Below are 439,155 nucleotides of genomic sequence, written 5' to 3' on the forward strand. Positions count from 1 at the left end.
TATGGATTTCACTGATTTAAGGAAGCTAAATATATATTTGCAATGTCAATTTTGGATAGAGAGCTGTAAATCTTGTTTGGAAATGGCAAAAGCAGCAGTGTAATTTTGCCTCAACCCTGGCAATTAGATTCAGACCAATTTAGAATTTCCTTCTTTTTTACCTGTATAAAAATTTTTAAATTAGTCAGGCCCACCACTAGCTTTATGCAGAGTGTATGTAGATTGAAGTATTTATTAGACTAAAAAAGGGTAAGAGACAGCATGGTCCAGTGGATACAGCATGACAGTGGAAGCCTGGAGAATGTGTTTAACAGCATGAGTGCAAGAAAGAGAATTATCCTTCATTCTTCCATGCATTTTGGCCTGCTCCTGTTTTGTTATAGCAAGCAAATAAATGGACTAATCAGAACACTTCGTTATCCTAATATCGCTGACTATCTAATTCTTCTCTCCTAATTGTGTGGCCCACCTACAGCAATTCCAGGCCCCAGGACAGAAAAGTCAATGGCTCCCCTAGAAAGGGATGGCTCATGGCTGAGGTCTGCGTGGGCTTCTGGCGGAAGTTTTTGCTGATTTATTATGTGCCATGCAGGTTCCCAGCAGCTGAGGAGGCGGCATCAGGGAAAGGAGGTGGGTGAAGGAGAGGTGGATACCTATCTATTTTCCCGGGCTCTTTTAAATCGCCAGCCCCACAATTAGTGCTCCCCTCCCCTGTCGGCAGGCCTGTGTGTGTATGTATATGTTATATATCTACGTTTGAAAGCTGTGCCGAAAACTGCAGCTTAGTAGTGTCCATTCTCAGGTTAGATGTAATGACTTCCCTGGGCTTGTGAGGGTGGTTACTGAATCAACATAGCTTGTAAATGAAGATCTAGAGCGCTATGTTCTCCCCCATGCAGATGTACACCAGCTACCCCAACCCCAAAAGAGTTGCTGGAGGAGATGTGGCGCTGTATTTGAGATTGGTGAGGCCACACTGGAACAGTATGTCAGCATATAAAAAAAGGATGTTGAAAAACTGAAAAGGGTTCAGAGAAGAGCCCTGAGAATGATTTGAGGAAGCAAAACTTACTGTTCTGGGTGGCTAAAGTTGGACTTCCGTGGGAGCTGTCAGTGCTCAGGCCTCTGGAAATCCAGGTAGTGATTTTTTAAAAGGTGTTGAATACCTGTAGCTCCCATTTAACTTTGGATGGATTTTTCAGTTGCTCAGGCACGTAATGGCCGGACTGTCAGAGATGCTAACTTTAGACAGACATCTTGTGAAATTTGACCTGAACCTCAGAGTCTCACAAGTCTGTGGCAGAGCTGTGACAAGGACCGAGCTCTCCTGACTCACTGTTCCCTTGTTCTAACCAACAGACAAGCACCCCATCCCAGGTGCTAGAAAAGGAATCCCTTTCTGATCTAGTCTGCAGAGGTGCAGGGGGGAAGAACAGTAAGTCACAGAAAGGTCACCAGAGTTTTTGCTACATCAACATGCACCAGGGTATATAGTGGGGATGTTGAAAGGTGAGGCTGGGGTGGAGAGGGGAGGGTAGGAGAGCAAATAGCACAACAGCAGTTTCTGTCCCCCAGGGCTGAGCCTGAGTCCCCACTCTCAGCGTTGCAATCTGGTGCACCAGCTTGCAGTGCTATTCAGGTTTGGCCTCTCTGTCCCTCCATCTACAAAGAGGCTGATGGGCCAAATCTGAATAGCACTGCAACCCCCTGCACTAGGCTCCAATGTCAGTCAGTTTGGGGGCTTCATCAAATGTTTTTACAGCCCTTTCCAAGATTTCATGGACTTTATTCAATTACCATGACCTCTGTGACAAAACCATAGCCCTGTGCAGGAGGGGGTATCGAGGTTTGATCACAGAGTTTTGGATGGCTGCATTATTCATGAATGGTGAAGCCATGACTGTGTTATACAGATCACCATAAATAAACACCAATACAACTTTCATACCACACCATCTTCAATGCTTATCTTACAGATTTCACTGCATAATACTCTAGAGAGATTTTTAAATGTACTGGGACTGTTTCATCCTTCTGACTGTAAGACGGGGTTTCTGTACAGGTCTTGGAGCAAAAGTTTTTCTATAAATCCATAAAGCGGTAGTTTTAAGAGCTGGTATCTCTTGACCTGCCTGTGGCAGATCTAGGCAAGTTTTCTGTTGGAGATAATTTAAACTTTAGTCAAACTTCTCTTATTCTTCTGCTTCTGTGCAGTGTCACAGGTGTTTCAGATAGATCTGAAGTGCAGATCGCCACCCCCAAACAGCCTACAATCAAAATCTGCTTCTCTAGAGAAACATTCAAGAATTTTGAGACGTAAAGGCGCTGTGGGTCTGAGACGAATGGGAGTTAAGCAATACCTTCCACTGTCCAATTAAAAAAAAAAACCAGGAGACAGTGTGTCTAGGGGTCAGAGCAGGGGCCAGCATTATATCTGGGTTACAGGAAGTTGGGGACAGGTGTTTTGGCATATTGCTTAATTTCTCTTTGCCTCAGCTTCCCCATCTGAAAAATGGGGATAAGAATCTTTCCCCACGTTTGTTCAACCATCTGCCAGTCTCAGCTAACTAAGTTTAATATTAAAGTATTAGCATTACAGTAAGAAAGAATGCAGGGACAGATTTCCTTTCAGCCCCTATGTCCAAGCAAAAGCAAAATAGGCACAAATGTATTTTTAGAGGACCACCCCCCCCCCCCCCCAGCAATGTCCGTCTATTTCTAAAACAGTTTCCCATCTGCTCAGCAGAGAGACAGTCTTAAATTCCATCCATTAGCTGGAAGGTGAAAAGTTAATACATGCTGTTGGCACAGACGCAGAGACTTCCCTAGCCCAGGAGGGAAATGTGACTGGTCTCAGCTGGAGAGGAATTAGTACAATCCAAAGGACTCGAAGGAGGGTGAACCCCTTCTCACACTAGGTTGGACTGAGCCACAGCTACCCTGACAGGAAAGGAAAATGTGATCAGGAGCCTCCCCGCTGCTTCAGATTTCATTTGAGAAATGCGGATAGCAAAGACTCCCTGTTCTTATCATTTATCTAAGCTCCAACTCCTGGCATGCTTGTTCTTCACTCAGCCTCACTTTATCTGACCTCCCAGACAGTGCACACAAACACGTATGGCTCTTCCCAGAGTGGAATATGTATGTACAATGTGTCTGTATACATGGAGGCAATGATAGAAGGAGGTGAGCTTAGTGGAGAACCCAATGGCCCTATAAATGGGGGTGAAATATTGACAACTAAGCATGAAAATATAGACTGACTGGCATATTTTTCAGATACGGGGGGTAAGTGATTATCTTAAAAAAGGGTTTTAAAACATTAACTAAAGGATGTAGAATAGTGCAGGGGTTAGCGCCCAGGCGATGGAGGTAGGTTCCCAAGGCCAAGATTTTCTAAAGTGACTAATGATTTGGGGATGCCTCAATTTTTGATCATACAACTTGACGCTTTAAAGGGGCCTGAGTATTGTAAATGCTCAGTACTATCTGAAAATCAGGCCCCTTTAAGGTGTTGCAAGTTGGGCTGTGATCAGTTTGAGATGCATGGTGGTGTTTCTTCCATAGCGTCCAGTCATCTGCTGTGTCTGCTGGGAAAGTCACTTCCTCCATTTATGCCTCAATTTGGCACTCTGTAAAATGGAATAATGAGGCCCTCCTGTGACCATCAGTGAGGGCAGTTTGAAACAGCTGCTGCAGAAATGGATTATTTTATTCTGAGGTGGACATGGTGACATATTTAACTAGCCAGGAATAATACATATTGATTTGCTGTCTTCAAAGCTCTAATTAAAACCCAGAGAGAGAACCTTTTTCTCTATACTTCATGCAGCCAACTTTGGGGGGGGGGGGAAGGAGGAGAAGGCAGGGTTACCAGAATGGTTTCATTTGCTCCCTTAAGATGGGGTGGTTTGCATGAATATGGTCCCTGTTCATGAAAGGGCCAAGACCCAGTTGCAGCATTGCAAGCTCTACAGTGCACTCTGCTGCTATAAATGGTGTCCCCTTCCTGACTGGGGTTTGAGAGAGAGGAGTTATTGCAAAGCTCATGCCGTTATTACAACTAGCCTCAGGATAAAAAGGGATCATTCAGCACTTGTCTGTCTATAAATATAACTAGCTGGAAAACAACCGACAAAGCCTAAATGGGCCTAATTCTCTTATAAGCATCAGTATAAAACCCATCAATGCTACTGGCATTACACATCACTGGAAGTGGAAAACTTACTAAGGGAGGAATTCTGGACTTCAGTTATAAGAATCCTGTCATAGCAAGTGAAATGAGGGGCATCATTTTCAGGGTTTAAAATCAACTGGCCTGAAATTAATAGGGATTTATTGTGCCTATCCTGTGAGTGTACCCACCAGAACCTTTCCTGTCCCAACTCAAAGATTTATCTTCATTTAATGCATTTTGTATATTGCACCTGCTGGAAGAAACTACTTTGTTGAAGTCCAGGGTTGTCTTTACTCCAGACCTGGCTGGCCAGTTTCATGGGGAATAGGAGATTCACCAAACAGCTAACGTGGCTGGAGGAAAGAGTCCATGTCAATGAAACTGGTCAGGGGCTGAAGAGCTCTGCTCCTAGATTAGTGGAGTGGTGTGTGTGTGTGAGAAAGCCCTGGCTACTGCTCTGAGGATCCTTTTTAGAACAGCTTAGAATAGAAATTATTCAGCCAGGTGCAGGTTGAAAAGTTTCACAAAGAACAGCATCCACAACAAATCAGCTGCTACTTTGATGAATACAAAGCTGCCCAGCTGGCTCAGGAACAAATGCCATTCTGTGTGACAGGTGCTAAAAAGAATTAAGAATGGATCGCTGATATAGCAATAGCATTATTCATTGTCACTGCATCATTAGCTAATGGAGAACATGAACATTTTGTTTTCAAAAAAATGGCGACTGGCTCTTCTTTTGTGCACTTTAGAAGTACAGTAGAATACCACCCATTACCATATACTTCTAGTAATGAGCCCTCCATCTAACAGAGTGGCTTAATACAGGCAAGGGGTGTGTATTTCTAATTTGCTCAAAGCTGTGATATCAAATCCAGCAGTTAGGATCACACCAGAGTTTTGTCCACAAAAGAGGTGATGCAAACAGATCGTATCCTCCATCACCACATTACAAACACATTTGGATAATGTCAAAACCTGCAATTTAGGGTTGCTTCTAGTTTGCTAAGTTAGGTTTTGTGGTAATAAACCAAGAAGTTGACATCAGGTTTTTGTTTTAAATAAAGTGGGTAGGTAAGTGATATGGATGGTGGAGAGACACAGGTTAAAGTTTGACATACTTTAAATGTGTTATTAGCTGGTGCGATTGATTAAAGGTGTAAATTTTTTAAAAATGCAGTTTTCACCATTTTATGTTGGTAAGATTTTGCATTTCATTCTTCCTAGATGAGGAAATGAGTAGTTACAGCCGCTGGCTGGGATTGGATTCTGTATTTTAGAAACTTGAACAAATAAGAGACAACAGGGGACCATTTAGGTCAAAGTCAAACTTAATTAAAAATACAAAATTAGACATATTTCTATGGACCCTTAAAAAAAACCCATTTTATGTGCAGATTGGTTGTCAATTCTGTTTGCTTGTAGCATTTACTGTCTCATTGTAAAAAAAAATATTTTTAACATGGAAAATTGACAAAATGAATATAAAATTATCTTTTCTTTGTTGTACAGGCTGCCACAAAGTTGTACCCACTCACTTTCTCTCAGTGGCTGGCTGGCTTTATCATCGTCTCAAATTACTCAGTGCCCACAAATGCTGAAACATCATCAGGGCATGTTTAAAAGAAAAAAAAAGCTGTCCAGCTCTCTTGTTAAAGACGGGGCTGCTGTAACATAAGAACTTGGAACAGAATCCTCATTTATTTTCCTCTCCCTCCTTTTGTTCAGAGCCAGCCCCTAAATGTAGAGCTACAGCCGAAAGGAGATGAAAATGCTTCTGAGCTTTTCATTTACTCACATTTGAAAACTGATCTAGCAGGCATCATATAGCAAACTTCACTCCCACTTATTTTGTCTGTGCTGTGACTGATCAGTCCCTGGGGAAATATTCATTTATATTAGTATACAGAAATGCTTCCTGATGCTGCAGCAGATGTCTGCATATGCAATAAAGACTTGACAAGGTGACCTATTGCCCTGAAATGTTAGACCACACTGGGGGGAGGGGGAAGGGGGGACGGGTAGGAAGACAAATAAGTGTCCAGAGGCCAAGGACAACCAAAAAAAGGAACATACCAGGGCATGCAAACAGCTGGTAGTATCATGAGCGAAGGAACCAATTCCCTCTGGAAAAGTACTTTCCCCACAGTTTACCTGGAATAAACTGAAGAAAGGCCCCTCCCTGCAGCAAATACTTTTTTAGGAACACGAGGAGAATTCTTCACTTACATCCTATGCCTGGCAAGCAACAGAAACTAAAGTTTAGGCTAAAGTAGAAACTATTTTGTGAATGAGAACACAACAGAGGTAAAGCAAGTGAGGATTTTGGTGTTCTTATCTCTACTGAGCTGTGGGACAGTCAGCACTTGGAAAAGCTTGAGCTGAACCTGTTAAAATTTCCCTTCCCTCCCAGACTCCCAAATCCTCCTGTTACTTGTTAAGTCACCCATCCTGCCTAGCAGCAATCTCATTGCAATCAGATGCTACAGCATGAAGCATGCTGGGATATCAACAAAGGAGGGAGGAAGTAAGCAAAAATCCTTCAGATCATTTTTTTCCTTTTTGCTCAGAACAGAACTTAAAAATTCACCAAAGAAGTTTAATATGCTTTTCTTTATTGAACTGCTGCAGCAGTTCAGTTAGTTATGCATTAAAATGCTACAGTTCCAGCCTTTCAGTACAGAAATCTAATGCATCCTATAAGCACAGAAGTCAAGCCACAACCCTTGAACATAGATGATCATCAGCTAAAAGTCTCAAGCTGTCACATGGTTGTAGTCAAAGGAAATTTACTCCCCCAAAGACAAATCTAAATCAAATAAGATCCACATCCCACTGCATCTCCAAAGCAAAGAGAATTAACAGAGGCCGGCGCTGACATTTAGAGTTCTGCATGTGAAAAGATACATTTTCATCTTACATTTATATTGTTTCAGTTCAACATGCTGGTGAAGAGTAACTATTAGACCCTAACAATACTACAGGATCAAATCTGAATATGCCACTGCTCAATTTTATTTTCTATTATATCTGGTTCAAGGCAAGCTGTAAATTACCCAAATCATAGCATAGGTCATACTGAGTTACAAGTGCCTAAAGTTAAAGGCACCTCACAAGGGAGAGTTATTTTCCCTTCTCCCTCCAGAGTTCCTTCTTTTCCACTTTTCCCACAAATTGCTGAATATCTGCGGCAAGAAGTTCTGGTTCTTCAAAGGCTGCGAAGTGGCCACCTCGCGGCATGAAATTGAAGGAGATGATATTGACGTACTTTTGTTGCGCCCAGGACCGAGGAGTGTGCACTATTTCATTGGGGAAGGAAGCAACACCTGTAGGCACTCGGACGGACATCCTGCAAGGGGATAGAGAGAAAAGAATAACTTTGTCCTTCTAGAACACCTTTCACTAGAGAATCAAAGTGCTTTACAAACAGATTAGCAAGACTGAGTACCCTGCTGAAATAGAAATGATATTCCCCTTTTACAGCTGGGGAAACTAAGGCAGAAGTTAAGTGACATCCAGGTAGTGGTAGAGCTGAGAATAGAATCCAGCTGACTAGCCACCAGCACCTCCAATTCCTGAAAAGACTTTAAAAGGATGTGGCTATAAAGTTTATATAAATGCAGGACCTGACTTCATACAGTTCGTGAAGTAGCCTCAGAAGGGGCACAGATACTCAACACAATGTTAAGAATAAGGGGGAAAGAAATGCAAAATAGGGAAAGAGCAGGTTAAAGAATATCTAGAAAAGTCAGCAGAGCCTGATTAAATACCTCCCAGGGACTTCAGGAACTAGCTAAAGCAATCTCTGAACTGTTAGCAATTCTCGTCAAGAACTCCTGGAGGACATGTGAGGTCCCAGGGGACTGGAGAAGGGCAAACATAGTAGCTGTCTTTAAAAACAGAACAAAGAGCACCCAAGGAATTACAGACCAGCCAGCCCAACCTCAATACTTGGAAAGATATTGGTACAAATTATTAAACAATCACTTGGTAAGCACCAGAGGATAATAGTGTTATAAGCCAGTATGGATTTGTCAAGAACAAATCATGCCAAACCAACCTAATTTCTGGCTTTGGCAGTGTTGCTAGTCAAGTGGAAGTGGGGGGAGCTATAGATGTGATGTATCTTTTTTTAATAAGGCTTTCAATACAGTCCCACGTGATAGTCTCATAAGCAAACTAGGAAAACAATCTAGATGATATTACTGTAAGATGGGTGCATAACTGGGTGAAAGACCATACTTAAAGAGTAGTTATCAATGGTGTAATGTCAAACTGGGGAGGGCATATCAGGTGGAGACCTGCAGGGGTCTGGCATAGGTCCAGTACTATTCAATATTTTCATTAATAACTTAGATAATCAAGTGGAGAGTATGCTTAGAAAATCTGTGGATGACACCAAGCTAGGAGGGGTTGCAAGCACTCAAAGACAGGATTTGAATTAAAAACAAACTGACAAACTGGAGAATTGGTTGACATCAACAAGATGAAATTCATTGAAGACTAGTGCAAAGTACTACATTTAGGAAAGAAAAATCAAATGCACAGCTACACAACGGAAAATAACGGGCTAGGTGGTATTACAGCTGGAAAGGATCTGGGGATTATAGTGGGTTACGAAGTGAATATGAATCAATGTGATGTGGGTGCAAAAGAGGCTAATATTCTGGGGTGTATTAACAGGAGTGTCGTATGTAAGACACATAAGGTAATTGTCCAGTTCCGGGTGCTACACTTTAGGAAAGATGTGGATAAATGGGAGAGAGTCCTGAGGACAGCAAACAAAAGGATAAAAGGTTTAGAAAACTTGAACTATAAGGAAAGGTTTAAACAACTTAGCATGTTTAGTCTTAAGAAAAGACAAGACTGAGGGAGGACCAAATAACAGTATTCAGATATGTTAAGGGCTGTTATTAAGAGGAAAGTAATCAATTGTTCTCTATGTCCACTTGAAGGTATGACAAGTAGTAAGGGGCAATTTAGGTTAAATATTAGGAAATGCTTTCTAACTATAAGGGTAGTTAAGCTAAGGAATAGGCTTCTATGGGAGGTGGTGGAATCCCCATCATTGGAGGTTTTTAAGAACAGGTTGGACAAACAGTTGTCAGGGATGGTCTAGGTTTACTTGGTCCCACCATAGCACAGGGGGCTGGATTAGATGACCTCTGAGGTTCCTTCCAACCCTACATTTGTATGATTCTGCAAGAGCAAGCATGAAAGTGAAGAATAAAACTCGAGGGGGGGGGAGTGAGGAAAGGCTTAAAATAACCGCTGAATGGGCATCTGATCAAACTACATCAAGGGTCATGTGGTTGACAGGAGTTCAAAGGACTGCAACAGAAATGATGAAGGAGCTGGAGGGGTTATATATGAGGGAAGGAAGATTAAAACTAAACATGGGAACTTGTCAAGACATCTGAAAGGTGGAAATCTATTAAGAATCTGTATTTGAAAGGTGTAAACAACAGCAGGGAAAAGAATCGTTTAGAATACTCCAAGATGCTTTCACTTGGGATGAAGTTGAACAAAGGTAAATGTAGGCTGGATTTCAGGAGATATTTCATAGCATTGAGGTCGCTCAGCCTGTGGAATAGTCTCCCATGGGTAAAAGCTCTTGCATCAATACCATTTAAAACTGGATTGCACAACGTACTCAAGAATAGACTGTAGGCAACAATTCTGCAGTTGTAGAGTGAAAGCAAATGGTTATGACCTCAAGCGTCCAGTTTCTAGGATTTTATTGCATTTCTTAGAAACCAAGGCTAAAATTCTCACAAGGGTGTAGGGGCCAGACTTTCAAAGTATTTAAGGTTCTAAAGATGAAGACAGGTACCTCGTGGGAATTTCAGAAGTTCCTAAGCACTCTAGGTATCTAATTCGCATTGATTTTAATAGGGCTCAGGCATTTTTGTAAACCCCACTATGCACCTATTTGCATCTTTAGGTGCCTAAATATCTTTGCAAATCTGCCCCTAAGTGATTTAGGAGCCTAAGTCCCATTTTCAAAAGTGACAAAGAGGCTTCTTTTCTAAGGCCAGGTCAGGGGTGACAGGGACAACTTCACTCAGGGGTGTGAACACTCCACACTTCTGACCGATATAGTTAAACCGAGCTGACACCCAGTGTCGACAGCGCTAAACTGACAGAACAATTCTTCCGTTGACCTAGCTACTGCCTGTCAGAGAGGTGGATTAATTATAGCACTGGGAGAACCCCTCCTATTGCTGTAGTGAGGAGCTACGCTGAAGTGCTACCATGGTGCAGCTGCAGCGTTTCTAGTGAAGACTTAGCCAAAGGCACAAAGGTCAGATAGGCACTTTACTGCCATTGAATGTCAGTGGGAATTAGATGCCTAATTCTAATTGGGGTGTTTGAAAATCTTCCTCTTTACCACCTGGGAGCCTAAGTACCATTGACATTCAGTGAGACAGAGGCTTCTATATGCTTAAGTCACTTTTGAAAGTGGGACATATGCCCTTTTGTACCCCAAGTCAAGATAAGCAGGATAATAAAACCAGATGATCAAGGGATGTAAGTGAATGTTGACTACCGGATTCAGTCAAGATGGAAAATAGTCTAATTTATTAGCTAAACTAGGGTCTCAAAGTATTTGCACTCTCTCTCTCTCTGTTGCTTGATTAAGGTGCAAACATGTTAATTCTCAGCAGAAGTTTAACAGTAGATTTGCTGCAATGAAGTCTCTTATTTCTGAGACTTCAGTATTTTTACACAATATACTGCAGCACATTTGGAAAATACAGTAAAAGTAAATAAATAGACTTGTCCAATCAATGAACAAAATACATATTGTGATGCAGCTTCTCCCCACAGAACTCACTAACCCACACTGTGTCACTGGCCTGCATGTGAGAGCAAATTCAAGGAGCAGCACATAAAGAAAGTCTCTTACTTCTCATGTTTCTGTGTACCAATCCCCTTCCCGATATTCTCCTTGTAGAAACGCATTGCAGGAACTATGCAGCCTGACACCCAATAGAGCATGATGTTAGTGAGAAGGTCATCCAGAGAGAACTTCCTGAAAAGATCAGTCCAGAAATGGCCTCATTAGAGTTGAATGAAGTTTAGTTTATGGTAGAATAATCATTTCAAATCTTTCTGGGAAGCTATTTACTTGGGTTAAATTATAAAAATTAAAGCAAAAATGGCTAACGAAAAATAGCACTAGCACACTAATTCAGAAAGGACTTGACTGGACACAATACCTCACCCCAAAACTCCATTCCTGCTAGCACAAGTATGTGTCAGAGTTACCCCAATCGTTTTAGCATTGCCCATTTCTGCTAGCCCAAACATTTTAGCGTTCCCCCTTCCTGCGAGCCTGAATATTTAGGGCTGATATAAACATGTAAACCCTAACACTTTAACATCCTTGCAAGAGACACGGACTCCAAAAAAGAAAAAAGAAAAAAAAATCCCAGCTCCAATAAGCACTGTCAAAACAGGCCATGAACTAGCACTACCTAGATTGTCCCTTCAGTGAAGGGAGGAGCAGAAGAGCATATTGGGCTGCTTGTGCCATTTATTATTCATAAACCCTAAACACTAACATATGTTTTCAATATAAGACTAATTTAAAAAAAACTACGGAAACATAGCCAACCGTTGCTATAAATATTCTGTGTCAGACCCCACAGTAAACCCGTCACTGGGGAGACATTATATTCAAATAATTTTCATTGGCCTTTTCCTAATGTGCACTCTGGCTCAGCTTCAGCCAGATAGCTCAGCAAACTTCAGGGCATCTTTAGAATCTCCACTAGATTTCTACCCCACACCGAGTAGCCGTTAATAGCAAACTGTAAGCTATATTTTTAGCACAAAGGTTAACAAAGTAAATAAAGCTGTGAAGAGAGAAAAATTTGCAGCTATTTTGTGAAAATTTGAGATATTTTGTGACCAAAATCTTTGGTGTTTTGTATAAAACAGATCCCTCCTCCCTTTACCTTTCCTGACTTTTTCTCTACTGTTTTTTAAATGTGATATTAGTACTAGTGAGAGGTGCCAGAATGACAACCCTGGAAACTAAAGTCCACAAAACAGGCACCACATGGGCGCACACTTCTTCTATACACTGCCAGTGTTCCTCTACCATGACCTGGAGGGATCACAGATAGGTGGGAGAATGTAGTTCAGTCTTCAAGGCCATTCATTTTTGGCCTCTTTTCTATGATTGCCAACACAAGTGTAGTTTTGGGCTGTTGTGGCCATACAGTTTCCCTGCAGGAATAACCCAAACAGAGGTTCATTTGTGAAACTAATGTGATCTAAATGTCAATTTGGGCTGAGTGAGCTCATCTAGAATAGGACAAGAGGCTGGTGGTGAGTCAGAGGAAGAGGTTGTACCCACCTTTCTAGCCCTCCATCCTCTAGTTTCCGGAATTCAGGCTCAGTCCATGTGGAGAACTTCTCCAAGATATATGCAGCCAGCCCCACAGGAGAGTCATTCAGGCCACAGCCTGAAAAGGAGGAGAAAAATTAAAAATATGTCTGGCATATCCTGCTATTCATCTGAAACTGCATTAGAAGCTCCCCCTTATAGTACAGAACAGTTACAGCTGTTGGAACAGCTTTGTGAGGGTGTGGGGTTTTTTTAAGCTATCATAAAGAGAACAAGTCGGAACCTATTATTGTCTAATCATAAACATGCTAATAGACTCAGCATTACTCAGATACCGTAGGTATTTAAAACTGAATGTAAGAGTCGTGTTTTTAATGGCTTGTTCTACAAGCTAATACGATTAAGCTTTATGTGCCAAGAAAGATTTGCCTCCATTATTAAGCAGAAGCTTCTGTCAAATACTAATAATGTTACTGGGACAAATTCTGCTTGCCTTAGGAACTATTTGTGTGAAGAGAAGACAAGAAGAATTTAGTGCATTGTATCAAACAGAACAAATTCTTTTTAGGGAATACTGACTTGTCCTGTATTATAAATACCCATGCTTTTCACCATTTCTGCTCTTTATTTTTTGCTCTCAGCTTGGAGAGTGAATTTACACCTGCTTCTAAGTTTTTGCTCCCAAGCCAGATCGTGTTAATACCAGGTGCTACAAGGGTTTCTCCTAGTTTTCTGTGATATAGGGATCCTGACACTTCACAGCGTCACACATGTCCAGTTCTGGCTTCCAGAGGATGATACTAAAATGAGGAATGAGCACCTTTAATGTTCCATACATAGTCACAGGGTGCATTTAAGGTTCATAGATGAAATTATGATAGTGACAACTCTTGTTTAAACATGGATAATGCTAGCAAAGTTACAATCATCAGGTAGCTGAGGCTTAAAAACCAAACTACCAATGTTGTCATAATAATATTTAGCCTGAACACCAGACTTCCCAGTTTCAAAGCACTTTATAGGCATGCAGTGATCCTTGTAACACCACTGTGAGGTGGACAAAGTTGATAAGTATCTCCATTTTCCAAATGGGGAAAACTGAGGCATTGTCTCCAATAGAAACACCTGCAGGAGTAAAGTTCTCTCATGCTCACTTGAAATGCAACTTCCATGTACATCCCAAAGTACTTCAGTCAACTGCAGTGAGCCAACGATCAGTGCATGTTTCCCAAAGAATTTGTAGGCGTAAACTCTAATCTGTGCAGGCTCATTTAATTAAGTGCCAAAGAGGATAAAACACAATGGCACAAAATTTAAATTTGAATTAAAAAATTAATTGGAAAAATAATTAGTGACTAGTAACTTTCTAAAGAACGCTTTCTGTAAGTAAGCCAAAGTATTTTCCAGGCACTGTGGATTTTTAGTCTGAGGTAACCATTTTGATGATATACTACAGCATTCTTTAAAAACAGCTGTTGTTATTTATTATAATTTCTGTGGCTACATTTTTAAACAAAGCATTACAGCAGAGTTTTTTTTTTTTTAAGCACAGTGACACTTCACTGAAGTCCCGTGCAATTTAACTGAATACAGCTAAGGAAACAAAATGTCTTATTCAGCCTTCTAGAGTCAAGTTGTCCCATTCAGTTACAGGAGGTGCTTTCAAATGGAAGCAATTAGAGTGGAATTCACAGGGGAGACTTAAGCACCTAACTGCCACTTCGGGCACGGCTCAGCTCCTGCCCAACCCTGTATGCTCCTAAGTTTCCACCATTAGTCACCAGGGTGCCTACATTTCAGCATGTGCACAGCTGCCTAAGTCCTGAACGTGCCCAGCAGCTCAGCACCTAACTCATGCCTAAACCCAAGCGGGATTCACAAACGAGGCATTCCCCACTTACCATACCTTCGGGGTCTGATCTTGTAGATGTGATTTGAGCACATTTTTAACCCACACAAAAGACAGAAGAGGAGGAGGTGCTGCTGCCAACAAACCCTTCCCCACCCCCAATCATTTAGCTCAGTGATTAGAGCATTCATCCAGGATGTGGGAGACATGGATCCAAATGCCCCTCTGTCTGATGTGGAACAGGGACTTAGACTTGGGCTCCTCATCTCCAAAGAGAATGCCCTAAGCATTGGGCTAGGGGTTATTCTGGGCAGGTCTCTCAATCTCTCCTTTTGGAGCTGTTCCACTGGGTGAGCATTGTAGCACTTAATTCTCCCTCTCTTAATACCAAGACATTTATCAAAGTGGCCTAGCAATTTGAATGAATTAGGAGGAATAACTCATTGGTGTAATAATAAATTTGGCTGTTTTCAGTATCAAGCGTAGCTTCGGTTTAGTATCTGATGCATTCTCTGTTGAGAGACAACACATGCTCTGCCCTTATCGGGAATGTCGTGGTAGGAATGGATGTTACAACTTCCTAACATCATAGCAAAAGTGGATAACTCTTAATGGATATGTAAAAATACATTAGTGAATTTGAAAAACATGCCAACAGCATTTACAAGCACACAAGGGCATGCCCAATTTTTACTTGCAAGTTACTTATTTGTGCACACAAGGGGCCAGTTAGCTGCATAGCTGGCCACATGTGCAACTAAATATTTGATATGCATGCACATCCCTGCTATCTGCATGCACAGAATAGGTTCATACCTTTTGAAAACTCAAACCTCCAGTATTTATTTTCCCCCCCTGCAAACAGTGATTTTCTGCATGTTTTCTGAAATGTACTCTGTATTTAGGAAAATAAAAACCTAATAGCTCAAAGTATACAGTTTCCCTCGCAATCCCCGGATGAGTGCACAGGGCTGTGGAGTAGAGCCCTGCGCAGGACTATTTTTTTAATCACGTTACCGTTCCGCTCCACAATACCCATTCCCAGCTGCTCCTGCATTGTTTCTTGCATTTTTATCTCACTCCCCCCGACAAAAACCTTGGATCCTGCAAGAGAGAAAGATTCCCCCCATGCTACTAAAAAAAGATAAACAACCCCAAACAAATAAAAAGAAAACCCCACATTTGGTTAATGTATATATAAATGGAATTCAGACACAATTTTTACCACTAAAAGAATAAAACAAATCTTGTTTAAACCATGTAAAAATACTTTAACTCATGTAATAATAGATATCAAATCTCTTTGAACAGGGAGCAATGGACTCAAGTTGCAGTGGGGGAGGTCTAGGTTGGATATTAAGAAAAACTTTTTCACTAGGAGGGTGGTGAAGCCCTGGAATGGGTTTCCTAGGGAGGCGGTGGAGTCTCCATCCATAGAGGTTTTTAAGGCCTGGCTTCACAAAGCCCTGGCTGGGATGATTTAGCTGAGGTTAGTCCTGCTTTGAGCAGGGGGTTGGACTAGATGACTTCCTGAGGTCCCTTCCAACTCTAATCTATGATTCTTTCTATCCCTTGCTTAAATTTAAGTATTAAAAGTTTTAAAATGTTATCCCGCAAATTACAGCAGTCTGGCTTTTTGCGCACCCAGTCTCGTCTGCAACAAAGGTACCCAACTCTTGCTATTATGGCAGCGGGTCTTGCAGGACCCACAGGATCACAGTCCCACTGCAGGGCTCTGCTGTGGAGTTTTACAGTAATAAGTCTTTTTACCAACAGTGTCAGGCTTTGTAGCCTGTATGTGAGCGTAGCCTGACTCCATCAAGATCCTGTAGAATCCCTTTTGCAAGAAAGGAAACATCCGCCTGACATCTTCATCCTGGAAACCAAAAAGTCCTGGGAAATAACTTCCCAACAGAATGGACAGCAGCTGGGTAAATCTGATGTTCGTCACTGAAACCACATTTAAGTGAAGGCCTTTCACGTGGCTAAACATAATAAAAAATACAAATTAAAAAAACAGTATTTGGAAATTAAATTACAAGTCTTTTTAATCCATAAATTTCACACACTACATGCGTTTTCTCTAGTTCTAATCGTACGGTTCTGCTGTAGTTCATGGCACTGGCACTTCCACCCCAGCCTTTCGGGTTCACGCTACAAGCTGAGCACACAGCTTGGTCAGTGTCACAGTCCAGAGAGACAATGTTCGTAGAGTCCACTAGACTCAATTCCATAGACAAGGGCTCAGATTCCTCTTTCGTTACAAGTGCTGGGTTCCTTTCTAGACATGACTTGTGGCCATGCCAAAAACCCCACACAACTGTGGTTCTCTCTATTTGAGAGAAGCCCAGAACCTGAGCAGAAATGGTGATCCAGGTCAGGACTCTGTGCAGAGCAATGAAGGAGGAAATTGCATACTGTCCAGCTAAAGGCAAGTCGGGCCCCTCGCTTGCATTGAGCACTAAAATGACCATTTAAAGGATACTCACTTGGGAGCTATCTGGGCCAGGTTGGTACAGATCAGCCAGCCCCAGTCACCGCCCTGAGCATAGAATTCATGGAATCCCAGCCTGCGCATCAGTTTATAAAATATACAGGCAGCACTCACAGAATTAAAGCCTGTGAAGAACAAAAGGCACCAAGTGTTACTGACTGACAGTTCCCAGCTACCACACTGAACAGACAGTATTCTTTTAGTGAGGGTGATTGTCAAAGCGGTAGGAGACGAACAGCAATTTCCCCTTGCCTAGCTTTCCCCCAGGACAGAGTCCTCCACAGAAGCTCCCTTCACCTCATTAAGGCAAGGACTACAGAGGCTTTTGGCCACAGAGCAGAAGCCAGGGGCAGAGAAACCCAACCCATTTCCTAATTGTCACCATGCCCCATGCACATGCTCAACTTCAGGGTTGGCAGTCTCCCTGGAGACTATAACGCTGCTCTAACCTAGCCCCTAGTGGGTGTTCTTGAGCACTGACACTGCAATGTATTCCCACTCTTGTCCCCCACAAGGAGGAGATAACTTCAGGTTAGACAGAGCTGGAAACTTCAAGCGCTTAGTAATGATACAAGGCTCCACTGCCATGCCGTGCGCCATTTCCAGAATACACACACAGTGTGTCAGCCCATAAACCACACATACATTATCTGAGAAGCTGCCCAGCTATCGAAGACCAAACAAACTTCCCTTTCCTCCTGCGTCTTCCCCAAGTCCACTTGATGAATGAACACTGTGTGCTCTACTTGATAAGATAAATGACAGAGCACAGCAGATAAGCGGCTTCATCAGATAGAACTGATCAGGACTGGCCTTTCTGCCCTTATTCCCCAGTGTGACAAACCCGGAATGTCTCTTAGGCTCAATTGCTTCATTTCTAACAATGCATTTGTGGGTTCAAATAAAACAAACCCCACAGGCTTCATGGCACTGAACTAGCAGGCAGGAATTTAACTCTGCTTTCCTCATCCAAGTTTTATTCTGATCTTTAGAGTATGAAAGCAAGTTAAAAATAGTATCTTGTTTCCACATTTCTTTGAAGCGACATTAACAAACTATCTTATTTAAAAATAATTTCTTAGCTGCATTATCTTTTAACTGCTTTAGGTTTACTTTTCACCATTTATGCTGTTTGCATACTTTTTCTTCTTAACTCAGCTTGACTAAAGACATGAGATGGAACAGTTACAATTAAAAAACCCATCATTTGAGTGTTTTTTCATTTACTTCATGAGGTTTCTCTTCATATTAGCTTCTATAAACCCTTTTTCATTTTAAATAAAAATCTATACCCTAAAACTAAGTCACTTTAAAATCACACCTATTTCTCCACATTACATATAAGTGCCTTGTATTTGTACAATAAATTATTTAACTTCATTATTAACATTTTATCTCCAACTCTGCATAAAACATGAAATTACTAAGGAAAAAACATTAGCCAATAAGGATTACTTCGTCACAAGGAGGCCATATGCTGTACTGAGATAGTTTCTACTCCACTCACAATATACCTTTTTTGTGTGATGCTTCCGAAAAGCCATAGCCAGGAATTGATGGGCATATGACCTCAAAAATATGTTCATCATTCAGGCCGTGGCTAGCAGGGTCCGTCAAAAGAGGGATAATCTTGTAAAACTCATAGACTGAGCCAGGCCAACCATGAACCATTAATAATGGCTTTGCAGAGCGGCCCTCAGGCAAGCAGGGAGGCTTTACATGAACAAAATGGACATCAAGGCCTGTAAAAATAAAGGAATAAATACATGAAATATGCAAATATACACACACACACAAAGGCTACAGAGACCAATCAGAGAGAACTGAGGGTAATGAATAAATCCATTCATAAAGTATTTCTGGTGACTGCAAAAACCATAATTATTACAAACAACACTCGGCCCAGCTATGGATCCTTTTATCCAAGGATCTCAAAGTGCTTTACAAACATCATTCAAACCTCACAACAACCAACTGAGGAAGGCAAATATTATTTCCAGCAGATTGGCAAAATGAAGCACTGAAGTTAAGTGATTCATCAAAGGTCAGACAATGAGTCAGTGACAGGAATGGAACCCAAGAGTCTGAATTTCTACTCATTCGAAATTGTTTTTTATCATGCTTTCCTGCCAATCTTAATAACAATTATTAATATGAAAAGAGAGCTAAATTATTCCTTCCAGTGCATTGCCCAGAGTATCCTGTTGTGGTCTTCTTCAAGTCTACCTTTTAGACAGTAAGTCCTTTTTAAGGCAGGGTGTCTTTGCTTGATGCTACACAAGATAAAAGTACACTGTCAGCATTTAAATAAAGGCTCCAAGTTCTAACCACTAAACTACACTGCCTCAGTGCAACAAACAAAATGCCTCAGAGTCAGTTGCTCCATTTCTAACAATGTGCATTTATGGGTTCAAATAAAATAAGGCATCATCTTAAACTTGAATTTTGCTTTCATATATTTCTTAATATGGGACAATTGTCTGCTTTGCCCTGAATTTGCACCTTGTACCCAAAAAGTGCACAAACATATAAAGCATTACTCCACTCCAAGCATTTCAAAGCTTCCATTAGGCTTACTACTGGTAAATTTCAAAATCTCCTAATCACTTTCAAGAGATCCCTTTGATGTATTTAAAAAAAAATACAATGGGCTAGTCCAGTCACCAAGTTCAGAAGCACATTACATTGCTACAAAGGAAAACACAGTTCTGTGTACCTAGGCTGACAGATTGTGCAGTGGAGGCAGACCATACAGTTGCTACGGGGCAGGGATCAACTGAACTTGTGCTGCAGAAAATCTGATGGGTTCCACCATAGGGAGCCACTCTAGGCCTCAGTCCTAGGGAGGGTTGCTGCAATATAGGAGATAGTGGCTGGGCAAGTACACAGGACAAAATGGGTCTGGGGAAGAAGGGAAGGAATCTGTGGATGATTTAATGGATGATTTTGATATTTTGCAGCTTTGAGAACAAATTGGTATTTTAAAGTCTTACGGTCAAATTCTGCCTTGGCTCCCAGTGACCCCAACAGAAAATCTGTGCATGCATCATAGGACTCCATTTGGCATTCTTTAGCCTTGTTTAAACAGACATGTAGGGAAATTTCTCATCACTGCTGTAGCAGTGGTGCAGTTTCCCTGATACTAGGTATGGTGGGAAAGTTAGTGTAGCCTGGCCACTAGCATTTTTACCACTGTGGCACCTAGACCTACTCAGAGGTAAGGTTAAATGACACAGTGGTAAAACTTTGAGCAGTTGGGTCAACACTATTGCTCCCACGGCAGCTAGTCCCAGTGCTACAACCACAATGGGAGACACCCCTACATGTCTCACTGCAGATGCAGCCACTGTTGGGGTTAAACCTTAGCACCAAGATTTGGGTTTCTTGGTGTCACACCTTCTAATGTTAATGGATGCACCAAAACTACTGGTACAAAGTAGTTTATGGCAATCCTTTACTGAAGTGCAAAGCCTGATCCCACAAACCTTACTCATGTGCAGCACTCTGATCCTAACAGACTACTCAAGAGAGTGAAGTACCTTTATTTCACGGCATCAGAACCTCCCCTCAGCAAAGATCTGTTAACAACAGCACCACCCAGCACCACCATGCAGCAGTATCTGTTGGAATTTTCATTACAAATCCCACAAAAATAGGCTTCGTAATGGGCCTGTTTTAAAAGGCACTGGAATGCCTCCAACAGCGTAGATGTGATCTTTCAATTTTATCACGTGCTCTTTGCAGGGCACAGCCACGCACCCTCAATCTTGGTTTTGAATTGTGGGAATTTGTTGAGAACTTCCACTTGCTTCTTCCAGTTGAACTGACTTCTCCAGTAGGCGACGACTTTCCTGAGATAAACGGAGTTAAACCCATAGTGGAAGCAAGAGTCCTCCAGGGGCTCAGTGAATCGAGCCTGATCAAGTCTTCTAAATAAATCCTAGAGTAAACAAAAAGAGAAAGTTGAAGGGAAAAGAAAAGAGGGAGGATGACGAGATACAGAGATTATATATACTCTTCTGTATTTTAGTTTGCACCCTTCCTAGTTTACTGCCATGCAAAACAGGAATTAAAGTGAAAATAAAACCTCCTGTGATACTTGTGTCATTTATTGTTTTGCTGATGTACTTACATCAATGCCCCCTCCCCCGTTAAAGCCCTCCCCTTTCTCTCTGTAGCATACCTGTCACACTGTCTTGGATGTCCTTGTCCAGTCAAACCGCAGGGCAGAGAGAATAGTCTTTTTCTAACAGGGCAGGGGATCCAAAGTCTTCTTTACAGTGCTCATTAACATTCAGCGTCACGCTGATACCTTCCCTTTGCAATGCACTTGGGTACTGAATATGGTGCTTTAGGATGTGATTTTAAAAACAACCTAAGTGACTTAGGAATACAAGTCCCACTGCCTTCCAATGGTACTTGTGTTCCATAGGGTATGTCTACACTAGCAACGTAAGTCGACCTATATTAGGTCTACTTACAATCACCACAGTAATTACTGCAGTGGTGCATGTCCACACTCCCCTCCTTGGGTCGATGGTGTGCGTCCTCACCAGCAGCGCTTCTACCGACCTAAGAAGGGCAGTGTGGGGAGCTGAGAGACCGGTCTCTTACCTCCGCTGGCAGCTCCCTGCTGGGAGCCTGGCTGTCCCACAGGCTCCTGGTGGGCTGCCTCCCTCTCCACTCCCTGTTCCCCATGGGGAGCAGAGGAAGCCGCCCAGGGCTTCTTGCCAGGGAGCAGGGTCCAGTTGCCCTGGCTTCTCGAACCCCCCACCACCCTCCCACTTGCCGCCAGGAGTCGGGCAGCCTTGTCAATTTCACGGCTCACTGTGCAGTGTAGACCAGCTCTTAGGTACTTTTGAAAATCCCATCCTGAGAGCCCAGTCCTGCAATCCCTCCTCACATGGAACTCCAGTAAATCCTTTTCTCTTGCTCCCCTGGGTCACTGAGCTAGACATTTTTCCTGAAAATTTATTTTGGTGGATTTGTCAAATTCACAGTGACCCTCCTAATGTGGATTTGGGGCTCATGTAGAGCGCTGCAGATATGGTATAGTCAGCTAATAATCACTCAGCAGAGACAAACAGCCTGTATGAAGCAAGAGGCTCCTCACAATTGCAATCATGGGGGTTTTGAACTGGGCAGTATTTTAGGATGTCAATGCACATGGATAACTCCTATTACAGCTAATAGGCATTATGTGCACACATTCACAGAAAGGTTAGGTTTTGCCTAGACATGGATTTGAAGTTGTGATGTTAGCATATGTTAGCTAAAATGTTTTTTTTAAAAGACTAGGGTAGACAAAGCTGTGTATACTTTAGCATCTACTGAACTGGCCAAGTACAAGTCTAAGCTTTCTCTGTGCTTTAACTCAAGCTCAGTTTAACATGTGTTGAAGATAAAGTGACTTGACTAGCCTAGATTTATATAAAACGTGTTAGCTAACAGGATAACATCACAACTTTAAATCCTACTCTAGATAAGGCCTTATTTATGCCCAACCAATATAGTTTACTACTGTTGGGTTGTTATTTTACAACAGCTTTTATATAAACAAAATTGTGTATCTTAATTTAGAGGCAACCCTCAAGTAAGCAACTACCCACAATTTGACCATGCCAGGGAAGAGAACATTTAAGAAAGGTCCCCTTCTATTTAAATCCAGAAGTGGAAGAAGGTAAGAGTTATAGAAGCCATGACAAATAAAAGAAATGGAAACCTGTTATAAGGAACAATAGGGACAATCCCATTTTGTGCATAATATTTGAATAATCACTCCATGCAGCTTTGTAAAGCTGCAAGCTTCCCAAACATGTACATGTACAAACAAAATCTCTATCACTTGCAAGATTCTACCACCTATATATTTTCACTGTACTCATTACCATGGTATCTGTGTTTTATGCCCAGACAGGTCAGTCATCCTATAAAAGGTTTTAACTAACATTTTCAAGAGCAGTGCTGTTCTTTACTTGCAGCCAAGTGGCACTCAAGATAGTGAGAAATTCTTATTGGCTTTTCAAAAGAGTAAATTAAAGATATTTCCCCCAAGCTGTCTTTTATAATCTAGAGCCCCTATAATCAGTCCGAGTGAGGGGCAAGCACAGCAGCACAGAGTTGAATGATCACTAAAACCAAATTCCACTTTTATGTGCTACATTTTCTGGAATTATCAGACCCCACAAAGTAGATTCATACGCTAACATGATAGCAGTCAGCTGGGGACAAAACAGAACATTGGGATACAGAAGTCTGCTTACCCGGTTCTACTTTTCGAGAGTAAGAGAAAGTCCCTTGCTATTAAAAACTGTGCATCAGGCCTCAATTTCAATAGTTCTATTTCACTTCGATAAATTTAGTTATTGGTTTAATTTAAAATCACTCAAACAAATCATGCATTTATTCTGCATTTCATACTCTCCTCTCCTCAGGAAAGATGTTTCCTTACATTCAGCTCTTCTTCTGTGGTTTCCACTTTAAATGGACGAACAGTTGCATCTTCTTCAGAGACAGGCTTCTGCCCTTTGCCCCACCAACCCTCTTCGATGGGTAGCGTCTCCTCCTTCTTCCTTGAGAAGAAGAGATAGACGATGGTCCCCAAAGCCAGTGTCAGGAATATTTCAAGCAACATAATGACTGCAAGAGAAAAGCACAACCCTGTTGTTAACCAATTGGAGGCATGTCACATACAATTTTCTAAAGAGCTTAAGTACTTTAGGTGCTTAAGTCCCACTAAGTAACTAGAAGTCCATCTATGCTGTGGCCCAACCATATTACAACATGGTAGATACTGTGGCTAAATTATAAGACTGCTGTAACTTTTGGTCACTAGTGACCTGTACAAAAATACTATTAGCTCTCTCTGAAACTTCATGGAATACATATATCAAGGCTTCAAATCTTGCAGACCCATACCTCATTTTATCTTAATAAACTAGTGATGAACACTGAAGCAGACAATCTTGTGTCCTTGAATGCTGCTGGGAGAAAAGATATTCTACATTTACTACACCTCCCTCCAGACACAAACAGTATAAAAGGTAGACTGAGGTTGAAGTGTTGAGAAGGCCTCCACTTTGCTTTCTTGTGGACCCTCCAAAGAGGGAAAAAAAAAAGTACAGAGACTCCAGGATCCAAAACGCCTCCCCAAGTGATGAAATTTTGCCAAACCAAAACCACTCTGGCTTTACCTGTTCTTAATCCCATAATCCTGGCTTCAGGCTGGTTGTACTTTTTTAAAAGCGCCAGATACAGAACACTTAAAATATTAAACAATTCCATTTGGAACACCTTTGAACTGCTTTATGCCTCAAGTAAAAAAAACACCCCCAAACCAGTTTCTGTTTAATATTAATGTTTCTGAGCAGCCCTTTAAATACAAGAAATGTGTGTGCAGAGGTTTAGCTTTTGTTGTTGTTTTTTTTTAAAAGTATGTCACATTTGAAAGACCCATCATACTTGAGGAATTATTGTTAAAATATTAATTGTTTCAAAACTGTTCTGTAGGACAGACATTGTTTATGAGCCATACTATTCCATACTCTCTCCAGGGTTGGAAGGGTTTTTGTTATAGCTGTTGCTGTTATTGCACAGAGTAATTTGATGCTTTTGAAATTGCTCTAGGGGATAAATAAACATTCACTAAAGATGCTGAGCCAAATTAATCCTTGAAGCTAAACATGAACTGTAGCATCTAAGTTAAAGGAGTTCACCCAGTTAGCCGAGGGCTAAAATTGACCCATGTCCTGTAAGGCAGGAGACGTCGTTAAACTTCTGGGATCAATTTTCCAAAAGCTGCCATATAAATTATGCTGGCACAATTAGCACCCATAAAAACTGCATTTGGAGAAAAATCAGGTACTTGTGTGCATACATTCACAAATTTTAAGGATGCACTGGGTGCACATGCAAATCTTTCAAATTGTCCTCAAATTTCTTAGAAACACTCTCAGCCTCATAAACGGGAATTAAAAGCAAGTTAAGGATTGAACCAGTTGACCTGTTGCAGTCCAAATTCCATACATACCTCTGTACCCTTTAAGGAAGTGCTAATTTCTCTTAGCCATGCTCTTCAAAGTCCTAACCCAGGTTCTCCACAGCCTTGCACACAAACCCTGGATTTCATTACAAGTAAAAAAGGTAGTTTGCCAGTTTCAGTTTCTCAAACTGGAAGTTTGTCCCCATAAAAATCATCCAATTCAACACAATTGAGTAGCCTTTCTTCAAGAGCAGCCAGCTTAGGGGTAACATAGCCGTGGTACTGCATGTCAGAATTGAAGGGCCATTTAAAAATTGCAAAGCACTTAGCAGAGGCTTGTAAATATTATCACTATTTAATAAATGGTGAAACTGAGACACAGAAAAACAAAGTGACTTACCCCAAGTCAGACCACAACTCAGATATGGGTTCTATTCTGGACTGTCTAGGAATTTGTATGCCTCATCACAATAGTAACTGAGCACCTCCCAGAAGTTTAAAACAAAATATCTCTGTCCTCTCATCCCATTTCCACCTGTGTGGCTAAAAACCTTGAATAATTAGACTTTTTAAAAAATTGTGTGGGTGTATTCTGTGTAAAAGAAGAACTTGCTATGGAAAAGCCAATTCAAAGACATTTGTTTTGCAATTCGTTCCAAATGCACTGAGGTAAGAAGAGGGTATTCTGATCTTATCTGGTAGTGAGTTCCACAAAACACGTTCAGCACCTGTGAAAGTTCTTTCCACTGCACAGGTCCTCCCCTATAGGTCAAAAGGGTCATGGTGTCAGTTAAATGTAGCTATCAAGGGAGGCACTGGTTATAAACGGAGAGGTAATCTCTCAGGTAGCAAAGGCCCAACCAATGGAGGGCTTTGCATATAGGGACATAGACCTTGAATTGCTCTGTGTATTCAATGTTAACCTCTCAGTTCCTTTGGAAATGCGTATAAAACTCCCCATCACTGTGGTATATAAGAACACAGAGGCCCAGGTCCCCAGTTGGGCCTGCACTTTGCTTGACTGTTGCACCTGAGGAGAGGGAGATAGGGCAAAATGACAGAGAGCTGTTCTAACCTGCACTGGCTTGTAATGGCCTCCAAAAGACCATTATGCTAGTGACAGATTGGTAGAGCACAGCATACTCTCCCTCCTACCTCATGCTCCCTGCACTGGGTGGTGGGAGACAGGAGGAGATAGCTGAGCCAGCTAACCCAGCTTTACACCACTTGAGGATTCCCCAGCTTGCTACTCAGGCCAGTTCTTTAAAGCTGCTTTGGGCTAACGGAGCAGTGCAAAGCATCCTTGGCAAGTCTGAGAATCTGGCCCAGAATCTTCCTCTCTAACCACTACACAGTGCTGTCCCCCCAAGATGAACGTTAAAAGCACTTTATACTTGGATTCGTTGCACCTATTTCTTCTTTAGTTATATTACTGTACTTACATTTTTCAGAGATGTAAACAATAAACTGTTAGTGTTTTTACCCTCCAGGGTCTCTTGATGTGGCATTGTTGGCATGCTGCCTTTGAGATTACAACTTCAAAGCAACTTAATGTTATTTATTTTTTGTAGTGGCTCAGTGCCAGATCTTAGAAAGAGATCTTTCCATTCATCCTGCAGTAAATTAACTGTTCTTCAGAATGAACGACCCTTCATGGTCTTATTTATATACCCTAGATGGTACCACTTTCTTAACAGTCTAGCAAAGAATCATGTTTTTGTTTTGCTCCTTTGAAAAACACATTTTAAGACATATTCTAAGTAAAGCTCCAAAGACTTAGTAAATCTATTTTTTCTTCTTTTTAATTTTATAAAAACTAAACTCAATCATTTGAAAATGGACAATGTCTGCTTAAAAATCCCATTTAAGAAAAAGCAACATTTTCTTACAATATCTTAAATGATTAAAAGTGAATATTAAAATCTAGTTTATTTTTACCATATTCTCAGTTTAGTTTCCATTTCACTCCATTTGTACAAAAAATAGACTGAACAGTTGGATAGGAACATAGAAATTGACTCCTCTCCCCCCCCCCCCCCCAGAGTTCACAAAATGTCAATATTCAGAGACTTGATACATATTTAGAGTTCAGATAACTCCAGCCCTTATAGCTATACATATTGTTTTAAAGCAGCTTAATACAATTTTATTTTGTTATATACACTTTCCAAGATCCAACAGCAGCCTGCACCATATGTTCCCGAGGAAGATGCTGAATTCTTCACAAAGGTCCTCCTTTACCCATACGAGGACTTTCCTGTTATCTCCCATCAGTTAGTGCCTTAAGCCTGGAAGGGTTTGTCTCTTACAATATATATAAATGTAACTGTGGATGTTATTATTATCCAGAAAAGCATCTATTCCTTTTTTTAATCCTGTTAAGATGGTGGCCTCAATGATGCCTTGTGGCAATTAGTTCCAAAGTTTAACTGTGTTTTTTTGTGGGTTTTGTTGTTTGTTTGTTTTTGGGGGGAAGGGGTAGTATTTCCTTTTAATAGTTTTAAGTCTGTTACCTCTAATTTCATTGACTGAACTCTTGTTCACATTCATTTCCGTTTATGGTCAGTTTCACTTTTTGGACCTATTGCACTAATCCAGTACTGAAATATTTGCAGATGCCACACACACAAATATTTAAGTCACAATAAAAAAACCTGTTTTTTAATATTCATACAAACAGGGTTTTTTTTAACACGAGGCTTTGTAAAGCTTTCAATCAAATAAATTCAGCACATACACAAATCAAAGAAAGTTAAAGCATTGCATTGCTGGGATCCATTTTCAATTGAGAGAATTACTCAACAGCACCCAACTTCTGTTACTTACATTTATTGCAGTCATGCCTAGGGGTCAGTCAAGAACAGGGCCCCACTGAACTAGGTACTGTACATACATAAAATAAGTGACAGTCCTTGCCCCAAAGAAATTACCATCTAAAAAGACAAAGAACAGGGGAAAGGTATAAAACACACAACAATGTGATGGCGACAAACATCACATTAGTTCCACAACTATTTTTTGTGTGCGCGTATGTGGGTTTTGGTAGTGTTCCTACAAGTCATATTCGAGCAATGAATTAGACACATTCTGCTCTACCCATCCATATCCAATTCGCTCTTCTTCATTCAGTGGGCATGTTGGGAAGCATTAATATTAAGCATTCATGATTAAGACAACCAAATGGTCTGGTGGCCCTTGCAGAGATCAGGAAGCAAAGAAAGTCTTGGTTTCTAATCTTAACTGAACTATTGTCTCACTGCATTAGCTAAGAACAAGTCATTTCAATTCTTCGTGCCTCAATCAAGAGGACTAGAAACTAAGCTGACAGCCAGATGTTACATCTTAGCTGAACTTTCCTTGGTATATGACAAAATGATCTTCTCCATATGCACCCTTGAAATAAGTAATTTTTCATCATCTGATGACTCTAAGATTGTTAAAAAAATAAATAAAGATTGTTAAAACAATTCTTAGCGTTAGATTAAGTTGGATAAAGAGAGGCAGAATGATGCACTGTACTTCTAATGCTTACTGCTGGGATCCTTTTCCATCAAGGTGCAGAGTTCTGAGGACATAGTGAAAAGTACTCTGATGCACCTCAAACTGCCACAGATTTAGTCAAGCCTGGATTGAAATGGAGACGCCTGAAGGTAACACTGCTACTCTTAGCAACAACAAAAAGCCAACAAGTTATTTTTAAAAATCAGTTCAAATAACATTAACAGTCAAAAGTAAGACAAATAGACCGCCTTTGGAGAAAATTTACAGCAGGTGGGTAAGTGACAGACAAGACTTTCAAACTAATGTTTGAGAGTCTAAGAGCTAAACTCCCCCTCCTACCACAGAATGCCACTCTAAAAATGTAAAGGATTACGTCACCCTACTTCGTCCAGATACTGCAGCACACACAATATGCAACACATGTGGTTTTGAGAGGTGCTGTAAAACACTCGTGCACAAGAATGTAAACTACTATATGAATGGAACATTAGCCTTAAGACAGAGCTCACTGCTTCCAGTCAGATACTGGAGATTACCATGACTTTGATTTAAGATTTAATATGTTTTATTGTCACTAGGTTTTATTTACCAGCAGACCATGAGACTACTGCAAGCAGACTGAGATTCATGACTGTCAAATGCAAGTTGCTTTGATTGGTCTGCAACTGCTGTGCTGGAAAAATTAATCAATTTGGAAGTTATTTAAGTTTCAATATATTTTCATGCTGTTATTCAAACACCCCTTATGTTTTACTGATAACAAGCTTGCATTCAGCAACCCCTTTATTTACAGATTTAGAGCGAGCCCTTACAATAGTACCTCTCCAAACAGATCACTCTTTGCCAACACATCTAATGGGACAAAAATCTCAGTGCAGGATTCAAAACCTTAAAGGTTATACATCAACTTGAACTTGCTCAACTAAATCATTATAGAAGAGAACCCGCAGGGAGCGCTTGACAATGCTCTGCAGCTATAACAAGTCAGGAGTAGGGATGTAAATTTCGTTTTAAAAAGGTAACCGTTTAAAATATTAAAATTATATGGGTTAATTGTTTAACCGATATAATTTTGGTTCCCCCCGCCCTTCTCCTCAGCCCCCAGATAGCGCCCCCAGTCCAGCTCCCCAGGGGACCCCCATCTTGGACCCATGGTCCCCCGTATTCCACAGCAAGGCACTCTGCAACGCCTGCACCAGGGCCTCGGCCTCCCTGAGCAGCAGCACAACCACCTCCGCCATGGCCGGACGCCGTCACCCTGGAGATGGAGCCCACACCACCGGTTAACCAATAAGTATTAGTCTGAATGGTAAGACTAATATTTAGCAGTTAACCGTTTAACATTTTACAGCCCTAGTCACGAGCAGGGCAGGGACTTTATTTTCCAGTGTGCTATTCTGATGCTAAATAATAATCTGCTGCCTGATTCAGACGTGCTATTGTTTTGCTCCAGAAGAGGCCCCTATTTGACTTAGCTCCAGCTATTAGCTTAGACACCATGTGGATCCCTGACGGAACAAGCAGCAGGAAAGTGGGGGAATACCTGGGTCTCAGAAGTTCAAAGGACCACGCAGGAGAAAAAAGTGAATCCTCCCCTCTGCCCCCCACCGGTGAGCAGGGTTGAGTTGAATATATTACTATTACCTGGCAATCTTCTAATTATAAAAGCAACAAAATTGCAGGTGTATTTTTAAGAAACTAAACCAAATAACTCTATAGCGCATGTGTAGGGCCCTACCAAATTCACAGTCCATTTTGGTCTATTCCCCAGTCAGAGGATTTTTAAAAGTCAATTTCACGGGTTCAGATGTTTACATTTGAAGTTTCATGGTGCTGTAACAGTGGGGGGCCCGACCCAAAAGGAGGGTCATGGGGGCCCACAAAGCTGGGCTCTGAAGGCAGCAGCCGTGGAGCTTTCTGCAGCCAGGGGATGTTCCCCGAGGTGGATCTAATCTCCCCCATGCTACTGGGAGGTGCTCCAGGGTGGAGCTCCTCGCTGCTAGTCAAGTCCGGACTGGTACTGGCCAGGATTTCCTCTTTCCGTGCATGGCTGCTCTTGGGAGGAGATCAGACCCATGTCCGGGTACCTCCCCCAGTTGTAGGAAGCTCTGCAGCTGCGCTGCCTTCAGAGGCCACATGCCACCCTCACTTCTGCGCTGCCTTCAGAGCTGGCCATGCAAGGAAGAGTAAGTCCTGTCCCTCTCCAGCTGGAGTCTGGTACAAGGAAGGAGCGGGGTGCCCCCAGCTCTGCCCCTCTTCTCCCCTGCAATAACTAGATTTTATGGGGGAGATCTGATTTCACGGTCCATGATGCGTTTTTCATGGCCATGAATTTGCTGGGGCTCTACACATGTGATTTTATAAGTTTTTATGTATTCCAACTGCAGGATTACAAATTTAAACATCTATAAGCAAACAGTTGGTATTGTGAATCAGTGCCTAAAACGCTGCATTTGTGATTCTGCTCTCGGTTATACCTCTGTAACCTCACTGACTTCAATGAGTCCAATAAAAATTTGTGGGGTCACATAAATGTAAGATAGCAAAATCTGACCTATCATCTCTGCACATGTATAACAGTGATCTAAGGATCAAGATCAAGCCTTGCCTTTGAAATATGTATACGTTTCTCTATATTCAAACACTTCTATTTGGGACAACATAAACACAGCAGCAGTCAAAGTGCAAACACAGTGCAGTCAAACAGTTTTGGCACAATCCACAAGAGAAGAAAATTTGTCTGGAATTTGTCACGACTCTGCAATAATCAGTTTTATACCCAACACCACTGGGGTTGGATCAAGAAGAATTTTAATTTTTATTACCCCACTTAATAAACTTCAGACTGCAGCTCCCAAAAGAGCAAAAGAACCCACATATAGAAGTGGCTCTATGGAATTGCTATAGTATAGTCTTTCACATGCTACTGTCATGCTGGGTAGATGGGGGGGAGAGCATTGGTTATATTGTTTGACATCAATATGTCAAAATCATATTAATTCATGTGAGATATGCCATGTCAGGTACTGTTAGGAAGGTTACAATATGCTAAGATGATAATACTTATGTTCATTTGTGATGTGTGAAATGGAAGTTATAGATATATTAGATATATCTGTATTTCAAATAGTGCTGTCTGAGTAATGACTCAGACAGGATGGCTGCAGAACAATTGACTGCTTAATGGCCCATTAAGACATTGCCAGGTGCAAGGGGCCCAGGGGGAGAAGCGGGAGATATACCTGGTGAGGCACCAGGACTGGCCCATGTGGCTCTGGACTCCATTTTAGTTCCTGTAAAACTCTACATACCACATGGCCAGGACCAGAGGGTATATAAGGCAGAGGCCTTGGGAATCCATTTTGTCATCAGACACCAGTCTCCAGCTAGGACTCAGCTTCAGGTACCAACTTACCTCTGGATCAGCTCATCTACAACTGAACTGAAGCTGTGAAACAAAGGACTGAGACAGAGATTGGGTGCATACCAGAAGAACTGTACAAGCCTGCAACTCCACAATTCTCCCAGAAACTTGATGTATATGGACTTTCAATCATTTGTATGTATCTGATTTGCTTTGACCCTTTAACATTTCTCTCATGGTTTATTTCTTTCTTTTTACAATAAACCTTTAGTTTTAGTTACTAAAGGATTGGCTGGCAGCATGGTATTTTAGGTAAGATCCAAACTTATATTGAACGGGTACTGTGGCTGACACCTTGGGGTCAGAGGGAACCTATTTAGTAAAGAGCACAGAGTTTAAATAACTGGACTCTTTACTGGACCTAGTGCTGATTTGGGAGCCAGAAGCTGAAATGCAGTAAAGGGGGCTGTGTGTATTTGTATACTGGCTTCTGTGGGGATTCAGAAGCGCAGTTTGTGGCTGGTTGGGAAGTCTGGCTTCAGTGCCACCCACCAGTGCTGGGAGAATCTGCTCCCTTTTTACAGCCTGCCCTGACCTTGGCATTTTCAGGTGGCTACCCTGGGCATGGGACGGGTCACAGCTACTTTTATACAACTTTATAAAAAATTGCTGTTACAAACTCTTTAGTGTAATCTGGTTGCAGATGTTTTTAATTAACTCAGCAACCTTTAACTCCAGTTTCAACATTCCAAACAAGCCACACAAGAAAACAAGATGTATTAAATGTCCTCAACTCAGGCATATAACTTTACACAATTATCTCAACTTGGGTTCAATCCTGCAAATCCCCCATTCGTGACCTCCCACTGATGTCCCTGGGAGTTCCACATGCCGAAGACTTGCAGGATTGGGTTCTTTAATTGCCAAGTACGCATTCTCTGATCTTTACAAAATACCACAGCTCAGTCAATGCAATTCAATACATAAAAATCAATGTGAAATTATTTTGCTAAGATGTAGCTGGTGGGTGTCCAGGGGTGACACTTTTGGATACCTAAACAGTAATAACAAAAACAAAAATTACAAGTGAACAAAAAAAGAGTGCAATATGCATGAAAAAATCAATAACAAAAACCAACCACCAAGATTTGTCTAGAAAACCCCATAATCCAAAAATACATTTCCCAAAGAACTGTCTTAGAGTCAGAGTTTAATGCCACAAAGGACCACAACATCTTGAGCTTTACTTTAACTGTTAGATTTTTATATATGAAAAGAAATATTAATAATCCACACTTCCATAGCTCCTTCCATCAGACTTTCAAAGCATTTTACAAAGACTAATGTGGTTAGCCTCAACATCACTTTGAGGTACATTAATATTCTCCTGCTACAGTTAGGAAAACTGAGGCACAAGGCCCAACGCTGCTGCAAGATATTAGTCAAGCTCAGACTCAAGTCAATTAAGTGATCCCAAAATGTTAACAGAAAATCTGAGGAAAAAGCTCAAAATAAAACCTAGGTCTCCCAAACCCCCAAAACCTTGTGTTTTAACAAGGGTCTTATTCTTCCTCCCCTGTGCTGGTAGTATCAATTCCAATACTTCCCCTCGTCTGGTCTTTATCTAAATCAGTGGTTCTCCACCTGAGGGCCACATGCTGCTCAATTAGCACCACACAGCTGCAGTCCAGCTGTGTGCTAAAAAAATTCAGTTTGCTGCTCTGTCCAGCAGGGGGCAGGGCCGGCTAAGGGGGAGGGGGCACCAGGCAGCCCTTCAGGAGCACTGCCTGTGTGCAGGGAAAGCGAAGCAGTCCCCTGTGGATCGGGAGGAGCTCAGCGCGCAGCCTGCTGCTTCCTTCTTTCCCAAGCTGCAAGGAGCAGGGCTTGCTCTGCCCAGCCTGTCAGGGAGGAGACTGGCTGGGCCCCTCTTCCCAGCCAAGGCTGGCCGCTCCGAGGTGCTGGATCCTGTTCCTGTACAACAGGGGTGGGGGGTAGGGCAAGGGGGTGGGGTGGAGGGAAGAGGCATTGGGGAAGGAAGAGGGATGGGATAGAGAGAAGAGAAGGGGATGGAGTAGGGGGCAAGAGGGATGGGGGAGGAGACAATGTGGAAAGGAAAGGGGATGGGGTGGGGTGGGGTGGGGGAGAGGAAGAGAAGGGGATGACTGAGAATACCGCCACCAGGGGGAGCACTGCCTCCTTGCTTCTAGGCCTCCGCATCAGAGGTGTCTGGAGAAATGGTGGGGGCATGTGCCCCCCACTAGCCACAGCTATGTGTCACCTCTGGGGGATGAGCATGCTCCAGGGTGCAGCGCGCCCTGGGCTGGCTGCAGCAGACACTGCCCGCCTGCCTGTCTCCTGCTGGCCTTGTCCAGACCTGGAGCTCACAGCCAGAGCAGGAGGCTGCCCTGTAAGTCCCATCTCTGGGGGCAAAGCTGGTGCGGGGTGGAAATTTGTCCCATGGGCGGCTTCCCAGCTAGGGTCCCCCATGGTTCTCCCCTATCCCAGACTGTCTGGGAGCAGGTGTTGAGTGACGTGCCCGACCAAATACATGGAAGCTGCCAGATCTCCCACTAATGTGAAACCAAATTAATTTGAACAGTTAATGTTTTGACTTTATTTTGCTAATTTAAAATGCTCTTGGTAGACATTTGCCAGTGTTCAAATGAAAGGTACAATATCAATTTGAATCAAATTGCTGTCAGATAACAAATAATGAACCTTATTATTTTGGTAAAATTATTTGGTAATATATATATATATTGTGTGGATGCAGCCCACATAACACACAGAGAGCTGCATAGGTGGCCCACGGTGGTAAATAGATGGAGAGCCACTAATCTAAATGCACCACACACAGTCTATTCAACTTCTTATTAGATGTGATTATGTGCATGCGTAATGTCCTCTGTATACAGTGTAAAACAATGAGTCCTGTGGCACCTGAAAGACTAACACATTTTTTTGGGCATAAGCTTTCATGGGGAGAAACCCACTTCGTCGGATGCTGTTTCTGCCCACAAAAGTTTATGCCCCAAAAAAATGTGTTAGTCTTTCAGGTGCCACAGGACTCTCGCTGTTTTGCTAAAGACAGACTAACATGGCTACTCCTCTGGAACTGTGTACAGTGTGTGATATTCATTTGGTCTAATTCTTTCTGATGATTCCAACCAGAGCAAAAAGTGAGAACATCTTTTTCACTAAGTGAATCTGTAAATCTCTTCCTATCCCATTACTGTTAACAAACCATGTATTAGTAATCATTTATATAGCAGAGTACATAGCAATGTGCATGGTGTTTTGTAGGAAAAAAAAAACATTTCATGCCCTGCAGTTATGATCTAAAATCAGCAGGGAGAAGACAAGACACAGGACAACAGTTCAGCAAAGGAAAAGTGTGGAAAAGTTATTGGTGAGAATAAGGCAAGGATTGCTGGAATAAATATGGTTTTAAGGAAACATTTGCAGGAGGGTGAAGTTGAGGATGTGCCTGGTGGATTTAAAGCAATGGGATGGTTCCAAGCAGAAAGGGACAGCAAGAATGACAGGGCAAAGCTGGGAGTAAAAAAACAGGAATGTTTGTTAAAAAAAGAATTGTATCCATGGAGAAAGGGATAGAATCTCCAAGAGCTGATTCTCAGTGAAGAAGGGAAACTTTGCTGATAAGACAGGAGGGAACAGATGGTAATCGTCACTTTCTGTGTGACACTGCAGCACCAGAAGGATGTGCCACAATAAATATGTAACAGGCACATTTCTCTTCGTTATTTTAGCTTTTTTGTTAGGAGCAACTGAAGTGCTTACGTTGTTAAGGATTTAAAAGCTGCATTTCTAAATGTCGTATGTGTACCCACAACAACATCAGAGTAATTGCCACTGAGAGATGAGAAAAAGTAGAGGAAACAGTGTTCTCAATTAGAGTTTACTTTGGCATGTACTTATAGTACTGAACTGTTTAAATTGAGAGCAAGCTCTGTCTCACATCAGTTTCGTGGGATGTGTTCAGAACACAGATGCCGTGATACATGATACATAAATGATACATAAAAAAAAAGAAATCTCATTTAAGTTTCTTCACACCAAGTTCAAATGAAAAAAAAAAATCAAGTCTGCTGTAGACTAGAACAAAATGAAGGGAAAAGTTACATGTGGTTATATGAGAGGGAACAAATAAATCACATTATTATTTAAGTAAACATCCCATTCACATGTATCATGGTGCTTTTAATTAAAGTAACTTATTTAGAGAAAAAATTCAGGAATTTCTCAGTACAAGCATTCAGAAGGGAGAAAGTATCTTCAGTATTAATTATGAGCAGACAAAAGCTCTTTAGAAAGTGGCATGGGACTCTGTTTTCCAAGTGAATTTTCTCTGGAGACGTTTACAGTAATTGGAACTCTATTTGCCATATTCTGAGTATGCAGGTTAAAGGAGATTGTCCTTGTTCTGGATTTCTGTGTGCTGTTAGAGAAAAGCCTTTCACAAGCTGTCTGGGACACATGCTACTTAGCCTCAGCTGTAAGAACAAGGTTTACCTCTGTCTTATGAAATGCCAATGTTCCATCTGTAATGTAAGAAATCCCTAGTGAAGTATGTGTATGAGATAATCCATTAATTTTGTCTTCAACTAAATTTTAAGTTTCCTTTACCTCACACACCTAATTTTGTTACCTCTTAAGCCAAAAATTACATCTTACTGAACAATACCGTTACCCCTGAAGCAAAAATTTCCTGAGAACTCTGGTTTTCAGAAGTTAATTAGACCAACCTTTTTTAAAGTGTGTACACTTACCAACTGCTATTAACTATGGTGTAAGGACTGTGGAGTTATAACTTGCTTCACAGTCCTTTTTACACTAAATGTTTGTGGTTAAAAAGCTATTAAAAAGGATAATTACATGTTTATGGGCTTTGCTAAACGTAATTTCTTTATATATGTATAATAAGGATGAAAAGATTACACCACACTACATACTTTTAAGGAAGGATTATAATTAGAAGAAATTCTTGGATAATTATGCATGCATTCTAAAACCTAATTATGGCAACAAAAAAAAACAAACACATTTTGTGCATCTAACATAAGTAAAGGATTTTGGCTATGTAGGTGGACTTAACTTTTCTACCTACAGTCCCCTGAATATGGGATATTTACAGTGGATTTTGACTGCAGCACCATGTTCTCCCCAAGCTAGAAGAAACTAATGAATTCAGAACAAATGCATTTTAAAAACCTACAGTTTAAAGAAGCTGGGGTACACAAATTTACACTTATGAAATTTACTTGGATAAAAAGTTTAGTCAAGCGGTACGAGCCCAGCGCTATGGCCAGGAACTGAAACTCCTGTACAGTAAACCTTGCTTGGACTAAGATTTCATCTGTCTCCTTGGGCTATTCCCTCCTGATCTGATTTTCAAAATGGCACTTAGTCACCTAATTTCCATTGTCTTTTGATAGAAGTTAGGTGCCTAGTTGCTGTTTGTGCCTTTGAAAATCTCCCCATTTAGCTTCTACCTCAATTTCCCCATCTGTAAAAGATACCCAAAGCTTGCCTACTTTTACAGGTTTTGTGAGGGTTAGTCAATGTTTATACAATGTTTTGAAAATGAAGAGCACTGTTATTTTAGCCACGTAAAGAGAAAATAAGGGCCTGATTCTGATACCACAGCTCTGTGAGATTGGAATCAATCCTCGAATATTTACATCTAACGAATCAAGTTAACCATCAGACAAAAGTATTCTAATAGTAATAAATCAGGCCAGGCATTTTGAGACATTTAAGATTTCCAAATTATTTTACACAAAGAATGAGGGTAAAATGAAGAATGAGATTAAAACAGAAAGCTTTGGTTTCCTCGTACATTCACTCTACAAAATGTAAATGTAACAGAAGTGCTAACTAAATGTACTGTACTAAAGCAAATGGTTTTAATTACAGACCAAGTACAATTTAATAAATTAAACAAAAATGCCCTTACAGAGCTTTCAGAAAGTGTAAAAACATGTTTTGTTTTGTTTTTGGTTTGTGTTCCCCGTATACTGTTTGCTTTCTACTATTACCTTCCAGGCTCTTTGTGATTTTGTGATAGCGATAGTGATTTTTATGTAAGTTGCAACTGCAGCATTATCTTGGCCCCTCGGGACGCTGGGGAAAAAAAAGTGTTCCATCACACTGGTCTGAAGCAGAGAATTTTTTTCCTCTCTTATGCCTCAATGGTTTGCTCTGAAATTGGGAGGCCACAGCTAGTGGGATCCCGCAGGGGTCAGTCCAGGGTCTGGTACTATCCAATAGTTTCATTAGTGATTTGGATAATGGAATGGAGAGTATGCTTATAAAATCTGCAGACGACACCAAGCTGGTAGGGATTGCAAGCACTTGGAGGACAGATTTAAAATTCAAATTACCTTGACAAATGGGAGAACTGGTCTGAATTCAACAAAATAAAATTCAATAAAAGACAAATGCAAAGTACTTCTCTTAGTAAGGAAAAATCAAATGCACTAATACAAAATGGGGAATAATTGTCTAGGTGATAGTACTGCTGAAAAGAATCTGGGGGTTATAATGGAACACAAACTGAAAACAACTCATCAGTGTGATGCAGCTGTAAAAAAATGAATATGATTATGTTGTATGTAAGACAAAGGAGGTAACCGTCCTGCTGTACTCAGCACTGGGGAGGCCCCAGCTAGAGTACTATGTCCAATTCTGGGCACCACAGTTTAGGAAAGATGTGGACAAATTGGAAAGTGGCCAGAGGAGAGCAACAAAAATGATGTGGACAATTTGGAGAGAGTCCACAGGAGAGCAACAAAAGTGATAAAAGGTTTAAAAAACCTGACCTAGGAGGACAGATTAAAAAAACTGGGCATGTTTTCAAGTGACAGAGTTCTGGACTAAGCATGTCTGCACTCGAAAGCTGTTGCGGGTTTTGTGGATCTGCATCCAGTGATCCAGAACAATGGCTGCAAGCCTAGTCTGTCCATACCACATTGTAATGCCCAGTTAAGCTCCTTTTGGGATCACTGCATGCACACAGCACTGCACAGTTTCAAAACAAGCGGTCAGCATTCTGGGCAGACATCCCCTAGTACACTGCTTCCTCACTGGACTCTATGCATTCTGGGATTCTTTTCCCGCACATAGTTAAATACAGTACTGGAATAAAGTTACCAAAGAAGTTGTGGAATCCTCATCCTTGGAGGTTTCTAAGAACAGGTTAGACAAACACCTGTCAGGTCTGACTTATGATCTAGGAATACTTGGTCCTATCTCAGTATGGAGGGATGGGCTAGATGATCTCAGCGATCCTTCCAGAACTACATTTCTATGATTGTGGAATACTTACCAAAAGGCACTGGAATTCTGGGACTTGGGATCAAAATAAATAATTTGCATGATTCTTGTTTCATCCCATCATCCATCTTGTTACGAGCCAGAGCTATTTTTAAAGCACTGTCAGGCAGCATGGAGGAAACATTGCTGAGCACTGCAGTCATCACAGTGATTAATTCAAATAGAATTCTGCAAATATACGTCACATTGTGCAGTGATTTCAGAGCCAGGTAGATATAGTCGTCCCCCCCCGAGGAGGATGGAATCAAGAAGATACTGGTGCTTAATCTTTTCCTGAAGTGGCTTCATCGAGTGAGCTGCCACTTTTGGGCTCAGCCAACTAAATGAATAGATTCCAAGGCCAGAAGGGACCACTGTGATAATCTAATCTGACCTCCTGCATAGCACTTCCCTAAAACAATTCCTATAACTTTTAGAAAAACATCCAATCTTGATTTAAAAATTGTCAGTGAGGAAGAATCCACCATGATGGTAGGTAATTTGTTCCAATAGTTAATTACTCTCACTTAAAAATTTATACCTTATTTCCAGTACTAACACTGACTGATGGGACAGGATAGGAATGCAGACCTGGAATGTCCAGCAGTGGAAGCAGAACTTCAGGAAATAAAGGCCACTTTCCTAGAAATATGTGCAGAGCACGCCCTGGAGCTGCAGTAGTGGAACACCTACATGAGAGCTCCTCTCAGCATGAAGAAGCATGTGGCCACTGCTATCTGGAAACTCATCAGTCACCATGATTGCTACCAGTCAGTAGCTACCCAATTTGGTGGTGTTAGATCATCTGTGAGGGCTTTTGCAATGGGGGTGTGCGCTGCTATCAAGAAAGTGCTGTTCCCTTAAGTCATAAAGCTTGGCAATGCACAAGATGTTATTCATGGATTTACTATTGAAGTTTCTGAATCATATTGGGGCTACTGATGGGATCCATATATCTATCCCTTTGCTCCCAACATCAAGCCACAAGGTTCATCAACAGAAAGGGATGTTTCTTTATAGTGCTGCAAAATTGGCTGAACACTATAGAAAGTGCACCAATATTAATGTGGGGGTGGTCTGCAAAGGTCCACAATGTGGGGATCTTTAGAAACTCTGGCCTGCAATGAGAAACAACTTTTGTTTCCATGAACCACTCTGGACACTGATGGTGCTGCCATTCCTCCTGTCACTACCCTCTGCTTCCCTGACTTATGAAGCCTCTGACTGGGTGCTTGGATAGGAGAAAGGACCTGTTTAACTATATCCCAAGTAGCTGCAGAATGTTAGTGCAACATGTATTTGGAACGCTTGATGGGTAGATGGAGGTGCCTGTTGTCGAGGCTGAAGGCTGATGAATAATATCTGCCTTGTGTAATAGATGTTTGCTGTGTTTTGCACAACCTATGTGACAGCAAAGGAGATAGCTTTGCTGATAAGTGGAAGAAAATGGTGTACAGAATTCCTAAAGTTTCTGAAGAAAGGCAGCATCTACCAAAAGCACTGGTCAGGGACACAGAGCCAGGGATGTATTCTACTCTGAGGCTAGGGCAAACTTGTGAACAATATATATATATATATATATATATATATATATATATATATATCTTTCTGTAAGGCTTTTATCATGATCAGTGCACGTCTTAACATTTATTTATCCTCGTGGACTGATTTTAGTACACCACAGGTAGGGATTTCATTGAATCATGTAAAGCTCTTATGAAATTTTCAAACAAACAATGTCTTGACATTTTCAATTAATGATTAAGAAATAACAAATAGTACACCACGTTAAACATTGTGAATAGTAAAAAAACAAATAATCTTTATTGAACATAATGCAAAGTTAAAAGTCCAGTCCAAAACATACAAAACAAACAAAACAAAAACAGAAAGTGCTGAATGCACTCAGATATGTGCTTTCAACATTCCAGCTTTGTGTACATGAGAGGGGTCAAAAATGGTCTTTGCATCTTGGGGTGTTGGATGATAGTAGAGCCTGTCCCTTACAGGTGAAGGCATTTTTTCCTAGTATCCAATGACCTCCTGATTGTCTTGTGGCATAGAACGCTGAGGGGAGGGCCTGTTCCTTGAAATTGATGCTGAACCCTAGTATGCAGTTATCAGAGGGAGAGGGCTGCAGGACAGATTGGGGTGGTGTCCTTGAACATGGTGCAGTTATGTTTTCCGGCAGGGTTGCTTGCCTCTTCAACATCCCCAGCAGCTGTGCCTACAAGATCCTGGCCATTTCCCTTGTCCTCCTCCTCTCTCTCCTCTTTATCATACATAAGGAAATCTTCCCTCCACTCCTCCATCTTTTTACCCTTCTGCTAGGATGCAGACATGAGGTCAGTAAACATGTCATCTCTTGACCGACATTTCTTCTTATACAGATTGGCCAGCTTTCATTCAATGTTAACACCCCAGTGGTCTCTGTAATATGTCAGGAGAAAGAAAAAAACTCAACTGATCATTGTCCAAATCACAGCCTCCAAGCCAACAATGATCAAATGTTGTTTTTCCTCAGGTTTGCAATTCTATTCCTGTAGGCTCTTCCCAGTTGTGGGTGAACTTGAAGACAGTAAGATATTTTTTAAAATTCTTCCTTGTTTGCATAGAACCTTTGCTAGTGCAGTGAGAGTGAGTTGGTTGGCAGGTAATGTCATTGGCACATAGGGGAGATGGTTAATAATTGCTTATGCAGGCATCAGGTGAGTGGTGGGTGAGAGAGAACAGGATGGCCAGCAGGGACAGACATTCATTTGCATGTGTATCTCTGTAGGTTGACAGTGGGATGGGTCCTGGTGGGGGCAGCAGAGGAAGGCTGATAATTGCACGTGCTCCTCCGTAGGCGATCCTTACTTTTGAAGGATGTTACCTTGAGATGTGCCCCCAAAAGGCAAAGAAAGATTCTGTTCAAAAAGGCAATGGGCAAACATGCTGGGCTGTTGTTTGCCAAGACAGTGCCCCCAGAGCTGGTACAGAAGTGGAAGGGAACCACAAGCTAGATGGGCACTGCCAAGAGAGCAGGACTGTCATGCAATCTCTGTATCAAATTAGACTGCTGTCTTTTTAACATCTGCAGGTCAGTTTAAAGTGCACTGCAAAATAAGGAGAATTTTGCAGTAATCCAAAGGGGCAGGGGGACACCTTAAAATCTCTTTACTTTCTGAAATTGTCTGTTTAGCTGGAGTTGGGTGATCTACCTCATAATGACACAAGTTTGCTCAAAGCTGTGGGCAATAATAAAAATGTGAGCCAGAAAAAGGTTTCTAGTGTTTCTCTTTCCTGTATCTGCCATTACAAATAAACATATCTTCCATTCAGTGTGCCTCATTTTTAACCCACATATCTTAAATGTGGGTAAAAACGGCATCTTAAATGGGGGCAGCCAAGAGGGAGAGAGAGCAATAATACTACAGTGATTGTGGGGCAGAACCTGGCAAGTTTCTGCTGGAGATGGTGTATTTTGGAAATAAATGGGACAGAGTTTTACATTCTGGTGCAGCCCCTATTTTGAGCAAAGAGAGGTGGGATTTAAAGCAGAGGAGGTCGAGAGAGGGTAGACCAACATGATGGTGTCCTTAAAATCCCAGAGCTAAGTTGTTTAAATCTCCTGGTACAGTTGTATTGTATTGTAATACAGCACATAATACTTACTGGAAGAGGTCCCCTCCTCAGGCTGGATCTCCAGCTGTGATTCAGGTTGGTCCTCTGCCTATGTTTCAGGGGCCTCCTGGATCTCCAGCACTGTGTCTACCTCATGGTTCAGGAGGTTGAGTAGGTTGACAAGATCCTGGATTTTGGAATCAATCTTGTCTGTCTTGGTAACCTGGCCAGCATCTACGGGAGCGTTCTCAGTAGAGTCCACTATGTTATGTGGTTCCATGGTGGTATCTCTGCCAAACAACATGATCCAGCTCATCATAGTAGCTGCCAAACCATGAGAGCTCAACCAGAGGCCTTATGATTGATCCTAACATTCTTAAAACACAGACAGAGCTCCTTTCCTCTGTGGCAGCATCGGATCAGGTTCCAGGAGTGCCCCCTGTCCTTCATTTATTCTGATAGCCACTTACAGGCATGTGCATTATGGTTATTGATCTTCAGATGGGCTGGCATTCACGCCTCTCCCCAGAGGACAATGAAGTCCAGGACCTCAGCCCAGGACCACATAGGAGCATGAGGTATGGCTGCTGAATAATCATTTCCATGAGCTGGAATCACGAACAGCCACACTTGGCTGCATGCCACCATTTAAATAGGGAAGTGACAGTCACGTTAAGATGACTCCAGAGCACTAGAGGGCACACAGGTAAACAGACAGGCTGACCCAGATAGCCAGCAAAGCAGCATGGGATGCAGCAGAAGGACTGCCAGATACAGAACAGTTGTTTCAGGATGGGGATAGATCCACACTGGCTTTGTTGGGGGTAAACTCATCCTACATCTCAGCATAGCCACTTCCAAAGTGAATTTATTAATGTGGGGTAAAACATCAGATGAGTCACAACAAAAAATTGTGTGTGGACGCAAGGCACTTTATCACGAAATAATTCAAGTTAACCCACAACTTTTAAATGAACAAAAAAAATACAGTGCTTTGCTTTTTGAACGTTCAGGAGCAGCACGGGACAGAAGCTGTCTTTGCCAGTTCTACCCTACACCCCAAACCCAAAAATACACTCCAAGGAAGTGAGCAGTTTTATTGGAGAGAGGCCTATAGTTTAATGGGCTTGGTTTACATGTCTGTAGATGTATATTTCCTGACCCAGCAAAAGTACCTACACAACCGCCTCCCACGCAGATTATTCCTACTTTGGGCCTGAATAATCTTTGTCAGGAAAGGGACGTATGCCAACCAAAATATGGCTGCATACATTAACACTGCCTTTGTAGACAAAGTATAATTCCAGAATGTATCCCATTAAGAGTGATCTCATTTCACAGGCTCAATTGCATTAAAGTATGGGAGGAAAGAATGGTTTATTTTACAACCACTACACAATTGATCAGCAGCATCCCTGACTAGGCTTATGTTTTAATTGCAGGCCAACAGCAGCAGGATTGAAATTAAAGCTGAGTTCCAATAAACTAAACCAGACTTGAGGATTCTATGCATCATTTGCTCTTATCCTTTTCAGTTTATTCAGTTATGTGATTAAAATATGGTCATTAGACTTTAAAAGATTTTCTTCCCTCACCCCTGATATGCTTGCTTAGCAAGGGACACAATGTTTTAATGGGTACCCATCACAAATGGTCCATGAGACTAAAAGTTCAACTTCATATCCCCGTTTGGAGTCTATTTAAAAAACAACCACTCTCCTATCCCCCACTTCAGAGACTGTGTGCTGTGAACCATCCTGCAAAGGAGTCTAGCTTTTTTATTCTTTCTGAACTAAAAAATACGGAGAAATGTTTAGTGGATGCCAAATAACTATTACAAATAAAGCAAACAAGCAATAATAAATGATATCAGGAATATGCACAGCTTGGGTGTAACCTGCAATTAGGCAAAGTGAGACCACACTTAGAAAGAATGCCTGGGAACTGTAGCTCCCATTCCATCTGCTTATAAAGTCTGCTAGGGAGGAACTTCCTGTTCATGCTTCCTGAGACCAAACTAAAACAGTCCCTACCTCAACCAATTACATCATTAGTAACATCTTCACTGCCAATTGAAAAAAAAAAAAAAAAGGCCACCCCTACCCGCAAATGGCACTCAGATCTTATGGGTGCCTAGCTTGATTTAAACTGCATGCCCTTTCTTTTGGCATGGGGGTGGGGAGCAGGGATGGAGATAGTGGGACTAGTGTAGGAGAAAAGTTTAGCACCGTAGATGTAGGAGGTGGAACAACAAACCACCACATCTAGTCCCTCCCTATAGTTCAAATCAAGACTGAAAACAATGCTTTTCCTCCATACCTAGGCTGCACCTTTCTGGAAGGTTCTGTATCCTAGGCTAAAGAGGATAAAATCACCCATAGCAAAAATCTTTTGAAATATTTTAGATTCCTATTCCTAATTTTGGATGACTGGGGGCTGTGGACCACTAATAAAACTAGCTCAGGGTAATCATTCTGCTAAAAGTCATTACCAAGCTCTGATTTCTCTGTTCTCCTGTTTCCATTTAGATCCAGAGCCCTTTTCTGCACAGAGACAGCAGCCTAATCTTAGGAATCCATTCTCACTCACTAAAGAGCTAGTAAGTAGTGAAGAAAAAAAGTTAGCCAAACTTACAGGGAGGCTCATATTCAGGTGGCAAACTTCCAGTAGTAGTGAGCAAGGCACTTTTGTAATTTAATCAGCACACAATACACAAAAGAAATAGGATTAATCTCAATGAAAATACTGTACTCTGCTACTTACTGCTCTCTCAGTGTGCTCAAGTAATTCTCATCAAGGGCTAGAAGAACCTGGACTCAGCTTGGATCTCTCAACCTCAAAACAAAAAGCAGAACAGAAGAGAAAGTAAAAGAAAGTCCAGAAAACCATTTGTTTTGCAGTTGTGAGGAGAGGCTAGTGAAGTACCAAATCTTAAACTTTGGAAGTTTCCAGTGAAGCTGTTCACACATGCATGCATCTGAGAGCTTAAATTGGTCTTTAATGCCCATGTATGAGAATCTGATTACAAGATGTCACTCATGGTAAAAAAAAAAAAAAAAAAAAGTAAACATTTACAAAACTTGACACCAACAGAAACATCATCGCCATATCTTTCTCTAGATATTAGTCTCCAGTGGAAACTGCTTAATGAAAAAACATACATTCCTCTGAGTATGCACAACCCAGACATTGCATGTGGTGCTAAATGCATAAAAACATGAAAGTGCTGTTGGACTAGAAAACAGAATAAACAAAAGTGAGAGCGACCCATCTTTTTTTCAGTGTCCAAACTGAGGAAATAGGGAAGTAGTAAATCAAATGTTTAAAATTCTTTGTTTTAATAACTGAAAGTGACGAGCAGAGTCCAGCTTGATAACCATCATGCTCAGAGCTGGTTGGAAAACTCATTTTTCATCCCATAAAAAAATTTCAGAATTAAAAGAAATATTCATCCCAAATCAGAAGAAAAAGCAAAGTTTCAAAAATGTTCATAAAACAAAAAATTTTAAAATCCGTTAATGTCAGCCTAAACCTTTTGTTTCAACAAATTCGAAATGTTTTGTATCAGCTTCAACCCTTTGAAGTACATTTCTAAACAAAATGGCATTTCCAAACCCCCAAAAAATCAACTTTTGCTTGTTCCAAAAAAATCGAAATGTGACATGTCTACGTTTCTGAAAGTCTTATTCCAGATTTTTTTTGTTAAATGTAGAAATCAATGCACTTTGGGGGGAAATTCCCGTTTCGTTTTTTGACCGGCTCTAATGCTCGTTCGAAAATGAAATTGACATCACGCACGCCAAGGCTGCAGCAGCTCCCAGCAACGCGGGAGGGAAGGTGGAGCTGGGACTGTCTGGGAACTCCCCATGCACTGAAGCGCCGCCGCGCTGAGCTTTAACGCTCCGCCTGCCTTTGATTAGCCCAGCTCCCTGCCTTTCCTCGGCCCACTATCCGACTCCCTCTCCCCCGCCAAGTGCAGGGGTTGTGCCTGAAAACTCCCGCCCGCAAACTTTCCAGCGCGCGCTCGCTTTTTCATTGGATTTTACCCCAAAAGACAAAGCCCCACCCGCCAGAGCTGAGCTGCTCATTTACCCGCCCTCGGTGCCCCGCTCTTCCAGACATTCACTGGCGCCTTCGCCCGCTAGCCGCCCCCAGACTGCCTGCAGCGTGGGCCAGGGTTAGGAAATACCGGTTCAGAGCCCTGGCACAACAGGGGCGACGAGGAAAGCAACTCCACGCAGCGCGTGTTCCCAGTAAAGTATCCGGGGGAGGGGGCCTAAGCCAACCATTGCTTTGCTATGGAACTCGCCGGCTCGCTGACAGCCCTGCCTCCTAAATGAGCAGGGAAGTTTGTGAACCTCCCCTCCCCCCAAATCTGCATTCAGTTCTAAATCAGCCCACGGTCATCTCAAAAGGAAATGTCAGCAAACAGCCTCCTCGTCCCTGATCTTTGCCTACTTGGCTCTGCGGTGCACGAAGCTGCTCACTCTGTCCACAGAACATGTTTGCAAGGCAGGGTGAGCCGGTGGATAGGGCCAGCCTGACTGAGGCGTGCATGCCCCTAACACGGGATGATTGGTAACAGCTGGGAAAAGTCCCCTTTTTTTTTTTTTTTTAATTATTTTAATTGCGTTATTTGCAATAGCCGCCCACTCGGAGACGGGCCGGAGAAGCCGAGGGCCTCCTGCAAGGCTGATCTATGCAAGAAAGGCGTGCTCGGCTTCCCCATCCCGCTCTGCTGCAGCCGCGGGTCTCAGCCCCCAGCCCGCCCCTCCCGCAGCAGGGCTGCGCCGCTGGCGGGTCGGACCCCAGGGCGGTGGGGCGCCGGCAGCCCGCTCCCGGGGGGGCGAAGCAGGACATCCCGGCTGGGCTCGGCGCGCCGGAGCTAAGGGGTCGGTGTCCTACTGCGAGCAGCGGCCGAAGCATCGCAGCACGACGGGAGCCAACCAACCAACCAAGCTCCTGCCAAAGCTTCCCCAGGCCAGGGGCTGCGTGTACCTGCGCGCCGGAGCCTGGCGGGGGCGGGTCCGTCCCTGGGTCAGTCGCACGGGCCTCGCCCTCCCAGCTGAGAGCAGCCCTGCGAGCTGCGCTGCGCTCCGTCCTACGGGGAGTGCAGCGGGGCCGGCCCGCCCGGGGGAGGAGAGAGCGGCTCACACAGGCCCGCCCCGCCGCCTGGGCAGGCCCTGGCAGCGGGGACCCGGAGCAGGCGCACTAGCGGGGTCGGAGCGAAGAGATCAACCCCGCTTCCCCCGCTTAGCGGGCCGCCAGATGCGCAGGGACCGGTCCCGCGCGCCCGCCGATAGCCCGGGCGCGGGAGTCTCCGCCGCGGCACCTGCCCAACCTGGCCCTGGGCGTAGATCCTGACCCTGACCCTCTCCTCCCCCCGCTTGCAGGGCTTCGCGAGACGGAGGACAAGAATGAGCCGGGCCCCCACCTGCTGCAGGGCAGACACTTTAGAAGTGCAAAGAACAACCCCAAGCCTGCAAGGCTCCAGGGCGGAGCGGCTTGTTTTCTCCAGGGGGGTCGCTGCTGGCCAGGCCTGGGCCCAGAAACACTGTCTCCAGTCAACAGCAAGAGCACCTGGCTCTTACCTAGCGCTTTTCAGCAGTAGAGCTCAGAGCACTTCCCAGTAGTATATTTATTCTCACCGTACTGCGGGAAGGAAGTATTACTAGCTCCTTTCACAGCCAGGGACGGCACAGAGAGTTGCTGAATGACTTGATAAGGACCCAGGCAGCTTGTGGCAGAGCAGGGACCTGAAGCCACCTCTCAGAGTTGTGCCCTAAGCACCAGACCGTACCCTACAGCACTGAATAGACTGCTGAACCGGAAGCATGAACTGAAGTTCAGCTGTCTTGGAATCAGGACCACAGCAGTAAACACTAAGTCAATGTGTGACCTTGGAGCAGTCACTTAACTTCTCCATGGTTCAGTTGCTCCAGCGGTAAAATGGGGTGGATTGAGGTTTAGCATAGTGTTTGCAAAGTGATGTAAGAACTTAAAAAGCGGTGTTTCCCAACCTGGGGATGGTAGGGTCGCCTGCAGGCCTGGTATTAGGGGGTAGGAAGAAGGCAAATGCCCACGGCCCTGCAAAGCTAATTTACACATTTCAGCCCCCCCTACCTAAGGCCCCTTCAGCCTGCTGGGCTTTTTTGTTTGTTTGGGTTTTTTTTAAAAGTCCAAAGGGAGTTACTAGCATAAAAAGGTTGAGAAACACTATTCTAAAGAAAAGTACTTAGAAAAGTAGTTTTTATCCCCTACAGTGCCTTACTGTTGTGATATTATTGGTTGTGTTATTCATACATTTATTAGTGTATATATAACATGTCTATTTAAATTATTTTTTAATGGGAGACATTTAAGAGCAATGAATACACAGTAAATTCTCATTCATCATGAGAGGTGAGGCCGATAACACTAGACCTAATTTCAGGTCAGAAGAAACATGCATGAGAGTGAAGGAACATACAGTTCACTGGGAAATGTGAACATGCAAATGTCAGTGGAAAAAGAAAGAAAGCAGAAAACACAAGCAACTCCAACAGAAGACTTTGGGACCACGAAACAAAGAAGGGGAAACTGCGTGGATGATGTAGTAAATCACCCCAGTCTTCCTGGAAAATGTGCTAATCCCAAGATTCTACATGTCAGAAAAAGGAACATTATGCAGCATTATACAGATCTTTAAAGCTGGGAATGGTGATAACACAATGAGAGAGAACCACAGAAAGAGGATATGGCCGCAGCAGAGACTGTTACAGGGCTGCCATTGTCTGTGAAAACACACACAATTCCTGATGAACCAGAGAAGAAAAAAAATTGATTAAATGGAATTATAAACATGGTTAGAAAGCTGCTTATGTCTTGAGTCCTGAGAATGGTTTAAAAAAACAAAACTAAGACTAGATATCTATGATAAAAATGACCATAGAAGTGTCAATATCTTATGGTGAGAAGCAGTTTATAGATTAATCAGCAAATGTAACATGTAAAAGCAAACAGCATGGAACTCAGGGCAGATGAAAACGGAGTGCTGGATTCTAATAAATCCCAGGCAAAACATTTCAAAAAATATATTTTCAATGTCCAGTTCCTTGGAGAGCTTGCAGACTACTTTTTTGTTGAAGTTAGGAAGTTTCTTTTCCACAAACCCAGGCTACACATGGTTCAAGGCTGTAATGGCAGTTACAGAGATGCCATTGGCAAACCTTTTTATATGCAGCCATGTCAGTACCAAGATATTGGAGAAATAAGGTGGGTGAGGTAACACGTTTTATTGAACCAACTTCTAGTAGTGAAAGAGACAAGCTTTCAAGCTTACTGGGGATCCTCTTCAGATCTGGGAAATGTACTCAGTGTGTCACAGCTAAATAGAAGGTGGAACAGATTGTTTAGCACATTTCATGGGACCATTCAAGGTGAAGTTAAAAAAAAAAAAAAAAAAAAAAGTTAAATTGTGTTAAAGTTTTGGGGATTGACTGTCCAAAGCCATTTTATAAGACTAACAAAACAGCTTATTTGATGAGATGAGAGGAATTACAGGTATTTTCTAGACTGATTAAAATGTATCTTATCTTTATTTTAGTGCTGTCTTGTTTGTCATTATGTTGTATCTGATCTGGGGATTTTAGTAGGAGATCAAGTCCTGTCTGCATGTATGTTGGAGTTGTTACTTGCAGTGTTCCAATACATTTATCTGATTCTATAAATGAGTATTATAACTGGTGCCAGTGGCTTCAAGAGGGCAAAAGCATTTTCACCAGAGAAGAAATTTACTATTCATACACGTGAGACTGGAATCTGAGAGATTTGACAGACTTTGCGCTGTTGCTCTTTATGAATGAATGGACTGATGAGAGAGCACCACAGTACCTAGCAGTGTTTTTGGATGTGATGCCAAAGCATTTTACCAGCAGCTTCCCCGTGAGGATTGTTGTTTGGGATAGACAGTTACACAAAGGCCTATATGAATGCTATGAGGGGGATTGCAATGCAGCAAGGGGCCTATGCTCAGTGGCAAGCCAGGAGAGAATCCCCTGTGAAAAGTCAATTTATAAACAGTTTATCAGGGGAACTTCATAACCTGTTAGTGAAAGAAAATAACATACTGAATAATTCTTTGGACTAGATTATGTGCAGAGTTCAAAATGTGGAAGAAGAAATTGCGGTTTCATTAAAGGTATCAGCAGTTAATTACCAGCCTCTGTGTGACTCCTTTATACCAGATTCAGCGCTTAAAAATGATTTCTAGGGAAGTAGCTAAAAATGGAGGCGGCTTAGTTACAAGTTATTTGCAGGCGTCCCATGGGTTAGATGAGAGAGTGTTTCCTGAGGCGGTCACACACCAGATAACATTTGCAGGTGATGCAGAAGTAAAGACCATTGGAGATGGAATTGCCTAAACAGAGGGAAGCCACACCACAGGAAACTAGGAGTTGCTGATGCAGTAAGGCCACTACTAGTAACTGTTAGACCAGCCCACTGAAGAGCTTTTCAGATACCTATTACAATGTGTCCAGAGATACCAATGGCTGGAAAACCACAATGCTGTTGGACTCAGGATCCTGTAAGTGAAGACAAGACCTTAGTCATCAGCAACTGCAGATATTAAGAAAAAAATCCAGCTCCCACTTAATTTGGGGTCTCTGCATACTAAATGAACTTTTGTTGTGGTGACCAGTATTACTAGTGCTGTTATATTGGGAATCGATTTCACAGAGGGTATTGTAAGAACTCCTGCAGTGTTAATAGAACACTTGTCCCAGGACAATATTCAGATAGCCTGACTGGTGGAGCAAAGTAGGAGAAAGTATGGACCCTGGGGAGCAATGCTTGGGGCTTTAGAGGTGCTTTTACCATGCCTACAAGGTGACAGAAAGGAAGTGCTCCCTGTGGTGGCTTGGAATAAAGTGGTGGTGAAGCCATGTCATAATGCAGTAATACCCCTAAGGATAAAACACTGCTGCGGTGAACCCATCGGAGTGTTTGAAGCAATCTATATCTAATCAGGATTGCTAGCAGAACTCTGATTCAAGCTGGACCAGAGGGTGAGTTCTAAGAGAGCTATTAACATGACTGCCCAGGAAGTGCAGTTAGTGAAAAATCAGATGGGGACAATGTCCAATGTAGCTGATTTCTCAAGTCCTCTCACAAGGGCAGAGATCAAGAGCTGTGACGCTGCCCAGTCAGTAAAAGAGCCAGGGGTTTACAGAAACAGCCATAGAAGGCAACAAAAGGAAGCAATTAGATCAACTACTCTATAATAAGCTATGGCATACTTCAAGAATAAGAAGGAGCATAGGGGATATGACTAGGTACAACACTGGATTGTACTTAATCCAGCTATCACTATTTCAGACTCCCCTGGTGCAGCAGGTCACAGAGAAAGAAAAGCTAAATTTCATGATAGAAGATGGCCTGTCTAAGCAATCCACATCATTCTGGGCATCCCCAATTGTAACTGAAAAAGCCCAGTGGAGACTTGAGGCTATTACAGGACACAGTCCAGAGACAGTTCAAGAGAGCTACCCACTTCCCCATAGAGTAGACACCCTGGAGCAAAATATTTTAGTTTTCATTTGCTATCTGGATACCATTAGATTAAAGTGGTACCTGACGATTGAGAAAAATACCTTTGTGACACCCTGGGGACTGTTTCAATTCCACAGAATGTCTTTCAGACTCATGAATGCACCTGGGATGTTTCAGGGGTAGTAAATGATCTACCCCAAGCTTTGAGATCTGAAGACATCCTCATGTACTTAGATGACTTCATTTGTTTCCATAAAATGCATGAGAAACACCTGCTAGGAGTAGAAAGGATTCTAAAGCTTTTTAAAGAGTTACGGTTTAAATTTGCAGGAAACAAATGAGTTTGTGAGGAGTTGCATCATCTTCTCACGATCTGTGAGGATGGGTTAGATTCCCCACCCAAGGAACTGAGTGTTATAAAAGACTGGAGGAGGTACAGCAGTTTGTAAGCCTTTGCAGATTCTACAGGAAACTTGTACAATTTTTTGCAGTGCAGACAGTGCCATTATACCAGCTAACTCAGAGCAACTTTATCTGGACAGAGTAACACTAAAAAGTGTTCAAGTCATTAAAGAAATGACTTCTAAGCCATTCTGTGCTTAAATTCCAGGTCTCCCATCCATTCATGGCAACCTGTGATGCCTCAAAGATTGCTGTCAGATTTGCACTGGAATAAATTTATGCACTTGGTAGATACAGGCCTGTGGCTTTCAGAGATTGCAAATTAAATGAAAGAGAACCAAGTATTTGGCTACAGAATTGGAGTGCCTGGTTATTGTAAAGGCTCTCCAGACCTCCATATTTACAGTACTAGGTACAGAATTCGTAGTGGACACAGAGTCCAGTGCCTTCTTCCAAGAGCACAACCCACAAGGACAACTGTGGAGATGGATTCACAAACTGTCTGACTATAAATTCATAGTTCACCATACACCTGGAAAGCAAAATGTTCTCACCTAATGAGGGAATAAGAATATTCAGCTTGGTCTTATAAGGACAAGAATGATATGAGGACCCTACGTTATGTTCGGTGCACCAATAGATTTACCCAAGACTCAGGAGGTTCAAAACATCTCAGGAACAATTATCCATTGATCCAGCTACCAACTTGCTGGTGTATAAAGGGAACAGTACTGAACTGTCTTCATGATAACAAAGCAGCCAGCCACCTATTGTGGCTGAGCTAGGTGCCCAGCAGAATTTTTTGGCTGGTCATTGCTGCAGATGTTAAGGACTGAGTACTTTCTTGTCAAGAAAAGACATTGCTGGCATGGAGAGACAAGACCTCCTTTAAGGGACATGCCCCATCCTAGAAAGCCCTGGGAGTTCATACAGATTGACTTGAAAGGCCTACTACCAGGAACACAAGCTGAAAATCAGTATTTGCTGGTAATGGATGACACTCTCTCAAACTATGTGATGGCATAACCAGTATAAATGGACTGAGGCAGTTACGGATACATTGATGAAATACATAGTGTTGCAGTTCAGCCCCCACCAATTTGCCTCTGAAATGATCAGGGGAAGGAATTTGAATCGTAGTTATCACATGAGGTTTGTTCACTGTGAGAAAAATCCCAGAATGCACAGAGCCCAGTAGTAGGACAAAGCAATATAGGATGCCCACCCACAATGCTAAGTGCTTATTTTTAAAAAAAAGTCAGTGCCCTGTGTACACTCTGATTCAGAGGGAAGTAGGTAAAAGCTGGCTGCATGATTACAATTTCAGAATAATTATCCACCACTGCTGTGTGCTCCCCCGTCCCCCTAAAACAAGATATAAGGAAAATTAAATACATCTTCTAATGAGAATAACCAGCCGTTTCCTACAGAATAAATGTCGTGATAATGCAAGTCTGATTTGCATGGGTCACCCACTGGTGAACACCTCATTTTAAAGTACTTTGAATTACCGTAATTCAATGTTTACGCACCACACTGTCCGTAGTGGCTTTTCCACTATGCTTACACCACAGTTTTAACTTGGCTGCCACTAAGTTTAAACACCAACTGTAAAGCCAATGTGAACAGGTCCTGTGACTGTGCCTATGCTAGAGAACTGAATGGTCCCTTATCAAATTGGTGTGATTTAAGCACACACAATTTTGAGCCTCCTCACTAGTCCTGATTATTAGTGTTTTGAACTGTTGCAGTTTTACTACCATCCACTTTAGTGGTGTTGTAAACCTTTTTAGTTGCAATGCCTATTTCCAGCACAGCTCCCAGAAACAATGGATTTTGGGAGATTTTGAAAAGCCACCAGTGCACTATCAGCCAGCTGTGAGAAAACTACCTGAAAGCTTTCATCCACATTGGTACTAAAATGATGTAGACTGAAATGATTCAGACTAAATCAGTATTTAGCCTGGATGAAAGCAAGTCTAAGCCAAACATTATTTGGCATGTATGTAAATCATTAGGAAGCACTTATTTATTGACAGGAATGTGTTTTTACAAGTCTGACAGGGAAGCTACATGGTTCCAAGGCTTAAGTTACTTCAGCAAGCCTTTTAAGGCCTTTGCCACATAGGCATCCATCTAACAGAACCATGTTAGATATGTGGCCATGTTGCAGAACCACGTTAGATGTATGGCCATATTTAAACATGGTAGGTTGCTAACATGATTTTTACGTGTTTTCCCTACGCAGTGTGGGGATGGAATTCTCCCCCCCCCCCAAAAAAAAAAAAAAAAAAACCACAAAAAAACCTATGTTAGCCAAATTACTATCAGGGCAGTCTTTTTATCTAACCAGTAATATTAAGGAAAAAATTCCATCCCACTGATGTGGGAAACCTTGCTACTTGCATAGACAGCACTTTACAAATAAGTCCCTTTCTGAATATAGGCTCCTCTTATAGACACGAGAGGCACTCACAGTGCCATAGATCTTCAAAAGATAATACCTTGGGGAGACACTTGTCAATAATACTCTTGTTTAAATTCTAGTGAACAAAACACCATAGCATCAGCTCAAAAGTAAACGAGCACAAGATGAAAGCTGCCAGGCTGATGTAGTACACATACAATGCTCAGCATCTTCAAGACTGCCTTGAATTTCAATAGAAAATTCTAGTTAATATCTTTTATAACTACAACATTACAAAATAAGAATGGACATAGTTGTATTAGGTTTGTAATAAGAGGAAATGCAGTAAGGGAGGAATACGTGCTCAAATATCATGGCTCTATCCCAAAATTCACAACTTCTGGGCACAAATCCAATATCTGTTAGAGGGGAAAGAAAAAAAAAAACAAACTAATCCACATAAGAAACCAGTTCTCTCTACTAGATGAATGTCTCAATGCCCTTTCAGCTGACCTTTCTTTAATGGTTGCAGACATTTTTACAGTGGCAGAAAACAAATGTATTGCCATCATGCTGCTCAAGGAACAACTGAACTTTGGCAAACAAAAGTAAAATAACCACAAGTCTATGCCAGAAAAAAGGATTATATCTGCAACAATGGGGGTCTGTACTTGTAGCAGAGTAACACAACCTAGAAACCTTTAATGACTAAATTATTTTTTGCTTCACTCCCACCTGACTAATTTCAAATAATCTAATTTAAGTCCACATTCTCCTAACAGCAACAAGATCATTACAATGCAAGGCATTACATACCACAATGATGAGATCTATGAATTGTGTATAATAAACATGGGATGGTGAACTGAATGTTTTTTAAAATTTGCCAAATAATTATTCCTCTTTTTAAAAAATCATGGTATTATCTTTTTTGGGAAAATAACGCAGCCTTATAAGGAGAGTAAGTTTCCCCCCTTGGATCACAGTAATGCAGAGAGAACAGCTATTCACTAAAGGCAGAACAATATTAGGGTGGAGAGAGAGTTTTTACTGTTTATTGTACAAGCAAGAGAGATGGAAGAGGCAGATATTTTCTATAGTGCCCCTAGCAATAACAAAGAATGGAGGTTACTTACCTGTAACTGGAAGGTCCCTCTCTGTATTCCACACATGGGTATGCATGCACACCATGCACTTGAGTCTGGATTTTTTTTTCCAAGCAGTGTCCATTGACCTGCTCTTGCACCATAGCTTTGCTTATGTTCCAAAGCAAGGGCATAAAGGTTGGTGTGGGCTGATACCTCTCCACTTCTTATTCTTACAACAGTCTAAACAATCTGCAGCAGAGGGGATGTAGGGCAGGTAGTGGAATATAGATAGGGATCACACATCTCAAAAGAACCTCCGGTTACAGGTAAGTAACTTCCATTTCTTTTTTGAGTGATGGTCCCTATGTGTATTTTACATATGGGAGATTATTAAACAGCAGTCAAACAGGAGGTAGGTGCTAGGAAACAGAAGTGAGAGCTGGCTGTAATATTGCTGTCTCAACAGGCATAGCTGCAATGGAAAACTGCATAATGTCTCATGAAGGTATGAAAAGATCTTCAAGTAGCTCCCCTACATCTCTCTAGTAGGGGTTGGTCTCTCAGAGACACAGCAGAGGCTACTTGCCCTCTGGTGGAATGAGCCCTCACCCCTTCCAGTGGAGGCAGGCGGGAGGGAATGCAAGTTAGTTGATAACAAAGGATAATACAACCAGAGATCCATTTTGAAAGTCTCTGCCCCCATATAGTGTGCTCCTTGATTCTTCTGGTATGGAAACAAATAGTTTAGATATCTTTATATTGTTCTTTGTAGATAAAAGGCCAAAGCCCTTTGGACGTCCAGATAATGCAGCCTTCTCTCCTCCTGAGGCATGCAGTTTAGGAAAAAATACTGGTAAGTGGATTGTCTGCTTCATATGAAACAAACTACTTTAGGGATGAATCTGGGGTGGGGGCATAAGACCTTTTTTTAATAGAAAGTAGTATATGGTGGGTTCAGTTCACTGACTTTTCTAGCTGATGTTATAGTCATTAGAAAGGCCACCTGCAAACAAAGGGACCATTGAGCATGTGACTAGAGTTTCAAAAGGAAGGTTTAGTGTGAGATGATAGAACAAAACTGAGGTCCCACTGAGGTACAATCGTCACCAACGGTAGAAAGGATCTAAGAAGTCCTTTCAGAAATCTAATTATGACAGGATGAGTGAAGAGCATATGGTTACCTCTGGACGAAAAGCACTGATCATTGCTAAATGCACTCAAAGAGAACTGGGTGCAAGACCCAAAGACTTAAGGGTAAGTAGATATTCCAGGATAGCAGGGATCCTGACTTACTCCAGAGACAAGTGGTATTGCTGAGTCCAAGAAAAGCGTTTCCATTTTGCTGAGTAACAGTTCCTTGTGGAGTCTTTTCTGCATTGGTTAAAGATGGAATGCACCCTTCTGAAACACAAGCACTCTATTTCCGATGTCCATTTAAATACCAGGCTCTGAGTTGCAATGGTCCTGGATTGAGGTGCCTGAACCTGCCATTTTGTGGTGTTGGAAGGACCGACAATGGGGGGGAAGGGGAGAATGTCCATAGGCAGTCAAATAGAGCTTCAGTAGATCCATAAACCAGAACTGTCTTGGCCAGTTAGGTGCAATAAGGATGACTCAAGCTCTGTCTTGATGGATGTTCCATAGAACTTGTAATATTAACGGAATGGGAGGGAAGGCATACACCCGGTGATACTTCCATGACACCAGGAGAGCATCTCCCATTGAGCCCTTGCCCAGGTCTGCTTTGGAGTAGTAACAAGGAAATTCCTTCTTTGCTCACAAGGTGAAAAGTTTCCGGGCTTGCATTCCTCATTGTGCAAAGATATCATCAAGAACTGAACTGTGAATTTCCCCATTCATGGTTTGCAGAAAAATGCCTGCTTAGGCTGTCTGCTAGGGAGTTTTGTACCCTGGTAAGTATGCTGCTGATAGGGTTATGTGATAGCCGATGCACCAATAACAGAGGGTGAGTGTCTCTATGCAAAGAGGGAGGGATCTTGTTTCCCCTGCATGTGTATAGAAGAAACAGTTGTCATGTTGTCTGACATTATTTGGACATGTCTGAATCAGATGAGTAGGAGGAAGTCATTGCAGAACCCTGAGTTCTAGTAAACAGATGTGCATTCTGGACTCCCATAAGGTCCTAACATCTTGTCCATGTGATTGTCCATGTGAGCACCTCAACCTAAGAGTGAGGTATTGGAAAAGGATCCCCACCTGAATCTTCTCTGGTTTTGTCTACTGGACAAGAGAGTCCAAAACCTTGGCAGGAATTGTCATTCTGTCGTTGATATTGCTCTTCTCTGGTGAGTACGTGGAGAGGAGGCAGGCTTGTAGGCACTGAAGATGAACCCTGGTGAATGGCATCGTATGTATGCATGAAGCCACATGGCTAAGGAGGGAAAAGCAAGTTCTGATTGACATCTGGGGTCTGATAATTACTTGTTGTATGAGCGCTTTCATGGCCTGAAACTGCTTGAGAGGTAGCTATACTCTTGCTGTGGTCAAGTCCAGCATTACCCCTATGAAATGTATACACCTTGTGAGGATGGATTTTTCGTGGTTGACGCAGACACCCAGGGAAGATAAAAGACTGAGCAAAACACATGTTGCCACTGGAGTTCTTTGTAGGAGTTGCCTGTCTGAAAAAACTTTTGTAAAGAGCCTGGTTGCTATGGCTAGTTCAAAGGGCAGGACTCTGAATTGGTAATTGTCTTGACCAGAGGAACTTGAGGAGCTGTGGCCTGGGTGAATGTCTGAAAGTATGTATCTTTTCTGTCAAGAGCCTCAAACCATGTGCTTTCCTCTAAGGAGGGAATTATTAATGCTGAGGAATTCATGGGGAATTTTACTTTTTGGATTAACATGTTCAGTCATCGCAGGTCAAGAACCAGCCTTTATCTCCATTCTTCTTGGGGAATCAAGTAAGGGAAATAGAATCTCTTCCCTTGGTGTTGAGGTGGAACCCTTTCTATAGCTCCCATGAGGAGAAGGGAGTCCCTTTCTTGTTGTAGAATCCTCTCGTGAGAATGGTCCCTGAAAAACAACTAGGAAGGAGGTTTGTGGGTAAAAGTTGACAGAAATTCAATCAGATAGTTATCATGAATAACTTATAGTACCCATTTGTTAGTAGTTAGGGCCCCCCAGTTTTCAGCAAATTGGGTAAGGCAGCCTCCAAATATCTGAGGAGAGTAATGAAGAGGCATCAATAAAGGGATGCAGGTCTCGACAGTCCTGTCAAAAGAAACTCTTTCTCTAGGGGTTAGAGTACAATGTGGTGATGGATGTTGCAGACTCTGGGTTTCTGGATCTGTAAACCTTCTGTCTCTGATATGGTGGCTCTTGAGGACAACAATAATAAAAAGGCTGAGGAGGCAATCACGCCCCATCTGTGATGTTTTCTATTGGGGGCCAGAGAATAGATGCCCAGCAAGCAAAGTGTTGTCCTCAACTCCTTGAGGGAGTAGAGTGTGTGTCATCTGGCTTCTCATGGAACAGGTTAATTGTATCAAAGGGCAGATGTTGGCTGGCACTCTGCACCTCCCTAGGGAAGCCTGAGGATTGCAACCACAGTTTCTCCTCCTATCAATGGCTGTAACCACCCCCCTAGATGCAGGAGATCCCGCATCCACCTTGGCGTGGAGGGAAGTTTTGACCACCAATCTGCCCTTTTCAACTAAGGTCTGGAAGCCGGACTCTATCCATCTCAGGGAGCTTATCCTTAAAATCCATAAATTTAGAATAATTGGAAAAAATCAAATTTGGTCAGGAGGGCATGACAGTTCAAGATTCTGAACTGGACAGAGGCGAAAGAGGAGACCTTTCTCCCTAAAAGGTCAAGCCTCTTATGTCCCTTATCAGAGGGAGTAGCCTTTGGATGTTGCCGGTTGGACTGGTCTGAAGCCATTTGTATCATGCAAGACTTAGGCAGTGGATGAGAGGATAAAAACCTCTCCCGCCATGAATGGAACAAAATAATACTTCTTGGCCCTTGTGACCGTCCGTGCCCAGGGAAGTCAACTGATAATGCCAAGGTCAGAGCAGGCTGCAAACGGAGAGCACATTCTCCCAGCACTGGTGGGTGGCACTGAAGCCAGACTCTCCCCCCCAACCAGCCACAAACTGCACTTCTGAATCCCCACAGAAGCCAGTATGCAAATGCACACAGCCCCCTTTACTGCATTCCAGTTCCTCTAACTCTCAGTCAGCCACTAGGTTCAGTAAAGAGACCAGTTATTTAAACTCTATGCTCTTTACTAAAAAGGTTCACTCTGACCCCAAGGAGTCAGCCACAGTACCAGATCAATATGGGTTTGGATCTTACCTAAAACACCACGCTGCCAGCCAATCCTTTAGTAACTAAAACTAAAGGTTTATTGTAAAAAGAAAGAAATAAACCATAAGAGAAATGTTAAAGGGTCAAAGCAAATCAGATACATACAAATGATTGAAAGTCCATATACATCAGGTTTCTAGAAGAAATGTGGAGATCCGGGCTTGTATAGTCTCTTCTGGTATACATCCAGTACCTGGATGGGCCTCAGTTGCAGATGACTTGATCCAGAGGTAGGTAGGTGGCTGAAGCTCAGGATAGAAGGCAAAATGGTTTCTGTGGTTTGGTCTTATATACCCTCTGTCCCTGGCCATGTGGTCTTGTGGAATGTTACAAGAACTAAAATGGAGTCCAGAGTCACATGGGAAAGTCCTGGTGCCTTATCAGGCATATCTTCGGCTTCTCCCCCTGGGCCCCTTGCTTCTGGGGATGTCTCAGTGGGCCATTAAGCAGGCTATTGTCCTGCAGCCATCCTGTCTGAGTCGTTATTCAGACAGCAGCATTTGAAATACAGATATATCAAATATATCTATAACTTCCATTTCACACATCATACATGAACATAAGTATCATCATCTTACTTAGCATATTACAACCTTTCTAACAGTATATGACATGGCATTTCTCACATGAATTATGATGATTTTGACATATTGATGTTAACCAATATGACAAATGCTCTCCCCCCATCTACCCAGCATGACACCCCCAACGAGAGACTGGTGTAGAAAGGAGTAATCAGAGCTCCTGAATACACCCCAAGGCCCCCCCTCATTCAGGCAGCGTGACACATCCCATGCAAAATTGATGCAGAAAGGGGTGTCCCCAGACACCGCTGAATGCATCACAGAAACTTTCCCTCTTCAGTTCTTAACATGTTTCAAGAGTTTTACAAAGTATTAGGCACATGTTACATTTTCACAGTTTCTGGCATTAACAACAAATTACAAGATTTAACATTGGCATAAATGTTAACAGCAAAATCATGTTTAGTTAAAACAGGCTTTTTCCTTTAAGGTTCGCTATGGAGGTAACAATGTTGTTCAATTTTTTACAAACAATTGTAAGGGTTCAGTTAGCTCAATAGTGGGTTCTTGGTGCATAATCTATGCTCCCCTTATGTGATTTTGTAAATCCTTTCTAACCTGTGACACATACTCCCCCACTGGTTGTTCTGTCACCTTTACATTACCCTCTCAGGAATCACAAATCTGATTCAAGGGTCCCCTGACCTGCTTCCCATAAAACAGCTCAAAAGAAGCAAACCCTTTAGACTCTCTGTACGCATACAGCAGATAAGGCAACAAGACACCCCAGTTATTCTGGCGTCTGTCCACATACATTTTTAGCATAGTCTTCAATGTCCCATTGAATCTTTCTACCAAGCTGTTGGTCTTTGTATGATAAGGGGCAGCTTTCAGATGACTTATTTCACACCTCTTTCATAGCTGCTCAGACACAACCGACATACAATTGGCATCCCGGTCTGACAAGATTCCCTTGGGAAACTCCACCCTGCTAAAAATATTGAACAGAGCTGAGGCTACTATCTCAGCCTTAACATCAGATAAAGCCACAGCCTCAGTGTACCTGGTGGCAAAATCCACCCACATCAGAATATACTCCTTCCCATTTCTGGAAGGTTTAGGGAGTGGCCCCACAATATCCACAGATACTCTGGCAAATGCCTCCCCAATAATGGGCAAAGGCTGCCGGGATACCTTCTTAGGACTCTTCACACTCCTGTGCTTCCAACACAAATCACAGCTTCTGCAATAACTCCTCACTGTGTCAGACAGGTATGGCCAATAAAAGTTTTGCTTCGGCTTGTCACAAAATCCTCCTATGCCCAGATGTCCTGCAAAGGGATCATCATGAGCCCACTTTAACACCTCAGTTGCATATCCCTCAGGTATTACAAATTGATGGCAGTCTCCATCATGAGGCTGCTTTTTCCCTGTAGGGAATTCTCTGTATAGCAAGTCCTCTTGCATGAAAAATTTGCCTGCTCCCCTTGCTGGGGCTAGGCTTTGAACCCCCATTCTGGCCCCCTCCAAAGCAAGATCCTCCTGTTGAGCACTAACAAATTCATTCTGACTTTCACTCAAATTCAGAGCTGTCCCAGGCACATGCAACCCACTTTCAACTGGCCACGCCCAAGATGAGTTCTCAGTGCTAACAGCTATGGGTGGATCTTCCTCCCCACTGTCAGGCAGGTAATTTGCATTACCCCCACACACACTAGCTAGTTCAGGCGTTTCCAAAGTCTTAACTGTTATCTGATTCAAGTCTGGGGCTTGGTTTTAAAGAGACATCAACCATTTTCACTAGCCTTTCACAAACAGGGTTCTGATGTTTTTTCACTGCCAATCTCTGATTCCACATAGCACCAGATGTACCTGAGTCTACTAAGAGACTACACCATACACCCAAAGCATTCAGAGGTGAGTCTGCCTGCCCCCCTCTTCTTCCAAGAGATCAATTTCACATCTGTCCTGCTGTGTAACTATAGCTGCCCAATCCTTCCTTTGAAATTGCGACACCAGCTAACAGCCTGGAGCCATTTAGGTTTTAACATCATTGTCCTTCCACTATAACCACCAAGTACAGCCACTGGGTTATAGGGCTGTTTAAGCTTCCTGATAATTTTTATTTCATCTGGAACCTTTTTCAAGGTATTCAAACTGGACCTTTCTAAGACAAAGTCAGTGAATCCATCCACCTGTGAAAAGTTCTGGCCGTTAGAAACTGAACCACTTTTCCCAACATTTAAGCTGTTGCTTGCTACAGGCACTGATTCATCCTGAGCTAACTTAATCAATTTGCTTTCACACCCTTCAGTTGCAGAAAACTGCTTCCAAAAGCTATTGGGAAGTTTTATTCCCTCAGGCGCAGTTCTAGGCAACAAACCACTTTCTACAGAAATTTCCTCTCTCCCTTCAGCTGGAGGTTGCTTTAAAGACACATTTCCCTGAGCCCTAACAGACTCTTTCTGGGTTTCAGTTAAGTCCAAGACCAAATCTGAGATCACTGGCACCCCCTCAATTAGCATAAGCTGAGAGTCACCCCCCGTCTGCTTTTTAGACAGAACCTGGGAGATGAACTCTTTCTCAGCAGATAACCTGCCTTTCTTAACATCCAAACAATCTGAAAATTTCCCCCTTTTGTCCCAGCTCACATGGCTGTTCCCATACAAGCTTTTGGGGACCGGGGTAACTTCCCCCAGGGGCAAGCCATTACCCCCAACAGAGACAGGCTTAGGAACACCTCCTTCCTGGGTCTCAGTTGAATCCAGAACCACTTCTGGTATACCAACTGATAAATCCTCCACCAGCATAAGCTGAACAATACTTTCTGCCTGCTTCACAGACAGTACATTGAGGATCACCTCCCCCCCAGCAGATAAACTGCTACTTGTAACACTCAAATAATCTGAGATTTCTTCCCCTTTGTCCCAGCTCATATGGCTGTTCTCAGACAAACTTTTGGTGACCCGGGTAACTTCCCCCATGGGCAAATCATTTCCCCCAACAGACACAGGCTTAGGAACACTTCCTTCCTGGGTCTCAGTTGAATCCAGAATTCCCTCTGGTCCAACTGACAAATCCTCTATGAACATAATCTGAGAGGCATTCTTTGCCTGCTCCACAGACAACATACAAGAGACCAATTTTCCCACATCAGATAAACTGCTACTCTTGCCAGCCAAATACTTTGACCTTTCCTCTCTCCTGCCCCTGCCCCAGCCCCCTGGGCTGCTTACAGACAAGCTCCAGGAGACAGTTTTTCTTTCAGCAGAGGAACTATTTTTCTGAACATACAAGCTGCAATTCTCCACCAGCCCAAGGCTAGAGACATTCTCTTCCTTGTCACAGCATACCTGGCTAAATACAGACGATTGCTTGCATTCATGCACCCCCCCCCCCCTTCACAAATTTCCCTATTGATTATTGGTAACACAGGAGACTTACATTTATACTCCCTCTGGGACTGGGTGACATTAACCTGGTTATATATATTTACCACATCAGCATTAAACATATCAAAATCGCTATAAACTGGAAAGATTTTTTCCCAATCACTGTTAAGAGAAGCTGGGCTTCCAGAAGGACACAGCTTTTGTTTTTCCAGGATCTGGAGTTGGAGTCTAGCTTTTTTCATCCATTCTTGATGAGGTTTTTCTGCTGCAGCCCTCTGTTTTTGATGAGCCCTCTCATTTTCCTCATCTTTTCTTTGGAGTTCACATTTATATTTGGAAAGTCTTTCCTCAGCTTCTAGTCTCAGCCTTCTGAGTTCCTCCTCATCTTTTCTTTTTATTTCAGCCATTTCTCTCTCATGCTGCAGATGCTGTCTCTCTCTCAAGGCTTGCAGCTTGATTGCTTTCTCCGATTGTGAATCACTCATTCTGACTAACTTTAATCTTTAACACTCTCAATATCAAAGTTTTAAAATTTGGAATAGCATTCTGATCCAAAACCCAAATGCTCTGGTTCTGTGGATCCTGCTACGACTACGCCATTGTGACCCGTCCATGCCCAGGGCAGCCAACTGATAATGCCAGGGTCAGGGCAGGCTGCAAACGGAGAGCACATTTTCCCAGCACTGGTGGGTGGCACTGAAGCCAGACTTCCCAACCAGCTACAAACTGCACTTCTGAATCCCCACAGAAGCCAGTACGCAAATGCACACAGCCCCCTTTACTGCATTCCAGTTCCTCTGGCTCTGTCAGCCACTGGGTCCAGTAAAGAGACCAGTTATTTAAATTCTATGCTCTTTACTAAAAAGGTTCCCTGTGACCCAAGGGGTCAGCCACAGTACCAGATCAATATGAGTTTGGATCTTACCTAAAATACCACACTGCCAGCCAATCCTTTAGTAACTAAAACTAAAGGTTTATTGTAAAAAGAAAGAAATAAACCATAAGAGAAATGTTAAAGGGTCAAAGCAAATCAGATACATACAAATGATTGAAAGTCCATATACATCAGGTTTCTAGAAGAAATGTGGAGTTGTGGGCTTGTATAGTCTCCTCTGGTATACATCCAGTACCTGGATGGGCCTCCATCCTTTGTTACACAGCTTCAGTTGCAGATGACTTGATCCAGAGGTAGGTAGGTGGCTGAAGCTCAGGATAGAAGGCAAAATGGTTTCTGTGGTTTGGTCTTATATACACTCTGTCCCTGGCTATGCGACCTTGTGGAATGTTACAAGAACTAAAATGGAGTCCAGAGTCACATGGGCCAGTAGTCCAGAGTCACATGGGAAAGTCCTGGTGCCTTATCAGGCATATCTTCGGCTTCTCTCCCTGGGCCCCTTGCTCTTAGGGATGTCTCAATGGGCCATTAAGCAGGCTATTATCCTGCAGCCATCCTGTCTGAGTCGTTATTCAGACAGCAGCATTTGAAATACAGATATATCTAATATATCTATAACTTCCATTTCACACATCATACATGAACATAAGCATCATTATCTTACTTAGCATATTATAACCTTTCTAACAGTACCTGACATGGCATATCTCACATGAATTATGATGATTTTGACATATTGATGTTAACCAATATGACAAATGCTCTCCTCCCCATCTACGCAGCATGACAGCCCTCTTAGGGGTAGGAGCACAAGAAACAGGAATGAGCCAATCTATCTTTTCTGGGTCCATAATGGCCTCACTGGGGGGAGGGAGGCACTTGACTGGGACCAGAAAGCTGCAGAATGTCCAGCCCCTGTGCTGATGCTCCTGGACTTCCCCAAGCTGAATCTGTAGCTGTATCACCATCCTATGCATGAGCTCTTGACATTGTTTAGTCATCTGGCAGAGATAGAAAAGATGGAGTAACTGCCTCATCTGGTGAAGATAACGAAATTGCTCCCAGAACCATTGGAACTGGCTCACTTTCCTCCTCCAAATACTCTTACAGGGTTGGTTGTGGATGGCCGGGTGACAGCAAATAGGGATCATGCATCGATCCTAGTTGTCTAGGGTGGGGCTCCCAAGCTCTGCAGTATTGCCAGCAGAGATGGACCTCATGGCATAGGGTACCATCTATCTCTTGACAGTTGAGTCTGGGCAGAGGTTGGAACTCTGATCTTCTAGGGCTTCTGTCCAGGCCAGCTCCAACTGCAGAGCCTCCAACTCATCAGAAGAAAAGGCTGGATCTGGACTACAGCAGAACTGACAGTACCAATTGCTGCGCATTGAGACTGAGAGGCGGGATGGGAGAACAACTCTGGATCATCAGGATAGTTTCTTCCTGTGGTGTAACAGTGCTCTGGAATGCAGACGATCCCGATAGGAGGAGTGAATGCGGCTAGTTCAGATCAAAGGTCTCAGACCAGTCTGGAGTATGAGGAGGTTCCAGTGGTCGAAGCTGGCAGAACGGGAGCTTCCCTGGTCACACTGGAAGTCAGAGCCACATAGGGCTGTGTTGATACAGATACAACATACATTCTAGAAGTGGATGGGAGCACCAGATGCTGTTTATCCTTAGTCTTCGCCATCAGATCCCTACACGTGCACATCACCTTTTCCTGCAGAGATTTACTTGGGCCTTAGTTCTTAGCAACTATGCATGGAGGCTCTTCTGCCTTTGCTGAGGTCAGGGAAGGATCCTCTCTCTTCAGAGCACTTTTTGAGCAAGTTGACCTGTCCCTGTCCCTGTGAAAGTGCCCCTTACTTTCACATGAAGCCTTTTCCTTAGATTAGAATCCTAGCTTGTTCCTGAGCTCATGCTTGGCGGGGTGCAGCCTGCTTCCTGAGACTGATGTATATGGTCTCAGGGTGTGTTCTGAAGCCAGACTTAATTGGGGTTTCGTTGCCTTCTCCATCGGGTATTTTCTAAGTTTCAGTTCCCAACCCTTGCAAGTTCTGGGGAGAAAAGAGTGGCAGATGCTGCATTTGGCAGAGATGTGAGCCTCACCCAGGCATTAGAGGCAGCATTGATGGTTATTGCTCAAAGAAAAGGAACAAGGGCAGAGAACACAGTTTTGGAAGTCCAGGACCCTGGGCATAATCCCAGACTTCTCATGGGGAAAAATTCCCTAGGGAGGGGAGACACACTAAGTATAATATGCTAGAATATACTATAAAAATTACTAAAAACTAAGCAATGATGCGTAGAAAGGAACTGAGGACATGAAATATTCCGACTCCAGCCATGCCACAGGTAAGAAGGAACTGGAGAGGCATTGTTTCAGAATGTGAGGAAAACTACAGCACAGAGGTGGGCCAACAGACACTACCTGTAAAATCCTAGACTCAAGTGCATGCATACCCGTGTGTGAAGTATACATAAGAACCATCACTCAAAGAATCTAGTCCTAGCATTACTTATATATTAGAGCTGCTGACTCTTGAATATTTTAAGGCTTTCTTTTATAATAAAGATATAAAATGTTTTAAAATGGTGTAAGTTGATATAAATGAACAATTTTGTGCTGTTTGAATGAGTCATGTAACATCTCATTTCTTTGAACTGGCAGCACAAACCTGTTGAGGATGAAGACACTTTTCCATACTGTTTACAGGTGTTTGTGTCTTTTCCAGCTAGAACATCCTCAGCAATAGCTTGAGCAAAAACTGGTATATAAGCAATTGCACTTTTAACGTTTTGGGTTTTTTTTAAGATTGTTGTTAAGAAGTGTTCCCACTGCCCCCACCAGCCTCAGAGAAGCATAAATGACAAACACCTTAACCATTCCTGCATAACACACAACTTTGATTAATCAGGAGGAAAAAGTGACCTAGTTTCACCATGAAGGTATACAGAATTTAAAAAAAGGTTCTTTTTCATACAGCAAGCATGGACAAATCACAGCTCTTTTACAGTTAAAGTGTGGATTGCGGAGGTCCCCCCCTCCCTTTCTCTGCCGAGCAGAATGGGGGAGGTGGGAAGCTCAGGGCTTCTGCTTTGTAGCAGGATGGTGGGTCAGGGGCTTCAGCCCCAGAGGGGGACACCTGCTCCCCCACCCCTGAGCAGGTTGTGTCTTGCGGCTCTTTAAGTTCTGAAGACCATAAGCGGTTTGGAGGGTCGGTGAGTTTGGCCATCCCTGATATACAGCATTATCAAAAGTACAACACCCAAACAGGAGTTCAGAGGTCATAGCTAAATTCTCATCAAGTTCACATCTCATTCTCATCAAGGGCACATACTGCTTCTTAAAGACTTAAAAGGGTTGGGTATGAAATGCAGTTTTGTAAGGAAACAAAACTCCAGATGAGAATCAATGGACTCATTTAAAATTAAGCAAAAATCTTTAGTCAAATAGAAGATGAACTGACCAGAGAAGAGAAAAACTGGGGAATACTGCAAGACAGCAGAGTTATGCTGCAGACCATACTCTCCTCAGTTATTTTGCTTGATAAAGATGGCATGCTTGGGTCTTTCCCCTCCCCCCTGTACTATAGGAGTAACTGAATCTTATGACAACTTAGTCTTCCTATAAAGATCAGACTGTGGTATTGAGATAAATTGTTTTATAGTCTCTGGATCTTGAGAATCCTCTGCTTAAAATTGAGCACTCCCAGGGGGGTCTTATCAAAAAAAAAAAAAAAAAGTTACTGACCTGTAATTGATATTCTTCGAGATGTGTTGCTCATGTCTGTTCCAAGCAGGTGTGCGCACGCCACATGCACAGTTCACCGGAAAGTTTTCCCTCAGAAATACCCATAGGGTTGGCTCTTGTGCCCCTTGGAGTCACAATGCTATAGCGCTCTATGCAGGGGCCTGCTGACTCTATGCCTCCTCAGTTCCTTCTTACCAGTTGGCTCCGACAGAGGGGTAGGTGGGTGGGTCTTGGAATGGACATGAGCAACACATCTCAAAGAACACTAATTACAAGTCAGTAACCGTCTTTTTTTCTTTGAGTGCTTGCTCATATCAATTCCAAGCAGGTGATTCCCATGCCAGACCAAGGAGGTGGGGTCAGAGCTCAGAGAACTACAGACTGGAGCACTGCTCTGCCAAACACAGCGTCATCTCTGGCTTGTTGAGTGATTGCATAATGAGCAGGGAACGTATGAATGGTGGACCATGTGGCTGCTCTGCAAATATCCTGAATTGGAACTTGGGCCAGATAAGCCTCCGAAGAGGTCTGAGCTCTAGTTGAATGGGCCGTAAGCTTAGGAGCTGGCACTTTTGCTAAGTCATAGCAGGTCCTGATACATGAGGCAATCCATGAAGAGATCCTCTGGGAAGAAACTGGAAGACCCTTCATCCTTTCTGCCAGCACCACAAAGAGCTGGGTCGTCTTTCTGAATGGTTTCATTCTCTCTATATAGAAGGCCAATGCCCTTCTGACATCCAGGGAATGTAGTCTACATTCCCGACTGTTAGTATGCAGCTTCAGGTAAAAGACTGGAAAGAAGATATCCTGGTTTACATGAAACTGGGACACCACCTTCGGTAGAAATGCTGGGTGGGGTCAGAGTTGAACCTTATCCTTAAAGAACATGGCATATGGTGGCTCCGCTGTGTGTGCCCTGAGTTTGGAGACCCTCCTGGCTGAAGTGATGGCTACTAGAAATGCCACTTTCCAGGATAAATGTAACAGGGAGCATATTGCAAGAGGCTCGAATGGGGGTCCTGTCAACTGTGAGAGAACACGATTGAAATCCCATGGAGGGACTGGTTGATGAGTAGGAGAATACAGTCTGTCTAGGCCCTTCAGGAACTGTGACAACAGTGCATTAGTAAAAACCAAAGTGACCTGCCTCCCCTGGATAGAAGGCTGAGATCGCCACTAGGTGCACCTTAATAGAGGAGTGCACTAGGCCCAGCTGTTTTAGGTGCAACGTGTAATCCAGGATCGTGGGGATTGGAGCCGATTGAGCTTGGATGCCCCTTTGTGTGGTCCATGCCAAGAACTTTTTCCATTTAGCCAGATAGATGGCCCTTATGGAGGGCTTCCTACTGCCTAAGAGCATCTCCCTTACTGGCTCCAAGCAAGCGAGCTCCAGGGGATTTAACCATGGAGCGTCCAGGCCATGAAGTTGGGATGGAGAAGTGTCTCGTGATCCTACATAATAAGGTCTGGCAGCAGTGGAAGGGTGACTGGAGTGTCTACAGAGAGGTTGAGCAGCAAGATGTACCAGTGCTGCCAAGGCCAGGCTGGGGCTATCAGGATCACTGATGCCCTGTCCTGTTTGATCCTTCGCAGAACCCTGAGAATGAGCGGGGTAGGTGGGAAAGTGTAGAACAACTGACCAGTCCACGGGATGAGAAAGGCATCCGCTACTGACTCCGGGCTGTGCTTCTTAAAAGAGCAAAACTGAAGGCACTTCCTGTTGGACCTTGTGGTAAACAGGTCTACCTAGGGAATTCCTGACCTCTGGAAAATGGTGTTTAACATGTCCAGAGGGATGGACCATTTGTCCTGCTGAGGTGGTCTGCCAATGAGTTCTGGGCCCCTAGCAGGTATGAAGCCTCCAGGTGTATTGAATGAGAGATGCAGAAGTCCCAAAGTTTGATGGCTTCCCAACACAGGGGACAGGAGCAAGCTCCACCCTGTCTGTTTATATAAAACATTGCTGTCGTGTTGTCTGTAAGGATCAATACCACCTTGCCTTCTAGATGATCTCAGAAGGCCTGACAGGCTAGACGTACTGCCCTCAGCTCTCTCACATTGATATGAAGTAGGAGCTCTGACTGGGACCAAAGACCTTGCATTCTTAACTGCCGCAAGTGAGCTCCCCAACCCAATCGCTGAGGCGTCCGTCATAAGGGAGGCCATTGGTTGAGGTGCTGAAAAAGGAACCCCTGTGCATACATTGTTCAAGTCGCACCACCAAGTCAGGGATTCCAGCACTGATGGAGGGGGGGGAACTACACTGTCTAAGCTGTGCCAGGCTGGACGGTACACTGTTGCTAACCAGGTCTGTAGGGGGCTGAGATGCAGTCTTGCATGCAGTACCACATAAGTACATGCTGCCATGTGCCCTAAGAATTTCAAGTGGTTCTGGGCCATCATGTGGGGATACAATCTCAGGTTCTCTATGATGGTCCACAGCCCATGAAAATGAGATTCTGGGAGGGAGGCTCTGGCTAGATCTGCATCCATCGCCACTCCAATAAACTCTATTCTCTTGGTGGGGATCAAAGTCGACTTTTGGACATTGAGTATAAGTCCCAATCTGTCAAACGTGGACCTGATGAACCTTATGTCCACCTCTACCTAAGTCCTGGTCCGTCCCTTGATTAATCAATCGTCGACGTAGGGATGGGATAATTGAGGCCAGGGTAACCATATGAAATCTCAACTTCTTCATGAACTTGAAGTTTCGGAGGTCAAGGATAGGGCAGAACCCTCCCTTGGCTTCTGGGATTAAGAAATACTGGGAGTGAAACCCCTTCCCTCTGAGATCCCAAGGGACTTCTTCCACCGCTCTGACTTCGAGGAGCGCCTGCACCTCCTTCTGAAGGAGTTGCTCGTGAGAGGAGTCCCTGAAGAGGGACAGGGAAGGAGAGGGAGAGTGGAAGGGGGGCATGAGAGAAACTGGAGAAAATACCGCAGTTTCAGTGTGAACCCACTGGTCCGATGTGATTTGGGACCACGCATTGTGAAAATGGGATAAACAGTGTGAAAACAATAACGGTGGATCCAGGGAACTGAGTGTTATGCTGTCCTCAAGCACGTCCTCAAAAGTTCTGTTTGCCCCTCCCAAGGACTGTCTCAGTTGACCAGACTCCTGCTGGAAGGGGGATTTTGGAGCCTTCGTCTATTACTGCGTCTACCCCTTCGGTGACTTGAGTCCTGTCTGGACGAGTCCTGATAGAAGTGGGGCATGGGTTGTGGTCTGAATGATCTCCTTTGCAGAGCTGGCGTATGAAGCCCCAAGGATTTTAGAATGGCTCGGGAGTCCTTTAGACTGTGCAGCTTTTCATCAGTCTGAGAGGAAAAAAGGGCTGGCCCCTTGAATGGGAGGTCCTGGATGGTGACCTGCATTTGTCCTTGATGGTCTTAGTGACCCGAAGCTTGGAGCCAAGAGTTCCGTCTCATTGCCATCCCCAATGACATCGCTCTCGCAACCACATCTGCACTATCCCAGAGCTGCCTGCAGTAATGCTTTCAACACTACTTTAACCTCTTTAACCTGTCCCGCAAACTTTGTCTTGGAGTCAGGAGACAGAGAGTTTGCAAATTTTTCCAGAGACAGCCATGATCTGGAGGCGTATCTGCTTAGGATTGGCTGCTGACCAGCTATCTGAAGTTGGAGTCCTCCAGTGGAATATATTTTCCTCTCAAAAAAATCCAACTTCTTAGCCTCCTTTACCTTCGGGGTGGGACCCTGCTGCCCTTGACATTCCCTCTCGAGTGACCCCAGGGACAGGTGCATATAAAAGTGCTCATGCCCCTTAAAAGGAAGAAAGTATTTCCTCTCCACTTTTTTTGCCACTGGGGCCAGAAAGGCAGGTGTTTGCCACAAGGCCATGGTGTTGTGCTTGATGGTCTTAATTAGAGGGAGTGCTACCCTATTTGTCCACCATAGGGTCCACTCCCTCGACAATCTCTTCAGCCTGCAGGCCCATGTTCCACGTGACCCTGCGGAGCAGTTCCTGGTGCGCTCTGCTGTCATCTGGAACTGGGGCAGGTAGGGCCCCAGCCACCGCCTCATCCAATTATGAGGATGATGATGTCCTGACCCCTGGGTCCTGGATTCCCAACAGGTCCTGTGCTGGCTCTTCATCCTTGATGCCAGGATTGTGTGCTATATCAGCACCAGTGCCGGGGTCCGGTCTTTCTACAGTACCATGTTAGGCACTTGCCACTGAGTGGGAGGGCCAGTCTCTAGCACCCAAAATCATTGAGTGGGACCTCGCCAAGAGGGACCCTTGAACCTGGAGGTACACCCTGTTGTGCAAAATTAAGGACTCGGGACTTTTTCAAGGGGAAAAGGCAGTATGCCGCATTTATTGACAAAAACTAAAGTAATAACTAACTTAAACCTATACACACACACACACGCGCGCGCCCAAATGCACCAGAAAGCGTTCTATAGTTATATATAGCTACCAGTCCTGATCATGGCTTGAGATCATAGCTTGGGTCCATTGCTGGAGTTTGTGGCTTGTGGCAGCTACCTGGCCAGGGAAGCTGGGCACGAGGAGAGCAGGGTCTTTGTCGGGCGCGCACCGATGCTCTTCTTTAGATGATGTGTAGAATGCTATTTTTCCCCAAAGCCTTGAAATCTCACCCAGTCTTTTATAGGTTTTTCAGTTTTGCTGTGTCACGTCGCTTCTCTGTAACTGTTGATTGCTGATACAATAGCAGACGTGACTTTCAGCTTGTTCTTTGATGTCTTTGATTAAATTTGTTCTTTGTTTTCTGGGGTGGATTCTTCTTTGCTTTTTAGGGATGTGTTCACACTCTTCAGCCTAGGGTGTCCTGATGAAGTGTGCAGTCCAAGCTGGCAGTTTGGGTCTGACTCACATGCACATACACCCTCCATTCACACCTTTTTCAGATAACTATCTTATTCATATAAAGGTTTAGAAAGGGTTTGACACCAGATGGAGTACATAGGGTCAAAATGGGGTTTTACATTCACAATATGGAGTATGACTGAGAGACGTTCAAATGTTACAGACAAAATTGTGAGGTGGTGATTATACATAACCATATAGAGGTTGACACAAATAAGGGTATGAATGAGCTGACACAAATAAGGTATGAATTAAAAGCTATGAATTAATCTACAGGGTTACAATTATAATTTTATTCCTACACACCCAAGGTGTTGAAAAGTGCCACTGAGACAGCATCTGCCACTGCAGGATCCACATTACTGAAATGGGCTGCATCTCCCGGCCACGATGCCTGCTACGGTGCCGGCTCCTCTGTGAGGCGTATGACTGCCTCAGAGTCAGATGAGAGCTGCTCACTCCTCAGCGACCATGGAGGAGTGGCGCCAGGCAGTGCCGGTGAGCGGCGCCGGGGGATCTCAACCTGGCCATCATGGCCGGTTTGCCTCTGGATGGCCTGCAGGTCTTTTCGGCACTGGATCACACTCCAGCGGGCCACTAGATGGTGGTGGAGCCATCTCAATGAGCTCTCTGGCCACCTCAAATGTCCCTGGAGTGGAGGGAAGCTGGATCTCCTCCTCCCTCTCCCCACATGGGGAGTCCACTGGTACTGGACTCGATGAGGCTCTTTGGCCCGGAGTCAATGGTACTGAGATTGAGGGCTCAGGTGTCCCGGCACAGGTCATACCTTGGTAGTTTCCGCAGGCTTGGGCTTAGGTGACGGAGAGCGCTCTCTATCACTGCTCCTCTCTGCGGTGCCGGGGAATGGGAGCAGGGCCGCTTGTCAGATCGAGCTGGGCCCCTCAGTACCGGGATCGTTGGTGCCATGGTTTCCTTTCTTGCAGCTGGTTCTTTCATAGCCACCAGGACACTCCTCATTGATGTCGATGAGCCTGCTCTCTGCTCTGCAGGTCGAAGGATGGCCTCCATTAGTAGGAACTTCAAACATTGGCTGTGTTCCTTTTGGGTCCTAGGCTTGAAGCCTCTGCAGATCTTGCACTTTTCTTTTAGATGAGACTCCCTGAGGCACCTCAGACAGCCCGAGTGCAGGTCGTCCCTGGGCATTGACTTCAAGCAGGACCCCCAGCACGTCAATCCATGCATGCCCCATCTCCCAGAGGGAAGGGGAGCTAACAACCCACTAAGCAGGGTACTTAACTGAACTATGCTACACTAATTACTACAACTATCTAAATGGACTATTCAAACTATTTACAGATACTTAAAAAGAAACAAAACATGAGGGAAGCACTTGCTAGGCAAGAGCAGCAGAGTTCCAGCGGCTGTAGTGGGCGGTAAGAAGGAACTGAGGAGGTGGATAGTCAACAGGCATAGGGCGCCATAGCGGTGTGATTCCCAGGGGCACCAGGGCTGACCCTGGGGGTACTTCTAAGGCAAAAGTTTGCCAGAAACTGCACACACACCTGCTTGGAATTGACACAAGCAAGCACTTGAAGAACCAAGAGTTTGCCTCCTTCCTGACCAATTAAAACTAAAATATGTTGAATATTGTGCATGCTTTTATATGGTATGGAATAAATTACTCAGCTAAGGGCACAAATTTTATTTTTTTTAATCCAGGAGTAAAATTTTCAAAATGGTCCTAAATCCCCTTCAGTGCTAAGTCCCATTTGCAAAAGTGAGTTAGGCACTTGGGGCATGAGTTTCATTAACTTTCAAAAATGGAACTTTGACATTTTTGAGAATTTGACTCTACGACTTCTGTAGAAACAGTTATGGCTTCTTTCACTGGCAGCTTAAAAAGAATAAAGTTAAATTTATGACCAAACTCTTACTTCTCCAGCTCCATTAAGAACCCTCCTGCATTTAAGAGTCTAACCTTTTACAAAAATTGTTGATGGACAATCCCTACTTGTTCTATGCATTAAACTCCCACAGGAAAAATAGGAAGAACATAGCTTCATATAAGCACAGACATCCCAAACCAACAGGAGAAAGGTTTTCACCTCTTCCTTTGAGAATCAAGAGATGTTCAAAGGAAAAATCATGAGAATGACAACATTAAAAGCAAAGGATAGACTGGACTCCCTGTGGGAGTCCAATTAAAATCTCTCCATGAAGATCTATGCTGTATGGCCAACAGAGCTTAGTGAAAAATATGGACCACAAAAGTTGGATGACAGGTGATGGGCAGTAGGACTCATACCAACTCACTGATTGAAATCCATGAACAGTAAAAAGCCTTGTGACCAACATCTCTGTAGTATGTACCCTTGCTGAAGTCTCCACAGGTCAGAAATGAACGAGGGGGTAGTAGATTGCAGTGTTATTGCCATTTCATGGCTACAGTTTGCAAATTGACAATTATGTTCTGGACTTTTCTCCCAAGGACTAATGCTCTAAATGCTCTAATTGAGAGTTTAATTTTAAGATAATATTTAGAAGGGAGTAGAATCTTAAGTTTAAGTTTACATCAAAACTGCATCCTGATGATCATGTCCACATTAGAAAACTATTGTTAAATTTAGTACAGAAAGGCAGATTGAGAATACACTTTCTGACATGTTGGCTCTGTTTACATAACTACTTCCAGGAACAATTTCTGGAGAAAACTATTACAACACTTAATTGTCCCCGGTATCTATTTTGCTTGCAGAGAGCATATTTTAATCTGTCCTTAGTTCTGTACTGTAGGCTTTTCTTGTATGCAAATAAACCTTCTAAGAGAGGAGACCCTCTATAAGTATCTGTCAAACTTTTCAGCAGCTTCCAGTCCAGTGTACATTGAATCTTTGTCTGCAGGTCTCTCTCATCTTTGAGTCTTACATGATCCATTCAGGTATAGCATAGTAATCCACTCCATCTTTTTTCCTAGGGCGAACACTACTTTTACATACATAAGCAATTAATGGGAAAAAAACCCACATTGCAGAGCTATACTGAAACACCAGTTACCTTTGCTGTTGGTCCCATGACAGATGGAAGTTTCACTCAGCCCACCAGAGTCAATATAAACAACTCCTGTTAGTCTTGTGCTTTAGTGCAGAACACTTAGGAATGTGTTAAACCTACTGCACCTAACTATTTAAAAATATATATCTGTTGTTCTAATACTTGTAGTCAACTGTAAGATAATTTGAAGTACCAATTAAGAAAATCCTCAGCATTATGGTGAAAGTTGGAGGTCAGTTTTTGTCCAGGTTTAGGAGTTTTACATCATTATACACTACTATCCTTAATTTAGATTCGGAAGTGTATTATGCTTGCTTTATTTAAGAAAAATGTACACAACCTAAGACCATCATGCACACCCTCCTCAACACCACACCCCCTAAACAGAATGAGCAAGTAAAGTTGAAATAGAAACCAGTGCTTTTGTGGGGGGGGGGGGACAGGAGGGATGGGGAGGGAAAAAAAACCCGTCTTGTCTGAACATGACAAAATATCCAAGCAATAAGACTTCATTAGAACCATTGTCTTGGTATGAGTTTTTTTATTTAGCTGACCTCAAACCTTACAGGTCAGAACTCAAGATGGCAAATGGCAATTCACCATGCTAAAATGTCTTCCAATAATATGTAACATTCTCTACTGAAAGAATAATTTAATGGAATACCCACAAAGTTTATTTATTAAACCTTCAGCAAAAATCTGGGAATTCCATTCCTTCTGAGTAGCAACATTACCAGTTAAGTTTGAGAACCCAATTGTTTCTATATAAAATATAGCAGATAACTGGTATTTAAGTACAGCATTTACAGCCAGCATGACATTAAGTGTTGCTTAGCTCTTTGCTTTTAAAGGTTTGGAGGTTTTAAAGGTTAGGCCAAAGTATTAGTCTAGGAGAGAACAATTACAGCAGTAGCATGGTTACACACAGAAGTCAGTTTGGTATTTAACAAAATGGAGTTCAGTTCTCAACAATATATAGTATCTATTCAAAGCAAGTATCCAACTTCAACATTTTGGTCTTCAAGCAGGAAGCCTTCAAGAGAGGGGTTAATATTCATCTACCATTAAACAGAGGTAGCAATAAGCAGCAAATCTAAGCCACACAAATGTCTAAATTGACTACACTCTTTTGCTTTGATGTTTAAGGTATGTTTACCAAACTTGTTAGCATCTGCGAATTCCAGTTGTTATAGTCCTTTTTATTTTTATTTTTTTAAATAAAGTGAATGTAACATTGGCAAGTTACTAAGACCTGCAGGCTGAAGTAATTTATCCACAGAACAAGTAACATGCGGGCATTACCTATGCAAGCTTCCACAGTGCCCTTTCTAGCATGCTTCAACTCTGCCCTGGAAGGCAAACCTCCAAGGGAAAGAGGGAAGTTCAGCCTCTCTGCCAACTACTTCTAAATTACAATGATTCTTTTTATATGAACACTTGCCTGATAACTGGATTGGGAACGTCCAACTTCATGTAGGCTACTGAACAGTTTTCAGATGACTACTTGATGAATCCCAACCTCATATTTGAACCAACAATCTAGAATGTGTTCTGTAGAACTATTATGCATAGGCTTAATTAGAAGTGTTATACAACTTATGGCCATAATATTAAAAGCTAGAAGCCTTTTACAGAGTAACTTGCTAGTTACACAATATTAATACACAATTTTTGGCAATTTTAATTTAGAAAATGTCTGTTCTATTTCTAAATTCTATTATAATATCACTAGGTGTAAAGAGTTATTAGATCAAGTTTTACAGTATTAGTTGGTCAGATTAATATCTATTTTCTCATGTGAGAATACACCAGCACAAGAATATGAACGCAAATAAGATCAGTTTAATCTACATGCAGACATGCTCTCGCTTTCCAGAGATACACACCTGTTTTCTCTCACTTTCAAACCAGAGTATTTTAGTTTTACAAAAGAAAATATGTACAGGATAAGGTATGTTAAGCAAGACATGTAAGAATGTTTTCCATAGAGGATATATTTTTCTTGCTTAATTTTCAAAACTAAATAGAGGCTTTCAACTGAAAGCATTTATTTTCCTAATTATCTGAAGTGGAATCTGGGGAAGGGGAAAAAATTCTTCAGACTTTTCATAGTCCACTTCATTACATAAAACATCTCCTGTCCCAATGTTTGCTCAAATCGAAGTGATATTTTCTTCCTGTGAAATATGACTTGTGCTTTCATTTTATTTTCAGCAATTCAGTCTGTTTCCATGGCAGCACTGCGGGATTCCTTAGCTACCATGAGTCGCATTAGCTGACTGTGGAATTTCTCAATCTTCTTTACATCTTGAGCCTGGTCTGTTCTATATAGCAGACACTGTCAAAAAAAAGTTACTGAATGTCAGGTTTTATTTCAAGTGATTTAATTCTGTGATTTATTGTTTCAATATTAATTTCACATATTTCTGACACCAAAAAGCTTATGCTACAAAGTAAAAAACTTCAAGGACTCTGATCAGTGCCATCTGTACTCCGTCCCATATTTTAAGGGGCAACATAAAGCTACTGAACCCTTAATTTCCAACGCTATTACAACAATTTACTATTATTCATCCATAAGTTTTTTTTTGTTTGTTTGGCTGGTTTTTTTTGTTTTAAAAGAGTCCTTCTAAAACAATCTTCCTTTGGGTCCCCCATATCATGTGTCTGCATTAAAACTGCAAGCTCCTCATGTCAGGAACTGCTTTCTGACCTGAAAATTACCAAGCATTTAATTTGCACTCTGAACTCCACTGTTATAAAGCCTCACTGTAACTTTCAAAATCTTGGGTACCATAACGTTAGCATTCAATACAGTATACTGTATTCAATGTTGTATACAGATAAAATTCTAAAGTTATAACCTGTATAACACTAAAAGAAAACAATCTGGAATAAATTAATATAATGCCTACATAACACCTTTTTAATACTGACATTCCTTAGAACACCATGCATAACATTCTGGATAATGTTAAACAGTTTTATTTTACATCCATTCAATACTCAGATTAATAGTTTGGCCTTTACATTATACTCGAAGTGTGAATATTCTAGTGGTCAGATCAAATTTAACTAGCTTTCTTCCCTCAGTCTATTTTAAGATTATGCAAGCACTACTGTGCTTTCAGTGTCTTCTACCAAAAAAAAACAAACAAACAAACAAACAAACAAAAAAACACAGAGCCCAGGTGGTTAGCACAAAATCTCTTGAATTACAGTTTAATTGTTCAATGCAAAACTTAAGCAAGATACAAAAGACAGATTTGATAGAGAAATGGTGTATTTTAAAACTAACGGGGGTCTATATTGATTCTCTTTTGCCTAAATTTCCTGAAAAGGCCAAGGTCACTTTTCATAATGAGATGAATTCTCAAAAATCACAGCAGCAGGCTAAAAGCTGCCCTGTGATGGATAGAATTATTGTGTTAACACATGAAACAGATTCTTTCCTTTTATGTTCAGTGGTCATCAAAGCAGATTTTTGGAACCTGAAATTACTTTCCTTGGGTTTCCTCCGCTTAGGTAAGTCATACTTTTAGGGATGAATGTATTTTGTCACCAGCAGTGCTAGATTAAATATTGCTTAGAAGCAAAGAAAATTCAGGATTTTTTCTCTTCATAGTAAGTGCATTGTCTCTATGAATGAGAGGTATTTCTCTACGGGGAAGTGTTAAAGAATCAGAAAACCCTTTTGTTGATTAAGATATGGGGAAGTTATCTTCATGTGAGGATTTTCCCTTCCCCTTGCCACATTATGGACAGAAGTAGGATGCCACTCACTGTCTGATCATCATGATTACATACAAGACACCAGTATTGATGCCTGGCAAACTAGAAATTTAATTTTACTGCAGCTGGAGGCCACAAATGCTTTTATTTGCCTAAGAGGAAGCTCAGGGATTTGTGGACCCCAGCTGAAACAACAGGTGACTTGGAATATAGCCAGTGTTTCTGTCAAGAATGATTAGTTCCCTCTGCCTGTATAGCATGAATACAGCAACAACCTAGCTGCCCAGATTGACTTAGCAAAGGAATAAAAATAGAAACCTTCAGTCTCCAGAGCTGTCAATACAGCAGCTTTACCCACATTAATTTCACATTAAAACTTCTTTAAACTCTGAGGCATGCAAAACAGAATCTAGTTCTGTCTTTCCACAGCTATACTGTCTCTGCAGCGCTAACAGCAGTAAAACGTGCCTTTGTCAGTAAACTTCACTACTGTGACTTGGTGATAAGCAGATGAGAGTAAGAAAGGGCAGTTTTAAAACTACATGTAAATTCAGGATTCCCTTAACCCAAATTTCCTACTTTGTGGGATTTTTCCTAACAAGTGTCTTTTCTATTAATGTCCCTAATTCAACCTCTTTCCACTCTAAAAACCACACTATCCCTATGCACATCTGCAGCTATCTGCTTTATATCCACACACCGTGTTTGCAGATCAGATACAAATCTTGTATCTGCGCAGGGCTCTAACTATCCCTGGAAGAGGTGCCCATCCTTCTGGGCTTCAGAGTTCATTCCTTGTACTGTAATTAGCCATCCACAGATGCCTGACTATTTCTCCTGGACTCTGACACTGACTGACCCTTCTGGGAAGAACCTGTACAGACTAGATGGATTTAGTTTTTCTTCAGAGATGAGGCACATATCTTAAAGGGAAACTACTAGCAATATGAACCAATGGACTGTGTGCACATTTCCGGTTCTCCCTTGTTTATTGTGTGTTGCTCTTCCTCTTGCTCCGACATTCCCTCGCCCACCCAAAAAATCCCTCCGGTGTGTTTGGACAGAGGTAAGCTAGAGGAGACACTTAAGCTGCATTCTGCTTGACATTCTTGCTTTTTAAAAAAAGCTACTGTATTCTAATTCAGGGGAGGAAAGGTTTCAAAAATGCATGAGATAAATACATGTTCTGTGGCATTTCTTGGGAGTAACTGCTCACATAGTATTGTCATAAAGGATGGAGGTTCTAATATCAACTTTTGAATTCAGTCTAATACTCTTGGGTTGTACATGACCTTTGCATAAGTGAGAACTAGGCTTAAAGCTGGAAAAACTACTGGCCCCTCCTTACAGAAAAGGAAGACAGGGACTACAAAAGCTCTCTGGGAAGGATTTAGTAACCTCATCTGCAGTATTGCCGATTTCAAGAGATCAGAAATCATTACTCGAAGCACCTCAAGAGATCAAGTCATCAAATCATGTTTTTAGTCTGTCTTTTTACTTTTTTTAATGCCTTTGCCAATGTCAGCATGGTAAAAAAAAATTGAAAAAAAAAATTTAATCCACATAAAAAAAACCAAACAAACCTCTCCCTAGCTGCTCAGATGGAGACTCCACTTACCTGCTCCTCAACCATAAGACAGGAAACTGACATCCATTTACCATTACTATCTTGACTCTCTCCCCTCCTATTTTAATTCCTTTGATAAAAGGACCTCACCTAGTAAATAGTTTGAGATCCACTGACCTAATTATCATGAATCACTCACACAGAGCTTTATGCTACTTTTTAGGGTTGATCAGTTACAAATATACATTAAAGAACTTTAAACCTATCATTCATATAAGTGATATCACAGTAAAAACAATATAAGTTTAGCCTTTAGCAAGCAGCAACACCGCCGGGACTCCTTCTCCTCCCCCATCCCAGCCTATGCTTCTCTGCCTGAGACCAGGCAGCGCTCCCTACTCCCAACAACTTCCCTGCCTCCCATTGCTCCAGACCCCCTCCCCTCCCGTCCCAATATCCCCTGCAACTCTTATTTCCACCTCCTGCTGCCCCATATGCTTCCCATCCACCTGTCACAGTGCATCTGCTGCTCCTTAGTCCCTGTGTCCTGTCTAGTCTCTACTCCAGAGTGGCAGCCATTTTGCCTGTAGCATAACTGAAAACAGTGGGAGGAGGCAGTCAACTATTAACTGCAGCTTTTCCACATGCAGATGGTTGCTGTTTCCCTACAGTCTATCTTGCTAGCTTCAGCCCAACTGACAGTAATAGAGCCACTTTGAATAAGGGAAAATTTGTGAGTTGCCTGCCTTTCATCATCTTTTCAGACAAATTAAAAACACCCCCAAAAAATCACAAGAGTCATGATAAAATCATGGGAGTTGGCAATACTGCATTTGTTTGTGGAGACACCTATGAAAAGTGAAGTAGCCAGATACCTGGGTAATTTCTCCAAGCTTCTGAGGGGGCAAGTGGTTGGGCAAGAAGCTCCATGTCTAGGATTTTGAGTTTGCAGTGTGTCTTTTCCTCACTTCAGTGAGGTTTCTTGATTATGTTATAAAACATAGTGCACTGAAAGTCTACCTTATTTACATTTTATGTCTATAAACAATGTATTAAATATTTTAAAAAGTTTTAGACTTCAGGACAGTTCAATACCAGAAACTTTTGCCAATACAACATCAGGAAGAGGTGTGGGGTCCTTTTTTGGGTGGACAACATTTCTATATCAGCAAAAGCCCTACTGCAGATGGAGTTAACACCATAAAAGTGCTTTTGCCAACAAAGCTTATTTTACTCAAACCAGGATAAGTTATACTGCCAAATGCCCTTTTATGGTGGTATAAGCTGTTTCCATAGTAGGAGAACTTGCCAGAAGAGCTAACTAGCAAATCTTTTCTAGTGTAGACTTAGAGGGAAAACGAATAAGGCTCTCTGATGGTGGTTCTTTAGTTTGTGTGGTAAAGTTAACTCCTTGCTTTGTTTTTCCCCATTACCTGCATGATTCTTATACAAGCAATATAAGAATAGGATGGCAGCATTTTCAGTTATATCCCTCAAAAGAAACCCAGTAAGTTCCCTTAACTTTAAATAAGGGCTCAATCCTACACCCCTTGAAATCATCAGGAATTTTGTCTTAGACTCAATGGGTGCAGAATGGGGTACCAGGCTGGCATCAGAGGCGCACGCACGCACACACGCACGCAGTACAAGAAGCTTGGTGGTTTGAGAAAGTTAGACAAGCATACAGAACCATCTGTATATGAAGTTCTCCATAGCAATTTTTACTCTCAATCAAATTAAGTGACAGCCTGTCTTAAAATAAAAGCTTGCTGTATTAACCTCTACCGTCATAATATTCTTTACTTACAACTACATCATCTGTTACTTTGATACACAGATTCCCATCACAGTGTCGGTATTTAAGAACCACACGCACCTGAAATGAGAAAACATTTTAAGTAGTAATAATAGACAAGAGTGAGGGTTTTCACATCACACTTAGAGATTTCCTAGCACGGAACAACTTATTTAAAAGTGTTATTTTACATTTTATTCAGTTTGGTCACAAAAACTATTTGTCAATTCATAATCCATTTCACTTAGCTCCCATGCATTACCAAATGTTTACTGTTTGGATTCCTCGTAATATTCAAGAAAATTTTAATTTCAACAAAAAGTGGGGTTTGCTCACACTTTAAAAGTGCTAGGTGGTGTCCTTTTAAAAAAAACCTACCTGAAAATATCCTGTAAATTTTAAGGCTTCAGATTTACCATGTGCTCATCCTGTGCCCCCCGTCCCCTAGGGACATTACTAGAATATCAGCATTTTGTTATATCCAAACCAGATGGGGGAGGGGGAAGAGAATAGAATTTTTCATATATATCTCATTGCTCCCCAGGTTTCCAATGCTCAGTCAGGGTTTGCTTTGGATCTGGCATAAGAAAGGCCCTGGGAAAAAGTCAGACCTGTAACATTCCAAGAAATGTATGTCTACACAGCAAAGAAAAACCCATGGCTAGCCCATGCCAGCCAACTCAGGCTCACGGGGCTGGGGCTGCAGGGCTGTTTCATTGCTCTGTAGACATTTGGGCTCAGAGACCCTCCCACCACACAGGGTCCTAGAGCCCAGACTCCAGCCCAAGCCCAGAAGGCTACACAAGAAGGAAACGGCCTCGCTGACCGAGCTGGTTGGCACAGGCTAGCCACTGTTTTTTTCTTTGCTTTGTAGATATATGCCAAGAGTTACAAGTAGGATGGGGAAGCAATGATTAGTGACTGGGAATTACCCTACATTTGGCTTGTGGAATGGAGATCATTGTGGGACTGGCTCAAGAAAGGAACCAGAAATGCTAAGATCATCACATGCTTAAGAAGAATTTTTACCCTAAGTCAGGATTTTTCTTATGCATCTTACTGTGGCATCATGAAAGGAATGCTGTCAGGCTCCCCAACATTGAGGTCTCCAAGTGGCCTGAGGTCAAGAAGACTAGAAAAAGGTAGTGCAAGAACAGAGCACAGTAGGGTCAACTACTTTCTACACCAATTTTATCATCAAATGGTCCTATTGCAACCCACATAGTCCATGGTATAATCTACAATACATTTTATGGTATCTTCAAGGAACAAGGAGGACTTCATAAAAGGAAAATAATTTTACAGGAGACCAACTAAAAGTGTGTTGAGACATCCCTCCCTCCTCCATAGCCCTGTTAGTAGGGATATTTACTAAAGAAAACTATGCTTAACTTAAAATTGTCCACTTCAGAGTGGATTTCACACTGGAATGACTTGAAAAATTTACTTTTGCTACTGGCTGTGGTGAATGTGGGAGGGGTCAGCTCGGCATTATGCTATTAAGTTCCTGCAGTATCTAAACCTCAATCTAAGGAAGTTTTTAGCCACTGTAATTAAAAAAATCCTTCCAAATACCAACCAATTAAGTTACTTAAGTTTATGCATCCAGGGGTAGACTATTCCAATGCCTCTGCTGCTAATAGTCTTACCAATTTCTACTTGAGGAAAACGGTTAGTTTCAAATCTGCTAAAATCAGAACCCTAGAGACAGCAATGAAACCAGAAACAATTCTCAGTTTCACCCTGCTGCTTCTTGGGAAAGAGGGAAGCGCTTTGAGAAGTTGCCTTTTCTATGATATCCTACACTACTGCAGCTTTGGATTCATCAATGTATTCAATACCCCAAAACCATGATGACAAAAGAAATTCACTTCTGTCTACATCTGGCCAAAAGACTGCACCCCATCCTACTGAATGCACAACTGGCCATGGTGATCCATGCATATGTGACCTCCAACGTCAATTTCAACTAATTTCTAGAAATGAAGTCTCACACACCTCGAAAAAATTCCAAATGATACAGGACACAGCAGTCTGGTTACAATGAGTTATTGTTAACACACAGTCCTGGTGCTTCAGTCTCTGCAACAGCACCTCATTAAATACAAAAAAAGTTCCTGTTCTGTTAATTCCTCATGGGACTGGCCTTAGTTACTTAAGAGATTGCCTCTCCCTCAACCATGACAGCTACATTCCACTGAAACAGTAAGACTATCAACCAGAAGGAGGCTGATGAGTGCAGCAGACAATTTTCCCCAGAGCTAGGCCTAAACCATGGCATTTACTCCCATAAAACACAAGAGTGACCATAAAGCTAACCACTTTCAGGGAAACACAAAACTCATTTCTCCTCATCTTAGCTTTCCCTTAATTTCATTATATAAAGAACCCATCAACACAAAAACTTAACTTCTCATACAGGCTGGAAAGGAGGGAAGGGAAAGATCTGTATTTTAAATTTCTAAATACTTATGAGGCATTCTGATACTACAGTGATGTGCCTCCTGTAATTACTTAGATGAGATGACTGATGGGTAGAGTAGCATGGATTAGAACAGCCAAAGGAGGAAAACCCCTCATCCTTCCAGAAGTCAGCTGGCTCTGGGATATATGCAAGAAGACAGCTGCTTCTTTCCAGAAGCCAAAGGACACCAGGGTGGGTAGGAGGGCAGTTGCAAATATACTCATCAGTCACTTACTAGTCAGTGACAGCAAGACTCAGGAACAGCATCCTCAGAAGACCCCCAGCACCCTCACCTTCACAAGCATTGGTATAAAAAGATTTTCACCAGGGTCTTACCAGGACCTCACTGGTTCACCTCCATCATGAGTTTCCACAGCAGCCTCTGACTGATAGTTTGGATTTACAAAATTTACTGGACACCTATCAACATTCAAATAATCTTAAAAACCAAATAGTCATTTGTTCTGGCACAAGATCATTCTTGAAGAATTCTGGAAAATAAAGGTAGACGCCAAGTACCCAAAGCAGTTAGTTTCTTGTTTATGAAGATATCCTTTAAACAGATTTAACCCCAGTAGGCACTATTAGCACAAGAAGACAGCTGCATATAATAGAACCTAGCAATTACCATCCTCCCCACCAAGAGAAGGAATCTAACAAACTGGAACTATACTGGCCTTTGCATATCCACAAGGGAAAAAACCGACAAAAATATTTAATCCCAGCCAACCCTTGAACATTTTCTCTATCAGACTGAATTCCTATTTTACAAAACAGCCATATTGCCAAGTAAACAAATGCACAACACATTTAAACAACATTCTTTCTCTTTGCATATATAGGTCACCATAATGACATTTGAAATTTTTCCCCACAAACCACCTCCAGTAGTTGCCAAATCAAAACTTAAATGCCTGCTTAGCAGAAAAGCATAATCTCTTTTCAGTAAGTGGTAATTGATAAGAATTATAATAATTGAAAGAATTTTTTTAAACTCCTTTCTTTCCTCCCTGCCATTGAACCCCCTCTCCAAAAATCATTAGCATAGACCTTGAAAAATTTCACTCATCCATAGCAAAGTAGGAAGCTTTCCTGGCAAGTGCCATCAACTAACTTCCAAAGAATCTAACCTTTTATTTAGAAGAGTTATATTTCTAATTCTTCATAGTTCTCGGCTCACAGACTCTTCCAAATTATAACTAAATGCAAGACAATTCTTTGCTATTTTCCTACAGCTGCAGAAAATAGTTCCAATGCCCCTCATGGTTTCACTCTGCTGCCTTGGGAAGGCTAAAACTGATCACCTTTGCAGCTGGATTCAGAACTCTGTGGGTAACAGTGAAACTGACAAGTATCAGGTCAATTCCATGCTTCTGTAGCTCAGCAAAGCTGAGCAGAGGCAGACATGGTGGGAGAGGGGGGGATGATTCAAGCAGGAACTGGAAAGGAGCAAAATATGGGACTGATGTACCTTGGAGCTACCTGATGAAGCAGGTAAGAGAAAGATCATTTCTACATAACATAAGCAAAGAGCCTGAGGAAGGAATAGAGTAGAACAGACCCCACACACTTTTATAGTAGAAGGACGCTCCAGAGGGGATGGAGCTGCAGAGGAAAAGGTCTCAGAATACTCCTTTCTAGCAGCACAGACAAGTTTGGCACGGGAGAGTGTGTAGTAGATGTACTGGACTCTTGCTGGCCAGGAAAGAAAAAAAAAAAAAAAAAAGGAGATACACAAACAATAGAAACACTGAATAGGGTCCAGAGACAGCCCCATGGTAGAAATTCCAGTAGATATGATGGAATTTAGTTTCTCACTTGAGCACTGTTCCTGGACAGTAGCCATTTTCCTTCCCATCCCCATCTTCACCAGGGTGTAGCTAGTCTTTAGTTCTCTGACCTAGTGCCCAATAGAAAAAATTTACAATCCAGGTGTTTAGGGATGGGAACAAATAGATGTGTCTGGATGGGTGGAAAAGTACTGTGGTGCACATACATGCAAGGAAAGAGAGAAAGATTTGACAGGAGAAAGGAGAAAAACGGGAAGGGAGACCACAACCTAGGGAAACATCAGGGAGAGCAAATACAAAAGACAATAAAAGGAACAAGGAAAAAAGCTTGGAGTGATGTCAGAAAGTATGACAAAAGCAAGAAAGGCCAGTTAATTTAAAAAAAATGCAACATATATTTAACAAGTTAGAAGATACACATTTTATTCTTTTACATCAGAGTGTGGGGCTTTGGAGGTCACAGCCACAGGAGCAGGGCGGCATACATATTGTTCACTCTGGTTAATAGGTTTCAGGTAAATTTTTCCAAGCTCTAAATTAGCAAGTACAGGGGCAATGGCAGAAACAGCATTGCATGCTTTGCTTCCATCCTTCCAGGGGTACACTTGATAAAACAACAGTCACCAGCAAAACTCTGGTCAGATTGACATTCACTCAATGTTAAAACTGATAATGCTGCATTTTGTCATTATAGTGTCACAGTAGGTGGATATTCCCACTAAGATTCCATGTAACCAAAATGGAGAAACTTTCCTTATAAACAAACAGTAGTAACAGCACAGATTCCAGTCTGCGCCACAATGACCTATTCAAAACTCCATTGGAGGCTGATGCAGCATCACCATCATGTGATAGACAACTATAGATTGCCTATTCCTAGAAGGCAATAGCAAGTTTAATGTAACCATTTCCTTTTTGAAGTATAATGCCAGATTTCAAATGTAAGAAGCAGATATACAGAGATACCAGACCCCAACATTAATTCCTCTTTTCCAGAATTAGAGCAAAATTCTCAACCTTGCTCAAGGTGGGGCAAGCAATACATCACTAGAAGTAATTATTCCAACAACAAGGAAGACCCACACTATTCTAACATAGCAGGTGCTGACTAGGAAATTGCTGAGTTTAGTAATCCTTCCTGAAGTCACTTCAAGTGATGAAACTTCATCAGGAAAATGAGGTGTACTGCATACAATAATGGCATCCTCTGCATTACTGTGAAGGAACAAAAGGGCCAAAAGATGAAGCTGCCATACTGAAATTCACACAAGCTCCTTACAAAACAAACAACAATTCACAAATTCTGTATTTAAAGTTTTTCAAACACATGATTCTGAGCATGCTATGTTCAAATATAGCTGTCAAACCAGTTACTGAAACATCAAATATGACTACAACTACCACATTTAAGAGGGACAAGCATGCTATATGCCCCATTTTGGTGCCAGATAGATTAACTGATGTGTTGCTAGACTAAAAATGTTTATTAGACAAAGTTTTATTTAAGAAATAATACTTTACCATTTCATTTTACAGTTTATGTTACAAAATTAGATTTTGTTTTAAGATAAAGTTCTCTGAATATTAGGATATATTCATAGTATGGAAAGACTAAGAGCTAAATACATATAGTTTGATCATTAATGCCCCATCCTCCAATGAGCTTCACACAGGTAGACCAATGGGGCTCTATATGGGCACAATGAAGTCGATGAGGTCTGCCTATGCATAGCTCCATTAACGGATCAGGGTATAAGGGGACTCATGATCAGATACTTTAGGATGGTTAAGAGTATAAATAACTTCTCCCTTCTTAGTGTTCAAGTCTAAGGTAGCATAACTAGAAGTAAAACTAAAATGAACATTAAGACGGATTATGATGAGAGAAAGATTCCCGATGGTGAAATACTGCTTCATAGCCATGACTCGCCCCTGTGCGCTGACCAGAAGTAGAACTGGCCACCCCAATGTCAGAAGAACCACTCCCGCCTCACCTCAGAGTGGGGGCGAGGCAGCCAGCCCGGATCAAGAGCCCTTCCCTTCGCTGAGGTCTGGGTCTTTGACGCGTGTGTGTGTTTGGAGAAACAAGTGCGAGGAGACGAGCCAGTGCGAAACGCGAAGCGCCGATTGTGCCGCCGGCTTCGTGACACGCCCGCGTCTCGGGCAGGTTCACCATCGCCTCGCACGGACACCGCGCGGCGGGGACCACCACCACCACCACCACCACCGGGACACCCCCGTTACCCCGGCCCCGCTATTCCTGCCACCTCCGCCCGCCCGCCCGCCACAGGTGTTTTCGGGCCTGCGCCGGCTCCCTGCTCGGCTCGGGAAGGCAGCAGGCGGCTGGCTGCGGGAGGCGTCGCCAGGATCCCCTTCGCCCTCGCCTCCGGCCATCCGCTCGCCGGCCGGTATCTCAGGGGCGGCCCCACGGCGCGCGCTCCCCTCTCCCCCCCCCGCCCACCTTCATGGGGTCGGCGAGGTAGAGCTTCTCGGCGGCACGCGAGAACTCCTCCCAAGTCTGGTAGTGCGGCATGACGGGACCGGCTCTGCCCGGCAGCGGCGGCGGGCTCCGTCTCACACGCAGCTTACAGCTCAGCACTAGACCACGCCCCGCCCCCCACGCAGCCCAGCGCACGTCACACGCAGCAAGATGGCGCGGGGAGGAAGAGCGAAGTTCTGTAACGCGCCTCTCTATTGGTCGAGAGGAAAAGGCTGACCAATCGCACAGCACGTTATTTAGAGACATTTCCCTCCCTCGCCCCCGCCTGATGGCGGAAATGTGGGAACGGAGAGGCTCTATCCGGCTTGCGGAGACTAGCTGCTCTAGGCTGGAGGTCACAGCGCCACCTCCAGGCCTGGCGGGATAGAACTACTAGAGCAGCCTCCTTCACCTATAGCGCCCCTCCTGCCTTGCCGACTGCTGGGGGGCATTGGGCGAGCGCAGTCATTGGCCACTGCGTTGTCCAATCAGCGCGGCTGCTGCTGTTATCCCAGTATGTTAGCTATAAGCACGCGGTGTGAAGGTGGTTCTATGGACTGTAGCTTCTAGACCTAGTGGCAGCTGGATGGTGCTGGTGGGCTCTGGCCTGTACCCCGCAGCCAGGCCTTGAGGCTGCAGTGGGTGCTGAATCCTTGCAGGCCTCAGTGTGGGATGGTGGCAGTACTTGGGTCTGCTCTGGGATGGAGGTTCAGGCTGGGGGCTTTGTGTGCCTGCCCTTGGGGCTCCCTCCCAGCTGCCGACTCGACTCTCACACCTTCACGGGGGAGCTTTGCAGTCTGGGTGCCTCTGTGGAAGCTCCAGTTCAGGAGACTGCATGAGACGCTGTTGTAGTTGGAACTGGAATGTGTTTTCAGTCCTCAGGGCTGTAGAAAAAATCCTTGATACTAGGAAGCAATTAGAACTCGAAGGTTCCGAAATCAGAAAACAAAAAGAGCCCAACTTGTGGTTTGTTTTGGTTTGTTGGAGGGTGATGGTGTTTGAATCATGATTTTGAAGCATTTGGTGTTGGTGATACTGGGCTCCTATGCAAGTTCACATGCCTTTAGACTCATGTCATCTTAAAATCCCATTGCCCCAGGTGTCTGTCTTAGGTTTGAACGTTGGCCTTGAAGCTAGGCTCTCCAAGAGAGCCTCTGGATGAATGAAAACATGGGACAAAGAGGGAGGAAATCCCTGAGGGGAAGATATTAAAAATAGGGCCTCAAAAGAGTGAGTCCTTGCAGAAAGATGGGGAGTTCTGTGAAGGAACAAGGCTGTGTGGGAAATGGGAAGATGTGGAGGGGGGAGGAAGCATGCGCTTGTGGGGAGTGAGAAGATGGAGGCTGTGAGAGAGCAAGATCTGTTGAGAAATGAGAAGATGGGGCCACAAAAGAGCCAAAACTGGATTTAAACATTTTAACTAGCAAATGTGATCAAAAAACTTCTGTAAACTCTCTGAAAGGTAAATGGATTTCTTTTAAAGTTGAATGTATTTCATGTTTTCCCAAGTTGGAAGGCCCCTCATTAAGCTGGAACTTGGCTGTGTGCAGAATAGAAACATTTTTTTTTTTTAAATCACTGGTTTCTCTGTTTAGTTCAGGGACACGTCAGCCACAGCTATTTCAAAGGCTTGACTCGTAGCAGATGCTGTGTCTCAGGCTCAAACTGAAATTAAAACTGCTGATTTCAGCAAGAGAAAAGAGGTTATAGAATTATAGTGCTCTGAAGGACTCCTGTTTTTTTCTAAATTCTTTTTAAATTGATTTAAATTATTTTGAAAAGAAAAAGCAGAATTTTTTTTTTTTTTAAATTTAATTTTTCTTGGTCTTATTGAACTGTGATTGTTACCTCCATAATTGCAGAGGTAGAGACCATGGCCAATCAGATTGCTTCCTTATTCCTGCCCATGTTAAAAAGTTTATGTAATTGCCCTCTTATAACAAAGGAGCAAAAATAACAGCCTTCTATTATCTGCCTCAGGGGGATATACTTAAAACCCAAAACTCCCAGATCTGAATCACAATGGAAACTATTGTTTCAGACTCATTATACTGAAATGAACAAAGCTCAATGGTGTAGCCATGTAAACAACCAGGAAAACAGCTAGCACACATGTGGGTCTACGTGTGAGAGGACAAATTAAGCAGAGCAGATTCCACAACTAAAATGAAGAAATGCTAGCTGTGGTTTGCCGATCATAAAAGAAAGGATGGGGGGAATTCTAGAAAAAAGGTGAAAGAGAATTGGCAGGGGAGGAAGAAGGGAATACTAAGGAGGAAGATGTTTCTCTGAGCCAGTAAATCAGATTAGTTGATTGTTACTTTGGGGCTAATTCGTGAAAGAACCTTTAGTAGTTTTGTTGCCACAAGTTAATAAATTGTTACTATGGATATTATATGAAGTATCAACAATCATGTTGGAAAGGGGAGGGGGAGAGAGAGAGGGAGTATGCAGCAGTGAGTGAAGGCAATGTGTAGGAGAAAACCTTCAGCCTAACTTTTTCAAAGGTAGCCACACACTTTTTCCATATTTTTCAGACTCAACTTTACTCAACTTCAGACTTCTTGGGTCTGACTTTCAGAGGTTCTGACCACCTCAACTCTAATTGAATACAGTGGATGCATTGCTGGGGCCTCAGAGTGGCTTTAGCAGACTTGACAATCCAGCCCAGAGGGTCTGATTCTCTGATGTCTTGCATCTGGTGTAGTCCTTGACAGCTCTGCAAAGTGGGTGTAAAAATACTACCATTGAATACATGCCACTGAAGAGATGGTAGTGGTTACACAATGTGCAAGGCAGTAGAAAATAAGGCCAAAAATATATAACATTTTGCAGTTCAACTGCCCACCATATTTAGGCCAAATGTTTCAAAAGTGGCCCTTGATTCTGTGAGCCTCAATTTTTGAGTGCCTAGGGTGAATCACTTTAGGCCTAATTTTCAGAGGTAAAGTCAATAGAGTCTCTAAGTGCTCAGTTTCTTTGAAAAGCAGGCCTAATTGTTTGAAGTTGGGCACCTAAAAGGAGAGGCTATTTTTGAAAATTTGAGCCTTAGTGTTCCAAGTATGTAATCTGTCATTTCACTGTGTTGTTTTAAACTTGTGTGGAGGCCAGAGTATTTTCTTGCTATGTTTGAAACACAGTCATAACTTTGAACATTGCAGTTATTTATTTATAAATTATATTTTTGAATGTGTCCAAACTGCCCAAGTAATCTCCAATGAATACAGTGATAGATATGAATCCTAGAATTTTTTCAGTAGGCTGTCTGTCTAGTGAAATGTAATGTACACTGAACATTCATATGTCAGTGTGAGAAATGTCTGGTGTTAAGCCAATAATAATTGAGTAGTTGGAAATAAAAAAGCAGCTCTTTCTAAAATATAAGATAAAAATAATGATCTTGCTGTTCTTCTTTGCGTCCTTTGTTGTATTGTGTACTTTCCATTTAAGAACTTATTCTATTGACTGTGAGCCTTCCATCATGTTAGGAAGTTTTACATGATATGCAACCTCAATTTTCCTTTCTCAGTCTCATTGAATGTATCTTAGCTATATTTTCTTATACCACCTCAGTTAATTCCTTTCCTTCCTGGGATTTTGTGCCATGAGAACCTGTGAAGAAATAACATAAGCACTAGTGTAGCAGAGTGGATCTTGCATGTGCTTTTCCCTCAGGCCTTCTCCCTGCATGTACGTGATTAATGATGTCTCTTTGAGCAAGCTTCTACATGTATAGCTGCTGCAAGTTCTGCTCTGTATAGCTATATTTCTGTATCTTAATTCCACATGGTGCTTTCTTTGTTTTATGTCTGCCATCTTCCTTGTCATAAGTAAAATGTCGAAAAAGGGTAGAAAAATACCTTATATCATCACATCTTAGGGTCTGATTCTCAGAGATGCTGAGCTCCAACAACTCCTACTGACATTAATGGGAGTTGCAGATGGTCCAGCATCTCAGGATAAGACATTTGTTTTCCTGTTTTTTATATTTTATGCTTTTGCCTAGGCTAAGAAGCAGGTGCCATAATCCCATGGGCAAATATATTTTTCATTCCTGGATAGAATCCACATGATTAATTTCTGGAGCTTTGGGGTAGAACTTAATGCTCTTTTCTGTCATTGCAAAACATTGCTTCTGGGCCAAGCAGGCTGGTCCTTTCAGCTAGAGGAAACTCTTCATTGTATGTTATGTTGTTAAATTATGGATGTGACTGGAAACAATAGGCCAAACTTTGCTGTCAGTTACACTGTTGTAAATACAGAGTCACTCCATTGATTTCAATGGAACAATTTTGTGCATAAAATGTTGTAATAGTAGAATTTGGTTTAGTACAGTTGATCCTGATCTCACACCAGGAGTAATGTGAAGTCCATGAAGTTACATAGTATAAAAGAGGAGAGAGACTAGAATCAGGTCCAGTGTGTGTCTTTTGGCACTTATTGTAGAATGAGATGCTACTAAGGAAGTTAGAATAAGATAATTATTATAGCCTAGAAACTGGTTCATGTTTAAAGTTGACTTTCACTTTTGTTCATGATAACTTCAATAGGAGCAGGATTGGATCTAATGGCAAAACTTCTGTTAATTTCAATGAGGGCAAAATTGGGCTTGGTGAGATCTCTGTCATGCCAGTCAGTGACGATCCTTCTGTTCATTTGTGTATACTATAATACACCATGAGCTTGAAATGACCTAAACGCCAGTTTGGCGGGACCAGATTTCAAGGTATTTAGGTGCCTAAAGATGCAGATCAGCACTTAGTGGGATTTTCAAAATGTCTATGCAGGTTAGGTGGCTAACCTACTTAGACACTTTTGAAAATCCCAGAAGACATCTATCTGAATTTTTAGGCACCTAAATACCTTTGAAAATCTGGCCCACAATCACAAGAAACCCAGGCTCTGTGGTGGGTTATAATATGGACAACCAAGCCATAATTCCTTCATTGCACTGCTCCTGAAGGAGCACATGTATGTACTGCACCTTTCTATGGGCTGTGTCCTTGAATCACAGTCTTGCCTGAGCAGTTATTAAATAATTTGAGACATTATTAATGATACTATTATATAAATAATTACTGATTTTTCACTTGCATAGCACCTTTCATCTGAGGATCTCTAAGGACTTTACACCAATTAATTAAATAATCATAGTGGTCTTACAAGGTCATTAAGTATGGCTCTAGCCATTTTACAGATGCTGAAAATAAGACATAGAGCAGTAAAATGATTTTCCCACGGTCAAACAATAAGTTAACTGTAGAGCTAGGAATAGAATTCAGGAGATTTGATTGCCAGCCTTTTACTCTAACCGCTCCATTGTCATTTAATGAGGTGATTTTGCATAATATAATTGCAAGGATTTGTAGGCACATATTTGAATAGCCGTTGAAATGTCAAGGGATGTATCCCCCATAAATGCATTTCAGTCTGGCATTAACAGAAGTTGCTCTTCCGCTTTCTGGGCACTGCTCTGAAAATTTTCATTCTATTCTGAATGTTTTTATCTGTTAGAGAGACTTGTCTTTTTCAGTTAAGTCATGATGGTGCTCAGTTTAATCCCATCAGTATAATAATTTATTCAAAGCAATGTGCTGTCATACAGGATACATATGGTCGAGAGCAGAATGTATATTGTCACTACTCTGGCCATGGAGACAGAAAGTGCTATAGCAATCCTAGGATTGGTCTGCAGGGAAAAGAACAGCATCTGGCTGCCAGCTCATGAAGCAGCAATTGTGCCGCTTTGGAAGCAGTCAGATATTGTTGGTATTAACTACTTGTAGATGTCATATCACCATTAAATGCAATTTCTGAGTTTACAGAGGTTAGGGCCAGATCATCAGCTTGAGTAAATGTAAGATGCATTCATCACTGACATTACTATGTAAATAGAAGAGAGGCTTTTACTTGACAGTAGTGACAAAGGGCTGGTCTTCACATTTGTACCATTAGAGCTATATTGAATTAGAAACTGATGTAGTTAAAGCGGCACAACCCCCAGGCGTGGACATAGTTTATACCTGTATAAAGATGCTTAAAAGGGTGTAACTTAAGTTCCTTTATACAGGTCTAACTGGGTCCACTCTAGAGGTTGTACCACTTTAACTACATTGGTTTCTAAATTGACATAAGGTATGTGTACACTAAAGCAGCAAAAAGTAAATTCCAGCATGACGAGACATATCTGCACTAGCTCTGATCATGCTAACATGATACATTTTTAGGATGCATCTGCCACGGCATGGTTGACAGAAGAGACTAGCTGCCCCAAGTACATAGCTATGGTCTCAGCTGGGATAGTACTCAGGGCTGCTAGCCCATTTTGTTGCTCTCACCACTATGGCTACACTTCTGTTCTTAGCATGACAGCTTGATCAAAGCTTGTGTAGGTATTTCCCCTTGAGCTGAAATTCACATCTTCCAGCTCCAGTTTAGACATATTCATAGTGCATAGACCATCTCTTATATAAAGTATATAGTGTAGTAGAATTGTTACAGCCTCCTTGCATGCTGCTATAGAAAAGTAGGGCTGGAAGGGACCTCAAGAGGGCATGTGGTTCTTCCCCCTGTGCTGAAGCAGGACCAAGTATTCCTAGACACTTCTGACTGGTGTTTGTCTAATCTGTTCTTAAAAACTTCCATAACAGGGATTCCACAACCTGTTCCAGTGTTTAACTATTTGTCACAGAGTGACATCAGGTGTTTAAAAGAGAAGCCAGTGTACCTGTGACTTGCCAGCTGATGCCAGCTGGGCTTGAAAGAGGGCATCTAGCCCCTACATTGGAGAAGATTGGGCAAGTCAGAGACTTGATGGATAGAGCCTGAGAGAGAGTCAGAAAGGGGTAAGTGAGAGCTCCTTTAGAGCTGATGTGGAAGGGAAATGGGGGACAATTGTATGCGGGGCCCCTAACATGTTTGTAATGTCTGTATAAATAAAATGAAAAGTGAAGGTGTGGGCCCCAGTGAATGTGATGTACTGGGTCCCCAAACCTCTCTCAATGGGCCTGGCTGCCTGAAATCCAAGAGAGAAAATCATCAAGGAAGAGCTGCAGGGATTGTTTGGAAGGAGGCTAGTAACTGAGCTCGTGAAGAGCTTGGTGAGAACTGACCATAGCTGGGGCATCCCTGCTGAGCAGAAGGTTTGGGCACTAGCTGCTAGGAAAATGGGGAAGATCCAGCTTGATGAGGGGAAGCTGAGCCTAGAGACAAGACAAGGGCTGTGGGAGGATGGATCACCTAAGCAGCAGCAGGACTCCTGGGCAGGGAGGCCTGGAAGAGTGGAACACTGCCAGAGGAGGAATGTGATGGGATCCCTCGGCATACAATATGGAACTGTACGACTGTGGTGCCTCCTTAACTCTCTCACTGGACTGTCTTTCACAATGCTTTGCCAGTGACAAGCAGCAAACCCTTCCATGCACTGTTATCACTCAGCCACCAGCATGCAGAGGTATACCCTGCTAAGTTGCATGAATACTCTCCAAGCCACTTCTGAACTATACACAGGGAAACACCAGCAAATCTCCCAAGCCCCCAGCCTTGCACCTCAGAAATATACTCTTACACAGCTCAAGACTTTCTCTTGAACAGTGCAAGCTCATTAATGAGTTTGTCACTTTGACAAAGAAAGTGGACATGCACCAGCCTTTGTAACCTGAGCAGATTCCCCAAGCACTTTAGACAAACTCTCTGGTAACGATAAAACATTAAAATAAGTTTATTAACCACAGAAAGATAGATTTTAAGTGAAGGCATAAAGGTCAGAGGTAGTTACCTTAAGAAAATAAGAAGTAAACATGCCTTCTAAATCCTAATTTTTTTTCCTTTTCAGCCTGGGACTAGACTCCTCTCTTCAAACTCTTAGTCATCCCAGCATTCTTGTTACCTTCAGAGGAGGTGGGGGAGGAAAAAGTGGTCTCAAAATGCCACTGTCCCTTATTTTAAACTCTTAATCCATGTCTCTGGAGAGATACTGGCTCAGGTATATCATGGTGTGCCTTGCTGAGTCACAGAGTTGAGCAATCCCCATTGTATGGTGCTTGCACAACTGAGTCATAGATTCTCATTGTGTTGTGCTTGCGCAAGTGTCTCTTATTAAATTGTACATCTTTTATTTACAATTCCCCTGCTGTTCAGTGGTCATTTAATGCCTATGGGTTGTGGGTCGCCTCTAGTGACAACAAAGGAGAACTAGCAATGGGTGACTCCCAAACTCACAACATATTTAAATAACAACCATATAGCAAAATCTCATAACTTCATACCCACTAACAATATACATATTTTGACAGAACAATAACTTTCAGCAGATCATGACCTTTCATGAGGTAACTTACACGACTTGCTTTTATGAGATATCATAACCATTTACGAATGATGAATATGAGGGCTACAGGGTGCTACTTTGCGGTACAGCATGTCACAGGGAACCCTCAGGGAGAAGACGTGAATGAAGGGCTATGGGGAGCATAGTCACTGTCTGACAGTATGGCCCTGGATTAGGGGCTAAAGGAACTGAGAACAAAATACTGCTATTGACCATTGGGTGGGTGACTTGCTAGTGATGTTCCTGGAGAGGGGAATGGGGAAAAACCTGCTGATTGTTTATGTTTAGCATGGAAATTGAATAATAATTTTACTACAAGGTTCTGGGGGAACTACTGCACTTGTATAGGTGAATACATTATTCTCAGATGCATTCTTTCTATCGGACACTGAGAGACTATGTTCCTTTACATGGGCTATAGAAATGGGAAATTAAAACCGGCACATTGGTCATGTCACTGCCTGCTGCAAGAGGGAGCCCTAGGGAAAGGCTACTTTATGACATTATCCTTATATTTAGAAAATTTCTACTAGTATCTAACCTAAATCTCCATTGCTGCAAACTAAGCTGATAACTTCCTGTCCTACGCTTAGTGGACATGGAGAATAATTGATCACCGTCCTCTCTAAAACAACTTTTTACATACTTGAAGACGATTTATCAGCTCTATCTTCAGTCTTCTTTTCTCAGGACTAAACATGCCCAGTTTTCTCAATCTTTTCTCATAGGTTATGTTTTCTAAACCTCTTATCCAGTTTGTCCTCATCTTTCTTAAAGTGCGGTGCCCAGAACTGAACACAGTACTCCAGTTGAGGCCTCGCTAGGGTTCAGCAGAGTGGGACAATTACCTCCTGTGTTTTATAGAATAGAATCATAGAAGATTAGGGTTGAAAGAGATCTCAGGAGGTCATCTAGTCTAACCCCAAAGCAGGTTCAAAGCAGGACCAACCCCAACTAAATCATCCCAGCTAGAGCTTTGTCAAGCCACACCTTAAAAGCCTCGAAGGATGGAGATTCCATCACCTCCCTAGGTAACCCATTCCAGTGCTTCACCACCCTCCTAGTGAAAACGTTTTTCCTAATATCCAACCTAGACCTCTCCCACTGCAACTTGAGACCATTGCTCCTTGTTCTGTCATCTGCCACCACTGAGAACAGCCTAGCTCCATCCTCCCTGGAACCCCCTTTCAAGTAGTTAAAGGCTGCTATCAAATCCCCCCTCAGTCTTCTCTTCTGCAGAGTAAACAAGCCTTGTTCCCTCAGCCTCTTATAAGTCATGTGCTCCAGCCCCCTAATAATTTTTGTTGCCCTCCTCTGGATGCTCTCCAGTTTGTTCACATCCTTTTTGTAGTGGGGGGGCCCCAAAACTGGACACACTACTCCAAATAAGGCCTCACCAGTGCCAAATAGAAGGGAATAATCACTTCCCTTCATCTGCTAGCAATGCTCTTTTTAATGCAGCCAATATGTAGTTAGCCTTCTTGGCAATAAGGGCACACTGTTGACTCATATCCAGCTTCTTGTCCACTGTAACCCCCAGGTCCTTTTCTGCAGAACTGCTGCCTAGCCAGTCGGTCCCCAGTCTGTAGCAGTGCATGGGATTCTTCCATCCTAAGTGCAGGACTCTGCATTTGTCCTTGTTGAATCTTGTGTGTGTGTACACTCCTGTTAATATATCCCATAATATTTCCCCTTTTCACAATAGCACCACATTGTGGGTCACAAATTGAATACGAGTCAACAATAATCCCCAAATCCTTGTCTGTAGTACTGCTGCCCGTCCAATTATCACCCATTTTGAATCCATGCATATTATTTTTTCCTTCCTATGTGTAGTACTCTGCACTTGTCCTTATTGAATTTCATCTTGTTGATTTCAGACCAGTTCTCCAATTTATCAAGGTCATTCTAAATTGTGATCCTATCCTCCAAAGTGCTTATAACCTCTCCCAGCTTAGTGTCATCTGCAAATATTATAAAGTGTACTCTCTACTCCATTATCTAAGTTGTTAATGAAAATATTTTTCAACCAGTTGTTCACACACCTTATAATTTTATCTAGACCATATTTCCCTAGTTTGCTCATGAAACTATCATGTGAGACTGTGTCAAAAGCCTTACTAAAGTCAGGATATTTCATGTCTACTGCTTTTTCCTAATCCACTAGGCTGGATACCCTGTCAAAGAAGGAAATCAGATTGGTTTGGCTTTATTTGTTCTTGACAAATCCTGTTGGGTATTATTTATCGCCTTATTTTCTTATAGCAGGTTGGAATAGTGAAGGGGTATTTGTATTTTAAAGAATATTGATGCAGGTAGAACTTCAATTTACATTTAAAAGGAAACTTTCAGGGAGATTACTGAACATTTTTATCCCCCTCCCCATTCCTGGAGTGACATGAAACACTCAGCTTTGTTGTTCTTTTCCCCTCATCTCTAGCTCTACAATATTGTAAACCCTGAAATATTATATATAAAACATATTTTACCCAGACCTGGAGTAGCTGTAGGGCATCAGAATGATCAGGAGGCCTAGTAGAGACATGTCTTAACAGCCAGGATCTATGCCTTGAAGTGCTTCCCCACACCCAGTTTGCAGAATTTCCATTATACACCTTGACACATAGGTCACAGTGTTTGATCTGGGTCTTTGATAGACTTAGGTTATTGTTGCAGAGGAATTAAATCTTCAAAGCTGTCAATCTGGCCATTTTTTAAAGATTTAAAATACTTTCAAAAATAAGGTGGGAGGGGGAAATGTGTGTAGGAGTGTGGGGGAGTCTACATTAATTCCATGCAAGGATTTGTACTGTAACTTTATATGGGATGGGATAATCTCTGCCAAGATTTGAAATACATGTCCAGACAATCTCCTCCTAAGTGACGTGAGTTATATTAGCAAGTATTTCTGACCTGTTTGTTAATAAATACAAAACAGATTATGGGCCTAATCTTGCTCCCACAAGAGTTAATGGCAAAATTCCCAGTCACTTTTACAGGAGTGGGATTGTGTCCAGACTGTATCATATTGCCCACGTGTCAAAAGTATATACATGAGGGATGTGAATTTATAAACAAAGATCTACAAGCTTGATTCTCTGCAGGGCACAGGAGAGATGAGCGGCCATCAGGAAGCTGGCTGTGTTCCCTGAGTTTCTGCATGTCTCTGAGGTACCATCCAGCACCTGAACATAGCCAAAGCTCAGTTCACTCAGGCCATGCCTCCTCGCGGTACCTGATCTACTTCCTGCCCCTTGGAGGCTAGTGTAGGAGCTAGCTGTGCTGGCTGTACGCTTCTTAAGAACTCCCCCATCCAGAGGAATTCCAAGCTGTGGGCATGCAGCCAGTCTCCACTCTGCATCACCTGAGCAGCACAAAGGGGGTGGAGCAGGACTGATGCCTGTACATATTCCAAGCCATTTGTTCATCTCCTACCATATTCTCCATTTTTCTTTAGAAACAGGGTGAGTCTGTGTTACTGTAAAGTTACATTTCCTTCTGTACAGTTTACCTCTATTGATTTAAAAACAATGATCATGAAAGTAAGATTTGCCAACATAGCCTTTCGCCAACATAGCCTTTCACCAACATGCAAAATGTACACACAGTTGCTTTGAACTAAAGTCCCTGCAGAGGTGTGAACGATTGTGAGGCAGTCATATTCTGGGAGTCAACAAAGACCAGTAAATGGGTTGTGTCACCACCTGCCCATTAAATGCCCAGTTCTTAGACCTTGTTAACTATGTCTATGGGATGAGAATCTTTCTGGAAGCGAGTTCACTGCTAAACTTGAACCTGCATTCCTTTCAGGGTTGTGTTGTGCTCAGCCACTCATCCGAGCCAAATTTTTTGAGGCTTTTGACAATTCCATGAAGCGTCGTGTCTATGAACGCCTACTTTATGTAACTTGTTCTCAAAACTGGGAAGCAATGGGAAACCACTTTTGGATCAAGCAGTGCATTGAGCTCCTGTTGGCAATGTGTGAGAGAAATACTACAATTGGCTCAAGCTGTCAGGGAGCCATGCTTCCATCTATCACTAATGTAATCAACCTTGCTGACGGTCATGATCGGGCAGCATTTGCTATGGTAACCCATGTCAAACAAGAGCCTCGAGAAAGAGAAAACAGTGAATCCAAAAAAAAAAAAAAGCTCTGCGTACCTTAAATGCTATGCTGCTGTGGCTCACAGCCAGGACACTAACACCCACCCTACAAACATGCAGGTTAAACCATGGCTTTAATTGCCCGGTTACTGTTTGCAGAGAGACAACTGCACACGCACACACGCACGCACACACACACACACCCTCCCAGTTCTGAATTGCCTCCAAGCTGTCTCCCTGCAATGTCCAGCTCTCTCCTGGAACACTCACGGAAGTTATTAATTTTGTTTCTCCTTTAAAGAGACAGAAACAGTGGCCTGTTACCTTGACTGGAGTTAAATCACTTCACTTTAATCCAAGTTTGTTCAGATAAAACCTCTCTTTTTAATTCTTTTACTTTTTAAGTAAGTTAAAGTATAAAGGACAGAGATAGAAAGGGTTACAAACAAATAGACGTAAAAATATGCTTTCTAATGGCTAAAACCTAGCTTAACAAGTGACAATGGTAGTTTCCTCAGCAATCTTCCTTTTCCAGCAATGGCTGACTAGCTTTTAGTCAGGATCCCCACAGAATCCAAGGTGCTGGTTTTCCTTGTTGCCTCAAGTGAAGGATAACTTAGGGGTTTGCTCCCCTTCTGTTTATATCCTAGTAAATCTTTGAGATGAATTATTCTGAAATGTATCCCCAGATAAAGTTTCTTTTCCCTGCTAGATGTGAATGCCATGCTGTCTTCTCCCCACTGGGGGTTTTTACAATGCAAATGATCTCTTCCTGCAATCTCCAGTATAAATGAATAAGCACACTGAATTTGGCCACATCTGCTTTGAGGTGTTTGCCCCTTTCCTTTGTCTGGAAAAAAAAATCTCTATCAATTTCCCCTTGACATGCCAGGTTTAAATACGTTTTAGTTATAATTTCAGCATATTTTCATAATCCTTTGTGGGTTGACTGTACATACATCATGCAAGAATATTAATGATTAGTGAGTTATTAGTTTTCTGATGCTGTGTTACATGACACCTTTTTAGATACAGATTATAACAATAGTGAGTTGGGATACACTGAGCTGGTCAGGCCAGCTGAAACTCACTGCAACATAGCAAGGATCCCCTTGCATTCTGGCATAGGAGGGAATGCACTTAGGTTCACAGAGGCTTCCAGATCTTGGATGTTTTGGTTTTCACAGACAGAAAACTCTATGGTATGAATTTCTCTGGAGATTTCTGCAGGCCAGAGGGACCATATTACCTCTCCTCCAGTTCCACTAAGCCAAATCACTGGTTTATGGGCAGTGATCATCTTGGAACAAGAATGTTAATTTGGTTTGCTGGAGATGTCTGCCACTTAAATGATTAATATTTTTTTATTGTTGTTGTTCCTTTAGAGTTGAACAGAGCTCCAAATAGTGTAAATCTATGTATATGCCTCATTATGTAGCTTCTCTTCCAGGGGGCAATGAAATTCCCCATGTGTGGTGCACAATTTCTAGTAAGCCTCTTCAACCTGTGAAGTTGTAGATTTAACCATATATCCATCAATCTGGTCTTCTGGGCTGTGAAAATGATCTGGGACAAATTTGAAAGTGATGTGCAAGTTACACACTGGTAACTGGGTTAAGGGAGTTGAAGTGTGTGATTCTGATCTCACTAGCTTTACAGTATCGTGACACCAGTGACTTTGATTAAGTTACTCTGGGTAGTTATGTAGGGAGCTCTGCGTGGACCCTCACAGAACCCTAATCTCATGAGGGAATTAAGTGATTAGTAAGTGGTTTGCTGTTTAAATAACTACAATAACTGGAGAATACACACTGGATAGACACATGGTGGAGAATTTTCCTGCATTGACACAGCAACCTTCTATGTCAAGAGTGGCTATGCTAACCTCAGAGTATGGAAGTTCTTTTTCTCAGGAGCAGGATTAATTCAGTATCCCATAAATCTTATTATATATTCTCTTCATTCCTCAGAGAAGTATCATGAGGGTTAATTATTTTCCTACTCTGACTCAGTGATTTTGTGCCAGAGGATTCTGGCAGTAAGTGTAATCCTAGTTATACCCCCAGTGAGGAGGCCATTGTTAGTGATGTTGATGAGAAAGCATTAATGGAGGCTGAATCAGAGCCTGATGCAGAATGAGAGCCTTGACTTATAGGGGCTGGAAATCCTTTATTGTTATGTTGTCCTTAATAAAGCCTCACCACAAATAGGTTTTGGGTTTTTTTAGTATCAAAATGCAGATTATGGGGTTTGCCTCTCTCAAGACTCAGTTGTGCTCGAGAAAGAAGAGATGCACTGCTGGAACATCAGTGCTCAGTGGCATTCCCTTGGGGACGAGTGCTGTGTAGAGAGGGTTTTAAACAGGAATGCAGTAAATGTGCTACTCAGTGCAACCATACCAGAATTGAGGCTCTGGCCCTGCCCAGGCCTCCCAAGAAACATTCTTGCAGAGCCAATCAGCACTACAAATGGAGAATATGTTGGCCCTTGTATAGACAATGCTATGGAGCTGGAATGGCAGCAATAAGATACATTTTAAATATTGTTTCTGTGTTGCTTTTTTAAAAACTGAAATGATCCCTGCCTGCAGCATGAGTGTGCTGGTGAAGGAGGGGTAAAAGGATTGTGTCTTTTCCCCCTAGCATGCCCTCTCAGGAGCAGGTATTATTTAGTCCTTACAATGTTTTATTTTCCCTTAAGTTATTAATTCCCCCTCCTATTCCCCTGTGGTTTCCAAGACCAGTTTAAATGCTAAGGGAGACACGAGTCCTTACAATGTTATTTCCCACGAGTGATGTTGGCAGCTTATTAGGAGGTGTTCACCTCTTTGAGTTAGCACTGAAAGGGATTGTGTGCTCAGCTCCAAGAAAGAAACAAGCAGGATTCTCTCAGAGCATAGCCTTTTTCTGTGAGCCACTTAGGGAAAACAGATATCTGACTTTCCTCTCTGGTTCCTGACAGCTCTCATATTCTCTCTGTTGTCCATGACACTTGTTTATATGCAGGATTTTGTAGTTCCTCTAATAATTTGAATCCTTTCTTGTGTTCCCTGATGGTATTTTATTCCTGTAAAAGCTCACAGCCTTTCCCTGGTCTCTATGGCACTCTGTAGCCATCATCTTCAGCAATTCACTGTATTCTCTAGTTTCCCCCAGCATTGTGCGACTTTTAGCTACTCATGGTTTTCTCTGATGTTTTCTTGGCACTATGCAGCCTACTACAATATCCCATTCAACTTGCAGTCTTCCTCAGTGCCTCTGAAAGCTCACAGCTTTTCCTGATGTTTCCTAGCACTGTCTGGTGTGTCACAGATCCACATGATCAGTGCTATGGTCCAGGCTTTGGAACAGTCTCTAGGAGGAACCCCTTCAGGGTGTCAGAACTCCTAGAGGTCTTGCTCTTCCTCCAGGGTAAGGCACATGGCTTCACCGCCTCCTTAGACTGGATCTCTGGTCATGCAGCACTCCTGCTTCACATCACGAGCTCTGTTCAACGAGTCCAACTGAGACAGACCTCTGATGTCAATGCACCTACTCAAGCATTTGCAATGACACACAGCTTTGTCAAAACAATAGCGCTTATTCATCATCTGGAACACAGCATAGGAAGTCCTTAGGTTAGCATGGAAGAATGAAGATTAAAGCATACTTCATTTTGGTTAGCTCTGAGCCCAGCCAAACTGTAAGTGAACCCCAGATAGACAGCTGACTTCCTTCAACAGACTCTCAGGTGTGCCCCAACTGCTTCCCGCAGCTCACACTTAGCCTTCACCTCACACTCCTCAGTCCTTTGTTCTCCAGCTAGGCAAATGCTGCGCCACTTCCTGCAGGGAGGTGGGACAATCTGGCAGTGGTTCTCCACCCATGGCCCATGGGCTGCTTGTGGCCCAATCAGCACACAGCTGTGGCCCATATGACATCCTCAGGGCCATAAGGTAGTATATATATTGTGTGGATGCGGCCCACACAACACATCAAGATGTGCATATGCAGCCCACAGCCTTTCACACCTGTGTCATAGTCTGCCCTGATAGCAAACAGTCACTTTCCACCCACTAGGGAACAATGCTGCATGTAGGGGAAACTGAGGTACAAACAGGCCTAAAAAAATATTACAAAAAATTCCTACTTTGCCACACGGTCTTTTATAGTGATTCAGCATTTTACAGTCTTCTACAGTGTCTCAGTCAACTCAGAGCCTTTTTCCATTGTCTTGTGTTCCCTAGCACTGACCTTCTCCAAGGTCCCCAGCAACTCACAGCCTTTCTATATGTGGCTTTCTTTGATGTCCTGCATAGTTTGTGTCATGACTGTGTGGTCGCTATAGGTGCACCAGCCTCCCCACATCACAGGAAATAACATTCTCCAATCTTCCAAGTCCTGCGGAAATGGACTAGTGGTGACAGGGACAGGATTAGTGAATCTGGCAGTCCCTAGCCACGAATCTACATATAGGCGGTGGTAGTTAGATGGTCGTCTGGCACCTGGACTGAGACGGGGGTGCAATTCGGCAGCTGCTATTGTGACAAAGTAGTCCTCTTTAGGATCCCTTCTACTCACCACATATAGGAAAAGGGGTAGAAAAGATGCTCCAAACCTAGGCTGTCTCACCCATTCCTGGCTGGATTAGCACATCCAGTGGGATCACTCTGCCTGCGGTCAAAATTATAAAAAGACGACGACTTGCTACATGGAATATTTGCACCCTGATAAATAACAAAGATAGTGTATGACCGGAAAGAAGAACTGCTGTTGTCACCAGGGAGCTTGTGAGATGTAACATTAATCTCTCTGCCCTGAGTGAGACAAGGTTCCCGGATGAAGGTAAATTGAGAGAAGAAAGTGGAGGCTACACCTTTTTCTGGAAAGGGAAATCTGCAGAGAACAGGTGCATTCATGGTGTTGACTTTGCAGTTCAGAAGAAGTTTGGTAGGCAGCTCACAGAATTATCTGTAGGACTCAATGAATGCCTTATGACTCTTTGTATTAAGTTTAGCAATAATCAGTTTGCTATTGTCATCAGTGCATATGCCCCAATGCTTGATGCTGATTAGAATACCAAGGAACAATTCTACTCAAATCTTGACCGAGTCCTGGCTAATATTCCCAAGTAGGACAAGATTATTCTCCTTGGAGATTTCTACATTAGAGTTGCATGAGTCAGATCTTTGGAATGGTGCTATTGGAAAGAGAGTAGGGAAGGCCAACTCCAATAGCGTCCTCCTTCTGAGTAACTATATAGAACATAGCCTGGTTATCACTAATACCATCGTTAGACAAAGTGAGAATTTAAGACCACCTTTAGACATCCTCGCTCCAGGCATTGGCATCTTCTTAACTATGTTATTGTCAGAGCTCGAGTTTGGGAGGATGTCTGCATCACAAAGGCCATGCATGGAACTGATGACAGTTGGACAGAAGTTAGATCTATCATGAACTTTCAGATCGCTTCAAGGCACCATAAGCAGGCAAAATCAGTACGAAAGAGATTCAATATCAAGTCTCTTCAAGATATAGGGACTCAGTAGAAACTACAGCAGTATCTCCAAGAGAGGTTTGCCACCATGCCTATAGCTGATCCTACACTCTTTTGTGGGTGTGAAACCTGGGTGACCTACTGACAACACCTCTAGAGGTGAGGTATCACCAACAATTCCTCCAGAAGATCCTTTGCATCAAGTGGGAAGATTGCTACACTAATACCAGCATCCCCACTGAAGCCAATATCACCAGCATTGAAGCAATGATCCTTATGCACCAACTGTGCTGCGTTGGACATTGTGTGCGGATGCCAGATTTTCACCTCCCAAAACAAGCTTTCTACTCTCAGCTCACCTATAGTCAGAGATCTCGTGGTGGTCAGAGGAAACACTACAAAGATACACTGAAAGCATATCTAAAGAAAACTGGTGTGGACATAAGCTGGGAGGAGCAAGCCACCAACTGACCTCAGTGGTGCCAGATCCTCCAACAGGCAGGGATCTGGTTTGAGGAGAAGCATCTTGCCCTTGAAGCTGAAAAGAGAGAGAGAAGTAAGGAAAAAGAAAGAACTTTCTTCCAGAAGGCAGCTGACCTGCTAGGAAATATCTGTACTTATTTCAGGCAGATCTGTGGTTCCAGGATTGTACTCCTGAGTCATCTCAGAACCCATATGTAAATTCACGATAGACATAATCCTCAAATAGAGAGATTGCCAACAACAAGTTCATGACATTCACTGAATGTTCTCTTGTACTGTGTGGCTTTCCCTAATGTCCCTAGCTGCTCAGGGTATTCTGTGGGGTCCTCTAGCCTGGTGAGGCTTTTTTTGTTTTTTTCTGTCACCGTGAGGCCGTCTCTGAGATGCTAATATTCTTCTCCAACCTCCTTGACACCCCTGATGTCCTCCAGCACCTACATCCTTAGCAGATTTCATCCTTTTCTGATGCCTCCTGGCTGTAATCTGGTTCACTTTGATCTTTCCCAGCTGACTCGTAGCACTATCCTATTATCCCTTCTTTGTTCTCTATGATCTCCACAGGCAGCTCTTGCTCTTTTATGGTTATTTCCCCATTTTATTTATTTATTTCAGTTTGGCGCAGAACATTGTAGCTCATCCACAAACATTAATGACCGTGTAGTCAAAAACAATTTAATTTTAAAATGCCTGTTTACATTTTTGAGTTGCTTCTATGAAGATCCTGCTTTGTTTTAGAAGATGTATAGCTGCCTTATTTCAGCACAGTTGTGTCTGCATCAGGAGACATTGGTTGCAGCAGCTTCCTGCAGCTGCGTTTTGGGCTTGTGGAGAGGAGGACCTTGCCACCAGAGGCCATCTATAATAATATCTGTTGCTGTAGGAGAAGGCAAACCTTGAGGTCCCTGTGGTGAGGAGCAGGTCTGTAGAAGCTCAGCTGAGGTTGTTAATGCATTGTGGCATATGAATCTTGTTTACATTAGGGATGTAAGTGGCTAAACGTTTAAACGGTAAGCAGCTGTTTACTAATTAGTTTAAATGTTGCCTTGGGGGAGAGAGGGACTGGGAGGCACCAAGCCCAGCATGGCTCCCTACGAGTGAGAGCTACCCAGCAGCAGCCCTGCATGCGCGGGGTGTGGGGGGAAGCCTCGCTGGGCTCGGTGCCTCCCTGCAAGTGAGAGCTGCCCAGCTGTGGTTCAGTAACTGTGCGCCTGAGGAGAGGGGAGCCGAGCCCAGCGCGGCTTCCCCCCATGCCTTTAACTGTTTAAACAATCTATTTTTAGAACATTTAAATGGATTATTAATTAAAGGAATTTTTACATCCCTAGTTTACATTCTGTTGTATAGGTACAAGACAACTGTGACACACACAAACACAATGGTGTTCATGACAATTAAAATTTCAGACAGAAAGTTGTGTGCTCTATAGAGATGGTTATGCAATTCATACAAAAGTCAGAGCAGCAGTAGAGCCTGGGCTCTAATGCCACTTATGCCTCCCTTCTCATTTGACTTTGAGCAAGTCACTATGGGCCTAAATTTTCCAAAATGGCTTCTAGTTTTGGGCCAGGGTTAAACTAGTCACAGTGGCTCTGACAGTCTTTGGAGTAGAGGGAAGGAAAAGACAACAGATTTAATTAGTCTTGAGTCCTACTTATTCTCTTTGCACCATGCAAGTGGATTTCCCCTGCTAAGCATTCCCCAGAGTGGGGAAGTCCCCATTGTGTAAAGAGCAGGGGTGCCATGGCCAGCACCTGTGTCTCTCCCTATGCAGTCCTAGTATAGTGAATGATGAGGGAGAAGGGCGTGGTCAAAGCACAATGCGTTCTGATAATCCCTGGCTGGTAGATGGCTCCTTGGAAGCCATAGCCTGCCTGCATAGATTAGAACAGCCCTGGTGCTGCACTAATGTTCATTGCGACTAGCATTAAACTAGCCTCAGAATCGAGGAGCTACATCCCATTAAACAGGTACCATGCAGACATCAACAACCCAAGTTTCCTTCATCTCATCTCCCTCTAATGTGCCTCATCTTTGACTTGGATGGACTACCTTTAGCAGTGAGTATAGTTTTCTCTCCATGTCTCATTTAATAGATCTACACTGCAATACAACACCTGTGGCAGGCCCACGTCAACTGATTCAGGCATGCAGAGGTCAGACTGCGGGACTATAAAATTGCCATGTATATGTCTAGGATGGAGCCTGGGTTCAGGGATCCTCGTGGAGTTCTAGGGGATGAGCTCCACCTATGCTGCAATTTTATAGCCCTGCAGACTGAGCCTCCGAAGCCTGATTCAGCTGACAGGTGTTCTGGGCCAGCTGCAGGTGTTTAGTTGCAGTGTAAATATAGCCATACAGTACTTGGCCTCTCTGCTGAGATTGCTAATCAGGGTACCAAGTGAGAGTGATATATTGATGTGTGTATTTGTTGATTGTGACCACCAACTCATGTCATATACATTAAATCACTGAATAGCCATTTTGTGCACAACAAATGCGGACTGAATTCAGAGTGGTAACTTACAGGTTAAAGTCTCAGTATTCCAATTATAACTGCAGTTTTCTCCATTACTACATGTAGTAACTGTCTTATTAAGAGGGGCAATCTGTTTTTTAAAAACTGTTTTTACCATATTAAAATTCTCCCATCTAAAAGTTTTATATTCACTGAACGCTGAAATGCAGCCACCTCTGAGTTAGCTACAGAATTTACCAGCATCAGCAACACTGTATAACAAATTAGGACAGGAAATGAAACTACAGCAGGAAATTTTAGATAGACCTGGATATAGTTACTTGTAGTGGAATTCAGTCAGGATAACATTAAGATAAGCAGTAGTAAAGTCCTGACATTACACAGGGCAGCAAAAAGATGGAAAGGAAAATACCATAAGACAAGTGAGAAAAAGCATCTGGGTAGAAGTTTTAGCCAGTGACTAAACATAAACCACCACTTCTAAGGCTTGAGATCTGAAACAGATGGAACAAGATCAAAAGCAGGGGAAGCTTCTGTGCAGCATACGTGATGATGGCTAGCCTATGTAACTCATTAAAAGCACTGTAGGAAAAAAGTATGAATATCTTACACAAGATCTGAGAGGTTACTTGGATGACTGGACAAAATGATATTCAATCCTCTACCCACGGCAGACTGAATGAGAACAAATTTTTTTTTTAAAATCTGCCATGAAATATGACAGCACAGATATTTAAACAATATTTAATTTTCACTTCCATTCATGCTGATTAATTATTATTTATTTGTTTAACACTAATAGTGTCAAAATATTGTACAGAACAAAGAGGAGTCAAGGAACTTGCCACCAAGGACCTTTCGATCCAAGATCCCATTCTTTCACTCTTACATTAAATAGTACCTTACTCACACCAGCAGTTGAAAGGGTTTTTAGGCTTTACCGGAGCTGTGGTGTAAGAAGTGATTTCAACAAGGGAGTGGAGGCATGATGGATCTGACCAGAGAAAGAGTTCCAGGAGGCTGTGTGGAAGAAGAGGTGAGAAAAAGGATGAAAGGGTGATGACATTTGCAGCTTGTAGGAAACAAAGAGGGGTAGCAGTAAGATCTCAAGCTTCACATCATTCTCCTAATTGATGACTTTTTCTTTTATGCCCTAACATTTCTGCAGAACATTTATTGTATCTTAAAATGTGCATATACTTTATAACAGCAATTTACTTGTTTGGGTTATTTGCACTGCATCTAGATTGACCATACAGATAAATGGACTTCATTAAACAGTCTGATTGGACATTGGACCAGATCCTAAGCTAGTTTAAATCAGTGTTGGAAATGCAAATTCCCATTGACTGAGCGAATACATGGCTATTAACTATTAAAAAAATTTCTTACCCATTATATCCACAAGTAAAATGCAATGTGAAAATGTTGTTTCTGATATCTCCAGTTAGACTTTTTTCCCCTTAAGATTAAAAAAAATGTTTAAGACTTTCGTTTTAATCATCTAAACCAGGTGTTGCTTAAGGAAATGTAGTCTTTTTAAACTATACTACTTTAAACCAGAATTTTAACTGAATAGTACCATAATGTAAGAGACCATTTATTATCAGATACATGACTCTCTAAGAACTCTTAAACCTTTCATTGGCTTTTATCTATCTGAATTTTCAGAGGGTTAATTTTTGGATTGTGTTAAATGTATTTTAATTGTTTTCATAACAGTGTGCAGCACCCCACATGCCTTGGTGGGTGAGTGGGTAAAAGGAGCAGAATCTGATAAGTGCTAAGTGCATTCAATTTCTGCTGAAGTCATTTAGAACTGGGGTCAAACTACTAGCTCCCAGGGGATGCCCAGCATCTTGCAGTATCAGGCCCCTTATAAATACAAATACTTTAATTTTATTATTAAATTCAGAATGAGAGCATCGCAGAGTTGATGCTCTTGGGTCATTCCTTTTACACTACCAGCTAGGCAACTATACAGTGCATTAATGACAGCTTTGCTTCTGATCTTGAGGATAGCAGCTAAGGGAGTTAGTGAGGAGAGCATTACTGCTTCAAAAAGAGAAGCTAATTAGAATCCAAATTTTAATCATGCTGCCTTGAAAGCAAAATAAAATCAGTAACAATCAGTGTCTGGTCCTCAACTACTACACTAAAAGAATCTTGTAGGAGACGCCTCACCAGATGCTTTTATTTATTTAAAACTTTATAAATAATGTCTGTTGCTTTGGCATATAAGCACCCTGTTGCATTTAAATCAGAAACAAAAGACAATGAGGGGGAAAATACTCCCTTAACTTCTAAAATAGTGTCCTATGCTGCCTTCCATACTAGATGTATGGGGCCAGTTCCCAGTGCTGCCCCAATGAAGTCAGTAGCCAAACTCAGTTTTTGGTAAGTGAGAGCAGGAGCAGATCTCAGGTATGAAAACTGCAAATAATCAGTAAATGAAGTGATAGATGTCAAGGACTCAAATGGCAAAAAAAAAAACAAAAAAAAAACCCCAAAACATACTAATGGCAATAAAAAGCAGTAATAAATGCTGTAAGACTTGACCTAGAAATCACAGGGTATACAAATAGCAATTTATTTGATAGTGAAAACTCAATATTCCCATACCTCCCAACCTTTCAAGTAGCTAAAAGCAGGAGGCCATGCCACTCAAATTTGGCCCATCTGCCCCTCTGTAGTGGAGGCAGAAGGGCCCAGTTTAATTGGCATTGCGACCTAGTATATGGCCATAGAGGGAGAAGATGCTGGGTCAGATCTCGGTGGTGTTGTGGCCCTGTGTGCTGGCTCATAAACACCATTCTGTTGGGGGTGGGGGCCGCTATCAAAAGGGTGCCCAGTGAAAACTGCCCTTCAACTAGGACAGTGCATTGCGGGTCAAAGGGTACAGTTCTCCAAAACCCAGGACTGTGGGGAGGTCTGCATTCCCATTTTTATAAGTGTGCTTCTTTCAATTTAAACTTCAATCTCTGTGGTGTGCAGATCAACCTCATTTTAAAAAAGAGGGATATGGGGACTGGAAGACTTTGGGGATTGGTACTAGGCTGTGGAGCCTTTCACCCCAGAGTCACTGGTTAAAATGCAGTCCGGGTTGGTTGTGACTCAGCCCTAGTGTACACTAGGATTTTACATCAGTATATCTGAGTCTCTCTGGGGTATGAAAAATCCACACCCCTGAGAGAGATAGCTACACTGACCTAACTCCCTATGTAAACAGTGCTAGGTCCACAGAAGAATTCTTTCACGGACAAAGCTACTGTCTCTCAGGAAGGTGTATTACCCCTGCTGACAGGAGAAACAGACAGCCGCAGCACTGTAACTGTAAGTATAGTCATACCCTGAGAGTCGTTACTATCTATTAGCTGGTAGCTTGTATGAAATGAGTGGGTGATTTTAGTCCACTTCCTAGTGGCTATAATGAAAATCAGCACCATCCTTAGCACTACTTAGTCCCTAGTTGGCATTCACAGCAGAAAGGCCAAGGACTGAATGGCCACTGCAGCCTGAGCTATCATATCACTGAGTGAAGCAATAGACCCCACGTCAAGGGTGAGGAATATGGACAGACTCCGTGGGGGTGGAGGAGGAAGTTTGAATTTTATTGCCCTGTGCACGTGACCTACGCACCACTTAAGTGGTGTGTGGGTCTTTTCCTGGCCTTCTGCATGAGGGTGAATTACATCTGGGAATAGGTCCCCAGGCTCTCAACCTACCACCTTTGAGCAACACTAAAATAAACAATTATACAACATTAAGCTTTTTGGAGTACAAAAAGATTTCTTTTTTATCAGAGTGAACGCAGAAAAACTAATAGGATCTAATCCTGGGAGGTGTTTAGTACCTTCAAATTCCATTGACTTTAGTCAGAGGATTGGACCCTTTGTCTCCTCAATGTTTAGTAATTCATATCGGGTGTGCTTATTTTTTTGGAATAGAAAACAGTTTATACTAATTATTCATCATAACGCAAAGTACAACCAGAGTATATTTGTCCCACAAACTATATGGAATTGCTCTATAAACTGCTGAGTTCTTGCTTTTTTGGTGTGCAGTTAAAAATCAAATTATATGGGTTTAGCAACAAAGCTGTAATTAGGGCCAGTGGAAAATATGATAATAGTGTGGATTCTGCAACTTTCGTCATGTTGCACCATAATTTGCCAGAGCCCAGGAGTATTATTGCTCCATAGTGTATTAATGCTGTCAGTAAAACAACCTTTACTTCCTAAAGTGGAACTGGCTCTTCAGCAAGCACAAATGGGGCTTGATTCTGCTCCTGTTGAAGTCAGTGGCAAAATTCCTATTAACTTCCAGGGAAGCAGAAGCAGGCCCTGATCTAGCTACCATTTTGTCTTGTAAGGAAGATTATAGAGTAGAGATATCAGGCGGAGGAGATGGTTGGATTCCATGTTGTTATGCTCTGAGATACTAATTTAGGACATCATACTCCCCTAACTTCACACTGGATAGCAGTGAGAGGTTTGCACAGAGACTAATGGGAAATGCAGCCTTTATGTAGTGTAGGGTGTTGGACCGTCCCTCTCTGTCATTTGGGAGGGAGGTCATGCTACAGTGCTTCTGTTGGGACAAAAGCTCACAGGGGAGAATTAGCATTCATAAACTCTGGCCCTCGTATAGGGCAGAGCTGACAAGCAGTCTATGGGCTCTGACCTTGTGGCAGGGCAGAGCTAGCAGACAGTTCAGGGGCTCTGGCCTATGACAAGCTAGCTGCTACAACAAGGTTAGGATCAGTAGCAGGGGAGGGGGACCCAACCCTGCCCTGCTCCACCAGGTCCCAGCCCAGGGCCAACAGTGGTAGAGGATTCTGCCACTGGGTCAACAGGGTCCCACCTGAAGTATGCTGACATAGTATCAGGCCACAATACAACTGGACTACAATCTGGTTTTCCTGGGCTACTCCCTACATTCCCTCCCTAGGACAACCACACTGAGGTCCAGGTGCCCATCTCCCTGGGGTAGACAGCAAGCAGCAGCCCCAATAGCTCCTTGAGTTCCCAGGCAGCAGGTAGCTTCAGCAGCCCAGGCAGAAGGCCAGTCTGGCAGCTCCTCAGCATCAGAGATACCAGGCAGCTCCTCTGAGTCCTTGGTGCTGCAGTGGTCAGGCTTGATCACCAGCAACAGGAGAGACATCCTTCTTCAGCAGCTCCAGCACAACTGAGCCAGAGGACTCACCTTTTATACTTCCCCTTCCTGTCCCACTTTCTGCTTCTGGCCGGGTGGGTGCAAGTGTCCTGGCTGTGCCCACCAGAAGGTGGCAAGGGTTTCTCCCCATCTATCTAGGAGGTAGGCTACACCCCCTCACTACATGTACTAAATACATGTTTATTATTTACTTTATTCAGTATTTTGTCACATACACTATCACTCATTGAGAAAAATCTTATCTCCTGTAGGCCACTGCTACTTCTGCCTTTTGTTTCTCTTCCTTCCCCATATTTTCTTCCTGTTTCTCGCTTCCTCTTATCTTCATTGTGAGTGTCCTTTGTTGTTCCTTCTGCATTTACTTCGCTGCCCTGACTCCCAGATCCCACCCCTTCCGGGCTTCACTCCCACCCCATTTCATCTGCTAAAATTATTAGCAGTGGACTCGTTATGTTGCTGACTTCGGGTGTTAGGGACAGGGAAGTTCACCCTCTGAGTCATTGTTTCAGGCTGTCTGCAGACTCAGGCATACATCATGACACTGATTCACAATTGGTTCACATTTCAAAAGTTTCGCTGTAGCCACAAGGACCAGAAACCTACTTTTTTGAAAGTTAAAGCTGAGATTCCAAACAATCTGAATATCTACTGTGGGCAATATAATTACAACAGTGGGCTGGATCCATTATTGTTAATTATTTGTATTGCTATAGGGCCTAGGATCCCCAGTCATGGAACTAGGTCCCCACTGTTAGTTGCTCTGTAAACACAGAACTAAGACTATCCCTACCCCAAAGAGCTTACAAGCTATGGCCTTATGTTTGACAACTGTGACAGAGGAAGGAAATGAGGAAGGTAAAAAGGGAAAGTGGGTGAGGTAATTATGGGGAAAAAGCAAGGAAGAAAGAAAAAGAGGGCATGGAGAAGGAAAGAAAAGAGCAAAGTAGGAAACAAAATAAAAGGAGAGGAAAAATAAAGGGGGAGAGAAAGGAGGCTGGGGGGAAAGAAAAGACTAGAGATGAAAGTTTGGGGGTGTTTGAAGCTAGGGCTCCACTTTGTCCCATTACAGAAAAAGGCCCCAATTATTAAATTTGAATACACGTTCTTTAGACTGTAAACCCTTAAGAGCAAGGATTCTCTTGTTGGTGTTTGTAGAGCACTATGCACCAATACAATACAAACGTTTACTATTTCTGCTAATTACAAAAGGTTCAAAGAAGTCCTATGCTCTAGAAAAGGGAGGCGTCTTATGGAAACAAGAGCATGTGATCATATAATTAAAGACTATCATAATGCATGCACACAAGGGGGCTGAATTAAGGTTACATTGGCAACTAATTCTGGTATTTCCTGATTTTTTAATGGTTAACTGTACAGCCTTAAAGGTCTTTTAAGAAATTTTTTGCATTAATTTCTTAGCTTTCAGTTCTTTTTAAAAAAAGATAAATTCTATTAGGTGGCATCATTATTGACACACCCACAGTTCATTAACAGGGTTAGAACTTTTAGATAGATAACAGACCTCTGCCACATGAGTAAAGAGAGTAAGTGGTAATATTAGTAGGTTGTTATCCTCTAAATGGGCCAGAGGGAGATGAAGCATATATTTTACTGGTGGGTTTCATAAGTATTTGCTGATAGCAGAGATGTTGAAACTCAGGAATCCTGGTTTTCATTCCAGGTTCTGAAGGAAGTGTATCTAGTGGTCATAAACCCACCTGAATCCTTTGAAACTGGTTCCTCCAGTCTGTGTCAATCCCAGTTCTCCATATACAGCCTTGGCTCCATGGCCCAGTCCCACCTCCACCATTTGGCTGTTTTTCCAAGTACCCCACCCTGCATTTCCTCATCCCAGTCTCCTATCCTTGTCCCGGTCATCATGACCACCCTGACTTCTTGTCCCAGTCTTGACAGCTCTTCCTGTCAGTCTCCCACCTCATTCTGTAGTCCTTTGTCCAATCTCCCCACTTCATGTCTCTACTAAGGATGTGTGAACTGAGAGGCTCATACTGTGGCCAAATTTGGGCAGATTTTTATGGGAACAACGAAAGGCCAGCGCAACCCTATTGTCAACTTGCAAATCCCTGCTTCAAAGCATTGAAGCTGAAAGCTTAACAAAAACAGCTAAGAATGTTTTAACATGGGGAAAAATACATTGTTTCCCTTAACTTCAGACTGAGAACTGGCTGAATTGTTTTGTGTGTATACACCCAACATGGAAAATTTCAGCCAAGCCAGTTAAAATCTGGCAAAGTCTTAAGCAACTGAAAACAGGGTCTTATAGTGGAAAGTGTTAAGTATTCTTCAGTATAGGCTGTGCTAGCTTCACATTACATCATATTATATATAGGAGCTCTGTTCTCAAAATGTGAAAGGGAAATAGATGTAGCTGTAGCATTATAAGTCAATAACATTCCTTCCCTTTGTTTCCAAACATGGTAAAGAAGAGCAGCAAAGCTGCTGGTGGAATATTGTGTGACACCACATAAGAATGTGCAGTTCATCTTTTTTTATGCTTCTATATTAAAAAAATCTCTGCATGTGGACATCACAAAAGAATTAATAGTTACAAAATATTGTGTGACAGTGATGTATAAAGGTAAGTGACACATAGCAAAGGAATCTCTTCAAATTACATAGCACATGAAACCACTGTGGTCTGTGATAGCTCTGCCAGATTTTTTCCATGTTTATCCAAGCTAGCTTAGTAAGCATGTCATGCATTCCATTCACTAAATCGGTGTATGAAAATACACAGCATGACCCCAAGCAATATTTTTACTACTTGCAAGCTTTTCAGAAAGGGGGCAACTTACCTTGTTGCCACCATTGTTAAGTATTTGTCTCAGTTAACTGCTTAGTGCTGTTAAGAAGTAATACAAGTACTTCAGGTCTGATTTTCCAATCTATTAAGCCTAACTCAGTTACTTTAGTAGAATTACACCAGTGTAAAATTGGTATAACTGAGAGGGGAGACAGGCTCATATTCTATTAGTGGATGAGACTTTGAAAGCAACTGTCAAGAATGATACGTCATAGTTACTATATTCAGTTCAGAACCAAACCATTTTTATTTTATTTATTTATTTATTTTTTAACATAAAAAAAGCACAATTCCAAAGGTACTCAGTAGTTAAGCTACGGGATGGTATATACAGGCTGCTTTCTGTCCCATAGGTCTTAAATGGGAAAAGATCTTTTTAGATTATAGCTTTCTCTCAGGGCAAAACTAGTCTCTACAAAAAGTAATTCTTATGAGATCAGCTAATATAATGGAGTTTTGCTAGTAGATTGGTACTTCATCTACAGAGTTAAAGCTCATTGAGGCTCCCTTCCCGACCATTTGCTTAGATGGACCAAGCATCATTCTGGTCATTGAGATCCTTATGTACTAGTGACTAAAAATCCCAAATAGGCTGGGAAGAGCCAGGGCAGATCTCCTGTCCCCACCCCATCCCCCAAATTTTGCACTAGCCAGTGGCATTGTCCTGGTGAGGACAAGGGGGAGCACATATAAATGATAGTAAGAGGGCATAACAACCCTCCGGCAGTTGTTAGCCATGGGGCCCACATCTCAGGTGAAATGTTTCTTGGTGTTCCATTTAGGGTGGTGTGCCTTTGTACCACTTCTGCTGACAGCTATGGCTACAAGCCACAATTTAACCCTCAAGACTAAAATCTATGTAACATGTATTGTCCAGCAGTAGAGCTCTTAGATGTATAGTTGTTTAAAGAAGGGAATGTTAAAGAAATTCAGGTGAATCAAACCAAAACAATCAGAAACACAGTGGATACTAGATAGAGGAGGATGTACCCTCCTCACCTGTACATAAGGTTATACTCTCATCCAAGAAGTCTAGTGACTTCATAGAGCAGCCATGAAAGTGAAGCTGAAGTAGCAGATTAGAGATTCAAAATCCCTTACTACATTAAACTGACAAGAGCCTTCTTTCAGATCCAGCCACAAGGGTTTTAAAAAAAAAAAAAATCTACCTCTAACTAGGCAAAATCTACTTTAACATCTGACATTGTCCACTGTTCATGCAGGGTGTCTTGTCCATTTCTGAGCTAAATTGCAAACTCCTTAGGCTAGGGACTGATTTTGTAAAGTACTATTAAGCACATGCTTAATATTCAAATAAATTATGAGATGGAATTACAGCATGTATGTGAAGTCTTTTCAAGGCCTCTTTAGGAATGTTTATTCTTCAGACACACTAAAAACAGTTCAACATATAAACCTGGTTGTGACCCTTCTGTGCCTAGGGTAGCCACCTGAAAATGCCAAGGTCAGGGCAGGCTGTAAAAGGAGAGCAGATTCTCCCAGCACTGGTGGGTGACACTGAAGTCAGACTTCCCAACCAATCGCAAACTGTGCTTCTGATTCCCCAAACCGGTTATCAAGAAGCCAGTACACAAAATACACACAGCCCCCTTTACTGCATTTCAGTCTCCAGTCCCCAATCAGCCACTAGGTCCAGTAAAGAGACCAGTTATTTAAACTCTATTCTCTTTACCAAAAAAGGTTCCTCCTGACCCCAAAAGGTCAGCCACAGTACCAGATCAATGAAAGTTTGGATCTTACCCAAAATACCACGCTGCCAGCCAGTCCTTTAATAACTAAAACTAAAAGGTTTATTATAAAAAGAAAAACAAACTGTAAGATAAATGTTAGAGGATTAAAGCAATCAATCAGATACATACAAATGATTGAAGGTCCATATATATCAGGTTTCTAGAAGAATTGTGGAATTTTGCAGGCTTGTATTGTCCCTCTGGTATACATCCAGTACCTGGATGGGTCTTAGTCCTTTGTTTCACAGCTTCAGATGACTTGATCCAGAGGTAGATAGGTGGCTGAAGCTGCACAGGATTGAAGACCAAATGGATCCCAGGGCTCTGCCTTTTATGTCCTCTGGCCCTTGCTATGCTGCTTGTGGAATTTCACAGGAACCAAAATGGAGTCCAGAGTCACATGAGTAAGTCCTGGTGACTCATCAGATATATCCCTGGCTTCTCCCCCTGGGCCCCTCACACTAGAGAGTGTCTCAATGGGCCATGAAGCAGGCTATTGTTCTGCAGCCATCCTGTCTGAGGTGTTACCCAGACAGCACAATTTGAAATACTGATATATCAAATATATCTATAACTTCCATTACACATGAACATGATCATCATCTTACTTAGCACATTATAGCCTTTCTAACAGTACCTGACATGGCATATCTCATATGATATATTGTGATTTTGACCTATTGATGTTAAATATAATAAATGCCTCCCTCTCCCCATCCAGCCAGCGTGACACTGGTCTTTTCCCCTGATCCAGGGTCTTCTGCAGGTAGCCAGAGCCCTTTCCCTTTACATCTCTTCTTTCCCCCTTCCCTCCAGGGTCTGCCACAGGAACTAAACCTTCCTCTACAGCTGTCCTTTTCAATTGAGCCATTTGTCTGTATGATCACTTAATCAGTCTCATTTGGGAGGTAGCTGATCAGCCACAGGTGAGGCTAGGCCCAGCTCTGACATAGCATTACTATATATTATTTTAATAATAGATATGGATCACAATTATTACCGAGAGAGAGAGAGACCCACGGTGTCAGATATTGGAGGACTGCTTGCAGAATACAGATGTAGTGGGATACTGACAGGCTCATATCACTCACCACTGAACTGGCACCTTCTCTGGTGGTCTGGGGAATAGCTCAAGCTCACAACCCCCATCCACAGCCTGTGCTCCATTGCTCTTACACAGGCTTCACCCGTAGTTATCCTTGCCACTGTCAGGACCCACAGCATCTTCTTTTAGACTCAGTCCTCCAGCCAAACCACTACCTGTGTTCCCTACTTCCAGGGGATTCAACAGTTCTTGCTCTGCCACTTATTTCAGTGGCTGCCACAGTTCACCACCACTCCAGCAGCAGCCTGGGGGAGGCAGGGAGGGACCCAGGCCCCAGCCCAGGGACCCTATGTGCAGCAGCCTTGCACTACCTCTTTCCCCAACTCCTTAATAGTCTTCCCTGGGCTACAACCCCAGTACCTTATCTGTCTGCCCACCCTAAACTCATGGGGGTGACTGCCCCTAGTGTGCTTACAGCTCCCTTTTATACTGGGCTCCTGGGCCCTGATTGGTTATCCTGCAGCCCTTTCCCATTGACTGTTGCTCCAAGGGCCCTCTTAACCCTTTCCTAGCCAGTGTGGGGCAGATGCCCCCCCCCCAACAGACACCTACATCAATAGACAAATTTACTACAATTGTACATTAGGATCCAGTCTTTGTGCATGCCATTGGCCATTTAGATACTTAACTTGCCATTTGTATACATAAACACTTGACTTGCTTGTGCAGTCCAGATAACTGCATGGGTAAATATAGGCCACACATCCTCCTTTTCTAAAAGTGTGAAAATCAGAAGCTGCTAGAAGGGTGGAGTTCGCTGTAATACAAACTTTCCCCAGTATGATTTTAAAACAGCAGTTTGGTGAATGACCAATTATAAGCATCTATGAGTTATATAAGGAATAAACTCACTTCCAGTACTACAAAATTGATCACAATCAAGTTATTTTTTATTATAAACGGTAAGAAGCCATGGATCCAGTTGTTCATTTTCAGCATTGGACTGTAGAAACTAGAGCTGGAATATGCACAGTTGTGAGATGTTAACATTAAAAAATGCAAAGTTGAGCAGCCATTTTAGTTCTCAGCTTATGTATATACCTTCCACATAATAAAGCTTGTTAAATGAGTTCATGTGGGAATCATTCAGGAGGTTTATTTCCCGTGTATGTGAAATTCTGACAACGAGATGATTTATAAATGTGTAAATGGACTAGTTCATGTTCTGTAAGGAAGTCCCAAGTCTTGGTTTATTCAAAGGCTTACTGCTATATAAACATAATACATATGGCACCATTTTAAGAAGCTGTAGGGCTGTTCTCTTTGGAAAAGGGATTGATTTCAATGGGACTACTTGTGGAGTAAGGTAATACCCAGCAAGAGTAAAGATGGCAGAATCTGGCCCATAGTGCCTTTCATCCAGAAGAGTCCCAACTTAATCTATAGACAAAATATGTAGGGATGAATCTTACCCTTTCCTCCTTTGCCATAGAGGCCACTGAAGGAGAGAGAAACTGGTATTGTTGCATTGCATCAGCTTGTAGGATGAGTTGGAGACCCTAATTAAGGTATACGGACCCCCAGTTTAATGACAAACTTCATTTTTGTTACAGTGCAGTGGGAGGAAAACATTCTATTGGCATAATAATTAACATGGGACTATTTACACATACTTGTAAGTGAATATTTTTAATATTCCTCAAAGTGAAGCCCTGACAACGGGTATAATAGGGACTGGTGCATTAGATGCTCTCAAATCCATTTCATTTCAGACCTATAACACTTGTGTCATTCCAGTCCACCCCTTCTTTTGGTATTTATATCGTGCTTTGTTGCTCAAACTGCCACTTCCTCTCATCTCACAAATTGTGCTAGTGAGCAGGTCTGATACCTTTATATATAGAGAAATAATGTAGGGGTTCAAACAGTCCAAAGGATATAAATGCATAGCTTCTATTGAAGTCAATAGGAATTGTCCATTTCTTTACTAGGATGATCTGGCCCAAGATCTGAGTGTAGACTTCCAGAAGTGAATGATTAGTGAATTAATCCAATACTCAATCTAGTTGAACCAGAATAATGGGATTTTGTCTCTAGGTAACAGTTTCTGAGTAGAAATTAATCCAAAATTCTAAATTTGGATCTAGACCCAGATTTAACCCACCCTCCTGAAGTTCATGCATATTTGAATCTAGAGATTTGGTTCAGACCATTGTTCTGCTTCAACTGCAAAAGATAGACCCAGTTTAGATTCCAGACACCCAGGGGTGTTTGGATCTGGTTCAGGACCATCTCTGTTTATGAGATCAATTGTCTGTTTTTTAAATTATTTTAGTTTTGGGAGATTACTCAAATGAAGAGCTTATTTCCAGACGTGATCTCTGTTGTGTAACTGATGTGGTTGGTGCTGAGAGGTAAAAGAATGTGCACATAATAGTGAAGGAATGTTTGGCAGTGGCATAGTGCTGAAAGGCAAGAAAGTGAAGGATGCCCAGCTCTCTTGTCTTTTCCTTCCTTCCTTCCACGAAAGTGCTGAAGAGGACAATGTAACAGGATGTGTTCTCTGACTAGACCTACTGCATCACAGTTCTGTGCATATAATATGAATTTATCTCTCTATTAAATCAGTGATTCTCATCCTTCTGAATACTATGACTCCACAGTTAGCCTCTCAGAACTGGCCCATTTCAGGTGCACACCAGATTCATGTTTTATTTGTTCCCATAGTGCTGCAAAGAAGGAACTGGCAAAATAGAACTCTCCACAATGCCTCACCTAGGACAGAATTCTACTCCAAATGAAGTCATCAGGAAAAATTTACTGCAGAGTTGAAGATGCAGAAATCAGGGTACAGGGTCTAGTGGAGCATGACAAGTGCAGAGCAAGCATCCTCTGCCATTTCTGGCCTCCTGTGTAATTTTACTTCTCCCAATTAGCATTAATAACAATGAATACTTAATTCTTATACAGTGCTTTTCAGTCATACATTTCAAAATAGCAATAGTGGTGGAAGACAAGAAGAAGCTTTTTAACGCTAAATATGTTGGGCAGGTAGGCGGGGTCACTCGCTTTCCAGTGTCTCCTGGATCCTTTGTTCACAACTCCCAAGCTCTTCACAACATGACATATTCATATAAAGTGGAAGAACTAGAATAGAGTAATTTATATGCCATCCACATAGCATCTCTGAGAATGCACTAGTAGGACAAAAATCAGCAAACATCTGGAAGAGGTCAGAACCTCAGGAAGGTGTAGTTAAAGTCAGGAGTCAAGAGGCTTTGCAGGTGAAAACTGGTTTATGGGGTGCTCTTAGCTTCTGAAGAAGAGCCGCTTGTAAGTGATTTAGCAAATTCACTTCAGCAAGAGACAGGAAATAAAAACACCTTTATGGGAGTCTTGAAAGAAACTATTGGGGGCTTATGAAAAGTGGCAATGAGATAAATTGTGGGAAAGGTAATTGTGGAGCCCAATAATTTTTCATACTCTGTTGCATGCTGTGTGAGGCCTTGCAGCATCAAAGACTCTGAGCCAGATTCTTATTTACACTATGGCTCCTTTGCACCAGTCTCTCAGTGTAAAGGAACTTTAAAGTGGATGTAAATTACAGAATGATGTAAAGCGGCCTTTCTATAAAAGAGAATCTGGCTTGGTATGTTTTACACCAAATGAAGGAAGGAGCATATTAAACAATACAAGGCCAGATCCTCAGCTGGTGTACAACCTATACCAGCTGAGGATCTGGCCCATAAAGTCTAGAAAAGCTGCATTACCAAAATTGGTACAGATTTTGAAGTGTGTAAAGTGTAGTTGTGTCAAGAATCAGCCCAGAATGTACTGAAATAATCTCTTTCTCAAAGAACAAGGCTCCTCCATGCCAAGGCTTACCTGTAGATATCACATATGAAAAGTTTTACAGAACAAATTAATCCAAATGAATAAACAGAATTTTTGTGTTGCAGACTCCGATAAAGTCTTTAACTTCTTGATCTTCACACAGAAATCCAAGAGCTGCCTCAGCCCTTGCTCAGGACTCCTCCGCATGCAGAAGGATGGTAGAATATGGCTCTTGTTAACTAACACATTTTGCTTATTACATTTACACATAAATCCAGTTGGAATTTTGTGCATCTCCTTAAAACTTCACAATAGCAATGGCTGCAAAACATAATTTCTGTTTCTGAACCAAAGACAAGAATTTATAAAGATTTTATTACCTAGAGTTATAAAAAGGACATTTCAAATTACAAGGTAAGTATCAGATCATGAAACGTATATACACCAAGGAATCAGAAGGTGTGAGAGAACCAGCCAGGATAAGTATTTAAAACCCAGCACCTCAGTGTACAGAAAGATACATTTGAATAGATGACTAAATACAATCGGATCCATGTTTAAAGACTTTAACAGATACTTAGGATTCTTTGGGCTAGCCCTTCATATGTGCTGAGACAAAGTGGAGGTATTCTTAGAGTTTTCTCTGAGTGCTGTGTGTATGCCTCAGTTTCCCCCATATGTTACTCATGTATTTCAGTGATGGGACCCAGGTGTGTGTTCATTGCAGAGGCCATTAGAGGGCTGATGGGCCTTCCACAGCCACATGTACAGAAACATGGCCAGGACCCCCTGCCCTGAGTCAATCAGCTGCAACAGATTGTAACAGGTTGCAGCAGGCGGAGACAAGGAGGGGGTAGACACCTTGCCCAGTAAGGAGACAAAGGACTGAGGAGGGGCAAGGGGACGGGTCTATGGGATGGCTGGCTGGAAGGGCCAGTCAGTCCCCCTATAAGGGGGCTAGGGAGCAGGGCCTGAGAATGGGCTCTGAGGCATCCTATTTGGTTGCTGCTGTAATTTCTAATTAATCAATTTAACTAATCAAAGTCTCTCTATGCTGTGATCCTGAGAACTAATAAATCCTTCTGATTTCCACACTGGCTGTGAATCACTTTTGACTGCAAGGCGGGGTGAATGGCCCCTTCGGAGGCGTGTAGGAGCTCCCCAGAGTCCCATCCAGGGGTACTCACAGGAGGAGCCCAGGCGGAGCAGAGGTGCTGTACGTTCCGAGGCCAGATTCAGGAGGCGGCTGCACTGGTGTGTGGAGACCTGGGGGGATGGACTCCGAGCACTACAGTCCTGACTGGCTTTGCCCTGAGTGGTTCCAGAGCACTGTTCCTGTGGGACTCCGTCACATGTGCCACAGCTCCACTATGTGCAGCTGAGGAGATTGATGGGCAAAAATGGCTTTAAGCCACTGTTGTGCTCTCCCAGTTGCCATACCTGGTTCAGCCCCTGGCATAACCTGGAATAGCTGTTCTAAATTACACCATGTTTCAACAGTCTCTGAAGGGCCATTCTGCAGCTGGGATCACTAGATTTTAGCGGTGCTACAGCCACATCCCCTTTCCCCAGACATGCCACCTGTACCAGCATGGATGGGGACAAGCATGTGGTTGTTGGTGATTGCCTGAGCCTGAGGAATTTTCATGTAACTGAGTAAGCCAGCTTTGTGCTATCAGAGTGATGCATAGCAGCTTTATTGAACTGAGTGGCTGGCTCTTTATGTTTTAGAAACATAATTTGGAACAATACATTTGAAGTCCACCTGTTCAAATATCTAATGGCCTTGGAATGATTTCTCTGCTAAAGGTTCAAGCTTAAAATAGTATCAAATAAAACAGTTTTCTACAAAACCACTATATGTGGTTATATGCTCCAAACATACATATACAATCTGTTGCCTTGCCTTGGGTGGGGAACTAATGCTGAATATAGTCCATAATATTTTAACATTATTGACACTGTTTTCTTTCTCTGTTTTGTTAAATAACCTCTCTCTCTAACCCCAGATCCTGCTGCAAAGGGACATCTAAGGACCCCTCACAGAGCATGGCCTCAAGCATGGCAAAGCCCCACATTCTGCCCTTTTCCTCCTGCACTCAGTGCTGCATTGGATCCGCTGCATCTGGGGCACTTTGTGGCTAAAGGGGCAGGATTTATCCACCAAAATAGTATTTTTGCCTAAGTATGTCCTGGTATTACACATCAGTTCATTTCACAGATCATTTGATATATACTCCGTAGCTATGGTTCTGGGTACTACCAACCTAGGCTGGTTTTGAACTAGCAGCAGCTGAGAGGTGACAGCCTCTTAGATGTAGTATTTTTTAAAATAATAATAATTTAAAACAGTACTATCTTTCCCTCCACCCACTGGTGTATTAACAATGAATAATTCATTCTGCTGTGATGAGAGTCATTCCACTGCACAAGGCAACCTTTATTCACAATGAGAGAGGTAGGAATATTCAGCCAATCATCACAGTTAAATAAACAGATCGTCTGAACATCCCTCAGGGCTGTGTTATAAATCCTTCTTTCTGTACTTCACACAGCTAGTATTATTTAGTTTTTAATATATACTATCTTTTTAGAGACAACACCCCATTGAAATTGTTTTTGTGAAAAGTTAAGTCAGGCTGTGTATATAGAGGCATTGCACCAAGGGGCAAGAGGCTGCACCCAGAATTCAGAGTTCAATTCTGGTCACCCAGTAACAGAAATAAATATATAAATTGGAGGGAGTTCTGAGAAGAGCAACAAAAATGATAGTGGGAGCTCTGGAGGAACTGATTGAGGGAAATATTTAAAACTTTGTTTAGTAACTTAGAATGTTTGGTAATGTCCAATGGGACACATGATAAAAATCTACATTTAAAAGGGAAGCACAGAGAGAGGGAGGAAAAATATTTAAGTCTAATGGGGTATGAGAGAACATTAAGAAAAGGAAAATTTAGATTGAGTATCAGGGAGAAATTCCTGGCAGTGAGCTGTATTATGTATGAAACAGTCTTTCAAGGGAAGGTGGTGGAAGCCACATTGCATGGACTTTTTAAATTTAGACTGTACAAAATCCTAGAAAATATACAATAAGGAATGATTCTGTATTGGATGTGGATGGATGGCTTTTCTATCTCTAATTTCTATTCTAGCATTACCCCAGAAGAAAGAATACCTTTATTACTGGTCAGTAAGAAATGTCAGCATTCAATGAGCTTGTGAAGCAGGCTGGATTTATTGAAAAAATGTCCATTTCTGAATGTGGACTGGACAATGAGGCAATATATGTCTACCTACTACTTCGCTTTTAATTAAAAGGAGAACCTCCATTAGCAGTATAGGGATATGAGACATCATTTAACAGTTCTGATTCCATCCAACTGGGGTAAGTGATGTACAGTCAGTTAATTGTAATATTTACATTATGCATTGTGGTAGGGTGGCCTTCGTGCTCCCATGGGCCAAGTGATTTTTCAGGGTGCTGGGCACAAAATGGCCACCCGGGACTCCCACCAGTCTTAAGATGGCGGCCATCTCACCTCCGCCCTGCCTTCCTTCAGCCTTCGCAGGCCAAGCAGTGCCCTCGGGACCTTAGGTTCTAAGGTTGGGGTAGGGGGTGTCCGAGCCCGCCCTCTTCTTCAGACACCAGCCCGGAGACCCTAATTGACAGCACTGGCTGGCTGCCGCTATAAGACATTGTATGAGTCTTCTCTCTGGGCTGCTTCCCTACACCCTGACCTTCAGTGGAGTTAAGTAGCTACTCCAACAGGCAAGCCCCCTGCTTTCCTCTGGCTCCTGCCACTCACAGTTCTCATTCCCCTTCTCCCCAAACTCTGCAAAGCTCCAGACCTCCAAACTTCAAGAGCCCCCTGCTTGGTTGGCAGGGAGCTTTTATCTGCTCCCAGGCAGCCCTTAATTGGTCTCAGCTGACCCTGGCCTCAACTGGCCCTAATCGGTCTCAGCTGACCCTGGCCTCAGCTGGCCCTAATCAGCCTGAGGAAACCTTGGGCAGCTGTTAGGGGAACAGGGCCTTGGCCATTCTTAGGCTAACATAGCGTCCTTCTACTACCTTCCGGTAGCCCGTCATAGCGTGTAAGTGACTAAATCCTGGCTGGACTGCATGATAAAAGGGATAATAATATAAAAGTTTGTTTACAACAAACAGATAGGATTACAATACCAGGAAATAAGATCTTGGGTCTCATCCTGCTCCACTGAGGCCAAAAGGAGCAATAGAACATCCATTACTATGGGTATGTCTTCACTGCAGAGTGAAATTGATTTATTTTAAATCGACTTTAACCCACCGAATTTTAGAAGTCAGAGGAGCGTGATCACACCATGCTCATCCCCACTAGCCACGCTTGGGTTGACAATCAAAGCAGTGCACCATGGGTAGCTATCCCACAGTGCAACTAAACGCAGAGGCTTTTGGTTGTCATCCTCCCATGATGCAATGTTCCAAACGGACAAACACTTTTTCACGCCATTTTTCTAAACTCTTCAGTCTGTGACTCATGCACGCTGTTGCCGGAGAGGCATGGAGCCCGCTCAGCTCTGCATTATCATTGTGAGTGTCACAAACACCTCACCTCACCTCACCAAATACCCTACGGTATTTTCAAGGCTGAGACAGGAGCTGCAGCCTGGAAAATTGCAATGTTTCTGAGGCTGCCCTGCTACAAGCCATAGAGAGAAACAATTCCCGTTTACTGCAGGCTGTCATGAAGCATCTTCAGTCAGTGGAGTGCCAGTTCTGGTCATGGGAAACAAGTACTGACTGACGGGACCGCATCGTTATGAAGGTGTGGGATGATGATCAATGGCTGCAGAACTTTTGTATGTGAAAGGCCACTTTCTTTGAACTTTGTACAGAGCCATCCCCAGCCCTGAAGCACGTGAATACTCACTTGAGACCTGCTCTGACAGTGGAGAAGCAAGTGGCCATAACTCTGTGGAAGCTAGCAACCCCAGTCTGCTACCAGTCAGTTAGGAATCAGTTCAGAGTCAGTAAATCCACAGTGGGAGCTGCTGTGATGCAGGCCATTAATAGACCTCTGCTAAGAAGGGGAGTGACTTTGGGAAATGTGTAAGATATAGTGGACAGGTTTGCTGCAATGGGGTTCCCAAACTGGGGGGGCAATAGATGGCACGCATATCCCTATCTTAGCCCCAGACCACCTTGCCACAGAGTACATAAACCAGAAGGGATACTTCTCAATGGTGTTGCAGGCCCTTGTGGATCACAGGGGACATTTCACCGACATCACTGTGGGGTGGTCTGGAAAGGTGCATGATGCACGCATCTTCAAGAACTCAGGTCTGTTCAAAAAGATGCAGGCGAGCACTTTCTTCCCTGATCAAAAAATAAATATTGGCAACATTGAAATGCTAATAGTGATCCTGGGGGATCCTGCCTACCTCTTACTCCCCTGGCTAACAAAGCCATTTATCAGGCACTGGACAGTGAGAAGGAGCATTTCAATAATAGGCTCAGAAAGTGCAGAATGGTGGTGGAATGTGCATTTGGCTGCCTAATGGCAAGATGGCACAGCTTGCTCACTAGGTTAGACCTCAGTGAACGCAACATCTCAACTGTTATCTCTGGCTGCTGTGTGCTCCATAATGTTTGTGAAACAAAGGGGGGAAAGTTCCCCCAGGGTAGGGTCATGGAGGCTGATAGGCCTGGCTGCTAATTTTGAGCAGCCAGATTCCAGTGCTACGCTAAGAGCCAACCGTGGAATGCTGCACCTCAAGGAAGCATTGAAAACCCACTTTTGGAATGAACCACAATAATGTACGTCTCTGTCAGTGCTGTGCCTTCTGTTCCCATATCCCATCCCCACACCATTGGCCCCCTCCCCTTCTTTCCCTGCAGGCAATCTGCGGGCTCTCCATGAATAAAGAGAAATGTTTTTTAAAGCAGTAAAGTTTTATTGGTGATCAGTTACAGGGGTGGGGGGAAAGAAAGATAATTTAACATTCTCATAAGGTTTCTTGGGCAGCCAGTGCAAAGTGTGACCATGCAAGCTGCAAATCATGCACATTCGTAGTTCTTAAAGGGGCCGTCGTCTCTTTCTGCTTGCCTTCACCGGCGTGGAGTGCAGCACGTATTGCACCCTGCTCAATCTCCTCCTAGAGCACTTGGGGGGTGGGGACTGGGAAACAGCTTGTTGGCTGAGTGTTTTGCAGGGGCTGCAGAGGGAGTCTGTCCTGCTGCTACTTTTTCTGGAGCTCTACCAGGATTGTCTGTGTAGGGGCCCAGGGACACTATCCACGGCAGGGGAATAACATGCAGTGATTATATTGGTCAGGTACTGTAAATTTGTGCCATCTTCGCTAGGTGACCATGTGTGATATCAGTCTTCTGAGGGTAATGCAGGTGGAAAGGGAAGATTTCCTGCAAGCATTGGGGTACAGGCATGGCTCTTATGCTGCTATGCTGTGTTCCGCAATGATGCCTGTTCATTTAATAGCAGAGTGGAGGGGAAAAGTGTCCTACTGTGATAGAAGAAATAAGGCTGCCCTCTCAAGAAATCTTCTGCAAAGGAGTATCCACATGAAAGTTTCCTGGAGATATCCATGGAGGATTCTCAGAGCATCCCTGTGCACATAAATAGTCTGTTCCAGGGGTAACCCTCTGCTGAAGTTTACCAACCCCCAGGAAGTCCATTCCCACAAAAACGTAAACTCCTTTTTCCCCCAAAATAAGAAGCTGGATTGGGGACATGACCACAGAAATGCAATTTGCTATACACACCAGATGTGCCTTCCCCGGCATCTCGGTCTGTAATGCTGTCCTGTTCCCGGCTGTGCTGCTCTGGAGTAACTAACAGGTCCTGGCTCTCTGGGAGAATGGATACCCCGCTCTCTTGCCCCCTGTTTTCCTCATCCTCCTTCTCCTTGTCCACAGAGTCCTCCTCATTCATCCTAGACTGGGATTCTTCGGAGGTATCAATGCTGCATGGTGGCACAGTGATGGGGTGACCTCCGAGAATTACATGCAGCTCCTCATAAAAGCAGCATGTCTTTGGTGACGAGCCAGAAAGACTGTTCGCCTCCCTAGTTTTCTGATATACCTGCCTCAGCTCTTTGATTTTAATGTGGCACTGCTGTGCATTCCTGTTGTGGCCCTTCTCCACCATATCACGTGATATCTTCTCATACATATCCAAAATTTCTTTCGGTTCGGCACTGAGCCAGAACAGACTCTTTGCCTCACAGGCTGAAGAGATCCAAGACCTCAGGTCAACTCCAGGCTGGAGCACGTTTGGAGTGTGCAATCGTCATGAGTAGTTCAGCTACAAAGCTCTCTCCACACTGACCAAAAAAGAAATGGGAATTCAAAATTTCCCAGGGCTTGAGGTGAGGAGCTATTTCCTGTTTATGTGGCCATGGTGCAGCAGAGTGCGAATGTCCAGAGTGGTCACAACAGAGCATTATGGGATACCTCCTAGAGGCCAATGACGTCGATTTACATTACACTGTGCCTACACTGACGCTCATTCGACTCATAGAATTCGACTTCAGCACTATGCCACTTGAGGAGGTGGTTTTATTAAGCTGAATTTTACCATGATTTAGGTCGGCAGGACTGACATGCCAGTGACAACGCATACTTTAGGGGGTTGACATAAGCTATGTTACGTCGACCTCCATTGTCAGTGTAGACCAGGCCTATATTTCTGTGGTTATTTTATGAAAAATGGTAACTGAACTAATGGAGGAAGTATAGAATAAATGCTCAATGGAGTTAATATTTCATTTCAAAGGTGATTTAAATAGGGAACCATATTCTTAAAAGTGTGGAGGAGGTTTGATTGCAAGCTATTCATTATAATTTATTTTATAAAGTGTACTTTACTCTGGAGCTTAATTTTAGTTAGTTATAGTAATGATAACAGCATGTGTTGGTATTCTAAGATCTTAGAGAGTTCATTTCTTCTGGCTGCGACTCCATTCCCAGCCCCAGACCTAGCCTCAGCTCCTGGCCACGGCCCTGTTTCTGGCCTCAACTCCCAACCACGGCTCCAGTCCCAGCTCCTGACCGCAACTCCAGCCCTGGCTCTGCTCCTGGCCTTAGCTCCCAACTGCAGCTCCAGCCTCAGCTCTTGACCACAGCTCCTGGGTTGGGTCGCATGGACATATTTCATTATAGGTAAGAGGGGGCGCAACAGAAAAAGTTTGGGAACCACTGCTCTAACTTATGCTGGGGATAGGTGGCCTTATCTCAGGGAGCCACAACTGTTCCCTCTGCAGTCACCCCTCTCTATTATATTTGAGAGCATGGTGGAGAATAAGAATCTTTGTGTCTAATGTCTTATCTGTTTGAAGCCCATTCCTGTGAGGTGCTGAGCATCCTCAATTCCCATAAATTTTACTGGTGTACAGTGTCTTGCAAGACCACGCCCTTAGACTAAAAATCCTTTGAGGTCAGGAAGCATGTCTTTTTTTCTGTCTTATACAGAGCCAAGCGCACTGTTGGCACTTAATTATTAATGATAATAATTAATGGCCCAGATCCTTGACTGTGGCTGAGGAGTACACAACGCAGCTCAAGAGGGCAAAAATAGCTTTACACAATTATTGCACTTCCCCAGTACTGAGCCAGCTGCATGCTGAGATAGTCTCCTACTATAAATTAGAGCAGTCAGGTAAAATTTCTTCTAAGACATTAAGAAGAAATATTAATATACTAAAGTACATAAAGATTAAAAAGATTATATTTCTAATGCATAAAAAGTACACAGATTGATGGTAAGTAAAACCATTAAGAGATGGGAGAAGAAAAATGAGATGGGAAGTAAAAGATGAGGTTGATGATGTCATACAGGGCCTAAATTAACATCACCCCAGAAATCAGGAAAGAAGTCAAATGTAACAATGCACAGACTGGGTGGAGGTGAATGAAAGACAAGGGTCAACATGACAATCATAATATATTTGGATGTCAGGGAAGCATTTGACACAGCACACAATTAATTGAATTATATTTGATAGATGGTGCTTATCGAGACATTTTGCCCCCACAGTAGCCCACAGTACAACACAAAAACCTTTTGTAATAATATGAGAAAACAAAAATAAATCTTATCACAAAACTGTTTAATTGTTGGTGAAAAAAAATCCAAAATATTTGAGTCAGTGCTGGGAGTGGACTGGAAGACACACAGTTACCCTGATCACAACACTACAGAGATTTGTGTTTAACTTTCTTGATTCTTTATACTATGTGATAGGGTGTAGGGTTACTTCCAGGTCCCCAGTGAAAAAAGGGTTAACCTCAGCTCATGTTTCCCTTCCTATTACAGAGGGGCTTGAATTAAGTTTTATAGATTGTTTGCTTGGGTAACACAGGAGAGAGAGTGCTCATGGTACAAAGGTTGAACTTCACACTGGTTTTTGGACTGGGTTGAACCCCATCCTGTTGAGTTTTCTGTTTCCTTTTCCACTTCTGCTTATTTTTATTTTTTGTAAACATTATCCCTTGAAGAAAAGACCTTGCTGACTGTTCCTGTATTTTTTTTCTGTTGAGTCGTTCCACCAATCTATAAATTTGGCAATTTGTAAAAAGGCTAAAATAGCAGATTGTGACCCTCACAAGAACAAGGTTGAGGAGTACACATGTAATTTGAATAGAAAACCTTTGACTAATACATTTATATATAGTTCTTTGTTTTGATTACAAGCATTTCCTTTCAGGATGTGCTACCCAAACATTCTAGCAATGTGCTGACACATAGCAACCTGACATTAAAAGTGACTAAAAAAAAAAAAAGTAACACTGACCAGCATATTTTCATTGTTCAAACTAAAGGTCAGATCCTCAACTGGTGTAAATTAGCTTTGTTCCATTGAATGGTATAGAGTTACATCAATTTAAGGGTATAGCCCTGTGTGAAATAGATAAATAAGGAGCATCAATGGTGGTAATAATAAATCATATTATTTAAATTATTTTTGTTTTGATAATGTCATGTTCTTTGGCCTTGCCCTCTATTCTTGGAACAACCTCCTTATTTTTGTGGGTTAAACATCTGTCTTCTCCTCCCTCAAGCCGCTTCTTTAATATACCTTTTTTTCACCTAACTTTCCACCATAGATCTTCTCGGATTCTGTGTTTTATAAATGTTGTTTTCTTTCCATGTAATAGGTATACGGAAAGAAATCCAACAAACAAATCCCTCCCCATATTTCCCTAAACAGATTAAAAAAACCCCAACCTTAAAAAAAATCACAAAAAAAGAGAAAATAAACAAACCACTTCCCTAAGAACATAAGAATAGCCATACTGAGTCAGACCAATGGTTCATCTAGCCTGGTATCCTATCTTCTGAGAGTGGCCAATGCCAGGTGCTTCAGAGGGAATGAATAGAACAGGTCATCATCAAATGATCCATCTCATCAGCCATTCGCAGCCTCTGGCAAACAGCAATCCCTGCCTATCCTGGCTAATAGCCTTTGATGGACCTATCCTATCCTCCGTGAATTTATCTAGTTCTTTTTTTAACCCTGTTTCCTCTACCTCCAGTTACTTAAATGAGTATTGTTGCCCTGGGACCTTTGCAACAGTGAGATGTGTATCTTCTGAGATGACCTTAGCCACATTTTTTCCTTAAATACACACAAACCTCCTTGTGATGAGGTGTTCGCCCCACACATACTCTGAGGGATATAATGTAGACTAAGAAGGGGGACAGTTAACCAAACAGGTCACAGGTGGGGGGAATCAGGTGGCTTAAGTAAATCCCTTGACTGAATAAAGAGGGAGCCCGGCTGAGGAGGAATGAACTGGGCTGGGTTTATAAAAACAGGAAGTTGGCAGTGGAGGCTGTAGGAAAGTAGTCTTTGGTCATTCCCTGGTAGAAGGGAGGTGTGTTTGGGGGCTACAGAGCCAGAGTAGCCTACAGTTATTCCCTGGGAGAAGGGAGTTTTGGAGCTCAACAAACCCAGAGAAGATGGGGGGAGCCAGAAGGTTAGGAAAGGCTCAGGGAAAAGGCAGTAAAGGTCCAGAATAGAACAAATTTTGACTGCCAATTAGACTAAAGGGTCCTTGAGCTGGAATCTGGAATAGAGGGTGAGCCAGGGTTCCCCTACCAACCACTAGGGAAGTGGCACCAGCTGGGCAATGAATGGGAAGACTGCCTGAGCCAGTTCATAAGAAGAAACTTTGATACCCTAGAAAGAGAGGACATGTGTGACTTGGCCAGAGGGCTAAGTCATGAACATAGAGCGTCTTGCCTTGCTGAGAGTCAGGAAGAAAAGGCAGGGCATACAGTGAGAGGCAAAAAGGAGGCATCAGACCTGGAATCAGCTAATCCCCTGAGTGACCAGGAGAAGGCAACCTAGTGGTGAGCAGACCTCGTGATGCTACCAAAGAAACAAATATTTCAAATGGACAATTATTTCAGAGAAAACAGGGGAAAACCTCCCTGAGAGGGAAATGTCAGGCTGCCTTTGATGCATTCAGACCTGATTGTCTGATGCCTGTACACCATGGGTCATGCATCCCCCCTCATGACCCTATATAGAATGTGGCCCATTGACTCACTCAGTTGGGTCTGCTCACAAACAGCCCTCAGGAGTAGACTGCCAAGTTTCCTGTGGCTGGTTGATACTAAACAGAAACACATTCTTCTCTCTTATGCCTGGTTGAACCATGTCTGTTGTATCCAATAAGCTCCCAGGAGCCAAGCTAGTTAAGAGAAGGCACGGCACTCAACTCAGATTGAGTTCTCTTAGCCTTCTGGTAACATCTAGATCCCGAATCTCAGCCGTAACTGAGAAGCACAGCTCTGGAGAGGAATGCAAAGGCGGCCTTAAACTATCTTGAAGTCCTCTGATCCTGGGGATGTTGAGCACCAATCTGGTTCCTTGACATAAAATCCAGTAGCCTGAAGGCTGTTTTAATTTGTGAGCTGCTAATGGCCTCAAGACATCAATATGGCAGCCAGGGATTGTTGGGGCATGGGAAAGTTTCTGTCATGTCCTTTTTGATCCCTTGCCAGGACCTTGTGTTTGGAACTAGGGTCTAGATGTGGGATAGGGGTGATGTAGGAGGCATTAGCACCAATTCTGTGCTACCAGTGGATCCCCCAAAATGTCTGAGAACTGGATTTCTAATACATATAGGCAAATTCTGAGGCATAATATATTTTTATGCTAATTTCAGTACCATAGATACTTATATACTGGTAACATGATATGTACCTATACCCCCAATAAACTACTTTAATTCCTCTATGATGGCACCTTTAGTGACCTGCAAAGGAAAAGTCAATTAACTAGTCGATTATAATGTATTTTTACCCTGTATTAATCTGTCTGGTTTTCCCCATATATGGCTGCTAATATGACTTCTTGTTATGTTACATCTTAATCCAGGTGCTTTTTGGGCTTGGTTATGTTGATTCCCAGAATAATTCTGTATTTGTTGACCTCTGTGATGGCAGAATGAGAAATGATTTTTCTAGTACTGTTACAGATCCTATCATACCTCTCTCTGTGTCTTGAGGAATCAATCTTTCACCTCTTACTCCTGTATTAACAAGAATCTGAATCGTCTAGCTATTTCAAGTAATCTAATTTGTTTCTGTGGTACCTCTTGCTGTTCATTTCCACAATATGTTTTATATGGGAGAAGGGCAAACGTAATACCTACCTTTAAAAGAGCACCTGAGACATTATAGACCTGTCAATCAAACTTCAATACATGGCAAGATACTGGAACAAATTATTAAACAATCGGTTTATAAGCACCTAAGGAATAATAGACTTATAAGGAATAGCCAACATGGATTTTTCAAGAACAAATAGTGCCAAAACACTGTAATTTCCTTCTTTGACAGGGTTATTTGCCAAGTAGTAGATGCGATTATATCTTGATTTCAGTAAAGCTTTTGACAATCCCACATGATGTTCTCATAATCAAACTAGGGAAAAATGGTCTAGATTAAATGACTATTTAGGGTACACAATTGGTTGAAAAACCATATAAAAAAGTAATTATCAATGGTTCACTGTCAAACTGGGAGAACATATCTAGTGCGGTCCTGCAGGGGTTTGTCATGGGTTTGGTATTTGTCAATATCTTCATTAATGACTTGGAGAGTATGCTTACAAAATTTGCAGATGACACCAAGCTGGGAAGGATTCCTAGTACTTTGGAGGACAGGATTAAAATTCAAAACAACCTTGACAAATTAGAGAATTGTTCTAAAACCAACAAGATGAAATTCACTTAAGATAAATGCAAAGTACTACATGTAAGAAGGAAAAATCAAATGCACCACTACAAAATGAGGAATAACTGGCCAGGTAGTAGTAGAGGAGAAAAGGATCACAAATTGAATATGAGTCTACAATGTGATGCAGTTGCAAAAAAAGCTAATATCATTCTGGGGTGTATTAATAGGAGCATTGTCTGTAAGACATGGGAGATAATTGTCCTGCTCTGCTTGGTACTGGTGTGGCCTCAGCTGGAGTACTGTGTCATTTTGGGTGCCACATTTTAGGAATAATGTAGACAAATTGGAGAGAGTCCAGATGAGAGCAACAAAAATGATAGACTGCAAAAAACTTCCTAACTCTAAGGATAGTTAAACACTGGAATAGATTACCAAGAGAGGTTGTGGAATCCTCGTCATTGGAGGTTTTTTAAGAGCAGGTACAACAAACACCTGTCAGGGATGGTCTAGGTTTACCTGGTCCCACCCAGTGTGGGGATGGACTAGATGACCTCTCAAGGTCCTTTCCAGGTCTACATTTCTAAGAATCTGTGCTATGATTGTGGCTCTACTATGGAGGTAACAATTTTTTGCTCGCTTCTGGCTGCAATCATCTCTTCTCAGGAGGACTGGCTGCCTAGATGTCCCTTTGAATAGAAGTTTTATATATCATCATCATCATCATCATCATCATGGCAGATCCCAAAGGGATGTGGCTTTCTTGCAAATCGAGCACCACACAGATCGATCTCCGGAAAGGTGGTCAGGTTGGGTATTCAGTTTACGTCCATCTTTGGTAATCCTTTCATGCCACCAAAGATTTTTGATGCCCTGACATGCTCATCAGTTTTGTAGCAGCATTCCTTTGTACACATTCTTCTAATTTGCTGGTCTTCTCATTCTAATAAGTCCATACCAATAAAGCTGCTGAAACCAAACCATCGCTGATGGAGATAGTTGCTGACTTCATCTTTGAATATCCTCATTTCTGATCTTGTCCTGCCATTTGAGCAACTGATGAGGGTGATAAGAATTTAAAAGGTCAATCCAGTGTTTTTTAGCTTTCCTAAGCCCCCATGTTTCACTCCTGTACAATGGAATTAATATAACTGTGGTTCTATAGATTCACAGCTTTATAGCAAACATTATGTCACCACATCTCTACAGAGGCCACTGAAGGGCCCAAAACATGGCAGCAGTGTACACATCTTTCAAGCATCCTCCAGAACGGTCTATGACACTACCCAAATATTTGACAGTTGCCACCTGCTCAATTTTAAATACTGAGCATGTTGTAATCTGGAGCTGGAGGCTGTTTGATGGTAATGGCCAGGGATTTAGTATTATCTGGATGATGATCATAGTGATTCCTTTTGGCCTTGGAATCTATGAATTTGTGATTGGCTCAAACATAGGGTTTGTTCCATTATAGAAGTTTTCTGTCATTGACATTATGTTCCCAGAGATGCTGAGTCAACTCATCAGATATCACAAACTTGCTTGATGCACTGAATCAAAGACCTGATGGAAGTCTATAAAAGTGCTGCTCATGGCTTATGAAATGAGGCAGTTTTCTGAGAAGATGGCTACAAGATAAAAATCTGGTTGACAGTGGAATGGCCAGGTCTAAAGTTGCCACAAGTATCCCGGCCTTTGCCTTTGTTGATTCTGGACATTGACATGGAAGCAAAGACTTTCCCTGGGACTGACAACAGTGTAATACTTCCATAGTTGCTGCATTTGGCCTTATTACCCTTTTAAAACAGAGGCAGAATAACAGTCATTGGGGATGATATTAGGACAGCAGATGATCTAAATAAGCCTATGCAGCCACAGCATGACAAATACTCTCACCAATCTTCAGCAGCTCAGGGGTAATATTACAAACTCCTGGTGCCTTCCCAGACTTCAGCTTATGGACTGTGGTGCACATCTCTTCTTGGTTGAAGGAAAGGGGGCTCCCCTGGAACTACCTGTTCCCTTTCAAATGGAAGAGGGACTGCAGGGAATGGACAATTCAGGAGCATCTTGAAATGACTTCCCGTTGATGCAACTGGTCCTTCAGACTTGGGCTGATGTTGCCATCTCAATTCCTTGCTCGATAAGTTGGTGCCACTTTCCTTCACAAACACTGCATAGCTGAATAAAGGATATGAAGATTGTGCCTGGCAGCAGCTTGTTTTAAATTGGCTGCCTGAGTCAGTCCAGGATTCCTTATCTTTTTTTTTTAACACAAAGCTTGATGTTCAGAAGTCGAACCCATTTAGCCTTTGCTTTTGCTCTCAACAAACGTGTCTTTGAAGACTCAATCTGTACCCTCACTTTTTTCTCAGCTCCAACTGCCGTATCTGTCTCTTCACTGATCCATGGGTGATGTTTGAAGGGCCAAGGGCCAGCGCTGATCTGGCAGTGATCAGCTCTGATAACTTGAAACTTGAAACAATCAGATGATAGAGGGAGTGAGATTACAGTCTCTAATGCTTTGATGGCCCAAGCAGTTCAAAACAGAAAGCCATCTGATAGTTTGGTTGTAATAAGACTAATTTCAGCCCATTAAGGGTCTGCTTCCAAAGTAGGAGACACATTTTTGTCATCAGAAGCCGATGGTCAATGTCAAGTTCAGCACCCTTGTGAACCCATACATCAGTGACTGTTGATCATCAATGATTGTTAATGAGGACATGATCAATAACCATCCTAGTGAAACCATCTGGGCTGTACCAGCTCTGTTTGTGAATCTTGGGTGATGGAAGAGTCAGCAATCACCATGTCATTTGCAGCTGCAAATTCTAGCAGTTGCTGCCCATTTCTGTTCTGCTGAATACCAAACTTCCTGAGAGTGCTTGCGCAGGTCATTATCCTTTCCCAGCTGTGCATTAAAGTTGTCCAGGATCATTATGACATCTCTTCTCAGAGTTTCATTATGGATTAACTTTTACCAGCAACTACAGTCATCTACAGCTACATTTTAGGCCTTGGTGGGACCAAACATTGCGATGATAAGATGCATACAGCTGTTGTGGAATCGCATGCTAAAAAGTACTTATTAAACACCTGCCATCCTTGCAATGCCTGTCAAGCATTGTATGAAAGTACAACGGCCACTCCTTGCTAGAGAAACCTTTCTGGAAGGCCTGAAAACAAAAACATATAGTCCTCAACTTTCTTTTCACCACTTCCTGGCCAGTGTAGTTTAGATAAAACACTGATATCAGTGTTCAGACTTTTCAACTTCTTGATTAGGGGGATGGCTTTAGCTGTTTCAGAATATGTTCAGGTGTTCCAGGCACCAACTCTACATTTACCACCAACACGAAGAATACAGGAATAGCCCTTTTGCAAGGTTTCTTTGGACATTTTTGCCTCAGTGGCATAGAAACTCTGGGCTGATTCAACTACAAGGATGATTGACCAAATTGTTGCAGGTGGTTAGCTTCGGTATAAACACCCTCAACCAACTGGGGTCTGTCATAGTCACATTTTTGTTTAATTTGCCTTTCATTTGGTTTTATTCGCAATTCTGTTTTTCCTCTAGTTTGGAATAACTGAGGTCCTGTAGAAAGCAACATCCTTGTTAATGTGCCCATTATCATCTGTGCAGGTGAAGCCATTCCTTCTCCTGCTGTATTCTTAGATCCAATGCAGCTAGAAACAGATCCTTATTGTTATGGTTGGGTGACTTCAAGAGACTTTTTTCACAGTCTGTCTGAATAGCTCTCTTGGCCATCCTTTGCTCTGAGGATATTGTGATAATGTGATAATCTCAGATCTTAGTGAATTCTTGAAATTCTGTATTTAACTGTTGGGGGTCCATTATCAGCTATCAGAACCAGTTGTATTTCATGCCTTGCAAACTCAGATTTAATGTGGGCAATCTCCATTCTACTGCTTGTATGTGTTTAGTTTTGAAAGCTACATACCTTTACAGCAGTAATCAATGAACAGTAAATAGATTTCTTTGTCAGATTCAAATTAGTCCCTTTCCTCAGGCTGTGTTACATTGTGGCCAAAGTTACCTATTTGTCAAGAAGCATATTTGATACTTGCATGTTTTCTGATTACTCATCTGCATTTTGTGATTCACCTCTACAGTAACATTCTTATTTACATCATTTCCATGCCAATAGAAGTATAATAATTCTCCTTCCAAATACATTGTCACTAGCTTCAGTTTCAGATCCTCTTCCCCTTTCTTAATCTGTTTTATAACAGATGGTCAATATATTTCTTCACCAGCTCCTCTTTTATTCTACCTCTGGACAAGTTATTTGACTATGGATGAATCTCTTTAAGAAACTGTGCTGTCCATTGGAATAAATGGGACTTAAGTGCTTTTAAGGGGGTTAGAGTAAATGTATATTATGTGAAAATGAGTACAGAAATGTACAGAGAGACCATGGTATCTGTAATTTTTAAAGAAATGTTTCCTCTAATTTTTCCTAATGTAAAAATTAGAGAAACTGGTATGATTTTTTTTTAAGGAAAAAATCACCCCCACACCTTATGGCTTGAAAATGGTAAAGGTATTAAGATGCTTGCAGATACCTGAGATAGGAGAGAATGGGTATTCAGTGATTGACAGAAATTGGCTGAACAAGAATTGATTGACGTTCTGTGTACCATGAGTTTGATCCAGTGGGAGAATTAAAAGCAAAATATAAATCTGTTTTAGTACAGACATGTGGTTACTAAAAGATGTAACAGCAAATGTTCATGAGGCTGAAATAGTATTCCCAGTTTTCTAAAATCACATCCTGCACTATATGCTCAGGGGAGCATAGAAAGGTAATTAGAAGAATTACAAAAGCATGGAATAATGTAACCTGTGGAGTTAATTTAGTAGGCTGCCCTGATTTACACATTCCTAAAAATTAAGAGTCCAATTCTACAATTTTCCTTAAAGTGCATATGGGACTACTTGAGGAGTAGGGTATTACTCAGCCTAAGTAAAAGTGGCTGAATCAGGCCCTAAGTAGAGAAAGTGTTGAGGAAAGAATTGGGTATAGTGACATATGTGCAATACTGGTTCAATCAAATCTGCATAGTCTGCTAAGGGGGCTTTGCAAAGTCATTTGATTGGGCCCCCTTAGCTGCAAAGCAGAAGACTCTCAGTGTAATCGACTGCCCTCCACTTTCCCTAAATTCTTATGCTATTCTAGTTGGGATAGGCAAGAAACAATTCTATGGATTTCCGGGAGGGAAGAAAAATGATTCCCTTTCTTAGTTGTGGCTGAGCTAAATTTGAGTGCACCTCAGGAGAGGTAGAAGGGACTGCATGGTCCGACTCTGAATGATGCTCTAATTTATATTCAGCTGTAATGGTGCTCCAAGAAGATTCTGTTTCAACTGAGAATAGCTAAATGGTCCCCTCACCCATGACTCTACCATGTGTCTACCCAGAGGGATTACAAGAGAAGAAGGTAGAGACCTCTGGCGGGATGTATATTATCCAGGAAATTCTTGGGTTGCTCGTTCATTTGGCTTTATGGCTCTTTGCATTGCAGAGCTGGCAAAAAGAGGCCACAGAGGAACCTACAGCTGGGACCAGTGTGTCCAGAATTGGCAAAAAACTCAGGTTTTTGGGGAACATCCTGTGGACGCACTGGACCCAGTGGAGTGTTGAATTATAATGTATGTGTGTAGGAGAACAAATGGAGCACTGATCATGGAATTGCAGAGCAGTTGTGTAGGGGAACAACCACAGGAATCAATGCATGCAATATTCATATGCAGAGAAATCACTAAGAATTCACCAGAAATGATGCAGTGCTGTGTACAGGGACCATAAGAGGATACAACCGTACATAGAATCATAGAAAATTAGGGTTAGAAGGAACCTCAGGTGGTCAGCTAGTCCAGCCCTCTGGCCAAAGAGGAAAAAAATCACTTGGGGTTTAAACAATAAGCATATAATGCAAGTATATAGAGGGTTCATCAGCTTGGTCAGATATAATACATGAAATTCTGTTTTGTGGAGAAACCACTGGAGAATTCAGCAATACCCCCTGCAGTGCCAGCGTGCACAAGAACGGGAGGCGTGTCCCTTCACAATGCATGCTGTACAAGCGTGCAGAGGGGTAACCACTCCCCAGCAGGGGTCGCCAAAGCACACTAACCCCTGCCCGCTTTTCCGCAATTGCTCCTCATCCCCCCTTTAGAATGCGCACGGAACGCAGACTAGTGGTGGGCGTGGCTTCTCCGCTCCGCCCACCGCGTCCCCTGCGTGTGCTGCCGTGCTCCCACCAGCCCCCCAGCCGCTGTGTCTCGAGGCGCCCGCCCGCGCGCTGGTGCAGGCGCTCCCGTCCTTTCCCTCTCCCCGTACTCCACGAGTTGGTTTGTTCCTCCTCGTCCCCCCGCCTCGCCGCTGTGGTGCGGTCGGGTCTGGCCCGACCCGGCGGCTGAACGGAGAACTCGCTGGGACTCGTTGCCCATTGAAGCACCGGCTCGAGCGGAGGGGGGAGAGCGGCTCCCCGGCCCGGGCAGCACCATGAGGTGAGGGGCGCCCCGAGGCTCAACCACCCCCTCCCCATCGCGGTATTCGCATGGGGCGCGCGGCGGGTCTCTCTGGGGGGAGGGGGGCCGTGCGGGGGGAGCTCCGCGGCTCTGTGGGGAAGCCGGGGGGGGGGGCGGCGTTGTTCGAGGGGCGGGTCGTTCTCCGCCTGCGCGGCTGGCTTGTTGCTCTGTGAAAACAGCCCTGGGCGGTTGGTTCGCAGCCGTTGTGTCTGCTCCGTGCCCCTGCAGCGGCGGTTGGGCGCCGGCCCGGCCGGGAGGGGAGGGCAGGGCAGGGCAGGGCTGGCTCCGCGGCGCCTTGGGGAGCGAGCGGGCCGGGCGCGGTTGTCCGTCAATGGCGAGAGAGTCCCCGTGATGTGTGCGGCGCGAGGGCCGGGCCGGCTCCGGCTCGTGAGCTCCTGGCGCGTCCTTTTTTTTTTTTTTTTTTTTTTTTTTTTTTGGGGGGGGGGGGGGGGGGCTGCTCGCCGTCCCGTGTCCAAGGCGGGGAGGGAGAAGCGCTGCCCTTTTATCGGCCGGTGTTGCATTGCAGCAGTAGCGGCTGGGTTTCCCCCTGTGTAATCAATAAACCGAGGCAAAAATCGCCCCCCTCCTCCCCCCGCGCCCCGGTGAATAATATTGTTTTTAAGATGTGTTCGGATGCAAACATCGAGCCCCACGGGAGTGATCCCCCGGGGGGCGGGGGGATGGTCCGTATCCGTTTGTCGGAGAGACTGAGCCTGCGAAGGGTCGCGTTGGCTGGGAGATTCTTTCTTCTTCTTCCCTCCAGTCGTTCGGTGCCTGTTCTGTGTCCATAATCTCTCTTTGGGGTTGGTGCAAGACTTCGTGAGGAATGTGACTTGGTAGACTGAATTCTGGTATATTTGGGGAATGCGTTATTGTGATCCACATAGGCCTACCCGTTAGGTAAAACAGTTGGGGGGGGGCGAGTCGCGGGAGGATAAATTGCCCTTCAAAGATATTATCTTTCTTGCAGTTGGATTTGAATCTTTGTGTTAAAGATTAATGACCAGCAGTTGCCAAGTCCTTTAAAACGCAACAGTAAAATTTACATGATAAAATCCCCAAATTCCTTTGCTGTGACAAAGTGTCAAGTCATAAGAATTCTTCACAAATTTAAGTAGTTTCTATTTTAAACTTTATTCTTAAGACTTGTGTATTTTTCCAAGGCCAAGCGTTAACCATGGAGGTTTGGGGAATTTAGAGCTTGTTTTTTGTTTCTTTTTTTCTTGCATTCTGTTCCTGTGATGGTTTTTATTTTATTTTGTTTGTAGTTATTTATGCCTTAAATTGGCTTTTTAAAAGCTGTTTTGTAATTTAAATCATAACTTTCTTTTCACTTACTCATACAGCTATTTTTCATACGGTGGCTAGCTTCTCAATATTTGAAAAATACTCATTCATTAATCGTATATTTTGTGCATAGCAATCTGACATCTTGATCATTTTAAAAGCCTAGTTTTATATCTAAGTTGCTGCATATTTTAGAGGTGAATTTGTTTAGGCAATTTTGAGACAATCATTTTACTTAGGCCATGTCTGCACAGAAAAAGTTAGTTGGGATAGTTGCACCTACTAGCATTCCAAGTATAAGCTTTATCTACACTAGCAAAAATAGTACTCTTTTGCCATGATATCTTGTATGGTTCAGTGATTGAAATAAGCTGTAGTGGCAAAAATGCTTATGCTGGTGTTCCTGTGTGTGTGTTAGAGCTTTTGCTGGTTTAGAAATGTTGTGCCCCTCTTCTCTCCCCCCCCTCCCCCCCCCAACACACAAAATCATGCCTCTCACTACCAGCAAAAGTTTCACCTTAGGGTGCCTAATTAGACATAGTTTAAAGTTGATTATATGAGTCTATATGTATACACAGACTCTAAGCATAAGCAAAACATCTCATAAGCATGGCAAACGTATGTATCTGTCTTCAAATAGTAAATAGCAAGTGTTTTTTAAAGAGGGAAATTGTCTGAAACTAAATGTGCATTGTGAATGACTGCTCATGTTTTAAAGGAACCTCAAGAATTCTTCAGGAATTGTATGAAATCAAGCCTTGCCCAAGCATGCAAATTGTATTAGTGTAATTTAATACATCTATTAACTAGTTAAATCCGTGTATTCCCCTTGTGTTGGACAGTGTTAAATTGAATCAGTTTCTCAATCTATTTAGTTAAATGAGTACAACATGTATGTGTTGACAAGGCTTCAGTGAACATGTTCTCTTAGGGCTTGTAAACTAGGATAAAAGGTGTATTTCTCGAACATGTTAGTTAAAAGGCATTATTAGTTAACTTGTCTTCACACAGTCTTATAGACAAGCACGTTGTATCTTAAAACATGTTTTCTGGTCAAGGTAGATTCTTCGAAGGGAGGGCATGCTACGATGTGACCAGCTAATACATCAAACACAACTTAGCACAGACAGACAAAGTATTAAAACTTATTAGCTAACACATTTTTAAAATACCTTCTCATAGTCTAGACAAGCCCTTAGATGTAAATTATAGTAAACTAAGATATAATTCTGAGCTGGGGGCTTTTCTAGATTTGTATAGAAGAAAAGTTTGTAAGTTGATTTATAACAAGCTGACAGCATGTATACAATTGGCACTCTGACAAATATAAAAGGAATAGATGTGCATAATCATTCCAATATAAACTGGTAGAGTAAATTGCTCTGAACTACAATAACTTCAGTGTTCTCTTTTGCACTATAAGGCACACGATAAGGAGTATATTGCAAAGTGATCAGGGAACTATTCTCTTGCCATCCCAAGAGAATAGGCTCTTATGAATGGCTGCTGCCATATTTGGGGTAGCTAGGTGGTAAGAAGTTAACAAATAGCTTACCAGTTTTTCCCTTATCAAATACAGCTTGCTGTCACTATAACCAAATTCTTAAATCTGTGCAGTGTAATAGACAACACAATAGGATATGTATGTAAACATCAAAAGTAAATACCAGACTGTGGCAATTAAGTTTTGGGGCTGGTTTGTAGTTGTCTGAAAATGATATAATAGCTATGTATATCTTTGGTATTGAACACAGGCTTCAAGTGACTTTTAAACCTTGAGTTACTCAGCAGTAAAGACAAATGCCTATATAAAGTTTTGTTTCAGAAACCTAACTATGCAGTAGGCTTAGGTGTGTCTTTTTTTCCATGTTGGGTAGGTAAACAGTTGATTTCTATGTCTGCTCTTTATGTATTGTGACTAACTGACTAGGTGGTGTTATTAATACAGAGTTACGTGAATGGACTAATCTTGTAATAGCTATCCAGAAATAGATATACATGACGAGGGATTTCCATAGCCAATTGGAATGCTGAAAAAAGTGGCTATTAAAATATGTTACAGTTTAAGAATGCAATAATTTAAAGTAATTCTGTATCTCGCTACTTGCATGATATAACTTTTCTGTTTTGGTGTTGGTGTAAGTTCTTATTGTGATATAATTGAAGAATTTGTTTAAACAGAATTTTTTTGAGCAATACCCTGTATATCTATCTTAGGGGTTGATGACTGACATCTTTCTACAATTCTTATATTAAATGGAGTATTACAGGTAATATGGGGAAGATGAAACTATCCTAGCATTAAGTGGATGTTGTCACAAAAGTAAGGTTCAGAGCTATAGAAAACCTAATGGAAATTTTTCGGGGAATTGATTTAAAAAATTAACTTAGCAGCCTTCACGGTTTTAAATACTCTTGCCGTGTTTGGAACCAAAACGTTACATTTTACTAGTGCATGAGATTCAGAAAATGTAACTAACTAGTCTAATTTCATTGTCCATGTTGAAAAAAGGGGAAAAAAACTGCAGATATCAAGAACAGTAAATGAAAATTTTTATTTTTAATATTTCCTTCTAGTATGTTACTGTGTTTACAAAGGTCTGAATCTGACAAGTCCCCCTTTATTATAAATCATACTACATTTTTAATAATACTTGAATTTCTAAACAGGAGAAGTAGCAGATCTGATCTTTCTAATGCATTCCATTTCTTAGCAAGTGATAGTTTCCTCATTCGTGATTATAGTTAACCTTTTTATTTTGATTTTAGATTCTTTAAAACAACCTTCCAAAAATTATATTTGTCTGTGGCAAATGTATATATTTACCCAGAAAGAAATTCAGTCATCAAAAGTCAGTCAAGTAGATTTTGGGTCTGGACAAGTAGATTTTCTGACATTGTAAAGGCTGCATTAAGATATGGTTTCATTCACAACTTTTATTAATGAAATGGGAAGAAAAGGTAGTTCCAAGTCAGTAGTAACAAAACTAGCTTCATTAGCATAGGGAATCCTTGAGGAATCTCAGGTGTGTCCTAGAGTTTCTTGGTGGTAGTTATGCCAAAAGGTGACACTACTCATAACAATAATAAAATTCTGGTAATTTAAATTATTTTTGGTGCAGTGGTCAAGCAGAAAGAGTCATAACTCAGGAATGAGAGAATAAGAAGGGTATTGCAGAGTGCTTTGCTGTATAGGGTAAAATTTCAGAGTTGTGCTTTTGTCGTAGCTTTAACTACCTTCATGACACATTATATATTTGGAATAGAAAATGTAATCTAGTTTTGAAATATTTGACAAAATGTTGAAAGTGCACAGCAGTCAGTTAAATCAAACTGTATTGCTGTATATGTTCCCCGTCACTAAATTGCTCATTACTCAAGAGTAAAATTGGAAGTGTAGGCAGACTTTTCAAGTGGGCACAAGAATTCAGTTCAGGTTACACTCCTTGCTCTAAGTAGACTGAAGCTATGTCTGCACAACAGGCTAGGCATGTCATTCCCAGCTTGCGTGCGCATATTTGCGTTAGCTCAGTGTGGGCCAGCGCAAGTGTAAATAGGAGTGTAGCCGCAATAGCACAGGTAGCATGCTGAGTACAAACCCGCTTGAACCCTGTGGGTACATATTTGCTATTTATACTTGCGCTAGCTCTTATAAAGCTAGCACAAGTATGTGTGCGAGAGCTGGGAATCAGACCCCTAGTTTGTAGTGTAGATGTAGCTTCACAGACGGACTGAGTCATCTGTCTGATATTATTGCAGATTTTGTTAGCTAGCACTTCATTTGTGACAGTTGAAGTAATTCTTGTACTTGTTTTTTTCTGCCCATCTGAAATGGAATCTGACAACTGCTCTGCCCCAAGGTCTATGGGTAGTTTAGTGAATTATTTTGATAGTAAATTTATAAGCGTTTATTCCACAAGATTAAGTAAATGAAATGTACATCAACCAAAATGCATATTCTTCATAGAAGGTTACTTATGGCCATCTTATCAAGTTAAATTGCAGAGCTCTAAAAATTACAAATGATATGGGGCTGGGGGGGTCAAAGAAGGTGCTCTAAAATTCAGCATCACTATGGAAGCATGCATGCAGGTTGTTTCCTCCTGACTTAATGCAAGGCTCTGTATTTTTCAACAGAGTCAGCTAAATTTGTCCTGCTCATCTCTCTTCCCACTTTGAACTCTAGGGCATGAAGGACCTAATGGTCCTTTCTCTACCTTCCCACAAAATCGGAAGAAGTTGTTCATTCAGCACATATTCACTAGACACCCTGCCTGATACACTGAGGTCTGGTCTACAGGACAAAGTTAGGTCCGAATAAGTTGACTTGTGTCGACCTATTTGTTCATGTGTGTGTAGTCAAATTTGTCTCAGGCTGATGTAAGTAGCCTGTGAAGTGAGGCAAAAAACTCACCTTCCTGAATGGTACTGAGCCAGGGTCGACATACTGAGGTCAACGCAGTTCGTGTGTAGCTATTGTGTGACCTATGTCAACCTTAATGGTCCTCCAACTGTGCCAAAATGCCTGGCAGTGACTTCGTGGTCACAGTTATGAACTACACTGCCCAAGGAGCTCAGAAACTGAAAGCCACCCTCTTAAAGCACCTGAGGGTTTTTGAAATGCCTTTTCCTGATAGGCCACCTTGGCAAGCACACCTAGCAGCTCTACCTTGTTGTGTTCAACTGCCCAAACAGCTGTGCTGGCTCCACTCCATTAAACATACTCCTGCTGGGAATACACAGGAGGTATTGGATCTCCTTGGCCTGTGGAGAGAAGAGGCTTTGCAAGCTTACCTACAGACCACTTGTAGAAATATGGACATCTACAAAAAGATGGTATGGGGGAATGCAGGCAAAGGGGTATGACCGGAATCAGCAGCAGTGCCAGGTGAAAGTGAAGGAACTGGTAGGCATACCAGAAGGTCAGAGAGGTGCTGAGCTGCAGACCTGCCACTCTCATGAGCTGCATTCCATATTTGGCAGAGACCCCACCAGCACTCTGCAGACCCCTGTGTATTCCTTAGAGGAACCTTAGATATAGACCCCTGCCAAGAACAGTGAGGAGAAAAGGTGTGTGTGGGGGCGGGGAATGTTTGGGAGGGTCCAGCTAGGCCAGGAGCCAGGGTGTGTTTGAGACTGCCGCAGTCTAGCCAGTCCCTCAAGCAGAGCACGGATGAGCCCAATGAAGGGGAAGGAACCTTGATAAGTATGTGCACACATTTTCTCGTACAGTATTTAAATAAAAAGATGTCTCCCAGCCCATCCCCAAGTTAACAAGACACAGGTATTGACTTTATCTCATACAAGAAGAGAGTTTACCTCTGTCTGTTGTACTGCTCTCTGCTTTTCATTCCCTGTAGGGTTAGGTGGGGGGAAGGGCATCTGGAGCAGTTTATGTATGTAGGGATGTCCCTGGTGTTTTCCTCAGAGATCTTGATGAAACTTTCATGGAGATACTTTGCAATCCTCTTGTGAAAGTTTCTAGGGATGGCTGCCTTATTTCTTCTTTTGTGGTAGGACAGTTTCCTACACCATTCTGCGATGACTTCAGCAGGCACCATTGCAGTATAGCATATGGGCCTTGGCATCTTTAGGGCACCACCAGCAGCTGTGCTTTTAGTGGCTTTTGTTACCCTGTTGAAAATAGTGTCAGTATTCACTGCCATTGCCTATACTCATGGAAATGGGGACTGAAATATTGTTTCATGCAACCAAAAATATTAATGCCCTTCTCATGTTCGCTTCTCCTTGGTGGGCCATACTCACCATGACTGGGATTGGAGAGCTATGCTGTGCAGAAGCACTTCAAAGCTGAAATGTCAATAAGCATAGCTTATTTTTAAAAAAAACTTACGGCAATAAGAGAAGGCAGTTTTGAAACTATCTTTCTCTTTCCATTGTGGCTGTAAATCCAGTGATGCTGCTGTCTGTTTTATCTGTAGCTGCTGCTGTTGTGGCCTTGAGGGGTGCCTCCTCCATACCCACTGAATGGCTGACCCCAATGATCAGGAGAAAGAAGACTAGGGAGGATATGTTCAGTGAGATCCTGCATGCCATTGCGGCATCAGATCAAAAACAAAGGGCCTGCAGTGCCAACATGGAGGATGGCATGGAGAGGGACAGAGGATAGGAAAAAATGAAGGGAGATCCAGGTGGTCACTCCCTACACCCCCAACAGTACCATATGGAATACGGGCCACATCCCTACTTTTACTACTTCACTACAGGGAAAAAAGACAACTCTGCAGCTTCACATATACTGACCTGTGAGAGGCACAGTTGGTATATGTGTAGCCAAAATGGACTTCCTTTGTGGACTGAAATGGACTGAAATGTTTGCTGCCTTTCTAATTTTAAAGTTATGTTTCATTAATTTATTTTAGAAGTTTGTGTTGTCCTTTATTTGCACTGTTTTTGTTACTCAATAAAATTGTTGTCGAAAATAGTCGTCTTTATGAATTCACCACACGTACTGCAAAATGCACAGCTGTACTCAAAGTACCCATTACTTGTTATTGTACAGCACCACAGAGCTCATAGGTTGAACAAAACACTCTTGAAAGCTTGTCTCTCTCACCAACAAAAGTGGGTCCAATAAAAGATATTACCTCACCCACCTTATCTGTCTAATATCCTGGGACCAACATGGTTACCACAATACTTCATACTTGAAGAAATTGTTGTGTCCCCCTTTGTTACGATTCTTCCTGTGGCTCTGCAAATACTGGAAGACTATATGTCGTGTACTTTTAGCGATCTTGAGAACAGTGCCAGCTCCATGCTTCTGTCAGAGATGGTGGATAGCAAAAAAGGCCATCTGGGCTTGTGGGATATATATATATATATATATATTTTTTTTTAAAGTGTGAAAATTATGGGATATGAATTGTATTATGGAATGAAGAAGGTTGCATGCTGGGAACTTGACTCTTAGTGCCAGAGATCCTTGCACAACTTACTTTCAAGCTGTGAAAATTTCTCAAAAGGCATTGTGCTGGATGGGTGGCATGTGGCACACTGGGATACTTACCAACAGTGCACTACACTTTGCATTGAAACATGCACTGCTAGTAGGCATACGCAGTGCTGACATAAGCAGCCAAGTATGCGTGCTGAATATACTAACGTACGTAGATCAAAGTTTGTAGTGTAGACATGGCCTAAGGCAAAGCATCTGTGGCAGTTCTCCACCCTGTGTTAGGCATATGTGTGCATCAGACTGAGTGTACTTAATAATTGGAACTTATCTCCCTGCGCACTCTGTGCATTCATGCTTAACTAGTGTAGGAGCGGAGCATTGAGCAGCGTTGTATGCGTCTGCTGCTACTGGCCAAATGCAATTTTAGGCCCAGGTTATATGTTCTTTCTCTACTTTGACCTTTCATCTAAAATTATTCCTGATATTTCATGTCTGCTTTATTCAGCAATGTAGAAGTATATGTGCCAATTATATCTAAACACCTGGATAGAGTCAGGTTTCTAACTGTAGGATTCTGCTCATTTCTACAGCAGAGAGAGAGAGAGAACTTAAAAAACCCCACTTCTGTTGTAAACTTAATGCTTTTGAAAATGAATGACTTTTAGAACTGGTTTCCCTGCACAATTGTCATTTTAGTTCATTCTTGTAACTTCTATTTAATGCTAGATCTACACCAACTAATATTTACAAATAAAAGTTGCCTTTTAGGGAGGGGTTAAAAAGTCATACTTTCACTTTTTATGCAGTGTTGTGCATTTCTTATGTTTCCTCGTATTAATCTTTCTTCATATTTTCTTTCTTTGATTTGCAATCTTGACAATTACTGATAATTACTCATTTTTAGAATCAATTCAAGAGCTAAATTGTGGAGTTAAATGTGCTTGCTTTCTCTTAAGTGGGGATAATAAAGGGTAAACATAGGATTGGTGCTCAAGCAAAATAAATCTACCTTTCATAATTGGTCTAGCCAATTTCTAATGTAAACAAGCTGGAGCACATAAGGAAACATTAGTAAGAGCCAACTCCATTTAGTCTAAAATTAGTACATCCTTTCAGTAATGACAAATAGTTTTCTTTTAAGAAAGTGTGGCGAAGAAACTTGCCTACATTCAGTATAGCATGTGGGAGGAAAAATAGAAATTGATTGCAACCTATTGCAAGATACCAAAGTGCTACTTTGCTGGACTTGCATGGTGTTGGAAATCCAATCTGTAAATTTAACAATACTTACTTTCTATGGTTATAGCTGATTTACAGCACAAACATAATCTAGAGGATTCTGCCTTAAACAATATTAAGTGGTTGTTGGTTTTTTTTTTTTTTTTTTTTAGTGATTTTTGTTCAGCGATTCTGGTATTTTATTTTTCTTCTCAAATTTGAAACCTCAGTCCTCATGTAACCTTCATATCACAGAAGCAGCTACGCACAGAAAACTAAATTTAGATTGTAAGTTTCTCAAGGTAGGGACTTTTTTCATTGCCTTGTGCAGTTCTGAGCAAACTGGGTGCTCAAACACTAAATAGAATACCTTCTCAAAATGTCACCTTTAGGATTTAGTATGGCGCAGGTCTGTTCTCCTTGTAGGCCCTGCTTCTCATCAATTGGGAAAATAAATTTTTGCATATAAATTAGAAAGAATCTTGCAGAAAAACTCAATTTATAAAAATGTCAGTCTTATAAAGAAATATCTAATTTTGTTTTCCTTAACAAAAATGATACTAATAGTGTGGCAGACCATATAACGTTAACATTGGTGTACATTTTATATGATGAATTCTTCCAGAATCTTTGTATATTGGTGACTTTCATTTAACATGTTTATTCTTTTTATTGCTCTCCTGGAGTGGAGATTAGACATTTTTATTAGTAGTGAAAATGGATGGGCTGTTTAATTTTGTGGGTTGTACCTGTGGTCAGAATTTATACTGGAAATCATTCGCTCTATTTTTTTTCTTTCAAATATTCTAGATATTCAGTATGCTGAAGTTTTGAGGGACAACTTTGTCAGAAAAGTGGCTATCAAAAATGGCACTCCCTTATTTAACATAGCTGCTCACTTTGTATCTGGGTTATATTTGTTTACTTTGTTGGCAAACAATTTTTTAGTATTGTTAATCTTGCAGAGCCAATACACCAATGCAAGAGTAATCTGGTTTTTGTTCTGTCTTGTGCATTCTCAACAAAACTGTCAGGGCAAGTCTAATTGCAGAATATTTATTATTGTCAGTGATTGGAAGAGATAGATAACTATCTAGGTTTTATAAAGTCACCCATACAACTTTTTAAGAGACAGATCATTGGCTGACTTCACAATGCTAACAGAAAAATCACTTTGGCTTGCAAACTGAACAAATCTTGTTCTGGAATCTTACAGTGTAATTTTCAGTACATTTTGTAGTACAGCTGCATTTTACATGAGAGCTGCCTACCAGAGCTAATAAATGAAACTTCTCAAATGCTAAATTTCATTCATCTCTATAGCTAGCAAATATTTCATTAAACTTCTTATCTATTACAGATGGGATAGAATTTTTACATTTTTAATATCTGTTTAAAAAACACAACAAAAACAAAATTTGCTGTGAAGCCTTCACATAGGTGTTTTATCTGCTCACTACCCAGATCATCTACCAGTATGTCTGTTCGCAAGTTGACTACATAAACAAGTAACATTTTAAAACATGAAAAGAACGTACATTGATTACATTTCTCTGCCTATTCTAAAATACTCAGTTTCAATTGTTTCCCTCTTGAGGGTGGAGCCAAATATGCTAATAAAACAGCATAATGTAATATACTCGTGGACGGGCACAATACTGTTCTACCCTCTTTGTTCAACTTTCATTGAAATCAGCGGGAAGTAAATGTATGTACTTTTTAGCAGATTTTGTCCCTTCATGCAGTGATTAATCTCTTATTAACAGTCCAAACTATTTTGTAGGAGTTAATGAACTAACAAATTTTTATAAGCAAGAGTTGAGCATTTAAACTTCTAAAAGTGAAATGACTGAATTCTAGTGAAGAACTTAATTGTGCAGTGTTCTTAACATTTGGTATGTGCAGTTACTTGTTAATGTTTCTGTAAAACTTCAGTGAACTGCTGTGAAATAAGCTTAACTAATTTTACTACATTAGAGCAAACATATTCTAATGTGTGAAATGCAGTGGAGTTGCTTGATAACCAAACTGTAAAAAAACCCACAACAATCTTGATGAACTTAATTATGGCAGAGATCATAAATCAGACTGATGGAATGACTGAAAAAGGCATATACGCGGCTGGACAATGCTGGAGTCTCAGCTTTGTTTCAGGGTTTGAAAATGCATGTCTCGCTCTAGCTGCTAATCAGATTTAGAATTTAGTGGAACCATTTTAATTGCTAGCTAACTAGTTATTTTGATAACCTAAGTGTTGATTTGTCTAGAAAACGGGGGTTTTAAAATAATTTATTAATATGATATTGATTCAGTTAATTTTTATTTTCTTTCACCAATACCAAGGGGAGATTTTTGTTTTTTTAGTTCCTTTCTCAATCATCCTCATTCTTTCAGAAAGGAGAAGTTTGAAAAAGATTTCTGAATTTCTGTTCCCAGTGCAGTAAACTACTGGTTCATAGCTGAAAACTAGAGTATAATCACACTTTTTTAATCTGACTTTTTATGACAATTTTAACTCTGTTTTTATTAGTTATCATAAAAATAGACATAGTGTGACCAGTGTGCTGTTCATAAATTTGTAGTAAATGTAGCAAAATATATTTATCGATCAGTGTACACTAGTGCCTTTTTCAATCTAATCTCAAAATCTGGTCACCTTACTCTGAATGAGACAAATCGATTGGCAACATCTATTTTCTGTGCATACTGTATGGAGATCAAGCATGTATATAGAATAAACACATTTTAGAAGCAATGGAGCTGCTGCTTTAATCAGACATGTCATGCTCTGCTGAACCATCTAGTCAAAGGAGGTGCATGAAGCATGTGCCGGCGAGTTCCTAACCGTATCCATGCTGCAAGAAGCAAATGGCTGAAGAGGACTGCTAACTTTCTATTTGCATCTGATAATCTAAGACCAAAAGAACCCAAGGGTTTATTTCCAATTTGTGTTTTCCTGGCATATCTCCTCCCTCAATTCTGAACTTGGGTGTTCCCAATGCTTGAGGTTAGTCTCATACTATGCGCCATCCTCCAAGAAAACATAGCTGGAATGCTAACCTACTTTCCTGAGCATGATAGCTGATGCCAAATAGGAACAAAATAACTGACTTGTTCATTTTATTAGTAGTCTTGTTTCATTCATCATCCTCCATGTTAATGAAAAAGTAGTAACAGATTTGTGGCTATTAATATGAAATTCAACATCTATAACAAGCATAAAAGCAATATTAATAATCACTTTTTGCTTATAAACTATAAGTATCAGCAGCAGTTAGTTTTCATTGGGTGAGCTCAGATGAACTGGACATTAGAGCATACTTTGGCCACAAAGGATGTGATCTTCCTGGATTAATATGACAGCTATTAAGCTTGCAAGGGTAAGATGATGGATCTGCTGAACAGTAGGTTCACTACTAGTGTGTATGGAGTAGTAGGACAGACCCACAGTCCCACGTATTACCCAAAAGTTTCTCTCAGAAAGGTATATAGCATTAGGATCAAGAAGCAGCCTGGAATCTGAGGTTAGTAAAGAAGCTCAGTGTTCAGCAGGCGAGCAGGCTGGTCCTAACACGAGCTTCATTAGCAATTGGATTCAGACCTATACAGAGCCTGTGGTAAAGCAGGAGAGACTGGGGTGGGAGATCTGTAGCCAGAGAACTGAATAGCAAGGGGGCTTTCAGGAGCTTGGAGGTAGCTATCCTCCAAAATTCATAAAGGGACAGTAACTTACTGAAATTAAGTGGTTATTGTCAGGGTGTCCAAGAGGCAGACATTAGATTAGGGGAAGGAGTCAGTGTGATCTGACTGGGTGTTAGGCCTAGGGAGGCTGAGCTGCTGTTCTCTTATAGGGTGTAGATATAGAAAAAGATGGTGTAAGGTGTTGCTTGTAGCCTAATTGTTGGCCCCAAGGAAAATAGCCTGTGAGCGGAAGTGTTGGAGCTACTACATCAGCAGCAGATGGCCATCCAGAGGGGTCCCCAATGAGATAAGACTGAAACTGAACCTTGACCAGTGGGAACTGCTGGCTGATAATTAATTGCCCTCTTCTGTGGGACTGGGCTAAATAGATCACCTCAGGTACCAGAGCTGAGAAGCCCTACCCCTCTATGGAGTGCCCTATAGGGGCCAGGTTGGGAATTCTTGTATGGGTAACTGATTAAATTGTTGTATGTGTGATATTCATGGCCTCTTCTGCCAGGCCTAGTAAAGAATGCTTTTGTTTGAATTGTATGTCACAGTTCTTGCGGGGAACCTATCAGATGCTAGAGTCTATAGAATGTAGTGAGTAGCACAAGCTTCTTCAGTGTTTGCCTCAGTTTGTAGGAGACCTGGTGTACTATGGTGTATTTGAAATGGTACATATTGACCCCACTGGGTGGATAAAATTCAAGAAAAACCTAAATTGCTGGGTCAGGTTGGCCATGATTGGAAAGTGCAGCAACAGGTTTACACTGAGGTTTTGGAAAGGTTTGTGATTTGGGGGGTTGTTCAAACATCAGATGGATACAAGAAACAGCTCATATAAATATAGGATTGGAAAGGATCTCAATAGGACATCTAGTCCAGCCCCCTGTACTGAGGCAGGACCTGACAAGTATCTGTCCAATCTGTTCATAAAAACCTCCAATGATGGGGATTTCATATTCTCCCTCAGAAGCCTATTCCAGTGCTTAACTATCCTTATAATTAGACAGTTTTTTCCTAATATTTAGCCTAAATGTCACTTGCTGCAAATTAAGATGATTACTGCTTGTCCTATCTTCATTGGAAGTGAACAATTGATCACTGTCCTCTTTATAACAGCCTTTAACACATTAGAAGATTTACTCGGTCCATCCCCTGTCCCCCACTCCCGCCCTCACCTCCCTGGTAGTCTTTTCTCCAGAGTAAACATTCTTCATAGGTCAGGTTTTCTAAACCTTTGATCCTTTTTGCTGCTGTCCTCTGAATCCCCTTCAGTTTATCCACATCTTTCTTAAAGTGTGGTGCCCAGAACTGGACACAGTACTTCAGCTGAGGCCTCATTAGTGTCGACTAGAGTGGGAAAGTTACCTCCCATGTCTTATAAATGACACTTCTGTCAAAATACGCCAAAATGACATTTCCCTTTTTTGTGACAGTCTCACATTGACTAGTATTCAATTTGTGATCCATTCTATAACCCCCCCCCAAGATCCTTTTCGGTTGTACTGTTGTCTAAGCATTATTAGCCATTTTGCATTTGTGCATTTGATTTTTTTCCTTTAAGTGAAGTATCTTGCATTTATCTTTATTGAATTTCATCTTGTTGATTTCAGATACCTTTCCAGAATGATGTTTTCCCCCTGATTCTAGCTTTTGAGGTTAAGTGTTACAAATATGGCACAATAGGTCATGTACTGTATTAAGGGCTTGATCCTGTGAGGAATCCAGGGGCTATGCTACTGCATACAAGAGACAGGCAAAGTCATCACAGCCATTGGGACCCAGTCTCTGTCTTCAGATGACACCATCATGTATCTCATCAGGATCATCCACTGAGCCCACCTGTATGGTGTCATACTCGTGTTATGTAGCTTCTCTGTACCTGAGCTCTGAGTGGCTCTGTTCTCAAATTATGAATATTTGACTCCACCCAGTATGGCAACTTATTCTCTAGCTCATGGAAAAACATCATCTGCCCTTGCTTCTGGGCACTTCAGGTAAATGGTTTCCCCCTCTCTTCTTGCATATGTACACAGACAAAGAGAAATCCATTAATTTATCAACTGCCTCCCTCTATGTCACTAAACAAATAGAATACAGCAGTGCAAAAGGCACATGGGTTACATGAGCAGAAATCTTGGATTGTTTTTATTTTTCTGAGGGTGGGTGAGTTATATAACAAGGGAGAAGGTGCAGAGCGTGCAGCCAGAAAGGAGCAACACTAGTGTCAAAACAGGACACCATGGAAAGAAGGGACAATGTTCTTCAGAATGCAGTCGCCCGTGTTGATTTCAACACCTGAGAACTGGAGGAAAAAGACTGCCATGGCTGAATGTTGTAAAAATAACCCCTATGTGGGAATATTTTCAAGAAATTCCTGAACCTCTGGGTTAAAAAGGAACATGTGCCAAATGTAAACAGTGCAACAAGGAGATGCAAGGCCTGGTTGTGAGAATGAAACAGCACTATGAAAAATACACCTCAGAAGGCAATGACTGTGAGGCAGATGTGAACATGTCTGAACAGTCTGGATCAGCTGGTTAGTAAATTTATTTTTTCATCATTCTTATGACTATCTGCCATGTTTTATATACTGGTAAATGATAAACTTAGATAATTGTCATAAACTTGTGTTTTTGAGTGGATTAATTATGGATGTCAGTGAGAACGTTTGTGTTCAAAATACAATTGGAATGTTAGTTTGTGTTGCGTTTTAACTGTTAATGCTGGACTTCTGAAATTATTTTTTATTGCTCAGCATAATTAAACATCCTAGGTGAATAGTTCCTGTTTAAAGTAAAGTTTTATTCAGCACTTATGAATGTTAACATTTAATGTCTTAGAATTAACCAGCATGTCTGGTTGGTTTTAAGACTGTGGTTAATACCATATAACTGCTTAAATAAATGTTTATAGTTTATCCTACTAGGTAACAAACAGATGTACCAAATCTAGTGTAAAGGCTCTGTTTAGTTGTAAATCCACATGTTTTCATGATTACGTCAACCAGTGAGAGTGCACTTTTTCTTTAGAAAATAAGTGAAGTACAAATGGAAAAGTTGATTAAAATTAGTTATTTTATATCAAGGCTTTCCACTTAGTTTAAATCAAACCACTCTGGAGTGTCCTTAGTTTAAGGAGTGCAACTCTTTAGGTGAGTTCCACAGGTCAAATAGAGTCCCAGTGTGACTGTGTATAGGTTCGGATACAAGAAGTAACTTTCAGTAAACCTCTCAAAAATGGCACCCACAATACTGCAAAAAATCATTTACTGGAGGGATTTAACTCTGCTTTCATTGAAGACCATAGTAGTAATCCCCTTGATTTCAAATGGAACAGTGTTAGACCAGTGTTGAGCACTTCAAAAATCCTACTTAAATTCATACACATCTGTTCATTGGGACAAGTTAAGAAATAACTCTTTTTATTATAGACTGATACTAATCTCTGTGTGCTGCCTGTGTAGGTGATAGGTGCATTAGGAATTGCTTAGATAGTTTTGGCACACACTTACATTTCACAATGGGTGTTAATTTTTTAGTATACTATCTAACCAAATAGACTGTCTGATACATCACCAACTTGACCCACAAAAACCATGTGATCAGCTGATTATATTCTATATAGGAAAAAATTAACCATTCTGAACAAAACAAACATAGCTATGGTATACTACCCTGTTTAAAGAAATGACTTGCCTTATTTAGTGATATCTTTATCTTAGACTATAAATTGAAATTAGCTGAAAACCACCATAAATGAGATTGGCTTGATAAGTACTTCCAGAATGAAGATTCAAAGTTATTAACACAAGTTTCTGCAAAGTGATTAACGATTGTGGTTTGTCTAGCTTCATGTGAAACAATTGGACAGCAAGAATAGTTATTTCCTATGTGTCTGAATTCTTGAGGTTTTCCCTTCCTAAAAGGAGAAAGTAAGAAGCTTGTTTGTGGCCTATTAACCAGTTCATTAATGAATAAAGACTGGTTTGTAGACATCTAGATCTACCTTGTAGTAAACAGTACAAGCAGAAAAATAGCCTTTTTTTTGTTGATAATTGTTCATGATACATAGGGTGAAATCCTGCCCCAGTAAAGTAAATGGCAGAAATTCCATCAACTTCAAGGGCATGATTTCACTCATAATGGCAAAAAGATTAAAAAATATTAATGATATTTAAAAAAAAAAAGTCACTTTTTTCTGCAGTTGGTTTCTGTACCCAGAAACAGACTCTAAAGTATTTTAAAAACCAGCAAAACTTAGTACTGCAAATCACTGACTTCTTCCTTGCCCAACAGGAGCTCTAAACCTGGTGTCCCTTATTATTGTGAGCCTGAATTTATTAAATGGAGTAAACAGAGCACATTTTTCACTTGCATAAATTCCATAATCTGCCTACATTTTTAAAAATTATTTCCTGATAAGGCAGAAAATGTAACTTTGAGTTTCTTGTCATGGAGAATGTCTATAGTGGGCAACATTAGCTGTTGACTGAACTTTGGAGTACTTTGGTCCTGGCTGTCAAGGAGCTCAACCTTGCTTTTTTAGGTGGTCAAGAGAAGTGGCAAGTGATGATATTGGTGTCCATCTAATTTGGTGTTTCAGCTTTTTTATATTCCATATAAAACACCTATTTCCCAGGATTTAGGATTTTTAAATACTTTTGAGCATAAATATAACTAAAATTGCTTGCGTAGCCACAATATAAAGTACATGAATATAAAAGGGTGAATAAAGCAGAAAACAGCAATAGTTACTCATAGTAGTATTTGGTCTTTGAAACTGAATTGAAAATGTATCTACTGTAGTGTGAACAGTCCCCTCCCGCCCCCCCAAGGATTTAGGATACTGTTAGTGAAATATAATAAATCTATTATGGGGCGTACTCAATAATTTTCTGTTATATGGGGATGGGGGCAGTTTGATATCTTTGAAACTCTAGACATCTACGGTTTTTGAAATCACCGTAGCAAGAAAAAACATTGAAGTAGTTTGGGCTTAATTCTACTATTTTGTTATGAAGCTTATTTAAAAAAAAAAATCAAAACTGTTCACAAATATTAAGCTATGTTTTGAGTTCCTAGTTTTCTTGAATAATTTTAATACCTTTTTGGGTTGGGGGGAGGTATTTTGTTCACAATATTTGGCATAAAAAGATGTAAGAAGTTCTTTTTATTATCTCCTTTTAAAAAAAAAAAAATTACCATAGTGGCTAAGACAAAATTCTGTAGAATTAGTATGCTTCAGGTTGCAAGCCGGACCTGTGGTATGTTAAGAATTAAACTCATTAGTATGGAAACCCGATTTCTAAAAAGTTTTCTAAAACTAGAAGAATTCTGCAAACATAAAATATTGGGTCTACCAACATTACTTGTTTGTTATGTCTGTAATATTATTTGCAGTTGTGTGTACTGTATTTCTCCATATTTTTCAGAAACACTGATGAGGTTAATTGTAGCTGTGCAAATCAAGAAAGAAAGTTCCATATTGTTTTTCTGCAGCAGATTCCTGTTGCTATGCAACAAACAGAATGTCACAGTACAGGATATATAAAATTTGTATTCTCTGCACATACCTCTGCATGTTCATACTCCAGGGGGAGGTGATAGTTCAAGCTTTCCATGGAAGACTTAATGTAATGTATACATTTACGTTTTTCTTCAGATGCTTGCTGTAACTGTGGTTATATGTAAGTACTTGCCTAGCCATTTTTGTATTTTTCAAATGTAAAAATACGTGTGCAATATGATTAGACTTCTAGCCAGACAAAAAGGGGTGTTTCTTGTCTTCCTGACGGTAGAGTTAAATTGCCAAGCAACATCATAAGATTTCAAAAGAGGAAGAGATTTTTTGTGTGGAGCAGCTTAGAAGTAGGTTGTGGATTCTGAAAACATTTAAAAATAAATATGACCCAAAGTAATTCAGTTTCAGTGGCATATGAAATCCTGAGCCAAAAGCTTCAATTGGCTTTTAATTACTTTAATTTTATCATTTGAATTTTAAATCTTTAAAAAAACAAAACAAAAAAAACAAACCCCCCCCCCCCCCAAAAAAAAAAAAAAAAAAACAAAACAAAAAAAAACCAACAACAACAAAAAAACTAGTCTTAGCCTGGCTGTGTGTAACTGGATTCTGGAATAAAGGTTGTAGTGTGGTGTTCGGGAGATGACTTTCTTCCTATATAGGCTGTGAAACAAACACTTGAGTAATGGACAAGTGACAAGAATGATAAGAACTGAAAATTTACTGTTTAATAGCCTAGTTTGACTTCTGTAGGGGACGCTGTATGGGGACAAAAATGGTTTTAAAAAAAAAAAGTGTATACACACACACATACTCTTCAAAATAAGCAGGGTCTAGGTTTAATAATATAAGAGAGAGCTAGTGGGCTGTTGATTTGATTTTCATTTCAGGATGCCTGGTAAGAATGCCATGCATGTGGAATAAAGGTGTATGTATTTCAGTGATACATTTTTTCTTGGTAATGTATGAATCCCTTACACACACACATTTGTTAAATTTGTACAGCCGTCTTTTTAAAAAAAAAAAAAAAAAAAGTACAGGATGGGATGTGTATGAGTGAGACAAATTATGGTTAATGCATGGTAAGTGATTAGGTACATTGGCATATGCAGCTGTCCAGGTTTTATAGCTATCTGTCATTAGAGAATCACTACTGGTTCTGAATTTACACTTTTATGTAAAAATATCAGTGATTTGTGGAACTAAATTTTGGTTAATACTTTAAGATAATTTACCTTTAATTCTGGATTTTGAAGCCAACTTCATTTTAGATGAGATTTTGTGAGCAACCTAAACATTGACATTAGCATGTGAAATACTGTCGCTTTTGCTGGCTCTTTATGGTTAGAAGTTTTGCTTTGGGTAAGATATCTATTGCAGTACACTTGTTTTAAACCTGTGGCAGACATGCATAAACTGGTTTGTTAATCTTGTGAGTATTGAACCTGTTGATTTGATTTAAAATGCAACAGGAATTAAACATTTACAATATGAAGCTATGCAAGATTAAAATTAATTTTATTCACTTGCTCTCATTTTACATACAATGTCTTTTTAATTTGGAAAAGTACATGCAAAAAGGAGTAGCCAGCTTCATGACCATAACACCCATTTGTTAATTGTAGTGCATGCGGTCTTACACTTATTATCAAGTAGGTACTTCCAGAGACTCTTGTGTGCATTTGCAGAGCAAAAGGACCTAATACAAATCCCATAACTTTTTGGGGGAGGGAGTTGGAAGAAACTGTGGTATTATTCTGAGCATAATGTAACTATTCCCACATCCAACTAGTTTAAAACTCCTGCTTCACTACTATAATATCAACATTGAAATTACTTTGAAAAGCCTTTTGCCTTCCAAGATGCATCTCTTCCCTCTGCCTCCTTGCTTTCCATAGCTGTTTGGGGAAAGGATTGATGCTGGCCATGGCTTTTAATAATGGCTTACCAATGGTAACTTTTCCTCTTCGTTTAAAGCTAAACTTGCAGCTTTAAGAATTTCTAGTAAGTTTCTTACGCAAACTAAATTGAAATAGTCTATATTCTTTTTTGGGTGGATTAAGTTAAAGGGAAGGAAGAAAGTAATTTAAACATGGGGCTTACAAGTTATAATTTGTACAACTTTTAGAGTATGGACACAGAATTAATCTTGAAATGTGGCTTGTGTGAAATTGTGAAGGCCAACACTATACACAGAGGAAGATGGAAAGACCCAGGCAGGTGCAACTTTAAGTGTAATTGGGATATCTGAATTCTAATGACTCCTAACATTGCTGCTTGATGAGACATAGGGAGCCTAAAGAGGAGAGAGGGGGGACGTGTTTATGCTGCGATAAAAGATCTGTGGTCAAGCTGCAGTTAGGCTGGGTCTGCTGACATGGGCTCGCAGGGTTCAGGCTGCAGTGCTATAAAATTGCAGGGTCTCAGAGTCTGGGCTCCAGCTTGAGCCCAGATGTTCACACTGCAATTTTATAGTCCTGCAGCCTGAGCTTCGAGAGCTCAAGTCTGCTGACCCAGGCTTTGAGACTCAGTGCTGTGGGTTTGGACATATCCTCTGTGGCCTAATGACTGTTAGGATAAACACAACTTGTCTTGTCACAATGTAAGAATAGGTAGGGCATCAAGGAAAGGGGGCTAATCAAAAAAACAAGAGTTGTTAGCTGCCAGCAAACATAATTTTAAAAAGTGTGAAGTCTTTACCCTTCTTTCTCACTCTCCTCCTGCTTTGTTCTCTCTCCTCTTACTTTCTCGAGTCCCTTGTGCTATCTAGATTAATTAAAATCTGCACATTAATGCTCTGTAACAAACATAAGCAGTGACTTCAAAATGAACAAAAGGGAATGGAAGGGATGCAGCTCAGCAGCATTTTAATTAAATTCCACATTAATAGCTGCCATATCAGAGCAGTGTGAGCCGCCATACTTATAATCGTTAATTTGTTTGGTCTTCTGTTCCAGTCCAGGTGTTCAGACTATAGATCCTCCCAGCTGGCAGGTAGCGACAGCTCCTCCTCTAGGGGCTCCGTTTCCATCATAGACATACCCAGAAGGAGATCTCCTGTGTGTTCTGTAACACAGCCAGGTAAAGACATCCTTCTGGGCAATAGGATCGCGTCAGCGCAGACCTGATAGTTCCTACCCTGTGGATTCCAAACCTCTAGATTCTTGAAGGTAAGACAATAGCAAGAGGAGGGCATCTTCCCCCTCTGTGTTGTAACTACCATGAAGGGAAGGAAACTCTTGATCTGGATGAAGGTATGCCTCCCCTGATGAAAGCTGGGTGGCAGCAGGAGTACTATCCTAGGGAAGAGGAAATGTTAAGGGCAGCAAGACATCCTTGCTCTATAAGATTCCTCAGGTGTTACCCACCCACCTACACATAAAGATGTGGAAAGCAAGTGGTCCATCACAGATGTCTCTGTGTAAGATCATGATCCCTTTACCCTCTGACACAAGTGCTTACAGGATCTGAGAGGGATACAGCTGTCCTGGAGGTAGAAGGGACGGCATCCCCAAGAGATCTTCTAGGCAGATTCAGGCATTGCTGAAGAGTCTTTGAAGCCTCACAATAGTAGCTTTGGTTAATAATGTGTGCATGTAGAGCTGTGATCAGAAGGCTATGGATACTCAGCAGGTTCTCAGAAGCACAGGACTGTTGGAGTTAACCAAAATTACTTCTTTGAGTGATGGCCCCTATTTTATTCCACTGTGGTTTTACACATGTGCATTATATTCCTGGAGGAGGAGAATTTGAAAGTAGTGTCTGTTGGTGCATGTGTGCGCCCTGGATTGCCTTATATCTCCAGCCGAGATTCTAAAGCTCAGGGTGGACTGACCGCCTCTTCAGTTCCTTCTCACTGCCGCTTGGTTTAGGTCAGAACCCTTAGTGTCTACGGCTTTGACCTCATTCTGCAATATCAATTCAGTTGTAAATAGTTCATAGTTTTTAGTAGCTTTTAATAGCTTTTATTAGTTTTAATACTACTTACCCCATAGACTATTCTAATGCTATCCCCCTTCAGATCTTGTTCAGGTACCGAACTGTGCCCAGGACTCTGGGCTTCAAACTCTGCCTCCTGTCCACAATCCTCCTAAGTCAGCGACGATCATCAATGCTGTCTCTACAGCCTGGGCTAAGCTCACATCTCAATTTAGTGCAGTATTTGTCAATCATTCCCCAGCTGAACCCAAGAAGGGCAGGCTCTTTGTCTCCACAAGTACCTCATAGAGAAAGCCATGAGACACCAGTCGGACCTAGGGCAGGAAACCCTAGGCCAGTACATTAGCCAGGAGTGTGCCTCCTGCTGCAAAGTTCAACTCCAGTGCTGGAAAATCCATCCACACAGATCCCACGGCAAGGCCTAGTTGGGAAGTACTCTTATAAGCACGGAACTAAGTCTTACTCTGAGTTTACTTTAAAAAAACTCAGATGTGTCTGCAAGCAAGTTTCCCCAGCTTGGCCCACATGGACTTAAGACATCCTAAGTCCCATAGACATGCAAGAAAGCTCAGAAGCATAGGACTCCACCGGTTCTGGACCATGCTCTGTTGGTACCACTGTCCCCGGCTCTTCACAAGATCTGGTACCCTCTGGCACCAATGAAGACTCACCACCTCCAGATACCATCATTATCACTGGCACCAATAGCTCAGACAGACAGTCCTCCTTGCACCTGAGACATCTGGGTCCGTGACTGCACCACAGGATATTTTTGCCTTCCTCGATTCTGACGGAGACCATTGCTACCCTCTCCCTTCCCCCCCCAATACATGGCATACACCTCTCCAATGGCTCTGACGTTACCACCCAAGTTCGCTTCCTAGGAGACCCACACAGCCCTAGGATCACCTGGCTAACAGTGTCTGGTAACCCATGCCGTGGGGACCCCCACAACCACCTGTTCATCCCTCCTATTGGGCATATTGGGGACTCTGGGACCAGTATCCCTCGTCAGAATCTGATTTGCTGAGAAGTCTCCACCTGCCTCCCCTCTGAGGGAATCATCAGATCTACTCCCAGATCCAGTGAAGGAGGAATACTACACTCCAGTTCTCATGGTTTCACTGGAACCCATCAGAATACCATCATCTCTGGATGAAGCAATGGCTTTGGCATCCCCTTTTTCCTCTGGATGACTTCAGGCAGTTCCAACCTTCACCACAGAGTTGCTGAAGAGCTTCAGATTCCCCTAGAGGAGATCCAGGACTTCCAACACAAGCTCTTGAACATCCTGCATACATCCGGATCTACAAGAATAGCCCTCCCTGTCAATGAGGCCATGCTGGAGCCAGGCAGGATAGTGTGGCACATCTCTGCCATTTGTGCTCCTACCCCCAAAGGGGTGGAGCGACACTATTATGTGCTGACTCTTGCACCCAGCTCCCAGTTCATTGTTGGTTCGGGCTGCTTTAGAAAGGTCCAGACAACACCCCAGATCTGCTCCAATAGACAAGGAGGGTAAACACTGAGATCTACTGGGAAGAAAGGTCTTCTTGTCTTCCAGACTTCAGGATAGCCAACTAGAAGGTACTATTGGCTAAATATGATTTCTTGAACTACGTCAAGTTTGAGGAATTCACCAACAGCCTCCCACAACAGGACAAAGCTCATTTCCAAGCTCTCATAGAGGTAGGGACGTTAATAGCCACAACCAGCCTCTATTCTGCAGTCAATACAGCTGATGCCGCCTCAAGCCATGACTACTGCCATTGTTATGCCCAGGGAGTCCTGGTTCCTTGCCTCAGAGTTCTCTAGGCAGGTCCACAGTACCACCAAGAACCTCCTCTTCGAAGAATCTCACCTCTTCAATCAGAAGAAAGATGAATCCCTACGCATTGTGAAAGACTCCCCAGTGATCGGAGTGTATATATACACACCTGCCCGTAAGAGGAAGTTCCATCACCAGTCAACCACAGTGAGGTACAGGGCTCAACATTTCTTCCGTCAGAGGCCCTATGAACAACTATGTAAGAGGCAAAGAATTTGAAGGTCCCGCTTCCCTCCGCCCTCCTTACTGGGCGCAAGATCCCAGTCCCAGCCCCCGTCCTGATATATTTGTTGCAAGCTTGAGAGTCGCATAATTGAGCCCAACCCCAATACTCCATTTGGGGATCGTCTAGCACTCTTTTTTGACACCTGAAGTGTGATAAAGGACATGTTTGTGCTGAATGTCATTCAATATGGCTATACGATTGAGTTTGCAACGTTATCGCCTCCAAAATAAACCCTTCCTAACTTCCTTTGGGGACCACTCTCATGACAGTATTCTCAGTGAAGAGGTGAATGCCTTACTGCAGCAAGGAGCACTAGAATGCATTCCTCCACAATATTGGGACAGGTTTTTACTCCACCTACTTCCTAATATCCAAGAAGAAGGCTGGGTGGAGACCAATTTCTGAACCTTTGCCACTTCAATTACTTCATATGCAAACTCAAATTTCACATGGTCATGTTGGCAGTGATAATTCCATTTTTAGAAAAGGATGTGTGGTTCACGGCTCTTGATATGAAGGAAGCTTACTTTTATGTTGATATTCATTGCACCCTCAGACCATTTCTAAGATTTACAGTGGGCTTCAACCATTGTCAATACAAAGTACTACCATCGGGATAGCTACAGCCCCCGGAGTCATTACCATGGTATTTTCATGGTAGCTACTCATGTCAGACGTCATGACCTCCTTGTTTTATCTATACCTTGACGACTGGTTTTCCTCACTTCCACATATCACCAGGAGGCCTATATGATGAGCTCCATGATTAGGATCCTACCAAATTCATGGTCTATTTTGGTCAATTTCACAGATATAGGATTTAAAAATTAATCAATTTCATGTTTTCATATATTTACATCTGAAATGTCCTGGTAGTGTAACCATGGGGATCCTACCCAAAAGAAGGTTGTGGTGTTACCTGCAAAAATCTAGGGCACCCCGTCTATACCCTACCAAGGGCTCAAGGCATGACCTGGTTAATTCAGGTACCCCCACTCTTTCCCTACTGAGGCTTGGGAAGTAAGGCACCTACCTTTGCCCACAGGGCTCAGGGAAAAACCTGGTCCACCTGTGGGGCTTGGGGCTTTGTGGGTCTGCAGGATTTTTTCCCGGTAAAAGACCTTACATAACTGTGCTCTAAACATCTATTTATTAGCAACATGCACAGAATACATATGCCAAGCAAATCTGTTATGCTCACTACTCCCAATATACAGACAAACTTCACCTGATGGCCATACAGGATCCACTCATCTGGGGTTGCTGGTGATGCCTCTGCATGTCCCAGTCATGCAGAATGATAAGAATTTTAGCAGCTTGATGTTGAACTGCAGTCCAGCAATTGTTACCAAAGAGCGTTGTTTTTTCACTTACATTATATAGGTAAAACTAGCTGCCTCCTTTGAATGTACTAAATCTACCCCATCATCTAGTACCCCTAGGTAATAAAAATTAACCAATCATATACTGGCACTTATGTTTTCTCCTTCCTGCTTTAGTCTTTTTTTCCATTTTTATCTTTTATGCCCCAAATTTAACTTATTTATGATCTTTCTTTGTGCAGATGGTCAGCATAAATTCGCTGCTCAGAGCTTATCACATCTATTTTACTGTTTGCTCAGTCTTTCTGTATCCTTCCTAAAATTCCCAGTACCTGGGTGTTTCTACTTTACAGCCCTTGATGTTATAAGTCTTGTTAGGGGCATTCCTGAGGCAGGGGGTGCTTTACCAGTAGTGGAGCCTTTTTTCTTGATTTTTAATGGGGAATCCCTGCATTTGGCTCAAGGCTGGTTTAATATGCGGGTGAGTTAAGTCCCAGGCTTACAGTGGGGGGTTGCAAAGCTGTTCGGGGGGGAGGGGGAAGTATCGCAGGATTGCCACCTTCACTTCTGTGCTGCCTTCAGAACCCAACAGCCATGGAGCTTCCTGCAACTGGAGGAGATTCCCAGAGGTGGATGTGGGTCTGATCTCCCCCCTTCTGCTGGGAGCATCCCAGCCGGGAACGCCTAGCTGCTAGTCCCGGCCGGGCAGGAGAGCGATAGGGCTTGCTCTTCGCCTACACAGCTGCTCATGGGGGAGAGATCAGACCCACTTCTGGAGGCAGAGCAGAAGTGAGGGTGGTACACTTTTAACTCCATCTGCTTCCTAATACCCAGTGGTACACCCTCACTTCTGCACTGCAGCAGCCGTGGAGCTTCCTGCAACCAAGGGAGGTACCTGCAGGTGGGTCTGATCTGCCCCAGAGAGCAGCTGTGCAGGGAAGAGTGAGTCCCAGCCCGACTGGGACAAGCAGATGTAGCCTGTGGCATGCACCCAATCCTGTCCCTCCTCTCTTCAAATAGCTAGATTTCGCAGTATAGGTCTGATTTCATGGTCCGTGACATGTTTTTCATGGCTGTGAATTTGGTAGGGCCCTATCTATGATGCTTCGCCTCTTGTCCTCACTGGGAGTCGGCGTAAAAATTGAAAACTCTGTTCTTACCTGAAGCAGTTTTTGAACTTCACTGGGGTAACTTTTGAACTTTATCCACGCAAGGGCCTACCTGTCCACATACAATTTCCAGAGCATGAATAATATCATAGCTCACATCACAAGCAACTGTCTGGTAATGGTCAAAACATGTTTGTCCCTATTCAGCAACATGGCCTTGTGCACTTATGTCACTCCATTTGCAAGACTCCACTTCTGTTGCCTTTCAAGCCATAGGTACAGTCAGTATATTCCCCAATCTATCATTCTGTGAATCTCACGATGGTTCCAGCCAAATTCCTGTCCTTCCTCCTATGGTGAACAAATCCTCATAATGTATGCATGGGATCCCTGTTTCCTCCCTTCTCTGAACAAAACAATCATTATGGATGTGTCCCTACAAGGTTGGGGAACCCATATGGACAGCCACCTGGCACAAGGAACATGGTCATCTCGAGAGTCCAGAACAAACATCAGTGTCCTTGAGCTCTGGGTAGTAAGGAAGGCATGTGAATCCTTTCTTCCTTTTATCAGCACATGGTGAGAGTGGTAACAGTATGATTGTCTTCTACATCAACAAGCAAGGGGAGAACGAGATCTGTCTTTGACTGCTTCTGCACGCAATCTTTGGAACTGTTGTATCAGTAATCAGATCACCCTATCCACAGCCTACCTTTGGAGGATGCAGAATGTGTTCAGAGCCCCATAGCTGTTACTTCACAACTGACCATGAGTGAGAACGTCACAACAAGATGCTGCATGACATTTTTATTTGATGGGGAACCCCACCAGAGATCTGTTCACTTCCCAGGCCAACAGCAAGTGTGCCATGTATTGCCCCAGAGGAGCCCTAGGTTACCACTTCCAGGGCAATGATCTCCTTTCTTGGTCAGAACAGTTTGGTCTGCTGCCACTCCTACAACAAGTAGTATGCAAGATCTGACAGGACAGATTGCCCCTTTCTGGCCCAGACAGTTCTGGTTCACCAGCCTCCTGCATGTGTCGCCTCCTCCGCTGGTTAACCTCCTGACATTTTCTGAGTTCCTGACCTAGTGCAACGTCAGGATCAAAAACCTCAATCCACGACCGGTCCATCTCAAGGTGTGGTATTTAAATGGGCATCATCCCTAGAATGTGCATGCTTCTCTGCTTTTCAAGAAAGGATTCTACTAGAAAATGTTACCTAACTAAATGGAAGTGCTTCTCATTCTGGACCCAGCAAAGAGACTCTGCCAGAAGCGATGGTATTCTCCTCATCCTAGACTATATCCTATATTTGAGGACATTGGGTCTATTCCTCAGCTCATTATGAGTTCACTTAGCAGCAATCAATGCGTTCCATCCACCTACTCAGGGCTATTCCGTTTTCACACACCCATTAACCAGTCAATTCTGGAAAAGCCTTATGAGAACTTTTGCTGCTGCTTTAAAAGATTGCGGTCCAGTGGGTTCTTTTGGTACTAACAAGGCCTCGCTTTGAACCTTTAGCTACTTGCTCCATGTCCTTCCTTTCCATGAATGTTGCCTTTCTTGTAGCCATCACATCAGTGAGGAGGGTTGCTGAAGTTGGAGCAACGATGGCAGACCCTCCATTATTTTTGTGGAACACAGTACCAGTTTCTTTATGGATAAATTCAGAGTGTAGATATCAGGTAGTTTCGGAGTTTCACCTCAACCAATCCATTCACTTACTTGCATTCTTCCCGAAACCGCATGCATCTGCAGAAGAACGTAGACTCCACTCCTTTGATGTTCGAGCCTTGGCTTTTTACCTGCAAAGAACGAAACGAATCAGGAAGTCCCTGAGACTGTTTATATAGCAGAGTCAGAGGGCATGCCATACCCATCCAGAAAATTTCCAAATGGATATCTGGCTGCATTCTATTCTGTCTGCTGTTGAATATCAGGGGATATAGGCTCACTCCCCTAGAGCTCCAGCAACGACCGTAGTCTCTTCAGGACATACTCCTCTTAAACATCAGTAAAGTAGCCAGGTGGAGTTCCATCCACACGTTTACAAGGCATTATGCCTCTATGCAGGACTCTGCTCCTGATGCCTCCTTTGGGATAGAGGTTCTCTGTTCAACTCTACCTCCCTCATCCTCTCACCCTCCTCCTACTTAGGTACTGCTTGTCAATCACTCCAGATGGAGTACAATAGAGACCATCATTTGAAGAGGAGGTCACTTACCTGTAAATGGAGGTTCTTTGAAATGTGCAGTCTGTTTATTCCACTACCTGCCCTCTTTCCGCTGTGCTTCAGATAGTCTGATTTGTGATGAAGAAAGAGATGAAGGGGTGGTCAATCTGCCCCACCCTTTCTCACCTCAGTTGGAGGCACGAGGTGAGCTGGGGCACATGCATGGATCAACAGAACTCAAATTATCCAACTCCAGGCATGTGGCGCACATGTGTAAGCCACAGTGGAATACAGATTCGGGATGCGAAAGCCTAACCGTTTAAACGGTAATCAGCTGTTTAAATGGTTTAAACAGCTGATTATGTTTAAACTGGGGGGAGGAGCTGCTGGGCTCCTGCCCTGCCCCCCGAGCTAGAGCAGCTGGGCAGCTCTGGCTCGTGGGGAGGCATGGAGCCCAGCATGGGGGATGTGGTTAGCCACAGCTGGGCTTGAGCCAGAGCAGCTGGAGGAGGTGCGGAGCCCATAGGGGCAGTGGATAGTCGCAGCTGGCCTCACAGAGAGGTGTGGAGCCCAGTGCAGTTTCCCCCCTCTCCCCTCCCTGCAAGTGCAGAGTGGGGGGCAGCCGTAGCTGGGCTTGACTCAGCTCTCCGCCAGCGATTGCTGCCCAGCTACGGCTCTGCAGCTAGGCAGCTCTCGCTTGGCAGTGAGGAGCAGAGCCCAGCACAGCCCCTCCCCCCCCACGCTTAGCTGTTTAAATGTTCTGTTTTTAGAATGTTTAAACGGATTCTTTTTAAATGAATTTTTACATCTGCAATACAGATAGGGACCACACATCTCAAAGAACCTCCGTAAGTAACCTGCTCATTCCTGCTTGTTGGATCAGTATGCCTGTGACGCTGTCTGAAACATGAGTGATATTATTAATACGAATATTACAAAATTGCTATGAATATTACAAGATATGCCATTGGATATATCATTGGAAAAAGTTATTATTTGCTAAGTATGGTCTTATCTGCATGTATGTATCATCTTTGTATTGTGAGTTATGAATGTGACATTCTGTATCAAAAACTTATACTGTGCTGCTGGGTGACATCCCCAGGCAAATTAGCATCAGCAATGTCCAACCTGCTTGATTGCCAATCAAGGGCAATCAGCTATAGGGAAAATCAGCCTAGGGAAAGAAGAGCGGGGCTACAACTATATAGTCAGCAGGATGTGTAGGGACGTGCCTGTGGGCAGGGACTCTAAGAGCTTTTAACGGCCCATGTGCTGTGAGCTTGTGTTTGAAACACAGGATATGCAATACACATGGCAGAGAATATAAAAGGCAGCTGCAACATCTCCATTTTGTCTTCATTCTTGCTGCTTTCCTGTGGAACAACTACTATATAACTGAAGCTTTGAAACAACTGACTGAGACCCATCCAGGATGTACACCAGAAGAACTGTACAAGCCTGCAAACTCCACAATACTGCTAAGAATCTGATATATATATATATATGGACTTTGAAGTAGGGGGCACCAGATTTTGGTGGGGGTGGCAACTTTAACCGTGATTCCAGGGGCTAATTAGGCACCTGAAAACATCTCCCTCTTTTCTGAATGTAGCCTTGGATCAGAGGGCTTGGCTATATTTCTTCTGAGTCCCCTGGGTTCTCTCTTCACTAACTCCCTGCCCCAGGGCACAAGCTGGGAGCAGCCCTCTACTCTATAGACCCATATTCCACACTCAGATTGCCTGGGGCTAGGATGGGTGCCATGATCAGATCTCCTGTACAAAAGCCAGGGGGAAGGACGGGGGAAGAGGAGCCCCCCCCCCCCCCCCCCCCCCCCAATCTCCCTAAATGGCACCCCTGCTTTGAAAACATTTGTATGTATTTGATTGCTTTGATTATTTAACACCTCTCATCTTTTGTTTCTTTCCTAATAAACCTTTAGTTTTAGATACTAAAGGAATTGGCTGGCAGTGTGGTATTTGGTTAAGAACCAAACTAATATTAATATTGTGATGTGGCTGACCTTTTGGGGATCAGGAGAACATTTTATATAGTGAGCAGAGTTTTAAATAACTTTTCACTTTACTAGACCTAGTTGCTGATTGGGAGCCAGAGACTGAAATGCAATAAAGGGAGCTGTGTAATTTGTTGTTTTAGCTTCTTGATAACCAGTGTGGGGAATCAGGAGAACTGTTTGTGTCTGGTTAATGAATCTAACTTCATTGTTAGCCACCAGTTTTGGGAGAATCTACTTTCCTTTTAACAGCTTGCTCTGACCTTGGCATTTTCAGGTGGGCTACCCTAGGCACATATGGGTCAGATTGCCTTTCATGTGGAGTGCTATTACAACATGATAAAAATGTTGTCACATTCCTTGGCCTCATTTGTTTAATCTGGAAAGTCCCTATAACTGAAGTAATGTTCAGCAGACCAACCCTTCAGGGCCAGATTCTCCACCTTCCTATTTAGGAGGCTCCTGTTGTCCAGCTTCAAAAACTGGACTAGCTAATGGGACAATGATCATGTGTGCATTTCAAGAGAACAGATCAGAGTTTACCAGCTGGAAGAATAGTCCAAAATAAGTATGAGGGAGTTTCAACGTCGTGTAGCTTATTTCATCATCAAAGAAGTAATAAAATTGTAGAGGACTCATGTAAGCTTAATGCAAGCAGTCAGAGTGCAAGCTTATGTATTTATTTAGCACAGCTACTGAAAGCAGCTAAAGAACTTCTGCATGTACACGCACATGCACACATGCCTAACAACTGCAGCCCAATGTGTTCTGACCTAAACAATCATTTATACCTCTATTCAAATATTATAACTGTTGGAAACATTAAGGTTGTAAAGTCAAGCATGCAAAATTTAAGAAATGCCACAAATGAGGTTGTCTGTGCAACCTTCATTTGGCTACTATGTGCATATGCATTATAATAGTCTTTGACTTCATGATCACCTACTTTTTTCCCCAACAGCATGGCCCCTGCTTTATTCAGTGCTCCCTGAATGAGCAGCTATTTAATATTTTTGTTTTTGTTGTTGAATGTGGGCTCACTGCCATATTTACAGCACACTATTCAAATCCTGCTCTGAAGACAAGAATTATTAATTTCTTCATGGGTTTTATGTGGTGCCCACTGCTCTGTATCTGAGTGCTTCACAAATATTAGTGAATTAATTTTCACAACAAGCCTATTAGATTAGAGGGTGGTATTATCCACGTTTTATAAACAAGAGAACTGAGGCAGAGAGAGAATACGGTCAAAAGTATGTACTGATTTTTGGGTGTCCAACTTGAGATGCTCGAAACCTAATTTTTCCAGAGTATCTAACATTATGTAGCACTTCATATGTTAAAATACAGCTCTGAATGCTCAGCACTCCTGCAAATCAGACCCCATAGTCTCAAGGACCCAGAAAATGAGGAACATAGTGACCACCTGTGAAAATTTTGGTTTAATTATTTTGCCTACCATCACGGAGGAACTCTGGGGCAGAGGCAGGAATAGAATCCAGTTTCCCGGGGCATCATTCAGCTGTCCCTATTGAGACAATCTTTTTCTCTTCCAGCAGTCCCTTGTGTTTCATTACAAATTGCCTGGCTTCAGCAGTAAGTGAAACATCAACTTCCTTCAATACACAGGCCTGATTGATCCAAGAGCATGGTCTATCCAGCATGTTGAATGAGGTGGGGGTGCTTTGGGAAAAATAATGTGGTCATGTAATTAAAGGGTGTACTGTAATGCATATACACACAGGGGCCCAAATTAAGGTTGCGCGGATAAACGTAATATAGGCATTTTGTAACTCTTGAGCACTTGTCATTTGCAACCTTAATCATTTTTAACACCATATAATTTTCCTAGCTTTAAAAAAAAAAAATGAAGAAACAAATGCCATTGTGAGGCACATTGAAATGTACAGGGGTTATCAGCAGAGTTGGAACTTTTAGATTCATAGCACAGACTTCTGTCATTTGAGCTAACAGAGTAACTGATAGCAGTATTATGTTGTCCTCTTGTATGTGGACTGGCTACTAGACAGGAATGCCCAGTGGGTTTCATGGATAATGGTGAGGAATGCTGAGACTCTGAACATCTGGGGTTCTACTCTAGGTTTGGAGGGGAATGTTCTGTAGTGGCTACAGACTCATCTGACCTCTGCTGCCTGTGTTGCTTCTAGCTGCTTCTTTCCCCTCCTACACTGACTTCCAGTCTCCTTGCTCAGACAGTCTCTCTGCCCATATTTCCTTCCCCCACCCCTGGTGTCCTGTCCTAATCTACTTCCTCATTTGATTCTTGACCCTCTGCATTTGAATCAGACAGCTTCCTCCTCCACACTGACTGGGAGCCTGCAGTGGGAGCATTGAGAACACAGGAGAATCTGCTTGCTCTTAGTTCCTGTGCGTGGCACCACAGCAGTCTACAGAAGTAATAGTTGTAGGGATAGTTTTGCTCAGCCTTGGGATGAAGCATGATCTTTTAAGACATAATCTGTAGATAATTTATTTGCCTAACTAGTCTTGCAGTTCTCGCATGCTTAGACCTTTCAAAGGCTTATAATAACATGGTAGGGTTTGGGTGTTGTAGTGGTACAAGAGGAATCACAAATGATTCAAAAACAGGAAAACATGCCTTACGGTGAGAGACTTAAGGAGTTCAATCTGTTTCTTATTGAACAGAAGTTTAGGTGGTAACTTGATCAGTTTGTAAGTATATACATTGGCGGGGAAAATACCTAATACTAAAAGGCTCAACAATCTGGCACACAGGGGTATAATAACTTCTATTTAAATTTAAACTAGACAAAATCAAACTAGAAATAAGGTGAACCTTCTTAACAGTGGGGGTAAATTAATCACTGGAACTTCTTACCAAGGGATGTGGTGTATTCTCTATTACTTAAAGTCTAGAAATAAAGACTGGATGTTTTTCTAAAAGAGATGCTTTGGTTTCACTACAAATTATTGGATTTAGTGCAAAGATGACTGAGTGAAATGTCTTGTCTTTTGCATAACACATTAGATCATATGGTTCTTTATGATCTTAAAAATCTATTAATTATTTGGCAATCGGTTAACTCAAGTTAAAACAGGACCACAAATTGTAGACTACACATACACTAAGTGGCTGTGAGAAATCATCTTGTGGCCTGTAACCAAGATATGAGTAAGACTCAATTTAGGACCAACTTGCTGGAGATTTGTTTTGTACTTTGTACCAAATCAAAATACGGAATTTCATTTAATCTATTACCGTTCCTTTCTTATGCCCCATAAGAGAGAAAACCGCACAGTCTGGGTGCAGTGAGGCCAATTTAAATAGTTCTTTCATCAGACCAAGACATATTGAAACTGGGTTTAGGTACCTAACATAGGCAGTTAAGGTTTTTGGTGTCATTATGAACATTAAGTCCAAAATTTTCAAATGTAATTTAATAATTTCAGTTGTCAGTCTATAGGAATCCTTTTCGTACAGTAACATAACTGGAGTTTCAAGCACCTCTCGTGACTGATCTCTGCAGTTTTTAGGTTTTAAAGATAGAGCCAGCAGTCATAAATCCATATATGGTAGGATTACACAAAGTGGTGCTGTGTCCTGCTGCTCAACTAGAATCTGAGTATGCTCCTTACACAAATGGAAATCCATAGATTCTAGGGTCAGAAGGGGGACCATCATGATCATCTTGTCTGACCATCTATACAGTTCAGGCCACGGAACCTCAACCACCCACTCCTGTAGTAGACACCAACCTCTGGCTGAAGTCCTCAAATTTAAGACTTTGTTACAGAGAATCCACAATTTCCATTAGTTCAAACCTGTAAGTGACCCATACTCTGTGCTGCAGGGGGAGGTGAAAACCCCCCAGGGTGTCTGCCTGACCTGGGGGAAAATTCCTTCCTGACCCCAAATATGGTGATCAGTTAGATCTTGAGCATGTTGGCAAGTCCCACCAGCCAGACACCTAGGAATGAATTCTCTGTAGTAACTCAAGCCCTCCCAATCTAGTATGCTGTCATGGCTGTTGGAGATATTTGCTGTTAGCAGTCACAGATCGGCTACATGTCATTGTAGGCAATCTAATCATACCATCCATAAACTTATCAAACTCAGTTTTGAAGCTAGTTAGGTTATTTGCCCTCACTGTTCCCCTTGGAAGGCTGTTCCAGATCTTCACTTCTCTGATGAAATTAGACCAAGGTTTCTAACCAAGTCTTGTGTCCACATTGCGGCATAACTTAAATAACTCCTCTCCCTCCTGGTATTTATCCTTCTGATGTTTTTATAGAGAGTAATCATATCTCCCTTCAGCCTTCTTTTGGTTAGGCTGAACAAGCCAAACTCTGAGTCTCTTCTTTAAAAGAGGTTTTCCATTCCTTGGATCATCCTAGTAACCCTTGTCTGCACCTTTTCCAGTTTGAATTAATCTTTCTTAAACATGGAAGACCAGAATTGCACATAGAATTCCAGATGAGGTCTCACCAGTGCCTTGTATAATTGTGCTAGCAGTTCGCTGTCTCTGCTGGAAATACCTCACCTGATGCATCCTAGGATTGAATTAGCCCTTTTCATGGCCGCATCACGTTGGTAGCTTATAGTCATCCTGTGATCAACCAATACACCCCAATATTTCTCCTCTGTCACTTCCAACTGATACATCCTTAGTTTATAGAAAAAATTCTTTTGTCCATAAATGCATGATTTTGCACTTTGCACTATTAAATTTCATCCCATTTCTATTACTCCATTTTAGAAGGCCATCCAGATCTTCTTCTATGATATTCTAGTCCTCCTCCATATTGGCAATATTTCCCAAATTTTGTGTCATCTGCAGATTTTATTACCCCACTCCTACTTTTTGTGCCAAGGTCAGTAATAAAAATGTTAAATAAGATTGGTCCCAAAACCAATCCCTAAGGAACTCCACTAGTAACCTCCCTCTAGCCTGACAAATCATCTTTCAGTATGGCCCTTTGTAGTCTCCCATTTAACCAGTTCTTTATCCACCTTTCATTTCTCATCTTAATTCCCATCTTCTCCAATTTAACTAATTATTTCCCATGTGGAACTGTATCTCATGTGTTACTGAAATCCAGGTAGATTAGATCTACTTTATTTCCTTTGAGAAGATAACTGATTTTTTTTTTTTTTTTTTTTTTTTAGACAAAGAAGGAGATCAGGTTGATCTGGCATGATCTACCTTTTGTAAAACCATGTTGTGTTTATCCTAATTACCAGTAACCTTTATGTCCTTAACTACTATCTCTTTCAAAATTTGTTCCAAGACCTTGCATACAATTGAGGTCAAACTAACACTCCTGTAGTTTCCTGGATCACTTTTTTCCTAAAAATAGGAACTATATTAGCAATTCTTTCATCATAGGTATGACCCCCAAGTTTTTAGAGAGTCATTAAAAATCCTTGCTATTGGACTTGCAATTTCATGTGCCAGTTCCTTTAATAATCTTGGATGGAGATTATCCCAGTCCCCGATTAGTCTGATTAAGCTATTTGAGTTTGACTTCCACCTCTGATGTGATTAATTTCTACCTCCATATCCTTGTTTCCATTAGGCACCTGCCACAACCCCTAAGCTCCTCATTATCCTTATTAAAAACTGAGGCAAAGTATTTGTATAGGTGTTTGGCTGTGCCTAGATTGTCTGTCTTTAATCTCCACCCCATCCTCAGTGCTTAGCGGTCCCATTCTTTCTTTGTTTTCTTATTTATATGGCTATAAAACCTTTTATTATTGATTTTAATTCTCTTTGAAAGGTCCAATGTTGCTTTGCTTTTGACAGTTCTCACTTTATCCCTGCACTTTCTGATCTTCAAGAGGTAGCTTTTCTTGTTGGTCCATCTCATCTTCCTTGTAGGCTTTCTACTTTCTCTTAATCATCTGTTTGAAATGCCTGCTCATCCAGTGTAATCTGCAATCTTTCCCTATGAGCTTTTTCCCTTAGCTTGGGATACAGGTTTCAGATAGTTTCTACAACTTTACAAACCTCCTCTACATTCAGATCCTGTACTTCAGTCCAGTCCAGTCCACTTCCCTAACTAATTCCCTTAATTGTTTAAATTTAGCTCTTTTGAAATCAAGGGTTCTAGTTGAAGACCTATTTTTATCTTTCCATTCAGTTTACACTGAATTAGCTCATGCTCACTTGAACCAAGTTTGTCCTTTACAGCCAGTTCTTCTATGAGGTCCTCACTACTTACCAACAGCAAATCAAAAATGGTATAATTCTCCCCCCCTCCCCCCGGTGTCCCTGTTCGGAACACCAGTGATATTTGGCAGGATTTTGTATTGCTTGCCATTCTGTTTCTTCTAATATAGTATATACTAGTAAATGGCTTTTAGAGCAAAATATCTCAGCTGAAAGAAAATTTTGAATTGAAGTATCTTTGTCTTCTAATAACTTTGACTGCATTATAACTAATTTAACTGATGTGTAATTAGCAGTATTTGTGACTTGTCTCACAGCTATTTGACTGACTGACAAGACAGCTGCATCTATCTCTTGTCCACCTGATCTGTGCATTTTTTCATAGATCTCTGAACCTCTTAGTTAGTACTTTGTGCCAGTACTTAGAGCATACTTTCAGTAGATCTGTAACTGTTTAAATCTTCCCTTTCATGGTTACTAGTCTTCATATGGCAAATTAGTCATTGAATTTGTAATTGTGGCTTGTTCTGGGAGCATATTGGGTCTCTTGTTGATCTGGCAGACTGTTTTTCTGGTGTTAGCATTGTCTCTTCGCTTCTCCAATGTGGTCCTCTGCAGTCTTCACAATGCCTCAGTTGGACTGTTTTAGCAAACCTGTTGCAAAAAAATGGAGCACAGGCTTTTAATGTGTTGTGTTCCTTTTAGAAAAATGGCAGAAAGTAGAGGAAGGAAATGCAAATGACATTAACCTGTAGCTTTGCATGTTGCTAGTGTGGAGTCCTTTTGTTCGTTTTGTACTGTGCTGCATACCAGTGAAATTGAGCAGAGAAGCAAGGGCTTCTTATGTCTCCTGACATAAGACTGGGGAATTGACTTAAAACTTGGATCTGATACTCCTAGGGGAATTCTGTGCCTCTGTGCGTGCAGAATTAATTTCCCATCAAGATTTCTGTCTTCCCCCACAGAAAAATGGCTTTCTGTCGGGGAAGCAAAGGGAAACTGCAAGAGTGGTTATGCGTCCCCGCCAGCAGCATAGGCGCATCGTTTTGGGTGTCTGGAGCAGCTAGTGGAGAGGTAAATCACCACAGTGGGGTTGGGACTTGGACAGACCTACCTCCCGAGCCCTGTGGATGCTCTGGCCAGTGGCTCCTACCTTGCGCCATGTTCAGCTGCTAGTTCCACCTGGGTAGGGGCTGCGAGTGGGGGGAGGAGCACACTTCCCCTGCACAGAACAGCTGGGTCTGGGTCAGACTCACCCCCAGAAACCTCCTCCAGTTCCGCACACTATTCCTGCCCCCATCACTCGTCAGTCGAGGGGAGAGGTATCGTTGTACGGGGAGCTGCTCCCCCATCCAGATTCCCTTATCCAGACCCATTTGCACCCAAGCCCCCACCTGCCCAGCTCCTCCCCCTGTATCTGGACCTCCCACTCCTACATCCAGACTGCACCTCAAACCCCTTGAAAGCCCCACCCCCTATGCATATGGACCACACTCACAAGTCCCAATCAGCTGCACCTGGACCCCAACCCCATCGAGCCCCAACCTGCTGCAGAATTTTTAATTTTTTGGCACAGATTTCCCTTAGGAGTTCTCTGAAAACAAGGAAGAGCACATTGTGTGGCATGAATGTTTCAAGTCTTTGTGCGGTTTCTTTAGAATAATAACTTTGCCACAACACCTAATTAGAAGGGATGTACAGGAGTGAATTGTAACATCCACTTTGAAGGTAAGGTGCTGTTGCATTTTGAGAGGTATCACTTATGTTCTCTTCCCAAAGAAGACCCATAGGTATCAGGTAAGTGGGAAAGAGGTATGTGCATTTCTGAAATTGGGGCTTTGCGTCCTGAAACCTCTGAGGAAAATATTTCCTTCTTTCTGAAAGGAAGAAAAAAGGCTGCTTCTACTCACCAAATTGTGAACATCCTCTCCACAAGCTCAAACTGCCAAATGCACTTCCGAGATTTACCAAATACCTTCAGGAGTCCCAGGAGCTGTGGATGCAGGCTACTCAAAGTGGACTCTAGGGAATCCAACATTAGTTACACTGGTCATTTTATCTGTCAGTATATGCTTTTGATCACATGATCTTATGAGTTTGCCTCAAATCAGTATTGCCATTTATTTTTGCTGTGTAGCTGTGCTTTTTGCTTGGAAGGTGCTAAATTGTGGTTTCAGGATCAAAGAAGGTCAAGGAAATGCAGTTACCTTGACCTACTGTTTCTATCACTTTGTATGTAGGTTTTTTCTGAGCTGTCTTCTAACCTGCTGGGGAGTAACAAAGCCTGGATGCTTGACCTAGCAAATTTATATTATCTTAGGTCAAAGAATCATACGTTAATGATGGGAAGAAACTTAAGCTATCAATCTACTTGCTTGCCAGTTTGAAATTCCCTTTTGAAATTCCCATTGTTATGCCTCTGAGGCTTGTCTATACATACAGCACTACAGCGGCGCAGCTGCACTATGGCGCTTAGTGAAGAGAGCTTCTCCCATTAGTGTAGGTACTCCACCTCCCTAAGAGGTCAACATAGTGCTCTCTACACCGGGGGTTAGGTTGGCATAACTGCGCCACTTGGGGGTGTGGAAAATGCACACCCCTGAGCAACGTAGTTATACCGACGTAAGTCTGTATTGTAGACCAAGCACTAGCATTTTGTCTAGTTTTAAAAAGCAAGAGAAAAAAATGACCAGTACTGGATCAGGAGTGCATTAGTTGGACATGTGGATGTAAATTTAAGATGAAGGCTTAACCATTGGTACTTTGTAGTAGATTATCAGAGGAACTTCAGCATTCATAAACCTCTGGGATGTCTACATTTATCATTTATATCACAATAACTCATTAGGGCACCAGTCATAGATCAGGGTCCCATTGGCTAGTTTCTGTACAAACACAAGAAAAAGACTGCCCATATATCCTGAAGAGTTCACAATCTAAGTATAAGACAAGACAACAGGAATATAAAAATCAGGGGGAGCATAAGGTAACAATGAAACAACACTGGTCAGTATGATAAGCTGCATTCACCACATACAAAATGTCTAACTATTGTCAAGTTGTTTGAAGGAACAGAGGAGAGGTTTTTAAGGAGGGATTTGAAGGAAGTCAATAAGGTGGCTTTGCAGATGTTCATAGGGAGCTCCTCCCACATGTAAGGGGTGGCTTGGAAAAGCATGTAAGCTTGCTGAAATGAAGTACTGGCTCGAGGCTTTGGCTAGGAATAGATCTTTAGAGACTTTAGTGAGAGCAGTTTCAGTAGTGTGCAAGTGGCAGAAGTAGGATTGGAAGAGTGTCTAGGCTGGGATTAGAGGAGAGGAAATACAAATAGTATTTGTAGATGGTGCAATCAATGAACTTGGAGGTGAATGGAAGAAGGATGATGGACACAGTGGGAGAGGTGGGGAGCAGGGTTAACTGCAGAGGCAAGTAGGGTCAAGAGTAGAGAGACTAATGTATGCTTGTATTTTGAGGGAGGAACAGAGTAAGAGGTTGAGAAAGGGTCCAGGGAGATCAGGAGATGGGATGGGGTCACTCGGGAAGTGGAAGATTAGAAGGTAGGCAGACAAACTTCACCATCATGACAGGAAGAGGTGTATGTGTTAAGAAGAGTGGGAAAGTTATATTGGATCTTGATTTTTTTTTCTCCTTTGAAGTATGAGATTCTATTCAGAAAGGGAAGTGGGTGCAGATGGTAGTGTCTGGAGAGGAAGTCTAAGATGCCAAAACCCCCCCCCCCCCCAAAAAAAAAAAAAAAAACCAAACAAAAAAAAAACAAACAAACCTGGGATTGAAGTAGGTAACATTCAGTCAGGGTGGAGAAGTAGAGCTGCATAGTTAGGAAAATGGCAGAATTGAAGGTGAATGAATTTGTACTGGAAGAAATTGGCCTGGTTCATGTGCCTCTACCAGACAAGTTCAACTCCCAGAACTCAGGAAATGGTGGTTTTATGGTTGGCAGGGAGGACTTTGCCAAGGAATACTGGGACAAAGGTGTCAGAGGTGGAGGAGCATAGGGTGCAGAGAATATCAATTATGTTGTCAATGGAAGAAAGGAAGTAGAGGGTTGAGAGCGGAAGAGAAGCCATCAACACTGATCAGTTAGAAGTTGCAGAGGGACCAGATGGTAGGAGTGAGAACAAGGAGACGAATGGGCAAGGTTGAAAGAGACTAGCAGGTGGTTAGAGGGGGAATTCTGCAGTAAATTAGAGAGCAGCAGTGCACGAAGACCAGGTCAACTTTGGTGTGTAGAGAAAGTTGACCAGGGATAGAGTGCTGTTCAAAAGAAGTGGGAAGTGGGAGGAGAACAGCAGAAATGAGGGAGAATCCTAGCATCCAAAGTGCAATTTGATTAAGGACAAGGAGTATGAGAGGAAGGGTGGCTGCAGACATTATATTGTTAGAGGGATCCTGGTCTCTGAAAGCTAAGAGGAGATGATGATGTGGATGGCTCTGATTTGTTTTAGACACAGAGCAGACATTCCAGAGAACAAGAGAAGGAAGGATTGTGTGTAATATCTAGAATGATAGGAGAAGAGCCAGTGATGAGGGAGGGCATGGGTGGAGGCTAGGGACCGGGCAAATGTCACTGGAGGTGAAAAGAAGGCAACAACAGAGAACTCTGTAGTTGTTGGATCTGGATTTGTGTGGGTGGGAGGATGGAGATGGGGAGAGGAGCAGATGAGAACTGTAAAGGTGTGACAATAACAAAGATGAGGAATTGGAGCCAGTAGAGGGAGAGTAGTGGCTAGTGAAAGCAGGAGGATGGCGGATTCTAAGATGCAGAAGAGGAGTGTAGCAAGAGCCTTGAGTGGCAGGTGACTAGAACATAAGAGCAGTGAATAAATGGGAACAAAGCAAAGAACAGCAGTGTGACAATAAGCAGTCAATGAGATGAGATACGAGAGAGGTCAACTTGCAGTGAGCTAGCTGTTTTCAGCAGTCAGACGTTGCAGGTGCAGTGAGTGGTTAGGCGAGTAGGGCAGTGGTACTCAGTGAGGGGCAGTTACCATGAGACACTTCAATTAAATCAGTAGCTAGATGATTGTCCGCAGTCTCAGAAGCTGTGAGTTGGGTCTGATGGCTCAGCAGCAGAAGGAAGGGAGGGATGGCTTGTCTCTGCAGATCATAGTCAGCAGTTGAAAGGATGAGATATGAAGGGTGAGAACAGTTCTTTGAGGCGTGTCCCTGTCAGTGCTCTACTGAGCTTTGTTCTTGAAATCAGAAATTTGTAGTAGCAGTGCCTGGTTGGGCCTCACATGCGCCATCCCCATCTTGTGCTGCTTCAGGTGGTTACATAGCGCTGTGTGACCAACTGTCCCTCAATTCATTCTCAAGCCTTTGGCTTGAGTCGGAGCACTTAGCAGCACCTATTACTTCAGCTTAGTCTAGAATAGTTCAAATTTAGTAATCACTTAGTTATACTTCCCTTCCTGTTACCTTGTTTTGATTAAAAAAACAAAACTTTATTTTATTTTTCTCCTAACAGAAAATTAATTTTCAGTTCCATAGTTACCCTTTAGAACAGCTAATTTTCCAACCCGTTCCACCCCCACATCGTCCTGTCCACCCCTCCCCCCCCACCTCCCTCCATTCAGGACAAAAACTTCTCTAGCATACCTGGTTTCCCGGGAATAAAACAGTGCCTTATGTGCAGACTGTCAATTCTGGTGTCTGATGGACACGCACAGTGTGTCCGCTGCCTTGGCATGACACATACCACAGAAGTGCTCGCATTGTCACAATCTTAAAACCAAAGCCAAGACGGCGAGAGATCTCCAACTAAACTCCTACTCGGAGTCAGACACTTGCCTTGGCCAGCAATTGCCAGGGGCAGCCTCTGAGAAAGGTCCTTGTGTAAAGACTCCTTCAAAAAAGCACTCTGCCAAGAAGGCGGCAACAACAAAAAAAAACAAAACCCCCCCACCAAACGGGCTCTAGCTTCCCCTTTACGAGAACCAGCGAAGAACCAGTGCTCTCCTGCCACAGAGACCCCAACAGTACTGATGGCATCGGGAATGTCTGACCTTGATGCACTGGAACCATCCAATACCATGGGTACCTCAAGAGCGAAATACCTCAAGTGGGCTAACTCAGAGAGAGGCACAAAAGGGAAAGCAAAACTCTCTGTCCGGGTACACTCGGAGCCAAGGAGGCACTCGGCAACAAGTAGTTCAACACAGCTGCAGACAATGACGCCACCTTCGGCATCTACAGTGCATAGAACAAGATCCTCTGCACCGACTACTACAACACAGATGTCAGTAACACCGACATTAGTACTGCCATTCCCGGTATCGCAACAATTTCTACGGCATAAAGACTTGATAGACTCCTCTGTGCCAGAATCTCTGCTCCTCTGTACCAACCGCACTCCAACCCGCTCAGTACTTAGCCAACTTACTGCTCCACCCAGGTCCGGTCCTTCCTTGTCAAGTGAGGATGAGGGTGAAGGAGAGAGATACTCTTCACCTGCACATTCATCCATCAGACGAGGGCCACCTAAACAAAGAGGCTACCATTCAGTAGCCTTTGGGTACCACCACTCATGCCCTTCCTATCACGATGGCCCTACTGGGACCTGTGTACTGCATATAGGGTACAACATCACAAGTCCTGTAGCCCACCTAGATCATGAGCACAACAGTCCTCATCACTGTCCATGTGAGGACCTTCAGAGCCTCAGAAAGAGATGATTGAAGAGACTGAGGAAACCTCAGACCAAGAAGCTTTACCCCACCGGCCAATTTATTGTCTTCATCACTGGATGAAATAATCATGCCCCCACATCCCACCATGGAGGACAATTTCAGACAGTTCCAGGAACTCTTCAAAAGAGTAGCAGAGTCATTGAACGTTTTGTTAGAAGAAGTAGCCAAATCCCAGCATAAACTGCTGATTATCCTTCAGACATTGATTTCATCTAAGATAGCCTTGACTGTCAAAATCATCTAGCAACCCCTGCAACAGCACCTCCCTCTTGTAAAAGAGCCGACGAAAAGAACTATGTATCCTCTAAGAGAATGGAATTTCTCTTTTTACACCCCACACCAAATTCACTTGTGGTGGATACAGTAACTGAAAGGGGAAGACAGCAGCACCACTCCAGAACAACCCCATATGACAGGGATTGGAAGAGGCTAGACCCCTTCAGCCACAAGGCCTATTCATCTGTGACCTTATTTAGGATCTCAAACTACAAAGGCCCTAATGGTCAAATACACTCACACAATGTTTTCAATAATGACACAATTTATTGACTGTTTACCAAAGGAAAAGAGAACAATTTAAGGCTAATATCTCTGAGGGCCACTTCATGGTTGGGACAGGACTACAAGCCTCACTAGACTCCGCAGACATGGCGGGGCATGCTCCATTTGCAACAGCCATAGTCATGCGACATGCATCATGGCTCCGTCTCTCTGGCTTCCCAAGAGAAGTACGGACAATGTTTGAGGACCTTCTGTTAAGAGGCCTACAGCTGTTTGCAGCCAAGACAGATGAGTCCATTCATGCACTGAAGGACTCAAGGGCAGCACTCAAATCCCTGGGCATTTATATACCTGCAAACAAGAAAAAAAGTCAGGTATTACACACGACAATACGACCAGCGACGAAAACAGAGATTGACAAGATGACAGACCCTATACCAACATTCGACATCCCAGCAAGCTACCTCAAGACTGCAACTTTGAAGGTGCGGTTGAGGGCATATGAGACACACACAAATTAAGGTGTTGGAAACAGATACCATCTCCCATCCATTTGGAGGTCACTTAACACCATTTCACCAAATCTGGCAGACTTTTACATCAGACAGATGGGTTTTAGAAAGAATCGAGATTGGCTACTCCATTCCATTTGTCTCCATCCGTTCCACCCACCCAGCCTTCTTCACCGTCCCTCTTCAGGGACCCTTCTCATGAGCACCTACTGCAGCAGGAGGTAGACCACCTCATACAGCTAGGCACATTAGAACCAGTACCAACACAGCACAGAGGGAAGGGGTTCTACTCACATTATTTTCTAACACAGGAGCAAAAAGTGCGGATGGAGACCCATCCTTGATTGGAAGAAAACTCACCAAATTCGTGAAAATGCAATGCTTCAAAATGGTGACACTGGCAACTGTAAGAGCACTAGAAGGAGGGGACTGGCTCTCGGCCCTCGAGCGCCATGACTCATATTTTCATAAACATGATTTGTCCTAGAAAAACATCCTAAGGTTCGTCCTAGAAAAACATCATTTCTAGTACAAGGTACTACCTTTTGGACCATCGACTGCCCTAAAGCTATTTTTCCAAAGTTTTAGCAGTGGTGGCAGTGCATTCTATTAGAGCACTATCATTGTCGAGCAATGTCCTTATTATGGACATCTGCAAACCAACAACTTGGGTTTTAGCCCATATGTTGACAAAGCACTATGCCATAGAGTAACATTCATCATCAAATGCTCTATTTGGACTTAGTCTTACCAACTGTCATGCTTGCAACTCTGAAGCCCCTTCCTTCCATTGAGGGGTACTGCTGTACAATTACCTAAAGTGGATCCACCCACAGGGGGGCATGATATTTCCATATCCGGACTATTGTCTAATCAAGGCACCAACGCAACAAGAGGCGATAGATGACACTCACAGCACGGTAACCCTCTTCACAAACCTAGGGGTGCATATAAAGAAGTACAAATCAACACTCATACAAGTTCAAAAACTGGAATTAATTGTAGCCTACCTCAACTGCCTAAAAGCTACAGACTATAACTCGTCAATGCTTTATGTCCCTTATCAACCTAATATCGACAGTAATGGCCAGCCCATAGACATCAGCCAGGATGTGTCTGCAACTACTGAGCCACATGTCAGCAAAGACATGTCATCACACATGCCAGACTACACATGAAATGTCTGCAAGCCTGGCTCTGGAGAGAGTACATACCACACACACAGTCTAAACAAAAGCCTCACAATGCCAAACAAAATAAAGAACTCTCTAAAACGTTTGACACATGCGAACAATGTTTGTGCCGGAGTCCAAAAGCCTCCAATAATGATGATCACTACAAATGCCTTCTTAATAAGTTGGGGAACACATTTGCTCAACCACAGTCATAGAATCATAGAGTTGGAAGGGACCTCAGGAGTCATCTAGTCCAACCCCCTGCTCAAAGCAGGACTAACCTCAGCTAAATAATCCCAGCAAGGGTTTTGTCAAGCCACAGCTTAAAATCCTCTAAAGATGGAGATTCCACACCTCTCTAGGTAACCCATTCCAGTGCTTCACCACCTGCCTAGTGAAAATCTTTTTCCTAATGTCCAACCTAGACCTCCCCCACTGCAAGTTGAGATCGTTGCTCCTTGTTCTGTCATCTGCCACCACTGAAAAAGCCTAGCTCCATCCTCCCTGGAACCCCCTTTCAGGTAGTTAAAGGCTGCTATCAAATCCCCCCCTCATTCTTCTCTTCTGCAGACTAAACAAGCCTAGTTCCCTCAGCTTCTCCTCACAGTCTTGTGCTCCAGCCCCCTAATCATTTTTTGTTGCTCTCTCTTCAACTTGTCCTCATCCCTTTTTGTATTGGGGGGCCCAAAACTGGTCACAATATTCCAAATGCGGCCTCACCAATGCCGAATAGAAGAGAATAATCACTTCTCGCGATCTGCTGGCAATGCTCGTACTAATGCAGCCCAATATGCTATTAGCCTTCTTGGCAACCAGGGCACACTGCTGACTCATATCCAGCTTCTTATCCACTGTAATCCCCAGGTCCTTTTCTGCAGAACTGCTCCCTATCTCATTGGTCTCCAGTCTGTAGCTGTGTATGAGATTCTTCCATCCAAAGTGCAGGACTCTGCACTTGTCGTTGTTGAACCTCATCAGATTTCTTTTGGCCCAATCCTCCAGTTTGTTTAGGTCACTCTGTATCCTATCCCTACCTTCCAGGGTATCTACCACTCCCCCTAGCTTAGTGTCATCTGCAAACTTGCTGAGTGTGCAATCTACCCCGTCCTCCAGATCATTAATGAAGATGTTGAACAAAACCAGCCCCAGCACTGACCCCTGGTGCACTCCACTTGTGACTGGCTGCCAGCTAGACATGGAGCCATTGATCACTACTCGTTGAGCCCTATGCTGTAGCCAGTTCTCTATCCATTTTATTGTCCATTCATCCAACCCATACTACTTTAACTTGCTGATAAGAATACTGTGAGAGACCGTGTCAAAAGCTTTGCTAAAGTCAAGGTATATCACATCCACCGCTTTCTCCACATCCACAGAGCCAGTCACCTCTTCATAGAAAGCAATCATGTTGGTCAGGCATGACTTTCCCTTGGTGAATCCATTTTGACTGTTCCTGATTACCTTCCTCTCTTCCAAGTGCCTTAAAATGGATTCCTTGAGAACCTACTCCATGATTTTTCCAGGGATTGATGTGAGGCTGACCGGTCTGTAGTTCCCTGGATCCTCTTTCTTCCCTTTCTTGAAGATGGGCACTGTATTTGCTTTTTTCCAGTCATCAGGGACCTCCCCCAATTGCCATGAGCTTTCAAAGATAATAGCCAATGGCTCTGAAATCACATCAGCCAACTCCCTCAGCACCCTTGGGTGCATTGCATCTGGCCCCATGGACTTGTATTTGTCTAATCTTTCTAAATAGTCTTAGACCTCTTCCTTCAGCACTGCGGGATGTTCACCTCCTTCCCATTCTGTGCCGCCCTGTGCAGTAGTCTGGGAGCTGACCTTGTCTGTGAAGACAGAGGCAAAAAAGGCATTGAGTACCTCAGCTTTCTCCACATCCTCTGTCACTAGGTTGCCTCCCGCATTCTGTCAGGGGCCCACACTTTCCCTAATCTGCCTCTTGTTGGTAACATACCCGTAGAAACCCTTCTTGTTCCCCTTCACGTCCCTTGCTAGCTGCAACTCCAATTGTGCTTTGGCCTTCCTGATTTCATTCCTGCATGTTCGAGCAGCATTTTTATAATCCTTCCTAGTTATCTGATCAAGTTTTGCTTCTTGTAAGCTTCTTTTTTGAGTTTAAGTTCGCCAAAGACTTCTTTAAGCCAAGCTGGACGCCTACCATATTTGCTATTCTTTCTGCACATCGGGATGGTTTGCTCCTGTTCCCTCAATAAGGTTTCTTTAAAATACAGCCAGCTCTCTTGGATTCTTTTCCCCCTCATATTAGCCTCCCGGGGGATCCTGCCCATCAGCTCCCCGAGGGAGTCAAAGTCTGCTATTCTGAAGTCCATGGTCCATATCCTGCTGTTCTCCTTTCTTCCTTTTGTCAGGATCCTGAACTTGACCATCTCATGGTCACTGCTGCCTAGGTTGCCCCCCACTTCTACTTCCCCTACCAAATCTTCCCTGTTTGTGAGCAGCAGGTCAAGAGGAGCACGGCCCCTAGTTGGTTGCTCCAGTACTTGCACCAGGAAGTTGTCTGCAACACTATCCAAAAACTTCCTGGATTGTTTGTGCTCTGCTGTATTGCTCTTCCAGCAGATGTCAGGATGATTGAAGTCCCCCGTGAGAATCAGGTCCTGTGAACTTGAAACTTTCCCTCGTTGACTGAAGGAAGCCTCATCTGCCTCCTCCTCCTGGTCTGGTAGTCTGTAACCACCACGATACCACCCTTATTGTTCTTGCTTCTAAGCTTAACCCAGAGACTCTCAACTGGCTTATCTCCAGTTTCATACTGGAGCTCTGAGCAATCATAGAGCTCTCTTACATACAGTGCAACTCCTCCACTCTTTCGCTTCTACCTGTCCTTCCTGAACAGTTTATACCCATCCATGACAGTGCTCCAGTTGTGTGAGTTACTCCACCAAGTCTGTTATTCCAATCATGTCATAATTTCTTGACTGTGCCAGGACTTCCAGTTCCTCCTGCTTGTTTCCCAGGCTTCTTGCATTTGTGTATAGGCACTTGAGATAGCTAGCCGATTGCCCTACTTTCTCAGTATGAATCAGGAGGCCTCCCCTGCTGCATCCTCCTCCTTCTGTTTCCTTGTGGTGTCCCACTTCCCCACTTACCTTCTGGCATACGTCTCCGTCCCTCATCGAACCTAGTTTAAAGCCCTCCTCACTAGGTTAGCCAGGCTGTCTGCAAAAATACTCTTCCCTCTCTTCGTTAAGTGAATCCCATCTTTACCTAGTAATCCTTCTTCCTAGAACAACATCCCATGATCGAAGAATCCAAAGCCCTCTCTCTGACACCACCTGTGTAACCACGCATTTACTTCCGCAATGCGACGGTCCCTACCTGGGCCTTTTCCTTCAACAGGGGGGATGGATGAGAACACCACTTGCACATCAAACTCCTTATCTTTCTTCCCAGAGCCACATAATCTGCAGTGATCCGCTCAGGATCGTTCTTGGCAGTCCAAGGCTAGGGCTGATAGAGCAGGCTATTAATATGGCAGCGAGGGCAGTCAGATGACACAGGACATGGTGCTGTAGTGGGTGTGAAAGAAGGATATACAGTGCCAATCTTGAAGAGATGGGGGGAAAATACAACAGGGGTTGAAATGACAAGCGAGGTTTTTTTGTGGTCCTGACACCACCTCCCACTCCCAATCCCCAAATTTTGGGCAGCTAGCATGTACCACCCTGCAGGAGTGGGGGAAGAATGCAGCCAAGTTGAGGTACTTCATGTGTGTCTCGTTTCCCTGGGTGAACCATGTAACTGTTCTTTTTTTTGTTTAAGGTGTGGGGAAAGGGATGAGAATGGCTTAGTGCATGATGCTTGCTTTCATTCTTCTCAGCAGAGAGTAATTGTGTGATAACCTTTGTGTTAGCTCTGAAATACCTGAGCCACGTGGTCAGCTGCATGCAAAAAAACTGTTCAGCCATTTGTGATGCCATCTTAAAGGTGGAATTTTATTTCATTCTTTTCTCTTCCCCAATGAAGGCACATTTAAAACAAAATTGGAGGGGCACAGCTAGTTTCATAGCCTTTCTGCTAGTTCACTACCATATTTCAAGTTGTATGTACACAATAGATTGCAGTATAGTGTAATGTACAACTCCAGAGCACATGTAACTTATCAATCCCAATGTGCAGAAAAATTAGCAAATGTGGCAGGTAACCAGCTTGGCTTAAGAGATCTGTGAGCTTAAACACAAAAAGGAAGGTTACAAGAAGTGGAAGCTTGGTCAGATGCCTAAGAAGGAGTATAAAAATACTGCTCGAGCATGCAGGAGTGAAATCAGGAAGGCCAAAGCACAATTGGAGTTACAGCTAGCAAGGGATGTGAAGGGGAACAAGAAGGGTTTCTACAGGTATTTTAGCAACAAGAAGGTGGTAAGGGAAAGTGTGGGCCCCATCTGAATGTGGGAGGCAATGTAGTGACTCATGTGGAAAAAGCTGAGGTATTCAATGCTTTTTTTTGCCTCTGTCTCCTCAGACAAGGTCAGATCCCAGACGACTGTACTGGGCAGCACAGTGATGGGGAGGGAGGTGAGCAGCCCTCAGTGGTGAAAGAACAGGTTCAGGACTATTTAGAAAAGCTGGAGAAGCACAAGTGTATGGGGCAATGCATCTGAGGGTGCTGAGGGAGTTGGTTGATGTGATTGCAGAGTCATTGGCCATTATATTTGAAAACTAGCAGCGATTGGGGGAGGTCCTGCGTGATTGGAAAAAGGTAAATATAGTGCCCATCTTTTAAAAAGGTGGGGAAAGAGGAGGATCTGGGGAACTACAGACCAACTAGCTTCAACTCAGTGTCTGGAAACATCATGGAGCAGGTCCTCGGGGAATCCGTTTTGAAGCACTTGGAGGAGCAGAAGGTGATCAGGAACTGTCAGCATGGATTCACCAAGGGCAAGTCATTCCTGTCCAACCTGATTGCCTTCTATGATGAGATTCCTGGCTCTGTGGATGTGGGGAAAGCGGTGGACGTGATATACCTTGCCTTTAGGAAAGCTTTTGATACAGTCTCCCACACTATTGCCATCAAGTTAAAGAACTATGGCTTGGATGAATGGACTATAAGCTGGATAGAAAGTTGGCTGCATTGTCCAGCTCAACGGGTGGTGATCAATGGTTTGATGTCTAGTTGGCAGCCGATACCAAGCGGAATGCCCCAAGGGTCGGTCCTGGGGCCAGTTTTGTTCCATATCTTCATTAGTGATCTGGAGGACAGGGTGGATTGCACCTTCAGCAAGTTCATGGATGACATTAAGCTAGGGAGTGTGGTAGATATGCTGGAAAGTAGGGAAAGGATACAGAGTGACCTAGACAAATTAAAGGATTGGGCCAAAAGAAATCTGAGGAGGTTCAATAAGGACATGTGCAGAATCCTGCACTTAGGCCGGAAGAATCCCATGCACTGCTACAGACTGGGAACCAACTGGCTAAGCAGAAATTTTGCAGAAAAATAATGGGGGGTTACAGTGGAGAAGAAGCTGGATATGAGTCAACAGTGCGCCCTTATTGCCAAGAAGACTAACGCATATTGGGCTGCATTAGTAGGAGCATTGCCAGCAGATCGAGGGAAGTGATTATTCTCCTCTATTTGGCCCTGGTGAGGCCGCATGTGGAGTACCGTGTCCAGTTTTGGGTCCCCACTACAGAAAGGATGTGGGTAAATTGGAGAGAGTCCAGCGGTGGGCAATGAAAATGTTTAGGTGGCTGGATCACAAGACATGAGGAGAGGCTGAGGGAACTAGGCTTGTTTAGTCTGCAGAAGAGCAGAGTGAGGGAGGATTTGATAGCAGCCTTCTACTATCTAAAGGGGGATTCCAAAGAGGATGGAGCTACTCTGTTCAGTGGTGGCAGATGACAGAACAAGGAGCAATGGTCTCAAGAAGCAGTGGGGGAGGTCTAGATTGGATATTAGGAAAAACTTTTTCACTAGGAGGGTGGTGAAGAACTGGAATGGGTTACCTAGGGAGGTGGTAGTGTCTCCATCCTTGGAGGTGTTTAAGGCCCAGCTTGACAAAGCCTTTGCTGGGAAGATTTAGTTGGCATTGGTCCTTCTTTGAGCAGGAGGTTAAACTGGATTGTCTCCTGAGGTCCCTTTCAACTCTGATCTTCTGTTACTCTATGATACAGGTGGTGGCCACTTACCTTTGTCAAAAGGCAATTTTAGTATTCCTGTACCTTGATGACTAGCTGCTCAATGGTTGATCTTACAAAGCTGTGATGACATCCACTGAGAAGGCCCTTTCTTTATTCCTGTAATTGGGTTTTTAATTCAGTGTTTACAATAGTCATGTTATTTTATGTACAGAAAATATAGTTTGTTGGGGCATCTGTGGGTTCTTTGATAGCCAGGGCCTACCTTCCCATGGAGAAATTCATAACATCATGTCTAGGCAGAACCATTCAAGAGTGCCCTCAAACCTCAGTAAGAATCTGTCTACTAGTCTTGGGTCATATGGCAGCTTGTAACTTTTGTTACCAGTCTTTCATGGTTATGCTTTCTTTACTTCCTGGGCTGGCTCAGAATGATCTGTTCACTGAACAGGCACATTTTAGATAAACATGTCTTAATTCCCCATCATGTAAAAGATTCTCTAGATGGGGGAAAGATCAGCAGAATATCAGTGAAGCTTTCCTTCGTCCAACTCCCGTGATGACGGATGCATCCCTGTTGGAATGGGAAGCTCATGTCAGTACTTGCAACGTCTGTGCTAAATGTTTGCCTCAGGAAACCAGTGTCCACATCAATCTGTTGGAGCTCAGGGAACTCAGGAATGCCTGCCTTTCTCTGATAAGGGGGCAAAAAATGCACATCAACCAGGATCATGGTGGACAAAAATATGGCCTGCATAAACCAGCAAAGAGGGGCAAGATCCTCCCACTTTATGCGACTAAGCAATGAAGTTGTGGTAATGTTATATAACCCATCACATTCAAATTTTAGCTGTCTTCCTCCCTGATGTTCAGAACACCTCAGCCAATGCTCTCAGCAGGTATTTCTACCAGGACTACAAGTGGGAATTGGATTCTCAAACCCTCCAATGTATATTCCAAAATAGGGGACTTCCACAGATGGAGCTTTTTTTGCCACCTCTGTGAATAAGAAGTGTTTTCTCTTCTATTGAAGAGGAAGTCTTCTACCTTGGACGAGGGCCTATTCTGTTTGTTTTCCCCCAAGGTCCTAATATTGAGAGTGATGAACAAGATCAGACAGGATAAAGCCAGGGTTATCTTTGTAGCTCTGGCTTGGCTGAGACCAGTTTTGTATCTTTACCTGCTTCACCTGTCCGTCTGCCTGGCAATGAAGCTTCCAGTCTTTTCTCATCTCTTCTTCCAAGATCAGGTCTTTTACTTCATCCCAACCTTAGGCCATGTCTACACTACAGAGTTAAGTTGACTTAGGTTACGCTGAGAATCATAAACTGTTATAATTACATTACTTGTGCATATTTACATAAGTTCCTTGTGTCAGCAGTGTGTGTCCACAGTTGATGCTATAGCATCAAGAGAGCAGTGCACCATGGGTAGCTAGCTCATTGTGCAGCTCTCCACCTCCTGTGTCATGCGTACCAGAGCTGGGACTAGCTTGAACCCTCCGATTTTGAGAAGGTCTTGGCTCGCCATGCTACTGGACGACCCTGTGTCACCAATCCCACCTCCTTGTCCAGCACTTTGTCCTTGGGGTTGAGTCCACTGGCCACTGTCTCCAGCCCCCCTGAAATATCTCCTGGGCTCTTAGGGATGGTGGTGGGGTTGCTCCAGGCGGTGGTGTCCAGCTCCTTGTAGAAGCAGCAGGTCTTTGGTGCAGGACCAGAACAACAGTTTGCCTTCCTTGCCTCCTGGTATGCCTGCCTCAGCTCCTTGATCTTTGCACAGCACTGAGGCGTGTCCCATTCATGGCCCTTCTCCAACATGCCATGAGCAGTCTGCCCATAGGTATTGAAGTTCCTACAGCTGGAACAGAGCTGGGATTGCACAGCCTCCTCTCCCCACAGACCTAGCAGATCCAACAACACCAGTGTACTCCAGGCGGGAGCGCGTTTGCTGCTGGGAGCTGGCATGGTCAGCTGGGAAGATGTGATGTGAACGCTCCATGCCGAGCAAATAGGAAGTGGAATTTCAAAAATTCTCAGGCCTTTAAAGGGGAAGTGGCAGATGCCTGTGTACCTGGCTGCAGTGCAGCGGTGTTCAAACTGCTGACCAGAGCAGTCAGGATAGGCATTGTGGGACACTTCTTGGAGGCCATTTATGGTGACATAGATCTACACAATGTCAATGTAGACACTGCGTTTGCTTAACTTTGTTGTAAAATGCTCTGTGCCTTTCGTCGAGGTGGTTTTATTGTGATGGCATAGCAGGAGAGTTAAATCAGCGGGAGGAGCATTGTAGTGTGTTCACCTATTGATACCTCAAACATGGAGTGGGAGGTGGAGACCTTGTGTACACTGTACCTAGCATAAAAAAATTTCAGTCACAAGGCAGAATTTTAATACAACCAAATGAATTAAAATGAGGCTTAAAATGCAGCATTGTACAAACCTTAGGTCTATTTCCTATAACAAGAATAGTCAGAGAAACACCTTGAACCAAACTTAGGTTTGGAATATGCTGTGGTTATGGGGTGACTTGTATTTTACATCTTTTAGTCCCTTGAGTATACCCCATCAGGGATAGGTCTTGATACTTATGCCCTTCCCAGGCAGAACCATGTGGTTCAGCCACGCTCAGACTAGGTCTGATTGGCTGCCCCCCTACTCCCCAGCTGTGCAAGCATAACAGGTCCAACAGGGTTTGGCACCTGTAAGCATTTCCTTTTGGATGCCTGTGACAGCTTAAGTTTGCAGTGACACCGAAACAATCTTCAGAACAAAGAATTAGTTATTCATTGGCTCAAACGTAAATAGTGGCACAGAGCAAAGGGAAAAACAGTAAAGGTCTGTGTGCATATTTTCCCCTACCTGACTTGGTATTTGCTGGTTCTTCACTTTCCATTCTTCAGCTCAGAGTCAAGGAGCTATCAGCTGCAAAGGTCGTAGTAATAGAGACTCTCGCATTCTGTTACGGGATTGATGTTATTTGTCTCCAAGAAACACATGTAGATTCCTTCCTTGCCAGTAGGCTGACAATAAGAGGTTATGACATTAACTACAAAGTTCATGGAAAATATGGCAGAGCTGTTAATGTGAAGTCTGATACTGATGGTTAATATAGAGGCCTTAACAACAGCTTCACCTTATTTTAATGTATGAGTTGGTCAGTTTAAAGTTTGTGAATGTTTATAAACCTTATGACGCTTGGAACACCCCACCTTTACCATCTACGCTGGGGACTTCCGTAGCCACCACACCTTACAGGGCTACAGAGAATCTGATGAAAGAGGACTGGATATCATAGAATGGCTTCTATAAAAGATCTATATCCCTTGCATTACCCTAAGCCATCTTTTTTTGTTGAGTGATTGTAAGTAGGGCTACTCTCCTGACCTCAGTTGGGTCACCTCAGCAGGGAGCCAATCTTTACCAACCTCCTGTGGAGTTCTTGGAAACTTTCTGCACAGCTGGTATTGCCCCATTCTTCCCCATGATAACCACTATCCCTGAATTGTGCTGGAATTATAGAAGAGTAGACTGGAAAAAATATTCAGAGTTGACCAAAGAGTATAAAGCGTGCATAATACCTCTCTAGAAAACGTTTACAGTTGCTTCTCTAAAGCAATCTTAAAGCAGCCAGTAAATCCATTCTACTTGGCTACTGGAAGACCTACATACTCTGCTTACATGAGGAATGTGCAAAACTTTTGAAGGAGTCTGAACAATCTAGTGACTCAGATAACGAATCACCTGGTTAACAGCCTCAGTACCCACCATATGGAACATTGGGAAGAAGTTGTATCAAATATAGATCTGACAAAGTCTAGCAGGAAGGAGTGGTCACTCTTGGAAAAGCACAGAAACCACCACTTATACATCAGTTTAAAGTGTCCCTGAATAGCATCGCCACACACCTAACAGGGACATTCCCTTTGAGAAATCAGTTGAGGAAGTGGTGCAGATGCAGACTGCCCCACTTTGGAGTGAGGAAGACCTCTTCCAGCCTTTCTGAACTGAGGAAGTGGAGAGAGCCCTGCGCCCCATGAAAGCAGGTGGCTGTGATAAGATTTCACTAGAAAGGCTACAACACCTTGATAAGCGTATAAAATGACTGTCAAACTTCATATCTTGTGTCATTGAAGAGCACAAGGCTGAAAGCTAAGGCGATAGCTATACTAAAACTAGGAAGAGATCACTAGCTACCATCCAGTATCACTTTTGAGCTATGCTTACAAAATTATGGAGCAATTAATTCTGCAAAGAATAATGTCCACAGTAGAGCATGCTTTGAGTGATGGCCAGGCAGGCTTCAGACTGTATAGGAGAACATGAGTCCAAGTTTGTGCTTTTACCAACTCTATAGAAAATGGTTTCCAACGGAAGATGGGCTGCGTTTCTTGACTTTACAACAACTTAATATCCCACCACCTAGCATCAGGTGTTATACTGAAGCAAAGAACCTCCTTGACAAAATCCAGGAGATGTTACAAGTGCCGCTTTTCAAAGATCTATGGGAAGTACCTTGCCACCGATTCACCAGAAGAATTCCAAATGCACTGTACCAGACCATCTCAATGGCAGATGCTTCTACATTCTGGCAAGCGGAATGAGAAACTTCTTCTTTATCGCTCAGCCTGACGAGAGACTGTCTGACTTTGTGTTGATAGACTATCTCTGGTGTAAGCTCAACCATTTTAGAGGGGAGGTGTGCCATGCAGCAAATTACCGCAAGCTAGGACTTAGGAACAGCCTTCTGTTTAGGTGAGGTGCGGTTGAGGACACTGCACACATGCCAAAAGCCCAGCAAGAGATGAGCAGCCAATCAGGAAGATTTTCCATACTCCATATTACTGACCCTAAGACTATTAAATGCCTATTCATGTGATGCCTACCTAAGCCCTTTTGACACTTTTGATGTTTCCTTTTTTTTTTTTTTTGACTTGTATACATCTATTTTATATCCCTACTTTATATTTTGTATTTTAAACTTTTCTATCTATCTTGTACTACTGGTGTATTTGCTAATAATAACCTAACCCTTATCTTTCCTTGCAAGCTTTCGTACATTTCATCTAGCTCAGTTACCTTCATCTGTGGGTTGGGAGAAGCAGGCTACTTTGCTGCAGTTTGTGTCTTTATCCCGTTGCTTGCCTCTCAGATCTCAGTGACATGCCCTGGGCAACCCTCTGCCACTCACTCAACCCTCCTCTCGTAGGAGGAGGCTTTGTATTTTTGTAGGCCTGGGATCCTGAAATAATTGAGCAATCTCCTGTGATTTTGAGTTTAGTCTGAGGAAAAGTAAATTCTTAGTCTGGATGAATCCAGGAGGGGTTATTCCCCAATAAACAATTTCTCCATTATTTCTTTAAGGACTCTTACCTGAGTTGTTTTGTCTTTCCTGCTTGTATCCTTTTAAATAACCCTTTTTGATCTAACTGCATAGGAAGTAACCCATCAAATACACTACACTATGTCTACACTACACACAAGTGTTGGCAGCATGTAGTGAACATGTAGCACACCCTGCAGTGAAAAGCAAGTTGCGTCTGCGCTGTGGTGTGTAGACACATGTCAGTGAAAGACTCCAGCAGTGGCAATAGCTGCAGAAGCCTTTCACTGCAGCAAGGAAAGACTCTGGCAAGGGGGAAAGACATTAGGGAAACTGGAGTCTTTCCCTGCCATGAGGAAGGGATCCAGCAGCAGAAAGCTGTGTAAGCCTTTCCTTGTAGTGGGGAAAGGTTCCAGCAGCAGAGAGCTGTCTCAGTATTTCCTCACTGCCTCCCCACACAGAGCCTTCCCCTGCTGCCAGAGTCTCTTCCTGCAGCAGAGAAAGATTCCAACAGCAGGGAGTCAGTCAGTGGGATCACTATGCTGCTAAAAATAGCAACGTAGATGGGGAGCCACAGTTTGGGTGAGTAGAGAGCCTTGTAGGGTATGTAATAACGTACATTACCACTTTCTTCAGGCTCACCTTTACTTGCTGAAGCTGTGCCTCACTGACTACACTGTTAATTATTCCCATGCTAGGAGGGCTACGCAAGTATGTGTAGTTCATGCTGCTGAAAGAAGCATGAAGTGTAGATGTACACACAAGCCTCTACCATATAAATGAAAAATAATTCCCACTTCATCACAGAATATAATTGTGGGGATGCTAACTACCATGTAACTATCTAATCTAACAATCTGCACAAAGATTTCTGGTGGCTTTGTTAATTTTAATGTTAAAATAGTATTACAGGATTTCTAATCTGGGGCAAAGGTGAACTGCCTCTTCAGAAAGTTTTTAAGTGACAGGACCAGGAAAGGATTACCGTGGCAATGGAAATAATCTCACTTTGCTAGGTCTGAGCACTGTGACTGAATCCAGCAAGCTCTTGTCTCTGGTCTGAAGGAATTTCCAAGATGAGTGACTGGAGATTTCTTTGCTCTTTCTGGCAAAATTGAATTTTCTATTCTGAAAATTTCAGAATATCAAATCTACATAATAACTTTCTTCAAAAAGAAAGTTTAAGAACTGTCACAGTGTAATATGGACTCTGAAGTAATCCATTCCAAATATTGGAATATTTAAGCAAAAATATTAATGGGGATTTAGAAAATCAATTCTAAAGATGGAAAAGACCTATGATCTATTTATTCTGTTTCTGTCAGTGTAGATTTGTACACAGTTCAAGAGCCCATGTAAAATTGAATGGATTGAAAAGAATGCACTTGTGATATATCTGACAGAAAATTAACTTGTAATAATTGTGAGGCTAAAGTGAGTGAAACTTTGTTTATATGCATTCTATCTTTTTCAAGCTGAATTAGATAAGGGAAAGTGCATTGCTATGATATATAGTGATGTACATAGTTGTAGGGTTTCTGCCCCTCTGTTATCTCTTTAGCAACACCCATTTTAGACGTCTGGCCTCTAGCCATCACCTCTCTATGCATGGGGACCTGCGTTCTTCTCCCTCTAGGCCGGGGATTTAGGTTTGCAGCCCCACTGCAGTTCACTCTGCTTTATCCTAACAGGTCTGACTGTAGTCCAGCACCTTCAGTTCTGCTCTCTTCCAGGGTCTATGACAGTGTTTATCAGCGACCACCAGCTTTCATAAAGAACAGTACATTTATTTGGGACAAAAGCACTGGAGAAGACGTGCATCATAAGAGATATATCTACATGTATGCTAAACTTACCATATGCCACCCAACTGCCACATGGAGACCAAAGTAGGTTTCCAGTCCTTCAAACCCTTCTATCTGGATTTTGTGCTCTTGGTTACAGTTTCATGTCAGTTTAAGGATCAAATAAGGGTTCCTGAGTCAATTTAGTCTCCCCCTGTATACCAAAAGTTTGTTTTGTGTGGTGGGCCTCTGGAAACAGGTCTGAAGCAGTACATGCAATTCCCCTCAGGGGCTGGTACTTCAATGAGTTGTTTGCCTGTCCAGGGATTTGACATAATTACTCCCCACTGATTTTAATTCCTGGAGGAAGCTGTGTAACTATCCCTCTTTGAGCTAGAGTGCAAGCCCTAGCTCCCAGATGCATATTATGTTTATAGATATTGGCACGTCTCAGTATGCCTTTGGAAGTTTCTATTCTTCCAAGGTCTCTCATCTATCATAGTGATATCATTTGCTTTTCCCATCCTTGATGTCTTGGCTATTGTAAATTTTCTGTTATAATGTGGTATTAATATAGGTTTTGGTTTGATTTAAAAAAAAAAAAAAAGTTGCTGTAACTATTCTTTTCTGAGGTAGAACTCAAATCAGGCCTTCCTACATGAGTGTAATAGGAGTTCTCTACTTGTTAGTTTCCTGTAAACATACTGATATGGTATTGCTTCCACTCAGAAGATTGATATCAAGTATGCTGTATCAGGCTTATAATCTTGAGTGTTCAGGAATCTCATCTGGTACTGGGATTGGCAGTGCATGCTCCTGCAGCCCCAGCGCATCATTCAGTACCAGTGGTTTCTGCAGTTGTGACACTAGTCTGTAGGGCTCCCAGTACCTTATCTCCAGATTCAAAGCTGGTCTCCCTGGTACTGATGGAATCAGCTTCACCATGGTCTGAGGAAGCATGGTCTGAGGTACAACAAACCATTCAAGATCTCTTGCTTTTTTCCATTAAGGCAGATAGGTGTATATGTACCCAGAACCCTTAAGTCTCTGGCATGTATACACCTATGGCAAAAGGAAAAGCACTCTGCCCACAGCAGTCCCAGTGTTTTCAGCTCTTCTTGCCAGATACCTAGGACCTGTCCAAAAAGAAGAGCAAATATGGCAGGTGACCATCTTGACTTAACAAAGAAGTCTTTGGTGAACACAAAAAGGAAGCTTACAAGAAGTGGAAGCTTGGTCAGATGCTTAGGGAGGAGTATAAAAATACTGCTCAAGCATACAGGAGTGAAATCAGGAAGGCCAAATCACAATTGGAGTTGCAGCTAGCAAGGAACTTGAAGGGTAACAAGAAGGGTGTCCACAGGGATGTTAGCAACAAGAAGAAGTTTAGGGAAAGTGTGGGCTCCTTACTGAGTATGGGAGGCAACCTAGTGACAGATGATGTGGAAAAAGCTGAAGTACTCAATACTTTTTTTTTGTCTCTATGTTCACAGACAAGTTCAGCTCCCAGACTACTGCCCTGGTCAGCATGGAATGGGGAGGAGGTGAGCAGCCCTCAGTGGTGAAGGAACAGGTTCAGGACTATTTAGAAAAGCTGGAGATGCGCAAGTCCATGGGGCCGGATGCAATGCATCCGAGGATGCTGAGGGAGTTGGCTGGTGTGATTGCAGAGCCATTGACTGTTATCTTTTGAAAACTTGTGGTGATTGGGGAGGTCCCAGATGATTGGAAAAGGGGAAATAGAGTGCCCATCTTCAAAAAAAGGAAGGAGGAGGATCTGGGGAACTACAGACCAGTTAGCCTCACCTCAGTCACCGGAAAAGTCATGGAGCAGGTCTTCAGGGAATCCTTTTTGAGGCACTTGGAAGAGAGGAAAGTGACCAGTTAAATCTCCTAAATCTCCAAGTACAATTGCTCTTGAGGACAGAGTCTTGGTGTTGTGGGGTTTTTTTTGTTTTTGGTGAGACCTCTCTGCGAAGTATAGTAATTTTCAACTGTCACTTAAAAAAAACTTTCTAGAAAGCTTGTGTTCCTTTATCACTTAAAATTTAAACTATAAAGTTCAGGTTTATTGGAAAATTAGATTCCAAATCATCTAGAGACATTGACTCTGAAGGACCCCAAAGTATTTAACAAACCATATTACTGATCCTGAAAAAACCCACATGGGTTGTTCCACCGAAGTCAAGACCATGGTTCTTGCAGGGTTGTTCGTCCCTATATTTTCAAGAATTGGAATGTAGTGAGGCAGATTACCATGTTCAACAACACTGCATAACATCTAGTTCTTCATTTTGAAGGGTAACTGCCCCATACATGCTTTGTCTCCACATTGCATTTTGGAATTATTAGATACTTTTCCTGAAAAGTTGGTTGAGTATTCCTAATGCAGTTGATTGCAGTTTTATCTTGAATAATCTTGCTATGGCTAGGCATTCTAAACACTGTTAACAATTCTGTTTGTACTGGTATTTCTTTTTTATAGCTAGACAATTGTCTTATTCTGCTTCTGTATATTGGCAAGCTTTCATTAGGTTCACTCCTGCACTGGCAAAATATTCTTGGAATTGCATTTTGTTCAGGGTTTTGCCTTTCAAATCTTAGAATTACTCACCTTGATATAGCATTTCTCCATAGGCAGACTTTGGGGAAGACGCGGGGGCATTGCCCCCCAAAACTGTAGCACTGTAACCAGAGTGGGGTAGCTCCACCTCCCTCTCAAGGCCCCGCCCCCTGGCCAGGTTGGAAGCCGGCTGGAGCTGGGCATTGCAGGCTGGCTGCTACCGTGGAGTGGGTGCCTGCGGCATGCCCCCTTCTTCTGCTGGTGCCCGGGCTGCAGCTGCTTCTCTGCTCCCAGCTGACTTTGACTCCTAGCTACGTCGTTCCCTGCACCATGAGCTACCACCCCGCTACCATGAGCTACCATGCCTACACGCGTTGCCTAGCTACCACACTGCCTGCACCCTGAGCTACCCACCTGCCTGCACACAGACCCTAGCTACCGCTCTTCCTGCATGTTGAGCTAAACCTTTCCTGGCACATGGCCCCTAGCTACCTCCTGCCTGCACCCTGAGCGGTTTTCAAAGTTTTTGAGCTAAGCCCCTCTCTTTCTTTGTTATAATATTAGGTTGTGTGGCCCCCCCCCCCCCCCCCCCCCCCCCCCCCCCCCCCCCCCCCCCGCAACCCAGACAGGCTAGGTGGCCTGCTTAAGTGAGTTAGGAAGTGGAGGTGGTGCTCCCTCCCCAGGCCCTGCTGCACTTAGCTGGCCCGAGCCCTGCCTCCCCAAATACAGAAGTCAAACTACACCAATGCGTTTCTCTGTGGAAAATATGCTTTTGCTGTTAACCCACTGGAATAAGAATATTGATTTGAGGTGGAAAGGTGTGCCAGTCTGATTAAGGATGGGAAGGAATGGTTAAATGGAATACATTGTTTTGATCAGATTCCATTCATCCAATTTGTGGACTGAGGTGTTGCTGTGGATCTGGACTGACAATGTGAAAAGTTTGCCAACTTCTAAATTAGGAAGGCCATTTTCTTTCAGGAGCATGGCCCAACATCAGTCTACCAGTAGGAACTAAAATGTTGGTGGACTAGAATTGCTAATGCTTTTTCCTGACTTTTAAGAAACACTGAACACTGCATACTGGTTTGGTGTGGATAAGTCAACAATTATTGTGTAACAGAGTCTTGCTTACAATGTTATAACTAAAATTGAAGAGATAACAAAAGGGCTTGAGCTTGAATCAATTTAGATTACTTCATAGATATAGCACAGTTGCACATTTTCCACCCAAGAATTAATTAATTGAACAATATCAGGATTCAGTTTGAAGTTGGAGGGGAAAAGCAAATGTACTCCATATGGTTTTCATCCATGATACAGCAAAATTGTCCTAGTTTTGTTAAAATGATCAGTGAGAATTATTATATTTAAATAATTTGTGATTAGATTTACGTTAACACCCCCTCAGATGAATGAGGTCAAGTTCACATCTGAGCTGTTGGGGATCAAACACATCCAGGCTGTTACTCCATTTATTTCAATACAGTTACACCAATAATGAATTTTGCCCATTGTTTTCCAATGTGCAGATTTAGTCAGACAGTGTTGACAACATTTTCTTGGCATCCGTACTGCTGCACAATACTTGGTACAACAGGCTTCTCATCCCTTATTTTAGTCATTGCTCCCTCCCTCTCTTTGAGTTGGCTGTGGTTTTGGCTTCATATGTCTTTTATCTACAGTTCATTTGCATCTATTTTCTCCTTGAAATAGCATTCCTCACTCTGAGTAGGTCAAGATTTGGATTGTTAAGTATGTGGATGGGCTTTTAGTTTGTTTCCTACTTAAATTTAGTTACTCATGGAATGGGCAGATCTTCCTTTTGACTCCAAAGGCACTACACTTCCATTGACTATTTTCATCATGTTTTCTTTCTGGATTTGGCTAGTTTATATGAAAATCTGCTTTTAAACTTGTTGCCTTAAAATCAGTACTACGTACCATAGCAGATCACTCTTTGTAACATACATAGCTCACTGCATTGTGGGTATGCAGTTGCAGGGAAGAGGACTAGCTACACAAATCAAATAAACTTCTCATCTGTGCTGGGGCACAAAAATTGGCTTGGACGCCTTTTCTACTTGCATCTAGTACTGGGGCTAGCTATTGATCAGGACTGGGAACTGTCTAGTTTGCTAAAACTGCTTTGGAAAGCATGCTGTGTATGGATGCTTCAAGCTGAAGTGCACTCAGGCCCCTTGTATTGTACAGACTAGGGAAATACAGTAAATCTCTTAGGAGAATGGCAGAAATTAAATTAATAGTGTGGAGATCATTCATGCAGATTATGCATGGACTTTGCAGTCTAGCTAGGTGGCTCATTTTTGACTTTCATGTGATGCTTTGTAGGAATACTGAAGGACTGAAACGGCAGTTGTACATGAGAGAATGTCTTGATTTTTTTTTTCTCTTTCCATTTCCACTGTTACTCGTACAACACAGGCCTGGCATGTGCTATTCTGATCTTGTAGCTTTCAGTGAGCAAGGACTTCTTAATTATTCCATCCAAGCTCCCCATTTCCTGGGAAAAGAGCAAATAAGTCTTTTCACAAATCTGGGATATAGCTTTTTTTTCATTTCTCAAACATTTTTGTTCTTAGAAACTTGAAATGTTCTATAGACATTGACTCCCAGTTCAGTGGTGAGGTACATACAGTATAAATATTACTCACTATGATGGGGTTTCCTAGGCTATGTGCTGAGTGCTTTTGGATCAAGCCAGAATTATTCAAGGCAGAAGCTGATTGGTAGTCTCCGTATCTACATCCAGAAAGAGATGTTAATGATTTTTAGGTCTGTCAGGTTTCTACTGCTGCTTTACAGCAAATTTTGCTTCCATAGCAACATATCTAACAAATGTAAACTGTAAGGATCAGAACAAGACTGTTTGGAATGATAGGAAACTCAATTTAAACACAGCCACAAATTATGTAGGACACTAGTTTTGAAGAGTCTTGACTGCAGTCCACCTTTAATTCTCCAGACCTGTGCATCTGGTATAGGCTTAAGTTATGTGCTGAACCAGGAAGTTCAGGAAGATGGCCCGTTAATTCAGTTTTAACATTGTTTTTCATTTGTACTTCTAAAATTATTTTTCTAAAGAGAAACGGATTCTTATTGAATGGTAACCATTAAAAAATGTTGATTCACAAATAAATATTGCCTTTACACTAAATTTGGTACTTTCTGCTAACGAAGAGGATAAACTATATTTATACGTATTTATTTAAATAGTTACATAACTTAAAATACATTTAATCATATTCCTAAGGTTTATATTTTTGGTTAGAAAATGGAATGATGCGTTTTTCATTAATTAGATTATTACATTTTTACTCCTTTTGTCAAACTGTATTTGGGTGGAAATTGGAATTCAAGTAAAAATGCCAGAAAGATTTTTCCCTCAGTGGTATCTGTCAGGTCAGCTCTGGTGCCCCCTGGAGTCACTCTGTGCTGGTATGTAGGGCTCCGCCGCTCTCTCAGTTCCTTCTTACCTCCTGTGACAGTTGCTGGACCTTGTGTTCACTGTAAGTATTTCCCTCAGTGGGCTCGTTTCTCTACTTGTATATGGTTATTTATAGTGACTGAGTTTCAGTTTCTAGTTTAGTAGTTAGTTAGATTAGAGAACACCCCTTTGCAGGGTTAACACTTCTCCAACACCGAAGCATGCTTCGGTCCCCAGGGTTTAAGCCATGTGCATCATGCCATAAGCTGATGCCTAACAGTGACCCACATTCTAGCTGCCTTAAGTGTTCGGGGGAGTCCCACCTGCGGGAGCGCTTCAGAATCTGCAAGGGGTTCAGGCCCTGCACCAAGAAGGACAGAGACTAAAATTCCTCCTCATGGAGGCAGCTCTCCATCTCCCCTCGGTGCCGAGCCAGGCCAATTCCATTCCAAGCACTTCAGTTTCAGTGAGAAACGGTCTGGCTTCTCTGACAGAGGTGCTGGCAGAGTGCGACATGTCCCAGGGCACTCAGAGATCCAGTTGCCTGTATGGGGCTGTTGACTCCAGCCCCGGAAAAGGATCTGTCGAATCCAGCACAGTTGGACTCTCCACCAACAGAGCTATCAGAGTGCAGCCCTGGCACTACCATCCATGTCAGAGGCATTTGAGGCAGCAAGGGAGTTATCGTCACTCCTGGTACCACCATCCCTCAACACGCAGGAACTGGCATTGGTGGCACTAGAGGCAAGAATATCCATGGCACTGAGACCCCAGGTCTTGTCCAAAGGGAAACCTGTCATGATGGCACAGGACTGGTCTCCCTCCCTCCCAGCATTGCTCTCTGGCACCAGTCGGTACCCTCCACTGTGGTTGCTCAGAAGTGACTCCTCGCAGTCAGACTCAGAGGTGGGTTCTTAAACCTCCTGCAGGAACCAATACCGCTCCGACTGGCATTACCTAATGGCTGTCATGAACCAGGGTATCCCGTCACTGACCTGGCCATCAGCGCAGTGGCAGATACCTATTCCATGGCCCTTTTGGAATCCCTGCGCATTTCCACCAGTCCAAGGTTCACAGTCAAGGATTTCATACTCCATTGTATCGGAGTGTAGAGCTTCCCCACCACCTTCTTTGGTACAGGAACTACATACTGAGTATGATACTGAAATCCAAGAGCCGGCACTGTGGGATCCACCTAGTGCCAAAGGAGAAGAACAGTGCCCCTTACCTGGACTGGCTGCTGCATTTTCCTCTCCTGATGAGGTGGGGGCGGGAACATCTATAGGGCCCTCTCAGGATGCTTACAGAGTCCACTGGGAGCTCCTCAGGAGAGCAGCCCAAAGCCTGGGGATCTAGGCAGAGGAGATCTCAAAGTCTTCCCATACCCTGGTGAACATCCTAGCATCTTCAGGTCCATCGCAAGTGGCGTCGCCATCTTAGACCCAATCAGAGCCCTGTGGCAGATGCCAGCATCCCTGCAACCAACAGTGAAGAGAGTGGAGAAAAAGTTCTTTGTTCTACCTAAGGCAATTGAATTTCTATACATTCATCCTCCTCTGGGTTCAGCGGTGGTTTCACCAGCTAACAAAATGGAGTGGCAAGGGCAGCAAGGACCTACTCCCAAGGCCAAAAAATGCCAAAAAATTAGATTTTTTTGGCGGGAAGATCTATTCTACGAGTGGACTCCAACTCAGGATCTCTTACCAGCAGGCGCTCCAGAGTCACTATGGTTTAAACTCTTGGGGGGCTTGATGACTAACTTCAAAGAGTTGTTGCAACAGGAGTCCAGAGCCAAATTCTTGGCATTAGCTGAGGAAGTGAGAGCGGTGGCAAAGGTGTCTGTGTGCGGGTTTGGATGCATTGGATTCCGCACCAAGATCCTTGGCTTTGGCTGTGGTTATGAGGAGAAGCTTGTGGCTGTAGTCCTCAGACTTCCCCAGGAGGTGCAGCAAATGGTACAGGACCTCCCTTTTGAGAGGATGTCACTCTTTTTGGAGCAGACACTCAAAACTGCATAGTCTGAAAATTCCTATGGCTACACACACTGGCTCAGTCTAGCAAGCATTTTAAGCCCCGACCATTGCCCTGTTTTTACCCACTTCAGTGTAGGCAGGACTACAGTCAGAGGTGAATGTAGAAGCTATAAGAGGAGGCCTCCTCTCCACGCCTAGTTGGCCCACATGCGTGGCCCTACCACACAATTGTCAGGGTCTAAGCAGACCTTTTGAAGGCATGCTTGAGGATGGCTTACCACGACAATGTCTGGATCCATTTTCCCCAATTTTTGTGAATCGGTTATCCCACTTGTATCAGGCGTGGGCGCACATTATCTCAGATCACTGGATGCTATGCACGATAGGACAGGGATACACTGTTCAGTTCAGTTGTTCCCCTCCTTCCCACTCTCCCTCCCAATCCTTCTTCATCGACCCTTCTCACGAGCAACTCTTCTAGTCCAGGAGGTGCAGATGCTTCTGAAAGTGGGAGTAGTAGAGGAGGTTCCTCTGGAGCTAAGACACACGGGATTCTGCTTCTGTTATTTCCTAATCCTGAAGGCCAATAGCAATCTCAGACCTATCTTGGATCCGCAAATTCTCAGCGGATTTATGAAGTCGAAGATCTGCATGGTCTCCATGGCCTCCGTTATCCCTTCTCTGGATCCGAGGGACTGATATGCCATCCTCGACTTAGAGGGCGCATATTTACATATCTCAATCTTACAAGGTCACTAGAGATTCGTCCAATTAAGTGTAAACCAGGTACATTCCAGTTTACCATGCTCCCGTTCAGCCTGTGAGCAGCCCCTTGGGTATTCATGAAGTGATGGTGGTAGTTGCGATTTTCTTGAGGAAGCAAAGGATTCAGGTCTACCCTTATCTTGACGACTGGCTGATCAGAGATTGGGCCAAGGCCCAGGTGGAGGCAACGTGAGGTTTATACTGTCAACCTTCCAGAATTTAGGTCTGTTGATAAACATGCAGAAATCTACAAGCTCCCCTATTCAAACGATATAATTTATAGAGAAGGTCCTCGACTTGGTCCAGGGCAGGGGCTTCCTTCCACAAGCCCGGTTCCGGACCCTAGGCATGATCCTAGAGAGCCTCAGAAACCACCCCATTACCATGGCAAGAAACTGCCTAAAACTCTTGGGATACATGGCCTCATGCACTTACATGGTGAAACATGCGAGATCATGACTCAGACCTCTTCAGACTTGGCTAGTGTCAGTGTACCAGCCAGGCCGGAATCACTTGGACATGGTTGTCACACTTCCCCTTTTGGTGATCACCACCCTCCTTTGGTGATTTTGCCTCTGGTCTCAGGCAGAACTCTTGCTACACATCAACATGAGGGAACTCAGAGTTGTGCGCCTTGCCTGCCAAATGTTCTAATCCCACGCGTTTCATGCTTAGCACATGTTTTATGTAAACAGTGATGTTCTACATAAACAGACAGGTGAGAGTGCGTTCTCACCTATGTCAGGAAGCTTTATGCTAATGGGAATTCTGCATAACCTGCTCAATCTACCTCGAAGCTTCCTATCTTCCAGGGGCACAGAATGAGCTAGCAAATCACCTTAGCAAATCCTTCTCCAATCACAAGTGGTCCATCTACCAAGATGTCGTGAAGGACATTTTTCAGAGGTGGGGAGCTCCCCAGGTAGACATGTTTGCGATGAGACACAACAGGAAGTGTCTGCAGTTCTTCTCCTTCCTGAATCACAGCCTGGGCTCGCTCACAGACAAATATCTCCTCCTTTGGAAGGACCATCCCATCTATGCATCCCCCCATTCCTCTCATACACAAGGTCCTGCTGAAGGTCGGAGGAAGGAATGAGCCTGATAGCCCCGGCCTGGCCGCGTCAGCACTGGTTCGCCATCCTTCTGGATCTCTCAGTGGAAACACCAGTCGGCCTGCCTCCATTTCCAGATCTGATCTCCCAGGGCCACGGCTGTTTACATCACCTGAACCTTGAGTCCCTTCATCTCGTGGCCTGGAAAGTCCATGGCTGAACCTCTTGGAGTTAGCATGCTCTGGACTGGTTTAAGAAGTTCTTTTAAGGAGTAGAAAACTGTCCACTAGAGCTACATACATACCTTGCAAAGTGGAAAAGGTTCTCAGTTTGGTCAGCACAGAAAGGTGTCTCGCCCACATGGTCATCAATGCTATGCATTCTGGACTACTTATTATACCTGAAGTAGCAAGGGCTATTGGTGTCCACCTGGCCACAATTTTGGCAATTCACCTGTAGGTGAATGGCCGGTCCATCTTTGCAAACTCTATCTGTAGTCATTTTTTCAAAGGGCTGGACAGATTGTATCCCTAAACATGACAACCTATCTCTCCCTGGGATCTCAACTTGGTATTGTCAAGGCTCAGGGGTCCCCCATTCGCAACATGTTCTCTATTTGGCAACGTGTTCTCTACTTTGTACTGGAAGTTGGCCTTCCTAATGGCCATTATTTTGGCCAGAAGGGTCTCGGAGATTATGGCCCTTACTTCAGAACCTCCATTCACAATATTCTTCAAGGACTATGTCCAACTGTGCCCTCATCCAGCCTTCCTCCCGAAGGTGGTTTCACAATTCCTTAGTAACCAGGACATATTCCTCCCGGACTTCTAGCTGAAACCGCATGTCAATAAACAGGAGCAGAGACTTCATTCACTAGATGTCAGACATTCACTTGCCTTCTACATAGGAAGGACTAAATCATTTCAGAAAACTACTCAACTTTTTGTGGTGGTGGCAGACAGAATGAAAGGTCTTCCAGTCTCGGCCCAGAGAATTTCATCGTGGATCACTTTTTATCCACACATGCTATGACCTGGCGAAGGTCACTGCTCTGGCCCTGATGGCTTATTCCACAGGGGCACAAGCATCTTCAGCTGCATTAGTGGCACAGGTCTCTATCCAGGACATCTATAGAGTGGCAATGTGGTCTTCGGTCCACACTTTTGCATCTCACTATGCCATCACTCAGCAGACCAGAGAGGATGCTGGATTTGGCAGACCGATGCTGTAGTCTGCTTGTCAGTGAAATCTGAACCCTCCTCCTAATGGACATGAGCAAGCACTCGAAGAAAAAAACAATTACTAATTTTCGGTAACTGTTCTTCGAGATGTATTGCTCATGTCCATTCCAAAAGACCCCTGCCAGCCTATCTATCAGAGTTAGCCAGCAAGAAGAAACTGAGGGGGTGGTGAGTTGGCAGGGACCTATGTACTGGCGCTATGAGGGCGCAACTCCAGGGGGCACCAGAACCAATCCGATGGATAGCACTGCGGAAAAAGCTTTCCGGCCATGGTGCTTGGCGCAAGCACATATCCTACATTGGAATAGATATGAACAACACATCTTGAAGAATAATTATGGAAGGTTAGCAACCATATTTTTTTAGTATAGGGAGTCATTATTTCAAATTTAATTTTAGATATATATTTAAAAAGAAACGTACTTAATTTAAATTTAAAAAAATGTAATATTTTTTTAAATGCAGATTTTTATTCACCCTAGTCCTTCAGGCAAGGTAAGAGCCAGGAGGATTGGAAAGGCTGGCTCTGCTGGGCAAGAAGAAACCCAGGCTCAGAATAATTGTCTTAATCTCCCTGCTTCCCTGGCTGGAAAGGAGACAGGCAGGATTGCAAAAAAACTGGTACTGAGGCAAGCAGCTCCCCATCTCTATGAGGGGAGTAAAGCCCAGAATGGTAATGCATCAGATGGAAGATCTCAACTTAGTTCCAATAGCCTGTACCAGCAGCCACCTTTCTGACTGTGCTCACCCACCATGTTTTGGATGTCCACATGTAAAAGATGATCCTGCTGCCCACCCTGGAAGCATGCTTCTATGAAAATCCCAATTTAATGCCTATGTGGAAATTAGCACGAAGAATAGGAAGAGTGTTTACCAAAACTATGTCTACACTATTGCCAATGTTGGCAAAATTTGTCGCTCAGGGGTGGGAGCGACATAATTTACATGGACAAGCGTTTGTGTACAGCACTATGTTGGTGGGAGAGTTTCTCCCGCAGACATAGCTTATGCTGCTCACAGAAATTTTTTTTAAATACTAATGGGAGAGCTCTCTCCTGTTGGTATAGAGTGTCTTCACCAGAAGTGCTGCAGTGGTGCAACTGTAGTGCTATATGTATAGACATATCTTAAGTGATTAGCTGTTTCTTGCCCCTGTTGGAGTAGCATTCAGATGCAGAGTATGCTGGAATAGTCCAAATTCAAGGTGACAAAAGCACTGGAAAATGTGTCAAAATATGCTTCTAAAGAAAGCTGCTACCTTATTTACCAAATATTGATCTACAAAGGACAAGTCAATGTTACCTTGATGTTCAAGAGCAGAAAGGAACCAACATATGATCTTCATTTTTTTGAAAATTGGTAATACGTACAGTCATACTTGTGCATTTGCTTTGGGGCAGATATGTAGTTGCTCGATACTATCATCTGGGACCGCAGAAAGAAAGGAATGTAGCCAACCTAGAGCAACTCTGTTTACCCTTGCTCGGATCCCCATAGGAGATAACAAACACCTTGTGGTCAACTCTGTCAAAAGTTCATGATCTAAAGAATAAACATGCTCACTCTATCCATTTCTAGAAAGTGGTCCTTACCATCATAATCATCATAGTTTCTGTATGCCTAAGACTGACTGGAATCTTAGGAATCCAGTTATCAGAAGAACTGCTTTACTATAATGTTCTCTATAATCTTCAAAGTGAAGGTTCAGGACACGGCAAACATTAAGATTATCTACATCAAGAAATGAAGCCATTATGTGATATTTGAAGTCGTTAGAGTACAACATTGTTAGAATTGCCTAGCAGAATCTCTTAAGAGCCATGTGGGGTGGTTATAGTATAACAAATAACTTTTTTGGGGATGTTGAGATATGCAATTTGTCAAGTTGGCTGAACTGCCACTGGCCACTTACGGCTTTTTCACTTTTGAAATGTATGAAAATAGGTGTTGAAACGAGGTAAGGCTGTTAACCTTAACAAGTTTACTCAGCTTTTATTTTTAGATTGGAAAGGTTCCTGCAACCTATTAGCTTAGTTTTGTAAATGAATCTCCCTCTTAAATGTTTTCAGTGATTGAGAAAAAATATTAAAAGATTAATGGTAAATGGCTTTCTAATTTGGAGGCATTTTAAATTTAAATTGATACATAAAGCATGTGAACTGGAATAATAGTTTAGTGGCAGATTATTGTGCTGCCATTCTGGAGTTCCAAATTTGGAAACTCCCCAAGTCTAACTGTCTGAGTGGAGAAAATGACACACCAAGTAGGAAAGCTAATAACTGTACAGCTTTAGGGAAGTAGATCCTTAATCAGATCTAAAGGAACAGATTGAAGAATGAAGCTTGTACTGTTTGTATGACAATGGTCATATCTAATTCTGGACTTCATAAGTTTTATAGATATTTAGTTAAATGAGTGACTGCATCTTGCATGCAGTAAAATTCATGTACTGCTTTTAAAGAGGATTGAGGTGGGGAAGGAAAATTATAATACAAGTCTAAGCTTTCTGCAGTATGTTAATTTTAGGGAACAGATATGTTCTTGTTAGGTGATTTAGATTAATTAGAAATTGGGGAATTGCTTTCAAGCTTCCAGTCTTCTCTCATTTAGGGGTTCTGTGAGAAATTTGTGAAACATGCTTTGTCGTGCTGGATATTTACTATGAGGGTTTTAAGAATGCCTGGCATACAAGAATAATTGATCATTAAAATGTTGGATGTTCCTTTGGTTTTGATGCAATTGCCTATATCAAAGTAAATAGATGTAGTAGCTGCATTTTTATGGTAATTTAGAAGAATAGCATTTCTCTAAATTTTATAAAATACAGAACATTAAAGGACTGATGGTTTTTGGTTTTGTTTTTAAAATAGCTTTAGAATATTTTGACAGCTAATTGGAAGAGCCTGATGTCCTAATAAAAAGCCTAAGAAAGCATGTTCTTCTTCGAGTAGTGTCCCTGTGGGTGCTCCACTCCAGGTGTTGGCGTGTCCTTGATGGGAGATTTCACTAGCGGTTCCCGTCTGGGTCGCGCATGTGCTGTCCCTGTGTTGTAGGGCCGTTGGTGCCCTTTTCAGCACACACCACACAGACCCCTCAGTTCCTTCTCAACTGTCCGCACTCCAAGACAGAGCTCCCAGCAGTTCTTTATAGCCTGCTAGAAATCTTCGTTAAGTCTTTTTTCTTCTTCATAAAGTTACTCAGTTTACCCATAGTTTAGTGTTACCGTACCTTAATCCTTCCCCATTTAAAAAAAAAAATTTTTTTTTTCCTCAGACTTACCCTTTCATTATAGCTAGCATTATGCCAGGTTCCCCCAGCTTCAAATGCTGCATCTCATGCAGCAACGCTATACCTGCTTCAGATTGACGCCCCAAGTGCACAATTGCCTTGGTGAAGGACACGTTGCCCAGAAATGCGTCCATTGCACAAACCTAAAAGCCAGAGCCAGGCATGACAGGGCCTTCCACCTGAAACTAATACTTATGGAGCGGTTGCTAAGACCTGCCTCAGACCATGGGCAGAGTAATGTCTCCCCACAAGAAAACATCAGAAAAAGGCATTCTACTCCATCCACAATGGAGCATGCCAAGAGAAGGTCGTCACCTGAAGAGGGCAAAGATTTCGGTACCAAAGAGGCTGTAGGTTCCTCCAGTACTATGACCTCATCGACAATGAGAGACTCTCTCATCGCTCCTCTAAGGAGTTGAGAGATAAAAAGAACCAGACCCGTGTGAAGACGGCACCGTCTAAAGCAATGGTCCGCACAACGGCTGTAACCGCCTCGACAGCGGCATCGACTCGGACCTTGGCACTGAGAAGCGGCATGGCACCATCTAAGGAAACGGCCCGCACAGCAGCACTGACCCATATCTTGGTGCCGATAAATGGCAAGGCACTGACACACCTCGGCATGGTCACTTACAACTGAGGTGACAACTCCCGCTCCATGAAAACATGCTCAGAAGAGCAAACACCATGATGAGGAGGAGGAATTTCTAACATCTTCCCCATCATCACCTCTCTACGGCACCGACACGTCTCTAGTGCACTTTACCCATGAGCAGGCCATGTCTCCCATCTCCTTCTCCAGTGATGAAGAGGATGTGGGTGAACAGCCCATCTTCTCTCCCCAGCTATTACCCAGAGCCCACCCATCCAGACATTGGGCACATCACAGACAACCACCATATCCATGGTTTCCGCCTCCTTGGTTTGATTTGTGATACCATATGCACTGGCCTGGCTGGGACACCTGGTTTACTTACTCTTCATCACATAGTTGACCCTCAACTTCATATGGCTACAGAGACAGGTCACCTATTAAACCTACTCAGACAAGACCTGAACTAACTGGTTCTGTTGACGAACAGGATGTAACTGTAGAGCAAGAAATGCCACCTACCACACACAACTCGTCATCCTCACCTGATGAGACCATAGTTCCTCTATTCCTCATGACTGCAGATGATTTTAAGCAGTTCCAGGAACTGTTTAAGAGGGTGGCAGACAGTTTAGAGAATCTAAATCTTTTCCAAGGTCCTTGCTGTAGTAGCAGCTTACCTTTGCAGACTGGGTGTCACCATATTCCCCTATCTCGACGATTGTTTAATAAGGGCATGTACCTACATGAAGCTGTACATGCAGTTCACACTGCAAGGTCAGTATTTCACACACTAGGCCTTATGATAAATGACAAAAAATCCACCCTAAAACCTGCACAGCAACTAGAGTTTATAGGGCACAGCTGAATTCCCTTACCGCCAGGGTGTTCCTACCAAACAACAGATTTCAGACTATTGTAAATGTGGAATCTATAAACCAAAGCATCCCAACACTGGAGGTTCGTACATGCCTTCAAAAGTTGGGTCATATGGCAGCCACTACCTTCGTAGTGCAAAACGCATGACTGCACTTCAAATGTGGCTCACAACAGTGTACAAATCTCACAGATACTCTATATAATAAATGGTATAAATCCCAAAAAACATCAAACAATCATTAAAATGGTGAACACAGCCCAACAACCTTCTAGCAGGAACTCCATTCATAAGAGAAACACCTTCAGTCATGATCACAACAGATGCATCACTATTTGTATGGGGAGCGCACCTACAAGACCATACCATTCAAGGCAAACGGTCACCACAGGAAATGAAATTACACACAAACCTAGTGGAGTTACGAGCTGTCCACAATGCCTATACATTTCCTACCTCTAATAGCAGGGAAAATGATAAAGATAATGACAGACAATATCACTTGTATGTTCTACCTCAATCACCAAGGAGGTGCAAGGTCCGGCTTTATGCTCAGAGGCAATGAGACTATGGAATTAGTGCATATCCCACAACATCCACATTTCAGCGGCATATCTACCTGGTACCCAAAATACCACTGCAGACAACCTGAGCAGAAAGTTCAGCAACCATCACGAGTTTTACACAACACAGTCCTGGAAAACAACTTTCATCAGGGGTTACCTCACAATCGATCTATTTGTGACAACGAAGCATTGCAAATGCTGTTACTTCTGCTCAAGAGCAGGTCTAGGTGCATGCTCACTGGGGGATGCATTCCTCATCAACTGGAACACAGGTCTCCTGTACACATTCTCGCCTATCCCAATGATAGGAAAAATCATACACAAAATACGCAGGGACAATGTGAGCTTGATAATGATAGCTCCAGCATGGCCCCGGCAATCATGGTTCACTTATCTCACACACACCGATCCACACACCAATCATTCTCCCACTAGTCAACAATCTTCTTTCCCAGAATAACGGAACCATACGCCATCCACACCTGAAGAATTTACACCTCTCAGCATGGTTCCTAACTGGTTCCGACAAGCTGAATTACAATTTTCGGAACAAGTAAGGAATGTTTTACTGAACAGTAGAAAACTTGCCACAAGAAAAACTTACCTTCGGAAATGGCGTAGATTCTCCTTATGGTGTCAACGAAAGCAGGTCAATGCACTAATGGCATCAATCCCCAGTATACTAGACTATCTCCTGGAAATAAAAAAATCTGGGTTAGCAGTTAGCTCAATCAAAGTACACCTAGCAGCTATCACCATTTTGCATGATCTCATTGACAATACCACAATTTTCACGCTTCATGACCGGTATACAAAATGTGTACCCGGACATACGTGTTTCCATAATAACTTTGGGACCTCAGTTTGGTCCTCAGGGCAATTATCAAGCCACCATTCGAGCCTTTAGCGACTTGTTCACTACTGCACATGTCCATGAAGGTAGCATTTCTAGTCGCTACGACATCGGCATGTCGTGTGAGTGAACTCAGAGCACTTATGGCCCACCCATGTATACAATATTTCACAAAGATAAGGTGACGTTATGACCTCATCCAAAGTTCCTCTACAAGGTAATATCAGCATTCTACCTTAACCAAAACATCCATTTACCTTCCTTTTAGCCGAAACCATACTCCAGCGCACAGGATACAGCCTTCCACATGCTGGACATCAGACAAGCCATTGAGTTTTACCTAGAAAGAACGAAACCTTTCAGGAAATCTACTAAACTCTTTGAATCAATTATGGAACGTTTCAAAGGCAACACAATGTCCACCCAAACACTTTCAAATTGGATTTCTGCCTACATCCACACATATTATACACATTCAGGTGTGATGGCCCCCCAAAGCATCAGGACACATTCAACCAGATCAGTTGCTACATCCACGGCCTTCTTGCATAATGTGCCAATTACTGAAATATGCAAGGCAGCAGCGACCTGGGCCTCGGCCCACACTTTCATAAAACACTATGCCATCGACCAAGCATCAAGACATGATGCAGCAATCGGACTATCAGTACTCTCTTATATTCAACCTAACAACTCCGAAGCTCTCTCCTCTACCTGAGGGCACTGCTCAAAATCACCTGGAGTGGAGCACCCACAGGGACACTACTCGAAGAAGAGAAGATTACTCATCTTGTGCAGTAATGGAGGTTCTTCAAGATGTGTGTTCCTGTGGGTGCTCCACTACCCACCCTCCTTCCCCTCTACTTTGGAGTCAAACACACGGCTTTATGGTAGAGAAGAACAGAGGGGTCCACGCAGCGTGTGCCAAAAAGGGCGCCAACGGCGACGCGAGACAGGGACGGCGCATGCGCGACCGCAACGGACACTGCTGGTGAAAACTCTGATCAAGGATGCGAGGATGTGCCAACACCTGGAGTAGGGATACAGGGATACAGATCTCGAAGAACCTATGTTACTGCACAAGGTAAGTAACCTTCTCTTCATCAAACTTTTCAGCGTCTGTGTGCATAAACAATTTTCAGTGAAGTTGTTCATCTGAGGATGATCTGTAAACAAATAATAGTTGCATGTATGTTTGGTATGTTGGATATTTGTGTATGCTATAGAAGTCTTGCTAATATTCTAGTGACAGGTTTCATAGAAGCTAGCTGTCCTTATTGAGGAGAAATTGTTCCTAAATTTTTGTAGCAAAATAGTTGTTTTTACATAACTGTCACATTTCAGTGCGTTTCACTGGAGTAAAAAGGTATGCCGACTTTTCTCTCAGATATCTAAGCTTAAGATAATGTATTGAGAGAGAAGTTTGGCTAATGCAAAGGGCTGATAGTTAGGCAATGTGCTTCTGTTCCTAACTTTGTCATGGATTTCTTGTGTGACCTTTCGTAAATCACGACTTTCTACCTCAATTTCTAGGAAATTGGGGAATAGATATTAATACTCAACTCTTTCCAAAGAATCTCTTAACAAAATATTATTTGATTGTCAATTTTTAGTATTTATCTTTTTTACATAATTTGGCCACTAAAAAATACTCCTATTTGAAGCCTAAAGAACTTTTAAAATATTTTATTTAAATGTTATGGCATTTATTGTACAATATGAGTCTAATACTATCTATTACAATATAAAGACCTTTAAAGCTAATTTTTATGAATAAAATAAAACCTATTTGCCTTATACAGTTTCAAAGACTTCGAATTCTTAAAATTACTAATAGTTTTAAAAATTGACAAAATCATCTCTCCATGTCTCTCAACCAATAAAACTTTCTGCTAACAGATATCCAACTGGTGTCCTTTAAGTTACAGTATATTGCAGTTATCATAATTTATTCATTCTCAGGTTGCGCTAGAGAGTGAGAGAGAGGCTTGCATTCTTCTTGAACCTTTACCAAAAAATACACAACTTCCAAAAGTGATTGTTCAGGGATTCTGACTTCACTAAGCACATTAACTGAATGGAAAAAGTAAACATTTTAAACCAAAATCTAAAATATTAGCCTTCATTAAAGAACAAAATAAGTAATTCCATCAATTTATATGTAGTAGGTGTTAGTTTCTTTTTTCTTCTATTTGAGCATTAAATTGGTGGTAACTTGTCAAATGTAACCCCAGCAAAAACCATCGTGCACAGATGAGGAAAAGGAACAGGTGAGCAGATTCTCTAGAAGCTGGAGTTTTATAACCAAACATTATAAAATACTTGTAGTGGCATAAAAGCTTCTGTCTTCGTTTGCAGAATATATAAACTGCATTAATTGTAATTTAGGATTTCAAACATTTTTGCTTTCCTCCAGATCAGTTTAATTCCAATATCTAATTGGAGGTGTTTAATAAACTGTTGCTGAAACAAGAACCGTCAAAGTACTCTTTCCTTTGAGAAGTTGTATTTGGTGAGATGGAAGAGCCAGGGTATAATAATGTTCTCTTCCATTGCGTGAAATTAGTGACCATGAATATGCATACAAGACTGTTACCCTTCAGATCCTATCCAGGTAAACTCGGATTGACAGGTCTCCCTGAAAGCATCAATCGCTTTGCTCTAGGCGCTGGAATAAAGGGGTCTCAATCAAATCTGTTCCAAAACAAACTCATTTATTAAAGGTGACAGTAATGTACAGGGGCCAAAACGTGTATATGAATGAATCCCAGGACCCTTTAACCAACAACACAACCCATGGCAGATGTTTCCCCAATGTCTCTCTTTTAACACTCCTCACAATATTGCTTCGCCTCCTGGCGCTGCCCTTCGATCTGGTCAGATGGTATCCGTCTACTTCCTTTCCTGGTCTGACAGTCACCGTCTACTTCTATTCCTGGTCTGACAGTCACGATTTAATAACAACGAAGCAACAACAGAACAAAACAGCAACAGCAGCAGTAGCCAGCCAGTCAGCATAAGCGTACGCAGCCTTATATAACTTCGCCCGGGTCTCTAACAGCCAATCACCTGGTCGGGATTTCCCGCCGGTGGCCGGCTTTGCGCACGACACCACCCTTTTCGCATGGCACACTTAGGTTTTTGTGTCCACGGCACCTCAGGGTTGATGGACTCCCTGGTTGGCTGTCCTGGTCAGGCAGTTAGTCATTTGAACTTCCTGACCTTTGCCCAAGTGGCATATTGGCTCTTTCATTTATAGCCACTAGAGACTCCACAACTATGTACAAACCTATATACAGGAAGGGAGGGTGTACTGCAGGGGGACAGAGCCACACCTTACAAGACGAGTGGTTTTTATTGTGCAGAACCTTTGCTTACAGTGCCACTGATTTGAGTCCCCCATGAAGGAACTAAACAGAAGAAGTGAATGCAGTGTTTCTGTTTAACGTTTTAGTACGAGCAACAGAGTGAATGCCTTTAAGGGAGATTTTTGAGGAATGAGTGGAAAAATGGAGCAGTGCTATGCAGGAAAAAAAATAGGGACCTAGGTGGCATGAGACAATTGGAGGTACATGAAGAGAAAATGTAAACTAAAATATCCCTTTTCATGCCTCTTCATGTGATGTATCAGTTTTAACTTTCTAATATATAAAGAGTGGGCAGGAAAATTTTTTTTGTAATGCAAAGACTTTATTTTATTTAAAAAAAATATGTCATGTCACTGATTTAGTAAGAAATTTCAAAACATGTTGCTTACAAACAGGACATTTTACTAAAATACGTATTTCAAAGTGATTCCTGTAGTATTAAATTACTAGAGGGAATGGCACAAGGAACTGAAAAAAAGTACTTTTTTTCCCAGACCTGAAGAAGAGCTCTGTGTAAGTGCGAAAGCTTCTCTCACCAACAGAAGTTGGTCCAATAAAAGATACTACCGCACTCATTTTGTCTCTAATATCATGGGGCCAGCTACAGCAACGCTGTATACATAATTGAATTGGAACCCATATCTCAAAAAGGTAGATTATGAAGGTACTACATCCATAATTAAAGTTCTCTAGATTTGCACTTAAGGAAGGGTTTTAAACCTCATTTATACATTTTTTAAAAAAACGAAAGTTTTTAACAGTTTTACAAATCCTTGCTATGTAAATTTCAGAGACGACAAAATAATCATTACAACACTGATCTTTTGTTTAGCAAAACATAATCATATAATCATCTCTTCTATTTAACAGGGTATTACCATATTGCAAATCCAAACTCACAACCCTTAGAATAAAAAATGAATCTTTGAGTATTCAGGTAAATCTGTCTGAGTTAAAATCTTTTCAGTTGGTCCCCCAAAAAGAATTTTTTTGGTACCTAGCCTTTTTAAAGAAAATTCTGATTTTTGAGATTTGAAAACTGATTTACTTTTAGATTATGCCTTAGATTTTACTATATGATAGCTTTTTATTAGACTTTTTATTTATTAGCTCTGTTAGCAGTTTGTCTTTCTCAATGCTTGTCATTGAATAACAGATGCTCCAAAATCTAAGTGTTTAATTTTTTTTCTAGTCCTTGTGATTGGCGGGGGGAACCCCTTGAAATCAAAATGTAAACTATTAGTGTTTTCATGTTTCAGGAAGTCTGAAACAATGGCTCTGAGATATGATCAGTCCCATTTACCAGAGATGAACTGTTATCTTTGTCAACAATTTAAATGTCACCACCATTCATTATTTCACTGATGATCTTTTTAGCAATGTATCCAGTTTTTATCCCCTTTTGTTCCCCTTTTATCATTTTGTATATTTTTACAAAGAAATTTTTACAAAGGCTAGGTAGATGGTTGGTTAGGGGCTTTTGATCTTTTTTTTCTCCCCAGTTCCTTGTCGGTTATACTTGTTATTCAGTCTGTCTGTAAACTCTTTGGGTTAAAGACTGTATTTTACTCTGTCTGTACTGCACCTCGCACAATGGAGTCTGATCTCAGTTGGGGACAGTGGGTGCTGTAGTAATATAAATATCGAATGTCTTCAGGAAAGCTGCACTGCAGGTCTGATTGTAAATTCTCATTGTTCAAAGAATACAAGTAAAACATTTAACCAGGTGATTAGTGTTTGCGGTAATTTAAAAAAAAAAAACCACACAGATAAACTGCTGAGTCTCATTGCGTACTCTTGATTACTTTGGGACAAATTAGGTTTGGCTAGAGGCCGTTTGTATCTGGTATGATGAAGCTAATTTTAGAATTCAGATTTTTTTAAAAAGGACCAGCAGTCATTTCTTTGGCCGGTTGAAGTACTTGTTTGTGTCAAAGACTTTCATATATAATCAACTATATTTGATGTATATAAACCATTTCCAAAACTGTAATGTAATGACTTACAAAAGTTGATTACAAATGAAGGCCACTATAAACTCAAAGCTTTGTCCTGTTCAGCTTGGCAGGTGGTTGAAATTTAAAATACTTATATTAGAGATATTCCTTCAGATATGCTGCCACTTACATTTTTTTTTACTGTGGAGGTATCATACAGTAGTATCTTCTATTAAGGCTGAACAAATTACCTATTTCTGGTTAAAACCAATTACTTGCATGAAATAGGAAACATCTTGAGTGTCAATCATATAGATACAACTGATTGGTAAAAGATATTTCATGGTAATTTTTGGATCCTTTTTTTCTAAGAATCTGGACGATATTTGTATCACTTGAGAATATAGAGACTTACAATATATAAAATCAGATTTTTTTCCGTTAAAATTTCATAGTTATTTACATTGCTATCTTCATGGCAAGGAAGAGCAGAAAAACTGCATGTCTACAAAAAACTTGATAATGATTTGGTTACTGGTATGTTGATAGCACTATCTGTTTTTCTAATCAGTATCGTCTCAGTTTCCTTGTGCTCTCCCATCAGTTGTCTTGTCTTATACTCAGATTTTAAGCTTTTTGAGTCAGAGACTCTTTTTTTTCCTCTGAGTTTGTACAAAATAGTGTAGTGGGGTCCTAGTTCATGACAAGGGCTCAGATGGTACGGTAATACAAATAATAGTTATAAATACTATCATAAAAAGCACAGAAAGCAGAGAATGCTGTGTTTGTGCAGAGATGTCTGCTTTGAGTACACTGAAAACAATCTTTGAATATGACCAGTAGTATCATAGCTAGTGAAATTCTTCAGGCAACACAGATCTGTTTAAACTCCTCACCTCTCTGCACTTACTTTTACCTCTATGTGGTCATGTTTGTGGTGTTTTGGAATATACAGTCAGTCCATAAGACTCCTTAAGAAAAATATCTCAGATGAGAAATTATAGTAAAGATTCTGTAGAGAAGGAATGTATTAATGAGCCAGAAATGTACAAGATGTAATTCTTAAGCCACTGTGACTGTTATTTATGTTAAGGTACATTGCAAACCTTGTGCTATTGCTCTTTTTAAGGACAGTGAATTATCATGAACAATAGAGGGTGATTACAGCTTTCTGGATCTAGTCCAATCCCATAAACTTAAAAAAAGCAAACTTTAATTAAGTCAGGTAGGTAAGGTCCTATAGGAAGAAAATCTGAGAGAGTGGGCAGTTTTTCAGAGACCATATTAATGGCACAAGAACAACCTATGCTGGTGTGAAGGAAAGGTAGACAGAATATTAATAGGTCTATATAGCTCCATCTGGATTTCCTCAATGTCCTGAAAGTCAGAAAAGGAATCCTCACAGTTTATTAAGGATGAGTACAAAATAACAGCCTGGACATGTAGGGGACAAAATTAGAAAGGTCTTATAAATTCATTAGGAGCAAGATAAAATAAAGTGTAGGTCCATTGTTTAGTGAGGAAGGAGAGTTAATAACAGACAATATAAAAAAGGCATAGGTATTTAATGCCTATTTTGCTTCATTCTTCACTAAAAAAGTAATGGTGACCAGACACTTACCACAATTAATACTAACACAAACCAAAATAAGGAAAGAGCAGATTAAAGAATATTTAGAGAGGTTAGATGTATTCAAGTTGTCAGGATCTGACGAAATTCACCTTATGATGCATAAGGAACTAGTTGACGCAATCTTGGAACAAACAGTTGGTGATCATCTTTTGAGAACTTATGCAGGACAAGTGAGGTCCCAAAATACTGGAGAAGAGCAAACATAGTACCTGTCTTTAAAAAGGAGCCTAAAGAGACCCGAGGATTTATAGACCAGCCAGCCTACCTTGAATACCTGGAAAGATATGAGAACAAATTATTAAACAATCAATTTGTAAGCATAATAGAGTGGTAAGTAATAGCCAGTATGGATTTGCCATTAACAAATCATGCCCAACAAACCCAATTTCCTCCTTTGACAGAGTTTCTGGTCATGTGGATAGCGGGGAATCTATAGATGTGATATCTTTAGATTTTTAGTAAGATTTTTGATGCAGTTCCACATGACATTCTCATAAGCAAACTAGGGAAGTGTGCTCTAGATGAAATTATGACAAGGTGGGTGCATAATTGGTTGAAAGAATGTACTCAAAGTAATGAGTGGTTTGCTCTCAAACTGTTCCCACAGAGGTCTGTCCTGAGTCCATTACTATTCAATATTATGATTGAGGACTTGTATGGAGTGGAGAGTATACATATAAAACTTGTGGCTGATACCAAGCAGGAAGGGGTTTCAAGCACTTGGAAGGACAGAATTAGAATTCAAAATGTCGAGGAAAGAATCACTCTGCTATACTTTAGAGTTGGATCGAGTGCAGCTTTAATTGTGACCACACACACACACACACACACAGTACTTTAGCTAAAGGGAAGCCCATGCAGCATGTCTAAATGCTGATCATTGGTACTTCACCTGGCTACCAGAAACAAAAGGCTTATATAGGGGTTGCTTAGGATCATTTACATGTGATCGTATAGTGGAATTTGATTAACAGTTTATACTTAACAGGAAAGACAATTATATATACAATGGGGTACACCAGATGTTTTCACAGGAGAGACCAAAGAGTTACTTGATTATATAATGTGGTTATCAGGTACCCTGGCTATCACCCGAAGATGGGTGACTACACAATACATGTTAAAATGCTAATTTGTATGGAGTAACTTCCTATGGGGCCAGGAAGACGGGGTCATGTACCAATACTTATCAGAACAGGAGATGTCGGTTTACAGACATCAAAAGGGCTAGAGTTTTCCCAAAAGGAGTTTGCATTTAAATGGTGGTTCTGAGACATCCTGTGGGATTTTAGCATCTTTATCTCAGTCTCAGTTTGGGGCATCCTGTCAATGATTTAACCTGAGGGCTTCCATCACAGTTCAGGCTACCCAGTTTCAGGCCAAGCCTTCTATAATCAATTTCAGACCAGGCATTCTATAATCAATTCTATGAGTAATTCTTTGATTCCACAAAAATGACCATGACAAATTGGAGAATTGGTCTGAAATCAACAAGATGAAATTCAGTAAAGACAAGTGCAAAGGACTACACTTAGGTAGGAAGAATCAAATGCACACATTCAAAATGGGGAATAATTGGCTAGGCAGTAGTATCGTGCCTTGACTGTCTCCAACCTTGACTGTTAAAGCATCTCCTTCTATGACCTCCTTGATTGCCATCTTGCGCCTCCTCAATCCATTAAAATCAAAGCAATTAAGTCTTCATCTCCTGTCGCTACCATCTTCATATCTCTCTACAGAATTCCTCTCTTCCTCTCTCTTCTCCACTTCCATGTTATAATGAAGCAATAGCAAAACCTTAGTTAAATTTGTCAAAATTGTTTATTCATGTTTAAGCTTCTCCTTCCAGGTGCAGTTTAACTCTGTCCCCAGCTGCGTCGCTGTTCTCATTTCTTGTTATTTCCACTCACCATTTTGCTCTGCTAAAAGCTCATTTTACCATTCCATATCTTCTGTGTGCTTGTGAAAGTCATATGTCTAAAACATCTCTCCATTCCAATGTTCTAGGCATTTGTCTGGTTTTTTCAATTTAATTTTTCAGCAAAACGCAAAGCAAATACTAGCACCCATTTGGAAAAAATTTTTAAAAATGCTTTAGAAGAGGTTGGACACTTTTCTGGGTTTCCTAAAGGATGTCTGTTGAGACCGTAAGCTCCCTGAGGCCATAAACTACATCTTCTGTCTTGTGTATCTGAACAAATAATATTTATTGCTAATTAAGCTATTTATGGGATGTATTTTGATGCAAACCAGCATGTGCCAAACTTGTACCAGTGATCAAAGCAGCATATAAAATGTGAATTAACAATTTCATTTTGAATTGAGTATATTTATCTAGTATGAAATACACTTGGGACAGCTATACTTAATTTCATCAAGTCCTGACGTTTTAGGTTAATGATCAATATTTTATTTTATGGAGTTGTCTGTTCTCTGTCATAAAGATGCTTATCTGAATAAGAGCTTTCTTCTGCCTGTCCTGCAATGAAGTCTTACACATGTTTGATATCTGCCTGTTGCTATGGAAATGGTTGCCACCAAAACTGGAAAATCACAGAGGAAGAACAGATGGGCTGCAGTAGGACAAGCTCTTATTTTACTTGTGTCAGGTTTTTTTAGGCCACAGACAAAGGGACAAAGTATGAAACACAAGATAAATGGATTTATTTCAGGGAGCTTTTTTGGTATTCAACTCCCTCTTAAGGCTTTCAGCTTTAGGTCTTAGAGTACAGCTTGTCTGAAGATAAGATGCAATTTTAGTTTTAAGCAGGTTCTGGTGCAGATTTCGATTTCCATGCTCTAGGAAAAGGGAGAGAATCCAGAAATTGTTTTTATTAAAATTTAGGGCATAGGTCACACTTCCATTGCTTCAGGGGCTTCCCTTACCCGGCTGACCAACCACCCAGCATCAGCTCAGTCTGATCTACAGCAGGAACAGTTTAAACGATTATTTTAAATTTGAAAACCTGTGCTATTACAAGTTAAGATTAAAATTTGTAATGACCTAAGTTATAAATGCTGCCTTTAAATTCCACTGTGGGGTGGGTGGGTACCTTATTTGAACTTTGTAAAATTGCTATAGGCAAAAACACAAAAATGGAAATTAATGTCCTGTTGAAGAGTTTACAGTATCAGATACATTACTCACATGACTAGTCCTAATGACTTCATTGAGACTGCTCATGCTTAACTAAGCATGTACATAAGGGTCTCCAGCCCTAGGAGCTAAAATTGTATTTTTAATCTTTTCTTTTAGTAGTGTAAAATCTGTAATTTTAAAACCATGTTGCTTCAGTGTTGACAATAGAAAGTTAGTTTCAATACTCTAACAGTTTTGTGAACTATTTTTATACATGCAAGCCTAAGTTTCAAAATAAAGTTAGTTAAAGTTACGACCCTGAGCCCATGTTTAGGTATCTAAGGATGGGATTTTCAAAAGCGCTTAAATGTTCAAGTCTCATTGATTTCACATAATAAACCCTACTGTAGAGTTAGAGCCTTGATAAAACTTTTCAGCTTTATTGACTTGAGGAAGTTCAGTATAAAGGATAGTATAGATAATGGTTGTGTTGCAAGTATAGCACAATCTCTTTGCTAATCACTTGTGTGTTTTTGAATTTGCCCTAGTCTCAAATGAAGGAGACTCAAATGAAGTGAGGCCCTGGACTTGTTTCAGTATAGATTAATATTTTAAGTATTAAACTTAGTAGGAAAAAACCTCTGTGTAAAATCTGAAATTCTAGCAACAGAAAACTTAATTTTAAAAAAATACAATACCTTTTGCTTTTAGCAATTTAAGACTAAAATGAGAAGAAAGTAAAGAACTACCAGTATGTAAATAAAATGTTGTTTACATTTAAAAAGTCAATTTAAATAAAATGATTTAAATCAAATAGATTAAAAAAATTAGCCATCTTGGCTTTATCTGGATCAAGTCTTAACCAGCTAGCCCTCATCCATTCCCCAGTCTACCCTCCCCCTCCCCTAGACACTAATACAGTAGACAGTTGCAGTAAAGTCCCTGGAGAGATGCAAATATAAAGCTGTATGTCTTTTGTATACTGAAGATACTGCAACCTAAGATGTCTCATTAATTCTTCCAAGGGCCTCACATACGCAGCTTAACAGAAGGAGTAACAAAAAGGAATCCTGTAGAACAGCACAAGAGAACACACTCGGGCGAGGAGTGACTGCACAGCACCACCCTCTGAGTGCATTCAATAAGAAAAGTCCAGAGCTACTCAAGAGCAGCCCCATCCACTCCTGCTGTCATTTTCAAATGAGTCAGTACCCCCTTGAGGTCAGCGTTATCAAGGGAATTGACATATAATAGCAGATGGACACCTGGTCTTCATCTATTCCCAAGAGGAGATCATCCACTAGTTCCATGACAGCAGTCTGGTTAAGGCGATCTGAGGACATTAGATACTGTGAATTGTCTCACCATAATTTTTTCAATAATAAAAAATGGAAGATTTGAAATAGGGTGATAAGTGGCATTTTCCAGTGTGTGCACCGGGTGCTTCATGATCCATTATAACTGGATTTTTCCTCATCTTCCAAACAGAGGCTCTTTAAAAACAAACCAAAAAAACCTCACTTCTCTTGCTTCACAAGGTACTGCAAGTAGGTGAAGCTGTTCAGAGAACTGACTGCTTTTCTTACTCTGTGTCTCATCTCTGTCTCCAGGCAAGAGCTCTTTTTATTATGTTTTTCTCCCTCTCCTTGATGCCCTTCTGGTAGGAAGAGGATTTTTGGAGAACAGGAGTCTGCAGGAAACCAGTGTCTGAGGAGAAAACACGTTAGAGAAGCAGCACAGTTAAGATCAAAAGGGCTTCTGCACATGGGCCAACTGCACAATAATGCACCACCTACCCCGCTCCTTAGCAGTGGGACGTGTAAACCTTCAGTTGTTCGGGGTAGAAGTTCAAGAGTAGGATATTGGGTCTGAGTATACTGTAAGTCTTTATTTCCATTTTTTTTTTTGTATAATGAAGTATTCTGGCTGGAGATGGCTAATCTTTTGTGCTGTTGTTTATCAAAAATTGTATTTTATCTTTTCAGCTTGGGCAGAGGGCTGGGGAGCTAGAGAGACATTCAGTTACCTGAACAGCTAGTTCCACATCCTGAAAGTACATTTTGAAGCCAGAGGTAGAGGTCATAAAAGCCTCTGTGTTTGTAAGATGTGGAGAAATAACCCAGTTGTAGTGAATCCTAGAGTACCAGGTACCTTCTTCAGAGAGAAAAATTACAAATGGGTAAGTAAAGAAAAGCCCCTTAATATCAATGTAGACACAGTTAAGCACCTTTATACTCAGGCTGCAATGTGCCCAGTTAACACAAGAGGGTATTAAGTGGCTTTCTAGTTGTATTAGCCAACTTGATTGAGCTAACTGGAGTGAATAGACAGGACAAAAATGACAGGCAGTGATTTAAGGAAACCACCATATTTCAACATACTCGTTACACCAGTATCTGAAGATTTTAGTTTTATTACTGCTTTCCAAAGTCTCTTCTGGTACAGATGTACTTTCAGTACCAGATTTTTGTGTTGATACGTTTTAATGAAACCTGGATTTAGTGCAACTTTTTGTTTCTACATATGTTTCATATAATTTTTCTGGATGAGCAATTCTTGCAGTGTGTCTTGCCCAAGGTCTCACACGCAGTCTGTAGCAAAGCCTGGAATTGACTCCAGATCTCTTGATTCCAGTGCTTTTACCAACATCACCTATCCTCTCATTTGAAAGACACCACTTCCAACAGCACTGCTCTGCTTATACTTCTAGGGGAATTCTGCAGCACTGTGAACATGTAGAATTAATGTCCCCTGCGGATCCTCCTCTCTCTCACCCCCCGACAATAGATTTTTGCTGGAGAGGTACTGCAATTACACCTTTTGCCCATCGGGCTGTTGTTACAAGGACAGCTGGCTCATGGGCTGGAGCAGCCAGCCGCAGATAGGAAGGGGGGAATTGTCTGCATTCCTAATAGCGCCCTGCCAGGTGAAGAGGCATGGACTATGTGGGAGTGTGGATAGAGTCGGGCACATGGGGCTGCTGGGAGGTCACAGACTGGGGGTCAGAAGGGCTAGTGAGGGGGAGAACAGACTGGGGCAGGGGCACAGGAGCTAGTGGGGTGACAGCATTGAGCCAGGGGCTGAATGGGAATAGGGGTGCAGGGACACATGGGGGCAGATATGCCTGACTGAATAGAAGAGGTTAGGGGGCAGGGCCAGGGTCTGCAGGAATCAGTCTCCCCCACTCCCCAACGATCCCCCTCCCCAAACCAAACCAAGCCACCCTTTGCAGACCCTAACTCCAGATCGGTTGGAAATGGTTATTTCTGACTAATTGCACTCCAGTATGTACTTTGCTGGTAATGTAAAGCCTACTAACTTGTGCTGCTGAGGCAACTTGCAAAGGCATGGAAAGTCATCTTTTTAAAAACAATATTGAGTTTTGTAAATGTCTGGAAATGATTTGTTACTCCATAGGATATACAATATTGCAATTAATAAAATGCAGTTTATTTTAATTTTTTAAAAGAATGTCTGCCATACTCTTTAGATTCCAAAAGTATTCACTGGTGGACATGTCATCAATGTAGTGCTTACCTGGATATCACACAGAGGTGGATCTGGCAATCCAATTTGAGACCTGCATAGAAAAGGCGGGGGGAGGGGGGAAGGTAGGGTACATTGTAGTTCACTAACTGCTGAATGTCTCCTTACTCTAATTTGAGATCATCATATTACTATGTGTTTTGCATATTTAAATGTGCAGATGTATACAGATGTATTAAAGGATCTTAGGAGCTATTGGAAGGCAGTATGAAGTCTTTAGTTGTCCTTTGAAGGAAAACTTCATGAGTTTAAAAATTCCTTAACAGTTTCTACAATCTGAGAGCAGATTAATTTACAGTTAATTTTGAAAAAGCAACTGTGTACAAGAAACCGCTGACATTAAACAATTATATTAATGTATAGGTTTGTCACGACAAACATTCCTACATAGATAAGGCTACAAATTTTTGCTGTAGTCAACAGATGAAACTACGGATTTCATTTTTGTGACTCCTGCTTTTTTCCCAGAACCCATGGGCAAGTGGATTCTTTCTGTACTAAAGAAGCTACAGAAAAAAGTTACCTTTTTTCTCCACTCCATCTGCTGTCCTCACTTTCAGCGAGAAGACAGTTGAACTTATTGGACATCCGATTATTAAGGCCTTTTGTTATGTTTGTGGAAGCAGCTATTTTACAACACGAGATCCATCAGGCAAGCCAAAGCCCCTATACTTTTTTAATAGCCTTGTAGCCATATTCACAATCCACGTCTTCTGTTTTTTAGACTTACTAATCAACTGGTGTGTTTTTAGCATTTTTTTGAATTCTCACCAATCTTCTTGTTTTTATTCATTGTAAGTATCAGAGTTGTAATATTAAACAACTGCTTTTAAAAAGAGAATGTTAGTGGAGAGGCCAGAAGTCAATAAGACTGTAGTGTGTTCAGTGGTTTTTGAGGAGGAAAGTAAAAAATAAATTGGTGAAATGTATAGATGAAAATCACTCATGAAAAACTATGGAGGATTTTAAGAAACTCTACGTGGACTAATATGGTGCAATGGCCAGTGTACAAATATAAGGCAGTGAATATTGGCAGGCATCTAAGTGGTACTAAATGTGCAGGATATTTTTAAGGACAGTATGCAGTAGGAGTTTTCTAAAAATGTGAATTTTGTGTGCCTTCAAAAGGATAAAGCCATTACATCTGATGACATCTGTACTATGCTACTATTAGCTTTTCTTTGAATATAGCAAACACTGAAAAGCTCCAGAAAAAGATGAAAATAGTTCATATTGGCGCTTGTGTTCTGATAGTACATCTTGGATTCTTTTGGATAGACGAGAGTGAGTTGGAGGGGCTGTTACTGAGATACAATATACATCTTTTAAACAGGATGCCTGGTTGTTGCCCCTTCTCAAATTTTAACAGAAAACAGTTTTAAGTTTAACAGTTTTAAGAGTAATACAGACATCTGGGAATCTGGACGGGGGGAGGGAGGTGGGAAGTGGCAGTCTCTGCAATGGAATAAGGACTGGGCCTGATGCCTTCCGTGTACCAGTAGAAGGAGTAGATGCAATAAAAATGGCTCATTCAGTTGGTGTGTAACTGCAAGGGTGGTAGTGCAGTGGTGAGAAATTTTAAGTAGAAGCTCAGTGTCGATAAGGCTAATGAATTAAAACAGCAGTACATTTTCAGCAAGTAATAGGAAAATAGGTAATCTCCTGTGCGAACTGTTGTTCATGACCATAGGTCAGCTGAGATACCATTGCTGGATCTTTTAAAGGGATTGGATAATTTAGCTACATGTGGTAATGTTAATCAATGCAAAGTAAGCTAAAATACTTAAATTTCATTCTTTAAGGTATATACAAACATCTATGGAATCAGGAAGGTATGTTTCTACCCCTCCCATTTGCGTCATTGGCTAAATGCATTACTGAATTTGGAATTTTAAAATGTCTTTGTCCATGAGCTCACTGTTGAATGCACAGTAACAGCAAATACTTACAAAAATTGTTACTCAATCAACCCAAGAAGACTATTGATACTGTCTTAGGACTTTCCTTCCTAAAAGTATAAGAAAACATTTAGCCCTTGAAATGTGTTCTAATGCTCAATAGACTCAAGGGTGGAATTCCTGAATGAAGGCCACTCACTGTAAATGCCCCGCCAGCAACTGCTACAAGATTAAACTTAACATTCTGCTCAAATACAGCAACTGCTGAGATATTGCATGGTTAAACTGACTGCTCTCTCAGCCACATTATGGATCTCTCCTTTTAAATGTACTGTTTTGGCCAGAAGTGTAGATAAAAATCCATGTTTCTTTAATAACATTAAAAATCATTTAAAAATGTATATAGTTAGATTTTTTTAAATAACCTTTTAAAAATTTGTATTTGACAACGTCCTTTAAGGTCTAAACTTATTCTCTATGGAAATCATTTAAATGAAAAATATGTTGCATCAATAAGTCCTCTGCAAATTTTAATGAATTAAAGGGTGCTACTTTTTAAATCATATACGAAATTGGGGAAAACATCTGTAACTTTTGAGGTCAACTTGTTTTATAAATATCACAATCATGTGCTGTAACCTTTACAATGGAACAAGTGCTGGTGTGTAAACTTTTTCAAATGTATGTACTTTTGGTTTCTGCTATGCAGAAAATCTTTGCCTTCATTACTTTTGGCTTCAGTTAGTGAGTCTGGGTAGAATGAACATTTTCTTTATTTGGACTAGTTCATTGAAATTTGAGAAACCAACTGGGAATTCAAAAAGCAGGAAAACTTGTTTTCCTTTTCCAATCTATGACTAAAAAATGGGTGGGAAAGGATGAATTCTACTAATTCAAAAAACTTGAATTTTAGAACATGAGGCCAGATTTTCAAAGGTGTTTAGATATCTAAAGATGCAGATGAGTGCCTAGTGGAATTTTCAAAAGTCTGTGGTAGTTAAGCACCTAACCTGCCAGACATTTTGGAGGATCCCACTAGGCACCTAAGAATCTTTTAAAATCTGGCCCATGATGACTACATACAGTCAACCAGTTCACTAACTATAGTTAATACTTCCTTTGCTTAATAAATCAGTTAGTTGTAAATGCAAAACATGTTTTGATAAAATTACTTTTTTCCCCTTAGGTATTGAGCACATTTAAGATAATTTTATTTAACTAATAAAAATAGCAAAAATTGCTGTATTTAAGCAATTATGCAGCTGGACGGACACATGAGTAAGAAAAAAATGATCTCCATAAATACGAAATGCGTCATTTATCATTTTCAAATGTAATTAAAGTAAAAAGTAAAACTCTGATTAAATGTATGTTAACTATATTATTGCTTAAATGTGTATAGCATCTATTTCTTTCTGGCTTGAAAAAAAAACAGATTTAGTGTAAAGGATATACTTAGTTGCAAATCAACATGTTTAAAATGATTGTACCAACTAATGAGTGAAATTTTCTTTAGGGAAATAACTAAAAGAACAAATGCAAAACGAGACTGAAATCAATTACTTAAATCAAGTTTTCCTGCCTGCTGATTTAATTGGTGATTTTAAAATCAATCCTCTGTGTTGGCCAAGGCCAGTATTTCATCCAACAAATACAACAATCTGAATTTGGTATGCAGTTACATTACTGGTGGTCATGAATATTTATCTTTCAATGTGGTAGTTCAGAAGACCTAACTGAATTAATAGTAAAAAGACTTTGCTAGCTATCAGCCATCCTCACTCTTTTGACATTGCTAAGTGTGGTAACGTTTTCTGGAACAATCTGGGGAATCATTCATGCAGATCTATATCAAGGATAGAGTTGAATTATTCTTAGTATGAAATCCTCTACTCTTTTATAGCAGATGCATTTTTGCTTTTACTGTTTTTAAAGTAAGCATTCAGTTAAATAAGGATATTGCTGTCAGCAGTAAGATGCTATCCTAATTCATCAATCTATACATACATACATATTGGTAATACTATCACACTTTGAGTAGTCTCAAATGTTTGGCATAGGATGCAAAAAAACTGTGATCCAATTAGTTGAGCAGGATATATACAGCCCCCTGTACGGGGTTGCCATAGTGGTTTAATGTCAGTCTCTATGTTTCAGTCTAATTTAAAGTGCATTTCTGCCGTTCAATTTGTAAATCCAATTTTTACAATTATTTGGAATATAGAATATCAGTAAAAAATTAATTTTTAGTAACGTGAGGCAATCAATAATTTTTTGAACTTATTTCCCTTCAAGACAACTGAAGAATCTTTGCTTGGAGGGATTAGTGCTGCTGTTGCATCTTTGCTGCTTTGGGTACTACTTTACCACTTCCTGTATAGTGGAGAAAACTTTCTTCTTTTGAAAATGCTGTCACTGAAACATGTGCTACTATATCAGTCCATTAATTAGGCCAGGCTTAAAATTAAATCCTACCTTTACAAAAACTTCAAGCTTTCTCTGGAGTGTAAGTACACAAAGAAGATGACTGCTCTTGGTAGTTCTCAAGTACCTGGTTGTCCTTTGAAAAACATTTCCTCTGGAAAGGATTTGGATATGATATGCATCAACTGAAAGCTTGTGGCAGCAAGACGGAAAGCAGTCAGTGTTTGTCCTGCTACTATCTTGAGAGGCACCTACAGAATACAGGGGAAGAGGCTTCTACTCTCGATATTTCCTTATTCTGAATAAGGAGGAGGATCTTCGTCCTATCCTAGACTTAAGGAGACTTGAACAAAATACAGTCTCAGATGGAGTATTGAATGCATGCATCCATCATTGCATCGCTTTAGGCTCAAGACTGATTCATCTCTCATGACTTACATTATGCATGCTTCCTTATAGCTATCAACTAAGTCCACAGGAAGCACTTGAGACTTATGGTGGGATCTAATTGCTATCAGTACAATGTACTGCCCTTTGGACTTTCCGTGGCACCAAGGTCTTCACAAAATGCATATCTATGCTTCTCTGAAGAAAAGATGTTGAAATCTATTCTCCTTTGATGACTGGATGATTAAAGGCAGATTCTAGCAGAGATAGCAGCAAACCTGGAACATACCTGTTCTGAGCTCAGTCTCCTGATGAACTTACAAGACTTTTTTTTTTTTTTTTTTTTTTAAATCCCATCACTGATAGAGATCACAGGAGCTTTGACTTCAGGTTCATGAAAGCATACTTTCCCAGAGATAGATTATTGTGAATGCAAATAAGTTTACTTGAGCGAGAATCAGTTCAAACAACAATGGCCTTGCAGTCTCTAACAAATCCATACCATATGTTGGCTTGCATGTATGTGATACTGCTTGCCAGACTTCGTGTGGCCCCAGCCACTCTGGCTCAGATCAATATATTTCCAAGATGTGTCATTGGCAGGCTGAGCTGGTGGTAGGAACCCAAGAATGTGTATATCGCGATTTGTAATAAGATTTCTATAAATATATTCACAGCAAGTGGATGACAAAGGAACGTGTTGGTCCACTACTTAGCAGGGGAAGAGAGCACTGCTAATGGACATCAAAAAGGCGGAGTCATTTAATGCCTTTTTTGCTTCAGTTAAAAGGTTAATTGTAACCATATTCTGAACACACTTAATACTAACAATAAAGGGGAAGGAGTGGAGGACACACCAAAATAAAGAAAACAGGTTTTAATGCTCAGGGAAATTAGATGTATTCAAGTTGGTAGGGCCTGATGAAATTCACCCTATGGTACTTTAAGGAACAAGCTGAAGAGATTTCAGAACAGTTTATTTTTGAGCCCTAATGAAGGATGGGTGAAATCCTAGAGGATTAGAGAAGGGCAAATATAGTCCCTGTCTTTAAAAAGGGGAACACTGAACAGAGCAGACCAGTCAACCTAACTCAGATATCTGGAAAGATACTGGAATAAATTATTAATCAATCAATTAATTTATAAGCACTTAGAGTATAATAGGATGATAAATAATAGCCAACATGAATTTGCCAAGAACAAATCTCTCCAGAGTAAGGTCCTACTTAACTTACGGTATTGCAGAAATTGAAGATTCTCCAATATTAGGCTCCACTATAATTTTGACAGTGGGAGCTCAGGCTGCCCTGGGGTTAAGAGCGGGAGCCCCTGCTGTCAGCCCCGGGTGACCACTGTTAGCTTCAGGCGTCCAGTAGTGAGAGCCCATGTTCTCAGCCCCAGGCAGCTGACAGCAGAAAATTGTGGAAAAGTAAAAATGGACTTTATCACAGCAAATAATTATGTCCATTATTACTTTTCTGCAATTTTCCATGTCTTGTCAGCAACTCAGCTGCAATTTTTTGACAGTCATCCTGCAATTCAAGTACAGCTTTACTCCAGACCAACCTAATTGTCTCCTTTGATAGGATTATTGGCCTATTGAATAAGAGTGAAGCAGTAGACATGATATATTTTGATTTTTGTAGCCTTTTTGACAGTGCCCCACATGACAGTCTCATAAGCAACCTAGAAAAATATGCCTTAGATTAAATTACTCTAAAGTGGATATACAACTGGTTGAAAGGTCATACTCAGAGAAGGTATCAGTTGTTCTTTGTCAAACTGGAAGGAAATATCTAGTGTGGTATGCGTTAGAGGGTCAGTTCTGGGTTTGGTACTAGTGAATATTTTCATTGACTTGCATAATGGAATGGAGATTATGCTTGTAAAATTTGCAGATGACATAAAGATGGGAGGGGTTGCAAGCACTTTGGAGGACAGGACTAGAATTCAGAATGCCCTTGATAAATTGCAGAGCTGCTCTGAAATGAACAAGATGAAATTCAATAAAAATAAATGCAAAGTACTTACACGTAAGAAGAAAAAATCAAATGCACATATAAAAATGGGAAATAACTAGCTAGGCATTAGTACTGCTGAAAAGGATCTAGTGGCTATAGTGGCTTGCAAATTGAACGTCTTCAATGTGAAGTAGTTTTAAAAAAGGCTATTCTCATTCTGGGGTGTAATAACAGAAATGTTGTATGTAAGAGATGGGAGGTATTGTCCAGCTCTTCTCGGTAGTGATAAGACCTCAGCTGGAGCACTGTGTTTAGTTTCAGGTATCACGCTTTAAGAAAGATGTGGATAAATTGGACAGAGTCTAGAGGAGAGCAACAAAAAGGATAAAAGATTTAGAAACCTGACCTATGAGAAAAGGGTTAAAAAAACTGTACTTTTAATTTTGAAAAAAGATGACTAAGGTGACCTGGTAACAGTCTTCAGGTATGTTAAGGGCTGTTATAGAGAGGATGGTGATCAGTTGTTCTCCATATCTGCTGAAGGTGAGATCAGAAATAATTGGCTTAATCTGCAGCAAGGGAGATTTATGTTAGATATTAGGAAAAACTTTCTAGCTAGAATAGTTCAGCACTGCAATAGGTACTGAGAGGTTGTGGAATACCTGTCATTTATGTTTTTTAAGAACAAATTAGACAAATACATGTCAGGATTGGTCTAGGAGTACTTGCTTCTGCCTCAGTGGGGGTTGGACTGATGACTTCTCGAGGTCCCTTCCAGCCTTACATTTCTATGATTGTCTTTCTCAGCTCCTTCCCCAACAAAAAACTTTAATCACAGAAGTCAGGGATAGGTTGAGGAGCCCATCTAGCCATCTGGACTATCAACAAATGCAAGGGCCTGGTCCTTAGGAGTTCCTGGTTTTGACATAAATGTCTTGTTCTCAAAAACCCCATGGTGCAAATCCTGACTGATATGTCTGTAATGCACTACATAAATTAGCAAAGAGACACATACTCATCTCCTCTCTGCATAGAGGCTATCAAGTTTTGGACATGAAGCTATTGGCATAGAATAACCCCAATAGATATTCATTTTCTGGGAGTCCACACAATTTAGCAGACTTCCTATGCAGACAATCTGTGACCAACCACAAATGGTTACTATGGAGTTCCATTATAGAGCTAATATTCCTTCACTGGGGACTCCTGATAGACCTGTTTGCCATCAGTGACCATGCCAAGTGCCTGAACTTTTGTTCCAGAAGGAGTGAGAACTTAGATTATTTCCGGATACCTAGAGCCCTGCAAGGATACAAATATGTGGATCTGCATCTATTAGAATAAAGTTTTACTTAACCTGTAATCTGTCCTCCCTCTTAGATTTAACCACATCTGTACATCAGCTGTTTTGGAGCCCACAGCCCCCCATTAGCTGTTGAGCCCCTGCCACCCCAAACAGCTGATGAGCCCTCCTGCCTAACAGCTGATCAGGTGTTCTGGTTGCACCGCAGGCTGGCAGCTGCTCCAACCATGCCCCAGAAATCACAACAGTCCCAACCTCAGTGACCATCTGATCTGTAAGAAATGGTCCATAGATGTGGGGATATCCACAGATTTGCAGGGTTGTACAGATGCCCTCCTACCATGGTCTCAAGACTTTCTGTATGACTCTCCACTTATGTCCCTGATCTGTAGCTTAACATCCAAGGTCAAATGGGACAAGCCCATGATCATCCCTATTGGCTAAGGAAATTTTGGTTGTCAGGCCTGCCATTCAACCACCTATCCAGCTCCTGCTCTGCCTAAATCAGACTTCACAGCGGCATGGCCAGATACTCCATTTGGACCTAAAGTCACTGAACTTTGACATGGCAGTTGGCTGATTAGTACTACTGATGGGCTGTTCTAGGCAAATCCAGGAGATCCTGATACAGAGCAGAAAGACATCCATTTTGAAGAAAGCGTTGGATTTCTGATCGAAGAGGTTCTTGATTTGGGCAGCCTAACTGCGACTGGATGTAGTGCAGGCTCTGATATAATGGATTCTTGACTACTTATTCCACTGGAAACAAGGTGGCCTCTGCTAAAGTCCACTTTGCAGGAATCTCTGCCTGCCATCCACCTGTGCAGTGGTGCATGGTCTTTTCTCACAAGATGTTATCAAAGTTTGTCAGACTGTTAGATACTTACCTACCAATCAGAGAGCCTGTTATATTATTTTAGTTAGAATATATGGGCCCGAAGCCTTAAGGGTATTAACGTGACCCGGTAACTGTCCAACATTAAACAGCTTTAAAATAAGTTTTGAGTTTGGTATTCAGAGACATTAACCTACTTAGTACCATGGCAAACACACCATTAAAATCTTTTATGCTGGTCTTTAAGGATACAGAAAAAGTAACAGTTAAAGGGTTTGAAATATGAAATATTAAGTAAGGCCTTCATTTTAACAACATCCCTTGTTCCTTTTCACTTTAGCTGGAGAGAGTCTTTGGAAGGAAAAAACTCGTTTGTTTTACAGTCCCTTAGATGGTGGTAGCCTTCCTTTTCGGGGAAAAGAGAAAAAGTTAATTGAGATGGACTGGAGCTGTTGCTGCTGCTGTTGTAGTCCAGTCCTGTTTCCTAGAAGACAATATGAGACAAACATGTATAAAAGGGAAAAGAACAGCAAAGATAGAAAATGCTGTTTCTGGTTTTGGTGTTGACTCTCATTTGCATCCTCACTGCTGTAAAAACATGAGCACAGCACACTGTTTTACCAACCACACCAAGACCTGGCAAACTTGTACTAGCATTGGGCTGTTGTGGGCATTGCTCTTAACTGCTTTTCTGGTCATAGGCTTACAGCAGTACTTCAAAATATACAGTCTTGGCCAGTTAAGCCAGACTTTCACTAGACAGAAGGAAAAAGGAGCAGAATAGGTAAGAGAAGAAATAAGGTAGGGAAGGAAAAGGACACATGGGGAGTGAGAGGAGACAGTCTCACATCCCAGGTGATGGTTTGGGATTTAGCCGGTGGAAGTGGTGGTATCATCTGGCTCCCTCTCTCTGGCCTGGTCCAATGGTCAAGACATCTCCAAATCAGGCTGAAGAAGAACTGATTATATTACAATAGATCCTGGGATCCCAAGAGATGATGGGGGTGGCAGTCATGCTGGTGAAGCTTTCCTTCGTTTCCTTGTTTCAGTCAGCAGTTGACCCCTTTAGCTTTGCCTCTATCCATCTGTATTTCCCCCATCCCAAAGTCATTTTTTAAGAACCCCAAAAAGGAGTGATGGGTGAAGTAGCTCACCAATTTATAGGATTAAGTTCCAGTGCACCAATTTTTGATTCACTGACTTCCAGTCCCATGCTTTTTTTTGCTTATCAAGCATGATCTTAATGCTGTCCTTGAGTTATATCAGTAGGGTTTTTTGTTTGGATTAATTCAGTCTTTGTCTCCTCTTTTACACCTTTCCCTATCAACATTTGTTGCTAGAGGTTATGATGACACTTCATAAACTATTATCCACTTCTTACAGTTGAGCTTAAAATTAGGGTAAATTTGAACCTCAATATGGCACATTATAAAGAGAGAGAAGGTAGTGCTGAAACATAACCTGGAGTTCATCCCCCAGGTAGTCTCTAAGTTTCTTAATTTGCCAGTCTTCTTCCCAAAGCCCCATTCTGCTCACTCTGGAGTTTTCCAGAGCCTTGTTTAATTACATGATAGTCTGAATAGTTTGATTTTTGTCTTCCTGTTTATTTCTGGCTACAGCCAGTCATTCTAAAAGTTGAGCCATCTCATCACAGAGAATATTGAAATGGATAATATAGTGTATCTTGCGATGTTACCAGTTGGCTGGTGTCATTGAACGTCAAGGCTTACTCCAGAGTTCAAGCAACATTTGTGTCTGCATCAGAAATGTGCTGATTTCTGAAATCTGTGGGTTGGTGAAAGTCATTTGGTTACTCCATATCATTAAACTTTATGCATTGGAGTTGTCTGCCAGGGCAGATGCCAAGTTTGGAAGAGGAGGACTGCAATCACTGTTTTAACTGATGCAGCACATATACCTCATTCCCACTATCCTGAAGAAGATACTGTTTGCCAGTCACCTACAGAGGAATCCACATTGAAACATACAAAAGAAAACTTTGTTACTTCAAGATGTTGTCTGTGAATCCCACAGGCCTCCCTGCATCCCTGCTTTTGGAGTCTTGCTAAAATGGGCTTTGAATTGTGAAGGAAGTGAGAACTGGCTATAGCTGCTCTGTGTTTTATGCCCTAACACACAGTCTCAGAGTGGCATGTGTGGCCCTGTTGGACACAGTTATTCAAAAGACTCTGATCTCACATCAGAGGTGCATGTGCACCTACAGTGTGATCCCATCTAAGAACCATAGTTACTATAGTGTAAGTAGCAGTTCTATCTGCAAACATCAGAAGTGTTTTTTCATTTTTCAGCGGCCTGTTCACATGATCAACTCATGATTTTTCTGAGATGGAAGTGTTACTTCATGCCCTTGGTCTGAGCAGCCATGCATGGAATGTGGAAGTACACTTTTCTTGATTCTGTCATTCATTTTCCTTCTAGTACAAACAGACTATACTTAGCTCTTAGTAATTGCAAAATATTTTTAACTTTTAAATCAACATTGTGGAGCTGAACAGGTACAACAGAATTGGAACTAATAGCATGGACGCTGAAATGTAAGAGTGACTTTACATGCAGAATTATTGCAAGTAGCATGTGGTCAATTACTTGGTGTCATATGATGGGCCCTCCATTATATTCTGTTCTGAGATTGTCCAGACTATGGCTGAAACGAAGCAGAAAAAGCTTATCGCTATTATGTTTTCTATCATGGTATGACTAGTATGGACAGTTAATTTTTGGCTATGAGCTATTTGTGACAGAATGGGATGTATCTGAGTCAGATCATGAACTCTGTCTTGTTCTGAATGTGGAAATGCTGGACGATGACTACACAAGCTTGGACATATCCAAAGACAATCAATAGTACATCATTCCAGACAGCTGTGTTGCCAGAGAAAGGTGTTTGATACTTTGCTGGTAAGATGGTAAGAACCATCATGACTGCAGTCTGGGGCCAACAACTTTGATCATCTCAACTACTAGCCCACTCCCATTGGACAATGGGTTTTGTACGCTGGGGCCTACAGGAGGTAGAGGTAAGCATGATTGGCGTATCTGTGGCATCTTAGTTGGAGCACAAGCTCAGAAACAATCTTTATCCAAGAACAATTGAGGTTCTGCTCTGTGCAGGGGGCTGACCATCACTGCAAGGACTTGCCAGGAGAAAGAGAGCAGGAGGGATTCTGCCCATCCTGAAATTCTGGCAAACCTCTGATTCTCAGAAGGGTTGTGGTTAGACTAGGCAAGCATGTGTCGCAGGTCTGTTTTTAGAAATATGTTGTTTTCAAAGATATGTATTTTCTATACATTTAAGAGTAAAGTCACTGTGGTTAAGAAATTTCTTTAAGCCTGTATTCCTTGCTATCCTTTCATGTCCCCAAAGGTGTTAACTAGAAATACAGTATGTCTGTAGTCTAAATCTGGGAGGAGGGGTGTATAAGAAACTGGAAGGCTTGGGAAGCCTAATATTGATTTCAGGGTTTAGTGCAGTTGGATAATGACAGCATCCCATCTCTCAAGAAGGGGCATCAAACAAGAGTTCTGAGCCTGGGATTGTACCCTAGAGAACCCCAACTAGAAACAGTGACTAGATGTTGATTCAAAATTAACATAGTTTTCAAAAAAGGGAAAGGAAGAAACTAAACCAGCTTAAAAAAAGTGGGAAAACCCTTCTCTACGTTTTTTATTTTATAAATAAATGTAGTTGATTTTCTTGCATTTCTTCTTCATAGACTGCCTCTGCAGAATCCCCCTTCTTCCCTCTGCCTTCCTTGCCCTCAAAAAGACAGGTAACATCCCTTCTGGAAGGCATGCGTGATGCATAGCTTGCAGTGTTGGATTTGCAAACACAGTATCTTGGAGAATTTGATTTACTGTTAAGTAACTTTTTTTATTTTTATTGCCAGTTATGTCTGGACATTTCCAGTAAAAACAACTTGAGTTCCCTCTCCTTTTCAATAAATAGTATGCCACTTCCTTGCATATTCAGACAATTCTCTCTCAGCTCTAAACTGTACCTTGATCTCAGCATGATTGTTCTACTCAAAGTATTGAGTTGAGGCATGAAAGGGAGACACTGATCAAAGGAGCGCACCCCCTTTCTCAAAGAGAAGTCATACATAGCTATATCTGAAATTTCTAGATTCCAGATGATGTAAAATGTACATAAAAAGAAAATATTTTTTCTTGGAAACAGAACAAGTTTATTTACATATTGAAATTTGTCACAAATTAGTGTTCAATGTCTAGTTTTTTTCCATTGAATTCACTGCAGAGTGAGGGGTGTTCTTATCCTTGTTGTTCTCATTTCCTACCTGTTAAAAGACACACACAAATATAAGAATGGCCATACTGGGTCAGACCAGTGATCCATCTAGCCCAGTATCCTTTCTTCGACAAAGGCCAATGCCAGGTGCTTCAGAGGGAGTAAATAGAACAGGTAATCATAAAGTGATCCATCCCATCGGTCATTTCCAGCCTCTGGCAAACAGCAATCCCTGCCGATCCTGGCTAATAGCCTATCCTTCATGTACTTATCTAGTTCTCTTTTGAACACTGTTGTAGGCCTTCACAACATCCTTTGGCAAGGAGTTCCATAGGTTGACTGCATTGCATGAAGAAATACTTCCTTTTGTTCATTTTAAACCTACTGCCTATTAATTTCATTTGGTGACTCCTAGTTTTTGTTTTATGAGAAGGAATACATATCTTTCTTATTTACTTTCTCCACACCAATCATGATTTTATAGACCAGGGGTGGCCAAACAGTGACTTGTAAGCTGTATGTGGCTGTTTTACACTTAAAGTGCAGCTTGTGGAGTCCCCCCCTCCCCACCCGCCCCCATTCTCCACCTAACAGAATGGGGTGGGGCGCTCGGACCTTTTGGCCTATGGCAGGGTGGTGGGGCTAGAGGATTCTGCCCAGCCGGGAGGAGGGTCTCGGGGGGAGGGACGAGAGGTAAATAAGTTTGGACACCCTGTTAAAGACCTCCATCATATCCCTCCTTAACTGTTCTTTTTTCCAAGCTGAAAGGTCCCAGTCTTATTAATCTCTCCTCATGTGGAATCTCTTCCATACCTCTAATAATTTTAGTTGCCCTTTTCTGTACCTTTTCCAATTCCAATATATCTCTTTTGAGATGGGGCAACCAGATCTGCATGCTGTATTCAAGATGTGGGTGTACCATGGATTTACAAAGCAGCAATATGATATTTTCTGTCTTATCTATCCCTTTCCCAATGATTTCCAACATTATTAGCTTTTTTTGACTGCCGGGCAACATAGTGGATGTTTTTCAGAGATCTATGAATGATAACTCCAAGATCTTTCTTGAGTGGTAACAGCTAATATAGACCCCATCATTTTATATATGTAGTTGGCATTATGGTTGTCAATGTGGATAGCTTGGGTGGGTACCATCTGGTTCTGGGGATTTATTACTGCTTAATTAATCAATTTGTTCCAGATCCACCTCTAATGATACCTCAATCTGGGACAGTTCCTCAGATTTGTCATCTAAAAAGAATGGCTCGGGTTTTGGAGTCTCTTTCATATCCCCAGCCATGAAGACTGATGCAAAGAATTTATTTAGTTTCTCCGTAATAGCCTTATTTTCCTTGAGTGCTCCTTTAGTATCTCCATCATCCAGTGACCCACTGGTTGTTTAGTAGGCTTAATGCTTCTGATGTACATACAATTTTTTTTGCTGTTACTTTTTGAGTTTCTGGCTAGCTGTTCTTCAGATTTTTTTTGGCCTTTCTAATTATATTTTTTACAGTTCACTTGCCAGGGTTTATGCTCTTTTTTATTTTCCCCAATAAGATTAAACTTCTACTTTTTAAAGGATGCCTTTTTGCCTCTACCTGCTTCTATTACTTCGTTGTTTAGCCATGGTGGCACTTTTTTGGTCCTCTTACTATGATTTTTAATTTGGAATATACATTTAAATTGAGCCTCTATAATGATGTCTTTAAAAAGTTTCCATGCAGCTTGCAGGGATTTCACTTTTAGCACTGTACCTTTTTAATTTCTGTTTAACTAACTTCCTCATTTTTGTAGTTCCCCTTTCTGAAATTAAATGCTACCAGGGTGGGCTGCTTTGGTGTTCCCCTCCCTCACTCCAAGGATGTTCAATTTTATTATATTATGGTTACTATTACCAGGCAGTTCAGCTATTTTCACCTCTTGGACCAGATCCTGTGTTCCACTTAGGACTAAATCAAGACTTGCCTCTCCTCTTGTGGGTTCCAGGACTAACTGCTTCAAAAAGCAGTCATTTAAGGTGTCAAGAAACTTTATCTCTGCATCCTGTCCTGAGGTGACATGTACCCAGTCGATATGAAGTAGTTGAAATCCCCCATTATTATTGAGTTTTTTTATTTTTTATAGCCTCTCTAATCTGCCTGAGCATTTCACAGTCACTATCACTATCCTGATCAGCTGGTTGGTAGTATATCCATACTGCTATATTCTTCTTCTTCAAGTATGGAATTACTATCCAGAGATATGGCATAGTTTGGTTCATTTAAGATTTTTATTTGATTTGTCTCTATGCTTTCTTTCATATATAGTGCCACTCGCCCACCTGTACAGACTATTCTGTTCTACTGATATATTATGTACTCTGGTATATATTGTGTCCCATTGATTATCCCAACTCCAAGTTTCTATGATGCCTATTAGATCAATATTCTCATTTAATAAAAGGCACTCAAGTTCACTCTTAATATTTGTATATAACAGGGATGTCCAAACTTACTAACCTCCTGAGACCCTCCTCCTCTCTGGGCAGAATCCTGTAGCCTCAACACCCTGCTGCAGGGCAGAATCTCCAAGCCTTAGTCTCTTTTGCAAATTTGAAGCAGCATTTTAACGTGCTCAGAACTTAAATTCATACTTCATAGGAAAGTTTTCCTGTAGTAAAACCTGCTAAATGTTTGCTCGGCAGGTCTAATTATATTGGTCCATCTTTACCATTAATACAGTTCTCTTCACTCAGATCTTTTGTGAGCAGACCTCTCCTTTAGAATGATAGGCAGTAAGTAAAACAATTGCTATGCTGTGGTACTAGCAATTCTACATTGAAGAAAGGTAAAATTTCCTGTCAGGTTACCTTAACTTGTCCAGTAACCTTTTCTGGTTTACATGTAAAGCTTTCATTTGCCTTAACTTTGCTTTTACTTTTTAACCTTAAATATCTGTTTTCTTGTCTTGATAGCGAGCAGAGTATCTGCCAAGCACGAGCTGCAGTTATGGTCTATGATGATACCAATAAGAAATGGATACCAGCTGGTGGGTCGACTGGATTCAGTAGAGTTCATATATATCATCACACAGGAAACAATACATTTAGAGTAGTGGGCAGGAAGATTCAAGATCATCAGGTAAGTGAACCTCTAACAATTTTCAAAGGGAACTTAGTATTAATTATTATAATTATTCCATTTAAGAAATCTCTCTTCAATAAAATAATGGGACTATTCAAAATAATAAAAATATAAGTTTAGCTTATGATATTGTCCATGACATACTAGACATTTTCCAAACATTCAAGGACAGTATGGTCACTGCTATAAGGACAGACAAGTGGACAGAGATTCAGGGAAGGAGAACAACATGAAGCAATTTACATGTAAGGCAACTTAATTCACAGTAAACTGTTTAAACTTTAGTATGGCTTAAACACAGTTTTTCTTCCCAAACCTGCTCCACTTCCCGCCTCCTCTCCCTGTCAATGCTATTATTCTCCCAGTCACAGGCCTGCAATCCTGGAAGATTATTTTTGACTACCACTCCCTTTCCCTTGTCTTACACATCCATGCCATAACCAAATGCTACACTTCTTCCTACTCAGCAGCTCCACTCTTTTCTAGCCATCTTGAAAGCAAGATCTCTATCAGAGCCTCATTATATCCAGACTCAGTTTTATAGTACCCTCCTCTCTGGACTCCCACACACACATCTTTCTTTGTATTACCTTCTTTCTAGCCATACAAAATGGAGCTATTAAAGTCGTCACCATAGCGATGATAGTTGCTTTGTGAACTGATGAGGTTGCTGGGTGATAAGTTGTAAATTCAGAAGAGCAGAGGACCAAGCGCAGAACCTTCAGGTACCGCCATAGATAATGGAAAAGGAGAGGTGGAAGAGGGCAACTCACCAAAGAGTAAAGAAACATTCAGAGAGATAGTAGGAAAGCCATGAGCAGTATTTCAAAAGTCCAATGAGGATGAGGTGTCAGAAGAAACAGGTCTAATCAATATTATCAAAAGCAGCCCAGTTTAAGGAGGAAGATAGAGTAAAGCCCCTAAAATTTGGCACAGAAGAGATCATTAGAGACCTCAGTGAGAGTGGTTTGAGTAAATATAGCAGAAACAAATTTAGAAGGGATTGGAGTTGGAGGAAAAGCCAGTGCATTGTTTGTAAACTGTCTTCAGTACAGGGGACAGCTGGAGAGGTAGGTAATGCTAAGAAATATTTTTTGAGGGTTAGGGAGACTAGGATGTGCTTGTTTTGTAGGTTGAGCTAAAGGACAATAAGAGGTTGAGAAGGGGAGTGACAGATGGGGGCAAGCATAGAGGCAATGATGGTAAAAAGCTGATAAAGGATGTTATCATTTGAGGAGGTGGAAAAGAGGCAGAATATCTCAAGGTTGATAAGGGGGAAGAAAGCATGGAAGTGGGTGCGGTTTGAGAGGAAAGGATTATGATGATTGTTTTCGTTGAAGTTAGCAAGATGCTTTTCAGGGAAGATTTGAGGGAAATCTTTAAACCGAGTCAGAGGTTGTAGAAAATCGGTGGAGGAGTGTAGGCATGGAATTCAGTGAGATAAGAGAATCTTTAGTCTTATTGTGATCAGTGTTTACCGGAGTGAATGTGTGGAGTCTGATACTAATTAGAAACAAATCGTGAAGTGTTGAAAGTGTAGGTTCCAGTTGTGTAAAATGGAACAAAACGTCCCACCCCCCAAAATTAAATTTGTTTATTGTTTGAAGAAGGTATTGGTTTTACAGTCCTGAAAGTAGAAATTTGATTAGACATAGGAATTGCGAGACTGGACCAGACCAATGGTCTAGTCTAGTATCCTGTGTTCAGTAATGGCCACTACCAGATGCTCCAGAAGAGGGTGTAAGAAACCCCATAGCAGACAGCTCAGGAATAAATAACTTGTTTAGATGGAAAGCTTCTCCCTAATGCTCATCAAGGCTGACTTATGAGGGTTTATATTTCTGAATTCGTTTTTTAATTCTTACTCTTAGCGTGCTGAATGTTTATATTATGCATATAAATGTCTAATTCTTTTAAACTCTTTTTAAGCTCTTGTTCTCTGATACCTTGTGGCAATGAATTCCACAGTATTTGTATAAATATCCTTTTTAGTAGTTTTAACTTTTTGTTGAGCTGGCACAGCACGCTGTTCTGCTTACATGCATTCTATTCTTTCTTCTATTGCTTCAGTTCCTCTCATCAAAGAATAGACAACAGCTACAACTAAGGATATTGGTCCAGAACTAACAAAAAGGAGAGGATTTAGGAGAACAAAACCAATCTCTTTGCCAAAATATCACGACTCTTTTCCAAAGCATTCATAAAAGCTTCCTCATAGGATAGTTTCAGTATTTTTATAAAATAATGGTGGTGACTGATAGGTGTGCAAAAAGTCATGCAGTAGAATAGTCTGTAAAAGCCTTCCCTGAAACAGACTTGTCCAGCTCCAGAATCAACAGAACAGAGTCTATATAAAATAATGTTTCCCAGTTCCTGAGAATAATGGCTATAGAACCAGAGACTCTGAAAGAGAGGTTTGTCACAATCTACTAATCTCTTTATAGTATCCAAAAACTGAGGTAGTGTGCTGTTTGTTCATTTCATACTTTCAATGATATTCAGAAAACATTGCATGAAATCATTAATCTGAAAGTAGTGTTTTCATGTATCAACCAGCTTCCACATCTCAAAAGGTTTGCATACAAGAATCCATTACTTAAGATGAGGCCCATTCCTTTGTCCTTTACTTCCCGGAGGTTCTCATCAAAGGACCTGATGGAAGCTTTAGTACCTGGTACTTAAAACTACTTATTCTTGAATGACCTCATTTGAGCTCCAGTGCAAGGTGCCACGTAGCTATCCTAGTTTCTGCAAACATATAGATTCATCATAAAACATGAAGCTACTCATATTCATTCAAGAGGTTTCTTATATACTAAAGTACTACTTAGCGAGAGTAAGGATGACAAAATTGGAGTACTCTTGCTTGCAAATTGAGCACATGAGTTGCAAATGTGGACCTTGCTTTAAGGTGTGATTGCATGCAAGGATGATACATTTCTGCAGGATTTCCCTTAGTAGTTATATTCTCTTTTGCTTGTGCTTGTGGAATCCTATCCACCTGGACTAGTGTAGGAGAGGAATAAGAAAATAACTTCTTATCAGTGTGAATTACTTATTTCTACTATATTAGTACAGATGACTCTCTTGTGTGTGGTATATTACTGATATAATCTCTGAAATAGGGCTTCTAAATTATTACATGGAATGCTTCCAAGTGCAGATCCCTTAAGCATAGAAAGTTATTGTAACCAGGAGCTGACATCACTGTACACTTCCTGTTTCTCCACTTCATTTCATTCTGTTTGAGGTGATAGAGGTTAAGCTAGTTCAATTCAAATAAGTGACCCTTTTCTTCCTCCTGGTGCTACAGCATATTTCCTATATTTCCCCTTTACAAAAATTAGTTTTCTTTGACTTGCTAAACTATAACCTGTAATATCGCTGCTTTAATTTTAACTGATGGAAAAGACTGTCAGTAGCTGCAAACACAGTAATACTGTGTAAGGTTTGTTAGAATGGCAGTGGAAGGCAACTAAAAAATAATTATGATTAAAAGGGCTATGATTAAAATAATGGCAGAAAAGGCTCAGCACTTTACACCTGAGTTTTGAATGTCTACTAAGATTTGTGCACCTGTGGATTGTGAATTCTAAGGATGCATTCTTAAGTTGGTGAGCTAATGGGATAACTTTAAAACTGAAGTTAGTAAAGTGTCAGTGATATATCAGTGTCTAAATTTGACTTTGATGGCAAGGGGGCTAGGAAACAATTACATTTTTGGATTTAGATACAAATTTTTAATCTAAAATACATTAATAAAATTATTAATGTTTCACCCAGCAGATACAGATGTAAATGTAGTGTGCCATGGGAATAAAACTGACTTGGAGGCTGTGAAGCAATTGCTCTAGAATAGGGTTTTGGAAACGGTAGTACATGATTTTGTTGAAATTGGTATGAAAACTAATTTTTAAAAATTTGTTTGAGACTGAAAGTTGAGGAGAAAACTCCAAGAAGCAAAATTCACTCCCCTGGCTGCCTTCAGCCATAATGGGGAATAACACTTGCCAACCATGCTGGCATAATAGTTTTATTTAGTGGTATGTTGTGCACAGTGGCTGTGCAGATGGATGCTGTACTCTCATCTAGCCGACAGCTGGCTGGTTTTCTGGTAGGTATAGCCTTCAGTCTTGCACCAAGCCACACAACTTGAGCAATTGAGGTAGATTTGTGAAGTTAACTGTCAACATCATCGGTGCTCCTCTAATCTGAAAAGACACAAGCATCCAGGAATGGTTAGAGTGGCTGCAAAACCTGCAGTCACAGGTAGTCCCAAGGTCAAAAGGCACCTGCATAGGAAGTTGCTGCTGCAATGTAGGAAGCTCCCTTTCAGTACCTTGCCCTACAGGGCTGGGATGGAGGGGTGCATGGGAAATTCCCTTCAGTCTTTGCAGGGAAGTTGAAAAGTGGTTGGTTGGGTCTCGTGGTAAAAGCCTGTGAACTAAGGAGTCACGTGGTTCTTCAGCAGCAGAGCACCTGGCTGGCTGCAATTTGAGCCTCCTAGCAGGGGGAGTGAGCCACTAGGCAATTTGTCTAGCATTTCAGGCATCTGGGGGCCCTACTTGGGTAAGAGTCAAAGTTGCTGAGGACCAAGAGGCCTCTGGAGCCAAAGCTGCCTGCTGACTGGATAAATGCCCACACTTCTAGGCAAGACTCCCGCACCTCTGAACCCACTGTGCTTTTATACACACATCTGTTTCATTAATGGCACTTCATTTTGCTTTCTCTGAGAGGTATACAAAATATTTTGTATGTCTTAATTTAAATCTTATACTAAGTGAATTTTGGCTTGTGTTCAGTAATAGTCCAGATGGCAATTAGCAAGAACTTTGAACTTAAATTAGGTAAGTTTAAAAAGTCAAGCCATTACATGTAGTTCAGCCACATATCAAAATATATCAAGATATCATTTATGACATATTTAATTATTTCTTGTAATTTGAGTAAGACAAGAGACACATAATGGCTGCTTCATGTTTCTCTTGATGCATTGTCTAAAAACTAGAGCTGTCAATTGCAATTAATTGCACAATTAAAAATTAATAATACACAATAATACAAAATATTTTAAATATTTTGGGTGTTTTCTACTTTTTCAAATGTACTGATTTCAATTACAATACAATACAAAGTGTACAATGCTGACTTTATATTTTTTTATTATAAATATTTGCACTGTAAAAAGAAATATTTCAATTCACCTCATACAAGTACTGTAGTGCAATCTCTTTATCATAAAATTTGAACTTACAAATGTGGAATTATGTAAGAAAACAAACAAACCTGCATTCAAAAACAAAACAACGTAAAACTTTAGTGCCTACAAGTCCTCTCAGTCCTACTTATTGTTCAGCCAGTCGCTAAGACAAACAAGTTAGTTTACATTTATGGGAGATTCATAGACTATAAGGTCAGAAAGGACCATTATGATGATCTTGTCTGACTTCCTGCACAACACAGGCCACAGAACTTCACCCACCCACTCTATAATAGACCCCTAACCTAAGACTGAGTTACTGAAGTCCTCAAATAATGGTTTTAAGACTTCAAGGTACAGAAAATTCACCAACAAGTGACCTGTGCCCTATGTTGCAGAGGACAGTGAAAACCCCCCAGGGCCTATCCCAATCTGCCCTGGGGGAAAATTCCTCCCCAACCTCAGATATGGCGATCAGCTAAACCCCGAGCATATGTGGGCAAGACTCACCAGCCAGACACCCAGAAAGAATTCTCTCAGTATCTGAGAACCCACCCCATCTAACATCCCATCACAGGCCATTTGGCATATTTACCGCTAGAAGTCAAAGATCAGTCAATTGCCAAATTAGGCTGTCCCATCATACCATCCTTTCCATAAACTTACAAGCTCAGTCTTGAAGCCAGCTACGTTTCTTGCCCGCATCAATCTCCTAGGAGGCTGTTCCAGAACTTCACTCCTCTGATGGTTAGAAACATTCTTCTAATTTCAAGTCTAAACTTCCTAATGGCCAGTTTATATCCATTTGTTCTTGTGTCCACATTGGTGCTGAACTTAAACACCAGGGAGGGAGAGGAGTTATTTATCTCTCTGATGTATTTATAGAGATCAGTCATATCTCCCCTCAACCTTCTTTTGGTTAGGCTAAACAAGCCAAGCTCTTTGAGTCTCTTCTCATAAGGCAGGTTTTCCATTCCTCAGATATTCTAGTAGCCCTTCTGTGCACCTGTTCCGGTTTGAATTCATCTTTCTTAAACATGGGAGACCAGAACTGCACACAGTATTCCAGAAGAGGTCTGACCAAAACCTTGTATAACGGTACTAACACCTCCCTATCGCTACAGGAAATACCTCACCTGATGCATCCTAGGACTGCATTAGCTTTTTTCATGGCCATATTCCATTGGTGACTCATAATCATTCTGTGATCAACCAATACATCCAGGTCCTTCTCCTCCTCTGTCACTTCTAACTGATGTGTTCCCAGCATATAGCAAAAGTTCTTGTTGTTAGTCCCTAAGTGCATGACCTTGCACTTTCCACTATTAAATTTCATCCAATTTCTATTACTCCAGTTCACAATGTCATCCAGATCTTGTTGTATGATATCTTGGTCTTTGTCTGTATTAGCAATACCTCCCAACTTTGTCATCTGCAAACTTTATTAGCACACTCCCACTTTTTGCGCCAAGGTCAGCAATCAAAAGGTTAAATAAGATTGGCCCCAATACTGATCCCTGAGGAACTCCACTAGTAACCTCCCTCCAGCCTGACAGTTCACCTTTCAGTTTGACCCATTTAACCAGTTCCTTATCCACCTTCCAATTTTCATATTAATCCTCATCTTTTCCAATTTAACTAATAATTCCCCATGTGGAACCGTATCAAATACTTCAGTTAGTTTCTGCAACTTTGACTTGAAGTAATTCTGAGCCTTCTCCACCTTTAGATCCATGAGTTCTTCAGTTCAGTCCAGTCCACTTCCCTAACTAATTACCTTAATTTTTTAAAGTTAGCTCTTTTGAAATCAAACATCCTGGTCACAGATCTGTTTTTGTTTATCCTTCCATTTAGTTTCAACTGAATTAGCTTATGGTCGCTCCCCTACAACCAGTTCTTCTACGAGGTCCTCACTACTCACCAATACCAAATCCAAAATGGCATCCCCTCTTGTTGGTTCAGCGACTATTTAGTGACAAGTTCCACTTAATATCAATCCAAAGCAGTGCAGACTGATGCATGTTCATTTTCATCATCTGAGTCAGATGCTACCAGCAGAAGGTTGATTTTCCTTTTTTGGGTTCTTTAGTTTCTGCATTGGAGCGTTTCTCTCTTAAGACTTCTGACAGCATGTTCCACACCTCGTCCCTTTCAGATTTTGGAAGGCACTTCAGATTCTTAAACCTTGGGTCAAATGTTGTAGCTATCTTTAGAAATCTCTCATTGATATCTTATTTGTGTTTTGTCAGATCTGCAGTGAAAGTGTTTTTAAATCAAACCTGTGCTAGATCCTCATCCGAGACTGCCATAGCATGAAATATGTGATGGAATGTGGGTAAAACCACATAGCAGGAGACATACAATTCTCACTAGAGGAGTTCAGTCACAAATGTAATATGCATTTTTTTTTTTTTTTAAACAAGTGTCATCAGCATGGAAGCATCTTCTCTGGAATGGTGTCCGAAGCATGAAGGGGCATACAAATGTTTAGCATATCTGGCACTTAAATACTTTGCAATGCCTGTTCTCGCTTTAACATTGTAAACAAGAAGCAGGCAGCATTATCTCTCGTAAATATAAACAAACGTATTTGTCTTAGAGATTGGCTGAACCAAGAAGTAGGACTGAATGAACTTGTGGGCACCAAAGATTTCCATTCTTTTTGTTTTTGAGGTGCAGTTAGATAACAAAAAATATCTACATTTGAAAGTTACACTTTCACGATAAGGAGATTGCACTACATTACTTACCAAAGGTCAATTGAAAAATACTCTCTCTTGTTTATCTTTTTTTACAGTGCAAATATTTGTAATAAAAAATATAAAGTGAGCACTGTACACTGTTCGGTTATAATTTGAATTAATATATTTGAAAATGTAGAAAAAGATCTAAAATATTTATAATAAATTTAAATTGGTATTCTATTCTTGTTTAATAGTGCGATTAAAACTGCGATTAATTGTGATTAATTTTTTAATAGTTAACTTAAAACAAATTAATCACTTGCATTAACTGTGATTGACAACCCTACTAAAAACTTGAAATATTTAAAAATGTTATAATCGAACATTTTAATGTACCGTAAGCATTTATTTTATAATAAGAGTCTGGGAATACTTTGGTTAAGTTTATTAAGGCATAAAATAAATGTGCACAAAAAGGACAAATTTACATGTGGTATTTCAAACATTTTTTTAAAAAGATGGTATGTGAACTAATAAAGTTTGAAAATTGCTGCTCCAGCTTATTTTTTAAAAGAAGCCAATTCTCCAGGGGTGAAAGTAAAGTAGGAGGGAATACCTTATTCACTGAAAGTGTACTTAAAGCAAGTTTTGCTAGATACTGTTTTATCAATTGCAAAAGGGGTCCTGATTTTCAGAGGGATTGCCATCCTTTTGATTGGTGTTTGAGTGGTGGACAGTGTAGTGTAGCAATCTAAAATACTAATAATGACAGGCATATGTGTTTTTTATGAATGGGGGGAAGAGGCACTCACTTTAGAAGGGAAACTTATTTCAATTTGATTTTTATGTAATTTACTTTTATATAGATAGCAGTGTAGCTATTCAGCTAAGAAAGATTTAAAAGTTTGGAGGACAAAAGATATTAAGTTCAACTAACATTTAATTACAGTAAGTAGCCGTGGTGCCTCACTTTGCATGCATACACTTAGGTATGTCTACACCACACTTTTTTGCATGAACTTTTTTTTTTCAAATTAAAATATCATGGATCCACATGCTATTTTTGCTTCAAATTAACCAGCCAGTTACTGCAAATTGGATAACTTACTTTGAAAATGGATTTAGTTAATTTTGGAATGAGTTAATATTTTATGAGGTTCATGTGAATGCATATGTATTTTGGATTGCATATGTATTTTGGACTGGCAGTCCTCCAGCTACTATCCCACACTGTATTGCATCATTCCAGAATTGACTTCTCTGTTTACTTCTTTGCCCTCTAATGCTCTGGAGTCATATAGACCGGATGTTACATCCCCATTTAAATGTTGCAACCAGGATCTCCATTTGTGATTATACACTCCTGGAGTCACATGCCTTTCTCATCATTTTAGCACGGTTACAGCCATGTCTGACACACCCTCATGAAGCCATGCAGAGGTTATATATTTTCTTACAATCTGGGGAGGGGAGACAGTATAATCATACCAGCCACAGAAATAAGAAAATATACTAGCGCAGTGTTTCTCAATTAAATTTGGCCACAGAACCCTTTTGAACTCCATAAATAATTGCGGAACCCCCAAACTCTTAACAGTCTTCAAATGTCGAAATAAGCAAAGGTCAGCATTTCTCACTTAAATTACACTTACACTGGATACCCTCTGCCGGAAAATTCGAGAAATCTTCCCTTTTTCGGCGGCACGGAGAGCAGCTGCTCTCGGAACCCTAACAGTGTTCCCACGGAACACCAATTGAGAAATGCTGTACTAGCGTATAGCTCAGTAAATGACTGAGAGGGGTCACTTGTGGGACACTGGTCAATGACACAACAAAGGCAAGGAGCTCTGTCAAAATTACTAAAAATTATCTTAAAATTTAAAAATTATTAAAAAAATAAAAAGCCAATGAAAAATACAGAATCTCTGTCAGTGATCCAACTACCTGTCCCTACTATGAAAAGCTGGACAGGATTTTTTTCTCAGGAGGCCACCACTGAAATCTGGTACATCATGGAAGGCACCAATGGGACTCCAGACCCTGAGCCTGACCAGGACATGGAGGAGATTTCCCTTGAAAGCCAGGGAAGAGGCTAAAGCAAGCCCTAGAAGAGCCTGAAGCAGACCTAAAGTACAGGCAGCTCCTGCCTCTACAAGTAAATATTAGGTGCCATATTAAGTCAAACTGTATAGGGAGATTGAACAAACTTGTGCCAGATATCCTTTGGATGTTGTCATTTTGGGTCGATGTGAGCATAGAAGCCTTTCTGAATTCTCTTGGTTTCTAAATAACCCTGCCCTTTCATGCTCAAAATGGTATGCTCACTGGGAAAGTCTGATTCAACTGCTGATTGTTGCTGCCTATATTTTAATAGTTCATCATCCCTGGCAGGGCTGGCACCCATTCCTACTCTCCATTTCTCATCCTTTTTCCCACTTCCTCTCAGTTGATTGCTGTGGCCTCAGCCCCTCTTACAACCCTTCAAACCCACTCAAGCTATTGGTACTGTGATGGATTTAAATAGGCATAAATTACAAAACCAGATGTAGTTTTAAATATTAAAAGTACTTTGCTTTGTAGTTTGAACAATTAATTGCCTGAACTTTCAGCTATACATAGCATTTTGTGAGGTATATTTCCCAAAGTGAGGCATCTAAAAAACAGAAATTTTAAGGCACTCAGCTAGCTGTAGTCAGACTGCCAGCATTGCAACCTCCTCCATTTTCAACAGTTACTGTACAACTCTGTTTATTTTGCAGTGCACTTTGTAAATATCTGTAGATGAGACAAAACAGAATTTAAGGCAAATAAACCATTCTGTTCTGGCATGAACATTGCAGAGCAACTTGTCTCAGGTTAACGTCCTCCAAAGTAAGCACTGCCTGCAGAGATACACATGCGGTTACTCACTTGAGCCCACCCCTTAGCCAACACGCACCTCCAGCCCAACCCCTTTACCCTTGCTGCCCACCCTGCCACTCACCACACCAGCCACCTATAATAAGAACAGGTTCTTCTTTGAGTGCTTGCTCATGTCGATTCCAAGTAGGTGTTTGTGTGCCATGTGCACAGTTGTTGGAAAGTTTTTCCCCTAGTGATATCCATAGGGTTGGCTCTGGAACTTCCTGGACTTGCGCCTTCCTGGAGTTGTGCCTATATCGGGCCCCGCTGACCCCCCTCACCTCTCCACCTCCTCAGTTCCTTCTTTCCACCTCTGATGGTTGCTGGAACGTCTGTTTGCTGTTGCTCAGCAAGTGCTTCACTAGTGGTTCTCACTGTAATTAGCTGTAAATAGTTTAATAGTTTTTAAATAGTTAGTTATACTATACTGCTTATCGGGGTCATATTGCTCCTTCCCAGAGGTTGAGGCATGTCTCGATCCCCCTGGCTTTAAACCAATGATCCCCATACCACCTGCCTTAAGTGTTTAGGCAAAATTCATCAGTGGGCTCGTCGTAGAATCTGTAGAGACTTTTGCCTGAGGACAAAGAAGGAGAGAAGCCAAAGACTGAAATTTATTCTGATGGGGGCAGCTCTCCGACCAGCGGACATGGGTGACCTGACACCCACCATGTCAGTGTAGGTGAGAAGCACACCGGCGTCTGTTAGGGAGACGATGCGGAGGAAAGACTCTGGGGCAGTCCCATTCCTCTGCTCCTTTTTAAAAAAAAAGGGGGGGGGGGAGGGACGGAGGGGAAGGAAAACTGATAGGGGGCACTCGCCACTGCCCAAGGCACCAGGACAGGGAGGCTTGAGTGGAGTGCGACCTGTGCTGGGCCACTCAAGTTTTGCTTCCACTGCAGTACAGTCAACTCTGGTCAGGGAAAAGGGGCTGTCGAGTCCGGTGCCTATGGACTACCCACTTAGGAGGAGTTACATCTCTCCTCCACGCCGGAAGCATTTGAAGTGGACAGAGACCTGTTGGAGGATATGGCACTGCCACCCTCTCCCAGATGTACAAGTGCTCTGAGCACTGACCATTGGTGCCACAGAAGCACACAGTGCTGTCCCAGGGGAAACCAGTTTGGATGCTGCGTCCCCAGTCCCCCTGATGCCACTCATTGGCATTGGCTGGTACAGGGCCTCCTTGGTTGCCTAGGAGTGAGCTGTCATGAGCTCAGAAGCAGAGTCTACTTCTCCAGGTGGAGCGGGCACCAGTCAGGAAGGCGCTACCAGAGCACAGGAGCTGGCCAGCTTTTTGCTGTTTCGTGGCCACTGTAATGGCAAGTGCCTAATCACTGGCTCTTCTGGACCCCCTTGGGCATTCCAGCAGGCCCAGGGTCCCCAATTGGGTCAGTCATACTCCATTGCCTCTGGGAGTAGATACCGACCCCATTCAGAGGAGATGCTGCTTGGCACCGAATACAACATCGCTCCCAGCTCTGAATATGATGTCGAACCCAGCACTGAGTTTGCAGAACCAGCACCACAGGACCCTCTGGGAACAGAGGGCCAAGAGACTGTCCCAGTTAGGGTATCCTCATTCTTGTCGCCAGACAAGGCAGTAGTGGGGTCAGCATCGGTGCTGGTAGCAGATGATAGTAAAGCTCAACAGGAACCACTAAGGAGAGTGGCACAGAGCCTTGGGCTTCAGATAGAGGTTGTCTCGGACACCTCTGACCCCATGGTGGACATTCTAGGTCCAGCTGAACTGTCCAGAGTGGCGCTGTCACTGATAAAAACCATTGAGGACACAATGAAATCTCTCTGGAATACCCTGGCCTCACTAGGGCAGCCCCCACAGCAAAGAGAGGGGAAAGGAAATAATTTGTCCCATCCAAGGACCATGAGTATTTTGTATATTCATCCCCCTCTGGGGTCCCTGGTGATTGCTGTGGCCAATGAGAGCGCGAGACAAGGCCAGCAAAGGACCCATGCCCAAAGCACAGGATGCAAAAAAGCTGGACCTTTTGGGGCATAAAGTGTATTCTATTGGGGGGCTCCAGATCAGCATAGCAAATCATCAGGCAGTGCTCAGTAGATATGCGTTTAAGTTGTGGGGGTGTCAAGCCTGTGGACTCCAGGGCCAAGTTTACTGCCCTAGAGGAAGAGGGAAAGGCAGTGGTAGGGCCTTGCTTCAAGTGTCCCTGGATGTGACAGACGCTGCAGCTCAATCAGTGGTGTCAGCAGTGGCAATAAGACAGAGCTCATGACTCCAACCCTCAGGCCCTCCACACAAGATGCAACTAACAATTCAGGACCTCCCCTTTGAGGGCTCAGTGCTGTTTTCAAGATACATAGTCTCAAGGACTCTCGAGCCATCTTAAAGTCCTTGGGCCAGCGCCACAGAGGAGGAATTTTAAGCCGCAGCTATTGCTCAGGTTCTGTCAGTCTCAACAAAGGCAGGACTACAACTGCAAGAGGGGGCAGAAGTTATAGGAGGAAGCCTCGCAGACCCCCCTCCTGCCTTTGGGCTGGCACGTCGAAACAATCCTCGGGCACCAGCCAAAACTTTTGAGTGTGTGCCCAAGGATGACGTACCAGTCCAAAATCCAGATCCTACAACACCTATTTTTTTGGATCATTTATCCCATATCTACCAGGCATGGATCCACATTACTTCAGACAGTTGGGTACTATGCACAGTGGAGCCCATCATCCTCCTACCCCGTCCCTCTTCAAGGACCCCTCTCATGAGCAACTTCTTATCCAAGAAGTGCAAATACTCCTAAAAATAGGAGCAGTGCAAGAGGTCCCTTGGGAGATAAGGAACAAGGGGTTCTATTCCCAGTACTTCCTAATTCCAAAGGTGGCATCAGATCCATTCTGGACTTGCGAAACCTCAACAGATTCATGAAGAAGTTGAGGTTTCGCATGGTCACGTTACCCTCGATTATCCCCTCCTTGGATCAGGGGGATTGGTACACTGCCCTTAACCTGAAGGACACATACTTCCATGTCAATCATCCCAAGTCACAGAAGATTCGTTTGCTTCATAGTCAATCAGATGCACTACTAGTTTGTAGTCCTTCTGTTCGGTCTCTCAGCAGCATCCAGAGTGTTTACAAAGTGCATGGCAGTCATGGCCACTTTCCTCAGGAAGCAGAGGATACAAATTTATCTGTACCTGCCCAATTGGCTGATCAAGGGCCTCTCCAGGGAACAGGTTGAAGCAAACCTGCGGATCATAAATCAGCTTTCACCAGATTAGGCTTGTTGATCAATTTGCAGAAGTTGACTCTGATCTCTATGCAAAGAATAGAGTTCTTAGGAATCATAATAGATTCAAGCCAGGCCAGGGCATACCTCCCAACCTCTCGTTTTCAGACTATATGTTCCATCATAGAGGAATGGGAGAAGTATTCCATCACCAAGGCCAGGAATTGCTTAACTTGCTGGGGCACATGGCAGCATGCACTTACATCGTCCAGCATGCCAGACTGTTTCCGACCTTTACAGAGGTGGGCAGTCTTCATCTGCCCTCTCCTGGGATCACATCAACATGGTAGTCTTGATTCCCCCCATCTGTGTTACAAATGCTCCAGTGGTGGCTCAACCCACAATCAGTCTGCGCCTGGGTTCCATTTGCTGCTCCTGCTTAATCCTGGTCACCGACACCTCAGAGACAGGCTGGGGGGCCCACTTAGAAGGGCTCAAAATGCAAAGACTTTGATCACATTACTGTGAGGGAGCTGAGGGCACTACATCTGACCTGTCAGGCTTTCAGTGCTCACCTGGAGGCAAAATGCGTATCAGTAAGAACAGTCAATATACAATAGCGACATTCTATATAGACAGAGAAGGTGGAGCATGCTCTTCTTCCCTGTGTTGAGAAGCTATAGAATTATGGGACTTAGCATAGGTCACGCACTTCACCTGGAGGCATCCTACCTGCCAGGGTCACAGAACATGGTGGTGGGTCACCTCAGCAGGTCAATATCCACCCACGAATGGTCCCTTTGCCCGCATGTAGTAAATGACATCTTCTGGAGGTGGGGGATTCCCCTCATGGACTTGTTTGTGACAAGGTCCAACAGGAAATGCATGCAGTTCTGCTCCATCCGAAATCATAGTCCAGGGTTGACTGCGGACGGATTCCTCATCCAGTGGACAGGTCATCTGTTCTACATGTTTCCTCTGATCCCATTGGTCCCCAAGGTCCTCCTGAAAGTCAGAGACAGGTCCTTCATAATACTAATAGCTCCGGCATGGTCGCGTCAACACAGGTATGCCACGCTCCTCGACCTGTTGGTGGAGGCCCCTCTCACTTTTCCATTGGTACCAGACTAAATCACTCAGGAGCACAGCCATCTTCATCATCCCAACCTAGAGTCTCTGTACCTCATGGCATGGAAGCTTCATGGCTGAGCCCTTTGGAGATGGAATGTCAGAGCAGGTTGGAGAGATCCTCCTTGGTAATCTGAAACCTTCCACCAGAGCCATTTGCCTGGCAATTCCTGGAGATTCTCCATTTGGGCCACACAGAGGGGTACTCCACCTGAATTGGTTTCCATGCCTCTGATCTTGGATTACCTATTACACCTCAAACACATGGGGCTTTTGGTATCATCTCTCAAAGTCCACTTTGCTGCAATCTCAGTTTTCCATCTCAAGGTAGAGGCCCGCTCGGTCTTCGCAAACCACATGGTAGGGTGTTTTCTCAAAGGTCTAGAGAGGCTCTATCCACAGACACGTCAGCCAATTCCCCAATAGATCTTAATTTAGTGCTATCAGCACTGACAAAGCCACTTTTGAACCATTTGAGACATGTTTGCTTCTTTACCTATCATGGAAGATAGCCTTCCTGGTGGCCATCACGTTGGCCAGAAGAGTTTTGGAGCTCAAGGCTCTCACATCTGAAACTCCTTACACGGTCTTCTTTAAGGATAAGGTTTTCCTGCGCTCACACCCAGCTTTCCTGCTAACGGTAGTGACACAATTTAATTCAAACCAAAACATTTTTCTCCCAGGCGTCTATCCAAAACCACACGCCAACAGCAGGGTGCAAAGGCTCCATGCTCTGGATGTTAGATGAATTGTGGCCTTCAATATAAACCCTTTAGAAAGACGACGCAGCTCTTTGTAGCAGTAGCAGACTGGATGAAAGGGCTCCCAGTTTCATCTCAAAGGATCTTCTCTTGCATCACATCCTGTATCTGATCCTGTTATGATTTGGCGAAGTTACTGGCCCTAAAGCTGACAGCTCATTACACGAGAGCTCAGGCTTTCTCAACAGCATTCTTAGCTCAGGTCCCAATCCAGGACATCTGTAGGGCCACGACATGGTCATCCCCCCCACACCATCATGGCATGCTATGCCATTACTCAATAAGCCAGAAACAAGCCATTGTAGAGCGTTGCTACAGTCAGTAGTGTGTTGAACTCTGATCCTTCCTCCAACAGGACTGTTTGGGAGTCACCTACTTGAAATTGACATGAGCAAGCACTTGAAGAAAAGATGGTTACTAATCTTTGGTAACTGTTGTTCTACTTCAAGTGATTGCTCATGTCCATTCCAATATAGGTGAATGCACGCCAGCGTGCACGGTTCCCGGAATTTTTTTCCCCTTAACAGACCCCATAGAGCCTGCTCTGGTGCCCCCTGGAGTGCCGCGCTCATGCCGTGGCACATGAGGCACTGCCGGCCCCACGCCCCCTCAGTCTCTTCTTTCTGCCCATGACAGTCGCATGGAACTAGCACTTGCTCTCTGCAAGTGCCATTCCCCTTTGAACACTTTGTTAGTGAAGTACCCTAGTTAGTTTTAAGTAATTGTTAAGTATTGTAGTAAATAAGTCCCTGTGGGACTTAAGATGGCCAGGCTATGTTCCGGCTGCCTGGCTTTGACACCCCCCCCCCCCCACGCACCTTAAGTGCCTGGGGGAGAGCAAACAGAAAAGACAAGTAAGATATGCAAGGATTTTAAACAGTGAGCCCTGAGGAGGAGAGATCAGGTTTAAAGCCTCGCTCTTATCGCAGCGCTCTGCTCAGTGTCCGGGCTGTCCTGCTCTCCCACGGCACCGAGCGGTACCTCAGTGCAGAGCGCACCGCCAGCACCGGATTCGACTCAGGACGGAGCAGCATCCCCGGTGCCGAGGACGAGGAGGGCGCGTGGAGCATGGACGCTCCCCTGCACCATGGGTACGGGCAGGGTCGAGTGCAGAGATGCACCGGCCACGGCCCGTCGAGTCCTCTCCGGGTCTGCATCTCTGAGGAGGGGAACCACTCCTGACTTCTGGGAGAGGGCGAGTGCCCCTACTGATGCCGTCGACACCGGAGGTTTTCAGGCGGCAAGAGCCTTGTTGGCCTGCCTACGCACCCCCCCTTCTTCCCCCCCCCAAGGGAGAAGGGGCTGGTGTCCCAGGGCAAGCCCGCATAGTGTCCCCCCGAAGGGCGGTGGAGATCCCTGGTACAGGGAGGAAGATCTCCCGCCTGCTGGCCGCCGGTGGTAGAGCAGTCCCTGGCACTGGACGCAGCGCAGGCCAAGGGGCGGCACCGGTTGGTCTGCCAGGCGGCTCCCAGACGGTTCCTGCTCCAGATCCCTGGCACCGAGGAGTTCGCCTGCACCGGGGCGGCGCAGAACCCGGTCATCGTTGGAGGCCTCTGCATCGAGAGGTTTGCCTGCACCGAGGCGGTGCGGAACCTGGTCGCCATTCGCAGACCCCGCACCGCACAAGCCCCAATGCGGAACCCGGTCGCCGGAGTTAGGTTCGTCACCGCAGAGTTCGGAGCGGCACTGGCCTCGATCACAAGGGATAAGCGGCGCCGCAGATGTCCTCGGTACTGAGACTCTGGTAGCGAGAGTTCTTCGGCGTGCATCTCCGTCCCTGGGCACCACCCGTGGCGATGGAGGCAGTCCTCGTCATCCTCCATGTCAGAGGCGGCAAGAAGTCGGTCCCCAGTGCGTCACGGCACCTGGGACCAAGGACGGCCACAGCACTGCCTGTCTTGTGGGTCAGGGTCCCACAAGGGGAACAGTCGTCGGGACAGCCGATGCTCCCATAAGGCGTCAAAGCAGGGGGCAGTTAGCCCAGGTTTGGCTCCAGGGTCAATGGCCTCATTGGGCCCCATGGGGCACCCAGATGGGACCAGGGCCCCTAATCCACCCTGTCATCAGGGGTGCAGTCCATGCCCCCGGCACAGCAGAAAGCCCACAGTCACCGCTCCTCGTACGAGGAGTCGGACCCCATGGCCCGGATGAGGCAGTCTCCAGGGACCTCATGGCGCCTCTGGAGGGTTTCGGGGTGCACCAGGAGCTGCTTAAGAGGGTGACCTCTAGCTTGGGGCCGGAGGCCACAGTGTTATTGGAGGCCATTCTTACCCTCTCCAAGGTGCTGGTAGCAACTGCCCCAGAGAGAGCAGCCCTAGCAGTCCACGATAAGGTCCTCCAATTGTTAAGGCCCTGTGGCAAACCCCTTCCTCGGTCACCCCTATGTCAAGGGTGCCTGAGAAAGAGTATCATGTCCGGCCGAAGGGTTTGAATATCTCTTCACTCACCCGGCCCCGGGAATCCAGGGGTGGGCACAGCCAACCAGCGGAACGAGCATGGCCAGCCTGGTGCCATTCCCAAGAACAAACGCAACATAACTTTGTGGAATTGTGTTTAAAAAACAAAACATTTACATTACTCCACAGTCAGGACTGCCAACCCTCAGGCCCTCCTGGGGAGAGAGAATCTTAACTTGTGGGATTCCCTAAGACGGTTTGCTGAGGCCCTGACCCAGGACCAGGCCACTGACTTCACCTGATGAAGGAATCACAGCGGCTAAGGCAGCACTCCAAATGTCCTGAGATGCTACCGACTAGGAGGGTAAGGCCATAGCATCCCCCATTTCCATCAGGAGGTGCTCGTGGATGCAGTCTTCGGGCCTGTCCCAGGACCTCCCCTGTGATGGGTCGGCCCTCTCCTCTGATTGGACCGATATGAGGCTGCACGGTCTGAAGGACTCCAGGGCCACGCTTCGCTCCCTGGGCCTGTACACGCCACAGGCTTCCAGGCGACAGTCGTGGCCTCAGGTGCAGCGGCAACAAGGCCTCCGCCTAGGCCCTTTCAACTCTACAGAAATAGGGGGTTTAGGAGATGGAATCAGCCAACTCCGGCTCATCCTCACCCTCCCAGCAGGGGCCCCCAGGGGGTTGGGTAATCATAGGAGACAGTTTTGATAGTGCGCCCAAGGGTGGTGCCCCTACTGCTCTCCTGGACCCGCCCTGTCCCGCCCTGAACAGGTTAATGCCCTTCTATCCCAAATGGGCGTCCCCAAGAGGAGGCGGTGTGGCCTCGTGAATAGAGCACTGGACTCTGACCCAGAAGACCTGAGTTCTAGTCCTGATTTCCTGCTGGGTGACTGCAGACAAGTCATTTAAAAAAGCAGAGGGGGGTCTGCGACCCGTACTTCCTGGATCCAGGAGACTGGTATGCCGCCCTCGACCTCAAGGATGTATACTTTCATGTGTCCATCCTTCCCAGCCACAGGCACTTCTTCTGTTTCACGGTGGCTGGCTCCCAGTACCAATTTACAGCCCCGCCCTTTGGCCACCTTTCAAGGGTGTTCCAAGCGGCGGCCCACCTGTGGCAAAAGGGTGTACAGATCTTCTTTTGCCTGAACGATCAGCTGCTCAGGGGCAGGTCCGGGTTCCAAGTGCAGGAGAGCGTGACCCTCAGTTGCCCCACGTGCAGCAGGCTGGGACAGCTCATAAACAAGCAGAAGTCCGTTCTAACCCCGGTGCAACGCATAAAATTCATTGGGGCCACAGCCTTCCTACCTCAGCCACATTTCGAGGTATGATCTCTGTCATCTCCCAGTTACACTGATGCCTTCAGCTGTTAGGCCACATGGCGGCCTGCACGTATGTAGTGAGACTAGCTCGCCTGAGTCTCAGGCCGCTTCAGGCGTGGTTGGCCTCGGGTATGTGCTGAGCAGACACCCATGGAATTGGGTGGTCACAGCTCCCCACCCGCCCTAGTCTCCTTAGACTGATGGAGATCCCCCAGGACAGTGCGGAAGCGTGTCCCATTCAGGGAACTGGTCCCATCGGTCACCTTAATCTCCGACGCCTCGGATGGGGAGCCCACATCGGAGCCAACCTGAGCACTCAGGGCCTCTGGTTGGGGGAGGACAGGCACCTGTACATCAACGTGAAGGAGCTGAGGGCTATTTACCTAGCATGCAGGCTGTTCCTCCGATTCCTGGCAGGCAGAGTGGTGCAGGTGCTGACAGGCAACACCGCAGCTATGTTTGTATAAACAGGCAGGGAGGGGTGTGCGAGGGAGCTACCTGTCTGTGGGGCTTTGCCATGAGACACGACTTCCACTTTACTTCCTCTCACCCCCTGGGGCTGAGGAATGACGAGGCAGATCGCCTCAGCAGAACATTTCTACCCCACCACGACTGGTCGCTGTACCCGGAGGTAGTGACTACGATCTTCCAAAAGTGGGGTGTTCCCCAACTAGATCTATTTGCGTCGGCTTGGAACGCGCAGTGCCAAGGTTCGGCTTGCGCCAGGATCATGAGACTGGGTCGATTTCAGACGCGTTCCTTAGTGACTGGATGGGGACCCTCAGGTACGCATTCCTGCCCATTCCATTCCTGCCCAAGGTCCTACTGAAAATAAACAGGGACAGGGTGGATGTCATATTCACTGCTCCAGCCTTAGGTGGCACGACCGTCTCTCCCAGGACCACGGTCGTCGGTTGCACCCGGACCTGGACTCCCTGCAGCTCACGGCCTGGAGGCTCTCGGGCTGACGGAGGGAGAGAGAACCTGCGCGGTGCAGGTCCAGCAAGTCCTGCTGGGCAGCAGGAAACCTTCTACACAGGTCGTGTATCAGGCTAAGTGGAAATGGAAATGGACCTCTTGGGCGGAGTCCCAGGGCATTCCGCCCAGGCTTTCGCCTCTGCAGGTGATCCTGGAGTACCTTCTCCAGCTAAAGCTCCAAGGTCTGGCGCTGGCCTTCACCTGGCAGCCATTTTGGACTTCCATCAGCCGCTAGAGGGGAGATCCCTGTTCTCCCATCCCATGTCGGTCAGGTTCCTCAAGTGGGTGGAGAGGCTGTATCCGCAGGTCCGTAACCCGGTGCTTCCCTGGGATCTGAACCTGGTCCTCTCTAGACTCACGGGGGCCCCCCTTTGAACCCATGGCTTCATGCCCCCTGCTCATGCTTTCATGGAAGGTAACCTTCCTGGTGGCCATTACCTCAGCCAGGAGGGTCTTCGAGATTAGGGCCTTGACCTCGGAGCCCCCTTATACAGTATCCTATAAGATAAGGTGCAGTTGAGGCCGCGCCCAGCCTTCCTGCCCACAGTGGTTTCCCAATTTCATTGTAACCAAGAAAAATCTGTTCCTGTGTTTTTTCCCAAACCACATGTTTTGGAAGAGGAATGGAGATGGCATTCGCTGGACGTGAGATACTTGCCTACCTTGCCTACTACATCGAGGATAAAGCTGCTCCTGAAATGGACGCAGCTCTTCGTCGCAGTGGCAGACCAGATGAAAGGTTCACCTGTTTCCATCCAGTGCATCTCCATGTGGATCACATTGTGCATCAAGTGCTGCTACGAGCAGGTGAATGTGCCACTTTCGGGTGTCATCACAGCGCACTCAACCAGAACTGAGGCCTCCTCTGCAGCCTTCCTGGAGAGAGTGCCCTGCAGGACATCTGCAAGCTGCCACCTGGTTCTTGGTGCATACCTTCATGCCCCACTATGCCATTGTTCAGGAGGCGAGAGGGGACGCAGGTTTCAGCAGAGCCATGCTGAGGGCAGCTCACCAGTAACTCCTACCCACCTCCAGGGTACTGCTTATTAATCATCTATATTGGAATGGATATGAGCAATCACTCGAAGTAGAAAACAAGGTTACTTACCAGTAACTGTTGTTCTTCGAGATGTGTTGCTCATATCCATTCCACAACCCACTCCCCGTCCCCGCCGCCGGAGTTGGCAGAAAGAAGAGACTGAGGGGGCGTGGGGCCGGCAGTGCCTCATGTGCCACGGCATGAGCGCGGCACTCCAGGGGGCACCAGAGCCAGCCTTATGGGGTCTGCTAAGGGGAAAAAAGTTCCGGGAACCGTGCACGCTGGCATGCATTCACCTATATTGGAATGGACATGAGCAACACATCTCGAAGAACAACAGTTACTGGTAAGTAACCTCGTTTTCTTCGAGATGTTACTCGTATCCATTCCAAGACCCATCCTCCTTAACCCTCTGTTGGAGTCAGCTGGCAAAAAGAAACTGAGGAGGCGGGTGGGGGTCTGCAGAGCCCTATATAGGGTGCCATGAAAGCGTGACCCCAGGTGGCTCCAGTTTTGACCCTACGGATACCAGTAAGGAGAAAAGCCTTCCAGCAACTGTGCATACAACATGGACACACCTACTTGGAATGGACATGAGCAATGGATCTCAAAGAACAACAGTTACTGGAGGTTAGTAACAGTCTTATCCCTGTGCCCATGGGGAAGTAAGATGGAAAACATTTTGCCATTCCCATAGCTTATTTGAAGACTGCGGTGGGCTTGGAAATAGTATTCGAAAACCGAGGAAAAAACATTTTATCGTTGTTGGCGAGGAAGCTGGAATTTGTACAATACAGTGTCTACTTGTTCTGTTTCTCAGTTGCCCCAGCTTCTGCACCTGAAGCCACAACACCCCTAAGGACAGGAATGTTGTCTACTGCAAAAAATCTGGCAAATCTCTGTCAAGAAAAGGAAGACAAGGATGGAATGTTTGACCTCGTCACCATGCAGAAGAGGAGCAAGAAGACAGGTTCTGAGGGGAGTTCTTGTGGAGAAGGAGAATGACAGAGCTGACAATGAAAACCATAGAAGAAGATAGTGACTAGCAGAAACAGCTCCCTAAGCTGATGGAGAAGCAGACATCTTTGCTGGAGAACATGTTAATGCAATGTTCTCTCCTACAACCATAATCACATTTTAGTCATATTCTGCAGTCCATGGCCACAGAGCTTACTTGGGAGCAGCAGTATGCTTCACAAAATTCCAGTTGCAGGCACTTCCCTTCCCACTCCACACCTCCCAGACAATGAAAACAGCTAAATATGGGAGTCTACCTTCACCTGGACAACCACAAACAATGGAATCTTCCCTTGTCATTCTACACCTCAGAAAGACAACAGACAAAAATCCTGCGCCTTATCATGTTTATGAACAGTGCAACACAAATGTGTGCATTAAATATTTTAAGGATGTGTTCCACATATTTTCATTATTCCAAAATTTACACTGTTTAAGTTTTGTGGTGTGTATGACTATGGTTAAAGTTTTCATAGGCTTGTTCAGTTAATTGTTTTATTGTTTGCATTATTTGATGTTTATTAAAGTCTAATGTAAACTTTGAGCTTTTGTCAAAAATGATTGCACATCACATAAATACGACAAAATGACCTTTAGTGGACTGTTGCACAGAGGTTTTATAAAACAATTGAGCCATAAAACATGAAATCTAACACACAATACAATGAAACCCTGCAAGAAAGCAAAATAAAGTATTTTTTCAGCCCTTAGTTCAGAGTAGGGAGCACAAGGCATCCCTGACCACATGGCCCCTGGGTATTTGTTGCAGTTTACAGAGGAAGCCTGTCTCACTGCTTGTAACCTTCTGAAAGTCTCTTCCTCTACCATCCACCCATCAGTGAGGCTCTGTCCTTTGCTGTCACAGATGCGTAAAATACAGCAAGAGTTGTTTGCTCAGGGATTACTAAACAGCCTCCAGTCTTCTTATTAGACACCCACTTCCCTTTCAGCTTTCTAAATGCAGACTCCAATATCATCTTGAAGCTACTCAGAGTATAGAAGAACAGGTCCTTTCTCCTATTCAAGTTCAGTAAAAGGCTTCATAAGCCACGGAAGCAGAGTCTCCCAAAATGACAAGGGGAATCACAACACCATTAATGTCCATAGTGTTCTTGTAAGCAGAAGTTCAGTTTTTCATTAGGGAAAACAGATGGGAGTTTTGAAGGATCCCAGCATCCTGGACCTTTCCAGACCACCCCATAAGAATATTGGTGAACGTGTCGCACTGATAAAACAGGCCTTCCCACAACATGGAGAAATAGCCCTTTTTGTTTATAAATCTTGAGGCCTGATGTAGATCCAAAAATGGGTTCTGTCAGTACAGCTTGGGAATCCCAATTATGCAAATCCATCAGTAACATCCTGCGCATTGTTGGCCCAATCAGTATCTTTATGGCATGACACAACTGTGTGACAACAATCCCACCAGTCAATCTACCAGACCAAATTGATTAGTCCCTGACAGGTAGCAGTCGGAGGTGGTGAGCTTCCCTATGGGAATGACTACATTTTTCTACATGTTTAGAGGAGCATTCATGTTGGTGTGCTGGTGCTGTAGCTTTGGGCTGATCTCCCTGCAGATCTTTAGGAAAGTGGCCTTTGTCATCTGAAATTCTGCTGGTCATCCCAAGATTCCATCACTATCCTTTCCTAGCAGGCACTGCTCATTTCCCAAGTCCAGAAACTGTTCTGCACTAAGTGAAGCTACTCCAGAAAAAGATCATCCACAAGTAGCTGCTTGACATCTTCCTCCTCCTCCGTTAGTCAGATCAGCTCAGTAGTGTGACAACTGGTCTCTGAAGCAACCATTGCCTGGGAGCATGATGTAGCAGCCTCTGTGTATTAGCAACTGTCAAGGTCATGACGTGCAGCAGTGATCCCTCCGTGCTGGTTAACAGTGGTTTGAAAATTATGCCGGCTTGCAAAAGGCAGTTAAATGATGGAATATCAGGAGAGAAATCATGGAAACTTGCAAGTATAATCCCAAATCCCAGAATTCCAGTGGCTTCTAACCAAGTATCCCACAATAGACCACAAGAAACATCCCCGAATACATAGAGCCCAGCAACAGGACAAAGCAACAATTGGGATACTCACCCAGAATATTGATTGCTTATTTTGAAAAAATCAGTGCTGTGTGTACATGTTTATTCAGGGGGAAGTAGGTGACAACTGGTCTTGTAGATGCAGTTATTGTGGAATGTTATTCCACAGCAGTTTGTGCACAAAAATATTATTTGCAAAAACTTTATGTAGGCAAGTCCTTAGGATTTCTTTATTCTTCATGACAAAATAAGGAAAGTTAAGGCCCTCATTGCCCAATTGAAAACTCCTTTCTTGAACTTTGGTTGATCTACCAAGCCATCTTCTAGCCAAAAGTAAAGTTTCTCCTCTGCCACATAAAATTCATAAATCGTTTATTGAGGACTCTGTTTTTATTTTTGTAACGTAACAAGAACCTTCAGGGAGGCAAGAGCGATTAGATCTTATTAGTTAATGCTTTTTTCTGTTCTCTGCCTTTTTTCCATCATTTTATGAAGTTTTTGCGACGTAGTAGTTCAGTGTAATATGTTTGACAAACATTTTTAGGCCATGTCTACACTGGCAAATTTTACCAATGTGACACCCTTTGTGGATACTTTTATTTTGGTCAAAGAGCAACTTTTTCGGTTTAGCTTAAACTTTTTTCCAAGGAATATATAATGAATCAAAAAAGGCAATCATATTGGAATAAGTGTACCAGTATAACCCCCCCTCTTCCCCCTCCAGACATCTGTTTAAATTAACACCTTAACTTATACTAGCATAACTTTCCCCTGTAATCAAGTCTTTAGAATAACCTGAACTAAGTTTTACATCTCTTGCATTGAGAAAGTGGCATTCTTTAAGAGAGTCAAGAAGTGATTTAGCTCCACCAGTCTTTCAACACTGTAGAGGGTGATGCGAAAGTAGTACTCTTGACTTGAGTATCTCATCAACGTCAAAGTGTCCATGGGAGAGAATGTAATGAAAAGCAAAATTGTCAAAACTCATTTATGTTCAACTGTTTTCTGGTAGTTGTCATTGAGATGGTTAAATGGAAGCTGTCAAACGTGCAACTCTCCCTTTTTTTGGTCCTTATAACTTAAATTTAATATGCATATTTAGGTGTTAGTTTGAGAAATTTGTCTTCTGCCGTCTACTGTATTTGATGCCAGGAGAACAACTTACTCATGGTAATGCATCAGGATAAAATTGTATGTTCAAATTTAGATGCACATGCTTCTTCTGCATCACTATGCACATACACATGTGGAAACTGAATATGGTTTTTGTTCAAACACTACTGTGCTGTGGACGGGCACATTTTCCCTACAGACATCCTTTTGGGGAACCTGAGGACACATCTAAAGCTTTAGCTTGCTTATGCAACTTAGTTGCAACACAGTCAACACTACAAAATGTATTCTTGTGTATCCTAGTCAGGGGACAAATATGTCATAAGGTCTCCAACTCTGTTTTTGTAATGTAGGTGTTGCCCTAAAACTGTGCCCTATATTTTGGACAAAAATAATTAAAAAAGCAAAAACAGGCACAATACCTTTGTTTATGGGATTATTTTCTACAGTGAATGAGTAGATGTTAATCTATCTAGTGTTTAAATTATTTCAATATAAGGGCAAAGTATTTTACTTCTGATTTGAAAGGTTTGACAAATCTTCATTTAAAAGAAAAATGTACAGAAATATTAATTAGACTATCTTTCTCTGAAGCTGAACTAAATTTAAGGTTTGACATAATACGTTATTTAGGGTTGGCAGTCTTCCTTGAAACAGAATATGCATGGTGATACACTAGTTCCTGTCATGTTGTGATTTGTGAAATTACTTTGGCGTAGATCTAGAATTACAGATGACTCAGATTGCTGTTAACTGTCAACTTTTTTTAATATCTGAGATGTTGCTATATATTTGTCATGGAGCCTTGCTAAGAAAAAACATTAATAAAATTTAGTGCTAAATGGATTATTTTGTTACACACATTGTTTTGAAAATTAGTTTTAGGTTGATCTTGATATATTTTAAGAAGATCTTTCTATAATTGTATTACTTACCTGTGTGTGTGTGTGTGTATGGTGAGGGCAATATTGGCTTAACTGTGGAATTTATGGTTTGTCCTTATTAAAAGCATTTGACTAAAATATTAAAAATAGTATTAAAGGTAGTATAGTATTAAAAAAGGTAATTTTTCATCACATTTTCTATCTCTAATTTTAAACATCAATATTTTATAATCAACGGGTCTTTTTTTTCAGGTATTTCACTACTCACCATACAAATTAATTGTTTGGTAATTCTGTGGTGAAAATTGGCAGCCTCTTTGGTATGCATTCTAAATCTAGATGATAAATTACTGTGTTTGGGAACTTTAATAAGTGGTAAAATAATGCATCTTAAGGCATACTTGACAAATTTACTTTGATTTTACAATACGCCCACTTTCCGATATAAAATAACAATTATTGATGGTATAGTGGTCAGTCATGTTTCTGATCTTGACAGGTGCATTTTGTTCAGCCTCTGTAACTTCAAATATAAAACTGCATAGGATTATAAATTGTCTTTGTTTGGCAGTGTTGGATATTACACATTTTCATTTATAAAAATGTCACCTTAGTTAATGTTGCTAGAGTAAATAGTATAACCTTTATACAAGATATCTAGGAACTATTTTAAAAACAGAAATTGTATTTTAATGTATAAACTTGATAAACTAAACCAACATTATATTGCTCTTACAGTTCAAAATTTACTTAATATTAACATCAATTTATATTATACATTCCAGTTACATTAAGTTTGATTCATAATTTGTACATATGAACACTGCCAACATATGTGTCACTAATTTGTGGATATCATGTACCATGAAAAGTGTATAGTGATGCACATATTGAAAATTCTCTGGTACCATACACCTTGTGGGTTAGAGATAATGTGATTATGGGAATGTTTCTTGTGAATTTTCACATCAATATTAAGCAGATGCATTAACTACAACAATAATAATAATGTTACCTTTACTCATCATTTCCATACTTCTCAAGGTTTAGCTTTAAATAAATAAAGGCTAGAACTTGGCTATAACTACCATAACTGTAAATAATGCAGATTTATGTTGGGGAATGTCAGTTAAAGAAATATGGACAAATATGGACAGCTTCAGTTAAACTGGTGTGACTGTAGAAATAACTATTGATGTTACAGTGGTTTTAAACTGATGTAATGGAGGCAGAATTAGGTCCATGTTTTCTCAGATACAAAAGGTGTAGAATAGGTAGAAAACTTGTCTAAAGTCTTCTACTCTGGTAATTTCTGACCATGCTTCCGTACAAAACTTTCTGGTTTGAGCCCCATAAAGTCTTCTAATAATGCAGTTCTACTCTGTAAAATGAGTTTGGTATCACAGTTTCATTTTTGTATTAATGGCTTTCAGATAAACTCCAATCAGTTTACATGTAAAGATTTTGTTTCAAACTGCCAGCCCTACAAACTTACTGGAATCTGAGGATATGACTACACAGGGATAAAAAACTCATGGCTGGCTTGGGCTCGTGGGGCTCGGGCTCTGGGGCTGAAAAATCTCTGATAGACTCTGGAGCCTGAGTTCTTGGGCCCTTCACCTTCATAGGCTGGAGCCCAAGCTTGAGGACCCTAAGTCCAAACGTCTACACAGTGATTTTTAGCCTCACAGCCCAAGCCTTGCAAGCCCAAATCAGCTCACCTGGGCCAGGTGCTGCCATGCCGCAGGTCTTTTATCCCTGTGGAGATGTACAGTCAGTATCTAAGCTTGGTTAATTCCGGTTCACTCATTTAATTCCGGTTTTTAAGCTGCGGCTTGACAAAGCCCTGGTTGGGATGATATAGCAGAGGTTAGTCCTGCTTTGAGCAGGGGGTTGGACTAGATGACCTCCTGAGGTCCCTTCCAACTCTAATATTCTATGATTCTATGATCACAAACAATTAAGATTCTGCAATCAAATCTTAATTAACAGTTCTAGCATGCACACCAGTATCTTTCCCTGGTTTCTCTCTGTATTGGCTCTGTAGGTCCAATAGGAGTACAATATATTGTATTCTATTGAAGTAAGTACGTACTGTATGTCTCTGGACATGCATGCAAGGAGCAGATATGTAGAGTAAGAATGTGCCATTTTTACAATTTTCAATACTGAAATATACTTGCATTTAATTAAAAAATATCTCAAAATGGGAAGGACCTTGACTATATTTGTGAACATTTAACAGTTGTGGCAATGCTTCCGTTTATTGTGATACTCAGGTGTGAGACCTTCATTCCCACTTTGGCCACTTTATGCAATATAAAGGGGCCCTGAAAACCCCATATCTGACTGTTCTTCGTACAGGAACTGCAGAAGATAGCCATAAGACTGCTTCCTAAGGACCCCTTTGCAAGCCATGGTCTAGGGGGGTGTTCTGGAGCCATGGCTGCAAGATTCTGGGCAGTGCAGCAGCCTGGGTGGCTGCCATAACTTAGACTGCCCCACAGGTCTAAGTTAAGTCAGACACATTCACCAGTCCCCAGAGCAGATCAGGATCAGAGAGGGTACAAAAGTGGTTTAAAGGATCACAGTGGCAGCTTGCCAAAAATTAAAGGGGTGCACCATATTTGCATACACATTTATGTAGGATTTTAGTCTGATTGATGCAGTTACTTTTTAGAGTACTATAACGGGTGGCCAAACTTATTGACCCCCTGAAACCTCCCTGCTGGGCAGAATCCTCTAGCCCCACCACCCTGCCACAGGGCAGAAGCTCTGAGCTCCCCACCCCAGTCTGGTTCACGGAGAATGGGTGGGGGTGGGCATAGGAGGCTTTGTGAACCGCACTTTAACTGTAGAAAGGCTGCATGCAGCTCATGAACCACAGTTTGGCAACCCCTGTACCATAAGAAAAATGCATTATAAAACATGTTGTGAAGGTTACAGCGGTATAAGGCTCAGTAAGAATTGTCATTGCTTTTATTTGTAAACCAACTGTTTGCTATGTTTGCTATGTTATAATTTGAACAGATTCTTCACAGCAGACTTTTTTCACCATTGTGGTGAGCAATATATAACATACGATTTTGTCACAGAGGTCACAGATTCCATGACTTTCCAGGATCTCTGTGACTACTTCTGAGGCAGGGCTGGAGCAGCTGTCAGGCTGGGGTCCCCTGAGCAGCTGATTGGGTGCCGGTTCTCCAGGGCTGCCAGAGCAGCAATCGAGGTTGGGTCAGCCTGTCTCAGGAGCAGTGGTGGGGCTGGAGCAGCTGCAAGCCCGGCAGCTCTTTTTCCTCTGTCCTCCAGGATATTGTTAATAAATGTCAGGGATAAGTTGCAGCCTTCCATTCATTTTTGTTTATTGCCCGTGACCTGTCCCTGACTTTTACTAAAAATACGCGTGGCAGAATCTAACCTTAACCATATACAAGTTGTCCTTTTATTAGGCAACTTCCATCTCAGTATCTTTGAAACACTTTAAACATAACTTCATGTACAGTGCTGCTCGTTAGAAGGCCACTTCCCTAGCCATGGTTTTTCTTAATCTTTTGAGTGGTCAAGTAAGACAGGTTTTACTGTGTAAGTATTTCCAGAGGCTTATACAAATAGCACCACTCTTATGTAACTGTGTTGCTTGGCAGGCAGAAAGTGGCTAGCTACGTAGAGAGTAGAGTCCATTTTAAACCCTACAATTACCTGCCAAATGAGCTTTCCATAAGCTTATCTGGTTGTTGAAATACCTATATCTACTCAGGCCACCCCCAGGAGCTCTCTGATTTTCTTCCTGCCTGCTATGCACTGAAAGCCACTCCACCAGAGATGTTAATATTCAGAGAGAGCCTTTTGAATTGTATGTTGTATTTACTTCTGATATCCACACACACACAGATTCACAGTTTATAAGGTTATTCCTGATGAAATGGTCATAGAAAAATGATTAATGTGAACTCTGAAACTGAATAATGGCAAAGTAGCAACCCTCTGAGAGAAAATGGAACAGTACATACTTCTCAAGCTCAAGAAGAAAATGCTGTCTTGGCGCACATCAAAAAGTTGTTTGACAAGTTAAAAGGAGTATAAAATTAAAACTTAAAATTATGCAGAAATTGAAGGCCCTCAGTTTCTCACCACATATTTAGTGCAATGTTGGGACATGGCTTAAAAGGGGAAGTTCACCTAGCCTCCTAATGAATAGCCATGTGTTATTGTATCTTTAAAAAACTGTATGAAACATTTAAATAATCAAAAATGGCTACAGGTATGTAATTAAATAAAGCTCAAATGTATTAGGAAAAAACTTAAAGTAAATATTTGAGACTTAAAATTTACTTACCAGTATTTATTTTGTCATTTTAGGTGGTAATAAATTGTGCCATTCCGAAAGGACTGAAGTACAATCAAGCTACACAGACCTTCCACCAGTGGCGTGATGCTAGACAGGTGTATGGTCTCAATTTTGGCAGTAAAGAAGATGCCAACGTCTTTGCAAGTGCCATGATGCATGCCTTAGAAGTGTTAAATTCACAGGAAACTGGTAAGGCTTTTAAACTTCTTTCTCTCTGACTTTGCAGATTGTTCAGAATATAGAGATTAGATGCAAAATTTAAATGGAAATCCTAATTTCTTGATCTTTCAGTGCCAAGTTTTGTGATTCTTCATGCACACTGGATTTTTTGGTTGGAGAAGATACTATTTCCTTAGTACAGGTGGGCCTCTAGGCACCTCAGTTAATTTGTGTATTTTCCCACGCTCTCCTCCCAACTGGTGAATGTCTCTGCCTTGACTATCATTCACACAAGTACCATTCCTGAGAGCAGTTCATGTACTACTTGTAGAAATGTGTAAAATAAATATTGAATCTTAGTTTTAATTTCTTCATTTTTGAGGGTTTTCCTTTCTAGAGAAAACGTTGTGAATTGTTTATACTGATTTTTCTTTCTTTTGTTATATATTGTCTTACTTTACTATGAAAAGGGGAAATCAAATGAAGACCATCTCTAAACCATTGATTCAGTGCTTTAGTTGGTAAGCTAAATAGACACATTGTCGTCTTAATTCCAGTTTCTCTCACTTTTAAAGAAGCCACTAGCAACAGAGAATTGACAACATCCTGACTTCTTGAGCTATCTCTGTGAGGTTTTCTGAAGGAATCTTTAGAATTTAACCCTAATCTAGTATTGCTATCTGATACCAAAGTGTAGAGAGCAGTTCTTGTTAGATTGTTAATTTTTTTAAGGAAGATTTCAAATTTAAAATAGTTGGAAATACTATTGAAAATGATCTGTACCACTTGTCTGTTTCAGACACCTTCTTCAATTCATTTGGTTGGCTTATCAGTTGTATGTAATAAAAAAATCACAATAATAAACAGAAATTATGCAGTAAATTCCAAATGACAGTGAAATGTGAATCTTGGATTCTATTCCCAATCTATAAACTTGTAAAAAGATATTGAGCGTTTGTAGGACACTTAAATGAAATTTCTAACTGCTTTTTCAGCTCTTATTACAAATTAAACTACATTGCTTCAATGTATAGTCTTTCCACGTTCTCTCTTCGAGTGATTGCTCATATGCATTCCAATTTAGATGTGTGCGCGCCCTGTGCACAGATTCCCGGAACCTTTTTCCCTTAGCCTGCCCGCAGGGCCAGCTCAGGCGCCCCCTGGAGTGCCGCGCTCATGTCGCGGTATAAAGGGCACTGCTGGCCACGCGGGTCCCCAGTTCCTTCTTTCCGCCTCTGACGGTTGCTGGAACTTCTGCCCTTGCTATTGCAAGCAGCAGTCCTTAGCCTTCATCTAGTCTAGCTTCTAGCTTCAGTATTGTTATTTAGATTTAGTTGATTCGTCGACACTTCATTTGAACTGTTGATTGCCCTTAGGGGCTTGTATCAGAAAACCATGCCGGGCTCGGCTGGTTTCAAGAGCTGTTCCATCTGCTCCAAGCAATTTGCGGTGAGTGACCCTCATGACCGCTGCCTCCGGTGCCTCGGAGAGCAGCACTGCAAAGAAAAATGCAAGATTTGCAAGTCCTTCAAGCCCCGCACCCAAAAAGAAAGGGAAGCCAGGCTGAAGGTCTTGCTCATGGAGTCGGCGCTCCGTCCGGCCTCAGAGCCATCACGGTCACCGGCACCGAGCGGACGCTCGGTGCAGAGCGCACCGCCGGCACCGACAGCGGCACCGAAGCCTTCGGTGCCGAAGAAAGAGAAGCGGTCCGACACCGCCTCCATGGACTCCTCCCTGCGACCCCACATGCAGGGAGAGCCTCAGGAGACACCCCAGCCACGTGCCGTGGAGGTTCCTCCGCCACCCGTGTCTCCTCGCAGGGAGCCTCCCCTGACTCCTGGAAGTGGGGGAGTGCCCTTGCAGGGGCCGTCGACGCCGGAGGCGTTCGTCGCGGCAAAGGCTCTTAGCTTTGCCAACGCCTCCGTCCCCCCCTCGGCCGAGGGGTGCGGGACTAGTGTCTCAGGGCAAACCCGCGCTGGGTAGCCCCGGTGGGTGGAGGAAACATTGCTCCCCATCCTCACCCAGACGGCCACGAAGGGTGGAGAGTGCATCCCCTCCGGGCTCCGACTCGAAGTCGTCGAGCGCCTCAGCACCGCGGCACCGGGGGCGGTCAGGAGGTACCAAGAGTCAGCGCAGGAGCGTTAGTGAGGACTCGGACACCTCCCACAGCTCTGGCTCGAGCTCTTCGGTGCGGGGCAGGTCAAGGCACCGGTCACTGAGTAAAGCCCATCCCGAGGCCCTCGTAACCCGGGCAGCAACGGCACCGTCTCCTCCGGCACCAACTGCGGCGCAGACCATGCCGGCACCGGTGGCGATGCCAGCCTTATCGACGGCGTCTTACGTCTCCGTCCCGTGGTCTACCTTAATGGGTCAGGCCGTGGTACCTCCGGGGGTGCGGTACCGTCGGCACCAGCGTACCCACCGGCACAGATGTATGCTGCCTACGCGGCACCGGGGCTTCCGACTTTGGCACACCGCTGACTTTGGCACCGGGTAAACCAGTGCGCTCCCGTTCAGCTTCATCGGCACGCAGCAGGACGAGCCGCCGCTCTCAGTTCCGTAGTGGGAAGCGCCGCTTCAAACGGTCGGGTCGCCGATGCAGGAGGTCCACTAGCTCCTCCAGCCGATCCTCCTCGAGGGGACATCGTAGACGTCGGCACCGATCCTACTATTCGTCCCAGAGCCGTTCCCCGCCGAAAGGTCGCAAGAGACGATCGGGGGGTTCCAGTCATAAGAGACAGTATGGGGACACCCAGCAGCCACCTATGCCAGGGTGGCCGCAGGGGCCATGGCAGTGGCCATATTGGGGACCTTGGTCTGCTCAGCCTGGTCAGGCTGCTGAGTCCCTCCACTCTGGGGTGGCACAGCCCCCACCTCCTCCTACACAGCTGGCCCCTCAACTCCCCTCTGATAGGGAGTCAGACCCGGAGGAGAGTCCTTCTACAGGGCCTGTTCCCCTGTCCTCCTCTTCATCGCCGGATGAGGGGACGTCCAGGGATCATAGGGCGCCCCTGTTCGATTTCCGGGCGCATCGAGACCTCCTTAAGCGGGTAGCCTCTAATTTGGGGATACCGCTTAAGGAGATGTCAGAGGAGGAGGACCCCCTCTTTGGGCCTTCGGGCTCCTCACGTCCCTCTCGGGTGGCCCTTCCCATCCATGAGAAGGTTATGAAAATTGTGAAGGCCCTTTGGCAAACGCCCTCCTCTGTTCCTCCAACATCAAAGGGAACAGAGAGGAAATATTATGTGCCTAAGGAAAATTTTGAGTTCCTGTATAATCATCCCCTCCCGGGAACCCTAGTTGTGGATGCGGCAAACCAAAGAGATCGCCAGGGGGGTCAAGATAGTACCCCCAAGGATAAGGAGGGGAAGAAGTTAGATCTTTTTGGCCGCAAAGTTTATTCCACAGCGGCTTTGCAACTAAGAGTGGCAAGCCATCAGGCCCTCTTAGGAAAATATAATCAGAACCTATGGGGTTCAATGCAGCGTCTGATTTCAGCACTTCCTGCTGATCAAGCGGCTGACCTGGCCACACTGGCTCAGGAAGGGGAGACGGTTGCCCGAGCTGCGCTGCAATCCGCCAGCGACGCGGCAGATACCGCGGGCAGGGCTATGGCCTCCGCCATAGTAATGCGCCGATGTTCCTGGCTGCAGGCTTCAGGGTTATCGGTTGAGGTCCAGCAAGCTATCTAAGACCTCCCATTTGAAGGTCCCGCCCTCTTCTCAGAAAGGACGGATGATAAATTACATGCCCTTAAAGATTCAAGGGCCACCCTGAGGTCGCTAGGGTTATACACCCCGCAGGCATCGAGACGCCAGTCTCGCCCACAGCCGCAAAGGCAGCCACCTCCCCCGCCAAGACAGGCCCCCAGGGCTGCTCAGCAGAGACAGGGACGGGAGTGCTTCAGGGGCCTTAACCGCCGTGGTCGGCAGGGCTCTTCTGCACGGGCGCAGCATGGCGCAAAAACCGGGAGTGGCAACGGTAATAAACGTTTTTGACGGCGGCTGTGAGGGTGGCGCTCTTCCTTTTCCCCGGGAGCTTGATCCACCCTTTCGAAATAGGCTTCGACCTTACTATCAGGTTTGGGAGTTGATTACTTCGGACCATTGGGTCCTAGGGGTGGTCCTTAAGGGTTACGCCCTTCAGCTTACGGCTCGTCCCCCGGACTCCCCGCCCATTACAGCCCCTTTGAGAGATCCTGTGCATAAGCAGCTTCTCATTCAGGAGGCACGTTCACTCCTGAACCTAGGTGCCATTGAGGAGGTCCCGGAGACAGAAAAAGGAAAGGGATTCTATTCCAGATATTTCCTGATCCCCAAGGCCAAGGGCGGCCTAAGACCGATCCTGGACCTCCGCCGTCTGAATAGATATATCAGACGTATCAAATTCCGTATGGTGTCCCTAGCCTCCATAATTCCGGCGTTAGACCCAGGGGATTGGTACACGGCCCTTGATCTAAAGGACGCCTACTTTCATATCTCCATTTTGCCAAGGCATAGGAGATTCTTGAGATTCATGATAGAAGGAGGTCACTATCAATTTACGGCCCTCCCGTTTGGTCTGTCGTCAGCCCCGAGGGTCTTCACAAAGTGCATGGCTGTAGTGGCGGCCTACTTACGCCGTAGGGAAGTACAGCTCTTCCCATACCTGGATGACTGGCTCATTAAGGGCAGATCCAGGTTTCAGGTGCAAGACAGCCTGGAGTTGGTCTGCGCCACATGCACCAGACTGGGGCTTGTCATTAATGAACTGAAGTCCACGCTTACCCCAGTACAGCGCATTGACTTTATCGGGGCTACGCTTGATGCGCTGCAGGCTAGAGCTTTCCTGCCACGATCGCGCTTCGAGACAATGGGTTCCATCATTGCAGAGTTGCATAGGTCCCCCATGACGACAGCTAGGCGCTGCCTGCAGCTGCTGGGACATATGGCAGCCTCTACCTATGTGGTGAGGCTAGCTCGCCTCAAACTCAGACCCTTACAGGTCTGGTTAGCTTCGGTCTATGTTCCCTCTACTCATGTACTGACCAAGGTGGTCACGATTCCCCCGCAGGTGCTGTCCTCCCTTCGTTGGTGGATGATCCCGAGGGAGGTGCTCAAAGGAGTCCCATTCAGAGATCTGGCTCCGTCAGTAACCCTTATCACAGATGCCTCGGATGTGGGGTGGGGAGCTCACATCAGCGGCAATCTGGGCACCCAAGGGATATGGTCACCGATGGAGAGATCCCTGAACATCAACGTCCGCGAGCTCAGAGCAGTCCGTTTGGCCTGCAAAACTTTCCTCAGATTCCTGAAGGGCAGGGCAGTACGGATCCTCACAGACAATACGGCGGCCATGTTCTATATGAACAGGCAAGGGGGAGCGCGTTCCTCGGCCCTGTGCCAGGAAGCCACGCGTCTTTGGGAATTTGCAGTGAGACATGATTTTCATTTGTTTGCCTATCACCTCCCGGGGAACAGGAACGACGAGGCGGACCGCCTCAGTCGGTCATTCTCCCCCAGGCACGAGTGGTCGCTGCACCAGGAGGTGGCAGCTTTAATCTTCCAAAAGTGGGGAGTTCCCCCAACTGGACCTGTTTGCGTCGTCGCTGAACAGGAAGTGTCCCAATTATTGCTCACTTCGAGGTCGAAAGCCAGGCTCCCTTTCCGACACGTTCCTACTGGAGTGGGGAGGGGCCCTGATGTATGCATTTCCCCCCATTCCGCTCCTCCCTCAGGTCCTTCTCAAGGTCAAGAGGGACAAAGCAAATGTCATATTGATTGCCCCAGCATGGCCGAGGCAGTACTGGTACAGTACACTGCTCCACCTATCTATCGCCACACCGATTACACTCCCCAGGCGATGCTGCACCCGGACCTGGATTCCCTCCATCTAACAGCCTGGAGGCTCTCTGGCTGATGGAAAGTGAAAGGGCTTGTTCCTTACAGGTCCAGCAGATTCTGCTTGGTAGCAGAAAACCCTCCACACAGGTTACATACCGGGCTAAGTGGAGGCGCTTTACGGGTTGGGCAGAGGCTAAGGGTATCTCACCAGCCTGCTCACCTATACAAGTAATCCTGGAGTATCTCCTATACCTTAAAACCCAGGGATTAGCCCTGGCATCCCTAAATGTTCACCTGGCAGCCATTTCGGCTTTTCACCAGCCGCTGCAAGGGAGGTCACTATTTTCCCACCCCATGTCGATTAGATTTTGAAGGGGGTGGAGAGGATGTTTCCCCAGGTGTGAGACCCTATTCCCCCCTGGGACTTAAACCTGGTCCTCACCATGCTCACAGGACCTCCCTTTGAACCCATGGCCACGTGCTCCCTGTTACTCCTCTCCTGGAAGGTAGCGTTCCTGGTGGCCATCACTTCAGCTAGAAGGGTCTCTGAGATAAGAGCTCTTACTTCGGAGCCCCCCTATACGGTCTTTTACAAGGATAAGGTTAGGTTGAGGCCTCACCCAGCCTTCCTTCCTAAGGTGGTGTCCCATTTCCAATGTAACCAAGACATTTTCCTCCCTGTGTTCTTCCCAAAACCCCATGGGTCGGAAGAGGAATGGAGATGGCATTTGCTGGATGTCAGGAGGGCCCTGGCGCACTACCTGGAGAGGACCAGACCCTTTCGTAAATCATCACAGCTGTTCATGGCTGTGGCAGACAGGATGAAGGGCTCTCCTGTCTCCGCCCAGCGGATCTCTTCTTGGATCACGTCTTGCATTAAGGCGTGTTACGAGCAAGCGAAAGTGCCTTTACCAGGAATGGTGACGGCACATTCGACTAGGGCTCAGGCCTCTTCGGCAGCCTTCCTAGAGAACGTGCCACTGCAGGACATCTGCAGGGCTGCCACCTGGTCATCAGTTCACACCTTTACGACCCATTATGCCATTGTTCAACAGGCTAGAGACGACGCAGCTGTTGGCAGAGCCGTATTGAGTAGAGCTGCTCGTCAGTGACTCCTACCCGCCTCCATGGGTATGGCTACTCAATCACCTAAATTGGAATGCATATGAGCAATCACTCGAAGAGAGAAAACAAGGTAACTTACCAGTAACTGTTGTTCTTCGAGATGTGTTGCTCATATCCATTCCAAACCCAGCCCCCGTCCCCGCTGTCGGAGTCGGCAGAAAGAAGGGACTGGGGACCCGCGTGGCCAGCAGTGCCCTTTATACCGCGACATGAGCGCGGCACTCCAGGGGGCGCCTGAGCTGGCCCTGCAGGCAGGCTAAGGGAAAAAGGTTCCGGGAATCTGTGCACGGGGCGCGCACACACCTAAATTGGAATGAATATGAGCAACACATCTCGAAGAACAACAGTTACTGGTAAGTAACCTTGTTTTTCATAGTTGATCTAATTCCTTGGGTGAATTTTTAATCAAAATAAAAACGGTAAAATTCTTGCCTTAAGCCTTTCTATTAGGGGGGGATTTGGATGAGGAATGAAGGTAATAAATATTTAATGTCTTCAGTTTCAGTGTGACCTTAATTAGCAAATTCAATATGCTGGCAGGTTGGGAGAAGTGGAAAAAATTCTGAATGGAAGAGGGAAAAGTGAAAGAAATATAGCTGGTATGCAAAATTTTGCTCAACTGTTTACCTGCTGCAATTATTTTGTAGGCAAGTAAAATTGTTTCATCATCATTATGAGAATGAGCAAGTAGATGTTTTGCATGTGACGGTAAATTTTCATGATAATTCTGCAAGGCTCGGTCACAGTAATAATTTATTTTTCCAGGGTTTTTTATATTTTCCCTGCCAGATATTCATGCATATATAAAATTGTTGTTTTTCTTTGAGTGCTTGCTCATGTCTATGAGCTGGTCTTCTGTCCCAAAGCCTCACAGTTCCAGCGAAGAAAGGCAACTTCATTCTCTTGATGTAAAGAGAGCTCTGGCCTTCTACATTGACAGGACCAGGCCTTTCCGCCGCTCCACGCAGCTCTTTGTCATAATCGCTGACTGAATGAAAGGCCGTCTTGTGTCATCCCAGCAATTCTCGTTTTGGATCACGGCCTGCATTCGTACCTGCTACGAGCATGCTGAGGTCATCCCTGTCAGTCCACTCCACAAGGGCTCAGGCATCTTAAGCGGCCTTTCTCGCACATGTACCTATACAGGACATCTGCAGAGCTGCTACATGGTCTTCAGTACATACCTTCACATCCCACTATGCCATCGCACAACAAACTCGGGACGATGGTGGGTTTGGCAGAGGGCATTAGTCATCACATCCATTAATTCCTGCTCACCTCCGGAGGTACTGCTGGTACGTCGCCTAATTCAGAATGGACATAAGCAAGCACTCGAAGAAGAAAGAACGGTTACTTACCTCATAACTGTTGTTCTTTGAGATGTGTTGCTCATGTCCATTCCACAACCCACCCTCCTTCCCCTCTGTTGGAGTTCTGGCAAGAAAGAACTGAGGGGAGGGGGGGCTGGCAGCGCCCTATATCCGGGTGCATATGCATGTAGCTGCAGAGGGCTCTAGAGTCAGCCCTGTGGATACCCCTAGGGGAAAAATTTCCAGCACCTATGCATGTGGCACACAGACCCCTAATTCAGAATGGAAATGAACAACACATTTCAAAGAATAACCATTACGAGGTAAAAACGAGAGTTCTGTAGCACTTTAAAGACTAACACATTTAATTTCAGCAGGCATAAGCTTTCTTGAGCTTCAGCTCACTTCCTCAGATGCAGTTGGTAGAAATGATACAGCAAATAGGAAACATATATAGAAGGCAACATATGCATATCCAAGGGCATAGATAACAATGGGGTAGGTGGATAAAAGCCAGGTACTTGAGGCATAATGACAACCATTGATTAGGAGGTGTGAATGGGTGATCAGAGCAAATTGCTTCTTGTAATGAGAGAGCCATTCCAAATCCCTGTTTAAACCCAGTTTGAATGGCTCAAGTTTGCAGATAATTTCTAACTCATCAGTTTCTCTTTCAAGTTTGTTTTTGAAGTTTTTTTGGTGGTAAGTAATTGTTCTTTCCTAATTGTTCTTTCCTCAGTACCAAATTTGCCCTTGATTCTGTAGTGAGTCATAACTTGGTCGTGCCATTAAGCTCTTATTTCAACCCAAATATTTTGTTTGTGAAAAGGATAAGGAAACTAAAGCAAAATGTAAATTGTGCAAACAGTTCAAAATAGAATAGCTTTGGAATGCTGGCTCTTCGTAACATGTGGGTAGGCAGAAAAGTGTGTGTTTTGTTTGTTTGTTTGTTTGTTTGTTTAAAAAAGAGCACCTTAATCAACAAAACATGCTATCTGTGTTTTCTGATGAAACCCACTTGCTTATTTAGCCAATCAAAACTATTTTTTCTACTATTTCAGAGACTAATTTCTGCCTCATACGTCAACTAAATTGTTAGAGAAGCTTTGATTATATATAACTTTTTTGATTTGTGAAAAGGGTAATGCCTAGAAGAATCAGATTATCTTGAGAACAAAAATCTAAGAATTGAATAGTAAACATAATGCTAAAGAGAAGATTGCTTCTTTTATAACGGTGTTTCCTGTATGCGTATTCCTTATTTTGTAAATAGTATTCTTTAGCTTCATACTTTTTGTTCCTTAGACTTAGTTGAATATAAAATCAGATTGTGACCTATTTAAATATAAGGAAATAAAAATTGAAAATATGTAGCCTAAATTCAATCTGACCTAAATATTTCACTACATTTTAACAATTAAATAAGATCAGTCAATTTGCATTTAGCCCTGAACACAGCTAGCATAATGACATACTGCTACTAAAATGTGAGTGGTGGCAGCATAAACCCTTACAACAACCCTCTTATGATCATGCTATTGTAACTACAAATAGTTTGCTATCAACAATAAGTTGTTGACACTAGTGATGCAAGAGGGAAAAAATAAAGCTTAACTCTTTGGAGTTTGCCAGGCTAGATGATAGGAAAATGATGTTTTAACTTACAAACTGAATACATTTGATGTGAAATCACTGGGGTCTGAACCAAAACCTATTAACATCAGTGGGCTTCAGACTGGGCACTGGGAGAATAACTATGAAACCTCATGTAATTTTTCTTTAACAATAACTGCTTTAAAATTGTTTTAAGAATGAATAATCTAAGAATATTAGTGCATAGTGAAAATCATTAAAAATTATTTGTCTAGTCATAATACTGCTTGCTGTTACATAGCTATTGAACAAAGATCTGCAAATAAAATATTCCAGATGATCAAATTAATGCATCTAAAACTATACTTCCTGTTTAAATAAAAAGGTGAAATAATCATTCTGATTTGACAAATTTCATATCACATTACTTACTTACCTCACTTTGAAAAGATTTTTTTTTCAGAAGTTAAAATAATTTGCATAAGTTTGTGACCAACTTAGCCTGTTTCAGCAGGCCTTCAAATGATCATATAGTCTAAAGTGCGTCTTGTCTAAATATTTGATACTATTTAGCTAGGTAAGGACAAATATCTAAAAGCCTTTCATACTAAGGATGGCACATGTGAGGAAAGGGGAAAGAAGGATGAATGCACATAAAATGTTACTACTACTTTGAGTGCTTACTCATGTCCATTCCATATCAGGTATGCGCATACCGTGTTCATGGTTGCCAGAGATTTTTCCTGTAGTGATATCTGTAGGGCCGGCTGTAGCACTGGTATAAGGGATACCACTGGCCCCACGCCATCTCAGTTCTTTCTTTCCACCCATGTCAGTTGATGGAACGACTCCTCTCTTGCCTCAGTAAGGCTTTTACCCAGTGGTTATTCAGTCTTACTAGTTTACTTAATAGTATTAGTGTATATAGTTATATAGTCATATATAATAGTGTATATAGTTAGTATAGGTAATAAAGCGTTGTTGGGGGGACTTATTGAGCTTGGAGCTGGGCATGCCCTGGTCTCCGGGTTTCAAATGCTGTCTCCCCTGTGGCAAGCACGTGCCCATGAGTGACCCACATGCTAACTGCTTGACATGCCTGGGAGAGTTGCATGGGAGAGATGTGTCAGATTTGTCTGGGCTTCAAATCCTGCAGTAGAAAGGAGAGGGAAGTAAGACTGAAGGCTTTCCTCATGGAAGCCACCCTGCAGCTCATCTCAGAGCCCAGCTGCTTCAATTCTGTACCGAGCATGTTGCCTTAGATGTGAGGTGTGCCACTGGCGCCGAACTGTTTCCAGAACCATTCACCATCTCTGGTGCCGAGGAAGAAACACAAAAAGCAGCACACCAACAGAGGGTGCTCGCTGGTGCAGAGAAAGGACAAGTAGGCAAAGGGAGTGAGACCCATGTTGGGCCACTCTGTTACTCTGGGACCCATGTTGTCACTGTCGACTCCGCTAAGGGCATCAAGTCCAGTGCAGGACCTTCTACCAACTCCAGGAGGTACCAGCAGCCTGACAGTCCCGTCAATGCCGGAAGCATTCCAGGCAGCCAGAGATTTGCTGTACCTGCTCCATCGAGACACTGGGTGCTAACGGAACTCTCATGCAGGAAAGAGCTGGAGACCCTGAACACTTCTCAGCACCAGTCCCTAGCGCGTCTTCCAGGGGCAAATGCTGGATGATTTTGTGGTCCTGATCTCTGGCATGGCACCAGTCCCTGTCTTGATCCCCAGCACAGCACCAATCCCCAGTGTGATGTTAGTCTCTGGAACCCTGCTGCCCGATAGAGGTGGAAACTGGCATTGCCCCACTGTGGCTGCAGGGAGAGGAATCTTCCTTGGGATCTGAAGGAGACTCGGACATTCCATTGAGAACCCAGAGGCACCCAGCCTAGCCCCGTTGGCCTTTGGTACTGGCCCTCCTGCAGGCATTTGGCCAGCTGGTCAGCCAGTGGCCCTGTTGGAGCCCCTGAGGGTTCTTCCTTTTGGTGCAGGGACCTCCCTTGCACTGTTTATACTCGGTGGCCTCAGAGAGATGAGGTACCGTGCCCTTCCACTTGGCACTGGACCCCGATTCCAATACTGACCCTGGTACTGAGGAGCAGGAATTGTCTCCAGGGGACATAGTTGAGGCACAGGAGGAGGAAGGAGCCCCTCCTCCAGTACAACCTCCTTCTCATCTTCCCCAGATGAAGTGATGGCAAGGCCCAGCACTTCACTGCCCCAGGACGACTAGCCGCTATGTCAGAAAGGGCAGAGAAAAAGTACTATGTGCCGGCAAAGGGATTTGATTATCTGTTCTCTCACCCTACCCCAGGTTTGCTGGTGGCATCTGGAGCAAATGAGAGCAAGAGGTGAGCGCTACTCCTAAATAAAAGGATGTTGGACCTTTTTGATAGACAGGTTTATTCAATAGGTGATACGAAGCTGGAAGCTAGCTATCAGTAGGCGCTGCTTGGAAGATACGATGTTAATCTGTGGGATTCCTTCAACAAATTCAAGGACTCCTTGCCTCAGGAGTCGAGGCAGGAGTTTGCAACCCTCTTAGAGGAGGTAAAAATGTGGCCAGAACTTCTCTGCAGGCAGCTCTGGATGCTGCCGACTCAGTGGCCTAGACAATGGCCTCTGCAATCACGATGAAGCGATGTTCCTGGTTCCAGTCCTCTGGCCAGCTCCTCTAGGTCCAGCAGTCCATCCAGGCCCTTCTGTTTGAAGGTTCCACTCTCTTTTCGGAGCGGATGGATACCAGGCTGCACAGGTTGAAGGACTTGAGCTACCCTCAGTTCCCTGGGCCTGTATGCTCCATTGGCCTCCCTGAAGGACTTCAGGCTTCAGTAACCCTTGTGATTCTCAGGGCCTCCTAGACATGAGCTCTATAAATGAAAGAATAGGGGGTTACAAGTGATGCCACCTATTCCTGGCCTCCTCTGGCCCCCCCCCCCCCCCATCCCCTCTTGTTGGGTATGCAGTGGTAACAGGCAGCCCTAAACAGGCCTTTTGAAGATGCATGCGGGGGCCCTGTATCAGTCACCGCTGTACCATCCAATGCTTCTGTTTCCTCCCACCTTTTATTTCTGGACCATCTGTCAACCTTCTGTCCTCCATGGGTGTCTATAACATCAGACTGTTGGGTCCTCAGCACAATGACAATCGGGGACACCCTACAGTTCTCTCTTCGAGTGTTTGCTCATATGCATTCCAATATAGGTGAGTGCGCGCCCCGTGCACGAGCCTCCGGAAGCTTTTCTGCCCCTAGCAATCCCCTGCGGGTCGGCTTCTGCGCCCCCTGGAGTGCCGCGCTCATGTCGCGGTATATAGGGACCCTGCCGACCCCGTGGCCCCCAGTTCCTTCTTTCCGCCCGTGACGGTCTTTTGGAACGCTGCCCCTTGCTTTACCGCAAGTAGCAATCTCCTAAACCCTTCTAGTTTTATAGTTGTTAGTTAGTTGTTGTTAAAGTTCATAGTTTTAACCTTAATAGTTTAAAAAAAAAAAAAAATTTGAAATTGTTTTAGTAGTTTAAGTAGTTAGTTAGCCCTTACGGGCTCCCGGCGCCATGCCGGGCACTTCGGGGTTCAAAGCCTGCGCGGAATGCTCTAAGGCTTTCCCGATCAGCGACCCGCACGATCGCTGTCTTCGCTGCCTGGGCGAACTTCACAGGAAGGACAAGTGCCGTATCTGCAAGTCCTTCAAGCCCAGGACGCAGAAGGAGCGAGATGCCCGCCTTCGGACGATCCTGATGGAGTCGGCGCTTCGTCCGGTCTCTGAGCCCTTGGGGTCTCCATCGGCACCGAGCATCTCATCGGCGCACAGCGCGCCCCCGGCAGCAGCACCGGCGCACAAGGTGCTGAAGAAAAAGAAGCGGCTGGAGCCTGTGTCTATGGACTCCCCCCTGCTACCGGTACAGCAGGGGGTACAACCAGAGCCGACACAGGCGTCGCCACGCAGGGAGCCTCCCCCGACCCCGGGGGGTGGGGGACCTCTCCTGCAAGGGCTGTCGACGCCGGAGGCGTTTGTAGCGGCACGGGCTCTCATGGCCATGCCGACGCCTCCATCCCCCCCTCGGCCGAGGGAGTCAGGGTTGGCGTCTCGGGGTAGATCCGCGCTGGGTTACCCCGGTGGGCAGCGGAGACAGGAACTATCGTCTCCCCCCAGACGGTCGAGGACGGGGGAAGTGGAGTCTCCCCCTCCTCGCTCCGACCTTAGGTCGTTGAGCACCTCGGTACCACAGCAACGGGAGCGGTCTAGAGGTTCCGAGAGCAGCCACTCTCCATCAGCCTCCAGATCCTCGGTGTCCCACCACCGTCGGGACAGCCAGCCGGCACCGAGAGAGACTGACCATCCTCGCACTTCGGTGCGCACCTCTCGGCACCGGTCACCTGGCTCTCGGCACCGATCCGGCTCGCCTGCGGAGCAGAGGCGCTCTCGCTCCCCGGTGCGCAGCTCCCGGCACCGAACGCCCTCACCTAGAGATGACCGGCACCGATCCAGCTCTCGGCACCGGTCGGGCTCTCGGCACCGAGCTATACGGCACCGCTCCGGCTCTCGGCACCGCTCCGGCCCTCAGCACCGATCGAGATCTCCGGTCCGGGCCCGCGCGCGTTCCCGGGACAGCCACCGCTCCTGATCCACTGGCAGCCGTCGGGGTCCCCCTGCTCTGGAGCCCTACCACCGCTCACCGTTGGCAGGGGCCCCCAGAATTAGCCCGAGGCGGTACCCGGCACCGCATGCCTTGGCACCCAGGGACTCTTCGGGGCACCGGAGAAGACACAGCCGAGGGAGAGACCGCTCTAGGTCGCCAGCGCCTGACCGCCGCAGAGACAGGAGGTCCCGGGGACACTCGTCTAGCTCCAGCCGTTCCCCTCCTCACCGGCATCGCAGATACCGCCGCAGCCGCTCCCGCTCCTTCAGGAGCAGATCACTGCCGGACCGTGGCAAGGACAAGGGGAAGCGCCCGAAATCGCGCAGCCGGCACCTTGCGGGCCGGCAACGTCCGCGGCACCGGGATCGGTGCCGGCGTGGATGCAGGGGCCCTGACAATGGCCCTATTGGGGGCCATGGCCTCAACAACCGACCCAGGGCACGGCGTCGGTTCCATCAGTGGCCGTCCAGCCCTCGCCCCCACCTCTAGTCAGGACAGACCGGACTCCTCGGACGACGGGTCCGACCCTATGGAGGGTCCTTCTACGGGTCCCCTGCACCAGTCCTCCTCCTCCTCTCCTCCGGACACCACCTCTAGGGACCAGAGAACACCCCTTCCTGATTACAAGACCCATCAGGAACTGCTCAGACGGTTAGCTGACAACCTACAGCTAGACCTCAAAGAACTTTCGGAGGAGGAGGATCCTCTCTTCAGGACCTCGAGCTCAGCAGGCCCCTCCCGCGTCGTGCTCCCTGTCCATGACAGGGTGTTGAAGGTGGTCAAGCCCCTGTGGGAGACTCCAGCTTCAGTGTCTGCCACCTCTAAGACTGCGGAGCGCAAGTACTACGTTCCCTCCCAGGGGTTCAAATACCTCTACAACCCCCCCCCGGGTCGTTGGTTGTAGATGCGGTCAATCAACGGGACAGACAGGGGGGCCAGTCCAGTACGCCAAAGAATAAAGAGAACAAAAAACTGGACTTATTCGGGAGAAAAATTTATTCGACTGCGGCTTTACAGCTACGCATTGCAAACCACCAAGCGCTCCTGGGCAGGTATAATCTAAACCTGTGGGCTTCCCTCCAACGGTTCCTCCGCGCTCTACCATCTGACATGGCGGAGGACTTTAACACCATCCTGCAGGAGGGAGCGACAGTCGCAGGAGCGGCCCTTCAGTCCTCAAGCGATGCCACCGAAGCGGCGGGAAGGGCCATGGCATCGGGCATCGTGATGCGCCGGTCGGCGTGGCTGCAGTCTTCTGGCCTGTCGTTGGAGGTGCAACAGGCCATCCAGGATCTGCCTTTTGAGGGCGTGGGCCTGTTCTCGGACAGAACAGACAGTAAATTACACGCCCTCAAGGATTCTCGAGCCACCCTTAAGTCTTTAGGCCTCTGTGCCACAGGCCACAAGGCGCCAGGGCAGACAGCGACCCCAACGGCAGCAGCAACAGCAGCCTGCCTCTCGACTGCCTTCTCGACTCACTCCATCTAGGCGAGGCCGTGACCGCTTTAGGCAGTCGAACCGCCGAGACCGCCAGGGCCCTGCAGGGGGCTCCCAGCAGGGCCAGCAGCAGAAAAACAACAAGCGGTCCTTTTGATGGGACGCTCGAGGGCAGCTCCTTTACAATCGCCATCCCACCGGTTTCCACTCTCCCCTTTATGAACAGACTGCATCCCTTCCTCCGAGAGTGGCAGGGAATAACCTCGGACCGCTGGGTGCTCAGCGTAGTGAGTCGAGGCTATGCTCTCCAACTCTCGGCATTCCCACCGGACTCTCCCCCTACCCCGTCCCTCTTCAGGGACCCATCTCACGAGCTACTCCTCGTCCAAGAGGTTCACTCTCTTCTCCGCCTCGGGGCGGTAGAGGCAGTGCCTCCTTCGGAGAGGGGCAGGGGGTTCTATTCCCGTTATTTCCTTATCCCCAAGGCAAAGGGAGGCCTCAGGCCTATTCTAGACCTGCGTCGTCTGAACAGATTTATCAGACGCCTCAAGTTCCGTATACTCTCCCTAGCCTCCATCATTCCCGCTCTGGATCCAGGGGATTGGTATGCTGCCCTCGATTTACAAGATGCCTACTTCCACATTTCCATCCTCCCTGGGCACCGACGTTTTCTTCGTTTTATGGTAGCGGGCGTCCACTACCAATTCTCGGCCCTACCGTTTGGCCTCTCCTCAGCACCCAGGGTTTTCACGAAGTGTATGGCGGTGGTAGCCGCCCACCTCCGCCGCAGAGGCGTCCAGATCTTCCCCTATCTCGACGATTGGTTAATACGGGGAAGATCCAGGCTTCACGTACAGAACAGTCTAGCCCTGACCTGCACAACCTGCACCAGGCTGGGCCTGCTCATCAACGAGCAGAAGTCCACACTTACCCCAGTACAGCGGATAGACTTCATCGGAGCCACCCTAGATGCAGTCCAAGCCAGGGCTTTCCTCCCCCTGGCCAGATTCCAGACCATGACCGCCATCATTCAGGAGTTATTCAGATTTCCCACGACGACAGCCAGGCGCTGCCTTCAGCTGTTGGGTCACATGGCGGCATGCACATATGTGGTGAGACTAGCTCGCCTCAAACTCAGGCCCCTTCAAGGTTGGCTAACCTCGGTGTACACCCCATCCAGACATTCGCTTTCCAGGGTGGTCACCATCCCAGCCCAGGTCCTAACATCCCTCAACTGGTGGACAGACCCGAGCGAGGTTCTTCGGGGGTTCCCTTTGCAGACTTAACCCCATCGGTGACGCTGATAACGGACGCTTCCGATGTGGGCTGGGGAGCCCACATGAGCCGCGACCTCAGCACACAAGGTCTATGGTCGCCACACGAGCTGCACCTTCACATCAATGTCAGGGAGCTACGTGCAGTTCGTCTCGCCTGCAAGGTCTTCCTCAGGTTCCTAACGGGCAGAGCAGTACATGTCCTCACGGACAATACAGCAGCCATGTTTTATATAAACAGTCAGAGGGGGGCACGCTCCTCCACTCTGTGCCAGGAAGCCATACAGCTATGGGACCTTGCGGTGAGGCACGATTTTCACCTTTCTGCCTCTCACCTCCCCGGGGTCAGGAACGACGAGGCGGACCGCCTCAGCAGGTCGTTCTTACCCCGCCACGACTGGTCACTCCACAAGGAGGTGGTGTCTTTTCTCTTCCACAAGTGGGGCACTCCCCAACTGGACCTGTTCGCCTCTGCGTGGAACAAGAAGTGCCAGAGGTTCTGCTCACTCCGGGGACGAGAGCAGGGCTCCCTCTTGGACGCCTTTCTAATAGACTGGACGGGGCCCCTGATGTATGCGTTTCCCCCCGTCCCCTTACTCCCCAGAGTGCTCCTGAAAATCAAGAGGGACAAGGCGAACGTTATTCTCATTGCACCAGCCTGGCCCCGGCAACACTGGTTCACTATGCTACTGGACATGTCCATTGCCAAGCTGATACCGCTCCTGACGCGATACGACCTCCTCTCCCAGGACCGGGGCCGTCTTCTACACCCGGACCTGGACTCCCTCCACTTGACGGCATGGAGGCTCTGTGGTTAACTGAGGGGGAGAGAGCCTGCTCAGCACAAGTACAGCAGGTTCTCCTAGGGAGCAGGAAACCTTCCACTCAGGTGCTGTATAAGGCTAAGTGGAAGCGCTTTACCTTTTGGGCTGAGTCCCGGGGGATCTTACCTACCTCATCGCCCATACAGGCGATCCTAGAGTACCTCCTACACTTAAAGATGCAGGGCCTCGCACTGGCCTCCCTGAGGGTACACCTGGCGGCCATCTCGGCCTTCCACCGGCCAATGGAAGGGAGGTCTATTTTCTCTCATCCTATGTCCTGTAGGTTCCTGAAAGGGATAGAGAGATTATACCCGCAGGTTCGTGACCCGGTACCTCTCTGGGACCTGAACTTGGTTCTCGCCATGTTAACAGGACACCCATTTGAACCCATGGCTACATGCCCTTTGCTAGTCCTGTCCTGGAAGGTGGCCTTCCTGGTAGCCATTACTTCGGCCAGACGGGTCTCCGAGTTGAAGGCCTTGACCTCGGAGCCCCCTTACACTGTCTTCTATAAGGACAAAGTGCGGCTGAGACCCCACCCAGCCTTTTTACCCAAGGTGGTGTCTCAGTTTCACTGTAACCAAGACATCTTCCTCCCCGTGTTCTTTCCCAAACCGCACGGATCGGAGGCGGAGCAGAGATGGCACTCCCTGGATTTCAGGAGGGCTCTGGCCTTTTACATCGACCGTACAAGGCCATTCAGGAAGACAACCCAACTGTTCGTCGCGGTTGCTGAAAGAATGAGGGGCTTACCTGTCTCTTCTCAGCGCATCTCTGCGTGGATTACCGCATGTATCCGCACCTGTTACGATCAGGCAAAGGTGCCGCTTCCCAGTACAGTGACGGCACACTCGACCAGAGCCCAGGCCTCGTCAGCGGGTGCCCCTGACGGATATTTGCAGGGCAGCAACCTGGTCATCTGTCCATACCTTCTCTTCCCATTACGCCATCGTCCAACAGGCAAGAGACGACGCGGCTGTAGGCAGAGCCGTCCTAAGAAGGGCTACTCGACAGTGACCCCTACCCGCCTCCATGGTATGGCTACATAATCACCTATATTGGAATGCATATGAGCAAACACTCGAAGAGAGAAAACAAGGTTACTTACCAGTAACTGTTGTTCTTCGAGATGTGTTGCTCATATCCATTCCAAACCCGCCCTCCATCCCCGCTGTCGGAGTCGGCAGAAAGAAGGGACTGGGGGCCACGGGGTCGGCAGGGTCCCTATATACCGCGACATGAGCGCGGCACTCCAGGGGGCGCAGGAGCCGACCCGCAGGGGGTTGCTAGGGGCAGGAAAGCTTCCGGAGGCTCGTGCACGGGGCGCGCACTCACCTATATTGGAATGCATATGAGCAACACATCTCGAAGAACAACAGTTACTGGTAAGTAACCTTGTTTTTTTATCCACCCCTCCCTCTCACATCCCTCCCCCCATCCGTCTTCAGGGACCTTTCTCATGAGCAACTCCTTATCCGGGAGGTACAATCCCTCCTACGTATAGGAGCTGTAGAGGAAGTTCTTCAAGACCTGAGCGGGGAAGGGGTTTTACTCCCGATGCTTCCTAATCCTGAAGGCAAAAGGGGGGCTCTGGCCCATGCTGGATCCATGCCACCTCAACAAATATCTCAAGAAACTGAGATTCCACATAGTCTCACTAGCCTCTATCATTTCTTCCCTAGATCCAGGAGTCTGGTATGCCACCCTCGACTTAAAGGATGCATACTTTCACATCTCCATTTTCCCTGGCCACAGAAATTTCCGCAATTTCATAGTGAACTGCCACCACTTTCAATTCACCTCTTTTCCCTTCGACCTATCAGCAGCCCTGAGGGCTTTTACAAAATGTATGTTGGTTGTGGCAGCCTTCCTCAGACATCAAGGTGTGCAAGGATAGCCTCACCTCATCGACTGGTTTGTCAAGGGTCAGTTGCAAGCTCAAGTGCGGCACAGCATCAGCATAGTTCACACCACCTTTCAAGAGCTGGGCCTGCTGATAAACGAGCAAAAGTCAACTCTGGTCCCCATTCCAGAGGATAGAATTCACCGGGGTGGTGTTCAGCTCGACTGAGGCCAGAGCCTTCTTTCCGGAGGCTCATTTCCGAGCTATGTCAGACCTTATTTCCAAGGTCACATCTTACCTGATAATGATCGCTCGTGTCTGCCTCAAGCTGTTAAGTCACATGATGTCATGTACTTACGTAGTACAGGATACAAAACTATGCCTCAGGCCCCTCCAAAAGTGGCTGGCGTCGGTTTACTCTCCAAGTAGGCATCACTTGGATCCGGTGATCACAGTCTCACCTTGTTTCACTGGCCTGGTGGAAAGATCTCAGGTCAGTAATGAAAGGGGTATCCTTCACTCCCCTTCCCGTTGGTGATGTTTGTCATGGATGCATCAAACCTAAGGTGGGCAGCCTATGTTGGCAACCTCAAGATTCAAGGCCTCTGGTCCCGAGAGGAATTCTCATTGCACATAAATATCAGAGTGCTCAGGGCAGTACGCTTGGTCTGCCAGGTATTTCTCCCCCTGCTGCCTGGTTGCTTACTTCCGGTTTCACAGGGTGTTCGGTTGACCAATCAGTTCATAACTCTGGTGTTCATATCTTTGAGGTTCTACTGTTGCATATAAATTAATTCCCAAATGACTGCTTTGTTGAACCCCAAACCCCTGTACTCTTCCCATGAACACTTGTACTGTTTCTCTTGCAATCCAAAGGACGTATATTCACCACTTGTGGGACCTTAACACACGTCCTTAGGGATTGATTGTTATATGATCATTTGAGTTAAATGGGGAGGATTTACAAAGAACACCTATGAGCTCCTCCCCATACCCTCTCTATTTTCTCTACTCCCCTCCAAATCCCCTCTTACTGTACTATATTTTCCTATTTTAGAACCCACTGTCAGAATTCTGATCATCTCAATTAAAGCAAACTTCATACTATGTTTTTCATAACATTAACATAGGTACTGTTCATCCTTGGTGGACCCACAAGAAGTACCTTCGGATTAATATTTAGGTTATTCCTCAGGTATCAGAGTTCTCTTGTTCAGCTTCACTTCCGTCAATGCCAGTATGATATCTAGAGCGTCTTTTCTTTTCCTGTGTTCTTTTCCTGTGTTTCACTGTCTGCGAAGAGTTTTTCAGCAGTTTCTTTAGTTACTACCTCTGTAATGTTTTTTTATACATCTGAGATTTTGATTTCAATCCCAAGTAATCAGGAGTGTATTTTTTCCTTGTTTAAAGTCTCTTACTGTATAATACTGATTTTGGAAGCTGAATGAGAATTCAAATGGGAATCCACATCTGTAGAGGATATTTGCCCTCCTGAGTGCTGCTGTAATTTTCTCCAAGATCCTTCTCTTTTTTTAAAATTAGAACAGTGGGGTCATGGAAGAATTGCAGTTTGCGGCCTCTGAGTATGAGCAGTGAATGCTCTCTGGGTTTTTTTGTAATCAGATAGTGAAATTTCACAATTAGATCTCTGGGTCTATTATTATGAGGGTTGGAGGAAGCAGCGTCCTGTGTGCTCTCTCCAACTTCACCTCTTCCAGAGAGCTCAGATTTAGCAACTCTGTAATTAAAATTTTTATATACCAGATTGGATTTCCTTTATCAGTGTTTTCAGATAGTCCCTTAATTCTGAAGATGTTCCTCACTCTGTTTTCTGTATCATCCAATTTAAGCTGCATCTCTCTCTCTCCCCCCCATCAGTGCCATATTACTGTCTCTCACTTGTTTCTGTTAAGCCAGTTTGTAGCACAGTGAATCACTCTTTTCACATCAGTAACTTTCTTCATTACTGCTAGAAACTTGGACATCAGATCCTATTTCTTGGCTTTACACTTAGAGATCAAGTCCAAAATATCCACTTTGGTAGTCATTTGATTTCCTTCACCCTTGGCATTTCTGTCTGATTTGACTGCCCTGTGTTCACTTGGAGTTTGAGAGGTCTCTTCACGCTCTAAGCGAATAACACTCTTCTTAGTGAGACATCTTTTTTTAAAATGTTTGGATTTTTTGGAGAATCCATCTCCAAATCTGTGTACTTTTGGAGTGTTTCTTTAATAGGTTTTGAGGGGTGATGCAAGCAAATTAATTTGGTATCCCCCTCAGAGTTCAGGCTTCTCGAAGCCATGTTGTTCTGGACCTCTCTATCTTAAGGTTTTATGCTGGCATCAGTTACCCTAATATGAGTGCCTGACATAATATAAGAACCACTATAGAATAAAATGGAATCACATTTGTCATATTTCAGCAGTTTTTTCATTCTTAGTTGTCCTTGAACAATTTGTCACTTTCCTTATTATGACATTATCCAACTTTAATAATCACCCCTTGACCAGAACTGAGCTGCAGTGAAGACTGAAATGGCATTTGCAAGAAGGTTGCATGAGACTCGGCAGTGCTCTCATACCTTAACAATTACAGCCAACATGTCCATTTTTTCACTGAAATGTTTATCATGGTCTATGTGCGCAGGTTACTTGAATTTGATGGGATTTGTACAATTTAGTATAAAGTATATCGAGTCACACACAAGTGTACAGGCTTGCTACTGTTTTAGTAGCAGAAGCTCTAGCAGTCTAGCTACAGACATACATATTACATTAGTCTGTACTGAGCTATTATTTCATTTTTTAGTTTGTGCAAATCTAAATAGAGTGCCTATTTGTATTCTCAAGGGACTCCTGACAGAACTTTAAAAATACAAACATGAAAAAATACCCAAACATAACGAAAGCACAGCAGTACCATTTGTGCAACCCACTACCAGCAAACCAAACCACTCAATTCATCTCCCCCTTCCTGCTCCTCACTAATCATTTTCACAAATGCCAGGAGAGTGGGGAGGGAGAAAAAGGGGGTGGAAGGGTGAGCTTTTGCAGTGTTTCTTTAGGTGATTGGATTTGGACTATTTTGGACAAAGTGAGTAAATTCCAAAGCCATAGAGCTCTTCTAGAGAATGCCCTGCCAGCAATCTCTTTAGTGGGTTGTCATCTCCAGTATCTCTGCTGCTTTCAACTGTGATGGTATGATGCAGGAAAAGGCATTCTGGTAGGTAAATCTTTAACCATTTTGAGTTCTACAGATCAAAACCACCTTAAAAATCACAGAGAAACCCGAAGGCAGCCAGTGCAGCTCATGAAGCATGGATTGAATATGCTCATGTTGAGGTACTCTATTTAACAAGCAGAATGCTGCATTCTGCCACCACTTCAGTTTTTGAATGCTTTTCAAGATGCAGTTCTGTGTAAATCTTGAAGTGAGAAGGGTATGGATGGTAGCTGCAAGGTCCTAGTCTGAAAGGAATGGTTGCAACCTCCTTCGTGTCTGTGAATGATAAAAACCTGGTATTTCTGTTACTGCTGTCTGATTTCCTAGTCGCAGCTGAGAATCCAACCATATTTTTACATCACAAACCTCACCCAACTAAAAGTACACAATCTCAATTAAAGGGGCAGATGTTATTCTTGGCATCTCTAGCTACTTGCCTCTGCTAATCAATATAACTTCAAGTCTTGTAAGGATTAAGCCTCAATGCTGGTGTGCCCAAACTCTATTATGTTTGAGTTCAAGATACACTTTAAATTATCTGTGGAAATGGAAAGGGACCTGGGCATTTGGGCATCAGGCAAGAAAGTTTAATCAGCCTGCTAATTTAATATGAAAACCAGGGTATCTCATCATACAGCCTGTTTTATGAAGCTCATAGTTAAGTTCCCCTTGTTTCGCCATACCAAAAAACAAAAACCTCTTTTGATGTACAGGTGTTAAAGCTATTTATGTACACTAGATACATCAGCTTTAAAATGCAGGGCTTTTCTCTATCCCTTTTTCTACTAATCTTTACATCGTGGAAGTTTTTTTCTCTGGATAGATCAAATGTCATCAGCATTTCTGTTGCTAGGAAATGTACTGAAACTGCCCTGGACTTAAATAGCTTTTTATAAAAGCAAATTTCAGTCTTTTTTTTTTAATTTTTAAAAGCATGTACAAACTTTTAAGATTGTATGTTACATTGGGAATTTCAGTGTTTAGGAGCACTTTCCTTGTTGGGTAGGTGGATCTAATTTTTTGCTCCTTTTGAGTTGTTTAATATATATTAAAATAGTTATAAATGTATTTAACTCTGATGGAATATTATTAATATTAGGAAGCTTTGAAAGATTTAAGGAAATGGTAGATAGTCATACATCATCTACATGGTCAGAAGGCATCGGGACTCTTAATCAGTTGAAAGATATCTAGCTAGCACTGTTACCTAGAGTTCGTTTGAAAGGAAGGTCTGATTTTAAGTTAATGTTCTCCCAGGAGTGTATTTTATAATTGATATTGGTGACTACAAGAATGATCACTATAGCAAAAAAACCTCTGCTTTTTGTGAAGGTTTGCATACTGTAGATGTAAGGAAGGGAAATTTGTTTCACACAGTGTAGATATGGAAAGGTCCTGATGTCTGCTTCCTGACAGTTCAATTTGGCAGTCAAAAAATGACTCTGAAATGACAGGGAAACTTCAAGGGAGTGAAGCGATAAGGGGAATCATTTGAGATTCTTCACGTATAATATTGAATCTTTTAAGGGAATAGCTATAAGTAGGGAAGGTATATGTAATCATAGCAAAGACGTATGTATTTTTCCCTTCAGGGTTTGCCATATAATATTTGTTTAAAAGAAAAACAAAAAAACCATACTATGAGCTGTCCAATATTGAGCACAATCCATTCACTTGTGATAGTGCACTCAGAAAACATTTTATCTTAACTAGGGAGGCAGAACAAATGCTATTGTGGAGTATCTATTTTAGGGTCTCAAGAAAGGCTAGCCCAAACAAAAATGGTTCAAGAATAAGTATGAGAAGAATAAATTTGTATGTGCGACTTGCATCTATAGAGGACTTTCAGTAGTGGTGAAAGGAGATAAAGGCAGTGATAGAACCTTACTTATGCTACTTTGCTTTCATCTCTCAATAACTGCAATTATGTTAGAATCCTCTGGATTTGATTGGCATCATTTTTTCCAACCCTAAATTTGCAGCTTGTGTTCTTCTTAAAATGAGCGTCTGGTTTTCTGGATCTAAAGATGAGTATAAGGATAACTTAAAAAAACCAAAATCCCTTAACGATCTTAGTTAATCCTAGGCATCTCTTACCTAAACTGCAGAAGAAGAGAAAAACAACAACAGACTCTAGAAAATGGAAAAGCTATACTAGATTTTCAAATGAAACAAAAAATAATTTTCAAGTTGAGGGTGAAGTCTTTCTCTGAAATTACTGTATTACTACGACAGATTACTAAACTAAGGCTTGAAGTCAAACTGGTCAGAGTTCATTTTTATTAGGCAAATCTTACAAAATACATAATGCTTTTTTAAAGCTGAGGTTGTATGTTTGTTTGCAGTGCTTTTGTTCTTAATCAGTAAAGATAGAGTTAACAGGATCAGTACTGCTAGCAGGAGTGCTATTAGTTTTATGCATATTGTGGCATGAATAATTTAGTATCTTTGGGAATTGCAAACTTCAGTAACAACTCAAATAGCCTATTAGAATATGTGGCAAGTAAGTTACCAGAATGAAATAAGAACCTGCTACAGAGGGGGGAACCTTCAAAAATGCTCTTCTTCAAGAATTCTAAACTTCAGATTGCACTGTGAATATAAAATGTGTATTGGAGGAAAAGCTGATTCTGCTGAGTTGAAATAATGGTGGTTTACTTGCATTCTGACTGTTCTCTGGAGGGAATTGTCATCTCTACTTGCCAGAATAGTAATGGGATGTGGCAGTATCTGTGTTTTCAGAAATGTCATTTTTGCTTTTAGGATTCCCCCTTCTCCCCCCCTTGTTTAAATGTAAAATTGATTAAAAGAAAAAAGCAGGATAAATGTGTAAGAGTGTTACTTACTTTTTTTTATGCTAGATTCTATAATAATAATTTGTTCTTTCAGTGAAATTAGATTTCCAAAAGCAAATTAAACACAAAACAATTTGGATTAGTTGGAAAGATTACCCTATCAATGGGTCAAAAGATTGATCTAAAAGATGTATTTTAATAACAGGAACATTGTAATTAGTCTTTGTGTGACAATGTATTGCCATTCCTTTATAATCCTATTGTATATAACATTATTGAAAGAAACATTACCCTTGACTTTATTTGTTATATAGTATTGGGGATCATTAAGTGTTTAGCAGTGTTGTATTTGCATCTGACCATTACCAAAGTGGTATTTTTGATTGTATAGTATCCCAAATTTAAATAATATATCTCATAAAAGTACTGAATGAAAGTTTGTGTGTAGGATTTAAAGAATTTCATTAAAACTCTACAATTGGCCTAACTTCGTAGCAGCCATGGATGTATCTTTCATTCTGAGGATAAAAAAGTTTAATGTACGTAAGCTTTGTTAAACTAATTAATTTTAGTTCTGTTGATGCTAGGTATTGATCTTTAGTAAAGCCAATACAAGATGCAACTGTCTTAGAGCAATTCTTTTAAACTGAGTGGTGCATTTACAATCTTGTGCATAACTTTGGAGATAGTATGCCAATTTATTTTTAACACTAAGTAACATTTCTTAATACTGTAGGTAAAGATGGACAATTGTCTTTTAAACAGACAATAGCATTCATACTTATAAACTCTGATAGAATTAAAGTAAAATGCAAGTTTTACCACAGATGGTATTGATGCAATTAATTTTGAAACATACAAAGAGAGATTTTCCCTCTACCTCGGCATAGCTTTGTTTCTGTTGTTGGTACAGATAATAAATCAATCTATACTCAGATTTAGGGGTGTTTGGTCCAGTTATTCTTTATTGGGTATTTGTGTTTGTTGGGTTCTTGTTACACTATACCAGTGGGTCCCTAGGGGTTGTGCGGAGGAATGTTTGGGGGCGGGGGCAGCAGGGCCCAGGCCAGTCCCCCCGGCTTCTGATCATTCTGCTCCCAGCTGAAGTTCCGACTACGGCCCCTGGCTCCTGACCAAGGTTCTGGGCCCACTCCAGTTTCTGACTGCGGCTCCTGGGGGTGTGTGGATGGGGCAAAGGGAGGATGTGACCAAAAAAGTTTGGGGACCACTGCACTATACCTTCCAAACCCTTAACTGAAAACCTAGGTTTGATTTGCTATAAGATATTGTGCAACTCTTTTGTAGAGAGTGTGCTTTCAGTACAAAAGATGAACACTCTTGCCAATCTCTACAGATAGAAAGAACGAAGTTATGGCTGAAATAAAACTAGAGATTTGGAGGGTATGGATAAAGACTATAGAAACATAAAAGTATGGCTGGAAGGGACCTTGAGCAGTCATCAATCCAGCTCCCCAATGAGGCAGGACCAACTATACTTCAACCATCCCTGACAGGTGTTTATCTAACCCAGTGGGTCTCAAACTTTTTGTATTGGTGATACCTTTCACACAGCAAGCCTCTGAGTGTGACACCCTGGCCACCATGGATGTCCATCCCCCCCATTGCCCTGGCCCCCAGGGGCAACCCCTCTTCATCCCTGGCTCCTGTGAGCTTCCCCATTCCCTCTTCATGCCTGGCCCTCGTGGGCGCCCCACTTCTCCTTCGCCTCTGACCCCTGAAACCCCCTTCTTCGCCCATCTGGGGAAACTGACCTGCATGCACAGAGCTGCTCACTCCCCCCTTGAATGCTGCTCCTCCACCCACCCCTAGGGGTCTGTGGGTGGGAGGGGGAGAGCGAGGAGCAACATCAGGGTTCCCTGCATCCAGGTCACTTTCCCCACCTGGGCTGCTTAAGGAGCGGGCCAGGAGAGCAACAGCTCCTGATGCTCACCTCACAGCACAGCATAGATAGAGAAAGTGACTGGATGCAGGGAGTCCTGGTGTTGCTTCTCACTCCCCCCACTCACAGGACCCTAGGGGGGCACGGAGGAGTGTTGAGGGGTGGGTGAGCAGTATCTGTGTCACTGCTCGCCTTCCTGCCCCCCATGCTCCTCTGCTGGGAGGAAGCAGGAAGGCTCACAGCCCTATGCCTGGCCGGGGTTGGGGCTCACAGCTCCACAGCTAATGGCACTCTGAGCTCACAGCCATGTGCCTGGCTAGGATCGGGGCTCACAGCTCGCAACCACCACATAACCACATCCCCCGAGTTTGAGAATCAATGGTGTAACTTGTTCTTAAAAACCTCTAGTGACAGGAATTCCACACTCTTCCTTGGAAGCCTATTCCTATACTCTAACTTAGTTAGAAAGCTTTTTCCAATATCTAACCTAAATCTCCCTTGCTGCTGATTAAGCCAGTTACTACTTATCCTATTTTCAGTGGACATGGAGAACAATTGATTACTGTCCTCTTTGTAACAGCCTTTAACGTTTGAAGACTGTTAATAGGTCCCCCCATAGTCTTCTTTTCTCAAGACTAAACATACCTATTTTTTTAACCTTTCCTCATAGGTCAGGTGTTCTAAACCTTTCATCCTTTTTGTTGCTCTCCTCAAGACTCTCTCCAGTTTGTCCATATCTGTCATAAAGTTTGGTGCTCAACATTGGACACAGTCCTTTAGTTGAGGCCTTACAGTGCTGAGTCAAGCGGGCCAATTACCTCCCATGCTTTATGCACAACACTCCTGTTAACCCTGTTAATATTTGTCTTTTCTGCCACTGCATCATATTGTTGATTCATATGCAATGTGTGATCCAATATTACCCCTAGAGCTTTTTCAGCCAAACTACTACATAGCCAGTTATTCCCCATTTTGTAGTTGTGCCGTTAATTTTTCTCCTCTTAAGTGTAGTACTTTTTACTTGACTTTATTGAATTGCATCTTGTTAATTTCAGATAAATTCTCCAGTTTATCAAGGACACTTTGAATTCTAATCCTGTCCTCCACAACCCTTCCCAGATTGGAACCCCTTGCAACCCCTCCCAAATTGGTGTCATCTGCAAATTTTATAAACATACTCTTCACTCCGTTATCCAAGTCATCAGATAATGACTAGCATGCAATGGATTTTTAAAGGCAAGAAGAAGCCTTAAAAAAAAGATTTAGCAATTCTGAGTGGGTTGATAAATGTGTTATTGGGTGGTGTTATCACCTGTTAATGCCTTCGTTATATTTGAGTCAGCATAGTCTTGTGCATGGGTTCATAAACTCCAAAGGGTTGCAAACAGGGAGTATCAACTACTTTCCTCTTTTTTCTGGGTAGGTGGTGAGAAGACAAGTCACTTAACTATTATATGTTTTCCCTAGTATAAAATTAATGTATTTAATGACTTCACAGAGTGTTGATTGTTGTTTATGTAGCTCTTTGAAAACACAAAGCTCTGCTTATGTGTAAATATTATCTTTGTGTCAGTAGTCAGAAATGGATCCTTACTAGCACTCCAGGTTATCTGTTTGTGTATTACTGTAGTGCCTGGGAACCCTAATCGTGGAGTGGGACCCAATTCTGAAAGGTGCTGTACAAACCCAGAACAAAAAAGATGGTCCGTGCCCCAGGGAGATTGTACCTTATTTGATGGATATTTAGCAGTTAATTTATGAGAATAGGAATAACTAGTTTCTAAAAAGGAGCTATGTGATCTTAACTGAAACTCTTGCATATACTCCTTGCTTAATAAATGCTTTTGAGCTACCCCTTTTAATATTTACTTCAGGAGGGATTTTAATGATCAATATTAAGTTATTTTGTTGTGTTGAGTATAGTGCTTTGTTTTTATTTGTATGTCACACTTACTGAATCCTCTTGGTGATATAATAATCTCTTCTGTGCAAATAAAACCAGCTAGATGGAACAACTAGTTTGGGGAAAATGAGACTGATGTTCTTCTAATGACATGTCGTCAGATCCTACTATTAGCTCAAAATCAAATTAATTTTACTGGCAAATCCTAACTCTGTTTCTCAAAATAATTTAGTTTTAGTGGAGGAAAATGTAAGAGAGGAGGTTTTCAGTTCACAAAATGTTATTTTCAAATTTCTTTAAAATATCTGAACAATCAATTATTGCTATTCTAAGATTCATACTTTCCCGTCAGTCAACTCACCATTTACTTTCAATCCATTCTTCCTGTGAAAAGCTATATTTCATATTTTGATCTGAATAAGACACCACACAACCTATTTTAGTGTAATTATGTTAGATTAGATTAATTTAATGTTAGTGTTACTTAAATTTGTGACTACTTAGCAGTTTTTAATTAGAGCTCACTTTCCTGAACCAAAGTACTACTGTGTAGATCTTACCTAGTTGACTGAGTTACAGCTGTACTATATCCAGTAACAGTGAATTATTTTCTTCGCGTGATGTCCCTATGGGGGGGGGGGGGGGAGGGGTGTGAGATTTTTCCTCACCCTTATGCCCGGCTTTTCCGGATTTAAGAGATGTGTATCCTGCCAGATTGCCTTCTTGGCAATGGCCGGTCACCCATAGTGCATTCACTGCCTGGGAGAGGGACATGTTCCGCAAAAGTGTGGCCAGAAAAGACCAGGATATTTGGTTGCGACTTCTCCTCATGGAGAAATCACTGCATTCAGCATTGGACCCCAGCCCTGACACTTCCCCTCCATGGCCCTCATGCTCCGCTAAGTCGTTCAGTGACCCTCATTTGCTGCATCCTTCTTAAGGATGTTTTCTCTTCCTTGCTCTGATGGGAAAAAAATGGGCTTCCTTGTCACCCGCTGAGACACCACCTGCCAGAACACCATCCTCTGCGAAGTTGGTTGCCTTGACATCTTTGGAGAGGGGATTCACCAAAAGTCTAAAAACCCTAACCGAGCAGATCCTCAGCTCTCGGCACCGTCTCTTGGCGTTAGAGACCAAGACCTTTGAAACCAATGCCAATTATACCAACTAGACCTACCTTGTCCCCAAGAGTTTAGATACCCCGAAGACTTTTCTGTGTCTGTGCCTTGGTCACCAGTTCTCAGACATGACCCCCTTCCACTTCCACTTTGCTGGAATCACTCCACTCTTCCCTTTCTCCTCCGAGGATGGCGTCTCCCTTCCCTAGCAACAGAGGAAGAAGAGGATGAGTATTCCATCCCATCCTCATACTCGAGACATACTCAAAAGACCTCCTCTACACACTACCCACAACCCACCATTAGACCAGGGCCATGGTATTGACCACTGTGGATGCAGCCCCATGTGCCACTCCTTCAACATTGGCCATATTGGGATCCTGGGATGATGTACAGATCACAGTTCAGGAAGCCTCCCACAGACCAAAGCTAGAGGCCTTCACCTTCTCCATCAATCTGTCAACCACCAGAGGCTGAGCCTCTCCCTACAGCAGGAGAGAAGAACAAAAGATCAAAATTCCACCACCACTCCAATTCTCTTTTTCTCCTGCTGAGGCTATCATGCCTGCACTGTACTGCAGCTGACAACTTCAAACATTTCCAGGAGTTATTTCACAGGATTGCAGACTCCCTCCACATTCCTTTGGAGGAAGTGAAGGATCAACAACATAAGCTGCTCGACATCTTGCACACATCCTCCTCCTCCTCCAAAATAGCTCTCCTTATCAATGAGGCCTTTCTTGATTCTGCCAAGGTGCTCTGGCAGACCCCAGCATCCATCCCACCAACTTGCAAGCAAACAGACAAAAATATTATGTTCCTACAAAGGACTTGGAATTTGTTTTCTCACCCTACCCCAAATTTCTTGGTTGTCAATGATATGCAAGAAGGGTGCCAATACCAATGTCGTCCTATCCGCCATAAGACTGGAAATGACTAGACTTGTTCCGATGCTTATTCGTCCACTACTCTACAGTTCCATATATCCAATTACAAGGCTCTCATTGCTAAGTATAATTGCACCAACTACTTTAACATACAGGAACTCTAAGAACCGCTCCAGGCACTCAGCTCTAAAGGACGCCTCTTGACCCATAGAGCTTTGCAAGTCTCTTTGGACTCTGCAGATATTGCTGCCCATTCCATTGCAACCACTGTCATCATACGATGGGCATCGTGGCTGCACTTCTCGGGCTTTCCTAAGGAAGTACAAATCACCATTAAAAACCTACCCTTTGAGGGCCCCAGATTATTCGCAGAGCATACAGGTGACTTCCCACACACCCGTTAGGACTCCTGAACGACACTCCAGCATCAGACACACCCAGGGACTTCCACCGCAATCCCAACCGCTGCAAAAATAGACTCCCCAGCGACAATACAATACCCAGCGATGTCGACAGAAGCCCCCTATCAAACACAGACATGACTCCACAGGGAACTACTTCTCGCACCTCCAACTAAACATCTAGAGTTTATCAGGGCACGACTGGATACCATATAAACTAGAGCCTTCCTCCCAGTTCACAGATTCCCGATGATGATTGATCTTGTATCCAAGATCAGAACCTGCCCCCCAGATTTGAACAAGGACATGTCTCCAGTGACCACCTTCATGTGAAAGAACATGTTTACACATGTAATGTCTTCAGGAGTGGCTAAGTACAGTCTATATCCCTCACAGACACAACCTTCAAAAAGTCCTTTCCATGCCTATGAAGGTCAAGGACTCACTACTCTGGACTCAGCTCAAAAATCTCTGTCAGGATTCCTTTCTTTCAGCCAGCACCATCCTTGATTCTAACCACCAGTGCTTTCTTTATTGGATGGAGAGTACATCTTCACAAACATACAATTCAGGGTAGATGGTCTTTCATTGAATGCACCCTGCTCATCAACCTCCTGGAGCTATGGGCAGTCCATAATGCCTGCTGATACTTTCTCCCTCTGATCACATGTTGCACCGTCAGAGTCATAACTGACAATGTCGCCTGCATGTTTTACATCAAGATCCCACTCTTTATGTTCGGAGGCAATGAAATTATAAAATTGGCGTGTCCAGCACTGCATCATCATATCAGCTGGACACCAGAACTCCACTGTGGCCGACTCATTGAGCAGGCAATTTTCCCATTCGTGATCATGGAAGCTGGATACACAAGACCTTCAACACATCTTCAACCGCTGGGCATTCCCCACCATAGAGCTCTTTGCCACACCGGAAAATGCCCACTGCCCTCAATTCTGCTTGAGAATGGGACTGGGACACGGATCCCTGAGAGACGCGTTCCTCATCACATGGGATGAGCCGCTAATCTATGCTTCTCCTCCATTTCCACTTCTCTTCCAAATACTCGACAAGATAGAGTCATCCTTGTAGCTCTGACCTGGCTAGACAGGTGTGATATACCTACCTCCTTCTCATGACAGTATGCCCTCTGATCTCTCTCTGCTCAACTTGGCAACTCCTTTCTTGTGGGTCGCAACCTCTATCCCAATCCATAGCCATTCCACCTGAAAGCATGGCTACTCTATGGTTCCGGGATTCAGAAATAATCTGTTTGGAAGCAGTTAAACAAGTACTCTTGAATAGCCGATATGATACAACTACGTGCATATACCTCCACAAATGCACTAGATTTCAATGCTAGTGTCTCTCCCATCAGGTCGCCATATTGACCCACATTACCGCTTATACCTTAAACAATGGGGATTATTCACTAACTCCATCCCTGAGCATTTGGCAGCTATTACAACCTTTCACTGCCATGTAGACAGCCACTCCGTCTTCACTGACCACTCACAAAATGTTTCCTAAAGTGCCTCCAAAATCTTTACCCTCACATATGAGATCTATTCCCTGCTTGGGACTTTTGGCCTCTCTTTATACTCTTTCAAGACCTCCATTCCAACCAATGGCAACATGTGCCTTCATTCACTTATCCATGAAAACTGCATTTCTTGTCACAATTACCTCTGCCTGATGGGTAGGTGAAATTGGAGCCCTTATGGCATATCTCCGTACACAATTTTTCATTAAGACAAGGTTATGCCAGGTCTACATCCCAAATTACCATCCTCTTTCCATCTCAATCTATCTATCCACCTTCCTTGCTTCTTCCCAAAGCCTCATAGCAACCAACGGGAGACAGCATTACATATCCTGGACTTCAGATGAGCATTAACTTTCTACTTAGACAGAACTAAACCCTTCTGAAAATCACCACTTATTCCTCTCAATGGCCGAAAAAGCCTAAGGCGCAGCCATTTCCAAACAATGCCTTTCAAAGTGGATCTCTGTGTATACATCTGTCCTACCAACTACAGAATCAACACCCTCCACCTAGAACTAGAGTATATTCCATCTGCTTGCTCTCCACCTCTACTGCTTTCCTCAACCATGTCCCAATTATTGACATTTGCAAAGCAATCACCTGGGCATCAGTGGACACTTTTACGCCTCACTACGCCATTATGCAGGATGCCTCAGCAGATACCGTACTAGGACGCATTGTCCTAGCCTGTGGTAAATGCTGCTCTGAAGCCCCAGTCTTCCAATTAGGGGCACTGCTTTCTAGTCATCTACTGTGGAACACCCATAAGTACATCACTTGAAGAAGAGATGCTTACTCACCCGGTGTAGTAACTAAGATTCTTTGAGATGTTAGTCCCTATGAGTGCTCCATTACCCACCCTTCTCCCCTCTGCTTCAGAGCCGAAACATAAGCTTTGCGGCACTGAAGGAAGTTGGGGGCAGTCGCACAGTGCTATATATACGTCCCGCTCATGGCTCAATATGGGGGAGGTGCGTATGTGCGATCCAACAGGCACTGCTGATGATCTCTTATCCCAAGCATAGGAGGTGCTGCCACACATACAGTGGCGCACCCATAGGGATGCACATCTCAAAGAACCTCAGTTACTGCAGTTACTGCACAGTAAACTCTTCTTTTTAATAACTTTACTTCTTTTGGTGGGGAAAAAAAGAGCCTTACAAAATATATTTAATGATACGTATTTTCTGAGAAAACTACAGTAATTACAAGAGCATTTTTTGCATTTTATATTTAAAATTATAAAGGACTAATGTTTTGGCTCTTTCTCTGGTGACAGTAACATGAGTTCATAGAATGAATGAACTATCAAAACCTAGTGATTTATCATTCCTGCACTAGACTTGTGAAGTTAAGATAGTTTTGTAAACAGACCAGAATGCCTTCTACAGGTGATTATGGCCAGTCATTCTGGCATTATTTTGCTTATGCCCTTCTTTCTTGAGTGGTCTTGAGCAAAATAGTGACAGAATGATTAAACTAACTTAACAGATATATTATTTTAAAATATGATATATATCCAGTCCTTTTGTTCTGATGATAGTACAGTCTGCAAAGAGAACCATTTCAAAATGGCTAACTGCTTTTGGTTTTTGGATGGTAGGTTATTGTTCGAAGGTCATAAATATAGCATTCCATTGGAAACATACCAGCCTCATGAACTTTGTCTTTGAAATTTGTAGTGGAGCCAAATATTTACTAAATATTTTTACTAAATAATATTGTATGGACATAGCATAGCAATGTATGTGGCCTGTCTGTGATACCAAATCTATTTATAAATTAAGATCAGTTTTTACTGGGATGCTTCTGTTTCTTTATTTGTTGTAACTGCACGTGGTGTATATGTGAATTGCCACACAAAAACAGAATTTGACTGAAGAATACCATAGATCAGTCATCCTGCCTTATGTGGCAAATGTCTCTTGCTAACGAGAAGAGGGTGTATTGGTTTGTGCAGGAACTAAGATAGGAGACTCATGGATTCCATTCCTCACTTTGATGCTTACTATTATAAATGTGATGTCTTGGGTGAGTCGCTTAATCTTTCAACTTTCAGTTTACCCAGTTGTAAAATGGGTTTGACACCTGTCTCACAGGAGTTTGTTTCCAAAGCATTTTGAGATCTCTGAAACGTGCTATAAGAGTTCATATTTATTATGTGACACTTTCTGCTTTCTAAATTTTTATTTAATCCATTATTTGCTGTAGTATCTTTTCTGGTGTGTGTGCATTGTGTGTATTCCAGCTGTGAAGGAGGCACCTGTTCTGCTCCCCTCAAAAGTTATGATTTAAAGATTGCTAAAGTAGTGCATAATTTCTCCTTTCTGTATTACTGAACCAACCCATAGCCCCATGTCATGGATAGCTGATCCTGTACCTCTAACTTGACATCCTGTAAATATTGATCATACAGAGCGCACATTTGCCCTGGAGAGTTGGACAGAGAATAAGAGCAATAATTTATGATGTCAACACTCCTTTTTTGCAAGCTTTCTCTAATTTTCTGTTGCTCTGCGTTTGATACGTTTATAATAATAAATGCAAAGTGAAAGCATTAATTGTTGGCAATTTGAGAGTCAGGTATTTATATGACCATGTAAACAGGCCAAAAATAGATATAGGGGGAAATGCCACAACTGGCAGAAAACTGTACTTGGATGTCCTGCTGGTTATCTGCATTGTAGTCACTGCAAGTCATGGAATATTTTTCCCATTAGAGCCTTGTTTGTACAACTACAGATGTGAAAAGAAGATACTAAAAAGGAATTTGGAGTGTATGATCACATTATCTAGTAAACTATAATCTCTTTAAATATTTTCAAAGGATCTTTTTTAAAAAATAATTTCTTTTCCTACAGGATTTTTATAAGTAAAATCAGATTCAGTAACTACACAGTAGTACTTTCCTTTCCATAGTTAAGAATACTACTGTTTTCAACAGTCAAAAGCCTATACTTGTTTATTTTTTTGTGCTTAGTTATTTAAAGACCAAAGCTGAAATATAAATGTTTGACTTTTCTTTCACTGGCATACAGAAGCTGAAGGTTAAAGTAATGCGCTCTATGTGATGTATTGTTCAAACATACAAATTTAAATAAAAACAATCGTTGACACTAGGAGTTCACAATTATGACAAAATTTGTGGTAGAGGGAGAAAACCTAAATTAGCTTTTAAAATAAATATTAATTATCTATTTTTTATTTGGATATTAATTGGCTAATTTCTTGTAGGTGTCTTGGTAGGATATCTTAGCTGGATTTTAAATTTGATTGAAATTTTCAAAGTAGTCGAGGAGATTTATATATCTTTTCCACTAAAATTAATGGAAGACATGTCTAAATTCCCTAGATTGAATTGAAAACCTCAACCTGTGAATTATTTTGTATGGTCTAGTCATTTAAAGGTTCTTGAAAGGGAGGGAGGGCATTTGTGTAGAACTTTTGGTGATGAATTTGCATTATGATACAGTCTTTAACTATATGATCAAATACCATTTCTTTCCACACAATTACTGGCTTGGAAAATTTCACCCCAAATGAATAAAGTTTTTGACAAAGTTATGAATAACTGAAAACCGGGTTTTATAATGGAAAGTGTCAAGCAACTCTAATAGGCAGTGCTACCAACCCTGCCTATTATGGTGTAGTGATAGCTACACATAGTCCAGGTTGTATTACACGTTTTATTTTACGGGAGTGTCTTACCTTTTTATGGATCTCATTTGCAAGAAATCAAACACTCTGTGGTCTGTATTTTGCTCTACATGTTTCTCCTTCTTGTGCCAATTTAGACAATATCAGTTACTCATAGGTAATGTTTGTTTATAGAGCATTAAGGGGTAATCACTAGCAGTCAGCATGGATTTACCAAGAACAAATCATGCCAAACCAGCTTGATTTCCTTCTTTGACAGGGTAACTGATTTAGTGGATGGGGGAATGCAAATATACCTTGACTTCAGCAAGACTTCTGACACAGTCCCACATGACGTTCTGATAAGTAAGCTGGAGAAATGCGGGCTTGACAGAACTACCATTAACTGGTTACATAATTGGTTAAATAACCGCAAACAAAGAACAACTATTAATGGAATGATATTAGATTGGAGGAAGGTCTCAAGTGGTGTTCTGCAGGGATCTGTTATGAGGCCAGTGTTTAACATTTTTAATTAATGACCTGTGTGTAAGTATGGAGAGCATACTGATCAAGTTTGCAGATGACAAAGCTGGGAGTGGGGTGTTGCCAATATTTTGGAGGATAAGGCTAAAATTCAGAGAGATCTTGTAAATTGGAGAACTGAGCTATAGATGACAAAATGAAGTTAAACAAAGACAAATGTAAGGTGCTATACTTAGGGAAGAAAAACCATATGCACAAATACAGAATGGGGGAAAACTGGCTTGGCAGCAGTACTGCTGAGAACAATCTGGGAGTTGTGGTGGATCACAACCTCAACATGAGTCAGCAATGCGATGCTATTGCAAAAAAAGCAAATGCATACATAGCATGCAAGTCACGGGAGGTGATAGAACCTCTTTACTCAGCCCTGGTAAGGCCTCAGCTGGAGTTCTGTGTCCAGTTTTGGTCACCAAAATATGGAAAGGATGTAGAGAAACTGGAAAGGATTCAGAGGTGAGCAACAAAAATGATCAAAGTGATTGAATGCAAGCCATATGAGCAAAGGCTGAAGAAATTGAATATGTATAGATTGGAAAAGAGGACATTAAGGGGGGGGATATGATAGCAGTCTTCAGATACTTGAAAGGCTGCCATGAATAAGATGGAGAAAAGTTGTTCTTTTTTGCCACAGAAGGCAGGACAAGGGCAATGGGTTCAAACTACACCATAGCAGATTTAGATTAAATCTCAAGAAAAACTTCCTAACTGTAAGAATAGTAGGACAATGGAACAAATTGCCTAGGGAAATCATAGAAGCTCCTTCACTGGAGGTTTTCAAAAGGAGGCTGGCTAGCCATCCATCTTGGGTGGTTTAGACACAGTCAAATGCTGCATCTTGACATGGGATTAGACAAGGTGACCCTTGTGGTCCCTTCTAACCCTATGATTTTATGATTATTTAGAAAAAAAATTCTACTGCTAGCTAGAAAATAAAGTAGTTGTGTAACCCAATTGGGAAAATGTGTGACAAGTCTTCCTCTAGTGACTGGTCCAGAAATGACTGTTAGATACTTTTGTAGTGGGAGTGGGTAAAGGTCTGAACTGGAAATCTGAGGGTTCTGTTGCTGACCCTCTGTGGGCAATGTTAAAATTTCATGATTCACATAGTGAGAGGAATCTTTCAAATATTTTTTATGTAAAAACTATGCTAATCAGTAAATTATTTTGGCTAAGCTATGCTGTATAGGAGTTTCACCTTTGTCACTTGTCACATATTTGGATTTCAGATATTTTAATATTGAGGAATGCATCACACAGGAATGGGAGACCCAGAGGGGGAAAGAACAGAATAAGCAGATGCCTGCTGACACAACTATATATGGCTGCGTCTAATTTGTAAAAATCCATGAGCAACTGCAGTGTGTTACAGGAAGTGAGCACTGAGGTTCCTTGCACGTGGTAGATTGTCATCACTTTTAAACACAGCAGGTTGCTCTTGGTGTATGTAGTTCAGTAACTTTTAAACAGGATGTGATTAGGTATGTTGACCCCATCCCAGCATTGGTAAGGAGCTGGGCTTCCACTATGTGTATTAACATCCACACTCCTGGGGAAGATGTGAGATAGGGAGTGCAGTCCTCATCGTGGGATGGCAGGGAAAGTTTTACCCTCTTGTCCTAGGAAAGGCCTCACTGATTATGAAGACATAGCAGAAAGGAAAGGGAGGAGATTTTTCTCAAGCTTTATGTAAGGTAATGAGAGTTCCAGCCCTGAAACTGGGACCCTTTTTGATAGCTTTGAGAGCTCCTCACTGCTACTCTTTTCAGTGGACCTGACACAACAGTGCTGACAATGGTTAGCTCCACTAACATCTGCACAGGAACCATGGCCATTAGCACTGCAGTTTGTGGAGAGTTTTCTCATTCCCCCTTACTGAGCCGCTCCTCCTCTTCCCACCTTGACCAGAAAGCCATCACCTGAGAGATAAGAATGGTACTCTGAAGACATGTGGTACTGAGCCCTGGTGCAGAACTGGCAATAGATGGATCATCTGCAGTCTGGCCAGTACCAACCAGTACAACCTACAGTTATGACCATACTGGCTTTGAGGCCCACCTTCCCACAGATTCTAGAGTGGGGCTCCTTTCTATATCTTGGCAAAGAAGGAGGAGATTGTGGGCCCCAGTGGCCAGATTGTTGCTGGAACATCCTCACCAGAACCACGGAATCCATAAGAAATCCTGTTCATCCTCAGATGACGCAGTCACTGTGGCCCTGACAGCTGGCCATTAATGACTACCAGACTTTCTAGGGCTGTAGTCAAGGAGATCAAACACATTGTGACCTAAGTAAACATCCATAAATTATTCAACATCTTCAGCTCCTCTGTGCCCACAAGAATTGCTCTCCCAATCAGTGATTGCATTTTATACCCAGTTTGTGGCACACCCTGGCCTTGCTCTCCTTAACCTCAACGGATGTGGAAAAGCGCTACCAGGTCCTGTCCAAGGGCTTCAAGCACATTTTATGCATTACAGTCTCTCAAAGATTCTAAAGTGACACTCAGATCCTTGGGCGTGTATATCCAAGCACTATACTATGAGCTTTCCAGTGCCACCTCAGAGACAGAGAGTGCCATCTTTTTCTCTGTCACCAGCCTCCGTATTCATGCAGAAAGAGACCCAGCTATTCATGGAGGTGCCTGTTCTCCTCTTCCATCATTCACTAACCTCCCTACGAGGGGCAGCAGGTTTGACAAGATGGGAGCCACACTAAAACCAGCCTGGCGCTGACCTCCAGAAACCACCTTGTCCCATTCATCAGGGCAGTTGACAAATGGGTATTGAGTGTTGTTGCCCATGGCTATGCCACTCTGTTCGCTTTCATGCCCCCTGCCTCCTTGCCCTCTTTCCCCATCCTGATTCAAAGTCCCTTCTCATGAGTCTTTTGCAAATGGAAGTGGCCTTTTTACTTCATTAGGAGCCATAGAAGCGGTTTCAAGAAGTACAGGAGAAGAGGTTTGCTCCCTACTTAGTCATTCTAAAGAAGAAAAAGGTTCTTTGTTTTCTCCTGGACTTGAGAAAACTAAGCAAATACCTATGGCACCTCAGATTCAGGATGGCAACACTTTCCTCTGTTGTTCCATCTCTTCAAGCTCAAGTCTGGTTTGTCTCCCTCAACTTACAAGACATACTTCCACATGGCCACCCTCTCAACCCACAGGCAGTATCGAACATTCACAATGGGGCCAAACCATTATCAGTACAAGATACTGTCCTTTGGACTCTGCATGGTGCTGAAAGTTTTTACAAAATATCTAGCCATAATGGCAGTCCACCTAAGGAACAAGGGCACGTACTGCTACCCATATCCCAATGATCGGCTGATGGGAGGCAGATCACATCAGGAAGCTCTGATAGGTTTCAGCTATGCCCTTTCCATATTTGCCCAGCTGGGCCTCTTGGTAGGAGAAATAGTCTCTCATCCCATCACAGACAATAGAGTTCATAGGATACAGGAAAAATTCCACCATAACAAGGGCATACTTACCTTCAGATTCCTTACTCTCTGGTTGTTACTGAATACAGTGACTTCATACCCAGCAGTGACAGCATGGACCTGCCTTACGTTGTTAAGCCATATATTCATACATGAAGCTGCTTGCCATGCTATGTCTGAGACCCCATAAAACTCTGGCTTAGGTTGGTCTACTCCCCAGTAAAGTATCAATGAGGAAGTCAGTAGTAGTTTCATCTTTTTCTTTGAGTAATGTTCCTATGGGTGCTCCACTGTAGGTGTGCTTGCGTCCCTGCACTACTGATTGGAGAACTTCAGTAGCAATATCCATTAGGCCCATACATGCATTCTCTCCTTGTGCCCTGCCACAAAGTTAGCCAGCATGTGTGGGTTAGTCCCCCTCAATTCCTTCTCAATAGCCCCTGGTTAGAGATGAAGCTATTCACAGTCTAAGACCATTACTTTTGTTTTTACATTTCTATAGATAGTTAATTTCTTAGTGCTTAGTTGTAGTTGTAGTTTTTCTTCTTTCTTATTTGCTCCCTAAGAAAATAATTAAAAAAAAAAAAAATTTCTTTCCTGCTTTTTCTCATTGAGGACCCTCCTCACAATGGGGTATGCCTCATTGACTGAATTTCAAGACATGCCTCTCCTGCAAAGAGGCTATCCCTGTTGCAAACAAGCACTTCCAGTGTATATGCTACCTTGGTGAAGGCCACATTCTACAAAAGCATGAACTCTCCCAGCAACTCAGGCCCAGGTCTCTCAAAGACAAGGAACTGAGACAGAAGATCATCTTCATGGAGGCAGCCCTCTGAACCTCTCCTCCAGACCTGAGTCAAGAGTCACCTGGCAGATGTGAGTTCTTCCCACAGCCCTTAACATCCGAAAGCTATGGGTCAAAGAAACCAGATGTTGACCACTCTCATACATCATCCTTCTCGTACTACCAGTGGCACTGAGTTGGTTGTACTGCCAGAATTCTGTCACTTGAGGGACCTTTGTGTAGCTGATATACTGAAGTCTCTTATTGATACCAGGACTACCGTACCGAGTCTGTCTGGCACAGAAGTCGTTTCTGTTGTCCAGCCACATTCCTGCACTCTGCAGTATGGACTCGACAGTGAACCAGAGGAGGCGGTATCATAATACTCCTCCCAGGCTCCCTATGGTGCCTAATACCAACAGGGCCCCCTGAGCATATCCTCAGATGGTACAGTCAACCATGGGCACCATCACCAAGCTCTATGCCACCACTGCTTGAGTGGCCATAATGACTCTTGGGCTGCATATCCCTCCCATGCCTCTTGTTTCTAGCCCCACCCAAGATGTACCCCCTCAGCTTCCCAGATGAGGCCATCCTGCCTCCCCCAATATCTCTGGCTGATGACTTTTGCTTCTTCCAGGACCTAGTAAAGAGAGTAGCAGACACTCTTCAGATACTACTAGAAGATGTCAAGGACACCCACTGTAATTTCCTTGACATACTCCATTCATCCTTGTCCTCAAAAATTGCCCTGCCTATTAATGAGGTTCTTCTGGACCCTGCAGACCCCAGCATTGACATGGACATATGGCAGACCCCAGCATTGGTGGCACCTACCTGCAAGCAGGTGGATGAAAAATATTATGTCCCAGCAAGGGAAACTGAATGCCTCTTCTCCTACCCTACACTCAACTCCATCATGGCGGATGCATTTAATTCTCTTGGCTGTCAACTCCAGATGAGGTCCACTTCCAGTGATAGGGACTGGAAGCATTTGGACCTTTTTGGGGGGAAAGCATGCTCCTTGGCCACACTACAGTTTCAAATAGTCAATTACCAAGCCCTAAAGATGAAATATGACTGCATAAACTATTCAAAATGGAACAATTTTATTGAACAGGTGCCTGAGTCACACCGCGACCAATTTAAAGCCATTAGTTGATGCAGCTGACACAGTGGCCATGTCCATCTCTATGGCAGTGGTTATATGATGTATGTCGTGGCTACATCTGTTGGGCTTCCTGAAAAAGGTGTAGAAGACTATAGAAGACCTTCCCTTTAAAGGCACAAAGCTCTTTGTGGAGAAGATGAACATCTCTTCACACTCTGAAGGATTCTAAGGCTGCTCTCCGCTTGCTGGGCATCTACACACCAGGTCAGAAGAGGAAATTTAGTCCGCAGCATAAGCCATGCACCTCCCAATAGCTGGCTCAGTGTTACTACGAGCTACTGAGAAAGAAAACTCAGTTTCCAAAGCCATTACGGCTCAGTAATTGGCAAGTTTGAAACTGTAGCACAGCCAAGGAGTATATTTTTCTCCCTCAATTTTTTTTTTCCAGTTTACACTGGCAAAAACAGCATGCAGTTTCACTTATTTAGAACAGAGGTTTTCATGCACCTTTTGGCAGGCAGTCACCTTTGGATTGAAATCATTTGGTTCTTGGAAAATGAGCTGTCTCACATTGTAATGCAGTCAAGGTTATCATAGAGTAGTTCTTGAAGGAAATATAGGGCTTCATGGGAAGAAAAAGCCTTAGATGCACTGTCATTATTTTTATGTCAAAACAAAAAACATTTATTTGGATGAGACTGGGTTTTGGAAAAGAGTTTGATATGATTTTCTTGTAGGTGACACAGAATTCAAGTACTTGAACCAAAGTTAATTGTCACCTGATGCCAATATTTTCTATCAGTGTAAATAAATTCCTTCTGTGTATTACCTATGCATAAAAACAAGTGCTTTTAACATTGTGAAGTCTTAATAAGCTATGAGTGGAGAGATGAAGATATTATTTGGATTACTTACAATTTAATTCTAAACTATGGTATGGAATTGATTCCCCATATCAGAAATGAATGTTAAATGAAAAATGACATCTTCCCAGAAAACTGTATATGTAGTTGAGAAGTTGCACTAGTTCATTTACTGATGAGTTGGTGTGATTATATTTTTATTATGGTATTCATAAATTACTAGATCAGATAGGAGAGGATTACCCTCCTCCATAAATACTATACTGGATTTTATGCTGTAGTAGTAGAGCTGGCATCAGGTATTTTTTTTAAAACCTCAGGCTAGAGTGGAATGTTTTTGAAAAAACTCTTAACAGGAAACAGACTTTCAGACCCCGGAATCCATTTGACTCCATTAGAACCGGTGCTGCTGCCTTCTTGTGTAAATATTTCATCTTGTATGTGTCAGATGCATCCTTTAAATGAAACAGTGTTAAGTTTGCACCAGATATGCAGCAAATATAGTGTCCTGCTGCCTCAACATAACCAGCAAGTTTTGATATTTCTGGCTGGTTTTTTGCTTAATTTTGTGACCTTTTTTAAAAATCGAAATATAAGTTAATGTATCTCATTGGAACTTTCCTTCTCTTACTAGTTTTGCAGAATCTAGACTTGAAATTACGCATTTAAAAAGCAAGAATAAGTAATGAAAACAGTTGGCCACTGTACGCTTTCAACATGGGCTTTCTGCACTATCTTCTCCTGTCGTACACTCTGAATTCCAGGGTTTTAGATGCTGATATGCTATCTAAACAATTTCCTTGTTCTTTTAATGTCGTAGTAAATCTCTTCAAAGGCATCTGTTTTTCTATATTATTGTACAAAATTGTCTTTTAGAGAAACAATATTCATCACAAAATATTGTACTCCAAATTTGTATATATATTTCACTGGTTATTTTCAAATAAAGAGATTGTAAGAGTTTAAAGCTTTTTACTTTGTCCTTTAAAATGATCAGGATGTAAAACAGATGTTCAATATTTGAAATGCCTTTTAAGTTTTTAGGAGAAATGGATACTTTAAGCAAATCTGGCTTGATCAGTTATTTTTCAGAATTGAAATCCATAAAAATGCCTAATAAAAATATCAAAAATTAATTCCTCCACTTCTCTATTTTTTCCATGCATTTTATGAATGCACCAGAGTGCATACTTGATGTATGCAATGATTGCCTTCTAAATGTAGATCCCTGTCCCTCCCCACACACACACAATTTCTTACACTGTGGTAACCCCATGCTTTCTTCAATCTGCTAATATTTCTTTATACTAAAAAGTGTCGTGCCCATTTTTCAACAAAATTCTGGTTGCATCAGTGCTACCAGTGATGTAAGCTCAATGGTAGAGCCAGGTGCATGCATTTGCATCAAGTCAACTAACCCTGCTGGTCACACATTTTGAGTCATTGAAAGTCTCCTCCCCCCTTTCCCCCCCTTTGGCTTGTACCCTTCTTGTTTATACTTTTTAGGTCCCTTTGTTTAGGTGTGAACATCCTTGATTACCACTTTAGACCGGAAGTCATCGCCTATCAGTATATGGACAACCATATTTTCTCAATCACAACACAATTGAGTAAGCTTTTACTCTGCCTTCTTTTTATGTACTTTTTTTTTTTGCTAATGTATATATAATTTTAATTGAGTTCTGGACCCTCAGTATGTTCTTGACATGGATCAAATCAAAAGATGTTTGCTTCACATTAAAGAGAGACTATACAATAAAACAGCATCCAAGTGTGTGTTACTGCCTTGTCTAATGTGCACATGTATTTCTTCTCTTTTGAATATAATATTTTAACATTTACATAGTTTTTCTTGTCTCTGACTAGTTTAGTCTCTTTTCCCAGTGCCCTAGGCAATCTGTTTTCCCTTGCTTAATTGGTAGTTTAGAGAACAGAATACCCGCACACTATAATACCCCTTTGCTATTTTTATATTTCATATCAAATGTTGTTTTTCTTGGATAATACCTAGCGTGTCACATTTAAAAAACTCAGTTGGATATCCAACTGGTAAACAATACATTGTATACTTTGAGAGATCTCTAAGGAATTATATTGCGCTCTTTGTACTTTTAGTCACAGAGAGTATCTGCTCATGATGTGAATAAGTTTGTTTAAAAAAAAAAAAAAAAAGGTACCGGGAGCCACTCTGTGTCTCTGTATGACCGCCATACAAAAGTAAAACTCAAAGCAATTCCTTATTTGGCTTAAAATAGGAAGTATCTGAGGATACTTGGGAAAACATGGAACACTGATTTTTTTTTTTTTAAATAGGTCAGTCATCTCATTTATAATGGAACTCAATTTGGAATATAGCAAGCAATTTCTGAGATCATTACATATTAAACATATAATTTTAGATTTCTACCTAAATGGGAGCTATAGTGAACATCCACACATAACATAATATTTGTTAATCTTTTATAACCTTCTCATTTTAACTTAAGAACAAGTGCAGAATAAATAGTGGAAGCTATAAGACAGGTCTTTCAAGACATCCCTTGGTTTGAGGAAGGATGTGAATCAAAACCAACTCCATAGATTAGTTTGTCCCTGATAGAGAACCTAAAAAAATTAAGACCACGAGTACTAGATATATAGTGCATCATATTTAAATGGACACAGTAACTTGACATCTAGCCAATTAAAAATAAAAGTTATGAGTGGTTTAAGATAGTACCCTGAGTCCTATTGCTAAATTTTGTGGTTTTACAATGACACTTCCTTATTTTAAAAATTCTAATCACTTTTATTGCTGTATGAGACCCACACATACAAAAGAGGAAGAGGACTGACTATACAGAGTAGACTGTGAAAATAACTATATACGAAGTGTTGCCAAATGTACAAAGCAAACTGACATTTTTTCACTAATCACTTCATACAGTAATGTTAGGTGTTAAAAGTAAGAATAAGTTTTTTAAAAAATTAATGTGCTTTTTAAATTGTCTGTGTCCCTTGAAAGTCAACATTTCTAGGATCTTGCTGCAAATTCAGAGTTTAAGATAAATGTGTTGCACATAATTAGCAAATATTTACATTCAGTCCAAGGAATTTACAATTAATCCAAGATGACCCACTAAAAGGTGGCAAGTAAATTTCAGTGTAATTTGAGGAACGTATTTTTATCTTCATATTGTCAGTATGGTAATAAGTTTCTGATGTTTTTTCTCTCCTGTTTTTCATTTCCAGTGTTCTATTTAGGTGAGTTTTTTTAATTTTTTGAGTCTTTCCCCAACAGTGTGTGTTTGTGTAAGAAAATCTCAAATTTAGGAGCCTCTTCAAAGCTTATGAATACATGTGTTTAGTGTCAAGTGTCATCATATGTAAAACTTTATTTTTGCATTCCTGTTGAACTTTCATCCATTTCAAATAAATCTGTTCTGGGAATACATAAAACAATTTGTTGCAGTTTTCATTTGCTATATTGTGTTATGGAGCTTGTTTTGTTTTGCTAGAAAGAAAAAAAAATCCATGTTTGCTTTCCTACTTTCTTGTGCCTTTTTGTAATTTGAAAGTTGAAGCTACATTCACTTCTAATCTTTGTTCACTCACAGGTCCAACATTGCCTCGGCAGAATTTGCAACTTCCTGCCCAAGTGCAAAATGGCCCATCACAAGAAGAGTTGGAAATCCAGAGAAGGTAAGCTTTTTAGCGAGCAAGAGTATATTAATGGTATATTTACCCACTGTTGATACTCTGCTATGGAAAAAGATACCAACAGATTTTAATTTTACATTGTAATAGCAAGCTATAACTTTGCCATTTGGTTTTTATTCCTTCAACTATGACAGATTTATTGTGCATTAACTGTACCATATATATATTTAATATTGAAATGTAAAACGTGTTCCCAAAAATAATTTTATTGAATCATTTTTCGACAAGCTTTACAAACTCTGAATCAAAACATATGTATTATCAGTTATTTGATTCCGTTCTTTTGTCTGAACTTCCAAAAGGGCCTCCTCACTTTCTTCCTCATGAAGTTTCTTTCACAGTGTAATAGATTGGGCCTATCTTAATGCCTTCCTCCTGTTGGACCAAGCTTTATTCTGCCGGGTCAGCTTACTCCTGAGCCCTCATTTGAGCTTCTCAAGTAACCCTGGAAACTATCTTCATCTGTGGTAGTTTCTTTAATTGAGCCTTCTTAACAAACACAGTCTCACCCCTTGCAAACTGTTACTTCTAAGTCTGCATGCATAGCAGCCCCTTGCCTCCCAATCAGTCTCTCACACCAGTAATTCCTGTAACAAGATTTCCTGGCTCAAAGCCTGAGTCCCTAAGGACTTTCCCAAACAGTTTCCTCTCTTGTCCATTTGGTTTTCTGGAGCAGTTTGTTTCAGCAGTAACTCCTGTGGCAGTCCATGGGGAGTACCAGCCTAGGCACTTCACTTCCTGGTGTATGTTGCAGTCCCCCTTCTGCATTCCTGCTAGCCGTTTTTATCGGGATCAGCTAATTAAGTTCCACCTCTTTCCTCAGGTGCAGAGAATAGTCTGATCAGATAGCCATGCCAGCTCCACACATTCTGACCAGAGGATTGTTATCGCTTTTTCTTCACACATAGTTCCATTCTTCAAAGGCTGTATATTCCCAATATCAGTTAGAAGATGATTTTAGAAAAATGAATGCTCAAAGTCTCTTACTGTTCATTATAGTATACTGATGTATACAGTACTTAATTTGAAGTACACTTTTAGCCTTCATAAAAGTAAGGTCCTATTCTTAAAACTAACTTTCTAAGTATATACAACCAATTTGGTTTTTTATTCCACAAAGTAAATCATTTTCTAATTAGTATATTCTACTAGCAACTTGGCCAATTAGGATAATGAAACTTTGTCTACCTAGTCTGGCAGCTGTTCAGCCTTTCTTTGCATTGATTTGAAAGGACAGAATTAGCAGGTATAGGAGAGAACATGAAATTCTCAGTCTGGCATCAAATTTCTCTCTCCAGAATATAATTGGTACAAAGAGATTTTTCTGGAAAAAAAAAATTTTTAGGATTAGCTTTTAGTGAGAATCTGCATTTTTAAGAAAAATTCATAGTCATTTTTAATCTGATAATCTCCTTTTCTTTTATGTCCTGTATTTCTTGATCTTGTGGAGCCTATGTATTTCAATTACATTTTAGTGCACAGGAATTGAGGATGCTAAACACCTGGCAAGATTGGGCCATTAGTGACTGAAGCCCTCTGTCCCATTACTAAAACTGTTCAAGGTGAATGAACATATCTCAGTAATATGAAACATTTGGATGAGCTACAAAATAAAATGTATTCAAGAATTTTAATTACATATGTGTATTGAATGTTTTTTCTTTGGTTCACAGAGCATTTATAATCTTATCCTCTTTAAAGAGCTCAAATGCTTTTAAATTATTTTACTTTAAACTGTGTACTTGATACTGCTGGCCTAATGAATCTGTACCTAAATTATTTATTGTACATTTAATTATAAGAACATAAGAACGGCCATACTGGGTCAGACCAATGGTCCATTTAGTGCAGTATCCTGTTTTCCAACAGTGGCCAATGCCAGGTGCTTCAGAGGGAATGAACAGAACAGGTAATCATCAAATAATCCATCGCCTGTCACCCATTACTAGCTTCTGGCAACAGAGGCTAGGGATACTTCAAAGCATGCTTTTGCATCCCTGCCCATCCTGGCTAATAGACGTTATTGGACTTAACCTCCTAGAATTTATCTAGTTCTTTTTTGAACCCTGTTATAGTCCTGGTCTTTGAAACATCCTCATGGCAAAGAGCTCCATAGGTTGACTGTGCGTTGTGTGAAGAAATATTTCCTTTAGTTTTTTTTAAACCTGCTGCCTATTTATTTCATTTGGTGATCCCTAGTTCTTGTGTTATGAGAAGGAGTAAATAACTGTTCTTTATTTACTTTTTCCACACCAGTCATGATTTTATAGACCTCTATCATATCGTCCCCCTCCCCCCTTCGTTGTCTCTTTTCCAAGCTGAAAAGTCCCAGTCTTACTAATCTCTCCTCATATGGAAACTGTTCAATACCCCTAATAATTTTTGTTGCTCTTTTCTGTATCTTTTCCAATTCCAGTATATCTTTTTTGAGGTGGGGCAACCAGATCTGCATGTAGTATTCAAGATGTGGGTGTGCCATGGATTTATGAAGAGTCAATATGATTTTTCTGTCTTTTTATCTATCCCTTTCTTAATGATTCTCAACATTCTAGTTGCTTTTTTGGTTGCTGCTGCACACTGAGTGGATGTTTTTCAGAGAATTATCCACAATGACTCCAAGATCTTCCTTGAGTGGCAACAGCTCATTTAGACCCCATCGTTTTATATGTATAGTTGGGATTATGTTTTCCAATGTACATTACTTTGCATTTATCAACATTGAATTTAATCTGCCATTTTGTTGCCCATTTACCCAGTTTTGTGAGATCCCTTTTTAACTCTTTGCAGTCTGCTTTGGACTTAACTATCTTGAGTAGCTTTTATCATCTACAAATTGTGCCACTTCACTGTTTACCCCTTTTTCCAGATCATGTACGAGTATGTTGAACAGTACTGGTCCCAGTACACATGATATAATAATCTGTAAAGTTACTAGAACCAAATATGCATTTCAAAACATTTTACAGGAGTTATTTTTATAAGGTTGTAGTTACACATCATGCAGTCAAATCAATGTTTAAGTACTTTGTCTGACTATTTGACTGCTTACGCTTCAAAATTGCCAGGGCTATCTTAATTTTATTTATTGAAGTTTTTCCAAAACATTAGCACATCACAGCTAAATTGTGCCCCCTAGCATTCAGAGTGACTAATCAAAACTGAAGGCTAAGTGTGCAATTATTCTTAACTAATGTTCATCTATATGGGATCAATGATAGTCCTCAAAGCATAATTAAGGTGATATAGTGCTGCAGTTTTTTTTGACATCTAGCCTGCAAGATTTGAGAAAAATGGTTACAAATGATCAAATATGAATTGACCCCCATTTTATCCTGGGGGGAATGGTAGTCAGTAAATGGAGGGATTAACATGATGGAGGATGTGTGAGAGAAATGTAAAAGTTTCTGACCACATTTGATTGCTTCTGGTTATTCAATATTGAATGCATTTCCTCAGTTGTGTGTCTGTATTTGATAAATGGCTTAAGAAGAAATCAGTATTATTTCTTCTGTTTTAATATAGAACATTAGTTCATGTCATGCCTTTGTATGTTAGTCATGTTGTGTTTATAATATTGTACTTCGTGGTCTAGCTGTGATAAATAATATATTGTCAGGTCTGTGAGTCAGACACTGGGAGCAGTATCTTATATCATCTCTGTGTGGAACTCATTGAGTTAATGTCTATAAATAGCTTGGAAATCATCACCACTGCACACAAGTATTTATAAAGAGGACAAGAACCCCATAAGAAGAGAATAACTGTATAGCTTGTAGGCACAATGAAAGTCTATAGGCCTCCCACTCTCCTTCAAAGAAGTAATGGACCAAGGATTGACCGACTCCTGTTGTAAGTACTCAAGAGTCTGATTAGTTTTCAGAAGAAACAGCATGTATGTTAGATGTTTCTTTAATTGTGTTAAATGTGTTGACATTCTGGTATAGCTTTTGTTTGTTCCTTTCATGAGGTTAAATAACTGACAAGTAAAGACAGAACATAGAAGTCTTACTACACTATTGTACAGAGTAGTGTGTATAGAGGATGGTTTTGATTTATGCTGCTGCTAATGTTTTGGGAGTTCTGAGTTCATAGACAGTGCTAGATTGGTTCATGTAATGAGAAGGTGGTAATTTTTATTTCAGATGAATTGGAAGATTTAGAAAAGGATTCATTTTATTTTAAATTTAAATATTAATAGTATTCTTGAAAGTTCTTTAATTAAACCCTAATTATAACTAACCTCGTTTTATAACTGAAAAGATTTGAATGGCTTTAAGTTATATAAATTATTTAGCATTTTCGATTCACATTTTGAAGTGGTCAGTAGAATGTTATAAAATGTTGAGATGTCGTGCTGTGTATCTTAAAGACATAGCACAAAACTCACCTCCCAGTTTGGGGGGGAGGGAAAGAGAGGGGTTATGGAGGTATTAAAAGCCACATTTGTGCCTTCCCAACACAAGGCTGCTGTGGGGCCAAAATTGCCTTTGGCATAACTTAGATTGCTTGCAGACAGTTGCACCACCCAGAACCACCACAGTGGCATCTACAGTGACCCTGCCCCATCACACCGCCTATGCCAAGGCTTGTGGAGATGGCCTCATAAACCAGCTTGTTAGTTGGATCTGTGGCTTTTCTGTGTTGCATAGTGGAAGGGAATACTGATGTGGGTAGTAACAAAGGGCAAAAAAATGGAGGAACGCAGTGTAGGAAAGCAGACTGGGTAAGAGATGGTACATCTTTGTGTGGCAGGTGGGATTAATGCACTAAATTATGTAGAAATCCTTAGAAAATAATTAATCCTGTTTCTTGAGTTTTCTCTATAATGAGTTTAAGAACTCCTCCTTCCATTTGATTACAGAAAAGGGTTGATCTTACCTTTCATAGTAGTGCTTTTTTCAAGGAGGTCATTCCTGTCACGTCTGGCTTTCTAAACCCTTGTCTCCACTAGAAAGCATTTGCCAGTGTAATTATACTGGTAAACCGTCGTAGTGCATATGCTATTTATTCTGGCTAAAGGACTTCTTTTTGCTCATATACCTACATCTACGCTAGGGCTTTTGCTGGCAAAGCTATGTCATTTAGGACTGTGATTTTTTTCACACCAACTGGCAAAATGTCTTAAGTGTACACAAGGCCTAAAATATAATGTAATAATTGTCTTCATTTAGGTCTAGTAAGAACAATTTGATCAGATTATATGTGCTAGAGATGTTTGGTAGTGTTGGACATGTTTAATAGACTGCAAAACGTTATTTTAGCTGAATAGTGTCTTCCTTTCTCCCACTTCTAAAGAAAGAAGATAGTGGGGAAGCAAACTGCATTACCCCTTCAAGATTAGGCAGTCTTGCCTTGACAACACTTGCAATACTTTTTATGTATAACAGTAGTTTCAGTTGCTAAATTAATGAAAAGTGCATTGCTACTTGAAGAGCAAATTTGAGAATTTATGTATTTTAGCTTTCATTATTTTCAGTAATATTTCTTGTTTGCAATCTTATCCTCTCTATCTCTTTATATTGGGTTTCATGATTTTAAATAAAACAAAAGTACCTAGTTTGTAATGTGATGTTGATTTGATTTGATTTTATTTCTCTTTACATTTTCCTAGATTCTAGGTAATATAAACAGTTCCCTTTTATGGAACTGGTTCTATCATTCCTTGCCACACCTTCTATAGAAATCTCTCATGGTACTGATTTGTCCTGAATAAGATTGTTACAACATTGGATTATTTTAAATTAAATCTGTTCTTTAATATTTGAATTTGATTTGTGGAGATTTTCTGTAATCTGATTTCTGCAAGGCAAAATGCTACAGAAGCCTGTTTCTGTTCACTTAAGTTAAAGAGAGTGATGAAGTTATTACAATCCCAGAAATTTCTAGTGCATCCATCACATTTCTAGTGTACCCATCACCATGGGTACCAAGTTGAAAGCTGCACAGTTCAACTGCTATTTTTTTAAAGACATTTTAAGGAAGAATCATGGAACAAGCGTCAGTTTGAGGATTTAATGCAAGTGAATAATACACTCAAATTGGCAATGGAATTGTTACATATAATGCTAATACATTGCAAAAGTAAATTTGTTATACTGCTGTTGAACATGGTTTTTATATTTAATCTCCTATGTTAAAATATTGTCATAAACAAACACAGTACACATTGAGGCAGAACTGCTAAAGGAATTGAGGCAAGAGTACAGGGAAGCCCTTAAAGCATAGACGCGCTGAATCTCTGGGACTCAGCTCTCCTCCCTGTCTGTGCAACATAGTCCTTTAAATGGATAAGCCAATTACAAATTAAGGGCCAGATTCATCAGTACGCTTTGGCTGCTTTCTGCTGCTTTGGTGTATTGCACAAACTGCCTTTAAAAAACAAAAACACACACACAACTTAATGATTTACAGTTGATATTACATATCTTCAAATAACTAGAAATATGACGTGGTAGCATTCTCTCTGGATTCTTGTTTGATGTTGGTGTAAGAAATTTTAAATGCTTTTTAAAAACATAAGACAAAACCCAGACAAACAACTGTTAAGGTGGAGTTAAGGTTGAATGCCTTAACAGCATTTCCTATATTAACAAGTTTGGATTTCTTCCAGGTGTAGCCTTAAGCTCTGAATTTCCTGAGTTTATAATGCTTGATTTGGGTAATTATTGCAACATCCCGGTAATGTTTCACTCTTAACTGATACATGTACTCAGCCTTCATCTTAACTTATGTTTTCCTCTGGGAATAAAATATAATTTTTTTAGGGATGTACAATGGTGCAAGCAAGGAATAATCTGGAAAAGCAATAACCATTGTGGTGGTGTGAGGCATACAAATCTGAGAATCCCCCTTTATTCTTTCTCTGACTCTTGGATGCCCAACAACCAGCAGTTTCTTCTTTTCCATACAAGCCTATAGTTATTAGGGCTATCTCTGTGCTCCCTATGCTCTTCATACTATAATAGTTTTGTTAGCATGATTTTTTTTTTTTTTTGAACTGTAGTGTTAGACAGATCTCTATCTGGTCCCAAGAGGGACCTTGCACTGTTCCAGCTTTCTGAGTGGTATTATCCAATGTACTTCTCTCCTTGTTCATCTAGGACAGAACTAAGTCTTATACAGTATGGTATGAGCTATTGTTAAGACTGACAGATGTCAGGCTTCAAACATCGTGCATTGTTTAATTCAAATGCCCACAGTAGACCTGACTACTCACTTCTTTATTTACTTCAGTGAAGGTCATTTCTCAAGGCATTTTTCTGTCTGTGCAGGCTTCAGTTCTTGAGCCCAAAGTGTTAGAGAGCAGTGCTTTGAAGTTGTTTTGGCTTGTATGAAATGTTTTAAAAATGAAGTAATTTGACCTAGTCTTTCTTCATCAGGGACCTCCAAAGGATTCAGTGCCTGTTGAATTCAGCTAGATTCCAAGGAAGTCTGATTTAGCCTTGAGCTGTTCTGTTCACTCCAGGACCTCTATATATTCAAGATCCCCTTTGTGACCATGGCTTTCTAGATCTGTGACTCACTGTAACAGAGTGAACTGTTGCACTTGTGTGGGGAACCAAAGCAGCTGGCTCCAAATAACCAATTCTCTCGGAGATTGCTGGGAATGGGAGGGTTTAGGGCCTATATAAACCAGACCCAATTCATTCCAGAGGGAGGAGGAGAGAACACATAAGAAGTCTGGTATGCTGACGGAGTGCCAAAGAGAAAACAGCTCCAGAAAGGGACAGGAGGAGAAGTATTGACGTTGGGGAAAAAGGTATCGAGTTTGGGGAGTTGGGCACAGACTCGGGCCTACTTCCTTAGTAAACTGGATTTTCCTGAGAAGTAAGAGAGCTTGTGGGTAAATGGGACTAAAGAATTAGGTTGCAGATGATGATAAACTACTAATACACCAATTTTGTAAAAGAACTCTACTACATTCTCTCTGGTTTCTCTTCCTGCCCTTTCTGTGGTGGTCACGTCATCCCGTGTCATCCAGGCAATAGCTTGGTGATAGAGCCAGTGCCATTTTCTAGAGAGAGCTTCAGGTCTAACTACTTCTGATTAGACAGTACCATCTTTCTCTTAAGCTTTGGTGCTGCTTTCTTTTCTTCCTAAGAAGGTAAGGAAGAAGCATGACTCAGATAATGAACCTCGGCATTACGTAGCAGCATAGACCTTGAACAGGATATGCACTAGTCAAAGAAAAACTGAACGTAAAACTCAAATCCAAAAGTTTCACAAGAGGGTCTCTGATCTAGGGAGGGCTGTCCTTTGTTGTCTTGCTAGGTTTGTGCCTACGTATTTGAAGGTTGCTTTGGATGAAGTGATGGTTTCACCTTGCAGCTGGTTCTTGAGCTTTGCTCTTCCAGGTCTAGAGTATGGTCTTCCCCAGAGCATGCTAGTATGGGTTCATCTCTTAACTTTCTCTTGTCATTTTAGGGAGGAAGAAATCTTTAGTGCGGGACCTCAGATTCGAGAGCTTGAGTTGGGCTTTGAGGATTGTCTGGATGATCAGGGGAGCTATCTTCTAAGGGAATTAGCTCTCTTGATAGATTACACAAGGATCTACCTACATGAACTGCTCCTACATTGTAGATTCAGTCTGTGCAGGTTTATGTTCTTTGTGGTACCCTTGGGATGACATGGCCATTCTGGCAAAAAACACCATCTGTTCCTTTCTGGTGTAAGGACAGAATTAAGTCTTAAGCTGACAAGCCTGTGCTTGTTGTTTGCTCTTGTACTTAAGAAAACTATGGTTCTTCAAGGAGTGTCTCTGTGGGTGCTCCACATCAGGATGTGCATGTACTTGTGCAGTCTTGATTGGAGATTTTCATCAGAGGTGTGCTTGCTCCCTGGATATCCTCAGGCTTCAGTATAAGGGTATACGGTGTGCGGGGTGGACCTGCCATCACTCCTATTCCTTCTCAACTACCTGCAGATTGAAACAAAACATCATGGTGCCATTAGCTAGCCACATGGCTTGCTACCTCTATCGCTTAATTTTTTTTCTTTTCTTTATCATTTAGCACAATTTATGCTTTGGGGATGGGGATCTTGGGGATGTTTTCTCCTTCTCTTCCCTTCTCTGTTTGTCTGGTCTGAGCCTTTGTTTTTTCAAAGGACTTCATCTGATCTTTCAAGTACCGGTTATCATCAAGACTCTGGCTTCAAGTAGTACCAGATCTGCCACAGGTCTTTTCTCTACAGCAGTGGACGTACAAGCTGCTTTGCTGCCTGGGAGGGACTCTCATCCCCTTCAAATGCAAGTATTTAAAAGCAGATGTAAAAAAATTGAAGGAGGAAAGACTAAAATTCCTGTTGATAGAGCACTCTCTGAGACCCATGGGTCTGAGTCAGCCCCCCCATACCATAGATTTGGTAGCTCAAAGCCTCATAACCATCTCTGCTTCAGCAGTAAGCAAACACTCTGAAGGCCCTTTGGAACCATTCAGGTCCTCAAAGAAGAAAAGAGCTCATTCTCCAGAATGGGATAAAAGAATGTCACCTCAGTCTGGGTTTCACTCAGAGTGTACCACTGAGGCTGTCATCTCTGATACCGAGACCCAGGCACTGGAGAAGACGACCACCCCACATACTGAGAAACCATCAGGAAAAACAATCTGGAGCCACACCAGGATTGGCACCTTCAAAGTAGGACTCTAAATGCAAGCCAAAATCGTTAAGCATAGTCTTCTGTAGCCAGCTGAAAAGGGGATATCAATCATGCTTTGGTACTGTATCCAGTATACCCAACATACAGACTTCCAAGTTCCCCTATTCAGAGTCCCCGGTACCATCCAGGCTCTTATTCCATGTGGACCTTTGAATTCTGGAAGTGCCTGACTCATTGTTGCTGAGGGATGCTCTGCCAGTACCAACTCACCTCCTGGAGCCTACTACAATCCAATGATGGGACCTCTGGGCTGCAAGATTTACTCCTCGGCCTTTTTGCAATTGAGCAGCCAGTTACCAAGCCCTGATGGGAAAAGACAATTTTACAAACTATTCAAAGTTTTTATCTTCTATTGAACACTTGCCACAGGATCAGAAGGAGCAGTTTTAAGCCCTCATAACACATGGCCAGACAATTGCCAAGGTGTGTCTCCAGGCATCGCTTGATGCTACTAATACAAATACATATTACCCGACTATGGCAGTAAACATGCACCAAGCGTCTTGGTTGCAGTCCTCCAGCCTTCACTGGGAGATACGACATACTGTTGAAGACCTTCCCTTTTAGGGACCCAAGTTTTTCAGTGATGCCTTGGATAGGTCCCTTCATTCTTTTAAAGACTCCAGGTGATGCTATAATCTCTGGGCATCTATATACCTGTGGCCAAGAGAAAATACAGTAGATCACAGATGGCTAACCATCTCTCCCAGTTCACTACCAGCCCAAAAGACCTGCTGAACTCTCCAGGAAGAACCCAGGTTTTACTAACTGCCATCACAACTCCCCCATCAAGGAGATTTCAGTCTTGACTCATCTAACCGCTACAAGATTTATTAAAGGCCTGTTCAAACTCTACTTTCCTGTCATGGAGCCAGCGTCACCATAGGATTTCAATTTAGTCCTCAGTGTACTAAGGGAGCCCTTATTTGAACTTATGGGAAATTGTTCCCTCCTTCATTTGTCTATCAACCTCATTCCTCATAGCCGTTGCCTTAGCCAGAAGGGTAGCAGAGATTGGAGCCTTGATGGCTGACCACCATACCACTGATGGTCTGCAGTGTGCTGTTGCGACAAGGTGACATTACATTAATACTATGCTTCCTACATAAAGTTTCTTCAGAATTCCACATTAATCAGGAGAGTCACGTACTAGTATTTTATCCTAAGGCTTTCTTTTCAAGAGAAGAAACTCATCTCCATATGATCATAGAATCATAGAATATTAGAGTTGGAAGGGACCTCAGGAGGTCATCTAGTCCAACCCCCTGCTCAAAGCAGGACTAACCTCAACTATATCATCCCAACCAGGGCTTTGTCAAGCCTCAGCTTAAAAACCTCTATGGATGGAGATTCTACCACCTCTCTAGGTAACCCATTCCAGTGCTTCACCACCCTCCTAGTAAAAAACTTTTTCCTAATGTCCAACCTAGACCTCCCGCCCTGCAACTTGAGACCGTTGCTCCTTGTTCTGTCATCTGCCACCACCGAGAACAGCCTAGCCCCATCCTCTGTGGAACCCCCTTTCAGGTAGTTAAAGGCTGCTATCAAATCCCCCCTCATTCTTCTCTTCTGCAGAGTAAACAAGCCCGGCTCCCTCAGCCTCTCCTCATAAGTCCTGTGCTCCAGCCCCTAATCATTTTTGTTGCCCTCCGCTGGACTCTCTCCAACTCGTCCACATCCTTTTTGTAGTGGGGGGCCCAAAACTGGACACAATATTCTAAATGCGGCCTCACCAACGCCGAATAGAGGGGAATAATCACTTCCCGTGACCTGCTGGCAATGCCCCTCCTAATGCAGCCCAATATGCTATTAGCCTTCTTGACAACCAGGGCACACTGCTGACTCATATCCAGCTTTTTATCCACTGTTACCCCCAGGTCCTTTTCTGCGGAGCTGCTGCCCAGCTCGTCGGTCCCCAGTCTATAGCTGTGCATGGGATTCTTCCTTCCTAAGTGGAGGACTCTGCACTTTTCTTTGTTGAACCTCATTAGATTTCTTTTGGACCAATCCTCCAGTTTGTTTAGGTCACTCTGTATCCTATCCCTACCTTGCAGGGTATCTACCACTCCCCCCAGCTTAGTGTCGTCCGCAAACTTGCTGAGGGTGCAATCTACCCCATCCTCCAGATCATTAATAAAGATGTTGAACAAAACCAGCCCCAGGACTGACCCCTGGGGAACTCCGCTTGTGACCGGTTGCCAGCTAGACATGGAGCCATTGATCACTACTCGTTGAGCCCTATGCTCTAGCCAGTTCTCTATCCATTTTATAGTCCATTCATCCAACCCATACTTCTTTAACTTGCTGATAAGAATACTGTGAGAGACAGTATCAAAAGCTTTGCTAAAGTCAAGGTATATCACATCCACCGCCTTCCTTACATCCACAGAGCCAGTCACCTCTTCATAGAAAGCAATCAGGTTGGTCAGGCATGACTTTCCCTTGGTGAATCCGTGTTGACTGTTCCTGATCACCTTCCTCTCTTCCAAGTGCCTTAAAATGGATTCCTTAAGGACCTGCTCCATGATTTTTCCAGGGATTGAGGTGAGGCTGACCGGTCTGTAGTTCCCTGGATCCTCTTTCCTCCCTTTTTTGAAGATGGGCACTATATTTGCTTTTTTCCAGTCGTCAGGGACCTCCCCCTGTTGCCACGAGCTTTCAAAGATAATAGCCAATGGCTCTGAAATCACCTCAGCCAACTCTCTCATCACCCTCGGGTGCATTGCATCCGGCCCCATGGACTTGTGAATGTCCAATCCTTCTAAATAGTTTTGAACCCGTTCCTTCAGCACTGCAGGATGTTCGCCTCCTTCCCATTCTGTGCCACCCAGTACAGCAGTCTGGGAGCTGATCTTGTCTGTGAAGACAGAGGCAAAAAAGGCATTGAGTACCTCAGCTTTTTCCACGTCCTCCGTCACTAGGTCGCCTCCCTCATTCTCCAAGGGGCTCACACTTTCCCGAATCTTCCTCTTGTTGGTCATAAGCGCTTTCGCTTTTTACCTCAGCAGGAATAAATCCTTTAGGGCATAGCCTGGGCTTTTCATCCCAATTGCAGAACGAATGAAAGGACATCCAAAGACTGTCCAGATAGGTTGTGGGATGCATCTTAACCTTTTATGAAGGCTTGAGGATTTACTGTCCTCCAAAGGTGATAGCTTCTTCCACCAGGGCTCAGTCTACATTTGTAGCTCTATTGAAAATCATACCTATCTCAGACATCTGCAGGGCAGCCCACCTGCTCTTCAGTGCACGTCTTCCCAGCATTACGCTCTCAGGCTGCTTACAGAGCTGGCAAGGCTTCTGGTGATGCTGTTCTACAGTCCATACTGCACCTGCAGGAACACTGCTCAAAGAAGGAAGAGCGGTTATTTACCTTGTATAGTAACTGGAGTTCTTTGAGATGTGTATCCCTGTGGGTGCTATACTATTAGCCCTTTTTCCATTCTGCCTTGGAGTTCTTTCGCTGGACTTTTGTGGTTGAGAAGGAACTGGAGTGATGGTAGTTTCTACCCTCCCTTCTCCCAAATATACCTTGTACTGGAACATGAGGATATCTAGGGCACAGGTGCGGTCACGCAGATGCTCCTAATGAAAATCTTTGATCAAGAGTGCACACACATTGGCATTCTGACATGGAGTACCCAGAGAACACACATTAGTTTTCACACATCAGAATTCTAGTTACTGTACAAAGTAAATAACCTTCCTCTTTCTCCTACTCCGCCATCTGTAACCCTTTGATCAGTGTTCAAGATAATTTCTGAATCAAAAGATGAGATGATGTGAAAGTCATTGAGCACGCTTATACTAAACTTACTTCTGTTCCCTGAGGGACAGTAATAGTCACCATCTTTTTACAAGTTGATAAGACATTCAGTAACTTTTGGGACAGATGAATGAGACGTTGGACCTGGAGGTGACAAGCATTGAATACAAACTTTTTTGATCTCCAAGTCTAGATATATGGGGAAGATTATCCTGACAATAAATGAGAAACTTAAATCTGCCTAAGATCTTTGATTTTTCGTAATTTCAGCCCATATGGTTGTAGGAGAGCAGGGCTTCCACTACTTCTCTAAATGACCTATATCAGATCTTTAGTGTCTGCTGATATAGAAAGGAAATAAGAATCTAGATCCAGTCATTTATCTCCAATAGACAGTCATTTGGTCTGTTGCACTCCTGAAAGGCTTTGCGTTTACCCAGTGCATTTTAATCAAAACAAAAACAAAAACCTCAAGCATTCTAGCGGATGGGAAAGTCAACATATCTACATGTTTAAATTGTATCTCTTCTGTGAGGCACCAAAATACCATGATGATGGATGTGGTATAAATGCCAATTAGATATAGCACTTCTCCGTTATTAACTAATTAGCTATTACAAGTATCTACACCTGCTATTTAATGAGGTAAATATAATAGACCTGTTTTACAGATGTGGAAGCTAAAGCAGAAAGATTGTGACATGATCAAGCATCTTTTCTTCAGTTTACCCTTCCCATTGTTTTCTCTATTGCAGACAATTGCAAGAGCAGCAACGGCAGAAGGAGCTTGAACGGGAGAGGCTGGATCGTGAGAGAATGGAACGGGAGAGGCTGGAGAGAGAGAGACTAGAAAGGGAAAGACTTGAGAGAGAGCGACTAGAACAGGAACAGTTGGAGAGAGAGCGGCAGGAACGGGAGCGACAAGAACGCCTGGAGCGGGAGAGACAAGAAAGGGAGAGGCAAGATCGCGAGAGACTTGAACGGGAAAGGCAAGAAAGAGAACGGCAGGAACAGTTAGAAAGGGAACAACTGGAGTGGGAGAGAGAGAGAAGAATTTCAAATGCTGGTAAGAATTTCAAAGCTGAATGTATTCAAGTACTGGCTTGATTATTTGTGTTTGGACAACTGAGTGGGTTGGGGAGGAGTTGACAGTAAGTATTTATGTGAAGACAAAAACTGTTTCTCAATCTCATATACCTTGATTTTTCTAGGTTTAGCTTCATTTATTAACTGTTAAAATTCTGGATGCCCAAACACAGGAGAACATCCTTTCTTCTAGAATTGTCGTAATTTCCAGTAACTATAATAAAATGTTTAAGTGATGCTTTTTGTTTACTGTATTTTCTAATTGCATGAAAGGGTTTGGAATTTGTCACCCAAAACATGATCATTTGAAGATTAAAGTTTCTAAATACTTTCTAGTCTACTTTGATCAAGTAAGCAAGACTACATACATTTTTATATATTCTGAAAATGACTCCATTGATTTAAGAGAGTCTGTAAACTCTAGAGGTTTGCACATGCATAAACCAGCTTGGTCTATCACCAAAAGTCTTATTTTGTATTTTATCAATTAATATGGTTGTATTAAGATGTCAGTTTTCAATGAATCAATAGATATACCCTATAGTAAACTATCTCCAGCAAGTTAGGATTCAAAGATAAACAAGGAACTTGCTTTGCTTTCTGATTTTTGCAATGTAATAAGTCATTTAGTTAAGCATTTCTTAATTACTTAACTTAATGCATGTGAGAAATCAACTGCTGGTGAAACTAAACCATCCGATGTAAAATAAATGGCTTGAGAAGAAAGTATTGATTTCTTTGTGTTTCACGGAGTATTTTTACTCATGTATGGAGTAATCTCTCTATTCTGGGGAGGGGAAGAATCAGGTTTATTTCCTGCTTATATGTTGTTAGTTTTATTGGTGAAATTAGAATGAATGTTAAGATCACTATACTTGATTTGCAACCAAACAAAGATAAAGCTGATATGGAAGGATCAATAAACCCTGTTACCTAATCTATTTCACTAAAGGGATTTGAGGATTTATTCCATATTTCTTTAGATTTCCAGAATGTGCTTGAAAATTCAAATGTTGGCACAAAAATAGTTGGTGAAATCAAAAGCAGATGTTTATGTAAAAACTTTCCTAACAGTATTTTCACTTGTGCCTAATCCTCTGGTACTAACTATAGTCTACATTTATACATTTTGTTTGAATGCTGGTTTTGTTGCTTCATTAGCTCCCTTTTTCTCTCTCTCCTTTTTTATCCTGCCTTTGCTGCTGCTTTCCATCTTCTGTCCAGCTCCACCTTTCGACAACTCCCTGTATAGCACACCACTTCCTGAATACTCCAGTTGCCAGCCTCCTTCAGCACCTCCTCCATCATATGCAAAAGCAATATCAGCACCAGTGTCAGATTCCACTCCGGATTATGCTGTAGTGACTTCTGTACCACCGACTTCCACTCCCCCTACACCGCCACTAAGGCATTCCGCATCACGTTTTGCTACATCTTTAGGCTCAGCCTTCCACCCTGTTCTTCCCCATTATGCTACTATTCCTCGTCCTCTGAACAAAAATTCTCGACCACCTTCTCCTGTGAATGCCCCAACTTCTTTGCCCCCAAATACAAAATCCATTGTCTGGTCTGCTCCCAGTTTTGCACCACTTCCCCCATCTCCTCCAGTAATGATCAGCAGCCCACCGGGTAAAGCTACTGGTCCAAGACCTGTTCTCCCAATTTCTGCTTCTAATTCCTTGTCCCAAATGCCCCAGTCCCCTACTCCTCCCAATGGGCTTCCTGAGTCTGTAACTCACCCAGTTCCTTCACCTTCTACCTCAGGTCCAATGCCACTGCTGCCACCACCTCCACCACCACTGCCTTCCTTTCCACCTCTCTCACTCTCTGGACATCAAGTTTCTCCTTCTCCAAGCTCCCCTAATGCCTCAACTCCCTCATCCAAGCCTAGTGTTCTCCCTTCTCCCTCTGCAGCTACCCCTGCCTCTGTTGAGAACTCTCTAAACTCTGTGCTGGGAGACTCCTCTGCTTCTGAGCCAGTCTTGCAGGCAGCCTCTCAGCTGATTGAACCTCCGACCCCGCAGGGTAAGGCTTTCTGTTATTGCTACTAATTAACTAATCAGAAATGCACCCAAAACCAATTTGCATCCAAACCCTTAATTGTCTTGAATTTGTAGAACACTTTGCAAGTTGAAGTGATCTTTATACAGCAACAAAATACAGTTTCAAAGGGATAATAGGGAAATTATAAAGCTCTGCAAAGAAGAGTTGGGATTGTATGCACTATGAAAGACATAAAATAAATATCTAGAATCTTTAGGTCTTATTTTTCAAGAACAATTGAGTTTGTCCTTATTTGATGAATTCTGCATCATTAGTGTATTTAGAATCCATAAAACTAGGGAGCAGTAGTTAAATTCTTAATTGGAGTGTGAATAGAGAGGCATAAAATGGAGCTTTGAATGTGTGAATTGGCCTTAGTGAAAAGTAATCTGAACCATTTACTGATGTGTGAGATGTAGTTCAGGTTTTAACTATTTGTATGTAATTACTACAAGATATATCTGGACCATGTGCATTTGTGAATACACACATTCATGCTAGACCAGATCTACGCATGAAGTCACACCAGTTATGCTAAAATTAGTTCTAAAATCTAGGTACAGTGATGCAAAAACTTGTGCATGCTCTTAATTTGATATAAACCTGGTCTAAAATAATTCAAGTAAGCAATTAATAGATAAGTCAATATAAAACAAGTATTAAAAAGATTTGAGTCCATACATACGTCTGCATCAGTTAAACTAAATCAATTTAAAAACTAATTTTAGCAAAACTGGTGCAATTTTTGTGTGAAGTCAAGCTCTTAAATTTATTAAGGTGGATGATGATCTTCCATGCCAATAATTTATTAAGACTATTTTATAACAATCAGGGAAAAATGAAAAAAAAATTAAATTGCAGTTTCATATATGGTTGCTTTTTTTGTGCTAATGCAATAACCTTTATTTGCATTTTAGTAGTAATACTTACACACTTTGCTTCCTCAAAACATAGTGCGTGTCATTCTGAATTTACAGAATTAAATCATTCATAGGAAATATATTTTTTTCACAAAATGAAAAAGCATTGTTTTCACTATCAACTTTATCTTACAAGAATAACAATTGCCTAACTCACTAATGTATTTTGTATTTAATAATTAAAATTGTGAGTCCTGAAATGTTTACAGGTAAGAGGTATTTATGTAAATCTGAAAATCAAGTTTTAGAACTTTCATATTAAGAATAACTTAAAAAGTTTGTTTAAATGTTTGAGTAGAGTGGGAGTACCGGCTTGCAAAGCAACGTTCTATTTTAGGTTTGCATTTGAGCCAAGACCCGTTCTGAATTATCAGGTGAATGAATGTTTTTCTTTTATAATTTGTAGTGCTTGTGTTGTTCCTTATCAGTTTCCTTTTAAAATTCTGCCCACTTTTCTGTTTATGTAGCAGTCTTTTTGATTATAGTGAGAAGACTGACTAGTGTCATTGTGTTGCATCTCTAAGGATTCCCAGCAATTAGCTGATCTCTTCTCTTCTACAATATTGTATACAATATAATGCCTATTAATGTATTTTTAAAAGTTTGTTTCCTCGAAGGTGGATTATTTTTCCTATATTTAAACAAGACAAGAAATTTTTATAACTAATTTAGAAAGATTATTTTTTCTTAGCATGTACTAAGAAAAGACCTTATTTCAATGGAAATAAAATCCAGCTATTCTTAATGTTGTTTTTGTTTCAAATAGGTGTCATCCAAGGACCACCTGCACCTCCACCTCCACCTCCATTACCACCTGGCCCAGCCCAGCCTTCAGCAGCAATCCCCCCTCCCCCAGGTCCGCCACCACCTCCTCCACTTCCACCCTCAGGGCCGCCGCCACCACCACCTCCTCTTCCTAGCCAAGTTCCTCCTTCTGTTCCTCCTCCACCTCCTGCCCCTCCTCTCCCTGCCTCTGGATTTTCTATGGGATTTGTGTCTGAAGACAGTCGCCCTTTAACTGGACTAGCAGCTGCACTCGCTGGAGCCAAACTTAGGAAAGTGTCACGGGTAAATGCAAATCTGAATTTTTCTGTGACTTACATTTTTAAATTCTGAGAGTAACTTTGGAATCATTTTTACTAACATATTAATAACTTGCATAGTAGGAATAGGTCTACCCAAAGAGCAACTTGACTGATTAAAGCAGTGTCGTAAGATGTATTAATTGATTTAGTGGGGGTTGGTCCTGCTTTGAGCAGGGGGTTGGACTAGATGTGACCCCCTGAGGTCTCTTCCAACCCCAATATTCTATGATAAGCTGTATTTTATGCCCAATTGATTTTTGTAATATGTTACATCAGTGTTTTTCTGCATGAATGTAAAATCATGAATTCATTAAACTAGTTCCCACATATACTGTTATTTTGTGTATTGTCATAAAGGGTGACGAGTCCTCTAGTCCAGGTGGAGGAGCTCCATCTAAAACAGACAGTGTTCGTGGAAATGGGCCACTTCCCTTGGGAGGCAGTGGATTAATGGAAGAAATGAGTGCCCTGCTGGCCAGGAGGTAAGTAGATAATTTTTTATTCTTTTGCAGCTGTAGCTGTATTTTGTATTCAATAAATAGTACATTAATAGGCATCATAATATACTGTGAACTTAAAAATCATACCTCTGTCATAAAATACACCTACTATTGTAATCAGTTTGCAACTACAACTGAAAAATTACAGAAATATTTTTCCTTCAGTTAATTTTATGCATTTCATAGCACTTTGTTTACAGTCATTTTTATTTTTACCCATGTATAGTCAAGATGTAGTCAAGATTATTTTTACCCTTGTATAGTGTCTTTTGCTCAGCTGTGTGGAAGCAAAAACCAACATTTTAAACAGGAAAATGTAATTGCAAAACCTCAAACATTGGCTAGAAATCTCAGTGGACAATGTATACTTGAAACTGCTTTTTATTGTTTTTAAATTTATCTAGGTTTCAAGTTGTGTATGCATATAAAAACACTAAACAAATATTTTCCATTTTGTGGCTATACCTTTGATAACTTTAGCCATCTATTTTTCATTCTTAACTCACGTCTCTGTCTTGTAGGAGAAGAATTGCTGAAAAGGGATCAACAGAACCAGAGCAGAAAGAGGATAAAACTGTAAATTGATTATTATTTTGCCTGCTTTGAATTATTTAATGCAAGACCATATAAGGAAGCTATTTTAGTGGTTCAAATTACAGATAATTTACGGTTTGCTGTAATGGGAAATATAACCTCCGTTTTTCAAAGGGTACAAGTATAATGGGGTTGTCTTAAATGTTCAATTTATTTCTTATGAACTTGTGTATTTTTTTAGTGAAGTCTTATCTGAACAGAGCCATTAACTGCCTGTAAAAGATTTAGCTATAAATATTTAAACAATTCCATTAAACAGATTTACATCAATCTGACCAGATTTTTAGGATTCTAAAGCTTTTTTCCCCTCTCATTTTAATCAGGAAGAATCAGAGCCTTCAACTTCTAAGCCTTCTTCAACTAGCACACCTGGTAAGTAGTATAAACCTGTGAAGTGCACTTAGTAATTTTTCAAAGTACTTTTTAAGTGTTAGTACTGAAGTTTTATTAAAAACTGTTTTGTTGTGGTATCAGACTTCATAATCCTGAGCGTTTTACCTTGAAAGTGAAATAACATAAGTATCTTAGTATGGTCAGTAGTTGAAAATAAAGCTTGTTTTTATTTGTTGGTAATAATTTGTCTTAAGCTCAAATTGTCCCCATTTATGGTTAGTCTTAATTATTTTCTCTTGTTACTGTCCACAAATCCATTGATAGCCTTAATATAAAGAGAGCACACTCCTTGAATAAAGTTGAGGTGAACAAAGTCATGTGATTTTTAAATGGGTTTGCTGTCTGGCATCTACTATACACGGCTAAATGTAAAACTTCACATGAAACATACAGCTGCAAACTTTCAAACTGGATTCAAAGTTTTAAAAAAATTAACAAAGGCTAATGGCAGTATGTTTGGAGGATAGGCAGTCATTGATATAATAGTAAAAGGTGGGGAGAAAGCTGTAAATTTAGACTGTACTGAATTTGGCAACTGATTTTTATCCCATAATCAGAACCTCATGTATTCTGCCATTGAATGGTTTCTCTGTGCTATTCAGTGGTAGTACAAGCATCTCATACTACCAGGGAATGCAGATGAAATACACAAAAATAACTTTCCCCAAAACACTCTCCCTTTGCTTAGTGCAGGGACCCACTGAGTTGAGAGTGTGGGAGTTAGAGATGGGAGGCAACTGAAAGGGAACAGAGAAGAGGGCTATCAATCAAATTGCCTGACAACAATCACAGGACATTGGCTGGGATAGCAGTTTACTGAGGGGAAAAACAGACTACTCTGGTCATACCTGGAGTATTGGCAGTTATTACTGTATCCTGACAAAGTATCCTTGTATACTAATATCTCTAAACTTATATTAATAAAGTGTATGCCTCCAATATCTCTGCAGCATGACTTCTCCTCTGATCTATAATAACTACAACAAGATTCCAGACAGTGTAATGGACTTTTATTTGTTGCAGTTAATCACTAATAGCTGATTCTTGGCTGTGCCCTGCCAGTCGCTTATGCAGTCATCCTTAACTGCTGGATAGAAGTGCGTTTCACTGTCCATTATCATGTGTCTCTAGATTGCTGTAAGTGACTCAAAATAGTGAGCCAAAACTTATTGGAGAGAATTTCTAATAGAATTGAAAACACAGTCCACTAGATGGAGCACAGAACATGAGTGCATATGAGGCTAGCTTTCCACGTTAATATGAATAAAACAAGTCTAAAAGGCGGTTGTTGGAATATTGCCTAAAGGCCTCAGCCGACATTAGGGTCCTATTGCACAATGTACTGTACAAAGACAAAGTAAATCAGTCCTTGCCCTAAAGAGTTTAATCTAAATAGACAAGACAAAAGGTGTGAGGAGAAACAGAGGCACAGAGAGGTGAAATGACTTGCCCAATATCACACAACAGGTCAGTGGAAGAATTAGAGATAAAAACTATCTCTTCTGAATCCCAGAATCCCATTAGTCTCATTAGAGATTTAAGGAAACTTGAGAAACTTGTATTCCTTTTAGTACAATGGACCAGTGCAGTACATTTTTTCATTGATGGAAAATATTTCAGTCCTATGGAGCCATGTCATCTTTTTTCCAGTTCTACTGAACTGATCATAAGCAGCTTTTGAAAGGCATGTCCAAAGCTCAAAACAGAGAATTTTGCTAACTTGAAAAATCCTATATTAGTCCATATTACCCATGAATACATATATCACAGAATTTTGAAATCAGCTTTCAGATCTGAAGGAATGAAATCCTTAAACTATAGATTTTAAGCTCTTTGTGGCAGGGGCCATCTTTTTATTATGTTTTTCTACAGTGCCTAGCATAATAGGGCCCTTATTGGGCAGCTAGGTGCTACCTGCAATACAAGTATTATAATTGATAAAAAGATAAGTTTTCCAATAGGTGGTTTAATTTTGAAGAACTAATGTAAGATGGTAAAATAGTTAAGTATCTTAAGCCCCATAGCTACCTGAAGTTACTTCATATGCATTGTTAGAGAGATGAATTAATATGAAAACTGGTGTGTCTCACAATTTTATTTATATATCTAAAGAACTAACCAGGAAACCTTGGGAAAGAACAAATACAGTGAATGGAAGCAAGTCACCTGTTATTTCCAGGTACACTGCTCTTTATACCAGTACTTCTCTTTTCAGTTGTGAAACATTGTCTTTATTCATTGTGCCTAAAAATTATTGGAATAAAAAATAACAAATGCCATCTGACTGTTGTAAATAGGCAGCTGAAAAGATTTCATTTCTAATGTTTTTATGGGCATAGGAATATTGATACTGAATTTTGAGGAGGATTGATGAAAGAATGCAAAACAAAATAGAATCTTAACAAATATCAAAGTACAACTTTGTTGATTGCGGTATAACTTTGGTTATGGAAACATTTCATTTTCCTTCAAGATGCATGTCCCTCAGTCCTTAAACATGAGTTGTCCTCTCACTGAAGGCAGGTAAGATGTCGTTCATGCACTCAGCAGCAGATTCATCTGCTGCTAACAGCTTAGTCCCTCTGTATTATGATGATATGATAATGTACTTACCCAGCTAGGTATTTAGGCCAAAGCCTGATGATCTCAGCCAAATCTGACTCTCATGAAAACCCTAAGCAATGCATTTGGGCCAACCCCATCCTGAGGGATACAGCTGGGACAGACCCTTAAATACACTACCCAATTCTTTGCTAATTTCTCAGCCAGAATGTCAGAACCTAATTAGATGACAAATCTGACAGAGAAATGACCATGATAGCAATTTTACATTTTGGGTTAAATTGCTTAACTAATGCTCTCATAAAGATCCTAAAATGCATATATTTGGCCATAGAGGAAAAAATAAGGCATTGTTCAATTAATGATCCTGTATGCTCTACATACAGGTGCTGAGGAACTCTTATTAAGAAACTTCTCATAGTTAGTTTAAGGATAATTTTTTTCCCTTGAGAAATATCTTGAGGATCTAAAAAGGCAACCAGATTCTAGGTTAACCCTGAGGAAAATGTTCTCTTTCAAATATAATTAGTAATTCTTGTCGTTAACGTTTTAAAAGACAACAGATAACTACAAAGAGGGGAAAAAATTAATGAAACATAGATCCTATAGCTGTATGCCACATTGCTGTCAGTAGCAAAATATTCTTATTCCCATGGATCTTGTGATCTAAAATAAAAGCGGTACCAAGCACAATCAGCCTGTTAGCATCTTTCTCTAATTTCCAAGTACTAGGCAGGCTCTAGCAGTTGGACTTCTCTATTCCTATTACAACGCTTTGTTTTCTGTTACTTCTAATGCAAACAGTATCTGAAGGTAAGTGTTGTGCTGCCAAATGATGCCATGCTACAACAGACACCTCTTTTTCACCAGGTTTGACCATCTTACAATTGACTACCTGGCAATGGAGGGGGATTTGAGTCGCAAAATGCTATTTGTATGAGGGATTCTATTTTGGAGTCCAGAAAGCATTTCATCAGATTTTGTTGTCTGAACTTCTCAATAGTAGTCTCTGGAACACATGCTTCAATAGCCAATGACCTAGCATCCTTCAGTGATAAATTTCCATTCGTGGAGCAATCAGAAGGAAAGTGGAAAAGTTCATAATAAAAGTTCCTTTCCTTATCAAATGTTTTGTTAGTGCTTTACCTTGCCTGAAACCAAGTTTAACATTGTGGTCCATCTGTGGGGTCTAAATTTTGTTTTAAAATATTCTTCTTTGAGTGATGGCCTGTTGTATTCTGCTAAGGGTTTACATATGCTCACCAGAGATGGAGAATTTAAAAGTAGTAGTGTCTGTTGATCCGCGGGTGTGCCCTAAACTCACCTCTTGGTTTTGTCCGAGGTGATAAAGGACAGGGCAGACTGACCGCTCTTTAGTTCCTTCTCACTGCTACGTGGTCCAGGTTGGAACAATTGGTGTCCATTTGCTTGTGACATGTTTTCTCAAAAAAACTTGTATATAGTCAGTTTTTAGATTTTTACTTTTTTATTGTTTTAGGTAGTTTTTAGTAGTTACTTAATTTGGGGGCCTGTTTTTGTCTCTGTCCCCCCTGTACCTGTGCGTGGGTACTGGACTATGCTGAAGATCCCTTGTCTTTAAAATCTGTGCCTCCTGCCTGTGTCCCTTCTTGGTCAGCAATGAACACCAACACTGTGGGAGAGGGCCACAATGCATCCAGGTGCAGTATTTGCCAGTCTTTCCCAAGCCCTACCCAAGAAGGTCGGGCTCTCTGTCTCAAGAAACATCTTATGGAAATTGCCATAAGGCCTCCTTCAGATCCAGGCTGAGGAACCCCCCCATATATCAGCCTGTGACAGCCAAGCCTGCCCCTCCGGCTATGGCATCCGACTACAGCACTGGCGGCACAACCACTATGGACCCCATGCTGGGGCCTAGTCAGGAGGCAAGGAAGTACGACCATAAGCATGGTGGTAAGACTTTATCCAAGATCAAGAAAGGAGATGTTCCTTCTACTTCCTCTGGTCATGATGAGGGAGCTCGTGCCAAACCTCACAAGCCTGAGAAGAGACCACACGAGAGGATGGATCCATCAGTACGACGGATAGAACCGCCAACACAGACAGCATCAGTGCCCCATAAGACAAAAGACCTTTCTTCTGTGGGGAAGTCCACCACTCCAGCACTGGTACTGAGTGTGGAGAGAGTGCCCTTAACTCCTGGGAGACTGGGGAGGGTGCCAGAACCCCAGGACGTATTTGCACTGGGAAACCTAACCTCTCCATGCCTGTCCAGACCCTCCACTTATAGGGAGATTGTACCTCTCCCTATAGACATGCTATACCTGGCTCATTCACCTCCCACTCTGGCAGTCCAAACACTTCTGCAGATTCTAACAGTACCATCCATGGAACCCATCTCTAATTTCTCATCTTCAGATGAGTCGGATGAGGGGCAGGATTTGTCCATCACATACCACCACCAGGAGTAATACAGGAAGCCTCCAGGACTAATACATTAAGCATCCTGCACTGTGGCAGCATCCTCAGCTGCAGCCGCCTTGGAGCCATTGGTTTCCCACCCCATTGAGTCCTCTGCAACACTCTCCGGATCTGTTATGCTGGCCATATTGGGGATCTTGGCCACAATACCTGCCACTGGAACCTACATGTTCAGCAAGAGAGACTTCTCCAATTTCCCCATCTCATGCACCTTCCAGCAGATGCTTAGAACTGGTGATAGAGGAAGAACTGCTTAGCCCAGTTCCAATGGAACTGACTGAGCAGGAGAGGTTTCAGTCTTCCTCTCCAGATACGGCACTTGCTTTGACATCCCTTTCACCTGTTTATGACTTCTGCCAGTTTTAGGATCTCCTAAAGAGGGCTGCTGGGGAGCTTTGCATCCCACTGGAGTGGTACCACATACCCAAAATCAGCTCCTGGACATCCATCATTCGTTAACACTGGGTAGAGTAGCGCAACCCATCAACGATGCTATACTCAAATTGGCCTGGACAGTTTGGCATATGCCAGCCACGTGTACACCTTACTCCCAGAGGGGCTGAGAGACGATATTACATGCCTGCTAAGGAGTCTGTTTCTTTTTTCACATCTCCCTCCCAACCCTCTTGTAGTCCAAGCAGCGACAGAGCATTCCAGGCAGCAGAATCCACACTTCATTCCATCAGATAAGGAGGGAAAAGAGATTGGACCTCTTGGGCTGTAAGGTATTCTTGTCATCAGGCCTTCAGTTCAGCATCTCGAACTACCTGGTATGGTTTCCTGAAATACTGTAAACTGGATGAATTTGCTGAAAAAGTACCACAGCAAGATTGGGCCCATTTCCAACCGACTATAGACGAGGCTAAGCCGGAGTGGCGAGGACTTTACTTCAATCAGCTGTAGATGCGCTGGATGCTTCTTTGCGGGCCATGCCATAGGTATAGTTATGTGACAGGAATCATGGCTCCATGCCTCTGGTTTCCCCAGGGAGGTACAAAATGCCATCAAAGACCTCCCTTTCTATGAATCCCATCTTTTTAACCAAAAAATAGATGATTCCCTGGGCATTTACATGCCTGCACTGAAGAACCAATTCTACCACCTATCTCCCCCTACACGATGCAACAGGACCACACAGTTCTTCCATTAAGAGGCCTTATGAACTGCCACAAAAGCGTCAGAAAACTCAAAGATCAAGCATTGCGGGACCACCTTTGCAGTCATCGTCCTCCCAGACGCACCCACCACAGAAACCATATTTCTGAAGAACTCTGTCCCACTCCCTTCAGGAGTCACTGAACACTCTTCTTTTCCGTTTGAAGTGCAATAACAGACAGATGGATACTAAATGTCATCCACCATGGCTATACTATTGAGTTCAGCACTCTACTTCATCCATAGCTCCCATCCCAATCTGTTCCTGGGACCACTCTCTCACAACAGTATCATCACCTAAGAGGTACACTTCTTACTAGAGAGAGGAGAAATAGAGTGTCCCCCTCCGGAATATCAAGGAATGGGGTTCTATTCAACTTATTTCCTAATACCCAGGAAAAAGGGCTGGTGGAGGCCTATCCCAGACCTTTACTTCTCAGTCGGTTCATCTGAAAACCAAAGTTTTGGATGGTTATACTAGCAGCAATCATCCCTTCATGAGAAAAAGATGTGGTTTACAGTTCTCGATATGCAGGATGCCTACTTTCACATAGATATTCATCCAGCCCAAAGATGGTTCCTGAGGTTTATGGTCGACTCACAACATTTCCAGGACAGAGTTGTCTCCTTTGAACTCACCATGGCTCCCAGATGTTTTCTCAGTGGGTGTGGCAGCCCACATAAGACATTATGGGGCTCTTATATTCCCATATGTCAATGATTGGCTCCTGACGGCATGATCCAGACAAGAAGCTCAGGCCTAAATTGATATATTTCTGGGCCTCCTTTCTTCCCTAGAGGTCACTATCGACCTTAAAACCGACACAATGCCTAGTCTTCATAGGGCCATCATCAACTCAGTCACAGTTTGAACCTACCTACCACAGGACAAAGCTCCAGACTGTGCAAGAACTCATAACTCATATAACTGACAATCTGTCGGTCACAGCCAGGATGTGCCTCTTCCTCCTGAGTCACATGGACTTGTGCACATACATCACCGCCTTTGTTGTCCTCATCTTCACTGCCTCTAAATATGGCTCCAAAAAGTTTACTCACCAAATCACACTATGCCCCCTCCCCCCAATGTACTCTCATTCCTTGTCAAGTCTGTGCAGAAGTTCCTTTTCTGCCCCTCCTTCCAGCCTGTGGAGTGCATATGGACAGAAACATGACTCAGGGAATGTGGACCCCTAGGGAATCCAGAATGTTGATGTGCATTCTGGATTCCCGAAGCTTCAAACTGTAAGAAAGGCATGCAAGGCCTTTGTCCCCCTCATTTGTTCTCCTCATGTTGGACAATACCACAATGATATGCTACATCAACATACAAGGGAACGCGAGGTCGCCAGCTTTGCACTCAGAAGCTGTCACCTTTTGGAACCATTGCATCAACCACAACATCATCTTGTCTGCAGTTTATCTCTCAGGGACACAAACTGTGATTGCAGACTTGCTCAGCAGATGGTTCATAATCGACCACGAGTTGGAACTCCACAATGACTGATACACTATAGGCCATCTTCAAGAGATGGGAAACTGACCAGAGACCTTTGCATCCTCAGTGAACATAAAATAGAATGCATGTTGCTTAAGAGGGAGCCTGGGGGGCAGCCCTCAGGACAATGCCCTCATTCTTCCCTGGTCAGATCAGTTCAGTTATGCCTTCCCTCCTCTCCCGCTCCTATTGCAGGTACTATACAAGATCAGATGGGACAAAACAACACTCATCCTGATCACCCTGCACTGGCCTAGACAGTTTTGGTTTCCAAACCTCCTTCGCATGTCTGTGTGCTTCCCAATTCCCCTCTGTCTCCTGGATCTACTGACAACACAATGGCGACATCAACCATCCCAAACCATGGGCACTTCACCTCAGAGCGTGGTATTTGGATGGGAATCTTTTCTAGAATGGGCATATTCATCACAAATACAAAATATCCTTTTCAGCAGCAGGAAGGATTCCCCTAGGCGTAGTTGCCAAGTGAACATGCTTCATCTCCTGGGCAGAACACACAGGACTTTTCCCAGAAGCAGTGAAGATTCCCCTCCTCCTAGACTGTATCTTGTCCTTGGAGGCATCAGGTCTTGCCCTTTGTTCTATCAAATTCCACCTAGCACCAATTAGTGACTTTCACCCCCTGGTGGAGGGCTACTCAGACTTTACCCACCTGTTGACTGTTAGATTTTGGAAGGGCCATATTAGAACCTTCCCACCTGTACAATCCATTGGTCTCCAATGGGATCTCAATCTGGTTCTGTATATGTTAATGAAACCACTCTTTGAGCCGCTGGTGCTGTCGCTCCTTTCCATGAAAGTCGCATTCCTGATGGCTGTCATGTCAGCGGGGAGAGCTGGTGAGTTCGCGGACATGAGGGTGGTCCCTCCTTTCATGACTTTCTGAACAGATAAGTATCCTTGCGTCTGCATCCCAAATTTTTGCCAAAGATAGTCTCCAAATTTCACATTAATCAACCTGTCCACTTACCCATTTTCTTCCCGAAACCGCATGCTTCGGACAACTAACAGAGACTCCACTCCCTAGATGTCTGTGGGACCTTACAGAGGATGAAACTGATCAGGAAATCCCCCAGACGGTTTGTTGTAATAGCCAAAAGTGTTAAGGGGCGGACAATCTTCACAACGAGTAGATTTAGGGCTGCATTATTCTCTGTTATCATTATCTAGCCTCCAGCCACCCTCAAGTGTGCAGGCCCATTCAGCGAGAGCCCAGGCTTCGACCATGGTCTCCCTCCAAGATGTGCCACTTTGGGATGTCTGTAGAGTGGCTATGTGGAATTCTGTTCACATGTTGGCTATTCAGTATGCCTTGCTTCAGGATTCAGTGATAGATGCCTCCTTTGGTGCAGCTGTCCTCCAATCATCTCACCCATCTATATCCTTGCACCCTTCTCCAACTTAGGTATTGCTTGTTAGTCACCCTTAGTGGAATACAGTAGGGGACCATCACTCGAAGAGGCGGAAATTACTTACCTGTAACTGGAGGTTCTTTGAGATGTGTGGTTCCTATCTGTAATCCACTTCCTGTCCTCCTCCTCCTCCTCTTCTGCAGATCTGTTGATTTGCAGTGAAGAAGGAACTGGAGACACCTCGCCCTTTGTCACCTTGGGTGAAATCATGAAGCGATTTCAGGGTGCATGCGCGGACCAACGGGCCCTACTACTTTTAAATTCTTAAGCTCCAGTCTCATGGTGCACTGGACACATAGTGTGCATGCATAAATGCTCAGTGGAATACAGATAGGGACCACACATCTAGAAGAATCTCCAGTTACAGGTAAGTAACCTCTTCTTCCACCTGCCTGTATTGTCATGACTTTCTTCTTTTTATAAAAAAGCCTTTATCATCATGATTACTTCAATCATATGAGCTGGAGAGCTGCCATCTCCCTGTTAAGAATGTTTTCTGACCTTCTGTAAGAGTAAAGCTGTTCTTGGAACAGTCCAAAGATTTATTTACATCTTTGGGTCTTCTTTCATAGCCGGAAACTGCCCTATCAAGATTTTGTCAACCTTCTAAATCCTCCAAGGAGAGATTTTGGCACAGTTTGAATGAGTCAGAGCCTTTTAGATTTATTTATGTAGAACTCAGCCAGTTAAGTAAGGACTCCTTATTTGTCACCTGGAAAGGTATCCAGAAAAGTTGTGTTTTTCCAGCAGCAGCAGATCCAAGTGGATAAAAGTCTTATTTCTTTATTTAGAGCTGCCAAGAACCTTTTCCCCATCAGCATTGACCATGTATGCTTCATGGCTGAGGGGCAAAGGGCTTCAGTAGAAGATGGGTTAAGGTTGCCACCTGATGGTCCTTTCATACCTTATAAGCCACTGAAAACTTGGCATGTGTTCCTCAGCAAGTGACGTATGCTCAGAGCTGTCTTTGCTTTGTCACCAAAGCTCAATTTACAAGCAGTAGGTGTCTCCCTCCTGCTAGGCCCTGCTGAAATCTCCCTCTAACATATGCAGAGAAGACATAAGTTGCATATGAGGATTGTTGGACATGTCTGAGAAATTGAAAAGTAAAGTAGGATTTTCTCTTTTCAGAGTAACTAAGCCAAGAGACTCAACAGGGAGGTTGGTATTCATAGTAAATGTGCAAAATATATAAAATACCTACTTATCCGATTTAAAATTAAACTTCTAATGATTTAAGTGTCGTTTCCTTTAGTGTTCCCTGATTTAATTGGTATAGTAATTAAGTTATAATATAACTCACTTTCTAAAACTGCATATATCCTAGCTCTAATATATCCTGTTAAGTTAGTGTTTTTCCCCCTTCATAGACGGGAGTCTCCATGGAAAAATCTGATTGTTTCTGAAAACAGGTCCTATGATTCATTAAACAGGTATCATCCTGTTAGGGTTTGAGACTTTTATTTAAAAAAAAATAACCGACTTGACCAGTACATGGCTGGGCTTTTTCTACAAGGATTGGTAATCACCACAACCAAATGGTATAAAGCTCCTCTTAACAACTTGTTTGTCCTTCTTTCCTTCAGCCATAGTTGTATCTGTTTTCAGAATCCTTAAAGGATAGGTAGCTTCATTGGGAAATTTTAAGGGCAAGGTAGTTTATCTGCAATCAATTCAAAATAAGGCACTTAAGATGTATTTCATGCTGCTTGGATGTAGTAGAATTTCTGTTCATCCACAATTACAGAATGTACCATGTTTTCCCATGGGATTTAAAATAACTCAACATCGGATCAATAGTGACTCAAAGAACAGTCCTATAGTCAAAAATAGATCTCATTGTAAAGTAATGCCATGCAACTTTTAATTTCACTTATATAAAATATCTCAAATATATTGTAATTAACCAGGTAGGTTACAATATAACTGTATGTCCTTATTGCATCTTCTGAAGAGCACCGTATTAAGGTGTAGTGTCCAGAGAAGATAGTTTTTCAAAGTAGTAAACATAGGTGCATAGAATCATCTAGCTGCTAGCTTCCTGAGAATGTATTTCACTCCAGAATGTATTTCACAATTCTTACCACCAGCTAAAAGAGCAGTTGCTGTTCATCATGCAATAAAGTTGATCTGCTCACTGACTAGACTTTGCCTAACATAAATGTCCGAAAGACTTTATTAAAAGAGAGGACATGTATGTAAATGCATACCCCGATCCATTCAACGTATTAACATGTTTCTGTTGCAAAGACAATTGCAGAATTGCGATTGAGTAGTACTGGGCATATTTTAGACCTGTAGGAGAATGAAACTATGCATCTGTCATCCAAAGCAACTAATTTAGCAGTTTTTAAAATGCCTATGTTCAAATGATTAAACTTTTTTAAGAAAGTGCCCTACTTAAAAGGACTGAAAATATTTCTGGACAAAATGGTACAGGATTTAAATAGTTTTCACTCCAAAAAAAAAAAAAAAAAAAAGTGTGGTACAATCTAGAAGATTACTGAAAGATTTCACAACTTTTTAAAATTGTTTTTCTTAATGTCTTTTTCATGAAAACTAACACTGTGGTGACTACCTATTCTTTTGTATGAAAAGTTCCCCCATCAGCTAATTATCTTTGGTGGTGGTATTTTGCATGTTAGCATGAGTCAAATCTTCACCTTGCATGTTTAAATCAAGTTCTCTTATTGTGTATAGTTGGCTCACAGTCTTAGTAGGTAATGCTATTAATCACCACATGGGAGAGCTCAGTAACAGTCTGATGGTTGAGATGTTTTGGAGGCTGTGTTTTCATTAAATGGTAGTTGCTCTTGGCAGCTAAAGTGGCCAGCTACAAGAGCAGTGATGAGAAATGAAGGGTATCAAATATTGTAAATGGAAACTATAGATTTGACTGAGGTTTTTAAAAATATCAAACTCTGAAGGAAATTAGAGTTGATGGGGTTCGTTGGACAAAATATCTGTATTGCCAGAGACCAAGATGTCTATGAAGGAAAAGCATATAATTTTAATAAGTTCCTCAATGTGGCTTCACACTAAATAGTAAAATTTAGGTTTTTCTGTAGACCCTTTCCTATCCAATTCTCAGAGAGATTATGATTGTAATGCTGGGGGAAAATGTGAGTAGGAGTGCAAACATTGGCAATGTTTTTTAAAGTTCTAAACCAGAAACAATGAGAAGCAGTCTGTGTGTAAGGGTTAAATTCTGTCATTCAGTGTATATACTTTGTTCCTGTTGTCATTAGTTGACAGCCACACCATTGGTCTCTAGTCTCTGGTCCCATTTTCCCAACTCAGGGCTTTTAGTCATAAAGCAAGACAATGAGAGTGGGAACAGTTAAATAAAACTTGATGGAAATTCTCAGTGACTGAAGGACCTTGTGTCTGGATCCAGATACATCTATGAAGTGTATAGAACAGGGGTGGTCAAACTTACTGACCCTCTGAGCCACATAAGACAATCTTAAGAAGTTCAAGAGCAGGGTTCAGAGCTTCAGCCCTCGGAGGAGGGGGGGCCCCTCAGGGCTTCTGCCCCACAGGAGGTGCCTGCTGGGGCTTCTGCCCCACAGGAAGGGAGGTCTCAGGGCTTCTGCCCTGTGGGGAGAGGGTGCTCAGGGCTTCTGCCCCACCGGAGGTGGCTGCCGAGGCTTGGGTCTTCTGCCCTGCTCCTGCTGAAGCCTGGCAGGCACACCCCCAGGGACTGAAGCCCTGAGACCCCCCACCCCGGACAGAAGTCCATAGCCTCACCACCCTGCCACAAGGCGAAAGCCCTAAGCTCTCCTCCACTCCCTCCCCCCCGCCCTCCCGCCAAGTCTGGTAGGCAGAGAATGGGGGTGTGTGAGAGGCTCCAAGAAATGCATTTTAACTATAAAAGAGCCGCATGCAGCTCATGAGCCACGGTTTGGCCACCCTTGGTATAGAAGAACTCTTGCTATAGGGAAAACTGTGTGAAAACAAAAATAAATACTTGGATTCTTAAATGTCCAAGAGACACATTTTGCTACCAGCTTCAGTGTTCATTTTCAACAGTATTTGCAGTGAGGCAGCAATTGCTGGAAAGTTAACTTAGTAAGTTTCAAACAAGGAGCTTTTTCATCTGGAAACATAGTAGAGTTCAGTATTTTAAGATTATACAACAGATTTGACTTGACTTCATAGCATTAGACAAACTGTGTAGTTCTCTGGGATGCAAGGTGAACTGTAGTTTTCAGCTATTTCCACTGTCCAATTATTTAACTTTTCATATTATATTCAAACATCTTACTGACTCTCAATTTAGCTTAGTCGTTAGATCAACTTTTATTTCAATTTGCTCTGATTCAGATAATTTGAGGAGGTATTTTGCCTTTATATTACCCATGAAACTATTAAAATAGAATACTGGATTCTTCAGTCCGAACTGAGGACTTGGCTTTCTAGAAAAGGTGAACAGACTCAGGACTATACTGCAAAATTAGATCAGTTTAACTACATCACTTAGGGCTGTGAAAAATTTCGTACCCTGTGCAATGAAGTTAAACTAACCTAATCCCTGGTACAGACATTGCTAGCTCAACAGAAGAATTCTTCCATCTATGTAGCTACCGCCTCATGGAGAGGTGGATTTACTACAATGACGAAAGAACCCCTTCCATTGCTGTAGTAAATGTCTGCACTACAACAGCACAGCTGCAGTTGTGCTGCTGTAGTATATCTAGTGTAGACATAGCATCAGTCATATTGGTTTAAAGTATCTCCTCTCCAAAGTTACACTATGGGCATAAATGTGTATTTTGGGTGGGTCTGTTTTTCAAATAGGTTTAAAAAAAAAAAAAAAAAGGCCTGTATAAATTGGATGGAAAACAGTCTCAACTCTTGTATGCCAGATTCATTTTCCAATTAATACCCTTTTGACATACAACAAGCCTAAACCATAGTGCAGGGGAAAGCCCACATTCTGCCTGGGATCACACAAGTTAGAAAAGTTTCTCTAATATCAGAAAAAGTTCATGTGGTATCTGAGTGGAAGGACATTAAAAAGAGGGAGCTATGACAAGTCCCCACCTCTCTTTATCAGTTTATTTTTTAATGACTCTTACATTTTTTGCTTTGTATTTATGGAGCTGTCGAAAGAACCAGGGGTGTGTTGTGTCCTGCATGGGAGAGGACGTGTATTGCAGAAAGGGTTTCTCTTATGTAAATGCTCCAAAACCAAAATCTGCTGCCTCACTCTGTCTTTCTATTCAGAGCAGCACAGCACAGACACAGTGAAACAGAACCTGCTTCCTCCACTAGGGAGATTCTTTACAGTAATAGACAAGGTTAATTCTAACAGAAGGAAAACAAATTTTGAAATCAACTGTAAACTTATTCACTCTGCAAACAGAAGCATGTGGTTTAAAAAAAATTGTCCCTGAATGATGCAGAAGTAGGGTGTTAGAAGAAAGGATTTCAAAAGTAATTAATTCACCAAAACTAAACATGAATGCTTAAGTTGTTCAATGTCATGGGGTAAATGTGGGTGGGGATGGAGACAAACATCAGGAATCTTTGGCGGAGTGGCCACAATTTTATTTAAAATACTCAACAGTAAACTAGACAAGAGGAGTGACCCGTTCTGGGTAGCAGCACAGGTAGAGGGGCAGGCAGGTGATGGCTGCTTCAGGCATCTACCCCTCTGTCCCATGCCACCCTGAGGGTCCTATATAGAATAGAGTCTACTGAACTCTCAAGGCATAAGTAGCCTACCTTAATCAAGGCCCATGGGAACCAACTTATTGTAGGGCCAGCAAGGCCTGAGATCCTGAGTATGCTACTACACAGGAGTTACCATCAAGCCTCAAAAGCATCCAGGAATCCCAGGGAAGTTAATGCATAATTTACAAGGAAGGGTGGTTGGGCTTTATTCTCAAAACCTTCAAACCTTGCACACACCCCACCATCCCATCAGGTAAACATTTCCTGAGACGTGGATATTTCTGCACTAAGTATATATGTTCCCAAATCTGAGTAGTGTACACTATATGGATGGAAGAGGGCAGAAAACACAAATGTGGAGAGCTTATTGAAAACCTCCTAAGTAGCTTGTTTACTTAAGAATATTCGCTGTGCATGTAGAAAATTTTTAAAATGTGATGTCTTCTGCAAATAAATTTGTAGGTGATTTAAAGGAAAGGATGATGTGTATCAGAATTTTCTGTTATAACTTTCAATTAGTAATGTCTGTAAATGTTGCAGTCATCTGGGTCACACAGTTTGCAAGCATGTTTTGAATAGATCAGTTCAGCATTCTTTCTGAAGGTACACTGTGTTGTTGCACTGGAGCAGGGTCAGCATACTGCTTTCTTCAATCAGAGGGGAAAAGTCATTGTGACATAGTCCCCTTTTTAATGAGCAAGAAGTTAAACTAAAAAAAGGGAAATATATAAAAGGTTTACATCATAAGTTCAGAAGGGATATTCTTCCTTTCCCATGTGCTCTAGGAGGAGAAAATCAGAGATCACTGGCAAAAATTGTTCTGCTTGTTGAATTGTTCCTGTTTTAAACTAATAACACGTTACTTGATTGCAGTGTTATAGCCATGTTAGTATGTTGACCTGAAGAACTGCTTTGTGTAGCTTAAAAACTTGTCACTTTTACCAACAAAAATTGGTCCAATAAAAATATTACTTCACCCACCTTGTCATTCTATATTAATGTAATAGTTAATATTTCCATGTCAGGAAAATGCCTTTTATTGGTAGTTTCCATTCTGTATGTACAGCTTTGGTGTTTGGGGTGCTGCCTACATCTTTGTATAAATCTTTTTTCATTCTAATTCTTTATTGCAATCTTAGTGGGCAGTAACTATTAACAAAACATATCAATTGTTTTGGAGGAATGTCTGCTTTGTAATAAGCCTATATTATAATACAGTAATTAAAGCCTATAATACATCAATTCTTTTTTATGTTCTATAGACCAAAATCTACATCATCTGGGCAACTCAGTGCCAATGGAGTGCAGTCAGAAGGGCTAGACTATGACCGATTGAAGCAGGTATATAGTACCTTCAGTAGAAACCTTTTCAGAATAAGTAATAGCAGAACTTTTAAAGACTTTCAATGCTTCTTGATTAAATACCAAACTTTAACCATTGCGTAGTTTCAAACCTAAATCCAGGAAGGTGGTTAAATTTGGTTAAATACTTCCTATTATCTGTAATTTCTTAATGACATAGCAAAGTCAGGAATACAGTCTCAAAATTGTTTTATCTGATAACGTATATTGTATTTGATTTAATAATTTCAGCTATAACAAGAAGTGTGCCACCTTAATAACAATTGATGAGAATGGTAAAGTTTTAGTGAGACTGCAATCTGTTGGATGCCATATTGTTGCTTCCAAAGATTATTGATCATGCCAAGTTGAAAACATTTTCACAAAAATAGTATTCCTTCACATGCTGTATTTAAATGCATTTTCAGAAAATCATTATCTAAAATATCAAATCAGCAATAGGAAAGGAGATAGAGATGAGAGAAGGGTAAATATATGATAGCACTACTGTAGGGTTCTACTTATTTTTATCTGTATAACTGAAAATAATTTGATCTGTATGAGTTTTAGCATTTAGTTGGTTTAGGTTCTCTTTTTGTTTGTTTTGTTTTGGATTTTTGCATCTTACCTGCAGGGCAGTCTTAGTTATAGCTATGCCTGCTAGTTTTAGAGAAATTGCCACCACTTGTTGTGGGAGCACATGTAATTTGCGTGATAAATCTTTGTAACTGAAGTACCTTCTTCCTCAAGTGATAAGCTCCATAGAAATCCATTATAAGATTATTTGGGCAGCATATCTTTAAAATACTACTTGAAGGGAGTTTAAGGATGAATTTTGAAGATACAGTTACAGGCTGGAAAATAGATTTGAGATGTTTCAAAATGAACAAAAATTAGAATCTTTCAATTTTTCTTAGCTGAAAGTTTAAACTATGCTAATTTATTATTACATATTTTCTAATACCCTAGGATATTTTAGATGAAATGAGAAAAGAATTAACAAAATTAAAAGAAGAACTCATTGATGGTGAGTATGAACTCGATTCACTACATATTTTGGGTTTCTAAGTCTTAAAGAATGGATAAGCACTTCTTAAAGATGAAGAAATGTAAACTTATTTTCAAGATTTTGTCTACTTTTGAGGATTGTAGAATGCCAAGTTCATGATAGTATGTGTCTTTGTAATGTTCATTCCTTTTCCCATTACCACTTAGTTTTTCTCTAACTTATCCTTAACTATTTTGATTATTCTTGCACAATCAGGTACTTTATACTTATCTGCAGGGTTTTTGGATAGAGCAATGATGCTGAAAAATGTCTGTCTTTAAAAGTGGATGGATGAGTGCAGAAATTGAGCAAGATCATCCTAGTAGATGTTTTCCATCTCATGAAGTTCTTAAATTTAGGAGAGGCAAGATCGTCATATGATGATCTACTACTTCTATGGCTTTTGTCAAAAATAAAAGCCAGAGCAGTTGAGGCACCTACTTCAAAACAGTCAGTATTTATTCTGTGACAATGTATCCAATGAGAGCTTTCAATATATTGTATCACAATTGTTAAGATTTGATGTTTTTCTTAATCACATGATTCTTCTTTGAGTAGTGTCCCTATGAATGCTCTACTGTAGGTGAGTCTGTGTCCCTCCGCTGCTGATCAGAGAACTTTTGTAGCAGTGTTCGGTCAGCCCACCCATGCACTGCTTCTCTCATGCCATGAGGCCTGTGCGGGCAAACCCTCCTCAGTTCCTTTTCAGCCACCCCTGGCTAGAGATGGAGCTATAGTTGTCCGTTCTTGGATTAACTCTTTTAGAATTGTTCATTTTAGCTTTCCTTGAAGCTTTTATTCTTTACTTCGTTTGTATTTTATTTGGCCGTGCCTAAAAAAAAAAAATAGAGAAGAAATAAAAAAGGGCTTGTCTCCCACCAACCCTGGTGGAAGGGGGTCCCGCTGGACAAAGCTATGCCTGCTTACCTGGGGTTCAAAAAGTGCCTCAGTTGCAAGGAATCTATCCCAGTGATGGATGGATACTTGCAGTGTGTTTGCCTGGGAGAGAAGCACATTCCACAAAAGTGTGGCTTCTGTCAGCAACTGAAGCTCAGATCCAGGAAAGACCAAGAGCTAAGACTCAAATTTCTACTCATGGAGTTGGCCCTTCACCTCCCGGACGCCCAGCAGGAACTCTCACTGTGACACTCTGCTTCAAAGGGAGGTGAGCCCAGAGAAATGAGTCACTCACACAAGGCCCCTAAGGAAAGGTTTGTCTGTCCCCATAGTGAGCCCTGATCGAGCCGAAAGCGATCTTTGACTCCATCAGTATCATCGGTACCAATGGCACAGAAACCATCTAAATCAGGTACACAGGGCATGTGTGGTACCGAGCTGATGGAACAAGTCGGACTGCCGAAAGACCCAACCGCACCGGACTCACCCCTACTCAGTACCAGTGCTCTGGTACCAAGTTCACCCAGAGCGGTGGACTCACCAACATCTTCCTGCTGAGCAGTGCCTTTCTCATCATCAGAGTTAGAAAGTGAACGAAAGGACATGGGTTCCTGCCGGTCTCCTCACACGCCTTATGGGACTCAATTTCACTATGGACCTTCAGGCTTATCATCCTCATGATCCACAGCCTCCATGGTTTGGTCAACTGTCGTACCAACCACCGGGTCCCTACCCACCACAATAGCCATACTGGGACCCTTGGCAAGCTCAGAAACAACAAGCCTCCCATGCCTCTACTGTGGCATATCAGCAAACAAGGAGACTTCCTCCTTCAGCTGTGGCTTTGAGGGCCTCTGAACAGGCAAGGGAAGAGGGGGAGACTGAGGTGGAGGAGGAGGTCGCTCAAGCCCACTTCTTGTTGTCATCACCAGATGAGATGGTAGTGCCCCCCCTCTGCCATCGATGGCTGATTTCAAATTATTCCAAGACCTGGAACAGAGAGTTCCGGAGGCCCTGCAAATACCATTACAGGGGGTGATTGAGTCTCATCAGATTGGTGGACATTTTGCATTCCTCCACTTCCTTCAGAGTGGTCCTCCCAATTAATGAGGCACTCCTGGACCCCCCAAAGTCATATGGCAGACTCCTGCGTCTGTCCTGCCAACATGTAAGCGAGCAGACAAAGTTATGTGCTCGCAAAAGACACAGAATTCCTCTTTTCCCACCCGCCTCCGAATTCCATCATTGTGGATGCAGTTAGCTCTAAGGTCAGTCAGCTCCAGTTCAAATCCACCCCATATGACGGGGACGGGAAACATTTGGATCTGTTTGGCAGGAAGGCATATTCATCAGCCATCCTCCAGTTCAGTGTAGCAAACTACCAAGCCTTGTTGGCAAATATGACTACCAAAACTACATGAAGCTCGGTTCCTTTATTGAGCAACTTTCTGACTTTCAGAAGGACCAATTGAAGGCCATAGTAAACAAGGGCGCACTGGTGCCTAAAACATCCCTCCAGTCCGCAGTAGATGCAGCTAACAGGGTGGCACGCTTGATTTCTACGACCATTGTGATAAGAACATAAGAATGGCCTTACTGGGTCAGACCAATAGTCCATCTAGCCCAGTATCCTATCTTCCAAGAGTGGCCAATGCCAGGTGCTTCAGAGGGAATGAAAGAACAGGTAATCCTCAAGTGATCCATCCTGTTGTCCATTCCCAGTCTCTGGCAAACAGCAATCCATGTCTATCCTGGCTATTCACCATTGATGGACCTATCCTCCATGAACTTAACTAGTTCTTTTTTTAACCCAGTTATAATAGTCTTGGCCTTCACAACATCCTCTGGCAAGGAGTTCCACAGGTTGTGTGAAGAAATACTTCCTTTTGTTCATTTTAAACCTGCTGCCTATTAATTTCATTTGGTGACTCTTAGTTCTTGTGTTATGAGAAGGAATAAATATCCCTTCCTTATTTATTTTCTCCACACCAGTCATGATTGTATAGACATCTATCATATCCCCCTTAGTTGTCTCTTATCCAAGACAAAAAGCCCCAGTCTTATTAAACTTTCCTCATATGGAAGCTTTTCCATACCCCTAATCATTTTTGTTGCCCTTTTCTATACCTTTTCCAATTTCAGTACATCTTTTTTGAGATGGGGCAACCAGATCTGCACATAGTATTCAAGATGTGGGCGTACCATGGATTTATAAAGAGGTGATACAGTATTTTCTTATGTTTCTTTCCTAATGATTCCTAACATTCTGTTAGCTTTTTTGACTTCTGCTGCCCATTAAGTGGACTATATCCACAATGACTCCAAGATCTCTTTCTTCAGTGGTAACGGCTAATTTAGACCCCATCATTTTATATGTATACTAGAGATTATGTTTTCCAATGTGCATTTCTTTGAATTTATCAAAATTGAATTTCATCTGCCATTTTGTTGCCCATTTACCCATTTTGTGAGACCCCTTTGTAGCTCTTTGCAGTCTGCTTTGGACTTAACTATCTTGAGTAATTTTGTATCATCTCCAAATTTTGCCACCTCACTGTTTATTCCTTTTTCCAGATCATTTATGAATATGTTGAGCAGTCCCAGTACAGACCCCTGGGGGATACTATTTACCTCTCTCCATTCTGAAAACTGAACATTTATTCTTAGCCTTTGTTTTCTATCTTTTAACCAGTTACTGACCCTGGAGACGACCTTCCCTCTTATCCTGTGACCACTTACTTTGCTTAAGAGCCTTTGGTGAGGGACCCTGTCAAAGGCTTTCTGAAAATCTAGGTACACTATATCCACTGGATCACCCTTGTTCACATGCTTGTTGACCACCTCAAAGAATTCTGGTAGATTGGTGAGGGCTGATTTCCTTTTACAAAAACCATGTTGATTCTTTCCCAACAAATCATATTCATCTATGTGTCTGATAATTCTGTTCTTTACTATAGTTTCAACCACTTTGACTGGTACAGAAGTTGGGCTTACTGTTGTGTAATTGCCTATATCACCTTTAGAGCCTTTTTAAAAAATTGGCATCTCATTAGCTATCCTGCAGTCATCTGGTACACAAGTTGATTTAAATGATAGGTTACATACCATATTTAGTAGTTCTGCAATTCTGCATTTGAGTTCCTTCAGAACTCTTGGGTGGATACCATCTGGTCCTGGTGACTCGTTACTGTTTAATTTATTTATTTTTTCCAAAATCTTCTCTAATGCCACATCAGTCTGGGACAGTTCCTCAGGTTTCCTACATAAAAAGAATGGGCTCAGGTTTCCTCAATAGGATTTAACTTCCACTTTTTAAAGGATGCCTTTTTGCCTCTAGCTGCTTCTTTTATTATGTTGTTTAGCCATGGTGGCACTTTTTGGATTCTTTTACTGTGTTTTTTAATTTGGGGTATACATTTAAATTGAGCTTCTATTATGGTATCTTTAAAAAGTTTCCATGCAGCTTGCCAGGATTTCACTTTTGGCACGGTACCTTTTAATTTCTGTTTAACTAACTTCCTCATTTTTGTATAGTTCCCCTTTCTGTAGTTCCCTTAAATGCTGCTGTCGTGGGCTGTTTTGGTGTCTCCCCCCTTCCTCAGGGATGTTAAATTTTATTATGTTATGGTCACTATTACCAAGGACTAAATCACCAATTGCCTATGGGTTCCAGGAATAGCTGCTGCAAGAAGCAGTCATTTAAGATATCAAGAAACTTTATCTCTGCATCCCGTCCTGAGGTTACATGTGCCCAGTCAACATGGGGATAGATGAAATCCCCCACTATTATTGAGTTTTTTTATTTTTATAGCCTCTCTAATCTCCCTAAGCATTTCACAGTCACTATCACCATCCTGGTCAAGTGGTCAGTAGTATATCCCTACTACTATATTCTTATTATTCAAGCATGGAATTACTATCCACAGAGATTCTATGGCACAGTTTGATTCATTTAAGATTTTTATTTCATTTGACTCTATGCTTTCTTTCAAATATAGTGCCACTCCCCCATCTTCTTATGTATTCTGTCCTTCCGATGTATTTTATACCCTGGTATTACTATGTCCCATTGATTATCCTCATTCCACCAAGTTTCTGTGATGCCTACTCTATTAATATCCTCATTTAATACAAGGTACTTAAGTTCCCCCATCTTAATATTTAGACTTCTAGCATTAGTATATAAGCAATGGTGGAGGACCTTCTGTTTGAAGGGATGAAGTTAATTGCCAAGAAGACTGCCGCATCCCTTCACATGTTGAAGGATTCTAGAGCATCTCTTTGGTCCCTTGGGATCTGTACTCCAACCTAAAAGAGAAAGTATAGTCCTTAGCCACCATTTAACCCTTGCTCATCCCAATACCCTCAATATTCAGCCCAGTACTCATCTCAGTGATCTTATGAGCCATGAAGGAAGAAGCCTAGGTTCCCCAGATGAAAGCATTTGGGATCTGAACCAACTTCCTCCCAGCTCTCAGCAACGAAGAGGCAGTTTTGACAGATTGGTCGAGGTACATGTAGAATATTTTCCTCATCTCATGCTGGAAAACCCCACCCATCCCCTTGGAGACAGTCTTACCCTTTCCACAGCACCTAGGAACAGATAACCTCCGACAAATGAGTGCTAGAGATCATTCAGGATGCATGCACCATCCATATCTCCTCCCAAACATCCTTCCTCATCCCTCTTCAGGGACTCTTCTCACGAGGGTTTGCTACATGAGGAAATAGATCGTCTACTCAGTGTAGGAGCCATAGAAGCTGTGCCATACATCTAAGAGGCAAAGGCTTCTACTCTCACTACTTTCTAATACCATAGAGAAAGGGAGGTTGAAGACCTATACTGGACCTCAGAGTGTTCAACAGATTTATCAAGGTGCAGAAGTTCAAGGTGATCACTCTATCAACAATTATTCCTGCATTAGAGAAAGGAGATTGGTTCTCAGCCTTCAGCCTACAAGATGCATACTTGCACATTTCCATCATACTTAGTCACAGATGACTAAGTTCACGCTAGGCTGAGATCACTACCACTACAGAGTACTCCCTTTTGGCCTCTCAGCACCCAGGGTATTTTCCAAGGCCCGCTTTGTAGTGGCGGCCCACTCTGAGAGCATTACAATTTATCTTACCTGGACGACTGCCTTCTCAGGCCCTGTTCCTTCATGAAAGTCAGAGCGTTACCCAGACTACACTGAACCTGTTCCAGAATCTGGGCTTGCAGTCAGCGCACAAAAATCAACATTAACACTGAGACAAAGACTAGAATTCATAGGATCCGACCTCGACTCCATTCAAGTGAAGGCGCTCCTCCCACATCACAGATTCCTTAGCCTTTCCATGCTGGTAGAGACAGGTCAATCTAGCCTCCAAATTTCAGCCAGACACTGCCTCCAGCTCCTGGGGCATATGTCTGTGGGCACATCAGTCATAGTTCATGCCAGACTATGCATGAGATGCCTCCAGGCCTGGTTTGGTTCGGTTTACAGCCCGAACAGAGACCACCTAAACAAACTACTAGCAGTGCCCACCAAGGTCAAGCAATCCTTGGATTGGTGGAAAGACCCAGTAAATGTATGTACAGGGAATCTTTTATTCAGCCTTCTCCATCGTTACTCCTGACCACTGATGCATCTCTCATAGGATGGGGTGCACATCTCTCTCAGTGGTCTCACGGTGCAGGGCAAATGGTCACTATCCGAGACATGCCTTCACATCAACCTGCTCAAACTCAGAGTGAACAAAAATGGCATGTGCTCACTTCCTCACTCACTTCCTCTCACTAATCAAGGAGACACACACAAAGGTCATGATGGACAATGTGGCCTGCATGTATTACATAAACTGTCAGGGAGGAGCCAGGTCATGCTCCCTGTGCATGGAAGCACTGAAACTATGGGATTGGTGCATTTCCCACAATGTCATAATTTCAGTGGCATACCTGCCAAGAGTGCACAACATGACTGGACATCCTCGGCCGCAAATTCCCGCTTGACCACGAATGGGAAATTAATTTGATGGTCCTACAAAACATATTTCAGCATTGGGAAATACTGACAGTAGACTTGTTTGCTATGTGCCAGAACAAGAAATGTCCTCAGTACTGCTCCAGAGCTGGAATCAGATGACACTCCAAGGGGGGGAACGCTCTCCTCCTTCCTTCCCCCCCATTCCCTCAAATTTTGAAAATCCTGTTGAAAGTGAAAAAAGAGAAAGTAAACATCATACTGATTGCTCCCAACTGGCCCAGACAGACATGGTACCTTACCAGTCACAGCTGACACTGTGTCCACTGAGGATTCTTCCAATCACTCCGTATCCGCTATCTCAGAACAAGGGGTGTATGCTCCATCCCAACCTGAAGATTCTGAGGCTCAAAGCCTGGCTCCTTTGTGATTCCAGCACATAGAGACATCATGCTCTGAGGAGGTGCAGAAGGTGTTATTACACAGTAGGAAAGGAGCTACTCGTCATACCTACCTACAAAAATGGAAAAGATTTCAAATCTGGTGCCAGCCCAAAGGTGTCACTCCAAATGCAGCCACCCTATCAGTAGTCCTGAATTACCTCTTGACTTTCAAGAAATTGGGTCTCTCTCTCAACTCAGTAAAGTTTGACCTAGCAGCAGTTGCAACCTTCCACCATCAGATAGAAGGATATTTAATCTTCTCCCAGCCAACCATAGAGGAGAGGTTCCTCAAAGGCATAATGAACCTCTTTCCCCAACCTAGACTTCCCACTCCTCAGTGGGATCTCAACCTAGTATTAAAAGGACTAAGTAGACTGTCTTTTGAACCCATGGCAACTTGCTTACTAACTCACCTCTCAATGAAGACTGTGTTCATGATCAGCATCACCTCAGCAAGAAGGATAGGGGAGATAGTGGCCCTGATGATGCATTCCTCCCCCTCCACTATGTTCTTCCCTGACAAAGTCACTCTTAAACCACATCCGAAGTTCACTCCCAAGGTGACTTCTGCTTTTCATATAAACCAGTTTATTCAACTTTCAACCTTTTATCCTAAATCTCATCAGGATAATATCATCTGCCATCCTCCATACGTTTGATGGGAGGAGAGCTTTGGCTTTCTTTTTGGACAGAATAAGAACTTTCAGAACATCTCTGAGGTTCTTCCTCTCTGTTGCAGATAGGTCAAAGGTTACAGCGATTTCCGCTCAGACTCTCCAAATGGGTCTCAAACTCTATCAAGCTCTGTTACCAGATGCGTCACGTACCACCCCCATCTTCAATATGTACACACTCAGCAAGATTGATCTCTTCTTCTGTCATCTTCTCCAAGGGTATCCCTATATCAGAAATCTGCAGAGCAGCTACCTGGGCATCTGCACATACTTTTGAAGAACATAATGCCATTCTTGGAGACTTGGGTACAGACACCAGATTCAGTGCCACAATGCCATCATCTATAACAGACTCGACTCTGAAGTCCCAGCCTCCAGTGGTGGGTAGAGTTCAGAAGTGAGGAGCACACCATAGGGACTCTACTCAAAGAAAAAGGTGAAGTTACTCATCTTGCAGTAACAATGGTTCTTCGAACTCCACGACGCACCCTTCTTCCCTCTACTTCGGAGTTCTTGTCATTGACTCTCCGGTAGAGAAGGAACTGAGCAGGGTTCGCCCACACACACTGTTGTTTTAATCTCATGATTTTTAAACCAGGCTGAGGGGCTTTTTGGAGGGGGGTGTAATTGGTTTTAGGGTTTTTTTAAAATTTGGGATTGGCAGTACTGATGATGCTATTTTATAATAATTAGTATCATCAGAGTAGCATAGTCAAGGCCAGAATAGGGCATAGGTAATTTAGGCATGTGCCTAGGGCCCAGTTTGGGGAGCAGGGAGACAACCTGTGGGTGCTGCAGCCCCGTTCACCAGGTCACCGTGCTACTCATTTAAATTTAGACCTGCAGTTCCCCTGTCATGATGGAGGGGCAGTGAGGCCAAACCTGAATGGGCAGTGGGGCTGCCAGCACTGCTGCTCCTCATTGGTGTCATGGGGCTGGCTCCTGCGTCAGTTCCTGAACCAGACATCCATCCAGAACTTCGTTGCCATTATCCAGATGCTGGACAAGGAAGCCAGCTGGGAAAGGGGCTGCTCAGAGTCCTGGGGAGGCAGACACAAAAGGGTTAATAGGGCAGTGTCCATGCAGCAGGAACCAATCGCTGACTGACCTGGACAGCAGGAGAGAGGTAAGTTAATCCTTTCTTATCCAAGTCAGTCAGTGCCTGGCTCCTACCGCAGGATGTTGCTTCGTTTTAACGAAGCAACATCTCTGTATGTTTGCCTAATGTCCAGTGATGAGTTCATCAGCTCTGAGCAGAGTAATAATTGCCTACTTTCACATTATAGAGAAAATAGTATTTCGTCTGGGAGCATAATGTAGTAAAATCTCATTCCATGGGCAAGTTAGTGATATAAAGTTAAGGGAGCTATCATTTGATTTATAAAAATCTACAGTCATAATTTCAGTGGGATCACCCTTTGCGGTGTAGCAGGGAGGACTCACTCCCCTCAACCCCCCTCTTCTGCCTCTACTCCCAGATCCTATTATTGGTGGAAATTTTGATAATACATTATCATCAGAAATGGGTTGAGTTGGGCATCATTCAAAAGCCCTTTCTCCACAATGGTATAAAACATGACAAACCTAGAACAAATACGCAGCTGTATACTTGAGAAACGGTTTAAAAATCACCTTTTTTAATTATACTTTGACACAGGATGCACTGCTTAGATAAAAATGAATGATCTTGGCTAATCCTAGGCAAGTCAGGCTTGACATGTAGGGCTGAAAACATTAGTTCATCAGAGTCACTGTCGGGGGCACAACTGCTTCATACGTTGTCACTCTGATCTTTGTCTGCGTTGCACTCATACATCTCCGTACAAGGCAGGCTGCTGGCCAGTCATTTGCAGGGTGGTGAGTGTTTGGCTTTTGCACACAAGCATTTGATTAGATGAAGGATTGATTCGGTAGCAGGTGCTATTTCACACACAACTGGGATGATCAGTCCACCCTTCAAGACCAGTTGAGGAGGGTAGTTTTGGATGTGCTCACTCATCCCAGACTCATTCCATTGCTTGATAGTTTGTCCTTTTGATAGCAGGTATAAGTGCACCTCTTGTAGGTGGCAATTCTTCTGCATTTGTCTGCTTCTTGGAAAACATCTGCCAGTATAATTCTGCAAGTGTTGTAATGTTGGTCTTAAAATGGTAAGCTTGGCATACAGACTCCTCTAGTGCATTTATGACCTCATCAGTGATTGTTTCAGCAGTTCTGAGCATATTCAGAGTGAGGGAGAGTCTTCAAAGATTTAATCAAATGCCTTCCAATAAGATAATTTGGTATTTCCAGACAACCTTGCAGTAGTTTCACATCCTGAAAGTTCATGGAAGCCTGGCAATGCAGTGGTTTTTGATGGTCCAAGTGATGATAACCCATTGCTGAGGGATATATGGAAAGTCTGTTCCCCAGCAGCAAAGATTAATAACAATCTTGCTGAAATCTTGGGTAACATCTCACAGAGAGCAGTAGCTATATCTTGTGCAAATATCTGGAGTTTAGTAACACTTGTTTCTGTGGCATTGATGGTATACAAAATAATTGTAGTGTCAGCCTCTTCATGGGAACTACGAAGAAACTCCATTGAACAGTGCAAGGCAGCAACTTCATTGCATCATGCAACAATAAAATTCTTTGTGCAATTCTTTGCAGCATTTTTCCTGCAAGGGATGCGGTTAACTTGTTCTTGCAACTATGAGAAAGTAGCTCTTTCATTGTAACATTGATGATGTTTGTGGAGTCAGTTATTTTGATTTGGACAGGCACAATACTATTGAGTCTCTTCCCTCTGGTAATATTTTCAATGATTACTCTGCATGTGTGTCAAACATGAAATTCTGGGGCTGTCAGATAAAACTGGGAAAGAGCATTTTGGCTGCTGTTACGCCTACCAGCCCTCTCCTCTCCTCTCACCCCCCACCAACTTTCCTTGCTCTGTTTTCATGTGCTAAGCCTTTGTCTGAATGACTCAATAGAGGGGAACTGGCAGCCTTTAAACACCGAATTTCCTTCCCAAAATTCCTCCCATATATCGGGGTCAGACTTTGACACCTCTTCTTTCAGTGAGGTACCCGGCAATCATTGCCAAATAGGTGGCTAAATCTAAAGCCAAAAAGCATTTCAAAGTCTTCTAATGCCATGAAGTGGAAATTCCAATTAGCAGTCCAGGCTGATCAAATAAAGAGCAGCAAAGACTTACATTAAGATAGTTTATCACCCCACCATTCCATAAGTTGGCTTTGTCGCTGATTCAGCTTCATCAGATGGCTTGATCCTTCTGTGATATTGAAGCTCTCCATTGTGCATAATAAGTCATTGAGAGTGGAATGCACACTGGATGCATGGAACTGGTCTCACAAGTCCTATACCTTTTGGGAAATGAATTCAAACACATCTTTATGCTTTCCAAAGAAGACACCTAGGTAGCAGCGAGTGTTTGAGTGTTTGCTTCTATAGTGTATCACAACTTTTTCCCTATAAGAATTTGGTTCACAGTACTGTCACTATACAAAATACCTCAGGTCTCAGGAATACCAGAACCATCAACAAAGGAGCCAATTGCACTGTAAATATATGGGTTCACTTCTTATAGCACATAAGGTGCCACTGATCATTGTGTGTTTAACCAGGTCTTCTGCAGTATTATTCTCTAAAGGTTCAGCTACTAGTTATTACTCTTCATCTCTGCTTTGATAACTAAAAATTATCAAGACCAAAGTAAAAACAAGGATTTTGTAGTAAATTACTTAGGGATTGTTGTTCATTATATTATGGAATGTATGTTACATAACAATGTGCATACTATTTGCGGATGAATTCCAATAATTTGACTGCATGCGGATGTCTTAACCAGTGCCTCATTACAAGTCCTTTGGCACAGTACACAAAGCTGATAATGAATACTACTGAACCACTTCTTTTTTGTAGATGACAGCAAATCAGCTTGAAGCACTCCTTCCATTTACAGTAATCTGTAACACTAAAAAAATTAATCAGGTATATTCTGAGCATTAACTGATAATACAATATTGTCAGTCAAAGACCACAATTTAACTTTGTGAGGTCTGCAAGTTTGGCATGCACGTGTTTAAAATATAATTACAAAAATATTGATTTTTAAACATTTTCTTGAATATATATATATCTACGTCATTGTTCTAAGTTTGTCGGGTTTGGCACTAGAGCTGTCAAACGATTAAAAAAATTAATCACAATTAATTGCGCGATTAAAATAATAGAATACCATTTATTTAAATATCTTTGGATGTTTTCTACATTTTCAAAAATATTGATTTTATTTGCAACACAATACAAAGTGTACAGTGCTTACTTTACATTTATTTTTATTACAAATATTTGCACTGTAAAAAAACCCCCAAAAGAAATAGTATTTCAATTCACCTCATACAAGTACTGTAGTGCAATCTCTTTATCATGAAAGTTGAACTTACAAATGTAAAATTATGTGTAAAAAAAACCCTAAAACCTTCACTCAAAAACAAAACAATGTAAAACTTTAGAGCCTACAAATCCACTCAGTCCTACTTCATGTTCAGCCAATCACTAAGACAAGTTTGTTTACATTTACGGGAGATAATGCTGCCCACTTCTTGTTTACAATGTCACCTAAAAGTAAGAACAGGAGTTTGCATGGCACCTCTGTAGCTGGGGTTGCAAGGTATTTACATGGCAGGTATGCTGAACATTCATATGCCCCTTCATGCTTCGACTTCCATTCCAGAGGATATGCTTCCATGCTGATGACAAGTTCTTCATTTTCATCATCTGAGTCAGATGCCACCAACAGGTTGATTTTTCTTTTTTGGTGGTTCGGTTCTGTAGTTTCTGCATCAGCGTGTTGCTCTTTTAAAACTTCTGACAGCATGTTCCACATCTCGTCCCTTTCAGATTTTGGAAGGCACTTCAGATTCTTAAATCTTGGGTCAAATTCTGTAGCTATCTTTAGAAATCTCACATTGGTACCTTCTTTGCATTTTGTCAAATCTGCAGTGAAAGTGTTCTTAAATCAAACAACATGTGCTGGGTCGTCATCCGAGACTGTCATAACACAAAATATATGGTAGAATGCGGGTAAAACCACAGAGCAGGAGACGAACGATTCTTACCAAAGGAGTTCAGGCACAAATTTATTTTTTTTAATGAGCGTCATCAGCAAGGAAGCATGTCCTTTGGAATGGTGGCTGAAGCATGAAGGGGCATATGAATGTTTAGTATATCTGGCAGATAAATACCTTGCTACATTGGCAACAACAGTGCCATGTGAACGCTTGTTCTCACTTTCAGGTTACATTGTAAATAAGAAGCGGATAGCATTATCTTCCATAAATGTAAACAGACTTGCTTGTCTGAGCAATTGGCTGAACGAGAAGTAGGACGGAGTGGACTTGTAGGCTCTAACGGTTCACATTGTTTTGTTTATTAGTGCAGTTATGTAACCAAAAAAATCTACATTTGTAAATTACACTTTCATGATAGAGAGAGATTGCACTAGAGTACTTGTATGAGGTGAATTGAAAAATACTGTCTTTTGTTGATCTTTTTTACAGTGCAAATATGTAATAAAAATAATGTAAAGTGAGCACGGTACACTTTGTATTCTGTTGTAATTGAAATCAATATATTTGAAAATGTAGAAAAACATCCAAAATATTTATAATAAATTTAAATTGCTATTCTATTCTTGTTTAATCAGTGCTATTAAAATTGCAATTAATCGTGATTAATTTTTTTAATTGAGTTAACGCAAAACAAATTAATTGCTTGAGTTAACTGTGATTAATTGACAGCGCTATGTGGTACGATTGTGTTTGTGGGGGAAAAGGGTTTTGAATAATACCCAACTCAACTCATTTCCAATGACACTGGATTATCAAAATTTACAAAAACCGGAGGACCTGGAGGTGGGAGCTGGTCATAGAGGGGCCAGTGAGTCCCCCCGTCATACTGCAGAGTATGACACCATTGATTATGATTCTTTAGATATTTATGAATCAAAAGACACCTCCGTAACCTTTCTATCATTAACTTGTCCCAGGAATTACACATGCTTCCACACTAATTTTTCAATATTGGGATGAATAATTGTATGTATTAATGGAGCAGCTCCCTCTCCTCTTTTTCTTCCTTTTTTTGCTTATATTGTCACTATGCTACATACTGTGACCACTTAAACAATATGGAGGAAGTAGGTATAGAATCGAGACCCTTCTTAGGACATGTGAACTGGTTGTGGTTCTCTCCTGTAAAAAGTCAATAATGTGGAAAGAAACAGACTGAAATATCAAATATCACATATTTTATACGAGAGAAAAGATATAATCTTGTTGAGAATTAAATTCTGTTTAATGGTGTCAAACAATCAAAGTCCAGTGTAATATATTTTAAACAAGGTGACTTCTGGCAGGATGAACTTTTTGTTCAAAGGTCAGCCATGTGTCAGTCTGGGCCAGTGCCTTTTTTTCTCAATATGTAATGTTAATTTTTCCTTTTTCTTTCCTAATCAGCAATCAGGCAAGAACTGAGCAAGTCAAATACTGCATAGAAAGACTAGGACTAAGCCAATGTGACTCTTTCACTTGGTATAAAATCGACTACGTTTTGCGAGCTGTTAGAAGAAAGTGAAGACAGACACTTGGAAGGAGGGAAAAACGACATTCTGAAAACTTTCAGACACATCACTCTGGTGATATGCTTTTTCCTTCCTAGTTTGCTGCTTTTTTCTGACCTATACAGCAGGATGGAAAAGAGTCTTAAAGGTTACTGTAATGATTATGCAGAAATTCCCACATTTGTCAGACAAGATCACAGTGCATTGAGATATTGTCGTGTCAAGATAAAATTGCACATATTTCAGAATTCATTGTTAACACAAAAAAGGAGAAAAGCTTGGGAAGGCTTTTCAGAGAGGTTTTCTTTATTAATGAAGGATTTAGCAAGCTATACTGTTGTACTGCAAATGTATCTCAGGTTTGTCTTCCTATCATATTTGATATTTCCATTAATAACTTCAAAGAGCAGACATGTACGTTCAGATCACAAAATATGGAACAATTAGAAGTGTATGCTTTAAAGGGCAATATCACCTAGAAACAATGGCGTATCAAGTTTTTGGAATTTTATGATAGGAAGCCTCTCTTAGTTAGCCTTCATGCAATTTTGTAAACAAAAAAGCAAACAGTCCAGCGTTTAAAGATGTAGATGCCTTCCTAAATTGTTACAATGCTTTACCAAATCTAAGACTTCTACATAATACAAACCAGTGGTCAAATGTAAATCATTAGTTGTTGTAGATTTATAGTAGATTTTCAGGCTTTATTTTAGATTTATGCATGTGGACATTTTTGTAATGTAACTCAACACAATCAGCTTTTTAATTAAACAAAAACCATTGCATGTCATAAATATTAAGTAGCCTTTTTCATTTTTAAGGCTTAATTAATGCCAAGGAAAAAAGTTGGGGTGGGAGGTAGGGGTGGTGACACTTTTGATTTAACAATATTTTTATTAATTTCTGCACTATTTTTCCTCATTTTTACATGCATGTGTAATAATAATGAGGAAAATTTTGTGACTTTGATCAGTAACCATGTTAACAGAACCAGGTACTTAATCCTTTTTTGCATCATTTCTTATTTGTATTTCAGATTCAGTAATGGTTCTAAAATTTCCATCTCACTTTTGTTTCATTTCTTAATGTAGTCTAAATCCAAGCTGATTTAAATTTATCAGCTATTACCAGGAATACATCAGTGGTAATACAGGAGGCACAATAATTACCTGCTCCTGTATTCTCTGATGCTGCTTTTTGACTCTCTGAGGAAACAAGGGCAACAGCTATGACGGAGCATTAGAACACAAGATTGCTGCAAAAAAAGAAAAAGGGAAGCAGAAGAACAGTAGTGCGGCAGCATTAGCTTTAGTGAACAAGGTGAAAGCTTTTCAGGGGATATGACACTTTTCCCTTCCCCATGGTTTAAAAATTTGTTAAAACACTTCATATATGTAAATCTTTTTTAAAACTAATAAAATTCAGTAGAATAAAAATCCTGCAAGTTAGATCCATAGTGCTTTGGAAAATATTGTGAATCAAAGTCTGCACTTTTCCATTGCACCTTGAATTTTTCTGAGCTATAATAGTGCCATGTTTGCTTTGTCATCTGTGCTGATCAGAAAAAAAAACCTATGGTTTTGGAGGCATTATTCATGTTGCAGCTTACATGCAGCCCCATTCATATAACAGGAGAATATTCTATTTAAAGCTTTTAAGTGCTGGAAACCAAAGCAAATCAGCAGCACTTTCTGCTTCTGAAAGGCTTGAATGAGAAATTTTTCTCCAGTTTAAACATGTTCCTGTTTCAATAGAGACTCAAATTGTAAAACTGGACTACAAAGGAAATATTACCTAAATCAATATATAATTATTTTTTCCAAAAACTGATCATCTTTCTTCATGCATTAGTGAAGTTATTAAAAAAATTGCAGCAAGCTTGAAATAAGAGGAGGCATTTTCATCTTTTGATAATGTAACTTGTTTTTGCAAACATTGTAACTTTAAGGAATTTTACTCCTGTCAGCAATCATGTTTGATTTTGTTAGGGAAGTTAAAGAGTAGCCTACTGGAAATATAATGGGTATAAGGGTCCAAAGTAAAATTAAACAAACTACCAGATTGTGGGGGGGAGGGAGGGAAGGAGGAACTGGCTTATGCACTAAACGTTTGTGCCTTGGTCTAAAATTAACATGATTTCTGTTTAAAAGAAGGAAGAGCAAATGTATTTTGTGTGTGCTATTTCTACATACATACTTTACATAAATTCATATTGCTGAATTGGTTCTTTCCAAAAAACCTGATTGAATTAAAGGTTATTGTAAACACTTGCTGTCATACTGACAGTTATGCCATTGCCAGAGATTTCAGTAATTAAAGTGAACTACAGAAGCTAAGATTACTTTGCTCACTGTTAAACTAAGTTCTTTAACAACCATATTATGATGGTTCTGTGCTTTTGTTCAGTGGATGTCTTAAACTGAGTACAGTTTAGGAGATCCTTTCTAATTCCAGGAAGGTATTGCTTTCCTCAACACTGTGATCTGATCTGTGATAAATCTGTACTATACACAAGTGGCTAACAAGTCAGTTGCAAACAAACTGAATGTATAAATCTTAGTGCTGGTGCTGAAATCTCTTCAGATAGTTGTCATGATTTCAAGTTCATTGTTTAAAAAAGTTTTCAAGCATCAAGTGTCAATCAAAACTGAAGATGAAACACTAATGAATGTTGAATTTTCATGCATTTAGGTTTATCTCCTTAGTTTGTTTTCAGTTCATTCTCAGATATTTTTACCATATAGTGTCATTTTAAATTTCTTACATGCTAACTTTTTGTTTGAGCGAATGAAATAAAATTGCAATATATATATGTTGCCACCATTCATTTGTGAAACTTCATAAAAGGTAAATCTATGGGTCTTACTGAAATGTGGAAAATATCTTTTTTAGTCTATGATTTTACCACTTGATGACTTACATATTGCTGTTCTGTTGATAAATTTCAAGGGACTTTTTTTATATGTTTGCTTTACAAAGAATGTAATCAAAGGGAGTGTGGAAAATTATGAATGAAAACTATTGTACATAAATTCAAGACAGTTGTAGTTGCTCTTGCTTATCTTGACCCGCTTTGTTGGTCTGACTTGACACAGGCTTTTGATCTTATGTCCAAGGAAATGCTATGAAAAAAAAAATCTAGATTGAATTTTCCCAACTTTTTCTCTGCTGTTTCCCTGTATAACAAAATATTTAAAAACTAGTAATAAAGAAACCCCGCCCTTAAAGATTCATGTTGCCTTCTACAGCATAAAAATCTTGCTTGACAAATTTAAAGTATATTCTAAGTAATTGTTTAAATATTATTTGTTGGATTAGAGCCTTGAGACTAACACTTCTTTCCTATCTATTTTTTCCAGTTAGGAAACATTGATTTATTTCCTCTACTTACCTCTTGGTATCTTATGGGAGCACAAAGCAATACAGGCTTTCTTGTTTACTTGCTTTGTTTTCACAGACCTCCTTGAATACCTTCTATACAATTCTGAAAACAAAGGTTTAATCAATCTGAGCTCCATCTGCTGATTTGCTACTTAGGCACCAGGATACAAACATTGTATGTCACATTAACTGTGACAGGTTTTTAACCGTAGCTATTTAAGATTTTTATTTAGGAGCAATTTTATTAAAAATAGTCTTAATATACTATCAGATAACAATTTTAGGTTGGTCAAACCCTAGGCCTAGGCTACTTAAGTGTCCCCTTGCTTTTGGGAGCAAAAACTGAAGGAAAAAAACAAGTGTGAATCATTTTCTAAAAAGGGAAATGAAAAACTTTCATTTAGCCCTTTAAATACAAAGAATGGTGTACAAGAAGTCTCATGTTGTAGAAAAGTACTTTACAATCACTTAATCTTTAATTTGGCTTTCTTAAAAAAACTATGCTCACCTGCTCATATCAAAATGCAAATTCAACACTGCACTGCTGAGGTGTAAATTTTAGTCATGTATATACCCACGAGGGTGTTGTTTTCCTGGCTGCTGGTAAATGCAAGGTAAGGGAGGTGGAAGGACACATGATACAGCATCCACATGCCTGTTATCCTATTATACAATTTTATGTGAAGCTCTTCAAAAGCAATTTTTAAAGATTATGCATTAACCCTTTAGCAACAAGTGACAGGATTATCAATTAGGTACTGAAATGATGTCAATGTTGCCAAGAGCTGTTAAAATACAATAAACAGCTCAAACAGAAAGACAGGTGTCTAATTCTGAATAAACTAGTCAATTATATGAAAGTTGGTAACATTATCTTGGTGTAAACACATGAAATAAGATTACAAATACAAGGTAGAAAATCTGTTGCCTTTGCGGTTGATTTTACCAATCAAGTATGAAGCTTGTGAAGTGGAAAGAGGATCTTCACCACTTTCAATGGGCCCATGGAGAACAAGAAAAGACTGAATGGGGGAACAAAAAGAAAAAGCTTTCCAAAACCATCTATGTATCATGCTGTGACTGATCTGATCTTTTCCTTTGAGGCACCGAGAACTTTCCTAAACATAAACTTATAGGGGTGAGACTGTTATTTGTGATAGAAAGCAGATGGAAAAGAAATGGACTCAATTAGAGTTGAGTGTGAAGCAGCTGAAAAATAAATTAGTTGTCTCAAGCTGTTGCTTTTAATAGGGAAAGTTTTGTATACAGAAACATTGAGGATTAAATGAGCTTGCATCCCAGGGGAAATCAAGGGAGATTTTGAATGAAGATGCTATAGTGCTAAAATATGGCTTGAAAATCTAAGGTAAAAATCGGCCTATTGGTGTATTTATACAGACAACTAATTTGTGCTTAAAATCAAAAGGCATTCCCTGTTTCACTGATTTGGATTCCTGATCTGAGTTCTCACTTAAGTTCTTAAAGAGAGGTTACCTCAAAGAGAAGAATATAAGTTATTGAAATGTAATTATGTCAAACAAGAAATTAATTATTTAATCTGATTGTCTAATTAGTAAATGCAGATGTATCTAATTTATAGTGTTATTGCTTTAAATAACATGGATTACATAGTCTAATGAAAGTTTTAATGACTGCAATTCAGGATAGGATCAGCAAGACACAACTTTTCAACTAGTCAGGTGTAGTTATGGCTGTCCTCTGGTAACATGGCATAAGGTTGGCAACCAACATCTCTTGTCACTTGAAGAGAAATAGTAAATTTAAGTTTTTCATACTGTCAGCCATTATGATGGTGCGGAAGGTCAAGGAGCTGGCCTCATACCAAATCTCTCATAGTTTATAAATGGAGTGTAAATGTCCCCATAGTGATCAAATACCTTTCCTAAATTTCTTGTAGCGTCTGGTGTCCTACATTTTGTTAATCCAATGGTGTACCCACTGTCGCACTTTAACAAGCCATTATATACCATTAAGATGGAAGGAATCCAGAGCAGAACAATTAGTAGGAGCACACTCAATTTCTCTTACACAGCTTCTCTCCTTATTCATCACTAATGGGTTGATGCCCCCACCTATGGAATTTGGAGGCTCCAGGACTAAACTTTGCCCTTCTGCTCTGGCCACCAGATTTCTGTCCCCAACAGAACAAGTTGGAAGAAGTTGGCAGTTCAATTTTTCCTGCCAGTTTTGGTTTATAGCTTTAATTTCATTCAATTTTGTGCGGTAACAACATGTAATCATTCTCTTTGTGGATCAGGAATTTGGCAGCATGATTGTTTGTCATCTGGATCTGCCACTGGCAGAAGTCCTCGTTGGGACTCCTCTGCCTGCATAGAGGCATGAAGTATTCCCTGTGTGAGACAGCATTTTCAGTTTCTATAGAGGGCAAATTATGCCTGACTGTTCACAGTCAGCTGACCCTCACATTGCCAGAGCTCAGAGTCAGACCAGCATGCTGGGTCCTCCTCCATTCCAAGGAGCCATGACTCCAAGGCAGAAAAACCTGATCAAGAACTCAGCGTTTCTGGAAGAGAGTCTGAGAAAGGACAAGGAGGACGCTATCTGGCCAGTTCAGGGCATAAGTCTTGCAACAGCGTTAGGCTGAAGTGGGGAAGTATGGGTGAAAGGATCCAAAGTCCCCCTTTCTCCCAGGTATTGATGTGGGTCCTGAGTTCCCCGAAGAGAGAAGCATGATTCCTACAGAGCTCCCCTTCTTCTCACTATGAACTGGGAGTTTCTTATGATGCTTGGGGGGTAAGTCTTACAAAACTCAGACACTCCAGACCCAAAAAGGCAAAAGCAAGCATCACCTTTGTAAGACAGCAATGCGTATGGTTAATGAACAAGTTCAATGAAAACCGGGGTTAAACCCCTTCTCCTTTGCGCCTCCCTCCTCTAGGGATTGTTTGCTGGAGCTTTTTGCCTACATGGAGGCTCTCATGTTCTCTATCAAGCTCACTGCCCTCCCCCCACCCTGCAACATGTCTGGACATGCAGAGAAACTTGTCACTCCTGTGAAATCCTCCCTTAGCCTGCAGTGTAATGGGAATTGTGACTGTCTGGCTTTCAGCCCAAGGACCCTTACTTTGCCAGGGAAAGGGGCTCAGATGTCCAGCAGCAGCACAATGGGAATTGTGCCTGCTGATCATCCGCCGTTAGTGCTTACTCAGTTGCTCTGCTAAGAAAAGGGGCTCAGAGTCTGAAAGGCGGGAAAGGAGCTCACCTCTTCTCCGCTCCACAGGCTGGCTCCATGTGTAAGGATAAGGAGCACTTCAGGCAACCTGTGACCAGAGCAGAGGGCCATGAGGACTCCACTTCCCACAAAACTGCACTGTTGTGGGGATTACAGAAGGGTAAGTGAGAAATCTCTTCCCATGTTCAAAATGACTCCTGCTTTACTGCAAGAGTCCCCTAGTGTTACTCAGTACTTACTTGGATGTTAAACAGCCTGGGGGAACAGGCAGGCAGGCAGGCAATCTTTCAATTTGCTTGAGGCCACTTCTAGAATTGAGGTATTAGTATCAGTACCCCTCCTCGGTTATGTGATTCCCCAGGTCAGGCTGAATAGCGTGCAACTTCCCCCCTGTAAACAGCCAGGAAGAGTACCATGTACCCCCAAAAAACAAAAAACCCAACAACTGCTTTTAAAATTTTTTAGGACAGGATTCAAGTGACTTGCAGTGACCTGATTAATATTAATAAAATCTCTTTCAAGCATTATTAGCTAGTTTCCCATATATTGCCTCCTCTGATGAGCTCATAAAATCAAATGAGGACTACTACTTAAAACCAAATGTTAAACTAAAATGTTTAAAAGTTTCACACGGTGATCACTATCAGTCCTCCTCCTCAAAGGAAACCTGCACCACGCTTTCAAAAGACAAGCCTGGGAGCTTAAATTCATAACTGCGAGACACAAAAGCATGGACTGAATAGAGACCCTGGATTTATGGCTTATTGCAACAATATGTAACCCCCTAACAGTGCTCTTCTGCTTGCCTTCCCCCACCTCTTCTTTTCCTCCCTGTGACTAGAGGGGTGTTCACAAGTCACTTCAGCCTGAATGGCCCCTTGAAATTGGTGTTAACTATTTATGCTGAGCAATCTGTTCCACCTTTTATTTACCTGTGACATTCTAAATGTTTCCCAGACCTAGTGAAGAGCTCTGTGGAAGCTTCTCTCTCTCACCCACAGAAGTTGGTCTAGTAAAAGATACTGCCTCACTCACCCTGTGTCCCACATAAAAACAGAGATTTCCTAGGTTGTGGCAGCCAAAGTTTGGTGTAACAGTAGCTCCACCAGTGAGACATTCACACTTTCAGAAGGAGACTTCCATAGACCAGGGTAGGGGAGTGTGAAGAAATGATGGAGGGAGATGTGGCTGGGCCTGCCCCCATGGGGGAGGAGCACCAACCTACCCCAACCTCTGCTCTGGGCCGGGCTTGGCCTTGGCCTCAGCCCCCATCCCCAGTTGCGGCCTCGGACCACAGCTGCAGTGTCTGTTCCTGGGCTTGTGCCAACACCCCCCCCCCCCCTCCTCCCTGTCCGAGCCTCGGCTCCCGCTCTCAGCACCTGGCTCCCGCTCATCGTGGCACCCGGACTCTGCAGGAGTCTAGTTCCAGGGAAGTGCGTGGACCAGGGTAAGGGGGGGGGGGGGCCCACGGGATCAAATGTTTGAGGACCCTGCCAAATATCATAAAAGTGAGGGCATTCTACACAGCAATTTCAAAGTCTTAGCTGTCGCCAGATTTTTCATATATTTAGTAAGAAAAGCCTATTTGGTGTCAAGCATGTAGCTCATTGATCAGGGATATGACCTTAGCTTAAATTGAGATGCCTGGAATTCTGCTGTGGTCAAATCGATGTTAGAGCATTGTTTTCTAACTTGGTGGCTACAAGAAAGCCATATTACACCTATGAATAACAATCATTCTAAACAGTTATCTTGTGTATATAAACTTACAGGGAAATTGCTGTTTAAGAGAACACTAGCAATATTAGTAGCTGAGCTAGCAGCCAGGCCTCAGCCCTCACTCTCCAAGCCAGCATAGCAACACCAAAGGTGTAACAAAGAAGGGACTGTTGCTGTGGCAAAATGAAAAAGCTGGAGCAGAAGCCTCCAAGGAAATCTAGGTACATTTTCTTCATATACCAACAACATTCTCAGCTTGACGAACAAATAAGCATTTGTGTACAAGACTCTTAATTCTAATCCACATCTACAATCATACCATCCTGAACATTTTAGGTTTTGTCTAATCTTCAAAGCTAAACTCTGCTTGGCCCAGTCAATACTTGCCAGAATGCCAGATGCTCCTCTGCACCTGGAGTCTTAAGAAACAGATGGTGGTAGTCAAATGAAAACTCAGGCCTCAGGTAACACAATTATATTCATGTGTAGTCCACATACCTGTTAGTGACCTGTCCAGAGAATCAGACCTATTCACAACTGGACAGTCACTAGAAAGGATTCATACCCACCAGTTGTCCAAAACTGAGAGTTTTTGAACCCACTACACAGGATTGTTTACCCAGGGGTCAATACTGGGCTTTGGCCATAATTATACCACCATGGAACACATTTGCAAAGATTCAAAACTCCATTGCATAAGTTATTTTCTGGCAGTGATCATTTGTAGCTAATTATCTCCAGTGGCTAGGATTGCTAATGCTATGCCTCAACTTCATATCCTGAGTGGGTTTCTTGAAATGTACTTGCAGAAATTCCTTCTGAGGGCTTGGAACCATGCATCCAATACAATGCAAAATTTGGTGTCATTCCCAGATCACATCTGAATGCCCCTTGTGGGAACGCAAGTACAAACAACATGCTGAAAGCCAAGCTAGTTTACTGTCTAGATAGAACCTTGCAATACTAATTATGGATGCAAGCCTGGCAGAAGCATACTTTCAAGACAAATTTCCAGAACCTCAAACTGTGCATTTTTTAGTTCTCTTCAACTGCTCTATCAGCAGCATGTCTGAACAAAAATACCAACAGGCTACATGGGTTCAGGTGTAGTTCCTATCTATGATAGTGGTTAGTACCAGCTGGTTCAGAATTTGAGGTAGGAAGCCACATACCAGGCAACAATGGTGCTTGCAGGAGATTTTTTCCTACCTTCCATTAGCAGTTGTCTTTTGTTTGAGGCATGAGTGTTTATATCCTTTCCAAAACGTGAGATAAAATCTCCTCTCTAGCACTGAAAATAATGTCCTGAGCAGAGAAGAATCCATAGCCATTCAAGACAGTTCAGATAAAAGAATACAGAGAAGAGGAAAAGGGAGAATTGAAATCCTCCTCCTAGTCCTCTAGTTAGACAGCTGAGGAACCTCAGTTGCACCAGCAGAAAACACCATAACTCATGAAACAGGGACTTCTTTTTGATTCAGACCTGGACAACCTATGCAACAACCCTGGGAATAAGAAGCAAAGTGCAGTTCCAGAAGAATTCTCCATTAGCCTATGTTGGGGTATCCAGACAAAACTTAACCAGTAAATTTCATTCAATGATCTGTTCAAATTACATGTCTGATGCAAGGGGATACAGTAAACTGTTTGGGGCAAAGACCATCTGTTTTGTATAGTGCTCAGCACTGTAGGGTCCTGGCCTTTAGTTGCTAATATAGTACAAATATAATAATAATGACAAAGTTCTAGTGATCTCAGTACGTTAGAGTTTCTCGAGAACGGTTAATTGGAGTCCTGCAACATAGCATCCCAAAAACCTAGGTACCAGCCCTACTGGTATTCCATAGGTAGGCATATCAGACTCTACATCTGAGTATCATCAGGTGTCAAGATTAATCGGAATAACACATTAGTCAACCCTGCGGCTGACTGGCTTTTCTACTTGCTGTTATCTCAGAAAGACAGCATTTGGAATTAGTTCCTCTAAAAGTATGAGAAGCACACTACTGTTGTCATGAGGAAAAGGTTATTCTCTCTAGAAATCTTTCTGTTCAAGGAATGTTCTTTCCGTAATGCCTGGGAACTAATTCTTCCATTACTTGTTCTAACACTTTGCACCCTTTAGAGCTTTCCAAAGGTATATTGGAGCATATAGAGTACAGATATCAATTCTACCTTGTCCCTCTCATTCTGTCCAAAATGCCTGGGCCTTATGGACTCAGGCTGCTGCAGGCAAGATGTTAAATCCTGCACTAGTTCACACGATAGGCACCTGGGAAGTCATTTACAGAATTCCCCAGAGGCATTGCAGGGAAAGTGTATGAGACTTCTCTGAGGAAGACTTGTATTCCTCCAAAAAGGCATCCTTTGGTAGGAAGAGTTGGTTCCCATATAATTCCGTAGTTTACAAAGCTCTTGCTTTATATAGGGAGGAACTTCCATTCCTGCCTATTATTCTACTATAATAATAAAAAATCTGCTTATCCTTCCCAAGTTCTCTGATTCACCGCTTGCTGTTGCCCATTACTGATGAATGGGAAGAGAAGCTTTGCAACAGATGAGAAATTTACCTAATAATTTTCTTTCTATTAGCAGCTTCTCTGCTTATTCAGACCACCTTTGTAGTCTGGTAAATGACCAGAGTATAAATAGTAAATCCATAGGCTGTATGGTTTGCAATGTTTCAGGACGTCACAGTTCCATCTTTAGTTAACAGTGATGTCTTGTCTGTAATATCCAGTAAATACCAGTTTACCCTATTTTTATGTGTACGTTTTTTTCATTTAAGCAATAAATCCAACTGGAATTTCAGGATGGTTATTGCACTTGGTAACTGGCTGTTGGGCCTTGTGTTTGTGACACCCTCCAAAGTGTGATAAAATGGTTGAAAATCGTTTCTTTTAATTGATTGATTAATTATCATATATACCTTCTATACTTGCATGTTTTCCTGTACAGCATTATACTGAATTTTAAATCTTAGTTACTAATTTCAACAATTATTATTGATATGATTGAATATAACAACTCTAAAAATGTTATGAGTTAACAGTAAAGGATCTTTCATAGCAGCATTTTAAAAATAAAAGAAACTGATAATCCAGTGCAAATATAGATTCTAAATGTGAAGTAAATAGTAATGTTTTATTTTACTAGCATGTTGATCCTTGTTTTTTAATAAGGAAATTGATAGTGTTACAACAATGATGAAATTTAGAGCAAGAATTGTACAATATTAACTTTTTTTTTTTTTTACAGAAGCCGCAAATTCTGCTGCTTAATCCTAATAGTGTTAAGTTTGGGTGGAGTGGGAAAGGAAGTAACAATTTAAAATAACAATTCTCATTAATCTGTAACTAACCCATAAATTACTTCATAGCTGCTTTAAAATAAAAAATAATTTAAAAAACAGAACAAGTTAACTAAGACTTTCTAGTCTTGTGCCAATGACACAAAGGCTAATCGTCACAAAATAGAAAGAAAAGCTTCTAGGCGCAATGCTTCAAAGAGACTTACCAGAAATCAGTACGTTTTCTGCACAAAAATTAGTGCCTTAAAAATGGTCAAACGTTGTATGAACTGCATGCAAATTCCATGTAACCACTAATTTTAATATGTGTGCATGATATTAATGATATGTAAATTTGGAATACAACAAAGTAAATTTGCATTAATCAGTTTTATCACTGAGGTCTGCTCTACTTTTCTTATCTTCCCCTTCCCCCATTAAACCCACACGTTTCTGCACTGTTGGTTTCTAGATGCTTCATTTCTATACCTCTTGGTATCACTTTTTCTTATTAAATAAATGCTGAGTTATGTAAGATTAATGCAAGATGTGTATTTTTTCCAGCATTTAATGAACCATATTTTTGTATACTATGGAAAGATGTTTAAAGTGCATACATTTTTCTAGTTCCTGTTTTTTCTTGTCAAGTCCTTTGATGGTTTGCTTTTCACCATAAAGGCGATTTAGAATTTCAAGATGTGTTGATGCAGAACAGTGGAAAACTAAAAGCAGTTTTTATTTTATTAGAACCACGTTTTTTTATGGAGAACTTTTGTATAGACTAAGACTCAACAGAAGGGGTGATTGGATTGTCCATTCCAAAATCTGTACATCAGCAATTTTCAGGTGTTTTTCAGCTTTAAATTGGTTCCAAAAAGCACGTCATATTCCTCTTTATCTATGAACTTAAACTTATTTTATTTGCAGTTGAAATACTCAAATACCTTCTCAGAAATGTTACATGTATTTTTGACTATTAGTTTGGATTATTTCTAAACCACTCAGTGTGGGGAATGGCAACCTAGCAGTGCCAAAGAACATTGTTTTAAAAAGTTTCCATTTCCATGAAACATATTTTAAAACATTCACCATCTTTACAGCATTTCATTCCTGCTCATCAGTTTAGTGACTTACCTGTAAATGATTTTGCAGTTATCTGGATAAAGTAGAAAAAGAAAGATGGGACCAGGAGAAGGGAGGAATTGGGAAAAGAGAAAAGAAAAGAACAAAAGGGTGAGAAAATAGAATAGAGATGAAAGAAAAGACAGGAGATGATGGTAGGTTCTACAGAAATGGAAAAGAAAAGTATGACATACACTTAGTACCTTGGTTTTTAGTGTTTGTTTATGCAGATCCCTACATTTCAGCCTGCTTTGGCTAGGGGAGGTGTCAATAAGATTTATTATAGGCTTTTTAAATGAGTGTCCTATTCTTAAGGTACTATCATACCCAGCAGCAGCACTGAGAGTATGTCTACACTGCCATGATGGCAGGCATCGATGCAGCGACATCGATCGAATGGGTCTGTGTAGACCTGTTCAGTCAATGGGAGAGCGCACTCTGGTCGACAGAATTAGTCCACCTCCACAAAAGGCAGAAGGCAGTGTCAACAGGAGGGTGTCTCCCATTGACACAGCACTGTAAAGACGCCGCAGTGTGTCAACATAAGTACGTCGATGGGAGATAGTGCAGCTTGCGTATGTAGCTTGTGTATCTCTGGTCGACCGCCAACGTAGACCAGCCCTAAGTCTAGTGTTAAGTGCTCTTCAAAGTTCTGCATTGCCTCAAGGAGTATTTGTGTGGGGAGGCTGAGAGTCCATTTGGATAAGTATCCTCCGCTAACAGATTTTTTTTGGAGCAGTGGGATAACTAGCCATCTGCTTTAGCAAAATAGCTGCTTCATTGGAAGCTCAATTTTGTGTTATGAAGATTTTGTCTTCCCATTTTCCTACCCTTTTCCAAGCCAGTGGACTTAATTTTTCTATATTTGGGGATAGCCCTTGTCTCGCAGGTGGAGAAGGGAATTAACCGCCCTTTCTTTCATATTTCCTTTTATTATTTTTACTTAGATAAGATCCTTAGGATAGTCCCCAGTTTTGTTTCCAAACTGAATTCAGATTTTCTTTTTTGGGGGACTGGGATATTCCTCACAATGTACTACCCCATCCTTTTCTCTTATTCCTTAATAGCTCTAATGAAAAATCCTGGCTCTCTCAGCCTGTAGCTTGGGCTAAATATTTTCTGCTTTTTGACAGAACTCAAGAAACCTTATTCCTCCTCTTTGGCTTTTCTTGCAGTCTGAGCCCCAAAGTGCTCAAGGCCTGTAGTTTGCTGAGTGGTATAATTTTGTACAAAGGAAACTGAAGTCTAATTCAATAGAGTTAATGCAGTAAATAGATACTATTTTTAAAAAAGACAGGAAATTTTGAAGAATTTGCAAATGAAGAAAATACTGTTGTACCAATAGTTCAAAAAAGCTAAACAGCAGTTAGGAAAGTAAAGCTCTACGACCAACTTTTACTCTGCCCTGCCATCCACATCTCGCATTCAAGTGCAGCGGTATTGCCAAAAATCTTGAGTCAGACCCCAAAAATCATGATTTTTTTTAACAAATGTGTTTTACCTGCCCTCTGATTTTTTCTTACCATGTGGGAGAAGCTGCCCAACCGTGTTTTGCGTAATTATTTCAGGTTCAAAATTTAAGTTTAAATACAGACAGAAAGCATCCCCTGCATGTCTGCTACTGGGAAGGGGCTGCTTACTCACTTCTACTCTCTGAGGAATCAGAGCTGCCTCTCTAGTCCCCTCCCTAAATATAGACAGGATATATTCTATATATAGGATAGGTAATTGCATCACTCACAGTTTGTCTCTATGCTCCTCCAAGTTTCCTGTCCCCAACTACTTCCTGCAGTCACCTGCTCCCTGTATTTCCTTCCCTCTCCCCTCAGTCTCCAACTAATCCCATTCTCTCTTTTTGCAATGCACATTCTCCTATACTCCCAGGGCAGTGAAACCCTCAGTTTTTCTGCACAGCAGCAGCAGTGCAAATTTCCCACACCTGCCTGCTTCAGCTTTCATCTCAGCTGGTAGGGGATGAGGCATCTTTTTCTAGTGGTAACAGAAGTAATTCAGTTTCTGTGGCCCATGAAATTCTTAGTCTCTCTGCTGAGTCTGCCAACTAGTCCAAAGTGAGGTAAGGAATGTGTGATATTAGAGCTTGAACGGGAGGCCATTGGACATCCTTTAGTTGGGAACAACTTTTAATCCCTATTCATTTGGTCTGGATTCATATGAGTGATCTCCAGGCAAAAGACTCTGACAGTCATTAGCAAAGCTCTACCTCATCCAGTCCCCTTATAAAAGCACTTGTTGTCTGGAGAGAGAAGTGTATTAAATCAAATTCTGACCTTTTTTGGAATTCACAGTGGCACAACCCCCATACCTCTGCATACTTGTGACATGTTTTTCATACAAAAGTCTATTCTATATGCCCTCTCCTGTTCCTAAAAGGACAGCACCAATTTAACCAATCTACAAATCCTAACCATAAAACTATTAACATAGTGCCCAAACTCGCTTTTTCCCATGGCTTATCAACTGGATTTGAACTCTCAATCTGTGGATACACAGCCCTCTACCACTTTACCTATAGGACTAAATGGGGGGGGGAGGACTGTGCTGTTATTTTCTACAAGGAGCAGCCCATTGAAGGAGATAAACACATACTTTATTACAGGATGAGTTATACAACTCTTTGTGATCTAGCATTAATACATAGAGCCCTGTGGGGATACACAAATGTGGATCTGCATCCACCCCAATCATCTTACCGCTGACCGCCATCCGCAGTGTAGTCATCCACACCCACATGCACCCACAGCTCTGGGGTCCCCAAAACCCTCCAGGCAGCTGCTGAACAACTGATCAGTATGTAGGGAAGCCCCATGGAACAGCTGATTGATTGGCAGCCCCCCCCCAAGAGCTGTTCCAGGGGCTCTCCTGCTGGCCGCTGATCAGTTGTTCTGCAGGGCTCCCCTGCCGGCCATAGATCTGGCCAGCAGGGGAGCCCAGTGGAACATCTGATTGGCAGCCAGCCCCCACCTTAGGGTCTCAAAGGCAGGGAAGCAGCCTCAAAGGCTATGAGCTGCAGAGAGCTGCTTCCTTGCCTTTGAGATCCAGGAAAAAATGATCTGCAGATATCTGCAGCCATATCCTCAGATGTAGATATCCATAGATCAGTGTTTCTCAACTGTTAGAGTTCCGCGAGCAGCTGTTCTCCGCGCCGCCAAAAAAGGGAAGATGTCCTGGATTTTTCAGCAGAGGGTATCCAGTGTAAGTATAATGTAAGTGTAATTTAATTGAGAAATGCTGATGTTTGCTTATTTCAACATTTTAAGACTGTTAAGAGTTTGGGGAGTTCCGCAATTATTTATGGAGTTCAAAAGGGTTCCATGGCCAAATTTAATTGAGAAACACTGCCATAGATATAAAGTGGATAGCTGCAGATTTGCAGAACTCTATTAAATACACTGGGCATCAGGATTCCTGGGTGCGGGAGCTGGTTACGATCTAGTAGTTAGAGACAGCAGAGGTAAGCATGATGTCGTCCCTGGTTGCATCATCTTCAGGATTAAACCCAGGATCTCTAGATCTAAAAGCTTGAGTTTCTACTACTTGAGCTAAAGAATGATCCATATTAGCATGAAGGCAGAAGCAGACCCATAAACATCTCTATGATCCAGTGATCCCTCCTGGCCTTAAACTCTAATTCTGTGTGATCTAGCCACTAAAGGGAGAAAGATCCACAGTTAGTGAGAATTACACATGCAGATATTTGGTTAATTTCTTCTGAAAGTCCATGTAGAAAAGTGGTTGAGACTTGGGTTTGCCATATCAGAGAGATGGGTTCTAAGCTCTGTCTACAATGATCTTTCCAGCTCTGTTATCAGCTCAGTCCCCCTTCCTTGAGGCTACAGGGGAGTGCTCTCTTAGGCACCTTCTATTTCTCTCATTAATGTAACTAATGCATCTGTTAACAACAATAACAGATACAAACAATTCAACTACAACAAAAATATTCTCAACACATTCAAAATGACTAATGAATAGAAACTCTGTAAATCTGTTTTAGAGCTACATCTGTGCCAGAGTGCCAGCACACAGTTCACTGACCTTATCAAGATACTAGAAGACAGGGATCTGATTGGGCTGGTACATGGTGAACTGGCTCCTGTCTCAGGCTTCTATCATGTTCCCCAGAGTCTCGGCTTTAATTCAAAGCCTCCAGTTGTTTAAGTTGCAAAGAAAATGTAAAATATGTGAACTGTGTGTTCATTCATGTGAGTGAAGTTTGAACTCGGGGTCGGTCTACACTACAGAGTTTTGTCAACATAAATCAGCTTTTGTTGACAAAACAGTGGAGGTGTACACAGAAAAATGCTCCTCCCACAAATATAACTTCCCTGCAACGCTGACATCATAAAAACACCTCAACAAGAGATGTAGGGCGTATGTTGCTGTAGTTAGGGTGACATAGTGTTAGTGTAGACACTAAGTTCCTTCCATCTGCTGTTGGTTGTCTTTCTTGGCTAGAGCCCAGCTGCCCCCCACTCACCTGGAGAACTGAGCAGCTGGACCCAGGTCCCAGTCCTGGGAGGCTGGACTGTGCTGCCGGCGGGAAACTGGGAGGGGAGAATCCCAGGCGGCTTGTCCCAGCTCCCAGCGAGAAACAGGGAGGGGTTAAGTTAAATGTACATGTAAGTTAAATGTACATATTAGCACACATTACCATCACACCCTAAATATTAGTCTAGACAAGGCCACAGCTGTTTACATCAGTTTAACCACACCCATATAAGTTTGTATGTAGACAAACCTAAAAAGCCTTTCCCTTCTTAATAGCTCAACTTTCACTGTCTTGGCTCTTGAGTCACTATTTTACTAATTCTCTAATCATATCAGATGATTTTCAAGTTAGATAGGATGAAGATTTCAAATGTTTTAAAAAATAATCACATGAGTGGCCGGTATCATAGGCAGGGGAAGGTTTAGCCTTCCCAAACAGCCAGGCATGGCCCCACCCATGCTCCGTCCTGGGGCCCTGCCCACTCCTGCTGCATCCCAGTCTAGGCAGAAAAGGCCCAGGCAGGCACTGCAGCAGCAGCTCTTCCTGCCCTTGCACAGCCTCCCCTGAAGTGGGTGGGGACGGGGGCTGGGCAGGCCAGCTGTTGGTCCTGAACTCAGGGTGGCTGGGGCCGCCTGGCACTGGGGCTGCACGGCCAGGACTCGGGGCAGCTAGGGTCATGCAGTGCTGGGTCTGCCTGACTGGGAGTTGGAGTCATGGAGTGGCTGAGGCCGCCTGGCTGGGACTTGCAGCGGCTGGGGCCACCCAGCAGGCACTCAGGGGTGGCCGGGGCCACCTGGCGCTGGAGCCATGTGCGATCAGGAACTCAGGGTGGCTGGAACCATCTGGCTGGGATTTGGGGCAGCTGGGGCCATGCAGTACTGGGGCCGCCTGGCCGGGACGTGGGAGAACTGGGGCCACCTCCTTCTGGGGCCACCTGGCTGAGACTTGGGACAGTGCTCAGGTTGTCTCTCTTCTGGCTGCTCCGTATCTTCTCTCTCAGACCAGGGGCACACCATACATCCCAACTTGGGAATCTTCCATCTGAAGGCATGAGTCCTACGTGGTTCCAGAACCTAGAAAGCTCATGCTCGAAGAAACTAAAGGAGGTTCTACTACATAATAGAAAGCCATTCACAAAACACACATACCTGCAGAAATGGTCCAGGTTCCAGACTTGGTTCACATCCCAACAAATCTATCCAGTCTCAGTAACTTTTCCTCATGTTCTGGAATATGCCCTGACCCTTAAAAAATCAGGGTTATCCCTGAGCTCCGTCAAGGTCCACCTTGAAGCTATTACTGCATTTCACCAACCCTTAGATGGATACTTAGTTCTATTGCACCCAACCGCTAAAAGGTTCCTGAAGGGAATAATAAACCTCTTCCCTCAACCTTGACTTCCTACCACATCTTCCAACCTTTCACCCTAAGCTTCACCGAGACAATATGGAGGCCATACTGCATGTCTTAGATGTCAGGAGAGCCCTGGCATTCTACCTCAATAGGACAAAGGCCTTCAGGAAGTCCCCTAAACTATTCCTCTTCATTGCAGAAAGATCTAAGGGCTCAGTGATATCAGACCAAAGGCTCTCCCATTGCGTCTCGAATTGCATCAGACAGTGCTATCAAATCTGTAACATCACCCCTCTGGGCTCAATCCATACACTTTCCATGGGATCAATCTCCTCATCTGCTGCTTTCTTTAAGGATATCCCCATCTCAGAGATCTGGGCATCAGTCTACACCTTTGCAGAACATTATGTGATCACTGGGGACTCTGTCTCTGATGCCGTCTTTGCTGCCACAGTACCAACATCAATGACTAACCTGACTCCAAAGTCCCAGCCCTCCAAAAGGGGTACTGCTTGTTAGTCACCTACAGTGGAGCACTCACAGAGACACAACTAGAAGATGAAGAAGTTACTCACTTTGTGCAATAACAATGGTTCTTCGAGATGTGTGTCCCTATGGGTGCTCCACTACGCACCCTCCTCTCCTCTACTTTGGAGTTCTTGTTAAGGCTCTGCAATAGAGAAGGAACTGAGGACGGTTAGCCCACACACACTGGGGAGCCTTATGGTGCAGCATGAGGGGAGACAACACATATGCGGGCACAACAGACACTGCTACTGAAGTTCTCTAATCAGCAGCGCAGGGACACAGACACACCTATAATGGAGCACCCATAGGGACACACATCTTGAAGACCATAGTTACTGCATGAGGTGAGTAAATTCTTGTTTTTAAATGCTCTGAATAATCTTGATCTCTCTTCCCTGCACTGTTAGGGTCTGTTGGAGGATAATATTATTTATATATTTTCAAAGTCAGATTACTATGCAACACATTAAATATGCTCTGAAAATTGCCATCAAAGCATTCTTGCTAAATTGGCTTACTTTAATTTTGAAACAATAAATTTCTGCTTGTGTGTACAGAAATCTTAATGATGCCCAACACACTGGCAAGCCAAAGTTCCTGCTGCTAACTATGGATACAACATATTAAATGGTGGGAAATTTACTCTGAATGCCAACTGGTTTTTAATGTCTTTAATGTGAGTTATGAGCACGAAGAAAGCATGGGATACTGCCACATGGAAGACAAGATTTTGGCAAGTTCTCTTGGATTTCCTGTCTTAGGACAGAGAAAAGGGGGATATCAAGTTGTGGGAAGAAGAGAAGGGAAAGTGTTACCAGAATGCTGATTTTTTTCCTCCAGTTAATCAGTGGAATGACACAACAGGAATAAACTGAGTGTCATCTGAAAAACTTAGGTTCACGTGTACAGCTGTGTTACTCAACCACTAAAATGTCATCTTATTAAGAGGTTCTTTGTAATATGTAAGACCCCATCTTCCATTCCTCATTTCACCAAAATTCCCACCTGATTTCAATGGGTGTTTTTGCATGCAGAAGGAGAAAGTAGGATCAAGCCCCTATGTATAATAAAATATACAGTTATTTAAACAGGTCCCTTTACTAAAAGACCAGGCTGCTGAAGTGAATAGCTGCTATCTTTCAGTCTCTTTAGTGCTCTTTTCACTGCATTTTCCATGGATATATTCCCCAGTGACATTTCTACGGAGCATTTTTTCATTATGCTAGCGACACCTTGATGTGTTTATATATTTTAGAGGAGAACCATTCCTTTCTCCATACTGTTTCTGGCTTTTAATACAGTGCATTCTTTGCCTTTACAATTTTTACAAGTTGCTTTGGGTGAGATTTTCAAAAATACTAAATGACTTTGAATGTCAGCAGGACTTATGCTTCTATGGGATTTGTGCTCCTGAGTCACTGAGACATTTTTGAAAGTCCCACCATTTGTGTTTTAAAGTTGGTAGTATTGAATTAATGTGCTTTCCAGATAGTACTCCTTACATATAACCATTGTGAGATATTCAATGTTGCATCTCTTAGAGGCACAGCTGGGAATTCACATCCCAGAGGGAGCACTCTTTGTACCCTCCCAGTCCTGGACTGCTCCAGGGGCTGGAGTGGCTCCAAGTGTAACGTAGTCCTGGGGTCCTGTAGAAGTTACAACAGTATCTCTGGGGCAGCCCTATATACTGCAATAGTGCATCTCGCAGCCTCACCCTGACATGCCCACCCCAACTCCTGACACATGACCTATGCCAAGGCTTGCATGAGGGTCCTTGATGGTCAGCCTTTTGGCTGCTCCCCACAGTGTCTGTGAAGGCAGAATCTTTCCTAAGCCAGATCCCGTGCTTTAGGGCTTTAGAGTAAAGACTATGCTCTGGTTCTTTCACCTGGCACAAAGGGGCTGGAGTGTGGGGTGAGGATCTTGCCCAGTAAGTTTTCAGTTTTAACAGCCATTATCACTAAATATTTTATATTGGCCTGTCTTGTTAGTTACTCTTTCCCATTTCAGGCCCTGATTATTTTGTTACAATAGCACTTAAAGGCATTGATAGAGATTGGGGTTCCATTGTTTTAGGCAGAATACAAACACACAAAGACAGTCCTGTGTAAATGGATTAAGCAGACAAAAGGTGGGAGAATTCTTATTCCCATTTTACAAATGGGGGAACTAAAGTACAGAGAGATTAAATGAGTTATCAAATATCACACAGGAAGGCTGGAGCAGAGCAGAGTATTGATGCAGATCTCTTGGGTCTTAGTCCGATGCCTTTACCATAAGATGAGCCTTTTCCTTAGTATGAAAGTTGACATTTGTTCTGCAAACAGCTTCTAAATATCAAACCATACAAGGTACGGTACTTATATGTTTATTCTGTGGTATTTGAGTTACTTTCCCACTTCCTGTTCTCTGGCCAAATTACACCCACAGAAAATTGGCACCTAAATTTGTCATCAGTGAGTGTGGGCTTCTGAGGGTTTTATGTCAGACTCCCTATTCCAGTTAAATGTTGCATTGTAAATTATGTTTTGTTTTTGGTTAAGAACTGGATTATTTCTGCTGGATGGAAAGCTATGTGTTTTGCAGTTCTTACAGTACAGCTCTTTGGCAACAAATCATTCATTTAGTTCTATATAGGAGCTGGAAATACTGTACTGCTTTAAATACTGTAATAAAAGCAAACAAAGTTGTGAAGCTAGAGGGATAATTTCATCAGGATATTTACTAGGCTACTGCTACCTTCTATTCTTAAGCTTCTCTTTTAAAATGTGTCTTCTCAGGTAATTTAGTTGCTCTCATAACTGTGTCTCTGTGGCATAGTAGTGGCATCTTGTGGTCTTTTTAAAGCAATTCCCATCTATCATTTCGATATAGATAACCCAGGACATACGTATATTCATTATGCACTCTATCTATTTTAAGAATGTAAGAGAGAATGTGGGTGATAAACCTATGGTTTAAAAGTTTAATTTGTAGTCCCCATTATGACCTAGGAATGTCTCGGAGAAAATAGTTTCAAGAATTTAATCTAAGTAAAAGGTGAATCTAAATTAGAACATTATCAAGGACAGGTAGTAAAGGTAAGTGGCGGGAAAGGAGGGTAGAGTATCTATATACTGTATACAAAAGTTAGTAATTGTTTAAAAGAACCTAAGGAACCTAAGGAAAGGTTTGGAACAGTGAAAACAAGGTGCTACAGCTCATTAGAATCCTTTTAAGTTTCTGGACTCAAAGGTCACTGGATACATTCTTGACCAGTTAAGGAATGATTCTTTTCATGAAGACAGGAGTAACCAGAACACTTTTTTTTCTCTCCCTACCCAAAATAAATAAGTAAATAATTTTTAAAATCTGGTTTTAAATCTGGTCACATGTCAGTAGGATTTTATGGTTTCAAAGTACATTATGTCAATGTCTGTTGTTCAGCTATAATCAGTCCTAAAGTGGAAATAGCAGTCGCTAAAGGTAAGTGCAGTTTGAATGAGCAAAGAGGATCAGTTTCAAGATAGTGAATATAAGTGTAGCTGCTTTGAGTCTTAAGAAAGAGATGCTTACTTAAGGGAATCATTTGTGAATTAAAAATGATCCTTAGCTGAAAAATTTTGAAACGACTCGAGTTCATGTTTATTTTTTTCCGTAGATTGTTGCAGTATCTTTTCTCTTCTATTTTACCAAAGTGTCCAGTGTCTTGATATCTATATGATTCAAATGATAAACATGCCACCTGATCATTTATAAATTCATAATATATTGTGAATTAGAGAGAAAGGATGGTCTTCTGGTTAAGGCACTGCACTGGGACTCAGGACCTCTGGCTATACTTCCCTTCTCTGTCACAGAGCTTCCTATGTGACGGTAATCTGTTGGTACCTCAGTTCTGCATCTGTAAAACAGGGATAATATTTCCTTTTTCTCTCCTTTCATCTGTCTTGTCTATTTAGATTGTAATCTCTTTCAATTAGGGTGAGAGTCCCTCTTTTACTACATGTTTGTACAGCACTTAGCACAATTGGGTCAGTCATAGCCTGTAGATGCAACTATAACACCAGTATTTTTTAAAAGGGCCTCAGTTCTGGTATACTGTCAGACTTAGCTTTAGTACTTAAAATATGTTTAGACCATTGAAACTCACTGAGAAGTAACATCTTAATGTACTGCAGCCTGGAGACATTCTGCTTATCTGCACTAGGTAAAGTTGGGCTTCTTTGACAGATGAGTAAAAGGTGGATGAATAGATTATGTTTCTGAGCTGATAAATGTGTGTGTCCATTTTGCAAGCCTGCACTAGAGTGACCTGGGTTACAGAAATTAAAAGCAACAGGTCCACACATCACACCATTTCATCAGTAATTAGAAGAACAACTACAATTTTGGCTCTCTACAGCAACAGCCAAAGTTCCACTGTACTAGACTCTACTACAGATTATTGTGTGAACTCTGATTTACAACTGACAAGAATGGGAAAGCTATAGTTAAAAAAAGGGGCGGGGGGGAAGAGGGAAGGAAAACTGATAGTCCTTAGTTAGATAAAAGGGTGGTGAGGGGGAAGAGATTCCAAAGCATCATTTCAAGAAGTGTGGTTGAAGTTATTAAACAAGAAACACAGCAAGCCATGGAATACAACAACCCAAATGTACAGCATCTGCTCCTGTACCAAGACCATAATTTTAAAAATGAGGGCACCAAAGAACCTTCCAGAAAATGCTCAGTTCAAAATGGTGAGTTAATCATATGAATATATATTAACTAGATTTGCTGTGAAACCTCCCAGAAAAGGCAGCAACTACTGTGGGTTCGTGAGACGGCCCATCTCCAATACAATGAATCATATTGTGCTACATCATGAATCATGTAAAATAAGTGGGGTCAATGAAGAAGAAAAATAGGGTCTGTGAGAACTGAAACCACATTTCTAATAGGGTGAATTTTGCCACACCACTGCATTCAGCTAAAGTACAATAGGCAATTAAAACCAAAAAGGAAGAGAGGCCATTGCGTCTGATTCAATGCAAAGCACAGCTCTGATACAATTTTAAAAAGGAATTTTTCTAATATTTCCTCCCATTAATATGAAATACATAAATCCCACGAGGGAATACAGATTAAAAATATTTTCCATTCTTTTAGAGTTATTTGTGTGTGTATCAGAGATGGATTAAACATTAATTAGGTTATTGAAACTTCTTTGCAGGGCTACAGTGACACAGCAGTGGCACGGTTATTATCATGACACGATCTGTCACATTGAACAATACTATTTGTTCTGATTAAAGTAAACTGTTTGGACATTTTATCAGCTCTCACGCCCCTAAACATCACATTCAGAAATGAAATTTAGATAAAGAATTTAAACTTCCTGGATTGAATTGTAATTGACCACCAAAGGAGATTGACAGATGTAGTCCGAGAAATAAATGTAACTTTTACTTCATCCCCTCACCCTGCCCTCTGCAACACATAACTTGCTCTGGTAATGAGGTTTTCTAAAGCAGTGGTTTTTGTTTGCGGACCTTTTCTTTTGCAGAAGCCTAAAAAATACAAATGGAGGTACGGATGGAGGTACGGACCCCTTTGGAAATCTTAAACATAGTCTGCGGACTCCCTTGGGTCTGCAGACACAGATTCAAAAACCATCATTCTAAAGAATGCTAGAGCTATGCAGACAAAGGCCAAAAGATGCAAACAATGAGCTGGCAAAAGCTTTCACCTTAGGGGAGTACTCCTTGCCCCATAACCTCAAAGTGTGAAACCCCCAAATTCAGCTGAAGCAAAAATGACCAACTCCTCAGAGCTGCTCATACTTCCTGAAATCCATCCTATTTTGAGACTATTTTGCTGCCATCTGCCATTATTTTATGTGGGTTCTTCATATTTATTGCCTTATTAAGGGTATTTGCATGAAAATAGAATTGTTGATCCTTAGGAATTTACCACCTGCTGTTTGTGAGGCCCCAAACAAAGGATTATGACTGGATGAGAGAGGAACGGCAGGAGCAGATGAACTCATAAGCAACAAAGAAACTGTTTTAATACAAATATTTCTAGTAATAACTAAAAGGGGGCAAGAGAAATACAAAACTTCTAATAAATAGGCAAAATTGTCTAGTCCCTAAATTGCATTTTTCCCATATGTCATCAGATGGTTTTTGAAATATTACTTAGGTGAGGTGGAAGAGAAGCAGGAATGCTGAGGATCTAATGCCACTAAAGAACTGAGGTTCACATATAGACTTTTTTCCCACTAGTGCCATTTTGGCTTCAGAATAATGTTTAATACATGGGCAGCCTAGAAGGCATGCTGTCCAGCTGTGATAGAAGATCCCAACTGCACTCAATACATGAGTTCAGTCACTCGTGGAAAAATTTTGCATCTTCTTTATTCAGGTGGGAATCTAATAAGATTGGGGTTTAGAGCCTAACAGAGAAAGCATGTTAAAATGTTATTTAATGGTTCTAACGATATGCTTATCATTATCAGTGTTAGCCATGTGAGAAGCCCAATCAATTTCTTATGATACACTTTTCTAGTTTTTATTAAACTCTTAAATCTTTTCTTCTGTTTTCATTTACTCACCTGTATTCTTTGACATCTCCAGCAGATTAAGTAGTATGAGCTCCCTTCCCACGCACCCTCACCTCAATCTCTCTCTTAATGTGCCTTAACTCTGACTGAGGGGACAGAACCTGTAATGAGGAAATAATAATTTACTTTCTAGTCCCAATAAATCTTGGCATCTCTGCTAAGGCCTGGTCTACGCTGCTGCCAGCAGTTGACGGGAGATATGCAAGCTACATAACATAGCTTGCATATTCCCGTTGACTTACTTACATTGCTGTACTGCTGCATCTCCACTGCACTGCGTCGATGGGAGATGCCCTCCAGTCCACACAGCCTTAATCCTTTCGGGGGGTGGGGTATGGATTAATGGCGTCGAACAGAGAACACTTCCAGGATTGATTGAGCATGCCTCCACAGCCCACCCAATCGATCCCCCTGCATTAATTCGTGCAGCCTTGGCAGTTTAGACTTACCGACCAATTGTCAATTATCATACCGCTTTTGATGGTATTATATTGTGAATGTCTATCTACTAGAAACTGGGCTGAGATCATCACCTGCTGCTCAGATGTGAAAAGGCATCAGCATTTGACTTGCTCTGATTTGATCCAGCAGATTAGACAAGAAAGAGTCCGTTTGCTATTATCCATCCTCTGAGCCATATCTTCTCACTGGCTACTGCTGATGTTCCAGATCAGTCTGAAAGCAGGGGCCCCTTATCGCTCCAAAATAAGTGCAACATTGTCCATTTCTCAAAGAAGAATAAAATTTCACTCAGAATAAAAACTGAACAAAGCAGTTAGTAGTGCAAATCCCAGGAAGCCTAATCTACTCAGCGTCATTAGTGGCTATGGGGAGAGTAGAGAGACAAAGATAAAAGGATTACTGGCAAAGCCAGAGCTAGAGGGAGGGGCAGGGGAAGAAGGACCAATGGCAGGGGGCATCTTGCCTTATCATGGTCAAAAAGAGATTGACTGCAAGGTTCATGGGCACTGGCAATATGTTATCAGTGGGAGGCAGCAAAAGCAACATCAGCCTTCAGGCGCCTGCCTTCCTCCCCTCAAAGGATATATATGTATATACATATATATAGGCTAGAGGAGTGCTTGATCTGCCCCATGCTAGAAGCTTGAGATATAAGGGTGATACGTGATGAGAGTATTTTTAATAAATGGCAATACCTTATTTGATATATTTACTACCTGTTTGCAGTCAGAGACATAATTATATGTGGAATGGTGGTATATATTATTGTCGCCCTCTGCTGAGCAGAGGCAGAAGCTGGGGCTTTTGTTTCTCTCCCTTCTACTGACTGAGTTTGGGTATATTCTTAATACAACTTGTTTATTTAAAGATCCTAAATTCTTATTAGCAGATGCTAACTTCTGAGTGCTTGACTTTTCAACCACATTCTTTTAACATAAGGTCTTTTGGAAGGTTGTATGTAATATAAAACAGAAACAAAATATTTCATTTTACATTAGTTATGGCAGCTCTCAAGCCATAAAAATTAGGAACTACAAAGTTAAAGATTGAAAGATCCATTACAGTCAAGTTAGGAAATGCCAGAATGAACATTGCCCATGCAACTTTAATTTGGTCCCCTTGTGCATATGCATTATGAAAAAGCCTTTGCTTACATTCAGAAGTCTGGTGTATGTGATTTGACCAGCATTACATAGGAACACAGTGGAAGATGCAGGGATAGAATCCAAGTTTCCAGGGCAACATTCAACTGTCCTAATCTTGAGACCATCCTTTCTCTAGCTGTAATTCCCTACCTTATTCACTAGACACTTTCCAATTTCTGCAAACAACAAAGTATTTCATTACACAACGCCAATTCATCCCCAGAGTGGATCTGTCCTGTGCACAGAATGAACCAGAGTCCTGTGTAAAAAATAATATATGATCATGTAATTAAAGACTCAGGTGCATATAATATAACATAACATATAATGCATATGTAGAAGGAGGGTTATGGTGGGGGAAACAAATCATGCACTGGACAACATGGGGTTAATGATCTAATGTGGGCTCAGTTCGCTCCACTCTGTCACATCTGTGAGATATGTCAGGATTGATGGAAGGAGCTTAAGAGGGAGAGCCCCAGCTCAGTTCATGGCAGACCTTCAGCACCCACCTCCTGAAGTGAGGGCTGACTGATGGCTCCTCCCTCAGGAAAGGGAGGGCCAGATGCTGAGACACCTTGAGAGGGAGCCAATCCCTTCTACTACCTGTGAACCTAGTTATTTGCATAATTCTACTTGGTTTTGTTTGTTGACTATCCCAGAAAAGGAGAGACATTAAAGTGATCTGACTGGAGAGCCGTGTCACAGAAAGAGGCAGACCACTGCAAGCATGGAGTTACCATTAGCTGGAGGGGGGGAAGCTGCTATTCCATGCCTGGCCACAAGAAGGTGCTAGTGGTTAGTCAATCCCTTCACAGGAGCCAATTAAGGTAGCATGCGCAATATTAATTCTGGAATTACCTAGCTTGAGAGTGCTTCACTTTGCAACTTTTTAAATCCTTAATTTTGTATTTCCCATTTTTATGGTTAGTTTATTGAGAGCCACCTTAGCTAAAATTAAATGAGGGTTTTTTTTATTTGTGAATTTCCTTCATTTGTAATAGAAATAAAATTGTATATACACACTATTTAAATAATAAAACCTGTATACATTTATCTTCAATTCATATTTTATTACAGTTGTGGTTTGTGAAGCTCCATAGTTCACCACTCAGTTCCATGTAGCCCAACTTATTGAAATTAAAGTAAACTATATTTTTAAAAAGTATTTTAAGGCATCTTCAGTTTCACTGCAACTTCTAAGTAACTTTTATAAAATGTGTGCAATGGAAAACTGAGTAGAGACTCACCTACAATTTTCTGCTTTTTCAGAAAGTAAGTATTCAGAAGGTCATAGCTCCCAGTTTGTAAGAAGCATGTGAACAATATACACAATTCCAGCTCCTTTTCATGTCACTTATTTGTATATGTCCCTTTTGGAGGAAAGCAATAAACAATTACCCTTTGAAAAGAAACCATGTAACCTACCAGAGCACAAACCCACAGACGCATATCCAAGTCTGCTTTCATTACAGCTGCTCCTGGGGCTCTTCAGGTTGACAGAGATAAATCAATTCTCAAAGGCAGCCGTTGTTATGGTAATAGTGACTTTCCAAGTATGCAAAATCAACTGGAGGGGGGAGTGATGAGTGACTGAGTATCTCTAATGTTACTGCTCCGGGGGCAGCATATGTGCACAGGGGGGAATCAGGCCTTTCCAGTGTTCTGGTTTCCCCAAATTTTTGTGTTTGTATGTTGGTGTTTTTAGGAAGATGCATGGGAGTTCTTTCCATATATATTAGTTACTGGCTGACATTTGATTCCAATTCCCCAGGGCATGTTTACAAAAAAGGGGTTTTGAAAAAAGGTGAGAGTGAGCTACAGACCCTATAAAACAGAAAATTCTGTGCAACTGTAACTATGGTCTACTTACTAGAAGACCCTAAAAATAGCTGCTTACACTGCCAAACAAAATGTCTTTACTAATTTACTTCAGTTAATCCTGAGAGCTAACACATGGGGGAGAAGGTGTTGCATGCTATTTTGGCCTGTGAATTGTCACTAGAATTGTTAATTAAACTCCAGTTGTAGAATCTTTATAGCTGCTGCTGCTGATTCATGAACCAGAAAGAACCCAGCTTGACCCTCAGATCCCAGGTTCAGTTTGCAGTGCTGACAATTAGGAAAGATATCTCTTTACTTGTCATCTGCCCAAATTTGATTGTGATTGATGCAGCAAATAAGGAGCCCTTTACTGCCATGTTTAGAGTCACTTCTCAGAGTACAACTGGATTTCATATAGAACTTTTCCTCTCTGAAGCATAAGTGGACTGTAAAATGAGGCTCTGTAGGATATACCAGTATCCTTACAATGAAGGTCCTCCAAAACTTGTCATAGTTTCACAATCAATTGCCTTTTGACGTATGTCTTATTTTGTATTAACATCTGATGATTTGGAGCTACACCTGCTGGATTCAATAACATAGTCTGCAGTACTAAACTGAATTCTGATTACTCAATAGCATCTAGAAGAAATGTTTGTTTATAGCTCTTGGCTTAATTTCCACACAAGTTACAAACCAGACTACATAATAGTGTGCAGGTTATTGTACACAGCAATAAAGCAATTATCTTACACAGGACATGATCCTTCAGCTCTCACTCAGCCAAAACTCCCATTCAGGTCAATGAAATTCTTGCTTGAGTGATGACAGCAGGCCCCAAAACTTGTCTTTTATTCATAATATGTAATGGCTTCAGGCAAAAAGTATACATGTCACAAGAACTAAAAGTCTTTGTCCTCTAACTGGTCTGCATTTTTTATTAAAACTAATAATAAAAATACTTTGCACTTAATGTACTTTTCATCCATACCTCAAGACCTTCCCAAAGCGGACTGTAGCCCCTATTTTAAAGGAAGGACACCTGAAGCATAGAAATCACAAGACAATAGAACAGCTGGGACTAGAACCCAGACTCCCAACCCTACCTCTTATCTACTGGATCAAGTATCCGGCATGTGTCCTTAAATCTAGGTCCAATGTTCTCAGAATAGCAGGTTCTATCATAGGAGGAATACTTCAAATGCTAACCATGAAATACCCACCAATTACAAATAGTCAATGTGGAGGCGTGGAGGACTGCATCTGTTGCTTTCATTTTCTTTTATGAACTGTGCAGCTGGTGTGAGTCAGTGGTATTTTTACTTAATTACATTTCTTCTTCTAAGTGACTTTATAGAGCAAATCCTGTGTTTTTATTTTCTTTAATTTCTCTGCAATGACTCTATTTCTGTGATACTCTCATTCCTGCTTATCTTCAGGTGAAATTTTCACAAATGCAAACATTGAAGAGGTGAGAAAGAAATAGGCACAGATGTGGAGTCTTTGGTTACACCCTGAAGACAGAGCTCTGGATCTGAGTTAGCTGCTATCCAGCCACACTGTACAGCACCTGGGCTGAAGGAGGCAAAGTGTGTGGGACAGAGAACCTACAGACTTTGGCTGCCTTTGCAAATAAATCCTGTTGTTGTTACATTTTACAAAAAGAACTCTTGAAAAATATGCAGGGGGCAACCAGAGCAGAAAAAAGCATTGCACTTGCTACTGAAAAACCAGGCAAGCCGCAGAGGCCATTGTATTTCAATTATCTGATCTGAGACATGCAACAACCTGCTAAAATTGGAAAGAGAAAAGAAAAGGGAAATCTTGGTTAATGTGGTTTGCATTATGTTCTTTCCTGATGTAAGGTAATACATTGATGTGCTGCAAATAGACACTTCTAGTTTATTGCCAATATGCAACATTGCTTTTACTCAGAGTTAAGGTTGCTCAAGGGCAAATCTCATCAACTCGCTCACTAGCAATAAAGAAAATCACTAGTAAAGGTAACTTTCATTTACGTGACGTAATGCAAGAATATCCCAGTCAGAGCCAGAAGGGCAAGGAGGGCTGTGGGTAGAAGCGGGGCCAACATGATTCTGTGTGGGATGCAAACAAAACAATGTACATTGATGCTGACAATTGGACACATAAATAAATAGCAGTACTGATAAAGACACTTTTGAAACGGCCCCAGGTAGTTGGGAGCCTCTCCATTACCGATGCCTGGGGGCTGAGCAAATGGGCTCTCCATAGGTCTGTATGAACACATCCCTGCTCAATCCCATTATAGTGGAAGGAGGAGAGCTGCCTCAGGAGTAGAGCCAGCACATCCATCATCCCAGGTGTTATGGTTGGATACTTGGAAGTTACTTGCACTCACAGAAAAAGCAGCAGACAGGAGGTAAGCAGCCCTCCGTGGTGAAAGAACTGGTTCAAGACTATTTAGGAAAGCTGAACATGCACAAGTCCATTGGGCCAGATGCAATGCAGCCGAGGGTGCTGAGGGAGTTGGTTGATGTGATTGCAGAGCCATTGGCCATTATCTTTGAAAACTTCTTGTCATCAGGGGAGATGCCAGATGACTGGAAAAAGGCAAATATAGTACCCATGTTCAAAAAAGGGAAGGAGGAGGATCCAAGGAATTACAGACCAGTCAGCCTCACCCCAGTCCCTGGAAAAATCATGGAGCAGGTCCTCAAGGAATCCATTTTGAGGCACTTGGAAGAAAGGAAGATGATCAGAAACAGTTAGCATGGATTCACCAAGGGCAAGTCATGCCTGACCAACCTGATTGCCTTCTATGATGAGATGACTGGCTCTGTGGATGTGGGGAAAGTGGTGGATGTGATATACCTTGACTTTATCAAAGCTTTTGATATGGTCTCTCACTTATCAGCAAGTTAAAGAAGTACAGGTTGGATGAATGGACTATAAGGTGGATAGAAAGGTGGCTAAATCATTGGGTTCAACAGGTAGTGATCAATGGCTTGATCTCTAGTTGGCAGCCAGTAACAAGCAGAGTGCCCCAGAGGTTGTTGCTGGGGCCACTTTTGTTCAACATCTTCATTAATGAGCTGGAGGATGGGGTGGATTGCACCCTCAGCAAGTTTGCAGATGACACTAAGCTGGGGGAATGGTAGATATGCTGGAGGGCAGGGATAGGATACAGCGTGACCTAGACAAATTAGAGGATTGGGCCAAAAGAAATCTGATGAAGTTCAACAAGAACAAGTGCAGAATCCTGTACTTAGGATGGAAGAATCTCATGCACTGCTACAGACTGGGGATCGACTGGCTAGGCAGAAGTTCTGCAGAAAAGGATCTGGGAATTACAGTGGACAAGACGCTGGATATGAGTCAACAGTGTGCCTTTTTTGCCAAGAAGGCTAATGACATATTGGGCTGCATTAGTAAGATAATTGCCAGCAGATTGAGGGAAGTGATTATTCCCCTCTATTTGGCACTGGTGAAGCCTTATTTGGAGTATTGTGTCCAGTTTTGGGCTCCCCCCCACTACAGAAAGAATGTGGACAAATTGGAAAGAGTCCAGTGGAGGGCAACAAAAATGATTAGTGGGCTGGAGCACATGATTTATGAGGGGAGGCTGAGGGAACTAGGCTTGTTTAGTCTGCAGAAGAGAAGAATGAGGGCAGATTTGATAGCAGCCTTTAACTACCTGAAAGGAGGTTCCAGGGAGGATGGAGCTAGGCTGTTCTCAGTGATGGTAGATGACAGAACAAGGAGCAATAGTCTCAAGTTGCGGAAGGGAAGGTCTAGGTTAGATATTAGGAAAAAGTTTTTCACTAGGAGGGTGGTGAAGCACTGGAATAGGTTACCTAGGGAGGTGATGAAATCTCCATCCTTAGAGGATTTTAAGGTGCGGCTTGACAAAGCCCCTGGCTGGGATGATTTAGTTGGGATTGGTCCTGCTTTGAGCAGAGGGTTGGACTAGATGACCCCCTGAGGTCCTTTCCAACCTTAATCTTCTATGATTCTATGATCCCCTGAATACAATTGGAGAGGGTAATGACCTCCTCTTGAATGGGTGAACATCTATGGATCCTGCTGCTTCCAAGCCCATGAGGACTATTAAGGGCCCAAATTGGCTCAAACGTCAGAGATCTAAATTAATCTTCCTGTTTGCGTATATTTCTTTATTTCAGTCTGAAGGCTGCTCTGAGTTCAAGCCTGGTCACTAAAATGAGAAGATATGGGTGAGCTGAATCTCCCAGTGTTTCAGTAACACAGTATTAGCCCTCAGGAAATCACATGACTCAATCCTGTGACATGATACATAGAGATGGGCACAAACCAAAACCATAGATCCAGGTACCTCCTGAACTTTGTGACTTGGGCCCTTCTTGTCATTTACTGTGTACACAATGCAACCACACAATGAGACCCCAGCTTGTTTGCAATCTCAGGTTGCTACCACAATATAAATGTTAAATAATGCTATAAACATGTCCAGAGCAGACAACTGGTACATAGAAGCACAAATATTTACAGATGCAAGAATGGACATTGAACTGAGTGTTCTAAGCTTGTAGTGTGGGTCTATAGGGCACTGAGCTTTTTTAAACTCAACTTTGATTTGTCAGTCCCTCAGAGCAAAATGTAGAGCCTAGGTTCTCTTCAGAAGTGCTGATATATTAAGTAATGCTCTGTGGTTTAAATATCCATGTCATTTGCTTTTCTTGTACTATGCTACTTTGAGTTTATGCCGCCACCATCTCTGTTTATGGGTCCTTTTTAACAACAAAATTAAATACGAAATATTCTCAGCCAGCTGTAGCAGGCGAGTGTTAAGTGTCACATTTCTAGCCTCAGTAGCGAGCCATTCCTTGGATAATCATAGGTCCCAGATGTCAAACTGCAGAACAGCTTCTGGTGCCTTATCAGACTTCCCAGGCAGCTGCTACTGGCAACTGCTAGAAGTGCTTCTGTAGCTGGGTGGAGCCTTTTATTTGACTGTACTGTCTCTCTAGCTATACAGCAGGCAAAGAAATGTAGTGTCTCTTCTACCTCTCTCCCAACGTCTCCAAGAAAAAAAATATTGTCTGGCTGGTTTACTGGGCCCACTATTCCTTTTTCTTTTCTATTTACGTGACGTAATGCAAGAATATCCCAGTCAGAGCCAGAAGGGCAAGGAGGGCTATGGGTAGAAGCGGGGCCAACATGATTCTGTGTGGGATGCAAACAAAACAATGTACATTGATGCTGACAATTGGACACATAAATAAATAGCAGTACTGATAAAGACACTATTTATAAGGAAACTACTAGGGACTCCTTTGGATTATAGAGAATAAAGAGAAGTCTAAATGGGCATGGCCAAAGAGTATCCCACAGATGCTATAATCAACTCTGTGGCCATTCCCGTGTGGTTGCTGAGACCTGTGGATTCTGAATACCACACTTATGTGGGCTGCTCACATCAAAATGAATAAATGTCTGCTGGGATTTATAGTCTCCATGGGCCATACTTCTGCATGGAAGAGAAAGGTGACTACAGACTGCTTCATTTGGTGTGCAAATTGTGTGGCCCTTGACATCCATGCAAATTGACACAGCAGCCTGTGATTAGGTAAATTTTGGGACCTTCTACTGAAAAGCAAGGATCCTGTTACTTTGTAAATGATCTGACTAGCAGGCCAAGTTTGTATATGTACTCTTTAGTGACAGACAGGCTAAAAGATAAGAGAGCTAGATTTCAGAGCCCTCAGTTAATTCCACTGGCTTTCAGCAGGAAGAGAATAGACATACAGGTGTGCATCCAGCCACCCACAGAACCCATTAGATCTCTGAAGTATGCATGGAGTGTAAAACAGAATGTGATGTATCTGTTACTCCACTCTATTCAGGTTCTTATGCCTCCCCCATCAACATAGTATCCGGTATGACTAACATCTGTCACATATGGTTTTAGTGCTAGGAATAAGTGAAAACCTCCTTTGCTTTGGCATGTTGTGTGCCTATTGCTGTGCTTAACACAGGACAGTTTGAGACACTAAATTCAGAGATACAGATTAAGTTCCAGTTATCAGTTGTTTGGTTGAAAATCAAAGGTAGTAAGTACTTCATAGCAGGAACCATGTGTACCTCTGTATGGCATCTAGCACAGCAGGATGCTGATTCTGACTGGGGCCTCGAAGTGTAACAGAACAAATAATAAATTCCTTGCAGATCATCCTGCTATCATGCTACATAAAAGGGCTTTTTGTTATCTCTCCTCTTCCTTCCTTGTTTGTAATGTTTTAATTACTGTACATTTACTATTAGTGGTACCTAGTGGCAAGATTTACAACTGCAATATTAATGATAATTTCAATGTATAGGTCAAAAGGTATGAGAATCCCAAACATTAAATTTTCTGTTGAGCCATTCAGAACATCAGACCTAGGAATCAGAAATATATCATATTTTTTCATCTTTGCTGTAAATAATGGTGCAGCAGAGTAAATCCATTATTTTTAGGATTTGCTTCTTCCAAATCAACGTTAAGGGGTTGTGGATTCTTATATCTGCTCTACAGAGTTTGTTCTCAGTGCTGTAGCTAGGTTAATATATAGTCTCCTTTTCTTGAGTGGCCTTTGTGGATGAAAGGCACTTGAACTACAATAATGACTCTCTGCTTAGTCAGGTCTGGTGATGTCATTGCCTTAAATAAGCACAACTGATGTAAACAAGGCTTATACCCACTAAGAAGGGGAAAGAGTAGACAGACAGAGGGGCCTGCCCCAAGAGGCTCCTGGAGTAAAAAAACAAGGACGCTGAAATACAAACACAGTGCAAACTTTGGGAAGAATTGTATATATCTATATATTATTTCACATGAAAATGAGCAGTCTGTTCAGCTGTGCTGAACCTAGGCTTCCCATTGGTCTTTAAATAGTAATTTGTTTTTTCTTTTTCTTTTTTTTTTAAATACCAGAAGAGATTATTATAGATTGTGGAACTGCCTGTAAAATTTATTTTTAGATGATCCCAGCCATTTTTTAAGTGAAATACACTTATTTGACACTACTCAGCTGTTTAAAATGAATTTTTTACATCCTGTGTCTGAACTCTCCAAAAGATACTGTAGAGAGATGGACAAGCTCATCCAAGTCTCCTCATATTTCACTTCTGTTATCAACTCCTGAACCAAGGGTTTCTTATTGAAAAGTTCCAGCAGTTCATATAAACTGCTGCTGTTATGCTGTGCCAAATCCGCTGTCTGAGATTAAACTCTTTTCAAGAACCAAATTGTCTCTTGTACTACAGAAAGTGTATATGTTCCAATGAAAAAAATGCATTAGTACATACTGAGTGCTCTTATGTTTTGAGAAAATCTTGCAAAATTGCATAAAGATTTTAAATTGGGAGATATCTTTACTATTTTCCTATTGCAAAACTTGTAGTGCACACGCAGTGTGTTCCAAGCACTCAACCTAATGCCACTATGAAATATCTTTGTGCCAGGACCACATTTCTAGCAGAGTCTTTAAAATAACTATCAGCAAATGTTTGTATTTGATTGTAGCAGTAATAAATAAACAAGGAACTTTGATTAGTGTCATCTTGGAATAGACCTTGTAATATGACAAAAAAGTAAAGCAAAAAAGCTCTGTGATCAAGGCATAATGCAATGTTCTTTTACTTCTGCCTAAATTCCTTCTGAAGTTATTGTATCTATTCAAACATGAAACTTGGATTTTGCTATTATGGGAGCAATAAATATAGCTACTTGGATTGTAAACTGTTTAGGGCAAAGAACTTTTCTTCAAGCTGTCTGAAAATTACCACGCACTTCCTGGCACTATATAAATGATATTGTACTTTAAGAGCCTAATTATGCTCTGTTACACCAGTGTAAATCCAGACTAATTCCACTGACATTGGTTTAACTGAGAACATAATTTGGTCCTAAGCACTTCTGAGCCTTGTTATGGAATTCAGCAGCACCAGTACTCTTGATACAGTATATTTACCCTGTTGATGTTCGGTAATATAGTGATATGTGTCAGGGAGAAAAACACTAAAGATCTAGAGAAGCTTAATTTATATCTAAATTAGATTATACTTTATTTTGAGTCTTTTGTTCTAGTAGCTATTTCAGCTTTCTATGCCAAATAGAGGATTTACAGAAATTGGATGAATTAAAACAATTGGCCTGTTTGGGAGAAATGTCTGTTGCACTGCTGGCACTTTAGCAATAATGCAGAGAAATCAACAGGCTGCAGCTTCTAACAGGAAATGATTTAAAGTACAAAAACCGCAGCACTGAGGCAGTTATCACTGTGCACTGGCAATAAGGCTTTCATTTGCTACAGCTAGAAAACTCTGCATGTGCCTCTGACATGTCAAGTTGTATATTGCTAATAAGAATAGGAAGAGGTTGAAAACACAACTGCAGATCCATACGCAGTGTGGCCCGCAAGTCTCTCTTCATATGGTAGAATTTCAGTAAGCCCTGACAAATGTTCAATTTGTCTGTTTGACCTTTTAGCTTTCTGCCACTTGAACTGTGCTCCAGTTATGTGTTTCTTTCCCTTCTGGATTCAGAGAGTGCCCTTTTTAGAAAAATATACACACACTTGTCCATAGAGAGAGAATCAATGTGGTAGACTGTTTTCTTCTGTGACTGTACCCCAGTCCTGCCACTGCCAGGTCAATAACTGCTATTTCATAACTTATATAATTATTTCTCCACAGGCAATTGTAACTGCTAATAATGCCACATTAAATCTGTCACCTTATAAAAGCTGAACACTACATGAGTTAGCTTCCATTATACTAAACAGAAGGTACAGTATATCTACAAAAAGAGCAATGTAGGTCAGAGCATTCTCAGGGCTGTTTCTTAGAAACACTAATCACTGCTGTTCTCTTAGCATCAGTTGCATAATAACTAACCCTATTAGACCCTTAAAATCTTGAATTTGATTTCACCAAAAGCACATCCTTATTTTTCACACTGTTACTTCCATCTTGTGTGTTGCACCCAAATCTCAACAGAATCTGCACCCTGAATGCCTTGAGGTTGTAATTTCTGTGAACTCTCTCTAATTGAAGAATTTCCTTTTCACTTGCTCAGGATACAGTGCTGTAACTATAATGAGAGGCCACTTCCTGATGAAAGGGTGGATCCTGTTTGCACAGTTCCTCTGATTTACAGGGGAAAACAATCTAATCAGTTTTATGTAATGTTCCAAAACTGGGGGCAAGTCCCACAGGCATGAGATGAATCCTTTGTACACTATTCAGTGTCTTCATGTGAATTACAAACTCTGTCAACCAAGAAATAATAAATCTTAAGATAGTCTAAATTAAAAACAAAACGGGACCGGAGTTATCATGAGGAAAAGAATAATAAAACCTTTTTGCACCATATCCTGAAATAAAATTAGAGAGAGAAACAAATCTTTTTCTCATGGTACCATTCATGAATTCAGTTTGTGGAGCTATAATAATAACATTGTCCTGTTAGTGCACAAATGCTATTTTATAGTAAATATTCCATACTTGCCATGGACTCTGTTAACTTGTATTGTAAAATATTGCAGCAGCAGGCAAAGACCTCAAAATGGGCAACAAATGCATGGGCAGACTGATATGTCCAGAATGTCGACTTTACTTATTTATTTCCGATTGGTGGGATGCAGGAGAGAGCAAGATGAGGATGGCTAGGTGACTGCAGTCTCAAATTCTTTTTCTTTCTTTCTTTTTTTTTTTTTACATAGCTGCTGATGTTTGAGCAAATGTCTAGCGAATTGTACCCAATCTGAGTGGATGGGTTGTGCAGAGACTGAAAAATGGAATCCTAATCAGGGCAGATGACAGCCGTAACTATTACTACAGGATATGAGGAGGAATAGCAAACTTAAATCTGTGCAGATCCCGCTGCCTTGCTCCCAACACATACCCATGGTTCACTATGGAGAGCTGCCACACAGCACTGCTCCATGATGCAAAGGGATATGTTTAGTGCCCTGATGAATAGTATTTGTTGCCTTGTTCACTTGCATAGTGGAAACTGCTGTGCTTTAGGTCTTATGTAGAGCTGTACAAGATTTATTTAGGCTATGTCTACAATGACGGTGGCCAAGTCGCCACCGTCAGATCAACCTATCTGGATCGACTGAGCGGGTCAGTAAAGACCCGCTCAGTCGATCCAGAAGTTGATGCAGTAAAACCACCTCCTCAAGTGGCGTAGTGCTGCATCAACGGGAATGCAGTTCCCATCGGCACAGAGCAGTGAAGATGCTGCGCAGAAGGGAAGCACAGCAGTTGATGGGAGTTACGCAAGCTACTTTGCGTAGCTTGCATAACTCCTGTCGACTGCCGCCGAATCGCTCGGTAAGTGTAGACCAGGACTTACACAGCAACCAAGTGTGCAAAGCCCTTAAAATGATTGGGAAGACAGGTCCCAGCATTCCTTCAAGAACTTACGATGTAAACAGATACAATAGAGTGGAATAATGGAGAAAAGGGATGCACATAGCAGCAAAGGGAGGATGACGTTTTATCCCTGTCTTGTTTTAGATAATAGTTTCATGACTATCTGCTCCTTAATCTAACAAGTGTAATGGCCATAACCACTGCCATTGGCCAGGTCTACACTAGAAGCACTACAGCAGTGCAGCTGCACCGATGTAGCTGTGCCACTGTAGCGTGTCTGGTGAAGATGCTGTATGCTAACAGGAAAGCATGAGAAGCGGAAGCTATATCAGCGGAGGTCGCTGTAATACGCGTTGCTCAAGGGGATGTCTTTTTCACACCCCTGAGCAACATATGTTAAATTGATTTAAGCGGTAGTGTGGACCTGCCATTAGTGTGCGAGGTTTGGATAGTCTTAAGACTTATTTCTTTAAGAATGAACTCAGTAGTATGTAGTAGGAGTTCAGTTCATCTAAAACTGGATAAAGTGCTTCTGGGATAGCTGGAGGAAATAATTCCCCATTGGCTAGGGGATAAGACTAGGCATAACTTGGCAATTGCCATCTCTGATGTTCATAAAATTAACACTAATCCCTCACCTATTTACCTAATTTTTTTAATAACTTGAAAGGTGGTGGAGAAGGGGCAAGGTGTATTGTACTTTCTATGATTAACTTTATGTCTTTTTCATTAGAAGATAGGGCTGGTGGGTTGCTAGAGCACTTTCTGTACACAAGGCATTATAAATCCTAAATCAAAAAGTGTTTCATTTGTAATGCAGTAAATGAAGAGGCAAATGGCAAAGCCATAACAATGTTTGCTTGTTCTCTGCTTGTCAAATTCTGACTCCTCAAACCAGCCACAGTGTCATGCATTCATGATAGCATTCACAGCAACATAATTCATCCTAATCCTTTTCATTCTGAGTAGTGGTTTGTCTCAGAAGAATAGAGGGCAAAGAGCCAAAGTTAAGCATGCGCACAATTTTGATGGCAGTAGTTGTTGTCTCTGGAGCACAGTAAACAAGGCCAGAAGGGACCACTGTGGTGAATTACCCTCACGGTTAAAAATGTACACCTTATTTCCAGTCTGAATTGTCTAGCTTCAACTTCCAGCCAATGGATCATGTTATGCCCTTCTCTGTTAGACTGAAGAGCCCATTGTTAAATATTTGTATATATTTATACATGTAATCAATATAGGAAAGATGTTGTAATTGAAAGAACTGGTTATGAAGAAAGTGAGCACAGTGATAAACTGAATTAGCTCCAGGATGCCCATCTGACTGAAGAAAGCAAAGAATTCAGGCCAGATCCACAAAGGGACTTAGGATACCTAAACCCCATTTTTAGGCTTCCAAGTCCCAGTTTTAGGCACCACTGCACTCCACAATCACCCCTGCTTGGGTTCCACCTAGTCCTGTAGGTGCCTAAAGTCACTCAGTGCCTAAATTTCCACTGTAAAAGCTTCCTAGGTGCCTAAGATGCTGCCTCACTCTAGGTGTCTGGCCACCTATCTCCCTTGTGTGGTTTTCTGCTGCCTCTGCAGAGTGTGGGTGCAGGTCATTTGCCAGAATTATCTGGTTGTATCTCATTTAATCATTTCCCTGACTTTGCAGGGGCCTCAGGCACTGATGCACCTCAGTCCCTCCTATTTTCTGCTTGTGGTATATATCCAGTCTCCTGATGGCTGTAATACTTTCGTCTAATTTCAGTTGTCAAGTTTAGTATGCAGGTGGTGGTGGTGTCTTGTAATGTACAGGAGATCAGACTAGATGATCTGCTAATCCCTTCTGACCTTAAACTCTATGCCAAAACCCCAGTACGATCATGAAACCGCGTCTTCATTGTCCCTGTGGGACCTGATCTGGTAGGCATGCTCTGAGCATGCCTAATGCCACACAAAGTGGCTAGAGGGAAGAGAGCAGCTTTCTTAACCATTAGCCCAGTGGTTAGGATACTCAGGCAGGAGGTGGGAGATCCTGGTTCAGCTCCCCCGGGGCCTGTAGAGAAGGGATTTGAAGAGAGGTTCTCCACTTCTCAGCTGAGTGGGCTAGCCACTGGAATATGGAAACGGCTGATGTGGGGCTTGCTTTGTCGTTGAAGCCATTTCACAATAATTAAATATTAATTGGGTTGGGGACAGAAAGAGAATTACTCAAGTCCTGTGGTTAGGGTACTCACATGGAACCCCTGTTCAAACCCCTTCTCCTCATTTGTGGGGATGGAGAATCAAAACATGGTTTCCCACAACCTGGCCGAATACCCTAACCACTGGGCTAAAGGTTATAAAGGAGGGCCTCGTTCCTCCCAACCCTCTGGCCATTTTGTGTGGAGTTTGGTAGCCGTGTTAGTCTGTATACAGCAAAAACGAGAGTAACCGAAGTAACTGTCACTGTTCACACATTCTCACCTCTTAATCAATGGTTATGAATAGGCCTCAACTATTCTAACTGAATGGACTTTGCATATACCTAACTTCCTCATTGTTGTCCCTTACCCTTAGATGTATATATATACCTCCAATCTGATTTCCATTCCTTACATCTGACGAAGTGGGTTACAGCCCATGAAAGCTTATGCTTGCAGAAATTAAATTTGTTAGACTTTAAAGTGCTACAGTACTCTCGTTGTCTTAGATATCTAAGCTGCCTGACTCCAGGAGAGGTTCCTGGCTATGTTTAGGCTGCAGGGAGGTGTCTAACTCCATGGGAAGGGTGGGGTTTAGGGCACACCCCTCTTTTTGGTATGTCTCATTGCCTAGCTTGGATGGCTTCCCACCTATCATGCCAGGTTTTGTGGATCTGATTCTTTGTATAGGGAGCCTAAGTGGCTAATCAGGCTTTGTGGATCCTATTGTTCCAATGATTTTCTAGGCACCTAAAAGTTAGGCATTGCAAAACAGAATGCTGCAACACCAAAGTTCCTTTGTGGATCTGGACCTTCCTGTATGAATCATCAAAACACTAGGCAGATACTTATCAGTATTAAGGATGCAAGCATTTAAACAGTAAGCAGCTGTCTTACTGTTTACTAATTAGTTTAAACATTGCCCTGGGGGGAGGGGAGAGGCCACAGGTGGGGGAAGAGGGTTGGAAGCTGTGCTGAGCTCGGCTCCTCCTCGCCAAGTGAGAGCTGCCAGAGTGGCTCCCTGCGCGTGCTGAGCCATAGCTGGGCAGCTCTCGTTTGGCCGGGAGGAGCCGTGCCCAGTACAAGAGCTGCCCAGCTGCGGCTCAGTAAGTGTATACCTGGTGGGAGCTGTGCTGGGCTCGGTGCCTGGGTAGATCTCGCTCGGCAAGGAGGTCCAAGTCCAGCATGGTTCCATTCCCCCCACGTTTAACTGTTTAAACATTCTAAAACTAAATTATTAATTAAAGGAATTTTTACATCCCTAATCAATATGGTCTCTTTTCTCTGTTCTGGGCTCTAAGAAGGTTCCTAAAATGGCCTTTTACAGTGGTGAACCAAAACCTTGGATTTGAACAGTCTTGAACTTTTGGAAAGAGTCAAAATCCAGATTGGAATTTCAAGGCTGGCCTGTTTCTCTTGCTAAATTGAAACAGTGAATCAAATCTCTCAAACCTGATGGGTGGTGGCAGGGAGAGTATATGTGTGCACGTGTACAGGGGCATCCAGAATCCACATTTTACAGCTCATGGTGATGTCTAATTCAAAGTATGTAATACATTAGTCATTGAAAAACACAGTCTGCTGAAATGGGATACGTATTCCAGGTAGTTCCATTTGGGGAGACTCAGAAAATTCTGGAATGAAAAGCCCTCTCTCTTTTCAAACAAATGAACATAATATCCAATAAAGCTGGGACAAAGTTTAAGCAAAACTGCTGCTTGAGTTGTAATGGATTTTGGGAACTAAACTTACAGGAAATCTATATTTATCTTTGGAAACATTGGCTTCAACCTGGTGGGCAAAAGCCCATTTTTTGTGCCTAGGCACTCAGCAGGACAGTTATAAGAATATCAAGAATAAGTTGGACAAATCAGCTTCTATTTTAAAATATTACCACTGTTTTGTGCATCTAAATCTACAGCTTCAAAGAATCTTGGACATATAAAGGAGAAAGGGTTGGCTAAGGCAGCAAAAACATATCTAGCCAGATTCTGCCTTCCCTTCTGGCCCACCAAAGCACCTAGGTATGTTATTACCAAATTTAATAAGAAATCAGTTCAGGGCTTCCAAGCAAGATGGGCACACCACTTCTTAGCTAGTGAAATAAATTAACTCGACAGTCAGATCATAGGGAACACAAAGTCTTGGATTCCATTTCTAGTTCTGATTTCTCATCTGACATTCCGAATCTAATGAAAGTGAACATGTGCAGCTGAAAATCACCTAGGCATTTTAACTGTTCTTGGCTACAAGTCACTCTCCCAGTAGTGCGGAGCACCAAAATGCACTTGTGTGGCTGTGGCAGTCGTGTGCACATGCCCTTCACCACAACCTTCCAGAGAGATTCAGTGAAGAGGATGAAAAAGAACAAATGAGAAGTGTGGTTTGGCTGGAGTTAGCATGATGGAAAAAGGAGAGATGACTATAATTTGCATATGCTTTTCTTTTTCTTTTTTTTTTAATTGCAAGGGACACAATGTAAGACTATCTAGTGTAGAACACTATTTTTCTTGCTTCTAAAATATAGGCCTTGTCTATACTGAGGATTTGCCCCAGTTGCTACTACTATAGCTGCACTAGTGTATAAATGCCTAGAGTAGATGGACAAAGTCACTATTTGCACTGGTGGAGCTTAACCTGGTTTTAAGCAGGAATAAATTCCAGTAGTATAAATAGTGGCTTTGCTTCTCTATGCTTTAGAATTGTACCAGTGCAGCTACATCAGTGAATATAATTGGGGCAAATCCTGAGTGCAGACAAGGTCTTAGAGACTTTTCTCCTATATTGTTAATATTCCTGTGTCTAAAGTCACAAAGATAATAGGTGGATCAATACAGATGTTTTAATGACCTGCCATAAGTCTAATTGATTTTCCCCCAATCCCATAAAAGGGGTTCTTCATTAACTTGCCATGTGTTTGTTCATTCTTCCATCCATATTTTAAATGATTTAGTTTCATATCACACACACAAAAGAAATTCTCCTGTTAGATTAAGTTGAAATGGTTCTATAAATCTATAGTTATGAGATTGGCCTTTACATGAAAAAAAATTGTACTCCATACCAAACTCGAACAAAAAATATTTTTTTAAATTAAAATCACAAAGCTATTTATTTTACAGGTCACTTTCTGTTTTCTCTGTGTTCCTGCTAGAGATGTTTGATTAATGCTTCCTTCTTGGCACCCCAATTCCCCCTTATACCTGCTCTTGCAGCAGGCTAGCACCTGAAACTATGGTGTAAAGAACAGAAGTGGGCTCAAGACACAAAACTGGAGCCAGGATTTTTCTTTTATCTATCTCTCGTAAAGAATGATCGTTCTTTTGACAGGGAGATAAGATGAGCCGATCGATAAGTATTGTGGTAGAAAGTGAGAGCCTGAAACATGAGGCTTAGTATAACAGGCCTGGTATGGGGCCTGAGCTAAAGTAATAGGCAAGCCCTGCTGTTATAAAGCAAAGTTAGCAGACGTTAGGCTTTGCATGCTGGCAGGCTCACAGTAACTGGCAAGAACAGAGCTGATACACACATTCCTAAAGAAGCACTAGGTACAGAACAGTCATGCAAGCACATTCCAGGAAGGTACCAGAACATTCCAATACCCCAAAGATAACGAGGGCTTACTGACCCCTCAGAATGACAATATGATGGATAGAAATGTTTTGGCCGAACCACCCGGTATGAGATAACAGGTGGTATCTTACCACGCCAGAGTGTGGCAATTACACATCAGAGGGGCAATACACAACTTGTTTACATCAGTGTATAAAAAAGGGTTTCAAAGGGGGTGTCTTTGTCCAGCTGAGGGGAAAATGGAAACTCCTGTCATTTATTGAGCTGGTCCATTGTAACAAGTATACATGTGTTAGTGGTCCTGTACAGCCTGTGGGATATTAGGACTGTGCTTTGTCTATAATAAACCTGGCCAGGTGTCTTTGTTACTGAAACAGATCTCTGGTCTTATTGGATAATACAGTCGTGGCTTGGTGTCTTGGTTATCTGCGCAGAGCTGAGACAGCACACGCACTGGGACAACGCACACGCAGCCAACAACTGAGAACACTGGTGACCCTGACTACTGATCTGGTAAGTAAACGAGCTGTCTTCTGTAGGAATCGCAATCTAACATGACAGAAAACTATGAGTTGGGTAACCCCCTTATCCCTTCCCTGCAAATCCCCACAGAGTTCAATAAGGTATGGACATGCTGGATTGCCAGCAAAGGAGGCCCATATGAATTTTAAAAAGATAGTGGGAAGAAATATGGAATGAAATCAATAAGGCTAGAGCAGAGACTGTAATCTGGGAAAATAAGAGTAAAAAATGTACACAACACACTACAAGATTGGTGGGGCAACTAACAGAAACAAAGAAAGAGTTAAAAGAATAAAAAACAAAACAAAACAAAACAACACAGCCCTGAAATGCTCTGACTCTCCTAGCAGGGCAGCAAGCAGACTAGAGCCATTATACTTTACAGCAAGCACAGGAACAGAATACAATTTTGGAGACAGCTGTAAAAATCTGCAAAAAAAAAAGAAGTGCTGTCTCCTGTTATAAATATTTGTGGTCAACAGCAGGCTGCAAGTGGCTACCCTGTGCCTGACAAATGGGGACAGAAATGTAAAAAGGTGGCCCTAGCAAAAGGTGGTCACGTCGAGGTCACCAGTGTTGTCAGTTGTTGGCTGCGTGTGTGTTCTCCCAGTGTATATGGTGTCCCAGCTCTGTGCCAATAACTCAGACATCAAACCACGACTGGATTATCCAATAAAACCAGAGATCCGTTTCAGTATCGAAGGTACCCGACCAGGTTTACTGTAGACAAAGCACACTCCTAGTTTCCCGCAGAAACTACAGGACCACTAACACATGTATGCTTGTTACAATGGACCAGCTCAATAAACAGCAGGAGTTTTCGTTTCCCTCTCGGCTGGACAAGGACGCCCTTTGAGATCCCTTTTTATACACTGATATAAACAAGTTGCGTATTGCCCCTCTGACGTGTGCAGTTGCCACCTTCTGACATGTAATTGCCATCCTCTGACGTGGTAAGATACCATCTTGTGCTGGATAGTTAGGCCAAAACATTTCTATCCATCATATTCTCATTCTGAGGGGTCAGTAAGCCCTTGTTGTCTTTTGGGGTATTGGGATGGTCTGGTACCTTTCTGGAATGTGCTTGCGTGACTGTTCTGTACCTAGTGCTTCTTTAGGAATGTGTGTATCAGCTCTGTTCTTGCTAGTTACTGTGAGCGTGCCAGCATTCACAGCCTGACTTCTGCTAACTTTGCTTTATAACAGCAGGGCTTGCCTATTACTTTAGCTCAGGCCTCAGACCTGGCCTTTTATACTACGCCTCATCTCTCAGGCTCTCTCTTTCTACTACAGGTATCTTCAAATCTCTAGCTCTTATGATTTTAGACTTCCCATCCTTCCCACTTTTACAGTTACGATCCCAAATATGCTATAGCATGGGGTTCCCGCATCTGCCAACAATGACTAATGGTTCCAAGTCACAACCACTCTAGACATCTTAAATTAGAAGCAGATTTGTCTATTTTAATGTACTGATGCCAGTGCCATGTTGGAATGAGGTTAACACAATGATTCTCAGTCTTCCATGTGATTGGCTGTACTTTCAGAAGCCAGTAAACCATTTTTGCAATGGAGGTTTAGCCCTGATTATATACTAGCAAAGCATATTAGATCTTGACATTTCAAGAGGTGGATCTGTCAGGAGTGGAACAGGGATCCAAAGCCCTGATCTATTCCTTTTCTGGTTCAGTAGGTGACAAATGTACTTGGCTGTCCTACAGCAGAGTGGTAATCCTGTGTTTATTACAACAATTTGTACCTATGGAAATGGCAAAGATGTAACATCTTCTGAAGGACTGGGAAGATGGGCTGAAAATTTTATTTAAAAAATTATATCTTACATCAGTAGCAAAAAGGACAAGCAAAGCTCAAAGGTGGCTGAATTAAGGAAAAGATTTTAAATATAGTAAGAAAGTCACTCTCTAAGACTCAGAAATCTAAAACTCCATAAGTCAGGTTCTAAAGAATTTTGGACAGCAAGAGTTCTGCCTTGGGGTGTACATGCTGCAGTTAGTGTTTGGTCTCTGGCTTCAGTAAGCTACATTTTTTGGTTCTGCCTGTCAGTGTACTTAAGCACTCCCACAAGGAGAGAGGGACTGATCTTATTATCTTGCTACATAAAGTGGGGGAAATGCTTTTACATTTGTCATTATGAGCTGTTATTCCCTTTTACATAGAGTCTAAAATATTTTACTCAGCAAATCTTGTTTGGCAGGAACTCTTCCCAACCTGTAACAAGCTACCTAACTTCAGAACATGCAGAGGAATAAATGTGACCAGAAACATTACATTAGCCAACCTTTTCTTCCCGCACCCCAAAGCTTTCTTGATTATTTCCCTTACACCCAGTTCTGTCTACACACCTTTGCTGTCCTGACAATTAGCCTGTCCATTCCTCAAATTCTCACCCAACGCTGTCTATGCAACTTATCCTGATGTAGCATCTGTCCTTCCACGCCTGCATGTCTCCTCAGCAAAGTCTAACAACCATATTGACGTATGCTGCATTTTGTAATTGAAACGAGAGGCTGATACATCAACTGCCATATGTTCCAAATAGTAACTTTATTGTGGCTTAAAGCTCAAATCTATCCCCTCAAACAAATCTTTGGAGAACGGAGGGGCCCTCATCTAGCAAAGAGAAGTCAATGCAAGTTGTTGGTGCTCAGTTAATTTCAGGATTTGGTCATAAATAAGGAAACTGTGTGGGGTGGGGCTGACGTTTTCACAATTAAATAACTTTGCTTAGTCCCACTTGTGCCCCAACAGTAAGAAAAACCAAAACAATGAGGTGGCTGAAAGCACAAGGCTAATGGGAGTGGAGAAACAGAAGCAGACAAACAGAAATAACAAGTTTTTGTTTAACTTTGAAAACTCCTCAGTTAGGCAGAGCAGCTAAAGACTGGGAGTGGAACAATGAGAGGCAAACAGAAATATTTTTAAAAGCAGAAATGCAGCTCCTCTGACAAAGGAAATCTGCAGAATTTGAGAAACTTCAAAAGCCTGCTGGCAGCTGTGTACAGGAAGAGGAAATACTAACCCTGAATGTGAAAGCAACAGTCACTTTCAAATGAAAACCATGGGTCTTCATCATGATTGGCTCAGTGTGTAGGATTGATGACCTATAGAGGATCTTTATTTAAATTTAAATGGTACACAAACATACTTTTTGAAAATATCCTGTCACTGCTGAAATGCTATTTATGTAAATGCATCGTTTATTTGTTATGTGTGTTTCGAAGATGCACTTCACTTTTGTATCTTGGCTCCAACTGCCACTCAAAACTGCAGAGATACAAAAGGGAAAGTGTAGTGGTGTTTAACCCTATGATGAGGCCACAATAACTACTTAAAATTCAGCAGCAGTCCCACTGACTTTGTAAAGTATTTTAAGATGCCTTGACTATGAAGGGTGCTATGAAGCCTCTAACCTACCTGACCAATTGAGGGTCTATTCTTCATCTGTAAGCCATAGTCAACCTATAAAGGTAGATAGACTCTAAGCTGGAATGCCTGTTGACAGTGCGTGTGCATTAAGCATAAGCTGGAAACATCTTTGTATTCATGGAAAAGTGATTGGCTGTGAGGGTGTTTTTAGGTCAGGCTGCCTCAGAGAGTCCTATCATGGGCATTTAAATAATGATTATGCCTGAATGTGCTCAGTCAGCCTGCCTTTCATCATTGGTATGATATATACGGATATGTGGAGAGACCGTGGGTCTGGATTCTTGCTTCATGCTGTCAGGGAAGTGATTGTCAAATGCCTGTGTGAGCTTTGTGGGTAAAGAACCAAATAAAGCTGCATCTCAAAACAGGATCCTACCCTCCACAGATCATGAAAATCCCAGGTCCAAAGTGTACAGCTATCTAATTCTAGTCTGAATAAAACTCTACACAATTATGCCTGGGACAGAGAGTCTGAACTCTATATAACTGCTAAAGACCAGTTAGTTATGTAAGAATATGGAACATTCTATGAACGGATTGAACTGTGCTCCGTGGTCTCTTAAACAATAATTTGGTCCCACATGCAGGGCTATGTCTGGAAACAAGATGCACTTTCACATTCTGCTTCCAGGCTTAAACAGCTTTAAGCCAATAGGCATTTCCCTGGGTTATGAAGCCAGATTAGAGTTTCTTTTAAATTATTTGCAACAGAACCTAAAAAAAGTGCTAACCAGGTCCAGCCCTAGGTTTCTGTAGATCTACGTAATGTAGTGTATGCAAAGCCACATCTGCCTCTTGCCATACCTGTAAAAAGGTGCCTTCACTTCTGCATGCCAGAGACAACATCTTGTAGTCATCTATTATCTATGAACCTTTCTGTCTCTTAGTTCTTTAGCAACCCTTACCCCAAGTGGTTGAGTCTTTGCAATGTCTTAAGAGCACCCTCATCATAGGGTATTATCTCTAGTGTCTCTCGTGGGGGAGAAGAAACAGGAATGACTTATAATGAAAATAAAGGAGATTCTTGATTGAGGCTGCTAGATGCAGACAGAGCCCTTCTCTCTAGCTCCCAGACTAACCCAACCTAATGTCACCACAGTCTCCCTAAATCCTGGTGTAGATTTTGTGGATCATCATGGAAGAAACTGCTGATTAAAAGAGCCAAATTACAACTTTCTGAGAGAAAAGGTCTATTAGATCATTTTGTCTCTCTCATAGCACAGTGGTACTTGTCCAGTCTGTGTCTACAGTTGTACTTATAGCTGGGGAACTGGAAACGGTGTTCTGGCTGAGGTATGTGTGTGTAACCTGGGGATCCTGGAAATGTATGCCCCATAGATAAAGATATACCTAAGCCCACCTCTGTATATATGTCACAACGGGGACGTGAATGGTCTGCAGGAGTCAGGCTAGGTCAGATACTAGGAGGTCAGAGTTGAAGGTAGGCCAGAGAGCAAACCGAGAATCATGTGTCAGGAAGCAGGCAGGGTCAGGTAAGCAGGAGACAAACTTGAGAACAGAATCACAGATCGATAACCAGAGTCAAGCCAGGTAAGCACAAGGCACGCAGTCCAGAGCAAGATAGATTCTAGTTGCGTGGACAGCTTCCTGTTCCTGTGCTGGGTTTAAATAGGGGCTGCAGACCAATCAAGGTCCCCAGTGTTCTGCCAACCACCTCCCACGACTAGGGTCTTCAGTCTGAGCTCATCTCCTCTTCTGACAACAGTTAGCAGATCCCTGAGTGGTAGGTTTGGCGCAGGATTTGAGACCCACAGTCCCTGTCAATATACTAATCTGATACAGTGCCTTTCAAAGATGCATTACACACTTCAGAACAGATTCTGATTTCAGTGACAATGGTGTAAATCTGGTGTGAACAGGTATAGATTTGCATATGGACTACTGAGATCAAACTGTCTCTTGATATATACAGGATGGGAAACTGAACACCACTGGCGAGTTTGCATATCAGTGTAAATATAGACTGGCAGGGGGTCTTGAAGCACCTTTGGGCAAAGAATCCCGTAAATCAGAAATCTTCACTTCTACAAAAAATTTACCCTAAATCTGCCACTTCTTTCTTTTCTCCAGCTCCCAGCCGAATTCTGTTCAGACTCATTTCTTAATTCTCCCCCATTCTGCAAGTGTTAAAACATCAACTTTGTATGTACAAAAACATCTCAGTACAAATGACTGATTTTTAGATCAGAAATATTCTTGCCAAAGTGATTGATTTTAAATGTATCAGATATACTGCATGTAATGAGTAATAATAGAAATATTTAATGGTTCAGCCATTTTAACAGAACATTTACTGGTTTGTTGCGTGGGTTCTGACTGTGCCTGCTGTTGCAAATTTGAAAAGCAGCAAAGCTTTGATCTGTTTCTCTGTGGGGGACCAGATGGCTCATGGGATTAATAAAGAGTACAGTTTTTAATTTCTAGGTCAGCAATTAAAATTCAGCCAATTAAAAAGAGACTGAAGACTGTCACCATCTAATGACAGCGTGGTGGCTTACAGTATGTAAAAGAGTACATAGTCTTAGTCCGGTTTTTAATGAATAAGTGTAACACACAAGTCCTTTCCAGTCAATGGCTAAGGCATATTGGCAGGTCAATGTAAGAAGCTTGAACTTCCATTGCCTCTTCTATATCTGTTCTTTGGACTGAGGACTTCAGTCATTCAGTACAGTGCATTTCATGATCACTAAATTCACTATATATATATATATAACACATATATATATTTAAAAGTTTTTACTATAGCTACAACTAAGGTTATGAACAGTCTTAGGCATCTTTTCTTTCCCCTATTTACAAGGAGGGTCCAACAGTACTTTGTACATCTGCAGCTTAGCTTTAGTGCTGGTTTCAGGTCTGGTTTCAGGAAGATCTGAAGTACATCAATGCCTTACTTCTTAACATGTTTCACAGATGTTAGCTCACTGGGATTTTTGCCAGAGATGTTTGCCACGTATATCTTTTCTGTGAATGATCATCCACAGGAGCCATGACTTTGAGACAGTTCCATTGTATTGTAAGTGAGCCTAGAGTAAAACGACATTATTTGTTACTACTGTTGCTTTCATCTGTCTTGACAGTTAGGAAAGGGAGAAGAGGGACTGTTTAGAAGGAGAGCCTAGCCCTATATAGCTAAAATTCTGCTCTGAATAAGTGCTCTGATCTTGGTCAGCCAGTGCATTACATAGTAAATTCTTGTGGGGGGTGGGTGTTATTTGTTTTGTTTTTTAAACAAAAATGAAAAATGTCGGGCCATTAAAACAGTTTTGTAACTGCTTCATGCCCAGGAAGGATCACCACAGATTACAATAAAACCCAGTTCTAATAGTCACTAGGACAGCTATTGTGTAACTGTACATCAGTGAAGCTTCACCTTATGATTATTTTATTCAGTATAATGTTATAGAAAGGCTATGATGGCAAGTGTTGAAATACAAGGCTATATTTTGTTGAGTGAACTGAGTCCAGATGTCACCTGTGTGATTTACAGTTTTGATAGTCAGATCTCTTTAATACATGTTTCCATTCTCCTTTAAATAAACAAAATCTTTAGCACGCAATAATAAAACTTGGCATGAAAAATATTTGGAGAAATTTGTAAGTGCAGATACATACTGGGCCTGAATCAGATTTCTCTTACTGCGGTTTTATGCCAGTATAACTCCAGGAGGCCAAATTCTGCTCTCCTTTACACTGGTATAAATCTGGAATAACTATTGAAGTTCATGGAGTTAGTTCAGAGAAGGCCATAGCAGAATTTGTTCTATTGGTGAACACAAGGAATAACTCAATTGAAGTCAATGTAACTGAGGGCAATGTTAAGTATATTATCACTGAAGACAGACCCTTATTTCTAAAGTCATTAGATAGGAGCTGGTCTTCTGGGATATACCAAAGCTGGCCACCTCATCTACTGCCTCTGCTTCTGGCCTCATCACTTCAGCAAGGTATGTTTGGATTTTTGTTTTGTTTTTTAACTAGGAAGATGATGGAAGGGAAGAGCGGGGGCATCAGGCCTGGAGGTTAAATGTGGAACCCTTCTAGTGGTGGGAGAGGAGGCAGGGAATTAAAGAAACTTTGGCATTATTCCCTAGCTGATGCTTGCACTTTTGCTTTAAAACAGAGAGAGAGAGAGACGGACCAGCATTTCCAAGTGTCCTACTGTTGAAGTGATTAAAGAACAGATCTTGCAAAGCAACCACATGGGGTTGCCAACAGATTGCATGAGAATCTCAGCTTGGCACTGTTACAGGACCTTCCATCAGTGTGTCTCAAAATACTTTAAAGATATTAATGAATTAAACATCACAACTCCCCAATGATGATGGGGATGTATCTGTCATGCTGGGTACATGGGGGGGGAGGTGGGGGAGAGCATTGGTTATATTGTTTGACATCAATATGTCAAAATCATATTAATTCATGTGAGATATGCCATGTCAGGTACTGTTAGGAAGGTTATAATATGCTAAGTAAGATCATAATACTTATATCTATAACTTCCATTTCACATATCTGTATTTCAAATTGTGCTGCCTGAGCAACACCCCAGATAGGATGGCTGCAGAACAATGGCCTGCTTAATGGCCCATTAAGACATTCCCAGGTGCAAGGGGCCCAGGGGGAGAAGCCAGCATCACCAATGAGTCACCAGAACCTGCTCATGTGACTCTGGACTCCACTTTGGTTCCTGTGAAATTCCACAAGCAGCATCACCTAGTGAGTTACCAGGATTTGCCCATGTGACTCTGGACTCCATTTTAGCTCCTGTAAGTTTTCACAGGCCGCATGGCCAAAGACAGAGGGTATATAAGATCAAGCCAGAGGAACCATTTTGCCTTTGTTCCTGTCCAGTTACTGACATATGCATGCTTCTGGATCAATTCACTTGCAACTGAACCGAAGGACTAAGGCCCATCCAGGTGTTGGATGTGTACCAGAGGGACTATACAAGCCTGCAACTCCACATTTCTTCTAGAAACCTGATGTATATGGACGTTCAATCATTTGTATGTATCTGATTTGCTTTGACCCTTTAACATTTCTCTTATGGTTTATTTATTTCTTTTTACAATAAACCTTTAGTTTTAGTTACTAAAGGATTGGCTGCCAGCGTGGTATTTTAGGTAAGATCCAAACTTATATTGAACGGGTACTAGGGCTGACCCCTTGGGGTCAGAGGGAACCTTTTTAGTAAAGAGCATAGAGTTTAAATAACTGGTCTCTTTACTGGACCTAGTGCTGATTTGGGAGCCAGGAGCTGAAATGCAGTAAAGAGGGCTGTGTGTATTTGTATACTGGCTTCTGTGGGGATTCAGAAGCGCAGTTTGTGGCTGGTTGGGAAGCCTGACTTCAGTGCCACCCACCAATGCTGGGAGAATCTGCTCTCCGTTTGCAGCCTGCCCTGATCTTGGCATTATCAGTTGGCTACCCTGGGCACGGACAGGTCACAGTATCATTAACACTTTACAAACAGTGACACTGAGACACAGAGGCCCAAATTCATCCCCTTATCCAGTGCAAGTCCTGGCGTGGGAACTGAGAGGGCATGCAATATCCAGGGGATCAATACAGCCCCCATGGACTGCCCTAACTTGCAACCCTTCTGGAATGGCCCCTATGGACTACAGCACAATAGGTGGAGCATAGGCACCTCATGCCCAGGCTCCTTCCTGTCCCTATTATGCTCCTGGAAGGCCTCTTGCACCAGGGGCATGGGTGCATAGCCAACAGAGCTGGCTATCCACCTGGCAGAGAAGTCCCTGTGTCAGGGTGCTTTACAACACCTTTGTGATGGCTACACTGATGCAAACAGCTCAGAAGGCACTGATTTAAAAATGCCAACAAGCTGAGTGAGTGATGGACATTTAATATGGAGGAAACTAGCTTTTCCTTTATTTAACTAATAAGGCGTAGACTATTGTATTCCATCCTAGGATTCTAAAATGCTTTGGTTTGAACATTTCAAATTCTTTTGTTCTGTTAGTACAATTGCCTTTGACATGACTGAAAAATGTTGGCTCATATACCATAAAATCTATGAACCTTTGTAAAATACTTCATGGGCAGTTTTTGTAGTACACACTTTTGTTCAGAGATGACCCATACCTGCCAATAGTGGGTAGCCGGAGTGAGGGAGTGGCTTCAGCAGATATTACTGAGCATGCTCAGTACAAGCCAAGCAGCAACTCTGGGCGGGCACGTGACCTTGCATGCTCCCTCCCCCCTCACACACATATCGCCTCTGCTTTTGTTAATACTCTTCACACTGAAGGAGATGGTCCTTTCCAAGGAACCTATTACTGAAGCAATGCAAGGATCTCATTGTAAAAAAATGAGTGTTCAACTTTCCACTAGAAGATACTGCAGCAAGAAAGCTTATCATAACCACCACATCTCGGAGAATTGCACCAACCTCCCTTAGCCAATAATGGGCCTCATTTATAAAGTCACGTAGTTACAGTACAAAGAGGAAGTTTGTTACATTCCTGTAGAGATCAAAGTTTGAATGTAATTTTTCTACTTCTCCTGTTTAGAGAATTTGAAAACACTTTGCATACACTGTATCCCTTCTCTTTGGTATGTATTCCTGGGCACAAGCTAAAAAGCATGCAGCAAAGTAAAAGCTGTTTGTAACTCCAGCCAGTTTTTTTAAAGCTGTTTGTTAAGATAACATTTTGGAAAAATTCCCAGAATGCAAGTGCCCAACACACACTTGCTGAGAGCTGTAGATTCATAGATTCCAAGAC

General features: G+C 42.2%; 3 protein-coding genes and 1 long non-coding RNA gene across 21 annotated transcripts; 1 reads left to right on the plus strand and 3 right to left on the minus strand.

Annotated features, from left to right (window-relative positions):
- Positions 1–6,771: 6,771 nt before the first annotated feature.
- Positions 6,772–48,330, minus strand: EPHX1 (epoxide hydrolase 1). 5 transcript variants are annotated; one of them, XM_067564858.1, is made up of 10 exons: positions 48,315–48,330; positions 45,430–45,501; positions 23,331–23,518; positions 20,639–20,819; positions 18,394–18,621; positions 16,875–17,004; positions 16,156–16,370; positions 12,546–12,654; positions 11,088–11,213; positions 6,772–7,526 (listed from the first exon to the last, which is right to left on the minus strand). In XM_067564858.1, exons 3-10 carry the CDS (start codon positions 23,511–23,513, stop codon positions 7,301–7,303), a joined length of 1,398 nt encoding a protein of 465 aa, XP_067420959.1. In that variant the 5' UTR covers positions 23,514–23,518; positions 45,430–45,501; positions 48,315–48,330; the 3' UTR covers positions 6,772–7,300. The 5 variants fall into 5 exon arrangements, with proteins under 5 accessions (XP_067420959.1, XP_067420955.1, XP_067420958.1 ...); XM_067564854.1 differs by lacking the exon at positions 48,315–48,330 and adding an exon at positions 47,665–48,203; XM_067564857.1 differs by lacking the exon at positions 48,315–48,330 and adding an exon at positions 47,125–47,158.
- A 29,054-nt stretch (positions 48,331–77,384) lies between these two features.
- SRP9 (signal recognition particle 9) lies at positions 77,385–90,818 on the minus strand. The gene is made up of 3 exons (XM_067564859.1): positions 90,673–90,818; positions 83,970–84,038; positions 77,385–79,201 (listed from the first exon to the last, which is right to left on the minus strand). The coding sequence occupies exons 1-3, from the start codon at positions 90,742–90,744 to the stop codon at positions 79,082–79,084; spliced, it is 261 nt and encodes an 86-aa protein (XP_067420960.1). The 5' UTR covers positions 90,745–90,818; the 3' UTR covers positions 77,385–79,081.
- A 54,798-nt stretch (positions 90,819–145,616) lies between these two features.
- ENAH (ENAH actin regulator) lies at positions 145,617–387,465 on the plus strand. Of its 14 annotated transcripts, none has more exons than XM_067564861.1 (16): positions 145,619–145,904; positions 252,265–252,430; positions 283,468–283,645; positions 331,231–331,315; positions 345,513–345,823; positions 347,068–347,868; positions 349,573–349,874; positions 350,249–350,373; positions 350,913–350,967; positions 351,309–351,357; positions 353,491–353,557; positions 361,618–361,647; positions 361,857–361,919; positions 367,428–367,506; positions 368,476–368,533; positions 383,059–387,465. In XM_067564861.1, the coding sequence occupies exons 1-16, from the start codon at positions 145,900–145,902 to the stop codon at positions 383,094–383,096; spliced, it is 2,412 nt and encodes an 803-aa protein (XP_067420962.1). In that variant the 5' UTR covers positions 145,619–145,899; the 3' UTR covers positions 383,097–387,465. The 14 variants fall into 14 exon arrangements, 13 of the variants coding, with proteins under 13 accessions (XP_067420964.1, XP_067420963.1, XP_067420971.1 ...); XM_067564868.1 differs by lacking the exon at positions 383,059–387,465 and adding an exon at positions 368,792–380,922 and having other exon boundaries at positions 145,636–145,904; XM_067564863.1 differs by lacking the exons at positions 361,857–361,919; positions 383,059–387,465 and adding an exon at positions 368,792–380,922 and having other exon boundaries at positions 145,617–145,904.
- On the minus strand, positions 299,070–301,265 carry LOC137164495 (uncharacterized). Its single transcript, XR_010923054.1, has 3 exons — positions 301,205–301,265; positions 300,475–300,622; positions 299,070–299,420 (listed from the first exon to the last, which is right to left on the minus strand). It is a non-coding gene; the product is annotated as an uncharacterized lncRNA (long non-coding RNA).
- Positions 387,466–439,155: the final 51,690 nt, after the last annotated feature.

Source organism: Emydura macquarii, unplaced genomic scaffold (assembly GCF_026122565.2).
Source record: "Emydura macquarii macquarii isolate MOO-44397 ecotype Brisbane River unplaced genomic scaffold, CSIRO-AGI_Emac_v2 contig_2676, whole genome shotgun sequence".
In the NCBI taxonomy this organism is placed as follows: Eukaryota; Metazoa; Chordata; order Testudines; family Chelidae; genus Emydura; species Emydura macquarii.

Excerpts from the sequence above, each read along its gene's own strand:
- EPHX1 (XM_067564858.1), bottom strand. The coding sequence starts at position 23,513 with ATGTTGCTTGAAATATTCCTGACACTGGCTTTGGGGACCATCGTCTAT. Across the intron at positions 12,655-16,155 it reads TACAAAGCCTGACACTGTTG|GCTGTGGCCTGAATGACTCT; the intron begins GTAAAAAGACTT and ends CCTCCTTTTCAG. Across the intron at positions 11,214-12,545 it reads GAGGATGGAGGGCTAGAAAG|GAAGTTCTCTCTGGATGACC; the intron begins GTGGGTACAACC and ends TGATCTTTTCAG.
- SRP9 (XM_067564859.1), bottom strand. The coding sequence starts at position 90,744 with ATGCCGCACTACCAGACTTGGGAGGAGTTCTCGCGTGCCGCCGAGAAG. Across the intron at positions 84,039-90,672 it reads ACCTCGCCGACCCCATGAAG|GTGCGTGTGGTTCTTAAATA; the intron begins GTGGGCGGGGGG and ends TTCTCATTTCAG. Across the intron at positions 79,202-83,969 it reads AAGTAACAGATGATGTAGTT|TGTCTGCTATATAGAACAGA; the intron begins GTAAGTAAAGAA and ends TTTTTTTGACAG.
- ENAH (XM_067564868.1), top strand. Across the intron at positions 361,920-367,427 it reads TCCTATGATTCATTAAACAG|ACCAAAATCTACATCATCTG; the intron begins GTATCATCCTGT and ends TATGTTCTATAG. Across the intron at positions 368,534-368,791 it reads AAAAGAAGAACTCATTGATG|GGTTTTTGGATAGAGCAATG; the intron begins GTGAGTATGAAC and ends ACTTATCTGCAG.